The sequence below is a fragment of the Zalophus californianus genome, chromosome 14 (assembly GCF_009762305.2).
Source record: "Zalophus californianus isolate mZalCal1 chromosome 14, mZalCal1.pri.v2, whole genome shotgun sequence".
NCBI lineage: Eukaryota > Metazoa > Chordata > Mammalia > Carnivora > Otariidae > Zalophus > Zalophus californianus.
The window spans coordinates 4,655,311-5,232,026 of NC_045608.1; the positions used below are offsets into that span (position 1 = coordinate 4,655,311).

The following is a 576,716-nucleotide window of genomic DNA, read 5'->3' on the forward strand; positions in this document are numbered from 1 at the left end:
TTCAGACTCATATCTGTAAAGGCTTTTATCTATTCACTCACTATTTCAACAGCATCTTCTGAAAACAAGATAATGATACTTGTAAGTAGGGTATCAATAGCCTATTCAACTACAAGTGTCCTTGTGGTATACCAGTAGCCTGATGCACGGTGTCTCCTAAGTCTGAAATTTATTTCAACCCCATGTGGACCAAGGCTTTCCTGGGTTATATAAACATGTCTCCCTCTGACCCAGGGAAACACCATGTACATTAGGGTACAGTCGGTCTAATGATGAACAAATTGTGTTGTTCAACCCAGTAAAAGTGACACACACTAGAGGAAAAGACTGGTATGGTTTTCTTAACAAGATATATTTGAGGGTTTTTTCTTTATATAAGAATACATACAGAAATAAAAACAATTTAACCATGTGGTCAGGCCTAACACCATTAATAATTAAACCCACCGGCAATATTTTACACACAGATTCAGTCTGTAGTAATCATGTCTTTAAATACCAACATTTGTGCCAAACACTAATGTTTCATTGTCCAGTGCTCAGTGAATATAAACACATCACTGAAGCCCATGGAAAAGGTTTTCCCAGCACTTGTCCTAATAATTAGCAAGTGTGTGTTTCCCTTTGTCTACTTGAAAGTAAAGGCAAAAACTGGTCTGGACGCAAAGGTGGAAAATGTCCTTCACAACTAATCATGGTTTTGCACCATTTATCAGGAATTACACTTCCCATCATAAAATCTCTCTCAGGGAATGTCCACTCTCCTAGCTCACAGAGTAACACATCTCAGGCTTGAGATGATTCATTTCTATCTGCTTTTGATTTTTTTTTTTTCCTGGACTGTTCTAAGTGGAGTCCCAAGGTGTGATGGTTTGTTGTTGTTGAATTATGGGGAGGTGCTGTGCGGTTACCAGATGCTCAAGGTTGATGAAGTTATTAAAATGGTCACAGTATCAATTGCCATAGCAACAAAAACATCAACCCATAGTCTGATTTATCCAATGGGTGCTGAGATCTTTTGCAGCTCTTAGGAGCTCAGACAAATTAAACACTTAGCTGTGCCAAGAAGGTTGGTATCCAGATAGCCACCCGCTCTGCCTGGCGCTGAATCACTGGGAGTGGTCAATCATGAGCAACCCCTACTATTTCCTTTCAACCGCCCCGGAGTCCAAAGCCCTGAGTGTGTGCACGGCCACCTTTCCTGTGTGGTACACCTCCATGTCTGTCATAAACAGACTGCATTCTGAGAACTGCCTGTACGAGAAAGAAAAGTCCCCACCATAGAAAATGATGTTCTCCTTTCACGCGTATATTTCTTCATCTCACCCGTACCAGTGACATCTTTGTCTTCCGGTAATTAATATGAATCAGAGAGGAGTGAGAAGACAGACAGCAAAAGAAGGGAATATCACCAGCACCAGGAACAAAATATATAGCTAAAAATATATGAGGAAAATATATGAGGCACCAGGAGAATATGCTTTATCTTGTCCTGGTTTGACAGGCACATAAATCATCTCTTGTTGCTTCCCTCATCCAAAACCAAGAGCTAAAAATATGATGTGGCACCTGTGTTCTTAAACCATGTTTTATGAAGGCAATGGCTTTAAGGGAACAGTGCATTTTGGGTTGAGCCTACTGTACTGTCCCTTGAGCGACAACAGTAAACTTGACAGGATCTAGATTTAATGCCATTTGGAAAGCTTTTTCTAGAGAACATCCTGAGTTTAGTCTTCTCTGTGTGTGATTGTGGACAAGGTGATGATGGTCTAAATATAGATTATTCACGTGAATACCCCCTTCCCCAGGATTTACTGTTCACCAAGCCTTCCAAATCTTCTTGTCCCCGAGAATCAGGAAAATGGAAGTTCAAAATGTCAAACACTGTCGGTCCTAAAACACACAAACACTCGAATCTTGTAGGCAGGGATTTTTTTTTTTTAATAATCTTATTCCTCTCAAAGGAAAAACTTTAAAACGATAGGCTATGAAAAGACTCCTCAAAAACATTTGCACTCCTGATACATGTAGGTGATCTTCCAGACACGGGATTCAGAAACAAACGAACCCCAGGTTCCGCCTTCACAGAGCTTATTCTTGTTGAGAAAGTAATAGCAGAAACAGTGAAATATTCTGGTATAAGATGAAGAGAAGTGTCAAGGTCAGTTCCAAGGATTTTGGCCTGAGCCACCTGCATGAATGATGGCGCCATTCAATGAGATCGTGAAAACGGTCAGAGACATAGTGAGGGGATGCAGGTTAATTTGGGGTATGTTCAATTGGAGAAATATTTTACACATTTATTAAGAGATGTAAAGCGCAGACTTGGATGTATGGCTCTAGAGTCAGAGGAAAGACTCAGGCTGCAGATACACTTTTTAAAGGCACAGGTGTACAGATGGTGTTCAAAGCCGCAAGACCCAATGCAGTTGCCTCAGGAAGGAGTGAAGGAGGAGAGGTCTGGGACTGAGGCTTGAGACTCCCTAGCACTGGAAGTAAGGGGAACGGAAAGATGAGGGGAGAGACCCCAAAGCACCAGGTGTCCCGGACTGGGGTAGATCAGATATGGCTGACAGCAGGGAAGAAGGGTGCATGGGTGACACGGGTGAGTGCGTGTAGGTGACAGCACAAGGAAAAAGCAACAGGCTTGGAAACGGTGTCCATTTAGGCAAATAATCACACTGTTTGTGGGCTGCTGAGTCACCGAAAGGTGGCAAAATAGCAAGAACGCAAAAGGAGCAAACAGGTAATGAGATCCGCCAGACAGACATACAAGCTTCTTTTGCATGCACCTCGATTCCTCTCGTGTGAATATATCTTTTAAAATATGATGCAAATGGTGGAATCGCATTTTTGAAATATGAACCCAGGTATTAAACTTGGTCCTATGACTCTTCTTTATATTTAGGAAGCAGCTAGAACACTCTTTGTGCATCGCTTCAGGGCAAGGAGGACGTCACAGAGACAGAAAAACAAAAGTATTTATCTGTCTTTTGCATTTGAAAAGTCTAAGCTCTCCGTGGGACGGATAAACAAGGTAGTGAAAGAAATTTGGAAAAAAATGCATCTTGGATCAAAGCAAACATTTTCTCTCTCCCTTACCCCGCTGAGAAAGCAAAACCAAATAAAACTTCTGATCAGGGATTCTGGAACTTGGGAAGCAGACCTCGACATTAGCGATCTCTGAGGAGCACAGGACCTTATGGATCCCGAACCTCAGACAGGTCTGTAGGGGATCCGCCTCAACTCCTCGCTCCAGGGAAGGGGCAAGGTTCTAGAGTGGCATGGCTGCTGGGTGGGTCTGGGAAGACAGACCAGGGGAGATACTACAGCTTCCACCATAGTCCAGAGAGTCCAAGGAGGAGTGGATAAATTATTCTCCAACAGACAGTAGCGGTAGAGACGTAGCTTCTGTTGTAAGTAGCAGGCCCCTGAAGATGGCAGAAGAGTAGCGGAAAGACCCTGGGAGGTACAGGGGAGAACATCAGACCCAAAAAATTGAGTTGATGACTCAGCCATGAGCCATGGCATCCATAATCCACACACACCCAGACAAGGACAGATCTCCATGGATGCCGTTTGAAGGACCAACGTGAAGAGTTTACAAAAGCATGCACAGGGGGACTTAACAGGGTTCATGGAACACATTGGGAGCATCATTAACATCAGCTATGATTCCAGCCAGGTCTTCTCATCCCTGCCTCACTGCCTCCCTACTAGATGGGGAGGGGCCCAAGATGGAGCTCCAGAGAGCCGGCAGCCGGGGGGGAAACACGCCCTGAGCTGTATTCCAGGGAGAGATCCCACCGCCGTTATCAGCTATGAGTGCCTGCCACTCACTGGACACCATGTACGCTTTTATATAAAGCACAGTGCCCGCTGGAGAGTGCTATTTTGAGACTCCAACCTTGGTCCAGTGAAAACACAAGGATCTCTTTCTCCCCATTATAGGTCGGTTCAGCACATAGCACTTCAATAAGCAGATACAAACTCTCCCACCCCGCAATCTTCTCCTCCCCCTTTTAAGAAATGCCCAACGACCTTCTTCAAGAAGAACAAGGGAAGCATTGGTGGGGAAAAGTAACTCCGTGTGGAGCTCCTGGGGGCAAAGTGCTGCCTCCTTCCGGACCGCATTTGCCTGCAATGGAGACGTGGGTGGAAATGCACGTCTTCTGGAAAAATCAGCCTTTTTCTCAGTGAAAAGATCAAGATCCATGACTTGAATGTAGAGAAAGGCAGCGGGTAGAGGGATATCCGGGCAGGCTTTCTCTGGGGAGGAGGAGGCCGTGAGGCTTTTGAGGCAGGAATGGGTTTTCAGAGATGGGGGGTGGGGAGGGGAAGTTGCTGGAAAAGCCAGTGACTGGGGTGTGGGCTTTTCTCATAAACATCTCCCTCTGGATGTGGCCCGAGTTGGGGTATTCTCTCTCTGCTCTTGTAGGGTGCTTCTCCTCACCGGACGTCTGGCATCAGAATCCAGAAAAGCAGCTCACCTGCTGTCCACGTGACTGATCGCTGCCTCCACACTGCAGGCTTTGAGTCAGAAGATGGGTCTCAACCCTTGAAAATAAGCAGAGTGATCATCTTCCTGGGGTGATAAGCGGGGCCCAAGTTAGCATCAGCAACATGAGTTTGTGAACTTGTGCTGGGGTCATTTCTGCAGGAACCTCTCTTCCCCTGCCCCCTCCTCATACTCGGGGATAAGCATGGTCCCCGCTGTGGGAAACCAATATTATCATTAAATGCTAGGACCTGGGAAGGGGTCTAAGCAGCAAGATTTTTAGACAAAAGAAGGGCTCCCTGCCTAGAAACCCACTTCCCACCTGCCCGTGATTGGAGAGGAAAAAAGGAAATGTTGGGTCCGGGAAAACCTGGAGCTTTCAAACCATAGCAGAGAGGAAGCTGACACCATACACGGCCCCCGGAGAGAGAATCTGAGTCCCCACTCACGGAGCAGTCACCCGGAGCAGAGGTTCAGAGCAGGGCTGATGCACGGAGGGCTTGGAAAGGACTGGGGCTTCCTTTGGCAACAACTGTCTGGAGCAAATCGGGGGTATTTTCTTGTACCTGCGTCCCAAGAACTTCCTCGCCTGAGTCCCGTTCTATAGTCTTCTGCTACACTCTTGGCAGATACCTGAAGTTCTTCCAGTTACATTTCTCATTGCCAGATAGCCAGAGATGATATCTGTTGTCCTGACCAGAGAAGCAGATCTCATAGAGCAGGTACATCCACCATCCGGTCAGAATAAATAGCTCCCAGTCCTAGATGTTTGTCAGACATTTCACGGCCCAACGTTCTCATGGAATTATATGAAATGGAATTGTCATCGTGCTAATAAACTGTCCCTAAAATCCTGAAAAGCAAAAACAAAACTGTCACGGACCCATTGGACTCCCATATGCCACCAATGTGAGTGAGTTGGCCCCGCCCGCTTCCCAGAGGGATGCCCCATTCTAGAAGCTTCATGGTCCCTGGTCTCATCGTGGAGCCAGAAGTAGCTGTCTTTATGCACGTGGGGAACACTGCACGGCCAAGGACAAAGCCAGATCCCCTTCACTCTGAGGGGGGCCGTTGCCCTGGTTCTGGGTCTGACCTCTTACCACCGACTATTGGTCCGATGCTGGATAAACTCTTTAACCCCCTGACACCTCAGTTGCTTCTCAATACATGAAGGGTCATTACAGGACCTCCCTCCCGCAGCTATGAGTATGAGAGATGGTTAAGTGCAGAGCCCTACACCGGGCAGGGAGGTGACAGATGCTCAGCTGTTGTAGGCATTCGTGTTATCCCGATTCTGGCCATCACAGAACAGCATAGTGAGGCGGACACACAGCATCTGCAGGTAGACTTCTCGTGCCCTAATCTTGGGCTTCTCACAAACCGAGTGAGCTCAGGCATGTTCCTTCACCACCGTGTGTCTTGGTGTTCACATCTGTACCCCAACAGTCCCACTCCCGGATAGCTATCCTAGAGAAAGGGAAGCTTGTGTTCACACAGAAACCTGCACACAGATGTTCATAGCAGCTTTAGTTGTAATAGCTACAAACCAGAAACTATTCAGGGTGAAAGACACTTCCTTAGGAATGGAATACTACTCAGCCATTAGAAGGGATGACCTATTGATACACAAAACAACTTGTATGGAGCATAAGAGGATTGTGGGAGGGGGAGGGGGGAGGCTAATCTGGAAAGGGTACTTAATGTCTGGTTCGAATGACCGAATTATACGGAGCATAGGAGCTGGGGTTGGAAAGGGGATTCTACGAAGACCTAACATAAAGGGAGTCTCCTTGGGTGACAGAATGTCCCTTGATTGTAACAGTGGTCATATGATCTATACATGTGAGAAAATTTCACAGATGTATTTGCAAAGGAAAAAGTGCATCTAGACACTGGGGAAGCCCAAAATAAGGCCCACAGGGCAGTCAATAGTTAATGGCAACAATGTTCATTTCTCCGTTCTAATAATTGCACTGTGGTTACATAAGGTGTTATCACTGGGTGGAGGGTACACAGGAACTCTCAGCACTATTTTTGCAGTTTTTATGTGAGTCTAAAATTATTTAAAAGTTTTTAAAAATAGCACCCATGTAGAATTGAACAATTCAGTAAACAGATGGCGGATGGTGGGAACCAGATTTCTGACTGTTGGAGCGGCAATGTACAGATAAGCAGGAGGGAACACTCGCATAATCCATGGGATAATGAGTAAGAATTGGAGACACAGTATGAATTCATGTTTACCTTTATGTAGAAACAGACGGCAACATAGACATATGCATCGATACATGTTGTTTATACATGTGTGATGTATACATACATGCACACAAGTATTTCTTTACCCTGCCAACTGAAAGAGCTGAAAGAAATAATACCCTGTAGCAATAAGCACCCCTAGCATCTAGATCTTGGTTTTTAATACCCTTCTCCAGTAAAAGGAACCAGGGATCTTTGGAAAAAGGCTGATGATAGGATGGGGGCATGAAATATACATGATGAGTCTGGAGCATCTGGAAGTGCCAGAAAGTAAGGAAGTGATGGAAGGGAGGAAGGAAGAAAGGAAGGAAGGAAGGAAGGAAGGAAGGAAGGAAGGAAGGAAGGAAGGAAGGAAGGAAGGAAGGAAGGAAGGAAGGAAGGAAAAAGAAAAAGAAAAAGAAAAAAACCCACACTGATGTCGTAAGAGCCCAGTGTAAGAGATCCCAATGGCCAATGTCTTGAAAAACGGTTGCTTCCTATATTTTTTGTCTATTTTATTTTTGCGGGTGGTGTTTCAGGTGGGAGGGTAAATCCAGCCAATTTTGTTTATTCTTTTAGTTGCTTGCTGTGTACTATTCAATCAGCTGAATATACATTGTGTTGTTCCCGGTTTGAGTTATTAATAAATCTGCTAGGAAGATTCACAGACACGTGTTCTGTTGACATATGCACCCCTTTCCCTTGGGTGTTTGCCTAGGGGCAAAATTGCTGGGTTGTAAGGTGAGCATAGTTTGACTCCTATCTGCAAAGCGGTTGCTTCTCAACACGCTATAGACCTTAGCTCACCAAGGGTGCTGAATACAGAAAGGCATTTTTCTCTTGACTTTAAAACACAGCAGGCATTGTTCTTGATAAAATACTGTTCAGCACAGCTATTAGTCTTTGCTGACAGCAGAGCCTCCCGGATGTCATCTATCCTGCGTGGATCAGAGGAGAAAAACCTGCCCATCCATTCCTCACTGCTCCCTCTTACCAGAAACCCTGTCATCCTGCCTGAGCCAACCATTCTTTCCTCATCACTTAATTTTGAGTCTTCCCCATAGTTCTGCACCTCCAGAACATCCATTCCCGTATCCTCTGCTTTGCTACAGAAAATAAAAGCCCTTGAAGGAAACATACATAAAGGAAAAAGAAGAAGCAACCTACAAATACACAGCGCTTGGGTTTCCGTCTTCCCAGCTTGCCCACTTTGTAAAAATCTCTGCCAGATCTCCAGGAGTCCTCTCCCGAAGGGCCCAGAGTTTATGTGTTCAGGGTGCTCACAGCTCCCTGGGAATTTGCATTTTCAGAACAGGTGTCACACCCACTCACCTGCACCATCCCACGTCACGGAGCAAGGTGTGCATTTATAGACTCACCAGATGCACTGCTGGCTGAGAGCAGGGGACCTTAATTGGTTCTAAAGCAGTCAAATTAAGGACATGCTGTGTCTTCCCTCTCAGAGCTCAATCTCAGCATTTTCACAGAAGCATGGATCCGCTCCTCAGGGTGACAGAAATGCTAAAGGGAAGTCAAAATACCCCTCCCGCAAAATAGCTCACATTCATCTTGGTTTCTCATGCTCTAAAGAGAAAAATGACACTCGGTTTTACACAGACTGAAGTAGCCTAAGATATGTCGATACTTTGAGCAGAGCAGAAAGAATGTTGGTGTGTGTTTGCTTAGCTTTGCTGCCTAAGCAGAGCTGTACAGATTACCACGAGGCTGGCTCTGGAACAAAAGATATCAAGTATTTATGGACTATAGGACACTATCTCCTGCATGGGGCTCAGTGGTTGCAGATTTAATAGCAGTCCCAGGCAGGCTGGGCGCTGGGATGAAGTTACAGACAGACTTCACGTCACTTCTCAGGAAACAGAATAATATGGAGGTCTCTTGAAGACAAAAAAAAAAAAAAAAAAGTGAGCTGGTCTGTATATTAGCTGCTGGTCTCCTATGGGTCCAACTCTAAATAATGCTAAGGATTTTTTTAAATAGGTATCAGATCTCTCTCTCTCTCTCTCTCTCTCTCTCTCTTCCATAACCCTCTAAAAGTTTTGTCAACCAAAAGGTAGAGTATTTTTAATTAGGACAGAAACCTGAATGTGAGCCCCGTGGTCACATGTTGTATGTTTCTTTAAGGTGCTGGGTATCAAATGTACAGAGAGGACCCTATTTTTGCTCTAAACGCTGCGCAGATACTGAAGAAGGAAGGGGGAGAAGCAGACCTTCCTGTGCAGAAGGCTTGCCCATTACTGTGTTGGCACTCCTCCTGTCTTCCGGTTCCGTTGACAGTGACCCTGCACGGCCTCCATGGCAGAGAGTGAGCATCTCAGACAGTCACCGTGCCCCCGGCTGCAGCGGACAGGCAGGGCATGGCTGTTCTGAGCTGCAGGAGAGAAGCGGGAGAATTCTCTGAGCCCAGGACAGCCGTCCGGCTGCTCGTGCAGAGGATGGTGCTTGAGGACAAAGCACCTTCTGAGAATGGAGGGGACAGGGACACAGCAGCTGCGAGATCGGGCTTCCAGGACGGTGTCCTTTCCTGCGGCAGGATACCCAGTCTCACAGAAACACCGTGCCTCTCCCACAGCAGGTCATCACTGCTCTTGGCCGTCGGGCCAACAGTAACCATGCTCACTGTTCAGGAAACTGGAGAAAATGCACGGGATGGACAGACATCCGCGGACAGCCCCCTCCTGCAGGTCGGTCATGGGTGCTACCCCTTCTGGAGCTCAACTCCTTAGGGACTGTGGTGTAACAGATGCCAAGTACCCTTTCTCAGGGAGGTAAGTCTGTAAAGGTAATTGTCTTCAAACTCACTTTGGAGTCCGAAACGGTCTCAGGAATCCCCTGAAGCTCGTCGGCAAAGCGGGCTGCCCCAGCCTTCGAGCCTGCCTCCTAACGGATTGCCCTGGTGGGGAGAGCCCTCAGCTCCTGTCCTTCCACAGGTCCCAGTGGCTGCAGAGAGCAGACAATAGACAGAGCTAATGAGGACTTCACTTCCGGACACAGAAATCATGGGGCGGCGGGGGGGAAGGGAGCATTAGGGTCTCAACCCAGTGATATTTGATATTTGCATTTAGCATATTAGTAGCCGGTCTTTAGACCTGTTTTTACCAAATACTTGAAAATATATAATTTTTAATAAAGTCACTGCTATTGAAGGTGGGTGAACTTTGGATTTAATCTGAAATGCTACCAGCTGACCATCTGATCACAGAACCATTTCACCCTCTTGAAAATGACACTATTCAGAACAGTAGACACAGGGTAAAGAATAAATCATGGCAGGAAACGTTGCTCTTATTTAAATGAATCTCTGGTCAAAATAAGTGGAATTTTTAATTCTGGGGACATAATTGGATTGTGGGAATTCTCTAAAATTTGGCGTAGGGAAGAAACTTAGCAAAACATATGCACAGTCCATGGGATAAAGGAGCTGACTTTCTGATAAGTCAAATAGGCAAAATTTCCTCCTTTTTCTTGGTCTTCATCAGAATGAAGCAATCATGGTGTCTTCTAAAGAGAAAGTGACATTTTCCAGCATCCCCTTTTCCTACAGAGGAAAGGATTATTCCGGGCTCGTGTGAACTACAAGCGAGCCAAGGGCACCCAGCCTCCTTCCTGCCTTGTCACCCCCGAGCCGGGGCTGAACCAGAGCTGCCCATCCAGCCTGAGCAGAGCAGGACAAGGTGTGGAGAGAGAACCTACAGATTTATTTTTGACCAAGCACTGGGTTTCCTTAATTAAATCATCAGTTCCTAGAACTTGACCTAGACCTTGACCAAGCACTGGGTTATCTAAGGAGTGACCCCCACCCCCAGGCTGGGGATGGTTTTATCACTGCTATTCAGATGCCACCCCTCAGGGCACCCGGACCCTGGTTCCCGCAAGGACCAGAGGTCTGAGCGCAAGGAGGAAGGAGAGGTTTTGCTGCCCCCTTTTTCTGTTTTTCTTTTAAACTGTGTGCTTAATTCCCTCTGAGCCACATACCCACCGAAAGTCTTCTCCCATCTATAAACTTTGGGACAAATAAAAACGTTGCCTCTCATTTGAATGTTGCTCTTGGAAACTGTTCTTGTAGCGTTGCAAACAGTGGGCAGACAATAACAGCGGTATTTCTGAGCCAGGCGGGAGCGTTGCTCCAAGGAGAAGAAACTGTTTCTTTTTTTTTTTTTTTAAGATTTTTATTTATTCATGAGAGACAGACAGAGAGAGAGAGAGAGAGAGAGGCAGAGGGAGAAGCAGGCTCCCAAGGAGCAGGGAGCCCGATGCGGGACTCGATCCCAGGACCCTGGGATCATGACCTGAGCCGAAGGCAGACGCTTAACCATCTGAGCCACCCAGGCGCCCCGAGAAGAAATTGTTTCTTAAATTGCTTCAACATTTTATTTATTTTCACAATAGAGCAAAACACTACACAGAGACCTATTTATCTGGCCCTTGAACAGCCTGTTCCTTCCCTCTACAGTGTATGTTCCCCAGATTTCAATTTGGATCACAAGGTGGCCTCAAATTACTTTCCAATTTCATCTTTCAACATGGGCACATGAGGGGTGGTCGATGCTTCCCCCCGGTGTCAGCCACCTCCCCTCTCTGGGGCCCTGGGGCTCTTTGGGGAAGGTGGCCCTTCCCTGGCCCCTGTCTGCCGGGCTCTGTGGGGCAGCACTGCCCCAGAGCGTGGGGGAGACACCGGCTGTCACACTGGCGAGGCTGGGCGCGCCGGCCACAGTGGTCACTTCAGGCGCAAGCCCACGAGCCAGTAGGCCCTACGTGGGACTTGCGCTGGGATGGCTGGAGAAGCGATGCTTTGTCTTCACTCTGGTTCCTTAGCTCCCAGGATGGGAGTCCTTCCTGCTGGTGGAATGACCACGAGGTCATTGTCCCCACGAGCTGAAGGCCTGTCTGAGAAGGGGCCATGCAGCAGCACCGGGAGACGAGAGACCAGCGCGGAAGGGCGCTCTTGGGCCAGTGTCCCTCTATTCTCTGCTGCCCCCGGGCTGGTGACATCTCTGCCCTTCTTCCAACCAAGTGCTTGCCCTTCCCTGGCTCCCGCGGATGCACCAGGGGACCCCTCCCAGGGCCCAGGCCCTGTGCCCTCCCTATGGGTGGCGAGTCCCACGGTGCTGGGGACTGCGCGAGCGTCCTTGGTCGTTTCGGCCACGGCAGTGTTACACGCTTTGTGTAAGCAGCACAGAAGCACCGTGTCCCGCCGGCTGCAGAGGCCGGGAGGCGAAATGTCGTCCCTCTTTTGCCCTGGCTCCCTGCTGCCCTCGCTTCCCTGACCTCCACCCCGAGGCGGGCACCTGGCTGCTCCACCAGTGGATGGGCGGCAGGCATGTTCAGGAGAAAAGGGCAGTCGAAGCCCAATCCTTTTGTCATTTCTGACTTCCCCATTCTGTAATTTTGAGAGTCACGGGGCCGGATTGGGCCTGCAGGCATCCTTTGCAAAACACTTTCCATTGGGGCGCCTGGGTGGCTCAGTCGGCTAAGCATCTGGCTTCGGCTCGGGTCATGGTCCCGGGGTCCTGGATTCGAGTCCCGTGTCGGGCTCCCTGCTCAGCGGGAAGCCTGCTTCTCCCTCTCCCTCTGCCGCTCCCCCTGCTTGTGCTCTCTCACTCTCTGACAAAGAAATAAATAAAATCTTAAAAAACAAAAACAAAAACAAAAACAAAAAAAAAAAACGCTTCCCATTACTGCTGGCCTGTGAGCACGAGCTCTTTTGCACCAATCCCCAAACACTCATCTAGAAAGTCAGAGAAGGGTCCAGCAGACAGCCCGGCTGGTCCTGACAGGGAGGCAGACACAGAAGTGGCTGGGGACAGCCTGAAGGAAGGGTCTGAATCTCCCCTGTAGTCAGGGGACCCAAGCCTCCCACTGGACCTCAGGGCTCAGAGGAGGCTCAGAGGAGGCTCCCAGCAGGGTCCTCGGGAGCTCTGCCACAGGCCCACCACAGCCTGCAGATGCCACTGGTTTCAGGGGCCCAGACCTCCCTGGGACAGCATCTCACGAGTGTCCTGTGGGCTTCTTTGCTCAGCTGCAGCACCACACATGAGACACAAGTCAGTGCAGAAGCTAAGGGCCCAACCCGGACCCCACGCCACGTGGCTCTGCCACATCCCAGCTGTGCAAGCTGGGGCAAGTTACTTGACCTCTCTGTCCCCGACTTTCTAATCCATAAACGGAGACGACTATAGCATCCATCCCGTAGGGCAATGGTGAAGAATAAACAAGTTATTTATTGCTTCTGCCCATCGTCTTTACCCACTTGCTTAGAAATAGTTCTAGGCTTTACATTTAGATCTGTGATTCATTTTCAGTTTTTTATGTGGTGTAAGGTAAGGGTTGAAGGGCCGTGAATGCCCCATGGTTCCAGAACTATTTGTTGAAAGGCCATCCTTTATACTTTGAATTGCCTTTGCGCTTTGACGAAAATCAATTTTCCATGTATGTGAGAGTCATGGCGCACTCACTTTTGCTTCATTGACCGGCTCGCACTTGCTCCTGCAAATACCACTCTGTCTTGATTAATTCAGCTTCATAACAGATGTTCTAATCAGATTGTGAATGCTCCAACTCCCTGCTTTAAAAAAATTTTTTTAGCGATTCCAGTGATTGTTTTTGCCTTTTAAAATAAACTCTAGATCCATTTTGTCAGTATCTCAGAAAAATTCTGCTGGTGTATTGGTTGTGTTGCGTGGAATTGACAGACCCGGGGCAGGGGCATGGCGGGGGGTGGGGGGGTAGCTGACATCAAGCCATCTGTGAATATGGTATATACCTCAATTTTGTAGGGTTTCATGTCTTTTTTTCATCCATGCTTCGAGTTTTCAACTGTTCATGTTTCCTAGATTTATACCTAAGGATTTCATGAGATGTGCAGTTGTAAAAGGTATTTTTAAAATTTCAGTTCCCAATGACCATTGCAGGAATGAAGAAATACACTTGCTTTTTGTGTATTGATCTTACATGCTATGACCATATTAAACTCACTTAGAAGTTCAAGAGCTTTCTGTAGATTCTTTGGTATTTCCTATGAAATCAGTCATGCTGTTTGTTCTCACGGGGATGTAAGCAGGCTTGCCCTTTCAGGAATATATCTAATTAATATTTCTACAAGTGACCAAAACTTATACTCACAAGAATATTTATCGCTGCGTCATTTGCAGGAAAACGTAATCAGAAAAGGCAACATTAGCCATTCAGTAAAAAGGATGAATATTTATTTGTATAGTAACTAAGACCTCCTCCTTTCAATGAACAGATGTTTACTGAGGACCTGCTGGGAGCCAGGAGCAGTGCCTGGTATAAGGGCTATTGCACTAAGACTTGGATGATTCTTTCTCTCTTGGAGCTTCTGCCATCATGGGAAGGAGATGATCATAAACAATTAGCAAAGAAATAGACACAGTAATTTCAGGAAGAGACAAGTTGGGGCAAAGACTACAGAGTGGCCTGGATGAGCATGACTGTGGAGGTCACTTCAAACTGGAGGACCAACCCCAGTTATACCATTATCGTCTTGCGGGCCCCTCACAGTGTGGAGCTCACATCCTGGGATGACCCAGGGCTTTTCCCATCTGAATAACCTGCCGAAGTGAGGGAGGGCCTGGAATGGTCTGCGGCCATCAGGGAAGGCTGCAGGAGGTGAGAAGTCCAGAAGAAAGGATTCAGCCTCATCTCTCAGAGGCTGGGTCACTCCTAGGCCAGGACCTCATTACAAGTCTCTATGTCTATTACAATTTATGGAAGCTAACAAAAAACCATGTAACATTTTAAATGCTTACAAATTAGGGTGCCTGGCTGGCTCTGTTAGAGGACCTCACAACTCTTGATGTCAGGGTCGTGAGTCCGAGCCCCACGTTGGGGGTGGAGATGACTTAAATAAATAAAATTTTAAAAACAAAATAAAATAATAGTTTGAAATTAATGTTTTCTCAAGCATATACTCCCAAATAGAATGATCTCTTGAGATAAAGTTAAGTGATCATATGTGAGGTCTTACCGTGTGCCTCCATGACTCACATTGGGTCGTTTTCGCCAAAGAGACAGAGTTTCAGAATTGCTGATCGAAACGAGAACCTAAAGGAGAGTATGTCACAATTACATGAAAACTGTAACGTCTTGACTCAGAATGTGAAGGTCACGGCGCATGCTATTTCCTGGAAACTCTGCCCATGATTGATTCATAGATGAATCTGAAGGAGCCTGGGCCTCCTCTGGTTCCAACCTGCAGAGTCAGGAAGGGAATAAATAATCATCCCATTATCAATTTTCACGACACCATCGCCCTATCATCCAGCGTGGCGTGCCGGCTTCAGAAGCATCCCCTACTATCAATTAACAGTGAATTATTTATATTAGCAGCAGCTGCAAGGTGTTTCCCAGCTGCCGCTTCATGGGAGACATGTCGTACTTTTCAGGTTTTGCCCCAGGCCCATGTAAGTAACTAAATTCAATATCTAAATGAAGGGAATTTTTTTTCCTTTCTCCAAATATAAAGATAGGATCATACACAGAGTTCCCCTCTTCATGGAAAACAGAGGTATCGATCCTGACTGGGCGAACCGCAGCAGTAAGCTTGCAGGATAGGACTCTTGCTTGCTGCTGGGTTCTGCCTCACATGTCAACAGAAGTGGGAGGTTCTCCCCACCACTTGGGGAGTCAGATGCATGGGTCAGAATTCATCACGTACTCAGGCAAAGTCACGGGATGATGCCACACAAGTACTTGGATGTGTCATTCTTTGAAATGCTACCTGGGGACGCACACACATTCATATTAACCAACTAAGATGGCACAAGGAAGCCAAAATAATAGCACCTTCAAAGAAATGAGTTGAGGTCACTTGGACTTTTCTTCTGGTCCCTTGGGAATCAATTCATAGCCATTCAGCATCTCCTGCTCCACTTTCCCTTGTGTTGCATTCCCCAGATGAGCTGAGCCATAGTGAAGATGTGTGGGATAATCACTAACTGTCCATGAACCGACCTATGCAGAGGGCAGATTTCGTTGTTAATGGGCATTTCTAGGAATGAAGAAAAGCAATTCTACAAGAGACAACTTTAGTGTCCTTGCACTGCCTGACACCAGCAAGCAAAATACAGTAGCCATCTTGGGCTCTTTGATGATGATGTAAATTGGAGTGCTTTTTCAGACACACCAATTATTTTAATACTGCTAAAAAAAAAGCTTTTCCAAGTTTTCTTTCCCTTCTTCATCCTCAACCTGTATGAAGTTGCTGAGGAGGGGAGGAAAGAGGGAGAAGCTCATCTGCTCATCGTGCGCTTTTGATTGGCTTGGACATTTTAAGATTGGAGAGCTAATGCATATTAGCTCTGGGAAAGTCAATTAACATCCATTGCACACATGCATGCACACACACATGTACACATGTGCACACACACATACGTACACTCATGCATGCACACATCCATGCACATGTAGACATGCGTGTGCACACGTGCATACACATGCACACATATGCATGCACACAAACACATGCATACACATATGCACATGCACACAATGTATGCACACATGTGTACACGTGCACACATATACACATATGCGTGCACATAGGCACATGCACACATGCACACACACGCATGCACACGCAATGTTCGTATGCACAAACGTGTGTATGCATGTACATGTATGTGCACATGCACACGTACATGCACACACATGAATACATATGCATACCCATGCATGCATGTGCACACACATGCATGCACACACTGCTCTCCTGTGCTCTCCTCCTGGGATCCCTGCACCTTCCACATTACCCATGGTGGTGGCACTTACGGCCCCCTCATCTCTGGGTCCATAGCCTCCACTGCAGGTTCTTCTCCAGAGAAACAGAACCAATAGGATATTTAGAGATATCAAGAAAGAGATGTATTTTGAGGGATATGCTCACACGACTGTGCAGAGTGAGAAGTCCCATGACCGACCCTCTGCAGGCTGAAGAACCAGGGAAGCCAGTGGTAACATGCAGTCCAGATCCTAGGACCTGAGAACCAGGAGTCCGATGTCAGAGGGCAGGAGAAGCTGCACATCCCACTCAGAAAGAGAGAAAAGTTACCCTTTCTCTGCCTTTTTATTCTGTTCTGGCCCCCAGAGGATTGGAGGATGCTCTCCCCCGACACACACACACACAACTGAGGGTGATCTTTACTCAGTCTACTGGTTCAAATGTTAATCACTTCCAGAAACACCCAAATAGATACCCAAGAATCTGCATTTCTAGCAAGTTCCCAGGCATTGTTGATGCTGCTGGTCTAGGAACCCCACTTTGAGAACCACTACTCAAAAAAATGGGGGGCACATAGAAGGTGCTCAATAAATATTTGTAAAATTAGTAAATGAATGAATGATGTGGGGGGGGCATCATCCTGCTTATTGATGATCCTCTTGGGCACACCCAATGACCTGCCCCAGGCCCAGCGGGTCTTTTGCACGGATCCGAGTGCAGATCTCAAAGGCCTTGGGAAGCCAGGACTTTGTTCCCAAGGACTGGGTGAACCCCCTACCCCGCAAAGGCACTTTTCATCTCAACTATTGCAAATCATTCTACTGCAGATGGTTATAGCTGAGTTTAGTCTTTTTAATGCCATCATCAAGGTTCCCCTCAAGGAGGACTTTCTCTTTTATGCTCCAAGAGGAATATCATCACCCTGCTCATAATAATGAAAAAGAAGAAACATCCAACAATAGAGTAATAGTTAAGTAAATGATGGCTGTAGCCATATGCTGGAGTATCATTCAACCATAAAAATTATGTTTACACAGATTGTTTTAAAAGCTGCCATAAAATGGTTTTTATATAATACTATAAAGAATAACAGTGGAATAATACTCTCCTTGAAAGCTTGCTTCAGCCGGGGTAGGTGCAGGCAACCTTACTCTGCCGGCTCACACAACAGGGACCGTTGCACCTGCTAACATGTGTGCTCTGTGGATTTGGTTTTGTAAGGGGAGGAGGAAGTTTGGTTGGATGCAGGGGAGACAGGAGAGAGACAGAGCAGTGATGGGGAGGTCGTGGCACGGCGTCGTATTTCCCACCTGGACTCTGGGCTGGATTTTTGTTCCTCTGCTTGAAAGAGAGAGGACCAATTTTATAATAACACAGAAATAATAGTTAACACTCGGTGAACACTAACCATGTGCTGGACACAGCAGTGCTCTAAGATCTACGCACGTATTATTTACATTTCAATTATTCGGGGATCCAATTATTTCAAGAAAGCAAATGGGACAGTTCTTATGAATCATTGTGTGTAGCTGTGGGAATAGGCGAGCTGCTAGTCATCACTGTGGTCACGTGACTGTGCTAAAGACAAAGATGCCTCTCCTGTGAAGTTTATATTCTGGTAGGGAAAAAAGGGATAAATAATAAGTAAGCAAATAATAAGTGATATTAGAAAGTGACAAATCGTTTAAAAAATAGGACGTAAGGCAGGGCAAAAAGAACTTAGAGCACATAGGTGATTTTAAATAACAAGAAAAATATAAAAGAAAATGATGCCCCCAACAAAATTATAGTTGTTATCTCCAGGAGGTAGGATTATGGGTAATATCCATTTTATTTCAGACTGGTTTTGTAAATAATCCACAGCGTGCTATATTAGGAACTTAATCTCTGAGAATAACATTTTCCAGTAAAATCACAAGACAAAATAGAAATGGTTAGTCTTATCCGGGAATAGATCATGGATCTACTTCTCACCACCAGACCACCATAAATAGCATAAATTTTCTCCTCTGTGACAAGGGGAGCTATTTAAAGATGAAATGATGTAACATCTGTGTATCAGTGAAAAATACTTTTGGTTATAGGTAATGCAACCTGATCACAGTAGTCTAAATAATAAATAGGTTTTATTCTCCTTATCTAGCAAGGTGTCTAGGAAGAGATGACTCTAGCATTGGCTCAGGGGCCAATGATGTCAGGGCTAGGAAAAACATTTTTATGTTTTGGCCTTTGACTCATAGTCACAACATGGCTGCCACAGCCTTAGCCATCACAGCTGTGTCCAAGACAAAAAGAAGGAGGAAGACAGAAAAGGAAGTGATTATCAGCAAATCAAATGCTTTTACAAAACCCCACAGAAGAGGACTACTTCTACCTCATTGGCTAAAATTTGGCCACCACAACTAAAAGGTGATCAAGGGGAAGGGGGTTACATAATGGATGTTACATCATCCAATAACCTCTTTTTCCCAACCTAAGCACAAAAGCACCGCACCTGGTACATAGGTGACAATATATAAATGTTGGCTATTACTGTTATCAGATATCTCTTAAGAGTTACCTTTGCTTTTAAGAAAGACGGTTTTGGGGTGCTGTCTCCTTTAGGTAACCCCAAGGCAGCCTGTTACCATTTTGATTTCCCAGTCATCAACACATAATAATGGGTAGGTTTCGTTCCCTCCACTCACACTACAATTTTCCTGAGCTGGAGCCCCTTCCCAGCCATGCCCAGTCGCACTGCTAAGCAGGAAATAGAATGATAAATTTGGGGTTAATTTACTAAAACCTAAATGGTTACTGAAGGCTCCCCAAGGAGAGTCAACCAAGAAAGTCCCACCATCTCTACCACTCAGAGCCATGAGCAGCGGTGAGGACAGACCTCACAGCTGCCAAAGTCCCCACACTCGCCATCAGCAGACCTGGCACCAGCCCGGTCCACATGGCCATCTCCTCCCATCTGGACAGTTAGAAGGGCCCCTAACTGCCTCCCTGACCCCTTTTATGTTTCTGCCAAAGCAACTCTCTTGAATCGTAAATCAACCACACCCTTCTCCCACTTAAAAGCCTCCAACAGCATTTATTTTTTTTTTAATTAAACAACATTGTGGTTTGGGGCGTACAATATGATGGTTTTATATTTGTACATATTGCGAAATGATCACCACAATGAGTTTAGTCAACATCCATCACCTCACATGGTTACAAAAATGTTTCCTTGTCATGAGGCCGTTTAGGATCTACTCTCTTAGCCACTTTCAAATATACGATACAGTGTTGTTCCCTACGGTGACCACCCTACACAGTTCATCCCTAGAACTTTATCTTGTAACTGCAAGTTTGTACCTTTGACCCATTCTTTATACAATTCTTTGAATATAAGTTTTATTCTAAATGCAGTGGGAGAATAAGCTAGGGAATGAAGAATGCAAAAGGCTTGATTGTCCCCACTGTCCACCCTGCTCCACACCTGTGCTGGTAGAACCTTCCAGTATGTGTTGGGATGTTTCATACTCCGCCGTGAGCATCCCCAGCTTGTTATCCAAATAAAGAAATGACAAAAACAAAACAAAAAATAGTTTTTACATATAGGATGTTTATATAAAGAAATCCCAAGTGCTGCCCTGAGGCCCCGGCTCCCCCCCCCCACCTGCAGGGGCGCCCCACCCTCCCCCTCACTGGGTACAGTCACGGATGTTATTGATTGGATGCAAAGCCACGTTCCACCTCTAAGAAAGGGGGTCTTGTTTTCAGCCGCCCCCGGGGAATGGGGTCTGAGGCCCTAATAGACCCCGCAGACGGGGTGGACACTGCTGATCGACTTAGAGAAGCAAACCCAGTTCCTGGAGGAGGTTGGTTTGGGGTCGATTCAGGGAGCCGCACGTGAGTCACACGTGGGAGGGGGCGGCAGCTGCCGGCACACAGGCGCCGAGAGCCAGGGGCCCGCGACGTTTCTAAGCCGTGTCAGTGTTGGCAGCGAGCCAGGCCTGGATGCTGAGGAAGCAGGAAGCCCCGGGAGGTGAAAGACAGTCTGGGCGCGGCCTGGCCTGTCTTCTCTGCAGACGCCTGGGCGGGAGCACCTGCCTCCGCGGGTGAAGGGGGCCACTTCTTGGCCCAGAGATGCAGGCGGAATGACCTCATCCTTATTCATCTCACCCCACTCCGCCTCCCAGGTGAGGAGCAGAAGGAACCCTCCACTGAAAACCAGGTGTTTATTCATTCCTATAGCCAATCAACTCTTATTTGTTGAGCATCCGTTAGGGGACAGACAGCAGGACTATAGGATGAGCAGAGTGGGTGGAACCCCAGCCTTTGTGGCGATTAATTCTTGGGGGAGTCTAGAAAGAAAAATGGGCAAACAAAATACCTTAATCACACTTTCCTCCCCAAAATAAAAGGTGAACAGAGAAGACAGAAGACACAGAGATAACGGGGAATTCCACCAAATGTACCAAGAGGAGAGTCTCCTTTAAAAAAATGGAACCACCTGCTGGAAGACCGTCATGCCTTAGACCGTAATTCAAAGGCTTGGCCTGAATGATGAATTGGCCTCCAGGCTTGCAGATTTCCCTTTCCGGAACTTCAGATGCCACTTAGTTAGAACTCAAATGGTGATTTCTGTTTGGAATATTGATTGGAGTTGCATGGTCATAGACTTTCTGCTTGTTAGGCACAGCTTTCTCTCGGGAAGGAATCAAGAGAGAATTAGCAAGTCAATAAATTATTGGGGACAACTGGACAAACCAACATTTATTGAACATTCATATATTCTAAGAGCCACGATTTAATATTATGAATTTTAAATCCCTTCTGCTCTGCCAGCCAAGCATTATTATTCTCATTTTACACTGGCACAATCTGAGGTGAGAGCTGACGTCAGAGGGGGCAAGTGGTCTATTAAATCAGACCCACAGACGTTTTTGACTTTTTGATCCTGTAGTGTTAAAAAAAAAATGGATTCGTTACCCAAATTTAAAATGCAAGGGACTTCATATTTAAAAGCTCAGATTTCTCATTCAACCTTATGGGACATGGCAGGACCGGCACCCCATCCTGCATATATGTTTACATCATACCTAAAAATTCACATCATACCTAAAAATTTACTCAAAATGGATCATTGACCTAAGTGTAAGTTCTGAAAACTTTCTGAAACTAGAAAGCTCTTAGAGGAAAGCAAAAAAGTAAATCTTCGTGACCTTGGATTAAGCAATGGTTTCTTAGATACGACACCAAAAGCATAGGTGACAGAAGGAAAAAAACGATGTTAGACTGCCTCAAAACTCAAACTTTTGTGCACCAAAGGCCATCAGAAAGAAGTGACACGACAACACTCCTAATGAGGGAAAATATTTGAAAATCACATATCTGACAAGGGACATGTATCCTAAATACATAAATAGCCCTTACAATTCAACAACCAAAAGATGACCCAATTTAAAAATGGTCAAAGAGGGGCACCTGGGTGGCTGAGTCAGTTAAGCGCCTGCCTTCAACTCAGGTCATGATCTCAGGGTCCGCGGATCGAGCCCTGCATTAGGCTCCCTGCTCAGCTCTCCCCCTCTCACACTCTCTCTCTCAAATAAATAAATAAAATCTTTAAAATAAAAATAAAAATGGTCAATGAATTTGAATCGACTATTCTATTTTTGAAAAAGATACTAAAACAACCAATAAACACATGGAAGTGTGCCCAACATCATTAGTCATTAGGGAAATGAAAATCAAACCCACAAAGAGATGCCATTTCAAACCCTCTAGGATGGCTGTAATCCAAAGGTTGGAAATAATATGTACTGACGAGGATGTGGAAAAACTGGAACCCTCACACACTGCTGGTGGGAAGGTAAAATTGTGCAGCTGCTTTGCAAGACATTTTGGCAATTCTTCAAACAGTTAAACATAAAGTGACCATATCACCTAGAAATTTCACTCCTAAATATATGCCCAACAGAACCAAAAACCTATACCCGCCCAGAAATGTGGATGCAAATGTCTGTATCATCATTATTCATAATGGCCAAGAATGGAAACAGATGTCCCTCCACTGAGGTATGATAAACAAAATAGGGCACATCCATGCAATGGAATATTACTCTGCCATAAAAAAGAGCGAAGGGCTGACATAGGCTAGAACATGATGAAGCTTGAGAACATTATGCTAAGTGAAAGAAGCCAGACACAAAAGGCTGTCGCATAATTCCATTTATCATTGCATCTTAGGCATCACTGTACCATTTTATCCTATGATTACGTGTACCTGAAATATCCATATTGGCAAAATCCATAAAGACTGAGTAATAGTTGCCAGGGGCCAACGGTTGGGGTGTAAGGAGAGTGACTGCTAATAGGGTCATAAAAATATTCTGGAGTTAGACAGTGGTGGAGGATTGGACAATTTTGTGAATGTACTGAGAAGAACTGAGTTGTGCACTTTAAAAAGATGAATTTTATGTTACGCGAATTGTATCTCAAGAAAGCTGTCATTAAACTTAAGGGTATGGTAAGTCTGATAGATATTTTTCAATCACCATAATTTTTTAAATTTTGTTTCTTTGAGAGAGAGAGCAGGGGTGGGGTGTACAGAGAGAGAGAGTCTCAAGCGGACTCCAAGCTGAGCATGGAGCCTGACGCGGGGCTGGATCTCACAAACCTGAGCCAAAATCAAGAATTGGATACTTAACCGACTGAGCCACCTGGGTGCCCCTAATGTTTTTCAATCACCATAATTTTTTTAGAAATCATTAGAACTCCTTTTTAGTGAGCTTGCTTCTTCTGTACACCCTTGGCCACAAGAGATGAGGGGAGCCCTAAGATGGGGAGAATCCTAATTAACGAGAATTGGCCATTTTCCCGTAGCCTCACAAGACTACTCCAGTCCAGCGCACGGAAAATTTGATGTCCCCCTCCCCTCACTTTTTGGTTTATTTTGCCCATTGTTAAACTTAACCCACAGCTATAATTTACTTTCCTACCCCATGGCATGACTTTGACACCAGAACATTTATTTTATCGTTAGAAGTACATCTCCGGCTTTTGGCTTTCGGCTCGGGGAGGCAAAGGTGCAACTTTCTTCAGTCGTCCCGAATCCGGGTTCACCCGACACCAGCCACCTCCGCCATGCCGCCTAAGTTCGACCCCAACGAGATCAAAGTCGTGTACCCGAGGTGCACCGGTGGCGAAGTCGGTGCCACGTCTGCCCTGGCCCCGAAGATAGGCCCGCTGGGTCTGTCTCCAAAAAAGGTTGGTGATGACATCGCCAAGGCAAGCGGTGATTGGAAGGGTCTAAGGATTACAGTGAAACTGACCATTCAGAACAGACAGGCCCAGATTGAAGTGGTACCTTCTGCCTCTGCCCTGGTTATCAAAGCCCTCAAGGAACCACCAAGAGACAGAAAGAAGCAGAAAAACATTAAGCACAGTGGCAATATCACTTTTGATGAGATTGTCAATATTGCCCAACAGATGCGACACCGATCTTTAGCGAGAGAACTCTCTGGAACCATTAAAGAGATCCTGGGGACTGCCCAGTCTGTGGGCTGCAATGTAGATGGCCGCCACCCTCATGACATCATAGATGACATCAACAGTGGTGCGCTGGGATGCCCGGCTAGTTAACTACAAAGGAAAATGTTTCAACAAAGGATCATTTGACAACCAAAAAAAAAAAAAAAGAAGTACATCTCCAGAGTTCCGAACTCTGAAGGATCTTGTGCCACTAGTCATAACCCAGGTGACAGGTGCATGTTGATGCTCATATGAAATGACCAGGACGGAGTGTATCTCAAGTGTTCTGTCATTGCCACACTCTGGCATGGGAGAAACCTCCATAGCCTGTCAGGACATGAAGCTGCCCAGACACATATTCCAACTCAAATGATGAATCTTCCTTGCAAAAATCACAAGAGTTAGCCTGTGGTCCTCAGCTCTGGCTGCCCATTATAATCACCCAAGAAGTTTTTTAGTTGTATCATTTACTGGATCTCATCTCATAACCACTGAATCAGAATTTTGGGGGCTGAGTCCCAGGGATGATGATTTTTAAAAGCTCTTAAGATTATTCATTCCATTGTGCAGCCCGGGCTGAGAAACACTAATCGGATCAAGGCAAAAGCAAGAGCACAAAAATATTTCGGCATTAGGTGGATTTCAGGTCGTAAGAGTGATGCATATTTCAAAGTCTTATATTTTTTTTGTTAATGTCAGCTTGTACTTGCAGATGCCATTCCCATGAATACAAATCAGTATGGAAAGCCAGGCTATTCACAAGGGTCTCTTTGGCCTTTGCCATCCTCAAAGTTACAGAAAAGACTTTAAAGGTAAGGGACAGGGCTGCCAGACTCATGAATCCCAGGTGTCTTGGTGAGTGCGCCATCTTGTACAAGGACACCATGGTCCACAATGGCACGACCATTTCTTAGGGGCAAGCGCCAGCAATCGCAAGTAATAAATACCATTGTGGTTGAAACAAAATTAATGCTTTAGACTCAGCCTAAATAAAGAAACTTCACTCCTCTCCACTCACAGGAGCCAAGGGTAAGGCCCAGATACGGTCAGCCAAGCTTGGGTACCTATTGCCAGGAGGTGTGGCATGGTGAGCAAGAGAGATAGGAACTGTTTCATTTATCCTGACAGCTGTGTCCCTTACTTCTCAAAATCGGCCATACCCCCAGGCAGAAGACCCCCTGCCATAGGACAGAACCACCCAAATAACTCCTGCCCCAAATTCTGGTTCCTTTGTTCAGCAACCATGCTTGAAATCTCTGCCACTAACTTTATTTCTAAGGACTTCCTTGATCCAAATAGGTTTAGGCTGGTGTTCCCCAACTTTTTACTTAACCGGTGCCCTTCTTTGCCAAAACACGCAAATGCCCTGATGTTCGATTCTCCCTCCTCCGTCCGGCTTCGGGCAGAGGTGGAGAGGCTCCCTCTGAGAACTCTTGCGATATTCTACATATTCCCGCAAAGCATATATAGACTTGCACCTTCTCTAGATTGTATTAGAAAAACAAGGTTTTACTAAATATGCCTTATTATTTAACTATTTTGTCATAGTCAAGTGAATTGCTAAGACATATATGCATCCTCCTGCAGAGTTTTGTCTGGCCCCTGCCCCTTGGTGAATCACGAATTGAGGCTCTACGTACTCCAGAGAGATAGAAATTATAATGTTCACCGAACACTCACCATGAGGCCAACTAGGCTGTATATAAATCACCTCGGCCACCATACTAGGATGTAGGCTATTGTTAGTGCACGTGGCTTACACATAAGAAAACTGATGCCCATAGAGCTTAAGTGATTGGCCTAAGATCACACAGCCAGTGCAGGGTTGGACTAGAATTTGGTATCAGAGTAGGTGCTTTTATTATCTGATCATGCAACACTTCTCAAGGTCAGTACAGCACAAACTCCGATCTTTTCCAGTAGACTAAAGCTTCTTGAGAACAGGGATAGTGTTGTGCATGTCTGTCTACTCAGAATATGAAATCAGGCTCAGATATATTCAATGTCCAGCAAAGATTTTTTGACTGAATGAATGAAGGAAGGAAGGAGAGTCATTCTCTGATTAAGCCATCACTGTCTGCCACGCCCTCAAAGACTGGAGAATGAGGGAAATGGGCTCATTTGGGGGATTCCAGCCTCATGTCTCATGGGGTGTTGGGCCCTATTCACCCCTGGAGGGAGCAGAATAAAGGACATTTTCAGGGAGTGAATCACTTTGAAATATGGTTCACTGAGAGAGAATCTTACAGGTTTCTCTCCATCATGCTTCCAAACAGCGAAGCTGGCTGAAGGGACCTCTGATGAGGTTGACTTCCTTGGGGCCAAATTTTCAATATTTGCTAAGTGGCTTACCCGATGGCCAGGCTCATCCTTCTTGCCCAAGAATCTCAAAGTTGTTTTATTTTTCTTATCACCAAATTTAGGTCTTTAACCCACCAACCAATCATAGTTATGAATATTTATATATCATAATGCCTCAAGTTAAAATTAATTTCATCATAAGTACATAATGTGTAAAACACAGCATGTGCATGTATATAAATACACACATGCCTGCAGTAACAGGCCTTTCTTTTCCAATGACACGAGGCAAAACTAACACATGCAATATGGATTACAATATTTAATGATCCCAATTTGACACTCACACAATGACATTTGTCCTAGAGACTTTTGCGTCTTCCAGTCCATGGGGCTCAACATCTGTCCTTCAGATCCCTCGGAGCAGTGTGCTCACGCAGAGCACCCCCGCTGCCCCCAGATGTGGGGATGTCCCGTGAGGCACAAAGACTACAGTGAAGGAAGCCATGAACAGCTGGTCCCACGTGCTCAGGAATCGGGCCTTCCAGCTGGAAAAGGAGGGGTGCAGCATGATGCTCCTACAGCCGTTGCACTCGATGTGGACATTTCAATTAAAGATAAGATCTCCAGTGACTTTACAGGAGAGTTGGGCTTCACTGACAGATCTGTTCAATTACAGTCCTGCTTTGGTCGTTGACTATCTCATGCATCCCATGGCCCATTGTGTGGGGCCAGCCCCTGCATGCGTGGGGCCTGAAGAAAGATGGCCGGCCTCTCTTGCTTCCATGCTGAACCCTTTTGAAAAAAGACATTGCAGGGGGGCGCCCTGCTGGCTCAGTCGGAGGGGCATGCGACTCTTGATCTCAGGGTCATGAGTTTGAGCCCCACGTTGGGCACAGAGATGACTTAAAATATATATATATATTTTTTTTTAAGTCGTTGCAGGGACAAGAAAACCAGTTAATCCCTTTTTCACTTGATACATGTACATTTTTTCACACCTGGTATGTCATTCCTTCTCTCCAGCTTCTCTCTATGCATATAAATGTATGGCTCTAAGTTTGCATGTGTGGAGGGAGAGAGTCCCCTGTAACTGAATTCCATTTCTGTGATGAGTCCTTCAGTGGCTGAACCTTGATCTTAGCTCCTGCTAACCGCTGACTTAATCTGTGTGGGGTCTACCGAAGCCCACAATGAAGAACAATTTATGGCAAGTCAATGGCAATGGCAAGTTAACTGTTTCTGAGCTTTGAACTGAGAAGGAGACGTGGTGATACGTCTACACAACCTCAAGTACTACCAAGGTGAAACACCAGCCAGTAAAGAGAGAGGGTGAGTTTCAGCTGGCTTCTGCTGCGGGGCTGGGGGTTTGGAGTCTTGTGACCCGAGGGGGCCGCCCATCAGTCCTGCCTTCTTCAGGCCCTTCTCCCTGCAGCTCCTGGGGTCTTCCGGAAATGCAAATCTAATTATGCCACCACCATTCCAGTGGGGTTCCATTGCCCTCAGGCTAAAGCCCCAGAGGCTGGTGGGGTAGCAAGGTCCATCATCACTTGGCTTCTGCCTGGTAACACACCGACCCCAGAATGCGTCATGCTGTCTCCTATCTCTGCGGCTTCTCCACAGGTGTCGTGTTTGCCTAGATGTCTGGCTAGCCTCTCTTCAACTCAGAATCCTCTGCTTAGACAACACTCCTTTGTGTTGATCCCCTCATGTGGCTTCCCGGGGGAACCTGTCGTGTCCCCTCGGGAGCCCCTGTGTCAGGTGCACCTGCCACGCTGGGCCACTGGGACTTAAGGGAAGTGATCTGAGAAGTGATTCTTCTCTGTCTCTTCCCCTCCCTTTCTTTCTGCTCAGAAGGATGACTTGTCCTCTTCTCCTGCAGACGGACTAGGAAGTCCCAGGGGTTTAGAGCTCACACTTTCTGATGTAGAGAGGTTGCTCTCCGCCAAAAATGCGTACTGCCTCTCCCAACGTGTGAGTTGTCACAGAGAAGCAGCTGTCCAGCCTGGGATGGCATTTGCCACCCACTGGCATCTAGATGGGGATGTGCAAATAGTTGTCACCAACCGGGTGTGAGCAGCAGGGATGTGTCCCTTCTGAGCCAACATGTGCAAGAAGTGGGAGTGTCTACTTTATGCTTTCTCTTTCCTATCAACACATACAGAAAATGGAAGGAACCAGATTCTTGATACCGACCTGGAAGGACCTCCGAGAGCCAGGAGGAGGAGGGGAAGAATTCTCTTATGTCAGTGCACTGAGATCAGAAGGTTTACTTCTTATGTTTGTTACTATTACTCTAATACACTCTTATATGCTCGGTCTTATCTTTAAGATAATACAGCCTCAATGTATAATTTGGAAATAATTATATTAATTGTATAAATAAAAACGGCGTGAATAAGATGTTTTCCCTGATTAGATCTGTATCTCTCCCTGTTGAGCATTGCCCCTTCTTCCCCTAGCAAAGGCTTTTACCCCCCAGGGAGGGGCACGGAGTGAGCATGTTCTTCCTGGTTAAACATTGTGGTAAGGTGGCTTTACAACCCCTGGACCTGACAGGTATTGAAAGCTGACTGCTTTTCTTACGGATGCCTGCACGATTCCCCAGAGACCCCTCTGCTCTTCCTACCCACGCTCAATCTCCTTGGCGCCAAGTGTCACTTTCCCCACTGGGTGCTTCTACATTCCAAGCTTCTGCCCCAGGTAGAATAACAGCACAGCCTTTCTCAGCGTGGGATTCTTACTCCAGCCAGATGCCCTCTTTTCAAATATCCCCAGACCGACATTCTTCCTGCTGTTGTAGTAGGTCCCCGAGATTCACACAGCTTTGACCCACCGTCAGAGGAGTGAAGAAGCAGCTCCTTCTCTCCCATCTCTGCTACTATGAGCTGCTTTAACTCATCTCTAGAAGCGATTGGACAGCTATGCAATTGCACAGAGGAAAATCATGTTTCCAAAGAAGTAGGGAAATTAAACTCACGAACTCACCCAAAGCTAAAAAAATGCTCCTTTATTTTTTCCATTAGCAATATGCAGCCTATCAAAAATACTAATCTGACAGGTGAATTAGCTGTTTTGATATGTTTCCTTATTTTTGACACATGTCTTTGGCAGATAAGCAATTCCGTTCCCTAGTTAGAGATATTTTCATATTCAGTAATTTATTTCCCCCATTTAAATGGTGCTTTTTCATCTTCAAAATTAAAACATTTCCCAAAATATAGAGAGAAAAGTATTAATAATTTAGCATACAAATCAGATTTTGCATTGATGATAAAAATAAAAGTCACTATGTATCATATGGGAACAATGACTCATTTCCCAAACACACATTTTTTTTTCCAGAAAGTAGCTTTTCTGGTCATTTAAGAAACTGAGTTGAGGGGAGTCACATGCAAGTCAGGCTCAGAATGCTCTCAGCTGCTACTTCTGTCTGCCAGGCATCATCCCTCATGTTTAACTTTCTCCTGTCTTGTAACTTCACTATTTGGGGGAGGGAAAAAATGTCCAATAATTGGGTTCAGTACTACTAAGCTGCTTCCTTAAATTTCATCATTTTTAAATTATAGAATACAGCATTGCTGAGAGCCACAGTGTGGGGAAGTGATTGCATGGAGAGAGGCATGACTCCTTCCTAAGTTTCCTGTGTTGTGTTGGATGATGGAAGGGTATCTTATAGCACTGACCAATGCCCTAACACTAGGAAACATGGCAGGACCATCTAGGAGCCAGGAGTAAAAATGGACCCATAGTTGTAAAACAAATTCTAATGCAAAGAGGTGAACGTTATTAAAAATACAATGGTCCTAGGAAATCTTTAATAGATGGTGTAACGGAGCAAAATTTGCCAACCCAAAATGTGTCTCTTTGGTATGTAGATAATTTTAGGCTGATTATTTTTAAGAAGAAGAAGATTTGAGAAGTTTTTCTTTTTTCCCTCCCTACTCACTAAAGCTAAGTAGAGAACCTGTCCACAGAAGGGAGCTACCACCATAGATAACTACATTAAGGTATGAGCCAGCTACAGTAGACAGGGAGGAGGCTAGTGAAGGGCCAAGGGCAGGCCACCCCAAAATGTGCCACTTGGGGATACTGAGTATTTTGAATTAAAAGTTAATTAAGAAACAGCCAACACAAGAAGAACACTCTGAACCACCCCACCCCTTGTTTCCAGGAAACGTGAAAGGTACGCTGCTTGCACCAGGAGGTAAAGAGAAAACTTATCATTAGAGAGGGGAATTCAGAGCCAAGTAGGCTGTATAAATAAATCTTATACTTTTACTGATTTACAACCCAGGACACAGTCTGTTTAAAATTCCTTACAACTCACAAAGTTAAGTTTTCTATGTCCTGTCAATTCCTCACAGATTTATCGACTCTTTGTCTCAAAAGCATAAAAACTGCCTGCCTTGGTCATTTCTTTAGGTCTCAATTTCATTATTGGGCTTCTGTGCACACATAATTAAACTTTGGTTTTTCTGTTATTAATCCATCTCATGTAAATTTAATTCTTAGACCAGCTAGAGGAATCTTGAAAGGTAGAGAAACATTTTTCCTCTTCAACACTAGTGAAGCCTTTTGTTTAAAGTCCTGTCTGCGTTCCATTGTCTCCGGATGACCCGGTAAACATTTGTTTACCAAACATGTACTCTTTCCATTCTTCCCATGAAGTGCCTTCCTTCCCTTGGAAGCCTCAGGCCCCTAGCCCCTTCTCCTTAGTCTGGAATGACTCATACACATCATGTTGCCTGCTTTTGGAATCTCTAATGTTTATATGGGTTCCCAGTATGTACACAATTAATTTTAATCTCTCCTGTTAATCTGTCTCATGTCTATTTAATTCTTAGAGCAGCGAGAAGAACCTTGCAAGATAGAGAAAAGTTTTCCTTCCCCAACAATGGTATGGAAATTGTTCTCTTTGCTTAAGACAGGAGACAGTCTGCCAGGGTCAGATATTAATCATCATTATAATAGTAACAAAAATAATAATGCATTAACCGTATTTTGTTGGCCACCATGTATGTGCTGATGTATGTTTGGGATTGAGACAGCCAGTTCACCCAAGTTGCACCCTCCACTTCTCTGCATTGAACACCCATTTTGCATTGGCTGCTCAGGATCAAGGCTACACTGCAGCCTGATGTGGCCACAAATCCAAGTCCCAGCCAATGGAAAGTGGGTCTCTTCTAGGAAATGTTCCTGTTTCCCCACATCCTTTCCCTACTGATTGTCCTGGGATACAGTGATGAACTCTCTGGACCAAACAGATGATAACACCCTAGGAATGCTGAGCAATAAGACAGAAAGAGCCTGGGTCCCTCATGACTTTAGGATTAGGATTAGGACACTGCATTGATGATTAATGCCGGCTACCATACCAGTCTTAGTCGAGAGGAAGCAAACAAGCATTGTCATTAACGTAATAGAGCATAGTAACACACACACACACACACACACACACACACACACACACACACACACACACATTCTTCAAAACTCAAGTTTTTCAAGTGTAATAACAACTACCACCTACTCTCAGATTATTTTATGTGCCAGGCTCTCTGCTAAAGTGTTTCTCAGCATGATTCCATCTCCTCCTCACCACAATCCCCTGAGGTAGGTATTACTGCCCCCATTTTACAGAAGAGGAAGCTGGGGCCTAGAGGTGATAAATTGCTTTCCCCAAGTCACACAGTAGTGGCAAGTAGCCCCCAGAGATCAAACCCGAGTCCCTGGACTCCAAGCCCGTGTTCTCATTTGCCTCCTGCACAGCAAGGATTGCAACAAACATATTGTCTCACAGGCCACCAGCAGCTGGGCTCCTGGAGAAATGTGTTATAAAGGAAATCCATGGTCACAGATGAAATCAGATGAGCAGGGCCGGAAGAGTGAAGATCATCTAGAACAGGCAGGTGCCCAAGTTTCCCAGAGCTGCCATAACAAAGCACACACATTGGGCGGGGGGTGCTCAGAACAACAGGATGTCTTGCCTCGCAGCTCTGGAGGCCAGCAGCAGCCTGAGGTTGAGGTGTCAGCAGGACTGTGCTCTCCCGAAAGCTCTAAGGATGCGTACGTCCAGGGCTCTCTCTCTGCTGCTGGTAGATCCCCCTCTTAGGGCAGTGCGCCTCCCAACTATCATGGCACATTCTCCCTGAATGATGTCTATGTTCAAATTCCCCTTCTTGTAAGGTCACAGATCGTAATGGATTAGGATCCCACCGTACTCCAGTATGACCCCATCTTAACCAAGTATACTTACAATTACCCTATTTCCAAGTAAGGTCACCATCTGAGGTATTGGAAGTTAAGACTCCATGGGTAGAAGGTGAGCATCTCAGACAGGCATTTGCTTTCTCTGAGATACTGGTTTCCTTTTTTTATTAATTTTTTTTAAGAAAACAGGAAATTAGAGAAGACTGTCCCTGAGGATGTATTAGCACTTTTCATTTAAAAAATACCCTTCCATGCTTATTTCTTAATGAATACATAGTGTTTCCAATGACTCAAATAAACAAAAATTGATTATCTATTTCCACACTAGATGAAGCACATAGTAATAATCCCATGTGAAAACCACCGAGGTTAGAAATTAGTGGCTTTAAATTACATAGCAAGCGGATGGGGAGGTCAGTACCGGCACTCAGACTTTATATCCAGGATTCTTGATATGGTGGAGCCTCGGGGAGATCGATTTTGGAAGTATAACAAGGTAAAATTCCTAAGAAAAGAGGTAAGACTCCAGGATCTCCTCACTAGCAAAGCTCTGATTTAGAAGAGCTGGCCCTCCCTCGGTGCAGCAGAGAGCCTCAAAGCCCTGAGTGGGCAGCAGAGGTCTCAGCATCAAACAACATCCCTGGCAATGAAGTATCTCCCTCCTCCCACCCAACCTGACCATGCCTCCCACACAGGCAGCAGCATGCCGGTGTCCCTCTTGCAGTTGGAGCCATCAGGGCTCAGGGAGCTGGTGGCATCTCATTCAAGGTCCGGGTGATGGAGGTGTGAGCAGAGAGAGTCACCAACTTCTGCGTTCTTGCTTTGCCCCAGGGAAGATGGTCGGCCTTGCCTTCCCTTCCACGGAGGGACAACTTTACTCATACCTGAGAGGTATTCTGTGACCCACATGTGTTTGTTTCTGATTCAGTCTGGGAACAGCCCATATTTTTCTTTTTTTGCTCTAACAAAAGAGAAATGGAAGTTCTCCTTTTCTGGAGGCAAGGGGCTGAGAAGAACAAGCACTTCCCCCTTTGAGCACACCATCACTCTCCATCGTCTTGACAACGTGAATTTTTTTGTCTGTTGGGAGTCGAGCTAAAAAATCTTTTTTCAAAGCATGAGCAAGAGATAAGTTTCTGGAATGATAAGTTTTGCAGCTTCCCAGGCTGTGGGCCCAGGTATGTATGATAAGGTGAATAATGAGACAAAATCCCGCATAAACAAATCTTTGTGTTTCTTCTGATGGCCTGTTGATGGTCATTAAAATGTAGATTTCTGGGAAGAAAAATCATTGTTAATAAAAACACTGGCAGCATGCCTGGGGTTTCTGTTAGGATTTGTTTATTCATACTGACAGAGTTCCCCCCTACAATGCCATATTTAAGGAGCTAGTTAGAAAAAGTAGAGGAGATCAGTAGACACATGTCCCGGAACCTCTCGTGGTGATGCTAACGTATGTCTTCCTCAGCTTGTCCTTTGTAAAACGAAGCCTGTAGCTCTTTCTCCGGTGATGAATGTCTGTCTGCAGAGCAAGGAAATGCCGTAAATAATGAATAAAGTAGAGAGTGCCCATAACACCACAAATTTAGGGGAGAGTGGATCCACCATAGGATGCTTGGTCTTCGACCCTTGACATTAAAGAAGAGTAAGAATAATTTCTCAACACACCGTTTTAACATTGAAAGGAAAAACCACACCAACTTGGACGGAAACAAACCCACATTTCATATATATAAAACCGCTCCTGGTACTGCTTCTGAGACCAGGGGTTCAATGGTCTCTACTAGGTGATTTCTGTGTGTGCTCACTCTCAAATAAGTTCAAGATACAGCTTTGCAAAGAAAATGACTCAAGGAATGGAGACATAAACTTTAATTTAGCATCTGGATGTTTACTTTTTATGAACTATTCAAGAGCTATTCTTTTAATTTTGGATGTTCTGGGTGCTTCTTGGCATGGAAACTTGAAAGCACCATCCATAATTTAAAGTAGAAATATACATAAAGGAGAAGCTTTATGTTTACTGTTACCTAGTATACTGTCTACTCGTATTTCAAAAGAGAACTAATCTGTTTCATTACATTTTACAGTACTTGGCCTAATAAATTCCTTGTAACCAGAAGTGCTGAAAAATTTTAAAGGCTTTTAAAATATTATTAGTCAATATCTCATTTGTCATAAATTTACCCAAACTCTGGAAACAGGCCCGGTAGCTAATTTTGCTTTGCCCCTTGCAAGTGATCAATAATTCACAGTTATTATTGATTTAAATACAACGAGGTATTAAATCCTGTCAAGTGCAAGTTTGTTTGAGTAAAAAATGATTTCCTTTTAATGGTAAGATTTGATTTAGCTAATTTCAAGGTGCTGCCTTGGCATAGCAAGAGACACTTTTAATATGGGGAAGACAACGTGACGCTGAGGGAAACAGTGAGCTAGGAAAATAACAAAAATGTTATGTTCTGTGTTGCAAACACAGAAAGCTGTAAGGGGGACAGATGCTGCCTATTTCGGCAGAAATATATAAGTTTAGGTTCTTTGTGGCATCGGGTGACTTGAGCAACGAAAACATTTTCAAGAGGAATTTAAGTTTATTTTAGGTCTCCAGGTAGGTATGTCTGGGGCTCTGTATGCTGTAAGCATGTGTGTGTGACTTTGGAGAAGATGAGTGTTAAGTAACTGAGGGAGTGGCTCCCCCAGCCAGAGGAGGGACCTGCTGAACACCTGTCAGCAAATATCCTACTAGGGGGCGCTGCACGTCCTCCAAGGTCAAAGGCTCTGCCTTCCAAACCTAGGGATGCCATTTCTGCTCATTCAAACCACAGAGGAGGCAACAAGCATTTAACACCAAAATCAGCGATCCCCTTTAGAAGAAAGAATCTGGGCTGCTAGGACATTTTGTTGGGGGGAGATAATATTTCTTAAGTGACTGAAAGCTTGATAGTTCCAAACAGAAAATGTTTGACCTGGAAAACTTCTGAATCCGTAACACTATTCTTTTGCAATGCTTTCCACGCTTGGAATGTCTTGGATAATCTAGACGATGCACTCTGCAGAATTAAGAAGTAAAGTCCTTCCTAACCTGTAAAAGTCATAAATGCTGTTAAAAGTCAAATTTTCGTTATCCAGGCTCAGTCTATACTCCCGAGACATGTTTCTAGAAAATATTTATTTTGGAAATGGTGATCATCACCCTGACAAATGGGCCCTTCTTGCTAAAATGGGACTCACGATAGTATTAATTTCTGCAGTAAGAGACAACGGAAAGGTTCACTGGAATACATATTCTGGATCAGTAGCACCTGCCAAGGGCCAACAGCCAGAGTCAGCCATATTTGCGGACAGGTGTTCAGCAGGTGCCTCAAAGCTGGGCACAAGAGTTGGGCAGTTGTACCATTACCTGCCCCTAGGAGCGCAGCCTTCTCACGTCATGGGCCGCTTTTCTTGCTCATTTGCCACTCACCCCGAGTGGCTGGGTTCCCCTGTGTGGATACGTGTGACACCTTCCCTCCCATTGTTCTCTCTAACCATCTGTTCTCTCTAATTTGGGAGAGAGAGACTTTTTTCCTCACCTGAGGGCAACGCTGCCTCAGGACAGAAGAAAACAGGTCTTCTAGAGAGAGGAGGATGCCGTTTGGGGTTTTAAGGGACATTTTGTTCATTCTCCTGGGTTTGTATGTTTTTTTGTCTGATTATGAAGACGAAATTATAATTGGATAAACAAGCGTTGACCACAAGTGTAGTCACTGCATGCGCTGAGAACTCCCCTCCTCACTGACAGTCTCTTTCACACCTGTGGCAATTAATTTACGAGATGGGGACCCATCCTCAGACAAAAGAAGCTCCGCTCATTCTTTCTTTCTTTCTTTTTTTTTTTTTTTAAGGAGAAATGTCAACACAAGTTGACAAATTGTGGCGTATTGTAAATGTTGACATTTTCTAAATAAATACTGTCAAACATGCAAAAATATTGTGATATAATGGTACTAGTCACAAGATAATTGTGGCATTTATAGAAATGTTAATTTACAGCAACTGCAGATTTGCATCGGGGTAATGAGATGTGGCTTAAAGACGGCTAATGATCATGGGGCTCCTTCCCATCCTTCAGTGGGCTTCTCTGCCGTGGCTCAACCTTCCCTTCAGACGATGCTAAAGATCTTCCATGAAGGCCCTTGGAGGGAAGGACCAGGCAAGATGGTCCTGCAGGCACTCGCCCTCACCCCATCCCCTGCAGAGCCCACCTGACTCCATCCGTCTTCCGTAGTGGACCAGCCTGACTTTAGGGTCACAGAAGATGGCGCTTCATTCCTGAGTCTGATACTTACTTAGGTAAAAGTCATCTTCTAAGAAATTCTAATTTCCTCATGCATCAAACGGAGGAAATGACAGTACCTGGTCTACTGGATTGTTGGAGAGAATTTATAGGATTCCAGATATAAAGTAATTCACAGCACTGCTGTCTCTTGGGTATACTTCTCGGTTGGGGATCGCCGTCATTATTAATTAGAAGTATAAATATTTTCAAACAGTAATAGCTGTTCTTAGAGATCAGTGTTAGTCTGCACTTTTGCTGGAATTCCCGAGGATCAAGGGCCTGTTTTGTTTTTTTTTTTTTATTATTGTTATGTTAATCACCATACATTTACATCATTAGTTTGTGATGTAGTGTTCCATGATTCATTGTTTGTTCATAACACCCAGTGCTCCGTGCAGAACGTGAAGGGCCTGTTTTGTTTTAATGGTCCTTGCACAGTACCATTCACGGAGACAGGCTGGGGGAAGCACTGGGGACTCGGGACCAGAGAACACAATAGCAGACCCTCCACATTAAGAATAGTTACCTGAGGAACACCTGGCTGGCTCAGTCAGTAGAGCCTGTGACTCTTGATCTTGGGGCCATGAGGTCGAGCCCCACATTGGGTGTAGAGATTACTTAAAAACAAAATCTTAAAAAAAATAGTATCCTGGCAAAACCAAAAAACATTCTTCTACTTCTCTTGTCAAAATATACACAAGGATTTAAGTACACTCCCACCCTACACTAACCTAATGCAGTAGCTTTGGCTTACTGCAAAACTGGAAAATGATAATTTTTTCATTTTCACCTAAAATGCTTCCCTCTTCTCCTCCACTCTCTCTTTCTCATGCACAGGTCTTGCCACAGAGCAATTAAAGCACATTGTCTGGGGTGGAAACCAGAAGTCCGTAATTTTCAAAGAACGCCAGGGATTACAAGGTGATCCGAGAGACAAGGGCCAGTGGCTTACCAGCCCTGAAAGGTGATTCTAATGAAGCTGAAGCATGAACACTTGGCCTCCAACCTCCTCTCCTTCCCCCCTCATCAGGGCATGGGAGATACATGAAATATGAGGAGGGCCTGGGGTAAATAGGACCCAAATGCTAAGCACCCAACATGTGTTAATTCTCAGACGTCAGGTGATTCAAGGCGACCACCGGGTGCCATTTGGGAGCCAGCACACCGTGTCCAAGGAGCAGATAATTTAAAGAGTTTTCATCCCAACATCTGTGACTCACAGTCCATTGTGACTCATTCCCAGGGGTTACAGCAACACCTCTCCATCTCAGTCAGATGTGGGTCTCAACACCTGGGGAGTTATTGTCTAATGGGCATGGAGTTTCAGGACGGGATGATGCAAACATCCTGGAACTGGATATTATCACTCATAGGATGGGAAATTAATTTGCTGGCAAGTATAAGGCGAACTGGGGCAGGTAAAAAATGAAGGCGAGATGTTCCACGAGGAGGCGGGCATAATCGCCTAGTTCCAGATAATGATTCTTTGTATCCAGACAGGAAAGGAGGCAACAAAAGCCAGGAGCCGAATAACAAGGGTAAGTCAAGTGACACGGATGGAGGACGCCAGGGACATCACAGACAACCGTGACTTGATCACGCTTCTACATGTTAAAAGTTACGGTGCGCAGAGCTGACGTGGTCTGACCCCTAGCCTGAGTGCAGCCACCGCAGGTATACGAGATAGCCCGAGAAGTACAGATGATTCCAGGACGTGGGTCCAGTCCCAACAATTGCCTGCACCTGGCACGGGTGCCGGGAAACAGAACGTAAAGCCCCGAGAGATTAAAATCGTTTGCAATGAAGGAGTAGTTTCCTTTGTGATGGGAGAAAGTCTGTGAACACGTTTTAAAGTGAGTACATTGGAATTTTTTAAAAATGGAGATAAAAAAGCCGATGCACAGTGAAATGACCCCAGTATGGAGAAGGGAAAAGTGCACGTGTTCTGGGGTTTATTCTTCATGACAGAGTCTACTGAACAAAGTCATATATATTTTTCCAGCTCAGGCATTCAGCGTAGATGTGCAGCCCTAGTGGGGTTTATGGTCCCTGTTGGTCCTCCAACTCTCCCTCTGTGCCCAGGTTGTTTGCAGCAGGGAACAAGCATGCTGGAAAGGCTAGAAGATCGAAAATTAAAGGCTTAATTTCGGGCTTCAGGCTTTGACGAGGCTCGAATTTGTCACTTTTTTATTAAAAGAAAGGAAATGTTCAGCCCTCGCGAACAACCGACTCACTCACGGTGGTGTCGTCCCAGGACTAATGGTAATGAATTACATGCCAGTCCTTTTCATGCTTTGAGCTAAATCGAGGTGTAGGAATGTTTACATGTATACAAGAAATGCCAGTGTGATCATCAACAGCAAAAAGGGGTTAAAATTCCTTCAGTTTGTGCAAGACTGATGGTTGAGGAGTGGCCCATTACATACTTTCAAGTTGGGAGGGGGGGGGTTAGGGAGAGCATAAGTCTTTAAGGAATTTTGGAAGCAAGGTTTCCAGGACCTTGAGGGGGCTAGCTGTTGTTGGGAAAAAGTCATTTGTTACCGTCTAATAAAATCTGAGTCGTGAGACCCTCCAGTTGTGTATCCGTGGGTCATATGCTTGGGGGATGCTTGCCAACACGTATCTTGGCGGTTACAGATAAAGGAAGTTTACAAAGGAATTTTTACATGGTAGACTTACAGGATCCTGGGGTTTGGGCTAAGATTGCTTTTTGCCCTTAGCGAATTATCAGCACCGAGGCAGCTTAGTCCCTAGAGGAAGGTCACTCTGCCTGTTTCAAGGACTCATCGATGGGCTGTAGGTAGAAAGGAAATTTAAATTTTTTCTCTTCTGCCTTTGTGTCCCACATCAAACAGGACAGATCTAGTCTCCGATCCTCTAGAACTTACGGTGTAAAAGACAGAAACAGTCTTTCATCCCATCCATCATGCTGCCTAATTTCTACAACGCTGCCAGAAAGGAGGCAAGACAAGGGTTCTGGCTGCCATGTCCAAGCATGACAACTGAGGTCCAACAAGTTAGGGCACACGGCCAGCAGCAGCAAGGACGAGCCCGAGCCCCAGCCCTGAGTCTGAACACACCTCCTCCTTCTGTACCTTGCCACCCGCCAGCTCGTATCCCAGGCAAGGTAGGCAGCCCTGTGTACGTGCATGAACCTCAGGCTCTCTGAGACAATCCCAAGGAAGAAAGGGTGAGTGAGGCAGGGATGAAAATGCCACCACCACCCCGAGACATTAATTCCTTTATTTTCCGTGTCCCTATTTTTTTCATAGTCCCCTTATTCTCACTTCTCACAAAGCTATTTTGTGCTCCTTGCACCATCTGGTGAGTCCCTGTAGATGTGAAGGATGCCAGCTCATTCTTGTCTTTCTTTCCCTTACGTTGTCCTCGCTGTCACCCCCTCATAGCCAGGGCTGCTGGGTGACAGGGGGCCAGCAACTCAGCCTGAATGTCACACACATGATGAGGTTTTAGAATAAGTACGTCCCACATCTTGCTATGGATATCCTTTTATCAAAGTGATTGTTTATCTCAGGTGTAAATGTAACTGGGGCCTTGCACTTTAATCTGGTAAATCCGATCATTCTACTCAGCAGCACTGTCTTCTGCTTTCTAGCAGGGGCATCTGCAGGTCCCGAGTACTTCTTCCCACCTAACTCCATGCCCTTCTCCATCGTCACAAGTCTCGACTGATAGAAAAGTGAGGTGCAGGGGGAAAATACTTCAAGCAATTCCTGACTGCATCGTTTTTATTTCCCTTCGAGAGCCGAGGTGCGAGGAATCAAACCACCAAGGACATGCGTCATGTCCAAACGCCTGACACAAAATCGTATTCACTTCCTTTCATAAATGCCAGTTTTGAAAACTTGGAATTTACGAGTCAGGGAACATATTTTTTTTAAAAAGCCCTGACATTCTATTCTAAATAAATAAATAAATAAAAGCCCTGCCACTCTGAGGCGGGTTTTGATCTTTCCAGTCTCTAGAAATGAAATTCCGATAGGAAAAGACAAAAAGCAGAATCCTTTGGTGGAAACATATAATCAGAGGCCTTTGATAATAGTGCTTTTTTGAGATGGTCACTCCACATTTTCAGAAGGACAAAGATTTGGGGTGGTGGGGGGAGGAACTAGGGGACATCTGGGGAATCTTCAAACCCAATGGAAGCACCTGACCCGACCAAAACAAACCACGGTCTGAAAAGCGTCTTCCAGAACAGAGTGGCAAACCATCTGTATGACCCCCTGAGCCAGGCGTGGCATAAGACCCCACTGCGTAGGCCGTGGTCTTCCTGTTACCTGCTGCTCTGCTCAGGTGGGTAACGTGAGCGAATGCAAGGTAAGGATCACCACCCAGGGAGCTCTAAGGCATCTGCAGACAGCAGGACAGAGTGACCGAAAACCCAACCACACATCGGGTGCAAATGCGAAAACACCACGTTGTCCCATCGCGATACGAGATGAATTGCCCAGAAAGGGAAGGATTCAGGTCAGTTCTCAAAGAAGTGTATCATAATTTGGACAAACAAGATGCTTCGAAGTGGTTTGGGGACGCAATATTCTAAAACAGCTGAACTTTAAAAAACATGATCAGAAATGATTCAAATGGCAGACGAAGGGGAATGGTCTCCTCCCATGCTGGAAAACGCTCTGGAAAAGCTACTATAAAAACAGTCATACAAACAGTGTAAAGCTTTTCACAGCTTATTAAAAGCCACACCTGGGAGCACGTGTCTCAGAGGAAGCAAAGAGTATCTGCACAAGGGCCTTTTTAGACACAGCCCTGAAGTCAATGATCACGTGAACGATGCAGAAGCCAACCCGCAGCCGGAGCTTTGCACAGGGATGGCCACGGGAGGTTTGGTGGGATGTCTGCCTGTGCATGCTGAGGTCCATCCGTTTGGTGAGTAGGGTGCACCGACTTCTTATTTCCCGAATGACATCATTCTACAACCCTGAAACGGTGACCTGATGCATTTATGAAGCACAGTCATCAGCCGGAGAACTTGCCTGGATCTATCATCAGTTGTTACCCCATTAGCAATGCCACCCCACCCACTGTCCACAGATAATGCGGTGGTGACTGGACATCACATCCCCCAGCTGCTTTGCAATGACATGCTATGTCCATTCTGTGGACGGAAGCCATCAGCTCAATGCCAAGATCCTCCCTGCCTCCCAGGCTGCAGGCAGTCCGTGCTGCCTCCATGAGGAAAGATCCTTTCTGACAATAGAACACACACAGAAGAAAGTAAGAAATGAGTTTAAGAGGAACTGTATTCTGATGAGTTCCTGGATCCAGCTGGACCTGCAGCCCCACCGATCCCTGAATACTTACTTGGCTACATAAAATGTAACTTTTTTGTTTGTTTAAGCCTATTTAAATTGGATTTTCTGTTATTTGTACAAGAGGCCAAACTGATAAATTTCATAAATTTAAGACCGAGTATGGCTAATCTTGGTCTTCCTACTCTGTAGAATAACATCTAGAACACAGTAGACGCCGAGGGAGGGCAGGAGGGGGGAAGCTTCCTGACAAATAGGAAGGGTATAACTTGGTGATCTCATAGTCTCCACAAAGGAATTGTGGTGGTGTGTCCCACAGGGTATTACCCACGAAATAAAATGCTCTATTTGGCTTATGTGTCTTTCCTGTGGGTGATTTCTGACTAAGTAACCACCTTTAAAAATGGTACTATTTTGAAAGAAAGTAATTTCAGTAATTTTGGTTGGATGGTGAGTTACACAGACCAGTGGACTTTGACAAACAAACCTGTTCTAAACTGATACACTAGAAAAACCATTCCTAAAGCAGTTAATACTGAATTAGATGACATGCCTGCAACCTCATTTGGGACCCAGCTGGAGGAGATTGATAACTCGCCCCAGATAAACCCAGAAGACCAGGACGATGGCTCCAACTTCCATCTGAAAACTGGCCTTTACTGGGCTTTGGAGATCTAGAAAAGCCACATGAGTGAAGCTTCCAGAGGTCCCTTTTCCTGAGAAACAGGCAAGTACAGCATAAGCAGGAACACACAAACCAAAACCAAATAAACAGCTCGATCTAGAGCCTGAAACCTCCCATACCTGCAGAGGAAAAACCAGCTGCTGAAATGTTATGGATAATTATGTTAAGGAAAAGGTTCTTTCATGGTCCTGGAACGTTGTTTCCTTCTGGTCACACAGCAAAAAGTAAACCAGCGGCCGTAGGACCCCACGAAGACAAAACTTAGGTTTTGCCATCTGGAACGTGAGGCGTCCTTTGCTTTTGAAGAGGCTGATACTCAGATAACCCGATCTGGAAAGGAGGTCAGGCGCTGTTTATAAGTGTATTAGGTCATCACTTCCCCATGTTAAGCAGCTCCTGCTTAGATGCAGGTAATTTCTGTACCGGGTTGAGATGGCTCTCACCCTTCGCCAGATTTTTCAAGAAATACCAAAGACTCAGATTTTTTTTTAAGATTTTATTTATTTGTCAGAGAGAGAGCACAAGGTGGGGGGAGCAGCAGGCGAGGGAGAAGCAGGCTCCCCACTGAGCAGGGAGCCCGATGCGGGACTCGATCCCAAGACCCCGGGATCATGACCTGAGCCAAAGGCAGACACTTAACCGACTGAGCCACCCAGGTGTCCCAAAGATTCAGATTTTTACGTGACATTTTTGGAGTCCTCGATGTCGGCTCCTATTGGGATTCTGAATTTATGATGAGGCTGGCTTGCTGAAGGGAACCCCTTGGGGGACCAGCCTGTGTAGGGTCCGATTGTACTTCTGCCCTCACACAATCTCTGGCACCAGCTGAAAGAATTCTGTGTTGGTTTCGATGGGGCCACCGGATGGGACCACAGTCCTGGAAGCCAGAAGCCCTCAATCCAGGTGCTGGCGGGGCTCGCTCCTTCTGAAACCTGTAGGGGAACCCTTTCCTCGCCCCTTTCTAGCTTCCGGAATTTCCCAGCAATTTGGGGCAGCTCGGGCCTCCGGCTGCAGGACACGGGTCCCTGCCTTTGTCCCCCCTTGACTTCTGCTCCCATGTTGCTGCCCTCACAGGGCAGACTTCTTTTAAGGGAGTAGTCACCTGGGAGCCGGGGCCCACCCTGCTTCCGTGTGACCTCATCTTAACTAGCTACCTGCCCAACAACCCTACGTCCAGATGAGGTCACTGTGAGGGTCCATTTGTGTCACCTTGGCTGGGCGAAGGGGGACCCAGGTGACAGGAGACATGATTTCTGGTGCATCCATGCAGGTGTCTCGGGAAGAGATGAGCATTTGAATCGGTGCACTAAGAAGATGCCCTTACCCATGCAGGTGGGCACCATCTGGTCTGTTGTGGCCCCAAATGGAACGAAAAGGTGAATTTGCTTTATCTGGGACATCCTTCTTCTCTTAACCTTGGCTATCCGGTCCCTGCTTCTCAGCCTTGGGACTCAGACTTGAGTACTCGACCAGCTTTCCCGTTCCTCCAGCTTGTAGACAGCAGACAGAGGGACTTCTCAGCCTCCATGGTCACAAGAGCTAATGTACGTAAGTACATATTTATAATTACATCAGTATTTATATTATGTCTCTGGAGAACTCTAATACAGTCACATTCTGAGGCACTAGGGGTTAGGACTTCATATCTTGGCGGGGGGCACAGTTCAGGTCCTAAGAGTCCAAAATGTATGTCCTTCCGTAGGCCAAGTAGACAACCCCAACAGCAACACTCAGTGCCAAACTGTGTCTAAATCAGTGAAGGGTGGGAATTGAGGCATGGCCCACCTGGGGCAAAATTCCCCTGCACCTGCGGGCTTTTAAACTTAGAGAGGAAGCCATCTGCTAAGGTGCAACGTGGGGCGCTTGTCTTCTGTGGATCATTCCAAGATCCAAGCTCCCACCATCTTGTTGCTCAGCTATCCACTTAAACCTCGTCCTTCTTCACAGCCAAGCTAGGGGAAGAAAGAAGGGGAAAACCATGGCTAAGGCAGGTCTGCTCAGGCTGCATCCTCTGGAGGTGACACGTACCACTTCTGCTCTCACTTCTTGTGTAGGAAATAGTCTCACGGTCCCAGCGGATTGCAAGGGAGGAGAGTAGTGCGCCCAGAAAGAAGGGGCAGACAGATACGGGTGAGCTCTAGCAGATTCTGCCACAGGGTCAGCAAGATGACCCCGTGAAACCTACAGGGACACTGGCTCTCTTCATCCATCTACCGGCCGAGGCTAGCAGAGGACTCCACCCTTAGGGGCCTCCAGATGGAAGGAGCCTGTGTCCCTGAATAGGGGCCTCTGCCTTCCCCTGACCCCTGGCTGATTGCCCTTGACTTGCGTGAGAAGCAAACTTCACTAACCTACGCATCTATTGGGCCAAGCCACTAAGATTTGGAGGTTATCTGTTGCTGAAGCTAGCATTAATTTAACGGATACAGGGCAGCCCTGAATAATAGATAGAGATAGTCCCTGCAGAAGCAATATGGCTTCAATGTGAAATTCAGCTTCTACCTGTAAAATTTTTTAAATAATAAAAAACGGCAGAAATTATCAAAAGGATAATTCCATTATCTCCAACTTCCAGTCATTAAGAGATTCAAAAGTTCCTGGTGCTCGTTCTTAATCACAACACCTTCTAATATTTATAAGCACGTTAATATTAATATAATGGGGATGACCAGACAATCTGGTCACAGAAGGTAATAGAATAAAAATTAAATAGAAGCACTAACAAAAATTCTTATAAAACCTTGTAAACCCTCGATGAAGAAAGTGCATCAAACCCTTTTTATTACCTGCCCTGTAGGCTACCAAAATGTTTGCATATTTAAACCTTCTCTTGTTAAAGAAACCCTTTCTTTCTCCTTTATGGGCCATTTATTTTATTGTGTATTATGCCAACAAGGGAAAAATTGATCTGACATTTACTCTTTTATGTGATTTAATATAAATATGCATGAGTCTCCAATATATTTTTTCCTATAACTGCAAGCCAAAGTGTTTCTCTGCTCCCGTCTCCAGGAGAGATTGTTCGAATACCTTCTCTGTGGAGGGCAGTGGCTCTTGATGGGCACTGCACGGAGGACGAAGCCGGGGTCCAGCCTGCGGGTTTTGAGCTGAGGTTCTGAATGCAGACGGTCTGGGAAGAAGCCCCGGCTCCCCCTTTTCCCTGCCGCGGTCTGGCGCCCCGGGAAACAGCAACTCCAAAGATGAAGGTAACAGCAGGAGGATCAAGTTAAGAGAAATGCAGCTCAGAGTTTCAGAGAGAAATTAAGTCTCCAGTCAAAACCCACCCAGAAGCCACTCTGCTGTTCCTTTTCATTTCTGAGTCGGACTGAGGAGGGATTTGTGCCAGGTGTAACGGCAGTACCCTAACCCTCATAGGCCGCCTTCCAACAGCACCTGGCCCCTCGGGAAGGTTCGGACTCTTGCAATGGATGGCCACAGGCCTCCCCACAGAACTGATGGTGCATTTTCTGTTCGTGTCAGGTTGCTAAGGGCTCTTCCTGCAAAGAGAGGACGAAGGCGAAGAGCATGAAATCAAAGCAAAATATAAATTTTGCTCAGAGATAATAGTGGAAAGGGAGCCCAAGGGCATGGCAGACCTTCAGCACGAGCCAATGAGACGTGGCCTCCCGTGGCGGCCGCTCCTGGGGTGTCCTGCTTTATTGCTTCCCAGAGAGCCCCCTCCCACACTCAGCGCTCTCCCTGCGCGTGCTGTGGCCGCAGAGAGTCCCCAGTCTCCGTGTGTTAGGGGCGGGCGGGAGGAGCACAGATAATGTGGAGAGAGGAGCTCACAAGGCCTCCTGTTAGAGGAGAGTGTTGCCAGGTGAAAACAGGATGTATTGTCAGATTGAACAAGGTGCCTGGGTATGTTTGATTTGGGAGTGAACACCATTTTTAAAAGATTTTATTTTTAAGTCATCTCTACACCCATCGTGGGGCTCGAACTCACAAGCCCGAGATCAAGAGTCGCGTGCTCTACCAACTGAGCCAGCCAGGCGCCCCAACATTTTTTTTAGTATAAGTATGTCCCAAATATTGTATGGGACAAACCTATACTTTTTTTAAAAAGTGTTTATCTGAAACCAAACCTTAGCTAGACATCTTATGTTTGTGTTTGTTAAATCTGGCCATCTTACCAGGAAATCTGGCAAGAAATCTTATCTATTAGCATGACATACCTGGTCTGTCTAGCAGCGCATATGGTAAGTTTATCTGGAATCTACGGATTTATGAGACATGGCTCCTTGAAAAGTGACTCATAAGTCACATAACTGTTGAATGATAACACCACCTTTTGTGACCAATCATGACCATATATTTAGTGGCCCCGCAAGATGCCCTACTCATATCTCCCCACTGAGGACGCTGCCGTGTGGGACAGAGCTGCAGGCATGCTCCCCCTGTGGCCCCTGGGACCCCGCTGTGGCCTTCATCTGAGGCCCTGCCTCCCCCAGACGGCCCCCCCGTCCCTGCGGAGCGCGACCCGGGGCTGGGCTGTCCATTCCTGCCTGGCAGGGGCTTCCTCTGATGGGCGTCCTGGGCTCAGAGCCATTCTGATGGCCTGGCCGAGACCTTCCCCAGGACCGCGGTGTAGCTGGAGGCTCTGCCTGGCCCACTCTCCCGTCCCCACCGGCTTTCCCGGACTCAGATGGGCCCCGCAGACCACAGCCATTCCCTGCCTCCTCGCACCTTGAGGGCCTGTCCCCCATTAAACCCACTTCATGGAAACCCTTTGGGCATGTGCTTTCTGGAGGACTCACACTCGCACAAAAATGCCTCCCTTGGAGACCTCAGTTACTAAATCTGATCTATGACATGTCCTTGGCCGTCAAGGAAGGGCCTGGAGCGCTGGGCTCGCGGTGCTGGACCACCACCCACCTCACCTGTAACCTCGCTCAGAAGGTGGGAGCAGCCCTCTGCTCTGGGTCTGGCTCATCATCTCAGCAGAATGAGCCACAAATCAGAGAGATCAGGAAACATTTGCAAACTGTCGGCACAAGGCCAACCGGCCAACAAGCATCTGCTGTCACTCTTCTCCTTCTTATTAGGCCCTTATCTCAGATGACATGCAGAGGACCCCTTTCCTGGGAAGCCAGTGAGCCAAGAGTGAGATCAACCCATTTTCAGGGGTTTCTCCTGAAAATAAAAATGGGTGCAAAATTGTTTGATATCATTTTTCCAGACACAAATGGATTTAAAAAAAAAAAATGTACTATGTGAAAAGGCAGCTTCCCTTGGAGCGGCTTCTTCCAAACACTGGAACTCAGAACCTGTTTCCCACAAACCCCTAAACCCTTCCCCAGAATGATGCTACAGGTACTCTTACAGGTGGAGGGAAAAAGAAGGGAATTGAGCTCTGATGCTGGAGGGACTTTGGAGGTAACACAAGCGGTTCTCAAAGGAGGGGGAAGCGATAAAAGACGTTATGAATGTCTAGAGCTATTGGCAAAAACGGATCTTAAAAAACACATTTTGATTCATTAGTTTTGATACAAAATATTACAGCAAATGGTGGATATCAGATAAAGATGCCTCGTGCATCCTCGATAAAGAAAGGATGGTGCTTTCAACCCATTTGAGCTGGTTAGGCTTTCATGGATTAAAAGCCTTTTAATAATACCCGCTCAAAAGTCTCTCTCTCCAGTGCCATGCAGGAACAAAAATCATTGCGCAGACATTACAGGAAGCCTGGACCGGAAAGATAATGGTCTCGGGTTTATGAAGTTAGATGTGATGATAGATGATGCCCCAGAGCATCGCCAGTACGATTTTGCTCCAGGAGGCTCAGATGTTTATCTGGATTTGGGGACCGACAGAGACACGCTTCTGCCCGTGGTTTGTCCAGGAATGGTTTTATCTCCTTCTGATATGAAGGAGCACAGTCAGGTGGCTCCACAGGAGAAAATGAGGGATGGGGAGAAAGGATAAAGGGTTTTCCTACTCTGGCACACACACGGGAGACAGAAGCAGAAACCAGAGGGTGTCTGTCCTGCTTTTGGATAAAACAGGGACCACCCCCCCATGGCACCCTCCAGCCTCCCTCGCCTGGGGACTCCCCAGGACCTGCAGGACCCTGGCAGAGGACGAAGGCTTCTCCCAGGGTGGGTCACATATCGACGTTGCCCTGTCTTGCTGGGATCCAGGTGATCACACATCCTTGCGGGTTTGTCCTCTCTCCATCCCTGAGCCTGTGCTGAGAAACTTCCTCCGGCAGAATCCATCTCTCACCAGTAATGCACTTACTGTGCCTTTTAAAATATCTTACTCCATGAATCCCCAAATCCCTCTCCCCTGTGTCTCACTCCCCTCCAGCCCTTCCTTTCTCACTATTCCTCTGCACCACATTGTCCTGCCTGGAGTTCATCAGACTCAAATTGCAGTCCTTTGTGACCATCCCCGAAAGCTCATACAAATGTGCATCCTTTACTGGGGTGACTGGACCATGATCACACATGCTTTCGGCTCACCATTTCCTCCCCATGTCAGGAAACACTTAGCTCCCACCCAGAATAATATATGAAAATTGGAGGTAAGCACCCACCGCAGGGCAAGACTCACTATTCCCAGCACACATGTGCCCGCACGCATGCGCACGCACACACAAACACCCCTCCAAAAACCTGAATCTATGTTGCAGGTTTTTTTTCACCCAGCATCTGGTTCCTTTCAATAATCACCAAGAAAATAATACAAACTATTTGGGACACTTTCGTAAGGCATTTTAACTTAAATGACCTCCATAATGCTCTCTCTTTTTTTTTCGCTCAATTTTTGTTTAATTTTATTATGTTATGTTAGTCACCATACAATACATCATTAGTTTTTTTTTTTTTTTTTTAAGATTTTATTTATTTATCAGAGAGAGAAAGAGACAGAGGCAGGCAGAGGGAGAAGCAGACTCCTTGCTCAGCAAGGAGCCCGATGCGGGACTCGATCCCAGGACCCTGGGATCATGACCTGAGCCGAAGGCAGACGCTTAACCGACTGAGCCACCCAGGCGCCCTACATCATTAGTTTTTGATGTGGTGATCCACAATCCATTGCTTTCATATAACACCCAGTGCTCCATGCAGTACGTGCCCGCCTTAATACCCATCAGCAGGCTAACCCATCCCCCTCCCCCCTCCCCCCCTCCCCTCTAAAACCCTGTTTGTTTCTCAGAGCCCATAGTCTCTCATGGTTCATCTCTTCCTCCGATTCCCCCCCCAATTCTTCCCTGCCTTCTCCTAATGTCCTCCATGCTATACCTTATGTTCCACAAATAAGTGAAACCATATGATAATTGACTTTCTCTGCTTGACTTATTTCATTTAGCATAATCTCCTCCAGTCCCATCCATGTTGATGTAAAAGTTGGGTATTCATCCTTTCTGACGGCTGAGTCATATTCCATTGTATATATGGACCACATCTTCTTTATCCATCCATCTGTTGAAGGGCATCTCGGCTCTTTCCACAGTTTGGCCGTTGCGGACATTGCTGCTAAACCAGAGTTTCTTCAGTGAGCTAAGCACCAGGGGTACAAAGATACTCTTACTACTGCTACTAAGTCTACCACCACCACCTGTCCTAGGACCACTGGCTTTCGACGCTAATAGATGATAAGGGGCCCCAGACCCCTGCTGAGCCCATTGCAGAATTCACCTAATTTATTCCCCACAGCCACCCAGGGAAGTAGGTCCGCCCTCTACAGATGAGAGTGACGCCTGCACAATCCATGTGGGACCCTGGGTCTGCCTCACTGTAACTACATAGACTAGGAATGAAAACTGAGTTGCTACCAGGAAAAGCAGGAAGAGAAGCTATCCACGTAAACCAACAAATAGATATGGTCAGCATAGCACTGGTCAGTCCTCCCTGCTGAACTCAAAGGAGGCCACCAACAGGAAGATTGCTCTCTTTCCTCCTCCCCAGAGTCTCCACGCTTGTCTGGGATACAGTCCCATCTTGTACACATTATCTGTCAAAACACACTTTAATTGTTAATCTTCTTGACGGCGGCGATCATGTCTTCTCCATCCTTCTACTCTAGTGCTTAGTACAGAGACCAGCATGGTCATAAACTCATCCATTCGTACATTCAACACAAGCCTGCAATGCCTGCCCCGTGACAAAAACAGGGACTGTAACAGCGGGGAGAGCAGACCCGGCCCATCCCTAGAGGTCACAGCTCCGGCGGGGGAGCAAACACGAACCACGTCTTTTCGAGAAGGTGGGTAAGAAGACCTTGGGCCAAACGCAGCTCTACGAGGTCCTGTTATCACAGAAGACAGCGTGATCAAGAGCTCCAGGAGAAATCTGCCTGGCGGCCCAAGAATGTAAAGTAGAATGGTTTGACCCAGTTTTGCAGACTCAGAGCAGGCTTCCCTGAGAGAGTGCGTGGTGTGCCCCAGACCCCTGCAAGGCGAAGAGGAACCAGCCAGGTGAAGCCGGGGGAGCATGCTGGGGGCAGAGGGAAAGGAGCTGGGAGGGAAGGCCAGTGCAGGCGGCGGGGAGAGCAGGTGAGCCTGGCGTGAAAGGCTGGAGGGGCGTCCCGGCTGGAGGGGGCCTGGCTTTGGTGGAAAGACTGTGCGTGTGTGGGCAGAGGAGGAGGTAGGAATGGGTATATGTGAGGACATTCCCACTGAAGAGGATCCCACTGGCTATGGTGCAGAGAATGGATTTGAGGGGCCGGGAGGGGGTGAGAGGAAACCCAGTTAGAAGATTCCCGCCTCTACGAGAAGTCTTGGTAGCACAGGTGTGCTGGGAGGGGGAACGGCATGAAGGGGGAGCCCCAGAAGGGACCTGGGGGAAACGCGCACCTAACACGAATGTCCGTTTGAATAAGTGCGCTGTGGGTTATTTTCTGAGGCTCCTTTCAGTTACAATTCCAGTGAGACTTAAACGGATGAGGAAAAAGAACGGTCACGAACGGTGAACGAATTTGGCCGATTTAAACAGGCTTCTTTATTGCCGGACATGGAGCTTTCATATCCTGTTGTGAGTCCCTTAAAAAATAAGATGTTGCTTTCAAGGCTTCTCGGAAGGGTGTCAAGACTGGGGATCGGCTTTGGTTGCCCCAGAGGCACATCCCTGAGGAAGTATGCTGCACAACACGGAATCTCCAAATTCGTCCACACTCTTGCTCGCAGGAACGGAAGCAGTGGGTCTAGAGGGGAGAAGGTTCCCAAGCTCTTGCTTGGGGAGCAGAGTCAGAGGAGAAGGCTCACCGCCTCGCTTTTAAAAAGGTGTCGTTGGGAGACACCCGGCTGGCTCAGTCGGTGGAGCACGCGACTCTTGATCTCAGGGTTGTGCGTTCAAGCCTGACATTGGGTGTAGAAATTACTTAAAAATAATATATTTTTAAGATTTTTGAAAAAAAAAAAAGGTATAGTTAGGGTCATGCTAATTCTCCCAGCAAGGAGCCACGCTGAGCCTCTGGGGAGCTCCTCCTCGCCCAGGGCTCCTGCACTGGGTCCAAGCCCCCATCACAGGAAAGCAAGTCCAGGTTTTTCCTCCACCCTCAACACCGAGCACCTGCCAGGAAGCCCGTCCAGAGTCGGCTGCGCTGGGGCTCCCACACGTGCTCTGCTCTCCCCCTCCCCGTGCAGACGCAACTTTGCCCTTAAAAGTCACCCTGCGCTCTAGACGCCCCCTTCAGCAGCCCTGGCATTTTTCTGGGCTTTAATGAAAGATAACCAAGAAATAAAACACAAGAAGAAAAAGAGGCCTGCCCATCCCGGAAGCGGTAATTAGAATTTTGCACACAAAGATCCACACGGAGTTCTCAGGAGGCAACCAACCGTGGAGGGAAATGAAGGAGGAAAACCTCCCAGTAAACAGAATGCAACCTGAAAGCCTCGTTTTTTTTCCCCCTTCTGGAGTGGATTCCCTGGGGGAAAGAGCCATAATTAATTGTGGTCAACATCAAGGCCCCGGGAGACACCGATGGCAGTGGCCTCGGCGGGCAGCCTGCCGTGAATTGACCAGAGTTGCTCACATCCAGGCTAGCTCGGTTTGGGGGGCTGCAGTCTCACCCAAATGCACGATTTAGGAGATGCACAATGTAAGCTGGCAAGCTGGACAGCCGTCCACAAAGACCCAACTTCGGGCTTGTCTGTGTGGCCATTTCTTCCCCTGGGCCGTGGGCTGTGGGCTTTGTGAAGGCCCAGAAGGCAGGATGGGGACGGGATTCATTTCCTGGAGCCGCCCTAACAAGGCACAAACAGGGGGCCTTAGAAGGAACAGCAGGGCGCTCTCTCCCAGCTCTGGAAGCCAGAGGTCCGAAGTCGGGGTGTAGGCAGAGCCGCGTTCCCTCTGACTCTAGGGAGGAAACCTGTCTTGCCTGTCCAGCCTCCGGTGGCTGCCTTGGTCCCTGGTGTTCCTTGGCTTGTGGGCACATGGCTCCCAGCCCTGCCTCCATCTTCACGAGGCTGTCCTCCCTCTGTGTGTCTGTGTTGTCACACAGACTTCTAAGGACAGCAGCGATCATGTCTTCTCCATCCTTCTACTCTAGTGCTTAGTACAGAGACCAGCATGGTCATGAACTCATGGGCCTCCGGCCCACGCTACTCCAGTAGGACCTCCCATCGCACGCTGATTGCCTCTGCAAAGACCCTCTTTCCAAATAAGGTCCCACCTGCCACTGCTGGGGGTTAGCCCCATGTATCATATGCCCGGCCAATGAAGCCTTATGATCCAAGACAACCAGCTGTGTGGTGTGTCTAGACTCCTCCTTTAACTTGTATAAACAAGTTTTTTAAAAAGCCAAGTTTGGATTAAAATGTTTTAACGTCAAGTTCTACACCAGCGATTGGACAGTGTTGATGTGCTGCGGAACAGCCTTGGTCCCCGACCACCTTGTCTCTTGCCCCCACTCCCCACCCCCGTTCCATCCCATGCACAAGCGTCCCCCCCACCACAGGTGCAAATGTCCTGGTGCACACATGCAAGATTTTTAGGCAACAGTTGAGAAACAGCCGGCCTGACCCAAAGCTACCCCTCAGACCTAGTGGCAACACAGCAGAGTCCAGGTCCGAACTCAGGAGTGCGACCCAGGAACAGGCTCTCGAGGTGAGTGACAACAAGAAAAGGCAGAATCTAGGTAGGTGGGCACCTGCATGGCCCCCTCGAGGCAGGGGATGCGCTGGGAAACATCACAAGAATGTGGTCCCCAGCCATCGATGGGCAGTGTTTCCACTCCTTGCAGCTGCTGTAACAGGTTAATATCAACTTAGTGGCTTCAAACAACACAGATTTATTATCTCACGGTTACGATGGTTAGAAGTCTGCAGTGAGTCAGCAGGCAGGGCTGCATGCCTTCCAGAGGCTCACAGGAAGACTCTGTTTTCTTCCATTTGGCTTCCGGATGTCGCCGCGTTCCCTGGCCTGCAGCCCAGCATCACTGTGACCACTGCTTATGGCATCACGTCCTTCTGGACTCTGGACGCCTTCCTCTCTTTTATAGAGACACTTGGGGTAACATTGGGTCCACCTGGATAAGCCAGGCTCACCTCTCACCCTAAGATCCTTCACTTAATCACATCTGCAAAATCCCTTTGGCCATGTAAGGTATCAGAGTTGTAGGTTCCAGAGAATAGGAAGTGGACATCTGCGGGGCCATTGTTGTGCTCGTCATGGGCATTATTATCATTAGTTCTTATTCAGCCTGGGGGTTTTGGTGGTGGGAAGAATCGGCAGGTGTAAGGAAGCCCTGTAAGCCCACAGTCTACTCACCGTGTGTCCACCTGCCTATTCCAGCCTGAGCCACCCCTCCCCCTGCCCCCTGCCTGGCACTGAAGCCGGGAGCACGACTGAAGAGCACACCTCGGATGCTCGCACCCCAGCACAAAGGCTGAGCCAGGAAGGATAATGAACCAAGAGCAGGAACCAGCCACAAAAAGAATGCAAATGGCTTTCCTGACCACGCCAACCCAGCCTGCAGGAAGCATTGAGGGGCTCTGTGAATACTATGGAAACAGCAAGTCTCCATGCTCCCCACAGGCCCACACACATGTGTGAAGACACCCAAGGTCAAGGATGGTTCACCCCAAAGCAGAGATTACCTCGAGTTGGGCACTAGGATGGAGGAGGAGACAGGTGTCAAGGAAGTGAAATGTTTTCAGTTTTTACATTAGATTGTATTTGTACATTCCTTGTTTAGCTAGAATACAGTTAGACAAAAAATGGATCATGCTCTGCCTACGTAAGTTCTCATGATCCTGCTCATCACGAGCCCTCTCCTTAGAGGCATTTAAGTGTTCAGGTCAGGAGTTCAGGGTGGATATCTGAAATCCTGAATACATATTTCTTTTTGTATCTCCTATAATTCAGATTTTTCAGAAACTTATTAAAAATGGCCTTTTGCCTCCTTTGAACAAAATGTTTTACCCCAAACCTGCTGTCCTAGAGGAACTATTTATGGGTGGTAAATAAACATGGTTGCTTGTGTCCCAGCCTTGGGTTCTGATTCTGCCTGCAGCCCCTGCTGGCTGTGTGACCATGAGCATCATGCTTGCCCGCTCTGTACTCAAATGTCTTCATCTGTCAGGTAGGGATCATGACAGTATCTACTTCATGAATTTGTTGTGAGGATTAAATGAGTTCATATATGTAAAGGCTTGGAGTACAGCCAGTCACAGGATAAGCAGTGTAAGCGTTAGCTATCACCACCATCATCACCACCATCACCACCATCACCATCACCACCATCACCACCATCACCATCACCACCATCACCACCATCACCATCACCACCATCACCACCATCACCACCATCACCACCATCACCACCATCACCATCACCACCATCACCACCATCACCATCACCACCATCACCACCATCACCACCATCACCACCATCACCACCATCACCATCACCACCATCACCACCATCACCATCACCACCATCACCACCATCACCACCATCACCACCATCACCACCATCACCATCACCACCATCACCACCATCACCATCACCATCAGCACCATCATCATGACCATCATCACCATCACCATCGTCTTCATCATCACCATCACCACCATCGCCATCACCACCATCACCATCAGCACCATCATCATGACCATCATCACCATCACCATCGTCTTCATCATCACCACCATCACCATCACCACCATCACCATCAGCACCATCACCATCAACACCATCATCATGACCATCATGACATCACCATCACCATCATGACCATCATCATCATCATCACCATCACCATCATCATCATCACCATCAGCATGAAATCATGACCAGCATTATCACCATCATCACCAGCAGCAGCAGCACCATCACCATCACCACCATCATTACCATCATAATTTTCCAGAAAATATTAATATCTGCATTCCTGGCCCTCCTGCAAGTATAGTATTTCAATACCAAAGTTGCCTCTAACATTCAGAGACACAAGTTTCTAGGCCAGTGACTTCCTAAAGCTGGAATCTTGGGTTCTTCCTCAAACCCGCTCCTTCCCCAAACCGCCTCCTCTCAGTAACTGACATCACCACCCATTAACCAGGTAGTCACCCCCTTGTCTTCTTCCTCTTGTACCATCTACAAGTCCTGTGAGCTCTACCTGCAAAGTGGAGCCCGATGCTCCACCGTATCGCCCTCACCTACGTCCAGGTCTGAACCGCCCGTGACTACTCTCACACCTGCAGTCGCACCTCCGGGCCAGGGCATGCCCTCCTCCTCTGACCCCTCTCGGAGCCACCTCCCTGTCTCCCCACAGCAGCTGAGGGGCTTGGGGGAGCGGGAGGCACCTGACTTGCCCTCCTTGTAATTGCCCCCAGGCTCTCACCCTAGCGAGGACAGTTCCCGATTTCTCACCTCGGTGTTCAAAGCCCACGGTCTTTAGACTTCATCTCCCACCACCTTCCTCCTCTCCAACACCCTCCACCCACCCAGCCCCTCTTTCTTCCTCAAACCCACCCACGAGGTATCAGGACACCCACACTCTGCCCTTCACATCCTTTGCTCAGGTTTCCCTATGTTTTGTTCCCCTTTTACACACGAGGTCAGCAAGCATTTTCAGTAAATGCCCCATGGGAGACATTCTCCACAAGCCCCACGGCCTCAGCTCAGCTCTTCCCACAAAGCAGCCACAGACAAATGGGCTGTGTTGTGATAGGACTTTAGGGACACTGAACTCTGAATTTTAAATCACTTTTACATGGTATACAATAGTCTGTTGATTTTTTTCTCAAAATTTAACAATAAAGAATTTTCAAATAATAATAATATATAAATATATAAATAATAAATAAGTGAATAATTTAATTATATATAAATATATAAATAGTAATAAAGAATTTTCAAAAATTTAACAATAAAGAAGCTCAAAGATAATAGAAAAACAGGCTGTGGTCCAAATCCCGTGGGATGTAGCCTGCTGACCCCCGGTATAGGACTCTGCTCGAGCAGGAACACATGGAGAGGCCATCCCAGCCCCCCTATTTGAAATAGGGTCCTCCTCATCATTCACATGCTATTGTCTTGTCCTGCTTGAGGATTCGTGGCACTTGCTTCTTCCTGATAGCTTCTGTGTGATCTCAGGCTAGTTTCCTAACCTCTCTGCACCTCATTTTGCCCACCCATGTTATGGGGACAAAACCAATAGGAGCTGCTACTTCTCAGAATTATCAGAGCTTTTTTTTTCCTTTCTTTAAATTTTTTTATTGTTATGTTAATCACCATACATTACATCATTAGTTTTGGATATAGTGTTCCATGGTTCATTGTTTGTGCATAACACCCAGTGCTCCACGCAGAACACGCCGTCTTCAATACCCATCACCAGGCTAACCCATCCCCCCCACCAGAACCCTCAGTTTGTTTTTCAGAGTCTATCATCTCTCATGGTTCATCTCCCCCTCCTATTTCCCCCCCTTCATTCTTCCCCTCCTGCTATCTTCTTCTTCTTTCTTTTTTTTTTTTAACATATATTGCATTATTTGTTTCAGAAGTACAGATCTGTGATTCAACAGTCTTGCACAATTCACAGTGCTCACCATAGCACATACCCTCCCCAATGTCTATCACCCAGCCACCCCATCCCTCCCACCCCCCACCACTCCAGCAACCCTCAGTTTGTTTCCTGAGATTAAGAATTCCTCATATCAGTGAAGTCATATGATACATGTCCTTCTCTGATTGACTTATTTCACTCAGCGTAACACCCTCCAGGTCCATCCACGTCATTGCAAATGGCAAGATCTTATTCCTTTTGATGGCTCAAAGCTTTTAAAAAGTAAATACATTGGGTGTCTGGGTGGCTCATTCGGTTAGGCATCTGATTCTTGATCTCAGCTCAGGTCTTGATTTTAGGGTTGTGGGTTCAAGCCCAGCATGGAGCTTGCTTAAAAATAAATAAATAAATACGTTGGAAAAGCCCTTAGGAAAGCGTCCATCACTCGGTAAAGGCAAGGTGACTATTAGCCACTGTTACCGACCCCTGTCTGCCTCATCCGACACGTCCCAGACTCCTGAGGGCAGGACCCATGTCTGGCTTATTCGCTAATTCATCCCCAGCACTAGAAACATCCAGCTCACGGGAAGACATGCCATTAATTCCTGTCGAATAGATAAATGACAGACAGTCTGGGTGAGCACGAGACTGAGCATTTGCAAGATTGAATTTCAAACATGTGCGTCAGAAACTGTGAAATAACACTCCAGATCCTTTCTCTAAACACGGCTTTTCTAACTAAATTTGGCCTTGTGTCTGTCAATTTTCCCAGAGTACCAGCAACCATCTTTGATTTGTTTTTACTTCTTTTTTTTTTTACTTTTATGTCTAACTTAAAAAAAAATCCTGTCTAGTGGGTGAATGCACATTTACAAAACAGGAATAAACAGATGTCTCTCATTAGTGCAAGACGGCTTTAATCTTTCACACAACTTTAATTTTATTTTCCCGTTTATGTTCATCAATAGATCGTACGGAGTAAAGACTTCAGACAAATAATGCAATTTTGCAAGTTTCCACTTGGGAGAATCTGCTGAGTTTAGACAGAGGACACTGCAGCTACCATTTCCAATTTGCTCGGGGGCCGAATGAGATTCCAACATTACATTCAAGGACAGTGGTATCCCCAAAACAACCTTTGGTTTTGTTCATCCAGGCTTCGAAGAGCAGGGAGAATAGGAGCTGTTGACCTTGATCTGACCCTGTGGCCACCCCTCCATCCAGGCCCCACACCTGCACTCAGGGGGGGAGTTGTGAAGAGCCCCTACTCTGTCTGGGATGGAGCCCATATCAGGAGTCTGTTCTGCAGACTTAGCCAACATGGGGCCGGGGTCTCCATCTCGAGGGCCTGCGGGGGCCACAAAATAATATGGCGGATTGATTCGTGCTGGAACATTTCCTCGGGGCCACACTTTCCAGACTCTTTAAGAAAGAGGAATGCTCTTGACATTTGCAAGCAAATATGAGCTGCCCACTTTCTGGAAATAGCTGGCCTTCTTTGTCAAGCTTCTATTTCCTTACTTTTGATGAAGACATGGATTCCATAAAGATTTTCTTTTTGACTCTCTTCCAAGTCCTCTGATGACACTGAGAGAATCCTACTTCCGTGCCAAGAGTTTGCTTGAAAATCTTCCTTCTACCCAAGAGAAAACAGGCCTCGAGCTCAGGGTCTACGCACCAGCTAGAATTGAATAACCTCCTTTGTATTTATGACATTTTTTGGTTTGCCTGCTATTTGTGGTCAATAATACTGGTTTTCCACTGATGGAGGCGATTTAAAGTCTCCTGTTGGGATAAATATATTTAAGAAGAAGTTGAGATTTTTTAAAGAAAAAAGATGTTTTCATAATAACTTAGCAGGTCTTGGCTAATCCTGAGACGGGGTCTGGGTCCCGGGTGTGGAGGCGGGAGCCGGGCAGGGGCCTTAGGGAGGCCCTTCTGCACAGTTTCGGGCTTTGCGCAGCCATGGTCATGACTTTCTAAAATCGCTGATCTAATCCTGTCACTTGTCTACTTGCTGGCCAGGTACAGCCCTCCAGGACCCACACAGCTGAGCCCCGGCGTGGCCGTGAAGCCCAGGCCTTTCCAGGTCAGCTTGCAACTCATCAGCCTTCTTTCTTCATCTCTGCCCCCTCGGGAGATGCAAGGGGTGGTAGCCCATAAATGCTTGTGAGATGTGAGAATAAAGGAATGAGTGACTCCCCTTCTTTACTGAACCTTTGGTACAGGGGTTCCCCGTAAAGTGAAGGATGTGCCCTTTGAGTGGGGGCTTCAGCCGGGGCCCTGCTAAGACGACAGAACTCACAACAGGAGTCTCAGAGGGTAGAACGAGTTACCAATTTGGGGAATGAGCAACTGGGAAGGGGGAAGCTGCCTGCAGGTGAATAACCACAGGAAGCGCTCATCACCCGAGGGATAGAGGGAGGAGATGGGCGCCCAAAGAGGACAAATCCCCAAGAGCTCTGGCCCCAAAAGGGGACCCCTGAGGGGCACTCGGGGCCATGCAGGAAGATCTACCTGGGGAGAGCAGAGCCAGGGAGAATTTGCAGGGACTGCCAGGAGGAGGAGGACGGCCCAACACAGAGGGGGAGGACTGCCCCGCCCCCCCCCCACCTCACGTGCTATATTTTCTACTGGTCAAACTTACCCTGAAGCTGGTGGGCACAGGGGTGGGAAACGCAGCCTGTTGGGACCAGCCCCGGGGCAGTGCTGGGCAGGCACTGAAGTTGCAAGCAAATGAGCAAACGGCCAGAACTACGAAGGGTCATCCCTTTGTCATTTCTGTAGATGGATAAGTGACAACACAGCCCTCAGATCTGAAACCCCGTCTGCCTTCTTCACCTCTCGAAGCAGCACCTCCTGTTCCGCAGGGCGAACTTGCATAGGCGTCCTGTACCACAAAGACACATTCACGGACCCCCCACCCCTCATTTCTGATACTACACTGAATGCCCCTAGAATTGGTCAGAAGTGACTGGATTTGGTGCAGAGAGATGGTTTTGGTGATTCTGATGGTGTCACAGCCGCGTCAGGCCTCGGCCCCAATCCCAGGATGGGGAGGGGACCCTGGGTGCATGGGAAGACCTCACGGCGCGCCTCAGCATCACTGAGGTGCGGTCAACATGTTCTCCGGGGTGACCCCAGAGCCGCTTCCTTCCTTGGACTCACAGGCGCCCCGGCTTGCGCCAAATGAGTGTTCTGCTGGCTTCGGACAGAGAAATACCAGATGCTTACGAGGAAAAATAACCATCCTCGAGTTCTCTCCAGGAACCAGGGGGACAAAGGAAGGAGCCAGAATCTCAAAGATTGTTTTATCCATCCCCACCCCATCCCAGTGCCATTTTGTGAGGCATCCCAATGTAAGGACAAAATCGATGCCACGGAAGACTAATTTCTAGGAAAGAGGCAGTCAGTTACACATTGAACTAACAAGAATAAGGAAGAAAGACACACCATCTTCTTACTGTCCCTCATGCCACCTGCCCCGAGACTCCCCCACCAGCCCAAAGCCAGACGGCGTTTTGCATTTGAATCGTACAAAACAGCTATCACAGGACCTGAGCACCGTGTGGCCCCCGTGGAAGAAAAGATACTCTGGGCAGTGAGACACAACGCTCACAGAAGCTGCAGCCACGTCGACCATCACGGTAATAAAAACGAGCCAGTGTCCATGTCCTGTGTGTCGCAGCCCGTGCCTGAGTGTGCCAGGCATTCACCAGGTGATTGCTAAATATTTAACAGATGAAGAAAGACAGAAAAAAAGAAAGGAAAGTAGAGTCATTTCAAATTTATTTTGCTTTCCCTCGTTTCTTGGTCTCCTAAATAATCGTGTTGCTATTGTTACTCGTGTGTTTTCACTATTTGACGAGGGTCACCTCCGAGAAGACTGTAGCCCCCGGGAGTCTGCTCTGACGTCGGTGTCTCGGAGCTGAGTATTGAGCGGGACGTGGAAGAATATGGCTGGGGTAATATACCCATTATCAAGGTCAAGGGCAGGGAGGGCAAGGGGGAGCAGGGACCGGCTGAGGGAGAGCTACAGTCCGGGAGTCGCTGCGGCCCAGGAGGAGGGTGAGCAGGAACAGGAGAGTGCTCCCCTGCAGGTGACGGAGAGCTCGGGGATTAATGCCTGAGTCCAGAAGGCTAGTCATTACTTACTTCCCAGGAAACAACTCAGCAATATCGTCGGGGCCGCAGACCCCACCCGCTACCCTGAGCATATCGGCGTTGGCGTGGAATCTGGCGCTGAGGAGCAAGGAGGTGGCCGTCACAATGCAGGCGCCACACCCTCGGGACGTCGCCCCAGTTGGGACTGGAGGCCGAGTGACGGAGAGGGGCCTTCCAGCATCGCCGCTGCTCTGATCGCAGAGAAAAACTCTCCTCGGATGTCAGAAGATGCCCCGGCGCGTGTCCGACGGTCACACGTTGCATCCTCATGCCAGCGACGGGCAGAGGGACAGAGCAACCGTGATGGGCTCCCACGATCGTGGCCTGCACTCTGGCCGAGGGGACGGGCAAAACACCACCACCTACCACCTGCCCAAAACCGGGCGGACGCCCGACGCCATCCGCAACGAAATGCGGGGCACAAGCTGGTGATGGCAGAGGAAGGGATTTTAGGTGACAAGGAGACTGTGTTTTTTTATTTAAAGATTTTATTTATTTATTTGACAGAGAGAGAGAGAGAGCAAGGCGGAGCGGCAGAGGGAGAGGCAGAGGGAGAAGCAGGCTCTCCGCCGAGCAGGGAGCCCAATGTGGGGCTGGATGCCAGGACCCCGAGTTCATGACCTGAAACAAAGACAGATGCTTAACCACTGAGCCCCCCAGGTGCCCAGGGAGACAGTTTTCAATCTTATTAGTATTTTTATTTTTACTTAACTGGAGCTTAATAACATCAAACTCACGGTGAAGAAGTAGTGCCCCTTGAAGCTCTCTCGGGGGATTCTGGCACCTCGAGCGGAAGAACCTGCTTCCCGCTCTGCTCCCCACAGCTATGCCGGGCTCCTCTCAAGATAATCGTCCCCGTCACCCTTGTTGGTGACCAGCAAGCAGGCATCCCGTGTAAGGCTTTCCTTCCGTTGTATTTATTTCCATGATCATCTTGTATTTCGGGCAAATGATACCGGCTTTCCATTCACTGTGTTCATGTTATTTCCATTTTAAAAACATCATTATTTCAGCGACATATTTTAAAAGAAAAATGTTAAGTAAGTCACAGGCACAGGGCACAGCAGCTCGGACACAAAGGTGAGGGAGCGACGGGGACTCCCAGGGGCTGAAAGCCTTCAGCACCACTTAGGACCCGGTAGCGGAACCTGGATCTGCATCTACATGAATCAAAGGCAAAATCAACCAAAACACAAGGCATGTCAGGCCTTCTGTCCCTCGGATGCCATCTCCCCAGCCCCACATCAGGGAGCCACCCCCCGACCACGGGTCCTGGGCGGCTGTGGTGGCTGCAAGACAGACGTGGGCTTCCTTTGTCACCCCCCGAATGCCACGGTGGCCTGTCTCGCCGATTGCTGCCATGGTTCCATGTGTTTCTGGGAACCAGCAATGCGTGCAAGATGGCGGGTCGAGACGCATTGGCTTTTGCCTTGACCTTGAGAATGATCATGACCAAGGCAGGCTCGAGCTGCTATGATGATGTCAGGGATGGGTGGTTTCTCTTCAGAGGGTGTTTTCCAGGGAAAGCAGTATGTCGAGTGAAAGAAAATTGCTGATTTGTGCAAAGGTGGTGTGAGATGGCATGCGGCGTGAGGGGGCTCGGACCAGGTCCGGGGATGACACCTGAATGACAAGCATCTGGGACGCGTGTCCAGGAAACTCTGGCGGGGTGAGGAGCAGGCTGGGGCAGAAGCCCAGGGCCAAGGGGAAGTTCTGGGCAACGCTTGGCCTTCACCTTGCCCCTCTGTGTGCCCCTACATGGAAACCCACCCAATCCTCCGGGCCCCGGAGGCTGCGGGTGTGCGAGCGTGGAAGGGGTGGCGAAGCCAGCCTGCAGTGCACGGCAAAAGAGTCAAGACGGATTCTTCCGGAAGAAAGCAGACCGTGACCGGTGCTGGCGAGTGAGAGCAAGCTCCTATCTCCTGCTTTGGGACTATTTGTCTTCTCTTTTTCAAAGCAAACTCTGTTGAGGACTCAGAGGAGAAGTCCACCAGACCCTCTCGCACCCAGACTTCCGGAGGGAACATCGAGTCTACACTAGTGAAAGTGGCAGGGATTACAAACGTGACAGAGAAATTCAGGGTTGTTACTGTCAGAAGCACATGGAAGGGGGTCTAAGTAAGGCCAACGAGCATCGGGCCTCAGGCAGCTTACCCAGATAACAGTGGGCTGGCCGTCCCTTGTCGGCGCACCTGAGGCCTGGGCCTGAGACTGTTGCTGTCACTTTTCCTTCCAGCGCGTGTAATAACCCTGCTCGTCAGCCGCATGGATGTTGTCAACCTGGGCGCCTTTCCTTTGCTCATCACTTATTTTCTTGATGAACTTTCCACCCGCCGAGTTCCAATTATTAGGACTTTCAAGTGAAGAGCGTCCGGACTGGGGGCCTTGTGGAATTCTCCGAGGACAGCTGAGCTACCCCGAAGGACGATCACAGAGAGGGGATTTTCTATGTTGTATCCTAAGAGGAACGTAGCCAGCACTCGGGCCACCTTTCCCGAGCCCCTGCTGTGTCCGGAGCCCTGAGCCCAGATCGCTGCCGACGTGGCCCCCTGCTCATCCCACCGGGAGGCAGAAAGCACTCTGAGCCCCGACACGGCTGGACGTTCTCTGGATGAGGGCACGACAGAGCAGTGCTCTCTCACACACCAGCACCCCCTCCCCAGACCCATCGATGCCCCTGCACAGTCCCAGGGGGAGCTCTGGGCCACCGAGCCCCCGTCCCCCCAGCATCACGTTGTGCCACCCGCCCGTCCGGGGCCAGAAGCCAAGCCCGTGTCTGGATTCTCAGCCAGCATGGAAGCCGTCAGTCAGCCTCCCATCTGGCCAGTCCCTAACAATGCCGACTGGCCCTGCCTTCCCTCGTGCAGACCCCAGGCCCACGTGGGAACTCTCCTCAGACCTCATCAGCCTACGTATTAATTGGGAGGAAGTCCACGCACGGAGAATCACAGGAGAGCAGCCCCAGGCCCTCCTGCCTTGTAGGTGACCTGGGGAAGTGACTCGGCTTCCTGCTCCTGTGTTCTCGTCTACACGGTGGGAGTGACAACGGAGCCCACCTCACAGGGTCCCAGGATCAGCGCTGCACTGCCCCCTTCCCCTCCCTCATTGCTGAGAGCCCCATCCCATCATAGCAGCTGAATACTGATTCACTTTCTGGGGATGTTTACTGATGACCTGTGACCCAAGATGGGGTTTCTATAAAGTTTCTTTCTAAAAAAGAGAGACACACAAACAAGATGGTTCACCTCTGTAGCCCCTCCCCCGCCAAATACAAACACACAAAACTTGCCTTCTTCCTGCCTTTGGGTGTGAATGGATGAAGATGTGATTGTAGGAGTACTGACAGCCTTGGATCAGGAGGGGGCAGGCCTAAAAACCATAGGTAGGCTGAGGAAAGTGCAGGAGGGCAGAAAGAGTCTGGGTCCTTGGAAACACCGGGAGAACTCCCAAGCCAACCCTAAAGCTGCCCAACTTTAGGATTCTTGGTGTCTGAGATAATAACCTCTCTTGTTTTAAACTCCTCTAGGTGAACATTCTGTGACTTGGCACTAATACAAGGTAGACTTGGAATGCAAAGAAACTAAGATTCTCTGTGAAAATCCAAGACCCATGATAAACAGATGAAGAATATTTTCAGGGATGGGGTGTATCTTTCCCCAAAGTCGCAACAACACAAAATGTATAACACTGCTTATGTCACTTGAGTATGAAATTAACTGGCACACAACTGCCTTGCCTTTTCCAGCACAATTTCCAAATGCTTTCCGCGCCTCTGTGAGTCTAGCAGGTGCTGGTGTGTGTTCTCCTAACACACTCGCAAAACTGGATGGACACCTCTGAAGCCTTTACTCACAGTTCAGAGCTCTGACCTAGATTTATGGGATGGATAGTTGCAATAAAATAAGACTCCCGGATGCAGACAAAGCATGGTGTGTGGAATTTAATTATAGGCGCCCAGGAATCTGGCCAGCTTCTTTTCACTCCATGCGAGAGGTGCAACAGTCCTCTACCACCATCAGCCAGAAATTCATAAGGAAAACATGCGATGAAACTTCCTTTCGTCAGTCTGGTAAGTGACCCCACAAAAACCTCCAAGCCCCATTAGCCAACTGTGAATACAAATAATTGCCTTCCAGCTCAGAAATAGCCCTCCTTTCTCAGCACCAGGCTGACATCAAGCCCAGTCTCTGAGTTCGAGCCCCTCCCCCAGGCCCCTGCTGCAGCCACGGAGGGCTGATGCCCCCATCAGAATGCCATCTGCCTTGGTCTCACTGCCCGATAAAAGTAGATTTCATTAAACAGTCGCTCCAGGGCAGACCGCGAGGATATAATTTAGGGAGCCGAAATGGGCTGGATTTTAGATGCCCGTAGTGTTTACGGCAATGACCAGGATCAGAATAGTTGGAAAATGAGGCACGACCGACCCCAGGCCATTTCTCAGCCAAACAGCTGAGAGTCACCCCCACAGCGTTTCAGATGTGTGTGTTTCCTCCAGGAACGGTGGATTAAAAATGACTCACTTGTTCCTCCCGGTGAGAATCAGCCAGCCGGCCCACCACCACCAGGCATTCCGCAGGCGGGAGCCTTGTTGCTTATCTCTGGGAAGTGCAACAGTAAAATAAACAGTGTGTGCACATTATGCAAATGAGATGCTAATCAATTCAGAACACGTTCCCAAACTTTCCGAGCCCGAGCCCACTCCCCGGAGCGAACTCTTCTGAGCCCATCTTCCTCCAGCTCATGATGTCACCCTAACTGCACCGCATCCAACGGTGCTGATGGATGGGCGCTTACTGGAGCTGGACTGTGGTTTGACTCTGTGGTTACAGGACCGCATGAAAGACCATCGTCCCCCCTCCCGACCCCAGTGCGTCTTCCCCTCCTCCTCCTCGGGGTGGAACTGATGGGTTTTGCTCAGGCTTTCAGGCAGGGCTGCCCGGGATGAATCTCAACTCAGGGGAGCTTGAGGTTCTCTCTGATTTGCATCCTTGCCAACAGCCCAGCCTTCCTCCAGCCCAAGCATGAACGGCTCAGGGGGTGGTACTGGGTCATCCACGGCCCCTCGCAGCACAGCTGTGTGGCCTCGCTCTCCTGTAGCCGGGGCCATGACGACTCCTCACTGTGAGTCCTGGAGGAGGAGCAAGTCCCGCCCCAGACATCCCACCAATTCACAGTGCTGTGGTAGCAGCTACACCTGCTTGATCTCCCCAGCTGTAAAATACAGGTGATCTCCTGCCTGCCCTAAGGGTCTTGCAAAACCAAGGGGAGTGAGGTGGTTGAAGCCCTGTGAACAGTAACAAGCACCTTGCACCGAGAGGCAGCATCCCTGCCCTCCAAGAGCTCCTCCTCCGGTGCTCGTGACCCTGGCGCTGGGAGGTCCATGGAGGAGACAGAACCCAGCTGCAGCCTCCCCAGGACAGACGCAGGGCAGGTGGGACCGAGGAGACAACCAGATGAGAGCTTTGTAACCACCCCACATCTCCTTTCACCTCCCAGTTTCACCTGGATCTGATGCGTTTGAAGGTACAGCTTGTAGCAGGGGATCAAAACACAATGTTATTTGTCTCCACCTGCCCCTTTCAAATTTATGAACTGAGCCTCTTCCCCTGCCCCTGTTGGAAACTCCAGCAGATCCTATGACATTTCTGCTTTCGGTTACATAATAGGATATCTATGGTCAAGTTAGACCATCTCTGTCACATAGTTAAAGCATCGTCTCAGAGACGGAGCCCGACCCTGTTTCCTTCTCCCCTCTCCTGCGGGGGCTTCCCTCTGTCCCTCAAATACACCGCGCCTGCCCCCACTTCAGTGCCCGTGCCCTTCACGTGGCTGACCCTGCCTCGCCCCAACGAGGTGGTCCCTGATCATCCCAGACACAAGGCCCCACCGTGCTCTCCACGCCATTGTTCCACTTTATTCAGCCTTTGAAATCCTAGTGTGCTGAGACCTGAAATGTCTCTAAGAAAGGGGAAAATGTCTGATTCAAAAGCAACACGTTCAGCTCATGAATGGCTAGGTTCAAAGCCACTGATTTGGACTAAGCTCCACCTTTCCCGGGTGATGAAGCCAAGCTCAGAGAGGCTCGCGGGCTGCCCCTGATGCACAGCAAACCGGCCGCAGCGCCCAGACCAGGAATTTTGCCGCCTCCTCTGCCTGGCACAGTTGGGAGGTGTCATTAGGAAGCCCAGAGCGTGATGCAGGGCACGTCTACACGGTCAGAGTTGACCCCGAGACCTGCCGATAAAATGCTCATTATTATTGTTCTGGTTATTTACTGACAGACACTGTAGCTAGAGAAAAACACTGGAATCTCTATTGTGCTCATCATTAAATGCCTCATTACGGAAGAATGTTCCTGAATGGTGCAGTGGGGTGAACAATTTACACAGCATTCAATCCCATGAGCCGAAAATGCCGCTGGTGGAATTGGAATTATGTGAGAAGAAGTGTATTTTTCTCAAGCCAAGCTTGCATTTTTCAAGAGCAAATGGAGGAACCAACATTCCCGATCAGAATGTCAGGTGACACAGTCACCTCCCAGGATGGGCTGGCCATGTACCTGCTGCTAAATTCGGTTTCCTGGCTGGAGCGGTGGCAAAATCCGGTCCCTAACAGGGCACCTTCCCCATTGTGGCTGTGGGCTTCCCCGGGTCTCCCCCACTAAGGGCCCCCGGAGCCCCAGGTGCTGTCCCTTGCCAGAGCGACTCCTTCTGCAGTGCAGGCCGCCCTGGGCTGACAGAGAAGCTCTGCTCCACTCACAGGGGGACAGAGGCACGGGCGTCATCCCTCCCCAAAATGTCACAAGGTCTTCCCGGGACCTGCCTGGGCTGCGCTGAGTAAACAGGAGGAAGCAGCTCACAGAAGTTGATGCAGGGGCGCCGGGGTGGCTCAGTCGTTAAGCGTCTGCCTTTGGCTCAAGTCATGGTCCCAGGGTCCTGGGATCGAGCCCCGCATGGGGCTCCCTACTCAACGAGGAGCCTGTTTCTCCTTCTCCCTCTGCCCGCTGCTCCCCCTGCTTGTGCTTTCTCTCTCTCTTTCAAATAAATAAAATCTTAAAAAAAAAAAAAAGAAAGAAAGAAAGCTGATGTAGCTCATCCTTCAGGAAATATGAGTGAGGGTGACAGAGCCACCCCGCACAAAACCCAAGATGTGGGGAGGGTCTGAAAGGTGTCAGCGACGGAGGCCTCTCTCTGTCTCTCTGTCTCTGTCTCTCTCTCCAACTGCAAGCACCAACACAACAGTAGCCTCTGGGCCAAGGAGCTTGGAGGGTGCACCAAGACAGTGCATGATTCTCCCCCTCCCGTCCCCACGCTGGATGGCTCGAGGTCACCCTCAGCCGAGCCGCACAGACTCCCGATGCAGAGCCCCGAGGCCAGGCCTAGCACCTCCCGGCCTGTTCCTGACTCACAGCCTCAGCAGGAGGATAATGACAGAGCCCCTCCGCGTCTGCTTGGTCCTTCAGGAAGTGGGGGAGCAAGAGCTTTGGGAGCGGGGAGGCTGGGACAGATGCAGGGGGTGGTGGGGAGCAGGTTGGGCAGGAGCCTCAGAGCATGGAGCGGATCTGAACCCTGTAACGGAAATCAGAGCCGCCAACGGGGAGATGGACTACGTTCCAGCCACTTCCCTCCATGGACATTGTGATGGCTGTGCCCAAGCCCTGCCACCTTCCTCGGACCACCAGCCACTTTAATCCATGATTTATGAATGGAATTAATAGAAGCCAATCAGGCATGGCTGTGCCCACAGAGCTGTGTTCAACAACAGCTGCTTCCCGTAGACATTACGTCGGGGCATTAACAACCCTGGCGGAAAGCCTGGCCCTCGTCCTGCAGCAGGAGAGCTAACTAGAACAAGGGCTCTGCGCCCCGCGCCCCAGCCAAGGAGGTGGGAGACAGGACACAGGTCTGGGGCTGGCCTGGCTCCCTGCGTGTCTCCCTCCCAGACCTTCCAGCCTCGTGCCTCGGCCTCCTCCACTGGCGGATAGAGGAGGTGATCTGTGCTCTGGCTCAGCGGGTCCCACGGGACACAGATGTCCCGGGGAGCTGCCCTGGAAGGTGTGGGCCGCTTTCCCATCTATGGGAAAGCCCACGGTTCTCCCAAGTAATGGGTGGTGTAATACAGGCCGTTTGCTGGGGTTTTTTTTCCTTTTTAATGCCATCTTGACCTAGTCTTGAGGCCTTGATGACAGGAGGGTCCCTTCCCTTTGATCCAAGGCTGATGAAATTTTCCCCCAATCCCCTCCTATATGGGGCTGCAAGCCACAAAGCATCTTCCTAAGTCCCCGGGGCCACACACCAAGTCACTGGAGACAGGCCCTATGCCCCAGAGCCCAAGAAAGTATTCACATTGCCAGTCCACGGGGAGCCCACAAAGCCTAGCCACCCTCCCCCTTCCCCACTGTCCATAAGCTGCCGCGTGCAGTCCCAGCTTGATGCTACCTGTTCTGAGTCCCACAGTGGCCCCGTCCAACACTGTAAACAGCAAGAAGCTCGGCCTTTGACCTAAGTGTCATTGCCTGGTGTCCTGCCATCAAAAGAATCTTCAAATCTCACCGACATTTGGGCCGAGGTGGGAAACCTGCACTCTGGCCAGCCTTCGGCTGTCCCCCACCGTGTGCCCCTTCGTTCCTCATCCTGACTGCCGCTCTCTTCTGTATTCCTCCTGCAGAATTGGGATAGCCCAGTGGTTACTCCCGACATCCTGGGCGCAAGTCCTCGTGCCTCTGGGGCTTGTCACTGCATCCCCGATGCTCCTCCCCTCCCCCAAGAAAGGGAGTCAATCATCACTCCTCCTGCCGGCAGGTGCAACCACACATCTGCTGTGATCAGAAACCCTCTGAGGCATCCCAGTGCAGGGGGCACATAAGCACTCAGGCCCGCCCTACACACACACACAAACACACACACACACACACACACACACACACACACACACCCTGGTGCTGGACGCAGGAGAATGAAGCCAGATGTATCCGTCCAGGGATCTCAGTGGAGGAAGTAGAACAAACATGGTTTGGGCTCAGGCCCTGCGTTCTCAGTCAGAATCAGCTTGGGCCTTTTAACGTTATGTCCCAAGAAAGCTACGCATCCAGTGTCAGAGCCACACAGGATGAGCAAAACAGACCTTCATCACACCTCTGGGTACGCCCTTCTGCTTCTGGATGGCCCTGGGAAGAATGTTCCCGAATCCTGTATTTTGTGAATTGTGCATAATATCTTTTACATTTGCTTATTCAAATGTAAGTATTGAAAATACACTATTTGGAAACCCCATGTTGACTTTATTTATTTCTCTATACTAAGTAAAGAATTCTGGGGGGGGGGGGGTTCAAGTGGCCTGGGACTCTCTTTAAATCAGCAATTGGCTGCGGAGGCCCCAATACGGCCAGGCCTCCTGTGGGCGAACTGCAGGGAGGGCCTGGGATCCACTGAATTTTGATATTTCGAGCTGAATTCAGCTCACTTGTGCGTTTTGGGGGGAGAAGGGCCACTGATTTAAATCGATTATTAGAAGTGGCGGGGAAGAGCAGAACAGGAAAGGAAATAAAGAGAGCAAGCAAAGGGGCACAACCACAGAGCGGGGGCAGGCCACGCTGTGAAGGTGGGCGGTGGCTCCATCCGGCTGCTGCGGCCCCAGGTGCGCCCCACCTGCGGGACCCGGCGCCGCGCGGTGCATTCCCGCCCGCCGGCGCTAGAGGGCGCGCCTGCGCATACGGCGCCCCGACCCCAGAGCCTCGGGGGCTGATCGCCAGCCTCCAGGGGGGCCGGCAGGGGGCGCTATGACGGCCGGCGGGAGCGACCCCAGACTAGCAGAGCTCAGACCTACGGGGCTGGGGCTGCTGCGTGGGGCTAGAGGGAGGTTTTCCCTGTGCACCCAGGACAGAAGCCCCACTTCATAAATCCTGAAGCCACCTCTAGCTTTGGGCTCCGGGCGGGGGGTTGGGGGAGGGTTGGGTTGGAAAGAGGGTTGCCATTGGCCCGCGGTCTTTGCAAGACCACCCCTCAGGATGTCTTGGAGGCAAGTATCCCTGAATTTGAATCTCGGCTCTTTCCTTCACTGTGCCACCTTGGACAGAGAATTCTCTCTGAATCTCAGTCCCCTCCACCCCTAAAATGGGGATGAGCGTGCCCAGCTCATACAGGTGGGGCGAGAATTAAAAGGAGAGCCTGCAGGTGGCCCACAGAACATCCGGGGCACACATGCACACACAGGTGAGTAAACACACTCAGCTCGTGAACAGACTCTGCTCATGATAAGAAATCTGCACTTTCCATTAAACCAAAGAATGGCTTTGCACAGCTAATCAGCCTGAACCTCATCCCACTATTTGTTGGTGATTAGATCTGGCTGTTAATCCATTTTTCCAGGTCTAGAATTAGCTTTTAACCCTGAGGAAGTAAGCAGGCATGTTGTCAGCTGCTCCTAAAACCTTCCTGGCTACAGCAGGGAACCTACCTGCTGTAGTGGAAGGGTACCAGGAGCCAGATAGAGCTACAGGTGGCAAAGGAAACCTAGTTTCTCCCCACCCCAAGCACTAATTATGGGGTGTCTTCACAGCCTGATGAATATTTACCCAGCAGAATGATCCACCCAAAAGTTGAACTGTCACTTAAATAGGGCGCAATATTTAAAATATTAATTTCATTATCTTGTAGTATCTTATAAATCTAAAGCATCACTCAGAATGTATTTGCATGTGGAAAGAATCCACTGTTGTCGTTTCTCCATAGCAGAAATGGTGGTGGCTTAGACTTCTGAATCTGAGCGCGTCCACTTATGGGGAGAGCAATGGTACTACGTGTTTCTGCATCAAAGCTTGCTCGGTGTCGGAGAAACATGTGGCTCAGAGGGCCAGAGGGCCACCAGACAAGGTGGGAATGTCACATCCATCCCTGGTGATGCATTCTTGATCCCTGTGTGGTTTTATGACTTCACCGATGCCAAGTCAGTCCATAGGATAAAGTCACTTCAGAACTCCCCAAAGTTCAACACCAATCACAGCAGGAACGCTGGAGATTGTGACCTGAGTGTAAAATGCTCCGGTTGGAATACCGCACCGGTTCTTCCAAGTCATTTTGCGGGTGCACTTTTATTAGTAATAGGGTTTGTGCTCACATCCATAACAGGATACTCACTAAGCAGCAAAAAATATTTCCAGGTTGCTTATCTACCACGAACAGGATAGGACAATAACTTTCCAGCCCTCACTTGAAGGGAGCCATATGATGAACCCCGAGGGCCCAATCGGCTAGAACAGAAGGGAGGCCCCCTCCGAGCAGGGGAAATCCATGGTGGGTTGCCTGCCACTTCCAGCTAGGTCAGAGCCACCAAGGCTCCCCGACCCCGCGTGATCAGGAGCCCCTCCATCAGCATTCCTGACCTCATCACCCATCACTTCGCCCTGGTCCTCTTGCTGTCCCTCCAACACGTCACATGCGCTCCCCGTCTGGGGGCCTTTGCAACAGCTGTTCCCATCTCTGGCACACTCCGGTCCGCCCGCTATCCCCGGGGGTGTTGATGGCGCTTTGCTGATTGTCCCCTTTTCCGCTCCTGTCTCCGCCGCCCACCCCCCCGGCCCCAGCTGGGTCTCCGCCCTGCTTCACTGTTCTCCACAGCTCTTTACCCCGCCTGACCTACTCTGCATTTATGTATTTGTCTGTTACCTGTCTCCTGCCTCAGAAATTTCTGTGCTGTTTACCATGGCATCCCCAGCGCTTAGAACAATGACGGTCGCACAGTAGGTGCTCAGTACGTGTGCACTGGAAGGAAGGAAGGGCGCATAAATGCCCATCACACAAACCCAACGCTCAGGCCAGCTGGTGGTCTGGCCTCCCCTTCTCTCCCCAGATTCGATTCCGCCGAGTTGAGATCCTACTCACGTGGTTTCAAGAGAACCAGGGAATTCGATGTTTTGAATACAGAACCTGACTGTTCACGTGTTAGCCATTACGTCCTAAAGTCTATAAATAAATGCAGGCCACCTACAGCCTGACCCCACCTTCTCCCCTCTTCCAGTCCCAGCTCGGAGGCCAACACAGACAGGCTCCTGCATGAACAGGACCCATCGCGGTGCTAACAAGGAGGCGGCAGCTGGCGGGTCTTGCCCTCCGAGCGCAGGTCCTGACCTCCATTGTGACCGCGTGAGGCGTCCTCCGTGCTGGCGGCACCACTGCGCGGCCTCGCCCAGAGACCTGACCTCTGGCCACTTCCATTTCCTCGTCTATACGTGGGGATGATAAAGCCAGTTTGCAGCCAGTCGTCAGCATTGCTGACTTAATTTGCAAATGGCTCGAATCCGACACAGAGACTGACAGGTGGTGATGTTCAGTAGGTGACAGTTCTCATTGCTCCTGCTCCTCGGTACCAATCTCAGCAGCCTAAGCGCCTACTGAGGATGGGGCCAGGTCTGCCGGTAGGTGCCTTCTGAGCACGGATTGCTGGCCAGCCGCGTTGAGAACAGAGAGCGCTGAGCCCGCAGTGCGGGTCTGCCGGCTCTCACCTCCGTCCACCCACTCAGCAAACGTGACTGAGCCCCTCTGGGTGCCAGGCACTGTCCACAGATGCTGGGAACACAATGGTGACTAAGACAAGTACCTGTCCTCATGAGGTTGAGACTCTAGAAGGGGGAGATTGAGAATACACATGTAAAGCACAGAATGGCGAGTGAGGGGAAAATGCACACTCTGGAGACATGTAGACCAGGGGAGAGATGCAGGGTGAAGTGGGGGTACAAGGGATGAGAGCAATGATCTCCAGGAAGGGGGGCCACATTGCCTCCAAAAGGTGAAGCAGGGAGCTGTGCCTTACCTCTGGGAGGGGAGGGAGCTACGCAATCCCCTGCAGGTAGATTATTGCAGGCAGAGAGAACAAGTGCAAAGGCCCTGAGGCAGGAAAGATTCTGGCGTTTGAGGGTCACATGGCGGGGTGGGGGTGGGGAGGTTCGTGTGCCTGGAGCAGCCAGTGAGGGGCAGCAAATAAGGTCAGATTGTGCAGGGGGCTGGAACATGGAAGTCCTGGTGCGTCACGGTGAGAACTTTGGTTTTTATTCTAAGAGATGGGAGCCATGGAAGTTTGGGAGGGCAGACATGATCCCGTTTAAGCTTTAACAGGGTCATTCCCGCTCCACTGACAATAGACGGGGGCAGAGGAGGGGGTGGGCAGACCTGTAGTTACAGGTAAAGTTGATGACCTAATGTTCTCTGAACCTGTTCCCTCTTCAGCACCATGGAGGGAACCTGTCCCACCTGCATCCCAAGACTGATGGAGAAGAACCTGTTCCAGTGTCATGGCTGACCCTTTCCATGCACCCTATCCTACCTGCTACTCCCACATGCCAGCTGGTGACCCTTGACCAATTACGTGGCCTCTCTGTGGCTCAGTTTCCTTATTTTTAAAGCAGACAATAATAGCGTCTACTCCAGCGAGCTTTCATAAGGATTGGACACAGAGTCCCTGCCTGGAGTTGAGTGCAGGGCCTGACCTGCAGCCGGGCCTTGGTGGAGATTATCAGCCATCTCAGTCAGTGTGTACTCCAGCAACAGTAAGGCCAGATCTCAGGGGCCTGTGACAATGTGACGTTCTTGCTCATGTAACGTGTGGTGATGGGTCCCCAGCATCTCCACTGGCTCTCCTGTGCCCGGCTCAGCTCCATAGGTCCCTCATTCCCAAAGAAGAGAACAGTCTGGGGGCTGCTGTTTCCCTGGTGTAGGGCACCCATGGGCTGCAGACAGAACCCCACCATGCATCCTAACGAATCCTCTTGGAATTAGCCCTTCCTCATTTCCGCTGCCATGCCCCTTGGGCTGAAGCAGGTCACATGACCAAATTGAAAGGCAACAGAGTGGGATGTGTATGCTGCCTGATGGAAGGGAGCCAACGCTCCAACCCACCTTGGCAGCCACCACCACCATTCATCACCAGCGTCTTCATCACCATCATCATCACTGTTGTTCATGACCATCATCATCCTCATCCTCATTGTACATCATCACCGCCACCATCATCATCTTCATCCCCATCATCACCAACACCATCCTCCTACTAACTGTACATCATCACCAACATCATCATCATCAGGATCGCCATCATCACCAACACCATCCTCCTCCTAATTGTACATCATCACCAACATCATCATCATCACTGTCACCACTATCATCACCATCATCCTCATCGTTGTACATCATTATCATCTTCCTCCTCTTCATCATCATCATCGTCATTATGCATCGTTGTCCTCTTCATCATTCTTAGATGGAAGTCATCATAGGAACGACTGAAGCAGAAACAGAGATGTGTCGGGACAGTCCCCTCCATCAAGCTCATGAGCAGAGGTACCACTAGGAATTACCACGACCAGGAAGATGGTGACAGTTTGATTTTTGTACAGGGATGCGAGACAGATATAAACTCACGTGTGTGTGAGTGTGCAGGTGTGTTGGTGAACACGTTGAGATGAATGACAGTTTGTGAGAACAACCACAATAGAACCACCCACTGTAGTACATCTTCCCTACATAGAAAACGAATCACCCCAAGGCAGATGAAATAAATGTCCATAATAGACACACATTACATAATCAATCACAGATGAAATCGAACATCAAGTCCTGTAGTATTGAGTTTAGAGTGAGACAGTGAAATTCACTTCACGTTTCACTCCGTTTTGAGGCCAAACATGCCATATGGAGACTTAATGAGACTGCAAATTTCCTACAAATGTTTGTACCCTGATATTCTGGGGTAATGACCATGTTTTCTATTTCAAAAATTACTGGGTAATTTATTGCGGACTTGCATTTTCTCCAAGGAAAACACAATTGTCAGTTCGTTAAAGCTAATGGGTTTTTTGGGGGCTGGGGCATGTTTTTATCCTCATCTCTTATTTCTGGTCTATTTGGTGTCTCACATTTTACCACAAGGATGAATAGCTGACCACATGCGGCTAGCTCAGAGGAGGTGCCCAGCAATGCGACAAGGGCAGGGGACGGTGGGGGGAAGAGACAACAGGACATGCGTTTCTTAGTAGATTAAACCAGGACACAAAACGCAAATGTGGGCTTCACTTGATAAAACAGGTGCTCTCCAAGACAGTCTATTGGGGAACTTGCCAGAATGGGTCACATTTTCTAGCACATATCACTTGGATTTCCAAGTACTTTTATTTTCGTATCTCCTTGGCATTCTATCAGTGGAGGTACCTGACAATTCAGTTTAAAGTGTCTCTTCTCCATGGCTTTTAAAAAGTTCCCTCTGTGCAATCACGTCTCCACACGGGAACACTATGGTGCAGTTGCTGGGCGAGGCGGCTGGCACCCGTTACCCCCCTCTCTGACACACTCTACAATATGTGGGCTTTCCTGAAACTGGAGAACAGCACAGTCTGCGTGAGGGGTAGGAGTTAGGCTGCCTGGAAGCAAATCCCAGCTCTGTCCTTTGGTTTTAGGGTGTAAGCCTCAATATTCTCAACTGCAAGATGGGGAGCTAAGTAGAATCTAACTTTGCAGGGAGCATGAAATTAAGTCAGTGACTGACAGCTCTTAGGATGATTAATATATTTCTTCCGAATTTCCTTCTTCCTTCAAATGTTCAGACAAAGTTTGAAATATCCATAAACACGTGGCCAGATGGGATAGCCAGCCAGAGTGAAGGGTGTTCTGACACCTGGCCCGGCCCCAGCGACCCACCAGGAGGACAGCATCGATGCAGTGCATCTCCAGCCCATGCCTTCCAGAACGGGACAGGCTTAACTTGATCATGGAATGGTTCTGTGTTGAGCTCAACCACTAGCAAGGCATTGCGTACAGGAGGAAAATAATACATGTGAAGTATCGGCCTTCTTTTCTTATTTCATTTAATTCTCAACCATACGCTACAAGGTAGGTCCCACTCTCTCCATTTTACAGATGGAGAAACAGATCGGGGAGATTAGGTCACTCGTCCAAACATTCTGCGGCACTTATGTTACCATGTCTGGGTTAACGGCTCCGTTTTTCTGATCCCATAGTCAGCATGTGCCTTTCCCTCCTCTGGGCTGGTTTAATGCTTTGCTGTCACCGTCTTGAAGTTCTTAACAGTTTGTGCTTGTGTTTGTAAGAGAAGTCAGATGGGACAACAGACCATGCATGTGAGCAGAGGGATATCCATGCACCACACACACCTGCCATTCCTTACCACCCCTCCACCGATGGCGTCCACGATACCGCCCGAGCCCGGACTGCAGGAGGCTCTAGGATGCCTGAGTGTCCGGGAGACTCCATGTGAGTGCAGGGTAAACAGCTCTGCCTTCAACAGAAAGGCAGGGGTGGTGAAGGCGTCTTTCTCCCTCTCTCTCCTTTAGAACCAGAACTTGCTTTTAATGCAAAAGAAAGTTGCATCCTAAGAAGCACGAATAGCCCAAGAACCCTACTGCATGCATTTTGACTGTTACTCTCCTATCTTAGCCATCCAATTATACTGAAAATGAGGCATAGATGTAAAGGGGGAAACAGAACCAGACAGCCCTCCCTAATTCATCAGCAAGCCAGAGGTAGAGACTATTAGCAGAATGTGTGCATACCAAGACGTGAAATAACAGTTGACTCAGTTTTGTGCAACATGTCCACTGTTCTGGCAAGAACAGAATACATAGGCATTTAAAAGCTACGAGAATTGGATTTTTCAAAATCATCCAAACCATCCATTGGCGACATTGGAAGTTGTTGCAGGTCTTCTAAGAGGGCTTTCAAATATTTTTTTTGGCTTCAGTCCCTTGAGATTGGAGAGTGTTTTTGTCTAGGGATGATAGCTGTCCTTGAATATGAGCCATAAACAGTTAGAAGGTTTTCTTTCTTTCATCCCCAAAGAAATGGACTTTTCAGGTTTTTATTACTTGCTGCCAAACTTGTTCAAGGTGATAGCCCCAGTTGAAGGTGACTTGGGGTCTCCATAAGCTGTGCAATCAAGCAAAGCTTATCAAGAATTTTGTGATCCAGTATTTTTAGATTTGTGCAGAACATTTTTGGGCTACCATTTTTTTTTCCTTCTTAAAAATCATTTGTGTATTTACAGTAAGGTAATCAAAAGCATTGGCCACCACACTCCAAGGAAGCCCCAAGCAGAGCCCTGTCTCAAGCCTTCAGACAACACCATCCAGGTCCTATTCAGCTGCCCCAGGACGAGTTAGGATTGGTTTGGTGTGGTGGTCAGCACAGAAGGACCCTGCAGACCCGCCTCTGGTTGCCATGCCCTGCTGGGCCACAACAGGCCACATGGAACCCCATGGAGTGTCGGGTGCTCTGCTTAGAACCTGAACAAGGCGACCGGGGAAGACCATCCTGGAGGCTGAGGGTGCAGTGCAGACCTTTATCTGTCAAGGCACCCAGGTAATGAAGGCATTTGCGTATAGCATAAGGTGGCAATGAGTAAGGGTGCTTGAAGCTGGAGGTGACCAGCCTGTGACTCTCGCTACTCCGGACCACAACAGGTCTCACAGAAAACTAAGAGGATCAAAGTGGAGCCAGTCACCCATTCTCTGCACCTTCGGTTCAAGGACTCAAGGTGAGACCCTCTGCAGTGGGAGGTGCGTGCGCCATGTTCCCATCAGCTGCTCCTTCCTTTATTCATTTAAACTCTTTCTTCCGCAGCCCTGAACCCCCATCCTGCCTACAAAGCTGACAAAAATCTCCAAGTCTTTCTGTTCAGTTTTCTTTTTTTGTTGGGGAGAGGTGTGGCAATCCCAGGATTGGGGAGAATCTGCCCACAAGGGCAGGGACAGAAGCAAAAACGATCCCTATGAGAATATTTGGGTTTCTTTGTTTTGGTTTTGGAGATTCTTGGGGATTTTCATGACATTACTTAGGTATAATTCACCTACAAAGAAACGGACAGGTCTTAAGTGTCTAGTTCTGTGAACTGTAATGCAGTTCTTGGTCAAGACAAAGAACATTTCCATCACCCAAGTCAATGTCCCTTTCCCGTCAATACACACTCCCAATGAAGGCAAACACTGCCCTGATTTCTATTCCCAGATTTTTTTGGGGGGGATGCTATTCTTGAATTTCATGTTAATGGGATCATATAGTGTGTCCTCTTGGATTTTGTGTCTTTTATTTCACAAAATACATAAACTACATTTCAAAAACCAGTGCATTACATTAATAAGATGCGAGAAGTAAATCAGTAGCGTATTCCTTTTTATTTCTCAGCCGCACCCCGCTGTTTGAAAAAGAGACTATTGTTCATCCACTCTCCTGTGGATGGCTGTTTATGTTGTTTCCAGTTTTTGTCTATTATGGATGACACCGCTATGAACATCCTTGTTCGGGTGGAATTGTGTTCTCACTGCTCTGGGGTAAATACCAAAGAATGCCATTCTTAGCTAATATGTTACATGTACGTTTCAACCAGAAACTGACACAATGTTTTCCAAAGTGGGGATATTATTTCACAGTCCCACCAACAGTGTCTGACAGCATTGGCTTCTCCATATCTTTGCAGACAATGGGTGTTCTGGTCTTTCTGATATCAGCCATGATGGGCAGAAGGTAGGAGTGCTTCCTTATCATTGAGGCTCTCATCTCCCTGATGACAAATGATGGAAGGCACTCATTCTTGTGCTGTTCACGGCTCTTCCTTTGGGAAGCTTTGATTCAGATCTTCTACCCATTTTCAGTTGTGCCGTGTGTCTTTTTATTAACTCGCAATGGTTCTTTCTACATTCTGGATATGGGTCTTTTGCGTGGAGAACATTTTCTCCCCCTCTGTGGATTGCCTATTTATTTTCATAATGATGTCTTGTGAAGAACCGAGGTTTTAAGTTTTGATAAATTGTAATTTATTAATTTTTTGCTTGTGTGTAACTGATTGTGTGTCTTGATTCAGGAATGTTTGCTTACCCCAAAGATGAAAGGAAATATTCTCCTGTGTTTCCTTCAAAAGTTGTAAACTTTGGTTTTTACACTCAGGTCACTGATGCATCTCAACCTTGAAATCATTATGCTAAGTGAAAGAAACCAGTCACAAAAAACCATGATAAATGATTCCATTTATATGAAATATCCAAAAAAGAAAGAAAGTGAAAGGAAGAAAAAGAAAGAAAGAAAGAAAGAAAGAGAGAGAGAGAGAGAGAGAGAAAGGAAGGAAGGAAGGAAGGAAGGAAGGAAGGAAGGAAGGAAGGAAGGAAGGAAGGAAGGAAGGAAGAAAGAAAGAAAAAAGAAAGAAAGGCAGGCAAAACTCTGCATATGTAAAGCAGTTTAGCAGTTTCCTAGGCTGGTAGGTTGAGAGAAATAGAGAGTGACCCGGGAATGAGGGTGGGGTTTCTGAAAGGCATGATGAGTTTGTTCTAAAACTGATCATGGTGAAGTTGTGAATAATACTAAAAGCTACTGACTTGTGCATTTTAAATGGGTGAATTGTGTGGTATGTGAATTATATCTCTAAGCAGGTTTTTATAAACGAACATGCTTTTGAACACGGAAAGGTAGCTGGTTTCAGCTTCTTTGTGTGAATGTCTTCTTAGTGTTTGGGCCATGGGAAACAGATTTGTTCTAATAAGACGGATTTTTATGAAAGCGTTTACCTTGTTTCCTTCGCTTACCTGGAGCAGGACCCAGAGCTTCTCGGGCTGAGCAGCGGCTGCCTTCCCTCCCTTTGGGATGGGTTTTGTGATTTCTCTGAGATCCCAAGACCTGATTTTAAGCATGGTAAGGAGTCACCGAGGTCCCAAGGGGGGCTGCCGCCCTAAAGTCAGTCAGCAGACACCTCCCCTGTGTCCCAGCCCCCACATACCCATTATTTCCCACAAACACCAGCAGTGCTGAAAGCAGAGCAGAACCTGCGTTTCCAGCAGTACTGAGAGAATCCTCTAAAGCGGCAGTTCGCTCAGTCGGTTGGGCGTCTGCCTTCGGCTCAGTCATGATCCCGGGATCCTGGGATTGAGCCCCGCGTCGGGCTCCTTGCCCAGCGGGGAGCCTGCTTCTCCCTCTGCCTGCTGCTCCCCCCGTGCACGCTCACTTGCTCTCTCGCTCTCTCTCTGACAAATAAATAAATAAAATCTTAAAAAATAAAAAATAAAAAAATAAAGCAGCAGTTCTCAACATGCGTGGTGCAGCCCATTAGGGTTCTAATAGGGTTTAGGCAAAAGTAGGCAACTAATAAATCATAATTAATTAAAATAGAAGAAAAAAGGAAAACTAGATAACACAGAACATACAAGTTAAGGAACACTTGAAATGCTTCTTATAGGCAGACTTCTCAAACCCTTAAATGCAGTCTGAAACCTTCAAGGGGGAAGATTAAAAACCATTGCGCACGCAGGATGCGTTCCCGGAATGTCTTTTTAGGGTTTTTTGTTTGTTTGTTTTTGTTTTTCTCACCAAGTGAGCCGGCCACATTTCCTGCTCACACCACACTTGGAGAAATGTCATGCTAGATAGGCTACCACTGTGTGACCCAAACATGCCCTCAAATGTACCCTGCTTAGCCCAAGTCCTCCAGCAACACTTTCTAAACATTTTTTGTTGCTTAGAACTTACCAGGATTTGCCTGTGTTTGCCCAGGCTCCCCATCTCCTACACGACGGTGAACACTTTGGAGCACAGAATATCACAGTACCCGGGTCCCAAATGCAGAGTCCTGTGTGTGATTGGTATGCCTTTGGCTTATTTTAAAAATGCATCTTGTGGGGGCCCCTGGGTGGCTCAGTTGGTTGAGCATCTGACTCTTGATTTTGGCCGAGGTCCTGATCTCGGTCGTGAGACCGAGCCCCGTGTCGGGCTCCAAGATGAGTGCTGAGCATGGAGACTGCTGGGGACTCTCTCTCCCTCTGCCTCTGCCCCTCCCCACCCCCGTTCACACACCCTCTCTCTGTCTCTTTCTACGAAAAAAAAAATTGTATCTCAGGTCATATCTCTTTTCTGCTGGAGGACACCAACCCCTCCCCATGGGAATCATAGTCCCTCCCCCAACCCCCAAGCCAGGCTCTAACAGGACTTTGCAAGCACGCAGAAATTCCTGCCTTGGCATGTTCTGTTCCCTCGATCTGGAACACTCTGGATTTCACCTGCCCATCAAGACGCCCCCCTCAGTCACTGTTGCCAGCATTCTCCCTCCCTGGGATCTTCGGGACCTACACACGTTGTTTTATAGTCCTTTTGCCAGATCTATGAACCTGGTGACAAAGCTGATGTGTTTGACCCTTTATTGTCACATTAATGAAGTTAGTGGTCGCTTTGTCATCTCCCACGAACAGAAATATTCTTTTCGATGTGAGAATCAACCTGGAGGCTTCCTGCTTTGTTCTACCATTTTATGTTAATGTCCAATAAAGCATATTAAGTGGTTTCGGTATCTAGAACATTGCAAGCTAAGGTCAAGGAAGCTTTTGAAAAGGAGTTCATAATTTTCCAGCACAGGTTCATGATTACAAAAAGCCAAATAACATGTAAGGTGAATATTATCAGTGTTTCCATAATTTACTAATAGGTCTCCTGTGGTTCATGCCTTCTCCAGACACACACCGCATCACCAGGATGAGGAAAATTCCAGGCAGTCCCTGTCATCAGGGCTCTCTCAAGGCCTCTGTAGACCCCCAGATGCCCTTCCAACTAGAGGTCATACTTCAAGGCAGATCGAACATTTAAAGTACAACACATGTAAATATGAAATAGAATTCTTTCGCCTCTGAAAATATCTAGCTTTCCCTAACTCATTATTTATAATTGGCTACAACCTCTCGTGGATCTCTGTGTGCATTCGGAAATTCTTGATCAGTTAGAAAGTCTCACCTGTGAATTGTTTCCAAAAGCCGTGAAAATGTTACGGCTTCTAAACTTAACAGTGAACAAAGCTGACATAATACTGTCTTTCTGTAGCCCTTTTGGGTTTGGTGGTTTTCTCTTTGCATTTTAGAACCTGGGTATGTATGGGGCTAAGGCTGCCCCAGGGCTGGTGCAGGTGTCCCCAGGTCAGACCCGGATTTCAGGTCACAGAAGGAAGGGCAGGAAGGGCAGAGTCTCCCTGAGAAGAAGGGGAAGGTCAGGACAAAGATCTCATTAATTCAGAGATCCCTGATGTGTCACACCTTCATGTTTCGAACTTATTCGTGTCCCTCAAAGGAGCTTCAAGGGCTAGCATTTCCCAGCTGGGCAGGAAGGAGCGCCCCACCCCATCCGACCCACGTGGAGAAACAGCGAACGGGGATCCTGCTCTCTCACTGGCCACCCCGACCGCCTTCCCAGGGCGCGCAGGAAGGAACATTGCCCACTCACAACCTGGACAATCCAAACACGTATTCGGATTCCTGCCGTAAGGGCCACTGGAAAGCCCCTAGGTCATCTTGGTCTTAACATTTTGGTAGATTAAGAAAATTTTGAACTACAAGCTCCCCCGTATGTTTTATGAAAAAATAATGCTATTAAGGAGTGCCAACTCCAATACCATCCATTATTAATCTTGGAGAATTAAAAACAAGAATATCTGGATACACAGTGTTCAAGGTCATGTGAACTATTTTTAGGGCATTAAAAAAAAACAGAATACAAAAATATCCACTTTCACCAGCCCTGACCCCTAATGACCTGTCACACTGAGCAGGCTTCTCCTTCCCATGCAGGTCAGTCCGATCCGCCCTGGAAACTCACCTGTTGTCCCTTCATGCAGACTGAGCTCACCTCAAAGTGGCTTCCAAGGTCTTGGTGATGCTGCCTTCTTGAGTTCTGGTCCACCTTGTTTGAAGGAGAGTCAAGGCTCAGAGAGTGTGTGTGTCGCCAACTCTTCTCTTTATAGCTATTGCCTTTTGCAGAAAGGGGAGGGAGTTTTGCAGAGACCTCTGTGCGTCTAGAGTCGTGCTGATCACACCCCTGGTTATGAAGCCACAATCAACCCCTGTAACTATCGCGGTGAACTGGGAGCGTGGCTGGTTGGCTCAGGGTTGTCCCAGATGCCTGAGACCAGCCAACCTGACACTGCCCTGGGGAGGGAGCTTGCTTTCCTAAAGCTGCATTTTGACAGACGTGTGGTCAGCCCAGCAGACTTCAGTTCAGGGAACCCAGCCCTTGGAGCCCGCTGTCTGTAGGGTGTGTGGGCGTGGTGTGATGGGTCCCTTTCCTGCTTACACTTTGCAGCATGGTGGAGACCCAATGTATTGAAATGTTTTGGCTTTTCTGGAGTTAATTAAATGCATCACATCCCAAGATGATGAATCTGAACTAGAATTTTTGGTTCCTCAGTGGGTTTTCCTGGGCCTCCAATTTTATAAGTAGAACTGACTTGCCCCCGGCTGACAGGGATGAATCTTAATAAAGATTTTTCTTTCATTAAAATTCAACTTTGTAAGCTTTAAGGAAAGATGGACTTTTCCTGGCTTTCTCCAAGAACTGAATTTGCATGTCTTAATTACAGAAACACATGGACCGCCACCGTCCTCTTTCTGGAAGGCACCTTCCCAACTTAGAGAGTTCAACCGGCTGTTTAGCCAGAATAATTGCCCTGGGTATTGCCCTCCTTCCCTTGGAATCTTGCTCTCATATTTAAGTAAACCATTCTTTTCTCTAATTCTCAAGGTCTCGGCCAATGACTGTCCTCAAGACTCTGAAGACACGGCCAACTGCCTCTGTGCCGGACCTACGTTCTTCTTAATATCCTCCTTTGAACACATTATTTGAAGATGAGGTCATTTCCTGGAACCTACCAATTGACTGTTTTACTATAACAAGGAATCGTCCAACACGTTTTATTTCTTCATTTTCAAAATGTTTGGAAGTGCCTTTACAGATATGTTAAATATACCGAGGAACATATACAACAGATCATACTGAAAACCGTGGGTAATATGAGAAAGACGTTATACAACCGAGAAAGGGTATAGAAGCACAATGTAATCACAGCATGCTCTGTTTATAATATCGGGCGTGTACCAGGCAACAAGAACCCAACTCAGAAAAGTAGAAAGTAGGGGATAACACCTTTGTTTTTTGTTTTCAAATGCCAGACCAAATATCCCCCACTGTTGCCCAGAAGCCAGCCGGAAGTGGGCTGTGTGGATTTGGCCGTTCACTGCGCTCAGCAGCCCAGATCAGATCCACCTGCCTGAGAAGAGCCAGGGAACCTGACAGATTTAAAATGTGAGCACATGGCATGCTCTTCAGACACGTGTTATATAGATAAGCAGCATTGTAAGAATTGTTGGCCACGGGGAGACACGTGTGGCCCCCCACCGAGAGCATGGATCTGCTGTATGGTACCCACTGTTGTTCACTTATTACATAATTGTCTACTCCGGCTCCTGCCTTCCATATTTGGGCTTTGGCTTAAACCCACGACCATGCTTGGAACATCCATGTCATGGGGGGTCGGGCAACAGATTCATTCCTGGAATCTGCATTAAATTTTAAATTGATGTTCAAAATAAGGCTCCCCATGGAGGACAACTAAGGAAAGGTCACTTGCTCGGTGGTCTGTGTGCCCAGAGGAAGCACGTTGGTCCCTCCTGTGGCCAGTCCTGGCGTCTCTGGGGATGGGAACTGGCAGGTGTAAGCGATTTACAGCGGCAGAGCCACTGAGACAGTAAAAGGCCCCACACAAGTTTACCGCTGTGCCCAGTAGAGACGCACACCGCGGAGAGTGGAACACGGGGGCTGAGAACCTGGGAGGGTGTGCTTTATCAATGCCTGGTGGGTGCCCCTTGTCAGCCTACAATACCCATGGGATTAGAGCGTGTTTGCCTCAAGCGGGAACTTACCCAGATAAAACAGAGATCCTACAGTGGTTAGGACAAAGAGAACAAGGCACACTCTCCAAGGAAGCATCTCTAAGTGAAGAAATTACACTACCCGGGCAGTGTCTACACTGGTGTTGGTGTTATTTCATTCAGCAAGTCAAATTCCTACAAAGGAGGTCATCATCAAACAGCGGATTCTTTCAGCTGCAACCTTATCATGGGAACCAGAAAGTGGTACATGCTCTTTGGCCAAAGGAAGAAAAGAAAGAAGGGTCAGGTCAACAGTGATTTAAGCCTAGAGAAGTACTATTTTCAAATGGGTCGAGAGGTCGATATCACCTGGACCCCGAATTCCAGAGCAACATCCATCCCTCTGTTTGTAAGGTGCGTTCTTCCAACAGGCAGGGTAGATGCATTAAAAAGACCACCTGTCCTCTTGGCTTCTGCAGCGTCTAACCAGATTTCAATCCTTAAGATCAAATTGAACTGACTGAGGGCAATAATTAAAGCCAAAGAAATCATAAAGGCATCTCATGGAACACGAAGATTGTCCAATTTTGATGACATGATTACTTCCTTGGACTGGGGCAGGGAGGCCTTATTGGACTTGGACCGTTATTTCTCATCTGGAAAATGACAGTGTCCTGCTCACCCCGACTCCTAGAAGACCCAGGGTGCAATGTTCCTGCACTTTCTCATATTCTTTAAAATTTCTAAAAGCGAACAACAAAAAAAACCCTCTATCGCCAATCTAAGCTGTGTGAAACCATAGAGAAACTAAAGGCATGAAGGAATCAATACCCCCAAATTGGAAATGTGGGGTTTGCACTTTGCACACACTCAGAAACTAAATATAACAAGGGTTCGTTCTTTTACAAACCTTTTTTCAAGCTTCTTTATCTTTTCTCTTTTAGAAACCAACTTTACTGACTACATGTGTGCACCCTGGGGCCTGGGGAGAGCATGCGGGGGCCGTGGCTCCATCCTCCTATGTTCCGAGGACAAGGAGTGGGGGGAGGTGGTCAGGGGGGAATCCTCTACGCCTGGGAGAGCAGGGGGGCTCATCTGCAGCCTGCTACTCTGCAGATCTGACTCCACAAGCCAACCACCCGTGTTTACACCCACTGCCTCAAATGAGGTCTGCAGAGCCCACTTAGCTCAAGTTACTGCCTCTTCCTGAAAGCAAGGGGCGGCCTTTGCCAAGATGCCAAAGGTGATACTGGCAGTGCTGGGGAGGACAGCCGTGCCAACAGAGGACCTGTGGGGGCTCAGCGGCGCCTGGCCGGCCGTCAGCTAAAACACTTCCATCGGCCTCTCTGGCAGGCGCCCGGCGCTCTTGTGTTTTTCTCATGTCTCCACAGTTCTGTCTGTCCTGGTCCTCAGCACCCACGCCCGTGCCCCAAACACATACACGAGTGAGCCATCCACAAGGAAAGACCAGAAGGGAGACCGAGGTCGGGGGCCACTGCGTCCTGCATGTCAGCGCCGAATCCAAGACGGTGTGACCCCGGCCAGGGACGTGGGTGCCACGAGCCGTCCTTCTGACACATCCCAGAATAAGGGTCCCCCAGCTGGGGAAGCAAATGAGAAGCTTTCCAAGGTGAAAGTTGCTGGCAACTTTTAAGCAACATTTTCTTTTGGTTTCCATTTATGGCTGTGTCAGGGGTATTAAAAATCTCTGGCTAAGAAGAAAAAAATAGATATCAATATAGCAAAATCATAAGAGAGGCTAAAGTTGAAAAGGGACTGTGTGCGTAAAATAATGAAACCACGGAAGAATGTTTAAATGTTTATTTTCATGTTAAAAATGATGAGTTACCCTGTGGTTAGAATATACCTTTATGCTGGGAAATGTAGTCACTTTATTTCTGAAATATTTCCAGGAAAAAAAAAAAGGAAAAAAATCCAAAAGCAATGAAGAGTAAGATCAAAATATTCTGGCAGGTTCCATCAGTGATGCCGCCAATGAGCCGCGCCCTCTCCAGGCCGCGTTCCTACCCAGTGTTTCCCCCACCATGGGTTTAGATATTTTTGAGCGGGAGGTCTGTACATTTAAAAGCTACAGCGTTGCATGCTTTTACTGTAAAATGTATTTATTCCAGCACACCTCTCGGTGCCTCAGGGTATTGCGTATGTTACATACAAAAATATCTGCGAGCCGCATCCTCCCGTAACCTCCGCCACCCGTCCCGTCCCTTCACATCACAGGTGATACGCGGTACATCACACGTGTAGAATTTCAATGGGGGAGATGGTTGCTGAGTCTATAAACTATCCATCGTGTCACTTAGAGAGACGAGGATGGAGAATTGAAGCCATTTTTGAGATGATTCAAGTAGAAAAGACAACGGTCCCGGAGACATGTAGGAAGCAGGTGCAACCGCTCTGCGTGGTTGTTGAAGGCGGGCTAGCTAGTTCTTGGACACAGAGCCTTGACCGGTCCCAACACCCCAACACCGAGAAGATGCCTTTCCAAAAGGGTGAAGAAAGGATGCAAAGGATCAAAATGCACAAAGGCAGACTTCCTAAACTTAAAGATGAACAAAGTACAAAGTGCTCGTCTACGAATGTGGCAAATGGGACAAAAAGTAATCCATTGTTTTCCCTGCATTAACGTGTGCGCACAGACACCCTCTGCCTGGAGTTGAAGTCTGGGAGCTGACCCTGGCCAGGGTGCAATACAAAATAGCTGGGAGGTCAGTCAGTCCTCTGTCCGTGCGCACGGGGCGGCCCGAGGCTTGCTGGGGGGCGTTCTTCGGGGACACTGGCAGGGTCTTCTGGCTTTCCCGAAGTTGCGACTCTGTGCACTTAAGCTCTACCTCCGGCGTGTGGCGGCTGCTCCTGGATCCTGGGGCGCGGCCTGGGAGGGAGCACATCTGGCCGTGGGGGACACCGCTCCCTCCCTCCCCGTTCTAGGTGGCCTGGTCCCCGTGGGCGCCTGAGCCACCCTCTGTGGGAACCGCACAGCTCCCAGCCTGCGGCCCCTCAGGAGGCTGACTGAGGTGCTGGCCTCGGGGGGAGGGGTGTGCCCAAGTATTCCCTTCTCAGGGAGAGGACGGGGCTTTATCACTTGTTCTGTTCAGGTGACGAATCACACCACTCCAGCTGTAAAAACCTGGAAACTCCAGGCGAGTGCAGGCCCCCAGGGAACGGATTTCAAGGTTTCCTAAGTTACATCTTTTCCCTGTTCTAGTTTAGATATTGAGGGGTTCCTATTCGTTTTAAATGATCTAGTTGAAAAACAAGTGGATATAATCCATGGCTGCCGGTGAGTGGGAAACATTTAGAACAGAAAGAGCCTCACTGAAATCCTGGGGAGCTGGGAACAGTGCCCATGCCAAGGCGGGGAGCGAGCCACAGTGCTGGTTCCGCTAAATACTGTATTCCCTGGCTCCTCACTATTCACACACTCATGTGCATACGTGTGTGTGTCCGTGTGAGTGTGCCCTGTGCGGTAAAAGGGACCCCCCCGCCCCGTGACCTTCCACATGACTCATAGTGAACTGAGTTTGAACAGAAGCCAGCAAAGGTGACCGTACAGAGCCCAGATCACACTGGGGGGCTGTGGCTCACCCCCTGGGAGGCATCTTCAGGACAGTGGTCAGTTTCCCACTCCTGAGAACCCACTGGCATGTTCTCCCTTCTGACGCTGCCTAGTCTGCACTCTGTCCCCAGCAAGCGCTCAGACCCCAGGAAAGGCTCCGATTTGCAAGCTTCTCAGTAATGCTCCCCACGGCAATGGTAACGTCCCTTGTCCCTTCCCAGATCACCCCCAGACCCAGGGCCTCACTGTAGCAGCAGGGGAAGCCTGCTGTGTGTGTGTGTGTGTGTGTGTGTGTGTGTGTGTGTGTGAGAGAGAGAGAGAGAGAGAGAGAGAGAGAGACTCACCCCCTATACCAGCTGAGCTTCCTCAGTTTCAGACTCGAAGTTCCTGTTATGTCGGAATGCTGAAGATCCAAAGGCAGAGAACATTGAGAACATGGCACATGAGCGAGACTCTACTGGAGAGCTACGTGGCATTAGCGTGTGAACTTCCCCGGGGCCTCCCCTGCGGGCCAAGCTCCCTCTGCACCGAACCCTCGGTGAGCGGCCTCTGCCTCCTCTGGTTGCCCAGGGTGCTCTTGCTGCCAGGCGTCAGCCTTCGCTGTGCAAATTCCCTCCGAAGCCAAAGCCCGGGTCTCCTGGCCTCCTTCGCCCATCAGATTGGAAGATTTTTGAAACTTCACTGGCTTCAGCCCTTAACCCTCATCTGAAACACAAGATCGGCTGGACACTGGCCTCTAGAAATCAGGCCCACAAGCCTGCGGATTTATGCACTGTTTACAAACCCGCCACAGTCCCGTGGGCAAGAGACACAGGTAGGACTCTGTCCCTTGGAGGCAGCAGGTGGTCATGCTCCCGCGCACAGAAAGCTCACAAGCTCTTGTTCCAACAGCTTGCTCCTCCGCCATGTGGAGTCAGCCAACCACTTCCTTGCCCCTCCTGCAGGTCTTCGTGACTCTGGTCTTTACATTTCTACTTCTCAGCAATGCAGATGGCACCAGAAATCCTGGAATAGGTGGTCTAGTCTCGTGCCCGTTTTCCGAGCTAACCCACAGTAATCAAACGTTCTGCTCTGCTAATCTGAAATTCTTGCTCTGCTTGAAACCATTCCTTCTATTCTTTGAAAGACATTTTTTATTTAAAAATTATGCAGGGGGTCACGCTTATGTTTTTTTCCTGTTGTCACTCTGACTTCCCAACAGCTATGGTTTTTCTACCTACTTGCTTCTGAAACTCTCCAACAGTCATTTATTTTATGAAACTTGGAAGCAAACCCATTCTTTTCTCCATCAGTGCATACCCTGCATAGGTTTGAGCTCTGCCAGAGTCATGACTGATGATTTTTTTTGGGGGGGGGTGTCATTATATGGATGGATTTTTACATATTGCTAAGTTGAAACATCATTCTACTTACTTTCAATTTTTTTTTTTTTTTTTGCTCTGGTAAAATGGAAGTATAACCTGAACATATCTCCTACACAATTTCCTTTCTGTGTAATACTAATTTAAAATTCTGATTTCAGCTTGGATCACAAATTGTGTTGACCAGAAAGCACCAGTATAAATATGACTCTCTCAGGGCCTTTCTGCCCTCAGAAATACACTCCAGGAGTCCCCCACGAATGTTCCACAAGCAGAAGGTAAAAACAAATGTGGTTGACAAGTGGTCACCAAAGTCTGTAAGCGCCGTATAGAAAACTGTAAAGATGGCCCTCCCTCGCAGTATGTTAGTGTTTTATGTAAAATCCCATGTCCCAGTGTGATACAAGGAAGTTCCACAACAAAGAGAAGGGAGGACCGTGCGAGGCTGAGCTTCTCAGACGTTGCCCCTTAGGTAAGGAATGTGGGCAACGGAGAGCACCTGACGTCCGGCACGGACGCGGCGAACGTCAGCGACCAAAACTCATGTGAAAATCAAACATCTCGGAGAGAAGAGACTGCAATTGCTCTTCTTCGTGTTTCAAAAAGAATTCCAGAGGCCAAAGGAACCAGGTGCAGGTGCAAATGTGTATAAAAATAATGAGCAGCCTCGTAACAAATAAGGGCGGCTACATTCAGCATCTTTCACGTACATCCAATCTCAGGCCAAGGGCAAGGAATGTCCACTGTGCTTTAAAAGTTCTAGGAATAGAAAAATCAACACCCGAGCCTTTTCTAATTCCATGTGGCCGTTTGTTGCGAGATGACTAACAATGTCTGTGGGGTCAGGTTTAGTAATGTTTGAACTGAGCTAGTACCAGGCAGCAGATACAACTGTCGTCTTAGAATTTCTCCAGGATCTACAGGTGGCTGCTTTCGAGACATTTCCCGGCTTATAACCCAGCTGCTATAGCTCTCCAGGCCTCTGACACCTGCTCAGAAAGGGATCCCCACCCCAGACCGCCCCAAATGAAGCTTTGTTAAATCATCCCCTATTGCTGAACAAACTCACTGCTCCACCGTTCAAAAAACAGAAGGCATAAAGGTGAATACAAACGTAAGAAAGGAGTTCACATGTGGTCTTGCAGGCTTTCCATATAGTCTCTAAGGTCCCGGGGACCCCCCAGCCCCGTGTCCTGACAGACCCACTTGATGTTGTCCTCACTGTCAAACAGGATGGAGTTGGTGTACGGGCCGCCGTCCTCCGGGAGGATGGTGGTGTAGGAAGTAAACTTGACTCGCTTCCGCTTTGGGCCCGATGGATTTATAGGCTCACTTTTAAGGTCTTTCTCATAGACATAGTCAGAGGGTCTGAGCAGTTGACTATGGAAAGTCTTCTGGGAACCGCCGTTGAGAAGGAAGTTCCTCTCCTCGAACTGCAGGCCCCTGTCTATCATGGTCGTGCACTCCTCCGACGGGAGGGTGATGTCCACGGGGTTCTCCAGAAGTTCTACTTCATTCCCAAGCCAGACCCAGTCATGGGAATGGGGGATGTTGCCTTGCTCGCTCACGGCGAATCTTTTGTGTCTATATTTCCAAGCAAAGGCCACACAGTTGATCAAGAAGACCAAAATGGCCAGGCAGAAGACACAGAGCAGAGCGTACATGCCGATCTCCAAGTCACTTAACCCCCTGGAGGTCACTGTCAGGTCACTGGGATTATTGGGTTCCGGTAACTTCCCTTGAGTGGGGAAGCTTGTGAAGGTGTCTGGACCGCCACTCTTGAGTGACTTCTTACCCTTTCCTTCCTGAGGAGACTGTGGGGTTGTGCTTTTGTTGCTACGTTCCTCTTGGCCAACAGAGGCGCCACGTTGGAACCACTCCTGACCTGCTCTCTCCTGGTTCCCTTCACGCTCTATGGAATTACTGAGATGGTCTTTGTATTCCCGACTGATGCCCTCAATATCGTTGGTGCCTCCTTGGTGCTCATCAATATTTGGTTCAAATCTGACCTTGACATTCCCTTTACCCACGGCAAGAATACTCTTCCTCTTGGTCTTCTGACAGGGCTCACTAATCATCATTTCTAATTTAATCAAGGGCCCTTGTCCTTCACCCTGTGCAACCACAACTGGCCATCTGGACTGAAGGTTTGCTTGGACAGACACCACCATTTCATCCAATGATGACACAGTAACAGAAAAATCCTTGGGATCATAAATGTCTAAGGGTGTCACCGAACCATCACTGAACAAAATCCAAGAACTGACTATTGCTTCCTAAGAAAAATGAAACCAGAGCATTATGTTATAATGAGGTCCGTTCAACTGCAAACATAAATATGATTTCCTATAGAATATTGTTTAAATATACAGACTGAGAAAAATAAACTTCTATGTTTTATAATCTTGAATAGTTCCTGGCATGCCTTGAACTGGCATCCATAACATACTACTGCCCCACTGATGTGAGGAGCAAATGATATACTTTAATGAATGCATTAAAGTGCATATTAATTTATTGCATTGACTTTGACCTTTCTAAAAAACATTTTGAAAGATCAGGCAATTTATCTGAATCAAGATCAGGTGCCACTAATCAGGCTACTGCTCCCAATAATATCACCTTAAACATCCTTTATTAGGAAGCCGGGCTGATGAAACAGAACATGCACCGGCTGAGGGGCCTGGGAGACAGTGCCTTATGAGACGAGCTCACTGGAAAGGCACGGTGCCACAGTGCCTCGGCGAACCTCCTCATGAGTTTAAAGATGGAGGGGAACTTTAGAGTTGGCAAGGACCGTAAACAGTAGCGATTTGGTGCCCTTTAGCCATGCTTGTTCAAGCAGCTGAAATGGAATGTCCAAGTATCAAACACCACCTGCTTTGGCAGGATGACAACATGGGATCCTCTGGTCATGATCTAGCGGGGTGTGCCGAGCGCAGGCAAGGCTGCGGTAAAGCAAATGGTATACGGACACATGGTCGGTGTATAAAAGCATAAACGAGTGACATGTATCTAAGTCACTGGTATTTTTCTCAAAAAGAGACAGGGTGGCCCAGATAAGAAGCAGAAAGAAGCTTCAAAGACCACCCTGTCCCAGCTAATAGTGCCCTACTGATCTCCGCAGACGTGAGAGGGAAGGAAGTGGTCTCAACTGACCGGAGACAAAAGGACCCTGGAATCCCACCTGCTGCGGGGCCTGGAGGACGTCCTGGGCAGACACCGTGGAGACAATAGCCCTCTTGTCCGCTCTGTGAGGCTGCAGGGCAAGAGACAGGCCGGCCACCAGCTGCACGCCCAGGTCGGCGATGGTGACGCGGTCATCCAGCACGATCACTGTCTTCTCAGCCAGGATGGAGTCGGACAGAGGTGAGAGCACCTTCAAAGGAAGCGGGCAAGCTCCAGTCTCTGCTGCACACAAGTGTGGGAACCTCCTAACTGACATTTCCACCAATGTGTTCCCTCAGGTCTCTGCTGGAGGCATGCACCCGTGGGAACCGTGTGGGTACGTGGTGTGTTGTGGTTCAATGGCACACTCGCCAACCGGAGGAGTATGACACATACCACGCTGGTCCATTTCCTTTCCTCTGATTCAGGCCATGACAATACAAGTGTATTTCCCAAGAAGAGTGCAATTTAACTGCGAGCCAATAGCTAAAGATTGCCCACCTTGGCACCAGGCATTCAGAGAGCGACCATCTCCCAGCCACTAATATTTAGATGTGAAAATGGCAGGATTGTGGGAAAGCGCCTACAGGGCTCTGCCACCTTCTCGTGCTGCTACCCTTCCAGGGGGCAGTGAGCTGTTCACTACGGGACAACAGCGATCGCGGCGTGGGCTGCTGTGTCACGCTGGGGAGACCACGTAACCAAAGTGGGAGAGGGATTTTTAATGTCCTAAGAAGCCAATGCCTCTAATTTACCTTCTAGTTTGCAACCAGGGGAGACTAACAAATGGAGAGGAATATCCCGGTGGCAGAATTTCCAGAACTGTCCCCCCTCCTCCCAAGGATGTCCTCGACTAATCTCTCAAGCCTGGCTGGGAATGTGATGAGAAATCACTCTTGTGACGATGTTACATTTACACGGCAGGTTCGCTTATCCTGGATTATGCAGGTGGGTCCCGTGGCATCACGTGAAGCCCGTAAAAGCAGGGAGCCTTCCCTGGCTGGTGGCAGAAGGGAAAGCCACAGAGACTCAAAGTGAGAGAGGGACTTGACCCAGCCGTCACATGAGAAGTGGCACAGGTAACCTCCCGGGGGAAAGTGACTGACCCTAGTTGACAATCCACGAGGAAACAGACCGCTCGGTCCCACACCCATGAGGAGGTGCGTTCTGCCAACAGCCTGAATGAGCTGGGAGGGGACTCTTTCCCCCAAGCCCCCGCATGAGCCCCACCCGGCCACCACCTTCATCTCGGCCTTGCGATACCCCGAGTGCAGAACACAGCCCAGCTCACGTCGACTCCTGACCTACAGAAGTGAATCAATACACTGGTGCTGGTTTTCGCTGCTCAGTCTGTGATGATGTGCTACACAGCAATAGAGAAGTCATACAAAATAGAGCATGTTTAATCCAGCTCCATCAAAATTAGCTTTGGCACCACCTAAAATATGACTTAATTAACTATCAGTGGCAACGCTTTGAATTTTTTACTAAAAAACATGCTACAGCATTTCTGCATAATTATTCCATTAAAACTGACCAGAAAAATAGTTTTACCATTATTCTAATAAAATACAGAGCATGTAATTAGTGGATTTAAAAGTTATTTTTAGTACAAATACCGGCTATTTAAAAATTTTCTGTCCATTGTTCAAAGTGTAATATACAGCTAAGTGGTTAACCCTCAAGGTGGGAAAAATAAAACTAGTTCTCTCAGGTTTGACCACCTTCTGTTAGTGATATACGAGGAGTAAATTATATGGGGGGAAAGGTTGCTTCCACTGTGCATTTAATTTAGCTTTGACTGGTGAAAGAAATTAGGTATTTTTTTCTCAGCCCTCCCAAAAATGCAAAAATTAATTTACCTTAGATTCCTAAAATCGATGAATTCTCTTTTTGCTGCTCAGGATGCTCTTATTCACGTGCACATGCGCACACGCACACACACGCGCGCATGCACGCACACCCACACACTCATCGGTACAGACGGGGGGTGGGGCGGGGCACGGAGCGCATGCCCCGTACCTGCACCGTGGTTATCCCCGGCTCCCGGCCCACCAGGGTCCTGCCGCCCAGAAGCTGCGCGATCCTCGGCTCCTCCACCTTCATGAACTCGGCCACGAGGTCAGTGATGTCGAACTGCCAGTCGGGGCCCAGCATGTAGCTCAGCTGACCCGAGTCGCGCGCCTCGGCCGCGAACTGGGTGAGGACGCGCACGGCGGCGTGCTGGTACTGCAGGGAGCACCCCCGGCCCTTCTTCTCCTCGTCCTCCTCGTCCTCGCTCTCTCGCGTGGGCCTGGGGCACAAACAAGCCAGGATGAACGTCGTGGTTGATAAGGGGCTTTGCGCACCCGTCTTCCAGAGCCAGTGTGGCTCTACGGAACACATGACATGGGGTTTCTCCCCACCGGACCCGCCCACCAGCCGTTCCCTCACCGACGGCTCCTCGTCGGTGGCCCCGGTGCGCCCGGTGTGCCGCCACCTGCTCGGAGCGTGGAAGGCAAGCACCACCCCACCTTCAGGGCCCAGCGCCGCCGGACACTCTGCCCCACACAGGCAGAGGCTGGGGCCCCGTCCTGCGTTCTGGAACTCTGCAGTTTGAAACTGTCCCCCCCCCACCCCCCGCCCCGGCGGGAGACGTGAGGTCCCAGGTGGGAAGAGCTGCTGGGACCGGTTTCCATTCCTCCAGCCCCGCACAGGCCTGGGCATATCTCCTTCGGGAGTGACCCCCAGAATGCTGCCCCTCTGCTCCCTCCAGGTGTGCGTGAGGGTCACCATGGTCAAGGTGTGAGCAGGCAAGGACAGCCCCTGGGGGATGGGAAGACCATCATGATCCACTGGCGTGGGACAGCTTGGCACCGGCTCTGGGCTGGCCAAGTCCCTCTGCTCCGGACAGGGTGGCTTTCTCTGAGCTCTCGGAGGCCGGGGGGCCCTTTCCCAACCTCCCATCGCCCAGTTCCGCAGCGCTCAGCACAGAGCAGCCGTGGAGTCCTGCAGGAGTCGGGGGCACCCTGGCTCACGGGTCCTCGCCTGCCTCGCCCCTCCTCCTGTGGGCCCAGCCCCTCCTCTCAACCGGCCTGTGCACATGCCCCCAGAGAAACCCTCATAGGCTCTATTCCAGAACCTTCCCCTCAAGATGAACCTGTCCTGAGTGCTCTGCGAGAGGACCTTGTCTGGCGACCAGTCGACAACCATCAGGTGTCAGGAGCGACAGTGCAGAGATTCACACGCCCTGAGTCATGCCTACTGTGTGCTGGGTCTGGCTCGACGCACTCAGGTGACCATGAGAGCTGACACACATGGACCGCATCCCACATGCCAACCACATACATTTGACTCCTTTAATCTCCACCCCAAGGAGGGAGGGTGTTTTATTATCCTGATCTTACAGTGGGAAGCCAAGGCACAGACAGGAGAGGCCACTCGGCCCCGGCCACCCAGCTAGCAGTCTAGAGGCAGCACCCACACCCAGGCCACTGTGCCCCTCCGTGCACTCTTCCTCTTTATAGCGAACTCTGTTCATCTTCAAAACAGCCACAAAACATGTCCCTATTTCTCCACGAAGACGCCGGGGCTCAGAGTGGTTAGCATGTGGTCTAGACAGCTGCGGAGCAGTGAATTTACAGACTTCCATTTGACTTCTGAAACCCACTTTCTTTAAAATAGATCCTTCTGCCTCCCTGAAAGGTCCCACTGGGAAAATAATAGGAAGCATTTTGGGTTTCCCAAAGTGAGGGGTGAGTATCTCTGCTGGTAGGCAGGATGGTTTTGTGTGGTGAAGGGACATAGGATCAAAACCTTGGAATGACATTCGGAAAAGTTATTCCCGTTTACTTTTCAGTCCTTCTGATTACATCACAGGGAATGAAGGTCTCTGGTGCTGAGGGGTCTCTAACTCTTATCTGACACCTGCTAGTCGACTTACTAGAGACCAGCTCACACGGACAAACAGCAGTATCTGTGCAGAATGTAATACTGACACTTTCTTTTCTTTGCGTTAATTTTTACCAGTTGGCCAGTTTTGAAAGCAAGGTGAAATGTCCCTTAATTACATGAATAACACTGAAAAAAGAGCAAAATTATGTATATATTATGGAAGGGGCAGTATCATAAACGTGGTGAATGAATAAATGAAGTTATAGAGATACCATATGCATGAAACAGTTCTGTTCTTTTAGGACAGCATTCTATTATTTAAAAAAAAAAACTTTAAATTTCGAATCAGAATTTCACAGTAAGTTAGAAAACAACGTACAGGGAGGCCCTGAATGCTCTGCACCACTCCTGTTGAGTTAACATCCCCCATAATCACAGTCCAATGCCAAGATCCAGAAACGGATGCTGGTACAAACCACAGAGTTTATTCCGATTTCAACAGTTTAACCAGGACACATGTGTGAGTGTGTTTCTATGCAATTCTGTCACCTGAGGACTCATGTAACCATCACAACAATCAAGGCACAGAACTCGTCCGTCCGCACAGGGGTGCCCGGGGCTCCTCCTTCATACTCTACACCATCCCGAACCCATGGCGACCACCAGTCTGTTGTCCGTTTTCCGCATCTCTGTAAAAGGGACCATACGGGATGTAAGCTCTGAAAATGCTAACAAGGGTGTCGAGTCACTGCATGACCCATTCATCGCTGCTGGGAGCATGAAATGGGACAACCTCTCTGGAGAATAGTTCGGGAGCTTCTTTTAAAACTAATGCCCTATTCATACGACCCAACAATTACAGTCTTGGGCACTTTCCCCAGAAGATTCATGTGCCCATGGAAACTTGTCGCAGCAGCTCTGTCTGTGAGCGCGCCCAGCTGGACACAGCAGGAGTGGCCTCCCGCAGACAGCTGATTCATCACACTGAGAGAGGACACACCATGGATTACCACTCAACACTATGGATACGGGAACTCTCCTTACAGCCAACAACGGCGGTGGATCTCAGGGGATTTATGCTGGATAAAAACATGTCCATTTTAAAAGGTTACACATCGCATAGGATAGCTACCAGCTAGAGAAAACTTTGTTTTCAAGGGGTCAATGACGGGTCAGGCCCACCTGGATAATCCCACATTTTAAGACTGATGGATTTAGAAGTTTAGTTACACCTGTAGAATCCCTTCCCAGAAGTACCAGATCAGGGTCCGAATGAATAACCAGGAGATAGGAATCTTATAGGGTGTCATCTTTAGAATTCTGTCTACTCCACAACGTGTCACTTCATACTCGGGACAGCTCTCTTCAGTAATATTATCATCTCCATTTACAGATGAAGACACTGAGGAACAGAGAGGTTCATCAACTGGCCCAAGGTCACACAGCTCTATATGGGGAAGCCAGGGTAAAAACTCTGGCTTCATTCTAGAGCCCACAACTTAACCACCATGCCACGCTCCACAGATGAAGGCTGACATTTACAAGCAGGGACTTGAGAACAAACAACACGGGGAGGAACAACGGGGAAATAGGGAATAAAAAAATAAGTGTACCCCACGCGAGGTACTTCTTACGCAGTGCAACATTATCCTGAATTCCGGCAACTACTCCCTGAGGTGGATACTATTCACAGGTCCAGGATGATTTCCTCGTCAAAAGGCTAGTAAGTACCCAAGTCAGATCCATCTGAACCCCGACCCCAGACCACTGTGACCCACTGCGGATGCTGCTTCCCCGGGGCCTGGGCCCCTAAGGGCCATCTGCCTCCCGCAGTGATCCTGGTCCCTGGAGCCTGAGACCCCCCGGCCCTCTGTGGGACTCACCCCTCCCTCGGCTCCTCACCTTCTGTTGGAGGCCACGGGGATCCTCCAGCCTTTGATCTGGCTCAGCTCCGTGTCTGAGATCTCAATCTGCAGGGGGAGCCTGGGCGCCCAGACGGTGACCTCCAGCTGGGAGGTGAAGTGCTGGTGCGTGAAGTTCACAGTCGTGTCCACTTTGCTCTTCATTTCCTTCCCGTTCACAAAAATGGAATCGCAGTGGTTGGAGACCTTTGGGAGAGGCAGAATCTCGAGATGCATCAGCAGGAAAACACGGGACACAAGGGGCAGTGAAAGTTCATGAACTCTGATTTATTAGACACCGAGACAACCAGAAGAACATGACTCGAACAAAAGGTAATTTGTAGGCACTAATTAGTGACAAATACTGATAAACAGACTCCAGGAAAACCATTTCGTATTACAAAATACTGACAAGCAAAACCATAAACATAATTTAATGGAGTTCTATAACCTTTGTTGCCTCTTTTGTGTGTTTTTTTCTTTACCTCACCTTTTTTATGTACTCAAACCGCCACTAATCAAACCCCAGGTGGAACATACTTCACTCTTGCACCATATTTGAAGATGCATAAAAGGTAGCCATATGTTGCTAAAAAAAACCCACTTTATTCAAGCCATAAAGAGGATCTTTTCCAAAAAACCAAGGAAGCTTTGCACTAGATGCAAATCTTTGTAGGAAAATACTCACAAAATGTGGATATAATTATCTGTGCTGGAATTCCAGAGGGAGCATGTTGTTATGGGGTTTTGGCTCAGCAAGCAGGGCTGCCCTTTCACATGCCTGTGTTAGCCGGCTACGCATCACACAATTCCAGCCTCCATCTAGCTTCCCTCTTCCGGATAAACCAGTAAAATGTGGGTGACGTCTCTCCTGGGCCATCAGAAAAATGTCATTTAGGTATGGGGGGAGGGGGAGGGGAGGAGGGTCACTTTGGGTGCAGAGAAGGCACCAACCAACAGTTCATCACCGAATCACAACTGCGAGGGGCCCATGACCTCATAGTCCAGGGGAAGAGCCAGGGACCAGCGATGTGACAAAATGGGCTCAGGTCCCACACTGCTTTCAGGGATGCAAGCCACAAACAAGGACTTACTCTTGAACTTCTCTTCCTCACCAGGGTTGGTACCCACAGCCCAGGCCTCCCCTGTGAGCCCCAGATGCTCACGTCCGGAGCAAGGTCAGAAATGCCAACTTCCAACCTCTAAGAGTAAACCTCCTTGTTGTTTGAGATAAATTATCATCCCGCACCCACCCACCCCAACCCCCCCCCCGGCACTCAACCCGAGAAAAAGAGTCCTTGAGCATGAATGTGCCCCCAGGAGGAGAAGGAAGAGATGCGCCTTGTTCATTTAGAGGGAAATCGAAGACCAAAAGGAAAATGAGCAGCAGGACGCTGAGCCCTCTCCTCGAGCCTCCAGGCCTCTGGCCACATCCACCTGTTCATGTCCCCATGTCTTCACGGGGCATCTTTAAGTAGAACTGACCAAGGTCACTAACGGGAATGTGGGCTGAAATCCCAGTGACACTGACCGGGTAACCCCAGGCCTCAGAGCAATGAACAGGGTGCTGGAGGGCGACCGCGTCGGGCTGGCTCCATGCATGGGGCCCCCTGCCCATCCTGTGATGACTGAGCCGCCTGCAGTCCGTGCCCTTCAGTGACAGGGAGAAGAAACACGATGAACCGAGAAAATCAGCTGTCTTCCGGGGTGTGCCCGAGGAATATAAGTCTACATGATTGTGCCCAGGATTGTGAAGACAGCAATCAGAACAAGATCTTCAATTAGAGCAGAAATGGAATGGGGGACCACGTTCTTATTTTAAAATCCTGTGGTGCTGACATGGTGTTGGGCCCAGCTGCCCTTCCTTCAGGTACTCGGAAAGGGGTGGGAGCCCCGCTGGAGCACTCACTGGGAGACAGACCCCAAGACCCCTGACTGCCGCTGGACTCAGCAGCAACTGCAGACCTCCCTCAAGAGAACGGGGCTCCTCACCGACGGCCATGCTGCCTTCTCCCCGGCTCAGCTGGTCTGCACCGGCCCTAGAACGTTCCTGATCCCACCTCCTGCAGTATAGACTTCAACTCTCCTGCATTTGTGGAAAATCCTGGTTTCTCCTTGTTTATTGCTACCCCCCCACACACACACTCCCACTTTAAATCACCTTGAAACACATCCCACCAGCAGGAACATACCTGTTTTGGAAACCGCGAGGCCCTTTCTGTGCATAGGGAATTTCAGAGCTTGTGCAGACTGAAACCCACCTCATCTTTCAGGAGATGAGGGATGGCCGAAATGGAAAAACTTAAATTAAGAATGTAACAAAGTCACAGGCCTTAGAAATCCATTTGATTTTTTTCTCCTGGGACATGCATATCCTTGAAAGAAAGTATATGTTGCCATCCTTAACTAATTCGATTAAAACAGCTCAAATGAGGCCAGTCCTGCTGAATGCTAAGCCCTGAGGTGCACCACATTGTATACAACTTATATCAGATATATGGACTGTATGTTTGTTTTCCCCGGAAATTTATATGTTGAAACCCTAATCCCCGATATATCTGGAGATGGGGCTGTAGGGTCATGAGTGCGGAGCCCCATGGTGAGATCAGTGCCCTTAGAGGAAGAGACCCCAGGGAGCTTACTTCTTCCGCCTGCTTCACCACGTGAGAATAGGACCAGAAAACCACTGTCTGTAACCCAGTGTTTGGCTCTCCCCAAACACCCACCCACACTCTGATCTCAGACTTCCCTACTTTCAGAACCACTGAGAATAAATGTTTGTTTGTGGACACCTTATTGTTTGCGGACTCCATGTTCTCAACTTTATCACCTTGCTAACATTGCTCCCATCACTGTCACGGTCGCAAGGGGGAAGGATGCAGAGTGGTGAACTTTGAGTCCCTGGTCCACCCACGCACATGCTCCTAGCCAGGGTCAAACACGACAACGCTCTGTCCTCCCATGTCAGCCCTCACGTGGGGATGACCACAGGATGGACACGGGAGGGGGCAGGGCCGGCAGTATGAGGAGCTCCTGCGCTGGGGCTCGCCGGATCGGGGCGAATCCCAGCTCTAGCACGGGTCGTCGGGTGGCCTCAGGCAAGTCGCTTCACACTTCTCAGCCTCATTCCCTCTTTTGTAAAATAAAGAGAACCTCACAGGATGAGTTTTTAGGATTTCAGATTATGGTGTAGGTGAGATGTGTGCGTGTGTGTTTCCTCCCGAGGGTTCAGTATTTGCTTATTCAGTGTCTACAGTGACCTTACGGGACACGGCTCCCACGAATAATGAGAACGGAGATAGCAGGCACCTCCCGTTTACACGGACCTCAGTGCCTGCAGCCGTCTCTTCTCCACACACAGTCCCACGAGAACTCTGCGAGGCGGGCATCATGATCCTCACTTCCCCTGCATTGAATCCGGAGTAGAAAAGAGAGTTCCACTTGCCCCGGGCTCTGGGGGTCTGTGTGCAAGGATTTGAGCCCTCGGCCCCCATTACGGCTGGCCCCTGGCCCAGGGCTCCTTCCTTGTCCTGCTCACGTCAGGCCTCTCCGGCCACTTCCTGTCCACACCGGGTAAAATCCAAACTCCCGATGATGGCGTACAGGCCTGACGACCCGGACCTCCTCCTTCTCCATCAGGGATACCCCGCCCCCGGCACAGGCTCCCTCCTCGGGGTCCTCCTTCTCTCCCTGGAGCTCTCCTGGGCTCGTCCCCCTCCCAAGGCCCTGCCAGGACCTGTCCATGCCTGAGATCTGCCTCTTGTCCAGGTCTTGCCTACTGGCCATCCAACCACACGCCAGCACGTCTGCCCCAACATACGCACACCTTCTTCCTCTCCAATAGGACTAAGATTTTACTCGGAAAACCCACGGCCCCCCATCCACCATGGGCCCCGCCAAGCCAGTCATTCTACTCCATTCTCCTTGCCAGTGATTGGCTTAGGGAAGACAGTGTGACACAGTTCTGGCCAATGAGGTTCATTCTATCCCATTCTCCTTGCCAGTGATTGGCTTAGGTTAGACGGTGTGACACAGTTCCAGCCAATGAGGTTCCCTCTACCCCATTCTCCTTGCCAGTGATTGGCTTAGGGAAGACCGTGTGACATAGTTCCGGCCAATGAGGTTCATTCTACCCCACTCTTCTTGCCAGTGATTGGTTTAGGGAAGACTGTGTGACCCAATTCTGGCCAATGAGGTGTGAGAAACTCACGGGGATGCCGGGAAGGGTCTCCTTGCTCCGAGATGCACAGGAAGCTGCCTTCCTTCTCCTACTGGATGTTGTCACCCCACATATGACACGAGGGACTGCAGCAGTGACCTCAGAGCCGTGAGGGAGCTGGCCACGGACCAGGCTGACGCTGCGAGCATGGAAGCACAGAAGGGCAGAAGCAACCACATCCTCGGACCAGGATGGACCACAGGACCAGCCCACCTGTAACCACCCAGCCGCCCGCCTTCTTATCCAGGTGATTTACTTTCTCTCATTGTTACAGCCGTTTGGTCCATGGTTTTCTGTTATTTGCCACCCAAAGCAGCATAAATCTTATAGGACAGCTGGGATGTCACTCCGCCCAAGGCGTTCCTTGAGTCACCTCTAATTTACACTTGGCACTCCCTCACGTGGTCACTCTGCACCTTCAGTACGCTGTTTTCCTCGGATTTACTGGGTGTGCTCCTGTGTAGACTATATCCACAATATGTCCGCCTTGTCTATAGCGTATCACTTACAACATTCCTGTCGCGCGGGTCACATGGCTTACCCTGTACTGATTACACCGCATCACTCTACCTATGCAACGCTACACCATTTGCCTTTCATTACTTAGCACCATCTGAATGCTCCTGCTTGTTTTCTTGTTCTTATCTCTTTCTCCATCTGGAGGTGATCTGCTTGACAACATGGACCTGCCCCCTCTTAACTGCTGGGTCTCCACATCTAGCCCAGCCCATGGTCCCCTGAGGTGTTCAGCAGATAGACACTCAATGGGAAGAGGTCTCAACGGTTTCCTCTGGGTGCCCCCACGAGAAGCACGTCTGAGTAAGAAGGGGAGGGGGGCCTTAGACAAGGTCATCATGTCAACGGCATTCAGACAAAAGAGGAGACAGACCAGGAGGAGAAACAAAGAGCAAAGCTCAGGAAGTCACAGGTCAAAGAGCTGACACACTGGATTCGTAGTATGAATGTGGCCTTTTGGCTAGGAACTGAGATCTGTGTGTCATGTCGTGTGTGTGTGTGTGTGTGTGTGTGTGTGTGTGTCGGGAGGGCACAGGAAGACTGACGGCAAAGAAAAGGTCAGCCTCCCACCTCTCATCTAAGTGATACCTTCAGGGCTCTCTGAGCCCCAAAAGGAGCATCGAACACGAAATGCTGTGAATCCTAATATGAGAAGAGCCCAGGACAGGAACGTGGACGTTGGAAGCAGACGCCCCCCGCCATGTTAGCATGTGAGTGTGTGCGAGATGGCTTGTGTCACCTTGGGAAGGTTGCCTTCAGAGGTTAATGTTTCACTGTCAAATTATACTTATGCAGCTACATTATTTCGAGTAATAGAGGAAAATACAGGCTCTCCAGATGAAAACAAAAGTTTCCTTGGGGGTCCTGTAAGATAAATCATTTACTTCATTTTCTGCTTAAAAAAGAAGCAAGAATTGAGTCTGTGTATAGCTGCCCTCTGAGTTTGCCATGCCCGTGATCCGTCCGTCTGTCCCGAGAGAAAGTGGACTGCACGTAAGGTTCCTCTTGAGACCCTTCCCCCACCCCAAGAAAGTGCTAGAAAGGAAAAACCTACATGGTCAGATAGTGTGTTTCCCACAATTCTCTCTCTCTCTCTCTCTCTCTCTCTCTCACACACACACACACACACACACACACATACACAAATGATGAAGTCCCATATTAAGATCGGTGAAAGAAACTAAGAGAAAACCTTTGATATTTGACTGTTGTCCAGATCAAACAATTTGTATTTATCACCATGTTTAGCAAAAAGCACTGTGTGTGAGCAGTAGGTTCTCACAAAGTGTTTATTTTGCCTTGAGTTTGAACACTTCCACAAAATACAAAAAGGAGTAATAACTGTCATGGGCTTACTATGCACTTATCATGCATTGTTTTAAAACTATATATAGAAGTATACCCATTAAATCCTCCAAATGCTCCATGTTAGGTGTTTTGTTCCCCATAGGATGGACAGGGAACCTGAGGCCCAGGAGAGGCTGCTTGTCCAGGGATCAGAGCTGGTGAAGGGCAGGGCAGGGGTTCGCACTCGGCCCCTCTGAATCAGGGGGCTTCTCAGAACTGAGTGTTATCACTTCAGTGCGACCTGCACAAGGAGAGACACAGTCCTGCCCCCAAAGGACTTGACTGGGAAAAGCAAGACCTAAATACACACGCCAGGATTTTGTATTGTATCCACCTTACTGAGGTCTACTTTATGTTCTGTGTCTGTGTGAACGTACACTTGGTGGAGTCTGCAGTGCACACACCCGTGAAACCACGACCACACTCAGACACAGGACATTCCCATCGCCCCAGAAAAGACCCCTTGCGCCTCTTTTTGTCCACTGCTCCCCCTTGCCTCTGCGTCAGGTACCGTGGATGTGCTCCGCGTCACTAAGCATTAGGTATTACTAATTAGTAATAACTAACTAGCTAGATTAGTTCAGACTAGCTTGATCCTTTGTCCTCAAGGCCAGGGACAGGGAACAAAAGTAACACTTGGTGTCCCAGACTGGGGTCCGGAGACCAGGGTCCTCGATCAAAGGCTTCCCTCATGATGTTTGAACATCACTCCCCATCCTGCAGGGCCAGACTCTGCACCTGTGACCCGGGGGGCACTAAGCCTTCCAGCTCAGTCACTGCTCTGTGATTTAGAGAACACAGAGACAAGCTCAGGGCCACGGTGTATTCTGATGTAACATAACTTTTCTCTGCCTGAGATCCCTCATCTGTAAAATAAGAATAAATCATCCATTCATTTAACAAGTGTTTCGTTAATGTCATCTGAGACCCAGGAACTGTCCTGGGTGCTGGGGAGGGAGAGATGGACAAGCTGAGCACCATGCAGAGAGGGCACATCAAGTTGCTAGGTGGGTTTGAGAGGAAGCTGGAGCAGGTGTGAGCACAGGCAGTGGTAATGGAGGGGCCCTCTCAGAACGGGCAGGGAGGACCCCCCCTGAACAGGTATTATCTGAGCAGAGACTTAAATGAGGTGAGGAGTGAGTCAAGAGGACGCACACATCTCTGAAAGTGGAGGAAACAGAGTGCAAAGGCCCTGAGAAAGACATTCTTGCCACGTTCAGGGACCAAAAAAAGAGGGCAGGTGGGCACAAGGGTAGCTGGGGGAATGGGTTTTACCCCACACGTGAGGACAATGAGAAGCTGAGGAGTCTGGAGCAAGGACGTGGCACGTTTGGACAGAGTTAACAGGAAAGCTCGGGCAGGATTGCAAGAAGTGGGTACCATGTGGGGTCCACCAAGCCGATCCGACAGTCACACAAGGGTGGTGCTGGTCAGGGCGGGAGGGAGGGAGGCGTTGAGAAGTGGCCCGATTCAGGATGTATTCTGCAGGTAGCCCTGGGCAGGATCGGCTACTGGAAATGAGGCTGGATGCAAGAGAGGCAGAGAAGCCACGGGTTTTGGTCTGAGAGCCCAGACGAATGGCACTGCCATCCCCGAGATGAGGGAAGGCTGCAGGAGAGGCAGACCTCGGAAGAGAGAAAGGATCCAGGGTTCTGATTTGAAAATATTAAATCCGAAATGCTTATTAAACATTCAGATGAAGATGCAAAGTGAGAAGTTGGAGACCTGAGTTTCGAGCTCATGAGAGAGATCCAGGATACAGAAATCACAGTATTCAGAGCCAGGAGACTGAGTAATACCACGCATGGAAGCCTTGAGCCTGCCAACACTTAGAGGTCACAAATAAAATGACTGAGTAAAGGACACTGAACACACCAGTTCGTGACGAAGGAAAAGCACAGGAGAGAAGGGGTCTCAGCTGATAGGTGACAGAGGTACTTGGAGAAGAGAATGTGACTGATTATCGGTGCTGCCGGGAAGTCAAGTGAGGCTTGGATAGAAGTCTGACCTCTGGCATGAGCCATGCAGGACCACGTGGAGACCTTTACACCGGGCGCTAGGGAGCCAAAGAGGCAAACACCTGAGGGGGGGGTGGGCTCAAGACAGAATGGGATTGGGGGAGGGGACTACAGAAAACTTTTTAAGGGAGGTCTGCCATAAAGGGTGGGACAATGGATGAGAACACCTGTTCTAAGTGTGATATATGATGAACCACAAAATTCACTTAGCCTGGCACATGGTGGGTGCCCAAAAATACCACAAGTCATCCTAATTTCACTAACAGTAGTGGTAAGAGTAAGTAAATACAGCTGCCACACTGAACTTCACCAGGTCTGTTGGCGAGTTGGCCGCAGACTGGAACAGCGGTCAGACAGCAAGTGTCTGTGAGTCCCGACTGTCTGTCCAGCTCAGACGGCCAATTTTCCCAGCATTCCCAGCTTGAACTGAACAGCCCCTCAGCCCCACACCAAACCTACCAAATACCCACTATGAGTGTGGATACTGAGGTCAGAGAAGAAATTCAATGCCTGACCACCTGGAGCTTACGGCTAAAAACAAGCAAACAGAATCAACATTTCCTGAGTGAGCACCAAATGTAAGTTGCTGATAGAACACTGCATGGTCATAAGGCTCCGGTACCCCTGACCCGTTGCGTACCAAGAAGAAAAGAAGACCTCGTCAGGGAGGCTTTTCAATCCAGTCCTCCAAATAGGAAACAGGACAGAATCACAGACAGAAGTACAAGTTAATAGTTGGCCAACTGGTGGCAACACAGAGCAAAGCCTTTTTCAGAAGAAAAAAAGAGTAGTTTCCCAGGTCCAGAGGTGGGGATCCGTGAGGACTTCTCTTACACATTTATGACCTCTCTCATCCCCCCAGCTGCATGGTGGGTTGATAGGAGGGAGGAAGACAGGAAAAGCAGGGGGAAGCAGGGGTACTTCTTTAAAGATGGAACCTAACAATACTGCATTTTACAGTGTATAAAACACTATGGCGTCTGAGATTCTCGGTTGCCACATGTGGCAGATTTCAAGACTGTTCCCCTAACTGTACCCTTATCCTTTGCCCTCTTGGTGTTTGCAACCCTAATGAGCTGAACCCCAGCAGACCTGAAGACCCACAAGCAATGACAAACTACTTGTGATGGCCTGCAATTGAGATATGGGGGCTGTTTGTTACGTAGGAATTACTAACTGATGTACTCGATGATGATGTGTTGTGAATCACACCCACTGTAGAAAATACATTTAGCTTACATTATGATCAACACACAAGAAGTATGGACAGAAAGTACGGGCAGAAGCTAAAGTTTCGTGAAAAACTACTTACTTACCCTCACTACGTGTAAGTCACTCTGAATTTTCTACCCTGTTCTGTTCCATCCAATTCTATTCACTTCTCTCAATGCCAATCCACTCTGAGCCAACCCATGCCATCACTTTTTACAAAATGCTGGTGAGAGCCCATAAAAAGTGGTCCTTAATTTCAAAAACCCTGCACTTGAGCATTGTGGGAAAGTTCTTCTTTATTCCATTTTACAGATAAGGAAACTAAGGCTTAGGTCACTGGGTTAGTCGTGGAGAGGGAGAGCCAGCGTTCCAAGCTGTGTGCTGCCCCAATAGTCTCCTGTTTTATTGGTTAAATAGTGGCTGTGGTAACCTCTGATCCTCTCTCTCTATTTAGTTTGTTCTTGGTTTTCACTTAAAGTATTCTTAAAATAAGAGGCCTGGGTTATTCCCTGCTGAATAAAAATCAGAGACAGGATCAAGTCAGCCAGGTCCCAGTTTCAATCCAGAGATGTAGAAGGCCACAAAGAGCATTCCTCCCACTCCTATCAAACTTGCAGAGTTAAAACGTCTTAAACCCATCAGAGAACTGAGCTGTGGGGCTCCAGACAACCCTGGAATCTGGAGAAAGACACATGCCCACAGGGAGAAAGGGAGACTGAGCATGCACTTCCCTGGGGCAGAGACTGCTGGATACCACATAAACCAGTAAAAGGAATCCAGGTGAAAATTTTTACGGACTTGCCAAAGACCAAGTACGGGCTGCTGTGAGTGGAGGGGAAGGCCCTTGGGTCTGTAAATGTAGGGGAGTCTGTATCCCCTGTGAGCTCTGTGAGTCCCACCAGGCACTTAGGACGGAAGATGGGAGAATGGCCGGAGACAGCTTCCTTCGGGGGCCACTCTGCACAGTGCCCTATGAACAAGGCTCTTCCGTTCAGGAAGAAGCATGATAACACTGCCACTTTGCATACTAGTGGAATCCACTGCATCTAAAGGAAGTAGTTTGCGTTCAATTTAAGCTGCTTCATTAAAAAGTCCTGCATTACTCTGGCGGACAGCCATGTGCTCAGATGTATACAATGTTCAAAATGTATACAGTAAGAATCTCCAGGACCTAACATGCACCTGTCCCCAGTGGGTCCTCAGATGATGCTAGGCTATCATGAATCAGATGCATTCACCTCTCTGACATAATCGTCTATCCCTTCCCTTCGGTAAATAAGCATTAACACGCCACCTTGGTCTTCTAGAACGTTACTGAGCTATGCTCCATAATACCATGTGACTGTGAGAAGCATAACCTGAGTCTTAGCTCCCTCTTCTGCAATGTCATTTGGCCTCACTTGGCACAAACCTAGCATTTGCCTATAAAATATCTTTCTTTTCTCAATGACCCATGCAGATGGCAGTTAGGTTCTGAAGTTAACGGAGGTAAAATTGCACCCAACCAATATTATACAAGAAGATCTCTGTTTTCCTTTATAAGGCATAGCATTTATGATTTTTAATACAAAAGTATGTACAATAACATGTATGTATGTGAGTAATATGTATAATTGACATGTAGCACGCAGCTGCAGAGATGCGTGGTATCTGCAAGTCATTCCATTATTTCTCTCTGCTTGGAGCCCTCGAGCAATGCAGAGGACTCCAGTGTGTTGGCTCTTCCAGCTGTTGTCACTGCCTACGCCCTCTGTAAAGACCTTCCAGTCTCTCCAACATTTCATGGGTCCAGGGTTGCTCTGTGGCCTCAACACGTTCTTCAGCGTCCTCCTGAATGGGAAGAGGTCAATGAAGCCATCACAACCCACTTGCCCAGCCCCCAGAACTATGCCCCAGGAGTCTCTGACGACGGTGGGCAGAAGCACATTGTGCCGATAGGTACCGACTTACACTACCAGGCAGAGTGGCACAGAGCCAAATGATCAGATGCATCATTCATACCATATATATGTGTATGTATATATGTCAATGTGAATGCACGATATTTGGGCCAAATGCATATAGTTGAATTGTCAAAAGTTAAATAACCATGTGATAGAGCTCCGAGCCCTTTGGGTCATGAAGACAAATGCAAACATCAGAACCGAAATCAAGTAGCAGTGTCTGCATCTACTACCAATGTTACAAGTTGCTCACATATTCTTTAGACTATCATAAAAAATAAATACGCAAAGTCAAACAATTCTCCTAGAGCACTCTAGGAGAAAACATCCATGGACTCTGGCTACAGGAACCTTATATCCACCTTTTTTTAATCTTCATATGCTAAGACTTACCCTATTCACGCTTACTTCTCTGCCCCTCCTAAATTGTAAGGCAAGTCTTTTGAGGACAAGCATGTTGCCTTATTTGATTTTCTGCAGCCAGGGTCATGGCCTGGGGCCTGGGGCCTTGTGGACACACAAGAACTGTGCAGTGGCGGGGCGCCTGGGTGGCTCAGTCGTTAAGCGTCTGCCTTTGGCTCAGGTCATGATCCCAGGGTCCTGGGATCGAGCCCCACGTCAGGCTCCCTGCTCCACGGGAAGCCTGCTTCTCCCTCTCCCGCTCCCCCTGCTTGTGTTCCCTCTCTCACCGTGTCTCTCCCTGTCAAATAAATAAATAAAATCTTAAAAAAAAAAAAAAAAAAGAACTGTGCAGTGGCCATGAGAGGGACCGAGTGGGCTGCTTAGGTATGTGCAGCTGGTGGCTGCCCGTCTGTGAGTCCCTCCGCACCCCCCAGCCAACAAGGCCTCAGCAGCTCCGCTGGTCCCGCCAAGGCCCCCACCCTCAGGAGACTCCCCGAGTCTGCCTTTCCAGGCCTGACCACAACTTTGCACCCAGTCACATTTCTTTTCGTCCATTCCTTCTCATGCAGGCCGGTCTGGCTTCCCGAGCTGGACCACGCCTGGGAGGTGCCCTTTCTTCATCTCTCTGAAGTGGTGATTCCAGAGCCAGCCTGTACCTGCCTGGCTCTCTAGGCCCCTCGGCAAGTGCACACCTCGGGGGCCGGTGTGGGCAGAACGGAGGCCGCTATGCTTCTGTCCTTTCCCATCTAACACACAGCCTCATTTCAGAAACCTGAGGTCCCGGTGCTGAAAGAGACCTGGGAGATAAAAACCGATGACGCCCCACACCACACAGAGGTATAGCCCCGGGGGCGGGGGAGCGTGGGACAAGTCCGTCTTAAAGGCACAGAGAGTTCACACGAGTCTGGGGTTCAAACTCAGGCCCAGCGAGGGGCCAGTGATGACATCTGGCAGGTTCTGGGGAGGACTGCGAGGGCACAAAATGAACCCAAGGGTCGCAGCCCTGGAGGAGGCGGCAGTGGTTGGTCGAACAATCACCTACAGGATGGTCCGGCCTCCCTGGCTTCACTCCACTTGAACTACAAGGAGGGGCTGCTGGTCATATGCAGCCGAGGAGCCCAGGACACCTCCTGCACAGGATGACCCCGACACCCCCCTCTTGTCCAACTTCCTCTCCCGCTCAAGGGACGGCACTAGCGCAGGGCACAATTCCCGCATTCTGCTTGCTGGACCACGTCTGTGCAGAAATAAAAGAATTCTGGTCCTTCCGCACTAGGAGCAAAAAAATCTCTGTCCAAATCATATTCAGCAAGGTTTGAGCCAACCCTCACAAACAAGTGCTTCCAAAACTTTCTTTGCCCCTTAAACAAAACTACACCAGCAAATTAGGCCCAAGATGATGATTTGTTGTAAAGTTTAGCATACGCTTATCTACGGAATGTTTTCATGTTCACATCTCATCCCTTGACACTGGGAGATTTTAAAAGCACCACCAACGCTTGTTAGCTTAGGAAAAGATCCAAGCACTTTGTATTCATCAAACGGTGCCGCAGAAGGGATTAGGAGCTGTTTATCTGGTGAAAGCCCAGCATATGGCCCTGCCCAGCCTCCCGCGCCCACTCTGACCACACTCACTGAACCTGCTGGAGAGAGGCGCCGGTAATTAGGTTCCATTGGCGCAGATGCCAGAGTCACAAGCTTAGGTGTTCGGGGTTTGCACATAAATTAGTCGCATAAAAGAAGAGCATTTTGGCAGGATAAGCATATTTGCAGGGGAAAGAGAGCGTTCATGCTTTCCAAACTTATTTTAAAAGCACGCACTTATGAAAATTTTTTTAGAGCATAAACTTTTCTGTCAAAGAATACTGTGAATTATGAACTCTGGGCATACAAACTGGCAGCTGAGAGATTTCATCTCTGAGACTCCAGGCAAAGAGAAAACATAAATGCAGATGATGGTCCTAGCCACCAGTTGCTGCAAAACCAGAATGTACAAGAGAGGGTTGTGAAGGTCCAAGCTGGGAAGCACTGGCAGAGACCAGATGTGCACTCGGCTGCCAGGACAGGGCTGGGCATCCCGAGTCATACTCCCAGTGACCAGCTCCGGGGAGCCCGGCCTGGCTGTCAGTCACAGGGGTTAGCAAGCAGTGCCTCACTGCACGGAGTCACCGGATGCTCCCCGATGGCCTCTGCGTCCGTCCCAGCATGACCTGGGCTACATGAGATTCTGGGTATCAAAACTCTGCTCTACCCAGACTGAGAAGTAGCCCCGCGGTGAAATTATAGCAGTTCTTACGTTGAATGACTCAGCTTTGTGGAACCCCCTACTTAACATCTGCAGCACATAAATGTAATCGCACTTAGCATATTGTTCTATTTCTCACCTAGTACAGCTAACTGACCCAATGTATTTCTAATAGCATTCAGTTTACCCATACAGTTCAACCATACTTTTCCCATATAATTGGCCTGGGATAGAGCTTCAGGGTATCGGCTCAATAACCAAACCCCTCCCGCACTAGGGAGGTGACCCAAACGAGGAAGAGGGGGTCTGCTGCTGGTGACTGTGGCAAACTGAAGGGAGACCCCCGAACCCCCACGCAAAGGGGACAGCTCTACTCACTGGCCTCCCATTGCCACGCAGGAATGCTGGGGCTGCGTCCAGAGATCCAACTTTGCAAGAGAAATGGGAAATCCGGGGTTTTGGTGAAATTGACTAGTTTTTGAATGTTGGCATCTAAGTATATATATTTTATAAAGTACTTTCCTGGGCCAACAGAGCATGTCTTGAGGCCTATATTTGCCTCAAAGCCTGTCGTTTTATGGCCTCTGGCCTAAGAACATCCTGATAGACAGTTGACCCTTGAACAATACAGTTTTGAATTGTGTGGATCCACCTACATGTGGATTCTTTCCCATAAATACAGTGTGTACTGTGACCGTATTTTCTCTTCCTTATGATTTTCTTAATAACATCTTATTTTCTCTGGCTTACTTTATTGTGAAAATACAGTATAGAATACATAGAAAATATGTGTTCATCGACCATGTAATCATCAGTAAGGCTTCCTGTCAACAGTAGGCTATTAGCAGATAAGTTTTGGGGGAGTCAGAATTATACATGGATTTTTGACTGTGCGGGGGATGGGGGTACTCGGTGCCCCTACCCCCTGTGTTGTTCAGGGGTCAATGGAATAGAATAGGATGTCAGGACTGCAGCACAGAAGCGTTTGATTTTGTTTTGTTTTCCACGTAACACATTGAACATTGAGGTCCATGCATGGCCTCAATAGCACCACACTCTTCAATGCTTACTAAACCCTTTCTTAGCTCCCCAGACTCTACCAGAACAGGAAACAGCTTCTTCTCACTTGCCAATGCAAATCGGCTCACAGTGGCTGCCCTAGGGAGCTCTGTCTTGGGAAGGAATCTGGGCTCTAACCGGAGGTCTACACAGGCACAGGCTAGGATGTGTTATCCCAGCACATGTTTTACTTATTCTGTATTATTTACACCATACTTATGAAACCAAAATTCATTTGCCCAGTGTGCTTGACCAAAGTCCATTCTGCCCCAACCAGGGCCAAGTGCAAGCTCTGAAATCAGAGCTGGAGAATGCTGCAAGAACCCCAGTATTGTTTTGTCACTCGAGGAGGCTGTCAAGGAAGGCACATGAGAAACCAGCCATCCCCAGCAGTGACTTTCAGATGCACAGACTGTCTCTGCACATGGCCGTCTACTGCTCTTTGCCTAACTGTGCTTGAGGGGAAAGAAGTCGGCGTGTAACCCAAATATTTATTAAATGTTAGACACAAAGGAAGTCAGGAACTCATGGATGTATTCCTCTCTCTCTTCTTGGGAACATACACCCTGGGGAGTGATACGCTTGAAACTCTTGATGATGGAAAGTGCTCAGCTGTCCAGAGCATGAAGGGATGACTTTATTAGGGCAATCGCTTGGGGCTGAGGTCTTTAACTTTTATTAAAAAGAGCCTGTTACACTGAGCTTTAGAAGTGGTCAAATATATACAGCACATTTGGGATGGCGGCTCTTTAGAAGGCTAACCCAATGCAGCAGGGGGAACAGAAGTCAACAGAAGTGTTTTGAACTCTTGAGATTTTCTTTTAGCATTTCAAGTTCAACCTTAAATATCTCCATGGCAAATTAATCCAAGAGCAGTTTAGAAGATGTAATCAGTAAAGAATGAATAAATTGTATGAATATAAATGATCGTTTACTGCTGGAAACCCATCCTTCTTGAAAATGGAAGAGATAAGAGTCCATTTGTGTAACAGGCGGCTGCATGAGCCGCTCCGTCCACTCTGAGAAATCTTGTCCCCTTGGTTTCAGCTGAGACAGAATATATACTTCCAGCAGCTGCAAAAGACAGCATTATTCTCTGAAAGTCTATATTGACCTGGCAATGCACAGCAATAGGACGCTGATAAATTGCTCATGCTGAATTCCCTGCATATTTGGGGAAAATCTGTGAGCTTCTCAGGTGACTCCTTTCATCTGTGGCTGTCGTGTCTCGTGGGTCCCTGTAACTCTCAGCTGCAAAAGGCGTTCTAGCTCTACTTTGTGGTGCTTCTTTTTATGTTCATTAGCCCCTGACATGAGTGAATTTCTCTTCAGACATTTGAAGTGTTTACGAGAAAAAGAGGACACATTTATATCATTGGGAGACAATAACCTTAATCTCAGGATATGCTTAAAATAAGTCAATTTACAGATCATCTGGGGAGGGGAAAGCCTACATGAATTGATATACATGAAGATCTCAGACGTCACTGCATAAGAAGTGCTTGATAAATGCTAGTTATTGCCATACACAAAATTGGTCTCTGAAGTTTGTTTTGAAAAGCAGATTCCCCAAGATTTCCCCGAGTGACAGCTGGGGCAGGATTAGAACCCAGGCCTGCCAGACCCCAAGCCTGCCCCTCGTCTGTGAGTGGCGTCCTCATCTCTGGCACCAATGAGCCCCTCACCCCACAAGACTGCATTGGCCGTCCACTCAGCGCCTGCTCTACAGGGCCAAGCACGGGGTGACGGGGATGCACCGCAGGCAACATCCAGGTCCCACCCTGTCATGGAGCTGCCAGCTTGAGGGTGAAGACAGAGGAACAAACCAAGAAACCGACATGTTATAACACCCCACCCTTGACACCCAAAGCAGCGCCCCTCAATGGCATTCGCTCAGGCAGTGCCTGTGGAAGGGACGTGAGTGGGAAGACGTTGAATCTAAGGAAAGACGGGCCCACACGGAGGTCCTGCTGCACCTTCCCCTTGGCCACAGGGGAAGGGGTCACCCACTCTGCTCCTGCCGATGGCTGACGACTGCGGAGAATGAGCTCCCCAGACCGCGGGAGGGGCTGGAGCTGGGACGTAAGGACCGGGAACCGATCTGTCTCTCCCAGATAACCATCACAAAAACGCCTTTTCATACTATCACTGTTAACTCACTGAAGGAGGTCCAGATTCAGCCACGGTGGAAACATGCAGATTGGCCCCCTCACGCTGGTGCCCAGAGACGGATCTGGAGAACAGGAGTTACCCAAGGGTAACGCCGAAGCAAATCCACTCTCAGATTAACAGTGAAAAGCTTGAGCAGGCAGCCTGCTCCCCCAATGAGCTGTGCTCGCCTCAGCGTGGCCCCCGGAGTCAGACACAGCACTGAAGTTCCAGCCATTTCTTCTCTTCTCTCAAACCAGACGTGAGGCTTGAGGAAGTGACCACAGTGATATTTTTTTACTTTAGGATATTATTTTTAGAGGATTTTGAAGTTCATACATTCGACAAATATTCGCTGAGGGCCCACAGTGCACAGGTGCTGTTCTAGCTGGGAGGGAATCAGTACAGAGCAAGATAGACAAAATGCCCTGCCCTCCTGGAGCGGCCAACCCAGAAGGTTTAAAGACGAGTGTGTCTGCTGTTTATGTATAGGTCATGCAGGCACCGTCCCTGACTGGCACCCGATCTCTGATTTTCCCTCCTCGGACCTGCTTAGCAGCCGTGTTACATCAGGACAGAAGAGGGGTGCTAGACACATCCATTCCTAAGACCAGATAAAGGCCCCCATGTATTTAACAAAAAGCACAGAAACTTAGCGGAGTAAGAAGTTCCTGGAGTAGATGACATAACGTAACTTGGCCCAGCTCCCTTGTCTGTGATGCCCCTCACAGGCTGTGTGCAAACACCAGGGTCCTGCTCATGGAAGGAGGGATGTCCACGACTAATAACCCGATTTCTTGCTGTATTGGGAAAAACACTTTTATACTTAGGTTCACATCACTATATAGGACACACACAAAACAAAGCCTGTGTGCTCCCGCCTAAACAAACGTCTAAGAACATCAGGGGCTTCTGCTTCTAAAATCAAGCTCAGTGTCAAGGGGACTGGACTTTCCTCAGGAGGAGCCAAATCAGATCAAGTTTCCTGCCCTGATTAGCATTTCCACCCCAGATAGCTGTCATTCCAGAAAGTCCATCCCTAAACCTGGCTCATGTTTATACAACAAACGCTTCAAACTAGAAGCCTTCCTCTACCCACTCTGCTTGAGACTCTGAATTCATAAGGCACGGACAGCAACTAGCTCATTCTTGAGTCTAAGACAAAGTTCTGCTGCTACAATTTTCCCCATCTGTTTTGTTGGAGTTGAGAAACAATTGAGCAGCATGAATTTACAAACCTAGATTTAAACACAAAAACAAAAACCCAACAGAGGTGGCCCAGAATGCTATTATCTCCCAACCTATGAAGCACTGGGAGTTTCAAGATATTCCAAACCTTTCTTCTTCCACAGAAATAGCATCAGAACACTGTATTGCTGGAAGCACAGAGCCACACGATCAATAGGCACAAAAAAAGTGTTTGACAAAACCCACCACTCATTCATGCTAAATCACTCGACAAACTAGAATAGAAGGGAATTCCTCAACGTGATAAAAGGCATGTCCAAAAGAAGAAAAGAAAAGAAAAAAACCCGCAGCTAACATTATACGTAATGGAGACAAAGTGCTTTCTGCCTAAGATGAGAGAAATGACAAAAATGTCCATTCTTACTACTTTGATTCAACATTTTTTAAAGATTTATTTATTTGAGAGAGAGAGGGAGAGAAGGCGTAAGCAGGGGGAGGGGCAAAGAGAGAATCTCCAGGAGACTCCCCACTGAGTCCAACGGCCCAACACGGGTCTCGATCCTAGGACCCTGAGATCATGACCTGAGCCAAAATCAAGAGTTGGATGCTTAACCGACTAGGGCCACACAGGTGCCCCTCTATTCAACATTTTACTGAGATTCTAGCCAGGGCAATTAGGCAAGAAAGTGATATAAGAGCCTTCCAGATTGAAAGGGAAGAAATAAACTATTGTTCTTTATAGGTGACATGATCTTGTATATAGCAAATCCTAAGGAATCCACTTTAAAAACTGTTAAAACTAATAAACAATCCCAGCAAAGTTACAGGGTAGAGAATCAATATGCAAAAATCAAGTGTCTCCACACTAGCAGGGGACAACTTGAAAATAAAAATCACTAAATAATTCCATTTACAACAGCACCAAAAGAATATGATACTTAGGGACAAACACAAAAAAAGAAGTGCAAAACTTACACTCTGCAAATTTAAAATATTGTTGTGAGAAATTAAAGACCATGCAAATGTGAAGACATCCCATGTCCATGATCAGAAGACTTAACGTTAAGATGGTAATACTACCCAAACCAATCTATTGATTTAATGTGAAACCTATCAAAATTCCCAAATTCCAACTGCCCTTCCAGCAGAAATTGACAAGCTGATCCAGAAAGGCATACGGAGAGTTAAGGGACCCCACATAGTCAAAACAATTGCAAAAAAGAGTAACAAAGCTTGAGGGTTCACTAATCCCAATTATAAAACTTCTTAGGAAGCAATGGTAATCAAGAGAGTGTGGTAACTATCACAAGAGAGACTTATCGTTCATTGGAATAGAATCGAGAATGCATAAATTAAATCTTACATACATGACCAATTTATTTTCAAAATGGGTGCCAAGACAATTCAATGGGGAAAAAAGAGTCTTTTCCACAACATATGCAGAACAGATGAGTTTATGTAGTTAGCTCCTGTGATACACAGACACTAACTCAAAATGGATTATAAACCTAAATATAAGAATTAAAATGATAAAACTTTGAGAAGAAAACATATGAGAAAATTTTTGTGAACTTGGGCTAGGCAATTATTTCTTAGATACAATGGCAAAAGTATAATCTGTTAAAGGAAAAAAAAAAAAAGGATAAATTGGTCCTCATCCAAATGAAAAACTTATGCTCTTCCAAAGACCCTACCATTAAAAAAAAGAAAAAAGGCCCTATTGGTCATGAAAAAGACAAACCACAGACTAGAAGAAAAGATTTTCAAATCCCATAATGGATAAAGGACCTGTAACCAAAAGAAGAATTCTCAACACTTAATAATATACAACAAACAAACCAATAACAAAATGAGCAAAAGACTGGGTATTTACCCCAAAGATACAAATGTAGTGATCCAAAGGGGTACGTGCACCCCGATGTTTATAGCAGCAATGTCCACAATAGACAAACTATGGAAAGAGCCAAGATGTCCAACGACAGATGAATGGATAAAGAAGAAGTGGTATATATACACAATGGAATATTATGCAGCCATCAAAAGGAATGAGATCTTGCCATTTGCAACGACGTGGCTGGAACTGGAGGGTGTTATGCTGAGTGAGATAAGTCAATCAGAGAAAGACATGTATCATATGACCTCACTGAGATGAGGAATTCTTAATCTCAGGAAACAAACTGAGGGTTGCTGGAGTGGTGGGGGGTGGGAGGGATGGGGTGGCTGGGTGATAGACATTGGGGAGGGTATGTGCTATGGTGAGCGCTGTGAACTATGTAAGACTGATGAATCACAGACCTACCTCTGAAACAAATAATACATTATATGTTAAAAAAAAATAGTAGGAAGGGAAAAATGAAGGGGGGGAAATCGGATAGGGAGACGAGCCATGAGAGACTACGGACTCTGAGAAACAAACTGAGGGTTCTAGAGGGGAGGGGGTTGGGGGGATGGGTTAGCCTGGTGGTGGGTATTGAAGAGGGCACGTTCTGTGTGGAGCACTGGGTGTTATATGCAAACAATGAATCATGGAACACTACATCAAAAACTAACAATGTAATGTATGGCGATTAACATACATCATTAAAAAAAAAAAGAAAAACGAGCCAAAGATCTGAACAGCCATTTCACCAAAGATCAGTGGATGGCAAACCTCACGTGAAAACTGTTCCACATCATTAATCTTAAGGAAGTACAAGTTAAAACTAAAATGGCATACATGCACATACCCAGTTGACTGGCTAAAACTAAAAAGACAGAGCATACCAAGTGTTGACAAGGATATGGACGAACTAGCACTCTCAAACTCTGATGACAGGAGTATAAAATGGCACAACCGCTTTAGAAACAGTCTGGCAGGTTCTTAAAAAGTTAAATATACATTTCCCATATGATTCAACTTTTCTAAGCCAAAAGCTTATGTCCAGACAAAAACCTATATGAATGTTCATAGCAGCAGTAGTGGTGACAGCCAAAAGCTAGAAACAGGCCAAATGTCCACCAATGGACGGATGATCTACGGCACGTAGATGTACGGCACGTATACAGTGGAATGCCACTCGGCAGTGAGAGGGAGCAGCTCCTGATACAAGCACATGCGTGAATCTCAAATTATCTGTGTGGGTGAAAAAGCCACACATAGGAAGAGCACACACTTTCTATGATCCCATTTATACAAAGCTCCAGAAAATGACAGTCCTTCTTCAGGGACGGAGAGAAGATGAGTGTTTGCCTGGGGACGACCAGACAGGGACAGGAGCCATGTGTTCCAAAGGGGCATGAAGAAAGTTTGGGGGTTGAGGATATGTTCACTGTCTTGAGTCTGGTGATGTACGACTTGGAACATCAAATCTGTATACTTGAAATACGTGCAGTTTGCTGTCTATCCATCATACCTCTAAAAGCTGTTAGAAAAACAGGCACATGTGATACCAGCCTCCACACATCACCTTCATACCTAAATCCACTCACACCCAGTGACTACCGCTTGCAGGTAAGTGACACCGTTAACTACTAAAATTTGTGCAAATTATTTGAGTTCTTTGGGAAACCCAGTAAATTTGATTATGGAGCTGATACACTCTGCTCACCATCAGAGCTGCCTGGCGGGAGTTTCAGTTGTGAACCACGGGCCACAACATCGAGGGTCCCTTTCCCTCCCCCTGAACACAAATAAATATGTCTCCAGGGGACCCAGGCCCTGCCTGATATCCGAGACACGTTCACAGGCCCAGGACTCTAGCATGCCCTCCCACCCCCGACCTTGGACCTGAGCAGGGCAGGATGGAGAAGAGCAGATGGGAGGCACCGGGAAAGGGGGGTAGGAGCACGTGGCCGTGTTGACCGAGGGAGCGAGGCAGGGAGGCTCGCGGGCCTCCTTTGGCTCATTCCAAGATTTCTCTGCATTACGCAGAAGCAATTCCAGAATGTCAGCTCTTAACTGGAGATGCCAGAGACAGAAAGGAACAAAAGAGCTAATTCATATTGAAATCACAGTGGTGCTGATGGGAAGAAATGCTGGAAGGGCGGCTGCACCCATCCCTCGGCCAACAGGAAATGCATGCCCCGTCCCCAATTAGGAAGGAACAATAAAAGTCCAAATCGCCAGCATAGAGAAGGACAAAATTGGGCAATAACAGCCAAGCTGCCTGACAACTTATTCTTAGCCGCCTGGCTCCTGGTGGTGGGCAAAGGGAAGGAAATTCATGCCCAGAAATAGAGTAACAGTGTTCTCTGTAGGAATTTTTGCCAAGCATTGCTAAGAGAGAAAGAAATCGCCTTAAGCCTCCTTTGGATTTCTCTCTGTCTCCCTCTAAATAAAATTAGGATCAGTCTGAGAGCTTCTTGGAAGCCTGTTGTAGCCCAGCGCTGACAAGGACCCTTTCGAGAGAAGTCAGCGCAGAGACCCTTGTGAGCCCCCTGCCTCCTCTTCATCGACACCTGTGGGGTCCTGACCACATCCCCTGTCCCACCTCCACCTGCCCCCCGGGGAGCATCTTCTGTTTCACGTCCTGCTTCCCAGGGCGGGAAGGTCAGACAAGCAGCCCCAGGCAAGATGTGCTTGCAGAGCTCTTTCAACTGAAGGACTTGCCACCATTTAAAAGTCAAAACTCTTACACAAAAATCTGGGTTTCCAGAAACATCTGTCTTTATAAAGTCTGTCTATAAAATGAGTGAAGAAATAGGAAGAACTGCTTGTCCACTTTCTGGTGCGATGAATTTGAACATGCAGTGGACTCATGTTTACTCAAAACGCACTGAGCACAGCGACTCGGGTTCCTGAGCCGTAGGACACGGTGACACTCACGCCCACCTCATGGGGCCACGCGGGCCGATGGCTGTGCCGAGTCTGAAACCAGCAGAACGGAGTCCGACGTGGTGTCGCTGGGTGTGTTAGCTGTGTGCTGCTGAGACTGCTCACTCGGATAGACCCTGGGAAAAGGACCACCCATGGGACATGGGCCCTGCCCTCATGGGGCAGATGTGTCACCGTGCACGAGGATGTGCCACGTGACGAGTCCCTAATACGTGTACCTACCTAGGGACCCACGGAGGGGAGGACCTGTGGGGTGCACAATGGCAGGAACAAGGTGACCACACAGAGGGGGCGCCCTGAGCAAAGACCAGAGGACAGCGGGACGTCCACAGGTGCGGGGGACAGGGGAGGGGTGCTGGGCACAGGAAACAGCATGAATGCAGGAAGAAGATGTGCAGAACCCCAGAGAGGAGGGCAGAATTTGAGGAGAGAGACCAGGTCCAGATGAGCCCCTGGATTCAACTTTGCCTGAAGTCACCCCAGTTCTTTTAGTTGCACAACTCAATACACTGCCCCTTTGTTGGCTTAAGACAGTGGATTTGGGTTTCTATGACTTGCAACCAAATGAAAACAAAACAAAACAAAACTCAACCAGTGCAGAATGTCACCACTACCTGCCCACTAGCCACTACCCACCACACCCATCCAAGCCCCTCCACCTTGCTCAGTGACGCCAGCTCCAACGTGCTCCTCCAAGGACTATGCTCAGGGCACACCAACCTTCCACCGTATCCTCTCTACAAATCCAACCACTCAAGGAAAATGGGCTCACATGGCCTTTTGTAGGTGCTGCCAAACCCAGTAAAGGAGCTGCTCTATCAAAGCTGATGTCCTCCTGAGGGGACATCGGGTTCTCTTTAGTGACCAGCTCCCAAACACATTGCTCAGCAAGTAGCAGAAAACTTTGTATTTTTTACAGCACTTCTACTGCCTTCCCTTACCCCTCACAGACCAACTTTGGAAACAAGATCCTTCCCTGGGGCAGAGAAGTCTTTAAAATGTTAATGCCCTTTTATGAGGCCTTTAGCATCTCATTATTGGAAGTCCAGCTGACACCAGAAGGCTGGGAACTTAATTATGGCAGCCAAAAGATGGAGGGCACCATCTTCAAGACCAGCATGAGCTTACATTTATTTCTCTCCAAGTGTGAATGAGTTCCTCCCCTGCTGACAAGGTGTGGCTGGCTGCTGTGGTTCCAGAAACCACAGTTCACTGATAAACAGTACAATTAGCAACACATGAGAACATGAAGCCATCACTGAGTCAGAATGGTAGATAGTCAGAGATTAAATCATAATTACAACGTGGAAATTGCAGTTTTCTTCCTTCCTCTGAAGACCTTTGAAGAAACTTAGCAAAGACAAGAAAACTTATGGGGGGCAGCATAAAGACCCTTCCCCAAGATGTCCACGCCCTAATCCCCAGCACCTGGGAATGTGTTACCTTACGGGGTGGTGTAGCAGGTTCACCTATGGCCCCAAAGTGCTATGTCCAAGTTCTAGCCCCTGCTACCTGGGAACGTGATCTTCTCTGGAAACGGGGTCTTTGAAGATGTAATAAAGGATCATGAGATAAGATCGTTCTGAGTTAGGGTGGCTCCTAAATCCACTGACAAGTGCTCTTAGAAGGCCATACAGAGACACAAGGGCAAGACCTAGTGAAGATGGAGGCAGAGACTGGAGGGACAACAGCCATAGGCCAAGGACACCTAGAGCCACCAGAAGCTGGAAGAGGCAGGAAGGATCCTCCCCTAGAGCTTCTGGAGAGAGGGCAGTCCTGTCAATATCTTGATTTCAGACTTCTGGCCTCCAGATCTGGAAGAAAATAAATGTATGTTGTTTTAAGCTACTGAGTTTGTGGGAACTTATTATGGCGGCTCTAGAAAACTAATACACGCAGGAAAGCTGATTGAGATAAAGACGTGAGATGAAAGGATCACCTGGGTTATCCAAGTGGGCCTAATGTAATCCCCAAGGTCCTTGGTAGAGAGAGGCAGGAGGACGGAGTCGGAAACACAATGACAGAAGCAGAGGTGAGAGAGGGGTTGAAAGAGGCCACAGCGCCGACCTGAAGATGGTGGAGGGGCCACAGCCAGCAATGCAGGTGCCTATAGAATCTGGAAAATGCAAGGACACAGGAATGCAGCCCCATGGACCCACTTTAGACTCCTGACCCCAGTATGTAAGATAACAAATGTGCTTTGGTGTAAGCTACTAGGTTGACAGCAATTTGTTACAGCAGCAAGAAGAAACTAATACACCACCTTCCAGGTGATGAGGAGGAAGATAAAAGTCTTCGACAAACATCACAGACTTCTGGACGAGAAAGCCATAGAACGATGCTTTGCTCCTGGCTCACGGGGGGTCAGAGGGTGACAATTCCAGATGACCAGGGGCCACTGCGTGAGAACTCCGTCCCCACATTCACCGCCCCAGGGACTTACTCACCCGTCTACGTGCCCATTCCTCGTGTACAAACTTGGCGATAGTAGGCTCACCTACCTTGAAGGCTTGCTGTGAAGACAAGATGGGTCAATATCTCTAACGTCCTCATTATAATAGTACCTGCCACCTACTATGTTCTCAACAAATGTTAACTATGAATATCCATTAGCTCAGCTGTCAGTTCCCAGCAACAAAATTCATACTGTTCCACCTCTGTAGCTCCCAAAGCTCCTGATACGTTGCCCCCACACATCCATCGTTCGAAGTATTTGTGGAACAAGAACCAACCCCCCAAGAAGAGAAGCAGCCTTGGATTACAGTGCCAGAGCCAGGTCTTTACCCAATGCCATGTCCCTCTCCCTGCTCTTTGAAGACTTCCAGTAAGAGGAAACCACTGGAGATGTTCCAATAAAGACCAGGCAACCACTCTTGGCCTGTTATCTCTGGGAAGCTCTAGCATTCATTCATCATTCATTTGTTAGTAGATTCCATAAATATTTACTGAGCCCCCACTGTGTTCCAGATTCTGCTTAGGACTGGGGAGAGCACCGTTAATAAAGTCATAGACTCTGCAGACCTTGCAATCAAGTCGAGGTTAAGATACACAGATATGAATATGGATATTGATATGTAGATATAGTGTTTATTGATCTATTATAGATCCAGCACCATGTGGCTTCCTTTAGATATAAGCTTACTTAATCATCTCCAAAGCTCCATCTTGGGATTCTATCATGTGCAGATTTGACAAGCAAAAATTCAGTTATATGTGCTTGCAATGACTGGGGTTGCTGTCTGTCCAGCAGAAGTTGTAAGAGAGAAGGGTAAAAGATGGGCATGTATCTCACCACCAACTCTGCTCCAGTCTAACTTATGGAGATACCCTGAGCGTTCCCTTTCAAACTGGACTTGACTGACAAGGCCCCAGGAGATTTGGCTGCCGCTCAAATGCAAGGAGACAATTTTTTTTTTTTTTAATATCAACTGTCTTTTGAACTTTTTGAACCCAGGTGTTCTCTCAGGGATTTTCAAGGATTACTTTGATTACCGTTAGTTCTGCCTCTGCCGTATACACTGACTTTCCCTATGGAAGGTTCCACACTGTGTCGTTATCATCCCTGTTTTACAGATAACAAATGGGGCTCAGGGAGGTTAAGTGATTTGTCCAAGGTCAAATAGAGATGGAGGCGGAGTCAGGATTTGAGTCGATTTTGACCTGAAATCTTAACCAAAGGGATTCACTACCTCTGCGTTCTCTTTCTTTATAGTGAGCCGGAGGGGCTCCCTTTTAATTTCCACTCTGGGGATTTAAATAGCACGAATCTTCTCTATCTCCCGAACGATGGCCCCTGAAGGCTTACAGAGAGCTGTCCTGTCTCCCCTTCTTCATCTCACCCCTAGGCCTTTTCTTCTCATCACGAGGCTACACGCTCACGTGTCCTCCAACCATCTCTCTGTGACTGACGTCAAGGGCCCTCTGCCCCCCCACCCCCGGACAGTGTTGCTCCCATGCCTAGAAAGACACAGAATTCTCGGTCAGGGTGGCTGAGGGAGAGCTAGCAGGTGTTGCTGATTTGTAACAGAAACCAGGGTACAAGACATGCCTCACTTTCCTCTGAAATCTACTATCAGAAAACCATCAGCAGGAGTGTGACCAGAAATGACAAATGTTCCACAAGGCTCCGTGGAGGAGCGAGAGGAAGTGGTGGGGAGTGTGGTGATTTGTGGGGCCCAGGCATTATGCACAGGGGTGTCCTCCAGGCAGCTCCAGGTGAGAGTCCCAGGAAGCAACCTGACCTTGTGATTTTCATAAGAAGCTGGAAACCCAGATTTCTATGTGAGTTTGACAATTTTTACAGGGTGGCAAAAAATTAAATAGATACACACACACACACACACACACACACACACACACACACACACACACACACACTACTGTTAAGATGCATCCTCTACTGGGTATGTGGTTTTTTACATAGAAATTAAAACTTAAAATTTATCCTTCCCAATCTTGCCAGATTAGGCCAAGCTTCCAGCCTTTTGAAATTATGTGTGTCCTCAGATTGTGTACTCCCAAAGTCATTCAATCCCAAGTCAAAGAAGCCAATCCGTTTACAATTTACATCTTCCTAAATTCATACTTATTCCCTTACCTAAATCACAGTCCCAATGCATAGAACTTCCAAGGCACAAAGATCTTTGGTGAACCTTGCAAGATTCTCCCTGGGGAGCACACAGTGTTTTCTGCAATCATGAAGGAGTAACTGAATGACACCTGTGCAGGCTAAGAGGGGGTCTCCCCGTGGGGGCTAACAAATGTCCCCCATGGTTGGAAATGCCCCTGGGAGGATGCCAAGGCCAGGGTGCAGCTCTGCAGGTGATGCTGTTTGTCTCAAAGTGGAGGTGACATTTACTACAAATACACTAAACCCATGGCAAATGCAACACAGCTAATTAATTAACACCCCTCCCTTGACTTGGGCCCCAGGATTTGCAATAGAGCCCGGGCTCCCCTAGAAAAGTCTGAGAAGCAGCTCTGAGCTTGATGGTCTGCTCACTCATTTGTTCTGAAGATCAGGTCATAATTTGCTCGAAGAAAGCTCCATCTTCGTGAGGCCACAAAAGTGACAGTTAAGTAAAAAACAAAAACAAAAAACCCCAAAACTATTGTCTTCCAAAGCAATGTATCTATCAGGCTGGGCGGAGGATATTTCTAGTTCACATCTCTGCAGGGGAAGCGAGCAAGTATAAGGCAGTACGGGAGGGCAAAGCTCTCCCGGGCAGCAGAGGGGGGCCCCCCGCTCTGGGGGGCTCCCCTAGGCTCTCGGGAGGGAGCACAGGTATAGGGGACTGCAGATGTAGTCCATTTGTTTGGGCCGCATCCCGCAGATGCCATCTCCATATGTCACCCCCCATGTCTCCCTCTGGAATGACATGGGGACAGTAAATAACGTGCATTGTCAAAGGCAATCAAGGACGATGCACCATCAGTATTTCTCCTTCTGTGGGGAGGAGCTTGTATGACTTGGCTCAGATCTTCCTAAACTCTGAATACAGCAGGCTTTAGATTTGTTTAATCAAAACTGCCCACAGAGTACAAGGCCCGCCAGGAGCCCCAGGGCAAGGCTGCCTATGCTTTGAAGCCAATCCCCCTTCTGTCTCCAGGGAGAATTAGTATTCCAAGCCCAGGAAGCAGGCTGTGCCAAATTTGGGTTTCCTAAGGATTAACTTTTTTTTTTAATTAGGCCTCACAGACACATCAATTCTTCTTTATCAAAACCATCTCTGGCTTAAGGCAGAGCCTCCTGTAGGTCACCACCAGAAGAATCGGCCCCTCCCAAATCTTTTCCACCACAAGGAGAACCCTAGAGGTTTTTCTGTCTACCATGAAGTTCTTCAGCCTGGGACCAAGTTTCATTTCCCTCTAAACAAGAACCTGCGGAATGTGAGGGAAGACAGAACCTACTGCCTTATTATTCTAGAATGAATGGATGGGCCCCAGGGGGCTCCCTTAGCAACTTGAGGGAGAAAGGACAGTTGGGAAGCTTCAAGTCCTTTCTCTGTGAGGTGTCTCCTGCAAAAGGAAATGGCCAACTAGTGTGCCAAGAAAAAACAGGCAGAAGCTCTAAATTAGGTGGTTCACACAGATCCCTGCAAAGAACATGAAATAATCCATGGGCTGATTCCTGGCTGAATTTGGAGTCATAAATCCAGCTAATTAAAAAGAAGAACCCAGAGGAAATGCCCCATGGCCAGATTACCCACCATGAGCTGAATTCCACTGGTACCCAAATTAAGTTAGGAGGCACATGGAGGGACTTTTATTTGAACAGTCATCTATTTTAATGTATATTAACAAAAAATTAACACATCAAGACCCTGGACTGTAATGTCTTTATAATGAGGCATAGGGGCATATGGGTTATTTTATTTTTTTTAATTTTTTTATTGTTATGTTATTCACCATATATTACATCATTAGTTTTTTTAATTTTTTAATTCTTTTATTATGTTAATCACCATACATTACATCATTCGTTCTTGATGTAGTGTTCCATGATTCATTCTTTGTGCATAACACCCAGTGCTCCACGCAGAATGTGCCCTCTTTAATACCCATCACCAGGCTAACCCATCCCCCCACCCCCCGCCCCTCTAGAAACCTCAGATTGTTTTTCAGAGTCCATCGTCTCTCATGGTTCGTCTCCCCCTCCGACTTACTCCCCTTCATTCTTCCCCTCCTGCTATCTTCTTCTTTTTTTTTTCTTAACATATATTGCATTAATTGTTTCACAGGTACAGATCTGTGATTCAACAGTATTGCACAATCCAGTGCTCACCATAGCACATACCCTCCCCAATGTCTCTCACCCAGCCACCCACTCCCGCCCACCCCCCACCACTCCAGCAACCCTCAGTTTGTTTCCTGAGATTAAGAATTCCTCATCTCAGTGAGGTCATATGATACATGTCGTTCTCTGATTGACTTATTTCACTCAGCATAACACCCTCCAGTTCCATCCATGTCGTTGCAAATGGCAAGATCTCATTCCTTTTGATGGCTGCATAATATTCCATTGTGTATATATACCACCTCTTCTTTATCCATTCATCAGTCGATGGACATCTTGCCTCTTTCCACAGTCTGGCTATTGTGGATATTGCTGCTATAAACATTGGGGTGCACGTACCCCTTCGGATCCCTACATTTTTATCTTTGTGGTAAATACCCAGTAGTGCAATTGCTGGATCCTATGGTAGCTCTATTTTCAACTGTTTGAGGAACCTCCATACTGTTTTCCAGAGGGGTTGCACCAGCTTGCATTCCCACCGACAGTGTAGGGGGGTTCCCCTTTCTCCGCATCCCCGCCAACATCTGTCGTTTCCTGACTTGTTAATTTTAGCCATTCTGACGGGTGTGAGGTGGTATCTCATGGAGGTTTTAATTTGGATTTCCCTGATGCCGAGCGATGTGGAGCACTTTTTCATGTGTCTGTTGGCCATTTGGATGTCTTCTTTGGAAAAATGTCTGTTCATGTCTTCTGCCCATTTCTTGATTGGATTATTTGTTCTTTGGGTGTTGACTTTGATAAGTTCTTTATAGATTTTGGATACTAGCCCTTTATCGGATATGTCATTTGCAAATATTTTCTCCCATTCTGTCGGTTGTCTTTTGGTTTTGTGGACTGTTTCTTTTGCTGTGCAAAAGATTTTATCTTGATGAAATCCCAATAGTTCATTTTTGCCCTAGCTTCCCTTGCCTTTGGCGATGTTTCTAGGAAGAAGTTGCTGCGGCTGAGGTCAAAGAGGTTGCTACCTGTGTTCTCCTTTAGGATTTGGATGGACTCCTGTCTCACGTTTAGGTCTTTCAAACATTTGGAGTCTATTTTTGTGTGTGGTGTAAGGAAATGGTCCAGTTTCATTCTTCTGCATGTGGCTGTCCAATTTTCCTTACACCATTTGTTGAAGAGACTGTCTTTTTGCCATTGGACATTCTTTCCTGCTTTGTCAAAGATGAGTTGACCATAGAGTTGAGGGTCCATTTCTGGGCTCTCTATTCTGTTCCATTGATAGATGTGTCTGTTTTTGTGCCAGTACCATACTGTCTTGATGACAGCTTTGTAATAGAGCTGGAAGTCCGGAATTGTGATGCCGCCAGCTTTGCTTTTCTTTTTCAATATTCCTCTGGATATTCGGGGTCTCTTCTGGTTCCATACAAATTTTAGGATTATTTGTTCCATTTCTTTGAAAAAAGTGGATGGTATTTTGATGGGGATTGCATTGAATGTGTACATTGCTCTAGGTAGCATTGACATCTTCACAATGTTTGTTCTTCCAATCCATGAGCATGGAACGTTTTTCCATTTCTTTGTGTCTCCTTCAATTTCTTTCATGAGTATTTTATAGTTTTCTGAGTACAGATCCTTTGCCTCTTTGGTTAGATTTATTCCTAGGTATCTTATGGTTTTGGGTGCAATTGTAAATGGGATCGACTCCTTGATTTGTCTGTCTTCTGTCTTGTTGTTGGTGTATAGGAATGCCACTGATTTCTGTGCATTGATTTTATATCCTGCCACGTTACTGAATTCCTGTATGAGTTCTAGCAGTTTTGGGGTGGAGTCTTTTGGGTTTTCCACATACAGTATCATATCCTCTGCAAAGAGTGAGAGTTTGACTTCTTCTTTGCTGATTTGGATGTCTTGGATTTCTTTTTGTTGTCTGATTGCTGTGGCTAGGACTTCTAATACTATGTTGAATAGCAGTGGTGAGAGTGGACATCCCTGCCGCGTTCCTGACCTTAGGGGAAAACCTCTCAGCTTTTCCCCATTGAGAATGATATTCGCTGTAGGTTTTTCATAGATGGCTTTTATGATATTGAGGTATGTACCCTCTATCCCTATACTCTGAAGAGTTTTGATCAAGAAAGGATGCTGTACTTTGTCAGATGCTTTTTCTGCATCTATTGAGAAGATCATATGGTTCTTGTTCTTTCTTTTGTTAATGTATTGCATTACATCGATTGATTTGCAGATGTTGAACCAACCTTGCAGCCCAGGGATAAATCCCACTTGGTCGTGGTGAATAATCCTTTTAATGTACTGTTGGATCCTATTGGCTAGCATTTTAGTGAGAAGTTTTGCATCCATGTTCATCAAGGATATTGGTCTGTAGTTCTCCTTTTTGATGGGGTCTTTGTCTGGTTTTGGGATCAAGGTCATGCTGGCCTCATAAAATGAGTTTGGAAGTTTTCCTTCCATTTCTATTTTTTGGAACAGTTTCAGGAGAATAGGTATTAATTCTTCTTGAAATGTCTGATAGAATTCCCCTGGGAAGCCATCTGGCCCCGGGCTTTTGTTTGTTGGGAGATTTTTGATGACTGCTTCAATTTCCTTAGTGGTTATAGGTCTGTTCAGGTTTTCTGTTTCTTCCTGGTTCAATTTTGGTAGTTGATACATCTCTAAGAATGCACCCATTTCTTCCAGGTTATCTAATTTGCTGGCATAGAGTTGCTCATATTATGTTCTTATAATTGTATTTCTTTGGTGTTGGTTTTGATCTCTCCTCTTTCATTCATGATTTTGTTGATGTGGGTCCTTTTTCTTTTCTTTTTGATAAGTCTGGCCAGGGGTTTATCAATCTTGTTAATTCTTTCAAAGAACCAGCTCCTAGTTTTGTTGATATGTTCTACTGTTCTTTTGGTTTCTATTTCATTGATTTCTGCTCTGATCTTTATGATTTCTCTTCTCCTGCTGGGTTTAGGCTTTATTTGCTGTTCTTTCTCTAGCTCCTTTAGGTGTAGGGTTAGGTTGTGTATTTGAGACCTTTCTTGTTTCTTGAAAAAGGCTTGTATTGCTATACACTTTCCTCTTAGGACTGCCTTTGCTGTATCCCAAAGATTTTGAACAGTTGTGTTTTCATTTTCATTGGTTTCCAGGAATTTTTTTAATTCTTCTTTAATTCCCTGGTTGACCCATTCATTCTTCAGTAGGATGCCCTTTAGCCTCCATGTATTTGAGTTCTTTCCGACTTTCCTCTTGTGATTGAGTTCTAGTCATAGCATTGTGGTCTGAAAATATGCAGGGAATAATCCCAATCTTTTGGTATTGGTTGAGACCTGATTTGTGACCTAGGATGTGATCATTTCTGGAGAATGTTCCATGGGCACTAGAGAAGAATATGTATTCCGTTGCTTTGGGATGGAATGTTGTGAATATGTCTGTGAAGTCCATTTGGTCCAGTGTGTCATTTAAAGTCTTTATTTCCTTGTTGATCTTTTGCTTAGATGATCTGTCCATTTCAGTCAGGGGGGTGTTAAAGTCCCCCACTATTACTGTATTGTTGTCAATGTGTTTCTTTGCTTTTGTTATTAATTTCCTTATATAATTGGCTGCTCCCACGTTAGGGGCATAGATATTTACAATTGTTAGATCTTCTTGTTGGATAGACCCTTTAAGTAAGATATAGTGTCCTTCTTCATCTCTTATTACAGTCTTAGTTTTGAAATCTAATTTGTCTGATCTAAGGATTGCCACCCCAGCTTTCTTTTGGTGTCCATTAGCATGGTAAATGGTTTTCCACCCCCTCACTTTCAATCTGGGCGTGTCTTTGGGTCTAAAATGAGTCTCTTGCAGACAGCATATTGATGGGTCTTGTTTTTTAATCCAATCTGATAGCCTGTGTCTTTTGATTGGGGCATTTAGCCCATTTACATTCAGGGTAACTATTGAAAGATATGAATTTAGTGCCATTGTATTGCCTGTAAGGTGACTGTGACTGTATATTGTCTGTGTTCCTTTCTGATCTATGCTGCTTTTAGGCTCTCTCTTTGCTTAGAGGACCCCTTTCAATATTTCTTGTAGGGCTGGTTTTGTGTTTGCAAATTCCTTTAGTTTTTGTTTGTCCTGGAAGCTTTTTACCTCTCCTTCTATTTTCAATGACAGCCTAGCTGGATATAGTATTCTTGCCTGCATATTTTTCTCGTTTAGTGCTCTGAAGATATCATGCCAGTCCTTTCTGGCCTGCCAGGTCTCTGTGGATAGGTCTGTTGCCGATCTAATGTTTCTACCATTGTAGGTTACATATCTCTTCTCCCGAGCTGCTTTCAGGATTTTCTCTTTGTCTCTGAGACTCGTAAGTTTTATTATTAGATGTCGGGGTGTTGACCTATTTTTATTGATTTTGAGAGGGGTTCTCTGTGCCTCCTGGATTTTGATGGCTGTTTCCTTCCCCACATTAGGGAAGTTCTCCGCTATTATTTGCTCCAATATATCTTCTGCCCCTCTCTCTCTTTCTTCTTCTTCTGGGATCCCAATTATTCTAATGTTGCTTCATCTTATCGTATCGCTTATCTCTCGAATTCTGCCCTCGTGAATCTGTAGTTGTTTCTCTCTCTTTTTCTCAGCCTCTTTATTTTCCATCATTTGGTCTTCTATATTGCTGATTTTCTCTTCTGCCTCATTTATCCTAGCAGTTAGTGCCCCCATTTTTTATTGCACCTCATCAATAGCCTTTTTGATTTCGAGTTGGTTAGATTTTAGTTCTTTTATTTCTCCAGAAAGGGTTTCTCTAATAACTTCCATGCTTTTTTCAAGCCCAGCTAGTATCTTTAAAGTCATGATTCTGAACTCTAGGTCCGACATTGTACTAATGTCCGTATTGAGTAGGTCCCTGGCAGACGGTACTACCTCTTGTTCTTTTTGCTGAGGTGATTTTTTTCGTCTTGTCATTTTGTCCAGAGGAGAACAGATGAATGAGAGAACAGAATGCTAACACGTTAACAATGTCCCCAGCAAATATACTCTATACAAATCAGAAAAGACCTAAAACCAGGGGAAAAGAAAGGGAAAGAAAGAAAAAAGAAAGAGAGAAAAAAAAGAAAAAGATAAAAATAAACAAAAACAACAAAACAAAAAAAAAAACAGAATATGATCAAATATGATCAGGCTAGTGCATAGATCAGTGCCACGCACTAGATTTTGGCCATATTTTGGTCTGTTAGAAGAAAGTGCCTCCTAAAATTTTAAAGGAAGAAAGAATTATATATGTACAAAATAAGGGTTGATACAATGAAGGGATGGAAGATGACTGTAAAGATGAAAATTATAAAAGGTTTTATAAACAGAATTGATAAAGTAAGAAGTTGTTTGAAAGAAGAAAGAAGAAGATTTAAAAAAAAAAAAAGGGAGACTGTGATCAGGCAGGAGACTAGAACAAAGCCATACACTAGTTACTTAGGGTATATTTTGATCTGTTAGAAGAAACTGTATCTCAAAATTTTAGAGAGAGAAGAACTTATATATATATATATATATATATAAAAGTAACACCCCTTGTTACTTTTTACTAATTTATATATATATATATATATATATATATGCCAAAAATAAGGGTAACTACTATGAAGGGATAAAATATGACTCTAAAAATGAAAAATAAAAATGTTTTTTTAAAAAAGGGATTGATAAGATGTTGGTTGAAAAAGCGAAAAAGAAAGATTAAAAAAACACACAAAAAACAGTTAAAAAAATTAACTTTGAAAAACTAATGAATCATGGTAAAAAAGGCATGAATTCTATGTGCAGTATTACCCTAGCGCTGGAGTTCTCCCGTTCTCCTTGATCGGTAAACTTGGTCTTGGCTTGCTGGCTGTTCGTGCTGATCTTGTGGGGGAGGGGCCTGTTGCTGTGGTTTCCAAATGTCTTTGCCGGAGGCGGAATTGCCCCGCCCTTGTCGGTCCGGGCTAAGCAAGCTGCTCGGGTTTGCTCTCAGGAGCTTTTGTTCCCTGCAAGCTCTCGGTACAGCTTTGGAGGACCAGGGTGAAAATGGCGACCTCCCAATCTCCACCCGGAGGAGCTGAGAACTCGGGGCCCCGCTCCTCAGTGCGCCCCCAGAGAAAAGCAGTCACTCCCATGTCCCCGGTCTCCGGCCGCACTCCGTGCTCACCCGGCCTGTGACCGAGCGTTTCTGTCTCTGGCACCCGACCCCGTGTGGAGTCTCCAAACCCAGCAGATCCCTGCGGTGCGCTCCCGCGCCGCTCCTCCCGGGGGAGGAAGGGGAGTCTCCCCGGATCTGCCGCTTGTTGGGTCCCTGCTGGAGGAGCAGTGGCCCGACTGGGCCGCGGATCACAGTTTATGGCCACCCCGAGCTGAGAGCCCGCGCCTCGGCTCCGTCTCTGCAGCCGGCTTCCCCGCTCCGATCCCTGGGAGCTCTGCCGCACTCAGGCTCCCCCGGTCTTTCTGTGATCCCGAGGGTCCTGAGACCCCACTGTCCCGCGAGGGTTCCACCCCCCGCTTAGCCACTGCAGCGACGTCCCTCCGCCGAGCCAACTTCTAAAAGGTCCGATTTTGTGCTCCGCGGCTCTAGCACTTGCCAGAAGCGGCCGACGGAGGCCCCCTCCCCCGCCGTCTATCCTCCCGAATATTGCTTCGGATTCACTTCTCCGCACGTCCTACCTTCCAGTAAGTGGTCGCTTCTCTGTTCAGTGAGTTGTTGCTACTCTCCTCTTCGATCTCCTGTTGAGTTCGTAGGTGTTCAGAATCGTTTGATCCCTATTCAGCTGAATTCCTGAGACCAGACGAAATCCAGGTCTCCTACTCCTCCGCCATCTTGCTCCACCCCCCATATGGGTTATTTTAAATAAAAGACTTAAGAGACAACCTGTGCAAGGACACTCAGCCCCTCCCCTCTGCACCCCAAAATTTCCCATGTGAAAGATGCCCTCCCAGTGCCCGGAAGTAAAGAAACATCCTCATCACTGAGCTTGGAAATTTAGAGAGAGTGGTAAGAAAGACAAGAAAGCTGTGTAAACACCCCTTGTTACTTTTTACTAATTTACTACCCCAGCCCACATTCTTTCTAGCATTCCTTACTAGGTGTGTGCCTTAGCTGAGTCAGAGTGCCTGTCTGATAGAATTCCTTACTGAATTCTTCCCCCAAAGTGAAGTTCTCTTTGTCCTGTCAGGTCCTCCCAGATTCATTCTTCTCTGTCTAAAAAGTACAAAAACTGCCTGCCATGGTCATTTCTTTAGGTCTCAATTTCATGACTGGGCCTCTGTGCACACTTCATAAAACTTTGGGATTTTTCTCCTGTTAATCTGTCTCGTGTCAATTTAATTCTTAGTCCAGCTGGAAGAACATGAAGGGTTGAAGAAGAATTTTTCCTTCCCTTCAGAAGCTAAATTAGTATTAAGTTAAAAAAAGTGACGCATTTAAAGAAAATCTGTTGAGTAAATAATATTATTTACAAAGGAAGTTGGCAAACATTGAGATGACATGTGGATTGCTAAAACTAGGGAAATATTGTCCTATGATCAAAAGAAGGGGAAGAAAATTATTTCTGCTTAAGACACCAGGGTTCCCCACTCCGGGGAGGGAAACAGGTCTCCTCTGGAGGGGTCAGTCCCCCACTCCTCAGTGTGGTCACCCTGGCTCCAGCCCCACGAGACCCTGGGACAGAGGGACGGCCCCCCAGAGGACCGGACCCCTGGCAGGATCGGCGGTAAGGCCCCTTGTACCTTCACGACGTCTTCATCCGCAGACCTGCACTCCACAGCCTCCAACACGTCCACCACGGAGCCATCCTCCTGAATGCCCACGACCTTGACGGGAACCGCGACAGGCTTCCCCGTGAGGACGGCCGTGTTCAGCACCTCCGTATCCTGCACAGGAGAACAGAGGGCGCAGGTCACACACAAGGAAGCCTGCCAGTAGGTAGGGGTCACCGGACTGACTAGTTATACTTTAGCTCACGTCCTGCCACTAAAACTCCATTGGTGTGGACCAACTCCCCAGGCCTCGCAACACAGAAATTCTGGAGTCAGAAGCATTCCATCCCAGACTGAGCTCAGGAAACCTGACCGCTAGACCTCCTTCTCCACCCCCAGGGGCAGGGGCAGGGCAGGGTCACATCCCCCCAGGGCCCCTCCCGTCACCCCCCACACCCCAGCTTGCAGAGGGGCTCACACACTGCACGGGGTGCCTTCCAACATTCACCAGATCTCCACTCAAGGTCACTTGGTAAGTGACTGCCTATGCTCAGAGCTTATTAACGCAACGAACATGGCCCTCAGTGTCATTTCAAATGAAGAAGACAAATAAGAGGGCGCCTGGGTGGCTCTGTCAGTTAAGTGGCCAACTCTGGATTTCAGCTCAGGTCATGATCTCAAGGTCGTGGGATCGGGCCCTGCGTGGGCTCTGCACTCAGCATGGAGTCTGCTTGCCCCCCTCCCCCTGCTCACTCACTCTCTCTAATAAAATCTTGAAAATAAAAGAAGAAGACAACAGCACAAATAACAGAAGAGCACTGGTCCCAGAATATCAAGCTCTGTACTCCTGAGCCCACCGCCGGTACCCTTCCTCTTCCCCGAGCCTCCAAGGGCCCCCAGGCCCCCTCCAAGCCCACGGATCTGTGAGCTCTGGCTTCATGTTCTTTTCTCACTTCCTCTGCCGATTCCCGGGGTCCTGTAGGGTCCACCCTCATGACTTATGTCCTGCCTGTCACATTCTTGCCATCTCCATGACCACCCCCCCCAGACTGTCCTCACTGGGACAGCCCCCACGGCCCCAACCCACCTCCTGTGTCCACTCTCCCCACGACAGCTGAAGAGAATCTTTTACATCTCAACAGAATGCAGATCATCTCTGCCCTAGACCGAAACTCTTTGAAAGTGTCTTCCTCTTTGTTCTTAAGAGAGAGCGCACACTCCCCGCCAGCGGTGATCTGACTCTGGCCCACCCTCTGGCCTCTGGCCCTTCCCACGGCCCCTCCCCATGGGGAGCCTCACGGGCTTCTCCTACTTCTCTCCCACTGCAGTGCGCGTTCAGCGTGCCTCCTGCTCTTCCCCATGCAGAGCCCCCCACCACACCCGCCTCTGCTCCTGCCACCCTCCCATCCCAGCCTCCGGGCCCACTTCTTCAGAGGAACGGGACTTTCCCGCCCTCCACAGTGTGAATGAGCACCACCAAGTTTGCCCTGCATGGGAATAGCCACCAATGCTCCCCGTATGTTTATCTTGTGTTTATGTTTCCATCTCTAACTATTCATCAGACTGTAAACTCCCCAAGGGTCTCAGCCACCTCTGTTCTGACCTGCCTTGCATCCACAGAACAAGGGACGGTATCTGGTGTGTGAGAAGCAGTGCAGAAGAGAGGTCACAGGCACGGATTCTGGACCTGGACTGCCTGGGTTTGAAACTGGCTCAGCCTCTGTTTCAGTGGATCTGCATTCATGGAAAACGAGACTTAAGTGAAATAACCCAACATGGGTTTAATGACGCCTCTCACATAACCAGAGTCTGGAGGATCATGGCTGCTGCCTCTGGTCCAGTGACTCTACGAGGCCAGGGCTACTTCTCTGCAGTTCTCTTGGCCACTCCCTCAGGGAAACAAGATGGCATCCATCACACCAGCCATATGTCCACTGTCTCACCAGGGAGAAGGTGGGATGGGGAGGCAGTGCACCTGCTGCACCTGCCCCTTTCATCAGGAAGTCCAAAGCTTGTCCTATATGGCCAGCCCACCTGCAGAAGAGGCTGGGAAAGTGGGCATCTCTAGTGGAGCTGGAGGGGGTGGCAGTGTGTAAATGGCTTTTTATAGTCCATTACCAGGTCCGCCACAAGTTACTTACCTCTCCCTGTGCCTGAGTTCCCTGATCTGGAATATGGGGATAATAAAAATGTACCGTGTGATGACCTCATGAAGGTTTAATGAAACTATCTGTGTACAAAGCTTAGAACAGAATTGGCATAAAATGAGCCACAAGAGCTCAATAAATATAGGTACTGCCGTAGATGCTATGAAAGATTGGCTCCATGAATGAATTAAAGAACCACTGGGTAGGTTCACAAAGGGACTCTGCTGAAGATGCTCATACTTGTCTGAAGAGAAAGAGCCAACCAGAGAGGCCGGTGGGGAACTGGGCAATGTGACTCAGCACTGAGATCCTCCAAACACTCAACAGTCGGCTCCACCAGAATCAACCCAATGGATTATTATTTCAAGTGCTCCTTTCACTCTTGGAGCCCCTCGCCTCAGCTCAAGCACTAAGTGGGTCCCACATTCAATTTTCTAAATCAGCCCCTCATTGTCCACCTTAAGCCTGAAGATGGGTAAGAGATGGAGTCAGTGAGTGATAATGATGATGATGATAGACAGTGTTCTAAGTACTTTACATGTAATTAATTGCTCATTCAGTTTACTCAACAACCCTCCCAATATAAATCCTAGTATTATAAGAATAGATTTATTATTCATTGATAGTAAACCTGAAAAATAATAGCTACTTGTCAATAAAAAACATCAACTTTGTAATGAACAGTTGTAAACAATGCCAACCCAGTCTAAGAAAGATGAAAAAATAAGTTGGAATTTTTTACATATGTCCTCTCCCCCGTATGGACGCTCAAGGAGTTAAGTCCAAAAGCATATAACTCTAGTCCATGTTCCTGAGTATCCCATTCCAGGGACGTGAACTATATGTACCTTTATATTTAAGAGGTACAGCAAGGACAGGAAGCAGGAAGCGCTGCAGAAGTTGAAATGAGGACTCACCAAAGGTGGGACAGTGGTGTGGGTGTGGGTGTGATTACAATGTATACAAAGAACAGAGACTATATCATGATTCCAGAGCAAATGGCTAAATTCTACTCATAATGCAATGAAAAAATCTATATGGGTGTTTGCTGTATGTAATAGGCAGGCATTAATTCTGCCTGATGAGCATTCATGGATGCTGAACGTCCATCCAACCTTCTGTTTGTAATGACATTTTATTTTCCTTTGGGTATCATCCTACTCTGCTACCAATGAATGTGGCTTAGATGGTGCTGATCTCAGACCACAAAGTCAGGCTTCACAGATGAGCCCACAAACCAAATATGGCCCATTGAGGTATGCCAGTGTCATGTCCTCAAAGACTGATTCAAGTGAAATGCAAACAAAGGAAATCAAAGACAAGAGCAGGATAAGACAGATTCTTGGGAAAGATTTCTGAGTTTCTGAATCCAGCTATATCTGTGTCTGCTATCTTTAGAAATTTCGATATATAAAATAAACTGTTTTACTTAAGCCAATTTTAATTGTAAGCCAACTTAAACTGAAAGTCTTGACAAATACACGTGAGAATAGGCAACATGCTAGGCTCTAAAATGAACACTAATCTCTACCCTGTAAAAGCTCACAGCCTTCAAGGAAGGCATCACAATAATTTTGCCTAACTGAGTTTCAAGGGAGGTGACTTTATTTCTCATAACAACCAATCACAACTGAACCAAGCTTATGATTTTATCTCAAATGCCTTTGCAGCTATATTTCTTCCTTTAGTTTTTGCCTATGTGACTGAGATTTTTGCAACCATGTTTTCCAGTGTCCATTAATGCCCTCCCCCAAATCCCAAAGGCAATCCTACCTGCCTCTGACACAATGAGAAAGCAATTTATCTTGTTATATATTACATTTAAATCATTCCCTGGTGCCACAGATAGCTAAAAATTCACCATCTATCAAAATACAGGTCTTTTATTCTGCTCCTATTTGTGAAAGCTCTAGCTTTTATGTCTTGAAAGCATATTTATATTCCTTTATGAAGAAGAGTTTCCATTAATGTTGCACACTACAGCAGCATCAGTGAAAATGGCAGAGTAAGGACATCCGAAAATTCTCTCCATAAAAGCAATGAGAAAACTGAAAAAAAAAAAACTCAAAATCAACTTTTTTAGAACTCTGGAAATAGGGGCACCTGGGTGGCTCAGTCATTAAGCTTCTGCCTTCAGCTCAGGTCATAATCCCAGGGTCCTGGGATCGAGCCCCACATCGGGATCCCTGCTCAGCGGGAAGCCTGCTTCTCCCTCTCCCACTCCCGCTGCTTGTGTTCCCTCTCTTGCTGTGTCTCTCTCTGTCAAATAAATAAATAAAATCTTTTTAAAAAAGAATTCTGGAAATAAAAGAAAGTCTTATGCAACCAGGAGAGCATTTATTCAAGAAAAATAGCTGAATCTTGGTTTTAAAAAAAAGAGAACTTTGTGGCATTTTAACTTGATTTATTCCCATCCCCTACTTCTCAGCCCCACAGTAGCTTTAAAAAATTACAGCCCACGTTCACAGTCAAAACCACTGGATTTGCAGTACAAAAGCCACTGGAGAGAGCAGATCAGGGCTGGAGACCTTTCAGACCCTAATTCCCAAAGAACTGCCATTATTTGACTTGTCTGATAGCCCCCTGGAAGATTCCCACTTGCAAGGCTGTCAGTATTTGACTGGACTCTGAGTTCACCCAGTGTGAAAAACTTTTACCCTAGAGGTATTTGTTAAAAGCAATTGTAGGCAACTGTTTAACTTCATAGCTGTCTGTGGGTGGTGAATAAAGTTTGGTGCAAAAAAAAAGACCAACCCAAAAGCTTAAAAGGAAAAGATGATGAATGAGATGTGCAGAGGTGCTTTGAAAAGCTAATACCTGGGGAATCTATAAGACCATGCTTAATTTAGAGCTGTGTGCATGCTCAGGACTGTGTTCATACTCAAAAAAGCCCTGAGAAGGCTCTAAGTTCTCACCTCTTGTTGACTTTGAGGTTCTATGAAAGCAGGAAGTGAAAGCTAATGTAGAGCTGTCAAATGCCTGGCTAGTATTGAGTGTATGTCCCAACACACACAATAAGGCTCTTGGTAAAGACTGGGACACTTACTGATTCCAAGTGTCTAGGAAAATCTCTGTCCAATAATTGACTGACTACCACATGGGCCAAAGACTTCAGCAACCGTACACAACAAAGAATAGAGACTTAACAGAATTGTTCATAAAAGTCACTAAACAAACTACTACAACAAACAACAATAAATATAAACCCAGGGAAAAAGAGATAACCTAATTTCAGAGTTGCTACCTTATATTATTTAAAATTTCCTCTTCTCAACAAGAACAACAACAAAATTAGGAGACATGCCAACAAACAAAAAAGTATGGCCCACTCACAGAACAAAAAGCAATCAAGAAGAACTGTCCTTGAGGAAGCCCAGATGTTGGACTTACTAGACAAAGATGCAAATATCTTAAACCAGCTATTTCCCCAAATACATTCAAAGAACTAAAAAACAAAACAAAACAAAACCAAAAAAAACCATGTCTAAAGAACCAAAGGAAAGTTTGAAAAATATCTCACCAATGAGTGAATGTCAATATAAATTATGAATAATTATGAACAAAAGAACCAAATGGAAATCCTGGAGTTGAAAAGTACAATAATGCAAGTGGAAAATTCACTAGTGTGTTCTCCTATAGGAATGGAGTAAAAGTAAAATAGAAAAGAGGACAAAATGTGGAAAATCCACAAACATGAGAAAGTTAAACAGCCTCCATTAAACAGTAAGTGGTTTCAAAGCAGAAATCACAAGGGAAATTGGAAAAATGCTTTGAGATGAGTGAAAACAAAAACACAACATACCAAAACTTATCAGATGCAGAGAAAGTAGTACTTAGAGATAAATTTATGGTTGTAAATGCCTATATTATAAAAAAGAAAAAAAAACTCAAACCAATAACCTAGGGCTTCCACCTTAAAGAATTAGAAAAAGAAGAGCAAATTAAACCCAAAAGCAGCAGAAAGAAGAAAGGAATAAAGAATAGAGTGGATGAAGACGTCACAGGAATAAAAGGCACAGCATAAGGAATACAGTTCCATGATGCTGTAAGAGCAACAGACCATGACAGAAGGTAGCTCTACTTGTGGCAAACATACCATAATGCATAAACTTGTAAAACAAAAACAAAACCCCAAAGGGCATGCACATTTTTCATTTTAATAAGTACTGCCAGATTGTTTTTCAATCTTTCCACATCTATCAGTGATACATGAGACTGTGGCTCCATATCCTTGCCACCATTTTATGGAATCAATCTGTTTAATTTTTGTCAGTATTGAAAGGTAAAAAAAATGGCATTTTGTTGCCACTTTAATATTTCTCTGAACTCAAAAGGAAGTTGAACATTTGTCTCATACTTTTATTGTCTATTTGCCTCTGCTTTCCTGTGAATTGTTTGGTTATGTTATTTTTCTAATTATTCTTTCATTTTTCTATTTGCCTGTTTTTATTTTTTAAATGAATTTCTTAGAGTTCTTTGTGTATGAGAGCCACTAAAATTGTTTCTTGGAAAAATTCTTTCTCAGTGTATTGTTGGTTTATGATAGCATCTGTGACAGAATTCTACAAATGAAGACTAGAGTGGAAAAGAATAATAGAAGGAAGATAAAACAATATAGGAAACCAATGAAATTAAAGCAAAAGTAAGTTATTGTGTACAATAGCATCAACAATAATAAATTACTTAAAATAAATTTAACCAAAGTGTAAGAATGTACACTGAACACTACAAAATATCATTGAAAGGAACTAAACAATACCTAAATAAATGCAAAACATCTCAGGTTCATAGATTGAAATACTTAATAATGTTAAGATGACAATACTCCTCAAGGTGATTTATGTAGTTGATGCAATCACCACGAAATTTCCAGCTGCTTTTTTACAGAAATTGACAAATTAATTTCAAAATCCATATGGAAGTGAAGGGACTCCAATACTCAAAATGATCTTTAAAAAGAAAAAAGATGGAGGACTCACCCTTTTCTGAATATAACTGAATTTCCAGAAACAAAGCTTCACATTTTCCATTTTCAGCCAATTGATTTTTGACAAGGGTGCCAAGACAATTCAAAGGTTTCAAAGAACGGTCTTTTCAACAAAAGATGCTGGAATAACTGAATATCCACATGGGAAAAAAAAAAAAGCTGGACCCCTACCTCACACCATGTATAAAAATTAACTAAAAATGGATCAAAAACACAAATGTAAGAGCTATAAAACTCGGGGCGCCTGGGTGGCTCAGTCATTAAGCGTCTGCCTTCGGCTCAGGTCATGATCCCAGGGTCCTGGGATCCAGCCCCGCATCGGGCTCCCTGCTCCGCGGGAAGCCTGCTTCTCCCTCTCCCACTCCCCCTGCTTGTGTTCCCGCTCTCGCTGTGTCTCTCTCTGTCAAATAAATAAATAATAAAATCTTTAAAAAGAAGAGCTATAAAACTCTTAGAATAAGACATAGGTGTAAATCTTCATGACTCTGCACTGCATTGCCTTACTCTGGACCAGAGTGACAGAGTAGGCACTGTTGCTGGGGCAGAGAAAGAGAGGGCAAGAGGTCTTGTGTTCTTAGAGCTTCTGACTGGACCTGAGCTCATCATTCCACACAAGTTTCATTGCCCATACCTACATTCAAGGAGACAGTGAAATCCAGCCAAAGTGTCCAAAAAGAGAACTGGTGGGCATGTCTTATTTATCTGTCATCCCTTTTTTTCTTTTTTTAAAAGATTTTATTTATTTATTTATTTATTTATTTATTTGAGAGAGAGAGAGAATGCACGCTCACAAGTGGGCGGAGGGGCAGAGGGGCAGAGAGAGAGAATCTCCAGCAGACTCCATGCTGAGTGCAGAGCCCATTGCAGGGCTCAATCTCATGACCCTGAGATCATGACCTGAGCCAAAACCAAGAGCCGGATGCTTGACTGACTGAGCCACCCAGGTGCTCCTGTCTGTCATCCTTTTAAATCCTTTGAAAAAATTCTCATTTTACAGGTGAGAGAACTGAAGCACACCACACAATTGTTAACCAACGTATGGATCCAATTCATTGACCTGCTGCATAATATTTGACACCACGTGCACATGCTCGTCACTCCTCACCCTCTCCTTACCCTCCAAGTCCCTCACAACCACCCATCTGCATTTGCTTCCTCTATGCATTTGCTTCCTCTGCACATTTCATATAAATGGAATCATATTATACATGCCCTTTTGTGTCTGGCTTAATTTACAAAGGGTGAAGTTTTCAAGGCTATCTGTAGCCTGCATCAGCACTTCATTCCTTTTTATGGCTGAGTAATATTCCATTGTATGCATAGACCCACATTTTATTTACCCATTCGTTAGATGTTGTTTCATCTAACGAAACAACATTGGGTTGTTTCTCTGTCAACCTGGGTCCAGAGAAAGGATAATGCAGTGCAAAGCCCCCAGCTGATGTGTGTCGGACCTGCAGTGTGAGCAAGAATAAACCATCGTTGTTCTAAGCTATGAAAATCTAGGAGTTGCATATAACTTTCAGCACTCTATTTTGACTATATGCTCTTGGGCCAAAGATAAAAATATGTGTAAACACATACTGAATTCTAGTTAGGTGCGTTTTCCACAACAGTATGGGTTAGCAATTCCAAAACTACTTTAGGGCATTCCAGGACTGAGCAAATAAGATATGTTGGTAATAATGAGAGTCAGGTATCTCACTGCTAGAGAAGTGAATTTAAAATGGAAAAAAGAGGGGCAACTGGGTGGCGCAGTCAGTTAGGCATCTGACTCTTGGTTTCAGCTCAGGTCGTGATCTCAGGGTTGTGGGATGGAGCCCCGTGTCGAGCCCCAGGTCGGGCTCCACCCTCAGTGCAGAGTCTGCTTGGGATTCTCTCTCTCTCTCCCTCTGCCCCTCCCACTCATGTTTTCTCTCTTTCTCTCTCTAAAATAAATAAATTTTTTAATGGAAAAAAGAAAGAGTAAGAGTGAGCTCTGGTCATGAACTGGAAGTAGGGATATAGCCATGAACTCATGGGGGACGACGTGTGTGGGCGTGTGTGCGTGTTTGTGGGTGTGCAAATACAGGTGTGGATTTATATCATTTTCCCTAGTTCTCTTCGCTCAGCAGGCTTTGATGCAATTACACTTCAGCAATCAGCACACCTAGACCCAGATTTTAGTTCTAAATATCTTCTCCAAGAAAAGGGAAACAGAGATCCTCAGAGAAACGGCTGATTCTAGGGCTGAAGGACAGAAAGCACAAGATAATGAGCCTAAAATATACTGTAGAGCCAGAAGGGAACAGAGTGAGTGCTCGAACAAATGTCAAAAGGACCCAGGAGACTGTTTGAAGGAACTCACCCTGGCCAACCCGGGGACAATCTTACCACACTATAAATAACTGTAATAGGTAATTATAATAATATAACATATATAATATATGAAAGCTTCTGAGTCCATAGTGATATAAACAAACAGGGGAGAAAGGAAACATCCTTAGTGTAGAATTCCAACTAATAAATGAAAAAACTAATGATGAAATTGAAATACCACCATCTGGCAACCACCATTTATTACCGTAACTGTTTCAGGCAAGAGTCAGCATGAACACTACTAGTAATTAAAAATATGATCAGAAACAGGATAGTCATATAGTGCCAATGTATCTCTGCGCACAAGACCTATTAACTTCAAAGAGAAAAGCAGTAACTACATGGCACCAAAACCCAGCATGCATTGCATCATCCACGTGATCAAAGATAACAACACTTAGCAGGATAAACCCGACATCCAAAGTCCTAAAAAAGGACTTAACATCACTTCTGAAGCATTTCCAAAAAGAGTGAATCTGACAATGAATATCAAAGTCACATTTGGGGCACATTTTATGAAACAATTAGCCTGTACCTTTCAAAGGCATCACAGTCTGAAACTCAAAAACTGAAAAACGCCCAGACTGAAGAGGACAGACAGACATAAGAAATGTACGTGTGATCCCAGACCAGGTCCTCCAACAGAAAAACAGGTATGTTTCTTTTGCTATAATGAGCGCAAGTGGGACACTCCAAGAAATCTGAGTAAGGTCTAGGGCCGAGGTAAATCTTTGTATCAATTATTAACCTCCTGATTTTTTTTTAAAGATTTTATTTATTTATTTGAGAGAGAGAGAATGAGAGATAGCACGAGAAGGAAGAGGGTCAGAGGGAGAAGCAGACTCCCTGCCGAGCAGGGAGCCCGATGTGGGACTCGATCCCGGGACTCCAGGATCATGACCTGAGCCGAAGGCAGTCACTTAACCAACTGAGCCACCCAGGCGCCCCTAACCTCCTGATTTTGATAATCTCATTCTACCTGTGCAAGAGTGTTGGAGAAATTCACAGTGAAGCATCTGCAGATAAAGGATCATCATGGGTGGGACTCAAACATTTCATAAAAACAGCAATACTGTGGGTTCGTGGAGAGAGACAGAGAGAGAGAGAGAGAGAGGATGTTGCCCTCTGGGGAATTTTGCTGACGGTATTTGGGAAATGCATTTATTCAGACTCTTGGGAAATTTTAAAATAATATTAAGAATCAAATCAGTGAATAAATGCATAAAGATACAGCACATGGTTAATGCCTAAGGAGCATCGTTTATGACAACTAACTTTCCTTAAAAACTTAGGTAAGTGCCAGGCACTATACTAAGTGATATACGTGCATTATCTGCTAATAATGATGCATATTTATAATACAGTATTATATGTATTGACATCTAAAAGTAAAAATCACACTAGGGAACAGCCTGCTACATCATAAGTACTCGATAAACACTAACCAGTCATATTAATATCTGACTCAATCCTCAAATGTCCCTACTGAAGGGTTACTATTTTCACCCTCATTGTGCAAATGAGGGAACCAGGGCTGAAAAGGGTCCTTTAATTGGCCAGAATCCCACTTCTGCTAAGCAGCCAAGCAGGATGTGAACAAAAGCACACAGACGTCAAAGCCCATCACCCTGGCCGCCCTATTCTCCTCTCAGCTCCTCACCTGTAAAACAAAGCCAACACTCCATTTCTTCGCCTAATTCAAAAGCTGTAAGGATAAAAGACAGAACTGTACAAGCCTTGATTTTAACGCCTTGTAAGAAGATATTTTACAAATGCAAAACTTAAGGTTTAGTAGAACCAGCCAAGTAGCCCCAAAGCCCCACACCATGACCACATGTGGCTTCTAGCAGGTTCCATTCCAGCCCCTCCCCCAGTGTGGGAGGGTCCAGACCACAGTCTGCAAGGCCCAGGACTGTCAGCCCCTGAATGGGAATCTAACTCTGACCCTGTTTTGATCTCAGACACCCCGACTTCTGATTTCTAAAGCTACAAGACAGATGTAAGCTTCACTCAGAGATAAACAAGGATGCTGGCTCCAACTGAAACAATGATTTTCAATCCCACTGCTGTGTATTATATAACTCTGAAATCAGCCGAGTTCCCTCCACGTGATAGTTATTTTGGGATTCTAATAATTTATTATCCACAAAGCAGTAAGTGATTTCAAAATTCAGCTCTTTATGAGTCCCCGAATAACATGGAGAAAGTTATTTCTAACAGGATGGCTCTCAGAAGGAGCTGATACAATGTGTCTCCATGGAAGTTTGGTCCAGATATCTCCTGGGTGGCAGCATGGAGGGAAAAGACCAAAGCCGTGTGGAAGGACGTGTGACAAGCAGCCACTCAAGGTGTCGGCAAGCTCACCTACACCAGTGACTAGGAGCAGCGAGGTGGTAAGGGCCGCCTAACGGATGAGGCTAGGGGTCACATACTGGGAAGGTGGTTGCCCAGTGGGCCTCACAGCCACGTTGCTGTCCACTGCACAAAGCAGGATGCACACAGCTGAGTCCTGACACCTCTCTGTGCATCCCGAGGGTCTGCAGGGGGCGGATCGGAGCCAGTGATGGCCAGAAGCCTGGAAGCTCTGTGGAGACAGGGACCACTGCCTCCCGCCCTGCCTGGGGTGGGGGGCCTATCAACGTTTTAGCTGTTGACCGCAGCCAAAGCGTCCCATGGTGACATAAGGGCCAGACTGAAAGCTAGAGAGACTCACAGACAACACACAAGCTTAAGCCCAACAGAGAGAGACGGAGAGAAAAAGACACAGACATTTTAAAAAAGCTAGACAGAGGCAGCAAACGTGGGGGCAGAGAGGAAGGTAAACCCCGAAGCTCAGGGAAGAGAAAGACGGCGTCACGGACACCATGTGCGAGTCACAGGGACACACTCAGAATGCACGTGGGGTTACGGGTGGGCCACCCCCAGCTCGGGCGGGTCCTGTGTTCCTGCCTCCTGGCTCTGGATGACAATTACACGTGTTTTCTCTTATTTCCTTCCTCTGCTTCACGATTAGCACTTCCTCCGTACAACTCTAACCTGTACGTGGTGCTTCTTTGTTGCCTGGGAGGGGGAGGAACCAGCGTGAGCCACGTCGAAATTTAACACAACTTTCGGCTGCCGGAGGACCAGCAAGTCGATGACATCGGTTCAGTGAAAACCTAAACCAGATCTAATGGCGCCTCGGAGAGAAATGATCCTGAGGTTAAGCTTAGCACCTCTGAAACCCGATCCCACAAGGAGAACTCGGTTCTAACCTGAACAAGCCCCCCACCCCATACAGTAACTGTGGACTGGCTGGCGCCCCCATGACTGCAGTGAGCTGCGGAGCCTGGGCTGCTGGCTTGGGCTGATTCTCAGTCCCTCCATCAGGCTCCTTCCAAGTGAGGATGGATGGAGAAGGAGGGAGGAAGGGAGGGACAAAGACGGGAGCAGGGGGGTGGAGGAGAGGGGATGGGAGGGGGGAAGAACTTATGGTCCGAAAGAGAAAGAAAAAGGCAGACAGACAGAAGGACTGAGAACATCCAGTCCTCAAGAGAGAGGGGGACAAACAGACAGACAGGGAGATGTACAAAGACAGACCAACCTAGGCAGAGTGGGAAGGGGCAGAGGGACAGAGACAAATGATGGAGACAAGCAGAGAAAGACGGAGCTAGCGAGCCAGTGGAATCAAGGCAGACTGTGATCAGCAGGAAGGTGGCAGAGCCAGCAACAAAGAGAACAGGAAGCCCCCAGACCTCACATCCAAGCCACAGGGCTTTCTGTACAACCAGTGCCTCTGTGTCAGCCATGGGGCTCGCCTGTCCTGGTCCAGCCCTGCCTCTTGTAACCTGTGCCTGTAGCTGAGGCCACTGGGCTCAGCCGTGGCACCGAGGATCACCCTCACACACTAGGACCCTGGCAAAGCGCCCCTGAAAGTGGGGTGTGCCTGCCAGGGCTTCTCAACCCGTCACATCCCTGGGGACTTCCCTATGGAATCCAGTAGAGCAAAATCATTTGTTCAGCACCTGCTCGGGGCATGGCTAGGCATACAAGTAAGGGGGAAAACAACAAAACCCAGAAGATTCTATGGCATAGTTATGGTATGTGGGCACTATTTATACCTTTGTGTTTTTATTCATATAATTCTCATAATAAATCTATGAGGAGAAACCCTAGTCGTCCCCATTTTACAGATGAGAAAATGGAGGCACAAAAACTCACCCAAGATTTTATTACTGAATGCTGGATCCAGAACTAAAACCCAGAAAGTCTTACTCCAGCGTCTGTGCCCATAGCCACCATGCTATTCTGCTTGTTAAGAAGAATATAACATCAATACATGAAAATCATAAAACCCTGTGCCAGACAGAACACTAAGCCCTTTCTAGGTTCTCTCATTAATCCCCAGAGGGAGGGTCTTTTTTGACTAGTCTCATTCCTGTACTGTTTTTACACACTACCCTATTTTATGTCATAGAAATCACCACAATTTGGAAATTACCTAACTTATTTACTTGCTTTTGATCAGCCTCACCCACCAAAAATTAATGCTTGGACTTTCCCTTCCATTCATTACCCAGAAATGTCCCACCTGCTGTAACTAGAAAAATCAGAAAAAATACATGAAACAATTATTTTCAGACACGATGAAAACAGGTAGAAATAAAGAAACATGAAGGTGAGTCCCTTGGTTACTACAGGAAGAGTAAAATCAAATAAAACTCCACCCTCTTGTTGAGATCAGACGATGGAGGTCAGGGTTCAGGGAGGTGAAGGCAGCTAGAATTTGGAGATAGTTTATCTGAGAGAAAGAAGCGATGTGTGGGGAAAGTATCCTAACCCCAAAGCAGAGGGTCCTCTGGGGTCCCTGGCTCAGTACTCAGCTGTGCATGCAAGGGCGAGGAGAGAATCTCCAGAAGCAGTAAAGCTGAACGTTTCTGGAATGCACCCAGGGCTGGACAGTCTGTGTTCCAGTTTAGCCAGACTGGAGAAAGGCTGCAAGATGGGGGACGCTGGACAGGATGCTCAGAGGGTCGCCATAATAGTGGAGCTAAATTAGCTCCAATAAGGCTGCTCTGGACCTGCCCTGAAGAAGCTTAAAGCCCACCTCAAAAGAATCACGCTGATCCACAAGCCAGAACAAAGTCAACACTGACTAGAAGAGCACAGCAAAACCTGGCGCTCAACAAGGTGAAATTCACAATGGACAGGAGCCAATCTGACATGACCGGGTAACCAGGAGAAAAATCAAGCAATAGAAACAGACCCATAAATGCTACAGATGACGGAATTGTGTGTAAAGGGGGGAAAAATATGTCTAGACAGGAAATATTCAGTCTAAAAGACAACGGAATGATTCCTATGTGCTCACCCCAAAGAAATGAAAAGAAATGGCCAGATAGGGACCCAGAATGTTTACTCATACAGCCAAAAACTGGAAATAATCCACACGGCCACTGGTGAATGAATAAACAAAGTACGGCATGCCCACACAATGAGGTATCATTCAGCAAACTACTCATAATTTGCAAAAACTTGGATGAACCCGAAAGCAGTTGTGCTCAGTGAAAGAAGCTGGAGCACATACTGTATGAGTCCACTAGTGTGAGATTCTACAAAAGGCAGAATGAGCGTGACAAAGATTAGATGAGTAGTTGTCAGAGGTTGGCAGGGGAGAAAGGACTGGTTAAGCAGAGGCAAGAAGGAACTTGTGGGGGTGATGGAAATGTGCCATCTCTTTATTGTGGTGGTGCTGGGGAGGGAACTCCCCATATATCTCATCAAACTGCAAAACAGGTGAATTTTATGGCCTGTCAATTATACCTCAGTAAACATAGTGCAAAACAAGACCCTATTCCTGCACCCGGGTCTTCCATTCAATAAATATTGGGTCAGAAGAAAAGGAGAGGAGACGGATGCCATGAAAGGATGAAGCAGCAGAGAAGGAAGGACAGAGGGGTACAGGTGGGTCCATCACCAATGACAGGTCCACTACTGATCCTACTTTGAGAAGAAACCGAAGTTCTGAAGCATCACGTATCGCTCAGGGGGGATGAGACACCTACACTTTCCTTACCTGCTCATGGGCTACAAATGCTTCCGATGGTCCTGTCGCCGAGAAGAGCCGGAGTGTGGTGGGGGGTGGGGGGTGCAGGGCCAGGCTCAGGAGCCGGCTCCCCCGGTCCCCATCCCCCCTGTGTCTCTCGGGAAGGTCACTGAAACACACTCTGATTCACATTCCTTACCTGTCAGAGATGGTCAGTACCGGCACCTCTGCCTCATAAAGAAGTCACGAGGCTTAACTAAGGTGAGGCATTGAAAGCACTGGGATCACTGCCCGGCCCATAGTAGGTGCTCAATAAAGGTCTCTTCCCAGTTTCAGTGCTCCCACGTTTGTTGCGTGGAAAACCTCCACACATCCTTCAAGATTCTACTAAAGTGTTCTCACCTACGTGAAGCCTTCCCGGATGACGTCTCTAGTCAGAATTAACGGCTTCCTCACATATGTCCCCATGGGGCTTTCTAAATGCCTCCTTCTAGCACGTGGTATCAGAACTCACACGCTGCTTCCCGGACGGGCTATGTAATGCTCAGGGTCTAGCACACACCTGGAGTCATTAGGGGGTCTGAAGAGATGAGTAAATACCCATGTATCTGGTGTGTACCACAACTCACATAGTCTACACGGTGTGGTATCAAGGGCAGGTGACTTGGGGAGGGCAGAGCAGGAAGTCACATCCTTGGAAAGACTAAATCCGAAAGGTCATTCAGAACCTTTGATCCTGAGCCTATCGTATTTCCCTCAAGAATGAAAACTCACTGCAGAACAGCTTTCTGATGAAGAAACTTTCACAAAGTTTATCTGCAAAGAAAAGGCGGCTGTGTGTCCCCACAGGCAGACCTGACCAAAAATGACACTTTTCTCACTCAAAGCATTTTAGAATTTCTATCTTAGGAGCGGCTGGAAGAAGGCAGCCAGAAGCAGAACTCTGTGAAGACCACATCCTAGCCTCTACTTTACCCACACTGACCCTGCCGAGAGAGAAGACGTGAGGGCATGTTGAAGCCATCCTTCCAATCTGCCCAATAAATTATTCACCATCTTTTCCTTAATGTGCCTCAGCATTAAGATTATAAAGTGAGCAGTTTACTCTAGTATTATTATTGTAATTCAGAGTAACTCTGCAGTGCCACCCCAGCATTTGTGAATGGTGTCTCAGGATTCAAAGCAATGAGACCACTGCCTGCAAATCTATTTTTGTCTTCCCAGCTCTGTTACATCAAATCCAACTGCCTCCTTTCTTCGCCTGAATCTAAGCACACAGGGGACTTACTAGGTTTCCAGAGCCACCATAACAAATGACCGCAAAGAGCAGAGCTCTATTCTCTCACAGATTTCGTGGTCAGAAGTCTGAAATGTGTCAGTGGGGTCACAGTCCTTCCAGAGGCTCTAGAGGAGGATCCTTCCTCACATCTTCCAGCTCCGGGGGCTCCAGGCCATCCCTGCCTCCATCACCACGTGGCCTTCTCCTCGGTGTCTGTGTGTCTTAAATCTCCCTTTTTTTTCTTCTCATAAAGACACTAGTTACTGGACTTAGGGGCCACCAGAAATCCAGGATGTTTTCTTCTTAAGATCCTTAACTTAAATACATCTGCAAAGGACCTATTTCCAAACGAGGCCAGCTTCACAGACACCAGGAGTTAGAACTTGCGACATATTTGGGGGGGGTGCTATTCAACCCACTAGAGGGCTTATTTTCTAAGATTGTATAAAGGAAGGCACAAAGGGACCAGTCCTGACCTATGTCATCAGAATACAAAACAAAACAAACAACAACAAAACCCTATGGCTCTCACCTATATTGAGAGAAAAGTTTGACCCTTCTATTCTTTAACAAACAAATCCCTCACCACTTTGGAGAAACTAGTGGGGGTGGGTTTTTTTTTTTTTTCCATTTTCATAATAAATTCAAGTTGCAAAACAAGCAATTGTCTACTGTCTGGACTTCCTTACCTAATAGAAATAGAAATCATCACATTCTGTAATCTATACCCTCTGGAAGATCATAAGGTTTCCATTTTTCTTTCAAAGAATGATGAACTGAATATGAGATTGATGAAATGACCAGAAAACAGTGCTTGGCCATTTCCAAAAGACACGGAGTGTTAACCTCGCTGTCCTCAAAAAGTCCCTCTCTCCTCTCCAGCGATGCCACGGGCTGGGACACAAAGTCTCTGAGACAGCTGCCGAATAACCCCCAGGTCGGGCCATGCGTGAGCAGGGGGTAACTACACAGCAGGGATGATGGGGGACCTGGTGGCTTCGCTCTGCCAGCCTCCTCAGGAGAAGGAACATGAAGATACTTGGGGCTACACAGGAGCAATTTCCTTCAGGTTTGCTGCTACCGGACATACACTCCTCCCAACCCTTTTTGAAAGGGGGGTGGGTTCCAGGTAAGCAGTTCTGGATATTTGGTTTGAGCTAATCCTATTACTAGCAAAGAAAAAAAAAAGCTATGCCTTTATTTGATAACTTCAGTTAGGAGATGTTTTTGATGCTGGGAAGGCAGGTGAAGCATGACTGAAGCAAAGAGACAGTCACTGAACCCAGTAATTCAGATGGTGTAATGTGCCCTGATGCCCCGAGTTAACCTAATTTCTACATTTGTATGTCACAGTGGATTTGGAGATTATTTTTGAAGGGTCATCAAAACCCCAAAGAGAGAGAACAGAGTGACTTACTACTTCAGAACGAAGGACACTGCCCATGCCCGGACCCCTTTAGTCTGGCCCCAAATCTGCTCGGATTATCTCTAGCCCTGGGGAACTTGACCCCTGGCTCCCTCAAACCAGGCTCTCCCCGCAGGAGCGGACTCCACCCCCAGCTCCAGAGATGCATCCTGGCGCCCAGGCCCACAGCCAGTCAGCATCGGGCATCCCTCAGACCCGAGACCGGTTACACAGCTGGCAGGTGCTCCCAGCTGATCCAATCAGATTGGGCTTTCTGTAACTTGCAAACCATGGCCTCCTGGCTGATCCAGACTCAGCGCAGTAACCCTCACCAAGTGCCTCTGCCTTGGACTGACTTTCTCATATTGTGGCTAAGAAGCTGGCAGGGCTGGGGCGCTTGGGTGGCTCAGTCGGTTAAGCATCTGACTCTTGATTTAAGCTCAGGTCATGATCTCAGGGTTGTGGGATCAACCCCCACATTGGGCGCTGCACTGGGCGTGGAGCCTGCTCAGGATTCTCTCTCTCCTCCTCCCTACCCCCGCAAAAGAGAAGCAGCAGCTGGCAGGGCTGGTATCCCCACTTAGGACTGGCTAGCCCCGGGTCACTCTCAGTGGCTGCTCACAAACAGAACCAACCACCTGCTTCTGTCTCTCATCTGATCTTCAGGTAGACTCAGACACACGCTCAGCGAGTACCGGGCCAAATCCAGCTACTGTCTAATTTAGAGAGGAATCACCAGTCTCGATTACAGACCAAACTAACGCTTCTGTGCATAGCAGAGCCCTGGGGTGCCTCACCGTGTGCACAACGGGCTCCAACCAATCTCCGCACACCTGCCACTCTCCTCCCTCCCCTGCAAGTAATCAAGTCACGTGACTTCACTTCCAGAGCACACCATGCCGTTCACACCTTACATCAGGAGATTCTCAACATCCCTGGCAGGTAATCAGGGAAGGTGCGACAATTACCATCAGGCAGAGGAGGAAGACAGACTCAAGGGAGGGTACTTGGCCTGCCCGAGGTCTCAGAGCTGGTCACGAAATCTTCCCTGGGCAAGAACCCATGTCTTCTATCTTTAGGGAGGTATTTTTACCGGGACATTTTTGCTATTACTTATTTTAATAAGGGTTTATGCCCTTTGTTTTCAGACATCATACCTGCAGTGTAGTGCAGGGGGCACTTTGGGGTCATTCTTGATCCAGAATCCTGGATCTTCCACTCACCGAGTGGACTTGGGTAAACGACTTAGTTTTTCAAAGACCCAACTTACCAAATTTCTGCTGACTTGTTTGTTCTATCAGTTACTGAGGGAGAAGAGTGTAAACCTCCAACTACAACTGTCAATTTATATTTATTTCTCCTTTCAGTTATGTAAATTTTTGCTTCTTGTATTTTGAAGCTTTGTTATTGAGTGTGTACAGATTCAGGACTGTTATGTTTTCTTGATGAACTGACTCCTTTATCATTATAAATTGTATTTTATAATCACTGCTGACATTCTTTGACCTATTATTAACATACCATTCTGATGTAAATATAACCATTCTGTATTTTCTAATGTTTTTCTCTTTCTTTTCTCAGCACTGTGGAGATAGAACTGAAAAAACTGTAAGATACTCAAAGTGTAAAAGTAATCGTTTGATATACATATACATTGTGGTAGGTTTCACCCCAATACATTAATTACATATTCAGGTGTGGGGTTTTTTTGGTGGAAACATTTGAATTCTAATCTCTTAGCAAAATTCAATTATACAATACAGTTTTAACAATTATACTAACCAATCTCTATAGTTTATTTGTTGCCTTACTGTTTATAGTGCAAAAACGAAAGGAAGAGAGAAAGAAACAAAAAAAGGAAACAATCTAAATGGCTAACAAAAGAGAATTGATCACTATGAAATATTATATGGCTATTAAGGAAAAATGTTTTGGGTCTACATACACATTGACCTAGGGATAGGTCACGATGTTACAAAGAAATGTGCCCCCCCCAAAAAAAAGAAATGTGCACAGAATACTCCTAAATGTCCCCATGCAGCTCTGTCCTGAGTTCCTGCAACTTGGAGGAAGGGATGTTGGGAACCAGTACTAGACTTGGGATACTTTGGGAAGAACTCAGAGAAAGTCATCTGTATTTCACAAGCAGACATTACCTTTAGGAACACAACCCCCCCTCCTCCCCCCCCCCGCCCCCGTGGTCAGGAGCTGGTTCCCAAGCAACATTTCCCCAGCTGCGGTCATGCACAGTTCTCAAAATTGTTGCTGTAATTGATATTTCTTTGAATCAATTCACATTTTGTAGGATTTTACTTAGCTGCTTAAATATATTTTTTTCAAGATTTTATTTATTTGAGAGAGAGAGAAAGAGAGAGAGAGAACACAAGCTTGGGGTTTGGGGCAGAGGGAGAGAGAGAAGCAGGCTCCCCCCAGAGCAAGGAGCCCGATGCGGGGTTCAAACCTAAGACCCTGGGATCATGACCTGAGCCAAAGGCAGACACTTAACGACTGAGCCACCAAGGCACCCCTACATACTTTTTAAAAGAAATTTTCCATAACATAAATGGAAGGGTGAGTATTACTCACTACAAATAAAAGGAACCCTAAAACTAAACATAGAGGCAATCTTCCCTTTGCAAGGCTCCATTCTGAACAGATTTCACTTACCACCATTTAGTTAAATAATACCAGTCTCCCTACAACAGGGTTCAATTTTCAGTCACCAAGGTATACCGTGTTATCCGTAAGTGCGTCAAGTACAAATTTCCAGCTAGCTCTTCAGCCCACAAATTAGTGCATAAATAAACAGATGCACATCATGCTGAGTGGCCAGTCACATCAATGACTTCCCTGTCTGTTGGCGGCGGATAACTGTGTCCTACTATTCAGTTCATACTCAGCAAAGTGTGGAATCATGTTGTCCCTTTGTCTCCCAGGGATAAAACCGCCTGGTAACAACGGATCATCAACAGTGGGAGCTGGCCAGCAGAGCTGAAAGTGCAGCAAAGAAATGACAAGTGATGATGCTGGAAGCAAAATGAGGATTAAATGTGGATGGAGTTGTTTGAGAACCAGCTGACCGAGGAGCTGCCGACACCACAGGACACCACAGATCAAGAGACCCTTGCTGCATCAGCAGGGACTGATGAACACACGGGGGTAAGTGGTCATGATGGAGAGATCAGAGGTGTCCCCCAGGAAGTGACCCCAGCCAAACAATGTCACACGAAAGGAATCCTTGGAGAATTCTCACTGCATTGAAGGTAGGAAGAATAAAAAAATGTGGGAACGGACTCCACGTGTATAGAATGTCTACTGAGTTACACAATAAGAAGGTGCACACTATTCACACAAAGGCTGGTAAGTTTCCCACCAAGAAATAAAACACTGCAGCTCTCAATGTCGCCAATGTTTAGGCTACAATGTTCTAAATAAATATTGAATTTACAAGTTCTTTCATTCCCCTCTATAGTTATCATCGACAGTAAGAGAGTTTTTAACGTTCAGACAAAACCTTTTGAAGTTCACAGAAAAAGCACAATTTTCCCCACTGATTATTTGGACTTTCAGCCTGGGTTTTGCCCGGTTTCAGCGCCCAGTCGTTGCTGTGACCCCACGCTGCCATGCAAAGCGAGGGCTGACTGTAATTCAAACAAAGCAGGATTATTAAATCACATTTGGGGACTGACGCCTGTCCAAGGCTTTGGCAAAAGGCCCACTATTTCTCTATTAAAAATGGAAATTAGCAAATACTAGAGAGTTGTTAAAAAAGACAGTAGAATCCAAGTGAGACTCCGTTCTTCACCTAATCAAAAAGGTAGAAAGAGAATTAAAAGGAAGTAATTTTCTCTTTATGTAATTCAATTTTATTTAACACAGTTTTGTGCCCTATGTAAACTCATCACGAGCGTGGGATCTGTCTCCTGCACCCTGGACACCCTCAGCCTTCACGCCTCTCTCTTCTCCTACAGACTCTACCTCGCACACTCTGTCTGCCCTCACTGGCCACTACGGTCCCCGGCAGAGCCTCCCTTGGGCCTGTGGCAGATCTGCTCACGCCCCCACCGTATGCTTTCATGACACCCCTTCTTGGGTGAGCACTTGCCGCGATGGCAACAACATAACCACGTGCGTCCTTGATTGCGTCATGTTGGTGTTCCCTGTTTGAATGTAGGTCCTTGGTCCTCTTGCTCTTCCGCAGGCCTAGCCCTGAGTCTGGCCTATAATCAGCACTCATCATGTATTTGTGGAGTGTTGCTGAATGAATTACTACTCTGGAATACTGCAGGAAATAATACACTCCCTAAAAATGTTTGCGCCAAAAGGCTATCATTAGTCCACAGGGAGCCTTATGCAAATGAGAAAAGAGTGCCTCCTTCATCCCCCAGAAAATTATCAGAATATACCAATATGTCATAATTGGTTAGAATAAGGCACTTGATTGCCATCTACTATACGACTGCCCTACTAAGTTCCCAGATCTACAGTGTCTAGGGTATGAATGATAGCGCCTTGGGCATACCCATGTGCAGTGCACAACCTGCACAGCCTTACACAGCAGTCTTGAGTGTGTTCAGACATGCTTAAACTGGGTGGCTGCTTGGTGGGAGTGGAGCCTGAATCCTCCACTGTGGCGGGCCTAGAATATCGTGTGCCCCTCATCCCCCATACGCTATCCAGAGTGGCTTCATCTACGGATACATTTCAGACTCTGAAACCATAGAAAGAAAGGGATTCAAATAAAGTTTTGAAATTGTTAAATTAAGAAAATAATAAAACAAAGCAACAAAACTACTGATCTAGATGTTTATGCATACTGTGAGGTTAAGCCATAGTCCAAAAACCAGACACAAGGAATATTCCAGAGAATCAAGCAGTGGCATTTTGAGAAAAGTGAGGGAGCCCTGGGGGGCCTGGGAGAGTGAGGAGGTGGTCCAGGAGTGTCCTCCTTCCATGCGATTACCTCACACAAGAGCTCTCTCGGTCTCAGCTGCCTCGTTTCATCCGGAGTATGGCTCCCAAACATGCTACCACGCAAAGCAGTTAAAAAAAAAAAAAAAACAGAGCAAGGCAAAGCACAGTGTGGCCTTTGCCCTCACCCAGCCTCAAAGCAGAGGTCCCCCCTCTCCGGCTCTGCTGAGAAGAAATCCAGCCAACCACGGGAGGGCAGCAGGGCCCCTGTGTCCACATCAACCCCGGGAAAGAACACGAGCCCTATTCTCCTCCCTTTCGGGGGGAAGCTAAAGCGTCGGTACAGTCCCATGATGTAATCATGTAACCCTAATTTTCTCCTTATCGTTACCTGCGGAGAAAATTGCACAGGTTATGTTATCGGAAGGTGTCTTACACGAGCTTGAGTGTTCGCATATAATGCAGGGTGACAGGAGTTAATGGTGAGAGGAGTTCAGGAGAAATTAAGAGATTATTTCTTCTTTGCAAGAGGTGAAAAAGAAAGCCTCTGTCCTCCTGTGGCAAGTAGGGAAGAGAAAGAGCGTTCCTGCTCTCCGCCCAGGCCGTAAGGCTGCACGCGTTCCTGCTTTTCCTCCCGAGTCCCCACCATGGCTGGGACAAGGACACGCGGGGCTGCGCTCTGGGCCCTGAAGTGTCCCCGCCGACCGCCCGGGGAAGAAGGCCCCTGGCCCAGCCGCCCTGGCTGCCCGGCCGCCGCATGAGTGACCACAAACGTCAGCTGTTTCCAGCCACTGAATTCTAGGATGCGTTATTATGCACCGGTAGCAAACCAATCCAACTATAAAATGAAAAAGGCAAAAGTAAAATATGATCATCATCTTGTTAAAAACAAGATCGATGTGGAGCAAAGAAAGTGGAAACAGATGTGTCAAAATGTGTCTCTAGGCAGCGGAAGGAAAGATGATTTTTATTTTCTTCTTTATAAATGTGTTTCACAAATTTTCTACAATGGGAAAAAATATATGAAAAATGAAATTATTTGCCTGACTCAATTTCCTCACCACTTGTACGGGAGAAACAGAAGAGGTTTCATTTGATGCTAGAAAAGCAGTTTGGTGGGAAGGAAACGCCATCTGGGATCAAGAGCCCCCACCCCCCCACCCCCAATCTGCCCACAGGACACCTCTCTGAGCCACAGAGCAGTGAAAGGAGGTCCAGGCACTTAAAAGGTTTGTTTTAAGGACTATGTGTTCAAAACATGTACAGAAAGGCATTTAGTGATAAGTGAAATCAGAATAACTCAGCATCTGGGTGTGAGGCCTAAGAATCCCCCTAGAGATTCTAAAGCTAGACTCGGAACCTCCAGTCTGAATTCTCAAGAGTTCCCAAAGACCTGGTGTTACTACTCTGAAATACATGTAGTTTCCTAACGAGCTTGAAGGAAATTATTCCCTCATTCACTGAGGAGGGGGTGCCTTGCCCTGTCCCCCCAGCAGCCCCCATGGAGAGCCCCTCCTCCCACAGGCTGACAGAGGAGAGAGGTTTGCAGGGTCCAGCTCCAAGGTCACAAAGCGGGGACAGAGGGCGGAGTTGTAAGAAGCAGACAACGGGCACAGTGCTCATTCAATGTTCCTGAAGGTCCGAGAACGTCCCTTCCTGCCCTACGACACTGTTCCCAGTGTTCTCTCCCTACGCTGGGTGTTCTCAGTCCAGGAGTAGTGAACCACTAACCTAGCTGAAGAGCATTGCCAAGTAGTTAAAACAGTTTATTATTGCAGAATCTGAATTTTCAAAAACCAGGAAGTGAAAACAGAGGAGTGAAGTAATGTGCCTAACATCACACAGCAAAATAGGAACGAACCCGGAAATACGATAAATACGATGTGTCTCCCGGGCCAGTGCTGAAGACCTCGCATCATATCTGCTTCCCGCGTGCGTGAAAGATGGTAAGAAGCTGCGTGCTGTATCCCCTTCGAGCAGAGAGAGCGGAAATTCATCGTCAAGGAGGGGATTCGGCAGGCGTCCTTCCCACCTTCTCCACCCAACCCAGCAGAACAAGGACAATTAGCTCCCGCCCTCCGTGCCTCTGCTGTGGATTAGCAACCTCCCCACCAGCCCCCTGACTCCACAGCAGGGTCTGAGAGGGACGGTGCTTCCCCGGACCTCAGAGTGGGGGTGGGGCCCACAGAGCCGGCAAGGCGGACTCACCGAGAATCTTCGCCTTCAAGAAATCCGGGCGACCAACCTGATAAACGCCGGGCAGCTGCTCCAACCCACGGCTTGCTGTCTCAACAAGCATAATTTAGCTCCTCAATGATAAACAATACTTCACAAGTGCTGACAACGTCTGTCTTATGCTGGGACATTTGCAAAGGGAGGTGGTATCTGGTCATTTGTTCTTAGAAGCTTCCTTGGGGCCAACCATCTCCTGTTGCCTGAAGGCAACTCTGAAAGGGGGTTTCTGGTGGCAGGAACAGTAGCTGATGATCCATACTTTCTTCCTAATTCATAATGAAATCAGGCCCCCCCCAATTCTTTTCTCTCGGGGCAGCCCAAGGAACTGGCTGGGGGCTCCCTGTCACGAGGACCCCCCCACTTCCACTGGGTCCTGGCCACAGCCTGCTTCCTGCCCTGACCCCTGGCCCGTCCCGCCCGGACCCTTGCAGTAACTCCCGATCTCGTCGTCCTCAGTCCTCAATCCGTTTCCCACACAGCAGCCAGGCTTTCCGCGTATTTCTGAAGCCTGAATCAGATCAGATGCCCAGCTGAAACTCTCCGGTGACTTCCTACGGTTCACAGAAAGTCCAAACTCTTCCTACGACCCAGCGAGGCTGTGGCCTCTCTGACCTCGCCACATGCCACGCGCCATGCTGTGCTCGGGGGTCCCCGACCCCGCTGTCCTCTTATGACCTCCCGCGACACTCTGAGTCCCTGTCTCCAGGCTCGCACGAGCTTTTCCCACCACGGAAACGGTCTTCCTGTCCTCCGTCTCTCAGACTCAGGGTCACTTTCCCGTGGAGCATGTTTATCAAACTGTGGGTCACAGTCGATTCAAGGGTCAGGAAATCCACTTAGTGGACCCCAACAAGCATTGTTGTGGTATAACTGACAAATAAAAATTGTATTTAAGTTACACATGATGTTCTCGTGGGGAGAACACTTAAGATTAGCAAATTTCAAGTGTACGACACAGTTAACTGTAATCGTTACCTGTGGTCACATTAGATCTAAATGCCGTACATTAGATCTAAATACCGTACATTAGATCTCCCGAACTTACTCATCCCGCATTACTCACTATAGTCAAGATACAGAAACAATCTAAAGACCCATCTGTGGATGAACGGGTAACAAATGTGACACATGTATCACTTCCTATGTGCGTATATGTATATTATGTATATAATACATCTCACATTTATATAAACATTTATATCACACACACACACACACACACACACACACAATGGAATATTCAGCCCTTTCAAAGGAAAGAAATCCTGCCATGTGTAACAACACAGGCGAACTTAGAGGACGTTATGCTGAATAAAATAAGCCAGACACAGAAAAACAAATACCACATGATCTCACTCATATGTGGAATCTCAAATAGTCGAACTCACAGAATCAGAAAACAGAATGGTGGTCAGCAAGTGTTTTTAAAAATAACGAAACAGAGTTGTGGTCATCTTCATAATTGTTAGTATGAGTCGTCAGCAGGCCGATATTTCCAGATGGGTGTTCTTACCTAACGCTGAACAAAAAGGCACCTCCTGGACCCCTAGGGGTTGGGGGGAGCCCTGCCACCACCAGGACCAAAGAGTTTTGACAGCAGGTGGCGTGGGACAGCATCGAGCCAGAGCAGATTGAAGCCAGGACAAGACCCTCCAGCTATTTCTCTTTCTGCTGCAATAACCGGCCGAGTCCCAAAATGAGTTCCCACAATAAGGGTGATGACAAGCCACTAGACCAGAGGTCAGGAAACTTTTTTGGGAAAGGCTTTGCAGACCACATAAGTTTTCTGTCACATATTCTTCCACATTTCTCTTTAACTCTTAAATTATAAAACATTCTTAGCTTCTGGGCTGTGCGAGAACAGGTCATGGGCAAGGCTTGATTTGTGCGCTACGCCTGGCCCCTGCTCCAAACAATCCACGAGCTGTCCAGCATGTGCAAAAAAGAAACCTCGGTTATTTTAAGTCCCTGAGAGATTGGGGATGATTTCTAAAGCAGCATCACCCAACCTATCCTAATACAATAACATAGAACACAAGAGACAAATGTCACGGCACATCACACATAGGATGTGGTAAACACCATTTTTATTAAACTTTGAGTTTTATATGTAGATGTGCATACCTGTTTTGATGTGAAATGGTCAACATGTTTATGCAATGGGTCGTAAATCCCCTCCCTGAAGGCCACAGCGGAATGGTTCCCACAAGCCTGCCACCCCTTACCTTCAATCACAGCACCCATCATGTTGTGCACTGCACTCATCCTAGGCTTTATTTAAATCTTCCCTCCCTTGCATTTGCACAGTCAGTCCCCACCCCCACTCCGCTAGACTGTCAGTCCTGAGGGGAGAAACCATGTCCAGGGCTTACATCACTGAACGCCCTGCATCCGCCAGGGGTGTAACAGACTTTCAATAAACATCTGAATGAATAAATGAACGGGTACGTCCTCCCCACACAGTGTCTCCCGGGAGGGTAGGAGCACCGAGCCCTAAGGGAGGGATGCACTCTCAATCGGAAATTTCCTGTCTCAGGAGCCCTGACATGTGCAGGAAGCCCAGGGAGACAGAGAGAAGGGGGGCCAAGGGGCCATCAGAGGGGCAGGCCAGGGGCCAGGAGGTCAGACTAGCTCAGACTCCCCCAGAATACAGACATCCCCGGTGTGTACGGGGGTGATGTCTGGCAACTGCCCAGGAATGCACGGGGCCGTCCATACTTGCCTCCGAGAGGCTGAAAAGCGCAAAAGGCTAACAGCGCAGAGGCACCGCCGTTTTATTTAAACCCAAATGCTGATTTAACACCACAATACCTGCTTTTCTAGAACACCTTTTTGACATTTCAAAGCATCTGCTTAAATTTTAAAATCTCTTGGGGCACCTGGGTGGCTCAGTTGGTTGAGTGTCTAACTCTTGGTTTCAGCTCAGGTCGTGATCTCAGGGTCGAGAGATCGAGCCCCGTCTCTACTTGAGATCATTCCCTCCCTCTGCCCCTCCCCACCCAATGTGGTCTCTTTCTCTCTCTCTCGCAAATAAATGCATAAATCTTTAAAAAAATTGTTAAATCTCTCTGTGTGATCTCAGAAGACCTGTGAAGTCAGTATCATTGTCTCTACGGGTAAGAACACAGAAGCCAAGTGAGCTGGTCTGCAGAGTGTCCCACGGCTGAGGGGTCACCTAGCTGAGCTGGAAGCTTGGTTTCTGATCCTCGTCAGGGCTTGTGGGCAGCTGTAGTCCATCCTGCATCCCTAATTCCCCCTTGGCGCTTGGCTTCTGGATTGAACTTCCTCACTACCTTCTCCTGATTTATGAGCCTATTCGATGATTTCATTCATTTGAAAAGGCAGGATAATCAGACAATGAGGCATTGTTCCATTGGTTCCAGATGTTTTTTGGTATTTTGTTTTGTGGGTTTTTTTTAACGGCTTTATTGAAGTGCAATTGATAGACAAAAAACCGTCCATATTTAATGTACACAGTTTGACAGGTTTGAACACATGCATGCAACCATGAAACCACCATCGAAGTCAAGGTAAATGAACATATCCATCACTTCCAAAAGTGTCCTCCTGCGGCTGGCTTTTTCTTTTCTTGTAGTCACAGCACTTGAGCTGAGATCTACCCTCTTAAGGAGTTCTTCAGCATCCAATACCATGTGGTTAGCTACGGGCACGATGCGGTGCAGAACATCTCTAGGACCCATTCATCTCGCATCACTGAAACTTTATGCCTGTGGAGCAGCATCTCCCCATCTTCCCCTCTGCCCCCCTGCAAACCTACTCTCTGCTTCGATGAGGGTGACGAGGTCAGATGCCTCATACAAGAGGAACCACGTGGTGTTTGTCCTTCTGTATCTGGCTTATTTCACTGAGCATCATGTTCTCCAGGTTCACCCATGTTGTTGCAAATGGCAGGATTTCTTTCTTTTTTTAAGGCAGAATACTATTCCACTGTAGATACATGCCGCATTTTCTACATCTATTCATCCGTGGAGGGACATCTAGGTTGTTACCAATCTTGGTTCTTGTGAATAATGCCATAATGAACGTGGGAGTGCAGATCTCTCCTCGAGATCCTGTTTTAGGTTTCTGTTTGCCCTATTGGGATTTTTCCTCTCTGGGCTGCATCACTAACACCTTATCCCCTGACGCCAGGTTCTTTCTTTCAGAATAAAACATTATTACACAACAGGCTTAAACCCAACCACACGGCAAGGGCAGCGCTCACTACGGAAGCTCTCCGTGCGGGGAGGGCAGGAGTTCAAGGGGGAAAAGGAGCGAGGTGGCAGATCCCCCGCGAGGCCCACGGCGCCCCCTCCCTGGCTCTTCTCTAAAGGCCCGGCTCCTTCTCTCAGGAAAGAACCAGCAGCTTCTCCAGCTGGATCTCGATAAAGAAATGAAGGCACAACTGCTCCGCCCCATGATGTCAGTGATTTTGCCTGGTCTCTAATTGTGGGATAGGATATTTCTTCCTTCACTGAAGAAACGTCCCCCCAAAGCAGGAGAATTCTGTCCCTGGGTGGAAGCCCCTATCGCCGTCACCGATGCCTAGAACTGGGGCTCCCTCATCCGCCCCGGCTCCCACCCTGGAGACTGGCGCGCGGGCCCTCTGTCAGGTGTGCGGCAGGGATGACGGGCCGCCCGTCCCGGAGGTCTCACTGGCCTTCCACAGCTCCCCACGCCTTTCGGGACTTCCAGTCCAGCACAGAGGCCGACCGCTTGGTTTATCTCACTTCTCCCCCACGGGGACCTCACTAAAATGAGACTAAAGGAACAAAAAAGCGGAAAGCCCTCAACAAAAAGGGGCCTTTGGTGATCAAAGATCAGACCAGGGGGACTGGTGCAGTAAGCGGGGTGCTTCATGGAGGACGTGAGGAGTGGACGGATGTCAAAGTGCGACAGCAGGTTCTGCAACGGAACACAAACGGGATAACCCTCACAAGCGTAAAAATATATGTAAAACTAATAAATATCTAAGCAGAGGAAGTGGGAAGAAGTCCAAGGGTGCTGTTCACTCATCTGTCAAAGAAGAGGGCCGATACCGGCACTGTCTTCAGTGACAGAATATGCCGTATCTGTGCTAATAAAGTCGCCACCGGCCACACACAGCTCCTGGGCACTTGAAATGTGGCTAGTGCAACCGAAGAACTGAATTTGAATGGTATTTAATGTTAAATCAATTTTAATTTAAATAGTCACACGTAACCAATGGCCGCCATATTGGGTGGCTCCGATGCTAGAGTGTGTCAGAGCGGCACCTGCACACGCGTGTTCACGGCAGCATTAGGCACGAGGTAAGAAAACAACCCAAATGGCCGATGTCTGAGTGGACGAATAAGATGCGACGTATAGGACTATGTATATACATGGACGTTATTCATCCCTAAAAAAGGAAGGAAATCCTGTGACAACAGGGATGAACCTAGAGGACCTCACAGTAAGCGAAGTAAGCCAGACACAGAAGGACAAACGCTGCGTGATCTCATTTACGTGCGGAATCTAAACCAGCCCCACGCACAGAAGCAGAAATGGTCCTTAACCGCATGGTGGTTGCTGGGGGTGGAGGCTGGAGGGAGTGCGGAGAGGTTGGTCAAGGGTGCGAAGCTTCCGTCATAAATAAGATGGGTACATTCTGGGGAGCTAATGGCAGCACGGTGAACACAGTTACGGCGAGACTGTGTCGCCTTCTTGAAAGTCGCTAAGAAAGGAGATCTGACGTGCCCTCCCCACACACGCACCTGTAAAACGGTAGCTATGTGAGCTGATGTTAGCTAGTTTATACACAACTTCTATTTGTCAATTATACCCCAATAAATCTGAGAACAATATTTTAAAACAAAAACATACATAAGAACTTAAAACGAAAAGAAAACCTGCTGCGCGGGAGTTAAAGGCTGGCCTCCCAAAGCGTGAAAGCACCGAGGTGGGGGAGGGGACTGCGGTCAGAATAATAATAGAAATAAGATGGGGCTCCACTCATTACTTGTTTCACCTGAAACTTTCCGCCCTGGTCACAGCAAGTGTTTCAATGATCACTATCTCTTGTCGTGATTGGTGTTTGAAGCTCAGAAATTTCACATTAGATTCTTTGTCTTCTGTTAAATACAAGTTAAAGGAGAATTGAGCACTTAAAACACTAGCAGCATACAGAGTTTGACCTCGTTGTTATAAAGTACGATGTCACCTGCTGTCCACTTCTCCGTGCGTGACGGTGGACTTAGATGTGTCGAGTAACGGATCTATAATCCCACCCGTGGCCCTTTTGGGGGTGCCGGCATTCTGATTTCTCCTCAGGTTGTTTAGAACGTTTATCATGAGCGTGCATCCTTTTACATAAAAACAATGAGGCCTTGCCAGAAAAAAAAGCCGCACACGGGTGTCCATCCAGCTGCAGGGCCGGCGGTGGTGCTGGCGGAGGGAGGCGACACCTTTCCAGGCTGTGACAGGCGCCCGCGGGCCAGGCGCCCCCCAGCAGGTGTCGCGCTGAGCGCTGCGTGGGGCTGCCGGAGGGCGCCTTCGTTCCTCACACTTGGGGAAATCGGGGCTCCCCGGGGAACCAAGGGCTTGACGAGACAGTTAGGTAAACGGGGGTAAGACTGGGCAGGGGCAGGTGTGCAGGGACCTTCCGGGGGGGAGGGGAGCGCGGGGCAGGTGTGGCCGCAAGCTGGTCTGCGCGCGCCATCTAGTGGGCGCCTCGGGGACCGTCGCCCCTGGTGCCTCCGCAGGAGGAGAAGCTCAAGCCAATCAGAATCGCAGTTTGCAAAATAAAGGCCGCTTAGGAAAAGGTGTGAGGGGCTGTGCACTAAGCTATGCAAAAAAAAAAAAAAAAAAAAAGCATTGCCACATGGCCTGCCAGTTCTCTTCGGCGGGTGGGGAGCACGATTATTTACCAGCTGCATCTAATCCAGTTGGTCAGTGACCACACCACCAGGTTACAAATCTCACCACTTTTTTTTAAAGATTTTATTTATTTACTTGAGAGAGAGCCCAGGGAGAGGGTAAGCAGGCTCCCCGCTGAGCAGGGAGCCCGACAGGGCACTCGATCCCGGGACTCCAGGACAATGACCTGAGCCAAAGGCAGACGCTTAACCAGCTGAGCCATCCAGGTGCCCCTCACCACGACTCTCAAGCGTCTCCCCTTTAAGCATGCTGGCATGCCGATGAAAAGGAGCTGTTAACGTTTATCAGGCGCATGTTATGAGACAAATACTGGGCATGTGTTGTTGACTCACTGTTCATCCTTCCAAAACCTTGATGAGGCTATCCTAGGGGAAATTATATTGTCGTTTTACAGATAGGATGACCGATGTTCATGAAGGCAGTCTGTGCCAAAGATCCCAGAGCTTAAGTGAGTGGTGGGTTGGGTCTGATCTGACGCAGGCTGACATTCCTTAAGCGCACCCATTTCCCGGCTATGGCGAGGAGGCTCTCCCCCTACTGACCAGCGAAGAGGTGGGCCAAGTCCTTGCATCAGTAAGGCCTCTGGAGTGTCATTTCCAAACAGGAGTCTCCGTCTTAGAGGAGGCACCTGGAAGGCTCAGCGCTCACAGACAACTTGCATATCCATAACTCCACGTGGTGATAAATAACCAGTTCACACATCGACAGTAAAGGAGATTTCTCTTTTCAAAAAGAAAATTATTTTCTCAGAGTGCAGCCTCCTGATGATTTTACCACCTTTAAGGGTGTGTGTAAAACAGAAGCGAAGAAAACCCTTCACATAATTGCTCTCGATTTTGTCATTCGGGGCTCATCACCCAGCAAAAGAGAACAATTTCAGAGGAGACGTGGTTGATGGATGTGCTGCTCAGCGGATGTTTTCGTGAGATAGGTCATAAATATTAATGGTATTGACAGAGCCTTAAAAATGTGTCCTGTCTCATTCCTGTGGCAAGAGAAGCACCCAGAATTCTTTGTTCCTCTGACTGACAGCCACCAGTTTCTTTCCCGGCCTTGCTTACTGGGTTTATTTTTCCCGTTCCCCTTCAGAAATTATCCATCAGCAAAGGTTTGCCAAAAAGATGCAGGTCAACTGAACTAAATATCTTAATGGGTTTTTTTTTTCCTTCTCCTTTTCCACTTAGCTGACTCCAGGTCACTCTCCAAGAGCAATCCTTTTTATACTGTTATTTTTTAAATGTAAGTTAGGAAATGACATAACATCTGAATCGAGCGATGGGGCCACCGCGGTGACAGGTCTATTGACTACGCGCACCGGCACCGTGCGTGGGAATAATGCGAGCGGTGGGCTGGTGAGCTGCATCCGGCACATTAGAGGTGTGCATACAACAGCACTTACAAAGTGCACGGCTTGAATCTCATCCGACAAAGCCGGTTATTTCCCGTCATTTGTAAAGAGTTCCCACTGGACACACATTCTCCTTGACAATTTAAAATTGTTCCTTTCAGCTGTGGCCGGGTTGGATCAATCAGGTGAAACCGTGTGTATACAGACTGCCAAGCTAACAGCTATTTGCAGAATATCTTGCTCTTTCTTGTATATGAGAGAACCTACCAGGCAGAACTGCATTAGGTTTATTCCAGATACCTACTGCCAACGGTTGCGCGCTGTCTCCAACAGGTGAGGATACTAACAAATTTGTTTTGGTGGAAGGAGAGCGCTTGGGCCTTCTGGATGGACTTGCAAAGTCAGGACTCAACAAAAATGCTTTTTGGCAGCCCTGGGATCCCGTGCTTTTCCTGGTAAGACAGTGTAGCCAGCAGGACTGATTTTGAATGAGCACAGCTCAGTCGATGACTGAAGGCCTAGCAGTCCTGTAAATCACCAACCAGGATGTCTGTTCTTGTTGGCCACATGCATGGTGTGGGGCTGCGCTACCCTTGAATGCCATCCAGATCTAAGTTGGCAAGTCCATGGTATATATGTAGCCACTTGCCTTTACTACACCTGTAATGGGTTAGTGTCCCCCCCCCACAATCCATGCCCACTGGAATCTCAGGGTGGGGCCTTATTTGGAAAGAGGGTCTTTGTCATTAGTTAAGGTGAGGTCATACTAGATGAGGGTGGGCCCTGAATCCAATGACTGGGGTCCTCATAAGAAGAGGACATAGGCGAATACACACAGCCACCCCTCTGATGGCAGAGGTGGAGATTGGAGTGAGGTGGCCACAAACTAAGGAAGGCCTGGAGCCAGCAGAAGCCGAACAGGCAAGGAAAGACCAAGAACCCTCGAGCCTTCAGAGGGAACGTGGCTCTGCTGACACCTTGCTTTTGGAGCTCTGGCCTCCAGAATGGAGAGAAGACCTGTTGTTTCCAGCCGTCAGGTTGGTGATCATTCATGATGGCGGCCCCAGGAAGAGAACACTCCTGCCTCAGCACAGCCGTGCTCTGGTGGGCCACCATTTGGCACAGGATATATTCCCACGTTCCACCCCCAAACCAGATGGCGTTTTACAGGGTGCATCATTGTAACAAAAAAGGGGAAGAAAAGAAATGAGAACCACGTAAATATTCATCAGTAGGTAAATAAACTATGGAATGGCCCACCACAGAATACTACAGAGCAGGTTTTTAAAAAATGGATGAGGCGACTCTATTCACATGGGCATGAAACAGCCTCCAAGACATACTGTTGACTGTTAAGAATGTGATATGCAGCACAACACCCTTTGTTTTAAAACACAGCCGTGCGCGTGCGCGCGCACACACACACGCACACACACACGCACACCCGAAACAATCCAGTGTATTTTCTGCAGCCCCAGATATGTGCCCGAATGTAGATACATAGTTCTGGATGAGAAACATAAAACAATAAACTGTAGTTGACTTGGGGAAGGGGGTTGGAATTGTGGGCTAGCCCGCAAACACGTAAGTCTTGCCTAAAATGTTTTAGGAGGATGTATTCAAGCAGTATTAGATTTTATTTTTAGGTTTTAAACAAAAGACAAAGGGAAAGAAAAAGACTCATTCACAACCTTTAAAACTTCCGGAACTGCCCTCCCACCTAAGACCTCCCAAAGCTATGGGAGACCCTGACGGGCGGCGGATGCCCGCTGGACCATCCTGGGGGCCAGAAGGTCCCTGCTCAGAGCTGGCTTGGGGCTGGGGGCTCCGAGGGCAAAGGCTGACCCTCTGAAGCCCAGCCACATGCAGGGCAGGTGGGCAAAGGACAAATATCGACAGCCGGGGAGGGAGAGAGATGCTCCATGACAGGAAGCAGGGGCTCCACAAGATTTAAGTCCCCAGTTTTGGGGCTGCCATCAGGCACGATTATCCCCAAAAAATAAAGTAGGTTCCAGGGTGCCTGAAGCTTCAATGTGGCAAGCAGAATGAATCACAGCCACTGGCCCGGCCGCCTGGACACTCACAGCGAGTGGGGAGGGAGCTTCGTAGCTGTGTGCCAACAGACCGGATAAGAAGAGTTTCACAGGGCTTGGCCCTGCGGAGAGAGGCAGCCTGTGTCCTGCCTCCTGCGGGAGCGAGAACTGGCTTCCTCAAGTACGAAGGAGGAGAAAGGCAAAGGAAAGTGGGCTTCGCAGAAGCTGGTGTCAGGAGCACCTGCTATGGTCCCTCTCGGCTCTGGAGGCCCCCACTGTGATAACTGATCCCTACACATCACACCTGTGCCTCGTCCAATCCAATGACCTCAGAGAACCACCACGCCAGAAGTCCCTTGTGTTCTCTGCTACGTATGCCACTGTTCCAAACTCCTATTTTTGACAGGCAACCTCACCCCGGCTCTACCCTGGATAATTCTCACGCATGACTACACCACAATCCTGGGCTGATTTCACACATGGGGAACTGAGTCCCGGAGCAGGTAAACCATTCACCCAAAGTCTGGCGGCCGCTAAGTGTCAGAGCCAGCATTTGAACACAGCTCCAGAGTCTGCACGGGCTTACACTGAGCGTCCCTTAGGGATCTGAGTTTGCCATCAACTCAAATCATTTTGAAACTTTGCTGCTTGTCAAATAAGAATCAGGAAGTCTGAGTTATCACTGAAGAAAAGAAGTGGCCCAAACTCCACACTCACTGTGACTGTCGCTGATCTCTCCTGGTCCAGATCCAAAATGACTGGGGAGTCATTTCAAAGGCTGGGAACCCTGTGCCCAGGGTCCCACCTCCCTAGGGGTGAGAAGCAGCCTCTTCCCTAGATTTTTTCACGGCCCCAGGGGGACAGGCGGAGAGTTCAAGGCGGGTGCCCCCCACTCTGGAGACCACAGCTTCTCATTCCAGGCAGAGGAACCTCTCTCTGCCCCCTTCTTCCCACCTCCAAATGTACCCCACCCTCCCCCACTTCACTCCCAAATGTGCGGAATGACTGAGAGGAGGTCTATTTATAGAAGACCAAAAAAAAAAAAAAAAAAAAAGCCACCACCACCTCCCCAGAGAGGACTTCCCCGTACCTGAGCTGAGATTTGAATGAAAGAGTGACAGACATGTCAAGAACTGTGGGAAGAGGGTTCCAGGGGGAGGAGGAGCCCAGGCAAAGGTCCTGGGGTAGAAAGGGGTTTGGAGTGGGCAAAGCGAGGTCTGAGGGGAGCAGGAACCAGACGGGCTGCGCGTTGGACAGACCGGTGAGGAGGGAGAACCGCACAGCAGGAGGACGGAGCGGCCGTCCCAGGGCTTCGGGCGGCGAGTCTGCGGGATCGATGTGTGTTTCAGCAGAGAGCTCTGTGCGTACACAGAGACTGCAGGGCGTCGAGGGCGGAGGCAGAGGCTGAACCAGCCACCCAAGAGAGAGCTGATGGTGGGGAGGCTTGGGGTGGGAGCTGGTGGTGGGGCCTCAGAGGAGACGTTGAGTGGGGGTCCATCCCTGCCCTCCGCACACTGTACCGAGCTTGTCTGTGTGTACCCCCACCCCACCCCCGAGCTGTGGGCTCCCGGACGACAGAGACCAGCACTCAGTGTGCGTGTGTATTTGTGTGTATGTGTGCGCACACCTACGTGTGTGCATGCCTATGTATGTGGGGGGTGTGGTTATCCTTTCCCACCCAATTTCATGGGCCCCTGAATTCTAACAACAGACACCTTCGGCAGACCCCAGGTTAGGAAGCCTGCTGGATTTTATTGTGTGTACAATGGGAAGCCACTGGGTGGTTTTAAGTGGGATGAGTAGGAAGAGGCAACATGGTCTGATTTATGTTGCAAAAAACACCCATGAAATACCACGAAGCTCGGGCTGTAGAGTGTGCCCTTCGACAAACACCTACTGGGCACTCTCCATCGGATGGTGGGCTGCATGCTGCGTGACAAAGCTGGTGAACAACACGGCTGGTCTCTGCCTTCTAGGACCTCCCAGTCTCGTGGGGTGGGGTGGAGATATGGACAGATAACCCCAAATATGACTCTGCTCTGACCCAAGAGCCTGGGACTATAGAACCTTCCATGGCAAAGGGGTCTCAAATGTGATGCAGTGAAGGATCCTGAGATGGGGGGGGGTTGTCCTGGGTCATCCCAGTGGCCCAGTGTCACCACAGTGCCCTTGTAAGTGAAAGAGGGGGGCAGGAGGGTCATAGTCCAAGAAAGGGGACATGGTAATGCAAGTGGACGTCAGAGTGATATGGGGCCACAGACAAGAAATGAGGCAGCCTCTAGAAGCTGGAAACGGGCGAGGGTCCGATTTTCCCCCAGTGCCTCCAGAAGGAACACAGTCCTGCTGACACCTTGATTTTTGCCACGTAGACCCATCCCAGACTTTGGACTTCCGGAATTGTAAGATAAATCTGTGCTGTCGAAAGTCACGATGGTTGTGGTAATCTGCCTAGCAGCGACGGGAGAGGGATGCAGACGTGGAGAACAGTGCCTGGGCACCAGGAGGCCCGTGCAGCATTAGCTGTTACCGTCCAGGCCTACGGAAGCTGCGCTGCCTTCCCCCCACTCCCAGCTCTTCCCCGCCCCCTTCTCCTGCTCTGTCCACTCTAGCCATCAGCCCTCTCTGAGGTCCTCAAACACACCAAGCCTAGTTCTGCTTGCAGTCGTGCACTGCTCCCTCTGCAGGAATGCTCTTCCCCCACAGCTGTCTACAGCTGGTTCGTCCTCCTCGGTTAGGTCTCAGAGCAGACACCGGACCCTTGGAAAGATGTCTTCCTGATCGCTCTGACACGCCCACCGCCTGCCCAGTCTCTCCGTTCTGCTGCTAGTACGAGTTCTCGGCACCTGAAATAATGGAACGGACTGTCCTGGCGTGTGAGCAGCATGAGAGCTGGGGGCTCTGTGCCCGTCCATCAGCATCTCCTGGAGCACATAGGAGGCGCACAAGTATTGTCGGAAGGAAAGAAGCACACGTGCCCAGATTTCGTAAAGTCTCGGGCCGATACAGCTGAAGACAAATCTGATCATCTCTTGTTTTTTTCCATGCAGAGCCTGTGTACCCAGTTGCCTAGAAACTCACCAAATGTGTTCACTTTTTTTATTCCAATCTTGTTGAAAGATACTGTGTTTCGTCTGCATGTGCAAGCTGGGCTTTTTAGTTTTGAGAACTGTAGTTGGATAGCAGACTCCAGCCCTGCTCTCGACACCACCCCTGGAAATAAATCTCTAAGCTCAAAGCTCAGGAATTGGACAGAAAACCAAAGAGAACTGAGGGGGAGTGAAAGGGCACGGTGGAAGGGAAAAGAAAGAAAACTTACACTTTTTCATAAAGAAAAGAAACAGGCACCAAGTTAGCATTTCCCAGGCAGGGAGGGGACAGCAAAGAGACTATTTCCAAGTTTTAGATTTTAAAGATGATGCAGAGAACATCATTATTACCCTGGGTTATGACACTCCCCTTTTTTGACTGCCCTTTTTAAGATGGGATTTTTGAAGGTTTCGACCATCTGTGCTGTTCTGCTAGAAATGGAATTATCAGACACAAATCGTTTCCAAAATTTCCATCAACCCCACTTTCCCCCTCTCTATGTACCAAAAAATAATGAATCCAGCACATACTAAATAAACGTCTGTTGTATAGTAATTGACTGGATGGAGAGAAAGAAAGAAGGAAGGAAGGAAGGAAGGAAGGAAGGAAGGAAGGAAGGAAGGAAGGAAGGAAGGAAGGAAGGAAGGAAGGAAGGAAGGAAAGAAGGAAGGGACAGATGGATAGATGAACAAACAGATGAATGGATGGGTGGGTGGATGGATGGGTGGACAGATGGATGAGTGGACAGACATAAGAATGGATGGAAGGATGGATGGAAAGATGGATAGTTGGGTAAATGAATAGATGGATAGGACAGATGGATGGGTGGACAAACGGACAGATGAACAGACAGATGGATAGATGGATGGATGAAGGAAACAGATGGAAGAACAGATGGATGGATGGACAAACATATGGACAGATGGATGGGTGGATGAGTGGACAGACAGATGAATGGGTGGAATGATGGATGGAAAGATGGATAGTTGGAATAACTATCCAACTAAAGTTGGAATAGATGGATGGATGGACAAACAGATGGATAGATGAATGGACAGATGGACAGATGGATGGATGGAAAGACAGATGGATGAGTACATCACCGCTGCCCCTGTTCTTTTGCAAGCCTTCCTGCCTGGACCATTGCATCAGCCCTTGCCCTGGCTTCCAATCCTGGGGTCTCTCCCTTGTCCTATCAGACATTACCCCAAAGCTGCATATTTACCTTCATGAAGTAGAGATTGCTTCACTACCCAAAAGGTGCCAACAGTATCCAATGCTACCCAGGGTCACATAACTGTGGTAGCAAAGTTCTAAATCATAAGCCTGGGGTTGCCTCCCAGGGTAATAGTGCCCCCTCAGAAGGTGCAGTGAGACTAAATGAGATATTCCAAGGGCAGGAGTCATAGCTGACAGCCCACCCAACAGTCTCCCTTCCTCTCCACCCCGTCACAGCTAAGTTCCCAAATGCCAGATCTTCATCTCCCCACCTCTGCACCATGGATATCTCTGACTCATCAAATCAAACTCTTTCTTTCCACCAGGAGAAGAACCCACCACCCACCCTGAGATTGAACTTCTGCTTGGCCTTCACCCAAAGTCTAACAGATGTGCCTGCATGTGGCCAGAGAAAATGGCAGCCATGATGAAAAGAATGATGACTAAATCTGACCGAGTGCTGACAATGTGCCAGCCAACACTGACACCTTCCCTACAGTATCCCACTGAGTCCTCACAAAACTCTATAAGAGAGGAAACCTCATTTCTACAGTTTACAGACAAGGAAACTGAGTTCAGATAAGTAAAGTGATGTGCCCACAATAACAAAGCTAGTAAACATTAAAGTTCAAATTTCAGTCTAAACAGGTTGACCCAATAGGCTGTACTCTTGACCAAAATGTTTCTTTGCCAACTGCCTCAAAGGTGAAAATGATTGGAATTTTCCCAGTATGTACCTCACCTCGGTAAATCAAGAGGATAACAAAACTAACATGGTAGAGTGGGTCATTAATTCTACACAATGGTTGAATCAGCTTGAATCTACCTGGGGTGCTTTCCACTACATATACGACTTTATACTTGCCTGGATAGTGTAAGCATGTTCATATTTGTTGTATCTCACTTAGTCCATATGACATCACTGTGCAGTAGACAGGACCAGTGCTCTTACTTGGAAATTCACACATGAGAAACTAAACCAAAGAGAAGTTAGGTAACCCCTCTGAGGCTACATGGAGAATGAGAAGCCAGGTGGGCTCTGCCCTCAGGTCTCCTCTTCCCAGCTCCCGGGGCTGGAGGAGAAGGATGTGGAACTATCACAGGAGCCTCCTTAGCCCCAGCCCCGTGGGGGCCCCTAACTTCCAGGATGAAAGGCCGTCTATGTAAATGAAGAGGCTTGTGATCACCGTGCCTGTGGGGGCTCTGCTGTGGGATCTTCTGGAAGAGCAGAGTGCAGAGTTCTTCCCAGGAGGGCAGTGTCTTCAGGAGCCTGGAGACGTCAGAGGTAGTGGGTTGGCTGGGGATGACACTGAGGTCCAGAAAGCTCCTCAGGCAACAGCCTGGGGAGGCAACAAAAGAACAGATCATGGGAAGGGGGATGGAGAGTTCTGGGTAAACAGCCTGAGGAAGAGCAGAAAGGGGAGATTGGGGTCCTGCACAAGGCAGGTGGGGGGGGTAATAATGGCCCCTCTAGGATGTCCACATCATAATCCCCAAAATCTATGGAAATGTTACTTTTACATGGCAAGAGGGAAAGTGAAGACTCTTGAGATGGGGAGATTTTTCTGGCTAATACCCAAGTGGCCCCCATGCCATAGCAAGGGTCTTTATAAGGGACCAAGGGAGGCAGGAGGGTCGGAGAGGAGACGTAATGACAGAAGCAGAGGTCTGAGTGACACGGAGCCACGGGCCAAGGGATGCGGGCAGCCTCCAGGAGCTGGAAAAGGCAACAGATGGATTCTCCTTCCCATCCTCTGGAAGGATGCAGTTCTTCATTTTAGTCCAGTGAGACCCATTTCAGGCTCTGGCCTCCAGATTCTAAGATGATGACTTTCTGTTGCTTTAAGCCATTAAGTTTGTAGTGATTTGTTAGTGTGGCAAAAGGAGATTAACACAGCAAATGAGAGCTTCAGCCAGTGGACTTGGGCTCTGATGGTAAATGTAACCATCCATTTATTTGTTGAGCAAATACTGTATACTCGGCACCATGCAAGGTGCTGAGAAAGCCCCCAGTGGTCAGAGCAAACATGGTCCCTCCCATCCAGGAGCTTGTGATCCAGTTTCTGCTTATCAATCTATTGCTGCCCAGCTCCAAATTCACCCCGCATTACCTGTTCTATGAAAATGGATCTGAGCCCTTAATATATTTTTCCTTTGCCAAAAGGCAAGGTGTTGAGCTTTGTCAGTAGGGATGTCGGAGAGACGTTTCTGAGGGGAAGGGCTTGCCTTGGGACTCTGGTGCACTCTGTCTGCAGGCTGCCGCCATGCACGTGCTGTGACTTCTGCAGCACTGCTGGCCCCCTCAGGTCCAGCTCCCGCAGCACCCGGCAGCTCTACCCAGCAGCCACCTTGAGTGGTTTGGTGCTTCCGATGCCTCTGATGAGACACCTCTCTGTAAAGAGCAGTCTCCAGAATTCTAGCAAGTTCTGCCGGCATGCTACCTCGGCAACTTCTCCACGTTTGATGAGCTGGGACCACACCCTCTCCAACAAGGGCTGGATCTCGGGGGGGGGGGGGGGGGTTGCTGTTCCTTGAGCACTCTAGCTCAGTCCTGGGGCAGTGGATGCTCCTGATGGCTGCCATTCGGACATTCTTCAGAGTTCTCTTCAGTTCTTACCAAGCAATCCCTTGTCATTCCAGTCTCTGTTATAATTAATAACCCTTTATATTAAACTTTCTCCGGTTCAGTGCTTTCTCATGATAGGAGCCAGACTGAGACAGACATGCACAATCACATAAATAAGCATGAACTGCAGACAGTGGTATGATCTACAAGAGGCAGGTGAGCAAGAACATAAGGAGGACAGAACTAATTTTGCCTGAGTGGCCAGGAGAGGCCTCTCGAGTTGACTTTTAAGGGGAAAAGAGACCAGAAACCAGCCAAGTGGACCATTCTGGGCAGGCCCGGGACTCAGTGTGGCTGTGCTCCAAATGCACAAGATTCTGAAGAACAGGACACGCTTTGGGACAACAGAGTCGTGTTGTGCAATAAAACCAGCAAGACGACAGCATCAACCAGAGCCCGTGTGGCTTCGGATGCATTCCCTGCTGGGTTCTGGCTGCTCAGGTGACCCAGCCCTGGTTCCCGGGAACACCTCCTCCTGCTCCAGCCCCAGGTCCAGTGGACTCTTGTTCTGGCCAGGGTTCCCGACTCTTCTGTTGTGTCTGGCTTCTCATCCATTCTAATTCCTGTGTAGCTGCGTGCCTGGGCTTACATCACTCTGCTCTCACTACTAAAGCGGTTTCTGCTTCTGGGTACAAACTGATACAACAACAAGCCCATTTGTGGATGTTCTGTGCACAAGCCATGGAGCACCCTTACATCGTGCAGAAGTTGTCCAGAGTTAGTTGCCACTGAGAAGGAAGAAAGGAGGTGAAGAAGGGGGGGAGGAGAGGAAGGAGGGAAGGAATGGGGAGGGCAGGAGGAAGGGGAGGGAGGGGAGGAGGAAGGAGGGAAGGAATGGGGAGGGAAGGAGGAAAGGGAGGAGAAGGGGAAAGGAGGAGGGGGGAAGGGGAGGGAAAAGGAAGAAGCACCTAGAAGGTACCCCCTGCTAGGCACGGCACGCAGAACTCTCCCCTTGGCAGCTGTGGGTCCGGGGAGTGCGGCTGAACCAACTGATCGAAAGAGAAACTACCAACTTCGGTCCCACGGCAAACTTCACGGAATAGCTCTGGTCCCTGGGGTCACTTCAGGGCCACTCTTCACAATGATCCAAGAGATAGATGGTGACACCCAACACCACTCAACCATCCAACCCCGGCGTTCTCCTGCCAAGAGGAATTAAAGCCCAATGCGGGAAACCATCCCTAAGTAAAGATCAGCCAGAAGGGGAGCGCCAGGCGGCGTCAGTGGTCAGAGCCATGCCTCATGCACCACACACATAGACCCAGCCTCCCTGGAGCGGCAAGGCGCGGGCACGGCCCCTGAGGGGATGGAATGGCAGTGGCTGAGGGAGGGCAGCAGAGAAGCCTCCGGATGCGGCGAGCACGCCAGCACCCGTGGGACTCCACACCCTGCGCTGTGCCCAGGCGCCTGTCAGTGAGACACAGGAGCACAGACGGCCCACCAGGAAGCACCGGCCCCTGCAGAGAGACCGTCCAAGCCAACCCCTGATCTAGGACCACATTCCAAATGCCTGCTTTTCCTGCTCTGCCAGACTCTTCCTTCCTAACCCTCCCCCCGACTCCGTGCTGTCCCCACTACGAGCCCTGACCCTGGGAGGGACAGCCCACTTGGCCCGGGGCCGTGAGAGAGGATGTCACCTCTCTGAGGTGTCACAAGACAACCAGCACAGCCCTGAAGCCCAGTGACAGCCGAATGACTGTCCCCACTGCCAGGCGCTCTCTTCAGAAGGGGACTTGGAGCGGGCGAGATGCTAAAACTAAAGTGGGGCCAAGGCCACACGATGGCAGACGTGGAATGCGCCATGACAGCGTTAAAGCAGCATAGCCAATCCATAAGCACGGCCACGGCTGTGTCTGATCCAGCAGGCTGGAGTTGGTCTGCGGGGTGCTGCACTTGGCCAGCCACGGGTCTATACCCCGTCCCGGTTCCGCCTCCTTTCCTGCTCCTCCCAGAACTGGCACCTGCCCATCCGAGGAGGGCCTGACATTCTCCCTTGGAATTCCGGCCTCAGAAGCGACAGGAGGCTACAGAATCCCCAGTGAATCGGGTGCTGCACACTAAGCACAGAGCAACAGTGTAAGGACTCAGAGTAAAGACGCAAGCCAGTCTCAGCCAGATTGAGGTTGATCTGGAGGATCAGAACAGTCTCTTTCTGCCTTAAAATCCACATCCATCCATCTCTGCCCTTTAACAGGGCCATTTCCTGCTGACTGTGGCTGCACCAAACCCAAAATGCAGATTGCTGCTGATGTGGGTAAACTCCGTCAGGCTAACTTTCAAGAATTAGATGAGCCCAGTAGCTCGGATTAAAGCAAGGGGTTCATTCATTTGCTGACATTCATTCACAGCATATAGTGACCCACCGTTCTAGGTGCTGGGATCACAGATGTGGACCCAACTGACCAGAATCAATCCTACCCTCACGGATCTCACCTTGTAGGGAGGAGATGGATGGTGAGCCCTGCACCAATAACATCTACGAAAGATGAAACAGGGCGGTGGCATGCACAGCTGGGGGGGGGCAGGCAGAGAGCCAGTTCTGGCCAACGTGGCCAGGGGAGGGGGCATCTCTTAACAGTCAAGGTGAAGGGAGGAGCCAGGCATGGGGACACATGGGGAAAGTGTGTTTCAGGCATAGACAAGAGTAAGAACACAGATAGGCGAATTGCAGACTTCATTGTTAGGTGTGGGGTTTCGTTTGCAAGGATCTTAACTCTGGTATCCTACTTGAGTACGGCTGATAGAAGCACCCACAGACTTCCCTAGAATATCTGGGTGCTGACCGCTACACTTTGGTCCCAGAGAGGAAGGCCGAAGTAATGCAGAATAATTCCTGTTCCACTGAACATTTCCAGCGTGGGAAAGGTATTAGGAATGTGGTGCTCCCAGGGATTGATAATCCCTGTGGATCACCAGCACTGTCCTTTTTACATTCTGGAACCTCAAGCATAACCCTGTTCTCAGATGTGGCCCCTGAGCCTGGTCGTGAATGGAGCTTCAACCAAGCTCAGAGGAAAAATCTGGTCACCTCCAGGCCAGGAACAGAAACGGAAGTGGTTTTATGGACTCTGGGACCTTATGCAGGCCCAGCTGGTCAGTTCCCAACAAGGCTGCCTCAGTCCATCGCATTTTTCACCTTGCCCATCCACACGCTAGCTGGGAACTGCCCGGTGAAGCATGCAGAGCGCTGTCCCCACACACACCCCTGGTGCATTCCACTCAGTGCAGCACTTGGTCTTGATGTGGGCCCAGATTCAGACCATAAAGAACAGGAGCCCCCAGGAAATGTTCACCAATATCCACAAAGGAGAAGAGATTTGCTGTGGACCCCAAATCGTTTCCAAAAAGGCATTATAGAAAGCAGGTAAACAAAAAGTAATCTGAGTGTATTTCCCTTGCTTAAACATTCTCAAGTGCATAAAAAATAACAGATTATAAAACACTTCATGTTTCTTTGAACATTAAAAGCACTCCAAGAAAACCACTTGGTGACCCTCTTCTGAAGCTCAGATTTCTCACCATTACAAGAGGGACGATGCCCACAAAGGATGTCTGGCTGACGAAGATCTCAGAGACGGCCAGTTCGCTCATAGAGTCCTCCACTGGATACTCCACCTGCCAGGTGATGGGCTGGGCCCCGGCCAGGCCACTGCTGTTGTCGATCCCAAAGTCTACTTGCAAGATCTCATAGAAGGAGCCATTTGCCCTGGAAAACAAACACATGTTGAAGTGCAATTTAAAACCTGAGACTCAGTAGTCTGAGATAAATTGCCACATTCCTCCTTGCCAATGGAAAGAGTGGTTGCCAACTTCAACAGAGTACATGGCAGTGTCGACAGAGCCTAATTCATGGGCTGTCCATCAGTGACCCACAACTCCAAATGGGTGGGCAGCCCATCTGCAGGGCTCAGTGGGAAACAGACCATTCTTCCTTGAACAAGCAGGTCAGACAGCTCTCCCCACTCCCATGTGTGCCCACAGCAAGTGGCCCTGAGCCTCTTGTCTGGTGCTACCATCACTCCGTTCCTGAGGCACACCCTGGACTCTGGTTACCTCCACATTTACTTAGCTGTGTGTCTATGGACCAGTGGTTCAAACTCTGAGTTTTAGGATTTGGGGAGAACAGTGGTGACCTCACAGGCTAGTGGGACCATGATGAGACCAAGCATGGGAAGGACTCCGTAATTCCCTGGTTCACTACAAAACTATGAGCGACACATAAGATGCTACAGTGATTCCTCATTTCATGACCCTGAAATGGGATGAGATGTAAGAATCCACCAGCCTTAATTCATGGAGTGGCAGCACTGCCTATGTGTTTGGAAGAGGGGGAGAAGGTGGATGGGACACATAAACGTGAAAAAGACTAGCATCATTCTCAATATTTTTGTACACAGGGAGCATCTTGTCATTGACAGGGATGTTGTAAATTGTAGGCCGACTATTGTACCAACAGCAGAAGTCGCTGAACAGAGAGTTAAAACAGAAGCCATGCAGCACAGTGTTTGTGAAGGACTCCTGTTCTGTAGCCTTTTCCATCACCCTGATGCTAGCTTTAGCCCCAGCCAAGGAATCTGACAGCAGAGTGACCGATTCATGGTTCTGCAAGGCCTGAGTCACACCAACCAACCTATTCCTTTACTGCCTGTGGCCCTGCCTGGACCAAAATGGGCTTGGAAGCCTCTGACCTGTCTTTCAGGGTGTGGGCAGGTTCTGCAGAAGAGTTTTGAAAATGAACCTGGACTTGCTGCTTGCCCACCAGAAATCTCCTACCATGGACAGCTCCCTTCCCACCTGCGGACTTAAGAGGGTGAAAACCACACCTGGATGGTTAGAAGCATCCAAGAGGTACCAGAGGCAAGGTTCAGACGTAGTAACGGTATTGACAGAAATGACCTGCTCAATACAGAATTCCACCCAAATCAGAACCACCCTAGACTCCATGTAGAATTGGTTGTGTCCAACCCTTTTCCATGCAGCCAAGGTGTTAAGAAACTCTCTGATGTTGCTCTGTCCAATACTGTGGCCACTAGCCAGAAATAGCTATTCAAACTGAAACATAAATTTATTAAAATGACACAGCCGGGTGTCCCAGCTGAGCTTAATCTGGGTGTGGAACATGGGAGCTCTGATTCCTCAAGTCTCTACTCGCCACGGTGTTCTGCACGGGGAAGACAGCGTGTACGGCATAAAGATCCCTCGCTTCATGAGAAGGACGACAGTGGGCACACAGGAGGACCCCCCCCCCGGGGGCTCCAGTTTACCTGGGCATCTTTGGTGAGAAGGCAGAGCAAGGGGAAGCTAATGGCTGATTCTGAGTTGCCAAAGGGATTTCAGGGTCTTAGGGACTGAAGCCCTCGCTTCAGCCACCCCCATTGCTCTGCCAGCCTGGTCTCCTCTCTGGTCCACAGCAAGTCCTCACTTCTCCATCTGTTGAGTCAGGAGACACTCGGTCCTATTGGACCAGATCTTCGATTCCTCTTTGGGCTGCACCGTGCTTGGAACCATTACTTGGGAGCTGCTTTAATACCTCCTGGGTTCTCAGCATTCAGTAGACCTCAGCAAGGCAAATGCCAAGAAAGTGAGACCCCCGGCCCCCCCCCCCAGCAAGAGAAGAAAAGGAGCATAACTGTCTGTGTTCTCAGCAATTTAATCCTGCTAAATCTGCACTCTGGTCTTGGGCGTACAGAAGCAGCCGGTCTTTGGGCAGAGGGGCCAGGGTCTGTGTGAGAAGGCCAGCCCCCTTCTCCCTTCCTGGGCCCCTCCTGCCCCTCTCTGACTGTCCAGCCCATGAGCTGAATCAGCGACAGGAATCTGCCCAAGTCCAACTACAAACAGAATAATGACCAACTCTGAGTCACTTTTATAAACAAGTGTTTATTCTAAGTCATTTCCCTCAAACCGGAGGAAGGGGGTCTTTTATTTTCAGGCAGCTGGTATGCTTGCAAATAAGTCCATTTCTATGGAAATGGGTTTATAATTATTAAATTTACCTGTTCCTGATCTATCCTTGATAAGCCTTTCAAATTTAGGAAAGTGCTTCATGATCCTCTCAATTTAATAATTACCAACTGCCTTTGAGGAATCCGGATCAGCATTCTGGCCATGAGATATTCATTAGATATTTTTCCCTGGGGTGGAGAAATGTGTGTGTGCATGTGAGCATGTATGTGTGTGTGCGTGCACGTGCATATGTGTGTGTGATGTGTGTGTGTGCGTGTGCATGTATTGAGTGTGCATGTGTGTACATGTGAGCGTGCATGTGCGTGTGTGTGCACACGCGTGTGTGATGTGTGTGTGCATGTGAGCGTGCATGTGTGTGCGTGCATGTGCACGTGTGTGCGCGTATATGTGTGTGCGTGTGTGTGATGTATGTATGTGCGTGTGCGTGTATTGTGCGTGCCTGCATGTGTGTACATGTGTGTGTGCGTGTGCATGTGTTCGGAGGGGTCAGGCAGGAAACGCTGCTTGGCTGCTTCTCCCCCCGAGACTGAGCACACAGCACCCTCCCAGAAGGACTTGGTTCCCAAAGCCCTGTTTCCCACGGAAGCTTCCCCTCTAGTAAACCTGGGAGCCTCTTCCCTGGGACCCTGGGACCCCTGGGGTGGAGCTGAGGCAGCTTTTGAATGCACAGTGTAGTTGCAGCTCAGACAGGCCAGCAGGAAGGAAAAGGAGAGATGGGGGCAGAGGAGGGGTATGGGGGACCCAACCCAGCAGCTTGTCCCCAAGAGCCACATCCAGCCATTTATCAGCATATAACCCATGATGACAATAATGGCTGTTTGGGGGAGGGAGGGAAGGAGACAGGGAGAGGGGAGGAGGAAGGGAGGGAGGAATAAGAGAAGGGGGGGAGGGGGTTCAAAACTTTGAACTCTCCTCCAGCAAGTTGTGCCATTTACATCGACTATTACTCCCCAACCCCCACAAACTTCTAGATGGTTCTGCGCTGCCAGGCTGAGATGCTGAAGCTTTCCCCACACGAGCTTTTCTAGAAATGGAGTGAGAGAGGCTGACCTCTGTCAGGGTCTCTGTCTTAAGAGCCCTTCTCCGGCATTATGTTTTTAAACGACCAAAAGGCAAGGTACATACAGACCCATGATCACGTTGAGCAAATGCCCCAGTAGAGGCACGATGACATGGATCCACCATTACGGTGCCCTACAGAGTATTCTCGCCATCCAAAAAATCCTCTCTGCTCTGCCTATCCATCCCTCCTCTGCCCAATCCCTGGCAACCAATCTTTTACTGTCTCCAAAGTTTTGCCTTTTGCAGAATATCCTATCACTGGAATCCTATGGTGTGGTGTGCAGCCTCTTCTGACTGGCCTCTTTCACTTAGTAATATGTATGTGAGGTTCTTCCAGGTCTGTTTTGGCCTGACAGCTTACTCCTTTTTAGTGCCGAATAACACTCCATTGTCTGATGGACCACAGTTTATTTAATCACTCACTTGCTGAAGGACATCTTGGTGGACATAAGCTTTCAACTCCTTTGAGCAAAATACCAAGGAACATGACTGCTGGATGGTATGAACCTAATTCTTCAAAGGCCAAAGCCTATTATAACACTACAGTCACTGTGGTCCCTAGTACATTCATTTATGCAGGGACATTTATTAAGCACATATTATGTGTGAGGCACTGAGAATTCATTGGTAGCCCTGTCTTGCTAATCAGGTAAATATTAGGTAAGTCCTGGTCATGAAAGATGCTATCCTAAAAATTAAATAGAATTAAATTTCTTTTTAAAAGCCTAAATATTTTCAATTAAAAATTTTTAAATACAATTTTAAAATAGTCCATTTTTATTTTAAACTAGAATATATATTACAACAGAAGACAATGAAAGGTGTTCAGGGCCTGCCCCTGTAAGGAACTGACATTTGAGCTGAGACCCAAACGACGAATAGAAGCCAAACAGATCTTCAGCAAATGTTTGTTGAATAAATGAGTAAATCTATTTTAAGCTTTTAAAAAAATCATGGGAAAAGTTTATCCCAAACCATTCAGCATGAACACAAGGTGCTAAATGCAAAAGAACCATTCAGTCTTTGTTCAAATACCACCTGCTCAGTAAAGCCTCTTCTGACCACACCATCTAAAGCTCCATCCCCCGTGCCTACAGTTCTGACCCCATTAGCCAGCTCTATGTCTTCTATAGCTTTTATATTTTCGCATACTAAGTGATCTAAGTGACTAGTTGACTGATTGGTTATGTTGATTCCTTCTCTCTCTCTCTCTCTCTCTCTCTCTCTCTCTCTTGCACACGCACACATACACACTCCTATGAATGTGGGATCTTTGCCTGCTTTGCTCATTATTGTGTCCCCAGCACTTAGAACCCTGCCTGGGACATTACTCATTCAGTACCAGCGAATATCCAACAACAGTTGGAACGAGATCTCAGAGGAACATGTGCTTAGTGAACCCCGAGACCAGATGTTAGGAGAAGACAGATTGGCAAGTCAGGGAAGGCTTCCTGGAGGAGGCTGGACTCAGGCTGATCTTTGAACAACAGGTTAATTAGACGAGCAACTGCTACAGCCCCACTGCTTGGGGTTGCTCATCACACCCTTTTCCCTCCGGCCATGCTTCCTACTCCCTGACGGCCCCCACATCAATCCTCCCAGGGAGGAAAGAAGCAATCGCTGCTCCTCAGTCCCATCAACAGGGCAGAGGCTCTGTAGTCCATCTCTCTGCCTGTCATGCAGCTCTTTTCATCATGATCTAATGGCCAGCTCTCAGAATCTGGCATGAATAAATCATCTCCTTCTGCAATTCCAAAAAATCCAGGCACTATCTCCTCATTTCTGTTTCGTCAAAGGCAGCACTGCCTGAGCTTGCTGTGGGAAGAACGTTTCAGGTTGATGAGTCGGGCAGCGGTTGGCAGTTGAAGGTCTAAAAATATTTAACAGCCATGAGTCTCGAGCAGGGACTTACAATCTTTCGGACTCAAAACATTCTCTCCTCATTGGTTTCATTTCCTGACTTCCCATCATCAAATTTTTATATAGAACTTGGAAAAAAATTCTGAGACGATGTTCAAATGGGAATAGTCCAAGAGTTGAGGTCCCTTTATTACTTTTCTGGTTGACTAGGAAAAGCTCAGTAGAAAGCCCAGAGGTTACGGCGTGGTCCACTGGGCTGCACGTGGCCAGAGCCATACTTCATTAACTGCCCCCACTACCGTGTTTTTAGAAAATTTGAACTAGCTGTCAATATTTTTAAATGCAGAGAATGCACACATACACTCCCCCCAAAGAAATGGGATTTCTGGCTTCTTCGGGAAAATGGGGAGACCAAGCACTACCACCCCACGTCCCCATGTGGCAACACTCAGCCACAGAATGCTGTCCCCACCGACGGGGCTGAAACTCTCCAACAGACCACGTTATTCATTTACGGTATCCCTCAGGTCCCTGTAGATATTTGTGATCTCTGAGAAAACACGTTTTGTTTTTGACCTTCTAGTAAACACCTGATGAGCTGTGTTTCCCGCTCACCCACGATTCCCCCTCCTCCTGGGAACGTGTCTCCCCCCCGCCCGCCTGCCGTGGTATTATCCTGACACCCAGCCCCTAGCCATGGCTCTGGACTCAGCAGTGAAATCTGACCTCAACTGGGTGAGGAGCGCTTCCTAGGAATGTGAAATCCTTCTAGAAAATTCCCAACTTGGCACAGAAAAAGTTCACAGTGTCCACAAACAAGTTGTACACAAATGTTCACTGTAGCATTCTCCAGAATAGCCGAAACGTGAAAACAATCCAACTGTCCAATGGGAGCTGATGGCCAGGGGGTACGAAGCTTCTTTGGGGGCTGAAGAAAATGTTCTGAAATTAGGTAGTGGGGAGGATTCCACAATTTTATGAATCTACTAAAAAACCACTGGATTGTATACTTTTAAAGTATGCATTTTATAGTATGTTAAATATATCCTAATTTTCTTAAGTAAAAAAAAGGAAAAAATCAAGTTGTGAGAGGATCTGTACGGCCTAGTACTTTGTATAAAAATGGTAAGCACGTGGGCAACCATTCTCTACATAGTTTGTTTTAAAAACCATAAAAACGTGCACGGTGAGGATAACGCCCACCTCAGAGAAGAGAGAGAATGAAACCAGCAGGAGGCACGTTAAGACTCCGATTAGATATGTAATATTTAGTGCTTTTAAAATGTGATGAAAATAAAGCTAGGTAGTAAGAGAAAAAGAAGCTGGGGGTGGGACAATGAGGGTGTGTTATAGTGTTGTCCCTATGTCTAATCTGAATTGTCTAATCGAGGAACATTTTATTTAAAAATAAATATTTGTTTAAAAATAGAAAGCTGCCATCCTCAACTCTCTCTCTCAATCTCTCCCTCTCTCTCTCATTTGGTTTCTTCTCCTTTTGTTTGACTCTCAAATCCACATTCCTGCTGGCAGCCAGCCAGGACACTCTCCATCTGCCTCCTAAATCAGCTCGTGAGAAGGTGGCCCACCTGTGGCCCCACTTCCCAACCCCAGGAAAAGGAAACTATATAATCTCCTTTTTCTCTTTTTAAATATTTTAAAGTCCCTCGCAGGCCAGTATGAGGGAGCCAAGGTTTGCTTACCAGCATTTTCCCAGAGCTGGAAGCAATGAATCCCGGGAACGAGGGAACACTCAGGCACCCCCACTTTCTCAGCCACCAAACCCAGGACTACTTCTCCCACCAACATTCACCCTCACTGCCAGCTTATTTGATTTCATCAGCAGCACCACGACAACCCCGAAGACAGCTAAGACAATTGCCACAATTACTTTCTTTCTTCCCTCTGCCTCTATCTTGCTGACAACAGCCCCCAAACCCTTTCAGGAAATGCCGACCCAGAAACCATCTCTCACACCGACTTCCGAGATACAACTTTTCCAAGTCAGCCCCTCTGTTCCCTCCTATTGCCAACCTTGAGGGAAACTCTTGTTATAGAAAATGACGCATGGAATCCACTGCCATCAGGTCCCCCTAAAGAGGAGAGGCAAAGCCACGCTGACTGGCGTGAGAGAAAGCACCAGGGGGCTCTGGCCTGTGCACGGGGCCTGGCTTTGGGTCATGTTAGCTCTCCTCTGTGTTCCCAAGATGTTCTCAGCTGCACCAAAATATGGAGTTGGGAATCATAATGCTAATTTATCATCATTATTTTTTTTTTTAAGTAGGCTCCAAGCCCAGCATGGAGCCCAACGTGGGGCCCGAACCCACGACCCTGAGATCAGGACCTGAGCCGAAATCAAGAGTTGGATGCTTAACCGACTGAGCCACCCAGGGGCCCCCCATATTATTAGACGTTATTTACTAAAAATTAACATTATTAATAAACATGTTAATTTTTGAATAAATAATACATTCCTGGGATTCCAAACTCTGAAAATACAAAGAAGGCAACAGTGAAACATCCTCCTTCCACTGCTGCCCTCCAGACCCCCAGCCCCTCTCCCCCCTGCCAACCAGTCATTGTTTGTTTTCTTACCGGCCCCCCAGAGACGGCTGTGGGTCTGCGAGCATGAACCGGTGCGAGGCTCTGCCTCGCTCTTACACACATGGTGCACACTCAACCCTCCGTTCTGCCTCTAGAGCGCTGCTCTCTGACCCAAAGGGAAGCGAGAGATCTGGCATTTCTCCTCCCTGACAACGGAAGCCCCACCAGGAAGTGAGGCCAGAACCGGTCACCATCCGGCCACCATCCGGCCATGGGGACCAGCCAGCAAGGGCAATCCGCCTGCACGCCCAGAAGGGATGCAGTGGGCCGTATTCCTGGTGCCAGCACAGGGAAAACCCGGCTGAAGCACACCACACAGCGGGACGGGTGGAGAGCCTCCTGGACTGGCCACGGTCTGCCTCCAGAGTCCATGCACGAGACGCTGAGTATAATGAGTCGGTTCTCTGTGCCTGCACATTACTGAGAGATAACAATGTCCCCAGCTCTATGCCAGGCCCAGTTACGCTTACAGTGGGGAAGTGAAGAGCAGAATCACACTCAGAAAATCTAGTTACAAAAAAAAAAAAAGAAAGAAAGAAAGAAATAATAAAGAAAATCTAGTTACTTTTCAAAGAGTCTGCTTCTGAGTGGAAACCTTCCTCCTGCCGTGTGGCCCAGGATTATTGTGCACCTGTACTGGGAAGGGCCTCATTAAGTGGGGATTCTTGCTTGCCTAACGGGCGGGTTGGCTCCTCCAAGTGAGAGCAGCTACTAATGAGGCCAGGGTCCCGGGGTCATGCCCTATACACGCTGGTTAGCTGGGTTCTTCCAGGTGGCCGTGAAGGGCATCTACAAATCGGGTACCCTGCAGGCCACCTTGGTCACCAGGGGCCAGCTGGCAGCTGAAATCAGCGCCAATTTATTCCTGGTCCTGGTGTTTTCCCTGCTGAGAAAGAGGAGCAACATCCTGCACAAAGGATTATGCCTGGCTCTCCGTTACAGGGACCACAACAATGAGCTGACCAGGGCTGTGTTTGTGGTGACCTAGCAAAGATCAGGCCGGAGCTGGGCCGATCAGAGGAATGCTCACATTCACCAAGAGCAGTATTTAAAGGCCACAGACATCTGACTGTAAGCGCCAGGGGAATTCACTGCTCACAGACCAAGGGGTGGGGTTTTAAGGTATAAGAATCATGAAGTTTTACCTACAGCTTGGACTTTTCTCCCAAATTCGAGACTATTTCATCCAACTGCCTATTGGACAGCTCCAGTCGTGTGTCCAACAGACATCTCAGACTTGATGCCAAACTCCTGCCCCTCACCACCCCCACCTTCCCACCGTGTGCGCTCCCCCCTTCCACCCTCCCTGTCGCTCAGACCGACACCTCGTTCATCCTGAGCTCCTCTTTCCTCGGTAGCCCACATCCAGTCTGTCCGGAAAGCCCGCCAGTTCTAGATGGGACACAAACATCTTTAATGCCTTCACCCTCCCGGGTCCACTCCTTCCACATGGTCCCACCACCATACTGCCCAACGCAGCGGCCAGGGCTCTTCCGTCCAAACAGAAGTCAGCTATTTTCACTCTCCCAGTCAAAATCCTCCAGGAATGCTCATCTCGTTCCCATAAAAGCGCAGGTCCTTACAAAGATCCATAAGGCCCTACGCAGCCCGGAACTCTCGCCCCAGTACCTGCTACCTCCCTGACACTCTGCTGTCCCCTTGCTCACTCTGCTCGAGCCACAATGGCCCCTGCTACACCAGGCACGAGACTGCAGCGACTCCCCCTTCTCCCTGGGCCACTCCAACCCGTGACAGCTGGACGGCACACCCCTCACCTTCAGGACCTGCCTTAAATGTCATCTCCCGAGAGAGGTCCTCTTTGGTGGCCCCGCAGAAAGACCCATCTCCCACACTGGCAATCCCTAGCACCCTACCCTGTTTTTGCTGCATAGCACTTAACACCACAAACTTACTGTATTTTATTTACTAGCCTTGTCTATAGGCTGTTTCGGTCTCCTAGACTGTAAACTCTGTGGGGGCAGGGATTTTTCTTTATGTTCCCTGCAATACCTCCAAGACCTAGAACAGCACCTGGCCCATAGGAGGCCCTCTATAAATATGTCATGAATGAACGAATGAATGAGCTGTGAACCTCAGAGTTCATGCTTCAACACCGTATTTCTATGGCATCCTCAGAGGGTACATGTATGAGCACACGTGTGTGTACATTATGGTCCTTGTGCATGAGGTCACTCCTGTCCATCCCTGGCTAGGCCTATCCACCCATTTCCCACTCCCCTTCTCAACGTGGATGTTCATCTATGGCGTCTTCTTTGTCCTCCATAACAGCATGGAGAAAGGCAGGACTGTCTGAGAGTCAACTTCCCTGCAAGGGGACTTCCATCAGTCTCTAAGTCATAAAATGGGAAATTCCTACAATGCTCTTCCCTGTTTCCAAGTGTCTGCTTCTTTAGGTCATTCTCGGCATCCTTTAGACAGCTGTTTCTGCGTTATCTCCAGTCCATAACTGTCCACTGTAAGAATATTAACACGACAGTGACTCCTAAGCCATCACTGGGCTGGGACTCATCGATGCTAATTTTTCTCATTGTGGTAAGAACACTTTTTTAAAAGATTTATGTATTTATTTTTGAGATGGTGAGAATGAGAGAGGGAGAAAGAGTACATGAGAGGGGGGAGGGTTAGAGGGAGAAGCAGGCCCCTCGCCGAGCAGGGAGCCCGACGTGGGACTCGATCCCGGGACTCCAGGATCATGACCTGAGCCGAAGGCAGTTGCTTAACCAACTGAGCCACCCAGGCGTATTTGTGGTAAGAACATTTAACATGAGATCTACCTCTAGCAAATTTCAAGTGCACAATACAGTATTGTTAACTCCAAGCTCGGTGTTGTAGAGTAGACCTCTAGAATATATTCATCTTGTATCCAGTGCTAATGTTTCGAAGGCAGGCACTGTTACAATGGGCTCAATAATAAGTAAGGAAGGAGTACGAGAACCATTTTTCCAAGGAGTATCACAAATGATAAAGATTATCAGCTTTCTCCAAGAAAGTAAAATATTTACCCTTGATTCAGACATTCCCAAAGTTCATGGCACCTCCAAATCACCAGGAATGATTTCAACACCACAAGAGGAAACAAAAAAAATTAAAGACAAGGGAGACAGACAAACAGACATACAGACACCCTAGGGTATTAAAAAAAAAACAAAACAAAAAAACAAAAAACAGAGTCTCTAACCTCATTAACCCTGAAATTGAGTAGAGTTAAAAGAAGTCCACAAATACATTGACATTCTGAACACCACTTGGGTCAAAAATCAGATTAGACTTCTTGCAACCTTCAATTTACCTGGCGGCTTTTCAATAAATGTCAGCTGGGCAGAAATTCAATGGAAGTGATTTGCAGGCTCCTGTAATCCCGAAGTGTGTAAATTTCCCTAAATGAGGAGCTCTCCTTCAGGAACCAGGAATTCTCCCGTCACCAATTAATTAAAATCTAATGATCCCATGCCATCCCTTACTTGGCCCATTGTATTAATGACAACAGCTTCCAAACCCTTCCTACATACCAATTACTCTACAGTAATTACGTCTCAGTCTTAAGTCAACCACAGTTAGGAAGGATTATGTGCATGTAACTTCTCTGACTTCTCCCTTTGCTGAATACACCCCTGAAATTCTTTACGTGGAACTAGACTATACCTGTCCTGCCATACTTTGATGAAGAGACTGATGTGGTCCAGAGGAGCAAGTATGAACCAGAATCAGGCACGCAATAACAGGGAACAGCGGTAAAAAGCTGGACTTGTTTGCCCCACAAGGCGGTTCGTCTACCCGTTACAGGATGCACACATAAGATGGTTCAGGACAGAGAAACGCCTCCCTGTCCAGGTGCTGGAGGAGCGAACACGGGGTTCACATGTACCGGCACTTTGAACCTGCCCAGCGCTCACCCCACATCAATCTCAACCTCACAAACGGGTCCACTGTGCATGTTCTCAAGGAATGAAAATGATTCCAGATAATGATGATATCCGAAGTGAGTGAGCACCAGGTCAGACCCTTGGAGGAAAGCGACCATTAATTGGCCTAAAACAATAGAAGGAAAGGTGACATCTGTTCTGGCGGCTGAGCCATGCTGCACTAATGAGGGGCTCAGCGGCTGTGTAGTGGCTGTTCAGTTAGCTGACCTGTGGCACCATGAGAATGGCCCCCAGTGCACCCAGCACCACTGGGGAGGGAGGGCTCGAGCATCCTGAGAGACCGAGCACAGGTGGGGACTTGGGCCTGACATGTGAGCAAAGAGAAATCCTTACTGCAGCTCTGAACCTTCAAGGTCAGTGCCTGCAAAGCCAGTTTCTTTGAAAACTCCATTCCGTCTTAAGGGAACCATTTGTCTGCTTCCTCTGATGCAGCCTGGCTGATTCACCCTCGTGAGAGAGGCTAGGAGTCTGGGACCACACTTTCTGAACAGAGAAGGAGAGCACGTTACTGGAAATATGTGAGCTTCTAATGGGAACCAAACATTTAAAGTTGGAACTGTCCCAGAATGTCACGGTCAGCATGCCTAGGAAGACATAAAAAGAAGCCGTTGTCTATACCCAGTCCCTAACTCTGCCAGAGTTTCACAAACTTACACTCTCTCCCTGGGTCTCTAAGGTCTGGACTATAACTCATTCGTTCAAACGTTCGATTAAATGTATTTGAGCATCTGTGCATGCCAAGCTCTGTTCTCGGCACTGGGGCTCAGGGGTGGACAAGGCAGGGGAGGTTCGTGCTCTCCTGGAGTTGATATTCTCATGGAGGGAAACAATTAACAAGCTAGTAAGAAAACAAATGAGGCAAGTATTAAATAATGAGAGTAGCTGTCATTAATGACCTTGCCTAAATATTTCCAGCTCCCCGTTTTCTGGACACAGGAGAGGACTGCATTTCTGGCTCACATGACACTGGGTGGAGCCAAGTAACCGACTGTGACCAGCACATTTTGTGTGTCCTTTCCACACAAGAGCACAAGTCTCTGCTGCCCGCTGCCTCCGCCACCAGCAGCTTGAGAGACTGACGCTCAGATTCCCCCGGCCGAACTTCAGCGGGAAAATGGTTTGAATGAGAAACAAACCTCTGTTTTTTAAACCACCGAGACTGGGGGTGGTGTGTCTTCACAGCATCAGCTAGCCCGTCCTGACTGAGGCAGAGGTGAGGACAAAATGCAGTAAAGTGGTGGGGCTGGGGTCCGTCAGGTAGAGCCAGGAAAGGAGCCCTCTCTGAGAAGAGGTATCTGGGAGCTGGGATTTCAGTGGAGGAGGAGGATCAGTATTCCAGACAAGGGGAACAGCAAGGGCAGAGGCTCTGAGGTGGTAAAACGCTTGCTACGGTTAGGCGCACATGTCCTACACACGTGCACTTATGCACACACTCACGTGCACCCCTGCAAAGGCATATGAACTCACACACACACACACACACACACACACACACACACACACACACAGGCACAAACTCACGGCCAGAGTGATGAGCAGGAGGCAGAGGGGGACTGGGTGGCAGCCCTGGGGTCCACCTGCAGACACTTCCACGGGCCAGGCTCCATCCTGGAGAGACAGTCATCAGTGATGCAGGCCCTTTGCACAAAACCTCAACATGCCAGCAAGGGGCAGAGCTCTCCAGAGACTGGCTGCAATGTGGACCCCCCACTCACCCCTGGCTATAGAGACCTAACCCCATCCGGTTCCCTATTAGCATAAATTAAAAGAAAAAAGTCCCAACCGCTGAGACAAGCAGAGAAATAAGAGGTCACAGTCCCACAGCCTGGTTAACCTTCCCTGCAAGCCCAGGCCCCGAGCCTGGGTGCTCTCTAGCAGCGCCCCTCTGTGGAGCAGGGGACTTTACCATGGCCCTCTTGTACAGGCAATGTCACTGCCAAGTGACACATGAGAGGACTTCAGCAACGTGGGGTCACTTGCTCGCAGGGTCACACTGAGAAAGTTGTAGAGATCTGGCTCCAAGGTCATGACTAGAAAATGCCTTTTATGAAAAGAGCAGAGAACTAATCAATTATAGTGTTCACACCCTAAAGAGTCCTCGCTCCTACACGGAGAAGGGTCTTTATGAGCACAGAAAGAAACAGGGGTCAAGGGCACTGAACACTTGCACTCTGTGTGGAAGGGATTCTGAGCTGGCAGAATGAAGCTCTCCACATGTAAAGAGCACCTGTCTGAGGAAGGAAACAAAAGAGGACAGGAAAGGGCTGACGGGGGCAGGGAGCAAGGGAGATGGGACGTGGGGTGGTCCTGGACCCAGCCAGAGCCCCCAGTTTGCCCCTGGACGGCCCAGTGCTAGAGCCAAAGCATTCCCTCGGATAGTCGGTGAAGCTGATTTAAGCTTCATTCTGCTTGCAACTAAAACACTGATGTAATATGACAGCATTAAAGTCTCTCATGAAGTGGAGATGCGGTGTTTTATGACCCATAGTGGCATGATTTTACCTGCCTCATCATTTCAACTGTGGTGACTTTCACTGGCATTTAAGCATCTTTCAATTGATAGATGGGGAGAGACCAGTAGAGCCATAAATCAGTATTGACTGCCAGAGACACCTCTCTCCTTAACACCTAGTACTTTCTTCCGTGGGCAGCCCGATGTTTCCAGAAGAAAAGACCCAATGCCAGTGTGAACTCTCCCTAAAATGCCTAAGTGACAACCACTTACCATGACCCATCTCCCAACCCCATGCAACAAGCCCGTCTTGAAAAATCCAGGGAGACCATTTTCCCATTTTTTCTTCTGTTTCAAAATCCAGAGCTAAGTGGCTAGCATCCCACCATCGTACAAAAAAGCGGAGAGCCTACAGTCGAAGACAATGCAGTTTCGGGAGGGCACGGCACCGTGCTGTTCCAACTCAGATGGATCAAAGCGAACGCACCGCCTCCGGCAGCCCCTCAGCCCTCTTGCACTTTAAATGTTCCGAGAAGTCTCTTCAGCAAGTGCAGCAAAGTATTACATTTTTTAAAGGACCTTATATGAAAAGTCCAAGACATAGCCATGAACTGCCACCAAAAGAAAGCTCGACATCCTTCTCACCCCAGCCTTACTCAAAACGTAGTGACATCAGCACACATGTGACACGGGAGGGGAAGGTCTCTCCATTCTGTCCAGTGTCCTCGACAGGGGCCTTGTTCCCAGAAGAGATGAGCAAACCCAGACGTTTCTGCCATTGCTCACAGCGGAGCCTGAGCACCGTAGCCCGGTGGGCTACCAGCAGTCCGCACAGGAAGCAGGACTCCGTTCCTACTGGTTTAGTGGAATAGTACTGGGCGGAAGGAACATTTGATTTGCCGAGGCACAATCAGGGTCAACAGAACTGAGAAGGGATGTTAGGGAACTCAGAGATGAGCAACAGCACAAAGCTGTGACTACCCGCGTTTGAGGGGCTCTCGGGGAACCAGCATTCCTGCGGCCCCAGAGACAGCTGGAGCCCCGGTGGGATGCAGCCATCGCCAGAATCAGGCAGGAAGGACGACGCGCCCTGACCTCCCGGTGCCGGCCTTCTAGTCTCCTGCCAGGGCCCAGCACAGGCTTAGCCCAGCCAGAAGCCAGCAAGGGAGCCCAGGTAAAGCGACCCGTTGGCATGAACCCCCAAAGTGCACAGCAGAGAAGAGTGGGAAGTGGGGCCAGCAGAGAAGAAGTAGCACATCCAGTATTTGGGGTTCGCATTGGTGTGACCCCAAGCTGCCTTCCAGATTTATCTCCCGTGCCCTGCTGCGTGGACTCGCTGACCTACACTCCCCAGCCTTCTCTTTCACGCACGTTTCCAGCGAGAGATTCTGAGGGAAGTTGGGGGACAGAAGGGAGATAAATGGCAGTACTGACCCAGTGCAAGTTTTCCCTGTGGCAAATGTCCTCCCCGAGCTCTCTCTGCCTTCACCTGAGCAGTCACTGACCCAGGAATGCCCCTGACACAATGCTTCCAGCAGTCTGAGAAGAGGAGACCTCTTGGCGCTGCGGCGAGGATTAAATGGGCCAATGTGTGGAGCACCCAGAAGCTGTTCTCACAGATGTCCACCTGCAGAGACGGGCCTCCCACGCTTCACGGTCTCTCAGAGCGCTCTGTGCTTCCCCTTCATACTGCACATCACGGTCCTCTCTCTCTGCCTCACCCACCAAGTCCCAGCCACTGGCCCCATCGTGGCACACGGAGCTGCAAGGGGCCGCCTCGGGGGACAATCTGGAAAGGCCGGGGGATGTGGGGGCCCAAGGTGCCCAGGAATGTGGTGCAGGAAAAGCAGCAGTCCCCCATTGCCCCCTCCCTTCCCCTCGGGTTTCGGGACACATGTCCACGCTGCTGCTGCCAGATGCCGGACGCGCGCGGTTAGCTGCGCACACAGCGGACGCGTGCGGTTTGCTGCGTACACAGTAGGAAGCGGTATGCGGAGGACACTGCGAGGGGCAACCCAAGGCTCCCCAGTAGTCACGTCAGGCACGGATGAGGGCCCCCAGGTTTTAACAGAACATATCACGGTCTGTACCAGGGTCGGAGACCCCGTTCTACTCCCCTGTCCCGTGAGGGGACGTGGGAGGGCGAGGCACGGCACTCTCAGCAACCCACGGACACCAGATCCCTGCGACTACCAGCCACTTTCACGCCAAAGGGTTATTGGTCCGCCTTGACTCGATTCTCCCCCTTTCCCATAATTTTCCTGAAATCCAACTTATTACTTCGGTTTAATTATCATTCTGACAGCTGGCTTTCCACACTCCCTTTTATCCTGACCCTGCTTCCCAGAGAGAGAGATTGACTTTTCCATTCCTGCTCATTAAACATGGTTTAATTCAAATATTTCTTCCAAGGTGGCCTAAGGTAAGAGCAAAAAAGGAATCTCTTGGTCTTTGATACAGGGAGAAAACTGGCTGCATTTTCTGCCTGTGTCAGGCCCCTACAGTTGAATCAGACACCTACTGACCCACCGAGGCAGTGGGCCGTACAGCACCTGGGCAATGGACTGAGCTCGATTAGGTTCACGCAGGCCAGGGGCCGCCCACAGACCACCCCACGCCACTACTGGCTCACAGGTGTTCCCACAGCCACACTGGGGAGGGTGGGAGGGAAGATACAGGGCTCTCAACTCTTAGAGAAGTATTCTGAGATGTGGGTACCAGCGGCACATGAGTAGCGTTGCCTGAATGTGCAGTGAACTGTAGGATGAGGGGCAAAGCCGAACCAGCCTCAGTGAGTCACGGCTTCAAAGGAAACGTGACTGAGGCAGACCTACGAGCTCAGGATTGGTGATCACTCAGACAAGCCCACCTGGGTTCATCTTTACCTTGAAAGGGATGTACATTTAGTTATTTACTGCCACACGACAAATTATCCCCGATTTTGGCAGATTAAAACAATAAACATTATTTCACAGTTCCTTTCAGTCAGAAATTAGGGAGCAGCTGAGCTGAGTGGTTCTGAGTCAGAGTCTTTTGTGAGGTTGCAGTGAGGATGTCAGCTGGGGCTGAATCATCTGAAGGCTTGGCTGGGGCTGGAGGATCTACTTTCAAGACGGCACACTCACACGGCTGTTGGCGGGAGGCCTCAGTTCCTCACCAGCAGCCTTTTCCAGAGAGCTGCTTGAGTGTCCTCATGACATGGCAGTTGGCTTCCCCCAGCATGCAAGATCCAAGAGACAACAAGGAGGGAAAGGTGATGCCTTCTATGACCTACTTCCTGAAGTCACAAACCAATACTCCCACCATAGTGCAGTTCTTCAAAGTGAGTCGCTAAGTCCCATCCACACTCAAGGGGAGAGAAATTAAGCTCCACCTCTTCATGAGAGGAGTATCACAAGAATGTGTATACCTATTCTAAAACTACCTACAGGTCTCCTGAGCAAGCATCAACATGAGTCGAACTCGGAACTTTGAGGTTAGACATACTTGGGTTCGCATCAGCCTTGTGTCATTTATTTACCTGGGTTTAACCTCTTCACACCCCAAGTTCCTCATCAGCAAATGAGGACAACAATATCTATATTGCCTAGTTATTGTGAGAATCTAATTAGATACTATATGCAAAATATCCACCACAGTGCCTGGTGCATAGAAAGAATTCAATTCATCATAATTAATATCTTAATTACTATGAGGTGTAAAGGAGAATCATTTGGCACTCTTTGCATACTTAATCTCTGGTGTGACCCCCACTATAACATAACTAAAACATCATAGATGGATTTATGTAACTAAATAATAATTCTTTTACATTTATAACTGGGAAGTTTTAAATACTGCCCTAAAAATAACATGACATAGGGTCACTGATGTCTCAGATGTTCTGAGTTGCACTATGAGACAATCAATGTCCAAATTTCATAAAAGTTCACAGGTGGGTTCTGCCATCAAAAGATGTCAGAAGTAGGGCACCTGTGTGACTCAGTTGGTTAAGCGACTACCTTCAGCTCAGGTCATGATCCCCGAGTCCCGGGATCGAGTCCCATATCGGGCTCCCTGCTCGGCAGGAAGTCTGCTTCTCCCTCTGACCCTACCCCTCTTGTGCTCTCTCGCTCTCTCTCTCTCTCTCTCTCTCTCTCAAATAAATAAAATAAAATCTTTAAAAGAAAAAAAAAGATGTCAGAAGTAATTGAGGGTCATACTTCAGCCCTCTGCCACCTAGGACCATTCAAACTGGCTGCCTCCTTTTTTAACAGAAGTAAGTCAGAAAACTGTATGATATCATAGGAGCATTGACCCAGGCACCAAAAATACACACGTCCAATGTGATATTAATATTTATACTGACAGCACAGATTTTTGGCTACATGCTTGCTGAGTGGGTAACCAGAAGGCTCGTGCAGACAAACCCAGACACAAGTCAAGGATGCCTGCAGAGGCAAACGGAGATTGCAGATGAGTCACTTTAGGACAAAAGTCTCTCAGAACCAATATCCAGGAAAAAAATGCAGATTGATATCTATAAATACATGCTGAAATGTAATAAACCTCATTTCTTCAATTCAGTCTCATTCCTGAAGCTAACTTCTTAGTAGAATAGGGTACCACCTGCAAGTAAGGAGAGCGCGTCCTTCCCTTCCAGTGGTAGTAGTTAGTAGTTAGGCTTCTGTGTCATGAAGCATGCCAAATGGACGACCCACCAGCTGGCCATGGGTGCAGGCAAGGCCCAGAGAAAGAACTGCCCAGCTGAGCCCGACCAAAATGGCAGACACAGATAATTACGCAGAAAGCACATGGTTGTTATCTCAGACGACTTCACAGTAGGATGATTTGTTCTACAGCCGAAACTGATACGTAACCTTCAGAACTCGTTCCTGCCTCTGTCTCAGCGCCTCAGCTAGACATTCCGTGCAGTGTCAGCGCGAGGATACTAGCACACCTCCCCCCCCCCCCGCCCTTCCTCCTAACCTGGATTTCCTATTTAATAAAATGTTTATTTTAGAGCTCTGGAAGATATTGTCTATCAAGTGAGCAAAGTTCCTTCCTATTCTACTTTGCTAAGAGTTTTGGCATAAATTATGAGCTAAAATAGAAACTGCTCTCATTCTGTATGCGCTGAGCAGCCCTTTCCAGACAAACAGGAAACTCCTTCTAAGAGACCACTTCAGGAACATACTGAACAGCTAACAAGGGAGGAGACAAGACCTACACACAGAAAGGACTTACGTAATAATGCAGGACCGCACATGCTCAAATGATGAACACAGAAGGCATGAGCTCAAGTTCAGTAGAAGTTCAGAGGAGAATATGAACTTGGCGTTTTTTTTTTAAAGAAAATAGATGATGGGAAACAAGTATCTTGGTGAGAGCAAAGCAAGAGACGAAGACCCAGCCTCAGGATAGAAGATGGCCAACATGCCTGGTGAGGGCAGAGAGCAAACCCGCACATCCAGCTCACCGCCACTGCTTCTAGGGCTCGGAGGCAGGCTATGCTTTCCAGGCCGCCCTGAAGTTATGTCTCCACAGACTGACCATGAAATGTGGGTAGAGGTAACATAAGCCACATCCAGGCCTGGCCTTTGAAAACATCCTATAAGATCTTCCAGAATTTCCATGGAAACTTCAAGGGTGGCATGGCCACAAAGTTTCCAGGTGGCACAGACCTAGGACAGAAGCAGCCAAGGTCCCTGACCGCTACTTGAACTTGGATGCAGCTACTTGGATGTGGCTCAGAAACGCCATCCAGGCCTCGCCGGACCATGTCCAGCCACTGAGATATGAGGTTATTTGTTACAACAGCTAACATTAATCATCCTCACTAATGCAAAGAGCTACAAAGGGCAGAGTTCAAAGAATCCAATAACTTGAATATCCCAGTGAATTCCTCAGTGACCAGCTACTCTGAGCTAGACCCACTGGCCTGCAAGTCTGGCCTTCGACTTCCTATTTTCAGAGACACCTTCATTTCTGGAGCTCAGGAAGAAAGAACCTTATTGCATTTCCTGGGAAGAGTGATGCACTTGTAATAAACCTACGTCCACCAAGGCTGTTGAAAAACGGGGTCATGAAACATATGCTAAATAGTATTTTCAAAGTGAAAGGTAGAGAACAGACGGAAGATTTCTGTTCCCAAGCAGACTAGAAATGCGGCGGCCCTTGGTACCAGAATCCAGACTTCCTGTGGTTTCAACACAAATTTTAAAACAACAGCAACAATCCAGTAAGGGAAACTAGCACAATGCTACTAGAGGTCCTACACCTTCCTTGAGGGATCTTCAGATGGTCCAGGTTTTCACCCAATCCCCCACCTTCACCTAGCGGAATAATGCAAGCAAGCCCCATCAAACTGACCGCTCTCAAAGGAAGATAGTAATTATTTCCAATGAAGATAATAAGTCTATAAAAAGAAAAAAATCAGGACAGTCAGTAATTATGCACATTTGTCTCCTGACACCAGGAAATAGAAATTTAACAGTGACCACACCCTCAGAGGATTCGCACAGTGCCTGAAAGCTTCCCATTTAGAAGACAGTTAACTCAATGGCAAAGCAACACCCTGGGAGTGCAGAGCCTCCAGAGGCTAGGTCACAGCCTCTCAGGCCCCTGACAGCAACTCTCAAGGCCTTCTAACACAACCCCGCAATGCATGCCATGATCCTAAAGGCCCAGAAGTGCTTGCATCAGCAGCAGACTGATGTTAAGACTCACTTCTCCATTCTAATAAAACCTCAAAAATATGTTTCTTGGTCAAACCATCCTGACTTACCCAAGGTCACCCACGGCAAACAGCAGGGTCAAGATCTGACTCCCGAGCAGCTGAGCACCAGCATTACATTCTCCCATAATAAATACACTGTAATATAACAATACCCTAAAAACGTAATGCACTAGTACTACGGACACACTAATAATACATTACAATGCAATAACACGCTATAATGAAGCAAGGGTCACACCTGATACTACACCCACGCTCTCCTCACTGAGAAATCATCCTAGCAGGCTCCTGACCAGCTTCTCCTTGCTCAAAAAAATTTTTTTTAACAGGCAGGTCTCAGGACGAAGAGGAATACAGCATAACCTAGCCATCAATTCTATTCCTTCCAGGGGTATTCTATGATTCCCTGTACCACCACTATTCTGCTCATATCTGTCTTAATACGCACGTGCGTGTGTGTACACGCATGCACACACACGCACACGCGTGCACACATTGTTGTCCTGGTCCCAGGCAATTCCAGTATTCTTGCCAATACCTACACTGAATGGCAGGCAGATTCTTCAGTCAAAATCCACTAAGAAAAAAAAAAAAAGGGATGAGAACAAGGTTGAGTCTGGGCCGTAACTGGTTCTCAGAATCGAAGATGGAGAGAAACAAGCATAGAACAGTTCCATTTGCAGGGAGTAGACTGAGCCAAGAAGCCGCAGGGAGGTGAGTGGGCTCTTTACTGACCAGCTTGCCTACGCTCACCACATCTCATGCCTAAGATTCTGGTTCCAGAACTCTCCCAGCGAAGAGACCCCAAGCTCTGAACTCACTCAATGGATGGGTCTACAGTAACTTCAAAGAACTCTAAAATGGGGTCTCAGGAGTAGTAGCGTAGTTCAATGTGATAGAGGTTTGTGGCGTACCAGGAAGCGCCCAGGACTGGGGTTGGCCTAACAGGTAAGACGAGAAATGAGACCCAGGTCTGGCACTCAGGACGGTCACTAAGACACTGGAGGAAGTGGTCCCAGCCAAGTTTACTGCAGTGTGCTCATGTTTCTGGTCATGGTAGCACAGAAAACTCAGTAGTGAGTGTGGCTGGCAGGGGGATGCAGCGTGAAAATGGGAGTGTAGGTCAAGGGGACCTTTGTCAAGAGGAAAACAGACTGAGGCAGCTTCTCACCTTGCAAGTCAAAACTACGAACATGCAGTTAAGAGAGGAGACGATTTGATAGATCCTCAGTTAATCAGAGTACTCAAGTAGGAGATACCCAGATTGATTTAAGTGGGGATTTTTTAAAGCCTATTTTTTTTCTTCTTTTATGAATAATTTCTAGACTGGCCTTAGTAGAAACAGTCTAGTGACCTTGAACTTGTGCTTCCTTTTCTGACAAAGGATCCCCACACGCAAGGTATCAGAGCCATGACCCTGACTTTCCACAGCAAGTTAGTTAGGGATTTCTGGTTGTAAGCAACAGACACTTACTCTGAATAATTTATACAGAATGTGGGTGTGGGTAGCAAAAGGAATTAACAGTCTCATCAGTTGTACAGATAAAATGAATACACTCACACGACAGTGTGTCTTCTCCAACCTTGCAGCAGTGCACTCAAGATTCAAAGTCCCAGAGAGAGCACCTGGTTGACCGGTCATTGGTCATATCCCCACCCTATGGTCAGTCCAGGGCAGGATATCATGTCCCTACACATGATGCTCATGAGAAGAGAAAGGAAGCCCCCAGAAGGAAATCAAGTTGATGCTCCTAAAGAAACAGGGCCCAGTGGCCCAAACCTAACGCAGGCTGAGCATGCAGAAGGTAGAAGAGATTCAGTTATTTAGATATTGCCCAACAAGAGACACGGGCTGTGAGAGAACACTTTTGTGTAGGGGCTGTCTGCTCAGCTCAGAGCCCACTTCCCTGAAAAAGACTCTTCACAGGTTCGGACTCTGGCAGCTACGTCTGTGCTGGGTGCCCCTTCCCTTCACCCACACCTGATCGGACCAGAGCAACGTCTGGCCCATGGAAAGCCAGCCCAGTGGCTAGCAAACAGCCAATCAGGTCTTTTTTGATAAATGACGTTTAGAGACCCAGAAAGTAAGACTGAGAGACTAGACAATGTTGAGGGCAGAACCCCTCAAAATGAAATGAGTTTCAAGGAATTCCCTCCTCAGAGGGCTTTGGAAATACCCTTGGTTTTGACCTTCCTGAGGCCCGGTCATTCGGTTGCCCTCTGAATTTCAGAGGGTACTGGAGCTCGTCCAGTATCCTCCCGAGAAACTCCCCTTTTTGTTCATGCCTGGGTTCTCTCCTTCCCAAAGCAATAATCCCTGTCGAGCCCAAGATAAAAATTTCACCGGACCTCAGCTACCAGAAGACACTTACCAAAACACCTGGTGTTTTGGTGTTTCTCTTAGCAAAAAAAAAAAAAAAAAAAAAAAAACACACCCAATCAACAAACAAAACCAAAATGCTTTTACCAACAGTTTAAGAGAAAGCAGATTAAAACTCTGAAATGTTCAGATAAGAACATTTGAACTTTACCGCCCAAGACCTCAACAGCTGATCAATATCAATTAAAGTTGTAAGAATAGAAGAGTCCCAGGACTAAAAATATCATAATTTTGCCTCAGAGTGGGAAGAGAAAAACAATTAGGTTTCTTGGGAAAAAAAATAAAGGGATTTTCTCGAGAAAGAAGAATCCAGTAAAGGAAGAGTTAACTACCTTAGCTAAACGGTTCTTCAGAATTATCTCTCATAAGGAAAGGGGTGGATTGAGCAAGACAGAATATGCATCGTAAATCAGAATAATTGCATTACTTGGCTGTCTTCGTAGCTCAGTTTTGTCCCGATAAATTTTTTTAAATTATGATAAGATCGGTTTTGAGTTTGAATCTTTTCGTAATCCATTCAGACACCTCTAAGTGAAAGTGAAAATATGTTGTACTCTAAAAGCGGGATGTACACCCAGGTTTGATTCGGAACCCAGTGAGAAGTGAAGTGTATGGCCAATGAAGACATAAAGTATCATTTGCGTGGAGTTGATGAGGGCCTAGTGCTAATAGAGCTGGTGTTCCATCCGGACCGCACCAATGCTTTCCTGAGCCTGATTCCTGCATACCCAGGCATCTTTTCCAGAAGTATTCTCAGTATTCCATTTACAGCAGGTTGCTGGGCATTAGCAGCTACAGACTTGAATGGAGAGGAAGACCCCACTTTACGATGTCTCACCTCCACGATGAGGATGAACCTCAGGACTCTGTTCTGAGCTCCCCGTCTGAGAAAGGTTAGCTCTAGACAAGTCTGCTTCCTGGAAGACCTGTCCCAGTTGGTGTTCAAGTCTGAGAATTAAGGTATATGTTATTACTAGTTTCAAAAGTCAATTCTGGAAACACTTTGGCATTTCCTCAAAAGTTTAAGCACAGAATTACGATATGAGCTAGCAATTCTTCTCCGAGGTATATACCCCCTGCCCCCTGAAAAGAGGTGCTCCAACAGATCCTTGCACGCAGATGTTCACAAAAGCATTCTTTACAGTAGCCCACATGTCCATCAACAAAGTGGCCGATAAACCAATCGAGTGGTGTATCCGCTCAACAGAATAGGATTCATCCATAAAGGCGCTGACACCTTGGGAATGCCCCACTGAGCAGAAGGAGCCAGGCACGGAAGGCCATGTGGTGCATGATTCCAGGTACATGAAATGTCCACAACATGTAAATCCACAGAGATGAGAAGCATATTGCTGGTTCCCAAGAGCAGGGGTGGAGAATTAGGGAGCATATGTTTAAAATGTTCTGGAACCAGACAGAGATGGTGGTGGCACAACATTGCGAACGTGCTAAATGCCAGAGCTGTTCACTTTAAGATGGCTAATTTTATATTATGTGAATTTCACCTCAATAAAAAAAAAAAATCATTTGCCTTACCAAAAAAAAAAAAAATCAATCCTTTCCATTTTTACAATATATAGGCTCATATTATCAAATGTCTTCTTTTAACACTTTTCAGTCACCCCCACTCTCCAAACTCAAACTCAAACACAGTGTTTTCACTAGAATGGACAAAAGTAGGTGAAAAGGTGACAGGTCCAACCAACATCAACATAAAATTTCCCAGCCACATTTATACTCAAGATTTATAAGAACTGCAGTTACACGACAGGAAAGCTTAATCCATGTTTCAAATGTTTCCTGAATGTTCTAGAAAGAGGAAACAAGACTCTCACTTCTTACCATCACAAGGAAAGGCAGACGGAGAATTAGCCTATTTCTTCTGCCTATCTTCTCAGTCTGGCAACTATTTAAAGGGAATATATATCTTGATACATTTTGCTATATAAAATAAGATAAAACAAGATACAATAATGATGATAACAATGCTAATGATACTAACCGGAACTACTACTATTATGGATTAATTATGAGTCAGGGGCTGTGCTGGTGTCCCCCCTGCACGCGTGCACGCACATGCACACACACTTATACTCAAAACTTCCCTCTGAACATGTCATCCAGGTGAGGTGCTATCTGCCTGTCATCCCCACCTCCCCCCAGGTAAGAGACCCAGCCTCCTTCAGGGATTGACTTTTCCCGAGCTCTGTCCACAAGGCTCAGGTGGGGCTGACTCGGCCCCAGTTCCACCCAGGTATGGCAAATCAGAGCCCAGTTCTGGGACTTTACTTGGGGGTCCCGGAACAGGCACCTTTCCCAGGGTGGTTGTCCAAGGCCAGGAGTTAGTAAGGATGGAGCCGACAACAGCCCTCTACCACACCCGGAGGAGAGCCCACCTGCAGAGGGCGCCAACCCAGGATCAAGAGCACCCAGAGTCTGGAAGAGGATGTGTCCTGACACCAGCAGGGGGTCTCTCCAGATCCAGCTCCTCCTGAAGCCAGCCCTGCCCTGCACTTGTCAGTTAAAGCGGCCAGTCACTTCCCCTTGTGCTGAGGTCGGTTTCAATTAAGTTTTCTGTTACCCTGAAAAGAATCCAGATGTAAACACTAGAGATTAACCAAAAAAAGTAGTGAATATCTCTTTCAATAAATCAAGTGCTCAATCTTGAAATTTGTTTCAAAAAGATCTAACTTTTGTTTCATTTTGTTTTGTTTTAATAATCATCAGAATAAGGAACCTGGGTTTCTCTTTAAGTTCCTGGGAGTTACAAGGAAGAGCAATCTGTTTAACCCTCTGTGCTAAGTCAAAGGAGTCTTTTAGGGGCTTACAGAAAAAAATTCTTTACCAGAAGGCTATAGATAACCGCATCTCATGTGTCCAGGGTCTCCTTACTCAAACAGGTCCCTTGAGAGCGCACAGTCTTGCAGAAACTGATGGAGCACATGAAGATGTGTTTTGCTGGAAGCCTGGATGTGGACAACGACACTGGAAGGTCCATAGTAGGTTCTCACGGAAGAGATGCTGACTCAGTCATCACTATGGAATGCAGATTTATACAATTTGTGCAATTTATGCAATCCCAATGCATAAAGACCGATTTGTTAGTTAGGTTATTCCGTATTTATTAGTTACCTGTTACAGGGCAGACACTTTGATAGTTGCTGGGAATTCAATGGATAACAAATATTTCCTACCTTCATGGAGCTAACAGAATTTCCTGAGAGAAAAGTAAATAACGTATACTTCCAATAGTATATAATGTGCATGCTTACAAATATATATTTACAAATGATGCTATAGCAAATGCTGTGGCGGTCCCATAACAGCATACCGGGGAAACATGAACGGGAGGAGGAGGGGTGGGTCTGGAGCTGAGACCAACAGGATGAGGTAAGGAGGGGAGGGAAAGCATCCCACGCAGGGGAGGAGCAAGTGCAAAGGCCCTGAAGTGGGAATGAGCCGAGCATGAAGGGCACCAGGGGCAAAGACCACCGTGTGTGGAGCATGAGTACGGGGGTCAGGGGCGCGGTGGGGGCCGCTACACACACCACATTCACTGCAGCTTGAAGTAACACGCTCACTCACAGAGAAGTTCTTCTAACGTGCGTCCCGGAGCGAGGCTGTAAAGGGTCCATATCTGCCCCGGAACACAAGCTACCTACTAACGTCTGTGCGCAGGAGCCTCCTGGCTGTACACCCCCAGACGCCGGGAAATCAGCCCCACACTGCTGCTGAGGCTACATCTACACAGAAAGTACACGACAGAGTTTCTCTAGTTATCTACGTAATTCGCCCCTCTGCAAGACCTTGTTTCGGCCTCAATTTGCCTTCCAACAGGAGAACGCCGAAACCGCTGCCCTGTCTCCTCATTGCCTGAGAACCTTGGAACCAGGATGCCTGGAGAGCCAACAAGCATTTACTGAGGACCTACTATGTGTCGGGGGCTCTGCTAGGCCTGAGACCGCAAGGACGAAGGAGACAGGCCCCTGGGCCGGAGGCACTGTAGAGCGGAGGGAAAGAGAATGAGCCATGCTCTCAGACCCAGAAGGGAATCCTGCCTAGACCCTCCCCTGCCTGGGAGCCCCCGAGTCACAGAGCCTCCCCAGGCCTCCATGTCCCCATAAGAGGCAGGGGGCCCTGACAACACTGGCCTCAACAGATCGTTGTGAGGGTTAAAGGGGCCACCTTGCAACGCCCTCAGCACAAGGACACATCCACTCTCGGGACTGCCATCCGCGATTCTTCAAGGGAAGACATTAGGAGAAGGAAGGGAAAAATGAAGGGGGGGGATATCAGAGGGAGAGACAAACCATGAGAGACGATGGACTCTGAGAAACAAACTGAGGGTTCTAGAGGGGAGGGGGGTGGGGGGATGGGTTGGCCCGGTGATGGGCATTAAGGAGGGCACGTTCTGCGTGGAGCACTGGGTGTTATGCCCAAACAATGAATCATGGAACACTACATCAAAAACTGATGATGTACTGTATGGTGACTAACGTAACATAATTAAAAAGAGAGAGAGAGAGAAAGGCTTTGACAGTCCCCAACCCAGGTCACCCAGGCCTCCGAGGTAGAAGGGGCCATCCAACCTTACTGCTAGAAAGGACCAGGGGTGTATTATATGCCATGGCCCCGAACTGGTGAATTCTTGGCGTCCTTCGGCTTGGCTGGAGGGTTCCATGGCAGTCTTGTAATTCTGGGAAAGACCAGAGTCTTCACTCAGATCTTCAGTGCCCACCACGGCAGGCTGCACTCCCCACACTGGGCAGGACCCCGGCCTTGCCACACAGAGAGATGTTCCACTCAGCAAAGTCTCCCAAAAGGAGCATGGCAGGCCGGCCAGAGTGATGAGACCAGCACACGCTGATGTGCCCCATCCTCACTTGCAAGCAGGGGTGACGGTCAGCACCGTGGTCATGGCGCAGCCACTCCCATCCTGGGGACTCCCAGGCCCCGGCAGGCTGGCCGCACCTCAGGCACACCCAGGGCCGGCTGCAGGCAGGGAGGGGTGCCCACCAGCTCGGCAGAGCCCACCAGGACTGCCTTCCCCCTGAGGCTGGTGGGTGAGGAGAAACTCAGAAGCACAGGGACCCCAGATGACTGAAGCAGGGGACCGGCTTCCAGAGAGAAATGCAGACTCCAGCTCACCAAGGGATCGAACCACTTCCTGCTCTGACCCATGAGCAGATCCCATGGATGACCCGCGAGCAGATCCCATGTATGGCCTGTGCTGTCCGGGTTTGCTCCTCACCCTCATTTTCAAAGTTGACACAAACTTGGAACTTTTCTTTGCAACCTTTGCTCTTCTTTTCCTGCCATCATGAGAAGCAGCTGCAGATGCTGCTGAGACACGGCTCTTACAGGAACTCTGGAGCAGAGAGCGCCTCGTAGACAAGTCCCATGTTGGGCAGGGACACCAGGCCCCAGAATCCCTGCCGTCCACAGCCGGTGGCTGGGGGGGGGGGGGGGGGGGGCGCTGCCTGGAAAGAGTGGCCTCGTCTGAGCTTGGCAGCTGAGGGGGACCCTGAGGCTGGTAACAGCTGGTGGCTGTCACACACTGCTCTCCTCACAGCAAAGAGCATGTTGTCCCCTGAAGGGGGATGGAGCAACCCCTCATGCTGTCACCAACCTGTGAGAACAATCCATGGCACAGGAATCCAGTCTGCCACGAATGCCAGCTATACCCAGCAAATGGGATGTTTGAGCAACATAGATCTTTCGAAAATGGTTACCGAAAAACAAAACAAATCCAATTTAATGCTGAGAGTTACACCGCGCCCCTGCCTTGGCTACGGCCCACTGTGGGACCACATTTCCAAGAGCAATCTGTCTTCATGACACACCAGAGAACCTTCTGGGGGACACGGATGAAGGCTCTCCCTCTAAGGCCCAGGGCATGGTGCATGCATCTTGATTCCACAACACCGCACACAATTCTCTCGTGGAATTCAGAGGAAAACTGCTTTAATTTTACAACTGAACATCCTGCCCCAACTACCCGGCAGATGTTTCCATAAGCAGTCCCGGTTGAAGGATTTCTCCCGAAATGACATGAAATAAAACCCAGCAGTTCACCACCGGGCTGGAAGCTGGCAGACCTGAGTTCCAGTGGACACTGCACTTTAAAACTGTACCTTTAAACATCAAACTTTAAAATTTCTGTGCAGCCCAGTAAACAACCCACAGAGTGAAAAGGTAGCCTCTGGAGTGGAAGAAAGTATCTGCAAAACACGTATCCGACAAGGAGTTAATATCCAGAATGTAGCAAGAATTCCCACAACTCAACAACAACAAAATCATAATTCAATTAAAAAATGAATCGACATTTCTCCAAAGAAGACACACCCGGGGCCAACGAGCACATGAAAAGATGTTCCATGTCACTAGTCATCAGGAAGAGCCAAATCAAAACCATAACAAGATGTCACCACATACCCATGAGGAAGGCCACGATCCGAAACACAAACCCCAAAACCATCACGGTAAGTAACAAGCGTTGGCGAGGCTGTGGGGAAATTGGAATCCCTGTGCACTGTTGGTTGGGTATAAGATGGCACAGCTGGTGTGGAAGACGGTATGGAGGGTCCTCAAAAAATTAAAAGTAGAGGGCGCCTGGGTGGCTCAGTCGTTAAGCGTCCGCCTTCGGCTCAGGTCATGATCCCAGGGTCCCGGGATCGAGCCCCGCATAGGGCTCCCTGCTCTGCGGGAAGCCTGCGTCTCTCTCTCCCGTTCCCCCTGCTTGTGTTCCCTCTCTCGCTGTGTCTCTCTCTGTCAAATAAATAAATAAAATCTTTAACAAAAAAAAATTATAAGTAGAATTACCATATGATCCAGCAATCCCACTTCTGGGTATATGCCCAAAAGAAGCGAAAGTAGTATCTCAGAGGGATTATTGGTACATTCATGTTCACTGCAGCCTTTTTTAAAATCGCCAAGAGGTGGAAGCAACCCAAGTACGCACAGATGGATGAATGGATCGGACAGTGTGGTGATAAACACGACGGAATACTATTCAGCCTCCAAAAAGAAGGAAGTCCTGCTGCATGTACAATGGGTATAGAGTTTCAGTTTCTCAAGATGAAAAAGTTACAGAAATCTGTTACACAAAGTATATGCAACTAACACTACTGTGCCGTACACTTAAAAATGGTTCACATCACAAATTTTATGAGTTTTTTTACCATAATATAAAAAGGAACTCAAGGGAATGTATTGGCTCATATGACAGAATATTCCCAGGTGGGCAGACTGGCTCTTGGGCTCAAACAGTATTATCAGGACAGTCTCTCTCTCTCTCTGTCTCTGTCTCTTCGAGTTGACCCCACATTCAAACAGCATCTCTTCATGCAGTGGGGTTTGGGAGTTGGGTCCAGACCTCATCATGCTTCCACTGGCAGCCTCAATGGAAAGAGAACCCCTTTCTCCAAGCTGTTCACACAAAAGCCCCATGCTTGAGCGTCATTGGCGGGACCCGGGGGACATGGCCAAGCTTTAACCACACCATGTCTAGAGGAATGAAGTCATCTGCGTGTCCAGCCCCAGGACATGTGGCCACACCGGGGACCAGGAAAGGTGTGACCCCACCCCCAACAATACATACTGAGAGTGGGGTGAGTGGTTCCCATAACACAGTAGGGGGTGCAAATGCCAGAAAAATAAAGGCTAGATGCTGAACAGGGTAAAAGCAGTCAACCCTGTGCTTGATCTTAACCCTACAAATGTCCAACGGAAAAGAAGGAGTTACATTATGGTAGCTCCCAGGACCGACAGTCACAGCAACTAAAGAGGTATCTGGACACTGTGACAACACAGAAATTTCTTAGGATAGAGTAGCAAGTGAAAAGGTAGAATATAAAAGCACATTGTTTTATGTAAAAATACGTGTGTGCACAGGCAGGTATGGACTGGAAGAGGTGGTCACGTGACCTGTGGGTTACCCACCATGCTCCAGGCCCTGTGCAAGCTACATTGCACATGCTGCCTCATTTTAAGAACGTGAACAAGAAAGAAAGTAATTTCATTCTTTAAGAAGACAGGACTGTAGGTCTATTTCTTCTATGCTACTTAGTTGTTTGGTTTGATTATACTGTTGTATAACTAAAAGAGAAATCATTTCATCATTACAGAAAAAAGACGACAATATCCAGCACACACACGATTCCCCTGTTAATGGGGTAGAGCCTGAAACCAGAGAAAGAGACAAGCAGGCCTTCCCACAGCGTTTATCATCGTTCTTAGTTTGTGTTTGGTTTTTTTTTTTTTTTTCCATCAGCTCTCCAGTGGTTTGTTAGAAACTGCAGTGAAGGAAATCCATAGGTCTAAAAATCCACTATGTTTGTTGGCTCCTCCTCAGCCCGACAGGCAAGATGCCCATCATCAACCCTCACACATCGTACTCCAAACAACTCTGCCTGGAACGTGCATCAGGCTTCCCTGCCTCCGAGCCATTGCTCATGCTGTTCCTCCTGTCTGAAATGATTTTCCCTAATTATTTTCATCCTTCCACGATGCCCCAAATAAAGCTCTTCAGGGCAAGGAATAGAAGATAGAGCTAAAATGCTTAAAGCACAGACATTCACACCCGCTAGGATGGCTTTAATAAAAATTAAAAATAATTAAAAATAAAAAAAGATAATAAACAGAAAGGAGAAGAAGAAGTGCTGGGTGTAGACAAGTCTTTGCTGCTGGGAACGTAAAATGGTGCACCTGCTGTGGGAAATGATTTGGCGCTTCCTCAAACAGTTAAACAGAGAATCACCACACGATCCAGCAACCGCACTCCTCAGTATATACCCAGGAGAAATGAAAACATATATCCACATAGCAGTTTTTGGCAGGTTGGGGGCTATTTTCTTTCCTGGCAGTAACAGAGAAGTCTTGCTGCTGGTGCTCATGGGGCAGAGCTGGAGTGCACGCCCATCCCTGCGTCACGCACCACAGGCATGTGCCCGGTCGGCCTCTGAGATTTCCTCTGTGATCCAGCAGGAAAGGGTCATCGGTCCCTCCTTAGACCGTCACTGTGTACTTCCATTTCATTTGTTTGTTTACCTGTACAACCCTGAGCTCCTGAGGGCAGGGACGATGTCTCCCACCACTCGCTACCCAGACTGAGCCCTCCGGACTCATTGCCAACAGAAGTTGGTGCACAACATCTGCACGGCCCTGGGGAAGGCACGGCTCCTGCTCAGGCCCCTGATCCGGATGGCCCGCAGCGCCAACGCGCGGGTTCTCACACTCCAGCACTTTCTTCCTTTCTCCCCAGTTAAAAGTACCTCTTTTTCTACCGCCAGCCACAAGCCCATGCAATATTCAGAGCTCAGAAACTCTAGGCTGGTCACGGAGGTGGCTGCCCGGTGTGAGTCTTTCGTGCTCAGGTTGTCTTGATGAGACCGACCCATCAAAGACCGGCTTCCATCCTCCCCTCCCCACTAATACCCAGGGACAGGGCAACCTTCCTCATGCCGGTGGCCCCTCATCCCACTAAGCAGCTTGCCCTTAGCTGCTGTGGCTGTCACTGCCCTGAGTGGGGCCTGACCTCACCCTGAGAAGCAGCGGGAATGAAGGAGGAGGAGCCAGCGGGTGGCCAGCCACTGTGGGAGAAGCCGGAGTTAGGGGAGCGATGGTGAAACTCTAAGGAAGAGTGAAACACCCTCTGCACCCGGGTGGCTCCCAGAGCTCTGTCTGGACCTCTCCTGTGAACTCCGGACGCCCGCGCACCTGCCTGCATGGATGCCTACCAGGCATCTCACACCTGCTGTGGCCAGAGCTGGTCATGTGACTCCACGCAGCCCCCAGGCCTGGTCCTCCCTGCACTTCTCCTCATGCCCGTGTTTGGCACCTTCCAGTCCCTCGGGTAAAATTCTGTGTCAGCCTTGACCTTTCTTGGTTTCTCCCTCTCTTTCAAACACAGTGGCCACAAAATATCAGCAAAGCCTATCAGTTCCACTGTCAAAACATTCTGAGCATCCCTCACTGCCTCCCCTATGGCACTCTAACCCAAGTCAGAGGCATTGCTCACCTGGACCCATGGGGCAGCCTCTTCACCCATCTCCTTGCTCCTGCCTCCTCCCCACAAGTGATCCCCCAGAGGCAGCCAAAGATGGCCTTTGAAACTGTAAGCCAGGTCATGTCACACCCTCCAGTGATTCCCCTATTCACTCAGAATAAAATCCACACTCCTCACCATGGCCTACAAGCCTCATAAAAAAAGGCTTCACCATCACCCTGGCCTTGTCCCCCAGGACCGCCCCTCTTGCTCACTCTGCTCCAATGACACGGCCAACTTCCTTTTGCTGGTTCAACATACCAAGTACAGCCCAGCGTCAGGGCCACTCCAGCGGAACCTCCCTCTGCCTTAGATGCTCTTTCTGGAGTTAACCACATGCCTGATCCTCCCACTTCCTTCAGTGCTCCCTTTCAGGGAGGTCTTCTCTGCCACCTTATTTAAAATAGTCACCCACCCATCCCCACTCACAACCACACACATTCGTCTTCTGCCCCATTGTACTCTTATTTTTCTTCATAGCACTTACCCCTAACACAGTTGGCATGTGTGTGGGGGTGTGTGTGTGTGTGTGCATATATATGTTACTTCTCCAGCAACAGAACGGACAACACAGACCTTGTCAACCTTGCACTCCACCGTAACCTCAGCCGTTAAGAACAGACCCCGGCACCAAGTAGGTGCTCGATAAAAAATTACTGAAGGCATAAATCCATGAACAGCACACAAGAGAAAGAGGAAGAGACACGTTAGCAGAGGACAAGGCTCCAGACCTAGGAGGAGTCCGCCGAAAGCTGAGATCACACCTAGAGATTTGTGAATTTTTGAAAGATCCAATCCAACAACCAAAGAGTAAACTCAGAAAACTAACCACTATGAAAATTAATTCACACTGCAATAGGTTTAAAAGGCCTGGATCCATAATGAAAAAAAAATTCCTTGTGGGATATCAGCGAAACTCTGGGTGATTCTTGACTTCACTGAAGATGAAGGCTGGTGCTGTGAACTCTTCGCGCCCCGGTGGCTGAACACTTAGTCCCACGCTAAGCACAAATAAGGTGATTCTTATGACACTGGCGCTCACAACAGTCCTGAAGCACACACTCTTATTCCCACTTACAGATGACAGAACAAAGATTCTGAGAGCTAAAACTGCTTTCCCCAAAGACTGTTGTGTGCAAGTTCTCCAAGTTCCCGCCCTTCACTGATATACAGAGCATGAGAAGGAACAAAACGCTTTCACAAACACTGGTGGGGCATTTGACCCTCGCACTGACCCTCTGAGGTGGAGTCACTCATTCAGCAGATATTGGAAGGGCATCTACGGTGCTCCAGACTGTTTTCTAGGTGCTGGGGATACCACAATAGTCAAAGAGCCAACAAGGTCCCTGTCCCTATGGAGTTCACGTTCTAGAACAGAGACACAAGTGACAAATAGATCAGAACATAATTTCAAAATGTAATTGCTACAGAGGAAGGAAAACAGGCTGATGGGATAGTGACTGGCAGAGGACAACTGTGAATTTGTGGTCAAGAAGGGTCTCTTTCTGGAGGTGACATTTGAGCAGAGACCCGAATGACCATAAGGGGCCAGCCATGCAAAGATCTGCAGAGAGTCCAGATAGGATTATATTACTATTTCATCATATATTATTAAAGTTGATATCGTTATGCCATGTTTCAGGTGGAGACTCTGCCCAGTCAAAGGAAGGAAGGAAGGAAGGAAAGAAGGAAGGAAGGAAGGAGTTGCCCAAGATCAGAAGACTAGTAAGTGGAAGCCAGGATGAGAGGAGCTAGTGCTATCTGATGTCTAGTCACATATATCTATACATGGATCCTGTGAGCAATTTTTAGAGATCAGACAAACATTGGCATGACCTAACAAGTAGATTGAGGCAACACTGTGGCCTTGGTGGTGCCAGCACATTTTCATGGAACATAGGCCAAAAGGAAGAAGGAGCCCTTCAGCGGGCACTGAAGCCTGAAATCAGGGCCAGGATTAGGGCATACAATTTAAGGGGGGACCAAGAACAAATAATAATCAAGATAAATAAGGAGACGATGGCTGACCAGGTGTCCTGATTAGTGGGTTGACTAGATGCCCCTCTAGGAGGCTGGATTAACCAGATGGACCATTAAGGAACTGGCCTGACAAAATTACAATAATATATGGAAGGTGGTGCTCACCAGAATGAGACTAGGAGCCAGTCTGTCCATCCAGGTGGGACTCCCTCCCGGTAGGCCCCGAAGTGATGGGGAGCCAGATCCGGGCCTGCCTGGAATGATGTGAACCAGACTCTCAGACTTTCCCGCTAGCTCTTGAGCAATTTATCAAGTTGCACGAGATGCTCAGACGCTGTCTAGATACCAGCTAGACCTACAAAGGTGTCATGTATTTATATTGGAGGAGTTAGTGCCTTACCTGCTGAAGGCATTATTTGGTAGCTGCCTTGTTCTCTTAATTGACTTCATCAATTAGAATAATAGCAACACTAGTTGAAAGTGCCAGCACTTTTCATCATGGGACCTTGCTGAAAACAACAGGTAAATTACAATCTTAAATTGCATATTATTTTCAGACGATTTCTGATCATCGGGAGAGGAGTAAGACATGTGACTCTACAAGAGGTTTCTGCAGAAGAATTTTCTCATTCCTCTGCTCCATTCCTATCAACTGGCCAGTAATAGCATGAAACCAGCAGGGATAATACAGGGTGATCCCCAGGGTGGCTGGGTGATAGACATTGGGGAGGGTTTGTGCTACGGTGAGCGCTGTGAATTGTGCAAGACTGTTGAATCACAGATCTGTACTTCTGAAACAAATAACGCAACATATTTTAAGAAAAAAGAAAAAGAAGAAGATAACAGGAGAGGAAGAAAAGGGGAGTATGTCAGAGGGGGAGACGAACCATGAGAGATGATGGAACTCTGAAAAACAAACTGAGGGTTCTAGAGGGGAGGGGGGTGGGGGGATGGGTTAGCCTGGTGATGGGTATTGAGGAGGGCACGTTCTGCATGGAGCACTGGGTGTTATGAACAAACAATGAATCATGGAACACTGCACCAAAAACTAATGATGTAATATATGGTGATTAACATAACAATAAAAAAATTAAAAAAAAAGAATATGTAAAGATAAGACAATTTGGTGCATCAGTAGAGTGGAATGGTCTATAGTCATTAAGAATTGTGTTTTTCAAAAAAGATTCTTAATGGCAACTGAAAATGCATGTATTACAATATTAAGCCAAATATGCAGGATATAAACTATAGTTTTAACGTGATAAAAACTACATTAAATTTATTGGACAAAGACTAGACAAAAAAAAAAAAAAAAATACAGGGTGATCCCCAGATGGAATTTCACTTGGTGAGGACACAGTCCGTGAAGCAAAGGGCCTGGAGAGGAGGGAGGTTTCACACATAATGAATAGGAAGGCAGTGACGACAAATGCTAACCTTCCATAAGGACACAGAAATCTAACATAAACAGATAACAGAGATGACACAAGCCACCGTGGAAAAACTGTAGGACACAATGTGAAATGCCTGGCACTTGACTCTCTGAACTGAAGTGCCGGATGACATTTTAAGGGACCCACATGCAGGGCTGTAAACTGGCTCTTGCCTTTGCCCGAATAGCTCTTCCTCCAAATTCTGCAGATCTGGCTCCTTTTCTTTCTTTAGCTTTCTGACATCACCATTTTCCGAGGTCACCCCCTTCAGAGAGGAGGTCCCTGGTGCCCCTCCCTCAAGTAGCCTGCCCTACCCCCAACTGCCTCAATTACATTTTAATTTGTGTCATAGGATTATCACTCCCTTAAAAGATCTCATTTATTCACTTATGTGTTTATTGTCTGTCTTTTCCACTGTCTTTTCCTAGTGTTGAGGAATCCTGTCTAACCCTGTTTTTTTGTTCTATTCCTGGTACCTACAACAGTCCCTGGCACATAGAAGCTACTCAGGCAATATTTGAATACAAGAATTAACCCACTTAGAGAAATGAAGGGGGGGAAATAGGAGAGGGAGACGAACCATGAAAGACTGTGGACTCTGAAAAACAAACCGAGGGTTCTAGAGGGGAGGGGGGGTGGGGGGATGGGTTAGCCTGGTGATGGGTATTAAAGAGGGCAGGTATTGAATGGAGCCCTGGGTGTTATACACAAACAATAAATCATGGAACACTACATCAAATTAATTAATTAGTTAATTAAAAAAAAAAAAAGAATTAACCCACTCAGGGGCACCTGGGTGGCCCAGTCGGTTAAGCGTCTGCCTTCGGCTCACATCACGGTCCCGGGGCCCTGGGTTTGAGTCCCATGTCGGGCTCCCTGCTCGGTGGGGAGTCTGCTTCTTCCTCTCCCTCTGCCTCTTCCACTTCCTTGTGCTTTCTCTCTCTCTCTCTCAAATAAAAATAAAACCTTAAAAAAGAAGAACGAACCCACTTATTTTACCTATGTAAATTGAGTCCCATAGACGTTAGGTAACTTGTCCAAGGCCACCCAGCTACCTAGTAGCAGAGCTCGGACTCTTCACAATTGGAGCGTTCGATCTTCAGGACTCCTGGACAGGGTCCTGGCGCGTGGGATCCCCGGTGCTGGGATTCACCCGAATGCTGACTTGGAGACACACGAAAATGACAAAGATGATCTATTTTTACACAGTCAGGTCTTGAAAGCCACGAAGAGATTAACATTAAGGCTTTTCCAAAACATAAGCATTTCACCTACAAAAGATGGTTTGGAAATGTTCCTCTTTCATAAATGACACCAGCAAATTGGAAAATCATTTCAAACCAAAGGCCACTGCAGAGTGTAGCCAATAAAAGTGAGCAAAGTTTCATTAATGAGCCACGGTGACATAGAGACACAATGCTTTTTCACAGCAAAACCACTGTAATTAAGCCAGAGCGTGCCTGCGTTATCTAGCAAAATAAATAATTAGCCTGTGCCCTTGAAGCTGACTGACTGCTAATTTCAGTATCGGGCTAATACTCCTGCAGTCTGGTCCGGAAATCAAGTCCGGGACTCATGCTCAGGGCAACTCAGTTAACTTGCATACAGCAATTATAGCAAACACCAAAGTTGCCCGGAGCACCTCAGACCACACAATGCAAATGATGGCTAATCGAGGCTAATCGAGGCTCAGAGCGGTTGCACTTATGAACTGTGGAAAGGGGAGCCATGGCTACTTTCTGCCCATCCCCCAGTCCAAAAGCCAAAGAGACAGGTGGCCTGGTCCCAAGCAGACATTTGACATTCTGGACCAAGTCAGAGAAGCCTACAGAGTCCAAGCAGTCACCTCTCCCCTGATAGCTGCTGGAGACTCACTGACGCCTTGCTCCCAGCAGAGCTGACCCCAGCTGAGAAGGACGTCGGCCGGCTTCAAGTTAACATTTTTTGCCATTAGCATCAGGTCAGTCTTCTAAACAGACAGATATTAACCATGACTTTCCTGGACCATGGAAGGAGGGAGAGCAATGTTCTCCATGACCATCCCCCGATTCTATTCCCCTGGCCAAGAGAAGCTGGAGGTGAGCTGTCACTCCAGCACTTCCTTTCAAACCAGGGAGAGTTGAGACTTCAAGGACTCTACCGTGAAGTGACTGGGTTTTCCTCAAATGCACAGTTATGGATTTCCAAAGACAATCAGTTCAGGCAATCACAATCATAAAATAGAGAAAATGGACCGAAATAAAATTGATTTTGCAAATTGAAAATGTGAGAAGAGCAGCACGAAAAGAGGGAAATCTATAAATAATGAACAGTGTTTATCTTAGAAAAGGAAGAAGGAAATTAATTCTGAAGTGCACATCACAATCTGAACACATCCCATTCCCATCCAGCCCTATTGCCGCAATAAAAGGACGTAGCGGTTTGGACAACAGCCTGGGTTCCCACTCCAATCTCAAGGGAGGCCCAGCCAGCAGAGGATTATGAATATTGCACTTTAAAAATATCCTGCCGCTAATGAAAACCCATTAGCCTTACAAGTGGGATTTGAGTAAAGTAGTCTGGGTCAGGAGAGAATTGGAAGTATCATCAAGTATAAGCTTTATTTAGCTCAGAGGAAGGAGTTCAATTGCCTTTACTGTACTTAATATTTAGGAAACTGACTCTTACCCTGCAACCTGTAAGGCAGGTGGAACAGCTGGAACATGATTTCATGAAGACTGATTGAAAGTCTCAACATCACGGGACCAATTAGAGTCCTAAAGGGAAGCTGCATTCTGTGTCCCAAAATCCATCCCTATGCTTAGCTAGTCAGCTCATTAACATGGGCCTCTGGGTCTTGGGCATGAGGCTTTGTGGATGGCTTACCAACAACAAATACCAACATAAATGTATAGACCAAAAATGCACAGGTCACCAACTGTGGATCAGCTGAGTTTCCTTCCAGAAAAAAAGCACCAAATTTTCTTGGTGGTAATCATCCCCAGGAAATTCATAGAAACTTTTTTATTAAGAAGTCTTTATAGAAACTCAATCCATGCTGGGGCGCCTGCGTGGCTCAGTCTGTTAAGCATCTATCTTCGGTTCAGGTCATGATCCCAGAGTCCTGGGATTAAGCCCCCCAGGGAGCCTGCTTCTCCCTCTACCTCTGCCCTTCCCCCCCGCTCGTGCTCCCTCCCTCTCTCTCTCTCTCAAATAAATAAATAAAATCTTTAAAAAAAAAAGAAAGAAAGAAACTCGATCCATGCTGGTACAAATGCCAGCATCCAATCTGAGTTTAATGAGCATGTGGAAACAATATCCAGATCCCCAAACCCACCCACCCTTCCTCGGGTGACACCTACTTAGCGTTTAGGTCCTGGTTTGGTGTCACTCTTCAGGAAAGTCATGTCTGACCTCCCAGACTACCAGACCTCCCTGTTTTACACGCAAATATCCTAATATTTCTCCTTCACATCACTTCTCATAATTATAGTTAACTTGGGTAATTCTTTCAGATCCAGCCTCACTGCCAGACTCATGAGAAACTGTCTTATTCTCTCTGTTCAGCATAGTACCCCACAACCCAGCACATCACACAGTGACTACAAACAAAATTATTTATGTATTGATTTCCTTGAATAAAGAGATGAATTAATATCTATTTAAGAATAAAATGGATTAAGAGTTCCGGTTTCCAAATTCTAAATGCTAAATTTCCTAAGTTATTTGGAGATCCAAGGACAGTGAACATACATGAGTTTAGCCAACCTAGGATCTGTTTCCTTTTTTCTGGTAACAACAGACCAGTTTTCTTTGGCAGAAAAACCCAGTGCACACCTTTACTCCATGTGGTTAGGATGGAGCTCATATTATTGGAAATTCCAGGGTTGTCACGTGACCCAGGCCAGGCCAATCAGTGTTTTCTACTCCGTTGGTCGCAGAGATTGGTCCAGAGATGGGCACACGACTCGGGCGGGCCAGTGAAGGGCAAGTGGCAATTTTCATTGGGACCACTGGGAAAGAAAAGGACTCTGTGTGAGTAGACTGCCCAACTGATAGGGTGAATATCGAGAGCTGCTGAGCACCGTCTTGTCACCCCAAAGGAAGCTACCACAGGCAACACAAAACTGAAAGATGGAGAAACAGATTCTTGAGGATATTACTAGAGCACCTAAATCCAGTTGTGCCGGAGGTCAGACGTCCCCTTGGATTTTATTATGCAAGCTAATTTCCTTTATGGATTAAGCCAATTGAGCGGGGTGTCTGCTGTCTGAGGAGAGTTTTGAGTAAAATATCAGCAAAGCTAGAGACCGAGAGACCAGTGTATTTTCAATCAAACCACCTCATGTGCACAAGAAGGGCAAAGTGAATGTAAAATCCAGCCAAAGATTTCTCAGAGGAGGATGGAACTGGGCTAGGCCCCGAGGGTGGGTGAGGTCCAGAAGGGCAGGCAAAGGAGGCAGCCCTGCCGGAAGCCAGGAGGACAGCATATAGAAAAGCACGGGATCCAGGCCTGAGGAAGGAGCACTTGCCCGACTCAGGGGGGAGACCGAGGGAATAAGACGTGGGGTGCCCAGCAGAGCAGCAAGAAAATGCCCTGGATATAGGACGTAGGATGAGACTGGAGGCTGCAGACAGAAAAAGCACCATAGGGTCAAAAGCCCCTTCAGTAGATGATGGGAGAGGACCACTCATAAGCAATTCTCAGGGCAAAGCTCGCAGACTCGTGTGAAGATGTGCTGCCTTTTGTGGGGTTTTTTAAGTGGCCACAGTTGAAAATTGAAATACTTTACATCAACTCCAGACATCTGGATTTGGAAAACAACCAACAGGAGATCGTATGGCCCTGGGCCCCCGATTCCTACGTGGCAACCATGGGCTAACACAGCACCTCCCAGGGAGATGGGGCACAGGCCTGCAGCCCCCCATCCCTCCCCACTGTGTCACATGGCCCACTTCTGGCCTTACGTCATCAGCCTGGCCACATGAGCATGGACTTGAGTGACCCTGACGGAGAGGAACCTCCTCCTGCGATCCGACTCATGGGTTCTGTGCGTGTCTGAATTCGGAGAACTCACAGCCCCATTTGAGGAAGATCCCGTGTCCCCCACCTTGGGTGTTCTGATCTAACTTTGATATTATTTCTCGCGAAGATCACCTTCCTGGTCATCTTTATTATTCAAACGACTAAGGAAACTCTTTGCAATAAGCAGACTCATAACTCAGATTGTTCTACTGGGGAGAGACCCACGCCCCTTCCCTCTGTTTCATTAATGGAAAACACAGGGGATGTGGGAAAATATGAAGACAAAAATAGCTTCCTGAGAGGCGCAGAATTTTAAAGAGCTTTGTTAAACTTTCCAAATGAAAAACAACAAACATGATGTTCCATCATCTTCAAAAAGAGCAGAATTTAAAAATTACAAAGAACGGCCAACATTAGGGGCGCCTGGGTGGCTCAGTCAGTTAAGCATCGGCCTTTGGCTCAGGTCATGATCCCATGGTCCTGGGATCAAGCCGCGCACTGGGCTCCCTGCTCAGTGGGGAAGTCTGTTTTTCCCTCTCCCTTTGCCCTTCCCCCGGCTCGTGCTCGCTCTTTCTCTCTCTCTCAAACAAATAAAATCTTAAGGAAAAAAAAAATGGCCAACAGTAGATTTTGTGAAAATTTTCTAGCTCCTTCCTTGTGAGTAAGCGGGCAGGTGCTAGTCCCCCCAAAAGTGGTTTCTCTTCAAAGCCAGCACCAATGCCATGCAGCGACGATGCTGGCCCAGTGATCTCAGAGGAACTCGGTTCTATGTAATCACATGACCCTGGGCTACGGGCTGAAACAACGCAATATCCCCCTGCTTAGAACGAGAGGAGCACTTTGATGTGCTACTCAAATAGCTGAGCAACACCGTTCAAGAGGAAAGTGGACTGAACTGGAGGAGAGATGACGTATTTGGTTTACCAAGAAAAATTCAGATGCATTTTCAGCAGCTTTAGAAAGATGTGCCTTGGTCAGGAAGACCCTGGAACAAGCAGAGAGGATCACAGTAGGAGGCCGCAGAAGTGGCCTCTAGAGGGACTTGAGCCAAGAACACAAGTGGGTGTTTCACCAAGTGTAAATGGGGGTCCCTCTGCTGGAACTAGGAAGCAGCCTCCCTGGTTGCTCAGGTTTCAGCCCTCTCCCCCTGTTAACGAAACCATGTCTGCATCAATCTGTGTGGTGCCGTGGAAAGGGGTAAATAGCACAGAGCCTAGGGAGACCGAGCTGGCTCCACACAGGCGCGGGACTGATGGGGTGTTCTGGAAGGGGCTGTGCAGTGGCCAAACGAGGAGGTCCTGAGCAGATGTCAATCGCATGCAAAGAGGACCAGGAGCTGTTTGGCCACATTGTCATGTCTCGCTGATGTGGTCTTTGGGCACTCAGGAAATCTAAGTGCTCACAAATCCTCACTGCCTCATCTGTGCCATTAGGGGTATCATGGAAAGAAAATCAAGACAACCAGGTGAGCAAGGACAGGGCTTGTTCTCCCACTGCGGTGGCTTTTGTGAACAGGTCTCCCTCTTCCTCTCTACTTGTTTGGCCTCTGATTCCCAGGTCCACCTCGGTCACCCTTCTGCTTGCTGCCCGGTGTGCAAGGGCAGAACCCATGTCTGTCCAGACTCCCAGCCCCAGCCATCCTCAGAGGTGGGCCCCAGAGACAGCTGAGCCCTTGCCCACAGGTCTCGTGCCCATGCGTCGGTCTCAAGGCTCAGTGCGGGCCCCAGTTCCCACCCAGCTGGTCCCTGCAGGAGCTCTGGGGGTTCTGCAGCTCATGGCTCCCCAGTCCCTGAAAGGTCCCATCCAAAGCGGATGGCCCTTGCTGGCCTCCCGGGGCTGCCGCCTCCTTCACTTCCTTCCCTCGGGGTCATGGTTTGTGCCCCCTATTCTCTGTCTTCTGCCCAGTTTTCTCTGTTTGCGGAGGGAGGGCACGTCCAGCCAGTGATTCCATTGCGGGCACACGCTGTGAGCTATACTTTAAAATAAATACACGTGAACTAGGGCTTTTATTTCAGCCCCGTCCCACGGCCCACATTTTAAGCCTCAGGGACACCTCTGCCTCCTACCCCGTTCTCGTCTCCCACATAGAATCTGTCCCCGAATCCCGCTGGTTCCAGCCAGACTCCTCTCTTGAATCTCTGTCCCCCTCTCCCACTCACCAAATCTTACTGAAATTGCCTCATGACAGGCCTTCGCCCCCTTCTTCACAGCCCCCTCCAGAGCTTGTCCTGAGACACACACCCAGTCACCATGGCTCTGTTCCGACCCCCGCCCCCATCCCACGCACAAAGCAGGCTCTGCACTCCGTTAGGAGAGCACCCGGGTCACCTTGCCCACACCCTCCTGTCTGGGCCACTTGCTGCTATTCCTGATGCACATGCCTGCACGTGTCACCTGTGGCCTTTGCACCGTGCTCACCTGGACATGCACACCTGTGGCCTTTGCACCGTGCTCACCTGGACATGCACATCTATGGGCCTTTGAACCATGCTTACCTGCATGTGCACACCTGTGGTCTCTGAACCGTGCTCACTGCATGTGCACACCTGTGGTCTCGGAACCATGCTCACTGCATGGGCACACCTGTGGTCTCTGAACCGTGCTCACTGCATGTGCACACCTGTGGACCTTTGCTCTGCCTTTTCCTCTGCCCCGGGATACTCTTCTTCCAGCCTTGTCCTAGGAGAGCCCCAGACACCTTCAGTGTCACCTGCATGATCTTCTGCACAAAGCCACTGTTCCTCCTCGCTCTTGCCCTCCCCTTGCATACACCTTGAGTGGCTGCCAGTTGTGAACACCCGGAGGACAGGAGCCACATTTTATCCGCTCACCCGCCCCCACCCCCACCCCCTCCCCCGCTCCTGCCAGGGTCCCACCCAGACTGCATGTTCACAACCGGCCGAACCGAATGACCCTGCGGTGAGCAGGAAGAGCTGGCAGTACTTAATAAAGAAAGCAGGGACCCCTGTTCCAGCTCGAGTACAGGAGACCAATTCATCCTCCACCCCGATTCAAACCCAAAGGGGCAGAACAAAATTGGCAAACGCAAGTGAAGGGGGAAAAATGTTCAAGCCAAGCAAAATCAGGAGGAAAAAGGCAGTCTTGAGGGAGGAACTCATGAATCTGTGGGAACATGAAGGGGAGAAAGTAGGAGCTGAAGACCCATTTTGCAGCCTCCGGTCCCAGGGATCAGCTTTCTGTCACTTGCTGTATGTGCAGCTTCATTACCAAGTGAGAGAATAAAGTCCCCTCTGAGACACAAAATGCACATGAACTTCAGAAGAGCTGCAAGGACCCCCCAGCCCAGAGCCCCCTGCAGGGTGGCTGAGGGCAGATGGCTTGGGTGTCTCCAGCGGGGGGGGGGGGGGGGGCGGTAAGAGCCAACTGCAAGGGAGGTGTGATAGACTGGGCTTCAGAGAGGGGTTCTCTGGCTAAGAAAGCAGAGATTTGGAGTAGGAATTAGAAAACGTGTATTTTGCTCCAGAAATGATAAATAAAATCCAGAAAGTCCAGACATAGGATTTGAAGGTCCACAGGAATTTCCGAAACACCTGCCACATGCCAGCCTCCGAGGACACAGGATGAGTAAGGACCAGTCCTTTCCTCTGAAGAGCGCAGAGTGATTTTAGGGGAGAGACCCATGAATAAGTGCAGTGATGCAGTGTGGGGTCAGCATGGCTGAACCAGGCGCAAGACTCAGGGTGAGGGGGTGTGCAGAGGAGCGTTAATGAGGAAGCCAGTAAAACAAAAGTCTTTACCTCCATCTTCCCCTTACAGCCGATGGCTCCACAGCAGGGGTGGGGGCAGGAACGGCCGCCCACCCCCACAGCCCCTGGCTCCCAGAGACCAGTTCCCGCTAATCAGATGTGTCCTCCGCAGCACTTTTAAGACCCCAGCTCTTGGATCCTTCCCACAAGGAGACATTTTTTTTAACATTCTTTTTTTTTTTTTAATTAACATATAATGTATTACTTGTTTCAGGGATACAGGTCATCAGTCTTACACAATTCACAGTGCTCACCATAGCACATACCCTCCCCAATGTCTATCACCCAGCCACCCCACCCCTCCCACCCCCCACCACTCCAGCAACACTCAGTTTGTTTCCTGAGATTAAGAATTCCTCATATCAGTGAGGTCATAGGATACATGTCTTTCTCTGATTGACTTATTTCACTCATAATAACACCCTCCAGTTCCATCCACGTCGTTGCAAATGGCAAGATCGCATTCCTTTTGATGGCTGCATAATATTCCATTGTATATATATATACCACATCTTCTTTCTCCATTCATCTGTCGATGGACATCTTGGCTCTTTCCACAGTTTGGCTATTGTGGACATTGCTGCTATAGACATCGGGGTGTACGTACCCCTTCGGATCCCTACATTTGTATCTTTGGGGTAAATACCCAGTAGTGCAATTGCTGGGTCGTATTGTAGCTCTACTTTCAACTTTTTGAGGAACCTCCATACTGTTTTCCAGAGTGGCTGTACCAGCTTGCATTCCCACCAACAGTGTAGGAGGGTTCCCGCAAGGAGACATTTTTAGACTGTTCCCTGGGAACAGTTTTAGAGCATCAGAAAAGTGCAGTTAGGAGCACATGGCTGGTGATCAATAAATGCACATTTAGCTGATGTGGTCTGGGGTTTTTATCCTTTATTTTCTTGGGAAAGCTGTCTCATTTTTATAAGCCAGATATTGTCCCATTTCGCCTTCGATCAGTCAAATAGGCTGGGTAGGCTGAGGCGACAAACCACCCTAGCACTGAGAATGGCTTAAAAAATAAGTTTATTTCTCATGTTGCATGACCAGCTATCATCTGGGTGTCCTGCTCCACGGGCGGCCAAACAGGGCCTGCCGCCTGTTTTTACAACCAAAGGGTTCCTGAAACACAGCTGTGCTCGTCCATTTACTGCTTTTGTGCAAAGCCTGCAGTGCCAAAACTATTTACTATATAGCCCTTTGCAGAAAAAGTGTGTCAGTCGCTGGTCTACTGCATGTCATTTCACTCCACAATCAATCACCTGGGGAAGACTTCCAGAAAGTTCTGCAGCAGTGACTAAATGCTCTGGCCTGAAATTGCACGGGAATTACCTGCGACTTCCAGTCACGACTCACTGGCCTGAGATCTTTGCATGGCTCCACCCAACCACAAGCGGGCCGGGGTGCAGTCAAATTTCTGATGAACTTCATGGTGACACAGGCACCGTTAGATTCCTTTTTTTTTTTTTTTTAAAGAATTCTGCAAACCCTTGAAAAACAACTCATCCCAGGAGAATGATGTGTGGAAGCAATCATTTTCAGGAAACTCAGAAAATAGTCAAGAAAGATTAAGGACACCTCTCAAAAAAAAAAAAAAGGCATACACACAAACACACACTTCTTTCTCTGATCAGTATTTTTTCTCATTCAAACCTCCAGGCGCCAACATATCCTTGCAAATTTCTCCCAAACCCTTCAGGAGAGTCCTCTGTGCCTTCCCAGGCTGGGCAGAATTTCAAATCTGATTTACTTGAGTTTCTAAGTGCGAGCAGGGATGCCCACAAACGTCCCGAAGTGACAGGCTTCATCCCTGTCAGCGCTGTTCTCGCCTTTGAACTCAGTCCCTCCGTTCCCAAGGGAGCGGTCACCACTTGTGTTTGCTGGCTCCTCACTTCCTCGCCTCCCCCCCTTCCCTCCCCCTGGAAGGGTCTATATTCCCTCTCCTCCCACCCCACCGTACCCACTTCTGAAACGTGTGGTGGCCTCGGCGCCGTTGCAGACTCCCCTCCCCCACCCCCAATTAGGAATCCCTCCAGAGTCCCCTTGACTCATCAATGGCTGTTTGTTGCATTCTATTAAACTCAAACTGCTTATTTCTTCTTTTAATACATAGAGCACCTTCTGTTCAAATCACTGGAGGGCCTTGGATGGTGAGGTGTGTTTTAAGTTTTTAATGAGTCTGATTCAGTGTAGACTCATTTTAAGGTCTACATCTAAAGTTTTCTTATTAGCTTCACAGAGGGAAAAATAAAAAGTATCGGTGCCTAGCATGTCAAGTTTCACCGTTTCACCTAGAGAGATTTCGGCTGCTATTGTGACTGAGAAGAAGCATCAAAGAAGACACCACACGCGCTTGCTCAAGAGACGTGGCAGCAAAGGCAATAGGAAAATGTTCAAACACAAAGTAAACAAACTGAGGAGTTTAACAAGATCACCCAGAACGGAATGGTTTCTGTCTCCTTAAAACTCTATTTATAAATGTTTTCCTAAGAGATAAATAAGCAGATTTCTGGATGACAGAAATGTTTTCTCTTTTAAGCTTTAAGCAAGATGTTTGCTATCACAGCTCCATCTTGGGAAATGCCTATCTGGAAGACCTCAAATCACTGCAGAGGCCAAGCGAACTGCTGGCACCTGGTTTCGAAATGGAGAGCTCACTGCATCACCTTCGCACATGGCCGGTTGCTGGGAATCACCAGAGACCCCCCCCCCCCAGATCCCCCCACACGGATGCCCCCCCTTTATGCAGGCACCTGCTGCAATCTGCTGCCGAGAGCAGGTTCGCGATGGGAAATTGAGAAAAGAGGCCATGAATTCAATGCCAGCCTCCTGTTTTATACTTATTATTTTATTTTAGATGCCAGATCAAAGTTAGGCTGTAGCACTTTTTGGCTGTGAAGTTGCCATGATGATAACACTTGCCTGTTTCTGAAAACGGAAGTTTGGCATTCACGACAGGGCACCATCGGCATAGGTGGGTCTAAGCCAGAACCCCTGAATCTCTGTTCAAACGAGCCCTACTTGAAAGCTCCATTCAGCTCTCCAGAACCATGTGCAGAAGCAAAACAATGGTAAATTCAGCAAAGACAAGAGATGTCTTCTGTTGGGGCTGGCCCTGTTCCTGGGGTAGGGGATTAGGACCAGCTGCCCAAACAGTAATTAACAAGACAGGGACAACCCAAAAGGGCAGTGTGATTGGCCGTGGCACAGAGACAAGCGGGGCTGGCACACACGGGCTGAGAATTCCTGCCTTCTCTGGGGTTTGGTGCCAGTCACCTGCCCTCATGAACTGGCAGAGTTTAAGAAGCTAATGTGCATTTGGAATCTCCAAGAGTAGAATATGAATTCAGTAAACAATAAGAAGTATTTTCCAAATGTATTTGGTCACCCACCCTTTATGTTGTTTTATGGAAGGCCTCTAAACAGACTAATATACTGTATATGACGTTGGGGGAATAACTCTGAGAGAGAAGGTTTTCAGTGACTTTTCTGCCCCGTAGTTTTCAATGTATAATTTACGTTCAGGTCAAAGGTCTTAAGCAACACCAATATCAATCTTTTAAAAGATTAAATTTCATCAAGATAAAATTATAAATCTATGAGAGCCGGAAAAGAATTTGGAGTTTGCAGATTCATGCTCTCATTTTGAGACAGAGGAAACTGAGGCTCAAGGGACAAAATGTTTGTGCCTGGACAGACACACAGAAAGCTGGGTGGCAGCCAAAATTCCGATCTGTTTTCCCCTGATGCTCGACCCAGGCTTCTGCATCATTTCATGCTGAAGCTTCTTGTCATCATTAGGAAAAAAAAAAAAACTAGAAAAATGAAGTGCGATGGGGAAAAGCAACAACTTTTATAGTCTCTGAAAAGGTCACCAAATGCTCTTATTTAAAAGGGATATCATGAAATCTGAAAGTAAAATGCAAGCAGCAAGAACTCAAAATATATGAGTGAACAACAAAAAACTTTTAATGTTGGGTTGTAAGTCACTGACATGCAAAAAATAAACAGGATTATTAGGAAAATTATAGGAGACAAGGTTTAAGATTTTGGTGAGAGAGATACAATGGTGGCAGAGTCATAGAACATAAGATTGATAGTGTGACTGCCATAAAATTTTAAACATATATAAGACAAAAGACTCCATAAAAACTGAATGGATATGACAAATTAGGAACAATATCTGGTACATAAGTAAAGACCTAATATCCAAAATATATAATGGACACCTATAAATCAATAAAGATAAGCCCATAGCCAAATTATATGAAAAGGGATTTCACAGAAAAGGAAGTGCAAATGTCCAATAAACATATGAAAAGATGTTTGACATCACTAGCAGTCACTGAAATGAAAATCAGAATATGAAGATATTATTGTCAAAAAAAAGAAGATATTATTGTCATTCAACAAACTGACTACATTTAAAAGATTTTATAATATCAAGCACTGAAAAGAATGCAGGGAAATGAAAACTCTCACACATTGCTGGTAGGGTATCGATTAGTATAGCCATTCTGGAAAACAATTGGCCGCTTCAAAACATTCAGAATATGCAAATCCCATGACTTGGTATTTCCATTTCCTGGAAACTTTGCTAGAAAAGCACTTACAAAAGTTCACAAGAGACAAATGCAAACACAATTAACCCACCACTATTGGAAACAGTAAAAATTTGTAAACAAATTAAATGTCCATTGATACAGGAATGGCTAACTAAGCCCTCATCTATTCCTATCATTGGCTCTTTAACAGCAGTTAAAACAATCAAGATGGGAGACTACTGCTTTCAGGAATGATTGCCTGGATAATCCCAATCAGCAATTCTGCAGAGGACAACAAGAAAAACTGATAAAATATAAGGGTGATTTACTGAAGGAAGCCAAAAAAAAAAAAAAAAATGAAGAAGCAAAATCATGAAGAAGTACTGAACCAGAAAGCAGGAGATGACAGAGACCAGGGGAGAAGAGCCTGGGATTGGAGGTTTCATTCCCTCCATGGACATTTGTCAATAATCAGAGGGGGAAGCTGAGGGGATGACAGCTTCTGACACCTCCCAGGGCTAGAGACACATAATGAAGTCCAGAGCCGGGGAAGTGGCTGAGGCCTAGTGAAGACACACCCCACACAGACACTTAAATCTGTTTGGGAACCCCCAGGGCCATATCGTGGGAATGAAAGCGAGTCAAAAATGGGCTGCCACTCATTTTTTTTAAAGATTTTATTTCTTTATTTGACAGAGAGAGAGAGATAGCGAGAGCAGGAACGCAAGCAGGGGGAGTGAGAGAGGGAGAGCAGGCTTCCCACTGAGGACGGAGCCCGATGTGGGACTCGAACCCAGGACCTGGGATCATGACCTGAGCCGAAGGCAGACGCTTAACGACTGAGCCACCCAGGCGCCCCTCTCTCATTTTTATTTCAAATCATGTCAGTCCCTGAAAGTGTATCAAGATGATCGGAGTTTTCTCTGCTAATCTAGAATGCCAGAGCTCCTAGGCACCTGCAAAAGCAAACATAAACCCTCCAGGAGACAAGTAACCTCCTCTAAGGACTCCAAGAATTTCCACGAACAGTTCCAAAAACACAATGTCTGGTACATAACAAAAAATAACCAGACACACAGGGAGACAAGGCAATATGAACTGTCAAAACATGAACATTTAAAAGAACAGACTACAAAAATGCACCCCCAGGGGAATGTGATATTGCAGTTTTCAGGCTCAGTCTTATATTTCTTTTTAAATATTTTAACATTTTATTTGGAAATAATTTCAAACTTACAGAAAAGTTGCAGGAATAAGAATATTATGAAGAATACCCAGATTTGCCTATTAATATTTTATCCTATTTATCATTTACATTGTTGCTTACTCACCCCTGAACATGTGTATTCTCTCTCTCCCTCTCTCTGATTTAACATATGAAAATGAATCCATGTACTTCACCTTACTAATAAGTTTAAAAAGAAAACATGGTGATTTCAACAAATGAAGAAATAAAGTTTGACACAATTCAACGCAATTTATCCTCTCACCAAAGTAGAAATAGAAAACTCCCTCAATCTCATAAAATACATCCACACACACACACCAAAAAAACTGCAGCTAACGATGTATTTTATGGTGAAAGATTGAGTGCTTTCTCCATAAGATCAGGAAGAAGGGAATGTTGTCCAACATCACCACTTCTATACAACATTGTACTGGTGTTCTCAATAATAACGTAAGAAAAAGAAATAATAGGTATTCAAATGTGAACTGCCTTTATTAACAGGTGACATAATTGATGGTCATCTATATAGAAAGTTTTAAGAAAACTATCAAAAAAGTTATTAGAACAACAAAGTGAGATTAGTAAAGTCACAGAATATAACATCAATATAAAAAGACAATTGCGAGGGGCGGAGCAAGATGGCGGAGGAGTAGGAGACCTGGATTTCATCTGGTCTCAGGAATTCAGCTGACTAGGGATCAAACCATTCTGAACACCTAGGAACTCAACAGGAGATCAAAGAGGAGAGTAGCAACAACTCTCTGAACAGAGAAGCGACCACTTACCGGAAGGTAGGACGTGCGGAGAAGTGAATCCGAGGCGATATTCGGGGAGGGGGCCTCCATTGGCTGCTTCTGGCAAGTGTTAGAGCCGCGGAGCACAAAATTGGAACTTTTAGAAGTCGGCTCTACTGAGGGACGTCGCTCCAGTGGCTAAGCGTGGGATAGAATCCTCGCGGGACAGTGTGGTCTCAGGACCCTCGGGGTCACAGAAAGACCGGGGGTGCCTGAGTGCGGCAGAGCTCCCAGGGATCGGAGCGGGAAAGCCGGCTGCAGAGACGGAGCCGAGGCGCGGGCTCTCAGCTCGGGGTGGCCATAAACTCTGATCCGCGGCCCAGTCGGGCCACTGCGCCTCCAGCAGGGACCCAACAAGCGGCAGAGCCGGGGAGACTCCCCTTCCTCCCCCGGGAGGAGCAGCGCGGGAGCGCACCGCAGGGATCTGCTGGGTTTGGAGACTCCACACGGGGTCGGGTGCCAGAGATACAAACGCTGGATCACAGGCCGGGTGAGCACGGAGTGCGGCCGGAGACCGGGGACACAGGAGTGACTGCTTTTCTCTGGGGGCGCACTGAGGAGCAGGGCCCCGAGTTTTAAGCTCCTCCGAGTGGAGATTGGGAGGCCACCATTTTCACCCTGGTCCTCCAAAGCTGTCCCGGGAGCTTGCAGGGAACAAAAGCTCCTGAGAGCAAACCGGAGCAGCTTGCTTAGCCCGGACCCACAAGGGCGGGGCAATTCCGCCTCCGGCAAAGACATTTGGGAACCACGGCAACAGGCCCCTCCCCCAGAAGATCAGCACAAACACCCAGCAAGCCAAGACCAAGTTTACCGATCAAGGAGAACGGGAGAAGTCCAGCGCTAGGGGAATACTGCACATAGAATTCATGGCTTTTTTTTACCATAATTCATTAGTTTTTCAAAGTTAATTTTTTAACTGTTTTTTCTTTAATTTTCTTTTTCCCTTTTTCAACCGACATCTTATCAATCCCTTCTTTTTTATTTATTTTTTTAAGATTTTATTTATTTATTTGAGAGAGAGAGAATGACAGATAGAGAGCACGAGAGGGAAGAGGGTCAGAGGGAGAAGCAGACTCCCTGCTGAGCAGGAAGCCCGATGTGGGACTCGATCCCGGGACTCCAGGATCATGACGTGAGCCGAAGGCAGTCGCTTAACCAACTGAGCCACCAGGCGCCCTATCAATCCCTTTTTCAAAAAAACATTTTTAATTTTTCATTTTTAGAGTCATATTTTATCCCTTCATAGTACTTACCCTTATTTTTGGCATATATATATATAAGTTGTTCTCTCTTTAAAATTTTAAGATACAGTTTCTTCTGACAGATCAAAATATACCCTAGATCACTAGTATATGGCTTTGTTCTAGTCTCCTGCCTGATCACATTCTCTCCCTTTTTTTTTCTTTTTTTTTTAATCTTCTTTCTTTTTTCAAACAACTTCTTATCTCATCAATTCCTTTTATACAATCTTTTATAATTTTCATCTTTACAGTCATCTTCCATCCATTCATTGTATCAACCCTTCTTTGGTACATATATAAGTCTTTCTTCCTTTAAAATTTTAGGAGGCACTTTTTTCTAACAGACCAAAATACACCCAAAATTTAGTGTGTGGCACTGATCTTTGCACTAGCCTGATCATATTTGATCATATTCTGGGTTTTTCTTTTGTATTGTTCTGTTTTTGTTTTTATCTTTTTCTTTTTTTTTTTCTTTCTCTTTCTTTTTTCTTTCTTTCCCTTTCTTTTCCCCTGGTTTCAGGTCTTTTCTGATTTGTATAGAGTACATTTGCTGGGGACATTGTTAACCTGTTAGCATTTTGTTCTCTCATTCATCTATTCTCCTCTGGACAAAATGACAAGACGAAAAAAATCACCTCAGCAAAAAGAACAAGAGGTAGTACCGTCTGCCAGGGCCCTACTCAATTCGGACATTAGTACGATATCGGACCTAGAGTTCAGAATCGTGACTTTAAAGATATTAGCTGGGCTTGAAAAAAGCATGGAAGTTATTAGAGAAACCCTTTCTGGAGAAATAAAAGAACTAAAATCTAACCAAGTCGAAATCAAAAAGGCTATTGATGAGGTGCAATCAAAAATGGGGGCACTAACTGCTAGGATAAATGAGGCAGAAGAGAGAATCAACGATATAGAAGACCAAATGATGGAAAATAAAGAGGCTGAGAAAAAGAGAGAGAAACAACTACAGGATCACGAGGGCAGAATTCGAGAGATAAGTGATACGATAAGACAAAACAACATTAGAATAATTGGGATCCCAGAAGAAGAAGAAAGAGAGAGAGGGGCAGAAGGTATATTGGAGCAAATTATAACAGAGAAGTTCCCTAATGTGAGGAAGGAAACAGGCATCAAAATCCAGGAGGCACAGAGAACCACTCTCAAAATCAATAAAAATAGGTTAACACCCCGACATCTAATCGTAAAGCTTACGAGTCTCAGAGACAAAGAGAAAATCCTGAAAGCAGCTCGGGAGAAGAGATATGTAACCTATAATGGTAGAAATATTAGATTGGCAACAGACCTATCCACAGAGACCTGGCAGGCCAGAAAGGACTGGCAAGATATCTTCAGAACACTAAAGGAGAAAAATATGCAGCCAAGAATACTATATCCAGCTAGGCTGTCATTGAAAATGGAAGGAGAGATAAAAAGCTTCCAGGACAAACAAAAACTAAAAGAATTTGCAAACACGAAACCAGCCTTCCAAGAAATATTGAAAGGGGTCCTCTAAGCAAAGAGAGAGCCTAAAAGCAGCATAGATCAGAAAGGAACACAGACAATATACAGTAACAGTCACCTACAGGCAATACAATGGCACTAAATTCATACCTTTCAATAGTTACCCTGAATGTAAATGGGCTAAATGCCCCAATCAAAAGACACCGGCTATCAGATTGGATTAAAAAACAAGACCCATCGATATGCTGTCTGCAAGAGACTCATTTTAGACCCAAAGACACCCCCAGATTGAAAGTGAGGGGGTGGAAAACCATTTACCATGCTAATGGACACCAAAAGAAAGCTGGGGTGGCAATCCTTAGATCAGACAAATTAGATTTTAAAACAAAGACTGTAATAAGAGATGAAGAAGGACACCATATCCTACTTAAAGGGTCTATCCAACAAGAAGATCTAACAATTGTAAATATCTATGCCCCTAATGTGGGAGCAGCCAATTATATAAGGCAATTAATAACAAAAGCAAAGAAAGACATTGACAACAATACAGTAATAGTGGGAGACTTTAACACCCCCCTGACTGAAATGGACAGATCATCTAAGAAAAAGATCAACAAGGAAATAAAGACTTTAAATGACACACTGGACCAAATGGACTTCACAGACATATTCACAACATTCCATCCCAAAGCAACGGAATACACATTCTTCTCTAGTGCCCATGGAACATTCTCCAGAATTGATCACATCCTAGGTCACAAATCACGTCTCAAGGTTGGTACCAAAAGATTGGGATTATTCCCTGCATATTTTCAGACCACAATGCTTTGAAACTAGAACTCAATCACAAGAGGAAAGTTGGAAAGAACCCAAATACATGGAGGCTAAAGAGCATCCTACTAAACACTGAATGGGTCAACCAGGAAATTAAAGAAGAATTTAAAAAATTCCTGGAAACCAATGAAAATGAAAACACAACTGTTCAAAATCTTTGGGATACAGCAAAGGCAGTCCTGAGAGGAAAGTCTATAGCAATACAAGCCTTTCTCAAGAAACAAGAAAGGTCTCAAATATACAACCTAACCCTACACCTAAAGGAGCTGGAGAAAGAACAGCAAAGAGGACCTAAACCCAGCAGGAGAAGAGAAATAATAAAGATCAGAGCAGAAATCAATGAAATAGAAACCAAAAGAACAGTAGAACAGTTCAACAAAACTAAGAGCTGGTTCTTTGAAAGAATTAACAAGATTGATAAACCCCTGGCCAGACTGATCAAAAAGAAAAGAGAAATGACCCAAATCAACAAAATCATGAATGAAAGAGGAGAGATCACAACCAACACCAAAGAAATACAAACAATTATAAGAACATATTATGAGCAACTCTATGCCAGCAAATTAGATAACCTGGAAGAAATAGGTGCATTCCTAGAGATGTATCAACTACCAAAATTGAACCAGGAAGAAACAGAAAACCTGAACAGACCTATAACCACTAAGGAAATTGAAGCAGTCATCAAAAATCTCCCAACAAACAAAAGCTCAGGGCCAGATGGCTTCCCAGGGGAATTCTATCAGACATTTCAAGAATTAATACCTAGTCTCCTGAAACTGTTCCAAAAAATAGACATGGAAGGAAAACTTCCAAATTCATTTTATGAGGCCACCATTACCTTGATCCCAAAACCAGACAAAGACCCCATCAAAAAGGAGAATTACAGACCAATATCCTTGATGAACATGGATGCAAAAATTCTCACCAAAATACTAGCCAATAGGATCCGACAGTACATTAAAAGGATTATTCACCACGACTAAGTGGGATTTATCCCTGGGCTGCAAGGTTAGTTCAACATCCGCAAATCAATCAACGTGATACAATACATTAACAAAAGAAAGAACAAGAGTCCTATGATCCTCTCAATAGATGCAGAAAAAGCATTTGACAAAGTACAGCATCCTTTCTTGATCAAAACTCTTCAGAGTATAGGGATAGAGGGTACCTAACTCAATATCATAAAGGCCATCTATGAGAAACCTACAGTGAATATCATTCTCAATGGGGAAAAGCTGAGAGCTTTTCCCCTAAGGTCAGGAACGCGGCAGAGATGTCCACTATCACCACTGCAGTATGGAGGTTCCTCAAACAGTTGAAAATAGAGCTACCATACGATCCAGCAATTGCACTACTGGGTATTTACCAAAAAGATACAAATGTAGGGATCCGAAGGGGTACGTGCACCCCAATGTTTATAGCAGCAATGTCCACAATAGCCAAACTGTGGAAAGACCCAAGATGTCCATCGACAGGTGAATGGATAAAGAAGAGGTGGTATATATACACAATGGAATATTATGCAGCCATCAAAAGGAATGAGATCTTGCCATTTGCAATGACGTGGATGGAACTGGAGGGTGTTATGCTGAGTGAAATAAGTCAATCAGAGAAAGACATGTATCACATGACCTCACTGATATGAGGAATTCTCAATCTCAGGAAACAAACTGAGGGTTGCTGGAGTGGGGGTGGGGTGGGAGGGATGGGGTGGCTGGGTGATGGACATTGGGGAGGGTATGTGCTATGGTGAGTGCTGTGAATTGTGCAAGACTGTTGAATCACAGATCTGTACCTCTGAAACAAATAATGCAGCATGTTAAGAAAAAAGAAAAAGAAGATAGCAGGAGGGAAAGAATGAAGGGGAGTAAGTCGGAGGGGGAGACGAATCATGAGAGACGATAGACTCTGAAAAACAAACTGAGGGTTCTAGAGGGGATGGCGGTGGGGGGATGGGTTAGCCTGGCGATGGGTATTAAAGAGGGCACATGCTGCGTGGAGCACTGGGTGTTATGCACAAACAATGAATCATGGAACACTACATCCAAAACTAATGATGTAATGTATGGTGATTAACATAACAATAAAAAATTTTTAAAAAATACTTAGGAATAAATGCAACAAAATATTTGCAATTTCTGCATGCTAAAAACTATAAAACATTTTCTGAGAAAAAATATATGTAAGACCTAAATAAATGGATAGCTGTAACCTATTCATATAGCATAACACTCAATATTATTAAAATGTATGTTAATTCTCCCCCAAATTGAGCTAGAGATTCAAAGTAATCTCAGTCAAAAATCCCAGCAGGCTTTTTGGTATAAATTGATAAACTGATTCCAAAACTTATATTGAAATTCAAAAGACTTCGATCAGCAGAACAATTTTGAAACAGAAGATGAAACTGAAGAGCTAAATTCAAGATAATTAAAATAATGTGGACAAACAGACCTGTAGCTACATGGCGCGAAACAGAGAGTCCACAAATAGACTTGAAAAAATATACGGTCAGTTGATTTTCAACAAAGGTATCAAGGTACTTCAACAAGTAAAGAAATGTTTCAACAAATGGCAAAAAAAAAAAAAATTGGTAGGAAATAAGGGAAAAGTCAGTCTAGGCAGAGAAGAGAGAACAAAGAAAAGAAAAGGAAAAGAAAAGAAAAGAAAAGAATCTGGACCCTTACTTCTGGCCATTTGCAAAAATAAACTCTGATGAATTCTAGGCCTAAGCATTAAAACTGTACTACAAAACCCATACAAGGAAATGTAGTATAAAATCCTTATGACTTCAGGTAGGGTAAAAAATTGATAGGACATAAAAACCATGACCCAAATTGATATACTATACTTCATTAAAATCTAAAACTTTTGTCCTTCAAAAGGCATTGGTAAGAAAATTAAAAGGAAAGCACAGACTAGTAGAAAATGTTTGCAAAATATGTATGTAATAAGAGACCGGTATCCAAAATACAAAAACAACTCTTACAACTTAATAATTAGAAACCAGTCAACCTGGGTTTTTTTTTAATGGACAAAAGATTTGAACAGACATTTCAACAAGGAAGAAACATGAACGCTAATAAGTACAAGAAAAGATGCTCAAAATATTTAGTTATTAAAGAAATGCAAATAAAACCACACTGAGATACTCTATATAGATGCAAGAGTGGTTAAAATTAAAGACTGACAATATCAAATGTTGGCAAGGATGAGGAGCAACTGAAACTCTTACACTGCTGTAGGAGGTATAAATGATACAGTCACTTTGAAAAGGAATTTGGCAGTTTTTTACAAAATTAAACATGCACTTACAATATGATTCAGTGATCGTAATCCTGGGGATTTAACCACATGATGAACAGGAATGAGGTAAACTTTGAGAAATATGCCATTTGAACAGTAACCAGGAGGAAACAGATATAATAATTATATCGAAGTAGATTTTAAGACAAAAAGCACAAAAAGATGTAAAGAAGGTAACTTCAAAGTGACAAAGGTCCAATTCACCAAGAATCCACAGAATATGGCTTAGCTAATGAAATTGTAAGTAGGGTAAAATCAAGTCCCAAATGCAACACCATGGTCCTTTCTTTGCCACCAACAGGCTGTGTCATGCTCAATGGTTCAATGACTTCATTCATTTGTTTTCATTCATCTGCAAAACTAGATAAGAAATAATACCGACACTGATGACATCATAAGGTTGATTATGAATGCCAAATGACACACTTCATTACCAGTGAAATTGGATGACTTGAGTTGGGAAGGGGAAAGAAGGAGTAATTTATGAAGGGCATACCATGTAGGAAAAAATATACTAGAGGCTGTATTTTTTTTTATGTAATCTTCCCAGCAACCCAATAAGGTAGTTATGTTTTGTATTCACTTTTCACAAGTGAGAAACAAAAGGCCTGAAGAGGCTCAGTGATTTTCCCAAAGAGAGCAAATTACAGAGCCAAAATTCAAATCCAAATCTCTTTTACTAGAAGGTTGCACTTAAGTCTGGTTACTTCTTAATGAATATAAAATCAGACCTTCTGGTTGGATATTCCACAGGCCACTCTGTCATATTACCTTTCTCAAGTCCTATTTTATTTTTTTAAGAATTTATTTATTTATTTGAGAGAGAGAATGAGAAACAGAGAGCACATGAGAGGGGGGAGGGTCAGAGGGAGAAGCAGACTCCCCGCTGAGCAGGGAGCCCGATGCGGGACTCGATCCCGGGACTCCAGGATCATGACCTGAGCCGAAAGCAGTTGCTTAACCGACTGAGCCACCCAGGCGCCCTCTCAAGTCCTATTTTAAAGTTCACATCCTTAACATATAAGTAGCTTACAGAAATCAAGAAAATGCCTAAAGTAATATGGACTAACATTCATTGAGCACTGACTATTTACAGACCCAGTGACATAAAATTATCTCATAAAATCTTCATAGCAATTCTGTGATGTAAGGTAACAGCCAGAGTCCAATCAGTAATTCGAGTAAGAAAATTTTAATACAAATAATTATTAACTACAATAGGGAAGAAGTTATCAACATAATAATTTAAAAAAAAAAAAACTCAAAAGAAACCCTAGAGCTGATGGAAAGTGGGACAACCTGACAGGGGTTGGAGGAGGCCTTCATGAGGCTGAGACGCAGACTTTGCCGGAGAGAGCAAGGCTGCAGCCCCCGGATGTAGAGGAGTGCTTTGGGTTGCCCAGCCCAGAGCTGGCCCGCAGTCACTAGGCCAGCAGGGAACACTTCCAACGCAGAAGGACTGATGCCGGTGGGCAGGCACACAGAGTTGGTCTGTGTCAGGAGCCTACTCACCAGCAGGGCGGCACAAAGCCTGGGGTGCAAGATGTTCATACCAGGAGCCAAAGGAAGGCCAAGGCTAGCACACGGGCATACGGGGGGCACTGGGCATCCACTACCTGGCAGGGTGGCACAAGACCTGGGGGGCACAGTGTCCAACTTGGGAAGGCCCCAGCAAAGTGGTCCCCAGGCCAGGCTGGGGCTGTGAGCTCAGGGAGTGATTGCACGCTCAGGTCCATGTCTAGAGCGATGTGACACTCCATGTCATCCACATACACCGCCTTAGAAGACAAATCAACAGCACTCCAGATGCCCAGGGAGAAAGCCCTTCCTCCTGCATTCCCTCCAGCACTCTCTACTGACAAAGCTTAAATCATGCTCACTGCAAAGGAGACATGCTTAGTGTCCATCCCATGATCTCTGAGCAGGTGCTGAAGAGAGCACTGGGGGCAGAGAGGAAAAACATTTGTAACTGGCAAAGGGAGGTACTATCAGTAACCCCACTTTACAAATGAAGACACTGAGGCAATCAAAGTCACTAGTAAATGACCGAGGCAGGCTGCACACACAGTCACACAGCTGACCTTCTCAACACCGTGCCTCACCCTGCAAAGATGGGAAAAGACAATTACCAAAAGTACAAATACAAATGGTCAATAAGCATCTGAAAGTTCACTGGTCCCGTTAGAGAGAAAAGCAATCTAGAAAACAGTCGGATACATTTTATATTAATCAAATAAGTAAAAATGTTAATACGATAATATTCAATACGACGAGGAGGAGCACTTCATATACTTTCTGTTGGAGCAGCGTATCACTCAGGGTTCAACCAGAGAACCAGTAGGAGACAGATGTTAAGAGACATGTCAGAAGGAACTGGCTTAAGCAACGGCAAGGGGCTGGCTAGTCATCTTTAAAACCTATAAGGCAGGCCCTCAGGAAACACAGGCTGGAACATCTCAGACAGGAACTGAAGCTGCTGTCCACAGGCAGGATTTCTTCTTGCCTGCAGGAGACTTCAGTTCTGCTCATAAGGTACTTCAAGTGATTGGACCAGGCCCACCAGATTAGCTAAAATAAACTCCTTTACTTCAAACCAACTGATTATGAACTTTAATCACATCTACCTCAGAGTAATACCTACATTCGTGTTTGACTGAATAACTAGGGACTACAGCCTTGCCAAGTTAGAGCACAAACCTGACCATCACAAGTACTGCCTGATACCTCCCTGAGAAGCAATTTCCCAAAGTGTGTGATAAGCCTTTAAAAAATGTCAACAGCCAGTACCATGGCTTCTGGAAATGTACTTAAGGAAATAATCCAAAAGATAAAGATTCAAGCATTATTTAGAGCAGCACAATATTTGAAATGCCCTAACTGGCCCCATTAAGGAAATTCTATAACGTTCATATGAAGAAATAGTGAGAAACTACTGAAGGTTTACAAAAAGTTTGGGACACCTGGGTGGCTCAGTCAGTTCAGTGTCTGCCTGTGGCTCAGGTCATGATCCCAGGGTCCTGGGATCGAGCCCCACATCAGGATCCTTGCTCAGCGGGGAGCCTGCTTCTCCCTCTCCCTGCTGCTCCCCCTGCTTGTGCTCTGACAAATAAATAAATAAAATCTTAAAAAAAAAAAGGTTTACAAAAAGTTTGCAATTCCATTTGTAAATGCCTGTGATAAAATACAAAGCCAAAAGAAAAAAAAAAGGCAGAAGAGAAAACTGTTTATACAGAATGCAATAAATTCAGAGAATAAGAGTGCTAAGTGGAAATAGAAAACTACGTTAACAGCAGCTCTGTATGTTTTCTGTTTTTCAATTTTGGTCAATGACCTTGCATTACTTTTAAAATTGCATGGAGTGAAGTAAAGAAGAACATGCCCCACAAACTATGAGGCACATATTAGAGTGAGATGTCATTCCAATAATTAGGAGCATTTTATCCCGTTACAGACCCTGAGTCCTGTATGCAAATGAGGGCAATGACCTATCCTCACCTTTAGGAAAAAGAAGAGAAATGAGAATTAAAAAATGACACCTCCTTCAACCCAGCAGCCGCCCTGAATAGATACACGTCTCCCAACCATTGTGCAGGCAACTATAACAAATTACCACAGGGAAAAAAATACACTTCACCAGCATTGCCCTTCCCGATTCAGCTCAATTTCACGGTGCACGACTGCCTTCTATTTTATTGTCACTAAGGCACCAGAGAAAACAAATAGAATAAAGACTACCATTGTTACCAGACGTTTAAAAAAAAAAAAAAAACATTTTTCTTACAATTTCAATGGGTTATTTAGCTTCAATGGCATCTGCTGACAATGAAAAATGTAACCACCATAGCTATAAATCTGCTTTGGTTGTAAATGTTTAATTATAATGTTTCCATTTCAATTTAAGATAACTTCACTTTCTATCTTAAGAACTGTTACCCAGAAAACAGAAAAATATCCACAGCAATGATCATTACTCAGCTCGCTGAAACTCTCTTAAAGCAGAGAATCCCGGCGGGTCTTCCCGGCAGGGGTTCCAGAGCTGCCACTTAAGAGTCTTTCAGGGACGACATGGAGTCACAGAGGAGGTCACATCAGTGTCCCCGCCCCAGCCTCGTGAAGCTCTCTGGCTCCACTGGAGTCCGCAGAGGGAGAGGACACCTCCAGTCCCTCCCGGCACCAAATAAAGGAAGTTTACAGCCACGGAGGCCCCGAGAGTGCTTCCCTCGCAGACCGAGACATCACAGCCAGCCCCTGCTCCCCACCAGCTGGACGACGGTGGGCTCCTCTCGGAGCACGGGCTCCATCCTCCACCGCACACCTGGGTCTCCTGCCATGGCCAGGGGAAAGGAAAGCCAGCAGAGGCCCACTCTCTACCTTGAAGAAGGAACTCGGGGGGCATCACCCAAGGCAGACCCAGCTCCCTGAAATGCTGCTCAGACTCTGGTCCCCTACATGACCTCTCACCCTCAGCAAGAATGGTCCCCTGCGGCGTGAGGTGCTGATCGGCGTGAAAGAAAACCACCATCAGAAGTGAAAATCTGGGGGCGCCCGAGTGGCTCTGATTGTTAGGCGTCAGCCTTTGGTTCAGGTCCATGATCCCGTGGGGCTCCCCGCTCGGCAGGGAGTCTGCTTCTCCCTCTCCTTCTGCTGCTTCCTGCGCCCCCCACCCCCGCTCGCACTCCCTCCTGCTCCCTCTCTCTCTCAGATACATAAATAAAATCTTAAAAAAAAAAAAAGTGAAAATCTGCTTGTATCCCAGGATAAGAGAAACTGGAGAGTCACACCCATCACTTGGTCTACTTTCTCACCACTCAGAGGGACTGGCCAGTGCCTGAGAGTTGGCAACTGGAGATCAGGGGCCAACTCTGACCTGTGGATCATCTTTGCTTGGCCCCCTCAATATTTTGTCAAAAACCTAAGTTAATTTCTGTAGATGTCATTCAAAGGTATGTATTCCTGTGTGTCCAAAACATGTATTTTTCTTTTTAAAGATTTTATTTACTTATTTATTTACTTGAGAGAGAGCAAACAGGGGTAGGAGCAGAGGGAGAGGGAAAGGGAAAGAATCCCGAGCAGACTCCCCTCCGAGTGCAGAACCCCACGTGCAGGGCTCAATCTCACGACCCTGAGGTCATGACCTGAGCTGAAACCAAGAGTCGGACGCTTAACCGACTGAGCCACCCAGATGCCCCGCATCCTTTCTCTTGCTGAGGAGATCGTTCACTGAGGGCTCCTTTGTCCCCAGCACTGCACTGAACACTTCGGCTGAACCATCTCATCGCGTTCCCAAGGCAAACCCGCGGGTAAGGATTACTCTCTTGCCCAGGTCACGAATGAGAAATGGAGGGATGGAGGGACGGAGTCGGCTGTGTAAGGTCACACGGCTAGGGAACCACCAAATCTGACCCCAAATTTGACCACGTAATTGTTAATGATGTGGCATTTATCTCCCTGGAGAGGATTCAGGCAAACGACAAAAATATCCCCAACTCAGAGGTAATATTCAAAGTCCCAATCCTCCGAGCACTGGGGGGCGTGGAATTCAGCCGACCCGCCGCTTCTCCATCAGACCCCCCGGCGCAGCGCCCAGAGGCGGCAGCGGCCCAGGGGCGCCGATCTCACAGGAGCCTTCTGTCCCGAAGTCAGTCACGGTCTGGTCCTCTGGCAGAGCTGCTGCTGCCTTCAAAACAGGTGAGAGTGGAATCCAAAAGAGTTTCTGGGGAGAAGAATAAAAGGTACCTGGAAATTCTCTTTAAGAGTCCATTTTCATTCACCTAATTGTGTGTGGTTTGGGTGAAGACCATCAGTTTTAGAGGGAAAAAAATCTTCAAAAACACTGCACTGGGATTCAAGTCTCTGGGGTGAATTTCTGTGCAGGGAGGAAACTATTAAGAGAACATCTGCAAAGTTTGGGTTGCTCTTTATAGTGTATGCCATGTGAGCCCCTTGGTGAGCCTGCAGGAAAATTCTCACTTTCTGGAAAAGGTTCCAATGGAGGGTGTCATCAGATGGAGGGGGCACCCCAGAACCCAGTTCCCTGCTGGAAAAGCAAGATCAGAGTTATTCCTTTCCCTGGATCAGAGGGATTCTTCCCGGATCACACAGGACTGCAGTCCAGTATGGGTTTAGGGCATGTGGGGTCTCAAATGCCTGAAGGGACCGATCTGTCCCCTCCACCAGTGACAGAGCACGAGCAGGTCACACCTGCATGGTTCACAAAAGCAACACTCAGCTCTTTTGCATTTAGAAAGAAACCGTGTTAAAATCTAAGCCCGCTTAACAGTTCATTACGTTTTTCATCATACATCTTTTCTGTGTATTTATCACAGAGTTGTACTAAGCTTTATTTCCAATGGGGACTTTACACTGTCTCTTCCAACATGGGAATCTTTTGTTTCCGGATTGATCATATAGGGATATTCTTCTTTGTTACAAAGGAATATGCTTTCTCATTCATCTTGAAACACATCTCTCTGTCTGTGTTGATACAGAAGTGGATACTAATAATATTAATTCGGGCAATCCTTACAGGTCACTTACGAGGCACCAAGCTCAGGGGTAGGCACGCTACACAGATAAAAGAGTTTAATCCTCTATCGGGTAAATACCAGATACCAAAATTGTCCTCATTCTAAAGTTGAGGAAACAAAGGTGGGAGTTTAAAGAACTTGTTCAAGGTCACATAGTTAATAAGTAGTGACATCAAGAAATACTTCTTTCCTAAAAGAAAACACCACCGTGTGCTTAATGGGTAAATGCCAACAAAGAGCCAACCAAACCCAGGGTGACACTGTGATTTATAGCAAGAAATATAGGAGTCCCCTCCTTGTCCGCAGGTGTTACATTCCAGGACCCCCAGTGGATGCCTGAAACCCCAATAGTACTGAACAGTATATGTACTAAGCTTCTTCCTATACACACACCCCCATGATAAAGTTTATCAGTAAGAAAAATCAACGATAATAATGAAATAGAACAATCATAACAATATCCTGTTGCGTGGATGTGTGCTCTCGCCCACTCTCGGAATATCATACTGTACTCCCCTCCTTCCTCTCTCTTGTGATGACAGGATGACAGATAAAATGTGTGAGGCAATGGTGTGTGGTAATGGTAATGACATACACATCATGACAGTACGTCAGGAGGATCGCCTGCTTCTGCACCATGGCTGACCACGGATAATTGAAACTGTGGACAACGGGGGACACCTGCGTTGTATTTGGTCTTTGTCCTGTTCCCGGCATAGAGCTCCTAAAACCCTTGGAATTTCCTAAGCAAAGAGAGCAATAAAGGTGTCTTTTCTCATGTTAATGAGGAGACTCTGGGAACACACCTGAGGATGGGGGCTGCTGGTCAGGGGGACTCAGTCCCACCCCCCCTGGGTACCAGGGAGAGGGGAGGCGCTGGAGACTGAACTGATCACCAGTGGACATGATTTAATCAATCGTATCTCTGTAATGAGGCCTCCAGAAAAAAAAACCCAAAAGGATTCAGAGAGCTTTGGGTTGGTGGGAAGCCCCACACCCTTTCCCCACAGCTGCGGTTTCTCTTCTACCTGGCCGGTCCTGGGTTCTGTCCCTTTGGAGGAAACCAGTAACTAGTGAATAACATGTTTCTCCGAGATCTGTGAGCTACTTTAGCAAGTTAATCAAACCCAAGGAGGGGGTCATGGGAACCCACCCATCGATAGCACGTTGGTCAGAGGGACAGGCGACAATCTGGACTTGCAACTGGCATCTGAAGCAGGGTGACAGCCGTGTTTGGGATGGAGTCCTCAACCTGTGGGGGCTGATGCCTCCCTCCACGTGGACAGCATCAGCAGTGAGCTGAACTGTAGGATGCCCAGCTGAGGTTGAAGCGCTGCATGGTGGGGAGGGGAACCCCCCAACACACACACACTGAAATTGGGTTGAGAGCTTTTCCTGGGTTTGGGGGGACAGCGGGGAGTGGAGGGGACTGCGTTAAATGAGCCAGCATGGACCCCTTCGGAACTGAGCAGCCGGTCCGCTCTGGCAAGTTGTGGCCGTTCAATCTCAGCCAGACCTCATCTGTCCAGACCTGTGCTTTCTCTAGAGATGCCTCAAATGTCTGTTTTTAGTTAAACCTCCCAATTCTTTTAGCGTTGGCCCAAATTGAAGGGGGGAAAAAAAGCCAGAAAAACACTCGGCAGGTCAAACTTGGACTCCCAGCTTGCCACCGGGATTTCAGAGGCTCCAACTGAGCCAGTGCCAGGCAGCCAGATCTCATATGTTCACGCAGTTCAGGAGACCTAGTGCGCTCCTGAAAACAAAGACTTTGCTTTGCAGTGGCTTAATCACAGGGGAGATGCGAGGTTCCTTTATTAACTGGAAAATAATAGTGAGCCCTAATGAGTGGCGCAGCGTCCAAATGCATCAAATTCGTCATTGCTGTTTTTATTTTTTTGAAAATGATTATCATTTTCTTTCCCTTTATCGCAAGACCCAAGTGACAACCGATCCATCAGTGTATCCGCTGATGTTTAACTACAGCATTTTGCATTCATTATTTCCTACTTAAATCATTCTTTTAAAAAGAGGAATAACTTAATTCTGCCTCTTGACAGCAGGGAAATTAAATGGCGTGTCTTTAAGATGAGTGTCTCTCCGACAAACCACCACTGCATGGCACTTAAGGTGTTGGTTTTCCTTCCTCCACAGAAGAGTTACTAACCTGAAATAAGACATTCAAGAGCTAGCTTCTGGAAAAAAAACTCTCATTTCAGAAAGTTAAGAAGCCTTCTAACCTCAAACACAACTTGTCAATGGGTACAACCACTTCTGGAGAGCAATGTGGGAACAGGTAAAAAGCTGAAGATGCACACACCCAAGCAGGCTACATTTCTGCACCTGCGTGCAGACACTGCGTGTTTTCACTCCAGCCTCCGGGAAAGAGTAGATTTGGCATGGCGACTCAGGAAAATCAGACACAAAAAGGACACTGAAGTTTCATGAAATACTTCCCTTATTACATGCTAGGGACTCTGATGTTTTCTATTCTGTGCTAACCCATTCAATTTCTTTTTTTAATGCTTGTCATGACTCATGAATGTGTTACAACACCCCCTTTTTGCCCCCCCATTAAAAAACCACTATCCCAGAGGATCTAGTGCAAATATTTAATACAGCACATACAACAATGGGCACTAAGATCAATATGAGAAGAAGTTTATATAAGTCATCCATCAACAGGAGAACAAGTAAATAAATTATGAAGTATCTATATTATGGAATATTATAGAGTAGGGCGAGAAAGAGCTGTAGCCACATGCCTCCACAGCGTTTAATTTAGGAAATGTTGCGCTGAGCAAAAAAGGCAAGTTGCAAAACGATTCCTATAGCACAATGCCATTTATATAAAGTTTGAAAACACAACACACTGTCTATGGAAAGGTATCTGTCTTAGACCATTCAGGCCACTATAACAAAAGACCACAGACAGGGTGGCTTATAAACAACAGGAATTTATTTCTCTTGGTCCTGGAGGCTGGAAATCCAAGATCAAGGTGCCCACAGATTCAGTGTCTGGTGAGGACTTACCTCCTGGCTCACAGATGGCCCCTTGACCCCTTCGTACTGTGTCCTCATGTGGTGGGAGGAGCAAGCCAGCTCTCTGGGGTCTCTTTGATAAGGGCACTAATCCCACGTATGGGGGGCTCCACCCTCATGACCTCATCACCTCCCAACGACATCCTAACACCGTCATCTTGAGGTTAGGATTTCAATATGTGAATTTTTGAAGGGACACCAACGTTGCAACCACAGCAGTTACCCACGGAATAAAATTACATAAGCATTCATAAAAGGGATGTACATGTAATTCAGGAGAGTGGTTCACCCTAAGAAGGGAGTAGAGAGAGCGCAAAAGGGAGAGTTGTGTTGGTTTGGTTTTCTTTTGTTTTTTTTTAAGCTCCGCAGACACCACATTGGGAAAGCATCCCGCTGGGATAAAGCTATGTGGTAAATAGATGGATGTTTGTTATGACATCCTCTAGATTTTAAAGTATGCTTGGAAATCATTCATGAGTTAGGGGAAGGAAAACTACATGTCTGCGTGGACGTGGGGAGTGGGGGGCAGCCAGCTTCTTCCTTGCTGCTTCGCCCTCACACCTGCGCACAGAGCCTGGCGGACCATGGCGGGGGGGCGTTTGTTCCCAGTTTGGCTCTTGCTCCTTGGCAAGCGGTGTTTTAGCTCCTTGGTTTAAGAGTCACCACTCTCGAAGATTGAACCCGGAGCTGTTGCTCACCTCCACAAAACCTTGTTAGGGTCTTCCCTGACACAGCACCTACCCACGGCAACCATAAGCCCGGATACCATCAGCTTCGAATTCTTCAAACTGTGCTTAATTCTTGGAAACTCTCGCTGAAGAGTTCACTCTTATGTAAGGATTTATGGAAAAGACCACATGGAAGGTAAAAATTACGTGTCAGAAATAGTCTTGGAACGTCTCTTAAGCTGGCCAGAAAGCACATTACAGGTGACTTTTGCAGAGAAAAGATCTCTTTTTTGTTGTTTTGTTTTTTATTGTGGCCATACCATAAAATTTACTATTTTAAAGCATACAACTAGGTGGCAGTAAGCACATTCACAAAGGTATACAAATATCATGCCACCTACTTCCAGAACTTTTGCCTCAGACTAACAAAGAACCCCAGACCCAGCAGCAGCCACTCCTCACACCCACTTCCCCCCGGCCCCTGGCAACCACTCATCCGCTTTCCGTCTGTGTGGATGTGCCTACTGGGGACGCTTCATATAAACAGAACCATACACTCTGTAGTATTTTGCGTCTGGCTCCTCATGGAGCACCATGTTCACAGAGGGGCATCCAGGCTGTAGCAGGTGTCAGCACTTCCTTCCTCTTCCTGGCCGAATCCTAGTCCACTGTGTGGAGAGACCACATTTTCTTTAGCCATCCAAGGATATGGAGAAATTAGAACCCTCACACAGAGCTGGTGGGAAACTAAAATGGGCCAGCCGCCATGGAAAACAGTCTGGCGGCTCCTCGATAAGTTGTACACAGAATGCCCGTGTGAGCCAGCAATTCCGCTCCTAGGTATATGCCCAAAAGAACTGAAAACACGTGTGTAAGTTGTTCCACCCCAGCCGTGCTCCCTCCAGGACAGAGTGGTCTGCATGGCACTTAAGGTGTTGGTTTTCCTTCCTCCACTGATGCTTTTAGTCCAATACCTATTGGCCAAGTGAGTGTGTGGCATGAACCCCTGAATATTGCATCCACCAGAATTATCCATCTGTGCACATCTGTTTCTGCAGATGAGCCAGCCACGCTTGAGTCCAAGAAAACCTCACAGATGGCAGAGTGGACTTGGAGATGGTGTCTTCTCCTGGGGAGATCATTCTGAGACATGCAGGAGAAGATGCCCTGGAACCAACCAGCCAGTTGACCATGAAGAGCCACAGATCTGCATGCCCGAGAGAGGACAAAGCAGGCAAGTGCCTTCGTGCGCCAGGGCTGCGGTAACAAAGCACCAAAACCCAAGTGGTTTAAGCACCAGAAAGTGATTCCTTCCCAGTCCTGGAGGCTCCCAAGATCGAGGTGGCAGCACGGTTGGGTCCTCCTGAGAGCTGGGAGCAGAATCTGTTCCTTGCCTCTCTCTTCGATCTGGTGGTCTGCTGACAATCTTCGGTGTTCCTTGGCTTCCAGAAGCATCATCCTGCTCTCTGCTTTCTCCGTGACATGGCACTCCTCCTGTGTGTGTCTGTGTCCGAATTTCCCCCTTCTGTAAGGACACGGGTCATACCGGATGAGGGCCCACCCACTCCATTATGACCTCAGCTACCCAGGACTTCCCACCACCTAAGAGTAAACATTTACCGTTGTCTGTTTCATCCCACTAGAATATAGACTTCACAAGGGAGAGATGTTGAAAGTTTCTCAGCAGTCCTGGATCCTGGAGCTGGCCTGTCCTTCTTGTTGGTGCCCTGGGTGAACTGTCTAAATCCTGCCCTTGGAGAGAAACCAGGAGATTGTCCTAGCCCTGGATGAGCAGGGCTGGGGGCTCCAGCCCCTTCTGCACCCAAATCCTTCTTATTATGGGCTATGGGACAGGAATTCTGGACCCATAGAAGCAGCCAAACATAACTCCCTCCTTCCTCTTTTGGAAAGCAAAGGGTCAAACATCTCCCCTGGACAGTCATAAGAGACATGAACTCAAAATCACAAGAAAGCAAGGCATCCCAGCCAGGAAGCTCTAGGCAAGGAGTTTGCAATGTTACACATTCTTGTTCCACAGCGTCATTCTGGAAGGGGTAGCCTGAGCAGTCCTCGTTCAGGAACCAGAGACAGTGGTCCCAACCCATCTAATCCCTCTGTGTGGCAGTGATGAGGAAAGAGGATGGCTCAGGTCCCTGAGCGGATTTTCTTCAGGATTTCCTGAACACTTCGTGAAGAAATAATCCAAGGCTGGGAGCATAACTCCCACCACACTTAGGTGTGGGCTGTGTGAAGTGTGGGCTGTGTGTAGTGTGGGCTGTGTACAGTGACTTCCTTCAGAGAACAGTACAGAAATTGGATTGGGGAGGGGGAGGGGATATAACCTTACGGAAGAGAAATGCAAACACCCCTTCAGCCAGGTGATCGAGGTCAATATGAATAGCGATGAACAATGTTGGTAGTCTGTACTCTTGTATGATGTGATAAATACGGCACCTTACCTCTGTCATCTTCCTCCCCAAAAACCTATAACCCCAAAACCTATAATCGTGAGGGGGGAAAACCAGGCAAATCCCAATAGGGAGACATCTGCAAACTACATGACCAGTCCTCCCCAGGACCAAGGAGATCATCTGGTAACACAGAGGAAACTCTTCAGCATCAAAGGCTGCACTCCCCTGCTGCATTCAGCATCAAGTTGCCTAAACAGCCACGTGCAGATACAGGTTGCAAATTGCTCACCACCAATCGGATATGTAGCCATGTTGTGCCAGTACCTACGAAAAGCTACATAGGACATTAGCTCTGGGACTGGTTAAAATCAAATGAAATGTCCTTTCAAAAGACACTGAGGTTTCTTCTCATGCAGAAAGGGAATGACACCTGGGTATACCACCTTTTATTTAGGTTTAAAGGCATGGGGCAAGAATTGATGCTTCATGGAGGCAGCCTGCGTTAATGAATACTTTAAAATTTTCTCCAGGAAACTTTGAGAAGCAAAGGGTTTTTTTCACAGCGGGCAGGGTTGGGGATATAGGAGGGGTAGGCAACCACTCAAAGGTTCATTTGACGGCTTCTGTTAAAGACTGGCACCGGATCTGAGGAAGGTTGCATGGTTTCAATGGTCAATTTGCTCAATGACATATATCATGTCATAATAATATGTCAAAATAAGTAAATAAATACATCAAAATAATGACATAAGAATAAAATGATTTGATGGAGCAGCTGAGGTTTCTGACAAGCAAATACCAATTAAAGGGCCAAATAAAGAGTTGTCCTCATTAGCATCAACTTTGACAATTTCCCTTGGTTGGTCTCATCAACTGCCCATCAGAAATCTGGTGTCGGGGCTCCGATTTAAAACCACCATGCTGGGCGCCTGGGTGGCTCAGTCGTTAAGCGTCTGCCTTCGGCTCAGGTCATGATCCCAGGGTCCTGGGATCGAGTCCCACATCAGGCTCCCTGCTCAGCAGGAGACCTGCTTCTCCCTGCTTCTCCCACTCCCCCTGCTTGTGTTCCTGCTCTCGCTGTGTCTCTCTCTGTCAAATAAATAAATAAAATCTTTTTAAAAAATTAAAAAAATAAAACCACCATGCTGGCAGACCTTTGTAAAGAAAACCTCCAATTTCCTCTAGCTCCATTTCTGTCTGCATAAGTGAACTACAAAAGCTAAGTCTCGCAATAGAAATAAAATCTGCACTCAGTAAGAAAGGGCATGTCAGAACCTAAATGACACTTGGAATTTCTAAGAGAAATTCTCTTCTCCATTCCTATTTCACAAAGGACCTACATGCATGAAACTGGCAATGTGGCGATTAAGGCTGAGCTTCCCATAGCCTTGAACAAAGTAGCTTAAATTGGGGATCTGGAGAAGGCACCAAAATCTTGGGCAGTGTTTTTCTTTGGCACCATCCTCTTCTCTTTTGGAGGTAACTCTGGTGCTGAGAAAGGACCCCTGAGCTTAGAATTATTGACATTTGTCTGTTGAGGGCCTAACATGTGCCAGGCACTGTTCTAGAATCTTGAAGTCCGGGTTCAAATCCCAGGCCCACCAGTCATAGCTATGCAACTGTAGGCCCTTAGTATCTCTGGGCCTCACTTTCCCCATCTGGAAGTGGGGCTAACAGTGCTATCTTCTTCACAGGGATATGCTGATATTTAAGGGCGGTAGTATATAGCATAGGCATTGTATTTGGTAGGATCTGCTTCCAATAACCCCTGAAAATGCTTCCCACATTGGCACCTCTCCTAGACTATTCGAAGTGTCCCATCCAGGTCCACCCAACACAGATGCTCCATACCCTAAGACTATCCAACCACTATCACATTGTTGCATTAAAGACAATTCTGGAAGTCTAACACAGTACAGTGTTAATATTATAGAAAGAATGGTGTAATAGGTCACCTTCCCAGAAATGTTTATTTTTAAACACTTTAAACTCCTACTCATCCTTTAAGGACCAGTTCCAATGTCACCGCCTCTGACATGCCTTCCAGGAGCCCTCCCCTACAGAATCCATGGTGTCCTCTTCTTTATTCCACTGCCCTCGGTCTCCTGTCCTATTACGGTGCAGAGGGCCCCTCCTGGCGGTCTCAGCATCCACTCTGGCAGAGTTCTGAGCATCCTGACAGAGCCCTGCTTCTAAAAAGGACTGTAAAAGCTAGCCAACTGCAAACACTTGCTGAGACAGGCAATAGGCAATAGGGAGCCTTGAAGTCTGGAAGAAAACGGTGTTTTAAGATTAGTCTGGCAGCTGGTAGCAGAATGGATTAGCGGGGAGAGGCCACCGGTGGCCACAGGGGCACTCTAGGAATGGGCTGTGTGAGCCCACACATTGCCAGGGATGACATCCTCAACCAGCGAGGCCCTCCTGGTCGAGAGGAAGGCTGAGAGTCATAAAGCAAGACATGGGGTTTTTTTCCAACCACATCAAACACCCAAATATGGATTTTTCTGCCCCAAACCAGCCATCTTGAGAATTAGGGAAACTTCTGAGTCACCTAAACATAGTCACCTTGAACCCTAGGAAATTATTCCAGACATGGGATCACTACTCAAAATGTTTATTTGAATGAGAGGATGAAAAGAGAAGCCGCAGACTGGAACAGGATTTGTGAAGCACATAACCAACAATGGAGTGGTATCTAAAACATACAAAGACCTCTTAACACACAACAGTAAGAGAACAAACAACCCAACTTATACATGGGCAAAAAAATCTGAACACACACCAAAGAAGATATACAGATGGAAAAACAAGCCTATGAGAAGATATTAAACACCACATGTTATGAGGGGATTGAAAATTAAAACAATAATAAGATACCACTGCACACCTATGAGAATGGCCAATATCCAGAACACGGCAGCACCAAGTGTCAGCGAGGACGCAGAACAGTGGACTCACTCACGACTGACGAGAGCACGGTTGGCAGGCTACTTTGCAAGGCAGTTTGGCAGCTTCATGCAAAACTCAACGTACTCTTACATACAATCCAACAACCACACTCCTTGGTATTTACCCAAAAGAGCTGAAAACTTACGTCTGCACAAAACTAGCACACGGGTGTTTATAGCAGCGTTATTCACAATTGCCCAAACTTGGAAGGAACAAGGATGTCCTTCAGTAGGTGATGGATAAATAAACTGTGGGAGACCCAGACAATGGAATGTTATTCGGTGCTGAAAATAAATGAGTGATCAAGCCATGAAAAGACTCAAAGTGACCTTAAATGCATATTACTTAGTGAAAGAAGCCAGTCTGGAAAGGTATGATTCCAACTACATGACCTTCTGGAAAAGACACAACAATGGAGATGGTAAAGAGATCAGTGGTTGCCAGGGGTTCTGGAGTAGGGAGAAAGAGATAAACAGGTGCAGCACAGGGGGCTTTTAGGGCAACGGAACTATTGTTTCTGATACTGGAATGGTAGACACACATCATACATCATCATATATTTGTCTAAATCCACAGAATGCACAACACCAAGAGTGAATCCTACTATATACCACACACTTTAGTTAAAAAGAATATATCAGAGGGCACCTGGGGGGCCCAGTTGGTTAAGCATCTGACTCTTGATTTCAGCTCAGGTCACGATCTCAGGGTTGTGAGACCAAGCCTGGCATCGGGCTCCATACTCAGCGGGGAGTCTGCTTAAGATTCTCTCTCCCCCTCTCCCTCTGCCCCACCCCCTGCTCACACTCATAAATAAATAAATAAATAAAATCCTTTTTTAAAAAAGAATGTATCAGTATTAGCTGATCAATTGAAACAAATGTACCACACCAGTGGAGACGTTAATAATGGGGAAAGCTGAGAGTTCCCTATAATTTCTGCTCAATTCCGCTGTAACCTAAAAGTGCTCAGAAAAGTCTTACTATGTGTGAAATCTGTATTTGAAAGCTCTCTGTATCAGTCAGCACAGACTTCGTTATGCCTGGTAACAACTGAAGTCCAAACCTCAACGGCCTAAGATGACAAAGGTTCAGTGGTCACTCACACTACCCGGCTTTGCCCAGGTCAGGAGGGGGCTCTGCTCCACACAGTCACGGACAAAGACTCTCTCCTTAACCAGACTGGCAGTAGGCTCCTCTGAGCACTCCCTCCGTGTCCTCGCCACACCTTTAGAGCCCAATTATAGCAAGGATCCTGCTGAGTCACTTTAGAGAGAATATACCCCCTTTCCTGATATCTGCTCATTCTCTATATTCTAACCCAATTCCTGATCCCCACCCGTGCTGTCTGATCACTGTGGCCTGCCCGCAGCAAGAATGTGGTTTGGTCTGGCCAGGATGGCCCCCTTCCCCAGGATGACTCCTCTCGGTCCTGCGTCATCTACTGACCCCACCCCACCCCCACCCTGCTCCTCGGCTATAAATTCCCCTGTCTCTACAGGTTATGCAGAGGTCTCTTTTCCCTTTCTTCCAACAGTTTCCAGATGAAATCTATCTTTACCACTTGTGCTGGGGGCTGGCTCTGGTCTTCTCTGACATCACTCAGAGGCTAAGGCTGATGGGTGGGTTTTCAGGCATCCTGCTCTACCCCAGGCCACCCCCTCCTCCAGGCGGGAGTCCTTGAATAACAATAATGACTAGATTTGACCACACAAAACCTAAAACACTGCTAGAGTGACAGTATAGTAATAAAAAGGAAACACAACAAAGTAGGGAAAGACGCTTGCAGACAAACATGGGGAAAACCTCAAATTTCACCAAAAATCAGGTGAATGGAAATGAAGCCTACAAGAACACAGCCATATTCCAACTATCAAATTATCCTTTTGAGGCACTGACTGCCCAGTGCTGGCAAAAGAACCAAGAACAGGGCACTCCCACACAGAGCTGCCAGTGCAAACCGGCAGAAAAATTTCACCAAATCATCAAAAATTTAAAACTTCGTCATGTCTTGTGACCCTTTCACTTCTGGCACTCTCTCCTGAAGACTGCCAACAGAAGTACTCAAAAGGCATTTTACATTTTTAAAGAATGTTGAAAAGGAATGTTGAAAAGGGGGAAAAAATGAAACATGGTAAATAAACAGAGGATCTATAATATCAATAGAATATGATACCACTATTAAATATTACACTTAAAATTACAGGTTCATTGAAAGGCTCCATGAATCTTTAAATCGCCGGGAAAAAGTTGTTTATGTGTACTTGTATTTTGGGAGAAAGAGAATCCATCCCTTTCATTAGTTTTTCAAAGGGGCTGAAAATTATTGTTTCAAATATTTAACAACCTGAGAAGATGTTGCCATATATTTATTCTACATTGTTACAAAAAACTGCTTTCAAAGCTAAACAAACTCTAGTATTGACAAAAATAACAGATTTGTATATAGCCACATACACGCAAACACATACAGAGGAATATACTCATCAAAATCATACATAGGTTCAGGGATGGTTTTTATCTTCTACATCTTATTCAGTGTATCTGCTAAATTTTACTTGAACATCTACTACTTTTGACATAAGAAGACTTCTAGCATCCCTATGCTGAAACTGACCAGCAGCATAAATTCAGAGAGAGTTTCACACTGGCTAGGAAAAGAGGTGGCGTGTTTCTAAAATATTTCTCTTTTTCTTTTCTTTGGTTAGCCTGATCTTTTTGGAAGTGGGGGAGGAGCCCTTCATTTCCCATGGGCAAACCCTGTTACCACCTTCTGGCATGAATTACAGACAGATCCAGGGCATGATATGTTTCTGTACCTAAATCCTGATTTTTTTTTTATTTTTTATTGTTATGTTAATCACCATACATTACATCATTAGTTTTGGATGTAGTGTTCCATGATTCATTGTTTGTGCATAACACCCAGTGAGTGCTCCACGCAGCATGTGCCCTCTTTAATACCCATCACCAGGCTAACCCATCCCCCCACCCCCCTCCCCTCTAGAACCCTCAGTTTGTTTTTCAGAGTCCATCGTCTCCCATGGTTCGTCTCCCCCTCCGACTTACTCCCCTTCATTCGTCCTCTCCTGCTATCTTCTTCTTCTTTTTTTTCTTAACATATATTGCATTATTTGTTTCAGAAGTACAGATCTGTGATTCAACAGTCTTGCACAATTCACAGAGCTCACCGTAGCACATACCCTCCCCAATGTCTATCACCCAGCCACCCCATCCCTCCCACCCCCCACCACTCTAGCAACACCCAGTTTGTGTCCTGAGATTAAGAATTCCTCATATCAGTGAGGTCATAGGATACATGTCTTTCTCCGATTGACTTATTTCACTCAGCATAACACCCTCCAGTTCCATCCACGTTGTTGCAAATGGCAAGATCTCATTCCTTTTGATGGCTGCATAATATTCCATTGTGTATATAGACCACCTCTCCTTTATCCATTCATCTGTCGATGGACATCTTGGCTCTTTCCACAGTTTGGCTACTGTGGACATTGCTGCTATAAACACTGGGGTGCACGTACCCCTTCGGATCCCTACATTTGTATCTTTGTGGTAAATACCCAGTAGTGCAATTGCTGGATCGTAGGGTAGCTCTATTTTCAACTGTTTGAGAAACCTCCATACTGTTTTCCAGAGTGGTTGCACCAGCTTGCCTTCCCACCAACAGTGTAGGAGGGTTCCCCTTTCTCCGCATCCCCGCCAACGTCTGTCGTTTCCTGACTTGTTAATTTTAGCCATTCTGACGGGTGTGAGGTGGTATCTCATGGAGGTTTCGATTTGGATTTCCCTGATGCCGAGCGATGTTGAGCACTTTTTCATGTGTCTGTTGGCGATTTGGATATCTTCTTTGGAAAAATGTCTGTTCATGTCTTCTGCCCATTTCTTGATTGGATTATTTGTTCTTTGGGTGTTGAGTTTGATAAGTTCTAAATCCTGGTTTTGAACTATCCTGGCAGCTGGTACTGAGAGGTGTACAGTGGCAACTTTTATTGTAAACCTAACAATTGTGTGTTTCTAAATCTACTATTTTCAAATCCTATGGTGTTTGAATTCATTACTATTTCATTCATTCCTACATCCCATTCATTCCTAATTCCCAACTCTGACTACACATTAAGATCACCCGGAGGGGCGCCTGGGTGGCTCAGTCAGTTGAGCATCCGACTCTTGGTTTCGGCTCAGGTCATGATCTCAGGGTCGTGAGAAGGAGCCCCATGTCGGGCTCTGCGCTCAGCGTGGAGTCTGCTTCAGATTCTCTCTCCCTATCCCTCTGCCCATCCTGCTGTGCATGCTCTCTCTTGCATGCGCTCTCACTCTCTCTCTCTCAAATAAATAAGTAAATCTTTTTTAAAAAATCACCTAAAGAGTCTTTACGATATCAATGCCTATGACCCACCGAGGTGTCAGGTCTAAGGAATGTGTGCTTACTAAGGACCTCCAGACTATTTTGACATGCCTCCAGGATTGAGAAGTCTTGATTTACCCATGCAGCAAGCAATCATTAAGCCCCTGCATTAGTTTCCTATAGCGGCTGTAACAAATTACCACGAACTCAATAGCCTACAGCAACAGCGGTTTATTCTCTCACAGTTCTGGAAGCGAGAGCTCCAAAATCAAGGTGTCAGCAGGGTCGCATTCCCACCTAAGGCTCTAGGAGGATATCTGTTCACTGCCTTTTCCAGTTTCTCAGGGCTCCAGGCGTTGTTTGGCTTCCTTGGCTTGTGGCCGCTTCACCCCAATCTCTGCTCCATCTCCATGGCCTTCTCCTCCACGTCTGTCATACGAGGACACTTGTCATTGGACTGGGAGCCCACCCAGACAATCCAGGATGATCTCCTCACCTCAAGATTCTTCAGTTACCTCTGCCAAGATCCTTTTTCCCAAATAAACATTCACACGTTCTGTGGTGAGGATGTGTGCACATCTTTTGAGGGGCTACCATTCGAGCCACCTGCCAGATGGCCGGCCGGGCCCATGGGCAAGCTGTCACCAAGTTCTCAGTTCGACTAGACAAGAACGTGAATGGGGGCAAAGGAAGAACCCGCAGGCAGGTGCAGCCAGGGGCTCAGATAAGCTCGTGGACTCTAAGGTCCGACTGTTTTTGGCTACTTACTAGCCCGGAGAGCTTGGGAAGTCATCTAAACTGGTCAGCTTACACATCTGTTAAGCAGAAATCATGCCAGTTATCTGCCTCATGGGGCTCTAACATTGCCGACTCTTAAAAGATACTTTTCCTAAAAGACTCACAAAGACATCTGGCATCTAATAAACACTGTAGGGCTTTTCAATCCATCTTTAAAATAAACTAAGCAATGGACAACAGAATCACACAAAATTGTCCTCAAAGACACACTAAAATGTTCTGTGTGTTCTATCTTTACCTGTCATGAAACCTTCTAGAGAAGGAAAGAAACCAACATAGACGGAGTCAGGTAGGAAACACTGCTCATATTTGGAGACAGAAGAGGCTGCAGCGACCTCTGAACTGTCTTTGTCCTTCTTCTAACAAAAAATAAATAAGTAAGAATCCTGAAGTGCAGTGAACTATTTGTCCTGGTTTGTGTTTCCTGAGTCCACGTAATGATACTTGACACAGTGACTCTTACATTAACACCGCTGCTTCATGTTTAACAGCCGGATTTCAGAAAAAGCAATGACTTAGGTTATTCAGGAGGGCGACTCCTTTGTTTGCCCGGTATTTTCTGGATGAGAGCAGGCAAAGGAAAACTCCCGGAAGATTGGTTCCAGATTTTCCAACAGGGTAACACTCCACAGAAAACATCTGACTTTGATCTCGATTTCACCTTGAACTGGGTTTACAACAATGTGGGGTGTGTCGATTTCTTTAAAGAAATCTATTTGGGGGCTTTTGCTTTTCTATCCTATGGAGAGGCACAAACTCCTCTTTCCCAGGTGTACCCCCAAGCTCTTCTCCAATGTTTAGGTGAGAATGAACTCTGTATTGTGGTTTCTGACCACAGAAAAAGTTGCAGCTTATTTTCGCTGAGGTTTGGCTCCCACCGACCAGACAGAAACCATTCAAGGAGCAACCTTGTCTCAAGCTCTCTTGACCTCACCTGGTCTCCATGCAAACCGCCTGCCAGCTACCTTCCATTTGCATTGCTGCCCTGTTGTCTGTTCCAAACACTTTCAAATCTGCTTATTTTTCTAATCTCTTCTCTCCTCCTTGGGTAACACTACTCTTTATCTTGTGGTTTTCATCTTTATTACTCACATTTCCTCACAATCAGCATTCATTAAAATATTTTAAATTAGGACCTTTACTGCCTTTCTCACTGAGCGCGTTGGGTCTTCCCATATGACACATTTTTAATTCTTATCACAGAATTTCAGGCAGTTTGTACATTATATTCTATTAAAAACTCTATTCCACCCAAGGTTGTCACAACTCAGAGGCACAGCTTTCGGGGGGTGTTTTGTTGGGGATATATTCACATATTCACTTTGTTAGCCGGCAAACACGGTCCATGAGCTTGTATTTCACACCTCATTTGACATCACAATTCAAGAGAAAAGTACAAAGAAAAGCATTATTTATTTAAATTATGGAATGAATTCTAGAGGGATATTAGAAAAGTATAAATTGTCATACCAAAGCATCAATCCCTGTCCTTCGTCCAGCCCCGAGGAGGTCAAACACTGACGTGAAGGACGAGGAGGAAGATGCTAGACAGGAGAGCGTCTCATAATTATGTAACTCTGCTTATGTAACGGCTTGTCTTCTGCAATTTTTTTCTCTCTCCTAAAGAGAATGCAAAATTGATTCTCACAGAGCCAAAAGTGATCACCACAGCCTATGTTTTTTCTTCAGTGTAAAACAGCACCACTTGATCAAATATTTCAAGAAGTCAATTTCCTACCCATAGACCATGGATTCCGCCCTCCCACAGACCCTTCTAACTCAGGACAGTTTGACAGGCGTGCAACTGTTCGACTGGATGATGGTGTGAAAGCGATTAACACATTCAGTAGAAACCGTACTTGGAATTTTATATCTGGATCTTGTCGCCCGGGCTCACGATCGGGGTCCCATTCTGTCCGTGATGCTGGGCAGCGGCCGCCGCTCCCCGTCAGCCACGCGATCACGTGGGTCACAGACGCCACCTGCATCGTCTGTCACTGTCAGTGCCGTAGTCAGGTGATTTTGTCCAGCGGGAGGCTCACGTCGGTGCTCTGAGCGCGTTGAAGGTGGGCCGGGCTACGCTGTGGTGGCCGCTGGGTGAGGTGTGTTAAACGCATCTTTGATTCGTGATATTTTCAACTTATGATGGGTATATCTGGAGGTAACCCTGTTATGAGTCAAGGAGGATCCACACCCAAGATGTATACCCAAGGGGTGATTTCAGAGGGTGTACGTCAAGGCATCCCACTCAGGCCCCTCCAGCACAGCAGGACTGTGGTAACCGCAAGGCCCCCTCTTGTTTCTGCCCCCGCCCCCAGCATCCATCCCCCAGAACATCTCCCATCCTCTAAGCCATGTCGTTCGGGTGGGCTGGCCACAGTGACGGGTTCTGGTGGGCCCATGATCCAAGCTGGGCCAAACAGAGCCAGTGGACCCGACGGGGAAGAGTGGCGTCCTCCCTGAAGTGACCACACCCGCAGGATGGACACTGGGAGCTGCTGGTGGCCAACCTGCCACCAGGAGGGAAGATCCTGCTAGAGATGCTGCCACGCCAGAGGAAAGACAGGGGACAGGTCGCTAAGGATGCTGCCTCGGGCCCCTGGATCCAGACGTCCCTGGTGGCAGCCCCCCTGTGCGTCTCCATCCGCATGAGGAACCCAACACCCTTCACGCTTGGGCTTCATCAGTGCGGCACCCAACAACAAAGCCCAGCTGACCAACACCCCCAGCAGCCCAGAGGGAGCCTGGGCCCAAGCCCAAAACAGAGAGGAAGCCACAACCCTTGGTGGGCACCAGATTTGAAGGGTGTGGCCAGTCACGCTAGCTGGCCGGCATCCTCCTACCCTTCTTCCTTTACAACAAAGACCACCCCCCAGGGCACCTCTCCAAAATAGGGCCAGGTGTTTGCTTTCCCAGACTGCTTCCTGGGCAAAGGCAGGGGCCCACCACTTCCCCCTGAGATCTGAAGAGACGACTTCCAGGTCTTCTTCCCTGATAAAAAAGAGATACACAGGAGAAGCGGCTCCCTGCCCGTGTTCATGAACAACCGGGTGAGCTGGTGATGCCTGGAACTGCTGCAGCCACCTTGTGACCGTGAGCAAGCTAGAGGGAGGGCGACAGCCAGTGAGCCGGGCACAGCAGAGCGGAAGACACGACACGGCTGGGTGGCACCGTCTGTGCTGCCGGATCGCCAGCCGCCAACCACCCGCCCCTAAGTTTCTCGCCGGGTGAGATGGTAAAACCGTGTTGTGGCGGCCACGTCCGTGGGTATCCCAGTACTTGCGAATGAAAGCACCTGAGCCAATGTGAGAATCCCAGGCTCTCCCCGCATACTGATAGCTCAGGTGCGGGAACGCTCAGTGGGCGGACAGATTTCCAGGGAAACCAGGGGCCACGCGAGGTTGCAGATGAAAAGCCCCTTCGAGGGAGGGAAAGCAGTATAATCCGAATGTTGAGCTTGGAGTAGTCAATATTCCTAACAGGGGGCTCGTAACCACTCAGTCCCTTCCCTTCGAAAGAGCTCTTGGAAGCGGGCAGGACACGGTCCCAGCCCAGGTTGGCCGGGGTCGCCAAGGCAGGGGGCACTGGACGCAGGACTGCCCTGGAGGAGGCAAGCTCCACGGAACCTCCCTGAGCCTCAGGAGCCCAGCCACCCGCCCACACCCCGGTGCGATCCCAGAGGACCCCCTGGGGGCCTAACGCCGTGGAGTTTAAGTACTAGAGAGAAAAGAGAACGGGGTATGACGATCGCAGAGGTCTGCAAGGGGCTCGCCTGCCCAGCTGAGGCCTTGGAGTCTCATCCTGGCTGAAGTGGGGGCCTTTGTGGTTTTAGGGCGGGGGCTGGGGTGACATGTCTAGTGGCTCATTTTGGCCCAACTCCTTGAGAGAAAAGGCTGTTACCACAGTGGAGACAGCTCCTTCTGCCTGTTTGGGGTCCTGATGCACGGTGACTAGCAATGACCTCCCTCCCCAGCCCCGTGAAACCCAAGGCCAGCGTCTGAGCTGGACAGGACGAGTGTGTGCCGGCAACACCAAGCTCACCCGACTTCCCACCCTGACTCCATATGCCAATACCCACGTATGAGATCTGCAAAATGGCTGCATTTAAGCACTAAGACACAATCACTCAGTCGCTCTAGGCACCTTCCGCTTGCTCATAAAAAGGTACGTTTCCCCCTCGCCTCTTAGATCATTTCTGTGGTCCTCATTTCATCCTTCAGTCATCATGCGAACAATAACAATAATAACAATCAATTCCTAAAGTACAGTTCTCAAACCCTGCGCATATGTGACTTCAGGTAATTTTTGGAGACTGCTCACCTGATTGGGCCTTAGGTGTATAGACAGCGTAAAGAATAAAAGCCCCCTCAGGCGGCACAGCCCCATCATGGAGCCATTTGGAAGCCAAACAGCTGAGCGGTGCTGATGAGCGAGGGGAACACGTTGCCCATCGAAGGCAGAGGCATCACCTCATTTATGCGCACGTTACTTTGCCATCAGCTCTTGCAGCCACCCCGGCCCCCCCACGGCCGCGGCCGCACCTGGAGACGTCGGCGCTCACCTGCTCTGCGTGTCCGGGTGGTGGCCCACACAGGTGAGGGTGGCCGCTGTCTGCTCGCTGCCGCTGTCGATGTCCTCCTGGACCGCCCACTGCTGCTCACTGCTGACGCGCACGGCCGATATTCTCACACCAGCTGCAGCCTTAATTCTGTGGGGCAGGAAAAAGATGTATAGTTCAAGACGAGTGGTAAAAAATACGGAACCAGAGCACATCTTCCCTCTCCTCTGGGAGACGTAGGGGAGAGAGGCAGTAAATGGTTTTCCTTTGCAAACTAAGTGTCCTGTTATTTTTACAAGCGCCCCAAAGTAGGAGCCCCAGCGTTTTGCCAAGCGCGTTAGTCTTCTGTTGCATCAACGCGCTGGGAACCAGATCGCTGTCTGCTTCGGGGGCCACGAGTGATGGAAATGAGGCAGGTGTGTCTGGGCGGGTGTGGATGGAATCCGCTCGCCCAGCTCTTCGCCTGGAGATGGGGAGGGGTCCCCACAAGGTGGAGGGAGCACACACGACCGGGGGGGCTGGGGAAGCCCAGGGGACCGAGGAGGAAGGGGCGGCCCCGACCACATGGGGAGAAGGGAACGATGGGGCATGCCGCTGTCGGGAGAAAAATACACACAGCATCCAGGCAGGATAGTGTAGCCAGGGAACGCCTGGTATGGTGTTGGGAGATCACAGTTCCCCAAGGAAGAACCCAAGGACCCAGGCGCTCCGGCACTGAGGAAAGGCCAACTCACAGCCTGGTTGTTTTCCATGTGTTCCCTGCTCCTCAAATGACCCTCTGCTGTGACTAACCAGAGCACGTGTCCTGCTCTGTAGCAGGATTCAAGTTCTTGGATAGCAGCTTTGGGACTTGCCTGAGCTGGGGACATGTCCGGGGAACAATCAGGAGGAAGACAGAGCCATGGAGCACCCTCTGCTCGCCATGCCTTAACCAGGTAGACGTAAGAGCGAGAGGATGTGCTTGGACTTCCGAGCCCAGGAACAAACACAGCACAGGGTCGGCAGGTGCTTGGCTGGGAGGAAGCATGATGTCCCTCTGCTTCCCAGAGGCCTGTGGACCCACAAACACTGCCCAGTGAGGCCCTGCGCACCCTTTACCACAGGTACATCAAAAGGAACATGATAGGAACGCCTGGGGGGCTCAGTCGGTGAAGCGTCTGCCTTCAGCTCAGGTCATGATCTTGGGGTCCTGGGATGGAGTCCCGACCCCATGTGGGGTTCCCTTGCTTGGCGGGGAGTCTGCTTCTCCCTCTCGCTCTGCCCCACCCCCCACTTGTGCTCTCTCTCTCTCTCTCTCTCCATTTTTCTCTTGCTTGTTCACTCTCTCTCAAATAAATATAAAATCTTAAAAAAAAAGAAAAGGAACATGATTCAGCCGTAAAAAGGAATGAAGCATTGACACCCACTACAATGTAGATGAACCTCGACAACATCAGTCAACATGGGAGAAGCCAGACACAAAAGGCCGTGTATTGTGTGATTCCATTTATGTAAAAGGTCCAGAAGAGGCGAATCTGTAGGGACACAGAGCAGACTGGTGGTTGCCAGGGGCCGGGGGCCCTGGGGGAGAAGGGGCAGTAACCGCTAGACTAACCGCTAGACTAACAGGCTTGATCGGGACTAGACCGCACCGCGAATGTGCTAAATGCCACTGAACTGGTCCCTGGGAAATGGCCAACTGTATGTTACCTGAATTTGCCTCAATAAAAAAAAAAGAAAAGAAAAGGGGGTAGAAAGAATAGCCCCTCCCAGGAGAGGTTGAAACTTAAAAAAAATAATAAAAATAAAAAAGCATTTATCAACACACACACAAAAAATCTCCAAGACCCGAAGAAGGGAGCATATAAAGGCAGAATTTCCAGGAACAGGAGGGAGCGGTCTGGACTCAAGCGCTGTCCTAACCGCTGGCTTTGCTGCCTACTGTGAGGAGCCCGGGGGTGGAATCGGGGGCTTCAAATACCTGCAGAAATAGGTAAACAGACAAGAAAGGCTTCTGCTTCCCTTATTCTCCTCCTGCAGGTCCTCGCATCCGGCGCACGCTGAGAAGTCCCCCGGAGCCGCAGACACCCCTCCCGGCTCTGACCGACTCCCCTCCCGCTCCACCCGCGGACGAAGGCTGCTCCCTCCTGCAAGCATTCTTTCTCACCACCGTGATGTTCCCGGGGTTAGTTTATGCGAACTGTGAACAGACGCGTCCTGTTCTGTCCGCACTTTCAGCCATTCCATCTTGCTGCCAAAGGGGCAGTTGGAGAGAATGTTCCAGAACTCGCGCCTCCTCTCTGATGGCACTTGCTACTGTAACAGTTATCACGTTCTGTTGCATGCGCACGACTGCTCACGGAGGTCTTTCGTCAGACAGCCCCGTGGGCTGCGTTATTACTATTGTCCTCAAAGTCCAGATGAACACATGTCCACCCTCCAGCCCCCAGAGCGAGTGGCCAGCTGGAGGTCACGGAGCCAGGCAATGGCAGAGCCAGGATTAGAAACCTGCTCCCATGCACGTGCATCCCCCGTGAGCCACGCGCGCACCACGCAGTGCTGGCAAATGACCCATGGGACCCATGACCTGCACTCCAGCTCCTAACTGAGCCCTAACGGCCCCTCTCTCTCCTTCAGTCCTGGAGCGCAACATGTCCACTGAAGATTCTCCTTGGGGTTTTTTGCTTATTTTCTTTGATTCTGATCCAAAAACAAGGCACAGTTCCCTCGTCGTCAGGGACTCGGCATCTCTGAACGGATTCATGCGACTGGATGCCAGGGCCTCCCCACTGCCCTCCTTTATGGTCTTTTTTGTTTTTCGAGACAGAGGCCATTGCAATGGGCGAACTCTCCCTGGGAGTGTTGAGAAGCAGGCCTCCAACCAGGGGCGACCACAAGTACCAACAGCAGGGACAGAGTCTGAGCAGCTCTGGAGGCCAGCCACTGTGCTCACCATTGTCACCGTCCTTGCTGGTCCTAAAGAGATCGCAGGGGAGGCCGGGAGGCAGACTTGGGACGGTGACCTGTAACCAACAGAGGTCACCCAGCAGGGTCACACCAGTGCCTAGGGCTGTGCATGAGGACAGAGGCAGAGAGCAGACCAAGGTGGCCTCCCAAGGTTTCCCTCAGATGGGATTACTGGCCCCAGGGCACCACAGACGCTTTTCTACATGCTGCGATGCACTCGAGAAGGACGTCTGACTTCTCTTCACCTTTTCCTGCTTACCTGGAGCCCAGATGAGAGCCCATCACAGTAGCCGCCCCTTTGCTCCCCTCCCTAGGGCAGCCAGCCTCGGGAAGCCCTCCAGGTCTGGCCATCAGCGGAGGCATCTCTATGTTCTCCCCTGCAGGGTCACCGGCTCTCAATTTCTACTCCACCATCCACACCCGAGCACTGTGCTCGGCATTAGGGCTCCAGACACAATTACTTTTCTCCTCTATCCCCACCCTCCTCCCGAGCCACCTAGGAGGACTGGGACCTCCTGCCTGACCCAGAGCATGCCACGAACGTTTCTGCCCTAACGCCTTCCTGCGTTGCTGGTCTCCTTTGGTTCTGGAGCTCCCCCGAGCTGCAGCAAAGTCAGACCTGAGAGGCTCACCAGGCTGCACCGGTGATCTGGAGCACAAGAGAGCCAGAAACTTCAGTGCGGTTAATTTCGAGGCCAAGAGGAAGTCTCAAGAAAACAGATACCTACAGAAGGGAGCCTTCCAGGCTTCCTAGGGCCCACCCCTCCCCCAGAAAAAGTAGACTTTCAAGCTGCTAAATACCTTCCAAAACTTCCATAAAGACAGTCAGCTTTCATGCCCACTAAGGACAGGAACCGTGAGCTCAACAGTCACACACGAACTGTCGCCGTTAGGGCTGGGAGCCACACAGGACAGATGCACGGTATCGTGGGGTTTGTCTTAGCTTTTATTCTCAGTTATTATTATCGGTAGCAATGCACTCTCGCAAGCCTCCTTCTACAGCACACCAAAAACAGACACTTGCCCATCAGAAGGGCTGCCACAGAAAGAGAACATAGCAAGTGTTGACCTATGTTGACTCGTGCGCATTGCTGGAATGTGTGAACGTGGTTCCATTTCTTTGGAATACTATCTGGCAATGTCTCCTAAGCTGAATTTCTGTAGATCTATAGCCCAGCACTTCCACTACTAGGCACATGCCCAAGAGAAATGCATGCATGTGTTCCCCAGAAGAGCACAAGGGAGTTCATGGCACAGCACCATCCTATGAAGCCCCGAATGGAAACAGCCTAAACTGCTCACTGAGAACAGGAACAGATACCAGTGAATACGTGCAGCAGAAACAAGAATGAGCGGTCTACCACCACCCAAAGCAACATCATGAACATACAGAGATGCTGTCGGGCAAGAGAGGGCACACTGCAAAATCCCATTTACAGAAAGTCAGGCAAACAGATCTCTGAGGTAGAAGTCAGCATTGTGGTTACGCTTTGGGGAACTGGACGGGGCCCCCAGGGGGGCTTCTGGGGCCCTAGCCATGTTCTGTCTCCTTCTGGATGTGACTACATGGTAGGTTTCGAGAATTCATCAGGCTGTGCTCACTCGTGTGTACTTTTCTGGACATCTGTTCTAGTTCCGTATAAAGTTCACAACAAAGCAAGCAGACCTCATGTCTGTAACAGGGATGCCAAGTTGCAGCCAGGGCAACACCGACCACTGGATGTGACCTCCCCGCTGCTCAAGCTCAGTGGGAGGCCTCAGGATGAGTCAGACCACCACCACCCTGGACACAGAGGGGCTTCTCCCCCCAGCTGCCACCACCCCTTGAGGTCCCCACTTTTGTTCTGAGGAGCAGAGAGTAATCTGAAACTTTGACCTTGTCAATGATGGGGAAGGGTCTTAGAATCCAGATGAGCACCTCTGCTGGTTGGACCAGGGACCAATGACATTCCAGCGGCTGTGGGTAAGCAATGAGAAAGACATCTAGACTCGAGGCCAGTCTCTACCCAGCAGGGACTAGAGACAGGGCAGAGGCCCACAGCTTCTCCATCTCATTCCCCCTATATCTTTTCAGCCCACCATATCTACCACCTAGCAGGGAACAAGAAAACTTGCCTGATGAGTGCAACCGAGTCTTTCTGTCTTATACTCAGGTCATCCACTTTAGAATTAAATACTCAACTCTAGGCAGGATTTTTGGCCATTTGGTTGCTTACACAGTGGATGTGCAGTAAAGGATTAAATACCTCTGCACTGACAGACTCTCCTCTTGTGGTCAGTGTGGCTGCACCAGCTCCAGGTCTCACATCCTCATCCACAAAGGAAAAGAATGATTCTGTCCTTCAGAACAAAATCCTGGAGCTGGGTTTTCATTGCCTGAATTAGATTGAGGATTCTACCTTGGACCAAGAACTAAGTGGCCTAGGGGGTAGAAGAACAATGCTCACTGGTTTAGCCAGTCAACTACCACCCCTGCAGTAAGAATAAAGTTAAGCCCATCTGAATCACACTGCAGTAACCACAAGAAGTGGTCACTGAAAAATTCAAGTCACAAGAGAAGAAATGAATGCTGGGTATCAAAAAACAAGGCTAAAGGCAAATTACTGAGGTTCTACCCCTCTCCTAAATAGAAGTTATAAAACTGTTCCTGAATTCCAGTTCTTAGCCCAAATTCTTCCCGATTTTAGATTATATTCGTTAGAATAATTTAAGCCCAGAAAAATCCATGTCTTGAATATTCACTAAGTGTGTTTTAGAGAAATATTTTTAGGCTTGGTGATATTCTTAACACTTGTTATGTATAACAACAACAATATCTAAAACTATATGAAAACTATTAATGGTCTAAGTGCTATAATGAGCTTCGGGGATCTGGGGGCCGAGCAAGTAAAAAGTATGACCACAAGGTGGCAGGAGTACACAGCAAGATTTATGGGGCAACACTTGGACAGGCTTGCATGCTATGGAGTCCCTCATAGTGTAAGATCTTCCAAAAGATATGGCACCGCCACCACCCCGAAGGGGACGAGGGCAAGGGAGCTCCAGGAAACAGGAAGATCAGAGGGGGGTTATGTATCTACCTGACATCACTGAGCAACACATGGACAAGTCTGTGGATCAGAGCAGACTTATAACCAGGGTCTTATAACCAGAGTTTATGGCTAACAGACGTTGGGTATGCAGGGTTTTTGCAGGGTATGCAAAGCAGGCAGGCTCCAAATGGCTAAAAATATGCTTATTTGGGATATATTTATAACAATCAGATGTGTAAAGATTTGAGTTTGGCGCTGGCAGGATTTTGAGCTAACAAGTCCCAGTCTGCTGTGAAGAAATAAACAATACAGGGGCCAATATACAGGGACCATCTTTGGCTCATTTATATAACAACTACTTTCTGATAGTCACAAAAAAAAAAAACCTTACATTTATATTTCCATAGGGTCTTCATTATACAAATATTTATCTGAATTCTTGCAGTTATGGGATTCCATTGAGAAGAATACATTGGCAGAATGAGAAACTACTTGTTGATGAACTGACTCCTCAGATAATCGGTCCCCACTCACATATGCCCTTGGGTGACAGCGCACCTGTGCCCACCCACCACTCCCACATCCCTGCCTTTGGGGTTGGTCCGGTGCTGCTGGGTGTCAGCTACAAACACAGTGCAAATGCAATGCAAATCCACTGCAAAGTGAAATTGCAAATCTTGTGGTCCTGGAGGATTGAAAGCTACGGAGAAAGAGAATCCAGGAGGGGGTCCACCAACAGCCGCTCAACAGATCTGCATTGACCGTTAACAAGTGAACGGGAAAACAATCAACAAGAAGGATCCTTTCTTCAAAAGAGAACAGTTTGAATAGCAAAGCATCGTGAAGCTCTTGAGGAAACTGGGGAAGCCCTCGAACAGGTCTGCTAAATTGATCCTCTTTGTGATCCTACTGACAATGTCAGGTGTGAAATGAAAAACGCAGTATTGCGCAGTCATAGAAAATTGGAGGAGAATAAACTGTCAACAGGAGATGCGTGCTTTGTTTTAAGTGGCACAGAGTGGGAATTGCTGAACCTAAATTTTGTTTAATATGAGAGAAAATAAACCTGTCGTAATTTTTATTTCATTTCTTAAGGAAGAAAAAAAGAATCCCCATCAAGGTTCCTTTTGCTCACTATTGTCTATGACACTTTATGCTCCCATTTCAGTAGATTCCTTTCAAGTGGCCAAATATTCTCAAATTAAAGAAAAACTCCTAACACTCTTGTAGCTTGGAATGGCAATGCTCTTTAAAAAGGCAAGTTTGATGTGTGTAAAAATATGCGAACATTCTGTATTGGTGGGGAACCTACTCCCTTCTGGTTCCTAGAACGGCAAGTGCCTTCCGACCCCTGCAGGAACTTCTCCCTAATCTTCAGGTTTGGGCAAATGTCACCTTCTCGATGACAAAGCCTTTCATAGTTATCCGAAACAGAACACTAATACCCAAACTCTTGGCTTCCCATGCTTATTAGCTATCTCCCCCACTGGAAGAAAGCACGGGAGAACAGGTGTTTTTATGAGTTTTACTCCCTACTTTATCCATGGTTCTGAGAACCAGGCCTGGCAGATGGGAGGCACTTAACAAATATTGGCAGAATGGAGGGTCTCTATCTAAGGTGTCATCTGTCTCTGGAGGCCCCACAAATATGACTTTGAAGATTGAAGATGCCCGTTAAGAGAAAAAAAGCCACCAAGGACAGGGGAGGAGGTACAGGCATCGGAACCCACTGGACCAGAGGTTTTTGAACTTTCAAGCACAGCAGAATTACCTGCTGCTACTTACAAATATCTAGACCCAACCTCCAGAGACTGTAATTCACTAGGTCTGGGGCAGGACCCAACAGTGCTGTGTTTTTAAACAAGCTGCCGTGAGGACACGTGTGGTCCTCAGAACACTGGGTAACAGCGTTTGGGACACATTCCAGACAATCACATGCCATCAAGGAGAGGAATGCCAGGGAACATCTGGTGTTCGACACACTCTCTGAGATAAGCCCAGCTCTGGGCACTGGAGCATTTTCAGGGCGTGATTCAAGAAAACTGTAAAGATGCTTTTAATTTGGATCCTCCCAGCAAACCACTTTCTGTGTGATCAATCAACCAGAGAGAGAGAGAGATGTATGCATCTCCCACTAGGCACCTGGAGGCTGGCAAAGTCAGGCTCTGCTGAGAGCTCATTTCAGACCATGATTTTAAACTCAGAAAAGACTGCAGGATAGGGAAAAAGAGTCTGGGAGGGAGCCCACCACACTGGACCAGCCAAGATGGCCGCAGGACAGGTCGGGGGGGCGGGGAGTTCCCTCCTCTCCAAGTGGCTGAAATCCAGGATACTGAAAATAGATCTTTTCAGTCTTCTGAGTATGAAAGAGATCAGGAATCATCCTGAAGGACAAACAGACAACACGAGCTAGGAAAGCACATAGTCCTTCCGAGCAGAGTGTTGGAAGACATCGGAATTTCAGCTCTGAGCATAGGAACATGCTAAGAGGGATCTCGATGCACAAGAGAACTTTCCCCAAGCAATACCTGCTGACTCCTTGGGGCGATCTCCCCTCTCTCGTCTCCCTGTTCAATTCTAGCTTTTATCTAGGAAAGTCAGAGTCTAAGCAAACTCTATGTATAGCTTTTGACAAATCAGAAATTTAATGTTTTTACAAGCAAAAGAATGGTTTTAATTATCGCAAAGTTCCTATCACAAGAGGTGCCTTGATCTCGTCATTTTGTTTGTTTGTTTGTTTGCCCACCCCTTGGGAGATAGCTAGATATCAGCAAAGCCCATTTGCAAAGCAGTGGGGTCCCTCACAGCAAGAAAGAATGATAAATAAGAATGAGCTTGAGGCGATTTCTACTACAATTCTAGAAATTTATTTTCCACTCTGGCCAAGGCAGCTCTGAATGTGGAAATGCCAGTGGGCTCAGCTCTGCAGGAAGCTCCACTCAGCCTGCGGAGCCAGTTCTCCTGTGCCTCGTCGAGACTGTAATTATGTTGTTTCCCCAGCCAAACGACGGCTTCTACAATACAATCATTTCTTCCCTGACTCGGCTTTACAGGCACTTGGCCAATCTCAAATCACAGTGCCTTCTACAGGTAATCCAACAGACCAGGACTGCCCCCAAAGTTCCTGCTGGGTCTCCCCTGCTCTGTGCTGGCTCTATGAGTCTCCAAATGACCACAAACTGGGGAAGGGGGGGCTTAAATCAACAGCCTCGGTTCTGGAGGCCGGAAGTCTACAAGCAGGGTGCTGGCTGGGTGGGCTCCTTCTCAGGGAGTCTGGTCCATGCCTCTTCCCCGGCATCTGGTGGTTGCCAGCAACCCTCGGCTCCTAGACACCTCTCTCCGCTCTTGGCGTGTCTTCACACGGCCTCCCCTCCGTCTATCTGTGTCTCTCCTCTCCTTACAAGGACACCGGTCACTGGACTGAGGGCCCGCACTAATCCCAACTAATTGCATCAGCCATGATCCTATTTCCAAATAAGGTCCCATCCTAAGGTTTGAGGCAAGCAGGAATTTGGGGGATCTGACACATGCTCTACAGGCACAAAGGCCAAAATAAAGGAGGTGAGGGGACAGTAAAGGTTTCACTCCTCCGAAGCACCAGGTGCCTGCGGGGAGGGCCCAGAGCGCATCTTCCTTGGCCGCTTACTCAGTGCTGGTCCGTACTGGGCGAGGCGGATAAACTGCAGGGCAGCCCTCTGATCTCCCAACTCCCGGTGATCACAACTTTGTCTAATCCCTTCCCTGTGAGTACGGGTAGGACCTGTGACTTGCTTCTAACCAACAGACGACGGGAAAGCAATGAAATGCCACGCATGCACCGTGAGCACACTTGGCAGGGGCAGGGAGATGGAGATTTTCTCGGGGCCCTATAAATGGCTTCTCATGGTTCAATTAGCGAGGCAATACTGTTTAATGGGAAGCGAGGATTAGTAAATGCAGAGTAATTAAGAACCAGAAATGTTTCTGAAATGAAAGCGATTTGGAAAGTAGATACAGTCTCAGGGGGTTGGGTTCAAAACGCTACTGTGGGGTATTGTGTTTAATTTAAGGTCTATTCACTGAGTACCTATTACACATCAGGCATTAACGAGCTGCTCTGTGTGGGACAAATGGACAGTCCTAGGAGACAGACAGACAGAATAGTGAAGTTACCACAGACTGGAAGCTACATTTCTGCCTTGAAAACCAGACCCCAGCTGCATGACCGTGGGAAAGTCACTGAGTTCCTCAGTCTCCCCAGCTGGAAAATGGGACTGTTAATAATAGTACCCACCTCACAGCAAGGGTTGAATGGAGACAGTATGTACGAAACGCTTAGAGCAGAGCCTGGCCCATAATAAGGACCACACAGCATTCATCATGCAGGTGGTGGTGACAGGAGTGCCCAGGTAGGTCCCCTTCCTAAAGCAGCCTGCCCCCCAAATGCTGACATTCCAAAGATTCATCCCTTGTTGCTAAAATGCTTCAGGGACAGACTGAGAAGTACAGAAAAGCTGTTGGGGGAGCCATCCAACAAGCTCCCGGCCTTGGTCACCTCACCCACAGAAGACCAGGCAGACTAGTGGGGTTGGTCCAGCATCCAGCCGCCTCTCTTGATATAGCACTTGGACTTCCCACTGGGAGCAGCGCACGCTCAGACCAGAAGTTCCACTTGAGCTGACTCCACACTCAGCTTCAGGAATCGGTATGTGGGTGGCCAATCAAAGCATCATGTCCTCCTGGAGAGAGTGACTGGTCCAAGGAGAAACCACATGACCCAACTACACCAATCAGAAATATCCCATCTCCTGGCTGCAGTGGACGGGCTCACAAATAGACTAGGACCCGGAATTTGCTGGGAAGAGTTGAGCCCAGCTCTCTGTTCACTAAGCAGCAAGCATGGCAGGACTCCACCTCCTGCCTGAGAATGAAACCAACAGGTGGGAAAGAGATGGTTTCCCAGCCACATTGTCTGAGCATCTGAATTCAGCCAGACCTGAGGCTGTCTTGGCACTTTTCAGTTATAAGAGCCAGGAAATTCCCTGTAACCTTCTTTGAGTTGGGTTTCTTCTATTTGCAAGTGAAAGTGCACTAACAGGGGCGCCTGGGTGGCTCAGTCGGTTAAGTGTCTGCCTTTGGCTCAGGTCATGATCCCAGGGTCCTGGGACCGAGCCCCGCATCAGGCTCCCTGCTCGGTGGGGAGCCTGCTTCTCCCCCTGCCACTACTGTTCCTCCTGCTTGTGCTCCCTCACTCTCTCTGTCAAATAAATAAATAAAATCTTAAAAAAAAAAGAGTCAGACTCTGACATTTCTGCCACTCAGAGGACAAAATAAAATCCCAAAGTTCACAGAAGATACACATATAAAGTTAGCCTGTAATCCAAGGGCAAGAGAACAGATGGTAGAAGGATGTTCAGTATTTCAGCCATCCTTGGGAGTACCGAGAACAAATATTAAACAAAAGGAATCTATGGAAACAATCCAAGATCCTCTCTCTTTGTCATACTCATCACTTCAGTAATAAATGTTAATAAACAAAGCTAAGGTATAAAAAAACTCAATTCATAACTCAAAAATAACCTGACCTTTTCTGGAATTAAACTCGTTTTCTGTCAAATCTGCTATTTGTACAATGTTTGGTGATATAAATTCTCAAATGCCTGATAAAGAATCATTTTGTCTAGTAATTTAAAGCAGTTTGTGAGCCACAGTGAGTTTTTTTCATCTCTTCCTCTCTGCCCAGACACGATCAAGGGCTCACCCTGACACCCTGGATATTCTGTGAACACTTGCCAGTAACTGGGTGGGTACTCACAGCCACCACAAAATACACACACATACACACACACACATCCATATTCACAACTTCATCTACCATCTACAGTGTGATGACCCAGAGTTATTTTTGCAATACAGAACTTTCTCCTGAGTCTCAGCTACATGGCTGAGTGAATACTTTGAAATCACCTTTTAGAAGTCTCAAAGGAAAATCAAACTCAACATACTCAGATCTGAACTCAAGATCAGCCCACCCAAAAATCAAAAACAAAACCATCTTGCTTCTCTTGTCATCTCTGGGAAAGGACCACTGTCTTAGTCTGTTTGGGACATGCTATCACAATACACCATCAACTGGGGTGAGGTGGGTCCGGTGGGGGGGCGGCGCTTAAACAACAGAAATGCATTTCTGACAGTTCTAGAGCCTGGAAAGTCCACGGTTCAGGTGCTGGAGGGTTCTGTTCCCGGTGAGGGCTCTCTCCCCTGGTTTGCAGCCTGCTGCCTTCCTGCTCATATTATGGAGAGCGGAGAGAGGAAGCAAGCTCTGTCCTGCCTCTCCTTATAAAGGCACGAACACCATCATGAGGGCCCCAGCCTTGTGACTTGTGTACCTCCCAAAGGTCCATATCCAAATACCATTACTTTGGGGAATAGGATGTCTACATATCAATGGGGGGGTGCCCAGTCCACAGCAACCAACACATCTGAATTCCCACAAGGCCCTGTGTGGTCTGGACCACAATTATGAGATCATGAAGCTGCCTGTTGGAGGAAGTGGCAAAGCTAATGACTTAGCGGCTAAGAGCACAGACTCCGGAACCAGGCTGCCTGGATTCTAGTCCTGGCTCTACCATTTAGCTGCTACATCACCACTCTGAGCCTCAGTCTCTTCATCTGTAAAATGGACTCACCAGAGCTCACAGTAGCCATCTTACAGGTGTCATATGAGGACTGAACTATGAGCAGTTAGTAGGTGGTATTTTAATTATCACTCTAGACTCCTGGCTTCATGCTTCCCTACTGCTCCTTCTCAACTCCTCAGAAGCCCGGGGCTTTTCTCCCACCTGGCTGTACTGGTTCTGTTTCTCCTACGGATCTGTTTCCTAGCCTTCTCCTCTCACCCGTACTGCTGGGGGGCAAGCAGTGAACAGCATCCCAAGAGGCTCCCTGTGCCCCTCTGGCCTCCTGCTGGCTTCCAGGTGGGATCAACCAACAGAAGGCACAGCAGGAGATGAGAGGGTGAGAGAAGAGGCCGCAGTTTTTACAGCCCTGGCTTCTCCCTGCTGGGGAGGGCAGCTGAGCTCCTCGCCCTGTGAACACGGCTCCTGTGGAGAAGCCTTGTTGCCTCCAACTAAGGCTCTCCTAGGTCCCTGCAAATGCCCCCGGCCCTCGACCCCTGGGCCAGGGTGGTAACTGCTTAGCCCTGTCACCGGTCCTGGGTGCTTCACCACCCCTGGCTGGCTCCCTTCACCCTGCCCCCACCTTGGTCAGAAGCCCCCTTCCTTCGGGCTGTGCCCACTCTTCCCCACCCAAACCCTGACTGGTTCAGGCCTTTGCACAGACGGTTCGCTACGCCTGAAGCCTTATCCCTCACACACCACCCCCCCATCTCCAGTTATCTGAATCACTCCCATCCACTTTCGACTCAACTTAATCCACACCTCCTCAGAGAAGCCTTCCCAGGTGCACAGGACCAGGTCAGTTTTTTTGAGCACATCTCACTTGTTTTTATTATATCCCCGTCTTCAAACAATGCTTTGCACACACTTGGTGCTCAAAGCGCATTTGTCGAATTAATCGCACAATCCAACAGTGAAACACAGCAGGTCCCCGCCATGGAAATGACCAGGCTTTATCCGATGCAGGCAGAAACAATGCAAACTGACATCAAAAACGAAGCCACTCGGGTGACTTCTCAACCTGAGAGATGTTTTCGGAAGATGTGGACACCTGCCATGTCTCGGTCACCGACAAGCGGCTGCTTACGAATGCTCCCTGGCCAAACTTTGTGTCAGAGCCTGTGTGGCAGACTCGGGCCCTAGAGGCAGGCTGAGTGGCAGGGAAGCCGGCGCAGGTTTCGAGGCCCCAGTGCGGCGCTGGGCCCAACCTCGGCCATCACTTGGTAGTAGCAGCAGAAACAACATCTCGCATCCAGTTACCGGCAAATACTTGCCAAGTGCCTTTACGTATTATCCCATTTGTTCCTCGTGAAAACCTGTGACCTGCTGCAGAGGAATTATTCACAGGCCCACGACTGCACCAGTGGGGAGATGCAGAAGAGAGCTGGACCCCCGTGGTCATGGGTCCCAGCCCACGGGTCCTCCCAGGCGGAGGCGAGCCAGCCTTGCCCACGCGGGCTTTGCCTCCTCTCGCCTGGGGAAGATCTTGACTGTCAAGGGAAGTGCCCAAGCCTCTCCTCTCCAGTGTCTCTTTCATCCAGCCTGGAAAGTGCCTTAAAAGGCAATGTAACAGAAAAGCGAAGAGCATTATCGCCAGACCCCCCAATGCCTGGGTTCAAAGCCAAGTGCTGCCATTTTCTACCTGTATAACCTAACACCAATTATTTTAGCCTCCTTGGACCTCAGCCTCCTTATCTGTAAAGTGGGGACAACAGTGTCCACATGGATGGTAGCCTTGAGTATTAAATGAATGAAGGTATTTACATCACACAGCACAATGCTAGCATATACAGCAAATGCGGGTCACTTCTGTCCTTCTAACCATGGCCAGCCCAAGTGTCCCCAGGGACCAGGCAGGTAACATAAAGGTAAACAGCTGAGCAGATAGAGACTACAGTAAACTGGTCCCTAATACTCACGTGCCTCAGTTTCACGGGATGCCCCATGAGCAACCTGTGTCCTCCACCCACAGAAGCAGCCCTCCTGTGACAAAAACCTTCCACCCGTGTAGCTCGAACAGTATGCAGTGTGACTTCAGAGTGACTTAGCTGCAACAGCTCTGTGGCCCCAAGGCTACCCAGGGGCACGCATTCTTGGATGAGTTTCTACTTTCTCCCCATCCTGACAATATTGCTCCATTTCCTCAGTCCAAGAAAATAGTCTTCCAAGACTACACTTGACACAGTAAACGTGTCAAACACACACATACATGCATGTGTGCAAACACACACAGTACTCCAGTACTTTTCCGTGCTGTGAAAAACAAAAATAGAGGCTCACGAGTGCAGATCCTGTGATTGGAAAGAAGGAGGGGTAAGGCGTCAGTTACCTACTCAGGTAACTGTGAGGACACAAACAAAGACCAAGGAGACCAGACTCCAGGTGACACGGCCTTGCTTCACATTCCTGCAAGGGAAAATTCTGTCCTCTCCACACAGACCAGAGACCCTTCTGTTCCTTATTGAGTGAATAACCAGAGCACCCATTTGGGTTCCTGTGTTCGAGGATCCAATAGTTCTGTGTTTGGGATATAAGTTCCAATGTTATACACAGAGACTTGGAAAATGAGAAGCAGAAATAGTCCTTAATCCTTCTTTCTAAAGAGAGACTTCCTGTGTAATGGGACGTAAATGCAACCTGGGGGGGGGGGGGGGAAACGGTAAGTGGCATAAAGAGAGCAGATTTCTGTCTGGGACATCCGAAGCCACTGTTGATGCAGCCACGGACGCTCGGAGCTGCCTTTCTGAGGCCATGTCTCCCCCACGCCTCAGACTCCTGAACTGTATGGCATCACTTCAGAGACCGTCTTCAGAGACATGTAAATGTGTACTTCCAGAGGAATAGAAGTCCCAGAAGCCCCAGGTCTTAGAGAGCTGGAGACTTGCTTCAAACATGACTAACAGCTCCTTGTGTGACGTTAGCCAGGTTGCAACACTGGTGGGTGGCTGTGTGGTGCCTCCCTGGGCCACATCATTTGGTGAACTGTTCTTATCTTTGCAGACCCAGAAACGCAACCAGATATTACTGGATCCCGGCAAAACCACCTCCTTTCTGTTTCACCAAAAGCTGAGTTGTTCCCACCTCAGTGTCCTCACACTGACTGCCTCCTCTCCCACTCTCCTGTAGTGCTTTTGTTGCGCCTGCCCAACTTTACTCAGCCTGCTCACTCACTGCGTATTCCCCTAATCACAGCCCATTTCCCTTGTCTTATTTCCACGGGCACTTTCAACTGCAACAAGCAAATCATTAAGCAGAAAACAAAAATGCAACAAGCCTCTACATAGAGAACGAAAATGCAAAAGCAAGCAGAATCTAGTAATTCGCTCCTCTGTGATGGACATTTATTTCATTAGCTGGCAGTGCTACAAAACTCACTTTCAATTCACCACTCCCCAATTTAAAAGACATAAATGGCCCAGGTGCTGACCCACGTCCAGACTACACTTGGCCAGACATTCTTTCTCCTCGCCAGCCCACTGACCTCACTGCCTACTAACCATGGCTCCATCTAGACTTTGCTCCATTCAAAATCAACAAGTATGCCAGTACGTACTCGTTTGGTTTAGAGAATATGGGCACCACAAACACCAAAACGCTAAGAATTTCTCTGTGCCTCCCCTGCTAGAATATAGCTTCAGGAGATCAGAGAACCCTACTTTTCCCCACTAAACAGTCAGTGCAAAAACCAGTACCTAGCAAATGAAAGACACTCAAAGATTTGCTGACTTAATAAATTAATGAATCTCCCACAAGAGAAATTTATCTAACACTGATCTGCCTCTCATGGGTTAAATTAAAAATATGGTATTCCTTGGAGGCTCGTTTAAATCAATTGGTCAAATTTCTTTTAGTTGCCAAAACTACTATAAAGTATAGGGAGGTGACAAAAATAAAGCCATTTTCCCCTGGGAAACCATAGCCTGAAAGTCACATTAGGTCTGTGCCCAACACAAAGCGTTGTCCTGTGACCTAGAACATTCTGCTTCCCTGTCCCTCAAAAGGCTCCCTCTGGACAGAAGCCCAAGGTGAATCCACCCTCTCCAACAATAAAATCCATGGAGCAGCCTCCAGCTGCTGAGCCCCTTTGCAGGACGGGAAGCAAAGAGCCAAGAAGGGGCTCAGCAGAGCCTCCCTCCAGAGGCCAGAGCTAGGGCCCAGTCCCCTCCACCCTGGACAGGCAAGTCTCCAGAGGCCACACAGTTGTTATTATCACAGCAGATGTTATCAGAAAGAAAAAGAGATAAATAAAACACCAAGCTTTCATCTCACCAATTTTTTTGCCAAACTTTAAAATGCTAACAACTCATAAAAAAAGCGGGGGGGGAGCCCAGGTGGCTCAGTCGGTTAAGTGTCCGACTCGGGTTTCGGCTCAGGTCACGATCTCAGGGTCATGAGACTGAGTGCCACAACGTTGGGCATGGAGCCTGCCAGAGATTCTCTCTCTCCCTCTGCCCCTCCCCACTCCTCTAAAAAATAAATAAATAAATAAAAATAAAATGCTGGCAACTCATTCAATTTTTTTATATGCTTGAAATTAAATGTTAGAAAAAAATTTTTAACAAATAGGGAGCAAACCATATGATCCAGCAATTGCGCTACCGTCTATTTACCACAAAGATACAAATGTAGGGATCTGAAGGGGTACGTGCACCCCCATGTTTATAGCAGCAATGTCCACAATAGCCAAACTGTGGAAAGAGCCAAGATGTCCATCAACAGATGAATGGATAAAGAAAATGTGGTATATATATATATGTATAGATATATACATATATATACACACAATGGAATATAATGCAGCCATCAAAAGGAATGAAATTTTGCCATTTGCAACGACGTGGATGGAACTGGAGGGTGTTATGCTGAGTGAAATAAGTCAGTCAGAGAAAGACATGTATCCTATGACCTCACTGATATGAGGAATTCTTAATCTCAGGAAACAAACTGAGGGTTGCTGGAGTGGTGGGGGGTGGGAGGGATGGGGTGGCTGGGTGATAGACATTGGGGAGGGTATGTGCTATGGTGAGCACTGTGAATTGTGCAAGACTGTTGAATCACAGATCTGTACCTCTGAAACAAATAATGCCATATATGTTAAGAAAAAAAAAAGAAGAAGATAGCAGGAGGGGAAGAATGAAGGGGGGGAAACCGAAGGGGAAGATGAACCATGAGAGACGATGGACTCTGAAAAACTGAGGGTTCTAGGGGGGAGGGGGCAGGGGATGGGTTAGCCTGGTGATGGGTATTAAAGAGGGCACGTTCTGCGTGGAGCATTGGGTGTTATGCACAAACAATGAATCATGGAACACTACATCAAAAACTAATGATGTAATGTATGGTGATTAACATAACAATAAAAAATTTAAAGAAAAAGAACAAAAACAAAAACAAATAGGGAGCAAGCAGTGTTCTCAGAATGTGGCAGACACCCCTATCCCTGAGGGTACATGAGAAAATTTTAGGGGGCATTACAAGGACATAATATTAAATACACTAAGTTGGAAAAAGAGAGCTTCTAATCTTTATCAACCCTTCTGGTTAAATCAAGTGGAGCACTGGAGTTGAGCATTACCATCTTTAACCTTCTCCAATGCTCGCAGATCTCCACCTTTAACAGAGAGAACTAATGAGCCTCAAAATCCAGGCATTTTGGAGCCTTCAACTATGGAGTCTGAATGCTCTAACAGTGGCCTCTGTGTGTAACCACTTTAACAGTTGCCTTCTATTTACAGCAATGATACAGGCTTTCCATTTATAGAAGAGAAATAAGATTTCTGTTGTAGGTGATTGAATTTAATAAAAATATCAGCTGATTTAAAGAAAATATGAATTGAACAGTTGCACTGGTGATGTGTACACACGGACAAATTAATGAAAACCGGTGGTAAAGAGACAGCGCCCACCGCTCAGCCCCTGAGGTCACAGCTTCCAGGGTGAGATGGGTTGAGGTGATAAATTCATTACGGTCGTAGCTACACATTTACTTTAGTGTGTAGTAGGAAAAACTAAAGCCAGAAAAACAAGAGATCGATCTTCCACCTTAAGGGAGTGACATAAAATTTTCTTTTAAGATAAATGTATTGCCAAAAAAAAAGTGTGTATCAGTTGCAATGATCCTAGGAAGGGAAAAGTGGTGTACAAACACTGGGACTCAGAAATGCCAGGTCCAGGGCTGACCCGGCCCGGCTCCCAGGGGCAGCCTCCCCCTGCACCAAACCCCAGCAGCTGCACCCCGGGGGGTCTTTAAGCCGCGAATCAAAGCAATTTTCCACCACAAGAGGTGTCTTCTATCCAGCTCCGTTCAGCAAAGCAGTTGGTGCCTCAATCTGAGAATTCCGCTGCAGGTTGGGTTTGTCCAACAGCTCAGATGAAAGGAAAAAACACATCTGGAGGAGGAAGGAAGCTGCCGAGAAAGAGCTCGGGAGTTTACCTCTAGTTGTCAAAAAACCCGTTGCTGTAGAACACACGGCCCCCCACCTCCACCTGCCCACGTCGCCGTGTCTCCACTGCTGGTGGTTCGCAGAACCACTGAGAATGGGAAGCCAGACGGAAAGAAATTTCAAGCAAAGAGAAGGCAAGGAAAACAGATTTTTATAAAGCAAAACACCCACAACGTTCACAAATTTAGACTGAGCTAGAATAATTTGATGAGGGGCTCAACCCTGAAACACATTTGTTCTGGAGCTGAGCCTCATGTAATTTCCTGGCATCCGATTACAACAATCAAATCACCCATCTCTCACAGACTTCTCAACTCTTTCAAGGGCCTCTGCGGTTGGTTACATCTCAGTTGATTTACTGGCTTTATGATTAAGTAACTGAGAGTCAGAGAAGTGAAGGGACCCAAGTAAGGTTCTAAAGAGCCAGGACCAGAACCCAGAAATCCAACTGCCACGTCTCCTTTCTTCCCATCACCCTGTGTCATGGTTCATTAGGAAGTGCAGCAAAGCATCTCCTGCATGTTCTTGCACAAAACTTTCTGTTCAGAGTGATTCAGTGTCCTGGGACCATCTCTTGGAATGAAGAAGACAAAACCAGGGGACCTCAATGAGAAAGACAGAGATGCTATCTGACTGCACTGAGAAACCACAATGGTCATAGAAGAAAGGATGAGCCCTAGCCTACTTGTGTCTGTGCTTTAGGAGTCTAAAGATATTGGGCGTACAATGGAAATTACTTATATTTAATATAAAATCATGTGATAATAACCTAAAAAATCAAACACTCAAGGAAAGGTGGCATTAGAGTTCTTTGCACACAATAGAAACCCGTTCTGGTTAGCATACGAGAAAGGGATTTATAGGAGAGATACAGGGCATCACATAGAAGGAAGGGGAAGGCCGGAAACCCAACGCCAGTAAGGGGCCAAGATCCAGGGCAGGTGACCGGCAGGACTCCCACAGGTGGTCACCTGATCAGCATCACCAGACCCCACCCCCAAGCCCAGGTGCCTGGGATCTATCATAATTGCACTTCCCACTGGCATCCTGAGAAAATGGACCTCCACAGCAGAGGCATACCACCTGTGGAGCAGCCAGCAGGAGGAACCTGCATGTGTGCCCAATTCAGTCCCTGTGTGAACTATGCATGCAGACACAAACACACGCGCGCGCGTGCGTGCACACACACGAACAGTAGCGGGCACTTGAGAAGCAACTCCCCACCGCCGCCCCCTGGCCCACCAATTTCAGCACAGCTGCGGTGGACAGTTCCATGAGCCCTGACCAGTGGCCGGCATTAAAGTGTTCTGGCTTCTCCAGTGTTTTCTCCCTGTTTTACCTCCCCCGGGGGCAACCTGCAACCACCTGGGATGCAAGTCAGTAGATAAATGCTCCAGCTGCCTGGTCTTCCAGTGGAACAGTTCTGAGACGCCTTCTCCACACTTCCGAGGGGGAACCCCAGTGCACCAAGCCCCAAGGACTCACCAGTGCCCTTTCACCCTAACCCTGACTCTGTCCCCACCCTCACACTTGTGCTTTCTGGCATCACTTCCCAGATAAACTATCTGTGCCCCAAACCCTCGTCTCAGGATCTGCCTTGGGCCCACGTGCACTTGCTGCATGTACTTGTGCACCGTGCAACGTCTTGCAGAGCAGGATGGGGCCCTGGACCCCAACAGGTTGGAAGTTGTATGAATGCACCCATCCTCGGCTCTACCTTTCTATACCATGGCATTCTCTCCTTCCAAACTGAATATAAATCCTCAATCAGGAAGAGAGGAACCAACTAGGAGTTCAAAGCTTTGCCTTTTATCTAGAATTATAATCCGAAAAGCCCTTGTGCCTCGAAACCCCAAATTCCACGCACTTCCCCCTGCACTGGCAGCACCTAAGGAGTGTCTTTGTTTCATTCATGATGGCAAGTCATCTCTGGAGCCAGGAACACTCACTGAACTTGGTGACTAATATCTCGGTGGCCACGTGCACAATATCTCTGATCACTGGCAAAGCCATCCCCCACCTCCAATTTCTCAGGCAATTGATTAAGGCACTGTATTCATTTCTAATTGCTGCTATAACAAAGGACCACAAATTAAGTGCCTTCAAACAACAGGACTGTCTCATCATTCTGGAGGTCAGAAACCCAAAACGGGCTAAAATCAAGATGCCACTGGCGCTGTCTTCCTTCTAAATAGGGCTTTCAACCAGTCTTCCTTGCTTCATTGTCCATGCTTTTTCCATGAGACCACACAGCTTCCTGGAATGAGGGGCAAGCTGAAGGAAGGGATCCACCCCTGCATCCACAGGTTATAAGTCTCATCAGCCTCCTGACCACAACACCAACATCCCTCCCAGTTGGGCCAACTCAGCACTCCGTACTCAGTGTTGCCATCTCTGCCATATCCGGAATGCCTTCTCCCCTCCTATTCTCATACCCTCATTGATCCAACCTTTACCAGCCAAGATCAAGGGACATCCCCTCTTTTCCCGCCTCCCTAAATACCCACATTTCAAAACATTCCTGAAACACCCACTGCATCAAGCTTTGCCCCATCATTCCTCTGTGTGTATTTGTGCACTCCATCCCCCAAAAGAACCTTTAAGATTTTCGCAGGTGAACACCCCATCCAAGACTTCTTGGTAACTGAGTGAGTGCCCAATAAATGGTTGTTGATAGAAACCCAGAGCAAGGAGCTAGAGTTACAGGCATACGCCGAGGAGGTGTTCCTTAAAGAAAATGCTGTCTCCCCCTTCCCTGAGGGGTCTGTCCCTCCCAGCGAGGGACCTGTGAGAATGTCCACCATGCACTATGAGATACACCAGGGTCTGCACAGGTGGAAAACAATCAAAATAACAAGGAAAAGAATCATAATGAAAGCTACACGTCACGCCCCGATACACATATATATAAATCTGTATATTCCTCACAAGAGCGCTCTGAAGTAGGGGCTTCATTCTCCCCATTGTACAGAAGGGAAACTGAGTGCACATGAGATGTGACCTCACTCTGTTCCCAAGGGCCTCCTTAGCTAAGGCCGCTCTACGGAACCTCTGCTCCACCTCCGCTATTCTCTCCCAGTTTAACCCAGCATGCGAGTTCTCCTGACCTCCGACCTGGGCTTCCGCCCAGAGTCTCCCTTTGGTTCAGCTGCTCCCCAACCTTTGGGATAAGTCCCCTCCTGGATCAGCCCACCTGTGAGAACCTTCTCCATTTTACACCCCCGGGGGCAGCTCCCATGAGCCTGAAGCAGACACACCCTCAAGAAGCACAACCACATGCTCCCACCTGCACACCCACACAAGGGCATCCCCTCAAAGTGCGCAGTGGGCACAGGGGACATGAGTGCCCAGCGGCACTTGGAATGACAGGCTGCTGGCCCCACCCACAGTGATTCCCACTCAGTGGCTCTGGATGCGGCCCAGGATCTGCATTTTAACCGCCTCCCCCAAGGGATTCCACCGCCAGAGGCCCCCAGAGCGCGCTCAGAGAAACCTGGAGGGAGGGTTGGGATGCCCTGGGAAGCGGGTCCCTCGGGTTCTTCTCCCCTCCCCACAGCAGAACAGGCATTTATTTTACATGAATTCTGCTTCCAGAGCATTCGGACGCCGGCACTTTATGCACAGGTGTCCCCGTGGGTGTCAGCTCAGCTCGCTGGAGGCTGTGTGGGTCCCTGCCTGGACCACTCGGCTTCCCCACGGCATGACAGATGTCCTGAAGCAGCCTCAGCTCTCAGAGGGAGGAGGGGATAAACTTGCCCTCTTTGAACACCTCCCTCAACCTGGGTGATTCAGCCCTGCAGGGGACTCCCTCTAGACTCACCGCATGGCCTTCGGGCGGGGGATGGTCCCGTTTGAGAGACAGAGAGAGCTGGGACAGGGAGAAGTCAGACAGCCCCTTCAGGGAGCTGCTGAGAGAAGGATGTGCGCGTCCTATAGCCAACCAACCCCGGCTGCTCCTGAAGGGAGGAGCCCAAGAGCCCCACTGAATGGGGCACCTGCCCCCACCAAGCTCCCCCTGTCCACGGGTGTCACTGTACCACGTCACACTCTCTTGCTTTACCCTGGGGACCATGTGTATTATCACTTACTTCATATTTTCTTTTAAATCTGCTCCCTGGGTTCACATAAATTTATCTGGGGAGGAAGTAATAGATCAGCACTTTAAAGGAAAAAAAGGCAATATCACTTTCCATAAAGATAAGAAATCCCTAAAATAAGTACAATAAAAACAAAACAATGTTATTGGGTTCTAGCCAGATGCAGCTGCGTGCCAAAGGCTCCCAGCCTGGGGCATGGGCTCGCATTGCTCAGGATGAAAACAAACTCACAGACAAGCAAGCAGAGGATACAAAAGGCACTGGGCATCAAACACAGACAGACTGGCTCCCTGACGCAACCAGGACAGAAGATGATGCGGAGGGAACGTACTCCCACTGGGTAATTCAGCGTTACCCACACCACTGTCTCTGGCACTGGAACGCCTCACATGCATCTCGGGTGTCACCCGAAATGACTGTTCCCCAGTACTACTGGTTCCCAAAGTGCGAGGTGCAGGCTACCGTTAGGTTGGCACCTAACATGAATTTAAAGGTAAAAGTCATTTTAGACCCCTAGCAACTTTTGGGGAGGAAGGAAATTCAGAACTCACGGGAACATAGAAGGTGATTTAATTCATGTGCAGCTCTCACCAAAGTGAGTCGTCCACTTTCTCTGGACTCCAGTTGTGTCGCTATGGAAACAGGAAGCGGTGGCAAGGCCAACTTTGTAAGCAGGCGTGACAGAGTGCGACGCACTGAGCCACTCCCTCTGCTACCCCAGGGAGCTAACTATGTAAACTGCGCTGACATCCACTATCCTGAGTCCTGGTTTAATTTCTTCACGTCAGTTGAGTTTCTTTCAGAGTAAAAAGCAAAGAGGTGGTCCTCTCTTCCATGCCTAGTTATAATTACCTCCAAAAATATTTGTCCCTTTGCAATGCAATGGTCTCTCTACAGTCACCCGGGGAGCCACTAAAAGACGGATTGGCACTGGATTCTGAGAGCTAATAATACGACCAAGCGTGGACACTTCTTTTCCCAGGAAAACTCAGCCCCCATCTCCTAGTCTCTGAGTGACGGCTGCATATTTAAATGAGCCCGTCCACTGTGATCACAGGTGAGATCTGGAGTCTGAGATTGAGTTTCTTACAGAAAGCCACAATGAGCTGGATTATTCATGTGCACATACACACACAGAGGTGGCTTTTTTTTTGTATCTTAGCTCAAATATTATAGTACATTGTGTGCTATCTACTTGCAGTCCAATTTCTGACACAATTTCCATAATAGCAAAATTTACATACAGATGGCAAATAAATAAAATCTTCCTGCTGCTTGGTCTGTGGTTCTTATGGTCAGCAAATCCTATTAGGGGCTTTATTAACCTGCTCAGTGAGGGAAATGTTATATCTGATCTTATGGATTTCAGCTGTGCAATCCAGCCCGGCTACAAAATGAAATTTAACTCTCAACATTTTTCTGCAACACGAAGCCACGAAAATTGAGGGGTTGTTTTTCTGTATGCAGCATTGGAAATATCCCCCCTTCTTCATTTCCCATTCAAGCCACAAACAGTCTCTTTTCTCTCTCCATTCTCTTTAAGAGCACATAATTGCAATTAACTAGCAAGCACCGAGGGGTACAAGATTGCCAAGCAGGAGTAAAGGCTCCTAGACATGCAAGGAAGAAAGAGAAGCATTGAGGTGGGAGCGCAGGGTGGTCTGCAATGGAAAGTACATTTAGAGGGCTTGGCTGAAACCCCAGGAGAAGCCCCAAAGGAGGTCTCCTTCCACGTGTCTGCCTAGTTCAAGCTGAACCCTGGCAGGAAACATCTAGGACTCCAGGGACTGACTAATTGCTAGTTAAAACAGCCACCTTCTATATCTGACCAAGGAAAGCAACGTGCTTGTGGGTAAGCTGAGTGAGGTCTCCGTGTCTCCACAAACTCTCGTGAGAATCTGAAGAACACCAGAGACGTCCCTATGCCCCAGGAAAATTTAAGTGGAAAAGTCATCTCAGATGTAGGAAACAGGAGGCTCCAGGGAGAGGACTTCAGTAAGAAGACGTTAGTAAAACCTCCCCCTTTGCATTGACGATGTTCTCCAAACCCAAAGTCCAGAGCAAGATCCTTGGGGATCACACATCTGCCAAGCAGTGGCCCCAATCAATCCATTCCAAAAATAAAAACCTGTGCTCCCGGAATTCTCACACAAAAAAATGAAACAGAATGGGAAACAAAGGACTCATGGAGGAAAGGACACAGATTAGGGAGGGCAAGAAACCAGTGGACTACCCGCTGACTGTATCAAGAGCTACCCCACTCCCGTCCATCTCAGGGCACCACACGAGCGTGCCAGGGCCGCCGTAATGAAGTACCACACGCTGGGCGGCTTCAACCACAGCAGTGTATTTTCTCACAGCCCTGGGGGCTGAAAGTCCAAGATCAAGGTGCCTGCAGGGTTGGTTTCTTCTCTCAGCCTGTCAACTGCCACCTCTCTGTGTCCCTACATGGATTTCTTCCTCCGAGTGTGTCCTCCTAAGCTCCTCTTCTTGTAGAAACACCAGTTGTATTGGATTAGGGCCCATGCTGGTGACCTCATTTTACCTCGTTAAAGACCTTGTTTGGCCGGGGGAGGGGGGGGCACAGTTAAGAATTCAACATACGGATCTGGGGGAAGACACCATTCAGCCCATAACAGGCATTAACCCACATGAGTTAACTGAGTTCCAACAGCCAGCCCAGACACAGTTCTTAGCACGGGAGACACGTGTCCCTGCCTGCACAGAGCTGACATTCGAGTGTGGGGGAGCCAGACAGTAAATAAGCGAATGAATAAATAGCTTAGTTAATTTCAGGTACTGATGAGTGCCATAAAGAACGCAGCAGGCTCACGGAAGCATGGCTGGCCTTGGGGACCACTTAGGGATGGTAGGGAAGACCTCTCTGAAAGGGGGTATTATGGGTATGAAGTGAAATGGTGAGGAGGGGCCAGCCCTGCTCACCATGGGGGAGCAGAAAAAACAAAGAAAACGCCCGAGATGGGAGTGAACTTGGTGGTTTCTAGGAACTGAGAGGTGCATGCAGTTAGAACAAGGTGAGCAAAGAGGCATGTGGTGGGAGATGAGGTAGGACAGGCAGGCTAGTGCCTTATGAACATCCAGCTGGGCCTTCTCCTATTGCACCCTGCTCCCTTAGGTCTCAATCAGTTGCTGCACATTTGCAACAACAGAGGGGCCTTTGACCTCCACCTGTCTTTCTACTTTTAGCCCAACCAGAATTTCAAAATACTGCACGTAAAGTATCCGCAGTTGAGATCCTAACCAATGCAAAATGGACGTCTTCATTTCTACTCCTTCCCTCTGGAAAAACATCTCCAAACACCAATCTTGACATCCCAACTCCAAGGGCAGGCAGAAAGCTCCTTCGGCTAAACCCAACAGGGCACAAGAACTGGGAAAGATTTTGATTTCCCCTTTAGAGGGAAACTGCCAATGGATTCATTAAGTAGCAGGTGCAACTATGTTGCTGTAAGTGAGGAAAAATCATTACTTGGGGCCCTGGAGGTAACTGGCAACTTTTCTTATTCTGGATTTCAAATTTAATTCAACTCAAGGGACACTTCATGTGCTCTAACAGGCTGACAGTCCTGGCTGGAGACACAGACTGCCAAATCAGCAGTCCCCATGTTAAGAAGCTCATAATCAAAGAGATTGACACAAATTTAGTTAATTGTAATGTGCTGGGTTAAACGATGGACCAGAAGTTTGAATAAAATACTCCAAGCACAAAGAGGCATGAGTATTGAATTTCTTGCAAAAAGTTCTATAGATTTAGACCACACAGATAGAAAGAAATGCAATTAAAAATTATATCTAACCTTACCATTATAGATTAGAGGTTACACCATTACACAATTCACGATCTGCCTCCAGCTTTTATGAAATCTCTCCAAAGGACAGTGAGTGAGGGGTGCCTGGGTGGCTCAGTCATTAAGCGTCTGCCTTTGGCTCAGGTCATGATCCCAGAGTCCTGGGATCACGCCCCGTGTCAGGATCCCTGCTTCTCCCTCTCCCACTCCCCCTGCTTGTGTTCCCTCTCTAGCTCTCTTTCTCTCTGTCAAATAAATAAATAAAATCTTTTTAAAAAATTAAAAATTAAAAAAAATAAAGGACAGGAAGTGATAATCAATCTTAACACAATGGAGGTAGAGATGTATTTTTCTTTTAAAGGAACCAACAGAGAGGGGCGCCTGGGTGGCACAGTCGGTTAAGCATCTGACTCCTGGTTTCAGCTCAGGTCATGATCTCAGGGTTGTGAGAACTAGCCCCACATCAGGCTCTGTGCTCAGCAGGGGCAGGGGGCTTCTGCTTGAAGATTCTCTCCCCTTCCCTCAACCCCTACCCCTGCTCACTCTCTCCCTCCCTCCCTCTCTCTCTCTAAAATAAAAATAAATAAATCTTTAAGAAAAAATAAAGGAGCCAACAGAGAGATGAATAGGACACTGCACTCTTACTGGAAATTCAGTAAAATTGGCACCAAACAATACCCCACCAATCAGAATGAAAAGATCATAAAGCGTAGCTTGAGTCTCTGATTAGTACCGCCCTTTTGAATTTCTCTAAAATTATTTACTGCCCAAGTCACTGGCAGACAACTACAAGATGCTGAAAGAGCAAATTACACCAGCTCCAAATTAATTACTGGGAGTGGATCTACTGTGCACAAAATTACTTATTCTTTTTCTTTTAAGTAAAATTCTCTACCACTCTATTAAAAAGTAAGACAGCTGCCCAATTGTGTCTTGGAAATTGACAAGGCACACTGAAGAGTTCCTTCAGGCCCCTGGAAATCGGTCAGGCCTATGTTACCACCAGGACTTGGAGCTTCCCTCAGCTTTAGGGGAAAGAATCCCCCCTGACACCCCAAGTCCCCAGTTTACTCTCCACCCTGCCCTCCTCCTACCAACCAAATGTTGGGAATGATGCTGGAAGATACTGCCCTCCCTGTATCCACCGAATCATGTGTGGCAGAAAATACCCATCCTCCATTGCTTCCCTATCAAGAAACCCCTGATTTGGGGCAAGGGGACTGGCTATATGCCCAGTTAAACACCTACAATTCCCTACTCATGCTGGACAGGCTTGATCATGAGACTGATTCTGGCCACTGAGCATTAATCAAAAGGTGCTGGCTGGTGCTTCTGGGAAGCCTCCTTCAAGAGGGGCAGACTCAGGCCCACATGATTTCCCCCCACCCACCCCACTCTTCTTCCTTCCTTCTCCATGAAATGTAGATGTTATGACTACAACTGTGGCAGCCATCTTGTGGCACTGAGGTAAAGGTCAAGAGAATCATACAATCTTTAATGCCCTGACATCCTTGATCCACCGATACCTATCTACGCACATTCCTGCCTTCACCCAAATCTATCCCTGTCTTGAGGGTAAGAACACTGTTCTTTGGGGTTTCTTCATGTAGCTGACCTGAATCCCTAACTAATACACCTTAGAGATCACTTGCCCTTTGTGATATCATGACTTATAGTAAGAAATACATATTTAGGGAAAAAACGAAATATATATTTGGTCTTTGTCTCCATTTCTGTCACAGAGCTCCTGACACCTTTAGAATTTCCTACATGGTGAGAGTGATAAAGGTATCTTGATAATTCATAACAGGCCCCTTTCAAACATATCTGAGCTTATGTTAATGAGGTGACTTTTGGACAACATCTAAGGATGGGAACTGGTTACCAGGAGAAACATGTGATTAGAAGGTTGGACCTTTCAGTCCCACCCCCATCCTCCAGGGAAGGGAGAGAAGCTAGCCGTTGAGTTCAATCACCAATGTCCAATCACCAATGATTTAATCAATCATGCCTGTGTAATGAAGTCCCCACAAAACCCCAAAAGGATGGGGTTTGGAGAGCTTCCAGGATGCTGAACCAGAATGCACCTAGCTGCCGCCGTACTGGGCCCCAAACTCCATGAGGACAGAAGCTCCTTTGTTTAAGACCTTGTCCTACGGATCTCTTCATCTGGCTGTTGATCGTACCCTTTAATATCCTTGGCAATAATCCAGTCACCTAGTGGGTAAACTGACTCCCTGAATTCTGTGAGCCACTCTAGCAAATTAGTCAAACCCATGGAGAGGGCTGTGAGAACCTGTGGTGTATGGCCAACTGACCAGAAGCATAGGTGCCCACCTGGACTCACAAATGACGTCTGAAGTGGAGAGGGGCGGCCTTGTGGGACTAAGCCCTTAGCCTGTAGGATCTGATTAATACACTCTCAGGGTGGAGAGTGTCAGAGTTGAGTTGAATTGCAGGACATCAGCTGGTATCAGAGGGTTGCTTGGTGGGGGGGACTTCCCCCCACCAACACACACACACACACACACACACTGGAATTAGGTCCAGAATTTTTACCCAGTTTTGGGGAGGAGCAGGGAGCAGAGAAGACTGTGATAAACAAGAGACTATGGGCCCTTATGAGAGGAGCAGCCAGTCTGCTCCAGCAGAACTGCTTAGTGTGGGAACAACCCCACGCATTGTAACTGGAGTCAGAACTGTACCCCCAAAACCCTTCAATCTGGCTTTTACTCACATGAATCCACTGAGCATCTTATTAAAGTCACCAGTGGCCTCCACATGTAAAATGCAAAGGATCATTTTCACTTCCTGCCCGACCTCCCGGCAGCATTCAACTTACTGACCCACTCTTCTTTCCCATCACTTCTCTTGGCTTGTGTGATGTCACATTCCCCCGGTTTCCCTGCTCCTTCCCTGGTGGTTCTTCTGAAGGCTCCCCTTTATCATTTCTTCTCATGATTTTTTCTCAGAAAATCTCATCCTTCCCAAGGCTTCAATTTTTATGATCAAACTGCCAGGGACACCTAAATATGTGTCTCCAGGAAAGACATCAATTTTGAGCCTCAGACACACATATATCTAAATGTCACAAAGGCACCTCAAACTCAATGTCCCAAATTGAAATGATGATCCCTCTGTACCAGTAGGGTCCAGCTAGGAAAACAGAAGCAACTCTTTATAACTCAACAGAGGGAGTTTAATACAGAGAATTGGTTCTATATGGCAGAAAAGTAGGAACCCACCAGGGAATGGTGAAGCAGCCCATGCTTTAGCAACAGCAAGAAGCAACTCCACCCCCTATGCTAGAGAGATACAGGGAGGAAGGGGTGTCACCTAAAATCCCAGGACTGTGGCCATGACTGGGGACTAAAATCCTGGCAGGGTCAACTGGAGGAGAGCCTGTGTCCTACAGAAGGTGAAGCCAGAGGGGGAAAGCAGCCTCTGCCAGAGTCATATCAGGAAGAAGAACAAGAGGAATATAATTACCCTAGTTTCTCTACTCCTGCCCACCCCGCAGTCTCTCACTACTGCCTCCACTGGGCAAAGCCATTCAATAAGAGGAAATCATAATTCCATGCCAATGTAAATTAACAAATGATAAATTGGAAGTCTGATGAGGAATGAGGTGTTTAGAGAGTCATAGTAAGTCCCCACAAAACCTTATTAATTACAAACAGCAAAACAGTATATTCATAGTGGAAAACACTGGCAGGTACCACCTTAATTATTACGTGAACAAAGTGAACATCACCATCAACAGAGCATATTAAAATCATGCACCATCTAATAGGATGCAGTGAGAGGTGAGCATCACATTTGTGGCATTCATGCAAAAGATGCATAACCCGAATCTAAGCAGGAGGAAACATCAGACAAATCCAAACTGAGAGACAATCTACAGTCTACAAAAGAACTGGAATCCTAAAACTGTCAAAATATAACATATATCCATACAATATATACAATAATAGCGCAAAGGAAAGTGAGAATGACACAATACTGCTCCAAAGTAACTATATTTTACCGAGTGTAATAAAATGTCAACTCCAATTAGACCGTGATAAGGTTAAAGATGCATACTAAATCCCTATAACAACCACTTAAAATGCAAAGAGATATAGCTTTAAAAAACCCCAAAGATTAATTAAAATGGAATCATAAAATACATTTGATTAACACAAAGGAAATCAAGGAAGAAGGAAGAGAAGGGCAGAAATAAGATGAGACAAATAAAATACAAATGGCAAAACAGCAGACCTAAATCCAATCCTGTCAGTAATTACATTAAATATAAATAGGCTACACCAACTTCAGGTAATGACTGAGGAAAATGCCACTCACCTGCCAACAGCAGCTGCCAACCCTAGGTATAAGGTAAAAAGCAGCTACCTGAAGGCACTAGAGAGAGAACAGAAACAGATCATGGTCGGGACCGCACACTTAGAGAAGGAGGACAGCTCTAAGAAAGACTGCCCCATTTTTGCTGCATTTAGCCTGAAAGGCAGTGCAGTCGTCCTTGTGGGAGGCAGGGGAAGCACCACCCATAGAAGGGATACAGAAGGGTTTTTTGTGTGGGGGGGTGGGGGAGGGGGCTGCTGGGGGAGCACAGGACTGAGTCCAGAGTAGCTGAGGCAGCTAAAGAGGGATAAGGGAATCGTGGAAGGGCAAGAGCAGGAGAGGACATGCCCAAATTACACCTGCCAATATCTGGCTGAACCCTGAAAAGTGTATATGCAGATCAGCCTCAAAGTATCTCAGTAAAGACTCATAAGATCTACGCGGAGACCAGAGTTGTGACCCAAGAGATTTCCAGTTCCAGTCCATCCAAACTGTCTGAGACAAAAGAGACATCATTCAGTGGAGAATAACAAAATCCAGAGTCTCCACAACATGACATTCCTAATAGCTAAGATATAATACAACATTGCTCGAAATATGAAGATTTAAAAAAATAAGTCTCATTCAAGAGTAAAAAGACCATCAACTGAGACCAACCCTGGATTCACCTAGATGTTAGAATGACCAGAAAAGGATTTTTAAAACTGATTTATAACTATCCTCAATGACATAAAAGAAAGCATGCTCTCAATGAACGAAAAGCCAGGAAATCTCAGCAGAGAAATAAAAATTACAATAAAAGAACAAAGTTGAAAATCTATAACTAAAGACTACAATATCTATAAATAAAATTTCACTGGATAAACTTAATAGGCAAATAGGGATAACAAAGGAAAGATTCGGTGAACTTGGAGATAAGTCAGTAAAAGTTATCCAGTGTAAAAAGAGCAAGAATAAAAACAGGGGAAAAAAATGAACAGAGCCGCAGAGAACTATTACATAACAGCAAATGATCTAAATGATGTCCTACAATTGACATTCAGAGGAGCAAGAAAATGAGACAGAAAAATTTTTTTAATATATAATGGCTTCAAAGGTTTCCAAAAGTAGATGAAAGACATAAATGTACAAAATCAAGTACACAGCAAACCCAAGGCAAGATAAACATGAAAAAGCCATGCTTCTGCACATCATAGTCAAACTGCTGAAAGGCAAAGATAATAAGCAAAGCAGCAAAAGAAAAACAACACATTACCTACAGGTGAACAAGTCCATTAACTCTCCGTCCTCTTGCTAACAACTTTGGAGACCAAAAGAGAATGGAACAACATCTTTAAAGTGCTAAAAAAAAAAAAAAACAAAAAAAAACAAAAACACTTTCCAATCCAGAATTCCATAAATAGCAAAGAGACACTTCTAGAATGAGGATAAAATAAAGACATTTTCTGATAAAAGAAAACAAAGAGAATTCACTGCCAAAGAGAAATCCTTCATGCTGCAGAAAAATGGCACCAAATGAAGACAGAGATCCCCAGAAAGGAATGAAGAGCACCAGAAATGGCAAAAGTCTGGATGAATACAAAAGAACTATTTTGGTTTTTTTGCTTTTGCTTCTTAATTCCCTTTTAATACATGAAACTACTTAAAGCAAAAATTATAATATTGTCTTCTAGGAATTTTAAAATTTCTACATAACTGTATAAAATAACTTAAGCATAAAAGGGGTGGTTAAATGGGCCTACTATCTACATTTTGCAGGAAGTGATAACTCAAAGCAGAATGTGAAAAGTTAAGTGTATATATTGTAATCCTTGAAGCAACCACTGAAAATATAACTCAAGAAAGTGCAGCTAAAAAGCCTATAGAAAAGTTAAACTTGTGTTCTTTAAAACATTCAGATTATCCCCAAAAAGGCTCAAAAGAAAGAACAGAGAAACAACAAACAAAAGAAGGAAAGAGAAAACAAATAATAAAATGGTGACCCCCCCAAGTCTAACCACATCAGTAATTACATTAAATATTAATCGGTTAATCTCTCTAACTAAAAGACCGACATTGTCAAAATAGATAAAAATACAAGACACAAGTATATACCATCTACAAGAGACACACTTTAAGTATAAAGACAAAGACAGGTGAATTTGGTAAGGCTACTGGATACAAACCCACTACCTAAAAGCCAGCTCTATTTGTACACACTAGCAGTGAAAAATTAGAGAAATGAAAATAAAATCAGCAACTCCATCTATAATATCACTAAAAACTAAAATACTGAAGAATACAAAAGTACAAAGTATTTCTGAAGAAAATTAAAGATGTAAATAAATGGAGAAAGAAGCCTTACTTGTGTACTGAAAGATTCAATATTGTTAAGATGGCAGTTCTCCATAAATTGGTCTATATGTGAATCACATGAATATTGAACCCTAGCTAATGACGTGCACACTGAACTACTTAGGGGAAAGTGAATGAATATCTGCAGTTTACTTTCAAATGCATCAAAAAATTAGATGGATTTTTGGATGGAAAGATAAGTAGTAAGGCAAGAACGATAAATTATTAAAATATTAATGGTAGAATCTAAGGGGGGGGCATAAGGATTCTCACTATAAATCTCTTTCTACTTTGCCCTGTCTGAAATTTTTCTTAATAAAATGCTGGGAAAATTATAATTATGAAATATTTCCAACATCTAAAAGACTATGGAGGATAATAAAATGAACAAATGAGCACCCACGTCTCCCACCAACAGGATTAACAAATAAAACATGCAGACATGGCTGAAGTTCCCTGGATGCCTTCAGCCCACCTCCCCCGATGCTGGAGGTTATGATGCCCGTGCATGTTTTAGGCCTCTGACTACATATGAATGCATTTATACACAACCAACAGAATTGTGTTCTGAACTGTACCCTGCTATAGGTACAAGCCGATAATTTGCTTTGTTCTTCCCCTTAGCCTTAGATTTTAGAGCTGTATCCAACAATTGTGACATGAAGTCGTTGTATAAATATTTAGCTATTTATTTATCCATTCTCTCTGATGGATGTTTCAGCAAAACCATCTCAAGATGCGGCCTCTTTGAGCAGAGGATGGCAGCAAGACACTCAGATTCTGGGAATGGAAAGACCCAGGTTCAAATCCTGACTTCATGGCTTCCCAACCTTGAGGAAGTCATGTGTCTTTCTGAGGCTCAGCAGGAGGGGAAGAAGGAGACTAGCTATCATCCTTTCTCTCTCTGTACTGTCTAGCCTCTGGCCAATGCCTACCATGGGTCAAACAAAACCAGATGACAGAGACATACACATGCACGCACACGCACACACACACACACACACATACATGCACACACACACACACACACACAGAAATAATCATCCAATGATGTTTGGGCTGCCAGACTGGTGATGTGCCAGACCCATCCCTGGATGCAAAGGAGCCATGCCCTGCAAACATTTCAACAGGGGAGATGGCCCTCAGGGACAAGGCAACCCTAAGCAGGGAAAAGAAAGAGGTTGTGAGCCTGGGTGCCATGGTCAGGCACGGTCACGCACCAGCCACCTGCAGACAAACACCTGGAACAAGGGAGGAGCCACTGTTCCTGCTGGTACTCCACTATGCCCACAGGCAGGAGAACATCCTGAAGAGTGGAGGGCTCAGAAGCACTACTGGGTTTCCTTGTCTGTATGAGAGCCCTGAAGATAATCATTACAACCTCCTAGCTTTGACCCCTCCATGACTTCCAGGGTCAAATCATGAAACATCAAAGAGTAGCTTGGCCCAAGCTAAGCATTCACTAAATTCCAGCCGCCACCGAAATCTAGGCATACTCCAATTTTCCAAAATTGTGACCTGATATAAAGCTCTCTGCACAAATCGACATCCCCTTTTGTAGCCAAATTCCTCAAGCCTCTGAAATTGACACCCATTCCCGCCATCCTCTGTCAGAGCTCCCAGACTCCAGTGCAGAGGGAGTCTGGGAGGGAAAACGAGGCATAGGTGGGGCTAAGCATCATGTACTAACTATTGGAAACAGGCTCACTAAATGCAGCAGATAACATGTGGAACTAGCTAAACAAGCTCTGCAAGTCACGGTTTGTTTGAGAAATAATCACCTGCCTTCCTTTCTAAGCACCACTGAAATCTTAGCTCTAAGCTCTAGACTTGATCTGGGCTTCAGGACTGCAGACATCAGAGCACCTGTGTCTATGCACAGATTCCTCAAGGGAAATCTGACTTTTATTTGGGGAAAAAATTAATAAAGCCTGGATTTTGGGTGCCACCTGAGTAACATTCACCAAACAGGCCACTATTTATTTAAGTGTGAAGGTAAGCATTGAGATTATGAACATTTGAAACGGGGGACCATGAGACAGGTACGGGCATTGAAGGAGGCAGGCCTGGTTGGAGTCCTGGCTCTGTCACTCTCTAGCTATGTGACCATCGGGCAGGTGACCTAGTGTTTCTGAGCCTGTTCCTTGATCTCTAAGTTGTGGGAACAGGTAAGTTCCAGATGTCACGAGGATGAGCCGAGACAACACACAGAGAGTCTAATGGGTAGCCTGGGACGTGACAGGTGCTCACTAAGTAGATGTGATGGGTATCAGGTCCCCACAGTGGGTACTGGAGGAAGCTTCCAGAATCCACTTAGATGCTCACAGTGGCACCAAGCATCACAGGCAAAACTGCTGCCAAGTGCCTTCCTGCATTATCTTGTTTACTCTTCACGGTCATCCTGAAAGACAGATGCTATTACCAGCTTTATTAGACTAGAGGAAGGCAAGGCTCAGAGAGGTGAAGTAACTTGTACGAGGTCACAGAGCCAGTAAGGAGGAGTTGAAATCTGACCACTGGCCCCACTACTTCTCACTACTTCGAAAACCTGCCTCCCAAGATTCGTTGATCTTACTGTCCTACTCACATACATACATCCTCTTGTTTTCCTTTAATTAGTCAAAAGCTGCCCATCCTCTGCACTCTCCTCCTCTGGGAAGCCTGCCCTGGTTAACTCCCATGGACTACACTGGTCTTCCTTTTCTGGTGTCACTTCCTGTCCATACCACTTCCTCAAGGACTTACTCTGCACCTTGTGTTTCTAGGTAATGCTTCAAGTCAAAATGTCAGCCCCCTCAAAGCCTTCTAGATCCCCTGAGGGCACAGACAATCTTCCTTAATTTCAGAACCTGGCAGAAAAAATCTAATGACTTCTTTGGTGACTAACTGCTATTGGCTTACTTCCTTATATACATTCAAATAAGAAGTGATCAGCAGAGCCAAGATTCTTCTATAATATTCATTTCTAATTGATTTATTTAAAAATTACCACATTCAGGGCACCTGGCTGGCTCAGTAGGTAAAACATGTGACTCTTCATCTTGGAGGCGTGAGTTGGAGCCCCATGCTGGGCACAGAGCTTTTATTTAAAAAATAAATGAATAAATAAATTTTTACAAAAATTACCGCATTCTAGGCAAGTACCACTGATGGACACTGAAATTTATGAGTGAAAATATAATGTAAGGAAGGATATTTGCACAGTCTCAAAGTATCTTCCCAGATGTTATGATTTCTAATTACAAGGGGAGGAAAGCAAATTTCCAGTGAAGAAACTGGAAAAACACCACTTCAGCTAAGTAACCAAAGTCTACATCCCTGGGAATAAGACACCGCGGTATCACACACCTCCCACTATGATACACCGAGGACATAGCATTTCGTCGGCTTTCCTGCCAAATAGGCACATCCTCAACCTAAGCATGAGAAAGTCTCAGACAATCCCAAGCTGAGGAACACTCTCAAAAATAACTGACCAGCATGCTTCAAAAGTATCAAGGTCATGAAAGAGGGGGAAAAAAAAAAGACCAGGGAGCAGAATTCAGCAGACTAAGGTGATATGACCCCCCCTATGCAATGTGGGGCCCTTCCCTGGATCCTGGAGCAGAAAATAGACATTATGGGAACAACCAGAAGTCTTTAATAATGCCTGTAGGTTGGTTAATAATTTATACCAATGTTAATTTCCTGGTTTTTAAATTCCTGCTGTGATTATGTGTGATGTTAGCATTAGGGGAAACTGCAGTTTCTGTGACTTTTCCCTAAGTCTAAAATTATTCCAAAACAAAAGTTTTTAAAAATAAATGAAATAAAATTTAAACGTACTGCATTCTGTTTGTTTCCATCATGGCACTTAACACAGGTTTCAATTGTGTATGCTTTTGCTCATTTGCTTGTTTATTGTCTCCCTCCATTGAGAATGTGAACTTGAATTTGAACTTGAGGGAGTATGAACCCACTCTCTGCAGCACGTGCTCAACCCCCTTGGAAACAGAGACTAGGTTGCAAATGTAGGATACTCACTTAGAACTTAGTACTGTCTTGTTGTTGTTGTTACTGTGATTTTTATCATACCCTTTCACGTGAAAAAGTTATACTGGTTTCTATTTATGGTGGCAAATGTTAGCTTTCCTTCTTCAATGTATTTATATATATTTTACAAAAGTGACTTGATTTAAAGAAAAACAGTAAATAAAAACTGCAAGAAGGGGGAGGCCTGGGTGGCTCAGTTGGTTAGGCATCTGCCTTCAGCTCAGGTCACGGTTCCAGGGCCCTGGGATCGAGTCCCACGTCAGGCTCCCTGCTCAGCGGGGAGTCTGCTTCTCCCTCTCCCTTTGCCCCCCCAACTCATGCTCACTCTCTCTCGCTCTATGTCAAATAAATAAATAAAGTCTTTAGAAACAAAACCAAAAAAAGTGCAAGAAGGCACACAGATATGACTTGACTTATGAAGGGAGGAGACGGTTGTAGCTGACGTGACAAAAAGATCACAAAGGTGGTGTGTGAATTACTGAAGTTCAGGACATACTGACACAGCCCATGTAGAATTAGAAATGAATCGGTTCTCACATTATAGGCAACAGGACACTCTTGCCAGAATTGGAGCCTCAAAGCATCCAAACCTTCAATACTTATGAAACTCTTATTTATTTACATCATGAATTCATACAGTCCTGACAATTTATACCCTTTGTTGAAGAACGATGTCTTACAGTACCTCCAAATTCATTCATTCATCCAATAAATGTTTACTGAGCACTCACTACGTGCCAGGCACTGTTCTAGATCCTTAGGACACATCAAAGGAGACAAAAGTCCCTGCCTTACATTCTAGCAGGAAGAGGTGAACCGTTAATAATGATATATCACATCATTGACAAAAGTGGTATGTTCAGAAATCAGAGCAGGGCAGGGGGTAGTGGGATGGGGGTCCAGTGTTAAATGGGGAGGGGGCTGGGTCCTTTAGAACACTGGTGGCTGTTGCTGATGGAGTGAGTGGGAGAGTCCTAACAGATGAGCTCAAGGAGACGACAGAGCCAGATCATGCAGGGCCTGAGGGCCAGTGGAAGGACTCAGGCTTTTGCTCAAAAAGAGATTTCAGGGGGCAAGGGAGGAGGTGGCGAGGCTCTTGTAGGTGTCCAGCCCAGAGAGAACCCTGGCTTGTACCTGGGTCACAGCAGTGGAGGAAGTTTGATTCTGGATATTTGAAAGGAAGAGCCCCAGCATCTGCTGTCATTCATATGTAGGGTATCAGAGAATGAGAAAAGCCAATCACAGTTATTAGGTGTTTGACCTGAACAACCAGAATGATGGGGTGGCTACCAAATGAAATAGAATGGGGCACCTGGGTGGCTCAGTTAGTTAAGGGTCCGACTCTTTTGGCTCAGGTCATGATCTCAGGGTTGTGAGATCGAGCCCCACATCGGGTTCCATGCTGGGCATGGAACCTGCTTAAGATTCCCTCTCTCTCTCTGCCCCCATCCCTCTCTAAAAAGGAAGGAAGGAAGAAGGAAGGAAGGAAGGAAGGAAGGAAGGAAGGAAGGAAGGAAGGAAGGAAGGAAGGAAGGAAGGAAGGAAGGAGGGAAGGGAGGGAGGGAGGAAGGAAGAAATGGAAGGAGGAAAGAAATGGAAGAATCGTCTGAGCACAAAGGTGACACTTCATAGTCACTTAAAGCATCCACTGTCCCCGTGTGTAGACAGGGAAGCTATGGCACAGAGAGATAAAGTAACTTGCCCAAGGTCACACAGTTGGTATGTGGCAGAGGCAGGATTTGAACACTGGCAGACTGGCTCCAGAGTCCATGAGCTTAACCCCTGGGCTCCACTGCTTAAAAGGATGGGAGGTCAGCCCAAGAGGCTCTCTGCGTGAGCTGAGAGAGAGCGATTTTAATAAATCAGACATAAAGTTTTCCAGGATCTCTCTGAGCCTCAGGGACATTATATTTGGAGTGGGGAAAATTTCACAGTATTTTCAACTTTCTTGGGAGTGTAACAAAGATCTACCTGAGTCCAGCCCAGCATTGCCTTGCCAACAGCCCTCAACCCCTCCAAACTACTTTACTATCCCTTTGCCAAAAGCCTTTTCAATGCATGGTCAGATTTAGATACTAATGTTTAACAGAAACTATTTCGGTATTAGAGAATCATCAACTCAACTTTGTTCAAATTGGCCCCAATACAATATGCAGTCTGAAATAGCAACGTGACACATGAAAACACACACATCTGTCCCCTTTACATACATCTTCAGCTCTGAAATTGGATCTCAGCAAATCTTGTGCATGTTCACGCTTTGATCCAGGGCTCCATCTGAGCCAGAATGAAATGTGTCACATTTCATTCATAAGAGACGTGATTAAAACAGACAATTGGTTATGTTGGGAAATCACACATTTCCCTAGGCCCAAAAACAGTGTTTTATTTTGAGAGATGGTATATACAAATGAACAATAGCCAGACAAAATGTAATAATAAAACTCCGACCCACCACCTTGCAGCAATCAGGACAAAAAGCCAGACCGTGGCCTCTTGGTCATCAGCCCAGAAAGGTCTGAACTTGGTGCAGGACTGCCAGCGTCCCTTTTTATCATCTCTGCTTCCAACTCAGGGCCAAGCAGGAAAAGCCATTACATAAGATGCTCACTTCTTGTTAACCCGCCTCTGGCCTCCCCATGCCAGCAACCTCTGACCCAAGTGGACCTGAGCCTTCCCTGCTTTCCACTATAAGCTCCCCCACTCCTGCTTGCCCTTGAGTCTCCGCCAAACGCAAGTGATGGTGACAGATCCCCTGGACGTAGAAGCTCTGTCTAAATAGCCTTTGTTTTCACTCCGGTGATCCACAATTTCAGTGCATTTTTCTGTGGCCATGAAATAAAGCGTAATACGGAGCAGTCATTTCTAGGAAAGCATGAAGATAAGAAACTAGATGCTGACCCAGAAAGGTTCAATAGGTAGAGACTGGTCCCTATCTAGACATGCAGAACAGCCCAGAAGAGTAGTTTCAAATGAGAGCTCCCGATTCATGAATGCAGACCTGGGCCCGAAAACCAGTGCCTCCCCACTGCACAACTTCAGCAAGCAACCCCTAACCTTTCCAAGTCTGTTTCCGCATCCACAGAATGGACATGAATAATACTTTGTATGGTGCCCGTGATAATACAGCAAGAAAGTGCATATAAATAAAGGATTAACACAGAGCCTGGCACACGGACACATAAAAATGTAAAGCGTGAGGGGCTCCTGGGTGACTCAGCCCTTTAAGGACCGGACTCTTGATTTCCACTCAGGTCATGATCTCAGGGTTGTGAGACTGAGCCCGGTGCTGAGCATGGTGCCTACTTAAGATTCTCTCTCTCCCTCTGCCCCTCCCCCACCCCTTGCTCCTGCCCTCTCTAAAACAATAAAATTAAATAAACAAATAAATAAAATTGTTTTTTAAAAAAGTAAAGTATGCATTAATAGTACCAATTCATATATCACAGCACCATAATGGCATCAACTATAGTGAATAACCGCATCAATTCGCACCTACTGAACACCTACAGTGTCCCCGGCGTTCTTCTGCTCTAGTCTCACTGGCTGGGATGCACCTGCTGGTCACGTGGACTCACCCGACACACGCAGTGAATGAGGTGGTGACATCCGCCTTCAGAGATTAGAATCTAGCCCCTCTTTTAGCATCGCATCTCCCTTTTTTTCCAACAGTACATCAGGAGACTCGCAATGCAAGGGCCCGCAGGAGCCGGAGAGATGACCCAAGGGAGAGAAGAGGGCAGGTGTGAGACCCCGGGGAGGCCTGGGGGCAGTGGGGAACCAGGCAGGGCACGACGCACGCCTCACTGCAGCCAACCAAGGCCGGGGTGCCAGAGCCTGAAGACTTCACCGAGAAAACGTTAAGTGAAATCCCCCACCATTAGAGCTTGGCCACGCTCTTATACCGGGGAATGCCAAATGCAGCAACACGCACGCGCGCACGCACACAGCCTTGATTTCACTATGGCTGACAGTTTGCAAACTCTAGGCTAGGTGCTTCTCCTCTGGGGCAGCACCAAGGCTCCACAAGTGCAGTTTAAACAAAGGTGTGGGGACATTCCTTGGGTTGACCCGCCTCCTCTTCGTCCCTCTCCATCTCCTGCCCCCGCAGCATCAAAGCCCAAGTGAGATGGAAAGCCCCAGAGGCTCTCCAGAGGAGGACGCCCTGACAGCGCTGAAACCAAAAGGTCCCGCGGCTACTCTTTCCCCGGGGCTGACAGTTCGTGCTTGACCTCCCCAGGCGGAGTCCGAGTGAGAGCCCATTTCAGCTCTCACATCCACTTCTGCGGGAGAGAGCTTGGGGGTTTCTGCCCCTCACCATGGTGACACTTCGGGGCCCTCTCCAGTCTCCATGTGGGGTCCTCGTCCAGCCTCACTAGACTCCCCCTCCCTAAATTAGCCCCCGCTCCGGCATGGCTGTTGGGCACACACAGCCTGGGTGCAGCAGCTGCCCCCCACCCCCGTCTTCCATCCAGGAAGGGGGCTGCGAGGGAATGAAGGGCACCTAGAGCCTTTCCAGAGCCCGACCGCCTGGGTGCACACCCACCACTCCCTAGCTGTGTGACCCTGGGCAAGCTACTCAACCTCTCTGTGCCTCAGAAAAATAGGAGTAATAGTAATACTCACCTCCTTGGGTTGTTCATTGTTAGAACTCAGTGAGTAAATGCATGTGAACAACTTAGAATGTGGCCTGGACGATTCTCAGTCCTCAATGAAAGTTAGCTAGTACCATTTATGCCATTTCCCCGGCCTGAAATGCCTTTTCCAACCAGGCTCTCAATGCTTCCCTGACCACCAGACCATCTGTTCTCCCTTTCTTCAAACTTTTCACCCAACAATGTTCTCTCTACACCAAGGATGGCAGATAAGTTAAGTGTCAACCACTCCACCTCACATGGACATGCAGGGGCTGCCAGGAGTCCTGGACTCAATGCTAAAACTGATTAACAATGTCTGCCATGCAGAGGGAGAGCTGAAGCGCTGCAGTCGATTAACAACGTCTGGCTGGGCAAAAGGTACACTCAGTGGTACAAGTGCAGAATCCATACCTTTGCCACTCTTGGTGTAGAGCAAGCATGTGATGCTGCTTTGTATTGAAGGAATCTCTGCAGAGCAAGAACTGGGCTTTAGACCACCCCAGCCCGACCACTGGTGACTAGCACAGGGCTGGGTCCAAGCTAAGTTCTGACTCAGCTATCACCCAAACTAACTCAAGAGGCTTCAAACAGGAACTGGGCTTCCTGCAGGCTACTAAACCCACTTGGGATGTGCCAGAGCCTCAGCATCCTATCGCAGGCCCCAAACGGGCACACCCCCAAACAGGTGTGATCTGGCACTTCAGCCTCCCTCAGAAGCAAAGGGTCTACACTGGGCTTATGATGAATTCTTCCCACTTCTCACCTGCAACCAGAAAAACAGGGCTCATTTACATGGCACCACCACCTCAGCATCTGAGCACCGGGGAAACCACCACCAGCTAACACTCGGTGAGGACTCTGTTCCAAGACCTTCACTAACCTGAGTGATCCTCACAGCACTCCCGAGACGTCCAGCCCATCATAATCCCCATCATCATCAGTGAGGGAACAGAAGCCCAGAGAGGTTAGACGACTTGCCCCAGGGCACAGAGCTGGCAGGGGCAGGACCACTGCTATCCACGAAGCTTTGTGAGCAAAATAAGCTAAGGACAGGTTTGCCCTCCCCCAGCACTGAGAAGTAACCCACTTTTTCCAATCCTAAAACTGCATCTTCATCATACAGAGACTGGTTATTTGCTTTACCAAAGGATTCTTTACTGATTCTTCACTTTGATGAAAACCTGCGAGGTCGGAGACATTGTCTCGGAAAGCTCTTTCCCGTAGTTGGGAAGTGGAATTCATTTACCAAGTTTCCACTTAGGGCAGCAAGTCCAGGCCAGCAGTGACAGATTCGGCGTGTCACCTGAGAGCTTGCCTGCCAGCCTACTTGTTCTCAATCCTGGCTTCACAACAGAATGACTTGGGGAGCTTCTAGAGAACACCGACGCCCAGGGCCCGTGCCCAAATGCCCCGCTTTACTTTGCCGTCTTGCATGGGTCTCTGTTCCATGTTTGTCAGTTTCCTCACTACACGGGATACTCAGCGGACGAGGAACACCCCGTTATTAACTGACAATGTATTGATGACACGGGATACTCAGCGGACGAGGAACACCCCGTTATTAACTGACAATGTATTGATGACACGGGACACTCAGCGGACGAGGAACACTGCGTTATTAACTGACAACGTATTGATGACACGGGACACTCAGCGGACGAGGAACACCGCGTTATTAACTGGCAATGTATTGATGACACGGGACACTCAGCGGACGAGGAACACCCCGTTATTAACTGGCAATGTATTGATGACACGGGACACTCAGCGGACGAGGAACACCCCGTTATTAACTGACAATGTATTGATGACACGGGACACTCAGCGGACGAGGAACACCCCGTTATTAACTGACAATGTATTGATGACACGGGACACTCAGCGGACGAGGAACACCCCGTTATTAACTGACAATGTATTGATGACACGGGATACTCAGCGGATGAGGAACACCGCGTTATTAACTGACAATGTATTGATGACACGGGATACTCAGCGGACGAGGAACACCGCGTTATTAACTGACAATGTATTGATGACACGGGACACTCAGCGGACGAGGAACACCGCGTTATTAACTGACAATGTATTGATGACCAGAAGTCGATTTCCATTCTGCCCAACCCAGCAAAGCCACTTACCTCAGAGTGAAGTGGTCTGCCACAGAGCTGCCGGTCAGAGAGACCAAAAAGGTGGCCGTGCCCCCTTCCCGGACGAGGTTCAGGGGTACGGAGATGACGACGTTCTCATCCAGGCTCACCAGGGACCGCTTCAGGCCGTCCTGAGTTGGGTAGACCACCACACTCCCGACCCTCTCCCGGGCTGGGGGCACCTGCTGGGGGTGCTGCTGCCCGGAGTGGACGTTGTTCTCCCACTTGCCCTCTTCCTCCAGCGGACACCGGCCGGCCCGGTCGGCCGGGAACAGTGTGAAGAAGAGCTCCATCGCAGTGCCCCCCAGCAAAGCCGGGATTTCCTCCTCGGGCTCCAGGTCCAGCCCGGAGCTGAACCACTCGGGCAGCAGCTCCAGCTCAGCCACACACAGCCCCGGGGCCCCTTGCAGCCGACAGCTGGCCGCCACCTCCCTGGTCTCGGGGAAGGCAAACATCTTGACGCACGGTAGATCTTCCTCGCGGTCGCTGCCGCCCCAGTCCATCCCAGTGATGTAAAACAAGGTCTGCACTTTGGGTCTGTTGGAGTAGATGGAGCTGTCGAGGATGTGGGATTTCAGCTTCCAGTGGAAGGGAAACTTCTCCATGTTTCCAAAGGCTGGGGAAGTCAACAAGAGCTCCTGCGGGATTGTCTTCTCTGCTGAAAATGGGCCATAGCTGGCATTGACAGTCGGGGGGGTCCGGGCCCGGTAGACAAAGAATGACTCCACCCGCGCCTGCAGACTGGAGTTCCTCGTGACGTCCTGGTTGGCTTCCTTAAGGAAGAAGGCCTCCTCTGCGTCGGCGATGTGGAAGCTTGTGGGTAGATAGGCAGGCAGCGAGGAAAACCTCTGCAGACTATCCACGATCCCTCGGCTCTCCATCTCTGTGTGACAAAGGAAGGCAAAGGAAGAATAAAGGCCGGGCCCTGAGAAGCCAGGAAACCAACACAGTGAAGTCTGCACCCATTGGCCCAGCAATCCACCCCCGGCCACACTGGGCCACCCCTGGACTCAGCACAGGGCTCTTCAGGAATCTTCTAAACCAGCCAGTGTTGAGTGGGAAGGAGCTCATGTACCACTGACCCAATAATCTGTGGCTGCACAGTCCCACCCCCCACCTCACCCAAGAGAAAACATCGCCTCCTCCAGCTCTCTGAAGACAAGTTCAGAGGATCACGGCCCTCTTTGTCAGGTCGCCCCACAGAGAGGAGGCTATGCACCTGCAAAGCCCACCTGAGTCAGCATCGTGCCATTGTATAGGACTTGCTACTGCTTCACCGTTTGATAGTTATACTTCTTCCCATCCCTCCCAGATGTGGCGTCTACATGGACATTCAGACCTCTCCAGGATTCTGATTGAAATGAGGGTGAAGCTATGGCTCAGCGTTCCCACTTCTAGAAAGCTCTCCTTCTGAAATCCGAGTGGGAATGCATACAGGTTGATTTATCTACAAGGATGTTCACTACAGCATCATTTTGCATTGCACACAAACTTAGGAGTGCATGTGCTGGAGCCAGAATCCCAGCTCTGCTCCTTCCTAACTGAGCCACTTGAGCAAGTTACTTTCACCTCTCTGCGCTTCAAATGCCCTCGTATAGCACAGGATGTAAATATAAGTCCTACCTTATTGGGTTATTGTAAAGATTAATGAGTTAGTAAATATGAAGTGCTCAGAACAGTGCTGACACACATAAATATCAATCAGTCATGCCATTGTTACTATTATTACTCTTAATTAGTTTAAACCATTCTAAAGGTTTATCAGTAGGACACAAGATAAACTACACATTTTTACAGTGGGGTAACAAGCACCCGTAAGAAAAATGAGGTAGAGCTACATGGACATACTTGAAAAAATGTCCACAATATGTCACTCACTAAGTATAAAAAATTATAAATGTATCCTATATGATCCTACTTAGATTTTTTAATGTTCCATATTTATGTGTCTACATATATACATATATATATATAAATGTACATATAATTATGTTTGTGTGTCTATAGAACCAAAGAACAAGGTTTTCACTTTTTGACATCGAGGTTTCTACTTTCTTTAACCTTGTTACAACTATGTATTATTTTGTTAATTAAAATATATACATAAACATGTATATGTGTGTTTGTATATATATATATATGTGTGTGTGTGTGTGTGTGTGTGTGTGTGTTTATTTCTTTCAAGTGGGAAAACACAGACCCAACAAGCTTTTTCACACTAAAGAGAGTCCACCAGGAACCAGGGTTGGCAAATCAGGCCAAGAACAGACAGGGCTTCATCCCTGCCCAGAAATAATAAATCTCCAACCCTAGAGCCACTGCAAGAAGAAATGCAACCAGGCAGCAGATTTGAAATGTAGCATTGCTAATACAATGGCACTAAATTCGTATCTTTCAGTAGTTACCCTGAATGTAAATGGGCTAAATGCCCCAATCAAAAGACACAGGCTATCAGATTGGAATAAAAAATAAGACCCATCAATATGCTGTCTGCAAGAGACTCATTTTAGACCCAAAGACACCCCCACATTGAAAGTGAGGGCGTGGAAAACCATTTACCATGCTAATGGACACCAAAAGAAAGCTGGGGTGGCAATCCTTAGATCAGACAAATTAGATTTTAAAACAAAGACTGTAATAAGAGATGAGGAAGGACACTATATCCTACCTAAAGGGTCTATCCAACAAGAAGATCTAACAATTGTAAATGCCTATGCCCCTAACATGGGAGCAGCCAATTATATAAGGCAATTAATAACAAACGCAAAGAAACCCATTGACAACAATACAATAATAGTGGGGGACTTTAACAGTCCCCTGACTGAAATGGACAGATCATCTAAGCAAAAGATCAACAAGGAAAAAAAGACTTTAAATGACACACTGGACCAAATGGACTTCACAGACATATTCACAACATTCCATCCCAAAGCAACGGAATACACATTCTTCTCTAGTGCCCATGGAACATTCCCCAGAGTAGATCACATCCTAGGTCACAAATCAGGTCTCAACCGGTACCAGAAGATTGGGATTATTCCCTGCATATTTTCAGACCACAATGCTTTGAAACTAGAACTCAGTCACAAGAGCAAAGTCAGAAAGAACTCAAACACATGGAGGCTAAAGATCATCCTACTAAAGAATGAAGGGGTCAACAAGGAAATTAAAGAAGAATTTAAAAAATTCATGGAAACCAATGAAAATGAAAACACAACTGTTCAAAATCTTTGGAATGCAGCAAAGGCAGTCCTAAAAGGAAAGTATATAGCAATACAAGCCTTTCTCAAGAAACAAGAAAGGTCTCAAATACACAACCTAACCCTACACCTAAAGGAGCTAGAAAAAAACAGCAAATAAAGCCTAAACCCAGCAGGAGAAGAGAAATCATAAAGATCAGAGCAGAAATCAATGAAATAGAAACCAAAAGAACAGTAGAACAGATCAACGAAACTAAGAGCTGGTTCTTTGAAAGGATTAACAAGATTGATAAACCCCTGGCCAGACTGATCAAAAAGAAAAGAGAAAGGACCCAAATCAACAAAATCATGAATGAAAGAGGAGAGATCACAACCAACACCAAAGAAATACAAACAATTATAAGAACATATTATGAGCAACTCTATGCCAGCAAATTAGATAACCTGGAAAAAATGGGTGCATTCCTAGAGATGTATCAACTACCAAAATTGAACCAGGAAGAAATAGAAAACCTGAACAGAACTATAACCACTAAGGAAATTGAAGCAGTCATCAAAAATCTCCCAACAAACAAAAGCTCAGGGCCAGATGGCTTCCCAGGGGAATTCTATCAGACATTTGAAGAAGAATTAATACCTAGTCTCCTGAAACTGTTCCAAAAAATAGAAATGGAAGGAAAACTTCCAAACTCATTTTATGAGGCCACCATTACCTTGATCCCCAAACCAGACAAAGACCCCATTAAAAACGAGAATTATAGACCAATATCCTTGATGAACATGGATGCAAAAATTCTCACCAAAATACTAGCCAATAGGATCCGACAGTACATTAAAAGGATTATTCACCACGACCAAGTGGGATTTATCCCTGGGCTGCAAGGTTGGTTCAACATCCGCAAATCAATCAACGTGATACAATACATTAACAAAAGAAAGAACAAGAGTCATATGATCCTCTCAATAGATGCAGAAAAAGCATTGACAAAGTATAGCATCCTTTCTTGATCAAAACTCTTCAGTGTATAGGGATAGAGGGTACATACCTCAATATCATAAAAGCCATCTATGAAAAACCTACAGTGAATATCATTCTCAATGGGGAAAAGCTGAGAGCTTTTCCCCTAAGGTCAGGAACGCGGCAGGGATGTCCACTCTCACCACTACTATTCAACATAGTACTAGAAGTCCTAGCCACAGCAATCAGACAACAAAAAGAAATCAAAGGCATCCAAATCGGCAAAGAAGAAGTCAAACTCTCACTCTTTGCAGATGATATGATACTGTATGTGGAAAACCCAAAAGACTCCACCCCAAAACTGCTAGAACTCATACAGGAATTCAGTAAAGTGGCAGGATATAAAATCAATGCACAGAGATCAGTGGCATTCCTATACACCAACAACAAGACAGAAGAGAGACAAATCAAGGAGTCGATCCCATTTACAATTGCACCCAAAAGCATAAGATACCTAGGAATAAATCTAACCAAAGAGGCAAAGGATCTGTACTCAGAAAACTATAAAATACTCATGAAAGAAATGAAAGAAGACACAAAGAAATGGGAAAATGTTCCATGCTTATGGATTGGAAGAACAAACATTGTGAGGATGTCAATGCTACCTAGAGCAATCTACACATTCAATGCAATCCCCATCAAAATACCATCCACTTTTTTCAAAGAAATGGAACAAATAATCCTAAAATTTGTATGGAACCAGAAGAGACCCCGAATAGCCAGAGGAATGTTGAAGAAGAAAAGCAAAGCTGGCGGCATCACAATTCCGGACTTCCAGCTCTATTACAAAGCTGTCATCATCAAGACAGTATGGGACTGGCACAAAAACAGACACATCGATCCATAGAACAGCATAGAGAGCCCAGAAATGGACCCTCAACTCTATGGTCAACTCATCTTTGACAAAGCAGGAAAGAACGTCCAATGGCAAAAAGACAGTCTCTTCAACAAATGCTGTTGGGAAAATTAGACAGCCACATGCAGAAGAATGAAACTGGACCATTTCCTTACACCACACACAAAAATAGACTCCAAATGGTTGAAAGACCTAAACGTGAGACAGGAGTCCATCAAAAGCCTAAAGGAGAACACAGGCAGCAACCTCTTCGACCTCAGCCGCAGCAACTTCTTCCTAGAAACATCGCCAAAGGCAAGGGAAGCAAGGGCAAAAATGAACTATTGGGATTTCATCAAGATAAAAAGCTTTTGCACAGGAAAAGAAACAGTCCACAAAACCAAAAGACAACCGACAGAATGGGAGGAAATATTTGCAAATGACATATCCAATAAAGGGCTAGTATCCAAAATCTATAAAGAACTTATCAAACTCAACACCCAAAGAACAAATAATCCAATCAAGAAATGGGCAGAAGACATGAACAGACATTTTTCCAAAGAAGACAACCAAATGGCCAACAGGCACATGAAAAAGTGCTCAACGTCGCTCGGCATCAGGGAAATCCAAATCAAAACCTCCATGAGATACCACCTCACACCCGTCAGAATGGCTAAAATTAACAAGTCAGGAAATGACAGATGTTGGCGGGGTTGCAGAGAAAGGGGAACCCCCCTACACTGTCGGTGGGAATGCAAGCTGGTGCAGCCACTCTGGAAAACAGTATGGAAGTTCCTCAAACAGTTGAAAATAGAGCTACCATACGATCCAGCAATTGCACTACTGGGTATTTACCACAAAGATACAAATGTAGGGATCCGAAGGGGTATGTGCACCCCAATGTTTATAGCAGCAATGTCCACAATAGCCAAACTGTGGAAAGAGCCAAGATGTCCATCCACAGATGAATGGATAAAGAAGAGGTGGTATATATACACAATGAAATATTATGCAGCCATCAAAAGGAATGAGATCTTGCCATTTGCAATGACATGAATGGAACTGGAGGGTGTTATGCTGAGTGAAATAAGTCAATCGGAGAAAGACGTGTATCATATGACCTCACTGATATGAGGAGTTCTTAACCTCAGGAAACAAACTGAGGGTTGCTGGAGTGGTGGGGGGTGGGAGGGTTGGGGTGGCTGGGTGATGGACATTGGGGAGGGTATGTGCTATGGTGAGCGCTGTGAATTGTGCAAGACTGTTGAATCACAGATCTGTACTTCTGAAACAAATAATGCAATATATGTTAAGAAAAAAAAAAAAGAAGATAGCAGGAGGGGAAGAAAGAAGGGGAGTAAGTCGGAGGGGGAGACGAACCATGAGAGACGATGGACCCTGAAAAACAAACTGAGGGTTCTAGAGGGGAGGGGGTTGGCGGGATGGGTTAGCCTGGTGATGGGTATTAAAGAGGGCACGTTCTGCGTGGTGCACTGGGTGTTATGCACAATGAATCATGGAACACTACATCAAAAACTAATGTTGTAATGTATGGTGGGTAACATATCAATAAAAAAATTAGAGAAGGAAAAAAAAAAGAAATGTAGCATTGCTAGAGAATAAAAGGCAAATAAATACCACTCCATAGATTCTAATCCTGGTAACTTTTTTTCTGCAGCCATTACAAATTCTGCAAAATATACCTTTCCATTGATTTAATTTTGGGGCCCCTTTTCAAGGCTGTCCTTGGTGAGCTTTCCTTGCCAAGAGGATGACAAAATTGTAATTAGGAGATTGGGGGAAAGATACAACCATGTAAGGGCAGATGCATCCTTTCTCCAAGAAGGTGTTCAGAAAGCAAGTTCTCCACAAAATACTGCATGATCTCACTAGCATGTGGAACCTAAAATAGTCAGATTCATAGAAGCAGAGAGTAGGATGGTGATTGCCAGGGGCTGGGTTTGGGGAGGGGAAGGGGGGAGGTGTTGGTCAAAGGGTACAAAGTTTTAATCTTGCAAGATGAATAATCTCTGGAGATCTAATGCAGAGCATGTGACATAGGTTAACAATTCCGTACTGTATGCTGTGATTTGCTAAGAGGATAGATTTTTTTTTTAAGATTTTTTTTTATTTATCTGACAGAGAGAGAAAGAGACAGCAAGAGAGGGAACACAAGCAGGGGGAGTGGGAGAGGGAGAAGCAGGCTTCCCGCGGAGCAGGGAGCCCGATGTGGGGCTCGATCCCAGGACCCTGGGATCATGACCTCAGCCGAAGGCAGACGCTTAATGGCTGAGCCACCCAGGCGCCCCTAAGAGGATAGATTTTAAATTAAATCTAAATAAACACACACACACACACACACACACACACACACACACACACACACACACACGGTAGCTATGTAGAGGTAATGAATATGTTAATTAGCTTGGTTGTGATTATGTATACATGAGTACCTCTATCAAAACCTCAAACTGTACACCTTAAATATATATACTTTTTTATATGTCATGATATCTCAAGGAGGGAGGGAGGGAGGGAGGATGGATGTTTTCAAGTGTCATCAATATGGCCAGTCCTTGTCGGATTAATTACTGGAGAAGCAGGGTTATTACCCATCCACTCCTCTGATTATCTATCTAACTACATCTACTACTCATTTGTCTTATATCCAGCACTGTGGCACGTAGGGCTATCACAGGGACAAGACAGATGTAATTTCTGCCCCAGGGAGCTGGCACATCTAACATACATGAAGCAATTAGGGAACCGAGCATCAACACCCTTAAAAAAGGCCCATCCCAGCAATTCCCCACCTGCAAGTAGCTTCGTCACAAGAATGATTTATCATGGCAACATGCTGGAAGCAACCTGTAAACCTATCACGAGGTAAATGACTAAGTAAATGATGAAAGCCATACTGTGTGTGTGACATTGAGCGGTTATCAGCACCATGACTTCAACAAATACAGAGTGTCATGAGAAAACGCTTACGACATGTTAAGTGAAAAGGCAGACATCAAAACTCTATTTAAGTTATCCCAAATCTGTTTAAAATATATATATATGCACATGTTATATAGAACACATAAGAAATACACCCATAAACATGCACACCATGTATTGACTTTCATGATACAGACACACGTTTCCTCCAGAATGTATCCTATGGATTGCATAGGATTTGGATGGAACACAGAGGGGGGAGAAATTACTTTGAAGAATTAGCCTCATCTAAAGGGAAGTTTTAGCTACTGCCGCCACCAAGGGGCAATTTGTATTTTGACAATGTCAAGCAATACAGAAGTGCCCTTCCATAGGAAATTTAAATTAGCTTTTTGTTGGTTTATTTCTCCTCTCCAAACGAGGAATTTAAATTCTAGGTGAATCTGACCACGAAATATATGGCAACAAGGGAACATCTGTGTTGAGCAGCAATGACAGCACCCTTCAGCGGAGCAAAGTGGGCACCCAGCCGACCAGACTTGGGAAGTAAGAGGTGGGTCCAAATTTCACCTTCTCATAAAATGTAGGGGAAGCCCAAGGCAAGGTTTAAATTCTGACTTATTTATAAATGTGGAAAAGAGGAAATTAAAATATATGCAGAGTTTAATATGCTCTGTTTTCATTGTGGATTGGTTTTTTTTTTATCATTTCTGTCAGTATTTTATACCTCTCAAAAATTGATTTGCAAGAAATTTAAAGCTGTGCCTCCTCTCTTGTTTATTGTGGCCAACGCGTGCATTTTATCTGAAATAACAGTGTGAGGTTTACAATCCTGCCCCACCATAACTCAAGCAAAATGCAGTACAAATTTTGTCTGAGAGCTTATATGGAAAGCCGTAAATATCAGCTGCCAGGCCCTCATTTCATCCTCGAACCAAGTTGCAACAAAATATGATATCTGAACTTAGGAGTATTTTATAAAGCCATGGGACTCTGTGCTGAGAAATCCATCCAGGGCCTGAGAAGCTATCACCTGTCCCTCTCATCCCCAAATGTCATATAGTGGCACCATTCTTTTTCCCATTAGCCGGTAGACCAGGTAGCCCAAATTAATGAGCTCCTATTCAGTCTGCTGATATCTTAGAGGGCTCCTCACCACCCGTCCGGAGGAGGTGGGTTCTGAAAGCATGAAATGAGGGAGTCTTAGGAGGCCCAGATGAACAGGGCTCATCACCGTGCTCCTTATGAGTCAGAAAGAGAATCAAGCTCAGGTTCATCAAGAGCACAAGGTGTGCCGGAGGAATGCTCTGCAGCTTTGGCAGGGAACCTCCCAGAATGAAGCAATCCACAGGGCACAGGTCCTGGTGCGGTTCACTAACATGGCCAGCCCAACCCGGTAGCTAGTTATCAATCTCGTGGCTACCGGTCACCCACCAAAGGGCAACCCCTTGTGACATTTCTACAGCTGAATCTCTTTTTCTAATTCACGCAAGACAAGTCAGGCCTGAACAGCCAAGTGTAGGAGGCTCCCTTTCCCGTGGGCCAGGTGGCCAAGTCTTTGAAAAACACCAGCAAGACACATTCCTCACTGATCTGTCAAAGTGTGCCCATGACCAACAGCTGATAATTCTCAACTCTGGCTGTGCAGGAGATACACAGGGTAGGAAACATATAAATCATCCCTGGGCCTGCCCACCAGTTTGATTTAGATGGTCTCAGGCAGGGCCCGATTGTTTCTGTGTTCCCTAGACTCCACTGAACAGCAGTGACACCACGGAGTAGGCAGTAGGTGCCTTGTGTCCACTCAAAAACCAAGTCATTCATTGCCTTGGTGGTAAGTCTTGGGTCATATGCCAACAAGTTCATTAAGCATTAGATAGGACTATAAATTACAGGAATTGGAAAAGATAAAATACAGAGAAATCAGAGCTAATGCAATCATCGTGGACATCACCATTTATATAATCCTTACGATGCAGCATCATACAGGGACTGACTCTTCATCTTCCCAATCTTTTGGTTAGGAGGATTTGATTATTTTCCCCACTCACAGATGGGGAAATGGAAGCACGGGGGGTTATGTGACCTGCCTGAGATCATACAGCTTGTAAGCAGCAGAGGCGGGATTCCGTGCAAGCAGGCCAGCTCTGGGCAGAGCTCACAGTCCCAGCCACCACGTTCTGCTGCCACAGGAAAGCTCAGCAAGCAACATCTACCCCATAAGAGCTCGAGCCATGACTCAGAAGAACTGCCAATGTGCCTCTGAACTGCCCAGCTCTCAAAGCACAGGATGAGGTCACTAGTTGGACGCTGTCCATAACATGAACGCAAGAAGCAAAGCTTTTCCTGGCTCTGAGAGAGATTCCTCTGTGGGGCGCTCCTGAAGGGCCCCTGAGGGGTAACACAGCACCTTACAAAAAAAAAAACCCTAACCTTCACATCCCCCTCCTTGGCTTCCTTCCCAAACCAGCCAAGGGCTTAGAAAGAGGTAGGGGGCAGGACATTGGAGATTTTCATAACCTCGGGCAAAATCTGGGGGTACAAATATTCTACAGAGACAATTAAAGGCCAATGCACAATATTTAAAACATAAGGGAGAGTATCAATCTTTTGATTCATGACGTGCACCACTGCACTGCCTTTATGCCGAGAAAGCCCTCCCCATGTCCCAAGATCAAATACACGCTCACAGATACTTTCACCTAGTTTTCTGTGAGTGGGTGTATGTAGGTGCCATGTGTGTGTCCACAGTTATACATTTAATTCTTTTTTATTGAGGAATCTTTGACAATTAAAAATTGTATATACTGAAGATGTACACTTTGATGATTTGATACACATATATACATTGTGAAATAATCACCACAAGCAAGCTAATTCATCTCAGAGGGTGATGGGTATGTGAATTAGCTTGATTTTTTTTCTTTTTTTGGTAGTGAGATTATAGATGTCTCCTCTTTGTGGATTTCAGGTACTACATTTTTATCTTGAATCCACCTGAAGTCTCTAGGTGGATAATGTGATAGGAGAATCTGGTGGGAGTAGCATACACTATATACACTGAATCAGCCAGGGGACGGATTTTATTTGACTTCACGGTTTAGTGGGGGGAGGGGAGTTATCGGAAAACTTGGTGATGAAGTCTTTAAAGAAGTAATAAGTTAAAATGAGGTCACAAGGGCGGGGCCTAATCCAGCATGAGTGGTGTCTTCATAAGGACACAGTTGCATGCCCGCGTGCATGCACATGAGGACACAGGAGAAGCTGTCTACAAAGCGAGCAGAGAAGCCCCAGAAGAAATCAACCTGCTGATGCCATGATCTTGGGCGTCTGGCCCCCAGAGTTGTAAGGAAATAAATTCCTGTTGTTTAAGCCACTTGGTTTGTGGTACTTTGTTACGGCAGCCCTAGCAAGCTCACACCAGGGTTACTATTTAAATCAAATTTCTACGAGCTAGGCTTGCCTGTTTTTTGCCTTCCACACTAACTGTAGAATCATTTTTTCAACTCCCATGCCAGAACTCAAGCGGACTCTTACCTAGAGGCGAGGCTCTGCATATGGGGGTTACGAATGCCTTTCAAATTTCTGATATATTTTTCTATGTGTTTTCAACTCTTGTAGAACGAACATGTCGTGCTTATTCAAGCTAAGGGAAATACTGAGATTTTTCCTTTAGAAAGAAAGATATGGAATTTGATTTTAAGTGGTAGACTGAACACATTTCCCCACATCTCCACAAAAACCCCGCAGAAGTAAAAACATAAAAGTACAAAGAAGGAATAAACCTATTATCTAGAGAAATGAAGGAAGGCCATCTGAAGATAAAATATTTCAACAAGTCTCCGGAAGACAACAAGTGGATGACAGTGTATTGATGGGCAAGATGGCGGAGGAATCCTTGGACTAGAACATTCTGTGAGTGCCACAGACGGGCTCCAGGCTGCTATGCCCACAGGGACCCAGACTCAACATTGGCACACACGGCAAGGATGGGGGGCTGAAAACCAGGGAAGTAACTAAATTCTGTAGATGGGGCACCCACTCCAGGCAGACTCCACCCACTGTCCCCTCCCTGAGTAAAGGCAGAAGACTTATCTCCAGTCAAAACTCAACCCTTCTCTGAGGAGATTGCATTAACCCTCGAGAGAAATGTCAGACGTCCAAGGGTGGTGGGTGCTGGTGCTCTCATCCTGAAAGGGGATGTAGGTGGGACAGCCACCGTGCAACCATGGTGACCAAAAGTTACACACAGAGAAAGGTAATGTGGGAAGTCAGAAGGAGCTAGCCACAACATGAGATAAAATAAATAAAATAAAATAAGCTGCTACTTGCCTAAGCCCCTGTGGCCAGAGATTTCTGTCATCTGCAGCCAAATACAATGTTAACTGCTAAAAAAACAGAGTAGGAAGGTGTGTACATTAGCTCGGTCCTCCTCTCTTATACAGAGAGCATTACTGTCTAAACATGTTAACGCAAGGGGTAAAGGGAAAGTAGTAGGTAGGGTTATTGAAACAATCAGCAGCAGAACTGAAGGCAGAAATGGCTGGCCACGGCTGGCTTTGGGGAGGGAGATCAAAGACACGGAGCGATGGAAGTTACACCGTATCATTTTATTTTCCCCATATGCACTCAGGACTATGATGATGAGCAGGCTTTGTCTATTTGAACCCAAAACTAGCCAAGCAGGGGAGGGCAGCATTGAACAGTGTTGGAAATTGGAGCAGGGGAGCGAGGGGAGAGCAGCTTTAGTCTAGACAATCGTGTCTGTGGGAGAGATGGCTACCTGTCAAGAAAAAAAAAAAGCCTTCCTGTCCACAGTATTGCATACGGCTGCCCAGCCAGGAACTTGCCCAGGCTCTCCTGCGTCCAGGGGCCTTGGCACTAGGGCTGGCCAATGAAATATAAGTGTTGCATATTACTCTGAAGCCGAAACTGTTATCTTTTACCTTCCAGCAGGGAGAAGAGGAAGAGTCTGAGGCCCCAGGTCATGGCGGAGCCATGAGCTGGAAGGAGCCTGGGCTCCCACGTCTCTGCCTGGAGGAGAGCCTGCCAAGCACGAACACCCACACTGGATGTGAGCGAGGAATCACCTAGCGTGCTAAGCCACGGTGACGTTCGTGCGTGACAGCAGCTGGCGACACCGCACTGAGACCCCACCGTCTGAGCTAACAGTTCAGACAGCTGTGATCCTGCCCTGACCAAAAACTTAAAACAAATCGCACACTTCTTCCTTCATGTAAACTGGGCTTTTGTTAGCATGAAGAAGAAAGATGTTCAGAGATATGGAGTGAGGAGCCCTCAAGCCAACAAGAGAGATTTCCGTGGGCACCAGATGCAGAAAGAGCATTATTAAACCGATTATATAGATCTTAGTGACAGTAATTTTGACCTCCTATAGGGCACCATCAGCTGTTAAACAGTAGGAAATGTTAATGACCTTGTTCGAATTTCCATTTGTATTTATTCTAAATTGGACACCTCAGGGACTGTTTAAATAAAAAAGGAAAATTCACTGAGTGATGCCGACAGCTCAGCCCCTGTCTGCAGGGGGGGCCACTACGGCTCACTAGAGGCAAAGGGACAATTGGGCTAGACCCCCAGGCCTGCCACCGGCTCAACTGATGTACCCAGACAAGTCACTTCACCCCTCTGAGATTCAATTTCCCTCTGTGTCAAAGGGGGTGTCACCTCCTGCCACCCTCCCTGCCACCATGAGGGAAACCCAGCATGCGACTTATTCCTATAAACCCCATTTACAGGAATGTCATACGTGGAGCCCATTTGCTTTGGACTTCTCAATTGTTCAGACCTGACTTCCCTTTATCCAGTCATTGTTGATATCAAACGTAATTCTTGGGGGTGCCTGGATGGCTCAGTCGGTTAAGCATCGGACTCTTGATTTTGGCTCAGGTCGTGATCTCAGGTCGTGGGATCAAGCCCCTTGTTGGGCTCCACACTGAATGTGGAATCTGCTTGAGATTCTTTCTCCTTCTCCCTCTGCCCCTCCCCCTGCTCTCACTTGTACACACTCTCTCCCTCTCAAAAAAAAAAAAAAAAAAAAGTGTGACTCTTTCAGGTCACACAGAACCCATACTAAGTCTAAACAAAATTGGAATTTAATGGCAGTCAGAGATGGGGCATCTAGGAGCGGGCTAGCGTCAAGCCTGGCTGGATTCGGCATCTAAACAATGGGTTTTCACAAATGTCTTCAACTGGAGAGTGGGTGAATGAATCGTACATCCACTGAATGGAAGAGAACTCAGCAATAAAGGAGAGCAAAGGATGGATGCACATGGATAAATTTCAAATGCATTCTCCTGAATGAAAGAAGGCAACCGCAAAAAGCTACCTACTGTATGATTCGACTTACATGACGTTCAAGAAAAATCTCAACTAGAGGGATGGAGGATAGGTCACAGACTGCTAGGAATTATGGGCTGGGGAGGGTCAGACTACAAAAAAAAATTTTTTTAAGGTGGGGGTGATGGAACTGTCCTGGATCCTGGCTGGGGTGGTGCTTACACAAAACGTCGCATGAGTCAAAAACTCATAGAACTATATGCCAAAAAGAGCAAATTTTACTGAAGGTATATTTTTATTAAAAGTTTTTTAAGAGGGGGGCGGAGCAAGATGGCGGAGGAGTAGGAGACCTGGATTTCGTCTGGTCTCAGGAATTCAGCTGACTAGGGATCAAACCATCCTGAACACCTACGAACTCAACAGGAGATCGAAGAGGAGAGTAGCAACAACTCTCTGAACAGAGAAGCGACCACTTACTGGAAGGTAGGACGTTAGGAGAAGTGAATCCGAGGCGATATTTGGGAGGATAGACGGCGGGGGACGGGGCCTCCGTCGGCCGCTTCTGGCAAGTGCTAGAGCCGCGGAGCACAAAATCGGACCTTTTAGAAGTCGGCTCCGTGGAGGGACGTCGCTCCGGTGGCTGAGCGGGGGGTGGAACCCTCGTGGGACAGTGTGGTCTCAGGACCCTCGGGGTCACAGAAAGACCGGGGGTGCCTGACTGCGGCAGAGCTCCCAGGGATCGGAGCGGGGAAGCCGGCTGCAGAGATGAGCCGAGGCGCGGGCTCGCAGCTCGGGGTGGCCATAAACCGTGATCCGCGACACAGTCGGGCCACTGCGCCTCCAGCAGGGACCCAACAAGCGGCAGAGCCGGGGAGACTCCCCTTCCTCCCCCGGGAGGAGCGGCGCGGGAGCGCACCGCAGGGATCTGCTGGGTTTGGAGACTCCACGCGGGGTCGGGTGCCAGAGATACAAATGCTCGGTAACAGGCCGGGTGAGCACGGAGTGCGGCCGGAGACCGGGGACACGGGAGTGACGGCTTTTCTCTGGGGGCGCACTGAGGGGGCAGGGCCCTGAGTTCTCGGCTCCTCCGGGTGGAGATTGGGAGGCCACCATTTTCGCCCTGGTCCTCCAAAGCTGTACCGAGAGCTTGGAGGGAACAAAAGCTCCCGAGAGCAAACCCGAGCAGCTTGCTTAGCCCGGACCGACAAGGGCGGGGCAATTCCGCCTCCGGCAAAGACATTTGGGAACCACGGCAACAGGCCCCTCCCCCAGAAGATCAGCACGAACAGCCAGCAAGCCAAGACCAAGTTTACCGATTGAGGAGAACGGGAGAACTCCAGCGCTAGGGGAATACTGCACATAGAATCCATGGCTTTTTTTACCATGATTCATTAGTTTTTCAAAGTTAATTTTTTTAACTTTTTTGTGGGTTTTTTTTTAATTTTTCTTTTTCCCTTTTCCAACCAACATTTTATCAATCCCTTTTTTAAAAAAACATTTTTTATTTTTCATTTTTAGACTCATATTTTATCCCTTCATAGTAGTTACCCTTATTTTTGGCATATATATATATAAGTTCTTCTCTCTTTAAAATTTTGATATACAGTTTCTTCTAACAGATCAAAATATACCTTAAATCACTAGTGTATGGCTTTATCTAGTCTCCTGCCTGATCACAGTCTCTCCCATTTTTTTTCTTTTCTTTCTTCTTTTTTATAAATCTTCTTCTTTCTTCCTTCAAACAACTTCTAATCAATTCCGTTTATAAAACCTTTTATAAGTTTCATCTTTACAGTCATCTTCCATCCCTTCATTTATCAACCCTTATTTTGTACATATATAAGTCTTTCTTCCTTTAAAATTTTAGGAGGCACTTTCTTCTAACAGACCAAAATACACCCAAAATCTAGTGTGTGGCACTGATCTTTGCACTAGCCTGATCATATTTGATATATTCTGTTTTTTTTTGTTTTGTTCTGACTTGTTTGTTTTCACCTTTTTCTTTTTCTTTTTTTTCTCTTTCTTTCCCTTTCTTTACCCCTGGTTTCAGGTCTTTTCTGATTTATATAGAGTATATTACCTAGGGACATTGTTAACCTGTTAGCATTTTGTTCTCTCATTCATCTATTCTCCTCTGGACAAAATGACAAGATGAAAAAAATCACCTCAGCAAAAAGAACAAGAGGTAGTACCGTCTGCCAGGGACCTACTCAATACGGACATTAGTACGATGTCGGACCTACAGTTCAGAATCGTGACTTTAAAGATACTAGCTGGGCTTGAAAAAAGCGTGGAAGTTATTAGAGAAACGTTTTCTGGAGAAATAAAAGAACTAAAATCTAACCAAGTTGAAATCAAAAAGGCTATTGATGAGGTGCAATCAAAAATGGGGGCACTAACTGCTAGGATAAATGAGGCAGAAGAGAGAATCAGTGATATAGAAGACCAAATGATGGAAAATAAAGAGGCTGAGAAAAAGAGAGAGAAACAACTTCAGATTCACGAGGGCAGAATTCGAGAGATAAGCGATACAATAAGACGAAGCAACATTAGAATAATTGGGATCCCAGAAGAAGAAGAAAGAGAGAGAGGGGCAGAAGGAATATTGGAGCAAATTATAGCAGAGAACTTCCCTAATGTGGGGAAAGAAACAGGCATCAAAATCCAGGAGGCACAGAGAACCCCTCTCAAAATCAATAAAAATAGGTCAACACCCCGACATCTAATAGTAAAACTTACGAGTCTCAGAGACAAAGAGAAAATCCTGAAAGCAGCTCGGGAGAAGAGATATGTAACCTACAATGGTAGAAACATTAGATTGGCAACAGACCTATCCACAGAGACCTGGGAGACCAGAAAGGACTGGCATGATATCTTTAGAGCACTAAACGAGAAAAATATGCAGCCAAGAATACTATATCCAGCAAGGCTGTCATTGAAAATAGAAGGAGAGGTAAAAAGCTTCCAGGACAAACAAAAATTAAAGGAATTTGCAAACACAAAACCAGCCCTAAAAGAAATATTGAAAGGGGTCCTCTAAGCAGAGAGAGCCTAAAAGCAGCATAGATCATAAAGGAACACAGACAATATACAGTCACAGTCACCTTAACAGGCGATACAATGGCACTAAATTCATATCTTTCAATAGTTACCTTAAATATAAATGGGCTAAATGCCCAATCAAAAGACACAGGCTATCAGATTGGATTAAAAAACAAGACCCATCAATATGCTGTCTGCAAGAGACTCATTTTAGACCCAAAGACACATCCAGATTGAAAGTGAGGGGGTGGAAAACCATTTACCATGCTAATGGACACCAAAAGAAAGCTGGGGTGGCAATTCTTATATCAGACAAATTAGATTTTAAAACAAAGACTGTAATAAGAGATGAAAAAGGACACTATATCTCACTTAAAGGGTCTATCCAGCAAGAAGATCTAACAATTGTAAATATCTATGCCCCTAACATGGGAGCAGCCACTTTTATAAGGCAATTAATAACAAAAGCAAAGAAACACATTGACAACAATACAATAACAGTGGGGGACTTTAACACCCCCCTGACTGAAATGGACAGATCATCTAAGCAAAAGACCAACAAGGAAATAAAGACTTTAAATGACACACTGGACCAAATGGACTTCACAGACATATTCACAACATTCCATCCCAAAGCAACGGAATACACATTCCTCTCCAGTGCCCATGGAACATTCTCCAGAGTAGATCACATCCTAGGTCACAAATCAGGTCTCAACCGATACCAAAAGATTGGGATCATTCCTTGCATATTTTCAGACCACAATGCTTTGAAACTAGAACTCAATCACAAGACGAAAGTCGGAAGGAACTCAAATACATGGAGGCTAAAGAGCATCCTACTGAACAATGAATGGGTCAACCAGGAAATTAAAGAAGAATTTAAAAAGTTCATGGAAACCAATGAAAATGAAAACACAACTGTTCAAAATCTTTGGGATACAGCAAAGGCAGTCCTGAGAGGAAAGTCTATAGCAATACAAGCCTTTCTCAAGAAACAAGAAAGGTCTCAAATACACAACCTAACCCTACACCTAAAGGAGCTAGAGAAAGAACAGCAAATAAAGCCTAAACCCAGCAGGAGAAGAGAAATCATAAAGATCAGAGCAGAAATCAATGAACTAGAAACCAAAAGAACAGTAGAACAGATCAACGAAACTAAGAGCTGGTTCTTTGAAAGGATTAACAAGATTGATAAACCGCTGGCCAGACTGATCAAAAAGAAAAGAGAAATGACCCACATCAACAAAATCATGAATGAAAGAGGAGAGATCACAGCCAACGCCAAAGAAATACAAACAATTATAAGAACATATTATGAGCAACTCTATGCCAGCAAATTAGATAACCTGGAAGAAATGGGTGCATTCCTAGAGATGTATCCACTACCAAAATTGAACCAGGAAGAAATAGAAAACCTGAACAGACCTATAACCACTAAGGAAATTGAAGCAGTCATCAAAAATCTCCCAAGAAACAAAAGCCCGGGGCCAGATGGCTTCCCAGGGGAATTCTATCAGACATTTCAAGAAGAATTAATACCTAGTCTCCTGAAACTGTTCCAAAAAATAGAAATGGATGGAAAACTTCCAAACTCATTTTATGAGGCCACCATTACCTTGATCCCAAAACCAGACAAAGACCCCATCAAAAAGGAGAATTACAGACCAATATCCTTGATGAACATGGATGCAAAAATTCTCACCAAAATACTAGCCAATAGGATCCGACAGTACATTAAAAGGATTATTCACCATGACCAAGTGGGATTTATCCCTGGGCTGCAAGGTTGGTTCAACATCCGCAAATCAATCAACGTGATACAATACATTAACAAAAGAAAGAACAAGAGTCATATAATCCTCTCAATAGATGCAGAAAAAGCATTTGACAAAGTACAGCATCCTTTCTTGATCAAAACTCTTCAGAGTATAGGGATAGAGGGTACCTACCTCAATATCATAAAAGCCATCTATGAGAAACCTACAGTGAATATCATTCTCAATGGGGAAAAGCTGAGAGCTTTTCCCCTAAGGTCAGGAACGCGGCGGGGTGTCCACTCTCACCACTACTATTCAACATAGTATTAGAAGTCCTAGCCACAGCAAACAGACAACAAAAAGAAATCAAAGGCATCCAAATCGGCAAAGAAGAAGTCAAACTCTCACTCTTTGCAGATGATATGATACTGTATGTGGAAAACCCAAAAGACTCCACCCCAAAACTGCTAGAACTCATACAGGAATTCAGTAACGTGGCAGGATATAAAATCAATGCACAGAGATCAGTGGCATTCCTATACACCAACAACAAGACAGAAGAGAGACAAATCAAGGAGTCAATCCCATTTACAATTACACCCAAAACCGTAAGATACCTAGGAATAAATTTAACCAAAGAGGCAAAGGATCTGTACTCAGAAAACTATAAAATACTCATGAAAGAAATGGAAGAAGACACAAAGAAATGGAAAAACGTTCCATGCTCATGGATTGGAAGAACAAACATTGTGAAGATGTCAATGCTACTTAGAGCAATCTACACATTCAATGCAATCCCCATCAAAATACCATCCACTTTTTTCAAAGAAATGGAACAAATAATCCTAAAATTTGTATGGAACCAGAAGAGACCCCAAATAGCCAGAGGAATGTTGAAAAAGAAAAGCAAAGCTGGCGGCATCACAATTCCGGACTTCCAGCTCTATTACAAAGCTGTCATCATCAAGACAGTATGGGACTGGCACAAAAACAGACACATCGATCCATGGAACAGCATAGAGAGCCCAGAAATGGACCCTCAACTCTATGGTCAACTCATCTTTGACAAAGCAGGAAAGAATGTCCAATGGCAAAAAGACAGTCTCTTCAACAAATGCTGTTGGGAAAATTAGACAGCCACATGCAGAAGAATGAAACTGGACCATTTCCTTATACCACACACAAAAATAGACTCCAAATGGTTGAAAGACCTAAACGTGAGACAGGAGTCCATCAAAAGCCTAAAGGAGAACACAGGCAGCAACCTCTTCGACCAAGCCGCAGCAACTTCTTCCTAGAAACATCACCAAAGGCAAGGGAAGCAAGGGCAAAAATGAACTATTGGGATTTCATCAAGATTAAAAGCTTTTGCACAGCAAAAGAAACAGTCCACAAAACCAAAAGACAACCGACAGAATGGGAGAAAATATTTGCAAATGACATATCCGATAAAGGGCTAGTATCTAAAATCTATAAACAACTTATCAAACTCAACACCCGAAGTACAAATAATCCAAAGAAATGGGCAGAAGACGTGAACAGACATTTTTCCAAAGAAGACATCCAAATGGCCAACAGACACATGAAAAAGTGCTCAACATCCCTCGGCATCAGGGAAATCCTAATCAAAACCTCCATGAGATACCACCCCACACCAGTCAGAATGGCTAAAATTAACAAGTCAGGAAACGACAGATGTTGGCGGGGATGTGGAGAAAGGGGAACCCTCCTACACTGTTGGTGGGAATGCAAGCTGGTGCAGCCACTCTGGAAAACAGTATGGAGGTTCCTCAAACAGTTGAAAAGAGAGCTACCCTACGATCCAGCAATTGCACTACTGGGTATTTACCACAAAGATACAAATGTAGGGATCCGAAGGGGTACGTGTACCCCAATGTTTATAGCAGCAATGTCCACAGTAGCCAAACTGTGGAAAGAGCCAAGATGTCCATCGAGAGATGAATGGATAAAGAAGCAGTGGTATATATACACAATGGAATATTATGCAGCCATCAAAAGGAATGAGATCTTGCCATTTGCAACGACGTGGATGGAACTGGAGGGTCTTATGCTGAGTGAAATAAGTCAGTCAGAGAAAGACATGTATCATATGACCTCGCTGATATGAGGAATTTTTAACCTCGGGAAACAAACTGAGGGTTGCTGGAGTGGTGGGGGGTGGGAAGGATGGGGTGCCTGGGTGATAGACATTGGGGAGGGTATGTGCTATGGTGAGCACTGTGAATTGTGCAAGACTGTTGAATCACAGATCAGTACTTCTGAAACAAATAATGCAATATATGTTAAGAAAAAAAAAAGAAGAAGAAGAGAGCAGGAGGGGAAGAATGAAGGGGAGTAAGTCGGAGGGGGAGACGAACCAGGAGAGACGATGGACCCTGAGAAACAAACTGAGGTTTCTAGAGGGGAGGGGGTTGGGGGGATGGGTTAGCCTGGTGATGGGTATTAAAGAGGGCACATTCTGCATGGAGCACTGGGTGTTATGCACAAACAATGAATCATGGAACACTACATCAAAAACTAATGATGTATGGTGATCAACATAACAATAAAAAATTTTTTTAAAAAGTTTTTTAAGATACATTTTTATCCGTCACTCTGCTCTCTTCTATGGAGCTGGTTTCATTCCCAGTATGCATGTCACAGCACCATTAGCATCACCAAGCCTCACTTTTTCCTTCCTTCACGTCCAACAAGACCACATCACAAGGAAGAAGCTGGCAGGGCATCCATCTCCTTGTCTCTGACGGGTCACAGCCCATCCCTGAACCAATCACTGCGGCCAGAGGAATGGCCTGTTCTGATTGGCTCAGCCAAAGTTACATGTCTCTTCCCAGAAGCCTGGAGGTAGATGAGCTCCAGCTGAAGTATGACCCCCAAAACATCATCAGGGTACCATTTGACAAGAATGACAAGATGTTCTTTGTAGGAAGCAACACAAAAATCCACTCAGTTACCCAAATGGAACAATTTCCACCAGATCAAGGCTAATTTCTTTACTGCTAGTACCACTCTCAACAATGAGGGTGTTGAAAAAAAAAGAAATCAGGAATACACCTGCAGTCACAAACCAAACATTTTAGCAATTACGTGAAACAAATGAGTTTAACCTTTGGAGTTTGACATACTCCGTTTGAAACACAGGTTGGATCATTTGAACCCAGGACCCGCACGCAAAAAACCAACATCCCCTGCAGGGCTGATATGTTTACTTTAGAATATTGAGTCTCCAAAGTGACCTCAGCAGGCAGTGATAAGACAACTAGACACCTTGCCCCAAGCTCAGAAGGGCCCATGGTTGTGGGTTTAATGCTCTGCTGTTACACTCCACACCTCTGAAATTCTTAATTCTTAAGAGCTCGTCTTTGAACTTGTGCTTTTTAAGTGAAGAATAATGGGACAAGGAAGCAGACACACAAGCTTGCTCACACTATGCTCGTCGGCCGGTCCTTGGTGCTCTGTTTGCACCCTGCATTCTGGATGCCCCAGGAGCCAGATTTCCAGTGGACCCATGACACGGGGGAGGTCAGTGAGAGCCAAAGCAAGCCCTGATGAGCGTGCTGCAACTGAGATGCATGAGCAGGGGCGACAGCAAAGTGCTACAGAGCGTGTGCCAATCAAGCACAGTAGACACACACACAGCTGAGGTGGTTCTGCACAGCATTTCCATGGTTGTGGGAAGAACAAAATGCATATGCACTTACAAGCTATGAAATACGACTGGTGTCATTTTGTGGATTCTGCATATGGGTTAATTGCTCTTCTATTTGCATTTACAACTGGTATTGTGCAATCAAAAAATGAATGGTACACCACACTAACAGAATGAAAGATAAAAATCCTGTGACCACCTCAATAGATGCAGAAAAAGCATTGGACAAGTGCAGTGAAACACTGCTAACCCAGGCTAGCTCAGGTCAGTCCAAAATCATTCATGGAATACCTTTCCTTCTCTTTCTTCATTTTTTCAATACAGTCTACTCTTTTCAAACATGCAAAGTGACTAAAGGAAAGGAAACACACATCTTGTCTTTGTGGCTGGTCCCTAGAAAATCTGCTTTAATGAATCTTTAAGATTGTTTTTTAAGGGGGAGGGGCACCTGGGTGGCTCAGTCAGTTGAGCATCCGACTCTGGATTTCAGCTCAGGTGATAACCTCAGGGTCATGAGCTTGAGCCCCACAAAGGACTCCATGCTGAGTGTGGAGCCTGATTAGGATTCTTTCTCTCCCTCCGTCCCTCCCCCCAGCTCATGCACACTCTCTCTCTCTCTCTAAAAAAAAAAATTTAAGATTTTATTTATTTATTTGACAGAGAGAGACACAGCGAGAGAGGGAACACAAGCAGGGGGAGTGGGAGAGGGAGAAGCAGGCTTCCCGCGGAGCAGGGAGCCCGACGTCGGGGCTCATGGGTCATAATCATGACCTGAGCCGAAGGCAGACGCTTAATGACTGAGCCACCCAGGCGCCCCTCTAAAAAAATTTTTTTTAATTTTAAATAATTTTTTAAGGGTTAAGAGTTTAAACAGCATGATCTCGGGATCCTTAAACATCTCTCCCACAATCCAATTGACTATCTGGTTGCTTGAAAACTCCATTTCACTTACTATTAAAAAAAAAAAAACAACTTAAGCCCATTTCCTGTCTGCATTAATTTCTCGCAACAATCAAGCCAGTAAAGGAGCCTGGGGGATGATGCAGGGAGTGCAGAGCAGTGGTGAGAAGACAAGCAGAGAGGCAGGCCTGCCTTCGAGGAACTTAGTATTTTAACTGAGAAGGGAAGACAAATCTACGTTTAAAACCTTGGTAACAATAAAAGTAAAATGTGTATTGTTAAGTTGCCTGATAGAGGTTATATGTGTTGCCAAATCTCAGAGAAAGAATAGATCAATACTGGTTGGGAAATTATCCCAAGTTTACCATTAGTAGTACCCAGTGAATATTTGTAGCAATAACAACAATAACAGTAATAACGAGGAAGTCTCCTGGGCCTGCAACGGCCCAGACACTGTTAACCTGCTTCACGAGTATTAGCTCCTGACACGTTTATTCTTTACTGAGTCTGTGAGTTAGGGTATTATTCTCATATTGTTTTATTTTTAATATAATTAAATAATTTGAGTGCTGTTTCCATCTTATAGGTTAAAAGGGGAAGGCACAGAGACGTCAAGAAACATGCCTACGGTCGAACAGCACGTAAAGGGTGGAGTCCAGGCTCTACGCGCTGTTCTCTCTGTAGGCTCCCGGAACCCATAGTGCTTCTGCCTGTTTCCCTCTGTTTGGCTGCAGGGCTGCAAAGGCCCAGGCTCAGACACCTTTTTTCCAAAGCAAGTTAAGGGCTCCGTTATAGCTTTTGACTGGTAACACAGCCCAAAAGTCTGCAGGGTAAAACCCATAAGGAACGCAAGGGAAGGAATGGAAGCGTCCTCCCCACACCGGCCCCGCGGGGCTAGGCAAGGAGCCTCTGTCAGAGGTAAACTTGCTTCTCAACAAGAACTCTGGGCGAGGGTCCCGGTGGGGACAAAACAAAAAAGTCTCAGCTCCTCTTCTCTCAGGTTTAATTCAAAGTCGGGCAGTCAGCCCGGGAAGGGAAGGACACGGGGAACAGTGCTCCAGGAGGTGGAGGCAGGTGCAGGGGTCGCCGCGGGGTGCCTACGCCCAGCCCAGCGGCCCCCTGCCCCCGACCCCTCCGCGCTCGCCCGTGCGAGACCAGGGGCCTCGTGTGCGGCAACACTGCCACCTAGTGGCCGAGGTTGCCGCGGCTGTGTGACAGCAGGTGGTCGGTTGCCCGGTTCCAGACTTGGGGCGATTTGGGGATGCGCGCCAAGGCACACTGCTGCTTTCCGACAGAACGCCCTTTAAACAAGCACGATGACTCCATGTCACGGGACTCCAGTTGGCAAGTCACAGAAAGCCCAGCGCAGACGCCTTCAGGGAGAAGCATGTCCCGTCCTCCAGGAGGCCCTCGGCCACTGAGCCCTGGGAGGAGGTGAGCGTGCACCCCAGGGAGAGGACCCGCGTGACCTTGCCCGCACCCATGGCTTGCCATCCGCCCGCAATCCTGTGCCTTTCCCCTGAGAAATCCCACAGAGCAGGGGAAATGGCTCGGTGGCATCCTTCCCGGGAAATCTGGCAGCTTTATGAAACGGCCTTTCCTTCCCTTATTCATATGCATTTGCTCCAGGAGGAAATCCCCGCTCTCTCAGGCCAAACTCCCCTGCTAGCCCCTCACAGGCCACCAGAGCAGGCGACCATGGCGGGAGTACCTCGGCCCCACGAGGAACACGTGAGAGGAGAAGGCAGGAATATGCTCTCCCTCCTCGGGTTTTGTGGGTCTCCGCTGGGCTGGGTGAGGCATGCCCATCTGCCTTAGTCCACTCTGGCTGCTACACCGAATACCAGACAGGGTGGTTTAAAACACAGACGGTTACCTCCTCACACTCCTGCGGGCCGAGAAGTCCAAGATCAAGGTGCTGGCCAATTCGGCATCCAGTGAGAGCCCGCTTCCTTGCTTGGAGTTGGCCAGCTTCTCCCCATGTCCGCACATGGCGGACAAAGGAAGCTCTGGTGTCTCCTCCACACCTTGTAAGGGCACCGATCCCATCATGGGGGTCCTACAGTCATGACCTCACCTGACCCTAATGACCCCCAGAGGTCCCCACCTCCTCATCGAGTCATACTGGAGGTCAGGGCTCCAATTTACAAATTCTGGGGGGCACATAACACAAGGGCATGCCGCCATTCACGCATCAGGCGCTCACTGAGGGCTCAGGTGCACAACGGACCAATGCAGCCTCGCCCTGGCAGAGCTCAGCCTCACCGGGGCATGAACTTAAATGAGCCATTCCATAAAGGAAAGCAAGGGTGTGACAGTGGGGGCACCGAGGAGGGGTACATCATGCCACTTGATGGAACCGAGAAAGATAGGACCTACAGACAAGGTTGGATAGTGTCTGCCAAAACTCCCATCCACCCGCAACCTCAGACTGTGACCTTAGTTGGAAACAGGGTCTTTGCAGAGGAAATTAGGTCATGTTGGATTATATCCAATGATTGGTGTATTAAGGAGAGGGATTATCACAGATAGAGAGAAGACGGCCACGTGAACATGGAGGCAGAGATCGGACTGATTATGTCCACAAGCCAAGGAATGCCAGGGTCTCCAGGAGCTGGGACAGGCTCTACCTTGGCGCCTCCAACAGGAATGAGCCCTGCCGGCACATAAGTTTGGAATTCTGGCCTCCAGGACTGTGGGACAATACGTTAGTATTATTTTAGGCCCCTCCATTTATGGTCATCGGTTGCAGCAGCCCCAGGAATCCAACACAGAGCCCAAAGGACAAACGGAATTAACCAGGCCAAGAGATGGGAAAGAGGGTTCTGGGCAGAGAAAAACAGCAGCGGCAAAGGACAGAGGTGGCGGGACACAGAGGTCTGCCAAGGACCACAAGGGGTAGTGAGGCTGCAGCAGGTGTCGGGGGAAAGGGAGAAAGAGCTCCAGATCAGGCGAGAGAGGAAGAAGCGTCCGGGCCATGCGGGGCCAGCTGGAGGCCACTTGATCCCAGGGGCAAAGGGAAGCCACTGAAGTGGCTTACGTCATGGGAACATGGCACCATTCGATGCAATTCGGCAAACCCTCACCCTGGAATGATGGAGGATGGACTAGAAGCAAGAATGACCAGGACAGAAATGGATTCAAAGGTCCTGGTTATAGAGGGTGGTGACCTTTGTTATATAAATGAGGCAAAAATGGCCCCCGAATATTGGCCCCCCAAATTCTTTACCTCTTCAGAGGAGGCTAGGACCATTACTTCAAAGATCGCTGGTGCCAAACTCAATTTTTTACACATCCAATTGCTTTAAATATAGCCCAAATTGGCATATTTTTAGCCACTTAGTGCCTGCTTGCTTTGCATCCCCCGTGAAACTGCACCAACATCTGCTCCCCATGAATAAAATCGCTGAACTACAAGAGACCCCCCCCAGCCGCTGCTGCCCCGCGGAGCCCGCTGACCTGGCAGTTCCCACCATGTGCTGAGGGACGGCACTCAAACACGAGCCCCCTGCCCAGTTCCCTCCTCCCAAGGGAGCACTCGTCCTCTCTTTCCACCTGGTGGGGGGGGGGGGGCTCTGTTTCTGAAAGAGTCTCCTCCGGTAGGGGACTCCCCGAACATGAAACCTGTCCGAGTGCTACCCAAATAAAGCTCGTGGTTGCTGCCACCCCATGGTCAGATATTTCTGTTTCAGCAGCTCTGATATCCCCAATCTCATCACCATCTATTCTGCAGAAAGGCTTTCAGGATGGAGAGAAGATGCCAGAGATGGAGTGGACGCGAGAGAGGAGGGAGTAAGGGTGTCGCTGGCTTTCGGCAGGGGTGAGGCCGGGCCAGTCACTGAGCGGGGAGAAGCTCAGGGAAGCTGAGAGCTCTGCTTGGGGTAGTGATTTAGAGACACATGGGAGCCCCCATGCCCCTGAGGGAGTGAGGCAGAGGCTGAAGCTCAGGACAGAGCTCTGAGCACAGAAGTGGGGGTGTCGTCAGAGGGAGGTGGTGACTTGGTCATTGGAAGAAGGGGCGAGGGACCTGCAGGGAAGAGGAACCCAGGAGGAGGGGCCCCACTGTGCACGGGCCTGGCAGGTGCCCAGGAGCCTGCAAGAAGGCTTAGAGGGGCATCCCGGGATGGCGGGGAGGTAGCATAGTCAGAAGGGCCATGCAATGCGGGGCAGGCTCTGGGAAGAGGGAGCTGTCCCTGAGAAGCAGCTCCGAGGACCTGGGGAAGGGGGACGGTTTCAGCAGAGAGGTGCTGGCACAGTGGTGGTGGCGAGGGCCAGCAGAACACGAGGAAGGAAAGTACGCAGAACAGACAGCTCTTCCCAGAACTGAGGCTGTAAAGAGAGGGTCCGAAGAGGAGTTAGAGGGTCTGGACCCCAACCCCTCCCGCTCACTCCAGCTCATTCCCTTCTGATGTCCCTGGTGGAGACAGAAGTGGTGTCCTTCCTGGACCTTCCACGGAGCACCCCCTGCAGAATCTGGGGCAAAGCCTAGGGCCCTCAATCTTTGGCTTTCCTCCAACCTCCCAATCCCTAACTCCTGCCACCCCCTTCAAACAGCATCAAGCTGATGTTTACCACTCAGGTTGCTATGACAACGGAATGTCAGAGTGTGCTCCATTTTGAGCTCATACTGTCTTTACTAAAAACAGGTCAATGAGGAGGGCAGGTAGCTTTTCCAGCAGAATCTGAAATACTGAAACAGAGAATGATGAGCCCAAGACAAATCACTCAAGGAAAGAGTAATTCTTCTCCCCCCAAATAATTAACAGATCTCAAATCAGTTCTTCTGAAGGTCAAAGGCACAGGGATAGACCAAGTGCCAGACCCTTAGGAGTCTTGTTCTTATTATCAGGTATTTGTTCGTTGCCTTCCCAACATCTATTTCTCTTCTCCCTTTGGGGAAAACTTGAGTTATCTGGTCATCGATGGTCACACAACCCAACACAGGGCATTAAGGAAGATAAAAACATTCTGACGTGTGTAGAGGCTCCCAAAAGAGCCCTCCCCTCGTCTCAGGGATAGTGTGGTGTGGGGATGCGAGCCCAGAACTGCCAAAGGACATCACCACACTGAGCGGGGCCCAGAGTTGGAGCCAACACCAGGGAAAGAAGCTGGAAGCCAGTGAGAAACCAGGTCCTTAGAGATACAGTCTGAGCTGCGATGGAGCTTCCACCTCCTATATGGGGAATCCTTGTACACACATGACTCATCCCGTGAGGCACGTCAAAGAAGAGCCCAAGGCAGCCCATGAAGCTCCATGACTTGTGTATACAGAGGAAACTCCCACCCAGAAGACAGGGAGCCAAAAGTTGGAAAAAGAAAACATACAGGTCCTTATGAAACCACAAAGGGTAAGGGGCAAAACACAAGAAGTGAACCCCCTCTTCAGGGTGCTCAGCCAGCTTCAGATCAGATAAGAGAGGCCCCATGTTTCTGGAATTCTTAGCAAAAATGTCAAATCCCTGATAAATGACTTTCAAATGCCACAACCCATGCATTCAAATAATCATTCTTTGAATACTTAATGAATAAATACATTGACAAACAGATTACTTTCTTTTTTTTTAAGATTTTATTTATTTATTTATTTCAGAGAGAGAGACATCGAAAGAGGAAACACAAGCAGGGAGAGTGGGAGAGGGAGAAGCAGGCTTCCCGCCGAGCAGGGAGCCCGATGTGGGGCTCGATCCCAGGATCCCGGGATCGTGACCTGAGCTGAAGGCAGACGCTTAACGACTGAGCCACCCAGGCGCCCCAAACAGATTACTTTCTAATCATTTCTCCAATGTTGCCACTTCTTCCAAAAACAGTCAGACCCAAACCAAGCCGGTCTGTACTGGAAAAATCGCCCCAGTTTCCATAAAGCAGGTGCTTCCAATGTTGCCCTGCTCCTGCCCAGTTTGAGATGCTTCTCACACAGTCCCTCATTTTACGGTGCATCAGAATGCTCACGTTTTGATGAGAACTCAAAAGGCTTCTTGTCAGCTGGGATGTTGTGCATTTCTCTGGGTTTCAGGTGTTTGTGTTTTTACCTTACTCATATGTTGCCAGGACATGAAAGATGTAAGCAACTGGCAGATGTGTCCTGAGAAATCGTTTGCATTCCTGATTCAATTTGCAAACATTATAAATGTGATAGAATGCCCCGGGCTCGACAACTCCCTCCCCTCTGTGACCAGCTGCCTCCGGGGAAAGGACCCCACACGTGATCTCTGTCTTGAATTTCAGGAAGAAGACTTTCTATGCCAATGAGCCCAGAATAAGAAGTGGCCCAAAGGAGTTTTGTTCAAATCCCACTGGAGTTGGGATTTTTTCCCAAAAATTAGGAGATCCCACATCTTACTTTTTACCACATCTTTACTTTTGCCAAAAGTCCAAAAGACCAGACTTTAGAGTCTGGTGTGGTTTGATGAGGCTATGAGGACACAACGTCATTCATCACCGGAAGGAATTAAAATGGATAATTTTGCAAAACCCACCCAAAATTAATCTGCACATACCCTTTGACTGAGTAACTCCACTTCTCAGAATTTATCCTACTAATACACCTGCACACGTGTGAAATGACATAGGTACAACATCCTTCTTGGAGGCGATCATACCAGCTAACAGTTTACACAGAGTTTCTATGTGACAGTTTAGGCACCTTCTGTGCGCTGGGGCGCCTGGGTGGCTCTGTCAGTTAAGTGTCTGGCTCTTGACTTCGGCTCAGGCCATGATCTCAGAGTTGTGAGATCGAGCCCCGCATCGGACTCCGTGCTCAGCGCAGAGTCTGCTTGAGATTCTCTCCTTCTCCCTCTGCCCCTTCCCTCGCTCTTTCTAAATTAAAAAAAAAAAAAATCTTCAAGCACTTTCTGTACACTAGCTCATTCCATACCCTCAATAATATATGAAGTAGGCATAGCTACCATTAGCTTCGCTGAAAGACTAGAGAACGGAGAGGTACGGTGAGGTTCAGTAGTTTGGCCAAGCATGTTTGTAGTGGCCAAAGCCTGGAACCAAGCCAGGTGTCCATCAGTAGAGGAGTGGCCACATCAGCTGTGAGCCATCAAATGATGGAATGTGAAATGACAGCCCAGGAGAGCCACGGCTCCTTATGTTCGAGGAAGATCTCCAAGAGGTACCCCATGTTCCGCGAAAAATAAAGTGCAAAACAGTATTGGTGGTCTACTACTATTTGGGAGGGAAGAGCAAACTCTATATAGCATTTTTTTTGCATATAGAAAAATATAATTACATGCTTTTCCATGTATGAAGTATCTCTGAACACCTGGAGCGCGGGAGGAACGCTAATAACACGGGTTGCCTACATAAAAGGAAACTGGATTGCTGGAAGGCAGGGCAGGGTTTTTTTTTAAGATTTTATTTATTTATCTGAGAGAGAGAGCAAGAGCGGGGTGGGGGCAGAGGCAGAGGGAAAAGCAGACTCCCCGCTGAGCAGGAAGCCCTACACGGGGCTCCATCCCAGGACCCGGAGATCACGACCTGAGCTGACGGCAGACGCTTAACTGACTCAGCCACCCAGGCGCCCTGGGATTATTTTTTTTTATTATAACCATCATAATCACTTTTATTTACATTAGAATCATTTTTAGAATGTATTTTGTCTCCAAATATTTTAACGGTCTCATTGAGGCACATTTTGCATACCCTAAAATGCACCCATTTTAAGTGTACAATTCAATGTGAATTTATACGGTTGTGCAACCGTCCCTGCCATCCACTTTTAGAATGCTTTCATTACCCCAAAAAGTTCCCTGTGCTTGTTGGCAGGCAATCCCCATTCCCACCCACAGCCCCAAGCAACCACCGATCTGCAGTCTGTCTCTATAGTTTTGCCTGTTCTGGAAATGCATGCCCATATGTAGTCAGTCATACAGTCCGTAGACTTCTGTGTCTAGCTTCTTCACTCAGCATCATTATGGGAAAGTCACCCATGTCACTGATGTTTGAGCACCGCATTCTTTTTTATCCTACTGTCTAGACTTGCCACAGCGTGTTTGTGCACTCACTAGTTGATGAACATTTGGATTGTTTCCTGTTTGGGGCAATGATGAATAAAGCTGTGATGAACATTTATAAACGGTCTTTTGTTTCTTTTAGGTAGATACCTAAGGAATAGCTGGGTCATAAGGTAGGTGTAGGTTTCACTTTTTAAGAAACTGCCACACTGTTTCCCAAAGCTACTGCCCTGTGGTGCACTTCCTCCAGCGACGTAAGCGGGTTCCAGTTTCTCCACATCCGCGCCAACAGCTGGCATCATCAACCTTTTTTTTAGCCATTTATTATTTTAGCCATTCCACTGGTTGCGCAATTGTATCTCACTATGGTTTTAATTTGTATTTCCCTAATGACCAATCATGTTGAGAGTATTTCCTGCCATCAAAAAATTAACTTTAAAAGTTTGAACCCGAAACTAACATGCAGAAATTGAGAAATCAGGGGCGCCTGGCTGGCTCAGTTGGTAGAGCGTGTGACTCTTGATCTTGGGGTTGTGAGCTCAAGCCCCATGCTGGATGTAGAGATTACTTAAAATCTTTTTTAAAAAAGAAGAAATTGAGAAATCTCACATAAAAATCAGGAACTCTGGTTTCTCTCCCCATAATCAGAAAAACCTGACAATAGTGGGTCAGCATTCCATGCAGATCCAACACCTCTCTTCCAGAACCCCTGGTTTCTATCTCTCCTGACTTAGGAAGGCAATACAACGCATACACTGTCTAGGAGTAAGATCCTTAGTGGGGTCTGGAACAGCATCCTTTAATCAAACATATCAGTGGTTCTTAAGTCAAAGATATGAACATTCATCCTTAATGGAATAAAGTTATAAATGAGTTCAGATAAGTTCTACCCCCAAATGAGTCTGCTGAAAATTTACCCAAAACATTTCAGTCTCCAGAGCTTTCAGGATTTGGAATTGCAAATAAGAACTGATGGGTGTGAAACCTGCCCCCTCTCCAGAAGGGGCATGCCTTCCAATCCCTGGGTCCCCATGTAGCTGCTGCCCTGATCTCCGGAGGGGTCTCCCCGTGTCTCACCGTGCTGTGTTGCATGGGCAGACTGTGATTCATGTCCACGTGTCTATTTCCATTAAGTCGGTCAAAGATGCTGAGATCCGCTCAGCATCCCCCCAATCGGAGCATTCCCCGAACTTAAAGACAGGAAGGAGAACACGCCCGAACTCTTGACACAGCAAACACAGCTGTCCCTCTCCCTGGCTGAGCTCACCGTGGCAATCCCAGCCGGACCCCCCTCACATCCTAACCAGCACCGCAGGCGGCTCCATGTGCTAATAAAAGCTGACTGTTTCAAAGCCTACTGGCAAATCTTATTAAAGTAATCCCCCTCCCTGAACCCAGATTATTACAGGCACCTTTATGGTAGAATAAAAATTAATTTTCTCAGCTATAATAAGAACGATAAGAATGAATCACTTGGGACCAAATAAAGATTACAATTAGCTCAACAGAATAAATCTAAATTTAACACAGGCCAGCAATTTCTCTGTTCCTACTTCCTCCCTGGCGCCTGTATGAATGAGGCCGCGGGGTTAGGCTCCCCCACCGGCTGGGCTGCTGGTGATACGGTTCCAGCGTGGGGCTCCTGGAGGAAGGCCAGGACCCAGGTTCTGGAGGCTGAGTTCAGGACGAGGACATTATGAAGGGAGGCTGGGTCCTTGTCCGAAACAATGAGCCGTGCTGACCCAAGACCAGTAGCTCCCTTCTGGCCCACTGTGGACATGTGGGATTATGTAGCTGCTCGGCATCCATCCCGCATCTCATAACTGCACTCCAGTTTTGCTTTGGAAACTACCCCTTCCCTGCTCCATACTTTAGGAAGTGGCAATTCTACTCTCCTGGTGTTTGACCCAAGCCTGGCCAATCAGAGACCCAGTGCAGGCCAGCGATCACGAGGCACAGGACTTCTGTTTTAAAAATTTGGCAAGAACTCCTTTTTCCTTCTGGGCTTGACTGAGAGGCCATCTCGTGCCCAAAGGATGCACAGAATAAAGCCCATCCTCAGAGGAAATCCAAGACAAGGAGAGATATTAGGTCCTGGTAACACTATTTGAACGGCTGAATCAAGCCGTACCTGAAGATTTTATCCCTCTGCTTCTCAACTATATGAGCCAATGCATTCCTATTGCCCCGGCTTAATGGTTTCTGTGTCCTGAAACCAAAAATGTCCTTACTGATATAATCACTTCTCAGCATTTCATAGTACAATGAGCCCATCATTAAACTGGGCTCTCAAAAATCAAGAGTCAGATGCTCAACCAACTGAGCCATCCCGACACCCCCAGCTTCATTTATATGATGGCAATACAAATGTACTTAAACTCTAAGACCAATTCCTGTCTACCAAGAAGTAAAAAGTGAAAAGGGTGTCCTTTTCCCCTTTAAAAATACACATCCAAAAAGTCAGATGCAACATTTTTCTGTTTCTATGCTCTTTGGTGGAATACTTTTACACTAACCCAATTAAATAATACAGACCTGAATAAATCATGGGATGAAAGGTACAACATAGGGAATATAGTCTACAGTACTATAATAGCATTCTGTGGTGACAGTAGCTACATTTGTGGTGAGAACAGCATAATGTATAGAGCTGTCAAATGACTATGTTATACACTTGAAACTAATGTAACATTGTATGTCAACTATACTTCAATATAAATAAATATATATATACATTAAAAAAAAACCGGGCTCTCTGTGATAACACAGGGGGCTCTCTGTGCATCCTCAGAGGGCTGGGGGAAATGGGATTTCACCTACCATGACACAGTACCCCAGATCTAGGTCCCAGGCAAACGAGAAAGCAAGAGGGTGGTCCAGGGAGCATGGCTGTCCAACTGAGACGTGGGTATGCACTCAGGGTTCCCTAGACAGTAAGCCCAACTTCCCACAGGACAGGGGGCCTTGCTCTCCCCACAGGAGGGAGCCCAAGCTGGTGTGAGCTGTTGGCATTCTCAGACAGTTCTGATAAACAACTGGCACTCTAAGGCCGTCCTGCCTGGTACTGAACAGCCTGACAGCGCCCCACTAACGAGGCTACCTTCTCTGACCAGCCCTGTGAAAATGTAGGCAGCCTGGGCAGCGTCCCTCCATGCGATGCAAACCCCACACCTTGTGCTGGCCAGGAACCCGTGCATCCCTCCACAGGACCCATTCTTCCAGGGCATCTCAGGCCCGGGCTGCTCCAATGGATAGCAAGCCCGCCCTCCTGCTCCTTCTTGCTTTGAAGAGAGCTCCCGAGCTCAGGGTCCAGCCTCCCCACCTTCGGAGAGAAAGCGTATCCCCAGGCAGAAGTGGACAGGCTGCCCCAGCACTCTGTGCCAAAGAGGACAGAGGGCAGCCCGGCCCCACCCTGAGGGCCGCAGGGTTAGTGCTGTCCTGGCCGGAGGAGAGGTTAGTCTGAGGTCACCATTAGCTGTGGGATCGGTGATGGGTCACGGTCAGCCTGTGGCCAAGAGAAAAGAAACTGTATGTGTGACCAGAACAGAAGACTTGGACGCGGTGTGATTCAGAACCAACTGGTCCTCATGGGGCTTTGAGCTTGAGACCATAGCCTCTTTAGTAAGGGACATGTTAGGAACTAAGAAAACAGTGGTCTCTGTTGGGGGGCCTCTTTACTTCCCCGTTTCCTCCCCTCCACCGTCTCTCTCACTTGGTGAATGACACCGCTGTGCATCACCATCACTAACGGCGCCCAGCTGAGCCCTGTGCTCTGCCCGCACCACCGCCCTGGCCAAGCCCGCATCAACCCCATAAGGTTCAGTTACAGGAACTAAACTCTCCCCAGCTGACAGATGAGGAAACTGAGGAGCTGGCTCTCATCCAAGGCCACCAGATGCTCTAACCTGTGCACCTCCCGGACTGCCTGGAAAACCAAGGTCACTGATGGCCTCTGGGGAAGGGGACCCTGGAGCATCAGTGCTGGGGAAGAAGTCAAGGATGCTCAGTCCAGTCCCATTTTAGCTCTCTAACTGTTTATTCAGACAAAATGGTCTTAAATGTATTATTACATGATATTTAAGATTTACAAAAGGGTTTTGACGCAACGAATGCATATGTATCGCCACCCAATTGAAGAAATACGTCACCCGAATACAGCTGAAGGCCCCTACACCCCTCCTGACCACATTCCCTTCTTGACCCCAGAAGCCACCCCTTCCCTGAACTTGGAGTTCATTGGGTGCCTGGGTGGCTCAGTCCATTAAGCGTCTGCCTTCAGCTCAGGTCATGATCTCAGGGTCCTGGGATCAAGCCCCGCTTCGGGGGGGGGTCCCTGCTCTGCGGGGAGTCTGCTTCTCCCTCTCCCTCTGCCTGCCATTCTCTCTCTCTCTCTCTCTCTCTCTCTCTCATGAATAAATAAAATCCTTAAAAACAAAAGAATATAATGTCTACTTATGCTACTAGATGTTGTACCACATCTACAGTTTTAAACTTTGTGTAAATAATATCATACTCTACTACTCCTCTGACGTTTGCACTTTCCACACAACAATCTATTCGTGAAATTCACATCTACTGATGCACGTTGCTGTCACCCACTCACTCCGCTACTACACACTATTCCATTGTATGGAAATACCATATGGAGCCATTCTCCTGCTGGATATTTAAGTTGATTCCAAGTTTCTGTGATGATATACAATGTTTTAAGAAACAATTCTTATATATGTCTCCTTGTTTACCTTTGCATTTCCACTTCCTAGAAGTGGTGTTTCTGGGTTGTTTAAGGAAAGAACAACTTCCTCACAGGGAAAGCCAGTGAAGAGAACCATGAAGATGGCTCTCTAGATCAGCCACGGTGGGCCCGGGGCAGTGCAGTCGTGCCCACCCACCCTGCTCGGCAGCCCCAGAAGGTGAAGGCTCTGGGTGCACGGCCAGCAGATGAGGTGATAGGCAACATCCACCCATCTCAGAAATGGCAGGACCAGGACCAAAACCCAACGTCCTGCTCTCAGCCCAAGAAGGGCGAGGGCAAGGGCCCAGAGAGAACATTACCCACTTGGTTCCGCCCAGCCGGCAAGCCCCATGAGTGCTTTTGCACATCAACGACTCTCGGGAGGAGGAGGAGGAGGTAGGGAGCCCGCTTCTACGCAGGTACATGGGAGGCAATGAAGCATTCTGGAAGAATCTGAGTATCAGCATTTAATACTGACCTGGTGCTCACTCTCTGCCCGATGCCATGCCAAGCACAGGATGTGTATTAACCTGCACTCATCCTCCCTGCAACTGGAGGTACCATGACCAGCTCCTACGTGTGAGAAAGCGCAGGCCCAGAGACGTGAAGGCACTTGCGCAAGGCCACACAGCTGGTAGGGGTGGAGCCAGAATTCAAACCCACGCAGGTGCAGGTTGCACACCCCTGGCTTCTACTGGCCTCTGTGAGATGTGGTTTGAGAGCCTCGTCTGGGACTCCCCCTTGAGAAAACACCAGGAATAACTGGGAAGGAGGGAGCACCAACCCACGCGGGAGTGGGCCGGGCAGGCAGTGAGTGAGGTGAGTGGGGAGAGACGGGGAGGGTGCTGGTGGAGGCCAGGGCGCCAACCCCACCTGCAAATGCAGCGCCCACCCACACCTCCTCCCCCCGTGTCACCTCGCTCCCTGGCAGGGGCTCTGCAGACCTCCCAACCAGAAGCGGAGCCAAGGAGAGCCACTTCACACAAAGATGTTTCTCAGTTCATTTGGATTCTAATCCAATGAAAGAACAGGCAGGCGACCTAGTCATTAGCACCAAAGAAAGAAAAGTTCATCCCAACTCCTAACCCCTCGGATTTAGCTGAAAAATGACAACAGCCTCTGGCAATTTCACTAATTTGGACTGGAAGAAAAGATCTTTGTGCCTCCCTTACAAGGGTTCATGACCTCGCTGTTCCCAGCTTCGAGAATTTGCTGGCTCAGGCGCCCGCAGTAACAGTATGAGCCCCCCATGAGCCTTTGTGTAGGAGGCGCCTACTCAGTGCAGAGCAAGACGTCCCCAGGAAGTGCGGGCAGCCCAGCCCACCTGGGCCCTGGGCCTCCCCCAGAACCAGGGGCAGAAGGCAGGGTCTACACAGGACCTTCGTCTGAGGAGGGAGGAGGGGGCCTATCCCCGGCTGTCTAGGGTGGGTACCAGATGTCAGCAAAGCCTTCCAGTGCTACCATCACCACTGATTCCTGTCAAAAATATCCACGTCCCAGGGGCGCCTGGGTGGCTCAGGTGTTAAGCATCTACCTTCAGCTCAGGTCATGATCCCAGGGTCCTGGGATCCAGCCCCACATCGGGCTCCCTGCTTGATGGAAAGCCTGCTTCTCCCTCTCCACTCCCTCTGCTTGTGTTCCCTTTCTCGCTGTGTCTCTCTCTGTCAAATAAATAAATAAAATCTTTTAAAAAATATATCGAGCCCCGCATCGGGCTCCCTGCTCGGCGGGAAGCCTGCTTCTCCCTCTCCCACTCCCCCTGCTTGTGTTCCCTCTCTCTCTGTCTCTCTCTCTCTCTGTCAATTAAATAAATAAAATCTTTAAAAAAATTAAAATTAAAATTAAAATTAAGATATATATATATCCATGTCCCAAGAAAGAAAGCCCCCGGTCCTGCTTTCAGACGCCCACCTGGCTGCCGAGGCTGGTTCACAAAGGGCTGAAGGCCAGGAATTGGAGTGAGAATTTCAGAGGAACGGGCTCGGCCACAGTCTTCTGCGCACCGTCACGCGCAAGTTCCCACACCACCTGGGCAGGTGCTGGATGATGCACAGGTCTCGGTGGGTAAGAATCCCATGCCTTTGGCATGTACTGAAAGTCTATCATGTGCCAGGAGACAGGGACACGGAGAGATGCCCCAGCAGCCAGCACCGCCTTGGTGACACAGAGCACCCACTGCACGATGTGCGGGGACTAGTGCAAAGCACACACACAGGAGCCCTTGTTCAAAAATGAAGAATTTCAAGACGGTGACAACAGAGCATTAAACAAAGTGCAGGCCCCTCCTGAGTGTGGCGCCCACGGGACTGCACGGGTCCCACGTCCGTGAAGCCAGCCCAGGCTCCATATGGCAGGAAAATACTTCTAACCAATGGGGGGGGGGGCAAGAGAGAGAGGAAAGCCAAGAAAAAAGGAAAAGGAGAAAAGAAATGGACTGGTCCATGCAACTCGCAATCCAGGGATTGTTAACGCCTGCCTAGACACAGAGATTCCGATAATCATAAATGTCAATGTGTACTGAGCCTCGCTGTGTTTCAGCTGCTGTTGTAAGGGATTTACATGTATTAGCTCATGGACTCGTTGGCACAACGCTCTGAGGTAGATCTCTGCACCGTCTCTGCTTTCAAGGTAAGGAATCCGGGGTACAGGAAGGGTAGGCAGCTTCGTCCAAGCTTCTGAACTGGGCACATTGCCAAGCCAGGACCGGATCTGAGATCTGCCCACGGTCTGAGCCCGAGCTCCCGCTGCAGGTGTGAGAGAGAAGCCATACCCAGAGTCCGCTTGGCAGCATTCTAGATGCTTCTAAATAAACACAGGACGCAGCAGTGGCCCACATGGCAGAGGTGTGGGCAGTGGCTGCCAGGAGAGGCAGAAGGTTGAAAGGAAGATGTCTCCGTCAGCGTCAGGTCTGTGCCTCAGGGCGACCCATTCCAGATGCGTAACTCCAGGATGACGGACAATGGACGGCGGAGTTCACACGGTCCGCAGAGCCTGCTACCTCGCCTCCGAATCCACACCTGAGTCTTGAAAGATTTCTGCAAGACAGAGCCTGCAAGAGCAGCTCTCGGGGAAAGTGCATTTCAGACATTTTTTTGGGCAGCTGTCCCGAGTGGAATGCAACCGTCCAGACACATTAGCTGGGCTCTTCATCAGCCCAGCAGGCCCCAGGAGCAGAAGCCAATCTCTCCAGAGATGGTGGCGTTCAGCCTGGGGCTCTCCCCATGGTGCTGAAACTGTGACCCGGGGGCCCTGGGGCCACCCCAGGAACAGATCTGGCTACAGCCAAGCTTCCATTCTGAACGTGGGTTTAGTGCCAACCTTTAAAAACAGAGCCCAAATCCAAGCTTCCTGGAGAAATGGCTGGTTCCACGTCTGGAGCAGGAAATGTACCAGATGAACCTGGAGTAGCTCGTGCCAGGAAACAGGAAGGCACTCCAAAACTGACAGGGACATGTCAAAGGGACACATGAGCCAGCCTGAAGGCGTGCTTGCTGGCCAGAGCTGCAAATCCTTATGCATCCTTCTGGATGACTTAGAGTATCCAAACAGTGAATGACTCAACAGATGAAACACATCAAGTATGTTAAAACCCATGAGTTCAGAGCGATACTCAGAAACAAAAATAGGGAGCGGCCACAAGGCTGGCCTGCTGGCTTCTCCTGAAAACCCAACAGATCTGGCAGCATTAGACCTGCATTCTCCTAGGACCCCAACTGGCTGGTGCGGGACTGTCTCTTACAGGCAGGGCCCACGTTCTCCTTTTGCCATAGTCCCCATCACTCCCTATTACCTGACATAGGACAGAGTGCCAGGGGCCCTCTTGTTTCCATAGAAGCATCTACTTTATCCTTTACACCATGTGCCTGTCAGTCTGAAATGTCCTTCTGATCTGGCACGTGCCTCATCTGGCAGTCCTAGGAAGGCAGATCTGGCCTGAGCAGTGAAAGGAGATACCACTCCAGCTCCGCTAAGCTGCTTCTCACGAAGCCCCTGGCCAGGAAGAAAACATCAGGCTGTTAAAAAGATACACCCGATTCCTCATCCAACCTCCCGGCCCTTGCCACCTGCCCTCTGACCTGCCACTCTCTGCCCTATTTGTTTGGGGTTTTGAGAGGGGCAGCATGATTTGACTCACATTTTAAAGGCTCCTTGATAAGGATAGGTGGTAAAGAACCCCGCACGAAAGCAGTAAAACGTGAAGAGGCAGATTCCAGACAGGTCGTGATGGGGTTTGGATGGGGTTGGGGGGAAGCCACTGTCAGACCCTGGGTGTCTGACACCACAGTGTGGCCTGACTCACAACAACCTGAGCAAACTGGAAGGATGGACTTGCCCCAGTAGATGCCACACGCACGTGTTCTGTGAATATAAAATTTTCATGTCTGTTTAATTTAAATCCCTATTAACTTTGATTTCAAACCAATATTCCTAAGCAGCAGGTGCCTCCCCTCCTAACCCAAGGTTAGAACAGTCTCCCCTCTACAACGGTGGCCCAGATCCCCTAGGACTTATTCACAGAGATGTCATACAGGGCAAGTGCTAAAAGCCAGGAGCATCCTCGTGTAAGAACTTCCCATTCAAAGGGCCACTGGCCACAAACACCAACATACGGCACCTTTGATGTGCAATTATGTCAAAGAAAATGTGAATATGTCCTATTCCATTGCCCCAAAATAGCCCAGAAGAGCGAGAGACCGAGCAGGAAAAATTCCACCCTGAAAGGTCTTTTATTGAAGGGTTTGGAAGCCCTCGAAACAGGTGAAGATAATTGAACAGTCAGACACCAGAACTCGGTGATGGGCTGCCTGACATGACATCATATTTCATTTTTATAATTGCCCAGCCCGTGCCTTGAGTCAAGGAGACATCCTAAGACCATTTCTCAAATCAACAAGCCCATTAGCAGACGGACAGGAGGTGCCCTTCAGAAGCCTCTAAATGCACTGTGTCTCTCTGTTCAGTAAGAGCCAGAACCTATGAGTGTGCGGGCGGGAAGGGGGGTAGGAAAAAAGGTCAAAAGTGTCTCTCTGTGTGGCTAGCCACTGTCACCATGGTAACCAGAGGCCTGCCAGACCAAGTGGCCACTCAGAGACAGCCCCATGGAGTCCCACGACTGGGAGCTTTCAGAGCAAAACAGAAGCCTTACCTCCCGGGAGGAAGGGGTAGTTATGTCGACAGAGGCAGGGAGTCTAACACGTGTCTGGGTTCCAACCCAAGCCTCCCTGCTTATTAACTGTGTGGATGTTGGAGCTGACTCAAGGGTTCTGAGCCTCAGTTTCCTTATCTGTGAAATGAGAGGGACAAGGGATACTGTAGGGCACTAAGGAGACAATGCAATGTCTGGATGCATCCAGTAGCCCTCAAAGACTCTGCTATGGTCCCAACCACTGTCCACACGGCTGCCTCCATGCAGGTCTCACACAAGCCAGGCCCACAGGAAGATCAGGCTGACCACGTGTACAGGACTAAGGATTGCTCTGCACAGCTCTTGCGGATGCTACTGCCCACTGCACAAATATGTCCATCCCATGTGCCCTTCTTACAGGGGACATTGCACACCTTCACGGATAGGAGGGTCCCCTGCCCTGGAGTCTACTCAGTGCGAGACTAGAGCAGAATTGACTCTGCATGACTTTGGAGACTGTCTTAAAAGGTGATGCATGCAGTTCCTGACTGGTCCTCCTGGGAGGCTCAGCCCTGCAAACTGCCACCCTATTGTAAGGAGGTCAGGCGGGCACACCGGGAGGCCACATGGAGACATCCCGGCCACAGGGCAGCTAAGGTCCCACCAACATCCAGCATCAACCACCAGACATGTGAGTGAGTCTTCAGATGATTGCTTCAGGCTGCCCCAGATGATGGCCACTGCTGCAGAGACAGCTGGCCCTGCCGAGCCCTGCCCCAACCGTACATTACCGAGCAAAATAAATGGATCACTGTTTGAAGCCACTATGTTTTGGGGTGGTTTGTTATGCACCAACTGATAATCACAACACGACTCTCAGAAACTGTAGGTTTCTGCTCGGAAACTGCTCGCCATACATCCCCTCAGCCAGGGAACAGACTTGCCAAGGAAACACGTCTCCATTTGCTCAGTAACGAATTCTGGGAGGGGAAGAGAAGATGCTGATTTGTGCCTGGTACATTATCCGCTTCCCCCAGAATGGAAATCACGATGACAAGGACCACATCGGAGGTGTCCCTGCCGAGACCGGTGCCTGGCACGCGGAGGCACTCGGCAAATACCAGGTGAGTGAATGAGAACACCCAGTACAAAAAGATTCACATAATTAAGATCCCAGAGTATAGATATTTTCCATCTTGAGGTACATTTTGTAACAACAACAATCAAACTCATGAAAGCAAGCTGCGAATAGCCCAGTCTTCCTGTCCTTGAAAGAACAGTCCTCTGACAGGTAGGAAAAAAAAAAAGGTAAAATTATATTTTTCTTTTCAAGGCTGTTTCTGTGTCTGTGAAAAGGTGACACCCTATCCTGTAGAGTATACAAAAGTGAAATGTTATCAAAATATGTAACAAAGAATCGGAATGTTTCCTATAGGATGTTCATCTCAGTACCAGCTCTAATAGTATCACTGGAATTCAGCCTAAATGCCCATCGCGTGGAGAAGAGATAGATAAACTGAGACAGAATGGAATACTACACAGCAGGTAAAAAGACTGAGGTAGGTCAGCAAAATATGTTGTTGGCTGAAAAAATGCAAGTTACAGAATCCTATGACCAAGAACAAAAAAGAACTTTGAAATGCACAAAAATAATATATTGTTCATGGTTCTACATGTAAGTAAAATATAAAGATGGTTTGCAAGGGTGCATGATAAACTCATAACAGTGATTGCCTCCAGGGAGGGAGATGAACTTGTGCAAAAGAGAACTTTTTCTGTAATGGTGGCGTATCTGTTAAGTAAAATTATAAAAGACTTGTGGCAAATGGAACAAAATGTTAACAGCTGACATTTCTAGGTGCTAAGTACACTGATGTTTGTTACGTTACATTTTGTACTTTTCATATTTTTTTCATTTCTCAAAATAAAAATTACAATTAAAAAAAAAAAGAAAGCAAAGGCTTTTTGCCTCCTGCTGGCGAGAATGAGAACCATAAGTGGCAACAGCATTTGAGAGGGCAATGTGCGGTATTTATTAAAATGGCAAGTGCGTAAACCCTTGGATACCACCTCGTGCCCTGGTGACAGCCCTCCAGAAGGGCGTAAGTGCTCACGGGGCAGACACCAGGGGACTAGGTGAGTGCTGTTCGTAGTAGCAGAAACTTGGGAACAGCTTAAATGTCCCCCACTGGGGGACAGTCACAGAACCTGGAGCAGTTTCCATAGCCTGGAACCATATACAGCGGTGGTGAAGAATGAAGTCAACCATGTCCATGATGCATTGCTGAGAGAGAGGGAAAAACAAGCTCCTCAAAAAAAAAATGATGTGAACTATAGTATTTTTTTAAGTACCTATATTTTTCTACGGGTCCATATATTTATACTTAACTGCATAGAAAAGACCTGAAATACAGAAAAAAGTGGTGGTTTACCTCTGAGGAGAAAAGTGGGGAGAAGCGTGGTTGGGGGTATGGATCACAACAGATGTTAGCCCTATTGGTAATATTTTAATTTTCAGATAAATAATAGTAGTAGCAATAATCATAATATAGACCTTTATATAGTACTTCCTAAATGCCAGACACTGTTCTAAGTGCTTTTCATATGTTAGCCCACTGAGTCCAACAACAGCCCTACGGGGCTGGGTGCCATCATCCCCATTTTACAGGAAGAATCCCAAAGCACAGAGTTTAAGAAGCTTACCTGAACCAAAAAGAGTAACAACAACCGAAATATATGAACCTACATATACATCCATGGGTTTGTAATAGTAATGCACAAAAACCTTCCTGAATCTACACTCTTCATTCACTCGTTTAAAAATGGGTCCTCCCCAGGTGCCAGACAGAAATCCCTGGCCTCATGGAGTTGAGATTTTAGTGGGGAAAAAGGAGTGCCAGAAGATCAAGAAATGAAATGTATAGTACATTTGACAGTAGCAATGCCAGGGAAAAAAAAACAAACATGGGAAGGGGGATACTGAACGTTAGCAGGAGTGGTGCAGGTGGTCACGGTGTCGGATGGGATGGCCAGGAACCGTCTCTGGGCAAGAGCTCCTGGGATGAGGGGCGCCTGGGTGGCTCAGGTGATGAAGCATCTGCCTCCGGTCCAGGTCATGATCCCAGGGTCCTGGGACTGAGCCCCGTGTTGGGCTCCCTGCACATCGGGGAGCCTGCTTCTCCTTCTCCTTCTGCTGCTCCCCCAGCTTCTGCAAGCACTCTCTCTAATAAATAAAATCTTTAAAAAAAAAAAAAGAGGCACTGGGATAAAAGTCTGAGGAGGTGAGAGACACAGAAGGGAAGAAGTTCCAGGGACAAGGAATAGCAAGTGCAAATGTCCTGAGGCAGGAGCATGCCTGAAAGTGCCAGGGACAGTAGGAGTGGGGCCACTGAAGACAGGAGATATCACAGAGATAATGGGAAGCCTGGTTGTTTAGGACTTTCTGGCTCATTTTAAGAGCATTGGCTTTTACTTGGAATGAGAAGGCAGCCAGTGAAACAATTTGAGCAGAAGAGGGAGGTGGTCCAATTGACCTTTAACAGGGCTGCTTTGGTTGCTGTGGGCAGAAAGGACTGGGGAGACGTGCGGGCAGGAAACAGGGAGACGGGGAGGAGGCTACTGCAACAGTCCAGGCAAGAACAGTGGAAGCACAATAGAGCAGCAGAGGTGCACTGGGGCCAGAGCCTGCAGAGACATGGAAGGTAGGGCCTCAAGATTTGCTGATTGCTTAGGTAGGACAGAAACGGAGGAATTAAAAGAAGAAGAAGATAGCAGGAGGGGAAGAATGAAGGGGAGTAAATCGGAGGGGGAGACGAACCATGAGAGACGATGGACTCTGAAAAACAAACTGGGGGTTCTAGAGGGGAGGGGGGTGGGGGATGGGTTAGCCTGGTGATGGGTATTAAAGAGGGCACGTTCCGCGTGGAGTACTGGGTGTTATGCACAAACAATGAATCATGGAACACTACATCAAAAACTAATGATGTAATGTATGGTGATTAACATAACAATAAAAAAATTTTTAAAAAAGAAACAGAAGAATTATGGAGGGCTCCAGCCTCTTCCACCTGAGGAGCTGGAAGAATGGAGTTGCCATCAACAGAAATAGGGAAGGCTGCAAGAGGAAGGGGTTCAGGGCACAGACAGGTAAGTAGGAGATGCCCCAGGGACATCCAGGGAGAGATGTCGGGTAGACCATCAGAGAAGTCTCGAGCTCAGGGGAGAAGTCCTGGCTGGAGGTTGAATGAATAAGCCTCATGCACCATCTGCTAAAACCTAAGCTTCCAATAGCTAATGTGGCCTACACGTGTGTTTTGGTAAGCCTGCATAGTATTTCTTAATTTAGATTTATTTCCTACATCTCTCCTAAGAGTCCAGATTTCCAGTTCCGATTGAAAAAATTGGAAGATCTGGCACTCTGGACCCCCATTCCTGTGTGGCAATGAGCAGTGTCTGCCCCCGCCGGCCGGGGCTCCTGGCAGGTGGCCGAGTTTACGTGCCAGGCACCAGACTCTGAAAAATGATTCCCCACATAGGCAAATGCTGTGACACAAAGCTAGTGAAGGCTGGAACTTTTGACTTTTTCTCCTTCTCTGTCCCCAAAGCCCATCACAAGGCTCCTGCAGGCAAAACAACCTAGCATGAGCTCTACCGTCAGTGGAGCTGTTAAATATCGCAGAGGAGGACAGAGACCCCGCTCCAGCCAACTACGAATAAACACAAACAGCCCGACCGGTCCTCGTGGGCCTCATCCAGATTGCCTCCTCTATGAGATTTGCGATCCCCACCAAAGCAAAAGTAACAGGCTGGCAAAGTCTTAGGAAGTGGTTTGCCATTCCACAGCACAGAGATTTCCATTACCTGTCCCGGATTAGCCAAATGGAGATCACTGTATCTATAAAATGCAATGACATGTTAACGCAAACCTTTAAAAGGATAAAATACTTTTTATCTCAGTCTTAGGAAAACCTAATAAAGAATTAACTGTCCGCAACACCATGGAATTTCACTCAAGGTTTTACTTTACGTCAGGACTTCCTAGATCATTAACTTTTAACAGACAAGCTTCCCCTGGCTTTGGGACATGTGGCTGCCATCACGCACCATGCTGGTAAGTCATTAAGATGGGACTCCCGTTTCCTGTCAGGACTCGTGATGGCTCCAGCTGACGCGTCCACGGTAAGACAAATCCCAGCCTTAGGAGGCACACTGATTTGAGGTGGTGATGTCCATTGGCAGGGGCCTCAGAGAACTGACATGGCACCCCCGTGTCCTGCCCATGCCTGACCACCCTGGCGGGCAGCCGCTGCACAAAGTCAGAGGATGGACTGAAGAGTGGGCAAGTGATCCTTGTAAGGCTTCGGAAGCACATCGACATAGTCACTGCAGCTGAGGACCTCTCCACTCCATGAAGACGGGTGTCCCACCTCTCCTGGAGGGGCCAGTTCAAAAGCAACAGGTCCCACATCCTACAACAGCAAAACCTATGCCCTACTTCCAATAAGGTGAGGAGTCCAACAGGGTGGTGGTCACAGAGAATGCCGACTCTACAAGACTGTTTTCTCAAGTGTAATACACATACCAAATGACTGTAGGTGAGACATGAATGAACTTTAACAGATTTTTAGCACTATTTATTTTAATGTCTATTAGAAAAATACATAACCATCCTAAGGTGGTAGAAGCCACCTAATATCTTCCCTCTCTCCCCTTCTTGGTTATCAATAGAATCCCCAAAATTTAACCTCCCAGAAGAGACTACATATCCCTGCTTCCCTTGCAGCTAGGTATGGCCATGTGATTGAGTTCTAGGCCAACAGAATTTAAGAAGTGATGTCAAGAAGGGGGTGTGTCAATGGAATATTATGCAGCCATCAAAAGGAATGAGATCTTGCCATTTGCAACGACGTGGATGGAACTGGAGGGTGTTATGCTGAGTGAAATAAGTCAATCAGAGAAAGACATGTATCACATGACCTCACTGATATGAGGAATTCTTAATCTCAGGAAAGAAACTGAGTGTTACTGGAGTGGTGGGGGGTGGGAGGGAGGGGGTGGCTGGGTGATAGACATTGGGGAGGGTATGTGCTACGGTGAGCGCTGTGAATTGTGCAAGACTGTTGAATCACAGTTCTGTACTTCTGAAACAAATAACGCAACATATTTTAAGAAAAAAGAAAAAGAAGAAGATAACAGGAGAGGAAGAAAAGGGGAGTATGTCAGAGGGGGAGACGAACCATGAGAGATGATGGACTCTGAAAAACAAACTGAGGTTTCTAGAGGGGAGGGGGGTAGGGGGATGGGTTAGCCTGCTGATGGGTATTGAGGAGGGCACGTTCTGCATGGAGCACTGGGTGTTATGAACAAACAATGAATCATGGAACACTGCACCAAAAACTAATGATGTAATATATGGTGATTAACATAACAATAAAAAATTAAAAAAAAAGAAGGGGGTGTGTCCCCACATCCTCTCTGTGCCTTCCCATTGGCTGGAATGTGGACATGGAGGTGGGCCATCTTGGACCATGTGGCTGAGGGTATTACCTAGGGATGGTAGTACAAGATCAGAACACGGGTCCCTGGCTGTACACCAACCCTGGACTGCTTCCACCAAACTCATGCAAGAAAGAAGCAAGTGCCTCTACTTATTTAAGCCACCGTAACAGTAGAGTTATTTGGGATGATGTCTCTCTGACTGCAGGCAACCTATAATCTCAATTGAACTCATGATTTCACAGATATAACTGCTTAGGATGGAGTAGGATTGGTTTATTAAAAAGTGAGTTGAGTCAATGTAAAGAAATATAGAGAAAAGGCTGCCCCAGATAACAAGTGTAGCGTCCCAGGTTCACTTAGCATGACGTGGGAAAGCCATCCTTCAGTAGGAGGATTCCAAAAAGCTGCCATAAATGTCAACTTTGGGATCAACAAAAATTTGACCCGAAAATACTGCACTTTGAGGAGTTGGAAGTTTTCTTAAAACATTCCTAGATATCAGGGTTACTTTAACTTTTAAATAGAAAGAGACTGCCTGCATTTTTAGGTCATTCCAGAATGATGCTGTAGCTACACAGATATTCCACACCAGGTCTTATCTCTGTGTGAACAGAGCACAGAGCAATGAGGAAACCTCATGACATCACTACATAAATCTTAGGACACGTAATATTTGGATAAAGCAGAAATCATGAAGGTAGGACACAACAATAGTTTACTGGATGTTTTGGGGGTGCAGAGAAATCCCCCACTCCCAAATATCTTCTACTTTCCGAGGCATAGTGCTCAGACCTTACCATCAGACTCTGTTGGGTTTAGCATTGCCCTCTGAAGCCTGTTAAAGATGCAAATACACTAAGTAAGTTTCTTAAAGTCGGCTATCATTTGGTTTAACAAATTACTTCCTCAACCACAAGAAAGATGCAGAAAGCAATGAGAACTGTAGGCATCGAAAGAAGGAGCCTTTGAAAGACAGGAAGACCATCAGACAGGTCAAGGAGAAAGCTCACAGCAGCACCTCTACTCCCGGAGTTTGGTGGGAAGAGCCTCAGGCGCCCAGCGGAATGATGAACAGAGCAGAACAAAGAGGTAGGACCTGGCACATCATGGCTAGAAGAGAAATATATTCCCACTACACAGCCAGGACCACAGGCTGATGCTGTGACTTCGGTGAACTTCCCTCCATGTCACCACCTTCAACCCCTAGGTCCCAGGATGGACACCCCAACACTCAGAGCCAAGCTCCTCAATGCTATGCTAAGAATTGAGCTCTGGCCACAAGGCTGGGGTTCAGATCCCAGCCTGGCCCCTCCCCAGCTGTGTGACCTTGAGCAAGTACTGTCACCTCTCTGTGTCCTAGTGTCCTCATCCATAAAACTGGTTAATGACAGCTCCTCCTAGCTCATGGAGCTGCTGTGAGGATTTAATGAGTTAATCCGCCTGACGTGCTTGGAACAAGTCATGATGTACACTAATCACTCCATAAATTGTAGTTAGTATGCATACTGTTGTGATTACAGAGATTTTTCCCTTAGCTGTACAGAGCCTCAGCATCTCACAGGATGTGGACAGGGAGGCGGTGATGGAATCTCTGGGTCACTCCTCTTGGACCACATATGGGGGTTGAGGTGCTATCCAGTACCAGCTGGGGGCTGACTCATCTTCCCCACAGCTCCTGGCTCTGGCAGGATGTCGGGCCATTGGGCTGTGACAAGGGATACACAGAAAGCACAGCAGGCTAAAAGGGGGTGGGGTGTGGCTGGGATAGGAAGCGGGGCTCCTTGGGGAGGGAGAGTCTGGTCCATGAAGGCCACTCTGAGAAGGTGACATTTGAGCCACGATGTGAAAGGAGAGAGGGAAGGTGTCATGCCGACATCCTGGGGAAGGGAGTCCCAGGCAGAGGAACAGTGAGCGCACACCCCGAGGTGGGAACATGCCTGTCACGTTGCAGGCACGGGCAGGTGGGAGGCCAGATCCTGCAGGGCCTCGAGGGCCTTGACCACAGCTTTTTGCTCTGAGTGAGACCGGAAGCCAGCAAGGAGTGGGAACAGGGCACCAACATGATCTGATTGACAAGTAACAAGACACTGTCCCCTTGAGAGTCTACTGGCATTGTCCTGGAGTGGGAGGGGTCACCGAGGTGAGAAGAGGCTACCTTCGGCACGGAGTTTGGAAGCAGAGCCAGCACATCCACTGGCGGGCTGCACAGGGCGTGTGCTACTGAGACTGGAGTGGTGACATGGCTTTAGGAAAGAGACATCAAAAATGACCCCAAGGTCTGGGGTCTGTGCCTCTGGGGGTGAAGGTGCCATCTTCTGAGATGGGGAAGACCAAAGGACGAGCTGGTTGCAGAGAGCTCAAGGCAGCTCCAGGAGGTCTCGGAGGGTCTGCTGAGCGGCCACCGGATACACAGGCCCACAGGTCAGGGAAGAGCAAGGGCCCCGGGGAGGAGCCCGCGTCCGTGCGGAGCAGGGCTCGAGCACCACGGGCTGGAAGACATCGCCTCAGGTGGGAGTACCGACAAGGCAGGCCCGAGAACCAGGTCCGGGGCTGCTCCCATTTCCAGGGGTCGGGAGATGAACGGAGAACTGCAAGGAGCCTGGGGAGGGGCAGCCAAGGGAAGAACGCGACCAGGAGGCAGGGAGCTGGTGACCTAGTCAAATGTTAGAGAGATGGCAACGGAAGGCTTCAGGTGACCTTCACAGGAGTTGTTCCATACAGTGGCAGGGGATAAAGTCAGACTAAAGTGGGTTCAAGATAGAACGAGATCAAAGAAATGAGGGCCATGAGTACAGTCAACATTTTTGTGGGACGTCTCTTAGGACATGGAGTAGAGAAATTCGGGCGGTAGCTGGGTGGGGGGTGGGAGCCGGTGGTCTAGGGTATTTCTTTAAAGCAGAGCATGTCTGCTGCTAAGGAATCAACAACACAGGAGAAAGAACTAATGAGAAGGATCAGTGCATAACGTGGGAGGGGACGGGAGCCAACGCGTGAGCCTGCTGGACCTCTCACTGCATTTGCGAGTCGGCCCCTGGAAGACCTCATCCCTGTTCCTTCCCAGGCTTGCATTCCTGAAATCACACTGGTGCTTTAAGGCACCATCATTCTGATCACCTAGTGTCCGTGCCGAACTGGCTGCTAAACATTTTGGACCTCACCTTTGAGCATCTCGATTCTTGATTCCACCAATCTGGCTACACATAAGTGAGGACAGAAACAACAACCGCACCGTCTTGTAAACCCCAGGCCGGGCACAATGCACGGTGCACCACAGGTGTTCACCCATGTTGATGGCATGCATAGGTGACCACCGAGAGGTCCTGCTCTACTTCTTAAGATGTGGAGGATAGATGGAGTTGGGGCAGGGCAAGCCAGAAGGCTGACCGTTCCCCCAGCCCAGGGCTCTGCATGCAGAGGACCCCAGCAGAAGGCCACCTCGTGACAGTGGCCAAGGGAAGTACTCAGAGGAGGGACCTCATCAACGCCCTGGCACATGTCAGGTCTACATCTGCGGCAGGAAGCCCGAAACAGCAATGCCACCTGCACACCTGCCTCAAGACATGAGCTAATCCTAATCCTCTTCCAAGGGGAGGCGGGTCCCTCCTCCCAGCCACCCTGTGGTGTAAGGATGCCCGCTCCCTTGGCTGAGGAAAGTCATCCAACACTGACGCAGGCAGGACTGAGGAGGTGACCCAAGTGTTCTAACTTGTTTCCAGCACAGTGACTTCCAGCCCCATCACCCCCTCTTTGAGCCCCTCAAGTTGGTCGACAGAACAGAGACCAAGCAAGGCCATTTCTCCCACTGCTCCTGCTCCCCGCCCCCAGAAAAGCTGATCAACAGTCAGGCTGCTCACAAGGACCAATTAGGGCCAAGTACACATTCTCCAGAGCAGCCGGTAATCTGTGCACCTCCTGTGCACAGTTAAGAGGTTACCCAGCCCGGAATGCCAGCCTAACAGCTTTCCTTGGCTCCTTTTACTCTGATCCCTGACTTAGCACAAGGACCTGGGTGAGTCTTGGTGTTCTCCAAACAGCCTGGTCCTGATTCTATGATTCTTGGCATAACACTAAAAGGATTTGTTTGCAAAGACATTTTGCAGCCAATACTCACCTGTGTACTCATTCATTTGACAAACAGTTATGAGCACCTGCTATCGGTCAGGCTCTGTGCCAGGCACTCAGGACACAGCAGAGAACAAGACCCACATGGTGTCTGCCTTGTGAGGTGGACATTCTCATGGGGGGAGATGGACAACAAACCACACACATGGCAAGTAAATCAGGTTGGTTGTCAGAAGGTGACATGAGCAAGGGAGAAAACAGGGTAGGATCAAGAAGGATCAGTGCAGCTAAGGGGCAGGTTGTGTAACCATGTGAAGAGAGGTCCTCAAAGGCCATACTGGGGTGGCAGGATCTGAGCAAAGACTGGAAGGGAGTGAGGGAGTTAGCCAAAACAAATATCTGGGAAGAGCACTCCTGGTGGGAGTTGCCTTGTGGTTTTGAAGAAGAGCAAAGAGGCCAGTGTGACTGCAGCAAGCGGGCAAAGGGGGGAGATGGACTCAGAGAGGATCAGGGCCAGATGATAAGGAATGGAGCCCACCATAAGGACTTTTATCTGAGTGTGATGAGTAGCCCTTGTGGGTTCTGAGCAGGAGAAAGAGATGATCTGACTTAGGCGTTAAAAGCCTCCCTGAGTTGGAGTAGCTGTAAATCATACAGCAAACTCAAGGACAACCACAAAATAAAGTAAAAAAAAAAAAAAGTATAATTGATACTAAAAGAGGAGAAAAACTGGAGTTATATAAAATGTTCAACTAAAACAAAAGAAGCAGAGAAGAGTGGAAGACCAAAATAAACAAACAGAAAACAAGACAACCAACAGAAATGGTAACAAATATGGAAGATATTACCAACACTTGGAAGCAACCAAGACACCCTTCAAAAGGTGAATGCTAAACAAACTGTGGTCCACCCAGATAATGCAATATTATTCATCAATAAAAATGATCTGTCAAGCCATGAAGAGACACGGAGGAAATGTAAATGCCCACTGCAAAGTGAAAGAAGCCAATCTAAAAAGGCTACGTACTGTATGACATTCTAAAAATGCAAAAACGGTGGAAATAGTAAAAAGATCAGTGGCTGCCAGCAGTTTGGAGGGAAGGAGGTATGAGTAGGCAGAGCACAGAGGATCTTTAGGGCAAGAAACTATTCTGTAGGACACTGTCAGGTAGATACATGACATTATGCATTTGTCGAAACCCATAAAATGCACAACACAAAGAGCAAACCCTGCTGTAAACGAGGTCTTTAGTTAACAATAATGTTTCACCATTGCTTCATCAGTTGTAACAAAAGTTCTACAAATGCCAGATGTTAATAATAGGGGAGGGGGTGGGGCACCTGGATGACTCAGTCCGTTGTCTGACTGGTGATTTCAGCTCAAGTCATGATCTCAGGGTTGTGGGATCCCGCCTGAGTAGGGCTCCACGCTCAGCAAGGAGTCTGCTTGAGCTTCTCTCCCTCTGCCCTCCCCCTGCTCATACACACTTGCGTGCACACACCACACATGTGCACGCTCTCTAATAAATAAATCTTTTAAAAACAAATTTAAAAATAATAGGGGAGGGGGTATATGGGAATTCTCTGTGCTTTCTGCTCATTAGTCTGTAAACATAAAACGGCTCTAAAAATATTCAAGTCTGTTCATTTCTTTTACAAAGTATCCCGCTGGCTGCCGGGCAGAAAAGAGACCAGGGGCTACAGAGGAAGCAGGAGGCAGGAGGCAGTTGGGGTAGAAATAAACTGAATCTGGACAGATGTTGAAGGTACAGCCAAGAGGATGTGGGATGAAAGATCAGGAGAAGTCGGAGGACTGCACAGCTCTGGGGAGCAGGATTGGCACCAACTGAGATGAGAATGTCTGGGGTGGATCGCAGGCCAGGAAGCCTGTGCTGCCTCAGACAATCCTACGGGCTTCAACACAGACCCAGGCACATGGCTCTGGCTCCAAAGGCCCCATGTTAATCCTGCAAAAGCCAGGTGGGAATACATATGCACCGTTACATTGGAGCTTACATTTGCTTTTGTATCTACCTTCAGATCAAAACAAGGGCTCCAGGACTCCTAAACTCAAATTCTGCCTGGGGTCAGGCAGGGAAGGTACAACAGTGAAGCAAGCCAGGGATGAGGCAAAAGGGAGTGGCAGGGACTGTGGCTAATAGCAGAACTCACTCCCCCTTAAGGTGGGGCAGCTCTTAGCTCCAGCCCATTGTTGCCAAGTGGAAAGACCAGCCCAGGGTGGCTCACACTTGTGATATTTCAAGAGAAATCCTAGAAATCTGGATTTTTATTTGATATCTCTCTTATTTGTAAAGTTTGGCAACCAGCTCCATTTTTAATTCTCTGTGGGCCAAACAGTAAGCAAGCCAAACAAATCACATCCACAGGTGGGATTAGGCACATTCCCACCCACTGCAACTTCTGTTCTAAAGGCCCCAAAGATTGTTGTGGTTCTAAAGGGTTTCATAGCTGAATTACCAAATAGTAATAGGCTGAGAGAATGACTTTTGAAAATAATGTAACAAATAAAGCAAAAGTATACACAAAATCCACTAGGTACCAGGTACTGACATGCATATTCATTTAAATCTTCCACAACATGACAACCAGAGATTATCTTCCCAGGATCACACAACTATTAAGTAGCAAAGCAGGGATCTGAACACTGGAAGTTTAGGTCTAAGGGTCTGTGCCCTTTGCCACTATGCTACGCTGCCTTCTAGACACGGCTACTGTTTGTAGCTCTATGAGCACTGGCTCTTTTTGGTATTAAAAAACTAAATCAAGGCTAGAATTCAATTTGACCCATATTTTGCAATATTCTGGTGCAGCATGGCTAACCTGAAACATTTACTGATTGCATCATGTGTCAGACACCACTCCGAGGGTTGATGTTCAGGAATTTTTGTCATAATACCCGTTTAACAGATAGGGAACAGAGGCACAGAGAGTTAAGTAACTCACCCACAATCACACAGCTGGAAAGTGGTGAAGACTGGAAGCCAAGCAAACTAGTTTCCCAGCTCAGGGCTAATCTCCACCCACGTGCTGCCAGGCGCAGTCCCCACTCGCCAAATGTGGGGGAGGGGGTCACAAGACCTGGAATGTGGCTGCTGCAGCTAAGAGACTTAAAGTTTAATTTTATTTCATTTCAATTTATTTATTTATTTGTTTGTTTTTAAGTAAATTCTATCCCCAACACGGGGCTCGATCTCATGACCCCATGATCAAGAGTCACATCCTCTACCGATGGAGCCAGCCAGGCGCCCCTCGTTTTAATTAATCTTAATCTATAAACCAATACTCAATTCAGTTACTGGACCAAATTGAGTACAAAGCTACTTTTTTCAACTGTATATTTTATGAAATCTAAACAGATCAAGCATTTCCGAATGAAAGCTGAACGTACAAATTGAGAGGTTCTATATCACCGGAGTTCAAAGACTGAGTCTGTAAAATATCTCATAAATAGTATGTTTATATTGATTATATGCTGGAAAAATAACATTTTTGATGGACTGGGTTAAATAAAATATACTGTTAAAATTTCGCCCAATTCTTTTTACTTTTTTAATGTGGCTACCAGAAAACATTACATTACACAGGCAGATCTCGGGAGGTGTGTTATTTTTTTATTGGAGGACGCTGCTCCGGGTGATTGTACCCAACCCCAACCACGGGGACCATGGATGCTCTTGGTGCTGACGTCCGGAACAGTGCGGAGGGCCTCCCACTTGTAGGATACATGGTTTGATTCCATCCTAGACATGAGCCTGGAAGAAAGCATCATTCTTGTTCCCATTTCACAGAAGGCAAAACTAAAGCTCTCTCTTGCCCAAGGCCAAGCCACTGATTGTGGTGGGGTCAAGTCTCGGTTTCAAATCTGAGCCTTAAGCATAACCCAGACCTGCCTCCTACCCTTTGGGCCACACTAGTAACTCCTGAATTGATTCAGTGGAGAAATCTGAGACATAGACATTAACCGAGTACAGCAGCCCTGCCTTAGACACCCAAGTCTGTCTGTCTCTTTCTAACACACACACACCAGTACACACGCGAGGCTCACAAGGGAGACGGCCTGCCCACGTGACCAACACCTTCTCAGACTCTCTCCTCCGGCAGTCCACGATGGGGGTTTCTATCCCGCCCTTTCATTTCCATCTTCCCTTCTGGCTCCCGCCCCAACGGGCTGGCTCCCAGCCTGAGTCCCAGGCAGCAGTGCCAGCAGACATTCCCGTGTAGAACCCCTGGGGGAAGTGGCCGGAGCCCTGCTGCCTCCCAACCTGTTCCCCACCGTTAAGAGTGCCCCCAGGTGATTTATCAGAATGGGCGCAAGATCGTTGTCAGAGTAACGGGCTTTTTACGTTCTTTTTTAACTAACAAGAAACTTTAGCTCTCTTTTGTCATTTCATTGATTAATTATGCTTGACTGTGGTTAACTTCGGTTCGCTTTCCTTTTGTATATTTTTCTTCTGTAGCATTTGCTTATCGTAGAAAAGTTGAAAATGCTGAAAAGCTCGGGGTGGCCCATACATCCACAGTCCTACCAACCACTGTTCACGTTTTGCATACTTGCTTTTTTTGTGTGTGCAGTTTTAATCAGCTGGCATCTTATTGTATATGCAGTTTTCGCTCTGCATTTTCCTCCCACCTAACTTTGCATAAACACTTCCTCTTATGATTAAAAATTCCTGATACACGTCATGTATAAGGACTACCTGATACACTGTTGAATGGCTCTACCAAAGATTTTCTAAATCATTCTCTTGCCTTAAATCAGATCACGTGTATTTTGAACAGCATGGCTTCCGCCTCAGCAGGGTAGCTACTTGCAAATTCAGGCAAGTGACAAGCTTTCCAAGCCTCAATTTCCACTTTCGAATGGTGGGGAAATTGGGGTCATAATCCCTACCTCAAAGATTGTGAAAAGGATTAAGAGGTGATATATGGGCAGCCCTTCCACAGAGCCTGTCACATACCAAACACCCAGTGGCAGCCATAATTATTTTATCAAGGAATCCTATCCCCATCATTGGAAAAATAGGTTGTTTTAAATTTCTTACTATTATTAATAGCACTGTGTATGTAATATTTGATCCATTTTCCACATTTGAGATTATTTCCTTTTGATAGATTCCCAGCAGAATTACTGGGTCAGACAGTACATGGGTAACAGATCTCTGCCATCTCTGGCTCGCTTTGTCCAACAGATATTGCCAGCAATGCAAGCATGCCTGTTCCAGTTATCTGCTGTGTAAGGAACCACCCCCCATTTAGTGGTGTAGACTGACACCATTTTATTATAACTCATGGGTTCTGTGGATCAGGAAATCAGAGCAGATACAGAGGGGATGGGCTATCTGCTCCACAGAGGTGGAGGTGTCGGCTGGGAGACTTGAACGGCTGGGCTGACCCTAAGACTTGGACTTGATTCATCTGGAGACTCTTTCACTCACACGTCTACACCTGGGCATGGATGGCTGGAAGACTGTCATCCAGAGTGCCTGTGTGCAGCCTCTCCACCCAGCCTGGGCATCCTCACAGCATGGCGTCTAGGCTGAGAGAGGAAAGGATCTCACAAGGGAACATTCTATGAGACCCAAGCACATGGCCTTTAAGGACCCAGCCTCAGAAGTCACAGTGTCCTTCCCACTGTGAGGTCAGAACAGTCACAAGTCAGCTCAGACTCAAGGGGGAGGAGACGCAGGCCCCACATCCCTCAGTGGGAGGAATGTCAAAAACTTGTGACCAGTTTTTAAACGGCTGCAACACCTTTAACTGTAGAATGGCTCAATAAAGTAATACAAGGGAAATGCCTCTTGTCCGTAACGAGCAACCACGAGCAAACGGAGAGTCTGACAGATTTGGCCAGCAGTGAGGAAGATACTCTATCGAGGGTCCCCACCACCTTCCCTTTCTCTCCTATCTCCATCCTGGGGCCCTGTGTTCGTACGAAGGCTGGCCCATCCAGGGTCCAGCTGGAGGCACAGTGCAGAGCTCCCCAGCTCTCAAAAGAATCAAACCCATGCCCTTGGCTTAAGAACCCCTGGATGAATTAAATACCCATTGTCCTTGCTCCCGACCCCCAGCAACGACTCCCCATACATTCATTCACGATACCTCAGTTTTCTTTTGATTTGCTTGGGCATGGGACCCAGACCTGGCCAATCAGCACTGTCCAAACTCTGTCCCCCCAAAATCCATTGAGTTAGTCCTATGACTTCTACTAAAGTAAGTGGAAAATAGAAGCTATGTTCCCATCACCAGCTGTGAGGATGACATGAGACACTGCTGCAGGCCACTCCTTGAAGGAGCAACTGAGAAAGAGACCAACAGAAAGCCAATGGATAGAGAGAGACCAAGTCCTGATGGCCTCATTTGAGCCCCTGGATCCAGCTGTGCCTGAAGCTGTTCCTCCCAAATATTAGTTTTATAAGCCGATGTTCTTCTTAAGACAGTTTTGAGTTGAGTCTCTGTCACTTGCCAATGAAAGAGTCCTAGCTACTGTACTGAGTATCCCATCACAGTCATTTTCTTGACCTTGCTCTTATACCCAACATCAACCAATGTAGGGGGAAAAAATCAAATCTTCCCTGGCAGCAGGCCACCAGTTCCAAAACAAGAGAAATGGGAACATTTCACATTTGTTCTCGTTCATAAAACCTTTCTAGCTAATACCTAACATCTCCTTCCCATACACTCTATCACAGAAATTTAAAAAATAAAATGGGGAATAAAAGTGTTTCTAAGCAACAAATTATATAGGTAATGGGGGAGGGGGAGGAGAATTAGAAGGTTTAATCTAGTTAGGAAACTATTTCCATTTCTTCCTGAAGTTGCTACCTGCTGAAACCTCCACAGGAGAATTAAACAGAGGTGAAGCTATTTTAGTTCTTCTTTGATACAATGAGAAAAAACGCACCCTGGAAATACCTGAACAGTGATACTCAGCATAGGCAAACCAGTGACTCTACTCTGATAAAATGCTTTCTGTAAAAGTCACTGTGGTTTTGGATTGGATTCATTTTCTGTTGCGCTTTACAAATTTTCCACAAACATAGCAACTTAAAACCATGCAAATTCTCCTAGGTCCTGGATTTCAGTTTGGGAGGATGAGAAAGTTCTGGAGATGGAGAGTGATGATGGCTGTATAACCATGTGAATGTGTTCAATGCCACGAACTGCACACCTGCAAATGGTCCATGTTACTGCAGTTTTAATGCAAATTTATTTTACAGTTTCTAGGGTCAGACATCCGGGCACAGCATGTCTGGGTTCTCTCCTCGGGATCTCACAGGATGGAATTGAGATGTCAGCTGGCTTTGTCCTTTCCTGGAAGTCGGGGTCTTTCCCAAACCCGCTCAGGTTGCTGGCAGGGTCCTGTTCCTTGAGGTTGTAGGTCTTGGGTCCCTGCTTCCTCGCTGGCAGTGAGCCAGGGGCTGCTCTGGGTTCCGTGAAACCAGCTGTGTTGCTCGCCACATGCCCCCTCCACCTTCCAACCGGCAATGGAGACTCTCCCTCATGGAAAATCCCTCTAACAGCTCCAATCTCTCAAACTTCTCAATGTCTCACCCATACACCTTGATTTAAAGGGTTCTCTCTATAAGAGGCGCCTGGGTGGTTCCGCTGGTTGAGCGTCTGACTCTTGGTTTTGGCTCAGGTCGTGATCTCGGGGTTGTGGGGTCGTGATCTGGGGCTGTGGGGTCGTGATCTCGGGGTTGTGGGGTGGAGCCCCACAACGGGCTCCGTGTTCAGTGCTGCTCAAGACTCTCCCTCCCTCAGGCGCCTGGGTGGCTCAGTCGTTAGGTGTCTGCCTTCGGCTCAGGTCATGATCCCAGGGTTCTGGGATCGAGCCCGCATCAGGCTCCCTGCTCAGCGGGAAGCCTGCTTCTCCCTCTCCCACTCCCTCTGCTTGTGTTCCCTCTCTTGCTGTGTCTCTCTCTGTCAAATAAATAAATAAAATCTTAAAAAAAACTCTCCCTCCCTCTTCCTCGGCCCCTCCCTGCTGCAAGTACTCTCTCTCTAAAATAAATAAATCTTATAAATGAATAAACAAATAAATAAAGGGTTCACTCTTTAGGTCATGCCCACCTGGATAACCTCCCTTTTGTAAGGCCAGTGGGGTCATAAAACATAATCCAACCTCAGGAACGACATCCTTCATATCCACAGCCCCACACCAGGGAGTGGGAAATGCTGGAGACCATCTTCAGTTCTGTCGACCACACGTGCCCTAAAGCCCAGCCATCCCGACCTCACCTACATTCTCCAGACAAATGCTTACACTTGTCCACAAGGATTCGTACAGGAACCCGCGTTGCAGAATTGCTTCCCGTAGGAACCCGCGTTGCAGAATTGCTTCCCGTAGTGGAAAACAGCCAGCAGCCGAAATGCCCTTGCACAGAATGGCCGAGTGCGCTGAGAGTACTACACAGCAGGGAAAACAACCCACAGCAACGTTTATGCTCATGGACCACTCCTCTAAACACGTTCCAGAAGGATGTGTGTAGTCAGATGCTATTTATATAGTTTACAAACATGCACAGTGATGTCTGTAGTTCGTCGTTACATATGTGGATAGCAAACTTAAGAGAAAAATGCTAAATTCAGGCAGTGAGGTCCTCTGGGGAAAGGGAAGGAAAGGAGATCTGGGGGGAGGGTGCAAAATCACCCAGCGTCACCACCATGCTTTACTCCCCTAGTTAGGGGGTGGGTGCCTGGTGTTCATTAAACTAGTCTCCATATCTCCCCGTATGCCTGGAAGATTTCCTGATTTTTAAGGTGGTATGGTTTCATAAATCAGGAAGAGCAGGAAGTTGAAACTGAAACTCTCGCGCTGCCTGCCGTCCGGAAGCTTGGGCAGTTGGGGGGTTCTGATGTGTAATGAGCTACTTGAACGAATGACAGCCCAACGCCGGCCAAGATCCACAGACGATTTTCATTTTGTTTCATTTGTTTTGGGTCTTAAAACATACCAATTTCGTGGATCCTTTGTGGAGTGCATCCCTGATTTAAGGGGGACATAAAGCATGATGGATTGTAATTGGGGGGATCGACAAGTGCCCAGATACGTCAACAGCATGACTAGCAGATAAATTTTTCCAAGAGCTTCCGGGATATTCTCAAGGGGACAAACTTTAGAAATCTGCTTTCACCCATCCCGAGGCAGTGCAGTCTGACGGTTGCACCCAGTACCCTGCGGCCAATTGGGTTTGGATCCACATTTGGCACTTCCTAGCCGTTTGACCTTGATCAAGTTCCTTCATCTCTCTGAGCCTTGGAATCTCTGTCTGCAAAATGTGGATGATGAAAGTAACTGCTTCGCAGGGCTGCTCTGGCTTGAACACGTGTACAGCACCTGGAAGAGGCTGGCCTGTGGCGGACACATGTGAGAGCCGGCTACTGTCATTCCCGTCCCAAGTTTCCTTATAAAATAGTATGGTCCTCATATAATGGTTGAGGGCGCCGACGCCAGAACCAGGCTCCTTGGGCTCAAAGTGGCCCAGGACCAGTTACCTGCCCCCTGGAGCCTCAGTTACTCTCCCTCGTAAAATGGGGATGGTGATCACAGTGGGCAGGATTGTGAGCATTAAGCAAATTAATACAAGGAAAGCCCACACAAGGGTGCCTGGTACCACTACTTTTATGAGATTGGTTCTATCCTCATTTCAGAAAGAGGAAAAAAACCCTCTCAAGGGGTCTGGCTGTCACGTGTTTCTTTGGGGTTACTTATTATACAAAGATAGTATACAAATGCATCGGGTTCAGAGCAGAAAGTGGGGGACTCTGCTAGGGCAGGCAGAGGTAAGGTGGAGACTGCTGAGCCAGGAGTGCAGGAAACATCACCCACAGAACATTCCAGATCAAGCCAGACAAAGTATGACTAAATTCTCTCAGGAACAGGCAAGGTGCCGGTAACTGCCTAACTCCTGGCAACAAGGTTTAAGATGCTCGGTGTTGCCCACCTGCCAACTCCAAGTGAGTCTCCCTTGCAAACTTCCTGCTGACTCTGAACGGCCCTACCTGCCCTGTGAGCTAACCAGGGCCCACCCAGCCACCTGCCATCAGCAGCTCAGGGCAGGTTTATAAAGCTAACTCACTCCACCACCCTCTGTGAGGAACATCTGCCCCTAAGACAGCGGTTCTCAAAGGGAGTAACTCCCCGCCAGGGGACAACGGCAATGTCACAAGACATCTTCAGTTGTCACAATACAGGAGGTGGATGTTACCGGCTTCCAGTGGGTAGGTAGAGTCTAGGGATGCTGCTAAACATCTTCCAATGCCCAGGGCAGCCCCTACAACAGAGAATTATCCTGCCCCAGATGCTGAGAAACCCAAAATGCTAAAACTACAGTCAGGGACCTTGTCTTAGATGTGGTATTCAAGGATACTCAGACAGCATCATCTGTAATAACAAGCTAGGAACAACCAGAGTAACCAGCAATAGGGGATTAGTTACAAAAACAATAAATAAATAATATGATTAATTAATTCATTAATTAATGATGCTCTGTCCCTGCAGTGAAATGCTGAGAACTCTTTCAAAGAAGCCCTACGTGCTGGGGCAAAGGGATCTAAAAGGAAGAAAATCTTGTAAAAAATCAATATACATAATGATTTGAATAATATAATCTGTACCGTTTTTTAGAAGGGAAGGTGCATATAGGTGCACTTATTCTGGTTTATACTTTCATTTTTTTTCTAGAAGGAATCCTCTAAAACTATAAAGGGGTTGGTTAACCATGGGAAGAGGGTGCAGGGAGGGCAGACGGCTTTACCTCGCAGCCTGTGTGGTTCTGTCGCTCACATTCTTTATCCTTCTACTGATATTACTTGCATTTTCTGTTTAAATGTCCAAACAGGAGAAATTATCCCTCAGGGTTATCTGGGCAGGGAGATTAAGGCCCTTTTTTTTGTTTTCTTCTGAGTATCAATCTACCTGTGTTTTAAAAGCCTGAAAAATGGTTCACTTACAGTTACATAGGCACTAGACAATGACATAATTAAGATTAGTAAGTGTACCATGCAGACAGAATAAAATGCCCACGAAGATGTCCATGTCCTAACCCCCTGAAACCTGAGAATATGTGACTTTTCATGGCAAAGCGGGATTTGCAGATGTGATTAAGTTAAATTAAAAATTTTGGGGGTGCCTGGGTGGTTCAGTTGGTTAAGCGACTGCCTTCGGCTCAGGTCATGATCCTGGAGTCCCCGAATCGAGTCCCGCGTCGGGCTCCCTGCTCGGCGGGGAGTCTGCTTCTCCCTCTGACTCTCCCCCTTCTTGTGCTCTCTCTCAAATAAATAAATAAAATCTTTTTAAAAAAAAGTTTTCAGATGAGGAGATTATCCTGGATTATCCTGTGGGCGTGGTATAATCACAAGGGTCCCTGTGAGAGGGAGGCAGGAGGGTCCGAATCAGAGAAGATGTCAGGACGGAAGAGGAGGGTGGGGTGCAGCAGGAGGAAGGGAGCATGCGCACACAAGCCTGCTTTGAAGATGCCTCCCTGTTGGCCTTGGGGATGAAGGGGCCCCTGAGCCCAGGAACGCTGGCTGACAGAAAAGCTGGAAAAGGACAGGGGATGGATTCTCTCCCAGATCCTCCAGAAGAAACCAGCCCTGCCGACCCCGTGATTTTAGCCCACTGAAACAGACTGCAAGCTTCTGACCCCCAGAACTGTAAGACAACAGATTTGTTTTGTTTTAAGCCCCTAAACTTGTGGCCATCCATTGCAGTAGCGACAGAAAACTAACACATGTGCAAAAACACTTAGATTATTTTCCCACCAAAAGGTGCTCCTGCCAAACACATCATTTGATCCTTAAAGAAACTTGGGTCGCCCTGATACCCACTCTGCATGTGTGGAAACCAAGGCACCAAACTAGTGAAAAGAGAGTCGTCAGGGTCACACAGCTCCTTGGCATCCCAGCACTAGGGCTCAGTCCTCTGATACAGATTGGAACAGAGACAGAAAAAGCCTATATGCAGAGTATGGGTTCTGGAGCCAGAATGCCTGGATTCAAATGCTGTCTCTGCCCCTTACCTGCTGTGTGCTCTTGGGGAAGTTAATTAATCTCTCTGTGCCTCTCTTTTCTCCTCCAGAAATGAGCATGGTAATAATGCCCACCTCAGAAGGCCGTGGAGAGAATGAAGCGAATTCATACCTGTTAAGTTCTGGCACAAAAATGGTCTCGATAAAAGTGAATATCATTACTATAATTAATTTCAGGTAATGCAGCGTCCAACATGGTTTTTCCCCCATGACTGCTGTTTAATAAACTGATGCAGAACGGAATACTCTTGCCGTAAGCACAGGGTTTTCAGGAGCAGTAAGCACCCCAAGACTCCACTTCCAGGATCCTTATACCAAGCCTCTCCCACCTCCCTAGGTCCCTTGCAACAGCCAGGGAAGGCCTGGTCTGAGCTGCTGTGCAGACACATGGAGCAGGCTTCTCCCCCTTCTGGCTCCTTCTTCTAGTTCACTGCAGTGAACATCTGTGCCCCTGGGGGGTCTACCGCCCTTCTTCTGATAACAGACCCCTTTTGCTTCAAGAATCCCCAGCCCCACCACCACCGTGCTCCGCCACCCCGCACCCACGCTCAGCCCACGTGGTTTCTCAGGAGCAGAGCCTCAGCCCCTAGCTCCAAGAGCCAGTCCTGGCCAATCATCGTGTTCCAGCGGCCCCAGCCAATGTGATTGGCCAGAAATTGTCACAGGACACAAACTGGTCCAATGCGATTTGATCCTGAGCCTTTTCCGGTTAGAAGGAAGGCGTTTTCTTTTTCCTCCACCTTGGAGAATTTAAACCTTTGACTGATGGGGGTGGAGCATCTTGGGAATATTAGCACCATGAGGCTGGGATTTCCGTGTTTTCTTCCCTGCTATATCTCCAGCACCTAGGACATCTGGTACATTGTAGGTTTGCAACTAATACTACTGAATATTGGGGCGCCTGGGTGGCTCAGTCCTTAAGCATCTGCCTTCAGCTCAGGTCATGATCCCAGGATCCTGGGATCAAGCCCCGCAGCAGGCTCCCTGCTCGGTGGGAAGCCTGCTTCTCCTTCTGCCACTCCCCCTGCTTGTGTTCCTTCTCTGTCTGTCAAATTAATAAATAATCTTTTAAAAATAATACCGAATAAAAGTTTCATAAGGCTTCTTATTTCTGAGAATGAAGTCAACATAAGCAAAGCAAGACTGAGAGATCAGTTCCAAGTGGTCTGCACACCTGGATTTAGCTGCGCCCTAATACCAACCTCTCTGGACATTTTAGCCACATTGGTCAATAAATTGCCAGATGTGCTCCCACATGTGCAAATAGAAACCCGCTTACAAGGCCCCTGCAGCACTGTTTATAATAGAAAACACACACACACACACACACACACACACACAGTGGAGGCCACCTAAATGTCTCAATCAGGCGCTGACTAAATTATGGTAAATCCACACAATGAAATGCAACACCATGGTTAAAAAGAGAGAAGCAACTCTTCATGAACTGGTATGGTATACTCTCAAAGACAGAAGGTTATGGAGTAATAGAAACACAGAACTCTGTGTCTGTGTGCATATGCCACAGTGAGGGAGAGGAGGGGGGTATACTTGCCGCCTCTGAGGAGGCCGGGAAGCCTGGGGAACAGAGATGGGAGAGAGGGAGACCTAATTTTCAACATACACCTTTTGAATTTTGAACCATGTACATGTACATCTATTCAGAAAAATCAACTAAGTAAATAACAAGACAAAAATGCCATCTATTCGTAGAAGGAAAAATGCCGCCTCTCCCTAGAAATCGACATCCCCCTAGGACACGGGGTTGTTAGCCAAGCTTGGTCTCTGCTCTGCATCCTTGAGAGGGTGGGACAGTGCAGGTGGGGAAGGCAAGCCACAGTCAAGGGATGGTAGTTCGGGACCAACCCTGGCTGTGGACTCGCCGGGAGACTTTGGGAATTCCAAACCCCTCTCTAGGCCTCAGCTTCCTCATCTGTAAAATGGGAGGGGTAGCCAGGGATCTCAAGGTCTGTGCTAAAATTCTAGCATCTCCCCAGGGAGGGGGCGGCAGGCAGAGCAGCAGTCCAAGGCAGCTGACTGGAAGGTGGGGAGCTCTGAATCTCAGTGTTGTTGCACTGGCCTGGGTCTGCACAGCTGCGCACTCCAGGTCTGCACAGCTGCGCATTCCAGGACTGCACCTGCACATTCCAGGTCTGCACCTGTGCATCCCAGGACTGCACCTGCGCATTCCAGGACTGCTGTCGGGAGCTAATCAGAAGCTAAGTTATTGGGTACTCGACATATTACCACTCCCCCTTTGCTGGGAACTTGGGCTCGGATTTGGCCCTACCAATGCTTCATTATGGAGACTGACACTCATGATAATTATGTGTTTCCTCAGCCAGATTATTCATTCACAGCATCTTCCTGGTTTTTATCACTCCTGTTCCTTTATCGAGGACAGCCGAGCATCTGCCAGTAATGCCCCATCAAGAGTCAGTACATAGCAGGAACAGAAGACAAACCCTGGTAACTGGTTTTCTCACTTAATTTTCATGAGTTGGAAATATCTTTCTGGAATACAATACATATTCAACAGGTTGAAATAAATACTAATTTTGCCTGCGAAAGCTCAAAAACTTGGCTGGAATATAATGAGGAGGTTTTGCTGCTAAAATAGTACCTGCATTAAGAAAACCTAATATATATGAATCCAAAATCACAAAGCAAGAACAATTTGGTGACTCTGAACTTTACCAAAGGATTTATCAAACAAGTCTTTAATTGATGAGTCTCCTGGGACTTCTAAAAGGGGACGCATGGTAAAGCTAATCAAACTGAAATTGCACACAGTTGTTTGAGAACACAGCTGCTGCCTAAAGTCAGGAACTATAGTGCCAGGGGCTCCCCTGGACTTAGGTTTTTTCACGAGTCGACAAAATATCCTTTCTCCCAGACCAAGCCCTCCATGACATCCAGCCTGCACCAGCTGGACTCCCAGTGATGCCCAATCAATCCTTGTAGGACTAGCGGCATAAAAGATGAAAAGACCACATTGAAATGGTTGTCCTCGAACAGGGCACAGAAGGGCAGAGAGACAAGTAGCAATGGCAACGTCTGATACCACATAGCAAGCATTTACCGCGTGCCCAGAAGTGAGAAAGCACGGAACACACGGTATCCCACTGAATGCTCCCTATGACTCCAGTATTATTAGAAGAGAAGTCTGAGGCTGAGAGAGGTCAAGGAACTTATCTAGGGTCACACAGCCCTAAAGGGGCAGTGCTGAGAGTCCTAGCCAGAATCCCTGATTGCCAACTCCAGGCCCCTAAATAGTACACTTCCATCCTCTGCCAACTAAATCATCCCGAATAGGGAGAGGGCTGGGGTCAGTGGGCAGGGAGTAAGGCCATAAGGGAGGAGTAGCGGACAACATGGTTACCCTTGGGAGCCAGCCACACTCACACGGGAAGGACACCATTGCCTACATGAGAGGCTGTTCGGGCACGTGTGTACAGACCACTGAAGAGGTGGTGAGTGTTATGGGAATTCAGCAAAAGATGACATCCTTTAGTCCTGGAACAACCAGAGCAGTGGTGGGTGGGAAGAGCTTCCCTGGGGAGGGGTCTCAGCTGATCCTTGAAGGATAGGACAAATCTGAATGAGAAGAGGAATGAACAGAGAGTGCTCCAGGCCTGAGAAGGCAAGGACACCAGGACACAGAGCCAAGTGGTCAGCACACAGCTTGCTTAGGGGGCAGGGAGTTGACCACTGACCAATCTGTAGCAAAGGATGCATGGAAGGAGGTGGTAAGAATAAGGCTCAGATGGAAAGACGGAGCTAAACCAAGGATGGCACCTATGTGGCGCACACAACACCACCTCCCATGTCCATAAGAGACACCAATAACAACTGCTAACACTCTCTCTCAGTGAGCTTCAGAATCCTTAACACAGGCTCCAGGGAGCCCATTACTAAAACTCCAGAGTTTGCACCGGAGATGGAATCTCTTTGACGTCACCCCTAATCAAAGACAGGGAAGTACATGCACATTAAAGAGAGAACCTACTGTGTGCCAGATACAAGACCACATTATTACTGAGTATCATCCTACTAACAGGCATATTTACTTAGGAGGATTAGGCTCAAGGAGCTTACGTTCAAACACAGAAAGCAATGGAAAAAGTGGATTCAAAGCCACGAGTGTGTGATTGCAAAGCCTGATGCTTCCCACCACACCCTGGGGCCTCATTCTCTTCCCCCACCCCAACCCCGAGTCTGAATTTTAATTCTACAGGGAAACAACATTTCAACACCTCTTCTGCAACCCTACCAGCCAACCCATATGCCCAAGCCACCCCATACTGAAAGCAAAACACAGGTGCCTCCCTCTTGGCACGCCCATCCCTGCCCTCTCCGCCTTCCTTCTCACCCACTCTTGCATTTGCTTGTTTTGGCAAACGCCGCCCCCCTTTTTCCTGTGTGTGTGCTGGCCTCCTCGGTGAAGGGGTTGGCTCACCGATGAGGGGGCATGCCCCACACCCAGGAACTGCTGGGGGTGCCCTGCTGGGGCACTTTCTCTCCCCTCTCCACCCCCAAGGTTCATTGTGGTGATAATTCCTCAGTGTTCCCTTACAGAGGAGAACTTCATGTTGCTCTCTAATTGAATTGTTGTCATGGAAATCACTTTCACTTGCTCTCAAAGGACTTAACTATCTGGCCCCCTGTTTTCTCACTTCTGCCTTTGACAACAACCAGCTCCCTCGCACCCCTCGGCTCCCAACTCTGGCTCTTCCTTCAGTGAGTAATCTTCCCCCAAAGCTGGCGTCGGCGAGAAAGGTCTTCTTTTCTAGTCCCCACTGTAGTATTCCACGTGCTCCTGTCACTAAATGGTTCTACTTTCGGCCTCTGGGTCCGTGGTGGGATTCACTTCCTGGCTCCCTCGTGTGGGGGCAGCCTCATGGGCCTCTCTGGCCAGTGGGGGACAGCGGTCCCTGCTGGTCCTGAGTAGCCAGGTGCAGAGGCGAGACCCTCCTTCTGCCAGGGCACCCGCAGCGAGCGAGGATGCTGGCTGCCCCAGCAGCTTGGGTCCCTGGATGGGGATGTCCCAGAGTGGAGTCCCCAGCCGGCCTGGGATGGACACAGAGACTCAGCAAGGAATAAACGTTGTCATTTTATGCCGCTGAAATTTTGAGATGACTTATCACCGATATGCACCCCCTCATCAAAAAAGGTAGAGACGGTATTTGTCTCTGTCTTAGTCGCAGCCTGCGACTAAGGCTTGTTTCCAAGACGCACTGGCCCCCAGGAGAGTCCTGTGTTTTAGGAGGAGGCTCCCGAGTATCTGCCAGTCACAACCTGGGGGCTCCATTCTGAGCTCTGCCACTTACGAGCTAGGTGACAGAGAGCAGGCTGCTTACTGTCTCCGTGCCTCAGACCTTTCATCTACAAACTGGGGAGAAGAGGAGTATCTGCGATCTGAGGATGATTCAATTCATCTGTGTCAAGTGGTTACAATAGTAGCTGGCACGTTGTGAGGACTGCTTAGTAATATCATCACCGATACTTTTAATCATTATCATTATCATCAAGGCATGCACTCTGAATTTTCTTTTAATTCTGAACTTGAGTTCACAATGAGTCATCCTGTTTGGGGGTTTCCTATGCCACTCATACAGTTGGTGATTCAAGAGAAGGAATCACGGGACTCAGCATGTCATCGTACTTACGGCCATGGTTCATTACACAACAGGATCGGCAAGGGGGAAAGATACAGGCAGGGTCTGTAGACACTTCCTCAAACTCTCTCCCTCCCGTGAGCATCACACAGACCTCACTGTCCTCTAGCCACAAAAATGCAGCATTATATACGTGTGATGCTTTGCCCAGGGTAGCCGACTTGAGACTCGGGACCCCAGGTTTTTGCTGGGAACTGGTCCTGTAGGCACTCTGCCTAGCATGTGCCCAAATTCCAGACGCTCAGAAGGAAAGCAAGTGTCCACCGTAACTCCCATTGTTTGCCCGGGATCATGAACCTCACTCGTCACTTAGGGAACAGCTCAAGTGCCAAGTTCCCTGACACGAACCAATAGGCAAATTTGCAAGCAGCCCTTTCAAAAGATAAGAGGCTCAGGTCTGCAAAGTTGACCCTTTTCTGCACACAGCCACATAGCCTAGAATGGACCTAACCAGCCTGGTACAGATGGATGGAGCCAGCCAACCAAGATGAGGACCCCGGAGGCCAGAAGGACACGGGATCAGCTGAGCTAGCCCCTACACTCTAACTGAAGGACGGCAGAGGTGTGACTGGATGCCCAAATACTCCCACCGCCAATGACCCGCATCTCTGCCCAGCATGGCTCTTCCTCCTGGTGGGCAAGACAGGCTGTAGGCACCTGCCCAGTGCTGGGCTGGTGGCAGCCATTCATGCCAGAGCAGATGTGGCCAACCACATCTTCCATCCTGGGGCTATAGCCAACCTGGGCGGAGTTATCACTTCTTAGAAGGTCTTCAGAGAGGGGCACTCTGGAGTTCCTCAGCTACTCCTTCTAGGATTTGCCAACCTTTACAACAAAAGCTTCCTCCCTACACCCAAACCAGTCCTTTTTGCCGTTAGCTCCGTCTTCTCTGGTGCGGTCCTCTGTGGACGGGGAGGATCACAGTGTGAGACTCGGCAAGAGTAATCACAGAGTCTACTGGCTCTCTACAGTCTGAGCTAACTAACCCCAATCCCTCCCTCCCGCCACACCCCCAAAACGAAGCTCAACGCCCAAGTGTGGGGCTCCGTAGCCAGGCCTGACTGGTTCATATAAATTTAAAAGAGAACTGCCTGAGTACCCATTAGTAAAGAATCGGTTCAGTAAGTCATGGTATATTTAAAAAACGGCAGAGATTCACATTTACTGACATGGAAAGAAGCCCTTGATTGACAGATACATGTTTTGAAACTAAAAACCAACACAGAACATAGCGTGAAGTATAAAGAAGCTGCATCACTGTGTTGGACACCTGAATCTAATGTAACACTGTGTGTCCACTAGACTGAAATTTTAAACACTTTTTAATAAAATTTTAAGGAATAATAAATAAAAGCCAACATGAATTAGTTGCCCTCACTTAAAAATAGGGGAAAATCTCATAAAGATCTGTTTTTCTTGATTCTCTTGAAGAGGGCTCAGCAGCCTCTTTCTGTAAAGAGCTAGAGAATAAATTTTCCACCTCGGAGGCCACGCGGTCTCTGCGACAGCTAGTCAGCCGTGCTGTGGCATGTGAACGCAACACTAGACCATCTACGATCATGTCGGCATGGCGGAGTTCTGGGAAAAATTCATCCCAACAGGCAGCCGGCTAGACTTGACCGGTGGCCTACAGTTTGCCAAGCCCTGCTCCCGAAGCTGGAAAGCCAGCAACGGGCCGCTGTCGCAAAAGCGGGGGCCACACATCAGGGAAATCCAAATCAAAACCTCAATGAGATACCACCTCACACCAATCAAAATGGCTAAAATTAACAAGTCAGGAAATGACAGACGTTGGCAGGGATGTGGAGAAAGGGGAACCCTCGTACACTGTTGGTGGGACTGCAAGCTGGTGCAACCACTCTGGAAAACAGTATGGAGGTTCCTCAAAAAGTTGAAAAGAGAGCTACCATGCGACCCAGCAATTGCACTACTGGGTATTTACCCCAAAGATACAAATGTAGGGACCCGAAGGGGTAGGTGCACCCCAATGTTTATAGCAGCAATGTCCACAATAGCCAAACTGTGGAAAGAGCCAAGATGTCCATCGACAGATGAATGGATAAAGAAGTGGTGGCATGTATACACAATGGAATATTATGCAGCCATCAAAAAAATGAGATCTTGCCATTTGCAACGATGTGGATGGAACTGGAGGGTGTTATGCTGAGTGAAATAAGTCAATCAGAGAAAGACATGTATCATAGGACCTCACTGATATGAGGAATTCTTAATCTCAGGAAACAAACTGAGGGTTGCTGGAGTGGTGGGGAGGTGGGAGGGAGGGGGTGGCTGGGTGATAGACATTGGGGAGGGTATGTGCTATGGTGAGCGCTGTGAATTGTGCAAGACTGTTGAATCACAGATCTGTACCTCTGAAACAAATAATGCAATATATGTTAAGATAAAAAAGAAGAAGAAGATAGCAGAAGGGGAAGAATGAAGGGGAGTAAGTCGGAGGGGGAGACGAACCATGAGAGACGATGGACTCTGAAAAACAAACTGGGGGTTCTAGAGGGGAGGGGGGTGGGGGGATGGGTTAGCCTGGTGATGGGTATTAAAGAGGGCACATTCCGCGTGGAGCACTGGGTGTTATGCACAAACAATGAATCATGGAACACTACATCAAAAACTAATGATGTCATGTATGGTGATTAACATAACAATAAAAAATTTTTTAAAAAAGCGGGGGCCACAGAGTCAGGTACCTCGGGGGCTCGAAGGGAAACCCAGCAGGTGAAGCCGGCTCGTCGGCAGCCAACTGGGAGTGGTGGTAACTGGGGTGAACGGAAGGCATCCACATGGTTCCCATCTCAGGACATCGGCTCTATTGGCGCACAGCTGATTTTTCTAGAGATGCCAGAAATCCCACTTTTTTACATGAAATCTCGGTTTTCAAATGAGTCCAATTGTTTTAAACCACAGTATTAGTTTCCTAGGGTGGCCATAAAAGTTTACCACAAACTGGGTGGCTTAAACCAATCGTTCATTTGTTCATGGTTCTGGAAGTCCAAAAGCAAGATGTCAGCGGGGACTTCTCTCTCTGAAGGCTCCAGGGGAGAATCTGTGCTGTGCCTTTCTCTTATCCCTGGTGTTGTCAGTCCTTGGTGCTCCTTGGCTGCAAGCCACGTCATTCCAGTCCATCTCGGTCTCCTGCTTCACACGACTTCCTCCCTGAGCCTCTCTCGTCTCTTCTTATAAGGAGCCCAGTCATATGGATTAGGGCCACCCTAATGAGCACATGGTAACCTGACTACGTCTGCAAAAATCCCATTTCCAAAGAAGGTCACATGAGCAGGCACCGGGGAACAGGGCTTGGACATATCTTCTTGGGGGACACAATTCAACCCACAATGCCCACAAATCCAGCTCAGGGTCCTCCGGTTTGCAGCCTCTGCAGGAAAATCTCACGTGGTAAGCCGGTGTGCTGAAAGATGGCTTTACTAGAACCCAAAGTTGTGCCCAGATCAGACCTGCAGCCCCACCTGCTTCCCACCAGTCCAATCCCTGGGTCAGTCCTCTTTCCAGATTTAAACAGCACACGAGCCCTCCTGGAGGCAAGCCGAAGTCCCCAGCCTACAGCTCTGACAGCCTTTCCCGAGCCAGCCGCCAGGGGAGGTGCCAGCGCTTCTGTTCATCTGACTGACAGCCGCACCAAGGGTCGGTCAAGGCCAAGGTCAAAGCAAGCATTGCTTAACAGACAGACAGGCAGCCCCCAAAGGCAGGAGGGACTCACACCCATACAAACACTCTCTCAAGGTTTCCCCACTGAGAAAAACATCTCATTCCCAACTCCTGCCCAGACATTCAGCCTTGACTAACATGCCCAAAGAGCCTTGAGATGCCCAGAGTCAAGCACAGCCCAGGGCCAGCTCATCAGAGATCCCATCTCATGATCATTAAAACAAAGTCTAGGACGGGTAGTTCATTTCACCTGATGGTTTCATTCTAATTAGCCAAATGCCCAAAAGGACTCGGTGCAAAGCCAGCCACTGTGATCAGACCCACAGTGTGTGACGCTGGGAGGACACAGCTCGGTGGTGACAGTCTGACCCCGGCGAGGTCAGAACAGAAGCCGGAGCAGTCACACTTCTAAGAATGAGGTTTCCTCTGTTTTCCTTTATCTTTTATTCAAACATCCAACAGATGCAAACTCTGCATTTAAATAAAGGAATGAATGAATAAAAGTCACCACCAGCACAGATTTCTTACCTCATTTCCATTTGCTTTAATGCCCAGAGTGAAGACCCCATGGATACTGAAAGGACAGCTTTTAATTTTCATTATTTATCTTTAAAAGAGTTTTCCAGCCAAAGGTTTTCATGGGTGCAAAATAACAGATCTACAATTATCCCCAAAGCTAGGGAGGCAGGCCATGCTTGACTTAACCAATGCAGATTCCTGGCAGCTCTCTGGCCATCTGTTCAACTCCTACTCATCCTTCAAAACCCACTTCATCTGGGAAACTTTACCCAACTTCTCCAGGCAAAGAAAGTCTCCTTAAGAATCTGGATATTCCTCCTGTCCAAAGTCACATCACCTTACTCCGGTATATTTCTTCCATTTCTTCTGGAAGGCGCATCCCTGACCAGGGCAAGGACTTGGGTTTCTTTGACTACTTAGCCACCATCATCAGGCTTGGCACACAGTGGACTCTGCCAAATATTTCCTGGAAGAATGAGCCTCAACAAAACACTGCACAAGGTTCTGAGGGACGTGTCAAGATGAGGAAAACTTAGGGAGATCTCAAATTAAGGAAGCAAGAACACCCCACACAGGACTAACAGAGTAGAATTAAAAGGGAAAAGGGGATCCACAAACAAATCCAACGAATGCAGAGTGCAAGGTCAACTTTGTGAGTCAGGGTAGCTGGAGCTCCATGAGAGGAGTGAAGACCCCTGCCGAGGATCCAGGTCAGGGAGGTCTGGGATGGGTGAAAATTTTTAAGTGATAAGGGAGAGCATTATCTCCCTTATTAGTTGTACGTGGCAGTCTTCAGGACACCTACGACATGATCTACAATAAGAAATATATATTTGGTCTTCATCCGCATTTCTGGCACAGAGCTCCTAAAGCGCTTGGGATTTCCTGAGTGCTAAGAGCATGAAGGCGAGAGTCTTGGACAGGACAAACCCCTTTCAGCCACACCTGAGTTTATGTTAATGAGATGGGTTTTAGAAAGCTCTAGCACAACCACTGGATGGGGGCCAGTTGCCAGGGGAACCAACCAAGTGATCAGAGGGTTGGAACTTCCAGCCTCAGCCCTGACCCCCAGAGAGGAGAGAGGGGCTGGAGATTGAATTAATCTCCAGTGGCCAATGATTTAACCTGTGCCTCCCATAATGAAGCCTCCATAAAAACCCAAAAGGACAGGGTTGGAGTGCTTCCAGACTGATGAATCGTGGAGGTGTCGGGCGGGGGGTGGGGGGGGGGCAGCACGCCCAGAGAGAGCCTGGAAGCTCCGCACCTCTTCCCACAGCCCTCGCCCTCTGCTTCTCTCCCATCTGGCTGCTCTTGAGCTATCATTTTATAACTGGTAAACTAATCAATACACTGATTCCCGGAGTTCCACAAGCCACTCAAGCAAGCGACAGAATCCAAGGAGGGGGTCGTGGGAACCTCCAATCTACAGCCAGTTAGTTGGAAGCACAGGGGACAACGGGGACTTGTGACTATACCCGAAATGGGGGCAGTCTAGTGGGACTGAGCCCTTCACCTGTGGGATCTGATGCTTACCGCAGGTAAACACGGTCAGAACGGAGTTCAAGTGCAGGATACCCAGCGAGCATCTGAGTCAGTTTATGAAAGAAAGCCCCACACATCAGGTGTCAGAGTGTTCTGGAAGTAGTTTGAGGGAAAAGAAAAACAACACCCCTAAGTGCAACCCCTTTTTCCCGCCCATGTTTTCAACCAACTAAGACAAAGAAGTAGGGCTAAGAGAGATCCAAATAACTTCATTACTATAAAGGTAACATTGGAGAATTCTGGTCTCCTATTTACAGGAAGGCAAACATCCTCATCTGAACCCCAGAGTTGGGCAAGCTAGCAACAGTCCCAGACAACACTGGAGATGTAAACGTACAATGACATACCATTCTGCACCCATCAGACTGGTAAAAATTGCAGTCTGGCGCCAAGCGTTGCCAAGGACACAGAGCCACCAGAACACCTCCACATCGACGGTGGGGGCATAAACCTGTACAACCACTTTGGAAAAGAGTTTGGCACCACCTAGTCAAGTTGAAGATGCACTGAACCCACGAGTCAGCAATTCTAGACACAGAGCCAAGAGAAGGTACGCACGCGTGCATCCGGATACACCCACAAAAATGTTCAGAGCAGGGTTGTTCATCGGAGCAAAAAGGAAGAGACAATCCAAATGTCTGCCAGCAGAAAAATGGACAAATTGTGATACGTTACTGCGGTGGAATAGTATACAGCCGTAGACACGGAGGGATTGCCGCCACGCACAGCAACACGGCTCAGTCTCCCAAGTGCAAGGCTTAGTGTGAAAAAGAAGTGACACGGAGGAGACTTACAAAGACAGCAGACACACAATCTCTCATCCAAACCCGAACATGCTTTTGAGAGTGAAAAGGAATATAATTAAGGATTTTGCTAAGACAAGAAGAAGCCGGGACTGTCTGGGGATGTCAAGACATATTGTCATCCTTTGCATGTCACCCATTCACCCTATGTGGTAGGTACGTGTGTGTCCATCGTCCTTTGCACGTCACCCATTCACCCTATGTGGTAGGTACGTGTGTGTCCATTGTACATATTTCTTAAAATCATTTTATATGTATTCAAGTGCATTAATACACACACACACAACACACACACACATGCACAAACTGGCATCGAGAACGACATCTTCCCAAATGTTCTATGGCAGAGAGCATCTCCTGATGAAGTCGTTAGTGACCCTTCTGACCCTCAGCATCTGGCTGTATTTGAGCTAAGAGTGACATTCAAATGCAAACAGATGAGCCACACTCTGTTCACAACACTCTGGAAATAGAAATGCCAACATCTGTAGCAGGGACGGGTAATGACCTTCCAGGCAAGGCCATGACGTTAAATTAATCCTTAATGTGTTTGAGGGCTTTTTTCCTTTCATTGGGTCATTTAATAATGCGACGAATGACTTCTTCCCTCAGCCTTCAGCTCCCCCCATCGCCATGGAGACGATTGTGAATCAGCCAGCATAAATAAAAATAATCCAACTGCACACACCCCCGCCACATGCCGCTGGGACGTGGTGCCAGCTCAATTTTATTTTTTTCATGCCCAGAACTCACGGGAGCTCAAGTAACATGGGACGCCTCCAGAGGAACGGGGATGCTATTTGGTGCCTGTTTAAAGACAGGCGTAGGTCCACTGGGCAGGCTTCCTCTCACCAACCACTGGACCAAAGCGGGAACTATTTGCCTGAATGGGAATATCCAACTGGGGAGCAGCGAAGCCTGATTCATCAATTACTGTGCTTTGAAACAAAATGCTCCCATGCCCCCCACACAAGCCCCCCAAAGTGTCCAGGAAGACTGCCCGCCAACACACCACTCCCTTCTGGCTTGGCGTCCAACGTCCTCCCAAACCTGCCCTCACCGGCCCTTACCAAGGCCCCTCCACTGCTGTAGAGGGCTGTTTACCAAATGTTTTCAGTAACAGGGAATCCCACAATTAGAAAGCTACTCCCTTCCTAATTCTGCAATCCTTCTCCTAAGGAAAGCCTCAGTTTTGTGCCAATGAATCTCTAACACTTGGCTTATGCACCCTTGTTAACCAAGAGACAGCATGCGTCTGTCTGAAAGCTTTTGGCAAGCAACAGTCTCTAGCTGGAATTTAAGACCATTGTTTTGTTTTCATTGTCTTTATTTTGAAGGTTTTCATCTATTTCCGGCAAGTGATGCTCCTCTTGGCTTGTGACAGTGATAGACGCTGCTTTTAAGATACACATATTTAAGTAAAATCGAGTCCATTTTAAAATTACATATTAAATAAAAAAAAAAAAAAATAGCACAGGAACACCCCAGATGTGACAACAACAAATCACGAAGGTCATACATCAAAGACCCAAGTCCGGGAAGCATGGCCTCGTCAGTGCACCCTCTGTCCTTCTCCCTGTCCCTGTGCTGGCTGCACGCTTTGTGGCTCTACAGTTCACGACTGCTGACAACACAGAGCAGGGCCAGAGACATTAGGAAACAGAAGCACAGCTCGGGAGAGGCGGAGTCCAACTCCAGTGGGGTCTCTTCCCACTTCACTCTGACCCATTTTTTTAAACTTCCTTCACTCACAGCTGATGAGCTGTGAGTGGCTGCACAGGGCTACGGGTCAGGGATAGCAGCCTCTCAACACCAATCCTTCCCAACACACACACAGCCGCGCCTGTGGCAGACATCGCCAATCAATCATGGAGTGCCTGCCCGCCTCAATCACCCCCCACAGCAATATGTATGCGAATATTTCTAACACTTGAAAATGTTCTAATAAAATGTGAAGTGAAAACTTGTGCCAGAGTTCTGTGCTTTTGCTGTGGGCTACTACACATCCTGTTTTGGAAATAGGTGACATATAAACACTTTAATAAGGAGAGAAAGCAGCTTTATTCACAACTAATCAGAGCTACATAAAAACCCATCTGATCCTGGAAGTTTAGAAGGTAATTTGGAGACTATCAAGTTGACTTTTTATAAATTATTATAATTACCTTTGCGGAAGGTGCAGTTTTAAAGAAGAAAAAAACACATTGTTGGTGGACATTAACAAATAATCTTTCTAAAAATTAATTTGGCAACATGAACTGAAAGACTGAAAAATAATGATACCCTTAACCTAGGAACTGTATTCCTAAGAATCTATAAGAAATCATCAGAGATACAAGAAAATTCATTACAACAAACCCATGGCAGTGACAAGCCACACCAATCGAACCGCTCAAAAATATAGGTTGGTTACATTTTAAAGGGTATGGACCTGCACAGAAATGCTCCGCAATCTTCAAAAATCATTCCTGAAGAATATTTAAAGACATAGGACCATACTCAAAATCTCACGAAAAGTGAAAAAAAAAATCAAGGTATATCAAGGTATAAACCTTTACATTTAGGATAATCATTTCCCAGTATGTGTGCATGTGTGTGTGCATGCATGTGGATCTACACTGCACAAAAATTGGGAGAAAGTAGGGGTGGGGGGATGTGGTAACTGGGTGTTGTATACAACTGATGAATCACTGAACTCTACCTCTGAAACTAATAATATACTATATGTTAATTCATTGAAATTAAATTAAATTAAAACAATATAAAACAAAGATTGGAAGAAAGTAAATTAATGGTGACTTTTCCTGGGTGACTTTTATTTGTACTCTTCATATTTTTCTGTATTCTCCAAATTTTCAATATTAGTTTTAAAACCAGGGTTGGGAGGAAGAATGTTTTCTCAGAATTTTCAAGAAGACAAATAGTTCAGCTTTAATATTCCTTAAGTTTGTTTTATATTTGGGGGGAATAGCTTAAGTTTGTGGATATTTTTAATTGAAAGCAAAAGGGTAACAGCAAAAATGGAAGAGAGAAGCAGCTTTGCAAATGGCAAATGTCTCGGCCTCCAATACACCCCAGATGCAGTAGGAGGCAATGTCCCACTTTGAATACGACTAACTTGTTGGATGATTGATTAACTCACTGAGCTCCCTCTTCTGTAAATCTGTGTTGAGCCTTGGGTACCAGCAACAACTAAGAGCAGTTTTGTTTTTTTTTTAAGATTTTTATTTATTTATCTGAAGGGGGGTGCAGAGGGAGAAGAGAGAGACTCTCCAGCAGACTCCCCACCAAGCACAGAGCCCAACACAGGGCTCAATCCCACCACCCTGAGATCATGACCTGAGCTGAAATCAAGAGTCGGATGCTCAACCAACTGAGCCATCCAGGCGCCCCTAAGAGCGAGTTCTAACAGAAAGCTACAATGCTGGTCTTTCAGCCCCCCAACAATAAAGCATGAGCTCAGAATGGCACCCAAACAGTAGGAGACGTTTGGCAGGAACTCTGCACCCTCTCACACCCAGGAATCAAGGGAACACACTGGAAAGAAGCTACATGGCATCAGAGACACGGTGTGTTCCCATCCATTCCAGAGACTTATTGGCATCTACTCTGTGCTCGGTCCTGGAAATACAGTGATGAACAGGGCAGACACAGCTTCATCCCTGCCTTCCCAGTCACGTGGAAAGACCACTGACCAAGAAATGACTGGCTATGTGCCATCAGAGCCTGTTGGGGGAGGCCCTACCCCCTCTAATTCTCAGCAGAAAACTGAAGGATGACAAGGAATGGCCAAGGGAAAGATGGGCAAGACTCTAGACAAGAGGACACAGGATTGCAGACGGCACTGGAAGAAATCCTGCATGGAGTAGGACTCCGAGGGACATAGGGAAGAGAATGGAGAGGAAGGTAGGACCGGCTCCCAACGGCATCGACAACTTTTAAGGGAGGAAGGAACACCCACACTTCTAGAAGTCACGCTGAACATCTACAAAGGACGGAGTGGAGTTGGAAGAAAATGCTAGGGTCCAACCTGTGGACAGACCCTCAGAAACTTGCCCCAGTCCATCTAATCCTACGTGCTGGCACTGGGAAGACAGACCACTCTGTGTGTTAGAACTGTGTCCAAAGTAAGAGTGAATAGGTCTCAAGTGGGGTCTGAGAAGCCAGCCTACAAATATGTACATCAGTACTTGGATGGCTACACTGGCCACCCAGAGGGCTTTTTACACACTCTCCACTGAGTTCCCGGCCACTGAGACTGACAAATCCCTAATGTGTGGACAAATAAAGAATACAGTGTGTCAGCTTCCACCATTTATTCTCCAACATCCTCTCAACAATAATCGGCCCCCGTGTTTTGGCCAGGGAAGGGGGGTGCTCATGACCACTACAAACAAAAACTACATTTCCCAGGTTCCTCTGCAGCTAAGGGAGGCCATATAAATAACACCCCATCCTGCACCCTTTCAGCCCATCCTTCTTATTCTGGTTGCTGTTGCAGCCACAGGTGAGCACACAGGTAGTGCGACAGACGTCGGTGGCACCGCAGATCCCTTGCTGGCTGCTCAGAGTCTCAGAAGAAATTCTTCCCAGTCATTATGCACATGTGCAAAACTGTACATGCAAGGGAATTAGCGAGCTGGGAGCAGCCCTTGACCAACAAACAGGGTGAATACTCCCCTCTACCACATCTCGGGCAAACACCCTAAGGTATCCCCCACACGGCTCCCAGAAGCCATCTCTGCAGGGCTGAGCCCCAGCTGCTCACAGTGGTAAGCACGGTGCAGCCCTGAACTGGTTCTCCCTCCTACCCCATTTCCTCTTCCCAGGCACCTCATTCCACTTCCTCTGAATCCATTCCCAAAATAAATTACCTGCCCCTAAGTCCTTCTATCAGGTTCTGCTTTCAAGGGGAAGCCAAGTTAACATAACTAAGTCCAAGAAATGGGACATCAGGGAGGTTCTACAAGCAACTTCTTTAAAAAGTGATCTTAAGGATCAAGGACATATACTTTCTTGCCCTTGGCCTTTCCCTGTCCGGCTGCCTAGACTATAGGAGGGACGGCCAGGGCTCCATCTTGGACCATGAAGACAGACCCACCCCTTAGGACGGTGGTGAACAGCAAGGAACCTGAACTTGAGGCTTTTACAGAGCGGAGCTGCTGCACCGGGTCTGGATGTGTATTTGCACCCGATCATATACACTTCTATCTTGCTTAAACCATTGTTATTTAAGGTCTCAGTTCTCTGTGACCACACCTGTACTATACCTAACACACAATATAAGTGATCAGTCGTGTCCCATGCTGGATCCTACTGCACTAGGGAAATTTAAGGTGACAGGACAATCCTCAGACACCTGGATTTCTCATTTTGTTTAGACAAGGAGTACATTCTAACTCGTCTCGGGTCAGAACACAGTATATCCTCTCCCGAGCTCCCCTGACAAGCCACAGGGTTGAGAATCCTCAGGACACAGGTAAAGAGCTAATTACCAGACTCCAATCCCATTGCAGCTCCTAATCTTCAAGAAAGATGTCAGCACCTCTGCCAGGCACCAGAAAGGCTGCCTGCCTCACTTCACAAAGGCCCTGCATTTGTGTCTCTCCACCTGTGCCCCCACTTTCAGCAGCCAAGAAATCACTCTTTCCTGGTGCCACTGGGGGAGGTGAAGCGTCACGGAGAGCCTCCAACTTCCTGGAATTCTAACTCTCTGTGCTGCCTGACCCCCTAACCAGCTGCTAGGGTTACAGATGGCTCAGGTGATGAAGGCAACAGAGAGAAGCGGGCCCAGCCCTGTTCCGTGAGCTGCAAAGTGGCTGTAGATAATATCAGAGGTGTACCTTGGAGCCCCAGACCCTGCAGAAGAGGGTCTTGCTTCAGGGCTATTATTCCTGAGGCGGAGAAAACAGCGGCTCCAGCAAAGAACCAAATGAATGCTGTAAGTTGGTAAAATAGATTCCAATTTGCTAGTTAATCAGGTAGAGATTCTTCTGAACAGTCTATGAGAGCAGAAGCCAGCAGCGTGGGAAGATTGCCAGGGAGATGAAGCATGTGCTGGGAGGTGATGTGTGACCCTCGGCACTCTCTCTCACCCTCGCTGGGCCTCACTAATCTTGCTTGTTTTGTAATCCTCGTTCTATTTACTTATTAAATAGGTGAAACATTTACATGGTTCAAACTTCAAAAGGTACAAGATTCTCGAGTAAAACATCTCCCTCCACGACTGTCTTGCAGCCACTCAAATTTCCAGAAGCAACCAGTTCATCAGTTTCTCAGGAAACTTCCAGAAGTATTTTAGATATACAAAAGCATGCACAAGCAGACACAACCCCCTGTGTCTTCTCCTTCTTTTAACATAAATAACTGCATACTATATGCCATTCTGCATCTTGTTTTATTTTGTTTTTCACTTAGAGATATCCTTCAATTACAGCCAATATAGAATGTTTTCACTCTTTTTTATGGCTGCGTATCATTCCATTGGGTAAATGCACCAAAATGTATTTAACCAGTCCCTCTTGATGGACATTCAATTAGCTTCCAGCGATTTACTACTGCAGGGTTGCGATGAATAACCTCAAATATAGGTTAATGTGCATATGCACTCTCTCCCCGAATGACATAATCCCAGAAGTGGAATTGATGGGTCAAAGAGTGTACACATTTTTGATTTTGCTAGAATATACCAAACTGCCTTTTTGAGAAAGTGAACCAACATGGTCATCACTGGTGTATAAAAGTCCTCAACTTCCCCACTTATGGAGCTGATAGTCCTAGGGAGTCCCCAAGCTTGCTGGCCAGATGCTAGTACTGTCTTGACGTGGCATAGTTAGGGCAGAAATCATAAATCGGAGGTCCACGGGCCAAAGGTGCCTCACACACTTACACTGATTCATCAGTACAGCATTTCTTAAATTGAACCAAGATTGAAATATCAAACAACTCATTTTTTTTCAAACAATCTCATTAAAAACTGGGTGTTATACAAAAACAATAAATTGTGGATCACTACATCAAAAACTAATGATGTATTGTATGGTGACTGACATGACATAATAAAATTAAATTAAAAAAAAAAAAAACTTGTCATTTAAAAAAAAAATCAAACCTGTTAACTCTAAGCTTGCATTCCTGCAGGGCACCAAGCAGCAGTCCCTGATTAGCAGCGGCCTGCACCTATCCCATGCTCAAGCTCTCCAAGGAGCCACAATCCCTGCCACTCCCTACTGTGTTCCCAACCAGGAGTTTCAGTTACCTCTCATCACCCCACCCGTAGTGCAACTTTTCCTGTAGTAGAAAAACAGTCCTCTATAACCATGTACTTATCAGAAAGTAAGAGTGAAAAAGAGAGCTAAGGTAACAGAAAATCACTAATTCCAGTTTCCTTTCTAACCTTCTTCTTTTTGGCAATAGAACCCCCCCGTCCCAAACTTGGGGTGCGCACAAGGCCAAATATGACTTTCCTCAGTCTCCCTGCAGCTAACTCTGACCACAGGACTCAGGTCCAGGCTCTGGGGCATAAGCTGAGCAATGTGTGCAACTCCCAAGTCACATCCCTTGGAAAGGAAATTTCCCAGGGTTCCTGGTTCGCTCAGTCAGAAGAGCATGCGACTCTTGATCTTAGGTTGTGAGTTCAAGCCCCGTGTGGGGGTGTAAAGCTTATTTAAATAAATAAGACTCTGAAAAGGAAATTTCCCACACTCCACTTACTATTTCATTTCCTCTTCCTACATGGAATGTGTAGGGATGAGACAAACTCCACTATGAGATACAGACCCCATCCTAGGGGATGAGAGTACAGAGGTAGGAGACCCCTCAATCCCAGGATGACCCCGAAGATCAGAGCAACTGCCTACCCAGACTTCCTGCCTAAATTAGGATGGATATAGGAAGAAGAAAATAACTCTTGTTTTTTGTTTCTTGTTTGAGCCACTGGACTCTGGAGTCTCCATGATTTGGCAGCTCCTCTTATTCCCAAAGGCAGAGAGAAAGTATGTTTCTTTGTCAATGGGAAGAATATTCCGAAGCATCGAACATGCAAATACCCAGCCTGCTTTACCATTTCCGGTGCCTGCCTGGCTCTGCAGGCCCCTGAGGCTGTGGAGCATAGATCCATCCCCAGGCCCATTCATTGACTTCCTGGTCAGTGGGGGCCTCAGCGGGTAGCCCAGTCCAAAGTTCCATATCCACATTCAATTACAAATTAAATGACTTCACTTCAAAACAGAAGAAGTTGAATTATTTGATAATTCATGTTGACACAACTGATGAGCTCCTGGGATTTAGATATGGAGCCCTACCTAATTCACCCTAACACTACAATAAATACCAAGTATCAAATATTTTCATAAGAAATCACAGAAGTACCAGAAGAAAACATGGGTGACATTTTCTTCCAACCGTGGAGTGGAGAAGGCTTAACCCAACCCAAGTCCACACCCCGACCCCAACAACCTTCAACCCCAACTATGTCAAAACAGAAGAATCTCCAAAAAAAGATGCTGTCAGCACAGTGACCTCTGTGAATGGACCTGGCCTCAGCAACTGACATTTGCTTTTTATTTTATGCCCTTGTGTATCATTTGAATTTTTGTCATGTGTGTATATTACTCTTAAAATTGTTTAAATCACAATTATGCTGTTATAATAGATTTTTAAAGGAAAGTAATGCCCTTCAACAGAATGGGTAGTGATATATTCATATAAGGCAAATACTCCATAGCAGGAGTCAGCAAACCCAGATAATCGATATCCTAGGCTTTGCTGGCTATATAGTCTTTGTTACATATTTATTTTTTGGAGTTTTTTTTACAAACCTTTAAAAAAATAAAAACCATTCTTAGCTCACGAGGTCATAGTTTGCCAACCTCTTCTCTGGAGCAATGAGAATGAATGGGCCACAGCTCTGTAATACTGTGGATGGGTCTTACAGACGTCAAGTTGAGCAACAGAGGCCCTGCTGCATGATTCCATGTCTATGAAGTTCAAAGACAGGCAAAAGTGATCTATGCTGTTAGACATCAGAAGAGTGGTCACCCAGGGTTGGGGAGAGGGCACTGCAGTGGTTAGGAGCAAATGGCTGAGGCTTCCGGGGGACTGGACACGCCCATGTGTCAGTTTGTAAGTTATGGAGTTGGGTGCTTGTGTTTCATGCACTTTTCTGAATACATATTTATAGTTCAACAAAAAAAATTTAAAGGGCGCCTGGGTGGCTCAGTTGGTTAAGCGTTTGCCTTCAGCTCAGGTCATGATCCCCCGCAGACCCCCGCAGACCCGGGCTGGGAATGACCGACAACCTTCCTCCTGCCCAAGTCAGCTCACCCCTGCAATGCTCCTGCACCACTCACTTGAGCAGTGCATGCAGTGTGGACATTCCCCAGCCTGGGGAAAGCTGCTGCTTCCCGGCTCCCGCTCCTACAGCCACCACTGGAGTCCTCATCAGACACTTGTGACGGCACACCTGGATCCTGGGTCTGCTACCCCATCTGCCCGAATGGCCCAACCTGCTTTGCATGGGCCCCTCCTGGCTACAACAGCTCTACCAGAGCATCATACCCACTCTGACTCCCCAGGGCCCCATCTAGCCTGGTGGACAGAATAATGGCCCCGAAAGTGCCCACATCCTAATTCCCAGAACCTGTGAATGCTACTTTACATGACCAAAGGGATTTTGCAGGTGTGGTTAAAATTAAAGATTTTGAGATGGAGAGATTACCCTGGATTACCCAGGAGTGCCCAATGTAATCACAAGGGTCCTTCTAAAAGGGAGGAAGGAGGATCCAAGTCAGAGAGAGGTGAAGATGGAAGCAGAGGTCAGAGGGATGCACTCTGAAGATGGAGGAATGAGCCATGGGCCCAGGAAAATGCTGGGAAAGGCAAGAAAACAGATTTCCGGTCGGGGGGGGGGGGGGCTGGGTGGCTCAGTCGTTAAGCGTCTGCCTTCGGCTCAGGTCATGGTCCCAGGGTCCTGGGATCGAGCCCCGCATCGGGCTCCCTGCTCCGCGGGAAGCCTGCTTCTCCCTCTGCCACTGCCCCTGCTTGTGTTCCCTCCCTCGCTGTCTCTCTCTCTCTCTGTCAAATAAATAAATAAAACATTAAAAAATAAAATAAAATACTTTAAAAGAAAAAGAAAACAGATTTCCCCCCGAGCCTCCAGGAGGAAGACAGTCCTGCTGACACCTTGATTCTAGCTCTTAAGACCCATTTCAGACTTCTGACCTCCAGACTGTAAGACAACAAACGTGTACTCGGTTTAGCTACTAGGTTAGTGATAATCAGTTATGGCAGCTATAGAAAACTAATACACGAGACAAGGGTCCCCAAACAGCGGCACCCAGGCCCATGTCTGGGGCAAACCTGCCCCACAACTCCCTGAAATGTGTCATCCCATCTCCCCATAAACCATTAATACACCCATAAATTTGCATCCAGGTGACATGCCCCAGGCCACCTCGTGTAACTAGAAGGAACACCAACATCCCTTTTGGTCATACCAAACATCTACCCATATCTCAGATGCACACTGGCTTCAAAAACTACCCTGAAACCACTCATTCATTCCTTCTTGGCAATAAGGATGTACTGACCAGGAACTGAGGGTTGGGAAGTGTTCTAGGTGCTGAAGCTACACAAGGAACAAACTACTGAGTGCCAGGGATAGGACTGTGAACAAATGGAGTGTTCTTGCTAAGTGCCAGGCACTAAGTACTTTACGTGTAAGAACTTACCACTGACCTTATGAGGATAAGTGTCGCCATTCCTATGCCTATTGTACAAACAGGGAAACTGAAGCCCAGAACGGTTGGACAGCTTGCGCAACATCCCAACTGCTGTACAACACTGCAGGGCAGGAAAGGACCTGCTCACATCAAGTTCTCCTTCCGCAGTGTGCTGCCTTCTGTGTTAGGTGGAGCCGAGGGTACGGAGACGTGATATAAGGAAAATCTGACCTCAAGCCAGGGAGATCGGTGTCCCTACAGATGTAAAACTGCTACCCCCAATACCACGGGATAATATACAAGAGCAGGCTCAGTTGTTTAGCTGAGGAGCTAAGGAAAGACTAGTTCTAAATGGAAAACTGCTGGGTAAAAGCTTCCCCTGCTGTGAGCTATTCAATTCACTCATTAAGGATGAAACAGACTCCAATCCAGTCAGTCCCCAAGGGGCACAGGAGACCAGTTTACAGCAGCATGGTAGGGCACCGGGCCCTGCAAGGGGCTTCCCAATAGACTGTCTGCCTCTAAGGGCTCCTCCCTGACCTCTTAGCTGGATGTAGGGGTCAGAAAGTCAAATGCCTGCAGGGACCAGACTGCAGCAGTAAGTGAACAGAGGCGGTCCATGCACTCTACTTGCATATTAAGTACACAGGAATGATCTTCACTTCTACGAAAATGATCTCCTCTATTGTTGTGCAAACACACAACCCTCTGGGATTATCTCCCAGTTTTTACAGCATCTGAGAAACACTGTCCACCATAAGAGAGACTATAGTTCCAGGGGGATTATAAACTGGCAGCCGTGGTGCGCATGGAAAGAGGAGGTGACGGCCCCAGTGGCAAAGTGGTGAGCCCACGTCTAGTCTAAAGGGGGCATGCGCTCATCAGCTCCATTCCCAGAGTCTGTGTCCAAGTGGGAATGCAGGGCCAACAACGCCAGCCACCTCTGTTTCAAGACAGACCAAAAATCCAGATGCTTATGAGCAACATTCCAATGTTTCATGGTGGCCCCTATTTTTCCCACATGCTCCTTAAGCAAACTGTCCGCAGATTCAGCCCAAGGAGCATCTTTTTGCATCTTTTGCTTGGGGGAAATAAGGGTCATGATTACAGAAACAAATTCCAGTGTCTAGGAGCACATAGGACCCTCCCTCCCTGGCCTCCCTCTGGTTTGACAAACTCTCCGTTCAGCCTCCATACATTCTGGATATTCTGAAACTGATGATGGAGCAGAGGGCAAGCTGAGGACAAACCCCAAGCTGACACCCCACAAACCACCCCTCCCAGGTGGAACATGTGTGACATTTCTCAGGCACTCCTGGCTGCCCTAAAGCCAAGGGAAGGAAAAACAACACAGTTCTGCAAGACATGAATCTCCCCCAGTTTATCTGGGGCACCTGGGTGGCTCAGTCAGTTAAGCAGCTACCTTTGGACCAGGTCATGATCTCTGGGTCCTGGGATCAAGCCCTACATCATCATCAGGCTCTCTGCTAAGCGGGGAGCCTGCTTCTCCCTCTCCCGCTGCCTGCCACTCCCCCGTTTGTGCTCTCTGTCAAATAAATAAACAAAATCTTTAAATAAATAAATAAATAAATATAAATAAAAACCACTGTATTTTCATGTAATGCCATTCTTTCAATAAAATCCATTGGTTAACCACATTGCTAATGATGATTTGATTTTCCAACCGTCATGGGCATCGCGTACTGATAAATTCAGATAATTCATCCTGAAAATATCAGGGGTCTAGAAAACACGGTCATGATGTTTCTATGAGTTCACCTCTTCACCAAGTATCACCAATAAGCAGCATTTCTATCTTTTCAGCTGAGTACTGAAGTCTGTTCTGCCCAACCTTTAATCAGACAATGCTACCGGAGCAACAAAGATCACCTGGTACACGGTCCCATTCTAGGCACTAGGCAGGAAGCAGGAGGAAGGTTTCAATAGTGCGTTTCAGATCCACGAAAACTGACCTGTTGCCCTGGGGAGAACCACTCTGAATCTTCTGGAAGTCAATCAACAGTGATCTGAGAAGGTCTGTCTTGTATCTGCCTTTGCATCGTTTTGCAGGAAAAGAAACAGAAAATGGGCAATGAACACAGTCCTAGAACTTAAGACCTATCTTTGCCCTAAAACACCTGGGCCAGAAACCTCTCAGTGGGGATAAGTATTAGTGTTCTCCAGAGGAAAAAACCATAAGGAGATGTACAGATATACAGACCGTAAGAGAATATAAAAAAAAAAAACCGTAACAGATATACAGAAAGGGATTTATCACAAGAGATCGGCTCACGTGATTATGAAGACGGAGAAGCTCCTCACTCCCCGTCAGCAAGCCAGAGGCCCAGGGAAGTGGATGGTGTGGCTCTGGTCCAGGCCCAAGGGTCTGGGCTCTAAGTTCCAGTCTGAGTCCCAGTGCTTGAGAACCATCGACATCCCAGGGCAGAAAAAGATGGATGTTCCAGCTGGAGCAGAGAGGGCGAATACGCCGTTCCTCCACCTTTTGTCCTCTTCAGGCCTTCATGGATTAAAAGATGCCCGCCCACACTGGGAAGGGCAATTTTACTCAGTTCACCTGTTCAAATGTTAATCTCTTCCAGAAACACCCTCACAGACACATCCGAAAATAATGCTTTACCAGCTCTCAGGGCATCCTGTGGCCTCGGTCAAGGTGACACATACAAAAAACTTGCCATCCCCGGAAACAATGGGAAGAAGTTCCAATTTTCACAGAGTTGCCAAAGTAAGAAGTTCAGCCAAAGCGAATGTTTTGTTTCTTGAAGTGACCTAGGCAAACGCCCATGGTAGGGAAGGCGACCGGGTGGGACACGTTATTTTAGGTGGTAAATGAGGGACATTTTTAACACTTACATTTATTGTAACATGAGTTAGGAAGAAATATAACTGGCATAACAGACTGGATGAACAAACCAGGAAGACTGACAACTGAGGACACCGTTAAACGTGGCACTTACGTTTCAAAACAAGTAGGTTGGTTTAAAGGTAAATATTAAGAAGTCATACTAGGGTCGGCACGGGGTGACAAGGCGGTTGGGAAGTAACAGCAGTTTGGGAATCACTGGCTACAATTCAAGTAAGGAGGAGCTCCCAAGACCGAAGAGAACTTCCAGCTGCCTCCATTTTGATCTCAAATGTTTTAGTTGGGTTCTTCCCTCCAGCTTGCCTCTCGGCTGAGACGGAGGACCGTGAGGGCAGAGCATCCCCTGATGGGAACCCAAACTACTCCCTCAAGCAACAAGGACTGCTCTGAACCAGCAAGACCCCCACACACCCGCGATTGACTCCAAGACAGTGACTGATTTGCCCTGCGCGCACCCAACCTTTCTCCCACATTTTCCTTATATAAACCTGGAAGTACTGTCAGCAATTCGGAGACAGTCTTTTGAGACACTAGTCCACCATCGTCCGGTGCTGGCCTCGCTGAAATAAACTCAGTTCTTGTTTCCCCACCACTCCTGTCTCTGCCTTCAGGTTCTGTCAGCAAGGAGGGGCAGAACGTGGTCTGTTTGGGGCCCCCGGAGCCAGGTGCTCTTATACCGCTCCCTGCGTGTGTCCTGGCTGCAAGACCACTTTGAAAGAGCTGCAGATTCTAGCATGAGGCTTGCACACAGCAGGAATTCAGTAAACACTGACCAACGTGTAAATGCATAATGGCAAATGCCCAAACGAAACGCATCCCTGGGCACCGACATCCACTCTGAGCTCTGTCATAGCTCTACCCCGGTTAACACAATGTCTTCCGTGGGTATCAGCTGCTTCTACCAAATTAACCTGCATCCCTGGCTCATTCACAAGCAAAACATAATTTCTGTGGCTCCAAGAAGTCCTTCTTGAGGACAGTGGCGCCACAGAGAACTCAGCCTGAAGCCACAAGGTGGCTGGACACACCTGTGCTTTCTAAATCTCAGCTCCTACCAGTATGCGTGTGCTCATAAATCGAACAGAACCTGGATCACAGTGACAAGTCCTCGTGGGCTGCCTTCCCCCATAAACAAGCGAGATTTATACCTTCCTAGGGCTATTACCCAGGCACATTTATCTTTATTTCTGCGCGTAAGTAATGGACACGATGCCATTGCCGACGAGTCCCAGGGGATTAATTACAGGAACCAGTTACGAGGGGTTCCTTGGGCTTGGTTCACTCCTGATTCTTGGAGTATTTTTCAAACCAAGGAAAGAAAATTTCATTTAAAAGACCAATGGCCCATATGAGAAGCATCATTACTGGGTCCAATTCGACCCAGTGACAAATTCCCATTGTCCAGAAGACGATATTCTTGGGCTTTTCTCTAAGTACTTAATCTTGAGACAATTACTAAAGCTACAGACATCAAAATCAAGGAAAAACTCTATGCCAGGCAGCCCCATGCCTAGGAGGTATGCCCACTCTGAAACACACCATTCACCCAACAAATTTCTACCTGACACCTTATTTTATTCTGAGCACTCAGGTTCCAAGACAGATGAGGAAACCATTCCCATGGAACTTTAATTTCAGGTGCATCTGGCTGGCTCAGTGCTAGAGCATGTGACTCCTGATTTCAGGGTCCTGAGCTCAAGCCCCATGTTGGGTGTGTAGCCTACTTAAAAAAAATAAAAATAAGGGGCGCCTGGGTGGCTCAGTTGGTTAAACGTCTGCCTTTGGCTCAGGCCATGATCTCAGGGTCTAGGGATGGGGCCCCACGTGGGGCTCCCTGCTTGGTGGGGAGTCTGCTTCTCCTTCTCCCTCGGCCCCTCCTCCCTGCTTGTGCTCTCTCTCACACTCTCTCTCTCTCTCTCAAAGTCTTTAAAAAATTAAAAATTAATAAAAATTTTTAAAAACAAAAAAAAATTTTAAAAGGATAATTTCAGGAAATAGATTGCAAAGAAGGCAATCAAACAGGACACCAGAGGTGATAGAGGGAGGGGAAGCAAAGGACTTTGCCCTTGGCCTTCTCTCTGCGTGGGACATCTTGTGCAGCCACCCTCACAGCACTCAGTAGGCATCATTCCAAATGGCCAAGGCATTCCTGCCGATTGGTCAATGCCCATAGCATGTGTTTGTTAAGGATATGAATATGGCCTCCCGCCTGGACAGGAATTCCTCCTGGGTCTTGCCAAGGCTGGCTCCCTCTCCCCATTTAGAACTCAAGTTAAATGTCACCTTCCTGAGAGGCCTGTGCTGACCATCCAATCTAAAGTAGCCCCCACAACCCAGTCACTATCTTTCCCGTTGTCCTGTTGTATCATCTTCACACTGTTTTCCAAAGAAGGCAGCAGTACCATTTCCCATCCCGCATGCTCTTCTGCAATGTAACCGTGTCATTCCTTCCACCAAGGGGGTGGTCCATGCCCCCCCACCCCCAACTTCTAGCTGGGTGGGCTTATGTCTGCTTTAACCAGCACAGTGCAGCACAAGCGAGACTATGCGACTTTGGAGGCAGGGCCCTCCACGGCCACACATGCAGCTTCTCACACTTGGAGGCTGCAGGCTGCCATGTTGAAAGGAAGCCCAATCACAGGCAGAGGCTGCATGAAGATACTGTGACCAGCAGTTCTGGTCTTCAGGTCATCCCAGCCCCGGAGCTAGACATGTGAGTGACGGAGCTGTCAGTGACTCCTGCCCCCAGCCATCAAGTCACCCCCAACCTCTGAGCCTTCTCGGCTGAGGCCACAGACAATGTGGGACAGAACAGTCATCCCCACTGTGCTCTGGCCAAATTCCCAACCTGCAGAATCTGGTAACATAATGAAGTGGCTGCTGTAAGGCACACAGCATGGGGATCATTTCTTATGCAGCAAGAGTACCTGGAATACAGCACTTACCACTATGTGAAACCATCTCATGTAATTGCTGATGGTCTGCCTTGTGCACTAGGTGTGACATTCCACACGGCAGGAACTGTACATCTTGTACACACCCCTTCAACAGTGCCCAGCACACGCAAGGCTCTCAGTAAATATTTCCTGAACAACTTAAGAGGGAAACAACGGTCAGCACATTCACAGTTTGAAAACCACAGTATTAATGTCCTGTGGCTGCTAAGACAAACTGTGGTACAACAAACTTGGTGGCTAAACACAACACACGTTTATTCTCTTAATTCCGAAGGCCAAAAAAGTCCAAAATTAGCACCACTGCACTGAGATCAAGGTGTTGGCAGGGCTCCGCTCCCTCCAGAGGTTCTTGGGGTAAACCATCCAACTTCAGATGGCTGCATGAATTCCTCGGCTTGTGGCCACATCACTCCAGGCTCTGCCAGGGTCACAAACATTTGTGACGGGATAGAGGGCCCACCCGCATAACCCAGGATAATCTCCCCATCTCAGAATCTTTAACTTAATGACAGCAACAAAGTCTTTGTTGGGTAAAGGAACAGTCGTAGGTCCCAGGAATGAGAATCATCTTGCAAGGGAGCGGGATTATTCAGCCCACCACAGCACCCAAGAAAGCAGATCCAGCCCCTGGCCACACAGCATCCCCCTGGAGCACCCACACACCCACAGTTTCCACCCTCAGGTCCGCTAGCACCCCACCTGGTGGCAGACGCCAAACCCAGAAACACAGAACCCCTTTATGTTTAGAGAAGCAAGAACAGAGATAAAATAGTGCAGACAAAAGCCAACTTGGCAGTCGATTCTCCTTCCACCGACATTTGGCAAAAATGGGGAGCCTCTAGATATAAACTACACAAGGAGAAGGTTGAACCGTGTGAAATTGCTGCTATTTGACCAATTTTTTACCTACAAAAACTGTAGTTTCTAATTAACCCCAGGCCTGATGATGACAGATCTCCAACTTCTGCCCTAAAAGCCTCTTGTCAGAACTGCTGCCAAGCAGAAATCCCTGCACAAAAGAGCATCCAGTTCTCTCACCTGCTCACCCTGAGAACAGACAAGTTGCCCAGAAGAGGTAAAACAAAGGTAAATGAGTAGCCGTGGACTGACTGCACAACCTAGCTGGCTCCCTCTGCATTTTCCCCTTCGGGAAAGGTTGGAGAATATCATCCCCTAACAGAGGGGAGGGCAAGAGTTTTCTCTAAAGAACCAGGTAGGAAATATTCTAGACCTTGCATGTCACATATATTCAACTCTGACTTGATAGCTTGGGGAGCAACTGCAGATCATAGGTAAATGAATGGGCGTGGCTGTGTTCCAATAAAGCTTTATTTACAAAAACAGGCTGAGGGTCAGATTTGGCCAACCTCAGCCCTAAGTCAAAGTTTTTGTCTTCCAACATAATGGACAACAAAGCCTACAAAACAAGCTTTGCGGCCACATGCCTGACCTTCCTTAAAGCACAGCTGACACTTTTGCATTTCCTTCAGTGAGGCTGTATTCAATACCTGTGAATCCTGGGGACTGACACACCTCCTCTTTTTGAAACTCCATTGTGATTTCAAACCACCTCCCTGTTTCCTAGCATGGCTGTCAGAAAAAAAAGAGCAGCGAATTCCTGAAGCTGGCCTCCACCTCCTTGCAGTGGAAGGAGGAAGCTAATCATTTTTCAGCGGCAGCAAGGTCTTTGGGGTTCAATGACAGGTGCCAGGACATGAATGAACTGACTGACCCAGAATCACTTCTGTGAAATCCAAGACAGGAGAAATTCAAACGCAGCTTTAAAAAACATACACACCCACACACACAACTGGATGACTTAAAACTCAATGATTAAGGTTGACAACAGAAGCCTAAAACAGGGCCCAGATGCATCTACTAATTGTTCCCCAGCATCAGAGCCTCGTCACACGCACTATCAGTCGCAGTGTCAATGTCAACCAGAACATGTGCTTCCAGAACCATCTTTTTCATCTTTACTTGTTGAAAGATGTTATGTTTCCCTCAGACAGATCCAAGCTCAAGAACATCTCACTTCACCTGTGTTCAAACCACTGCGTAAGATAATAATAAATAAGACCAAAAGGGAAAGCAGGAGAAGGGAGAGACCTCACTCCGGGCCCCCAAACCCCGCCAGCCAGCCTCCAAGGTCCAGACTCCAGGAACCACACAAGGTGGACTGTTTCCACTGTCGAACAAGAAAAGACCCTTTAATATCATGAAGCGGAACCTAAGGGAGCAATTATTAGGAGATAAAAAGAAAAGGCATCTGTATGCAGGAGGATAAATTTGCACACTTTTCCATTTCATTAGGAGAGTCTTCTGTGGATTTTTGACAGTCACCTTGAACAGAATCAGAGAGAGAACTGATAATTGCCTGAAGCCTACAGCACAGCCATGCCGCCCCCGTGGGCAACTGCGGCTTCACAACCTACGCACGCACGCTCACACACTCACAATCCCACACCGAGTCACTCACACACACTCCCACACCCACACTCACAAAGTGTGCTCTGCAAGCTGCTGGCCCTCTCCTCCCCCAACCCCGCCCCCGGGGGTTCTGAGCTAGGCCGCACAGGGAATTCTGCACCCCCCACTGGCACGCCTGCTCCCCACGTTTCTGCACACTCTACCAAATCAAGGAGGGCCAGGGCTCCCTGTCCATTCCTTGCCACAGTCCCCGTGGCTCGGGAAGAGGCCATGTGGGCACATTCCCAAGCCCCAGAACAGGGGGGATTGCCCGTAAACAAAATTGCAAGTCCACATCTGATAAAGGACAGCCTCCACCAGTCCTCCACAGTGACGGGTGAGGAGGCTCCCCCAAGCAAAGCTGTCAGTTCGCTCAGCTGGCAAACAAAAACGAATGCACTTGTAAGCAAAACCTCAAGGAAACTTGTCTTTTGCTGCTTCTTGGCCTCCCGTCTAACCTAAGCACAGAACCTGGTCCGAGCTCCCTTCAGGAATTCTCCCAAAGATGCCCCCTGGTATCGTCTGCAAGTTTGGGGTCCTGCCTTCCTCCCAAAGTTCCTCTTGCTCTCTGGCTCCTCTCCTTCACCAACTGCCCTCCAGCCCCTCTTGTGGGCTGAGACCCACGGCAATGAGGACGAACAAGAAGTTACAGGAGAGCCACGTTGCAAGCAAACAGGTCCAGATCCCAGTTCCAGCTGGGTGACCTTGAGCACATTCTTTGATCTTTCTGGGGCTCCAGAATGGAAAGAATAATCAACTCCAGGCAGTTACTATGAGGAGAGAAAATGATGTGATGGAAGAAATGTGCCTGGCACCGTGTCCAATAAATAGGCGTTATTGTTACGTGATTAGCACATTTTGGACCAGAAACCAGCCACTCCTTGTTAGGGACTTAGCACAGTGCCGGGCTCCTAGCGCACGCTCCGGAACTGTGAACAAACGGCCATGCTACTACCGCAGGGTCACAGCTATCCTAGAGGATGGCCCCGTGCCGAGGGAGCACAGAGGCAGAGGTTTAATTCCGCCTGGGGAGGAGGGGGTCGGAGGCGGCCTTCGCCAGGGGGGCATTTTCTTGCCAAGCTCCTTGGCAATGACAGATGGATTCTTCAAACTCAGACAGCTCCCATTCGCATCTCACATCTCGCAGGGGAGGCAGGCTGCTCCCTCCTAGGTCCATGGGGCTCCAGACACAGAGCAAGCAGATTTGGGGGGGCTGCTTTCATCTTCTGGTTAACCCCTTTGAGTTCTTAGGAATGTCGCTCACTGTACAGGCAGGACGAAAAAGATCACCCTGAAACAAAGTTCAGCTCCACAGAATCTGTACGGACACTTTCTGGGGCTCCCGGCCATTCTAAAAAGTAGTTCTATGAGGCCTTAAATTATTCGGGCCGTTCTGGGAGTCACACACATAATCCCAGCATGGAGTCCGCCAGTGCTGTTCAGGAGCCATTCTTGTTCTGTGCCACCTGCACCCTGGCCATAGCTGATGGGACCAGCACCGGACACATGAGTCCAGGCGAGCCAATCAGATTCCCTCTCCCGGGCCTGTGGCACTAAGGAGAGATGGAGAGTGTGGGTCTCTGTCGTGGGCTGGAACAGAAGTGCCTAAAGGAGGAAGCTGTGACGTGACCATATCCCACCATGGGGACTGGAGAACAGGAGGAAAGCATTCCCTAGAGAGAAGAGAAAAGGAAAGCAAGTGTGCAGCGAGAAGCAAGGCAAAGAGACAAGGGATTCTGGTGACTTCCCATTTCCTGACTCCAGGCCCTTCCTGAGGTCCAGCTGGCTGCATTCTACCCCGTGCTTTTCCAAGACTCAGTCTGGCTTGCCTTGGTTTCCATTCCTTACCACCCAAGAGAATCCCTTCCAACTCTGGCCAGTCAACAGTGGGAAATCCCATCTCATTAGGTAGTAGGTACACCAGCTGTCAGAAGAAGGCCCCTCTGTAAGAAGGCCACACAAATAACTCTCCTAATTAGGTAGCAGGTTGAATTTAGCATGTCTTAGAAAGCCTTCCAGCTCCAGATTTTACAAAACTTGAGATAATATATAAAGGCTTTAGACCGGGGGCACCTGGCTGGCTCAGTTGGGAGAGGATGCAGCTCTTGATCTTGGGGTCCTGAATTCAAGCCCTACATCAGGCACAGAGATTACTTAAACAAATAAAGGCCTCAGATCCAACGTGGTGCACAGATGTGTTCTAACTGCTGTTACTGTTCTTTTGTTTTGCCCACCTATGTTTTTTAATTGGAATTGTTAATATTATAAAATCCAGAGGTTTCACATGAAAATCCAAAGGTATAGCCTTTCTGGGAAAATCAGCTCTGACAACATCAGGTCCATATTCCCACATGAATGCGATCAGCTAGGGTTGAGCTGTCGCCATCTCCTTCATCTGCAGCATGTGGATGGCAGCGTGCCACAGACCTCTCCACTCCCTATTGCCCCATCAACCCTGACCCTGGGTATCAGTTGCCTCATCAAGCTTGCAATGTTGTTCTTCTATAGTTAGGTTTCTCTGTACCCAAGTTCCCATCAAAAGAAGAATTAAAAGATAAGCGGGGTACAGCAAATTTCTTGCACTCAGCCTGATTCCCTCCAGTAAACCCTTATTCCCTAAGCCCTGCAGGTATCTGTTTGCACTCCCTGGTTTAAAGGCTCAAATAACTGCTTCCAGCAAGGGACCTGGGTACAATGGCATCTTAAGGCCAACCCCTGATGAAAAATCTCATATCACAAAATACATTTCCAACCAGCTCTTCTTTTCTAAAATGCTTTTTCACAGTATTTAATATTGAATTTTAAAACTTGCCTGATTCTGCCCAAAGGAAAGCTACTTTTTGATATTTCCAAAACTAGTCTCACTTTCTGAGCCAGATACACCACATATGAAACAGCAAGTCCCTCCTCTGGGTCACTGAATCCTGAAACTGCCCCACCAGGCCCAGGAAGACACCTATGCCCTCCTGAAATTGGTTGAAACTGGCAGTGTGGAATTACAGAAATCAGAGGGGGCCCCACTCACTCCTGAGCATTGCTACTGCACTTAGTACTAAATTAGCAGGTGTTGGAAATGATCTCTTCTTTGTAGACAGAGAAATCTCATTAAATGTTACTACAAAATCAAATAAGGAGATGGAGGCATTCAAGTAGGAAATGCTGAAGTTCACCTCGGGAGCTATTGGCAAGTTGTGGTCTTCTTAGGGGAATGGATGGACACCCAGATTTCCAGGAAGTAAAGGGTGAGGACAGCCATGGCCCCTCTCCCAGCAGACCTCTGGCAGGGCCCTGCAGGATCCTGAGTGCACATGTGTTTAACTGTGCTTTCTTGGTAACTACTGTATTTGTCTACTTGGCATCTACTCATGACAGGGCCACTGACATTAACTACAGTTTCTTATTTTCTATACAGCCCATGCTTTGGATTTGGGAGTCCTACCAACCCAGGGATAGGCTGCCCTTCCCAGGGCTAGCTGACTCCTAAAGAGAATCACAACCCACCCAGGAGCACCCCTTTCACACCCAAACCAACCAATATCAGGTCTATAACCCCAACCGCCTCCTCATCTGCCTCCCACACACCCAGGGAATACTGTCCCTGCCCTAAATAAGCCCAGCACCAGGTGCCAGGCTACTAGAGGCCCCCGGGAATTCTTCCACCTAGCCAGTGCTAAGTGGTTTACTCTGCCGTCTCACCTTTCCCGTGGAAACCTACTAAAGACTTGGCCTAGGCTTTCTTCTTGCTCCTGTCTGCTTCCTGAGCACCCTGGTGCTTCTCCTACAGCCCCACAAGGGATGTGGTGAGCCCCCCTCTGGGGCCCGTGAGCATACTCAATGTGTTCCTTCTGAGCCTTGTCCTTGTCTCTTCCCAGGGCCCCACGAATCATGTTCCCACAGCACATCCAACACCTACATTCTTAGGAAAAGATGAGGTGGTGTTTTGAAGTGTAAATTGTGTGCTCACTGGGCCCAGTGTGTCCTCCTGGCTCTCCGCCCCTCCCCCATCCAGTCCTCTGGGCCTTCTGTGTTCACTGCCTCAGGGAAGGAAGGACCCAGAGCCAGCTGAAAAAAAAGAATGGATGCTGGGCTTTTGAGTTTCAAAAGCCTGAGCCTCTTGGGGCGCACTAAGTACTCCAGCGTTTAGACAGAAGATTTGAAGGAATAGGTAATGAGCAAGAGCAAAGCTGCCCTCCTGGAGACTGCACACGTTCCCCAGACTCAGGGACAGGAGAGCGGAAGGGGACATGACGAGGGTGGGAGATCAGCAGGGCCCAAGACCAGGGCATCAGAGGCTCCAGAGGAAGTCTGATAAGCACAAGATAGAACTTCAAGGTTAACTATTTTCACCTAAAGCAAAAGGACTCAACATTTTCCTTATGCAGTGGGGAGTTACTACCAGCAAATGAGCCAGCTTCCTACAGGCTTCTGAAATACCGAGACTGCTCATCAGAGACCTCATCTATACCTCTCACATGGGGGTTCACCACCCAGATCCCCCTCCTGTGGCAGGCATGGAGATGCACCACCCAGATCCCCCCGCTCCGGATGGGCCTTGTTGCCCCAGCTGCTGTGAGTGTGGGCTTCACACACAACCTTAGGCAGCAGAGCCCAAGGTCATGTCCACTTACAGGGTGACCCCCAGCCAATGACTGCTGGGGCTGGGGGTATGGAGGCCCAGCCATCTCGGCCCAATGGGAGACACTCCCAACCCAGACATCCTGTACTCTAAGCACTGCCTCAGAGTCTTCTTCCTAGAAACCCAACCTCAACACCTCGTTTTCACAAACTGAATGTTTATCTGTTCCCAAAATTCATATACTGACATCCTAACCCCCAGGGTGATAATATCAGGCAATGGGGCCTTTGGGAGGTGATTATACCATGGGGTGGAGCACTCATGAATGGGATTAGCATCCATGTAAGAGCTGGCTTTCTCTCTCTGCTCTCCATCCTATGAGGATACAATGAGAAGGTGCCATGTGCCAGCCAGAAAAAGAGCCTTCCCCAAGAAACTGGCCCTGCTGGAGCCCTGATCTGGAGCATCCAGCCTCCAGAACAGGGAGAAATACGTGTTTGTTGCTGGAGCCACCCGGCCGACGGCATTCTCTAGTAGCACCCCGAGCTAAGACATCTCCCTCTTATTAACCACCTGCCTGGCCCCCAGACTGGTAACCACTGGTTTAGGGCAAAGGTGAGCTCTAGCTGCCATTGAGTTCCCTGTGAGCTATGTGGCCCAGGGCTGGGGAGTCATACACAACCTCCCTGGTTTGTTTTTCTAACTGTGACATGGGGATCATGGTACCTGCCCTACCTCTTCCCGTTTTCAGACCACAGGATGTGAAAGGGTCTTACAGACCCCGAGTCCAGTCAGTCATCCAAGGCTGGAAGACAGCTGTCAAACTGCTTCAGAACGTCGGGGACAGTTACATCTGTGCACGCACATCTGAGAGACACAGGAACTATTACCTCCTCCTCACCTTCATCATCATCTAGCAAAATCAGCCTCTAGTGGCATCTGGTTGATGGGAGAGCATTCTGTGTCCCATCTCAACCTAATCATATTCAATGGATAAGCATTCTGGACAATTCCTCAACAATATGCTTCATAGAAAGGTCTAACAGCGCCTGCCCTTGCGTGGACTTTCCTTCTGTTTAACTCAGTGCTTCTCCAAGGATGGTCCCCAAACCAGCAGCAGCAGCATCTGAGAACTTGCCAGAAATGCCGATTCTCAGGTCCACCCCAGACCTACTGAGTCAGAAGTTCCAGGGAGGGGCCCAGCAGATGTTTTAACAAGCCCCCCACCCAGGTAACTCTGATACACCCCCAGCAGGAGAACCACTGAGCTAAGGGAAGCCTCACAGCTGTCACCTGTGAAACGCTTTCAGATCCTGGGGTCTGTGGATGGGAAAGGGAAACCGGGGGGCTATGGACCCCCTCCCTCGAACCCACCCTCAAGCCACACAGCTCATAAGGGACCCAGCAGCACGCAGACCTCACCTTTGCCCTAAACCAGTGGCTACTGGTCTGGGGGTCAGGCAAGCAGTTAATAAGAGGGAAGTGACCCAGGCCAGGTTCCCCGGGAAGGAGACAGAAATGGAGGTGGGAGCGCAGGATGTTGGCACTCACCCTTGACAGGCTATGGAAGAAAGGAAGGGGAAGCAGGAGTGGGCAGAGGCAGGGGTGAATGGTGGTACAAGCCTATGATTCACTATAACAGCTTCTGGGCAGATGTTCCCCCATCTCTGCCCCCTCCCCGCAAGGACACTCCTTCCCACAAAAAAACAGCAGTCCAGAGCACAAGCCAACACATAAATAAAGCAGCCTGAATCAACTGGGTTTATACCTTTAAGCGGAAGTGATAGATTGCTTTATAATTTATTAGCCCTTCCATGGGGGTCACAACTCAGATACAAAGTGAAGAACACATTCAAATGTTTTTTATGCATCTAGCGATATAAACTCTATGAAACACTATATAAATCCAGATAAAGGTAATAAAGTTAGTGTAGTAAAAGACCAATGGCAATGTAATAATTGATGACCCCTGGTAACCTACCTAAAATATTACAATAACACAAGTCTCCAAAGAGCATTCTCTTTTTCTCCTCTGAGATAAACCTGTTTTGAGCTTTAAGATATTTAAATAAGGCTAGATTGAATTAATCTGGTTTATACTCATAAAGATGCTTCAGGTGTCTGTGGGCTCTGTTTACTTGGATATGTCTCTCGCATCTCCTAATTTTCTCCCCAAAGGAAGATAAGATCAGGGGCCCCAGCAATGAAGAACCATCCCTTAAACTAGCAGTGGGTATCAACACGCCTGTGGGTGCAGTTACACTCTCTTTCCACATCCTTTCCTGGCCACCATCTGCAAGATGTGCTTCTGGGAATAAAAATCATGCTGGTTGGGAATTTATTTAAAGTTTTCTGCTGTGCATCTTGGCTGCACAGAATCTATGTGCAAATCCAAAGTAACACTGAAGGATGTGCCCTGAAGCACAAAGTGTCTCAGGACGTTTCTTAAGTGCAAATCTCAGAAAACCAACTCAAGATGGCTTACGTGGAAAAGGAAGTTTCTTGGTTGAAGGAAATGAGAAGGCAAGGGGGGGGAGGGTGCTACTTCATGCCCTCTGGAGGTGGGGGACCACAGGCCTACATCATCCCAGCAAAAGCTGTGAGATGAGGACCAACAGGCCAGGCTCATCGCAAAGCCCAGGGCAGCAGCAGGGGACGATGCTATGCTCTGCTTGGCCAGAGGGAGGCCGTGCCCTGACTGGCCAGCATGTTATCTCTGACCGGTCACATGCCTCTCTGGGACGAGGTAGGTCAGAAGACTCTGGACCAAAAAATGATAGCTGGGGAGGGGGCATGCATATCAGGGCTGGGACCCAACCCTGTGGCAAAATCTTAAAGGAATGTCTATTAACAGAGCGCAGACAAGAGGGAGTGACTGGCTGAGGCACAGATGACCAGCTCACATCCCACGTTCTGTGCACTGACAGGACCCACAAGGAACCCCCAGAAGAAGAGGGTCTGGACTAGTTAGAGACTTTTGTATGAAAAGGACCCAGGTTGGGGCGCCTGGGTGCCTCAGTCGGTTAAGCGTCTGCCTTCGGCTCAGGTCATGATCCCAGGGTCCTGGGATCAAGCCCCACATCGGGCTCCCTGCTCAGCAGGGGTCTGCTTCTCCCTCTCCCTCTGCCCCTCCCATCTGCTCGTGCTCGCGCGCTCGCTCTCTCTCTCTCTCAAATAAATAAATAAATAAAATCTTTAAAAAAAAAAAAGGAAAGAAAGAAAGAAACTGCCCCAGGCAAATCATCATCAAACTAAAAGCAGAAGAAACAGAGAATGTTTAGCCCAAAGATGTGATGTGATATTTGTTTGTCAAGTAGGTAAGCATACTTGTTCTGAACAATTTCAAAAGCTCAGAGGGGTGGGTGATCATGGACACAAAGAAAGAAGAAAACAACAATCAGATCTGAGCTTTGATGGGATGGGTTACCTTTTTAAGTAGTGAGTGCCTCATCACTGGGAGTAATCAAACAGCACACAGAAGGAACATCCCTGCATACGGGGAGGGTCACTCTCAGATTCCTTTCTCTTGATTTAATGTCTCCTAAAAATAAGCATCCCAAGCGAAGATAGTAATAACTTTAAACAAGTGGAAAATCCTGCCCCCTTCCTCCTGCCATCCACCCAGGCTCTCCCGGTGGGAGATGTGATGAAATGCTAAAACCCCAAACAGTGTCACATCAGAGACACTGGAGATGCCTAACAAGCAGATGGAGCCAAAATGATGGATTCCTCCAGACTACAAAATCCATCACTTCTCTCCACGAACAAAGGGCGAGATGAAGCTCGCCTGAAAGCCGGCTCCGGTTTAAGAATCAAAGCACTTCAACATATCACAAAAGGGTCCAAAATGGAAAAACCAGTATTTGTACAGAGGAATGGAAGGTGGGGCTTCCTCCCTATACGGCACTGTGTATGCTAGAGACACTGAATGTGTCCCTAGGTCCCCAATATTGTGCAGTCACGCCGAAGCAAATGGGAATCACTTAATAAGGGCTTCCAAATGCTGCCACGCAAACAGTAACAGTAATCACAATCATAACACTGGCACACTGTTTCGAAACATGGCATCCAAGTTGGGGCGGCATGTTAATAGAAAGGGCTTGAGATGCCACCCAGGAAGCTGACTTCCTCGTGACTCTAATGAGCCCTAATCATGTCCATAATCCTATGCATTGTCTACACAGATCAACTTACTCCCTAACTCCAAACTGCTCCCACTCCCTGTGGGGGGGGGGGGGGGCCGCCCAAGCTCATACTGACACAACCCGGGTTTCGTGATCCAATGGGATTGACATTCCATTCAGCGCAGGGCAATTTCCAATCGATACTGAGCTATCACTTGTCACTAAGCTGAAAGCCACAAAGATCACAGGAGAGATGCCGCCGGTCATTGCTAGGACCGGGGTCCTCAATCGGTCAATACCCTCGCTTATGGTCAGTGGAATGGCGATGCCTGCCCTGCTTCGTTGGAGAGGCACACATGCACCCCATTTTGTATCACCTTGATTGTTGTTATCATGGCTACCCCGATCTGCGTCGGGTTGCAGAGATGTCTGGGTGAGTCGACTCAGGCACCCCAAGGCAGGCCTGGACTGGAAGCTGGTGACCCCACTTCAGAGCCTAGAGCTCAAGGTGCAGCTGGGGAGCAGGGCAACAGGATGGGTGTACACATCTACAAAGACATGATGTGGAACAAGCCGAGGCTGAGCTAGCTGGTCTGGGGCACAATGCCCAACTGTCCCCAGTGCCACGTCCCCCGAACGTTCTGGGTGAGCAGGAAGCCAGGGCACTTGAACTCATCAAGAACATCACAGCTTCGGGGGCGCCTGGGTGGCTCAGCCGGTTAAGCGGCTGCCTTCGGCTCAGGTCATGATCCCAGGGTCCTGGGATCGAGTCCTGCATCGGGCTCCCTGCTCAGAGGGGAGCCTGCTTCTCCCTCTCCCTCTGCCTGCCTCTCTGCCTACTTGTGCTGTCTCTCTCTCTATGTCAAATAAATAAATAAAAAATCTTTAAGAAAAAAAAAATCACAGCTTCAACAAGCCAGACGTGTGTCCTTCATGCTGTGGGACAGTTGCACCCCCCTCCAAGTCCGGTCACATAGACCTGCACCAGCTCCCAGGTAAGGCCCCCATCTGGGCTCTGGAGACTGGCCTCAGGCAGCAAGGTCTTGCCTTCCAGGTCAGAGCCCCAGCGGACCCCAGCTGTTCTTACCACGGCCTCCTGTGACCAGGATCGGCCTGTGAGGGGGAAGGAAGCGCCAGGGGTTCCTCCAGGGGGTCCTTCCCTGGCAGGCCCGTGGGGGATGAGGGTGGCAAGCCCTCCACCCCCATGACCACACCGTGACCCGGTCGGGGAGGGGCAGGGCTCCTGGGACTAAGGAAGAGTTCGCACCCACTCTCCAGGGCCTCAGTTTTCAACACTGTTCTTTCATAATAGGACTCTGAAAATAAACCAACAAAATGAGAGGAAAAATGAAAACCAATGAAACAAAAGGAAGCCAACAAAAATAGTGTAGTCGCTGCCTCTGAATTATTTCAAGGGAGACTGGTTTTCCATCAGTGCTGGTGGCATAGAGTTGTTGTAAGTAAATATATTTAAGTGAAAAACTGGCAGAGACAGCTGGTGCTGATATCTGGGAAACACTGATCTAGCTCAATCCCCTCACAGCACAAATGGGGAAACTGAGGGAGGCACCTAGGCATTAGGAGCGAGCCTCAGTTGGCGGCTCCCTGGCAGGGCATTTTCAGGACTCCCGAGTGCCTCCTTCAGTGGTTAAGGAGCTGCACCCAGCGCTCACTTCCAGGACAGGAATCTGCATTTTAGAGCCATCCTGCGGTGCCTGCAGCTGGGAATGGGTGCTTCCTGCGGGTCTCGCAGCACACCTGAATGAACTGACCTCTTGGGGGGGCGGGCAGCAGACCAGCGCTTTGAAGACCTGCACCACCATCTCCTCGAGACCACAGCCATCTCAGCCCCCAGCTGTCCTGGTCTCAGAGGCAGGCTGGGGTTCCTCGAAAGTTCGGCCCGCAGTCCCCACACGACCCAGCAATTCCACGCCCAGAACTGGAACGAGTGTTCAAAGATGAGTACGCGCGTTCACAGTGGCCTTACTCACTGGAGCCAAAAGGTGGAAACAAGCCACACGCCCATCAACACATGAATGCATTAAGAAAGCGGCCCATCAGTACAAGGGAACGGGATCCGGCCACAAAGAGGAAAGAAGTACTGATAGACCAAGGGTGAACCTGGAAAACATGATGCTCGGTGGGAGAAGGGACCGAAGCTGTACAGTTCCACCTGCAGGAAGAGCCCAGAAGAGGCAGTCCACGGACACGGCAAGCAGATGAGCGTTGCCAAGAGGCTGGGTCGGGGGGAATGAGGAGTGAGTGCTTCATGGCTTTTGGGGTGATGAGAAATTCTGGAACTAGCCAGTGGTGATGGTCACACAACACTGTGAATGTAGCATCACTAATGGTAAATTCTGTGTTATGTATATTTTACCACAATTTAAAAAAAAAAAAAGCAGGTTGACAGGGTCAAGCATTGGAAAGGCCTCCGGGACAGGGAGCAGAGGACAAGTGCCTCTGGGTGGCAGCTACCAAGAAATGCTGAAGGACAAAGAAGCCTGCTGGAGATCCCCCTGAGGCCTCCGCTGTCCTGGGCAGATGCCCCAGACAAATGCCCTCACATGCTAGCGGTTCTTCCTCAAAGTGAGGGTAGAGTGGGGAAGGAAGATGGAAGATCCCAGCTCCAGTGTGGCCTCCGAATTTACATCTCCACCAAAACCAAGCTAGGTTCTGCAGCTGACCTAACTAGGCCAAGGTCTGCCATTTATTGGCTGTGTGACTTGGGGCAAATTACTCAACCTCTCTGGGCCTCTGTGTCCTGAAGAGCCGAGTGGGGATAAAAACAGAACCAACTTGACGGGGTTGTTATGAGGATCAAAAGCAGTAATTCCGATACAGTGGTCCAGCACTGGACTTGGCATCTAATGGCATCTCAACAAACATCTGTTGCAACTATATTCACGGACAACAAATATTATGAGGACCTATTACCTGTTAAAATAGAACTTCACCCTGGAGCTTGTTGACTTCTGATGCTCCTCACATGTCTACCTTCTAGTTCAGTCTCATCTTCAGGAAGGAGAATGAGAGACCACAGATACGCCCAAGTACAGCCAGCTTTAAGAAAAACGCACACACCTCAGTCATCAAACTCGGTTCATCCACGCTGATGCCAGAAGGGCTTGGAGCCTACGTTAGTCTCCTAGGGTGGCCACAGCAAATTTCCACAAACAGGGTGGCTCCAAGCAGAATTGCATCCTCTCCTGACTCAGAGCAGAAATCAAGGTGAGGGGCGGGGTGGGCCCCCTCGGGAGGCTCCAAGGGAGGAGTCTGGCCTCCTCCAGCTTCCCAGGGCGGCCAGCACAGGGTTCCTGGGCTTGTAGGCATCTCTCCAATCACTGCCTCTGTCCTCACACGGCCTCCACTGAGTCTCCACATCTTCTTCCATCCGTGTGTCTCTGTGTCCAAATCTCACCCTTATGAGGACACTTGTCATGGGATCCGTGGCCACCCTATTCTGCAATGGCCTCATCCTGAGTCCTTAACTAATCACATCTGCCAAGACCATGTGTCCAAATAAAGTCACGTTCACAGGTTCCTGGTGGACATGAATTCTGGCAGGACAACCCAGGACAGAGACCATCCACTGCCCAGGTCGACAGGTAGGAATGCTGACACCCAGAGGAGCAAGCTCACTCAGGAAATGGGTGTAACACCTGGGTGTCCTGACTGGGTCCACAGCAGTGACTTTTAATCACTTAGTTTAGCAGCAAAATCCTTCCATCATATTAAATCTTAGGAACCCCCGCCAATTTATCACACGGATCAAGGCGGAGCTGCTCTGGTTGGGGGAGGGGCAGGCACACACACACCTGAGCCTCCCCAGCAGCCCCGGGAACAGCCCCCCGAAAAGAGAGTGAGAGGGTGGGGAACTCACCCACCACCTGTCACGTTGGGCAACTCCAGACAACACTCCTGCAAACAGGGAGTGCAGGGCCGTGAACACGGACGGAGAAGCCTCACACCATGTGAAGCCCCAAGTGAAAGACAGGGCTGCCGTCCAGGACGACCTGGGTGACAAACCCCACGTGCATTAGCGGGACCTGAGGTCCTGCCCCCGGGGGGATCACAGGGATTTCCCTATCATGTTCCCATGACCCCGAGTATCCTTCACATTTCCCCTACTTCAGAAGTACGGCACTCGCTCTAACCACAACTGTATTTCATTATTTAACATGTGAGAGAAGCAAAGCGCCAGATACCAAATTTCTTTTTCCTTATATTTCGAGATATGATTTTCAATAAAAGTGGTCACCTTTGTGTTCCTATCTATTTTACTATATGCATTTAAAGAGATTTCCCTGGGACAGCGTTGCCTAACTACCAAAGGGGTCCATGGCACAAAATGGGTCAAGACTCCCTGCTTTAAAGGAAGTCCTCATCCCAGCCCACCACCACTTGCCTTCTGCTGGGACTCTGGCAAGGTGTATAACCACCCGTGCGCTCATGTCATCACTCATTCAGCAAATGTATAGGAAGCACAGACTCTGTATCAAGTCAACATCAAGGTCCTGGCAATTCAGACCTTCCAGCCCAGTGGGAGCGGCAGACCAAGTAATCACACTATGCGATCCCTAATTACAAACTGCAAAGAGCACATGAATACAAAGCGGGGGGGGGGGGGGGGGGGGGGGGCAAAGGGAGATTGTTGTATGGAAACCAAATTCAGTCTGGGAGAGGGATGGGCAGTCCAGGATGTGGCATCTGAACTAAAAGATATGCATTCAATTTCCTGGGAACATGTCTTTATAAAAGTGAGGTGCATGTCCTTTTTTAAATAGTCTACTGAGGATACCTGGCTGGCTCAGTCGGTAGAGCGTGCAACTCTTGATCTTGGGGTCATGAGTTCAAGCCCCATGTTGGGCATAGAGAGAAAGGGAGGAAGGAAGGGAGGGAGGGAAGAAGGAGAAAAAGTAAATTTAAAAGGATGACATTTTAAAAATAAATAAAATTTAAAAATAAAATAGTATACTGGACCCTAAAGGTCAAGGCTAGGGTATCAAGGACTCCTGTCTACCCTCTAACTCTAGACCATCTAAGACCAGAAGTTCCATTCATGTGGGGTTTCCACCTGTCCGCAGATGAAGCCTTACTTGCAATGCACCAGGAGCCCTGATAGGACATCAGCTCTAATACCAGGTTCTGTCAAAGGAAGCAGGCAGGTGGGAAACATGCCACTAATCAGAGCAGCTCTTCTGTGAAGCTTGTTCTACCACTGACACCGTGGAAAAGACAGAGACTTATCCCAAAACCAGCTTGGAGTTCACTCCCTCAGCCCCAGCCTAGAGACACCAAGCATGTTGGTCAGGATTTTCTTGCCGAGAACAGAATCCACTCCAGTTAGCTGATGCAGACAGGGACTCTTAAGGGGAAGCAAAGGCCTTATGGATTAGTGGGGAGGTTGAACAAACAAGCTCTATAGGTTAATATTTCAGAAAGGAACCTCCAAGTCACATGGCAGATCCGGGGCACAAAGGAGCGGTTGTCTCCAGTGCGATCAGGAAGCTACCAGCTGGACTGGGAAGTTGCCACCACAGCTGCTCACTCCAGAATCACGCCATGGCTGCCACCATCTGGAAGCCAGCACCTTACGAAAGCCACGGCCATCCAGAAAAAGTCACAATCTATACGCTGCCCCTGAGGCACCATGCCTGCTTCAGTCCACCCCATCAGAGCTGGTACTCCAAGGCCTGCCTCTCCAACCCCTCAAAGCCATGAGCAGGCACTGGGACATCTGCTGACTCAGCCCCAGGAAAGCCAGGCACCTCCGCAACGGTGCTTGCCTGGAGAAATGGCACAAGGGTGGCTAGGTCTCACCTCTACCTTCCATCTCTCTCCAAACTCACTCTCAATTTTGGGGCTTTGGCACCACTGAGGAAGAGGTTTGCTGTTCTGTTGGGCCTGTGGAAAGGCAAGGATGTAAAGCTCAAACTACTGACAACCAGCCAGCCACCATGAGAAGAACAAAGAGAAAAGCAGAGCCAAGAGACTAAAACAAAAAAACTAAGCTCCAATGGAATGCCCTGAGTTCCTGGATCCAACCATGCCTGAAGCCAAAACTCTGAACTTTTCCTTTACATACACACAAAAGGAAAGATTTTTTTTTTTTTCTTGAAGCAGTTTGACTTGAGTTTCTATTTCCTACAACCAAGGGAATCCTGACTGTGACTACAGTCTAACTCCCAAGGCCAGAGAGCCTTAGTGCTATTCTTGGGAGACACAGGCCAGAGCAAATCAGAGATCTGAGGGAGCGGGGGGAGCTGAGGGAGGGGGGCAGCAGGCAGTTGGTGCTGCGGATCTCCCCCCTGCGCATCCGTGGTGCACATGATGCTGGCTAAGCACCACCAGCTAATGGTGGGCGCCGCGGCCATTAAGTTCACTGTCCAGGAGTTAATGTCAACTCTGAATACGCTGATGAGCTGAGATCATGCCTATACAGGGAATGAATGGGGTCTGCAGAGAGAAAAAGTCTGGGTGGTCCGAGGGTAACCCCCTCACCTGGTTACATTGTTAACCCTTAGAAATCTCACACTCCTCCTCCCTTCCAGTTTGTAAACCTGAGAATTCACCTCAGCTTCCTCTCTCTCTCCCCCAAATGGATTAAAGTGAAGTGTCCATTTGTCACCTCCTCCAGAAAGCCTTCCCTGACCTTCCCATGCCAGGCATCTCGATTCTGCCCTCCCATGCTCTCTCTGGGCATGTGCTATCATTAATACCACCCTAGGCTGAAACTCAGACTCCCCGTGGAGAACGTAAGTTTCCCGGGAATGAGGGTCTGTACCTTTCATCTTCCATTCCCAGTGCCGAAGCGGAGACCCGGGACTGTGTGGGGTTCTACAGATATTTTCTTAACGAAGGAATTCATGCATCTCCTTCAGGTCTGCCATCTGCTTGCCTTCCCCTTTCCCTTATCAGCTCCCTGGTTCCCTTCTTTCTAATTACTCTCAGCACTTTTAAATTCAAGTAGCCAGAGTTTTGAGAGGAAACCAATCAATACTGGCCTGTAGAACTCCCATGTGAGCCCAACCCTGCGCCTCCCTTCACCAGCTCAATCATCTCTCCTCATTCTTTCCTTCTGGCTTTCAGAGCTTTCCAAACAAAATCTTTCTCAAAAATCAAGCCCAGAAAACAGAACCACCAGACTTATAAAAATATCTGTTTGAATGCACTGTAATAAATGAACAAATACAAAATCAACACCTAATGCTCCTGAGAATTAACTTCGGCAGCACAGCCCGAAGCTTGAAGGAGAAGGAACAGGGAGAGAAAACCAAATTGCATGAAGCAGAGAAAGCAAAGCTTGAATTTGAGATTGTTTTGACAAACAGAGGCGGCCACATGAGAGAAAACATGTAATAACCTCCCAGAAATTCCCCAACGTCTTCACTCTTAGAAGCTAGCCCGTTTAGGAAAAAAAAGAACAAAATCCAAATACAATCAAGTCTGGTTTTGAAAACTAAATACGAGCAGTTGCTCTATGTTCTTTGCATCCCAGCCTTTGGTGCCACTCTCAGGTGAAGAGCGCCGAAGACAGGGCCCTTGGGGCATCAGCACCTGCTCCTAGAGCCACGGCCCCGCTGGAGAGCTGAGGGAGTGGGGCAGCAGGCGGTTGGCACCGCGGATCTCCCCCCTGCGCATCCGTGGTGCACATGATGCTGGCTAAGCACCACCAGCTAATGGTGCACGCCGCAGCCGTGAAGTTGGCTGTCCAGGAGTTAAAATCAACTCTAAATACACTAGCAAGCTGAGATCATGCCTATAAAGGGGATGAACAGGGTCCGCAGAGAGAGAACATCTGGGTGGTCTGAGAAAGCCTGTGTGAAGCGCAGACATCAAAGCAAAGCCACATCCTCTGCGTGTCCCTGGAGGCCACCTGCAGCACAGGTGTGTGGCTCCTGGACACTGACACCCGGAACACTGACCTCTCTCTCTGCCCGAGGCCCTCTCTGGCAGTGCCAGCAAGTCAGTGCCACCAAGAGGGGGTCAACAGGTGGTGACAGAGACCCCGGCTTCTTCGCACCCGGGAGGACTGTGGGGAGGGGCGAGCCACCCAGTCACTCAGGGCTAGTGGGCCCCAAGGACCTGCCCGCTGGCATGCCTGTGATCACCTGTGATTGCCGTGCTTCTCCCCCCTGCCCTGTCCTCCCACTGCCTGTGGCCCACCTGCACCCCAATCTTCATCTCGAGTCTGCTTTGGGGAGACCCAAGCCCAGGCAGCCAGGAAAAGGTGACGGGAAAGGGAACAGCCTATGAGAAGGCCCCGAGGGCTGAGATCTCAGCTTTTCAAAGGACAGAAAGAACAGGTGTGGACAGGGACGGAGCCGGGGGATGGCATGAGGTGGTGCTGGGTGTCAGATGGGGCCCGGCTGGGCAGGGCTTCTCGGGGAGGGCCCAGGACGATGGAGGAACAGCACTGCAGTAGTGTCGCGAGCAGGGGAGAGACACTGTGTGTGAAAGAGTAGTGACCCAGCTACTCTTTCAGGTGTCCTGCTGGCCTAGATGTGCGTCCACAGGTGGATAAACAGAAAGTGCTCCATCCACACCATGGAATATCATTCAGCCAAAGGGAAGAATGAAGTGCTGACACGCGCTACAACGCAAGCCTCAAAACACATCACCTGAAAGAAGCCAGAAACCAAGGGTCACTTCTTTGTAGGACTCCTTGTATGAAACATCCAGAAGAGGCAAATCCAGAGAGACAGAGAACAGATCAGTGGCTGCCAGAAGTTCGGGGGAGGGAACAGGGAGGGACAGCTAATAAGTGTGGGGCTTCCTTTTGGGGCCATGAGAATGTTTGGAACTCAACAGAGCTGGCGGCGGGCACAACACTGCATGAATGAAATGCCACTGAACCGTTCAGCTTACTGGTTTATGTTCTGTGGATTTGGGGGGCGGGCCCTGCTGGCTCGCTGGCGGACGAGGGGCTGGGTGGAAGAGGGAGGCAAGGAGGCAGGGACGGGACCCAGGACGTACAGGAACCTTCCGGGCCGGAGGTGGCAGCGGTCTGGGTGAAGCTGGCATCAGAGAAACAGAGTGAACGGGCCGTTTGAGATCCTCGTGGCCCTGGCAGGCAGGCCTCAGACTTGGGCAGAACCCAGGGTGAGCGTTAGCCAGGTTCTCTCTGGGTGCCACCTGCCCTGAGTTGAACTTCCTGCAAACTCCTGATTGCGCAGGTGACAGACCCGATGTACCCACTCCCAGGGGCACCACCAGCTGCCACCCACCACCTCTGCCAGGGGCAAACAGCTGCAGCCTCCCTGGAGTTTGGGGGCTCAGAATTAGGATATGTCCATCACCATAACTGCCCGCACCCCACGATAAAGCAGCAGGAATAATAGTAATACATAACATCAATACTGGGAGAGGAACCTTCTCTCCCACAGAGCGAAGAAGTCCGTCTGGAGGGCCGCTTTGGGGCGTAACCTGGCATCAGGCAACCTGCGGAACCCTCTCCTGAACACCGCAGGGATCTGTATGATCCCATCTAAAGACCAAGGACATCGCCTGGATAGGTGTTCATCTGACTGTTGGCTGCCAAACCACCTGCATCAAAACCACCGCTGCTTGTCGAAAATACAGATTCTGGGGCCCTGGCCTAACTCTCCGAATCAGAATGCTTGGACCCCCAGAATCTGCATTTAACAAGCACCTAAGAGATACTGTTACACAACAAAGCTTGAGAACCACAGGCCTACGTCACAAAGGTCCCCTCCCCAACGTCCCGAATCAGCAGAGAAGTCAAGACCCAAACCATATAAATCTACGTGTTTAATGAGAAAGATGAAAATAATCTCAGCTCTGAGCCAAAAGGGAAGAAATGTTATCCCCAGATCACAAATGTTACAGAACCATGGAAATTCTTGCCTTGGAATACACAGGGTAGAGGAGCGTGGGTCAGCACCGGTAGAAACCAGCCCGTCAACTCTAACTGGGTGTCCTAAACAGCTCAGCGGTGCTCACTTCCCACAGCCAGGCTCCCAGAGAAGCTGGACCTAGAAGCAACCCGGTTCTCACACCCGAGGGAGCCCTAGAATCACCCGAAGGGCTTCTTACAGCACTGATCACTGGGTCCCAGCCCCAGAGCTCCTGATTCAGCAGGTGGGGCCCAAGAATTTGCATTTCTAATAGGTTTGTGGGTGAAGCTGAAGCTACTGGCTTGGCGGGCCGGGGAGAGGCATATCTTCTCCCATTCACGTGGAAGAGGTAATCGGGTTGGTGAGCTAGCACCAGGGAATATAGCGTGTTGGTCCTCTGGAGTGAAGACATAGAACGGGATTGTTCAACGGGAGCAACAAGAATCACGTGATCAGGAAAAGGAATGGAACGGAGGTACCAAAAGGCTGAGGTCCAACAGGGCACCCAAGATAGGGCACCCACTTCACAGGTGGCCCAGCCTTGTCCCTGGTCACAATCATACACCCCAAACAGAATCTAATCCAATCAGTTTTTACAAAGGGCTACGGGCCAGTACCTGTGCTAAGGGATTCCCAGGGAAAGTGTCCACATCCCTGACTACAAAGAGCCTTTGGTCTCCAGTGAGCAAGAAGACCCTTCTACCTACTTCTATAATAATACCAGTAAAAGAAATTCCTAGCCGCTATAACATTAGCAAATAATTCAATTATCAAATCATAAGTGCTTACTAAATGGCTCCTATTGGCCAGCACTGCGCCGAATTCCGTAGGGAAACCATTGTATGAGATGGGTTCCCTGACCTGGAGATACGAGCTCGTCTCCATGACGAGAGTCCTTAATATAAAACTTCATCAGCTCAGTGTGGGAATTCTGAGAAGACTGCTCAAAAAGAGGTGAAACTCCTTCCCCTCGCTGCTGCCTAAAGGTGGACGTGATAGCTAGAGCTCTGGGAGCCACCTAGACCGCGGGGTGACCAGAAGGACAGAAGTCACAAGCTGAGGAAGGCAAAGCGGAGAGTAGCGGAGGCTGTGTTTCTGATACATGGGGTCACCACAACAGTGGCGAGATGAAAATTAACTTCTATCTTCTTTAACCCCGTTTTGTTTGTTTTCTCTGTTCTATATAGCCAAACTTAATCCTGGATGACTTCAGAGGGCCAAGTAACCAATTTTACCAGACGCTTGGGTTAGGTAAGAATCCCATTCCTGGCCTGGGTAAGCCTCCTTTCCCAAGATGAACACACTGAGCCAGCTAAGACAAAAAACACCTAAAGTCAGTGATATTAGACATACACAAGCTGTTATGACCCTCAAAGAGCTTTGGAATTGGACAAGTCTTACAGACTTTCTGATCCAACCAACCCATTTGATAGATGAGGAAGTTGAGACTCAGAAGAAAAAAATTTCCCAATTTCTCCAGGCTAGGACTTCTACTAAAGTAACTTTCATCAGAAAGATCTGCTCATTAACTAGAGAAGTCCAAAATAGTACTTTTGCCAGATCTAAAAATAGAAAAGAACAACAAAACAATTTCACAGAACATCTCAATTAATTAACTGCCCAAAGAAGTCAAGTTCAGGTCCTTAGGAACAACATAGAAGCTATTTATGTATTTATGAGAGGGGGAAAAATGCATAATGTGACTTTGCACATTTAACCCTGTCCCAATATTTACAGCACACTCCTGTCTGTCTTGGCAAGCAGGTGTCAATTCTATATTTGTGCCTAAAACTTTCTCCTAAAGCCAATTTATCACTCAACTAATCAGGAGATGTTTATTGGCTGGGAATTCATCAGGAAAATTCCATGACCAGGGGTAGTCTGCTGCAGGCATCATTTAGAAAAAAGGTAGGTTAGACGTTTAAGAAGCAAGTTGATTTTTTTGAGAAGAAGTTCTTGGAAGAGGAAATTTTAAAAATCAAGTGCCTATAACCTGGGGCTACCGCCTCACTTTCCAAATTTCCATCCCCTTCAAGTGGGAAACAACCTAGAGCTCCAGAAAGAATTAAGACAGGATGTAGCCAAGGGACTGTGGAGATGATAATGCATGAGAAAGGCAAAGATGTTCACACTGGCATTGTTTATAATGGAAAACAAAATGGAAACATAATTACCCATTAACGGAGAGATTTTTTTTTTTTTAGTAAGTTATATGCAGGCCGTGGAATATTACATAGCCATTACAAATGATGGGGCAGATCTACACATGCATCTGTGGGAAGAGCTCTAGAATATGAACTAATTTTTTTTTTTTTTTAATCAAGTGCAGGAGCGCCTGGGTGGCTCAGTTGGTTAGGCATCTGCCTTCAGCTCAGGTCATGATCTCAGGGTGCTGGGATCAAGCCCCGAATAGGGCTCCCTGCTCAGCAGGGAACCTGCTTCTCCCTCTCCCTCTGCCCTTCCCCCTGCTCGTGCGCTCTCTCTCACATTCTCTCTCTAATAAATAAATAAAATCTTAATAAAAAAAACCAAAGTGCAAAAGAGTGTGTGCACCATGCGTTCCTTCACGTAGTTAAAAAGAACACACATATGGAATAGGATGTTTCTGGAATGACAAATAGGCGGTATCTTTAGAGTGAAAGATCAAATTTTGGTTGGGGGAGTTCATTTTGTAACTGTATGTACTATTTGAACTGTTTTTACCAAGCACATGTGTTTTTTGTTGTTTTTTTTTTTTTAAGTATTAACAGGGCTTGGTACAAGAGTTGTTAAGTTTTTTTCTTTTTACTTTTTTTAAGGGAAACAATGTATAAGCAATTGCTTTCAAATTCTGTTCTCTGGAATCCTAGAATTTTTAAAAATATGTCGGGCAAGGAGTAGGCAGGACTGCTAACCTGGTTCCAGCCGGAGTAGCTGTGCTTTACAGCCTATGTTCCTGGACAATATTCCTTGCAGGAATAAAAGAGTTCCACCACTAAAAAATACATTTCAAAAACCACTGGAACAAGGGCAATGTAAATGCACAAGGTTATTTATATTGTTTTTATTGAGAAAAATGTGCCCAAGTTTTCCAGCACGGACCTAAAGGAAGGCTGTTTATTCAACTCTCAGGAATTGACAGGGTCTGAAATCCACATTTCTGGAATCCCTGAGGTTTATCCATGGAGTAAGATGAACAGTGTCTCTGCCCCCACCCAACACACACACAGAATTCATGTTTACCTGTAACCTCACAATGTGACCTTGTGTGGATATAGGGTCTTTGCAGATGCAGTAAGTGAAGATGAGGTCACCGTGGATGAGGGTGGGCCCTGAGTCCAATGACTGGTGGCCTCATGAGAAGAGGAGAGGACACATGGGGACACACACAGGGAGAGAGCCATGTGACGGGAGATGGGAGTGACGTCTCAACAAGCCAAGGAACACCAGTTTGAAAGGCACCGGGTTTGTAGTAATTTGCTGTGGCAGCCCCAGGACACTGACACACTCACAAAAGGAAGAGAGAAGGAAAACCATGTGCACAGGCCACGAACCAACAACTAAACCAAAAGATGTTTCTACCCTTCAAGTGGGAAACAATCTCTACTGCATCGCTGTCAAACTTGGGAGTGCTCAGCTTCACCTGGAAGGCTTGTTAACACACAGATTTCTGGGCCCCACCTGCAGAGTTTCTGGTCACCCGGGTCTGGGGTGGGGGCCGGAGAATCTGCACCTCTAACAGGTCTCCAGCTGCCGAAGCTGCAGGGCCAGGGACCACCCTTTAAGAAGCATGCTCCAAACAGAGGCAAGCCCTCGGCACCCGCTCCCCAAAGCTGCCACCTGAGAAGCACCACTTCCTTCTTCACAGGTTAGCCTCTCAGGTAAGGTTTTCTTTTTTTAACAAAATGTTCTACAACTAACAATTTAAAAAAGAAACTTCAAGAAATCTGCAGTGTCTCCTCTCCTCCCAAAATACCTTAGGCTGTGTAGGAGACATCTGTTGTTTTTGCCTGCCTGGGCTCCAGTCCTCCTTCTGCTCATCTCTCCTGGCTTTCCTTTGGGAACCTTCCTTGCCCCACTCCTAGCCCACGGGGTTCATGGCCATAGATAACACCTAGCACCGGTGATCCACGCCAACCGAGCAGAGTGACTGGTTCCAGGATGGGCACCTGCTAGGCCCCTTAGACGAAATTCGGGGAGAAATGATGAAACTATTGAGAAAAAGCAGTTCTTTCCCCTAGAATTGCAGAGGTGGGAGGACGGGGGAGCACCAGCAGCTTTTCCGGCACTCATGGGGAAATCCTGCCCAGGGACATCCTCAATAGTGGACAGGAAAGCCTGGAGTAGCCAGGGAGGGAATTCCCTAAGCTGCCGTCTGAGCCCCTGGATGCAGCTATACCTGAAGCTGCCCTACCAGAAAATCCATGCCTTATTTTTTCCACTGCAGAGCCAATAAATTCTTGTGATTCATAGACAGACAGGCAGATAATTTACTTAGCTGGTTCGAACTGGCTTTCTCTGGACGGCAACCACAGGATTCCTGACTAATACAGATCTCAATACTGTCTTCCAGGAAGCAGGGACCTGAAGAGGGATGAACCAAGTGACATCAAGGACCCTTCCCGGTCAGGACTCAGCGCACTTACACGTCACAGGAGCAAAAGTGTGAAGGAAGCTCTAATTTGGGGAAAGGTGCTCAGAATCCAAAAGCAGATCCTGGATCAAGAGCTAAACCGTTAAGGAATTCCTCCGAAAGACTTTCCAGAAACGGTGACCTCATCCGTCAGGAGGCATCTGGCTGGAGTAACAGGAGCCCAACTACAAGTGGCTCGAGCCATCGGGACACGTGTTCTTTACTTAAGGAAGAGGCCGAAGGGTGGGCGGCGGCAGGGCTGCCTCGGAGGCACGTTCGCGTCATCAGGGCCCCGGCGGCGCGCCAGCTTTCCGCGCCACCTCCTCCGCAAGCTGGCAGGCTCTCCCCGCGCTGCCGCGCCACCAGTCATCGAGTCCTCACACGACTGCATCCCAAGCAGGAGAGAAGGACGAGCAGAAGGACCCTCTCTGCCATATTCCTTCCTCCTCAAAGAGACAGCTGGCCAAAGAAACACTTTTCTACCTCATTGGCTAGACCCTGGTCACATGGCCACGTCTAAACCAATCACTGGCAAAGAGGGAGCTGATTGACACCCCGGCGGCGACCAATCAGGGTCCGCTGCTGGAGCTAGGCCCCTCACCTCCAGAACGAATGTTATTCTAGCAAGGAAGCCACGTGGCTGCTGGGCAGGCGACCAGGCGTGTCTGCTGTAGGGAATATTCATTCTGTCCATCCCTCCGCGCACCACGTACCCACCAGAGATTTCCGACCACGGAAGTGATCCTTCCAAGCTTGAAAAGGTTCAGCCCTGACCACAAGCCCTGTTGCAAAAGCATCTGAGCCCCATTCCCCTGTGGGTTCCAGTGGGGGACCCAGGAGATGTCAGAAATGCTGAGGGCGGGAGGGCATCGTGACCCAAACTGTTCGACTTCCCCGCGCAGACCTCTTCGGAGTCAACAGCCGAGAGGGTTGCCGCCGCCTTCCCGCCCCGGAGGTGCCCACCTCCCCAACTCTCCATTAATCAAGATCCAAAGCCAAATCCCTCCACAGCCGCCGACCAGCTGCAGTTGTTCGCACACCTGTGTTCTGGTCCCAGGAGCGCCCGAGGTGCTAATGAAGGCGGCAGGCCCGGGACACGGCAAAGTCTGGCCAGTCCAACCTCAACGAAGCTTCACAGTCCGCATCCTGAGGCTCGCAAACCAAAGGCAGGGAGAGCTGGGCCTCCCCTGCCACTAGCTCAAGATGATGAGGTAGCAGACCCCAGCTACTCTTGCTGTCTTCATTTGGAACCCCCGGAAGCAGATCTGAGACAAGAATTAGAGTGCAGGTGATCGATCTGGGAGGTGACCCCAGGAAACATCGGGCAGGGTGTGGAGCCAGGAGACAGGGAAGGAGTCCATAGAGGGTGTGTTATCAAGGAGAGCAGGGCGGCAGCACACAGCGCTGGGGGCCACCCAGTTCCATCCTGCCGGTAGCCCTGGGAGCCAGTGGAGAAAACACTGGGCGTTATCCCACCCCGAGGAGAATTCAAGGACTCCCGGCATTCATTAATTCCTGGCACTTTTGTTGAACCCTACACACAAGGGCAGTGCTTCCAAATGGCCCACAGGTGTCAGCAGTGGGACGGTGGGCCCCACAGGAATGGCAAAGGGTGCCCGCAGGGGGTGAAAGTGCCTTCTACACTTGCCAAATCTGCCTTGGTCTCCAAGCTGCAGACTCTGCATGATCCTGTGATAAGGCACCATGGAATCAAGAAGAACCCACCCCAGATGGGTCCCTACAGCACCAGCAACACCATTTGCAGTGGCCCGGAAGGAGTTTGCCTTTTGCAGCCTGGCAGGCACCTCTGACCTTACCCCAGTACTCAGGACCCATCACAGGAGCCCCACTGAGCAAAGTGATTAAAACCAACAAGCTCTAGAGCAAGACCGCCTGGGTCTGAATCCCAGCTCTGCCACTCAGGAGTTGTGTGGCCTTGACTGAGTTACTCAACCTTTCTGTGCCTTAGTTTCTTTTTCTGTAAAACGGGAATCATGATAGTCCTTCCACGTGAGGACTTGTGAGGATTAAATGAGTTAATATACGTAAAGCGCTTTCATACCTGACATGAAGTCAGCCCTTCACAAATGTAGCTAACCAGGGGCGCCTGGGTGGCTCAGTTGGTTAAGCGACTGCCTTCGGCTCAGGTCATGATCCTGGAGTCCTGGGATCGAGTCCCGCATCGGGCTCCCTGCTCGGCAGGGAGTCTGCTTCTCCCTCTGACCCTCCCCTCTCTCATGTGCTCTCTCTCTCTCTCTCATTCTCTCTCTTTCAAATAAATAAATAAAAATCTTTAAAAAAAAAAAATGTAGCTAACCTGGGTCTCCCCATTCGTTTCTCATCAACTGCCCCAGCAAACACCCTCTAAGAAACAATAGGATTGTCAATATCCTTTCTACCTAATGCTGGTACAGCACTTAGTATTTTATGATGCATGTGATTATCCAGTATTATAAATGCCAGTCCCCAAAGGCCTTACAAAGCACTGGGCACAGTCATGCATCAAACATGCATTCACTCTAACCCTACAGACCATGAGCTCCAGGAGAGCCAGGACCATGCTGGAATGATTCTTCATCACCCTCCAGTGCTAAATGGAGTGTAGGGCTGGCTAAATAAACAGAGGAATCACCAATCCTATAAACCCTACTAGGTAGACCTTACCCCCATTCTACAGAGGAGAAAGCTGAGACTCAAGGAAGGGCAGACCTAAGTCTGAAGCGTGGTTCTTCCTACTGCACCCATGCAGCCTTCATACTGGACCCTCCCAATCACCCTACCAGATAGAGAACACTTTTACTAACGACATAATCTTGGGCAATCTGCTGACCTTTTCTGTGTCTGCTTCCCCATCTGCAAAATAGCAAGGACAGTAGTCCCTCCCTCAGGAGGTGGTTGTGTGTGTAAATGTTTCGATGTGTAGAAAGAGCTTAGAGCAGTGCTGGGCACAGCAGGTACTCAAGAAATGTCAACTCATATCATCAATCCCATTAAACTTGAAGAGGTTAAGTAGCCGGTCTAAGGCAGAGCTGGGTCTGGAGGCCAGGGTACTAACTCCCAGGGATGGGTCCATTATTTGGTCTGACACAACTCTGGGACTCCACGGCCACAGGCAACTTTGACCCCCTTCGCTAGGAGCACACTACCGAATGGGTGGAAAGTTGGTCCTGCTGCATTAAAATGAAAACCAAATAGGAATATTTGAAATTGCACACAAAGATGTACATACCAGGACTCTCACCACTACATTTTTTTCCCATAAGGCAAAGACTAGAACCAGCACAAATGTCCATCACAGGGTAAAATGGGACTTTTGGACTGACAGCAAAGCTAAGAGCAGAAGTATGCACTGGAAAACCTAGACCCTGTTTTCTCCCCTGAGATGGAGAACTGGCTGTACTAACTTTGAGTTTGGTGTAAAACCAGGGGAACCCCATATTTGCAGGCATTCCCTGAGAAAGAAGTGCATATTGCTAATAAAATTTTGCTATAGATAAGCTACCTGTTCCCCAATCCATTTGCCCTTTGTGCTGGGCCCACAGCCAGAGTACACTTCCCAGCCTCCCTTGCAACTCGGTGTGGCCACGTGACTGAATTCCAACCAGCGGAATGCTAGTAGAAGAGAGGCATGCTCCTGCCACACATGGCCCATTAAAGACTCCCACACGATGCCCAAGTGCTCGCTCTTCCCTGTGACAGAGACCGGGGTGGAGGTAAATGAGCCTCAAGAATGAATAATCCTGGGTCCCTGAATCACCACGTGGAGGGCTTACTTCACACCCGGACTGAACCCTTGCATGGGAAAGAGATCAAGTTCTATTGGACTAAGCCCACCCTGATAGAGTAAGTGCTTCCCAGAAACATGACAGAAATCCAAAATATCAGGGCACCTGGGTGGCTCCGTGGGTTAAGCATCTGCCTTTGGCTCAGGTCATGATCCCAGCGTCCTGGAATCGAGCCCCATTTGGGGAGCCTGCTTCTCCCTCTCCTTCTGTCACTCCCCCTGCTTCTGTGCTCTCTCTCTCTTTCTCTGTCAAATAAATAAATAAAACCTTTAAAAAAAAGAAATCCAAAATATTAAAAAGGCATAGCACAGCCAGAAGGCATTGGGGAACTAGGGGTCAAGGATGAAGAACCTACTTTTTTTTTTTTAAAGATTTTTTTATTTATTTTTTGACAGAGAGAGACACAGCAAGAGAAGGAACACAAGCAGGGGGAGTGGGAGAGGGAGAAGCAGGCTCTCCGCCGAGCAGGGAGCCCGATGCGGGGCTCCATCCCAGGACCCTAGGATCATGACCTGAGCCGAAGGCAGACGTCTAACGACTGAGCCACCCAGGCACCCCGAAGAACTTACTTTTTGATAAATACCTCTTTTATACTTTTGGCATATTTGTACCGTGTGCCTGCTTTCAATTTAAGAAAACAAAAAGAAAAATTTAAGTGGCCAGAAAAAGCCAGGAAAGATTTGAGAGCCTTTCTAAAAGAAATCCCATCAGAGATGCGGTTGGTCTTTGTCCTGGCCTCACCTTAGAAGCATCCCTGGGAGGAAGGAAGTATGTTGTCCAGTGCTGCCCCAATACAGACAGGGACGAGGCCTGGCTGCGGCGGAGGAGGAGGGAGGTCTTCAGTCCCTTAGGAAGCCAAGGGGTCCGGCCTCTGATAAGTCAGTCTGCCATATAACTCAGTGGTGGAAGAAAGGAAATAGGCAGCTATTTCCTAAGGTCCTAAATACCAGAGAAGGGCTGGCACCCTGAAAAGTCTACTTAAAGTGGACTCAGGGCAAAGATGTAGACTCACCACATTATAATAAAGATACAATTAACCTAGAACATAATTAACATAGAATCGCCATATGACCCAGCAATCCCACATCTGGGTATACACCCAAGAGAAATGAAAACAGGTGTTCAAACAAAAATTTGTGCACAAATGTTCACAGCAACATTAATCATGACAGCCAAAAAGTAGAAACAACCCAAAGGTCTGTCAACGGATGAATGGGTAAACAAAATACGGTCCGTCCCTGTGATGGAATATTACTCAGCCATAAAAAGGAATGAAGTTCTGAACCATGTTACAACTTGGATGAACCTTGCAAACATGCTGAGAGAAAGAGGCGAGTCACAAAAGCCTGCAGAGTGTATGATCTCATCTGTATGGAATACAGAACAGGCAAATCTACGGACAGAAAGGAGATTAGTGTTTGACAGGGGCTGGAGGGAAGGGGAATGTCCATGGGTATGGCTTTATTTTGGGGGTGATGAAAATGTTTTGGAACTAGATAGAGGTGATGTTGCACAGCTACGTAAATATACTAAATGCCACCGAACTGTATACTTTCAAACGACTTAAACGGTGAGCTTGTGAATTTTAACACCAAAAACACAAAAGAAGAAGGTATCACTAGGAGTTTATCTAGAAAAGTGAAATAGAAATTTTGCAAATAAGACCTTCTTATAGTTCACAAAATGCAAATTATAACTGCAACTATACACCAATCTTTAGACTAAAGCATGAATAAAATGTGGAGAGTAATCATGAAATTCATCCAACAACATCGTTAAGAGCAGGAAGCAATGTCCTTTCCTTCGCATTTGACTTTGGTAACATGACCATAAAGATGCACGTTTTTGCTCAAATATATCAGGGCATCATTGATTTCCCCAAGGTCATCTTTTAATCCTTTGATATTCAAATCATTCTATTTTGAGGCATCTATTAAATTAGCAGTTTGGTCGATTTCCTTTTCCTCAAGTGCTAACTGCTCTAACCCTTGAGAGTCCCTCATTGGTCAATGGTTTTGTGGTGGGTCGGGCAGTTTGCCAACATCACTTTCATTGACTTCCTGAAATCCTACATTTCTTGCAAGACTCGCAATTTCACTTTATGATCTGCACTGAATTTACAGTTCATTATAATTTATTGAATCTACAGTTCCTGCCCGATCCTTTGAAAATATCAATAAAATGGGATGGATGGGGGTAAACGTGACCTTTCACTGCAGTTCTCAAATGTGGATAATTTTGCCCCCCATGAAACACTAGTCGATGTCTGGAGCCATTTTTAGTTGTCACAACTCGTGGCGGGGCGACTACTGGCCTCTAGAGAACAGCGTCCAGGGATGCTGCAAACGTGCTATAATGCACAGAACGGACCCCCACAACAAAGGGGCATCCCACTCAAAACATGAGCATTGCCAAGACCGGGAAACCCTGTCGTACAAGGATGTTGGGTGGGAACCAAATTTATAGATGGTCGGGTCACTGGAAAGTACTTGATGTTATGACAGTTTTGAAGCCCCAGACACCATATCAGGGCAGTAATTCCAAGAAGGAATATTCCCATGTTGAGGAATCCCCAGACGGCTGTCCTGGGTCCCTATTTATGGGAAGTCTGGTTCCTGTGACGCTTTCCTTAGTTGCTCTGGCTGCCAGGATACCCGAGTCAAATTTACAGTCAATCTCTCGGTGTGTGTTTCTCATACAGACCCACCCCACCGTGACACTAACTATTCAGCTGCCCCCCTAGTTTCCTTTTCCCTAGTTGTTTTAATCTCATTTGCATACACCGGCTTGAGTCCACAATGGAGGAGAGCAGGGATAAATAAGCAAAAACAAAACAAGCAGCTCAACCTACTATTTAGCCAAATGGGGCAGAGAAACATATTGCCCCCCTTGGAATCACAAACACCCATTGCTCCCGTCACCCCCGCCCCACTAAAGGGTGTGCAGGGTGGTTTTCTCCCCCTCCTCCTGAAATAGCAGGTGCCTAGTTATAGAATAATAGCATGAGGCCTTGGCAGCAATACAATTTTTCTTATGCAGCTTGCTCAGAGGGAAGATGTTATTGGGGTCCACATCAAGACAGTTTCACTCACCTCAATAGACTACATTGTCCTGGAAGCCTGAGCCACAGCCCTTGGACTCAAAGAGTGCTCCAGAAGGGTGCCATTTCCCCAACCTCATTGGATCGCCCCAGGTACCATGTCCTCCTTCCAATCTCCCCTCCCACAAGTTTTCCACATTCTACCAGACCTTCAAGGCCCAAATCAAGTCACACCTCCTCCCGGACGCTTGCCCACACCTGCCCATGGCTCTCCCTTCTATGAATTTCTACTGTTCCCCCTTTTGCTGAGTTGCCTTGTTTCAGGCAGGGCACTTTTAGGACCTTCCCAGGTCCCTGGCATTCTTCCTTTTACAGGCCTCCACTGTACTGAACATATTGAAATGCTCCTATAACTCACATGACATAAAATTATTTTGTAAGAGTTAAAGCAAACTGAGGTTGACTGGCCAACATTATATTTTATTTTGTGGTTGTCTGAATACTAGTTTGAGGATTACCATTTTCTTTCGGTATTTGGGACCTAATAACTTTTTCAGATCTCAAACTTTTTTTTCCCTCTTATTTCTAATTTATTTCCAGCTCTGTGTACAGAACAGCAAAAAGTGAGAAACAACCTTGATGCCCACTGATTCATTAAAATGAATGAGGGTAGATTACAAAGTCATATGTCTACCAAAGATAAGATTTAAATACATACTTGATTATTGTCACTACTTTGCAAGGTTTTTTTCCTAGCTTTATTGAGGTTTAATCCCAGATATATTCATGAGCCCTAAACACTGTGCCTACAAGACCTGATGGACAAAATGATCTCATTCACCTCTCCGCTCTTTGAAGAGAAGCGGGCATATCTTATTCTCTCTGAATCCCCATGTGCCAAGTACAGAACAGACTAAGTGCTCATTAAACATTCATCCAACTAGTATTTAATGAGCACTCACTATGTGCCAGGCACTGTTCCAGGTCCTGGGGACACATCCTTGAATCAGACAAAAGAGATTACTGCTCTCGTGAAGCTCATATTCTAGTGCAAAACACAGGTAAATGAATAATTATAGTCTACGTGAGGTGGCCATGAATGCCATGTGGAAAAACAAAACAGGGGAAGGGAGAAAGGGTATTGGGTGCTATGATAGGGCAGGATGGCCAGAAATGCCCTCTGATGTGAGGACAGATGACAAGAATCATGTTGCCTCGAGGAAGTGAGACATACGAACATCAGGAATAGCATTCCAGACATATGGAACAGCACATGCAAAGCCCCTGGGGTAGGTGTGTGCTTGGCCTCTGAGGGACAGAAAGGAGGCCAGTAACTGGTGAAAAGCAAGTAAGGGGAAGGAAGCCTTGTGGGCCATGCTCGGGGCTTTGGACTTTTACGCTGAGTGAGCTGGGAGCCATGGGAAGGCCTGGAGCTGAGGAGGGAGTGGAGCTGATTTAACATTTTAACAGGTTCACTCTAGCTACTACATCCTGAAAAACAGACACAAGACGACAAGGAAAAAGGCCTGAAGACCCACTGGGAGGCCACTGAAGCCTCCAGAACCCGCTGATTGCTCAGCCAAGAAAACATCCAAGCCAGGAGCCCAATGGTGCCCCTACCCAGTGTCAGAAAATAAGCCCGGTCAGCTTTGTCTCCCAGACCTCTTGGAGGTGCCAGGAGAGGAGAGCCTGCATCACCATCTTGGCCTCCTCCAAGACTGGCAGGACGCCCAGACCAAATCAGTACTGAATGCACAGGGATTTGATCTGCCCTTGTGAAAGCAGTGCTGGGCCCTCCATGAAACAGCAACATCTTGTATGCATGCTAAAGGTCTGTGCTGAACAGAATCCCATAGACTTCCTTCTGAACCTCCAGGCAGTGAGGCTGGGTCACCCCCGGTGCTCACACAGATTTGCGGTTAGGGCAAGAAATGGCCTCCGGTCTTAAGAGGTGGTTTGAGGAAGGAAGGAGCCCCCTTCCTTAACCTTGTTGAAAAAGAAGGCTCCATTTGCCAAGATGCATCGCTAAGCATGCCACAGAGCAGTGCATAATACATAAAGTATACTGCTTTTCCTAAAAGAAAAGTAAAGAAAATAAAAACATATATTAGTAGTTACTTGGATGTGCATAAAGAAACGCTAGAAGACTACACAAGAGGCAAGCACTTCTATATAATATGACAGAGAGCAAAGACCATAATGTGCTGTCAATGCCATCGAGAATATTTGTCCAAACTCCGATAATGCATTTCCGCATCGCTGTCACATGTCCCTGGGACGCTGCTGGAAACCTCACCATTCAGGGGCGCCCGGGTGGCTCAGTCATTCGGCGTCTGCCTTCGGCTCAGGTCATGATCCCAGGGTCCGGGGATCGAGCCCCGCATCGGGCTCCCTGCTCCACGGGAAGCCTGCTTCTCCCTCTCCCACTCCCCCTGCTTGTGTTCCCTCTCTCGCTGTGTCTCTCTCTGCCAAATAAATAAATAAAATCTTAAAAAAAAAAAAAAAACCTCACCATTCAGGCTATGTATTAAAAAAAAAAAAGTTCAGTTTATCACAACATTCCAAATATCGATCTCTTGAACAATGAATGAATAATCTAGAGGGTCGGGACCTCTCGCTACAGATGGTTTTAATTCTTTGTAATTGAGATGAAACCCACATAAAATAAAATAAACCATTTTAAAGTGAACAATTCAGTGGTATTTAGTACCTTCACAGTGTCATGTAATCACCAGGACATTTTCTTCAGCTCGAAAGTAAACCCCACACCCATGAGCTGTCACTTCCCCCATTTCTCCCCCCAGGCCCTGGCGACCACCAGACTGCATTCTCCCTCTCTCTCTCTATATATATATAGATTTACTCCTGTTCTGGACATTTCATGTAAGTAAGCTCCTACAGAATGTGGCCTTTTGTGTCTGGCTTCTTTCGCTCAGCATCATGCTTCTGAGGCTCATCCATGGTGTAGCACGTGTCTGCACTGCATTCTTTTTATGGCTCAGTAATATGGCTTTGTATGGAGAGACCACAATTTGTTTATCCATCCATCACTTGTAGACATTGGGATTGTTTCCACCTTTGGACACTCTGAATAGTGTTGCTGTAGACATTACAGACAGGGCTCTGTTTAAGCTCCTGTTTGCAATTCTCTTGGGTATAAACCTAGAAGTGGAAATGTTGAGTGATTCTAATTAAAAAAAAAAAAAAAGCTCCACCAGAATTAGGATTCCTCCTGTCCTACCCAACCTAAGCATGTCCCTCTTGAAGATTAGGGAACATATGGGGCCATCAAGCTTCATCACGGGGTCCTCAGTGGCCCAGCTGGAGGGGCTTGCTGGGAAAAGCTGATGATGACCCTTCTGTAATCACAGTCTTGGTCTCTGCCCAAATCCGGGTCATAGCCAACAAAGAGGAAGAACACAGGGTGAGGGCTGCCTCTCTCCCAGCCTAGAATGCCACGGCGTGGGTGCTTGAGATTTTTAGATTTCATTTCTGCACTAGAAATCTAGAAGCCAGATACAAAATGCTACATCACCACAGCAAAGGAAAAGCACTCTAAAAGCTCTCAGTCACAAGGATTACTTGCACAATACTTTGTACGCCAGGCCCTTTTTTTCTCACGATGAGGGGGAGGAGGAGTGGGTTGGGGGTTGCCTTTTTTTCTCCTTTAAAATGTTTTTAAATTAAACTACTTAAATGAATAATAAATGCACATGGCGCAAAACTGGGAAGGTACAAACGGGTACCTCCCCGCCTGTCCCCCAGCCAACACTTTCACTGGCCAAGAGGAGCTACTGGTCTCCCAGGAAGCCCTGATCAGCTACTCCACACAACTGCAAACAGATATATGTGGGTTTTTTAATTTTGTCCACACACCCACTGTTCCCCTTCTCTTTATCCACCTACCAGCACACCTTAGGGTTTTTAAACAGGGATCTGCTTCTTTTTTTAACCGCTGCAAATAGTTCCTTGCTTGGATATATTATAATTTATGTAATCAGTTTAGGCCCTTTCCAAAAATTCTACAACGAATAATCGCTGCCATCACTATTAGAACAATTGACACATTTTGCATGTGTGGAAATGTAACTAATTGATAGATATCTCAGCATGGGATCCTGGGGCAAAGGTATGGACACTGTTAATTTTTTTTTTTTCTTTAGAGACAGAGGGAGCACATGAGCTCGAGTGGGGAGGGGGAAGGCAGAGCGGGGAGGGAGAGAGAGAATCTCAAGCAGACTCTGCTGAGCAAGGAGCCCAATGCAGGGCTCAACCTCATGACCCTGAGATCATGACCTGAGCTGAAATCAGGAGTCATGCCTAACTACCTGAGCTACCCAGGCATGCCTGGATGGTATTAATTTTAATAGATAATGATTTTCAGTGCATTTTGGAATTAAGGGAGGAGAATGGAGAGTCTGTGCGGAAAAGAGATTCTCGATGTGCAAAATATATCCCAAGCACTGAAGCTCAGAACCATCTGGGAGGTAAGGGCTGGTACCCCCAGCCTGGGCTCCATTCACTGCCCACGGCCCCACCACACCGCATGTAAGTCCTACGCCACCCAGCCAGGCCGGCCGGGCCATGGTTGGCACTCTGCCTTCCAGCCCGTGAACTGTAACTGCCTGGAATCTGTTGACTTATGGTTCTGCTCTGATACCCATATTAATCACCATAACTTTTAATTGCACTAATACAAGCATCATATGTTGCTAATTACACAATGCAGATGAAAAACTCTTCTAGATGAACTTAACAGCTCAATCTAATCAGCGTGGCAAGTCGTGTTTTAATTACAAACCTGAGCGGACAGGGAAGGCTTCTGCATGGCCTAGCGGCTCAGGGGCCCCATGGCTGCAGCTTGTGAAACGCAGGAATCCCAGCCGGTGGCTACAGCGCCCACGGCGGCTGCGGGCACGACGGGGGAGGCAGGCGGTGCCCCCTGCCAGCCCGCGGCCCGGGGGTGGCCCAGCCCGGCCCCTCCTGGCCACACATCTGTGCAGCCTCCTTTCCAGCCCAGAAAAGGAATCACCGACTCCTTCTCTCGGGAGCTAATCAAAGAAAGGCGTGTAATCGGTGACCTTTTCTAGAACATCCTCTAACATCCCGTCAATTTGCCCACACTCACGGAGCAGAGAGAATCCGGCCACAGTAAGAGAGTAATTTCAGGGGCGCTGCAGGATGGAAAAGGATCTCAGCTCTTGTTTTCTCGGCAAAGACACAAAGAGCCCGTCAAGACTGAGGGCCAGAGAAAGAACCAGAGGGAAGGGTATTAAGAGCTGAGTTTTGTGTCCCCGCAATCCACATGTGGAAACCCGAGCCCCCGTGTTGCTGTATTTGGTGACAGCGCCTTTATGCGGGTGAGAGGTGAGGGGGGACCCAGGGGTGGGGCCCAATCCAGCAGCACTAGTGTCCTGATAAATCCTGATCTCTGACTTCCAGCCTCCAGAACTAAATATCTGTCGAGGTGGTGACAGAGCAAGGGCAGCAGGGAAGGGACACCTCCCCTGTGGACGAAGGGGCCGTGGCATGCAGGATGAAGACCTCCGGCAAAGATGTCCACGCCCTAATCCCTGGAACCTGGGAGTGTGACCTTATATGGCAAAAGGGACTTGCAGCTGAGATTAAGTTCAGGGTCCTGAGATGGGGATATTCTCCCGGCTGTCCGGTGTCCCAGTGTGATCACAAGGGTCCTTCTAAGAGGCAGGCAGGAGGTCATTCAGAGAGGAGAAATGTAAGGATGAAGCTGAGGTCAGAAAAGACAGAACACGCTCTGCAGCTGGCCCTGAAGGTGGAGGAAAGAGCCACAAGCCAGGGAATGCCGGTGTCCAGCGGAGACAGAAGAGATGAGCAAGCGGGGGGGAGCTCCCCTAGACCCTCCAAAAGGAACGCAGTACTGCCCACACCTTGACATTAGCCCAGCAAGACCCAATTTGAACTTCAGACTTCCAGAACGGTCAGATAAGAAATCCATCTTGCTCTAAGCCACCATGTTTGTGCTAACTAGCTGCAGGGGAACTAGACTAACACAGTGACCAACGTCTCCTCCATGTCCATAAGGGAGCGGGCAGAAAGAGCACTCAGTGTAGGACTGGGGGGAAGGGCAGGGTCAGAGAGGCCCTGAGACACAGGCGAGAATGGGAAGCTGGGGCCTCCCAAGGGGAGAACACCGCGTCTGGAGCCCAGTGGCAGCAGCATCTGGGAGGCGAGCTTCCTCACTGCAACAGGAGGAGATGAAGCCCCGGACAGAAAGGTGGTGACAGAGCAAGGGGAGCAGGGAAGAGACACCTCCAGCCTATCTCCCCCCGGCTCTTGGATCTGCAGCCTGGTCTCCCATTGGCCGCATCCGACGGGAGTTGAAAGGCAAACAGGTGCAGGTGATGGATGCAGCCTCGTGAGGACCAGAAAGGCTGAAGAATGGATCTGGGGGGAGGGCAACTGAGAAATATCCCACGCTCCTCTTTGAAACACAGTCGGCTCTCTTTAGCTCTCTCAAGCCTGGCTGCTATAGCATGGGCAGCTGTGGTTGTGGCCTGACCAGCAGTCACACCTTCCCCTGGTGACCGTGGCGCTGTCTTCCTTTGCAGGACTCCCCTCCATGCTCTGTCCGAGTGGACTGATTCTACCCCCTCCCTCATTCCAGGAGAAGGAACAAGACCCAGACCGGGCCAGCCAGAGTCACCGTAGTTGGGACAGGGATTGTCACATGACCCAATGCTAGCCAATGAGAGCCAGACTTGAGAACTTTTAAAAAGTCCCCAGGCAGACCCAGAAGAATTGAAAATCAGGTGCTCAAATACTTGCAGGTAAGAACGTTCACGGCGGCACTATTCACAACAGCCAAAAGGTGGAAAGGACCCAGTTGTCTGTCAACAGATGAATGGATAAATGAACTGGTCTACCATTGGCTGGACCGTGATTCCCCGCCATGGAAAGGAAGGAAGCGTGGACACCGGCTACAATGTGGGTGAGCCTTGCAAACCTTGTATCAGTGAGAGAAGCCAAACACAACAGGTTACACAGTGTATGATTCTCTTTATATGAAATGTCCGGAATAGGTAAATCCGTAGAGACAGAGCATAGACTGTCTCCAGAGGCTGGCGGGGGGGGGGGGCCAGGAATGGGGAATGACTGCTAAAAGCTCTGGGGTCTCCCTTTCGGGGTGATGAAAATGTTCTGGAACTAGACAGAAGCTGTGCTTGTGCAACATTGTGAATGTACTAAAAAAAAAAAAAACATGGAATTGTATATATGCTTTAAACATGGTTAATTTTATGTTATGTGAATTTCACCTCAATTTTAAGAAAAATAGTGGAGGAAGAACTGCTTAGGGGCGGGGACTCTCTCCCCGCCCGCCACGCCCCCCCCCACCGCCCCAAGAGAAAAGAGAGATAACACCAAATCCATTTGTTTCCCGTTGCAACAAGCAAGTGATTTGCAGGCTCCTTTGTGTCTTCATTACAGACCATTCATGAATGAAGCAGCCGCATTTTCATCGTGGTGCCCCCACCCCCAGGGTTCACTTTGCAGGGGAGCCCAGCCTGCTCAGATACCCAGAGTAGATGGTTAAATAAAGGGTCAGGGTGGCCGGCACAGGAGAGAGAGAGGGCACCTCTCACTCATCCCTGCCAGCTAGAAGCCATTTGTTATATTTGGTGACAGAGGAAGCCAGGCTGAGCGCTCAGAAGGTGAACTGTGAGGGCCAGTTCAAAGGGAGGGCGAAAGGCGGGTGGGTGCTGCCTGAACGTGCACATGGCCCTCCTGTGTTTTGGACGCCCTGGTTTCCCATCTCGTTCCTCAGAGTTCTCCCAGCAGGACTCAGCCTCCAGGCCCCTGGACCAATATGCTGTGCACTGGAGACAGCTCAGAAACCCAGACAAGAGGAAATGGGTCTGCAGGGAGCAGGTGGGGTTGCAGGGAATGCTATGCTCAGGGAAGTCTGCAGAGTTTAAGGCTGTCTTTGGGGAAGGGAGGGGCACAGGAAGACAACACAGTGGACAGCTGGTTGGAGGACAAATTTTTGGAGCAGGGGGCATTTGAAATTCCCAACAGAGCCCCATACATCCAGCTAGGCGCCTGAGACCTCCACTTAAAGCAAGCTTCGCAAATCAAACATGCCTCTGCACCTCCTCTGCCCTTGGACCACCCCACAAGAGGTGATGCAAGTCAGCTCTTCTAAGAGCTCAGGCCCAGACTCTGACCCCTCCCTTCTCCCCACCTCCACCGCCACCCCAGGTCCAAGCCGCCAGCATCGCCATGGCCTGCTCTCCGGTCTCTACCGTGACCCCCCCAACCCTACCCCACCAGGCATTGTTCTCTCTTCTACACCACAGGGAAGTGAAACTTTTAAAATGGGAATTGGTCCAGACCACTCACTGCTCAACCCCCCAGGGAGTCCCCACTCTACTCAGGATAAAAGTCAAAAGCACAGCAGTGACCCACTGAGCCCTTTGTGACCCAGCCTCATCACCAGTCTGATCTCCTCTGCCCCAGGGACCCTCAGGCCACACTGGCCTCTTTGCAGTTCCATTAACACACCTGGCAGCTCCCACCCCAAGGCCTTTGCACTTGCTGCCCCCACAGCATCCCTTCCCCCCGAGAAAGCCTAGAGATTTGCTCCTTGATGTTGTTGGGATCTCTCCTCCAGCACTGTCTTCTCAGCCAGCTCTCCTCTAACCACAAGCACCCTCTGTACAAAGGGAAGTCCCCCCAATCCAGGATTCCCCAACACCCTCCCTGCATAATTTTTCTTTATAGCGATCACTTCCGCCACTAGAATCTCTACTCACAAGAGAACCAGGATTTGTGCCTACCTCCTTCGTTCATATGTCCCCAGAATCCAGAACAGTGCCTGACACAGATAGTAAATACTCAATAAATTAGCATGGGTTGAATGAAAAAATGGATGTTCAAGCTACTGAGCAGGTACAGAGGAGATTCACAGAAAAAAAAAGTCTGGAAAGACACTCACACAATTCTCCCAGAGTAGTTACCTCCGGGGAAGGAGAGGAGAACTCAGTACTGGGAAACATTTTAATTTTCTACCAGGAGAGAATATCTATGTACAACTTGTATCATTACATTTTTTTAAATAAAATCAATAGACTTTGTATTCCATAGTATAAAAGAGAAAACTCTTGGAACAAAGAAGAGCTGCCACACAAGAAAGAGGTCTGTCTGAGTCACTGAGACTCAGCTCTGCCAAATGGTTCAGGCCAATGACCACCAGGGCTTGAGAAACAAGGGACGAGTGTCTTCACGCTCCCAGGCGCGTCCGCACGGTGGTGGCCAGGAGGAGTGGGCCAGGAGAAGAGGGGCTTCAGAGGAGATGGTAATCCCTGCTCCCGGCCCTGCTGTTGGACCCTGGGGCAGAGACCAGCAAACTGAGTAAATGCCCCTCCCCAGGGCCCCCACAGCATGAGGTGACAAGGGACTGAAACAGGCGGCCCCCTACACCCTGGACAGCGCCATCCCAGTGACCAGGCTACTCTTCTGCCTCACCAGAGCAGAGCCAAAGAGCCTAGCTGGCCCCAGGGCCCCCCCCCAGGGACACTGAGTCCCCAAGCCTGTGCCCTGCTGAGAAACGGCTGCCGCCCTGGGTTAGCCAGCCCGGCGCTGAGGCAGAGACAGACGCCCCTTGCGCCTATTCAGGCTTATTTCTTTATTTCCTTATTTCCTCTCCTAAATCCCCCAGGCTCTGACCTGCCTCTGTGCTCAAGGGAGGGAGCACAAGCCCTCCTCTTCAGTGTGGAGGCTCCCTTTCCAAATCAGATCGATTTCCAAATGTTATTTGCCTCACGTAAACTGCTGACCCACACCTCGGTGGGCACCCAAGTGTCAGGAGGCACACAGAAGGGGACCCCCCCAAAGGCTGAATTCGCTCAGAGGGGGTCCAGGGAGGGTGCTCATGGTTATGGCATGAAGGGGTATAGAAGGACCTGGGATGGCAGGGGGCACAGCCGTGTGCCCTGGACCCCCACACAAAGCTGAAAACCAGCTCAGTGGAACCCAGGGGAGGAAAACCTTTTTACCAGGGGGTGCAGAAGGGGGCCCTCCTTCCAGCAACGCTCAGAAAGAAACCGCCCCTGCCAATGACCCTGCATGGCTCCCCACTGCTCTTACGTAAGATCCAAATTATCCTTATGCATGCGGTAGACCACGATTCCGCCACGAAAAGGAAGGAAGCACGGGCACCTGCTATAACCTGGATGAACCTCAAAAACATGATGCTCCGCGAAAGAAGCCAGACACAAAAGACCACATAGTGTCTGATTCCATTGATAGGAAATGTCCCGAAGGGGCAAACCCATAGGCAGAAAGTAAATCAGTGGTGGCCAGGGGCTGGGGGAGGGAGGAATAGGGAGTGGCCGCATAAAGCGGATAGGGTCTCCTTTGGGAGGATGAAAACTTCCTGGAACTAGATAGAGGTGATGGTTGTACAACACCGCGGATGTACTAAATGCCACCGAATTGCACACTTTAAAATGGTTAATTTGTACATGAATCTCACCTCAATAAATTGTTTTAATCCAAATTCCTTCCCTTAGTCTGCAAGGCCCTGCATAACCTGAGCCCTGTCCATGTCTCCGGCTACATCTAACGTCCCTTCAGCCCATTCGCTACTTAACTGATACTGGTTACACTGGACATCCCAGGCGAGCCATCAAGGAGATCCGAGTTCTAATCCTGCCTCTGCACCATCTACGTACCTCAGTTTCCCCAGCTGTTAAATGAAGGCACTGGGTTAGCTGACAAGTGGGAGATGCAAGTTCAAATATCTAGAGCCCCACTGTCCAATACCTTAGCTAGTAGCCACGTGTGGCTGTTTAAAGTTAAATTTAAATATATGTGAATGATAATGAGCTGGAATCATAAATTCAGTTCCTTTCACTGGCCACATTTCAGGTGCTCAACAGTAGCACGTGGCTAGCGGCTACCACCCTGGACAGTGCACACAGGTAACATCCCCATCATCCTAGAAAGTTCTATCGGACAGTGCTGGTCTGGAGGGCTAGACAGTCAACCTACACAAGCGACGCATTCTAGATGGAATGCAAGCTCCTTGACGGCAGGGGCTATATCCCCCATTCCTGGAACAGTGCCTGGCACATAGTGGGTGCTCACTAAACAGCTTATGAATGAACTGGAGATCATGGCACTGCAGCCAGTTGTCCCTATCTGGGAAGGTGGCCCCATGCTTCCAGCCTCTTCAAGGACAAGCCAAACATCCAAATTTTCATACTAAATCTTCTATCTCTTGAATACGGGCTCAAAAATTGTTACAGCACTGTGCTGGCCAAGAAGATAGGCCCCAGGGCAGGAGGTGGCCATAAGATGCTGGTTGACGACGACTGGGTTAGCAGGTGGCCAAGGTTCCTCCTGCACGTGCGTCAAGGACAGGGGCTCGCACGACCCTGCAAAGCAAGCAGGTCACAGAAACTCTAAAACTTCCCACTCGCTCCCTCAGGAGCCTCCAGAAGAGACACAGGAGGAAGGAGCCAATTACATTTTCCCGCTTTTAAATATGAGCTCAGCACAGAAACAATGTGCCCAAGCCCCAGGTGAAATTAATATTCTAATTCAAGTCTCTCATATCCATGAAAGCAGCCACTGCCACGGTCTTGGAATGCTAACTACTTGCAATGACCCCTTTTAAGGGGGGTAAAGGAGCAAAAGAATGAAGAGGGAGAGGGAGGCAGGGGGCTGCAGGGAAGGAATATCTGGGTACCAAAGCCACCACCAGGATCAGATGCCAGGAGGACCCCACACCAAGCCTGCTGTCCAGGAGTCAGGCCAGAGACTGTGAGAGGCCACGTTTAAATCACAGACCCCCCCCGGGACGCCTGGGTGGCTCAGTCGTTAAGCGTCTGCCTTAGGCTCAGGTCATGATCCCAGGGTCCTGGGATCGAGCCCCGCATCGGGCTCCCTGCTCCGCGGGAAGCCTGCTTCTCCCTCTCCCACTCCCCCTGCTTGTGTTCCCTCTCTCGCTGTGTCTCTCTCTGTCAAATAAATAAATCTTTAAAAGATCAAGCAATCAATCAATCAGTCACAGGCCCCCAAGGACAGGCACCAGAAAAGGGCCTGGAGCATCTGGTGCCTCTGAGGAACCAGAAGGACATTATTACATTTGGGAAAAAACTAAGGGGAAAATGAACCAGGGCCACTGGACCACCATTCCCCAGCTGGAGGACGGGCCGCCCTCCATTCCACTGCTCACAGCCCTCCTGATGAATCCAGGAGTTAAGCTCCTCCCTCCCCCCCCCACCACTCCCCATCCTAGGTCAGAGGTCTTTTAAACACTTTCAAAACATGTCTGCAAATTCTTCTCTGATCAATAGGGGGCATCAAATTCCCTTTCCCTTGATTATGGGCTGACATCTAACGAATAAAATGCAGTGGTAAGTGACCCCGAGTGGCTTTGGAGGCGAGGTCATTGCAATGGACTGAATGCATTAACGAAAAGCATTTTCAAGTGGCTTCATGAGAAAACTTCTCTTTTTTTTAACATATGTTCTGGATAGACAACAAAACTCTACTAAGCCTAGAAAAAATTATAAAATCCTATCACTAAAAATAAATATGTTGGTATCAGCAAATGCTTGCAAAGGGCAGGGCTGTCATAGAAGTACTCGATTAAAATCTAGAATGTTGAGGGAATCAGCCAGCACCACCTCTGATCAGGTCCGTTGCTTGTGACTTGTCGTTTCTGTTAGGGTGACCCACCCAATGTGGTTAATTTCACACTTTTGCCACGGTGTCTGTGTGCAGTTGTTGCTGCCTCTAGAGGGTGGCATCCACGATGTTTTCGTCTTTGACATTCAGCGTTCCAACCCCGAGCCAGGTGCAGGAGATTGAGATCATTTTTGAAACATTTTTGATTGGCAGGGGGGAGGGGAGAGGGAGGGGCAAGGAAGAGCGTCACACACCAGTAATTACTGGCAGATGGCTTCTCCTGTGTCTGATAGCATTCGAGGCCCTGCAAGTAAAGCAAGGAAGGGGGATAAATGAATATCCATACAACCCTGTCCTCGATGAGCTCAGTCTGGAGGGGGAGATGAGATATGCGCAGATTTTCTAGATTTTAGTCAAGCACACAGAATGCCAAAGTCTTGCCAAGGAGAAGCAGTCACTGCCAGAGAAGGGAATCTGAGAAGCCTCCACGAGACTTTGTCAGGACTCTCCTGGTGGCAAGTGACAGAAACCCAACTCAAAGTAGTTTAAGATAAAGTATATTGGGTCAGGTCCTGGGGAAGTTCAAGATCAAGCTCATATCAGAAACAGCTACTTCTAGGGGCTCTGGCTGGCTCAGTTGGGATAGCATGCCACACTCAATCTTGGGGTCATGAGCTCAAACCCACACTGGGCATGACAATAAAATTTTAAAATTTTAAATTTTTAAATACTGAAAATAAAATTTAAAAAAAATTAGAAATAGCTCCTGCTGGGTACTCCAATACGGTCACCAGAAAAGCTTCCCGCTATATCCCTTGGTTTCATCTTCCACCCTGTGGTGCTTCATTCTCACTCAGGTCCAGAACAGTAGGCAGCTTCTAAGATGCCTGCAATATTCCCCACCTGATGGCATTCACAGCTTTGCACAGTCCTCTCCCCTTGAGTAAATTCCTTCTAACTGACAGAATACCTCAGTGTGGAAGGAAGATCACTTCCCTGATTAGGATGCGAGAGACGGTCACATAGTGGCTTTGATGAAGCCAAATGCCATATGGAGAGAGGGCCACGAGGCAAAGAACTGAGGCCCTTGGCCCAAGAGCCCACAAAACCTGAAACCTGCCACCAACCATGTGAACATAGGAGCAGATCCCTCCCCAGGTAAGCCTTCAGATGAGACCCCAGCCCTGTCTAACACTTTGCCTGCAGCCTTGGGAGAGATCTGGAAGCAGAAGAGAACCCATGCCCAACCTCCTAATCAATAATAAACATGTGTTGTTTTGAGCCATTAGTTTATGGTGATTTGTTACACAGCAATACTAACGGATACCTCCAGGCTCACATCCTACCAGCTTAGCGACTGCAACAGAAAAGAAGGGCCTCCTCCCCAGTGCTTGCAACAAATATCCCAGGGCTGGCCCTCATTGGCCCAGCTTAGGTCATATGCCCAACCGTGATCCAATCCTTGAGGACTTGCTGAGATGCTCTGATTGGTCAGCAAGTCATGAGCCAGCCCATGGAGGAGGAGGAGAAAATTGGCAGTACCCACCCAAACACATGGCCTCAAAGCAGGGAAGCTGTGGTTTCCTGAATGAAAATCAGGGTGTTCTAACAAATTGGACAACCTAGAAGAAAGGGATAAATTCCTAGAAACATACAATCTTTGTAGACTGAATCATGAAGAAATGGAAAATATGAATAGACTGATTACTAGGAATGAAATTGAATCAGTAATTAAAATAGACTCCAAAAAAAAAAAAATGGGGCACCTGGGTGACTCAGTCAGTTAAGCATCCGACACTTGATTTTGGCTCAAGTCGTGATCTCAGGGTCGTGAGACTGAGCCCTGCATAGGGCCCCATGCATGGAGCCTGCTTAAGAGTCTCTCTCTCCCTCTGCCCCTTCCCCTACTCTCTCTCTCTCTCTCAAAAACTAATAAATAAAATAAAATTCCCGACAAACAGAAGTCCAGAACCAGGTATCTTCACAGATAGATTCTACCAAATATTTATTGATTTACTTATTTACTTATTTATTTTTGTTGAAGTATAGTTGACACACAATGTTACATTAATTTCAGATGTACAACATAAAGATTCAACAAGTCTGTACATTATACTATGCTCACAAGTGTAACTATCTGTCACCATACGATGCTATCACAATACCATTGAGTATATGCCCTATGTTGTACCTTTCACCCCTGTGACTTATTCATTCCACAACTGGGAGCCTGTGCCTCCTACTTCCCTTCACCCATGCTGCCCATTCCCCCAGCCCTCTCCCCTGTAGCAACCATCAGTTTGTTCTCTGTATTTATGGGTCTGTTTCTGCTTCTTGTTTGTTTTGTTTTGTTTTTTAGTCACCAAACACATTTAAAGAACAGTTAATACCTATCCCTCTCAAATTATTCCAAAAAAATCGAAGAGGAAAGAACACTTCCAAATTCTTTCTACCAGGTCAGCATTACCCTGATACAAAACCAGAAAAGACAGACAGACAGAAAGGAAGGAAGGAAGGAAGGACGATTAATTAACTAATTAATTACAGGTCACTATTCCCAATGAACATAGAGGCAAAAGTCCTCCACAAAATACTAGCAAACCAAATTCAACAATACATTAAAAAGATCATACATCGTAATCAGTTGGGACATATTCCACAGATGCAAGGATGACTTAACATATGCAAACCAATCAACATAACACACTGCATTAACAAAGGACAAAAATCATATGATCATCTCAAAATGCAGAAAAGGAAATTGACAAGATTCAACATTCATTTATGATAAACTCTCAGCAAAGTCAGTAGGGAGGGAACATACATACCTCAACATAATAGAGGCCATATATGACAAACCCACAACTAATATCATACTCAAGTGAAAAGCTGAAAATTTCTCCTCTAAAATCAGGAACAAGACAAGAATGCCCACTCCAGCCACTTTCATTCAACATAGTATTAGAAGTCCACAGTATTAAGCACAGCAATTAGGCAAGAAAAAGAAATAAAAGGGACCCAAATTGGAAAGGAAGAAGTAAAACCGTCACTATTTGCAGAGAACATGAATACTATATATATAGAAAAACCTAAAGGCTCCACCAAAAAAACTATTAGAATAAGTGAATTCAGTAAAGTTGCAAGGTACAAAATTAGTATACAGAAATCTGTTGCACTTCTATACACTAGAAATGAACTATCAGAAAGAGAAATTAAGAAAATTGTATCAAATTTACAATTGTATCATTTACAATTGTATCAAAAAGAATAAAATACGAAGGAATAAGTTTAACCAAGGAAATGAAAGACTTGTGCTCTGAAAACTATAAGGCACTGATGAAAGTAGCTGAAGACAATACAAATAAATGGGAAGATATACTGTGTTCAGGGATTTAGAAGAATTAATAGTACCAAAATGTCCATACTACCCAAAGCAATCTACAGATTCAATGCAATCTCTATCAGAATACCACTACCATTTTTCACATAATCCTAAAATTTGTATGGAACCTCAAAAGACCCTAAATAGCCAAAGCAATCTTGAGAAATGAGAACAAAGCTGGGGGTATCATGTTCTCAGAGTTCAAGCTTCAAACTACAGTAATCAAAACAGTATGGTACTTGCGTAAAAACGGACAGAGAGATCAGTGGGGTAGAACAGAGAGCCCAGAAACAAACCCACACCTATTGGTCAATTAATCTGCAACAAAAGAGGCAAGAATGTACAATGGGGAAAAGACAGTCTCTTCAACAAATGGTACCATGAAAACTGAACAGCTATGTGCGTATGAATGAAACTGGACTGCTTCCTTACACCATATACAAAAGTAAATTCAAAATGGATTAAAGACTTAAAGGTATGACCTGAAACCATAAAAATCCTAGAAGAAAACATAGGCAACAAGCTCTTTGATATTGGTGTTAGCAATAATTTTTTAGATCTGTCTCCTCAGGCAAGGATAACAAAAGCAAATATAAACTACTGAGCCTAAACCAACATAAAAAGCCTCTGCACAGCAAAGGAAACCATCAACAAAATGAAAAGGCAATCTATTGAATGGGAAAAGATATTTGCAAATGATATATCCAATAAGGGGTTAACATCCAAAAATATAGGGCAGCTGGGGGGCTCAGTCGGTTGAGCATCTGCCTTCGGTTCAGGTCACGGTCCCAGGGTCCTGGGATTGGGTCCCACGTCAGGCTTCCTGCTCGAGAGGGAGTCTGCTTCTCCCTCTCCCTCCACCCTTCCCCCTCGCTCGTGCTCTCTCTCTCATGAATAAATAAAACATTTTTAAATATAAATAAAATATATAAAGAACTCCTACAACTCAATATGACAAAAACAAACAATCCAATTTAAAAAATGGGCAGAGGATCTGAACATTTTTCCAAAGACATCCAGATGGCCAACAGGTACATGAAAGGATGCTCAGCATCACTCATCATCAAAGAAATGCAAATCAAAACCACAATGAGGTATCACTTCACATCTGTCAGAATGGCTACTATCAAAAAGACAAGAAATAATAAATGCTGGCGAGGATGTGGAGAAAAGGAAAGCCCTGTGCCCCATTGCTGGGAAAGTAAATTGGTGCAGTCACTATGGAAAACAGTATGAAGATTCCTTTAAAAATTAAAAATAGAGTTATCATATGATCCAACAATCCCACTTCTGGGTATTTATCCAAAGAAAACAAAAACACTAATTGGAAAAGACATATGCACCCCTATGTTCATTGTAGCATTATTTACAATAGCCAAGATGTGAACACAACCTAAGAGTCCATCAATAGATGAATAAAGAGGACATGGTGTGTGTGTGTGTGTGTGTGTGTGTGTGTGTGTGTGTGTGTGTGTGTGTGTGTACTGAATATTACTCAACCACAAAAAAGAATGAAATCCTGCCACTTGCAACAGCATGGATGGAGCTAAAGGGTATGATGCTAAGTGAAATAAGTCAGACAGAGAAAGACAAATACCATAGGATTTCACTTATACGTGGAATCTAAAAAGGAAAACAAACAGGCAAAACAAAACAGAAACAGACTCATAGATACAGAGAATGAACTGATGGTTGCCAAAGGGGGAGGGGAGAGGGGAGTGGTTAAAATAGGTGAAGCGGATCATGAGGTACAATCTTCTAGTTATAAAATAAGTAAGACACAGGGATACAATATACAGCATAGAGAATACAGTCAATAATAGTGTAAAAACTTTGTACGGTAACGTGGTGACTACAATTATCATGGTGATCTTCTCATAACATATATAATGAATCACTGCACTGTACACCTGAAACCAGTCTAATATTGTCTGTCAATTATATCTTCTCTTTAAAACATGAATAAAAGAAAGTGATCCTATCATGTGACAGGATCTGGATATGAAGTAATGTGGGGGCGGAAACAAGCAAAACCAGAAAAATGAGCACCAGGGCACATAGTACGTGTTCAATTAAACATTCGGGGCGGGGGCGCCTGAGGGGCTCAGTGGGTTGAGCATCTGACTCCTGGTTTCAGCTCAGGTCGCGATCCCAGGGTGCTGGCCTTGAGCTCCGCATCCAGCTCCACGCTCAGTGGGGAGCCTGTTCAAGATTCTCTCTGGCTCTCCCTCTGCCCTCCCCCCACTCACGTTCTCTCTCTCTCTCTCTCTCTCTAAAATAGATGAATAAATCTTAAAAAAAAATTCAGTGAATGGAGAAGAGAATTAAAGCAGTGCTAACATTTATTAAGGACTCATGCAAAGTCAAACATGTGTTGAATTTTTAAGCCCCATCTCCCTTAAACTTCACAGCAGCCCAAGGAGTAGGAGCTCCTACTCTCCCCATGTCACAGAGGAGAATGCTATAGCACAGAGAGGCTAAGTAACCAGCCCAAAGTCACAGAGTTAGCAAGTGGCAGAGCTGGGATTCAAACCCAGGCGGTCAGTCTGCCTGCCTGAACTCATGCCCTAAATTTTAGTGATGCACTTGAAACGGTTCACAAGAATAAAGCAATTGTAGAAGCAGCAAACGGTACATAACTCAGCGGTGAGAGATGTGATACAAGTCCATTCCCTCACTCAAACACGTATTAAAAACTTTCACAAAGGAAGAGGTAAAACGAGAGGAGCGAGGGACCCTTGAAGTGTGGGAAATATGGGGAAAAGCACTGCAACACCTTCCTCCCTCATGTTGTCTCTGTGCTATGGTGAGAGAGAAGCAGAACGCAGTTGCCTTCACAAAATGATCTGAGCTGACAGGCAAATTGGTCCAGTAAGATGAGGCCACTTCAGAGCTTGTGTAAAGGAAGCTGGTGTGAACAGCAAGGCTGACACCTCCTCCCCCGATACCTTTCCTCCTGAAATATGCAGACCCTCTTAACAGCTCAGCCCATAAATTTAAGAGAAAAACACTTAAACCGGGCTGGGCGTAGGGGGTGGTGGGTGGAAAGAGAAAAAGATATCATAAGGAAATAAAAATTTCACCCTAAATCCATGGTGCTTTCTGGAGAGCCTTTTCCATTAGAAACAAGTGAGTTTGCATTAAGGGCTGAAGTGGTAGAGACTGGGGAACTGGAAGATGTCCCTTTTTTAAGACTGAAGCTCCCAGAATCTGGAGAAATGCAAGGAGTAGATGGGCTGGCATTCCAAGTCCTTTGGGGGTCCACCACAGTAGGAACCACCAGGACTAGAACCTTGGGATGCCCCGGCAGGTCTCGAAGACCCCGTCCTCCATTGTCCCCGTTGCTAAGTCTACTTCCTCACGTGTCAGCTCTTCTGCCTTCCTCGGTCCCACGCCTGCTTATTTCAAATGTCTGCAGATCCTGGTTGCGTGCTGATCTCTGCACAGTGTTCCTGGTGGGTGAACCCCTTCTTTCCAACCCCCTTTTCTATGTTTGGGGAATCCCCTTCTTATGAGGTAGTGGGAAATCACTAAATACACTTTGATATTTCCATACCATGGACTACCATGCAGCAACTCAAAAAAGTAAGATAGTTCTATATGCACATGGATATTGGGGAAGAGACAAGATGTACACATACCCAAAAACAAACCTAAAACTATGCGGTAACATATATATACTTCCTACAGGGAAAAATACACAGCAAACTGATATAAATGGTTACCTCTGGGAAGGATATGAAATTGTTCAAAAGGGACTTTGGGTCTATCTGTGATGTTTCTTTAAGCCATATTTATATCTTTGACCGAGATGGTGTTAATCATTCACCAAACTGCTTTCATTTTCCTCTTGGCACCCATAAAAACTTATGTCTCCCAGGCCCCACCTTAGGAGGCAGAATAAAATCACACACACACACACACACACACACACACACACACACACACACACACACACACACACGATAATAAAAGGTCCCGATGGTTCATGCCTTCTCTCCAAACACTATGTTACCCTGCTAAGGTATGCATCACCAAGTACTAATTATTCCCCTGGCCTCCATTCTGTCCTTCTTCTGCAGTAACAGAACTCTTGATTTGTAGCAATCTAAAATGAAGACTTCCCATGGGGGTGCCCGGGTGGCTCAGTCGGTTAAGCATCCGACTCTTGATTCTGGCTCAGGTCATGATCTCAGGGTCGTGAGATCGAGTGCCATGCTGGGTGTGGAACCCGATTATGATTCTCTTTTTCCCTCTCCCTCTGTCCCCCACCCCACTCACTCGCTCTCTTGTTCTCTCTCTAAAAACAAAACACTTCCCAGATTCTCTTACAACTAGATGTGGCCATGTGACTTAGTCACAGCCAATGCAATATAAGTGTATATGTAAAAGCATCATGGGGCCACCAGGACTCTTCCATAAAAGACAACTGATGCACATCCTCTACCCTTTCTTTGTCTATATCCCCATTTTGGTGTCTGGAATGAAGATGAAATTGCTGTACCCACAGCTGCCATCTTGGACCATGAGGACAAAGACCACAACCTTGAAATGGCAGAAGGGAACAAGGGCCCATCTGGACTTCACGGAACAGAGTTAATCTAAAATCCTGAATTACACAGCTCAGAATCTGACTTGGGAGAGAAACAATCTCCTACTTTTTAAGCCACCGCCACTTTAAGTCCGTGTTACTGATGAAACCAATCTCACCAGATATGCCCATCACACCACACACCCAGTCTTCCTTTCCCCCAGGGAACCACAAAGCAGCATCCCCCTGGCTCGCCTGAATTCCGTGCACCATAGCCCTGCACCAGCAAAACACAGCAGCAAATCTGGAGGATCCCCACAGAGGCATGCTCACCAGCCCCAACAGGGACCCAGGGACCCTAAGGGAAAGAGCGGGGCTCTCTTCGTAAAACTCAGCATTATTGTGGCTAAAATGTCTCAAACATTCCAGCTGTCTTCCCATTCCTGCCCCTTCTTTCCCACCACCCACCACATTACCCCCTTCATTCCTTCACTGAAGTCGTGTAACTCTAATTTCCCCTTCTTTAAAAGGGATATAATAATACCCACGCACCTAGGCTTGTTGTAGGTATTAGATGAGATGACCGTGTAAAGTACTCACATTTGTGACTGGCATACAGCAAAGCACCATAGATATTGGCTACTTTATACGCAGAGGGGACTTTCGGTTCATAGTTTTTGTTAAAATGGCATTGTACAGTGCCAGTTACCACACACCTCCTCTCAATATGGGGGTGCAGACACTTAGCAATGAACCCTGTTTCGGGAGAAGGGATACAGCTCCAAGCTGCTCTTTTTAACAGTTACGTGGTAGTCCACACGGAAATGCCACCACTTAGTCAAGAACTACTTTACGGATGGACAGTCGTGTCTTCATCAGCAGCACAGAAGATGCTGCTGTCAATACCCCTGAACAGACACCCTTGTATAGTGGTGCTTTCGCTTCTAAAAAAATAGGTTTCCCGGAAGTAGGGTTGCTGGGCCAAAAGAGCAGGTTCTCTTTTCATAGGTACTAGCAGATTGCATCCCAGATATTCCATGCTGTCAATCAAAGCAACCAAAATACGTGTGAAATCCCCAAAGTGGGGCTTCAGAGGTCGCGTGCGCAATAAGGCAGCCCAGCGGCTTCAGAAGCAGCCGAAAGCGCACACAGGATGGGATGGGGTGTCTACCGGCTCCTTGGAGGAGGGGCACCAGAGGCTTCCACCCACAAGTGAGGGCGCTCCCTGCCTGGAGGGTTCTCCCCACCTCACTTGGTAAGCTGTTGCAGCAACTTTGTCTTCTTTCTGGTGTAAGCACCAAGATTTTCCTCTGGGAAATCATCTCCCGTCTCTCTTTCCGGCAATGTGCTTCCAATTCCAACTCCAGAGATGAGCTTCTGACTTAAGTGTGGCTGATCACATACAGGATCCCATCCACAGTCACAGTCCCTGGTTGAGGGGTCAGTACGGCACCCAGGTTAGTCCAGGGGTTCTCGCTGTTATAATTAGAAAAGAGATGAGTGATTTTGGAACAAAGCCTGGAGCTGACTGTGGCCAGATTTGCCAGGAGGTGGAGAAAGCCTGTATGAGAATTAAATGAACATGGAGGAAAAGAGAACCAAGAGACAAAGTGAGAGAACAGAAGCGCCCATTAGGAGTGTTAAGCCCCTGGATCTAGCCATGCCTGAAGCTGTTTCTTCCTTGAACTTCCTAGCTCCAGAGTCCAGTAAATTCCCAATTTTGTCCCTTGCAATAAGAATCCACATTAATATAGCAATATGCACTTTGCATTTGGCACATCATCTTCATAAGTGAACTTGAAATCTTAGCATTGAAAACTTAAAGTATCACGGACCTGGGAGTCACAAGTAAACATAGAGAAGGCTATGTTCATCTTTAACACAACCCAAAAAGAAAAAGCACAAGGCCATAAAAGAGATCCATTGATCAAAGTCATGCCAAGTATAAAATAACCAACCAGTAGGCTCCTTTAATACTAGTTATCTCCGGCAGCATCCCTACAAGGGGTCTTCTGAGCTGTAAGCCAACCAGCTTTGCCTACCGAGTAAAAATATCTCGCACACACATGTGCTACTATTTTTAAAATGTTACATAAATGCTACTGTAATTACCAAAACCTACTCGTTCAAAAGCATTATTGAATTGATGGCAACTTTCAATCAATATGGTTGTTTTTTTTTTTTTTTTCCAACCAAGAGATACCAAACCCACAATTCTTCTCATTCAGATGCGCTGGACAATTTTTTTGACGTTAAAAAGGGATACTTGTTCTTGGCCACAAATGTGTGCTAGAAACACTCATTTACAGAGCATTCCTTGTTTGACTTTCCTTTAAGGCAAGCTTTGTTCTTTAAAAGCACTAGGTAGTAGGTAGTTTATTCAGGATTTGCAGGCAAGATCATCTCTGACATGACTCACTTCTCATTGTTGGGAGAAAGCAGCCACAGAAATTATGTAAACAGATGGATGCTGCTGTGTTGAAATAAAACTTTATTTACAAACACAGGTAGAGAGCCAGATTCAGTCCATGAGCCATAGTTTGGGGATGCCGGTTTAAGGGATGCAGAAACTAATAAGCAGCATGTCAAGAGCCAAAGCCAGCCCAGGTTCAGACGGAACTTACACATCTCCAAAATGTTGTGGAAGTTGATGGAGAAGATAGGATTTGACTGACGCACAACATTTCACCTACACATGTACTAGATAAAGTGAGTACACCTATACTGACAAAGAGCAATCAGCTGTCCCAGAATAATCACATCATGAGCACGGCTACTTTTTTTCTTTTAATATTACTGGTTCCAGCAGGATCAATGAACACCAGAGTCTGATAGATCATGGTTCAGATTCAACCTCCACCCACTGTGCTTCCAGGGGCAAAGAGGGTAACAGAGTCCTGGCTTCCTAACGGTCCTAACAACATTGTTAATATAAATTAACAACATTTCCTGAGCACTTGGTATGTGCCAGGCACTGTGCTAATAAGCAGTTTGCATCGAAGGTCATCCTTGGATCCCTTTAACTATATTCTCCCTAAGGATGTGTTACCAGGTCCATCCCAGAGATGCAGAAACACAGGCTCATCCACCCCAACCTTCTCATTGGGGCTGTTGGGGAAGAACTTACAGAAGGCAAAAGCCCAACTCACAGATGTACGTTGTTTATAATTTCATCGCTAACAAATATTGATTTGGCCCCACTTCCAAGTACAGTGATAGGCACAGCGTTGGCACCCAGTAAATATTTACTGAATGCATCTATCAGTCAGCCGGTGCCGTGCAGCAACTTTCCAACTGCACCCAAATCCCACTTGTGACCTCCTTACAGCCACCACTGTGATCCAAGCCTGGACTAGTGCAGTAACCCTTCTCGGCTCTCCCTGCTTCTGCTCCTGGGAGTCAGAGCATTGCCCTCCCACCTCACTCAGAGGAAAAGCCACGGTCCTTACCAGACCCGACCCTGCCACCTCATCTACTGCTCCCCCTCCCTTACTCAACTCAGTCACACTGGCCTCCTTTCTGTCCTTGACCTGCCAGGCACCTTCCCACCCCAGGGCCTTTGCACAGGCTGTTCCCCCTGCTTGGAACACTTTTCCCCAAGATAGCCACCAGATAGCTCACTCCCTCACTTCTTTAGGTCGTCGCTCAGATGTCACCTTTCCAGATGCCGCTATTTAAAATCGCAGGGGCGCCTGGTTGGCTCAGTCAGTGGAGCATGCAACTCTTGATCTTGGGGTTGTGAGTTTGAGTCCTACGCTGAGTGTAGTGTTTACTTAATAAAAAAAAATTTTTTTTAATAATAAAATAAAATAAAATTGCAAAACTTCCTTCCCCAGCGCTCCCTCTCTGGGGCCCTTCTCTGTGCTTCTCTGTAGCACTGACTACCACTCAATAAACTGCATTTTAGTTATTCATTTAGTCCATATCTGTCTGTCTCCACCTTGATGCTGACCCCATGAGGACAGGGGCCTTTGGCTGTCTTGTCCCTGCTGTTTCACCAGCCCCGAGAACAGGGCCCATCACAGCATAGGAGCACAATAAAAATATGTTCAAAGCAAAGGCAGACAAGGAGGAAGGAAGCAGACTGGGCTGGAGTTTCAAGGAAGAAGATCAGCAGGAGGCGAGTTCAAGACCCATTTTACAGCCAGGGAAACGGAGCCTCAGAGAGGTCACGGACCTAGAGCAGTGTCCCAGGTCTCCCAATTTCTTGCGAGAAGCCGGGATCCTGGATACTGACATCCGCCACTTTTTAAATGCTGGCAACTAACAAGACACGTCTCCCGGCCAGATATGGCCCAAAGGCAGCCAGGGGCTTTCCACGGGCCTGGAAATGTCCCGACTCACTGCCACCCTAGAAAACTTTTTTGGCGAAATGACATTTTCCATCCACACCTCGTCCCTCCCCGTCCACTGCCCCTGCCCAGTATTTCCGCTTGGAGCAGACTCGGGCAGAACAGGGTCCCCTCCCACCTGGCCACCCCCTGCAGCCTCATCGTCTGCGGAGCCCCCATCCCTCTACCCAGGTGCCCCCCATCCCCAGGAGTCTGGTCCCCTCAGCGCACCCAGGAGTGCCAGCCACCTGCAGCAGCAGATGGCCCAACTACAGAAGGGAAAAATACCAAGCCAAGGATATAAATACGTCGACGGTACATAACATGAAGAGCACCAGGCAAACAAAGGGAGCCACGGATTCCGAGGACTGGGAGACCAGGCAGAGGCAGCCTGCCACTTCGGAGGTCTGGAAGGAAAGACAGGACCCTCCAGCAGGCGCGCAGAGTTGGCCCCGGAAACGCTGGCTGCAACCCCAGCACGATTTTTATGTGGCCATTTGCTCCAATGCATTAAGAGCCCTGGTGGGAGGCATTCCGAGCACAAAGCAGACATTACAGATGCGTTATTTACTGAGTCACCCTTCCTGGGCACTGAATTCTGGGCACCGAAGCCCAGCCATGATGAGTTAGGTCCCCCAACGGGTTAATTTAGGTTAACATTGCAAAACAACCAGGCGATTCCAGACACTCCCATCACCCTCAGTAATAAAATACAGCAAATCAAATTGGACTCTATTGATTTTTTATGTAACTATTTTGGGACTGAAGTGTAAGGAGAGGGTATTGACCAGTTAAGGAGTCAGGTGTCAGGGAAGGGAGTTCGGAACACCCTGTGGACCCAGGTGGTTCAAGCAGGGGAAGACGTCGGAATTCAACTTGAAGAACCTAGGCTTCTTTCTCCCCTTCCCTCGGCAGACAGTAGGCATCATGGGTCCATCCTGCACTGAGTGGCAAGTAGCAAAACAAGCACCCAGACGGAGAATAAAGTAACAAACGGCTTTGGCTCTCCCCATGGCACCTATCACCATCTGACATTATGTACCTGCCTGTCCGTTGTTTTATTATTGTCTTGCTCCACCAGAATGCCAGCTCCTCAGAATGGGGGGATGTGTCTCCTTTGTTCCATACTATGCCCCCACAGTGCTCAGAGCTGATTAATATCTATCTGATGAATGAAGGAGGGAAGGAGGGAGGGAGGGAGGGAGGGAGGGAGGGAGGGAGGGAGGGAGGGAGGGAGGGAGCAGGGAGCTCTTGGTACTCACTATGGGCCAGGCACTATGCAGGGTACCTTGCAAGTATTCACACTCCTTCTGCCTGGAACACCCTTCTCTAGGTTGGCTCCTTCTGATCATGCAGGTCCCAGATTAAGATCGAACACCACCTGCTCCAGGAAGTCTTCCTGGATTACCCAGTCACTCCCCCATCACGTTGCCTTGCGTTGAACATAAGGAGCACAAATTACTGCTGAGGACTTTCCTGTTTGCAAATTTGTTGGCTCTTTGTCTCTCTCTCTCTCTCCATCACATGAACCTGTCCTAGAATGCAAGCCCCGGGGTCACAGTGACCTAAGCTGGAGGGCAGGGAAACTGAGGGAAAACTCCAGGCCAAGAAGGTACCTTAGAGGCAGGAAAGACAGGAGTCGGGCACTTTGGGGAGGAGACCCCACCCTGCCACTCACAGTCAGTGTTGCCTTGATTGGGTCCCTGTGCCCCTGAGCCTTAGTATCCCTGGGGATACAACTGAACCTCTAACCTCTCCCTGGGCGGTCACCCAAGAATCCAGGGAAATCCAAAGTGAGAAGCCACCCTTAACCTTCACGTCACAGCTCTGACCATCACAGCAAGGAGCCCACCCAGCCTTCCCTTCTTGCCTGTTTTCCTTCCTGAGAAACCGCAGGCCATGCAGACAGCCCCCTCACTCCGTGGGCGTGGCCCAACTTTGTGACCAGATCAGCAAGGGGTAAGTTCAGGGCCTGCTGTCGGCTGAGTGTTTGTGCCCCTCCAAAGTTCGTATGTTGAAACCTAACCCCCAATGTGAGGCTATCAGGAAGTGGGACCTTTGGAAGGTGATGAGGTCATGGGTGGGATCAGTGCCCTTGTAAAAGAGACCCCAGAGAGCCCCCCCCCCCGCCCACCACGGGAGGACACAGAGAAAGACCGCATCTATGAGCCAGGGGTGGGCTCTCACCAGAACGTGGCCATGCTGGCGCCTTGATCCGGGACTTCCCAGTTTTCAGACCATGAGAAACAGGGGTCTGATGTTTACAAGCCACCCAGCCTGTGGTATATTGTTACAGCAGCCTGCGTGGACAAAGACAGGGCCCATTTTACAGATGCAGAAACTGAGTCTCAGAGCGGTCAAGGGTTAGACAAGATCTCCTGATTTCTCAAGAGTAGCCAGCAACCTGGACTGCGATACTGACACCTCCCACTTTTTAAATGCTGTCAACAAACAAGAGAAGTCTGCAGGCCAGACATGGCCCAAGGGCAACCCTCCCCCACTGGACTTCCAGGCAGGCTCAATTCTCCAAACGCCAAACCCTCCCTGCTGATGCACTCCAGGGCTCCTGACTGAGGGGGCTGACTCTAGAGCAGCCAAAATCCCTCCCCCAAAATGATTTTCTCAAAAAAAAAAAAACTCTGCCTTCAACTTAAGACACATCCCCGAATCCCCTGAGCCCAAATTAGTCTCAAAATCCAGTCAACTGCCCACAAAACTTGGCGTCCGTGCTCACAGAGAAGGCAGAGGTTAAGAGCACAGACTGGGAGCCAAGCTCACGTGGGTTCACACACACCCCTTCCCTCTGTGTCCGTGTGACCTTGCATAAGCCATGGCATCTGTGCGGGTCTCAGCTTCCCCATCTGTAAAATGGGGTGAATACCAGTCCTTACCCCCATGGGGTTGTATAGGACTCAATGAAGCAAACTCTGTGAAGGGCTCAGGACACAGAGTCAGCAGTGGATCGGGGTTAGTCACTGAGTTGTTGCAACTCTGAGGCCCACTGAAATGGAAGAACCAGGGACAGGAGACCAAACAGGAGGGGATTATTCTGGCTGCCAAAGTCTCGGCCTTTAACGTAACCACCTAATCCCTCAAGGGCACCCAATCTGAAGGACTCCCAGTGGCCTGCAGAGTTGACTCCCATCTGTTTGATTTCTATGGCTCCAAACCTCCGTTCACATTAACAGATGTATGTGTTACAGAAAAGAAGCGCAGTCCCCCAGCAAAGGCGGGCCCGTGGAAGGGATGCCATAATCACCCCGCACCTTGGAATCCAGAAGCCCGTCCACACCACGCTGTGTGAGGCCGCGCAGGGGAGTCTGGCTGAGTGAGGTGGGGCGGGCGCGGGGGCGGGGGGGGGGGGTGGGGGTGGTGGTGGTGATCGGCACCTGGACCAGGATCCTGACACTGTGTGACCTCAGGCAAGTTATTTAGCATCTCTGGATCTCAATATCCTCACCTATAAACCGTGAGTAGTGAGAGTATCCGCCGGCCCCCAGGGTGAGGCTTCCACTGCGTCCAGACAAGGCAAGGCCTGGGACGGGGCCTGGAACGCGGTGAGCCCCTTCAGCAGCTCTTGGCTCCATGGCCCCATCCCCAGCAGCTCCGCTGTGAGGACCTGCTGCCTTGGTGAGCAGACACTTGCCACTCTGACCTCACCAAGCAGCTGTCTTTCTCATGACCTTGGGCTCCGTGAATAGAGCCACAGTCCCCTCGAGGACCATACAGTAGAGCTCCTTCACCAGAAAGACTCCCCTGTGTACAGGGAGGAACGCCTGGGTGGAGAATTTTTTAAAAGGAGAAATTGTGTAAGCCATGAGCCTGCTCTGACGCCAATTCACTGTGTGACCCTGAGCAAGTCACTCCCCATGCCTGAGTCCCCTTTCTCCCATCTGCAAAGGGGGCTGTGGGGGGGGGGGGGGGCGGAGAGAGGCTCTAAGATGCCTTCTTGCTCTGCAAGACCACTCATTTACTCCAAGAGCCAGCTGCTGGTACCACTCTCGCCCCACAAAACTGTCTACGGTGCCAGGGCGCCCCCATCTCCCCACGGTGATGGGCAGCATGCCCTTGCTCAACACCATAGCTACAAAGGGAAATGTACCCTTTCTGTGCCCATTCAATATGAGACCCAGGAGAGAAGAAAGGAGCCACCCAGCCGCGTACAACTGGGGGGCTCATCAGGGAACAAGGCCCCTAGAAGGGCTTTGCGGGCCCAGAGACCACCCTCCTGGACTTCACACCAACAAGCGAGGGGTTTCTTTTGCTCTCTTGGATCATGGCAACCACCATGCTCATTGTTGGCTCCGAGCACCGCAGCTCATGCAGAAGCCCCACGCCTCCCAAGTTCCCTGCATCCGGTGGGGGGAACCGAAATGATTTACTCTGGGAACCTCCACTGTACCGCCATTAAATCACTCAGGGGAGGTGACAGCATTTGCATACCACTCCCCACCACCTCTTCGAAGAGCAGCACCATACACAGGCAACCCCCCCCTCCCAAACCACTATTGTAGTGAGAAAGAAATATACCACAGGCCATGCCAAGGTGCCTGGCAGGGTGAAGAGTGTCTCTGCTTTGAAGCCAAAGCCACCCACCCCCCACTAGCAGGCTCTGCCACTCACAAGGCCCCTCTGTCAGGGGCTCTCCACCCACCCCAATTTTCTAGACCCTGAACACAATGGGTCAATGAAGCAAGGCGCGTCCATTTCCCCCAGCAGGGGCTGTAACAGCGCTGCTAATTTGCAAAGCCGTAGCATGCACAAAAGTGGCTTGAATAATGGGGGCCCCCTAGTCGCTAAGCTGGGGGATTTGTGCTGACTCTTACCAAGTACAGTTCCATATGTTTAAGCGCTTGCAAGGCTGAAAGAAGTACGCCCACCACACTCTTTACCATGGCAGCTACCCACGCCGGGGGGGGGGGGGGGGGGGGGGGCACAGAGCAGACAGTCCCTGTGTGATGGGGGAGAGGGCATCCTTCCTTCCCTCAGAACCCTTCCAGCCCCTCTCCCAGAGCCTCAGCCAAACATGGCTGGTAAAGCATGCCAGAAATTACCCAGAAAATCCAACCAGCTCTGAAGGAAGCTCTAGCTAATTCCTCTGAACCTTTCCACCAACAGTAGACAGCTAAGTATCTTTCAAGAATTTCAGCCTTGTTTTTTTTCTTCCTAGCTCTCCTAACTGGTGCTAAATATAGAGTTATCAAACTGCCTCTCTTTACGTCCCTGGTAGGGACCGGTGAAAGACTTACATGTGCTCGCAAGAACCTGAGGATGGCACGGAGGGCTCTGTCCTAGCGGCATTTGCCAAGAGAGCTACCCAGCTGAGACTCTGGGGGAAAGCAGCAGGGCAGCTCGGCCAGGAGCTGGGCCAGCAGCAGGTTTCAGGGGTGGCACACCTTCCCTGCCAGGACCTGGCCTCCCAGAGCCAGGCACAAGCTCTTCCGTTGCTAGGGGAGGGGGGGGGAGGGGGGGTTCTCCATCTTCTCTTACAAGCACTAGGCAGGCAGCCTCCCCGAGAGATTTCCAATATTCGCCTATGAGCACATCCAGGCAAAGGCTGACCCCCGTGGAGAAACAAAATAGAGACAAAACTGCAATTTTCAAGTCCAAGGGACTGCACTTTTGGGAACAGGTCCCAGGGCTTCAGCTAGGAAGAAACAGCCTTGACCCTCCTTATGCACCACAGAAGAAAGCTGAGAGCAGAACAGATACTGCTTAGGAGCCAAGCAAACTGAAGATTCATCCACACATTAAGCCAAAGCTGAACGCCGATGGATATCTCTGACAGAAGGTTCTCTCCGAGTGGAAGGTTTTGTGAAATATTTTGGGTCACTTAAGGGCATCTCAAAGTAAGACAATATTTACTTTTTCCATGCAAATACATCACACATTAAGTTGGCATACAAGGTTCGTTCCTATATAAATACAACCTCCCTAAAGCAGTTACAGCTGAAAAGTTAAAGTTGTATTTTTCTACGGCAGCCTGGATATCTGTGCCGTTTGTTTGTTAAGGAAATGAGAATTTTTCTAAAGCGAAAGGTATCTGCTCCCACATCATGGGTCCTGATTTTAAAATGTTTGGAGAACTGAGCTCTCCAAATGCACACGGATGTTGCTCGTGACTGTTCCGGGTTCATCTGAGCCTTTAGGATTGTCTCCACTGTTTGGGGTGGGGGAGGGGAGGAGAGGGATTGGCATTTTAAGATAGGCTTCCTCTAGAACCAACATGTAGCCACGCCAAGGTGGTAGAAGCTTTCCAAACTCCAGCAGGGAGAGAAAATACAGGACTATTTTGCCTTTCCCACTCACTAGGTTTTGGCGACAGCTGCGTCGGTGCCAACAGGAAGCCCGGCTCCATGGTACCCAGGCAATGGCTCTGGGCATCACCACGTTCCAGGCGGCCCTGCGCGCACGGGGCTGCCTGGCCGCCTTGGGGTCAAGGAGCTGGAGCAGCACGCGTCTCCAGAAAGCGAGCAGCAGGCTGCGCCTTGGCTAAGGGGAGGCCACTTGAGGAGGGGACATGTTCCGGGAGGCGGGGGGGGGGGGGGGGTGTAAGAGCAAGAGGGTGCGGCGAGGCGCGTGGAGAGGCTGCGGACAAGCCAGACAGACTGCGCCGACCGAGACGACCTCAAGGCTGGGGCCCCGCAGGTGTCCTGGGAACGCACGGCCGTGCGTCATCCGCGGGCATCAGGAAACCGGGAGAAGGGGTCCACCGACGCCCCGTCACAGCAAACCCCGCGGGAACCAGGACCAGGCGGGGCGGGGAGGGGGCTAGATTCCTGGAGGCGCGCCCCCACCCGCCGCGAGAGGCTGAGCGCCTCCGGTCTGTTGCCCCCGCGCGCCCTGAAAGGATCCGCAGGGGAGCTGGGGTCTGGGGAGGAAGGCTGGCGGGCTCTCGCGCCGGGCAGAGGTACGTGCCGGGGACCCCTGGGTTCCCGGGGTCTCCCCAGATCTGTCTGGGTCCGGGAGATGCGAGCTGCCGGGGACTTGCGAAGGAGGTGGCCGCCCCGCGCTGGAGCCAACTTTGTGCGCGGCGGCCGGGGCCGGGGATGGGGGCCGGGGACGCGTTACCTGGGCACCGGAACGCAGTCAGCGCCAGCAGGAGCCCGAGCGGCGGCGCCCGGCCCGGGGGCGGCATGGTCCTCGGCGCGCGGTGGGCGCGGCGCGGGGCTGCTCCTGTCGCGCGCCCGGCCCGGCCCGCGGCTCCCGGGGACAGCCCCGGGTGGCTACGCTCGGGCGCCGGGCATGGCTCGCCCCCAGGGCGCCGCTCTTCCCCAGACGCTGGCGGCGCTTCCTCCGCTCGCCCCTGCGCGCGCTCCGGGGCTCGGCCGTGCGCGGCCGGGGAGCTGGGGGCCGCGGGGGCTCAGCGCCCAGCGCCCGCGCCGGCGGCCCCGCACTTGGCCCGAGTTGCGCGGGCCCCGCCGCCGCCGCCGCCGCGGTTCCTGCGCCCCAGCGCCCGTCCCATCGCCGTGGCGCCGCCGCCGTCGCCGCCGCCGCCGCCGCCGCCGCCGCCGCCGCCGCCGCCTCTGCCCGCGCCAGCTGCCGGCCGCCCCTCAGCCCGCGAGAGAGTGAGCGAGCGGCGAGCGCCGGGAGGAGGGCGGGGCGGCGGCGGGAGGGCGGGGCCGGGGAGGGGGCGGGCCCGCCGCGGAGACGGGGCCCCGGGCGGCCGCCCAGCCATAGGCGGCGGGACGTGCCACTCCCCGGCGTCCCTGGGGGAAGGCGCTGCGCCGCACAGGCCTGGGGAGACCCGCGGGGGTGGTCTGGGGCGTGGGCGCGGACAGGGCAGCCGGAGGGGGCACCCGCCGGCCAAAAGCACACAGATCGGGGTGTATTCGGGCCAAGTGGCGGCAGTTCCCAAGGTCGCAGGGTGGGGGAGATAGGGGAAGGTCCTTGGAATGGGGCAACGACGTCTGGGGGGGTGGGGGGTTCCGCAGGGGACAGGGATTGCAAGGCTGAGCGCAGACGAGAGGTCCTGGGATAAATTTGGCACGGGTTGGGGGTGCTTGTGGGGGAGGGGAGGGCAGGGGTGGCCTCGGGGAGTCGGGGGCTACCTGAGGAGTTTCCACCGAGCACCGGGACCAGGACGGGTGCGCTGGCTGGGCGCGGTCAGGGGTCCTGAAAGAAATCGAAGTCGTCTTGGGGTGTCTCTCCAGGTGTGAGGCAGAGACCCGCGGGGGCCCTTGTTTGCCCGAGCAAGAGGACGCCCTGGAAGCGGAGGGGGCGCGAGACGAGGGACGAGCTCCCAGGGCGACCGCTCCAGGGTGTAGTGGAGGCCGGGACGGGGACTGGGTGGTGGGATTCTTCCAGCCTGGGGACAAGCCCTCATTGGGGGTCACAGCCCCTATTATCCACCCTCTCCCCCGCCTCCCCTCACCCCAACCCGGGGCGGAGCAACGGGGGCGCAGCTCAATGAGTGAATCATGCTGGGTGCACGTGGGGGCTCCTACAGCAGTCCTCAGATGACTTGAAACTTGCCCGCCCCCCCGCAGCTGGAGGAGGGGTGGGTGGGAGGTGGGACCCTGAGGTGGGAGTCCTTGCTCTGTCCCAGCTCCCATGTACCGGCCACGGGCTCCAGTGTCTAGGTTTTCCATTAAAAAGTGGGGCAAACTCTTTGGAAACGTCAATAAGGCAGCGTGGAGGGAGGCAGAATCTCAAAGTCTTGGCTGAGAACCTGGCCCTGCCACTCTTGGTTATGCCACCTGGGCCAAGTCATTTATGCTCCCCAGCCTCAGTTTCCCCATCTGAGAAATGGAAGCCATTGCAGCGTCCACCTGGTGTCCCACATAAGGTATATAAAGCCCCTGACCTATGAAGTAAGAGCTCATTTAAAGGGATCCACTGTGGACATTATCATTCTCATCATTATGGTCATTATCATCATGTATCTGATCTCCCTCTGTGGGCCCAGAGCTCACATCAGAAGAACAATCCTCCCCGCTCCCAGCTGGTGAGGGGGGACGGCAGGGGACAGGGCACCTGCTTCATTAGTACAGACAAGCTCATTAGCAGAAGCAGCGCTCAGCTCTTCTTAGATAAAAGAAGGAAGAAAGAGCTAGGGGCATGTGGGGAGTCTCTGGGCCAGGTTAATTGCAAGACAGAAAGGGATTTTCCCGTCGCAACTAATAGGCTTCCTTTTCAAAGAACCCATGCACTGGCCAAGCCCACTTTGGGCTCTTGGGCAAGGCCTGTGATCCATGCCTGGAGAACCAAATATCAGGCTGGACAACGGGTGGTCTCCTTAGGTGTGGGGAGGGGAGGGCCTTGTGAAGGACGCATCTGTCTGCTCCTCTGTGACTGTTCCCCTAGCTGGGAGGAGGATGCCCCCCCAGATGCTGTCAGCATTTCCTGGGATCCTCCCAGCCTGGCTGCTTCCCCCACTCTTTCCCACTCGTGCATTCATAAGGGTTTGCTGAACTGAGCACCTACCGGGTGCAGGGCCTGTAAAGCCGGGGGGGGGGGGGGGGGGGGGGGGGGGAGGTAGGAATGGGGAGAAAAAAATGGATGGAATGCAGGTGCCTGCCCTCCAGGAATTCTCTGTCTCACAATTGGAAATGCATACACAACTAAGCTCCAGGGAGCTCCTAGCAGGAGGACCTGGGGGGGTTCCAGCCAAGGAGCCCCACGTGTTGGACCAGACAGCAGGTCAGTGAGGGCTGGGGGTCTGTGACCAAAGATAACAAGGCATTTTCTGGCAGAGGTGCACGGGGAAGGGGTGAATAGTTCTGGTGAGTCCCTGAGCCAAGGGTTATACAGTGTCAGGAGTGATGGCAGACAACCTCCCCCAAGGGACTACCCTCCTAAAGGACTACACACACACACACACACACACACACACACACACACACACACACACACTCTACAGAGCCACCCGGCTTCTCCAGGGCAGGGCTGGGGGTATAGGCACAGCATCTGCCTACCTCGGCACTCCCCCTGGCTCAGCGCACCCAAACACCCCCCACCCTCCCACCCCTGGTCCTAGCTGTTCCTCAGGCTCACGGTTCCTACCTCTGCACTCTGGCCTTGTGTGTTCCTCCTCTGGGCACACCCTTCCGGGCTCATCCCCCTGCTGCCTCCCTCTCACTTCGGAACCCAGCGCAAACATCATCTCCTCAGAGAGGCCTTCCCAGACCAGCCATGGAAAACAGACCCCTCCAGGGTCTGTTGGCTGGCTCCATGCGAAGAGCACACATCTCTAGATCTGGGGGGGTCTGAGTTCGAGCCCCACATTGGATGTAGCAATTACTTTAAAAAATAAATAAATAACTTCGAAAAAATAATTTTAAAAAAATAAAAGACTCCTCTCCAGCCCCCCCCCACCCCTCTCCAGCCCTGTTCATATATTGTTCTAAGTTCTGCTGTTAGGGAGCTAAGGTAGAGGGGCACAGTTCTCCCCCCACCTCCCCCATCGATAGCTGCTAGAGATAACTGAGGAGAGGGCTCTGTTTCTGAGGGTGGCTTTTCCACGCCGCTGTGTGACTTTGGACAAACCCCTGAACCTCTCTGAGCTCATTATGTGAGATGAGAACTCCAGCCCTGCCCCCCCGCGGGTCCTGCGGTTGGGGGAGGACTCCTGCGTATTAAACCAGGCCCCCGAGTTTAGATGATAATGGGGTTATTTGGGCCTTCCTGGATCCTGACCCCCAGAATCTCACCCCCAGCCTACTGGCCTCATAGCCTGGGGCAGGATCATAAGAATTACACAGCCCAAACTCTCCCCCTGTGTACAGATGGGGAAAGTGAGGCAGATCCAACTAGGAGCCAGCTCGAGGCCCTCTGCTCCCCCAGGTCCCGCACCCCCTACCCGCCAGGCAGGTGCCCCCACGCGGCCCCTCTCGCGCCCTTCCCCGCCCCCAGCGAGGCTCTGCTCGGCCCACGCGCCCGCCCGGCCACAGGCGTAGAGCGACACTGCCATCTCGTGGCTATCGCTGGCACTGCACGCCTGGCCTGAGACGCAGAAGGAAGACCGTGCGCACAGGGCAGGGGGTAAGGGGGGCACCCGGCAGAGAGATTTCCCCACCCCCGCCGAACCCACCCCAGCTTTGGAAGACCCCTGTATCCTGTGCACCGCCAACGTTTCCAACACCCGTGCGGCGACCCCCATCGTGCCCCGCCAGTTAAGATGTTCTTTGCCAAGACGGACTGTCCTTTTCCGATGCAAATATTCCAGTTTCGCTGAAATGGTAGCTGGCATTCTTTCCAGCGAACGGAGTCGACTCCCGTTTCCACCACCCCGGGAATGGTGGGTGAGGAGAGCCTCTCAAAATAGCAGCTGAGCTCACTTGGATAGGAAATCAAGAAGGACAGAACTGCGACACCTGGATATACAGACAACTGATGGAAGGAAGGCCCGTTTCTGGGGACCCCGGACTGCAAGTACCCCATGTCTCTCTCTCTCTCTCTCTCTCTCTCTCTCTCTCTCTCTCTGTCCCATTTCTCTCTTTTATTTTCTGCATAGCAGTTATGACTCCCTGGCCTCACGCGTACAGGGAGAGAAACTTCATCACTGCCGGTCTCCCCCACGGGGAGGTCAGCCCCCGTCTTGTTCACCAAATAGCTAGTAACCGGAGCAGTGCTGGGCGCTAAGGGGGGGCCGTCCAAGAAACAGTGGTGAAATCGGTGACTGAAAAAGGACACTCGATTAAGAGCTGAGCCCTTGGAAGGTGGCAGCAAGCCCGTGAAAACTGAGAACAGAAGGGGCTTGAGTCCGCTTTCAGGTAGAGTCCCGGGGGAGACCCGGGGAAGAATGGCTTCCAGTTGTGGTTAAGCAGAAAGCACCCAACCTGCCCCCAACCGCACCCCCACCCCCGCGCCCCTCCCCTCCCCTCCCCTCCCCTCCCCCAACCTCCCATAGCTTCCCAGCGGGACCTGGGAGCAGTAGAATGAGCCCTGGAGGCCCGCATTGGCCCCGACGTGGGGGTGGGGGTGGGGATGACAAAGCCTCCTGCAGGGGATTTGGGAACAAGTTTTAACCGCTCTGGGGCAGAACAAACACTAGTAAGGAGTAATGGCATAGCATTTAACACATGCCAGGCAGGCACCACTCTAAGGGCTTTCCATGGTTTGGGTTTTTATTTTTGTAAATTACACATAACACAAAATTACCGTTTTAACCACTTTAAAGTGTACAATTCAGTGGCATTGAGTACATTCATGATGCTGTGCACCCATCACGGATATCCAATTCCAGAACTTTTCCATCACCCCAAAGAGACACCTTGTGCCCAGCTGCTCCCCATTGCCCCGTCCCCTCAGCCTCTATGGATTTGCCTTTGCTGGCCATCTCATATAAATGGGGTCTCCTGTTGTCTGGCTTCCTGCACTCAGCACAACGTTTGCGAAGTGCAGCGATTGTTGAAGCGCGGACCAGTACCTCATTCCTTCTTTGTAACTGAAGGTTATTCCGTCGCGTGCATGGGACACATTTGTGTATCCACTCTTCCACTATCGGACATTAGGATTGTTGGCACCTTTTGGCCGTTGTGAGTAGTGCTACCACGGACGTTTGGGTACAAATTTTTGTCACAACACCTGCTTTCAGTAGTTTAGGGCTGACACACTTTAATTCATTGGACCCTCACAACTATCTGTTCATTGTATGGTTGAGGGGACTGACCCCGGGGGAAGGTTAAGCAATGTGCCTGTCACCCCGCGAGGAGCCGCAGGATCAGAGGTGACCCAGGCAGTCCCCAAGATGGATGGGTTGTGGCTCTCCCACCCACGATTGCCTCCGCACAGCCTAAGACCCCCAGAAACTCGGGGGCAGCCTTAACTGCTCCCCCATAGGATAGGCTCCCGATTGGTTTGAGTGGCATAGGCGGAGCCCTGAAGGCAGGGGGAGGAGTCCTAGAGGTCTCAGCCAATCACATTCCCTCCTGCCAGGGACCTAAAGGAGGCATGTGACCTAGTGCTGACCAATGAGATGTAAAGGGTAGTTGTAGGATGATGCTTTCCTGGATCAGGTGACAGAGGCAAAGGGCCCATCTTACCCTCCACCCCTTCCCTCTTGCCGTCTTATAGAGTGAGGGTGTGATAGGAGGGCTCTGGCAGCCTCTTTTGACCTTGAGGCACCACAGTACCACTGCCCACTACAGATGGCAGAACAGAAAGACAAGAGAGCTCCTGACGACATCCTTGAACCACGGTGTCAGTCTCCAGTCCTGACTTTTTGTTCGCTGGGATGATAAACTGAATTAAACAACCTACTTGGATATTCACTACCTGTAGCCAAAAGCAGCCTGATAAATGTATGTACAGGAAAAGCCCCCAATGGACTGCGATATGTATTTACCACTCAACAAAAGATCTCAAGTCAAATGGCAGAAAGTTCAAAAAATGTGATTTCCTGTATACTGACTTTGTGAGGGTTTTTTTTTTTCCAAAATATGCATTCCTGGCACGAAAGAAACAAGTATTGAAAAGGCATAACCCCCACCCCTCAGAGATAACCACCTCTAATATATTCATGTTTTTTCCATTCCTTCCTCTAGGTATACTCTATATATAATTTATTAAAAATGGGCTCCCAAGGGGCACCGGGCTGCCTCAGTCTATAGAGCATGTGAAGTCTTGATCTCCGGGTTGTGAGCTCCAGCGGCACCTTTATACATGGGCATGATCTGTCCTTCAGGGTACGTCCCTAAAGAACAGACTGTCAAGTGAAAGCAGGTACAGTTCCGGGATTTTCACACCAAGTGCCTCTCGGAGGAAAAGTTGTACCAATTCAAATTCCCATGAGTGCATAGCGGTGCTGGTTTGCATTTTTAATATACATTTTCTGTCTATCCAATTAATAAAAGATTTCCCATTTAGGTTAGTTCATTATACATCATGAATTTGTAAATATCAAGGAGATGGTTACAATGAAATTTAGAAATTCAATGAAATCATCGCTAGTTATAATTTTATCATCGCTTATTATAATTGTTCAATCCACTACCCTCTGGTAAAATATGGGTGTGCAGGATGGTATCAAGCCATTGTCGGGAAATGGGTGGGCTTTTCCCTGTCTGCATAGCTCTTTCTTCTGAGCACATATGCCTGTGCACAGGTTCAAATATTTTTTATTTCTCTCACAAATTATATTTATTCTTTAGTCTGCTTAGAGGAGCTTCCTGCAGAAAAATTAGAGAGCATTTCGGACCACACCAGGATTAACGTGCATTAGCTTCTCCACATTTGCAAAGACCCAAAGTTCCAGAGGAGGGACAGGAAATGATTCAGCACAGGACAGGATGGGGTGAAATTATGGAAATGTTGATGGACAAATGAGACCAATGCCTGGTGGATGTGCTCCTCCACATTCCTCTCTTGGAGGACCCAAGTCGGACTTCATGGGCTTGTTAAATCACAGCATTTAGCTACAAAGGGCCAAGAGATTTCTTCTTGTCTAGAACCACCGGGCTCAAAACAGTGTTATATTTTATAATGATAAAAGCCAAAGCAGAAGGGATTGACTGGTTCACATAATCAAAGTGTGCATGGCTTCAGGCTTGGCTGGTTCCAGGAACCCAATGTCCTCAGGATTCCCTGTCAGCAGAAGAATGGCAGAAAAGAAATATCACTGGCTACACTGAGGTCATGTGCCTATCCCTGAACTAATCACTGTGCCAGGGGATGGGATATGCTAATTGGCCGGTCTGGAGTCCCATGCCCAACCGCGGAGCTGGGCGAGGCATCAGCCCGGTGCAAACTACACAGCCTGGGAGCAGGGTGCAGTTCCAGAGGATAGGCACCTGGGGAGTCCAAGGACAGTTGTCCACGCAAGCAGGTTCAATGCAAAGAACAGACCCAGGAAGAACTCTGCTGCATCGCTGAGGGAGCTCCCTCCTTGCCCTTACATTTCATTCAGCAGGCAGAAGATAGAGATGATGCTTACGGCTTTAAAAATATTTTTAAAAAATTTTTTTTCTACGCAGTCACATTTCCTTTTCTTTTAAGATTTTATTTATTTATTTGAGAGAGAGAGAGCGGGCGCACACGCGGGGCGGGCCGTGGTGGGGGAAGGACAGAGGGAGAGGGAGAAGCAGGCTCCCTGCTGAGCAGGGAGCCAGACGCGGGGCTCGATCCCAGGACCCCAGATCATGACCTGAGCTGAAGGCAGACACTTAACCGACTGGGCCACCCAGGCGCTCCGGAGTGACATTTCCTTAAGCAGGTTTGCACTGAGCGAGTCCTGCACTTTGGACCCTAGCGCTGGGGTACCCCAATTTTTTTCACCATCGACACCTCTAAATAAGGTAACAGTGCTTAATTCAACATACAAGTGGCGGTCCCAGAGAGAAGTGCAAACCAGAGCACCTTGGATGAATTCTCCACATGTCTCGGTGCTGCCAGTGTGCTTCCCTGCCTTAGAGGAGAAGGCACTTCAGTATCAGCTCAGGTGCTCAGCTACGGGTGCCCCTTACCATCTGATCGACTGACTTGAGTGTGGCCATCTTTCTCTTACTGTTTATTAAGACCTTGCAGTGTGACAAGCCACTTAACCATCCCAGTAAAATCAGAGGGGGGGATTTTCACCCCCATTTTACAAAAAAAGGAAACTGAGGCTCAGGGGTTTAATCCATTTACTTTAAGTCACCTAAAAATGGCAGAGTTGGGGCTTGAAGCTAGAGGAGCTGTCTCTGAGCCCCCACAGTGCTCTTCCTCTGTCTCCTCAGAAAGCCATTCCTGACGCAAAGCCGCAGAGCCGCCTCCCGAAGGGACAAAGCACTGTGTCAGTCCCGCCCGCCCCTGAGATGTTGCTGTTGGATGGGCTTCTGCCTCGCTAGCATGGCCATACCATTCTTAACTACTGACAACCGCTCAGCTCCTCCCACCAGTGCTGGACTGGGACAGACAGGGTAAAACCCAGGAGGGTAGGACCGATCAGAGGGCCTCACAGACAGAAACTGATTGTTTGGGAAAGTGGGGACCGCCGAAAGCTCTCAGATCCCTGCCATGAAAATTCATGTGTGTTAACGATGCCAAAGTGCTGAGCTCGGCGGCAGCCCCCAGGCAGCCCCAGCACCTGCTCTGGGGCAGGGGTGCCACTCAGTTGATTAAATGCAGCCGTTAAAGCCCCCCTGGGTCTCGCCTCCTTGAAACCACGCCACCTAAAATTTCACTGCGATCATCTTGACATTTACAAATTCATAATGTATAATGAGCTAACCTGAAGTGGGAATCTTTTATTAATTGTCTAAAACGGGGAGTATATAATAAGAATGAATAAATACAACAAACCAGGCTGGACCTGTAGACCTCCAAGAAACCGGCCGTGGAAGGAGGCTTCGCACACGTGACTCCTTGGGATCTGAGGGCTGGGCGGGTGGCTGGGGCCAGTGGTCTTCCCTTGTCACGGGGCCGGTCCCCAGGCAGGGAGGGGGAGCTCCCGCCAAGACACTGTTTGGGTGGGATGCCTTGCTGATGTCGGCTGCGGGTTTCAGAAACACGAGGAATGTCTGAGATGCTGCGTTGCCTGAATGCCCAAGAGCCATTGGGATACTGTGGGACACTCAAGGACAACAGCTAGCAAGTGGCAGAGCCCAGATTTGAACCCTCATCCATCTCTTTCCGCCCCCACCCTCTGCTTCAACGGATTTACAGAACAAAGCTCGCCTTCCACCCTGAGACGTGGATGCTCAGAGCATGACACCGGCCATGGGCTGACCCTGACCTGCTTGGCCACCCACAAGGGCCCCACCGGCCCCTGGGGCCTCCCCGCGCTGTGCCAGGAGCCCTCTTCCCCCATGGACGTGAGGCTCTCTGGAAGAGCCCATGCAGCTAAAAGGAGAGTGTAACTGCTTGAAACAGTGCTGACTGCTCCTTCCAGAACGAAGGTCCTGATTATATAACACGGTTGCCTGGGGAAGGAACACTTGTGCCTGCTCAGGTTTTTCCAAAAAAAAAAAAAAAAAAGGAAAAAACAGATTTTAAAAAGTTAAAACTGCCCTCCTTAACCCTCATTCATTCTTCGCACAGATGTTTACTGAGCCCCTAGTATGTGCCAGGGGCTCAATAAATATCTCTAGGTGCTGGGGATGTGACAGAAAATCACACCAAATTCCCTGCTCATGGAAAGCTGATATTCTAGTGTGGGAAGACCATAAACCAAAGAAACGGGCAAAACATACAGCGGGTCGGATGAAATCAGTGCGAAGGAGAAAAGTAAAACAAAAGTATTTTTATTTTTAAAAATCTATTATTTTTGTTTAATTATTTTTTTTTTTAAGGAAACTGTACCCCCAACATGGGGCTCGAACTCACGACCCGGAGATCAAGAGTCACATGCTCTACTGACTGAGCCAGCCAGGTGCCCTAAGAAAGTATTTTTATTTTTTTTAAGGATTTTATGTATTTATTTGACAGAAAGAGAGAGAGCACAAGCAGGGGGAGCAGCAGAGGGAGAGGGAGAAGCAGGCTTCCTGCCGAGCAGGGAGCCCGATGTGGGACTTGATCCCAGGACCCTGGGATCACAACCTGAGCCGGAGGCAGATGCTTAACCGGCTGAGCCACCCAGGCGCCCTCCCCCCCACAAGAAAGTATTTTTAGAGTGGAAGAAAAAAGAGTCCGAAAAGGCTCCCCTGAAAAGGTGTCATTTGAGGAAACAGTTGAAAGGGTGAGGGAATGAACCACACAGGTGATACAACAAGAACAGGAAGTGCAAAGGCCCTGGGGTTGGATAGTACCAAAGGCAAAAAAGGCATAAATGGAGGCCCACAGCCCAGACTGGGAACTTTGCAAACTCCATGGCCAGAAGACAATAGCTTCCAGCAACCAGAAAGCAAAGCCTGCAGCTGCCAGCAAGCAGATGTGCTGGGCCGGCAGGGGCAGGGAAGTGGCTTCCATGGGAGGAGGAAGGAGGGATGGGGGTAAGAGCCAATTCAGTCCTGCGTCGTTTGGCAGGCAGAATTCTCAGATGGCCTACGGGTCCCACCCTGTACAATCCCAGGACCGTGAAGATGGCGGGTTTTATTCCAGGGCAGGTTATGTTACATGGTACACTTAACTTTAAGAAAGGAAGATTATAATAAGTGACCCCTTGGAAAGAACAGGGCTCTTCCCAGAGTCAGCTAGTTGAAGCAAGAGAGATTCTCCACAGCTGGCTGTGACCCTGGACAGGGCCACCGAGAAGGGCCGTGGGTGCGAAGAGCAGTCCCCAGGTACCAGGCAGCCAGGAACGCAAATCTCTCTCGGTCCTGCTGCCACTGAACTGAACTCACGACCTGCTCAAGCTTGGAAGAGGATCCAAGGTCCAGATGAGAACCCAGCCCGAGGGACCTGGGGCGGAGAACCCAGCCATACTGTGCCTGGCTCCTGACCTGCACAGCTGTGAGCGAGTAAGTGGGCGTTGTTTGAAGCTGCTCAGTTTGAGGTGATTTATAATGCAGCAATAGAAAACTAAGGGACACTCATTCAATACTTTTGAGTACCTACTATGTGCTGGTCCCTGTTAGGTGCTGGAGACATAGCCATGGGCAGGACAGATAAGGTTCCTTCCGAATGGGGCTTATATTCAAATTAGGGAAATAGACAGTGAGCAAGTAAACAAACGACCGACATAATATCAGATGGCAGCATCCCTGGAAGATGGGGCCCTGGAACCAGGACCCCGGGCTAAGTTTCGATGGTCCACTTCTCCCAGCCAGCGAGGCCCACGCCAGCAAAACAACTCCCACCAGGCAGAAGCTTTAGCCAAACAGCTGCTCCAGAGCCCTGGGGGATTGGCCTGCCCTTTCCACCCTCATCTCCTCCTGCTCTCTTCCCCTCTCCTGGTGTGGTCCCCACAGGCCCTCCCCTTCCCCAAACACACCAGGCTTGTCCCCACCTCAGGGCCTTTGCACGTGCTATGGCTGCTCCTCCTCTCTCCAGTTTCTCCTGCAGTATCACCTCCTCAGAGACATATGCCTACCACCCCACCTAGAGAAGCCCTCCCCACCTGCACATCTGTTTACCCACCATGTTCTAGTCTCCCCTTCGCATGTGTCACTCACATAAATGATCTCACTTATTCATTCACTTGTGGCCTCTCTCCCCCACCGGAACGTAAGCGCCAGCACGGCAGACCCTGTGCCTTTCACTGCTGTCTCCCGGAGCCTAAAACAGCTCCCGGGACATAGGAGACTCTCCGTAAACATCCGCTGACGGAATGATTGGAAACTTCCTCTGATCAGTCAGTGGCTGTTTTTATTTCTTCCAAGAGAGGAGGACAGAAAAAGCAGTGAAAAAGGAATAATTCAGAAAAAGATGAAAATCCTAAGCTGTAGCGAGACAGCCATTTGCATAATGACGAGCATCTGATTTTTAATATAATTCCACCTCCAAAGGAAAATGTTAGCTATTCAAATGTAGCCAGGCCCCAGGAAAGGGCTCAGATAAATAGGAGCAGCAATCACAAGGGTGGAAATCAAAATCCTGCAGTGGTTGTTTTCCCCATCACGGAACAATTTCTGTTTGTGCCGTTCAGAACTCGCTGGCCGTTCCAAACGCTGTTAGCGATCTAACCAACACCCTTTCCCAGCTTCGTCCTCCCTTCCCTCCTCACTGTTCAAGAGGAAGCTAAATACTCATTTCCCCAGACCCTTTGGAAGACCCACTTCTGTCTAGTGAGATGAAAATGGACGAGGTCGGGAGACAGTCTGGGAGTGCCTTTGCCTATGGGAAATGGAAGAGGGGAGCCTGATCAGGCCCTAGACCTTCCTCCTGCCTTAAATATCGCTGTGATGGCTGGAGTTGCAGCAGCCGTCTTGTGACCGTGGGGGGAAAGCCAAGAGAATCACAGAGATTGTTGGCCCTTCCTTCCTTAAGCAGCTTTATCACTGCCCTGAGATAACCGCTTCTGGAGTATATATAAGAAGAGTAAATGCTTATCAAGCCACAGTGGTGAAGTTTCCTGTTACCTGCAAGCAAAAATCATTTCCTACCAATATGCCAGCTATAATGGTTAAGACAGCTCCACAAAACTGAACAAAGTTTTGTCCTTTGTCAAAGCAATTTCATGACCATGATCTCATCTCATCATCTCACCCCCCCCGAGCGTTTGGATGGGCAGACCTCAGTTTCCCTATTTGTCAGATGAAACATCCGAGACTCAGAGAGGTCAAGCGACTCTCCAAGGCCCACACAGCTCTGTGGTGACAGCTCAGACTCAGAACTGAAACCTGGACTTCCAAATTCCTAGTCCGACACATGGAAAGACAAGACCCCATGACAGAAAATAGTACCCCAGAGAAAAACAACAACAACAAAGAAGAAAAACCAAACTTCACTGTAAACCTCTATTTTATGGCTTTCGATTAAGAGACAACTGTTGTAATTCATTTACAAACCCAGGACCCAGTGGCCCTGTCTTAAAAATGAGTAGGACCCCAGAGCAGAACGCCAGGGCAGCGGGAGCCCATCCACCACAAAGGGCAGCGGGACGTACCCGTGCTCAGAGTGCCCTGGTCTGCAAGGACCTTTGACAGAAACAAAGCGTCCCAGTGTCCCTGGGACTGAAATAGATGGGAAGCCCACTGCCGTAGAGCATGGCAGCTCATCTCACAACAGAAGAAGTGCAGCGGTGCTCATGCCCAAGCAATTACCTGCAAGGAGGAGGAAGTGACCACCCAGTTCCCACTGGATGTCCGGCACGTAGGCCCCAGGAGAGGCCCCTATTTCCATAGGTGGCCGGATGGTACCGTGTACTCGTTTTATCCTTCCCGCCCCATCTAGGAGGTGATAGACCCCGTGCTGCTTCATTCCGGGTAGGAGAGAATCAGATGCTCGTCATTATGCAAATGGCTGTCTCGCTACAGCTTAGGATTTTCATCTTTTTCTGAATTATTCCTTTTTCACTGCTTTTTCTGTCCTCCTCTCTTGGAAGAAATAAAAACAGCCACTGACTGAGCTCCTGGTTCTGGGATCATAAATGCAGATGTCCACAGGAACGGAGCTAAGCAACATAAATGGGCAAAACAGGACAAGGGCAGGGCAGTAGGGAGCGGTGCCGACTGTGGTAAAGTCTGCGTGAAGGCATTCAGATTTCATTTTGAAGAAGCAGTCCTGCGGAGCAGGTAGGTCTACCTCAAGATTGAGTGAGATTTCGGGGCGCCTGGGTGGCTCAGTTGGTTAAGCGACTGCCTTCGGTTCAGGTCATGATCCCGGAGTCCTGGGATCGAGTTCCGTATCGGGCTCCCTGCTCGGCGGGGAGTCTGCTTCTCCCTCTGACCCTCACCCCTCTCATGCTCTCTCTCTCTGTCTCATTCTCTCTCTCGAATAAATAATAAAATCTTAAAAAAAAAAAAAAAGATTGAGTGGGATTTCAGGAAACCACAGGGAGGAGGGGCAGAGGGAGAAGCAGACTCCTCACTGAGCAATAGCCTGATGTGGACTCAATCCCAGCACCCTGGGACCATGACCCAGGTCGAAGGCAGACACTCAACCGACCGAGGCACCCAGGCGCCCCGGGATGGGAGCATATTTTTGCAGCTTCTCAACAGCACTGCGAGCCCCCCTGGTATCATTTCATTAAAGTCCTTTCAGCTTGAAGCAACTGACTCGATCTGCCATGTGCACATCCAGGGGTCCTGACAGATGCCACGTGCGTTTGTGAACCACACTCTCTGGCCGCTGTGCTTACAATAAACTCGCTCCCTTGTGACTTGATCTTTGAGTGGGATTCTGGTCTTTGCAACTCACTGGATTCAGATAACCCTGGCTTTCCAAACTCAGAGGCCTTACCAGGAGGGGGCCAAGGCTGCAGATCAACCCCGGTTCTGCAATAATCGCACTTGTCCTGGTGACAGTGGCCAGGACCGCAGCAGAGAGTGTGTGGTCAGCTTAGGTATCTCGATCTGATCCAGATGTGGGTTTTACTGCCTTTCATCATTATTAAGAATTAGCTCTGTGTCATTAGCACACCAAGCCATCAACTCAGATATGTCCGGCCATCTGGACGAGGCTCTTGCTAACAGCACAGAGCCCAGATGGATGCTGTTAGGAGGGCTGTGAGCAGAGATCAGCTAAGAGGAAGAGAGAGAGAGAGAGAGAGAGAAAGACAGAACAGGATCCATTTGCCATATGCCCATTTCCTAGAGGTGGACACTGAGTCCCAGAAGACTGAGCCACGGTGGGACAAGCTGGGCGTTCCTCCTCATAGAGGAGGAATGCAGGGTGCACAGTAGGCAGTTGGGGGAAGCAGGTGCAGAGAGGGAGTTAGGAGAGCAAGGGATTGATTGGGGTGACGCCTGCGGAAGGTACAGGGGAAGGAGGCAGAACTGGGCAGAAGCTCCAAGACCCCCACGCGGATCTGATTGCACAAAGCACCTGCACAGGCTCTGATTAGAGGTGACTGCGCCCTGGCCTGCCACCTTCCCTGTCCCTGGCGGGTGCACTCAGAGGCAGAGGCAGACCCCTCAAGCTGCCGGCTGATGCACCCCTTGCTGCAGAGGCAACGGTGGATACTGCCCCCAAGGGAGGCCCAGCAACGGCCCCAGGGTGGGGCACCTGGAGTTGCGGTGGTCTCTTGCCGTGCAGCCAGCACACTGACTCACATGCAGAGGGCAGCAGTGCCCTTGGTGGGCGGAAGGGATGCACTGAGGACACGGTCTGAGGCCCTGGATGCAGCCATGCTTGAAATCCACACCCAGACTTCTCAGTCACATTAACCAATAGATCTCCCCTCTTCTAAAGCCAGATGTTTTAAGTCAGTGTTTTCTCTCGCTCGCCAAAGAATCTAACGTTCTCGGTCAAGCCAGCTCCTTGAAGTTGGACAAGTGAATATTGTTTTTAGTTACTGGAATCCCGTTGAAACATCTTCACATGGTCAGCATGGTCTGTGCCCTCAACCACGGCCCCTGGGTCAAGGACAGCAATGGGAGACAGAGTGTGATCTGGTTCTAGGACAAATTTTAGAAGGTAGTGTTCATACTCCTACCTCTAAAGTACATTCAGATGTTAACACTTAAGTGGCTAAAACTCAATGTCATTTCTTTTTTTTTTCTCATGGGTGGTCTCCTATTGGATAAAGTGGGTAATTGACATTTTTAAAAAATACATGATTTTCTGTGAGACTCAATAATCAATAAGAAGGAGTGGTCAAGGGTAGGACCCTGGAACCGGCGCACCTGGGCGTGGGTGTGAGGCCAGCTCCACCGTGACCTTGGGCAGAGTCCACTCTGCACCTTGATACCTTCATCTGTAAAATGGGGAAATGATAGCACTCACCTCGGGGACCTGACAGGAAGATTAAATGAATTGTTGAATATCAATATGCCTAAAACAGTGACTGCCATGTAATGAGTCATAGAATACTCATCATCTGTGATAGAACAATCACCATCAATAATAATATAATAATCATCACCTGGAATACTTTTAGCACCATACCTAAACGTTTCCATTTTTCTAAACTTGACCTTTGTGCAAAAGAAAAGGTTGCTCCCACCCCTGACAGCTTGGATGGAGCCGGTGGGCAGAGAGACGGCCAGACGCCACCTTTCAGTTTGTCTTCTTCTGAGGGAAAAACATGCAAGCAAAGACAATGCTCTATAACCCAATTTGAGTGTCTCATTACAATCATATAATGCTAATTGCCGGCTTTGTGTTCCATTCGGCAACTTGTTAAAGTAATTGAACAAAATATAACTAATGAACAATTATAATGAAGTTCATAATTAGGTCCTTGAAACACTTGATATGGAAAATATTTCAGATGCTTTTAAAAAACTGAACTCAAGTGAGGTGAGGCAGATACAGACATGGGAGAAGCTATGAATGGTTCCTCTGGTTCAAAATGAATCAAGCTCCACCAACCCCCCCAGATCATTACTCAACACCAGCCTCGTAGACCTGAGATGCTAATTTCAGTGAGACAGTGGATGTGACTGCCTGACCCAAGGTGTGGCACATAGTAGGTGTGCAAGAAATACTAGTTCCTTCCTTCCCCTTGGGCAGGAAGGTCAATTGAGGGTAGGCAATGTCACCTACTACTGTGTATTTCGTGGGGCCTTGCCCAGGAGACCAGCACACAGTAGGTGCTTAGAAAGTGTAGCTAAGGGCGCCTGGGTGGCTCAGTTGGTTGAGCGACTGACTTCGGCTCAGGTCATGATCCCGGAGTCCTGGGATCGAGTCCCACATCGGGCTCCCGGCTCAGTGGGGAGCCTGCTTCTCCCTCTGACCCTATACTCTCTCATGCTGTTTCTCTCTCTCTCTCTCTCTCAAATAAACAAATAAATAAAATCTTTAAAAAAATTACTTAACCTTGGGCGCCTGGGTGGCTCAGATGGTTAAGCATCTGCCTTCGGCTCAGGTCATGATCCCAGGGTCCTGGGATCGAGTCCCACATCGGGCTCCTTGCTTGGCGGGGAGTCTGCTTCTCCCTCTCCCACTCCCCCTGCTTGTTCTCTGTCTGTCTCTCTCGCAAGTGAATAAATAAAATCTTTAAAAAAATAAACAAATAAAATAAATAAAATTTTAAAAATTACTTAACCTTTAAAAAAAAAAGTGTAGCTAAAAAGAGAGAATGGAATCTGCTTCTTCCTGAGGACCTCCTTCCTCCCCATCTCAAGATTAGCAATGACTGCAGGGGGTGGTTCACAAACTCAGACGTGCAAGACCATAGTCATCTAGTGGGCTGGCCACCCCAACCCCCATTCCCACTCTCAAGGTGGAAAATCCAATGCTGAGACAGTAATTTCATAGTAGAGAACCCTGGCAGACCCAGCCTCACACTTGATCAAAGCTGACCTAGCCAGAAATGGGACCAACCGGTGGCATGTGGCCCCAGAGACAATGCTTCAAGGAGCATCACCTCCATGTGGTCCTGCCAAAGCTCACAACCGAATCCAAACAGAAGGAAGCATCAGGCAACTCAGTACTGCAGTCGTTGGCCTGTCCTCTTCAAAAGATCAGGGTCAGGTGCCTGGGTGGTGCAGTAGGTTAAGCATCTGACTCTTGATTTTGGCTCAGGGCATGATCTCAGGGTCGTGAGATCGAGGCCTGCAACGGGTTCAGCGCTCAGCGGGGAGTCTGCTTGAGGTTCTATCCCTCTCCCTCTGCCCCTCTGCCCCTCCCCCCTGCTCTCTATCTCAGATCAATAAATCTTAAAAAAAAAAAAAGATCAGTGTCATGGAAGGCAATGGAAGTTTCGGGCAATGCTTCTGATTAACACAGGCTTAGGAGACAAGACAACTGAGGGCTTTGTGTGACTGGGACTTTTGTTCTGCTCTGAAGGACATCACTGGGGCAGTTGATGAAATCCGGAAAAGGTCGTGAGATTGGGCAATAGCATTGTTTCTATGTTAATCCCCTGATTTCAGTCATCGTGCTGTAGTTATGTAAGAGAACGCCTTTGTTTTTCGGGAATACACAATGGAGTATTCAGGGATAAAGGGACATTATGTCTGCAACGAACTCAAACAATTCAGAAGGAATATAGGTACGTGTGTGCGCGTAAGTATGTAAGGGGACAAGAAAAAGGAAAGCATAAAGCAGATGTCAACATTCGGGAAATCTGAGTCAAAGATATTGGGTATTTTTTTGTGCTACACTTGCAACTTTTATTCCAGTGTGAAATTATGTCGCAAGAAATAAGGGGGTGGTGGGGGGAGAATTCTAGTGCCTGCTCCCCAGCATCCTTTGTAGCTCGGGACGGCCGTGAGAAACAGCCCTGCTCGATGAACCAGAGGGAAAGTCTGCTGGGGATCTTTCGGGGAAAACATTCCCCACAGAGGGGGCCACAAGGAGACTTCTTGCTGCCCAGGCTGCCCGGCACCGCCGTGTCCCCCCGCTGACACAGATGTGTGAGCATGGGATCCCGAAGCTGTGGCAGCCACTTTGTGACCACGAGGAGGCAGCCAAGAAACAAAAGTGCTCACGTGAGTTCATGAAATGCCTGCACTCGGTAAATAAATCCCTTCTGTCTGTGCATTCCATTGCTTGCTGCCAAAGCGTTCTCAGCTCTCCGAGTGCTTGCTACCTAGCCAGGCCTTACCTCGGGAAGCCAGAGCCCCCCTGCACCTACAACCAGTCAGGAATCTGGGGACATGGCTGCCAGAGGACTCAGCCGAGGGAGCCAGGCTCCCCTCACTCATACCCATCGATGTCTTCTCGGTCTTGGCTTCTCCTCCAGTCCAGGGAATCTTCTGGTCTGCTGGGGGTGGAGCAGGGAAACCCTGCTCTTCATCATGCTTTTTTCCCCCTATTTTTTGTCTGTGCTTCCTGGCCTCTCAGTTCTAGGCTTTTAGAAAGGAGAAGCTATAAAATGGCCCTTCTCTCTCCCTCCCGCTCTCTCAATCTCTCTCCCTCTCCTTCGCTGTCATAAATCATCCCTGATGCAACATGCACACACAGTAGCCCAGCTGCTCAGTAGCAGGGAAGGGTCAAGGCAAGACAGTGACATAAGGAAAAGAAAAGATGGCTCAATTTGACAAATATCATCCCTCCACTCGATGATCTTTTACAAAGCATCAAGGTCCTTTCCACTCTGTCCCTTCCTCTCGGATGACTCCTCCCTTCCGACCCGACTAAGCTCCGCACGTCTCCAGCGGGCCACACGCAGTCCGTTGCCCCAGGCTTTGTCCAGGCAGCTCCCAGTCCGCGCAAGGCCTCCCCCTCCCTCATTCAAGTCCAAGAGGGAGACCTTGTACCAGTCAGGGCAGACAGTGTTCTGCTGCGTAACACATAAGGCCACAGGGTCGGTGCCTTTATGCCAGCAGATATGCAAGCAGAGTTTATTTCTCTTACCCGTGACCCATGCAGACTGGAGGGTGGAGGTTCCGTCCATCACAGGAGCTCAGCACCCGGCTGACAGGGCAGCCACCTGTGAAAGGGAAGCGGGAGCTGGGGCGGTGGTGGGGCGGGGGGGTTCTTACATCAGCAAACTCTGCCCTAGACCTGATGCACTGGCCTCCCCCTGGATCCCTCGGTTCCGTCTTATTCTGGAGGGGTTTCCATGCCTGAGTTTTGCCCTTTTCCCAGATCACAGATTCCTGTGGTTAGGTTTTCTTTTGAAAATCGATGCCCCGGCTTTTCTGCAAACCATTAGATCACAGTCTCTAGAAGTAGGGCCTGGGAACCAGTGTTTACAGCATACACACACCCCCACGCACCGATCTTTTTTTTTTCCTAAGATTTTATTCATTTATTTACTTATTTGAGAAAGAGAGAGAGCGTGCGCACGAGGAGGGAGGGGCGGAGGGAGGGGGACAAGCAGACTCTGTGCTGGGAATGGAGCCCGACTCAGGACTTGACCCCACGACCCTGGGATCACGACCTGAGCCAAAACAAGAGCTGGATGCTCAACCAACTGAGCCACCCAGGCGCCCCCCACCCCACCAGCGCACAAATCGTAAGTGTACATCTCAGTGATGGTTTATTGTGGTAAAATACACATAACACAAAATTTACCATTTTAACCATTTATAAGTGCTCCATTCCGTGGCACCTCCACGTGGCTGTGTGGCCACCACCACCATCCACCTCCAGAACTTTCCATCATCCCACTGAACACTAACTCCCCATGCCCCTCTCCCTGCCCCAACCCCCAGATAACGTCTATTCTACTTTGTGTCTCTGAGTTTGCCTATTCAAGCTGTCTCGTAGAAGTCACACAATGTCTGGGCTCCTGGGTATGGCCTCTCTCACTAAGCATGTTTTCAGCGTGTGTCTGTGTCAGAACTTCGTTCCCTTTTCTGGCTGAGTGATATTCCCTTGTGTGGATGGGCCACATCTTATTTCTGCAGTCATCTGTCGATGGACACTCGGGCTGTCTCCATCTTCTGGCTGTTGTGAATAGTGCTGCTGGGAACACTGGTGTGCAAACATCTGTTTAAGTCCCCGAGTTCAAGTCTTTGGGGGAATATGCCTAGGATTGGAGTTGTGGGGTCAGACGGTAACCCTACGCTTAACTTCTGGAGGAACTGCAGAATTATTTCTTTTTTTAAGATTTTATTTATTTATTTGAGAGAGAGCGCAAATGAGAGAGTGCGCACAAGCAGGGAGTGGGGGCAGAGGGAGAAGCAGGCTTCCCGCCGAGCAGGGAGCCCGATGAGGGGCTCGATCCCAGTTCCCTGGGATCATGACCTGAGCCGAAGGCACGTGCTTACTTAACTGACTGAGCCCCCCAGGCGCCACCACGCCCTCAACTTTTTGTGGTTTTCTCTCTAGAAAGGCTGGCTGACTCCCAACCTAAAAATAAACCTCAGGTCTGAAGATGCAATATTAAAAATGACATTATCACCCTGACAGAGTGGCAAATAATGCTACATATGGCGAGCAGGAGCCATCGATCACGGGCTGCCGCCTTCCATTTGGGGAGGTGAGGAAGCCCCCAGGACACGAGGGGGGGGTGGGATGGGATGCGTCAGAGCGGCTGCCTGGCTGTCCACACCCGAGCACAGAAATCTCAGCCTGCACCTCCCAGGCCTCTCCCCAAACTGTTAACATGAAATCTAGCAGCCAGGCAGAAGGGCTGACCTCCCCAAATTCAATTTGCAAGGTCAACCACGCAAGGACCCAGGCTAATAGAATTGTCACATCTGTGTCCCAGCCGTTGACAACATGCTCTTGCCGGGCCTGAACATGAAAGCAATTATGTGATACATATTTTGGCAAGAACCTGAGGTTCCCATCAGGGGGAGAGAGACACTGCCGACTCAGGTTATTTAAAAAAAAAAAGAAAAAGAAAGAAAGAAGGAAGGATAGAAAAGGAGGAAAGCCACAAAAACAAATTCATTATGAAAATTTGAAAATTTCCACTTCCCTAGAAATCACATACGAAGACTGAGGAACTGAATCCTTTTGAAAGCTCCATTGTTTTAAGAGTATAAATAGCATCCTCTTAAAAACCCACAATTTCAATCAAGCTGGAATAATGGGAAATTCCATTCATGGAACGTTGTCTTTTAAAATTTCATGACACATGAATTCATTCCCCTCCAAATCTAATTAGAGGCTCCAACATATGAGAGGGTTTGTGACAGCATCAAAGTGACTTGGAAACCATACATCGCAATTGATCTTTTTCACTGGGGGATGATTTTTTTTTTTTAATCAACCAAGATATTTGAGAACAACCCCCCGCCCATGAGGCTTATCAAAAGGGGGATTCTCTCTGTTCTTTTGGGGCTCTTCCTGAAAGGGTCAAGAAGGTGAAGGCCAGCATCTGGAGCTGGCCCATCTGTGGCGACCTTGGGCGAGGGCCTTGAACCCGGTGCCTTGTTCCCCATCTGCAAAGTGGGGATAATGACGGCATCTGTGTGCTAGGCCTGCAGACAGTCAGGACCGTGCCCCTGGAACAGCGCCTGGCACGTGGTCGGTGCCACGCGATGTCAGCTATTAGCCCCAGCCAGCCTGCGGCCCAGATGAATGGCTCCAGCCCCCGAGGCCTGTGGTCCTCAGCCTGCGCATTGGAGAACAACGGTGCAACAGACCCACCAGGGGAGCCACCACCCTCGGCTACCAGGACAGCCCAGGCTGACCCTTGGGTAGCTAGCACCTGGCTCAGCTATCAGCGTGCAGAGGGGACCCGGGCAGTCATTACGCAAACTGCAGGGACCCCAGGCAGCCTGAGGCAGGGTGACCTGCATCAGCCCCTTCCAGCCTAGGCTGGCTGGGCAGCCACTCACCCGGCCCCAAACGCCTTTTTGGTGTCTGGTTCCCACGGGTGGTCCTTAAGCACCGATTGTCTGCAGGCCGAGGACTCCAGCCCCAGGCCACCCCGGGGCTCCCCTCCCACACGGGGACCCCTGTCTGTGCCACAGAGGATACCATCCCGGCTCTGCCAGGAGATACTGCGGGGAAGGGGGTGACCGGCAGCATTGCAGACTGCATAGGGGGGCTGTGGCCAGACTGCCTGGGGCCTTAACCCCAATTCTATCCCACCCCCCGTTAGCTGTAGGACCCCAGGCGAGTTAACCTCTACACCTCAGTCACCATTCTGTGGAAACAGGGATCATTAAAGTGTCTGCTTTGTGGGGGAGTTGTGAGGATTAAATCAGTTGCTGATTTAAGGGCTTTGATCAGCCTGGGCGCCCAGGGAGGGTTTGCTCAACGGGTGGCTTCTGCCAGGGCTCAGCCCACGTGCTCGAGTTGGCAGAAATGGACTTTATTTTTCCATCACCAAGATGAACTTCTCCCATGAACCCCAGTCTCCTAGGGACAGGACATTAACATCAGTCCCATGTGGGGCTCTCCGCTCCCCAAGGGGGCCTGGCTTAAATCAGGGAGCGGGGGGGGGGGGGTGTGTCTTGCCACAGCAGGGGGTGGAGGGAACATTTTGTCATGGTCATCTCCTGCTGTGGTCCCCACTGAGGCGGCTTCCTTGCTCCCTGGATCACTTCTGGCAGAGCCCGGGGGTCCATGAGGACACAAGAGGTCAGAGGAATTGCGCATGCCAAGCCTGAGAATGGTGTCAGACTATGTGAGCTGTTATGACCAAGTGATTGCAAGAGAAGCTGCGAAATCTCCCAATTGCTAAACTAGATCCGAATAATAAAACCATGAGAATCAAGTAAGATACATTTGCAGGCTAGATTTGAACCACTGGTTTGAGACATCTGCTCCTTATTGTCAAATTCGCAGTTCACGGAAACCCCATTCTACAGATGGGAAAGCTGAGGCCCTGGGTGGTTGAGAGACACACCCACTGTGACCCGGCTGGCCAAGCCAGGACTTGACCCCAGAGTGTCAGCTTCAGAGCCAGCTTCCTAATAACAGCTGTCACCTTGACACAAAGCAGGCTCCCACGTCCCCAGCTTTCCCAGGGCTGCGCCCGCCCTTCTTCTAATACTTACACCACGAGTTTGGCCCCACTGTAAAGGAGCCCTGTTCTGATGGCTACTGCCACATAACCACCCCAAAGTTAGTAGCGCAGAACAAAAATAATTTTATTGTATTTCAAGGCTTCCATGGTTAGAAATTCAGGCAGAGCTCAACTGGGTAATTCTTCTGTTCCATGTGGTGTCAGCTGAGGTCACTCAGTGATATTCGGCTGACAGAGGAGAGGTATGGAGGGTCAGAGACAGCTCCACTCCAGTGCCTGGGGCCCAGGCAGGGACGGCTGGAACTCTGGGCCAGAGCGCCCCCATGTGACTTCTCCAGTTTGGTGGCCTCAAAATCTTCAGACTTTTTCTTCTAATTCAGATATGTTTACATAGAACACTGGGTACATTTAAGATGTACAACATGTTGATTTGATACACTTCTATAGTGCAATGTGATCACCACCACCTTCTCTATCACATCAGGTAATTACCATTTCTTTTCTATAGTGAGCACATTTAAGATCTAGTCTGTAGCCGCTTTGAAGGATACGGTATTGCTGACTTCACTCACTATGCTTTGTATTACGTCTCCAGAACCTATTCCTCTTCTAGGTGCAAGTCCATACCCTAAAACAGTATCTCCCCAATTCCCCCACCCCGCCCCGGGGCCCGGTAACCACCATTCTGCTCGCTGGTTCTAAGACCTCCACGTTTTTAGATGCCACGTATAAGTGAGAGCATGTGGTATTGGTCTTTCTCTGACTTACCTCACTTAGCATAATGCCTTCGAGGTCCATCCACATTGTCACAAATGGCAGGACCCCCCCCACATACATATACACACATATGTAGAACATCTTTATCCACACATCCACTGATGGACACTAAAGTCGCTTCCCTATCTTGGCAACCGTGAATAATGCTGCAGTGAGCATAGGAGTGCAGGTACCCCTTTGAGATCCTGTTTTCATCTTCTTTGCGTCTATGCCCAGACTTCTTACACGGGGGTGGGCTTCCCCAGAGTGAGCAACCCCCAAAAGAACATGGTCGAGCTCCAAGGCTTTCCTGGCCAAGCGTATAAACCACTGAGCAGCACCTGTGCCACACTAGGGATCAAGCCAGTCACCAGCCCGCTCAGACGCAAGGAGACAGGGATCCAGACACACCCCTCCCCGCCAGGAGCAGTGTCAAAAAATGCTCCACCACTTTTCTTTACCTGCCAGCACACTCAGGCACTTCTCCTCCTAGAGGAAATGCTCGCTCCCAGAAAACCGCAATTTTGAAAGAGATTTATCCCAGATGGAGTTGCTTCTCCTCAAAGGGTGGCCTGTTTCGGTTGAAATCTGGCTGATCCTCAAAACCCAATTCTTGTATTTGCGGTCTGTGCCTAGAAGACTCACTTGTGTTCATTACACGTGAACATTCGGAACCAGCAAAAAGTTTCTTCTTCAGAATTCTGTTTGGGAACTCTTCCAGGCAAAGACCCAGGCAAAGCTTCGGTTCTCTCTTTCCTCCCACACACTCAGGCCACCCCACTTCATCCGGGGGTCACCACCCCACGCAGAGCTAGTGACGCAGAGGTGGATGCAGGACCCTAAGCTTAAAGTTCAGCATCAGCTCTTTCCCGACCCCCGCTGAGGAAAATGAGGCTCAGAGAGGTTAAGTAACTTCCCTGTGGTCACACAGACAGAAGTGGAACCATACTTCAGATCCAAGTCCTTGGATATAGAGTAGAGTTGCCAGATGTAGCAAAACTATAGGACAGCTAAGTTTGAATTTCAGATAAACAATGAATATTTTTTGGTGTAAGTATGTCCCATGTTATATTTGGGATATATTTACACTAAAGATCTATTCACCGTTTGTCTGAAATTCAAATTTAACTGAACATCCTATGTTCTTTCAATTTTATTTTTTTATTTTAAGTAGGCTCCATACCCAACATGGGGCTCAAACTCATGACCCAAAGATCAAGAGTTGCATGCTCTACCAAGCCAGCCAGGCGCCCCCTGAACATCCTAGATTTTATCTGGCAACCCAATTCCTGAGTCTATGCTCTTAACCACTACACTCCAGTGGCTTAGAGATTCCAAGAGAGATACTGAATCATGATCCCATTGTCCCAGCCCCTGGATCACGCTGAGCCTGAAGCCATTGATAAGAGATGGCTTCCTGTCACAGTGCCAGTCTCAACTGAAATGAAGCCTTACCTGTGGTTGGGACCAAGGGGTGGAGACAGGGAAAAAATAAGGAGGCAGATTCCCATCCTCAAGAACCTGAGTGGGGCCAAGGACACAGAACTCATACATAGAAAAGTGCTAAGTGGGGTGTGATCCCATTTGCTGAGGCCTGGACAACTGAGAAGGTATAATCCCTTTCTATTGCTGCATAATGAATTATCACAAACATAGTAGCTTAAAGCAACATTCATGTATTACCTCATGGTTTCTGTAGACCAGGAGTCCAGGCATGGCTTAGCTCGTTCTCAGCGCAGGGTGAAGGTCAGGCTGCATTCTCATCTGGAGGCCCAACTCAGGAAGGATCCCCTTCCAAGCTTCCCCAGGTTTATGGCAGAATTCATTTCTTTGTGGCTGTAGAAGTCATGGTAGCTTGCTTCCTCAAAGCCAGAAGTCTCTGCTACTTGGAGTCTCTGACATCAGGGAAGGCCCAGAGCCTTTTATAAAGACTCACCTGATCAGGCCAGGCCCACCAAGACAGTCTTCCTTTTGATTAATGCAAAGTCGACTGATTAGGGACCTTAATTGCACCTGCAAAATCTCTTCACCTTCGCCATCTTCTGCTGATCACAGGTCCCATCCCCATTCAAGAGGAGAAGGTAATGCAAAAGTACGGTGCAAAGGGCAGGAAGTATGGGGCCACTGTAGGGTGTGTCTTCTGCAAAGGGGAACAAGTCAGTCCGGATTGGCACCGCAGGACAGGCTTCCCAGGGAGAAAGGATGTGAGCCCATCTCTGACGGGCTGGTGGTGAGGAGTGGGTGAGGAGTGAAGGGGGAAGGAGGGGAGGAGGAGAAAGAGGGAGGAGAGAGGACATGAAGGGCGAGGGGGAGCAGGAGCAGCAGCCCCTTGGAGGGCTGAGCCCTCCTGCCCACACAGCCCCTCCATCCAGCCAGTCCTGGCCCAGCACAGGGCCTGGGGGGGGGGGGGGCTCAGATGAGGGGATGGGGGACAGCTAAACATTAATCCAGAGTCTCACAGATTTTCGAAACCCGGACATAAGATTTCAGAGCTTTACTTTCCAGAGTTTGTGTTATGGAAAAACAGAGCACTTTCTCTCCCCCTCCCCCCACCCAATTTTCTTAATCTGGAAATCCATTCTCGTAGGCACCAGGCGCCAGCTTGTTTTCCAGGCAACCTGTCTTTCTGGGGAGGGAAGGGGGAGCAGAGAGAGACAGAGGAGGTTAGACAGGCTCTCTCCTAGAGAAAGGAGGAGCAAGGGGGGTAAAGGGGAAAGGGCCAGCACCTGTGAAAAGGTGAGAAGAAACAGAGGGGCTGGCTGCCCCCATTCCTGAAAGGAAAGCCCCATGCTGCTCTGGGACCCCCATCCCAGTCCCTGTAACTGAGTATGGCTGGTTTCTGGCAGGGGTCATGTGACCCAAATGGTCCAAAGACCTTCAACACTGGAACTCAGGATGCAACCCCCAGGAGGAAAATCCTCCCCTCTCAGCACTGAGAGGACACAATCCTGGAGCGGGAGGTATCCCGGTTGGCAGAGTAAGAGGAGAAGCCATCTGAGAATGCAGTCAACACAGAGGAAGGTAAAGCTGATACATGGAGACAGGGAACCCTGATGCCGTTAGAGCCCCTGGATCCAGCCACACCTGAAGCTAATCCTGGCACTGGAGTCTTCAAACCTATGCACTGATTATATCCTTCTATTTGCTTGAGCCAGTTTGGGATGGGGCTTCTGTTCCTTTGTAGCCAACAAAATCCTGAGTCGTGATTGAAAAAAAGAAGTGGGCCCCACAAAGAACTGGACCTCGCCATAAGCAGGTGAAGGGTAAGCGGGAATGCAAGAATGATAAACTCAGAGCCCGGAACATTAAAACTAGGTCCAAGCCATGTGGGGCTCCTCGACAACCACACCTTTTCACTCCCCTAAAACCCACCCTGACTTGTGACTTAGCCATTTGAGGCAGGGAAAGAAGGCAGAAGCAGGAAAAAGAGGGAGGGCATCCCAAGCAACATGAAGAGGTTTGCAGACTGATCCAGCCCAAAATGAGTTAATGAACAACTGTTGCTCCCCTGGAAGGCATCTAATGAAATTACGAGACCATCCGCTTACTGCTGGGTTGGTCAAGGGTGCGCTCCGACATGATCAACCACAACAGCCGAGCCAGTGCTTGGCTCGTAATGAAGTTTAAACATCATCTTAATAGGCCTTTACTTATTTGCTTATGACGTCTCAAAGACGTGGGGATGAAATGGCAGCAGGCTTTTAGAACTGACGGCAAAGGCAGTCGTGGCCCGGAGAGAAAGAACCGCAGCTCGTCAAAGCCAGCTCAGGCTTCTGGCCAAATCGGACAGGCTCCTTCCAGCCCCGGCGGTGTGTTCAGCACCTATGTGCTCGATGACCCACAGCGGTCCTCAAGTTCTGTGCACAAGGGGTGCTGGGGCCATGGCGAGAGGAGAGAGGACAAAGAGACAGGAGAAAGCTGGAACGTCTTAGCACCCAGCTCCCAATCCAGACCTTTCCTCTGCCCCACCACCCTCTAAGTGCGCATCCACTGATGCCACTGCTGGACTCAAAATCCTCGTGGCTTCCTGGTGGCCCTCGGAACACAGTCCACGCTCCACATTCTGCACCGCAGCCCCTCTCCCACTCGGCTCTGTACCCTTTCTCAAAATCAAATGTACTCTTCTCTCCTTTGTTCCTCTGGGTCAGTCCATTCCTTCTTGGGACCGTGGCTCTGGCTCGCTCTGCTATGCCCGCAGGCTGACCTCCCACCTTCTCGCGGGGCATCTTCCCTCGGAGGCCGGGCCTCAGCGCCGTCTCCTTGGAGAGGCCTCAACCATGGTGTCTGGTCAGACCTTCTCTCCTTTCCTTGCTGGTCGCCTGCCTTCCTGCCCGACGGGCTCACTCCACGGCACAAGGGGCTCACCACGCTTCGGTGACCACTGGCCCCAGTGACAAACAGGGTACGTTGCTGAAAGAGTAAGTTAGTGCCCGCTCCCCGGCCCTGCAGATACCCAGGAGAAGCCGCTTGACTTGGACACAGAAAGGTGTCCCCAAACTGGAAGCTGCTTGGGACCCAGGCTGAGGGGCGAAGGCATGAGCAGCTACAGTCGGGCAAGGCAATGCGAGACGGGGAAGTCTCCCGGCTGGCCGCGTGTGCATGGGCGCCAGGCTCGCATCCCTCACCCTGACCGAAAACACAGACGGCTGACGTGTCCAATGCCCTGTTCTTCTGGGTTCGGACAAATGTGTAATGTCAACGCACACACACATGCATGTGTTCACACACAACACATATACACACACGGCCAAAATGTTATAACAGCCAACAAGTTGGCCTCATAAACTTTACAATTTACCTTCAAAATGCAGCCACACAAACACAAGGAAGCATCGCCTTCCCACGCACACGCGCACACGCACGCACACCCTCTCCCCCAGGCAGACTCGCCAGCTGCAGGTCAGGCGTGACCCAGCTGGCGAGCACACTGCCCAGCCTTGCGCAGCTGAGTGCGGTTGTGAGACAAGTGGTCGCTGATGGGCAGGAAGCAGAAGGGAGGGGACTGCAGTGTGAATGCAACCAGCCGGCACGGGTCACAGGGACCAGGCCGCCGTGCAGGGGACAGTGCAGCACCCAGATGGAAGAAGCTCGGGTCACTTGCGCGACCTTGCAGAGCAAAGCCACCTACCCACCCCCACCCCCACCCCCAGGCCACCCATTCACCTTAAAGCTGTTGCAGGGGAAAAACTGTTTCCGTTTGAGCTGGATTGGAGGGGGACTCATGATAGCAGCTGAGCCTGTACCCCAATGACAACCACTTACCCCGTAAATCTGTGTGCGGCTTTCCCTTTGAAGGCCGAAATCCAGAGCTGGGGATGTGGCTGGGCCCTCAAAGGGAGTTCATTCCCCACCTTGCCCTGGGCACCTGAAGCCCAAGGGGAGGGACTCTCCTGTCCACAAACATCCACAATGACAGTGGGTTAAAAGGTCAAGGAGACACCCTCCCCGAGCCTCGGTGGCTCAGGCCATTTGCTAGGGGCTTGCTAGGGGCTGGGGATCCAGATAAGGGAGCAGATCTGGGGTCCTCCGGGGCTCGGAATGCAGGGAGGGGGCCAGCAGGTGCCCACAGCAAGAGGGGTCGTTCTGAAGCCAGTGCAGAGAAGCATGGCACAAAGGGAGGGTGCGGGGTTGAGTGTCAAGGACCAAGTGACCCAGACACAGTGCTCCAGGGTCCCTAGGATTGTCTGCACAAGCGAGGAAGTGGGGGTGGGCGCAGTCCCCCGCACCTCTGAGAAAGTTCCTGGAGGTGGGAAGACGGACCCAGAGGAGGACAGCTGCTCAGGAGGCCCGGCAGCCCCCCGCCGGGCAGCACTGTAGGCCCCCGTGCTCCTGGCAAAGCTGGGGACTCAGGTGTGGTGGGGAACTGGGGGGATGGGAAAGAGACCGGGGGGGGGGGGTAAAACCTGCAGGCATCGCAAAGGGGAAGGCAGCTGACCAGAGGGTGCTTTCAGGGCAATACCTGGGCCAAGGCACATCATGGGAGAGCCCGCACCGCGGGCGTCCGAGGGCTGTTGTTCAGATCATCTGGCTCTCGTTAATGAAGTTTGTCCCGCGCAGCTTATTAATACAGATGTGTGGGCTTGGCCAGCCTGGGGGTCTGGCTGGAACTGAAAGGGCATGCAGTGAAGCCTGAACAACGCCTCTGGCAAGTCAGTGCGACGTGGGCTCCGAGCCCCCTGCGGGGTCGGGCCCAAGTCCCAGGAGGGAGGCTGGCAGGCCAGTCCCACAGGGGGGACAAGCTCAGCCCAGGGTCAGTCGACAGCCAGGGGTCCCAACCGCCCAGCTCTTCCAGCACGGGGCTCACAGCTCCTGATGACCACTCTCCCGTCTTCCTCAGCAGCAGGACCCGACCGTGTTTGCAAAGTGAGGGGGGCAGAGTAAGGCCCCCAAACATGCCCCGGGAAGATGTTAGGTTCTGTGGCCAAGAGATTTAAGGCAGCACATGGAAGTGAGCCTGCGAATCAATAGATGTTAATGATCCTGGATTACTAGAGTGGGACCATCGTGATCACAGAGGTCTTATGTGTGGAAGTGGGGGGCAGGAGGCACTGCAGGCTCTGGGGATGGAGGGATGAGCCAGCAGTCATGGATGAGGGCACCTCTGGAAGCTGGAAAAGGCAAGGAAGACTCTCCCCTGGAGCCTCCAGGAGGAACGCAGCCGGCCCGCACCTTGACTTTAGCTCAGGGAGATCTGCATCAGGCTTCTGACCTCCAGAACTGCAATAAATCTGTGTTTTAAGCCACTAAGTTTGTGGTAATTTGTTACAGCGGCAACGAGAAACAAATGCGACAAAGGTGACAGGCCCTGTTTAAAAATGCTCACACAGGGCACCTGGGTGGCTCAGATGGTTAAGCGTCTGCTTTCAGCTCAGATCATGACCCCAGAGTCCTGGGATGAAGCCCCGCATCGGGCTCCCTGCTCCGCAGGGAGGCTGCTTCTCCCTCTGCCTCTCTCTCTCTCTCTCTCCCTATCTCTCACGAATAAATAAAACCTTTAAAAAAATAAAATAAAATAAAATAAATAAAAACGCTCAGATGTCCAGACACCCTTGCCGCTAGGGGTGGCCATGTGGCCCACGTCAGGTCACATAGGTACTAGCAGAGGCCCACGGGGTGGGGTTTCCAGAAAAGCCACTGTTTGGCTGATGAAGAGGGGACAGACCGGAGAGAGGGGGCCTTCTGCCCCTGACCCAGCCCTCTCGTCACTTCCTGCTCCTTCCTGCCGGGAACACGATGGAAGGTGAGAGGCGGGGCGGCCACAGACGGGGGATGGTGGAGCTCAGATGGGCACTGCTCATCCCACAGTCACGACCCAGGCCCCGGGTATGCGCCTGCCTCCACCTTCCCAAGACAGGAGAGAAAGTAGCCCTGCCAAACGAAGCCTGGATTCTGTGACGCCATCCCAGCGACATACGGTTCTTGTGATGACAGAGGTTGTGGTCCGGGTACCTGGCTGCTTGGAACCAGGGGGGAACCCAGGGTAAGCACAGGCCTCCCCTCCGGGGAGCTGGCTTCATGGTGAAAAGTCCCCGCTGGTCACTCAGTCACCCGGGGCCCAGAAATGTCCCACCTGCATGGCCAAACACTGCCCCCCCGCAGGGCGCAGCCCCCAGCTGGCCCCTCAGCACAAGCAGCTTCGGACACGGATCCAGTCACCCCTCCAGAGAAGAGGCCAGCACGTCACACACACAGATGTGTGCACATAAATGTATATATGCAGACGTTTATTGCATAAATTCCTCATAGTGCTTTCCCCCTGTGTTTGTATAATCCAGAAGAAAAGGGATTCGAAAAAGGTTTTCATTGTGCTCAGTTTTTAAAAATACAAAAACGAACATGAGGATTACAGGAATTCGTTAACGTGCTGAACTGAGAATACAAACGAACTGCCCAGTGATCTAACCCGTGACTCAATTTACAGCTGCTGAGAACACAGCTTCCACATGAGGTTCCAAGAGCCCCCGGGGAGGGGAGGAGCAGCGAGGCCATGTCCCCTGAGGCCAGGCAGCTCCGACGCGGGAGGACCCGTGACCGCTGCCCAGGCGGCCAGCGGATTCCCCGAAAGCAACTCCACCCCGCAGGGCGGACATCCAGTTTTTAAGCACCCACACACACCAGATAACGAATGTTACAACATTTTTAAATCATTTGAAGTCCATGAAATAAGGAGACCCTGTTAAAGCACGAAACCCACGAGCCGTCAAGCGGGAGCTTCTGCTCGCCAGGCAGGGCGGTCTGGTGGGCACGACACGCGGCTGCACCAGGACCCGCAGGAGTGGTCGGTCGCCGGGGACCAGTCCACGTGCCACAGCAGACGGCCAGTCCCTAAGGGATGACAGCCAGAGCCAGGAGACCCACGGAAAAGGGAGACACAGATTTACACCTGAAGAGAGCAAAGGGGACTACAGGCCCAAGGCTGAAGGCAAGATCGCTCCTCAGAGGGGCGCCGCCGCTGCCAGAGCGCCAGCCAACGCAGGAAGCGTGGCCGTGACCATGGCTGTCAGCCACAACCGTCCACGCACAGGTGACCCCCGGCTCCTCGCAGCGCGTGCAAGAACACTTGTACAAAGACACACACTCTCTAAGCCTTGCCACACACACAACCAAATGCTCCCTTTCGGCCTCTGAAGGTCAGGACGTGACCCGGGAAGAACATGGGGAAGCCACCAGACGCAACTGCGGGACAGACATGACTTTCCTCCCAGCCTGTGGACACTTGCCTTCCCAAAGTAACGTCCTGAACCCACGGAAGTCACAGCACAGATGTGAGTGGCAGGGTGCCGACGAGCCGGTCCGACTCAGAAGTCCTGCAGCTCGGGGATGTCCCGGTACAAATCCAGGGTCTCGGGGTTCGAGAAGGCCCCCCGGTGCTCCACGCCTTTTCCAGCGATGATCTGTTTCACAGCCACTTCCACTTTCTTGCCGTTGAGGGTGTACTGCCAGGGAGGGGCGGACGAAAGAAACACAGCGCTGAGTCTCAAGGGGAAGAGAGCCCTCAGCTCCCGGGTCCAAGCATGTGCAAACCGCGGACCGACCGTGCAAACCGCAGACGGAACGTGCAAACTGCGGACCAAATGTCCAAACCGCGGACCTGCAGACCGAACATGCAAACCGCAGACCAAAAGTGCAACCACAGACCAAACATGCAAACCGCGGACCGAACGTGCAAACCACGGACGGAATGTCCAAACCGCGAACCCATGGACAGAACATGCAAACCTCGGACCGAACGTGCAAACCGCGGATGGAACGTCCAAACCGCGAACCCACAGACCGAACATCCAAACCATGGACCGAACAACCAAACCGTGGACCAAACGTGCAAACCACAGACCCGCAGACCGAACGTGCAAACCACAGACTGAAGGACCAAACCACGGAACAAACCAACCAAACCGAAGGACCAAACCACAGAACAAACGTCCAAACCGCGGACCGAACGACCTCGGCCTGGAGCCAGCCACGCAGGTGCGCCAGGGAGGGGGCCTTCCACCCGGTGAGCAGGTGGCACTTGGATCACTGCATCTGGGGGATTGTGGGCTGATTCCCTAAGCCCAGTTGCCTCCTCGAGCATGAAGGGGGGTCCAGCACCTCTCCCTGCCGGGAGGACGGGGCTCCAGGGGGCTCACACACAGACAGCTCTTGCAAGTGCCTCACTGTCAGACTGTTTCTATTTCGTCAGTTAGACTGACTTCATTACCCTTCTCTGTACCATAAAGTCGGGCCATCAGCATCATGTCAGCAGCAGGCTGGCTTCTGCCACCTCGTCACCATCAACTGGCCATCGAGCCTCGTCCATGAGCCTCACCAAGCTTCCCCCAAATCTTCCCTCAGAACCGTTCATCAGGTCAGGATGGGGTATTACTTTCCTCACAGCCAGACTCCTTCCAAACGTTCAAAGCTCCCCCTAAAATCTGTGGCCCGCATGTTCCGCCTTTGATCCCCGTGCCTCTGGTGGCAGGGCGGGTGTCTGGGGGCAGGGGACTCGAGGGCAGAGACCTTAAGGAAAACGGCGGTGCCCTGATCTCTCCTCCACGGGCACTATTTTTTTTTTTAACCTGAGATGTAATTAAAATTCATTCATTTGAAAAACTCGGGCGATGTGTGAACTAATTAAGGATCTAAGCGCTAGCTTCCGAGGGACTGCCTGTCATGTGGGTGTTAGCCCCTCTCGCCCCGAAATGCAAGAGTCTCATGCAACTGTATGGGCTTGTTAGCTTTACACAAAAGCTCCAAGAACGGCTCAGGGGAGCTAATAATTTATATCTTCCATCAGCTGACAAAAGAAAGAAGACCATGTTTCAGAAGAAATCCCGCTACTGCTTCCTCTGGTGAGGAGGGTGGCAGGGAGGCAGAGAGCCCCCCACCCCCCGCCGGCTGCTGCTCAGGCCTTCCTGGGGCGTACACGTCATGCTGCCTGCCGTTGGGGTGGGCCAGGCGTCTCAGCTGTGAGCAGGGACAAAGATGTGCTGGGGTCAGGGCAGTTGTGGCTGCCTGGGGCCTGTCGGCCTCGCAATTCCCCAAGTGCCCCAAGTCTCCTTGGCCAGGCCACCCCCTCCCCAGCGCACGACACACGGGGCCACCCCAAATCCATTAGTTCAGATCAGGAGGATCTGAAAACACAAGGGCCTTGAAAAATCTCAGGGAACCCTGGAGTGACTTCCCAACCCAACCAGACAGCAGAGACAGCACCTGGGGAGAGCGGGGGCTGACGGCGACCCGAGCGCCACGCTGAGGACAGAAAGACGGGCCACCATTTCCTGCATCTCTCGGATAAACCGTGCCACTAGTCTCATGAGCACACACAGTTGGGGGTAGCCCTTCCAGCAGCAAAGGACACACGTCCTGTTTCAACAAAAGAAAGCCAAGGGGAAAATCAAACTCTCGTGCTCCAAAATATTCGAGAAGCAGACAGAACTGGTTCACTGAAGGAAAGCTTTAGGCCCTCAGCAGAAGACAGTAAATATCATGGACTCAAGAAGTGCCTTCCCTCCCTGCGAGAGCCACGGTCCCCAGAGTCACCAGGAGTCAGCAACCGAGAGAGACAGAGAGAACTCCCAAGCTTCAGACAGTTCCTGTGCATAACCAAAATTTAAAAGAAGCAGGTAGACAGGGGAAGTCCCGGCCCTGCTCGGGGCAGCATCAGAGCTGTCTCCCATGGGGGCCCAGTCAGCAGGCTCTGCGCTGTGTCCCCATCAGAGAACCGCTGTTCTGCAGACTTCCGTACACCCTGGCTGGTCTGTGCACTCAGCCCACCCTGTGCACACACGTGTGCACGTGCACACGGCAGCCTCTCTTCCCAGCTGATATTCGCCTTGGGAACAGTCCAAGTTAAAGCTGAGATCCAATCTGGGCGCCCCTCCTCCCCCAGAACCTAAACAAAGTAGAAGGGGAGCAGCTTTCTGGAGACATGCCTCTAAATAGATTCGACTCTTCTTTCCACAGGCAAAACTTAAAATTAAAAGGCAAGAGCAACAGCACCCCAGCGGCTCTTTAAAAAGTTAATATTAATTTTCTCATTAATAATTTTAAGAACAAACTAAAACCGCACCGGGGAAAAGCCCATTGGATGCGCAGGGCTGGGCCTGCCTAGCCTCTGAACACAGGTATTTAGCAGAAGTTACTTTACATGCAATTCAGGAAGGGTTAACAAAAAAAAAAAAAAAAAAAAAGGAGAGATGTTGGGGTAAAAAAGATGGGGTTGCCAGGCAACGCAGACAAACTATATATAAAGCAGAACAAGCTTCTAGATGAGTCTCTGCGTGTGGGGGCTCTCGGGGGGATGAGGGTGCTCCGGTTGCTGCTGCCCGGGGGCAGGAGCCCGAGCCCGGCGGCCGACCTACCGGAATGCCCTTGGTCTCCAAGATGAGGCTGGGCACGTGCCGTGCGGACAGGCCGACGCGGATAGCATTGCGGATGCTCTTCACCAGTTCAGGCCCGAACGTGTGGCCAGAAGCCATCTTCAGGAAGAGGAGCACCCTCTCCTCCCCATCCTTGTTGTACTGGGGGACACAGAGGCTGTCCATCACCTCCTCGAAGGCCTCCACTGCAGACACAGGGGAAGGGGCCACATCTCGCACCAGCCCACCATGGCCGGTGAGGAAGGAGGGGGAAGCCGGCCGCCTGAGCCTGCTGGGGACAGCTGCCTCTCCTCCACCCTCCTGGGAAGAGCCCCTCAAGGCGAACAAACAGAAGAACGCCCATCACTGGCAAGGGTCGGAGCTTTAGCTTGAGCTGCAATGGTTGATGTGTTTGTAAGAAGCCAAACACAGGCCTTACTCGCTTAATTACAAATTAATTTAAAAATAAAAAGGCAGCAAGTACCAGTGGCGGGGACTCCCCTGGTGGGAGGAACAAAGGCTGGAGGCAGACAGATCAGGACTTCTCCATCCTGGCCACACAAACAACCCTGACATGACATCTGTAGGAAGCCACCTCCTACAGAGGCTGACTTTGGGGCCTGGGTGGGGCATTTTAAAGGCCCACGGATGACTCTACTCTGCAGCTGTGAGGCCCACTGTCTGCATGTGGTGTCCCGAACGGTGCTATGTGACCTCCAGGAATCACACAACCTCTCTGTGCTTCTCCTTCTTCACCCGTAAGGACGAGACACAATTAAGCAACCCAAGGTTGCTCACTGTGAAGATAAAATGTAATGGAACAGGGATGGGCCTCTGAGGCTTTATGGCTACAAGCAATGTGGATGAGGTATGTTCTAGAAAGAAGGACATGTTCTCACAGCCTCTGAGGCAAATGGGCTGGAGTTATGCCAAAAGGCGGGCTCTTTGGAAAGCAGGCTCTGGGGCTCCCTCTAGGACACACCCTCCTTCCTTCCTGGATGACTTGAGAATAAATCGAGGAGAAAGGGAAAATACGTACCGATGTTATAGATTTCCGAACTGCCGAATCGCACTCCGTTGGGGTTGAGCGTGCCATCGCTGGAAAGAGACACAAGGTCACGAACACACAGCGGGTCCTGAGTGAGGCACGTCACCCGGGGGGCGGGGGCAGTTACCCCCTTCCCACACGGCAACACTGGGTCCAGTCATGAAGGCTCCCCTGCCCCCCCCCCCGGCTCCTTATCCCCACTGGTCACCTTCTCTCTCTAACTCCAAGCCAGACAACAAAGCAGTCCCCTTTGTGTGGAAACACCTGTCACCCCCCTGCCCCTTCCCACCCGTATAGGCATGCCGTGCACCCAATACCCACACGCTCCCCGTTCTGGAAGGGCCATTGCTACCGTGGACGGACACACCTTTGCCACAGGCCCACCACCCCACTCTGGGCACAGAAATGTGGATCAGGCCCAGACCTGGCCTTCGGGGAGCTGACGCGGGATGCCTCCTGTCCCTGCCTGGATGCCCCGGGAAAGGGGGCTCCAGGGAAGAGAAGCCCTCTAAAGACCCTCACCTCCGGCCCAGCATGATGATGCCCCCAGTCTTGGGGTTGATTCTGCAGTAGTCGCCATGCGCCCAGACACCTGCAGGGAGGCAGAGGTGCTCAGTCATCCCAAGGAGAAGGGGTCCTGACCAGCTGCCTGGACAGATGGCCACGGCAGGCAGGACAGTAACAGGATGCTCGTCAACAGACACGACTGAGGCACAGAAACAGGTATGGAATGGGGCTGGGGCCCAGGGGTAGAAGTGGACTAGACCATTCCTGCCCCCAGGAGCACAGCGTCTAGCAGGGGCCCCTGTGCGCCCAGTTCTGACACGCACCAGCACACAAGAGAACGCCACTCCTTCAGGCGCCAACAAGGGCCTCACGAATTCCCGGGGTTGGGACCAGCCCCGGCAGGGAGGGTGCGAGAGGTGGCCAGGGAAGGTCAACGGGAGATTTGGGAGCAGACCCTCTGAGTGAAGGGTAGAAACTACAAGGCACGCTTTAGGAAGACAGGGTTGTCTGGGACAGCGGAGGGGGCTAGTCTGGTGGGGCTGGGCCGTTCTTGGAATAGGAGAACAGCAGCAGCGCGACGAGTGGGAAGCTACTAACAGAGGCCCGAGCTAAGGCACGAGCCATGTGCACGGAGCTCACTGCCCAGGGGACAAGGAAGGCAGGGGAATGGGGTGGGGTGGGGGCAGGGATCAGAGGTGACCCTGAAACCAATCACCTGCACCATCCCCGTGTGGCCTGGTGTGCAGCTGGGGCCTGGGATGGCCACATTCCCAGGGAGGCCCTCGTCTTGGCATACAGCAAAGCTAATATCCCCAGGGATCAAAGCGCCAGCCTTGGCCACATCCTCCACCGGCACGGAAGAGGAAAGAGAAGTCACGCCTCAAGGGAATTGCCAAGGGAGCAATTAAACCAGCCAGAAGCTTCCTCCTGCCACCAAAGGCAGTGACCCTGATCAGCCGCATGAACGGAGGCCAAACGGGTGTGAATGATGGACAGCACATTCCCCTGGCTCTCGGCCACCTGGAAGTCATTTCCCCAGGGGCAGCCTGGCCTCCTGAAATGAGCCCCAAGACCCTGCGGCCCAGAAAGGGCATCTGAGAGCACCTCCTTCCCTGCAATCCTGGAGACACTCCCTGGCTGGAGGTGTGAACCCCGTCTGCTTGCACCTGTCCGGGAGGCGCCACCCGTGACAACATACTGCATTCATTTACCCCCTTGCTCATTCACTGTCATGAGGAGACTGCACGAGCAGTGACTAAGACTTCTGCCCAGATGAAGGCCAGGACATCTGTCCATCTGGAGGTAGTGTGGTCCTTGGGAGGCAATTTGGGAACGAAGGGCCTCCTGAGCTCATTTCTTCTGGTGCAAAAGAGGGCTGCAGGCCTCCAGGTCCTTCTCCCCTCCTCGCCATGCCAAAGACAGAAACCCCTTCCTCCTGATGGGACTTGCAAAAGACTCATGTACACAAACAGGGGAAAAGAATCATTCCTAGGACTGCAAGCGATATGCCAAGTTTCTGCAGAAGCATATCTGACAGCTACTCTGAACACCGGGCTTACAGACGCCATGTGGGGGGAAACAGGGCTGCAGACACGGCCACAGGGCACGTCCCACCCACCCGCCCCCAAGTCCTTTCTCATCCGGGGACCGGGCGCCCGCCCCCGACACAGTCTGGGTTGTGCAGAGCCGGCTCTCCCAGGAGTTTGACCATGAACGCAAGGCCCTGGAAATGGAGACAAAACGGAAGACGCACACGCACGCTGAAGGAACTGTCATTTGTGAAAATACAATGAAGCACTTCCACCTCGTACAATCCAAAGTCGGGAGAAAAAATTCACACAGGGCGGGTGGCTCTGCTGCCAGGTGGTCACGGCAGAGAAATGCAGGCTTCCCTGCAGGTTCCCGTGCCCCCAGCCAGCAGTTCCAGCTGTGCTCACCACACTGGCTCCTTCCGCCCCCTTTCAGCGACAGCACGCCAGCGCGACAGGGGGGACCCAGCCTTGCTCTGGCTTTCCTCCTGGAGGAAATCTTCTACGGTGAGCATGTGTTTTTGGGCATGAGAGAATGATGGCATGGCTTTCCACATCTGTAGATGCGCCATCGTGAATAAACCGCACACGCTTCTCTTATGGAAGGACCTAGGACTCCAGCAGTTACGACTCGGGGCGTCTTCCCACTTTGAACTCTTCTGATGTGGGCTGAGGGAAACTTTGGCTGTCTCCATGTCATCAAGCTCAAAGTCTTGACAGTTGGTGGGCAGGTCTGGCCTCCCGAGTGGACTGTGTCCTGCACTTATCTGGACCCATTCTATTTCCCTTTTTGCCTTGGCTGCCAGGAAACTCAGAGCTGAAATCATTGCTTTATAGAATCAGAATGGTCTAAATCTTCCTTCAGTCTGCTTTTAATTTCTCTTTTAATTTTTACTAGGTTTTTAAAAATGATAAGATATAAAGAAAAGCAAGACAGCTCATAATACCCCACTCAAATAACCCTTTGTTGTGCATTTATTCACAGACTTACACACACACATTTCCTTTTAAAAGTTGATACAAAAGAGAGAGATACTGTTCCCTCTGCTGAACTTCTTCTTTTTGCTTACTGATTTCTTGGATCTCACTGCCTGCTTACATTTTCACCTGGCCTAATGATGTCGATGTCTGTGAGTTTGCTTCCTGCTACAGAAACGACAACCTTGGCCTCCAGCTGTTTCCTTTAGTCACCAATTCCAGTACAGTGTCAGAATGTCCCAGTGGTGGGGCATGGACAGTCAGGTTCTCTGTGTCCCTCCCACCCACAACCGACAGCTTCAGAGTCCCATTATCTTAATTGCTTTCCTCCTTCTGTACTGGCTCATATACCTCCCCCTACCCTCAGAAAGTATCTGAGGAAACTACTTATAAAACCGACTGCATGATGAGATTCTTTAAAGAGAATCAGAAACCCTGCCCTGGGGGTAGAGGACTGCTGCAACCAAGCAATGATTTCAACTCTGAGCTTCCTGGCAGCCAAGGAAAATTGGAAATATAACAGGTCACAAAATATTTGTTTTCTCCAAGAGGGAATACCAGAAGTTCAAAAAAAAGAAAGACTCTGAAATCAATCCTGAGACATTTATCGTGTTAACCCTGTATACGTAACAAGTTCTAGGAAAGACAGTTTCCAAAGACCAATGGGCAGTATTGCAGAAGACAAGAGACGGATTTCTTAGATGAATCCTCCAGCTGAGATTCTACTCTCTTCCTAAGACAGGAGCCCCTGCCCTGTCCTTCAGGGTCATCTGAGGAACGCTTCTCTCTCTCTCTAAGCTCCCTCTATCCCGCCTCACGCCGTCTGGGCAGCTGCATGCTGGCAGGACCCAAGGTGGGGCTTAAGTACGGCAGGTACCCAGTGGAGACCAGGCCACATCTGGGGTGCTCCTCCAACGCCCACGTGGGGGTGCGATGCCAGATTCGGTGGTTTTTATGTGGGACGTGCAAACGTGCAAAGCCAGGCGGAGAAACGGTAGGGGTCCACAGCAAATTCTGCCCCCGACAGCCACCTGCCCTTCTCTGATCCTCCACATGCAGTTAACGCAAAATCAAATTACCTTCCTAGAGACCGAAGAAAGCAAACACTTGGAAAAAACCACTCTGGGACAGAGGGCTTGCTACACTGTGACTGGCAGAGCTGCGCCAACTCGCGCCTGCTGACAAACGAAGGTAAGGGCAGACGGGAGTCAGAGCTTGAAACAAAACACTTCCCTGCTCGGGGGCAAGGCGCCACTCGGAAGATGGAACGCGAGGGTGTCAGTCTGTGTGAGAGTGACAGGCAGGTTGTAAATCATCCCACTGCCAAAGCACTCCTCCTCCAATAGTCCCGTGAGGACCGGGTGAGGGTGCACGCACGGCAGAGAGGAAGAGCCCCAAGCCAGATTGCTCCTGAACACGCTGTCTCTCTCCGAACTGGCAGGCACAATCCTGGGTAGGTGTGCGGCCCGCAGCCCTCCCTCGGGCAAACCGGTGCTCGTGCCGGCCCCCCGCAGCCGCACACGGGGCCCAGGGGCTCTGCGCACAGAGGCTAGTTAAGCATAAACCACCCCACGGGCGCCCAGGTGGCTCAGCCGGTTGAGCATCTGACTCTTGGTTTTGCTCAGGTCCTGATCTCAGGGCCATGCTCTCAGGATCCTGAGATCTGCATTGGGCTCCACTCAGCAGGGAGTCTGCTTGAGATTCTCTCTCCTTCTCCTTCTCCCTCTGCCCCTCTCCACCCACACTCATGCGCTCTCTTTCTCTCTCAAATAAATAAATAAAATCTTAAAAAAAAGGAAGAAACTAACCCAGACTCCAGTTTCACATGATAGCTTCAAGCTGAATGTGACAAGATACTGATCCGACATTCATTCTCACCCCACCGGCGGAAGGAGCTGTGAGCGGCGGGGGGGGGGGGGGGGGGGGGGGGGGGGGGGGGGGGGGCGGGTTCAGAACCAGACCCTGAAGGCCCAGCCCCAGCGGAGTCTGGGCAGCTCTGTCTGCATCCCCGACAGACCGACCTACCTGGGAATCTGGAGAAATAGGCCTTCCTGTACTTGCTCCCATTCTCATCGTTCCAGAAGCACGTGGGCTGGCAGGGGATCGGCTTGGTGCACACCAGCTCACCACTCTCTCCCCAGATTGCCTTTCCTGGTTCAGGAAGAATGAAAAACTAATGTGACCACACACAGCAGCCACACACCGTGGTGCATACTCACACTCTCCGTCGCTTACACACCCTACTTGGGAATGACCCCCAGTGACCTTCCCTCCCGACTCCCCCAAACCCCTCTTCTAAAGGAAATTTATCTTTCCCACATGTGTATTAATACATTCACTCCATCAACACGTGTCTCTGAACAACACAGTCATCCCGCGTGTTTCCAAACTGCGCAAACGGCATCGTGCTGCGTGCGTCCAGCACCCTGCTTTGCTCTCCCAGCATGGGGTCGGGGTGATTCGCTCATCGGCTACACGCTGCTCCAGTTCATCTGTTTTCACTGCTTATAAGTCTTCACGTGCGATTGTGGCCATTTATTCCTCCTAAAGGGGAAGCTCTACTGTTCCCAACTCTGTTCCCTGCTGCAAACATGCTACCACGAACACACGTGCACGCCTCTCCTTGCTCATATGGGCAAGTATCTCCCAGGAATGGGATTCCTGCACCACCAGGTCCCAACCTATCCTCACCTTCACTCACTACTCCCGACTTGCAGGCTAAGGGGGTTGCACCGAGTCCCACTTGCTCCACAGGGCACGCAGTCTCCAGCCCCGGGCACAGCACAGGCCAGGGAAGCCGAGGAGAGAAGGCAGCACAGCATCCCTCCCAGTGAGTGGGCCCATTTATCCAGCACCTTTCACAGCACAGCACCGCGGGTCTCGCACTGAAAGTCACCATCCCACTGTGCGTCCTGGGAGGCTCGAGTTTCCACATTTCCTTTCCCTGGCCCAGCTCATCCCACCCCACAGAACCCCCGAGATAGAGAACAGACAGACATCTGGAAGCTGAAGAGACGGCCATTGGTTTCTCTCTGCCAGGAGCATCTCCCCCCGACCAGGCCACAGAATGTAGCAGTGCCCAAGACCAAGAGAAATGGTTCGGGCGGTGGGGAAGAAAACAGATATATGGGGCCGAGAACTTTTTGTGAGCACCAGAGAAAAGTCCTCTTCTGAAAGTAAGAACTGATTTTCGGAAAGGTCTCTGGCAACATTTTCAGTGAACTAGAAAGAGAGCTCCTTCCTGTGCTATCCAGACTTACAGCCCCTAACCTGGTGGAACCACCATGGCTGACGTCTCTCCCTCTTCCTCACACAAACTCCCCATTCACTCTGCCCAGTTAAAATAACAGTGGCTACAGGGCAAATTTGTACAGTGCACACACCACACGCCAGGCCAGGCCCTGTTAGGTGCTGGAGATACAAACAGGCTTTGCTGATTTACCAATAGCCACTAAGAGGCTACAAAGCAAAAGCTCGCCCTGAGACTGTCAGAGAGGCCAACCTCCAGCTCCCTCACTGGGTCCGGGTCAAGGTGTCAGACCAGCAGGGCAGTGGGACTGCCTGAGCAGTGTCTCTGGGGTTTGGACACCGGGAGAACAACGGCCCCCCTGCAGTTCCTGAACACAGCTCTCCACTGTGCTCCTGCCCGACACTGACTGTTGAGGCGGGCAGGCCGAAGGGGGCCGGGGACGGGGAACCCGGTGGGTGGCTAGAAGTGAGCTGGGCCGCCCCTCTCAGGGCAGTTACACATCCGAGTGCTTCCGAGCTACCAGTCACGCCCAGACACAGAAAGGAAGACGGTTAGTGAAGCCATCACCTTCCTCGTTCCAGGCTTCCACGGCCATGCCCAGGTTCCGGGCCTGAATCTCCCCTTTATACACAGGAATAGAAAAATTCTGGCCCATGAAGCAGGAGATGATGTCAGTGCCACCTGCAAACAAAGGAAAAGGAGATCCAAAATTCAGAAGACAGACAAACAGCCTCGTCTTTTACTGTGAACACCAAAGGAGGAAGACCCTAAAACACAGGTATCACTACTCTTTCTCCAGGTAAATACTGAAAAATCCACGGACAGTTAGTGCTTCTTTTCAGGGAGAAATGGGGAAGATGATTTAGAAATTGCAGCAAACCACCCATGTCTGAGTGATTTATTTTTTGACCGAGTCTTCCTGCTGGATAAGAGACAAAATAAATGACCTCTTGTGGTCACAATGATATTCGAGACTCGGGCTCACGGAAAATGGAAGCTTCGCCCATTAGCTCTACCCCACAGGCACTGCTCGGGCAGATGGCTCACACAGAGGCCCTCTGCTGTGGCCGGAGGAGCCGCACCCCTGGGGTCCGTGCAGGCTGGGTCTCAGATAGGAAAAACGCCAACGCCGGGAAGGAGCTCAAAAGGGAATCAGATCCTGGGAGGCACTGAGAGGAACGGCAGGAGCCCCCAAAGCTAGACCCACTGCTGCCAACGACTGTCCCCTCACTCAGGCACTTGGGGCGGGAAGGGACCCCAAGGGGGACGTGAGCGGGAGGTGCACACAGAGCCGGCTTCCTGACCCCAGCGACTCCTCTGCATACATGTGTGTGTGCACGCGTGTGTGTGCCGGGGAACATGCCCCCGTAACTGAAGCAGCAGTCCCTCCTTCACCGTGCCCGGCGCGCGCGACCCAGGGTGGAGGGCGCTCGAGAGCCACGTAAGACATCTGGATGCTTCCAGCAACCAGCAGGCTTTCATCCTGGCCTCGACTCGAAACTGATTGTACTTCTTCCCTCAGACAGAGGCTGGAAGTGTGATGTCCCCTCTGCCTTCTCCTGACACCTCGGGTCACGGCAGGTGTGCCCCATGAAAATGAGAACCACGCTCATCTCAGTGGCCGGCAAGGACTGACCAGCGCTCCAGGCCCCAGGGAGGTGTGAGCGCTGCCCCCCGAGGCTTAGGATGCTCTCTAGGGGATGCTGGGATGCGCACAGCACCAGCCCAGGGCTGAGGGTCCGACAGCACCGGGTCAGCCAGCAGTACCACTCAGACATATTTCCCGAAGCTTCTGCAAACCAGCATTCTGGGCAGGTAATACGTCTGGCTCTCGCTTGAGACAAGACCCAGAACTCTGGGAGGGTGAGGAGTGGATGTGGATCCCTGCCACCTGGCCGGAGACCCTCTCCACAGACAACCTTCTCATGCACACAGGCCACCTCAGACATACTATTCCTGCTCCCCCCCCCCCCCGCCGCCCCCGGAGTATCTTGAAGAGTGTTTTGTGTCAGAACAGGAGAGCTATTATGTTTCCAGGATCCGCAGCATTCCACAGAGTGATACACAGGCAGCAAACATTGATAGATGTCACCTGTCACGAGGCCAATGACCCCACTAAATAAATGGCCAGAGCCCCAGCAGGTCCGCCTACTCGGCGGGCAGCATTCATATGGAAAGGCCCCTGGAGGCCACATGGTACAGTCCATCCCTTTTAAAGGCAGGCAAACTGAGGTTCAGAAGGAAAGGGGATGTCCCAAGGCCACTCTCAGATGCTGGCGGGACCCCAGCCCTCCCTGCCCACCAAAACAGCTCGAGACACCCAGCCTCGGGCCACGGGTCCAGCTGGAAGGCGGACGGCTGGCAGGGCAGCCTCGGGCTTCAAGCACATCACACGGCATCTTTTAAAGATGTGTTTTCAGAAAAATAAATTAAAGTCATCTAAAGATTCTGATGAGCTATGACAGAATTAACTCTAAGTCACACTGTTAAGGGGGAAATAATGGAACAGCGTGAACCCGAAGTTAAACGGGTCTCACCCCATCGACACATGCTCCCCCACCGACGTACAGACGCCCCCGGCAGGAAACAAGCACAGGCATCCTTGGGGAAGGAGGACGGGCCAGGGCGGTGGGGTGGACACCACTCTATTTCCTTTTTGGATTCTGAATATTTTGCAACATGCACAAATTGTCTTCATACAACTTCATGTAGGGAAAAAAGGGAAGAGGAAAAAAAATTGAAATTTCACTTGAAATCCCAACACCCATATACACACACACACGGGTGTACACACGCACCCCCAACATATTCCTTTTCTTGATCTACAAAAATGACCACGCTTGTAATTCTGCAATCTGCTTCTCTCACTCAACATATCACAACTCTTTCAGTATCAATAAATATGTTTCTATCTAAATAAGAATTTTCATCATATCCCTCCTAACAGCCGCAAAAATTAAGGATGCACCATAAATTAGTCAATGAATCCCCTTCTACCGGGCATATAGGTAATTTCCAGCTTTTAACGAATATAAACGATTTTGCAACAATTGTTCTCATCCCTGGCCAATCCTTATTATTTACAGATTCTGTATTTGCAAATTCTCCTACTCGCTAAAATGTATGACCTCAGGATCAACACTCGGGGTGCCTTCAAGGTCATCTGAGACCATGAGCCGAGTGGTGGAAATCTCGAGATGCCCCCCACGCACGTCCCCAGCTGCGGGGCAACAAGGCGGTGCCGTGCTCTGGTTTCAGCTCCCGCTGAGAGAAGACCAGGGGACAGCGAGGGGAGGGGCAAGGGGCGCAAGAAGCTCTGGCCCGGGGGCCGGCCACACAGCACCCTGTTGGGAGGCTGCTCCGGCAAGTCAGTTAACACTTCTGAAACTTGTTTTCTCTTCTGTAAGGTAAAGAGAACAGAATCTACCAGAAAAGGTTGTTTTCAGAAATATAAGATTATAATACAAGGTTGTTTTCAGAATATAAGATGAGATGTGTGTGCGTGCGTGTGCATACCTCCCCCAGGAGCGATGGTTCAGCGGTCACTAACTCAGCGACTTTCTAGAACTTAACTGTCATGAACGAGAAGAGCCAACCGTGCAGAGATGTGCGTCCTGCTATTTACCCGGGACGAGTTCAAGACAGCGGACCTGGCGGGTCAGAGGCTGTGCACGCTTGCAGGGGCCAGCCTGGTCGTGCCCCACTTCCCCTGCTTCCTCCCGAACCCCCGCCCCACGGTGCAAGCCCTACCTGAGATGGAGCCCAGGAGGACGCTGTTCTTGATGCACCTGTAGACGTAGTCGTAGCTCTGGGCTTTCAGAGAGGAGCCGGTGGACAAGACCGTGTGAAGTGTCTGCAGACTGTGGGTTTCCACTAGGGCCAAGCAGCACAGAAAGATTAAAACTAAGTCCGACACCTCTGTTCTGGCCTGCGTGCAGGAGACAGGCAAGAGAGTGGCTCTGCACTCCTTGGCTGGCAAGGCGCGGTGTAGGCCAAGCGTCCCGAGGGGCATACTGACCTGGCTTCATGTTTTTCTCTTCCAGGATGGCCAGCCACTTGGCACCTGTTCCAAGGATGGTGATGCTAAGGGCACAGGAGGGAAAGAAAACAGAAACTCTCAAGGCTCCTGCACATTCCACGCTCCAGAGCTTTCTAAAATTAGTGACTCGTTTCTGGCAAGTTTGCAAAATCCGAGACACATCATTTTTCTGGGCTGAATTAATACCCAGTGTTCAGCAAACACCTGCATTGACTGCGGGGTTCAGCAGGGACAGGTCTGCACCCTGACTCCAACACGCAAGGAGCCCTGGCCCCCTGAACACGTGGCTCCATGTGAGAGACAATGACGCGCACATCAGCCCACGATCTTCCCAACTGCAGGGTACTTGCCCTTTTGGGACCAAAGGAGGCCAGAAAACCAAGGCCCCTCAAGTTCCAGCCTCACGCGATCCCCTTCCACCAAGGTGGAGAGGGCAGCAGGACCCTCTGTGGGAGCAGGGCCCGTCCTGGGCATTCAGGACCCACCCCCTGTTCTTAAATGACTTATAAAATCGCAGCTCTTCTCGTTTCAAACGTTTAGAGTCTACGGTCCTTCCCCCACATCCACACGGAGACCGACACCATGCGGAGCGTGAATCACTGTATTTCTGGGGGAGAGCGCGATTTATCGTTCCTTTTACCTCCCAGTTGCTCTTGCAGCCAGGCAGCCCTTGACCTGCAGACCCTCTTCCTAACTAAATAATGCCTTGTCTTTCGGACCCAAAGGAGGCTGCAAAATCCAGGTCCCTCTGCATCCCTCTGGGCAGCAAAAACCTCATCCCCTCGCCCCTGGGTGGCATCTCCCTCCAGGAAGACAGCCACATGCTGTCTGACGCTGGGGTGGCTGGGCAGGGAGGGCCCCTCGAGCCTGCTACCCTTTGTTCCTCCCGGGCCCCCCCTTCACTTCACGACCACCACCCTGCCACCACTAAGCCGCCCACTGAGACTTTAGGCACCTCCCACGTCCCCCATGTTTACTGCATTAACTCAGCCAGTCTGGTTCACAAATGCAAGGTCACCTCCAAGGACTAAGGTGTCACCCTTTCAGGAATAGCTACATTTTTACAGAAGATAAGGCACGCTATCAGCCTCTGATGGTGGAGCAGTGACCGCCCAGCCACCGGCACCAAGGTCTCCAGCCACCAACCACACCAAAACGACATTCCTTATTCTGCACAGCCCCAGAATCAACGGCTCTCTGTGGTTCTTTCCATATCCCTGTGAACCCTGACCTTGGCAATGCACAGAGACCCTGAACAGGTGCTGGGTGGGGGTCACAGGCCTGCTTGTCAGAAGAACGGGAAGGTCTCCCCATCCATCTCCAGGGCTTGCAGGAGATGTGTAAAAACACACTCAGCTCATGAAGCATGGGAGCTTTGTGTGGGTGCTCACCACTGCGTATTGTTACGGAGTACTGCCTGGTCGCTGCACAAAGCATGAGGCAGCTTCCCAGCTGGACAGGTGCCGGCCCCAGTGCCCCAAGGGCAGCTCACAGACAGCGCTTCCAAGGCCACCCACCCCGTGCCTGGGGAACTCCATCAGCCGAAGACCCATCAGTTTCCCTTCGTGTGCCCTTGCCCTGCCACCTCCCCCCACCCCCCCACGCCCCCCCACCCCCCGGTTCATTCTCCACTCAGGAGCAACACTTAGCCTTTAAAAACACCGGGTTGTGTTGCTTCCAGTGGTGTCGCATTTCATGCTGAAAAGCACCCACCGTCCAAACCAGCCTGACAGTCCCAGAGGGACCAGCCTCCCGCCCCCATCCCCCAGCCGGCCCCACACCCACCCTTCACATTCACAGCACGGGGGCTCCCCGTGCACAGCTATGCCAGTCCCACCTTAGGGCCCGGGCACTCACCATCCCACTGCCTGGAACGTGTTTTGTGTCCCCTCCCCAGGCCTGAGGTTCAGACCCCAGCGGCCTTGCCTCCAGGGAGCGTCCCTGACCTCAGGGCACCAACAGCATTTTTTCTCTCTCCTTCTTCCCCCATTTGGGTGCAGCCCCATGAGGACAGGGACCCACTTGCCTCCACCACGGCTACGCACACGCCAGGGCCCAGCAGGGCACCTGGTGCAGAGCAAACACCCAGAGATGTGCAGGATGCGGACATGACCCTGCAGACGGCTGTCTAGCAAGTCCACTCTGCCAGATGAGCCCGTCATTCCCCACCATGCACCACCTAGACCTCTCCTAACCACAGACAGGCAACACGGGGGAGCTCAGGTGGTTTTGATGCTGGCCCAGGTACACGCAAAGCCTGGACAAAAGACCCCAGAGTTCTGGCCCCAACTCTAACCCGAATATTCCCCAAGCCAGACTCCCAGAGCCCAGAAATACACCCCAAATGACAAAGAAAATTCATCTGTTAGAAGAACCTTGTTTGTGTCTACAAAATAAATGCTCTGTTATCAGATATGTTAGTAAGTCTGAGCCGACACATTAATAATCGGCAAAGATTTCATTCCTACATTAGTCAATATTATTTAAAAACCCAGAGACCCTGAAATGGCCTGCAAGGACCCTGCTGTCAGCCGGCTTGGGAGAGCCGCTCCTCTCGCCACAGACAGGTAGGATTTTACGTGACCATATGTAACTCAGTTTTAATCTTCAGCGGGGGGGGGGGGGGGGGCGCACAGGTAAAGGTCAGATGAAGGTCTCCCACCACACCTGACCTACACCCCCTCCTTCAGTGGCCGCTGGCAGTCAGAGCAGGTGTTTGAGGCCCGCAGCCCTCCCAAGCACCCCTCCCCCAGCACCTGCCTGGCTGCAGAGCTGCACCGGCCTCCATGAACCGGGCAGGGAAGCTCCCAGCTGGGTCCAGAGGGGCCCTGTGGAGGGCCAAGGCCATGTCTCCAGCAGCGTCTGGGGCTGATGGAAGGCAGATGTTCAGGACGTGCCTACCACATCGGCCCAGACCACATACCTGTGAATGCTCAGACATGCACGCACACACGCTCATTCACGCACTCACCCCCACGTGCACGCACAACCACAAAGGCACTCACTCTTGCTCACACATATTCACACACACACTTTCATGTACTCGCTCAAACCTGTACACACATACACTCATCCACACATGCAGACATACATACTCTTGCCCAGGCAAGCACACACTTGTGCACATATGCAGACACATACGCAAGTGCACGTACACACACACACTCACACACACACAGCTGGGTTTTCCTGGGGCCCTTAATCCTTCAAATTCATTAGCACTGAGCCCGAATAATGCATATTTTCTAACCGTCTTCCTGTTACACACACACACGCGCGCGCGCGCACACACACAGACACACACCAAAAACTGTCCCCACCTGGAGCCTAGCTCACAGGTATTAAGGGTAAAGCTCTTAAAGTCAACTCAGTTCCGAGGGATTCAATTAACCTTTCTCTGGAAACAGTCTCATTAGGAAATCGCCTTCCTCGCCAATATTGTGAGCCAAATGTCAGGATTTAAATATTACCCAGGCCAGGCAAAGTTATATTTGAAATATTAATGGCCAAGGATTTAAAAACATTAGTGGCTCTTCTGTCTCCCCACCATGAACAGACTCAAACTTAGAGTAATGAGCACATTCCAGAGGCCCCTGGAGCTCTGCTGCTTCTATATTCTCACCCCCAGAACCACGATCATTAGGCCAACAGTGACCACGGGCCGCAAGGGGCGGGGGACGCTTCCACCGGTTATGATTAATTCATCAGCAAAGAAAGCACTCACAGAACGGTCTCCTGACACTTTCCCCCAGTGACCATGAGGAGGGGAACTGGGAGAGGGAGGGCCCAGCATCCTTCCCCACGCTCTGCCTCTGCTCCTCTCGTCGCCCGACCAAGAAATGAGCCGTTAGCAGGACGGCATGGAGGCACAGACACCCTCATGCAGCATCTACAGGAACATTTCGGAGCAACCTTGTGACGGGTCCAAGAAGACTCCAGGGCCAGCTGACAAAAGCAGGACTGTCCTCTCGCCATGAGGCTCAGAAGGCTGGCGGTGGGAAGCCCAGACCCTGTGAATGCCCCAGTGCTGGGCTCTGCGCCTGCCCTCCACGGGCATATCCACACCATCCCCCAGGCAGCCTGTTTTACACCCCAGCCCACCCTGGAGCTGGAGGAGCCCTGCGTGAGACAGAACCCTCACTGGCCCTGTCTCCCTTTCTCCTGGGCTTTTCCAGCAGTTCTAAGGCTCCAGAGTTATAGACACAAGATCCCATCCCCTCTCCTGATACCCTGATGTTCCAGACTCACTCCTGGCCCCTGGGGGTGGCCCCCATCTCCTTGGTCAGTCCCTGTCAGGACTGCCTGCCCCTTCCCACCCTCCTTGGCAACTTCAACCTCCCTCACCCTCCCTCGCCTTCTGAGGGGGCCAAGCGCTCCCAAGAAGACACCAATGCTAGAGCAGTCGACAGCACGGCGGCTCTGTGGCTGAGCACGGTGTCTCGGGCACCTACCCTATCCTGTCAATCAGGTCCCAGAGCACGTTGGGCGTGGGCACCAGGGGGGAGCCGTCGTACAAGACCACAGCCGCCCCTGTGGCAAGAGCGGACACCATCCAGTTCCACATCATCCAGCCAACCTGGAACAGACAGAAGGAACACAGTGTCAACCGAACGCTGGGCCAGGTGCCCTTGCTTCTGCCACTCAGCTTCTCACGTCCCTAGAAAACCTCCTGAAACTGAGCCAACAGTTGGCAAGAACTGCCCATCTCCGATGCACGACACTTCACCCCAGCAACTCCACGCCAAGAGTTTCTTGTACAGATCCATGCACATGTGCACACTAAGATGGGTCAAAGGTGGTGTACTGCAGCCTCGCTGGGAGATGGAAAGCAAGGAGATGTCCACCAACACAGAAGCGGTCCCACACACGCACATCTACTGTGGAACACCGCACACGAGTCCGTGAAGCCGCATCAGACATTTGGAACAGCACGTGGCAAGCCTTCAGGAGTCAGCCCACCGCCGCCGTTCACAAGAATGAGGCCTGCGCGGACGTGGACCAGTCTCTGAGCTTACGTGTAAAACAAGCCAGCAGATGGGGTGCAGCATAACCCTGTCCACACACAGGAAAGCATGGCTGTGCACAAACCCAGAGACCCAGGCAGGCATCCACACATGCCACAGGAACACGCAGACCGCGTGTGTGAGCACGACCAACGCGGCCGCCCCCGGCCCAGGAGGACCCTGATGTCTCAGCGTGTGAATGTTTTTCGTATGCAAAGAAGGCTTTTTTTGTTGTTGTTATTTAAAAAACATTTTAAGGCAAAAAGGTGCTCACAAACCCACTGGCAACCGTGTTCCCATCCATGCAGGGGGAACTGTGGGCGGTTCCAGAGCTAAACCAACACAGCAAGGGAACCAAGGAGCCAGGGAGCCGGAGGAAAGCTCCAGCAGGAATGTCCTCCCGGGAGGCAGGGAGGGCCAGGAGGATGCCCCGCCCCGTGACCTTGTGCAGGTCCCACAAGGGGGACCAGGCACCACATGAGGCACCCCAAGCGGCCCACCGGTACAGCCTGGTTAAGAACCCCCTGGTTAAGACAAGGGCACTTAAGAGACAACCAGCACAGAGGCTCAGCAAGCAGTCACCGGTGGCCTGGGTGATGGGCTCAAGAACCCAGCGGGCCCCTGAAAAGCTACCTGTCCTTCCCCTCAGCGACACCAGCGCTGGGGTCACCCAAAAATCTCAAGTTAGTTAAGCTGCCTTTTCACCAGGTTTTAATATCCCTAGGTGAGTTTCTTTCACTAAGGAATTATTCTTAACAAAAGAAACCAGCGCTGGGCAGCCCAAGCAGCACGGTGACCCGGACAGTTCACTGTCCGAGGAAGCTGTAAAGTCCATCAGTTAGGGACGCGGCGCAGGCCTGGCTCGGGCTGCGGGGATCCCCGCAGCTGCTGTCACCCAAGGCTGGGGGCGCCAGCATGCCCCACAGAAAAAGCCACCTGCCCATCCCTCCCAAGCAGAATGCTTCAGGAAAAGTGAAATGCCTTTGGGAAAACCGCTCCAGATCTGAGTTCTTTTCATTATGTTCTTGCCCTCGATGTAAAACCCTGGCATCTTAAACCGTGAGTCGCAGGGAGGCAGCTGAGTTGAATATCGTTGCACCTGCCAGGGTCTCCCTGCAACTCAGAGACGCTCCATCACACCGCTAGGCTTTCTGCATGAAAAGGGCCCATAGCCTGGCAGTGCCCGGCACCACTGGCCTGTGTGCGGGAAGCGGGGAGGAGGGTTGGGGATAAATCCCTGCAGCTGAGGGGAACCCCAATCACCGGGCCCAAGGCCTTGATTTTCAGCTGGACACGCCGAGTGACGAGGCAGCCTGCGCATGGCCACACATCCGGAGTGCTCCCAGAGTGAGTGCGTGGAGTGCCGGGCTCTGTCCCCAGGGGCACAGCCAGGGCCCTGGCCATCAACTTCACGGGCTGGGAACACATTCGGTTTCCTTAAAAACTCAACACAGAATCGTCATCCAGAAAACGGAGCTAAATCACTCTGAAACCTTTGGATATTTGCGGTTGGAAAAAGCCAACTTCAAGTTTTTCTCTTTTGGAATAAAACACTACTTCCTTTAACTCGTCCTAAGTGTTCATCTTACAGAGTTCAACGAGGACAGGAGTGTCTCCAACTACTTGAACCCAGGCTTTGGTTTAATGACGCATATCCCACACTAAGCCAGGAGAATGTGCTGGAGGCAGGGTCCCATCCGTCATCCGTCCCACGTCCAGTGACGTCTGACCCGGAGGACGCCGGCTTCCACTGTGCCTTTCCTGGGCACCTGGACCCCGTCCTTGCTCAGCGAATGCAGCAGCCTCTCCAGGATTCTAGTGAAACACCCCAGGGAGAAGTGAGGTGGCCAGGCAGACCAGCTGGGTACCTGGGCTCGGCCACAAGGTGCACCGGCAAGGATTCGGGCCAGAACAGAACTCCTTCTGTGAGTGGGGCGCCCGGGTGGCTCAGTTGGTTCAGGACCCAACTCTTGATTTCAGCTCAGGTCACAATCTCGGGGTTGCAGGATTAAGCCCCACATCAGGCTCTGCCCCTCTCCCTCTGACCCTCCCCCTGTTCACATGCTCTTGCATGCGCTCTCTCCAAAAGAAATAAAATAAGTCTTTAAAAAAACAACCACCACAACTCCTCCTGTGAGGGCAGCGCCAGCCAGCACACGCATGGGCTTAGCGTGGGGGCAGCTGGAGCCACAGGCCCACGCCCGCGGCAGGGACACGGGGCCTCCGGGGCTGGTCCTGCAATGGGGAGCAGCTCCAGTCCCCAGCACAGTCTCAGGCCCAACCCAGCCTCCACACCCAGACCCCCTGCTGTCACAGTACTTGGGAGAGCCACCTGTATACATTTCCTATTTCCACTCCAACAAACTGCCACACTCTGAGTGGCCTAAAACACCACAAATGCATTATGTGAGAGTTCTGGAGGCCAGAAGTCCAAAGTGAAGGTGTCGGCAGGACTATGCACCTTGAGGAAGCTCTCGGGAGGAATCTCTTCCCTTTAAGCCACTCCCGCCCTCCGGCTCGTGACCCCACCTCACTCTGAACTCTGCTTCCCTCGCCCCATCTCCTCTCTGACGCTGGCCCTCCCGCCTCCCATGTACCAGGACCCGTGTGCTCCCGTTGGGCCCACCCAGCTCACGCAAGAGAATGCCCCCGTCACAAAACCCGTGACCGAATCACACTGGCCCTGAAGGGACCAAAGCGAGTGACGGGAGGGGCGCAGCAGACAGGAGGGCACTGCCCTGATACACAGCCCCGTTCCTGGCTCCTGGTGCCCTCGGAGCCCGCCTACCGTGGTGTAATACAGCAGGATGTCTCCGCTGCCCATGTTGCCGTGAAGAATGTGCTCCTTCAGGTGCTGGATGAGGGTGCCCTGGGGAGAGGCGGGACAGCAGTGTGAGCGCACACGGCCCAGACGCAAAGCCCCAGGGGGAGAAGCCAGCCTCCCTTCCCTTTCCCGGAGGAAGCAGACTTCTGAGCGCGCTCGCTTGGATGAGTGGGACTCCTGCGGCACCCTGCGACCTGACCCGAGAGTCACCGAGCAGCCTGCGAGCTCGGCAGCCACAGAGATCAGGAGCACCGTGGGACCCCAGCCCCAGACACGGAGGAGTGGGGAGGCAAAGTCACGGCCAGGGGCAGAAGGACGGGAGCGTGGCACGACAGCACGCGCCTGCAGCACGCGGACCCGGAAGCACGGTGACAGGGAAGCACTGGGGGGATGCGGCTGCCACGTCTCCGCAGCGCACTGCGAGCCTCACACCGCGACACCCTGCCTTCAGCCCAAACACCCAGTCAGTCCCCAGCCCCCATGCACCGTCCACTCTCTCTTGACCTCAACGTTTAACGGGAAGTGTACACGCACGGCCCGATGCTCCAGAGCAGACAGCATGACAAGCCCCCCCCGCCCCCCTTCTCCGGCGGCCGAGCATCACGTCCTGTGTGTGTTTCCAGGTATACTCCTGGCCTATCAGCGCGTATTCATTTACGCTGGCTTTTTATTTGCACACATTGCCCTGCACTTTGATCTTTCCAGGTAACATACCTCGGAGCTCTTTATCCGTGCCCCGAGAGCTCCCTTGTGTTTTATTTTCAGCTCTGTAATACCCCACCACCCACACCCCTCCTGCCGAACTTGTCCTGTCTGTCTGTGGCTCACAGGGCAGAGGGGGAGCACCCCACCTCCGAGCGCCATGTGGAGGGCAGAGCAAGGGGTCCTGCACCAGCCACTTAAGTGTCCCCTCAGCCTCGGTGCTCCCATCTGTGCGTGGATCTCATACACGATCCCAAGGCTACATGGGGCACTGCCCTTCGGGGGCCCCTGCAGAGGCCAGCCACCATACTTCAGTCTGCTCCACAGATGGGAGCACCTGGCTGGTGGCAATGGGCCCCCGTTGTTTCGGGACTATCGGGTCTGAAGCAAGGACCTATGTATCACAAGCAGCCTTTACAACCGATGTTCTTCATACCCAAGAGAAATAAAAACAAGCCTGCAGGCAGAGAGGATCCTTTCAAAGCTCAATGGAAACAGCCCTACCCAACAAATTCTCCTACTCCAGAGCACGTCCAGAACCAAGACCGTCGCCAGACCCACGAGGAGCAGCAGGGACCAGAGCCGCTCGGGGGCCGGGCAGACTCCAGCACAGAAGCTTCTGGGGGGGGGGGGGGCAGGACCTTTCTGAAGGTCCCCAAGGCCACCTGCAGACCCCAGGTCTCTGGTGGCTTTATGGAGCATGCATCATGGGGGTCGGGAACAGCCCCCCCACCCGAGGGGGTCGCAAGCTTCGGTGCAAAGTTGCACGACACAGCACTCTCCCTTGGAGCCGGGCGGGGGTGGGGGGACCCGCCTGGGGCCAACAATGACTTCCGTGAGCATGAAGTGTTCACATTCCAAATCCACTGCCAGGGCCAGGGCCCCCGACAACAGGAGCCCGCGGCGAATCCCCCTCCCCTGTTCTTACTTAGAAGCGTCATTTAGTTGAGACCTGTTTCTTCATCAGTGCGGTCTGCTTCAAGCCGGGCCTATTTATAACCCTACATCTGTTCTCCGGTGCCTTCTCCCCCTCCTCGCAGGCGGCACGAAACAAGCCAGGCTTTGCTTCTCTCCCAAGAATCTCTCTGAATGAACCTTAATTCACAGCAGTTTTGCTCTTAATTTTTAAGTATTTATGGCTGAGTCTGAGGAGAAGGAAGTATGAGCAACATGACTTTGTGCATCTCAAGCAAAAAGAGGAATTTAATTTCATAAAGAAGAGGGAAGCTGCTTTCTGAGATCTCTTGTCAACTCGGAAAACACAAGCCTGCAAGCCAGGAACAGCACCCCCGGTAAAGCAGGGGGACAGCCCTCCGATGCCTCGCTGTGGCCCTCCGTCCCGCCGTGGCCAAGGTTCCTGTTGAGGGACTCTTGAACAGAACAGGCAAGATGCTTAGTCACTTCTCTGGAGATGCAAGAGCCCAGGGAAGACAGAATAAGTATGATTTTTCCTGACTTTTCCATACTCTAAATATACCAGGCATGATGATTTTATGAGCAAGCCACATTATATCTAATACATTTTTATGTTCCTCGCCTAAAAAAGTGACATTCACTATGCAAAAAGCACTAAAAATAAAAGTGCAGTTAGACATTTCAGTTTTTTCCTAAAATGTCTGTTGTTTTGCCACACATACTATCCACCCCTGTCTACAAGGTTTCTAAAAACGCTCCGCTCCACAGCTCGTTAACGGGCCTGTGACCAGGCAGACTAGAGCTCCCCTCTCCAGGGAAAATGTGATTCCAGCAACCAGAGCAAATGACATCTTACTCTCTCAACACACCTGATGTGATTTAATAAAACAGGATGGTTTGAACAAGGTCAACTCACTCCTACAAAAAGGCAACTCAGTTTGGCCAGTGTTACTTGCAGAAATAAAGTGTCCCCCTCCCTCCTGCCCTGTGGCTTCCTGAGAAGTCGCCCACAGGCTCCTGGTGTATATAACCTGCAATCAGATCTTCAGCGAATCTAAATCCAGGTAATAATGGAGCCGTGCTAAGTCCTTTCCCCATTCTGATGGAAACGCTCTGTGAAAAGCTGTATAAGGCTTTAAAATGATTCAAATGTAAATGTCCCCTTTTTATGGGAGGGATTCAGACTGCTTCTAGGCATAGGAAACATCTGTAAAAGCTAAATGAACTAGAATAAGAGAAATTCCATATTTGATTTTCAAATGCTACCATCTTATGAAGCAATAGCTAGAAAGCCATTTGGGAACAGGAGCTTTCTCCTCTCGGACAACCCCCTTCTTCTGAGCAGGGCGAGAGAGAAGGCCATGACAAGGTTTGACCAAGAGCCTGTGGGTTTTTCTCCTCCCTCCAGGCTAAGCCAGCTGAGGGAGAAGTGGGAAAGCGGGTCTGGAGAGGGCTGCAGAGCCGGCCGGGCAAGAAGCCCAGGGCGCCTGGAAGGAGCACCACAGGCACGGAGCACGGGGGGGCCACAGAGCACGGAGACTGGCCCAGGAGACGTCGGAGCGCCAGGCGGGGACGGTGCCTGAGTCAGAAAGCAGCTTTCCCATCAAGGCCAGGAAGACATGAGGAGGCCAGGAGGGGTCACGGTCGTAGAAAAGTAGCAAGTGCACCCAGGAATGGTATCTCTGAAGAGTGACCTGGTTAGATGACAAGTACGGAGTAAACGGATGCCGGCTGCCTCCTGACCAGACATACGGAGAAAAACCCATCCTCGTTTCCAGAAGGTGTCACCCAGATCTAAGCAGCAGGACACATCCAACGCATCAGGGAGCCATTCTGCAAGACCAGCAGCCACACTCCCAAAATGCCAATGTCGTCCCGGGGGGAGGAAGGCCTAGGAGCTGCTCTGGAGCACGGACCCGGGGGGGGGGGGGGGGGGGGAAGCAGGCTGCTGCGTGGGAGGTCGTGGGGGGAGTGGAAGCACCTGGACAGGGGCCACATGTCACGCGACAGTATCACATGGACGCCCATCTTCCTGAACTCGACGACCGTACAAGGGGTTTGTGAGGGAGCGTTCTTGTTCCCCGGAGACGCGCACTGAAGTATTCGGGATGAAGGGCCGCACCCTGCAACCCACTCTCAAGGGGGTCAGCAAGAAGCAAAAGAATGTGTGTGTGTGTGTGTGTGTGTGTCTGTGTCTTTGTGTGTGTGTCTGTGTGTGTCTGTGTCTGTGTGTGTGTGTCTGTGTGTGTGTATCATCTGTGTACCTGTGTGTTGTCTATGTGTGTCTGTGTGTGTCTCTGTGTCTGTGTCTGTGTGTGTGTGTGTATCTGTGTGTCTGTGTCTGTGTGTGTGTGTATCTGTGTATCTGTGTGTTGTCTATGTGTATCTGTGGGTGTGTCTGTCTGTGTGTGTGTGTCTGTCTGTGTGTATCTGTGTATCTGTGTGTTGTCTATGTGTGTCTGTGTGTATCTGTGTGTGTCTGTGTGTCTGTGTGTGTGTCTGTGTGTGTGTCTGTGTGTGCGTGTGTGTATCTGTGTGTGTGTCTGTGTGTGTGCGTGTGTTGTCTATGTGTATCTGTGTGTGTCTGTCTGTGTGTGTCTGTCTGTGTGTGTCTGTGTGTGCGTGTGTCTGTGTGTGTGTCTGTGTGTGCGTGTGTGTATCTGTGTGTGTATCTGTGTGTGTCTGTGTGTGTGCGTGTGTATCTGTGTGTGTGTGTCTGTGTGTGTGTATCTGTGTGTCTGTGTCTGTGTGTGTGTGTATCTGTGTATCTGTGTGTTGTCTATGTGTATCTGTGTGTGTCTGTGTGTGTGTGTCTGTGTGTGTGTATCTGTGTATCTGTGTGTTGTCTATGTGTGTCTGTGTGTATCTGTGTGTGTCTGTCTGTGTGTCTGTGTGTGTGTCTGTGTGTGTGTCTGTGTGTGCGTGTGTGTATCTGTGTGTGTGTCTGTGTGTGTGCGTGTGTTGTCTATGTGTATCTGTGTGTGTCTGTCTGTGTGTGTCTGTGTGTGCGTGTGTCTGTGTGTGTGTCTGTGTGTGCGTGTGTGTATCTGTGTGTGTATCTGTGTGTGTCTGTGTGTGTGCGTGTGTATCTGTGTGTGTGTGTCTGTGTGTGTGTATCTGTGTGTTGTCTATGTGTATCTGTGTGTATCTGTGTGTCTGTCTGTGTGTGTGTCTGTGTGTATCTGTGTGTCTGTGTGTGTGTGTCTGTGTGTGTGTGTATCTGTGTATCTGTGTGTTGTCTATGTGTGTCTGTGTGTGTCTGTGTGTGCGTGTATCTGTGTGTGTCTGTGTGTGCGCGTGTGTATCTGTGTGTGTGTCTGTGTGCGTGTGTGTATCTGTGTGTGTGTATCTGTGTGTTGTCTGTGTGTGTCTGTCTGTGTCTGTGTGCGCGCGTGTGTATCTGTGTGTGTGTATCTGTGTGTCTGTGTGTGTCTGTGTGTGTGTGTGCGTGTGTGTATCTGTGTGTGTGTGTTGTCTATGTGTGTCTGTGTGTATCTGTGTGTGTCTGTGTGTGTGCGTGTGTGTATCTGTGTGTGTGTGTGTGTGTGCGCGCGCGCGTACACACAGGGACAGAGGCCGCGCGGAGGCGGCCTCTCGGAAAGCCCGTGGAACGGACGCCCAAACAGCAAGGCCGCCGGAGCCCAGCCGACGCGCCCGTGGAGCCCACCGCGCTATCCCGGCAGCTTTCCCGCAGGCTCGCAGTTGCTTCAAGCATAAAAGGTTAACGCCACTAATCAATACGGACAAAATCTCACGCTTAGTAGCGAAGCATTATTTCAGGTGCTTCAGTAAAGCGGGACTTGTGATGAAATACAGGGAAACGAGGAGTGCGTGGGCTGAACTGGGGGTCCCCGAAGTCGTATGCTGAGGCCGAGGCCCAGGGCCTCAGAATGTGGCTACGTTTTAAAGAGGTGATGAGGTCAGAGAGCCCACGAGGGCGGCTCCTAATCCATCCTGACTGATGTCCTCACAAGAAGAGGGAATTTGGGCAAAACGCGAGAGCCCGGGGACGCGCGCCAAGGGAAGACTGCGTGAGGGTGCAGGAAGAAGGCAGCCATCTGCAAGCCAGGGAGAGAGGCCCCAGTGGAACCCCTGACCCCCATCCCAGCCCGGGAACCATGAGAGCACGTGGCTCTCGTTGAAGCCACCAGCCCGTGGCGCTTGGTGACGGCAGCGCAAGCCCACGACTGCGGCCTGGTGAGCTTTCCTCAGCTACCTGTGCTTTGTAACCTGACCTGGCGGCTTTCCTGGGGTTTGGCCACAGCCCCCAGGCAGCTCTGTCCGAGCACGCCACGGAGCACGCGCACACAGCCGCGCACGCCCTTCTAACACGACGGCGTCATGGCACCGGCACCTCTCCTAACCCTCCGTGTGCTCACGGTTACTGTTCTCCCGGCTCTCCTGTCTTCTTTGTGCAATGCCGGCGGGGCCCACCCACCGCCTTCACAAGCACCTACAGGGTCCGGGTCTGGGAGTGAGCGGCTCACCCAGGGCATGCCCTGCCTCGGAGGCACTTTGGGACCCCTGCACCCATCGCAGGGGTGACGCAGCTCCTGGAACAGCAGCTCCGAGTGCCCGCGCTCGATCTCAGACCTCCACGCTACCCACCCCCCACCCGAAGAGGGGCTGCATGACGGAGTCTCTGGGGAGGGGGTGCAGTCTGGCTGGGGCGGGGGTTTGGCGTGCAGACTCAGATGGCTGTTTTCACCAGCTGGGAGTCCCCAGGGAAACAGACAGAGGGTGAAGAGACGTACCCCAGCAGAATGCACCATGCACTTGGGCGCCCCCGTCGTGCCTGATGAAAACATGATGAAGAGTGGATGGCTGAAGGACAGCTGCTCGAACTCCAGCTGTGGGGCCTGCTCGCCTTTCCTGGTTGCAAGAAAGTCATCCAGAAACACGCTAGGGGCAAAACACACAGAAACAGACAGTGAACATTCCAGAATGCTGGGTTGCATCTGCCGAGGTTTCCTGGGCTAGACGTGGCCTCTCGCTGCCCCCTACTGCTATCTTGTAGGATTTCCAGGGAACACTAACCTTGTTTGGAAGCTTTCCGTAAGGGAGGGGAAAAATCAAATCTTTATGAATTCAAATTCAAGCTAACTGAAGGGAAAAGAACTGAATGAGTGAAGATTCTGAGTTGCTTTATTAGCATGCTGACAGGGCCAAGGGCTGTCTCTTCTGAGAATCTCTGGAATGCTTTAACAAGCACTGTGCAGAAGGATCATTTACAACTAACACATCCCCTGTTTGTACGCAAACTCAGGGGAAGGAGGTTGTGAACGCAGTGCTGCCCCCTGTGAGGAGCAGGGAGAGAAGGGAGGTGCCAGATTCTTGAGCTTTTCCAAGGAAGGTCGGAGCGAGAAGGCGGGGCCAAGATCTGAAGACTAGTTTCTATGACAGACACACTTCTAGGCAAATACATCACATGCTACCACAAGAACAACAGCTAGGTACAAATCTCTGTCCAGAAACAAAATTAAGTCCCGCCACTGACTACCACCTAAGAAATCTGCCCCCAAAGCTGACATGAAGTGTCAATGCATGTGGCCAAAAACCAGCAAAAGAGGAACACGAACAGATTTGTTTTCTGAGCAGAAACAGGGCAGCTGAAGCCACAAGGCCATCTTGGGAGAGGACAATGACTCTGAAACACGAGTGCATACACACGGAAGGGAAGAGCTGAGCTATCTTGCATGGGAAGGCATCCTTAAGGACAAGGATGTCTCATGGGGGGGGGGGGGCCCGCAGAGGTTTAAAAAGGGCATCCACAATAATTCAACTCTGAGCAGTAAACAAACAAAGCCTTCGGCTCCGGAGGGTCAGGAAAGTCATTCACTGTGGAACTTTCCAGCCAATGGAAGCCCATTCCACCTCCACCTCCCCTTCAAATCCCATTTACACAAACTGCCCAATCTAATCAGATACTTCACACAGAGAAAAACCTTTTCTTCCCAACAGTCTATAAATCACAGTAAATAGCAATTACTTTTGTTGCTCTTCTAAAAATGAAAATCCCAAAGGGCGCACCCGCCCCCCCCAGGTCTCCGAGCCTGGGCGCGTCCTTGTTCTTAAGTTTATCCATGGCATCCAGCAATCAAAGACGAAGCGCAGAGGAGGTCTAATTCCCAGACTGGGATGGGGGCAGCTTTTTGCACTGTATCAAGCTAAATGAAGTGGCTACCGTGATTCCACAGGATGCTCTCGGTTCATCCCAATTGCTGATGAGCACATTCAGAAGGATAAAATCCGGGCCACGGTGGGGCCAGCAAGCCCGTCTGGTCTTCCTCCCGGCCTCCGTGCATCATGGCCCCCGACAGAAAGGCAGGGGAGCCGCGTGCTCAGTGGGAACTGGGACCAGGGCTCATCATCTGGCTGTCATTCATCAAGGTTGGCACGGCTCCCACAGTCTCAGGGACAACCCAAGCGCCAGGCCTGCATATCCTGACCCAGATGCTCTGTGGGACAGAGCCCACCGCAGCCTGAGGCCGTCCCCCACTCATCGTGGCAGACGGGACTGCTGGGGGCCACACTAAGTGCACTTGGCCCGGCATTCACTTACAGAATGCTCATAGCCCGGCTGTGAAGAAAGCGCTGTGATCATCCCCATTTTACAGACAGGGAACCCCAGGCACACACAGGTGAATCCCTCACACGGGGTCACAGAGCTGACACCCGAACCTGAGCAGTCTGGCCTGAGACCACAGCCCCCAGGGAAGAGTTCCTGTGCTGACAGCACCCTGTGGCCTCTGGAACCCGAGCACAGGCCCCAAGGAGCGCGGCTGTATCTACCAGGCCCAGTGGCCATGGCTCACCCTCCCAGCAAGTGTATCTCCTCTCTCCCAGACAACTGAAACCCCGCAGCACCCCTAGAGAGCAACCTGCACAAAACACCAAGCCGCGTGTCAGTTGTCCACCCCAATAAAAGGACCCCTGCAATCTCCTCCCTGTCCTCCCCACAGAGCGGAAGGGAGTAAACACACCTGACCTTGGAACTCTTCCCCACAACAGTTTCAAGGAAGGAGTAAGGAGTATAACTCCAAGGATTTGGAGACAAACTCAACTGTGACCGAACCATAACCCACTTCTGTAATTCCTATTCCAAAACAAACTGCTCACAATACTATCTGGGGGCGCCTGGGTGGCTCAGTTGGTTGGGCGACTGCCTTCGGCTCAGGTCGTGATCCCGGAGTCCCGGGAGGGAGTCCCGCATCGGGCTCCCGGCTCAGCGGGGAGTCTGCTTCTCCCTCTGACCTTACCCCGTCTTGGGCTCTCTCTCACTGTCTCTCTCTCTCAAATAAATAAATAAAATCTTAAAAAAAAAAAAAAAACAACCAATACTATTTGGTACTTAAGGTGTGTGATGCACCAGCTTATAAATGTCAGAAAAACAGAGGAAGATGCTATTAGCAATAAGGACAAAGAAAAGGTTCTACAAGGGAAATATACATATACGTGTGTGTGTTTACATGCGCACCTACACGCAGATGCATGTACACACACACACACGTGCACGCGGTAGTTTCCATTTCATCAGGGAGCTGGGCTTGACCTGATGCTTCAAAGGCATAGCAGAGAGAAAGGGTACTCCAGGGCTCTCTCCATTCCACCACCAAGTCGCTGTGTGGTCTTGAGGGGTTCACTCTGGGGCCTCAGGTGCCCATCTACAAACGGTGATTTTTAAACAAAACCTCCCGCACCTCTAAGATGCTACGGCCCCCAGTGAAAGGATCCACAGAATTGACTACCCACTGGGACTTCCTGTGGGTTCTGCCCAGAACCAGCGATCGGCGCGTGGCTAGCTTACCTATTTGGAATCTTGGAAATGTCTATCTTCTCTTTAGAGGCAATGTAAGGAATCAGCACCACCTTTTTCAAGTCTGGAAGTCCTGAAGGGAGGGGAGGAGCACAGGTTTATAGGCCAAGACATTTAGTGGTCGTACTTTTTACAAATTGTAACGCAACCAAGGGATGGGCGACACGGGGCCCTGGTGACCCCGGGGGCCCCCGCGCACTGCACCCCGCCATGCCAGCTCTGGTGACCCCAGGGGCCCCCACGCGCCGCGCCCCGCCATGCCGGCTCAGACCCGGGAGAGCCGCACACCTTTCACCACCTGCTGCAGCTTGTCCATGTGGCTATACTCCTTGCCATTGTACAGGACAGCCTCCACGGAGAAGATGAGCTTTGGCTGGATTTGAGAAAAGCGGTCCAGAACACCCTGCAAGTGGAAAGAAAGGGCGCTCGCCATCAGTCACACAAAAGGCAAACACCTTCAGCAACCAACGGGACCACACTGAGGGAAAGAAGCAGCTCGAACTGGCGCTCTAGCCTCATTCCTGTGCCCCCGTCAGCCGTGGCCAACAAGGAAAGCCCAGCAAACCACAACCTGCGCCTGAGACATGAACGTCACTTCAAGGAAAGCCTCGACATAAAAAAATACCAAAAGGATACATGCACATACACTGAAATAGCAAAACACAAGTTTATAAGACGGGGAAATTGTGGGGCGAGTAGTGGCACTTCCAGAAAGATCCCCCACTTTGCAGAAAGAGCCTCGAACACGGCTTCGCTAGCGTACAGGACTTGCCTTCCAAAAAGGCAACTCACACTGCAAAGCACTTCCATATTCTGGTTCTCTTCTAATCCTCGATTAAAGAGGTACATGAGTCCTCCAAATGGTACTTTTTGCCAATGAAATGCACAACGCTATAAACATGTATACTAATAAATAAGCTCCATTTAAAAGGCAAACTCCGGGTGCCTGAGTGGCTCAGGTGCTTGAGCATCCAACTCGTGATTTCGGCTCAGGTCATGATCTTACGGGCCATGGGATCGATCAACCCCCGTGTCAGGCTCCACACTTAGCCGGGAGTCTGCTTGGGATTCTCTCTCTCTCTGCACCTCCTCCTGCTCACACCCACACACACTTTCTCTCTCTCTAAAATAAATAAATCGGGAGCAAGATGGCAGAGGAGTAGGAGACCTGGATTTCGTCTGGTCTCAGGAATTCAGCTGACTAGGGATCAAACCATTCTGAACACCTACGAACTCAACAGGAGACTGAAGAAAAGAATAGCAGCAACTCTCTGAACAGAGAAGCGACCACTTTCTGGAAGGTAGGACGTGCGGAGAAGTGAATCCGAGGCGATATTCGGAAGGATCGACGGCGGGGGAGGCGGCCTCCGTCGGCCGCTTCTGGCAAGTGCTAGAGCCGCGGGGCACAAAATCGGACCTTTTAGAAGCCGGCTCCGTGGAGGGACGTCACTCCAGTGGCTAAGCGGGGGGTGGAACCCTCGCAGGACAGTGTGGTCTCAGGACCCTCGGGGTCACAGAAAGACCGGGGGAGCCTGAGTGCGGCAGAGCTCCCAGGGATCGGAGCAGGGAAGCCGGCTGCAGAGATGGAGCCGAGGCGTGGGCTCGCAGCTCGGGGTGGCCATAAATTGTGATCCGCGGCCCAGTCGGGCCACTGCTCCTCCAGCAGGGACCCAAAAAGCGGCAGAGCCGGGGAGACTCCCCTTCCTCCCCTGGGAGGAGCGGCGCGGGAGCGCACCGCAGGGATCTGCTGGGTTTGGAGACTCCACACGGGGTCGGGTGCCAGAGATACAAACGCTCGGTCACAGGCCGGGTGAGCACGGAGTGCGGCCGGAGACCGGGGACACGGGAGTGACTGCTTTTCTCTGGGGGCGCACTGAGGAGGGGGGCCCCGAGTTCTCGGCTCCTCGGGCGGAGATTGGAAGGCCACCATTTTCACCTGGTCCTCCAAAGCTGTACCAAGAGCTTGCAGGGAACAAAAGCTCCTGAGAGCAAACCCGAGCAGCTTGCTTAGCCCGGACCGACAAGGGCGGGGCAATTCCGCCTCCGGCAAAGACATTTGGGAACCACGGCAACAGGCCCCTCCCCCAGAAGATCAGCACGAACAGCCAGCAAGCCAAGACCAGGTTTACCGATCAAGGAGAACGGGAGAAGTCCAGCGCTAGGGGAATACTGCACATAGAATTCATGGCTGTTTTACCATGATTCATTAGTTCATCAAAGTTAATTTTTTTAACTGTTTTTTTTAATTTTTCTTTTTCCCTTTTTCAATCAACATCTTATCAATCCCTTTTTTAAAAAAAACATTTTTTATTTTTCATTTTTAGAGTCATATTTTATCCCTTCATAGTAGTTACCCTTATTTTTGGCATATATATAGAAGTTGTTCTCTCTTTAAAATTTTGAGATACAGTTTCTTCTAACAGATCAAAATACACCCTAAATCACTAGTGTATGGCTTTGTTCTAGTCTCCTGCCTGATCACATTCTCTCCCTTTTTTTGTAAATCTTCTTTCTTTTTTCAAACAACTTCTTATCGTATCAATTCCTTTTATAAAATCTTTTATAATTTTCATCTTTACAGTCATCTTCCATCCCTTCATTGTATCAACCCTTATTTTGTACATATATGTCTTTCTTCCCTTAAAATTTTAGGAGGCACTTTTCTCTAACAGACCAAAATACGCCCAAAATCTAGTGTGTGGCACTGATCTATGCACTAGCCTGATCATATTTGATCATATTCTGCTTTTTTTGTATTGTTCTGTTTTTGTTTTTATCCTTTTTTTCTCTTTCTTGCCCTTTCTTTTCCCCTGCTTTCAGGTCTTTTCTGATTCGTATACACTATATTTGCTGGGGACGTTGTTAACCTGTTAGCATTTTGTTCTCTCATTCATCTATTCTCCTCTGGACAAAATGACAAGAAGAAAAAAATCACCTCAGCAAAAAGAACAAGAGGTAGTATCGTCAGCCAGGGACCTACTCAATACGGACATTAGTACGATGTCGGACCTAGAGTTCAGAATCACGACTTTAAAGATACTAGCTGGGCTTGGAAAAAGCGTGGAAGTTATTAGAGAAACCCTTTCTGGAGAAATAAAAGAACTAAAAATCTAACCAAGTCGAAATCAAAAAGGCTATTGATGAGGTGCAATCAAAAATGGGGGCACTAACTGCTAGGATAAGTGAGGCAGAAGAGAGAATCAGCGATATAGAAGACCAAATGACGGAAAATAGAGAGGCTGAGAAAAAGAGAGAGAAACAACTACAGGATCACGAGGGCAGAATTCGAGAGATAAGGGATACAATAAGATGAAACAACATTAGAATAATTGGGATCCCAGAAGAAGAGAGAGAGAGAGGGGGGCAGAAGGTATATTGGAGCAAATTATAGCAGAGAACTTCCCTAATGTGGGGAAGGAAACAGGCATCAAAATCCAGGAGGCACAGAGAACCCCTCTCAAAATCAATAAAAATAGGTCAACACCCCAACGTCTAATAATAAAACTTACGAGTCTCAGAGACAAAGAGAAAATCCTGAAAGCAGCTCGGGAGAAGAGATATGTAACCTACAACGGTAGAACAGAATGCACATTCTTCTCTAGTGCCCATGGAACATTCTCCAGAATTGATCACATCCTAGGTCACAAATCAGGTCTCAACTGGTACCAAAAGATTGGGATTATTCCCTGCATATTTTCAGACCACAATGCTTTGAAACTAGAACTCAATCACAAGAGGAAAGTCGGAAAGAACCCAAATACATGGAGGCTAAAGAAACATTAGATCGGCAAGAGACCTATCCACAGAGACCTGGCAGGCCAGAAAGGACTGGCATGATATCTTCAGAGCACTAAACGAGAAAAATATGCAGCCAAGAATACTATATCCAGCTAGGCTGTCATTGAAAATAGAAGGAGAGATAAAAACCTTCCAGGACAAACAAAAACCAAAGGAATTTGCAAACACGAAACCAGCCCTAAAAGAAATATTGAAAGGGGTTCTCTAAGCAAAGAGAGAGCCTAAAAGCAGCATAGATCGGAAAGGAACACAGACAACATACAGTAACAGTCACCTTACAGGCAATACAATGGCACTAAATTCATACCTTTCAATAGTTACCCTGAATGTAAATGGGCTCAATGCCCCAATCAAAAGACACAGGCTATCAGATTGGATTAAAAAACAAGACCCATCAATATGCTGTCTGCAAGAGACTCATTTTAGACCCAAAGACACACCCAGATTGAAAGTGAGGGGGTGGAAAACCATTTACCATGCTAATGGACACCAAAAGAAAGCTGGGGTGGCAATCCTTAGATCAGACAAATTAGATTTTAAAACAAAGATTGTAATAAGAGATGAAGAAGGACACTATATTGTACTTAAAGGGTCTATCCAACAAGAAGATCTAACAATTGTAAATACCTATGCCCCTAACATGGGAGCATCCAATTATATAAGGCAATTAATAACAAAAGCGAAGAAACACATTGACAACAATACAATAATAGTGGGGGACTTTAACACCCCCTGACTGAAATGGACAGATCATCTAAGCAAAAGACCAACAAGGAAATAAAGACTTTAAATGACACACTGGACCAAACGGACTTCACAGACATATTCAGAACATTCCATCCCAAAGCAACGGAATACACATTCTTCTCTAGTGCCCATGGAACATTCTCCAGAATTGATCACATCCTAGGTCACAAATCAGGTCTCAACCAGTACCAAAAGATTGGGATTATTCCCTGCATATTTTCAGACCACAATGCTTTGAAACTAGAACTCAAGCACAAGAGGAAAGTCGGAAAGAACCCAAATACATGGAGGCTAAAGAGCATCCTACTAAAGAATGAAAGGGTCAACCAGGAAATTAAAGAAGAATTAAAAAAATTCATGGAAACCAATGAAAATGAAAACAACTGTTCAAAATCTTTGGGATACAGCAAAGGCAGTCCTGAGAGGAAAGTCTATAGCAATACAAGCCTTTCTCAAGAAACAAGAAAGGTCTCAAATACACAATCTAACCCTACACCTAAAGGAGCTGGAGAAAGAACAGCAAAGAAAGCCTAAACCCAGCAGGAGAAGAGAAATAATAAAGATCAGAGCAGAAATCAATGAATTAGAAACCAAAAGAACAGTAGAACAGATCAACGAAACTAGGAGCTGGTTCTTTGAAAGAATTAACAAGATTGATAAACCCCTGGCCAGACTTATCAAAAAGAAAAGAGAAAGGACCCAAATCAACAAAATCATGAATGAAAGAGGAGAGATCACAACCAACGCCAAAGAAATACAAACAATTATAAGAACATATTATGAGCAACTCTATGCCGGCAAATTAGATAACCTGGAAGAAATGGGTGCATTCCTAGAGATGTATCCACTACCAAAATTGAACCAGGAAGACATAGAAAACCTGAACAGACCTATAACCACTAAGGATATTGAGGCAGTCATCAAAAATCTCCCAACAAACAAAAGCCCGGGGCCAGATGGCTTCCCAGGGGAATTCTATCAGACATTTCAAGAAGAATTAATACCTAGTCTCCTGAAACTGTTCCAAAAAATAGAAATGGAAGGAAAACTTCCAAACTCATTTTATGAGGCCACCATTACCTTGATCCCAAAACCAAACAAAGACCCCATCAAAAAGGAGAATTACAGACCAATATCCTTGATGAACATGGATGCAAAACTTCTCACCAAAATACTAGCCAATAGGATCCAGCAGTACATTAAAAGGATTATTCACCACGACCAAGTGGGATTTATCCCTGGGCTGCAAGGTTGGTTCAACATCCGCAAATCAATCAACGTGATACAATACATTAACAAAAGAAAGAATAAGGATCATATGATCCTCTCAATGGATGCAGAAAAAGCATTTGACAAAGTATAGCATCCTTTCTTGATCAAAACTCATCAGAGTATAGGGATAGAGGGTACATACCTCAATATCATAAAAGCCATCTATGAAAAACCTACAGCGAATATAATTCTCAATGGGGAAAAGCTGAGAGCTTTTCCCCTAAGGTCAGGAACGCGGCAGGGATGTCCACTATCACCACTGCTATTCAACATAGTATTAGAAGTCCTAGCCACAGCAATCAGACAACAGAAAGAAATCCAAGGCATCCAAATCGGCAAAGAGGAAGTCAAACTCTCACTCTTTGCAGATGATATGATACTGTATGTGGAAAACCCAAAAGACTCCACCCCAAAACTGCTAGAACTCATACAGGAATTCAGTAAAGTGGCAGGATATAAAATCAATGCACAGAAATCAGTGGCATTCCTATACACCAACAACAAGACAGAAGAGAGACAAATCAAGGAGTCGATCCCATTTACAATTGCACCCAAAACCGTAAGATACCTAGGAATAAATTTAACCAAAGGGGCAAAGGATCTGTACTCAGAAAACTATAAAATACTCAGGAAAGAAATGGAAGAAGACACAAAGAAATGGAAAAACGTTCCATGCTCATGGACTGGAAGAACAAACATTGTGAAGATGTCAATGCTACCTAGAGCAATCTACACATTCAATGCAATCCCCATCAAAATACCATCCACTTTTTCAAAGAAATGGAACAAATAATCCTAAAATTTGTATGGAACCAGAAGAGACCCCGAATAGCCAGAGGAATGTTGAAAAAGAAAAGCAAAGCTGGCGGCATCACAATTCCGGACTTCCAGCTCTATTACAAAGCTGTCATCATCAAGACAGTATGGTACTGGCACAAAAACAGACACATCGATCCATGGAACAGAATAGAGAGCCCAGAAATGGACCCTCAACTCTATGGTCAACTCATCTTTGACAAAGCAGGAAAGAATGTCCAGTGGCAAAAAGACAGTCTCTTCAACAAATGGTGTTGGGAAAATTGGACAACCACATGCAGAAGAATGAAACTGGACCATTTCCTTACACCACACACAAAAATAGACTCCAAATGGTTGAAAGACCTAAACGTGAGACAGGAGTCCATCCAAAGCCTAAAGGAGAACACGGGTAGCAACCTCTTCGACCTCAGTCACAGCAACTTCTTCCTAGAAACATCGCCAAAGGCAAGGGAAGCAAGGGCAAAAATGAACTATTGGGATTTCATCAAGATAAAAAGCTTTTGCACAGCAAAAGAAACAGTCCACAAAACCAAAAGACAACCGACAGAATGGGAGAAAATATTTGCAAATGACATATCAGATTAAGGGCTAGTATCCAAAATCTATAAAGAACTTATCAAACTCAACACCCAAAGAACAAATAATCCAATCAAGAAATGGGCACAAGACATGAACAGACATTTTTCCAAAGAAGACATCCAAATGGCCAACAGACACATGAAAAAGTGCTCCACATCGCTCGGCATCAGGGAAATCCAAATCAAAACCTCCATGAGATACCACCTCACACCCGTCAGAATGGCTAGAATTAATAAGTCAGGAAATGACAGATGTTGGTGGGGATGCGGAGAAAGGGGAACCCCCCTACACTGTCGGTGGGAAGGCAAGCTGGTGCAACCCCTCTGGAAAACAGTATGGAGGTTCCTCAAACAGTTGAAAATAGAGCTACCCTACAACCCAGCAATTGCACTACTGGGTATTTACCACAAACATACAAATGTAGGGACCCGAAGGGGTACGTGCACCCCGATGTTTATAGCAGCAATGTCCACAATAGCCAAACTGTGGAAAGAGCCAAGATGTCCATCGACAGGTGAATGGATAAAGAAGATGTGGTATATACACACAATGGAATATTATGCAGCCATCAAAAGGAATGCGATCTTGCCATTTGCAACGACATGGATGGAACTGGAGGGTGTTATGCTGAGTGAAATAAGTCAATCAGAGAAAGACGTGTATCATATGACCTCACTGATATGAGGAGTTCTTAATCTCAGGAAACAAACTGAGGGTTGCTGGAGTGGTTGGGGGTGGGAGGGATGGGGTGGCTGGATGATAGACATTGGGGAGGGTATGTGCTACGGTGAGCGCTGTGAATTGTGCAAGACTGTTGAATCACAGATCTGTACTTGTGAAACAAATAATGCAACATATGTTAAGAAAAAAGAAAAAGAAGAAGAAGATAGCAGGAGGGGAAGAATGAAGGGGAGTAAGTCGTACGGGGAGACAAACCATGAGAGATGATGGACTCTGAGAAACAAACTGAGGGTTCTAGAGGGGAGGAGGGTAGGGGGATGGGTTGGCCTGGTGATGGGTATTAAAGAGGGTACATTCTGCATGGAGCACTGGGTGTTATGCACAAACAATGAATCATGGAACACTACATCAAAAACTAATGATGTAATATATGATTAACATAACAATAAAAAATTAAAAATAAAATAAATAAATCATTTTAATAAATAAATAAATACAAAAGGCAGGCTCACCACAGCCACATATCTGTTTATACCACACGTGGAACCCGCCATCCTGCCAAGCACACCTCTCTCTCCGCAAGAAGGCATGCCTCCCATGCAGGTAACCCCTTGTTTCTGGAACTGACGTGAAGTGATGGGAACTGACAGGTGTAGCCTCACGACACACTCCCCACAACTTGAGTGTTCTCCCAGGGGTGACAGGGAAAGGCCAGGTCTCCCCCAAGTTCAGACCAGGGTACAGCCTTCTTCATCCACAAACACGGTGCCTGGGAAGATACCACCCAGAACGGCCCTTCCATTCCCTTGTGCAGCGGTTCACGACCAACAGCCAGGTTACTCCAAGAGCACAAGCAGTGAAGCCATGATTTCCCAAGAAAATCCCAGTCCTCAACACTGTGGGGAGGTGGGAACCAGAAAAGGGAAGACCCGGGTGACTCGTCTGTGCACGTAAGGGGAAAAGCTACGCAGAAAATTCCTGAGGATCACCAGGAAAGCCATTAGGTGGATAAAAGGCACTGTGGTGATGTACAAACATTGCTATTTTATAGCAAAATAGATAGTATTTTTAAAGCTCAGGATTCTAAGATGGGCTGAGAGTTGCTGGTTTATCTGGGAATAAACTTTTTGCCAATAAAAATCCCTTACCACGTACGGAGTGCTGTGTGCCAGACACCACTCTGGCTTGCCACGGGCGCTCACACATTTGGCCTGCACACCCCCGGGGCAGCTCGATGTCCTTGAGGAGGCAGCGCCAGCTTAAGTCAGTCACCCAGCCTTCCCAACCAGCCAGTGACACAGCTGGGCCTGCAGCCTGGGGCTCTTAACCGTGGGGCCGCCTCCACTAGGGAAGACTCGCCCGTGGGCCAGGAAACCAAAGGGCAGCAGCAGAGAACAGGGCTGGATCCCGGGCAGACCGAAGCAGGAGGAGGAAGAGGGAAGCTCAGGCTGGAACAACCCAGGGAACGAGGCTGTATCGTAGGCAGAGGGCGCCAGGGGCAAGGCTTGAGACCGGGGAGGGGCTGCACAGAGCAGGCCTGGGGGAGCCCTGGAAGGGAGCTGAGATGTGGTGACACCTAGCGCCTCTCCTGCTCTCCCCACGCAAGGTGGCAACAAACTTCGGATGAAAGGACCCGGCCCGCACGCGGCAAAGACCCCAGTGCTTCCGAATCAGAGGTCTGGGCCGGGCTGTGGACAGACTCGGAGGCCCCAGGTGGACGCCGACCTGGCTGGGGAAGCACAGGTGAAGCTCTGAGCCGGTCCAGGAGAGCCGCCCGCACCGCAGCTGCCTTCATTCGGCAGTGACGCAGCACACCTGGGAGGGCGCGTGCGGCCTGCTGCAGCGCTTCGCCACCAGCCAGGCGTGGCGTCCCGTGGACAGCCAGCCGGGCAGGGACAGCTGCCCCGTTCTGCGCGCACGGTGACCTGAAAACGCCGTGAGGGTGCAGGCGCGGTGCTTGGATGCGTGGATGTCAGGGGCTGGACCCCCCGCACATCTGCGGAGAAGCCACTGGACTCAAATGAAAACAATGAAACAAACAAACAAAAAAAACCAAAATGCCAAAAAAATGCAGGACCTGGAGGTCTGGGGGAGGCTGGAAGGTTGGAGACCCAGGAAACAGAGCACTCTCCCCGCCTGGCGACACCCCCACGCCCAACTGTGTCGGGCTCCAAGCTGAGAATGAAGACATGCGGGAGAGGTGGAAGGAGGGGCGCACGGCAGCTTGGATCGCACACACGCCCAGCTGCGCCCACCGGAGGCAGGATGCAGGTGACAGCTTCCCAGAAAGCTTCCCGGAACTCGGGGCGGAGGGAAGCACCTGAGTGGGAAGGCGGCTGGCCTGTCGTTTTCTGACCGCAGGGAGCGCTCTCCCCCGAGACTCCGGCCTTCCCCAGACCCGGGCGTGTGGCAGGCTGCGGAGAGAGCGGAGCCAGGCTGCCATCTAGCGCACACCGGCACCAGCAGAGCGGCCTGGACAGGATGATGATCCGGGAGAGAAGACCGTGGAGAGAACAGCCAGGAGGTGGCTGGACGTTTGCCTGTGTCCCCCCCCCCACCCCCCGTGCACCCAGAGGCACAACGCGCCACTGGGACCATCAGGAGCTCTGCTCTCAGGGAGGTCTTCAGGCAGGGGCTTCGCTCCAGCCCCAGAAGGCCGCGCCTGACCCCCTGGGCCACACACAGCTTTCCCGACATCTTCCAGACGGGCTCAAAATCCCCGATGTCACTCAACAACACCCAACTCCTGGATAACAGCTAACACGTACCGACCTGGGTGGGTGCGTCCAGTGCTGCCCCCGACCCCACACTAACAATAATTCTGCAGTCCTCACCAGCTCCCCAGTGTGCACTGAGGACATGGCCAGAAGCAGCAAAGCCAGACCCAAACCCGGGCAGGAACCACCATGCCGCACTGCCTTCCCAGCCCTGCTTCTGAGCAACCCAGCTCAAGGGCGGGATCCGAGGGAACAGTGCCCAGGGACCGGCCCCGGCCTTCTGGGACCCTCCCGTGAGGATGCCACTAGCCCCAAGCAGCTCACACAGGCTCGCGGACAGCCTGGGGCACTGGAGAGCCCACATGGAGAGTTCCAGCCTGGGGCGGCCACCCCTCCCTGAACTCAGCAGAGCTGGGTCCTCACCCCAGCCTCAGCCGCTCACTTACTTCTCCAGGCCCCTGGGCCGGAGAAGCGTGTCTGTTCCTCCTTCGCACGGCGTGGGGGAAATGCAACGTACCTGGACCACCTTCACCAGAACAGCAAGCCCCAGGGCAGACGTGAGCTTCAAGCTCATACCCAGAAACCCAGGCTGCAGCCGAGACACGCGCCGACCATAGAGTGCTGAGCTCCAACATTGCCAGTGGCCGAACCTGCAGCCGAGGTGTGCCAATCCCGGGCCCGAGCCTCCTGTACCTGTTTCATGACCCTCTCTCTCCCCACGGCCCCTGTTTCGCACGAGAGGATAAACAGCTGACCCAGGGGCACATCGCCGGCAAGGCCAGGCCAGGCCAACCTTCAGCCACTGAGCTACGTGGTCCAGTGCCCGGAGCAGGGGCTGTGACGAGAGCGGAGCAGCCCGACGCCAGAAAGAGTGGATGATGGTCATGGATGGCCTCCGGCTCCTCTGACTGGGGTCTGTCCTCAGGGCTCCTGACAGCCCCTCGTCCCCAAGGCTCTGCAGCCAGGGAAGGTCCCTGGGGCCACGGGGAGGTCCTGTTCTGCTGCTTCATCCTCCCCGGTGGCGTTGAGCAGGAGCTGCCTGCCCCTGCCCGGGTCACTCCAGCGGCTGGATGCACCCCAGGTCCTGGGTCCCTGCAGGGCTCAGAGAAAGAAAGAGGCCCGCCCTCCTCCCCCACAGAGAACACAGATCCCAAGTAAGAGATCAAAAATGGCAGGCAGGCCTCGGGGGAACCTCTGTGAGCAAACCCAGACGACTGGGTTTGGTACAGGAAACCTTCCGTGGTCATGGATACACGGACAAATGACCAGACCCCTCCAGCTAGATCTCCAAGAGCCATCTGTCACACAGAACACACACTAATGCAGTCCGTACACACGGACGGGACATTAGTAACATAAGAAAGAAGGAAGACTCGTTTGTTTTTAGATTGAAAAACAAGACTCCGCTCCTTCTGGCTCCTTCTCTCCCATCATTCTCATGTCACCGGCCATGAGATGGGAGGCCACGGTGACACTGTCGCCTTCCAGCCCCGCCAGTCCTGCGGCACAGCCACCCGCGCCCCTACCCAAGATGTCAGGTGGACAGAGCCCTCGCCTGCGGAAATCACACGGGAAGGTTTCTGCCGCAGTGGCCGCACCCCCAGGGCACTCAGTGGGGACCCCAACTCACATTCACACCGAAGTCTGGGGACGTGGAGCTCCAGATGGCACCGATGCTCGCTGCAGCCAGCATGGCCTCCACGGCATGCACACCGTTGGGTAAATAACCTGTAATTGGGCACCAGGAGAAAGGCTTGGGTTCAGGGTATGTTGGACGCGGCGGACCTCCAAAAGGTACTTCTGAGAGCCAGGGCAGGAGTGGGGACAAGGGCTGCCTCTGGCTGATCCAAGGAGCACGGCCAGCCTCACCTCACCCCAGTGCCTGGACATCTCCCACTCACAAGGCCCTACCACTTACCACCAGGCTATCCATGTCACCCCCTCCAACCCAACCTAACCAGAGTGATCCCCACGGCCCTTGCAGGATCCGGCCCAGCCTCCTCGCCCTCCACCCCGCCTCCCACTCTGGGCTCAGTCACAACCTTCTTTCAGTTCTCCAGTCGTTCTAAGCTCCTCCTGCCCCGGGGCCTTTGCACAGGCTGTCTGCTCTGCCTAACCATTCTTTTATGCACACGAGCCTTCCTGACTCTGCAAAGTCATCACTCAGCTCTTAATGCAAATGAGACTTTCTCAGAGACACCTTCTCCGAGGTCACCCGATAAACTCGGGTTCCCTGGCTGGTCCCCACAAAGCACACTCTATTTTTCCCTCACCAAATTAACCTTAATAATCACCTACATCTAATAGTCGTAACTGGCATTTTTATATCTGGTTCTCACGTGAGGGCAGGGATTTGCCTGTCTTGTTCTTTGCTTAACCAAGTGCCTTTTACCATGCCCTGCATATCAAGGCCTTCATATTAGTGAGCTGGCTGGCTGGCAGCTGGACGGATGGATGGATGGATGGATGGAAGGAAAGACGGACAGACAGGTGGATAGATGGGGAAGGAAGGAGAGGCAATAGGGGAATGAAGACGATGAGCAGGACAGTCACGAGACTGTAAGGGGAGAAGAAGCATAGACCCTCCATCCGGCAAGAGGCTGGGCTTTTATGACAACAGAAGCAGAGACTCTTTGTGGCCAGAGAGACTGTGGTCCATTAAACAGATCAACCTAAATGTTCCAGAGGAAAGGAGCAGGCACAAGTCAGCAGAGAGCAGAGGGGCCATGGCCCAGTGCCCCCCCCCATCACAACCCCCCAGTGACCACAGAAGCCCTGCAGTCGCAGCACCCAGGGCCCTGAGCACGGCTCCCCCCTTGCTTCCCTCCCCTCCGCTCTCAGGGGCCTACGTGACCACAGCACTCAGGACTCCCGCTCCCTTGGCTTCGCTGTATCTCCCTGCTGGGCCAGGAGCATCCCCGAGGGCAGGGCTGCGCCCAGCATCTGCCACAGGCAGGCCCACGCGGGCCTACTGAGCTTACTGTGTAAACCGTGAGGTCCCCAGGGCAGGACGGGGCCCACCCCCGGGAGGCTGCACACCCAAACTCGGTGGAGACCGACAGAGGGCCAAGAGATGAGCATGTCACAGACAAGTAAGTCCCCCACGAGCAGCCCCAACCCAGTCTCAGGAGCCCCTTAAGCTTCTCCCAGGGAGTCACTCCCTCCCGCCCTCTTAGGGAAACACAGCCCCCGGGGGCCTGGAACTATGGACAGGTCAAGTTGGTGTCCACGCTGCGACACTCACGAGGGGGCGGGTCACCGGGGACCAGCCTGACTGCAGAGTCGGGTGTCCCCAGAGGCCTCTCAGCCATCTTCCCCGACACACCCGGTTCTCCATTTCTCCTTCTCTCAGAAAATGTTTGCTTCAAAGAGAGATTTTTTTTTTTAAGAGAAAATTGGAAAAAGGATCTTCTGAAATCCTTTTCTAGACCTCGAAAGGGTAGACTAAATTGGAAGAAGAACCCCAGATATTGAGGCTTCGACCACGCAATGCCTGCTGTGACCATGGGCCCCACACCCACATTCGCTCGCTCCGTGTTCATCATACACCCGCCGTGCGCCCGCCTCCCTGGGGACAGAGACACGGCAGTGAACAGAAGACCAAGCCCGGTCCTCTAGTATGGGAGGACAGACAGACAGACGCAGGCATGCACACAAATGATCCCAAGATTTCAGGCGGTCTCTAAGGACAACAACAGAACAAAAGCAGGATGTGGGGAGAGAGTGGTGGTGGGTTTTCCGTGGGCTCGCAGGAACCTCCCGGCAGCGAGCAACCACGGGCGGGCCCCATTGAGTAAGAGAGGAGGCAACTTGGTGCGTGCCTACTATCTGGTGCTAGTCAACTAACATGCAAGCAGGGACTCCGTGCCCAGCTGCCATCAGCGGAGACATGGGTACAGCCCTTTCCTCGGTTTACACACGATAAGGCCACCCTCTTTGCAAACACACGCTGAACACCCACTTGCTGTGAGCTCCCCAGGGAGAGGCCCAGCAGCGGCTTCTCCCACCGCCACCCCTGCCCCGTGGCCCCAGCCCCACCACCATGGGGGCGGGGGAGGCGGGCTAGCACCCCAACCACCCGGCCTGCACACCACCCGGCCTGCAGGGACGATAAGTCTTCTTATCGCCCGCTGCTGGCCCCTGGGGACACACCCACCCACATCTCAATTCACTACAGTGCCTTGCGGTGGAGACCAGGTCCACACACAGGCCTTTAAACCTTCTCCAAAAGTCAAAGTGAAAAGAAAACTATAAGAAAGAACCTGAATTGCTCTAGGTGGGAAATCATGACTCACCACCCGATTAGGAGAGAACAAAGGAAGGCGGGGACTCGGGGAGGGAGAAGGAGCCAGGCCTCCCTTTCAGGTCTGAGGATTCCAACCCTTCCAGAAGGACAGTCCCTGCCAACCCCACCGCCTGCCCTGCACACCCAGCCCACCACACTCCTGTCACCCCTGCAGGTGCCCTGCGCCCATGAGCCTCAGGGCCTTTCCATAGGCTGTCCCTACTGCCAGGACTCCCCTGCCCTCTCCCTGCGCCATGACCTTCCTTGTGCATCTAGCCTCCACCAAGCAAGGATCGCTTAAGTCCTATGAGGCTGCATGTAATCTGCCATCTTGTCCAAAAGTGTCCTCAACCTTCCAAGCCAGTCACTCTGCCTCAGTCTCCTCCCCCGCAGGCCACAACAAGAACCAAAAACACTTACCGACCACCCGGTCTCCTTGTTTCACGCCCATTTTCCTCATTGCTGCTGCAAACAAAGCTACTTGTTGCCGCAACTCTTCAAACGTCACCTTCACAATTTCCTCTTTGCCTTCCCCTGGGAAGAGAAAAGGGACAGGCGGTAGAGACAACCCTAAAAGAAAGGTTCTCAGTCACAGACAAGGAGGAAAACTCATACGGCTTAAACGCAGGTTGGAAACGGGTGCCCAGAATATCACCCAGATGTGGGTTTCCTCAGCTTCCTAGGGAAGGGCGTGTATGTGGAAGTCAGCCTAAGACATTAGAATGATCTGCCTTGCTATCGAAGAAACATAAGTGACAACAGCGAGACACGAATTTCCACCTACCAGACGGCAATAACGGAACAGGACGGTGTGCTAGCTGGCCACCACAACGACCCCACTGATCCCCGTCCTTGGTGCTCATGTTCTCAGGTGAGTCTGCACACATTGATGGGGCCCGAGCCAGGTAACCAACATGACACTGGAGACCAGTGACTTCTGATGCTTGGTCCTAGAAGACACGGCAGCTTCCACCTAGCTCACTCGGGGATCTAGCTGCCACGTGGTGAGAAACTGAGGACTCCATGGGAGTGTACCATCTTGGATGTGGAACTGCCCGCCTCGGTCAATCCTTCAGATGATGCAGCCCCTGCCGACGTCCTCATTGCAACTTCATGAAGGGCTCCCAAGCCAGAACCACCCTGCTAAGCCATTTCTGAACATGCAACCCACAGAAACTGTGAGACACTAAGAGTTTACTATTTTAAGCCTCTCCCTCTCCCTTTCCCCCTCCCCCTGCTTGCATGCTCTCTCTCTCTCTAAAATAAATAAAATCTTAAAAAAAGAAAGAAAGAAAGAAAATGAATACAACCAAGACTCAATGTTGCATGGGTGTGGGAAAATTATTTGAATGTACTTTCTACTGGAAAGACATTACTCCTCTGACTGTTGTCTTTGATGCAAATATTTTATTCCTGACTAAGTGCTGTTTGATTCTATAACATGAAGCATCACTTCTCCAAACATCCTGATTTCTCTTTGGTATAAATCTGGCTTTTCCCATTTCCTTAAGGTTATGTATGCCTACCCCTGGTTCTTTTCTCTCCTTACTGAGTAGCCTCGTAATTACTTCTCCCATATTTCCACTCCCCCACGTGATTTCCTATCCTGTAAAAATACCCAGTAACCTGAAACCACTGGTCAAAGACAGAATGTGCTGTGCAGGCAGCTGTTCTTGGAACTTCCACACTGATGGGCTAATGCATACTGCTTCTGCTCTGCTCGCTGGAGCATGAAGGCACCAGTGAACGCCTTCCTTTGGCGGCACCTTGTGGCCTCCCCAGGGATCATATGGAGGAGGGATGGGGTCGGCCAAGAATGCCTAAGCGAGCACAAAGCAGAACTCCACAAGTACCTGCACTCAGCTGGGAGAGTGGGAACGAATCAGGAAAACATGCAGAAAGCAAAACACAGTGAGTGACTTTCAAGTCCCCAAGCCAATAACCAGCCGATCTAGGACCCTGCTAAGAAGGTACCCTATTTGTGGGATGCCTGGGTGGCTCAGTCGGTTAAGCGTCTGCCTTCCGCTCAAGTCATGATCCCAGGGTCCTGGGATCGAGCCCCACATCAGGTCCCTGCTTCTCCCTCCACCTGCCGCTCCCCCTGCTTGTGTGCTCTCTCTCGCTCCCACTCTGTCAAATAAATTAATTAAATTAAAAAAGAAGAAGAAGAAGGTACCTTATTTGTAAACTAAATTTGATCCCTGGCTTGAGGGCACTTATTTCCACTGCAAATAAAAGGGGAGCTCATTAGAAGAAGGGGTTCTCCTACTTAAAGGGAAGGAACGGCAGGGCTGGGCAGGGAGAGCGCGCAGGGACAAGTGTGAAACAGCCACCACGCACCCGGAATGACCACCTTACCTCCCTCACCCACGCTCAGGACACAGCTGGACTTAGGAAAAGAGGGTCTGGGTGCAGCCAATATACACGTGAGGGGGAGCGTGAGAGCGTGAGCGCACGGCCACCCCCAAGACTGGTCTGTTTTCCCACTAGCATCACCGATTTTCAGGTTTGTTTCGTTTTGTCAGAAGATTCACATCTGACCTTTCCCACTTTCCCGAGGGAGAAACTGGGACCTGGTGCGGTGCCTGAGGTAAAAGTGCAGAGACCTCTGACGGGAGCAGGAAAAACGATCAAAGACAGGCCCAGCGTTCCCACCCCTCCGGTCATAAAGGCGCTGAGCAGAGCTCACCAAGGGACCCCAGTGCCTGGGGCAGGACAGCCCTTGAAGGGCCTCTCGCGGGCAGAGAGAACGTGCTGGATCCACACACCCGAACGTGACTGGGACATAAAAGGAAGGAAGCACTGACAGTTGCCACAGCGCGGAGGGGCCTTGAAAGCATGAGGCCAAGCAAGAGGCCAGACACCAAGAGCCACACGGGATTCCATCTCTAGGAAACGTCCAGCACGGGCAAACGCGAGGAGACGACAGACACCGATGGGTGCCGGGTCTGAGGAGGGGTGTCCCTTTGAGGTGGCAGAGACAGCAGGAACTAGACAGAGGTGGTCCTTGACAACCCTGTGAAGATGCGAAGAACCACTGACACGCGCCGCGCAAGGGCATGGATGACTCTCGTGGCTGAAATCCCCCTTGAAGGAGGCCCGCTCTCCCAGCTTCCGCCGCTCTCTGCCTCCCGGAGGCTGTGGCCGCCAAGCACCTCCAGCCGGTTCCCTGCCGGGGGCTATTGTGACCAGGGTCACGTAGCAGGCATGCCCGTGTCACACACGCGGCTCACTACTGAAACCCTGTAAACCAACTCCTATTAGACTTCAAGGGTGTAAGGAACCCCAGGCAAATGTGCTCCTCCATTCATTTTACAAAGCTAAAGCTTAGCCCACCGGCTCCAGCTCAGAGTGTGCCTGCATTTCACAGACCTCACCTAGCGGCCACCACAGCGTAGCCCGGCCCACCTTCAACGTGCTCAGAGCACCGACGTGAGCCTCCTGCTGGACAAAATCACCTGACTATGGCACTGACAGTGACAGACGATGCAGGTGGCGTCTGTGACCCTCGTGATCGTGTGGCTGACGGGGAGCGGCGGCCGCTGCCCAGCATCACAGACAGGATGGGACCGCGGATCGTGAGCCCGGGCGACAAGGTCTAGATTCAAAATTCCAAGTACAGTTTCTACTGAATGCGCTAAACCATTGTGAAGTCAAACAGTCCTAAGCTGGGGACCATCCGCATGGTTTTCTTATCGTTCCCCCCCACGCCAATGTCAGCCGTCCTGGTCAACACCATGTTCCCAACACTTTGCACTGAAGAGACATTTGAGACAGATCTGAGAACGAGTGAATGGACGGATGGACATGCAAATACCTCCTTGAAAAGCAAGGGAGAGATGCAGGACTCATGTAGTGTCCCCATTCCCAAGGCTACTTATTTACGTGCTCAGCCCAAACTGCATCCGGGCTAAGAACCAAGGAAGGGAGAATAATGCCGAACAGCCCAAAGACTACATAAAGGCAAGACTCTGTGGTTCTTAACCAACAATATGCATCAGAAGCAACCGTGGGCTTTAAAAATATACATGAGCCTGGGCCCCATCCCTGGAAGATGTGCTCTAGGAAGCCACGGTAGGAACTGGACAGCCAGGATTTAAAAGCCACACAGGGATTTCAGAGGTATAACCTCAACTGAGAGCTATGCACGTTTCCCCTGTGGCGGAAACTGCTGTATACACATGTATACACATTCACTCATTTAAGCTCTACAATATTCCTGAATAGGTACTCTCCTTCTCTCCATTAGACAGAGGTAGAAACAGACCCAGAGAGGTTAAGGGGCTCACCCAAGGTCAGCTACCCCTACTTCAGGCACTACCTGGACAAGCATAATTATCTGACTTGTAACACCACTTCTGACAACAAATAGTAACTTGTAACGTAGACAGGGGTTGCAAGGACTGAGAGCAGGTGGCAAGAGACAAGAATTGGGCAGGTGACGGCAGGGGGCACAGCTACCTGAGCTCCCTTTGCAAAGGAGGGAGCAGACCATCCCACACACGTGGACAGCTCGACAGCATTAGATTCTGTCACCATCCCAAAACTGGAAGCCGTGAGTCATGAACACCAAAGGTCCAGTGAAGTTCAGTCTCCTCTGCGGATGCCCTATTTCCTCACAACCCAAGTAGCACATGCTGTGTCTAAAATGAGTAAGTAAAGCTTTATCACTCAAAGGAGAAAAACATAGTCACCTGGAAAATCCACCGTGAAACACCTCAAACCTTAACCAATACAATATAAATCCAATGTTACTTTTTTACAAAACTTCAGGCTTACCAAAAACCTAATTAATTAGGAGGCCAACCACAGTGTCTCCTTACTAAGAAAACTCCCCGTTTATTTCAAATATTTTATGGCAACTCTTCTGGAACCTGCTTAGTACATAAATTAGAAAATTCTTTAAACTTTTTTTTTTTTAAAGAGAAGTCAACAGGCAGAGATTCTAGCTGTAGTTCCCTCACTAACTGTCCCGGTGACTCTGAGCTGGTTACTTCATATTTGGTGTCTCAATTTCTCCCATAAAACATGATCACATGAATGTCCCCTCCCTTTCTCAGCAAGAAGAAAAAGTCAACAGAGGTCTTAACGATGTCGGAAAGGTGCCAAGGGCAGCCGTTACAGAAAAACAGTATGGAGGAGGTTCCTCGGGAAATTAAACATAGAGTCGCCATTCGATCCACCTCTGGGTATCTACCCAAAAGGATCCAAAGCTGGACCTCAAGGAGCTATGTGCACACCCATGTTTGTCATAGCCTATTCACAACAGCCAGGAGGTGAACGTGACCCAGGTGCCCCGTGACAGATCAATAGACACACAAGATGTGGGGTATCCAAACAAGGAAATACATACAGCCTCAAAAAGGTAGGAAATCCTATCACACACGACTACACGGATGGACTCTGAGGACACCATGCCGAAACAGGGGGAGGATGGAACCGTTCTGCAGAGCTGATGCACAGCAACGGGAAGGCACCTAACACTACGGAACTGTATGCTTAAAAATGGTCCAGACGGTACATTTAATGTTACCCACTTTTTACCACAATAAAAAAAGTGCCAGAACATTGTTTGAAAACACACACGGCAATCTGGATGTTTGGAGCCTCTCCAGCCACGTGGCCCTTCGTGTGCGTGGCACAGGATGCGGAGAGAGGGAAATCCACTGGGGCCATGAGGACTCACTTGCAGCGTATAGGGCAACTCGGTCATTTTCTTTGTGCCGCAGGAGGTTTTCCGCGTAGTTTAGACGACTGCCTTTGAACCACTCGGGGACATCTGCGATTCCTTTCGATGTGTCCACAACCTACCGAGAACGACAGCAAACCAAGACACGCACCCAGATGAGATCTACACCAGGAATAAATACAAGTGACTCTGCTTCCCGGGAAGCCCACTAACTCACTGGCCCAAAGCCTCATTAGATCGTTTCATAGACTGAGCACTGGACTGGCCTCCAGGCTTGGAACTGAAGAGAGATCAGTTCATCAGACAGGATTTCACATGTGCAAGTTGCTGGGAAGAGATCTTCAGCATTCTCACCACAGGGAAAGTGAGGCAATGGGTGTGTTAATCCCACAGTGTGTCTGTATATCAGATCATCACGTTGGGCACTTTTAATAGATACGGTTTCATGGCTAATTATTCCCCCATGAGGTTTTGTTTTTTAAAAAAAAAAAAGGGAAATGAATGCCAAGGGAAAACAGCATCCCCACAAATGAACTCTTTCAGCAGACCTGTATGAAGCACCTACTCTATGAGAGGTGCAGGGGCCAGAAAGTAAGTAAGACAGGTGGGCACCTGCCCAATGCCGCAGGCTCTGACCACACACACTGAAATCTGGGAGACGGAGCTCCAGGACCCACCCGCCCCTCCCACCGCAACCCCCCAGAGCCAGAGCCGGGCCCCTAGCCTCCTTCCTCCATGGGCTGGAACCTCGACATCCTTCCCCAAGTGCATATACAGGTGAGCCTCTCAGAACAGTTCACCCCCCAGTCACACGAAAACACAATTAAGTTATACTTTGGGTAACAGGACCCACTTTCCCCAGATTGACGGACAGCATGAGGCGTCAGAACGTTCCCTGAACTCCAGGTTTAAAAAATAATAAAACTACTGACAATTTAAAAAAGAACAATAATGTGAATGTATTTAATAACACCATGGAACTGGACACTTTAAAATGGTTAAGATGGTAAATTGTGGAAAAAAAAAAAAAGATGGTAAATTGTGTTATGTGTCTTTTACCACAATTAAATTTTTTTTAAGATAAAATAAAAATAAAACGATGATGCCCTGCATGTAGGATCGCCCAAGTTCCCAGGACAGGGCCTGAGGTCCACACATCACAGAGTCCAGAGGTTGCCTGGTCTCCATGGAGTCTGTGACCTCAACACAATTTTCTGCCAACTCTCTAGAACAATGACTTTTTCCCACTGATGCGAGGCGTCAAAAGAAAATATGATTCAGTATTCCCAAAAACAAACACTTTATTTTGGAACATAACCATAAAAAGGTAATGCATAAGTAAAATCCCTACTTACCTCATCATACGTGCGTGAGAAGACAATTCCACTGAATTTCCAGAACTCCGCCCAGAAGTCTGGATAGGATTCAACTGACCAGTGGTATAAGTCATCATAATTTTCTAAAAACAAAATAAAATGGCACATGGCTCAAACCAATCTTAGAAAGTCTTGGCAGTCCAATAAGAAGACGGGGACACACGTAAGGAATTAACAGTTATGTCTGAGCGGTTTGAAGGTGTCTGACAAGAAATGGTCTGGGGGAGGTGGGGTATCCCAATTCTTACCCCCCAGAGCAAACCCACCACTGCCGGGCAGTGGTTCCATATCATAACCAGCGTGCCTAAGAACATGGACTCTGGAGCCAGAAGGCCTGGCTGCAAATCCTGGCCTGGCCGGTTATTAGCTGTGCGACCTTGTGGAGGTTACTTGAGCAAACTGTGTCTCGGTTTCCCCATCTGTGAAATGGAGATGGTTAATAGCACCCCCCCTTGGCAGGGCTATTGGGAGCATTTAAATGAGCATAAGCACATGCATGAGACAGATGCTAGAACAGGACCTTGGACCAAATCAGAACTCCATTAAGCTTGCTATTATTATACCATACAAACAGGAAAGCCATATCCAATAGATTTGAAAACACAGAAGTGCAAAACTAGGAGCTTATTGATGACTTCTTGTGCCAGTAACAATGTTTGGGGGAGAAAGGAACAGGTATTTATTTTGATTTTTGAATAAGCCATATGATTCAAGGTAACAGAAGTGCAGAAGGTCATTCAGGAAGTCTCTCCATCTTGCCCCACAATCATCTAACTTTTCTTACCTAGAAGTAACCAGTTAAAGAGATTTGTGTGTCCTTCCAGATTTTATGTATGAGTAAATACATCCCTCTCTCCGGCTTTCACACAAATGAAAACTCGCTCTTCTTCCCACCTGGTTCCAATCCTAGGGAAAGTCGCTGCCCCTCACTGGGCCTTTTTAATTGCCACATATTTTCGGTAGGCTCTCCATTCATATGCTGGTGCTCCAAGGATGTGGTAACAAGAGGAAGATGACCAGCAGGTGTCAGGAACAGAAAAAAATGGCCTAATATGATGGCTGGGCTGAATTCTCTCGCTGCCATCAGTCAGCTAAAGACTTAATGGTCCTCCCTGTTCCCAGCCCTGGGGGCCAGGGAGGGAGTACACAGAGGAAAGGAGAGATCTCTGAGAGCAGGAGCATGCTGCAGGAGAGGGGCTGGCCCTGGCAGCAAGGGCAGGGTCAGGACACTGGGAGGAAGCCAAGAGCCCAGTTAAAGAGTGCTGGAGTGAGTGGGTCTGCAGCAGGGATGGAGAAGGGTCACCTGGATGAAATGCGGAGAGGCAGGACAGAAGTCGTACAGTGATCAGGGAACGGGGGCTTCAGGCCACCTCCTCCAAGCCCCAGGAGAACGGCCCTCCGGCCCCACCCACCTACTCACGCCAGGGGCCAGAGAGCAGGTCCACCAAACATGCAGGGAAAAACGCCAGGGACCGGGCATCTGGAAGGCTGGGGCCAACCCTGACTCTAGAGACCACGCTTGGGGACCTCAGGTAGGCCAGTCTTGGGGACTCAGTTTCCCTGTGTGTCACCTGGAAATTGACTGGAGGAGGCCATGGATGCCCCCATGACCGAGGAGAGGTAACACTGCGCTCCAGGGTTGGGCTGGACGACCCGCATTAGAATCTCGGCTCTGCCACTTACTACACAATGATGGTGGGCAAGCTGCTCCACCCTCTGAGCCTCGGCATTGTCAACTGCAAGATGGGAATAACAACAGTGACCCCGAGGAGCAGTAGAGCATGTTGCTTAAAGACAAAGCCTCCAGAGTGCCACAATCCGGGTTCAGATCCCGCCAATTTCCATGTGAGCTCAGATGAGTAATCAATCATCTCTGGACCTCAGTTTCTCCTCCATGAAAGGAAGAGAATGGTACTTGTCACAGGGTCACTGTCAGGACTGAAACAGTCAGAACACATGAAGCACTAAGAACAGTGCTTGGCAGAGAGAAAGTACCTGGCGTGACAGCCACTGCAGCCACTGCTGGTCACATCCTGCAGAAGCACGACCCACAGCGGGCTAGCAGACAGGACGGGCTGTGCAAGTACATGGAAGTGTTAATGAGCAGGACTCCGGGTCCAGAAGGGGGGGCGGGAGAGGGAGCCTCCACCCTGCCCGCACTAGGCAAACAGGCCCACAGCTCCATTCTCTCCCAGTCTTTTGTTTGTTTTTGGTCACCTTGATCCTTGCAAAGGGCAAATAGTTCCGGCACCAAAAATTCCTTCAGGCTCACACAAGAGATGGACCAGAGGCTTCACACCCACACCTCCACTGAAGACTACAAAAGCCCATCAAGAGTGAGTCACCAGCAGCATCCGCGAGGGAGGAAGATGCCACCCGCCTGCCAATCTGGGGACTGAGTGGTCTCGACAGCAACCCAACATCACAAGGACCGTAGAGGACAGCAGAGAAACGGAAGGACTCGGTGCAGAGACTTCTCCACCGCTGACGACCCAGCCAAGTCATCGGGGACCCCTCTTCAGACACGCCCTTCCGGCTCCTGCTCACACACTCCTGGCCCCCACTCACAGGCAGCATCCCAAAGCCCGGATGATCCGCCACAGGCCTGTGTGGTTCAGGCTGCACGCTGCTCGTGAAGAACTGGAACTAGCTGTCAACGTACTAAAGTCAGGTTTCAAATGAAATTCAGTGTCACTGCCTTCTCCTGAGACAAGAGAACAGCTGTGACCGGCTCCTGTTTCTCACCTCCGCCCTCACCTCCCTGTGCTGTCCCCTCCCCACACTGAGCAGGACTCATCCGTGTCACCAACAGGATAGTATGGAAATGACCAAGGGCGACTTCTGAGGCCAGCTCCCAACAGCGCAGCCCCCGCCTTGCTCTCCCAGATCACTAAGGCACCGTCCCACCACGTAGTGACAAGCAACTACAGAGCTGGGTGACAGCCGCGCCCCACCCTCACCCACATGCCCAAGGCCACATACCGCGGCACAGACTAATGATTCCAGAAACAGACTACAGATGGGCTACTCACAGCTGCGACATCCCAACCAGGACTGAACTTCCGTTTTCCCAGCTGGGGAAAGGGGGTGAAAGCAGCACCTACCTGGCCAGGTTACTGAGGATGGAGTCGGCGGATGCGTGTGTAAAGCACCCACTAAGGGGGCGCCTGGGTGGCTCAGTTGGTTGGGCGACTGCCTTCGGCTCAGGTCATGATCCTGGAGTCCCGGGATCGAGTCCCGCATCGGGCTCCCTGCTCAGCGGGGAGTCTGCTTCTCCCTCTGACCCTCCCCCCCCTCATGTGCTCGCTCTCTCTCTCACTCTCTCTCTCAAATAAATAAATAAAATCTTTAAAAACAGAAAAAGCACCCACTAAGTTGACTGGTATTATGCCCATCACCCTCTGGGTCCCCATAGGCATCTGAATGTGCAAGTCTTGCTTTCCCTTCACCCTCTTCTTCCTCTCCACCTACGAGACTTTTGACCAGCCTACACCTCCAAGTCTCAGCTCAGGATCCTGTCTGCCAGAGCCAACACGCCCTGGAGCGCCCGGGAGGCGACAGCAGGCTGCCGTGCGCTGGCGCTCGGCCCTGACTCACTCGTCGCACTGCTAGCCTGCACGAGCTTTCTCCTCCAGCTACACTTGAGCTATTTGAGAACAGGGAGCAAGCCTTCTATCTGTGGGCAAACGATGTCCCAGCTGCTCCAACACTGAACTGAGTTGTAGCTTGTGGTACACCGGAAAACACGTGGCACAGGCCACCAAACCAGCAGGTGCTTTGAAGGGGGTGTCCCTCCCCTAATCAAGGGGGGGGGGGGCTGGTGCGTGTAGCATGCGCCCTGGGGTCTTGCAAAAGAGGCCTCACACCACAGGCACATATGCTGGGCTGCAGCTGTGGGCTGCTCCATAAGGGGTCCGCATCCTGAGGGCCCCCAGGTCTACGTGGGCTTGCAGGGAGCCCTCAGGTAGCTCCGCTAGAAGCAGTGACAATAAACCAAGCAATGGCCCTGGGTGCGGGAAAGAGAATAAGTAAGCCCACCCAGATCGGGCAGCTCCTGAACGGCGGGGATAGAGACCTCACGCCAACCTCGGTCTGGGGTTTTGGGCTCATGGCCAGGTGGCCAGGCGGGAGGATGGCCCCCAGCCGTCCAACCTCGGAACCAGAGCACAACTGAAGCGACCCGTGAAGGTGCGTACTTTGCTCTCTCTCTGTACATGCGAGCGACAGCATTGCTCAAGACTGCATACCAACTACACACAAGACCCCGGGGGGTGGGGGGGAGTACAAGTTCAAGTGTGCAGTCTTGAAGCGACTAGAATACTCACAAATTAATGGAAAGACGAGGCAGAATGAAAGTCCAAATTACATGCATTTGGAGAGCAGATGAAAGGAGAAAACATTCAAAGACAATGATCAAAAACAAGGCAGCATGTGAGTTGGCTCTTAAAGCCCAAAACCGCCAGGGCTGGGCCTCTGGAAGCAGCAGGCTGGCTCAACCATCAGGAGTGGAAGAGTAAAACACAAACACCAAGGAGCGCCTGAGGGCTCAGTCACTAAGCGTCTACCTTCGGCTCAGGTCATAATCCCAGGGTCCTGGGATCGAGCCCCGCATCGGGCTCCCTGCTCAGCGGGGAGCTTGCTTCTCCCTCTCCCACTCCCCCTGCTTGTGTTCCGTCTCTCGCTGTGTCTCTGTCAAATAAATAAATAAAATCTTTAAAAAAAGAGAGAGAGAGACAAACATCAAGCTCTAAAGCTCCCCCAGACCAAGAGGAGAACCCTGCTCAGTCTAGCTTATTGCCACCACATGGTGACACAGACCCAGCATCACAGACCTTTGGGTTTTCAAAACAAGTTGGAAATCTTGCTTTCCCTATGCAGTCTCCCAGTGTGTGAGCCACCTGAGCCAAGTCTTCAGGTCCAGTCTGGGCCTGGACCCCCAGCCCACCGCCCCGAGCAGGCCGACTGGGAGTGCTCAGTAGTGTTTACACAGCGACCCACGGACCAGCCAGGTGCAGGTGACCGCTGGGCCTGAGGGCCTCCTGTCACCCTCATACCACCCATTGACACAGGTCCTCTCATCATGCCCATTTTACAGCCAGGGAAAGTGAGACTCAGGGAAGATCTGGTGACTTCCTCCTGATCACAAAGAAGTGGTGGAGCCAGTTCGAAATCCAGGTAGTCAAGTCAGATGTGTCTCACCCACCTCACAACTCATGTGCCATCACTTCCTAAAGTGCCACGGCTAGTTAAGCACAGGAGAAGAATATTATACTACTGCCAGCAGGGGAAAGAGACAGAATCGAGGGGCGGTAACACAGACGAATGTTCCACTCCTGGCTCTTCTTGGGGGAGAAGGAATCAGGTCTGTTCTCCCCCAACCAGACACACATTATTTACCCACTACTACCTGGAAGGCCCCCGAGTAATAAGCCACATCTGTCTCCAAGGTGCTCCCTGTCTAGTGAGCAGGAGGGAGGGAGAGCGAGAGAGCTGGGTTTGCCAAGGGAAGGGGCTCAGTGGAAGCTATGACACCCATCCTACGGTGGAGGGCTTGGAAGCTGCCAGGTGGCACTGTGCGATTTCACGGTCAACAAGGGGCCATTGTGAGCCTCTGAGCCAAGGAGTGACAAAGTCAGACCTGTGCTCCGGCGAAGCAAGCAGGGTGTACAGAAGGGAGGAGGAAGGAAAAGTAGGAAGCAGGAAACCAGCCAGTGTTCGGGGTAGAGGGAACAAGGGCCCCCCACAAAAAGGGGGGATTAAGAAGGAAGGCAGTGCTGCTGAGGACTCCCCTATGCAGGGCAGACGACCCAGTCTCCACTTCTGTGAGGATTACTGAGAACGGTGATGCCACCGACAGGAACACAGGAGTCCCAGAAGCCAGCCGAGGGCCACGAAGGGGAGGAAAGTGGCTGCGAGGAGCTAAAAACCGCTGAAGGTGGGGAATGTCCTGTAGGAAGTCGGACAAGCCAGCCAGAGCCGGAGGGAAGCACGTGCAGGTGCTTCTCACCCAGAAAAAGGGCCTCGTCTGCCCAGCCCACATGCAGCCAGGCCAGGCTGTTTCTGAGAGCCAGGGTGGTGGCTGGAGGGAGGGCCCGTGGCTAGGTTCTGCAGCAGGCTGCGAGCGTAAACAGGAGGGGAAGGAGTCTCGCCCCAATCCCAAAGGCTCTACCTGACCGTCTTTCTCCTAGGTGCCTGAATTCCATGGCAGCCCTTTAGTAAGCTCAAGATGAGGGGCCTAGGAGGGGACAACACAAGGGGCTACTGGCTGGCAAGGGACCCCCCACAAACATAGGAGAAGAGCTACAAGTCAGAAAGACCCTATGTCTGGGAGGAAGCCCCCCCTCCCAGGCCAGAGTGCAAGACCCCAGGGGCCCCTCACCTCACAAGTAGGAAGACTAGCAAGGGATCTCAGTCCCCAGAGGTTCCAAGGCCCGGGAGGGGTGGGGGCGAGTGGGGGCGGGTGAAGACCCCTGCCGGGGACATAGATGCTACAGTCAGGAGGAGTCCTGCACAGACAAGGGGGCAAAACCCCACCGTCAGAAGGTGCCCCACCCCCTGGAGAGGGGGCCTCCACTGCCAGGGGCTCCTCCAAGCCCCGGAACAGGGAAACTGAGAATCAGGGGATTATTCCAACAACCAGGAGGGGCCCTGACAGCAACGCCCCGGAGAAGGGGGCGCCCCGGTCCCCAGGAGGGGGTCCCTCTGCCAGGGGGCCCTTCGGACCCCGAGGGGGAGCCAGACTTCTGGAGGCCACGGCCCGGTGGGCGGGGGGAGCGGTGGTGGCCGCGGAGCCCCCGGGCCGCGTGCCCGCACTCACCCAGCGCCAGGCCGCAGGCGGCGCCCACAGCCGCCCGGAAACGGTCCATCTGCGTGTTCTTCTTGCTGTCAGGCTCCCACATCACCTGGCACTCCAGGATCTCCTCCCGGCCGGACCGCGGCTGCTTGGACATGGCTGCGGCGGGGGGCGGCGTCGGCTGTGCTGGGACCGGGACCGGGGGTGGGACCGGGCGGGGGGCGGCAGGCGGAGCGGCAGGGTCCCGGGGCGGCGGGTGAGCGGCACCGACGGGTGGCAGGCAGCACGACTGAGCTCGGCGCGGGCGCGTCTGCGGGATCCCCGGCCGGCCCCGCCCCTGCCAGGCCCCGCCCCTGCCAGGCCCCGCCCCTCCGCGTGTAACCCTCCGCCGGTGCCGAACCTCGCAAAGGAGTGCTCCCCGCCGCGCCCTACCGCGGCCGGGACTCGAACCCGCGCGCGGTGGGTGGAGTTGCGCAGGCGCGTTGCGCCCGAGCTCCCCATCCTCACCTGGGACGTCAAGGGGTTAAAGCAGCACGGGAAGCCGAGAGGCGCCGGCCCGTTCCTGTGCTCATTCGTTCGCTATTGATTTGTTCTTCCTGCGGATTATTGACGGAGCGCCTGCTGGGTGCCGGGCACGGTGCAGGGCTTTGCGGATACAGCAGTGAACGAAGCAAAGTTCCTGCCTTGTGTCAACAGGGGATAAGGGACGAAGAAGATGTCGTATATACGTCATACATAGTATAATGCATGCAGTGAAATATGTAGTATACCAATGAGTGTCGTATAAATAATACGTGTACAGTAATTCATGTAATAAAAAGTATTAAGTACTATGGAAAGAAAGCAGGGAAGGATAGAAAAGACAGAAGGAGTGTTTCTATTTAAATAGAGTCGTCAGGGAAGATTCCATTGAAAAGGTGACGTCTGCCACCAACTTGAAGCAGGTGACAGGAGTAATGAGCTCTTCAGTATCTGGGGGAAAGTGTCCAGGCAGAGATGACAGCAGGTGCTAAGGCCCTGAGCAGGAGTGTTGGGTGTGGTTAGAGAACTAGTAAAGGGTCCAGCCTTTTTCTTTGACTTGAGAGACCTGGAGTAGAAGATAAAGTCAATGAAGGAAGAGTGGCCGCACAAGTGGCTCCTAAGGACAATGAAGACCAGCTTTTACGATGGGCAAGATGGCACCGCTGAAGGTTTTGAGCAGAAGAGGGTCATGTTCTGACTGTAGCTGTAGTAGGAATTCCTCTGGCTGCTGAGTTGAGAATAGATTTCAGGGAGCAGGTATAGAAGCAGGGAGACCAGTTAGGATGATGTTGAAAGAGATGATGGTGGGACGCCTGGGTGGCTCAGCTGGTTGGGCGTCTGCCTTCGGCTGGGGTCATGGTTCCAGGGTCCTGGAATCGAGCCCCACATGGCGCTCCCTGCTTGGTGGGGAGTCTGCTTCTCCTTCTCCCACTCCCCCTGCTCATGCTCTTTCTTTCTCTCTGTCAAATAAATAAAATCTTTTAAAAAGAGAGAGAGAGAGATGATGGTGGCTGGACCAGGTGGCAGATGTGGAAATAGAAAAATGAGACTTGGGGTATATCTTGAAGGTTAATTTATTACACTCCTACTGTGCGTGGGTTGGCACTGTGCTACGGACCTTCCCACATTCCTTGTAACTTATTCTCCCAATAACCCAGTCAGCTTCTCCCAGGCACATTTTTTTTTTTTTGCAGTGTTGGAGTTTTATGAAGCAACCCCATCACTAAATCAGAAACAGCTTCCATCTCTCAATCACCACGAAAAAAACATAGGTTCTAATCTAAAACAGGATGCTTGCTATATAAACATGACTTCCAGAATACCTGGCTTTCTGACCTCCAAGTCCTAGGGCCAGCATCTCATCTGGCTCTGTGTTTGAGTTACCACCCTTGTGAAGGCATGAGTTCATCTTGACCCGGAAGGAGATTCATCTTTGAAGGATTCATGGTTTTTTTCAACAGGAGCAAAATCCTTGTTTCACCGGTTCACCAGGGTTCCCAAAGCCTGATCCATAGGAGGAGCTCAAGAAAGAGTCATTCATTCAGAAATGCCTAGTGTGTGCCTCCGTGGGCTAGGCAAGGGGGTTCTGCTATGTAAAGCATAGACCTCGCCTTCCAGGGCCATGCAAATCAGAGTTTGATGAGGGGATTGGCCAACTCTCATGGAGCGGGTAGAGGACTGGATTTATACACCTGATGGCCACTTGATTCATTCTTAATCCCTTCAGCCTGGCCCACCCAACCAGGCACAGCATCTGTAGGGGAACCCAAAGGAGAGGTAAGCTATAGCCAAAATATCAACACTTCCACACACACACCTTTGGAAATACCTTTTCAGGCCTCACCTTGCTGCCCCATATCCTTCTTTACAAGATCAGAGAGGGGGAAGAGAAAGAAATTCAAGAAAGTTCTTCCCATTTAAAATGGGAACACTGGTGCACCTGGATGGCTTAGTTGGTGAAGTGTCTGCCTTCGGCTCAGGTCACGATCCCGAGGTCCTGGGATCGAGCCCCACATCGGGCTCCCTGCTCAATGGGAAGTCGGCTTCTCCTCCCTCTGCCTGCCGCTCCCCCTGCTTGTGCTCGCTCTCTCTCTCTCTCTCTGTCAAATAAATAAATAAAATCTTAAAAATAAATAAGTAAATAAATAAATAAAATGGGAACATTGCTGGAAGAGCCCTTCCTGACCAAGAACCTTAAACTGTCTGTCTATGTGCAACCTTCCTTGCGTCTCTGCAATTCCCCTTTTCCCTTTGTACCTGTTGCTTATTTTTGATTTAAGGATCTAGATTGGTACTTTTTTTGAGAGAGAGAGAGAGAGACAGAGAGAGTGTGTGCATGGGGGCAGGGCACAGAGGAAGAGGGAGATAATCTTTTTTTTTTTTTTACGATTTTATTTATTTACTTGAGAGAGAGCATGAGAGCCAGAGAGAGAGAGACCACAGAGGGAGAGGGAGAAGCAGACTGTCCACTGAGCAGAGAGCCCAACTCGGGACTTGATCCCAGGACCCTGAGATCATGACCTGAGCGGTAGGCAGACACTCAACTGACTGAGCCACCCAGGAGCCCCAGAGGGAGAGAATCTTAAGCAGGCTCCATGACCCAGAGATCATGATCTGAGCTGAAATCAAGAGTTGGAGATTTGACTGACTGAGGCACTGAGAGCCCCTAGATTGATACTATTAATACACCACACTCCTGATCTGTGCCTCCCCCTCCTAGTCAAAACTTTTAACAGAATACAGAAATTTGCCAGGCCAGATGCACTCACACTTCATCAGAGGGCCGACCTCCCGGTCATTTCTTTGGAATCCACCCTGTTGCTCCCTCACGTATAAGCTCGCCTACATTCCTTTTTATTTCTCCCACCCTGGTGTGCATCAAGTTAGGCTTTCCATCTTTCAGAGCTCTCGCTATTATAAAGTGACCCTTAACCAATATAGGAAATGATGAAAACATATTGAGTCCCCTGGAATATGTTGAAAGCAGCTTCAAGAGAAAAGCATGAGTATTTGGAAGTAGCAAAGAGTTTTCCAAAAACACCCAAACTGATGATCTGGAAAAGGAATGGCACCATAGTTGGGGTACGAGTCGGGGTTATCTGAAAGTCCCACATGCTTTTGACAATATGAATCTCATTTTTCTCCTCTCTTCCCAAAGCATGATATTTCTTTGTACACATTGAAACAAATGCCATGATGCTAAGATGCAGCAGGGAAGTCACACTGACTCAGAGCTACCCACCTACTAGGAATGCCACAAAATCCAACTTTGGAGACTCTCCTGAGAGGATTGTGCCCAAGCCAAAGGATTGTATCCTGACTTAGGTTGACATTAGAAAGTTTCATCATAGGCTTAAATGGACATCTTTTTTAAACTGAGGGTTTTAGGGACACCTGGGTGGCTCAGTCAGTTAGTTAAGTGACTGCCTTTGGCTCACATCGTGACCCCAGCCTCCTGGGATAGAGCCCCGAGTCTGGCTCCCTGCTCAGTGGGGAGTTTGCTTGTCCCTTTCCCTCTGCTCCTACCCCTGCTCGTGCTCTCTCTCTCTCTCTCACTTGCTCACTCTTTCTCAAATAAATAAATAAAATCATTTAAAAAATAAACTGAGGGGGGCGCCTGGGTGGCTCAGTTGGTTAAGCGACTGCCTTCGGCTCAGGTCATGATCCTGGAGTCCAGGGATCGAGTCCCGCATCGGGCTCCCTGCTCAGCAGGGAGTCTGCTTCTCCCTCTGACCCTCTTCCCTCTCGTGCTCTCAATCTCTCACTCTCTCTCTCTCTCAAATAAATAAATAAAATCTTTTAAAAAAATAATTAAATAAATAAATAAACTGAGGGTTTTAAAATGAAATGAGGATTTGCTCTCATTGGAATGAATACACTCCGACATAACTGAATACCATACATGTGTATCTGTCTTATTGATTAAGGAGACCAAATCTGGAAGAAATTGCATTTAAAAACGTATTCGTGGATGTTCTTCAAAGTATCTTGAGACATTTAGAACTGGGGAAAATATCTAAAAGTAAAAAGTGAATCGGTGTTGGTAAATTTCACTTCTTTGGTTATTCTAAAATCAGCGCATTTCCACCCAGGCCAAACTTCACCCTTAGGAGACACGTCTAAGCCAGACACGAAAGAATGGCATTTACTCATCCAAGGAGGTTCTGGAGCAGAGTTACCGGTTCTACCCCAGGGCAAGACGCAACGGCAAGAATTGCGATGAGTTCAGAGTAAGCCTCTGTCCCTGGTAAGGGGGTAAAGGAGGATTGAGAGCACAGATGCTTTCTCCGGCAATCGGAAGGACCGTGTAAGTACGAGGTTGACTATCAATTAATTGTGTAAAAGCAGCTGTGCATCCACGCGGCCCTCAGAACTTGTCCCCCAGGGATCAATGTGCCCACTGGTCTAAGCCAATCACAGCACTCCTTCTTCTCCTTTGCCCAATTGGCTCGTGTGTCAGCACGTGACCAAATCCCGGCCAATGAGCTCGAAGGGGCGTGTACGGGGGGCCCTGGCGCTGAGTTTCCCCCGGGAGGGACGAGGTCCTTTTGCAGGGGGCTGCGATGGGTGTTTGGCGACCCGGAGGAGCACGGCGCAAGAAAGCCTTTAAACAGAGGCTGGCGAAGCAGACAAGGAGGAAGAGCCGAATCCCCTCGCAGAGCTGCAGAGCAAGCCTGTGACGAGCCATGGGCTTCTGGCTGAATAAGTAGTAACTGTCATCGTGGTTTAAGCCGCAGGGAGTCCCATTGGCATAACTTGCTGCCCGATGCATTCTAACCGAAACAATCACCAAAGGTCATCCCACTTGCACTCTCCCCTGGAGGGGCTTGTGTTCACTTTAGCACCTTCATCACTGACGTGGGATGGCCTAGAACACCTGATCCGAAGATAGGCAGGCATCAGTAACAACGAGGGTGTGTCGAATCCCCAAACTAGGGATCTCTCTATCCCTAGTCTGAAGATTCTCCACCTAAAAAAAAAAGTGAAGAATCCACCCCAGTGCTGATCTTTGGGAGGAACCTTCCCAGAGAGAGGACATAATAAGTGCAAAGGCCCTGAGTTATGGTTGGCACAAATGGAAGTGGCTATCCAGGACCTTGGGAGGCCACAGGGTAAGGACTGTGGATTTTATTTAAAGTGTGATTAGAAGCCATTTGGAAAGTTTTGAGTAGGGGAGTGGTGTGACATATTTTGAAAGCATTATTCTAGCAGTAATAGAGTGAGTGGGGTTGAATTTGGAGTAGGAGGGAGGGAGATATTGCAGAGGTTCACATGGGGTATCATGGTGCTTGACTGGGTTGGAAAGGAGGGAGATATTGAGAAGGGGAGAGAGAAAGAGAGAGATCCATGTACCTGTATATGAATACAAGCTTAGATAGAGATACATCTTTAAATATCTATCTATACATAGAGATATTTTGGAAAGTAGGCCAAGAGCATATAGTGCGGGGTTAGATAGTAGATAGCAATGCTTGGGGTCCAGATGAGATGAGAGCAACTTCTAGCATAGAACTGACTTTCCCCAAGTCATAACCAAAGAAGTAATGCCTAGGACTTGGTGGAGAAAAGACCAGAAGGGGCAAGACACTGACATATTTCCATTTCCTGTGGTTGCTGACACAGGGGGCTCTCTAAGGCTGGTCCGGGAGAAGGGTGAGTCCAAAGCCTCAGCCACGTTCCCTGGGTTCATCAGGCAAAAGGGTTGTTGGAGGATTTCTTTTTCTGGCCTCTGTGGTGTGGTTGCCTCAACCCTCCCTGTCCACACACAGGGCTGTGGAAATCCAGGGGATGCCAGCTACCAAGGGCCAGATGTGCCTAAAGGGATGGCCCAAAGTTCAACCTCTCCACCTCCTCTCCAACCGCAGAAGAAAGCAGAGGGGGAAACGTGGTCACAACCCAAAAACAGGGATACATAGGTGGCGGGACAGTCATCCAATGAATACTATGCAGCAGCCAAAAGGGACACTCTATAGATGGGCCGGCACAATGAACCTCAAAAACATAATGTTGAGCAAAAAAGCCTCAGAAGCATACAGACTTGTATAGAAAGGGAAAAAGCAGGCAAAACCCAAAAACATCTGGTTTAGGAATACATACATGTTAGAGAAACAAAGAAATGCAAAGGAATGTGTATCAACATTCAGGGCACAGGGTTCTAGGACAAGGGAATGAATTTAGGGAGGGGCTTCCAAGATACTGGTCACGCCCTATTAAACTGGATCATATGAACACAGTGCACATTTATTAGTCTTTAAAATGTACACACATACTATATCCAGTCTTTTTGTAGGCTTCATACTTTTCACAATTAAAAGTAAATAAATAAGGGACCCCTGGGTGCTTCCGTCGGTTGAACATCTGACTCTTGAGCTCAGCTCAGGTCTTGATCTCATGGTCATAAGTTCAAGCCCCATGGTTAGCTCCACACTGGGCATGGAGCCTACTTAAAAAAAAAAAAAAAAAAAGAGGCGCCTGGGTGGCTCAGTCGGTTGAGCGGCTGCCTTCGGCTCAGGTCGTGATCCTGGGGTCCTGGGATCAAGCCCCGCGTCCGGCTCCCTGCTCGGTGGAGAGCCTGCTTCTCCCTCTCCCTCTGCCTGCCACTCTGCCTACTTATGCTCTCTCTCTATCTCTCTGTCAAATACATAAATAAAATCTTTAAAAAAAGGGAGGAAGGAAGGAAGAAAGAAGAGAAAAGTAAATAATTAAAAATCTGGTAACATCCATGACTGTCTTACTTCACCAAGCCTGGACTGAAAAATTGTACACAAATTTCACATTTGTCAATAGGAGAAAGGCTAGTAAAGTGCAGTACATTCCAGACCTTGCAATACTGTGTGCAACAGTTAAAAACAGTCAGATTGCTCTACAAAGAGCATAGTTCTCAAAGAGATTGTTCAGGAGGAAGAGCAAGTTGCAGAACAAGATCTATAGCTGTAGAAAAATACATGTAAAATACCATTTGTGTTTTAAAATATATTGTCAGGGCGCCTGGGTGGCTCAGTCGTTAAGCGTCTGCCTTCGGCTCAGGTCATGGTCCCAGGGTCCTGGGATCGAGCCCCGCATCGGGCTCCCTGCTCTGCAGGAAGCCTGCTTCTCCCTCGGCCTCTCCCCCTGCTTGTATTCCCTCTCTCATGGTCTCTCTCTCTCTCTCTGTCAAATAAATAAATAAAATATTTTAAAAATACACAATAAAATAAAAAAATGTATTTTCTTCTTTGGCATATATAATATATATTCTCCACATACTAATATATGTGTAGGAAAGATACTGTAGCGGGGTTGAGTGATGGCCCCTCCAAAAGATATGTCCACTTGGAACCTGGAAATATGATCTTATTTGGAAAAAGCATCTTTGCAGATGTAATTAAGGCAAAGATCTTAAGATAAGATTACTCTAGATTCCCCACATAGCCCCTAAATCTAATGGCAAGTGTCCTTATAAGAGACATACAGAGGAGACACAAGTGAAGAGGTCTTGTGACCACGGAGACAGAGAGTGGAGAGACGCAGCCATGAGCCAAGGAGTGCCATCAGCCACCAGAAACTGGACAAGGCAAGGACGGAATCTGCCCTAGAGTCTTCAGAGGGGGCCCTGTCCACACCTTCCAGAGCTGCGACAGAATGAACTTCTGTTGTTGTCAGCTACCATGTTTGTAGTAATTTGTTACAGCAACCCCAAGGAAACTAATACAAATATTCACCAAGCTGCAAACAGTGGTTACCTCTGGGAAGGGAGGACCAGACACTGTAGTCTCATCTGTCATGTCCCCATTTTTTTATAAGAGAAATGACTTCATTATTATTTGCAGTGTTAAAACTTATGATCTTTGGGGGTGGGGGGCAACCTGGCTGGCTCAGTCAGTACAGCATGTGACTCTTGATCTCAGGGTCATGAGTATGAGCCCCACGTTGGGGGTAGAGTTTACTTTAAGCCTCTGTCTTTGTTTACCTGTGCATGATCTGGCTCCCCCTTAGAATCCATGAGCCTAGCACCATGGGTCTGTCACCCAGGGGATGCTCTGTAAAGATCTGTAGAATCAATAAATGAAGGATCATGGTTTATGCAGGTACTTCCAAATGTTGGTCCATGCTCAGAGCCTCCCACTTCAACCCTTCTCTGTCCTTAAGACTGGAAAGGAAGATTTCAATGGGCTCAGTCTGGACAAGGATCTCGATCATTCACCAGTTGTTTTTGACCTAGAATGGGTCAGGGGCTATAAGAATGTACAAGGCAAGCACAGTGTGCCCCCTCCCCACACACACCTGAGCTCACCAGCCAGATGGAGCATAATGAGATGAGAATACTCAAAATGAACACTCAAGGTCCTCCAGCAGGATGTTCCTAAAGAGACTGAATAAAAATATATTCATGAGGCACATTTTCTATTCAATATTCAAGAAAAAAAATCAGAAGATTAAATTCTTATTCTCTGAATCTAACTCAAGACTCTTATGTCATAAAACATCGTTTTCTGGTAAATTGGTAAATCTGGTCAATTCTGCAAATGCACTGAATTGATTATTTGGCATATTGGCTTTTGGCAAATTGGTTTTTGAAGCCCTGGACCACTTCTGCTGGGATCACCTGGGACAGACATCTGTCACAAGTTCAAATGCCACCCCCTCAAACAGGCCTTCCCCAGCCAGCCAATGACTATGGAAGCAATCCTCCACCCTCTGCAGGAACTCTGCACATTTCATTTTGCTCCCTTCACAGTACAAGTCTAAATCATCCTGATTATTAATTTGTTTACTTTTTTACATATTTTTAAAGATTTTATTCATTTATTTGTCAGAGAGAGATAGCACAAGCAGGGGGAGCGACAGGCAGAGGGAAAAGCAGGCTCCCCCTGAGCAAGGAGCCCAACGTGGGACTTGATCCCAGGACCTGAGCCACCCAGGCATCCCTAATCTTTTTTTTTTAAGATTTTATTTAATTATTTGAGAGAGAGCAAGTGAGAGAGCATGAGCGGGGGGTGGGGGTGGGGGGGGAGAAGCAGACTCCCCACTGAGTTTTTTACTGTCTTCTGTGTGACACTCAGTTACTGAACATCACCCACAACCCGGTGACATACTACGAACAGGGTTCTAGACAGTGCTAAACCTTATTAGCCTAGTACTAATGGTGAAACAGACATTCCCACCAGCAGAGGCCTCATTTAATGCTAAACAAATTTAGATAGCCACACAAGCCATCCTACCCTGCCATGGTTTCCCCTCAGGCTTGTTTTTAACAGGGAAGGAAAGGTGACCAGATGAGGTGACTGCCCACCCTCTGGCTTGATTTGGCTTCTTTCTCCTCTTATGTAAGTGTAAAGTTCTCAGTAGAGAAGCCAGGCTACCAGAGAAAAGAATCATGAAAAATACCAAGTCTCTAGTGGATTCAGCTGGCACGCATGGTGAAGGAAGGGGCTGGGTGGTGTAATAAGATGCAAAGAAGTCTACAGGGCCCTTGGGTGGCTCCATGGGTTAAGTGTGAGACTCTTCATTTTGTCTCAGGTCATGATCTCAGGGTCTTGGGATCAAGTCCCACGTGGGGCTCTTTGCTCAGCAGGGAGTCCGCTTGAGGATTCTCTCTCCTGCTGCCCCTTCCCCTGCTTATGTGCTCTCTCTCCCTCGCAAATCATTAAATCTTAAAAAAAAAAAAAAAAATGCAAAGAAGTCTTGGTACACCTGGCTCTGTAGGTAGCCTGTGACTCTTAATCTCAGGGTCCTGCATTGGAACTCCATGTTGGATGTAGATACTACGTAAATAAATAAACTTTTAAGATGCAAATAAGTCTTATTTTCTCACACACACACACAGTTCGCTTTCCCTTTTTATACCATCTCGTGTGCACGTAGTACAAGGCCTGCCGAAGGCTGCTCCTTGTTTGGAAACCTCCCCCCCTCCCCCGCCCCCCGCCCCCCGCCAGCCTGTCTCATTGCATGGGGTACAATTCAAAGTAGCGCCCAGGCTCTGCCTGCTCTGAGCCTGTTTTCACCGGGAGCACTCATCACCATTCGAATGACGTCCTCTGGGCTCCTGCAAGCTCCCAGACAGCCCTGGTTCCTGCCACCTGCTTCCCGGAGGCACCAGCAGCTCCGTGCATACTCGTGAAAACACCAAAGAACCCGAGGATTCAGAGTCTCTCTCATCTGTGTCATCAAGCCTATATTGCGCACTTCTTTCGTACATTTTGGGCAATGTAAGCCTTTTATTTACTTGTATTCTTGATTCCTCTTGGTGGGTTTTTTTGGTTTGTTTGTTAATTCATTCTTTAGGATGCCACGCCAGAGTGTGTTATCTGCGGGAGGGGTCCTGGGAAGCGGGGAAAGCCCCCTGCGGACAAGGCTGCCCGGAGCTGCTCGTTTCTCCCCCACTTGGCGCGCCCCCAGGTCCTACGGCTCACCCCTCCCGGGACCTCCTGGAGCCTCCCCGCGCCTCCCCGGTCTCACGCCTGCCAGCCCGGCGGAAGGATCCGAGCCACCCGGCCGCACCACACTCGGCGCGCACTCTGATTGGCTGGCTGAGAGCTGGCCTCACATCAGCCCAGGCGGCCGCGCGGCGGCGAGGCGGCCTGAGCACCAACCAATCGCAAGATGCTCCGGTGAGTGAGCCGCGCCTCTCAGCCAATCCAAAAGGGGAACCGGAAAAAGGCGTGCCCAATCGGAGCTGGGCAGGAGGGCGGGGTCACCCCTCGACCGTGAAGGCCGACCGCTGTCACCTTGACAACCCAGCCAGTCCCGGGGCGGGTCGGGCGGGTCCCCCCAGTTTGTCTTCCGCCGGTCCTCAAGTAGTTACCCTTGGCCTCACTGCCTCACCGCCTCGAGCTCTGCGAGCCCGCGAAGTGTCTGGGACCTGTCTCTTCTTTCCTGTCTATATTCTGATGCGTATGCTGGGGTGCCCGACCGCGAGGCTCAGTGCACGTGGGGCATCGGCGGGAACCCCATCGAGTCCAGCCGGGAGGAAGCGATACAAAGTCCTCCGATAACTCAAGTTCGGAAGCCTGGCTTGCACTCTCGAGGCTTATTTTAAATGTTTGCATTCAATAAGGCCGTGCTTTTGATGGACGCCATAATCTCTAAATTATGAAAGTCGAGCTTGAAACCTTTGCGAAGGTGGGAGCCAGAGCCAAGTGAAATAAATATAAAAAATACCTAACTATGACTGAAAACGCTAAGGCAGGGTGTGAGATGAAGGGGACGCTCCAATCAGATGACTATAGAAATGAAAAGGTAATTTAACCTCGGCTTGCAGCTTCGGGCTCTGGTAGGGCTACACAGCAAGGGTAGCCCCCTTTGTGGCTGTTGTGAGCATTCTGTTCTTTTAGGTGTTTTCTAAACGTAGAGCTCTAGATAGAAGAATAGGCACAGTTCATATATGAACTTTCAGCTGTCAAAAACAGCTTTTTTTTTTTTTAGTTTTTGTAAGATTTTATTTTTAAATAATCTCTACACGGGGCTTGAATTTACAACTGTGAGATCAAGAGTCCCAGGCTCCACCGACTGAGCCAGCCAGGCACCCCCAAAACAAACTCTTTTTAACGATGGTGTTTTCTCACCAAGCCTATCCACGGGAAGCTGCAGTCGTTGAACTAAAACACTCGGAGAAAAACTTTGACACAGAAAAATAAATGTAAAGAGAGGCCAGAATTTATTGTCATAATGCAGGGTAAATTGCATGCATTATCTTAGCACTGGCGATGAAAATACCATGTCAGCATGGATGGGAGGAGCTTTCCTGACTCTTATCTAGGCTTGACATAGGTGTGATTCTCTCATCCTTATCCTTAAGCTATACCTCTCACGCCAGCTGACATGTGGATGTGGGTCACACATTCTTGTATGAGATAACCTCTTTGTAGATGTTTCTTTTGCTAGTTTTGTTAGTATTCAATTTCATGCCCTGTCATGTACGTTTTCCCAATGAGTATGTTTTGTGATTCAATCAATTTCCAGTTCACAGCAGCCTTCTAATTTTGAAGTCAAGTGTGGACTTAAGAATGAAAAAACATAATTCAGCAGTGATTGGAAGTAGTTGGCCTTGTTTTTAGCGACTATAAGCATGGATATCATAGCTGGCTTAGGGTGAATGGGCTCACACACCTTTGCTGCAGAGCGCACAAAATCTTACTGAAGGATAGCCCAAATCCCAGGGCCCGAAGGAAATTGGCCCTCCATAGAGAGCCATGGGATTAAATACTACCAGTCATCCTTATTTCACTCTGATTTATAATGCTTACCCTCACTGTGTCACAACTAAAGTAGACAGGACAAAGGAGGTGTTTAGAAAAAAAACAAAACAAGCTTA

General features: G+C 48.5%; 3 protein-coding genes and 1 long non-coding RNA gene across 10 annotated transcripts; 2 read left to right on the forward strand and 2 right to left on the reverse strand.

Annotated features, from left to right (window-relative positions):
• Positions 1 to 23,568: 23,568 nt before the first annotated feature.
• LOC113912695 (60S ribosomal protein L12-like) lies at positions 23,569 to 24,104 on the forward strand. The gene has a single exon (XM_035724039.1). It carries the CDS (start codon positions 23,607 to 23,609, stop codon positions 24,102 to 24,104), a length of 498 nt encoding a protein of 165 aa, XP_035579932.1. The 5' UTR covers positions 23,569 to 23,606.
• Positions 24,105 to 38,116: 14,012 nt separating this feature from the next.
• Positions 38,117 to 41,149, forward strand: LOC113912913. Its single transcript, XR_003517032.1, has 3 exons — positions 38,117 to 38,363; positions 39,681 to 39,952; positions 40,442 to 41,149. It is a non-coding gene; the product is annotated as an uncharacterized LOC113912913 (long non-coding RNA).
• Positions 41,150 to 85,611: 44,462 nt separating this feature from the next.
• On the reverse strand, positions 85,612 to 470,394 carry LOC113913069 (transmembrane protein 132B). Of its 3 annotated transcripts, XM_035724011.1 has the most exons (9): positions 470,290 to 470,394; positions 312,950 to 313,841; positions 268,488 to 268,634; positions 184,073 to 184,259; positions 138,028 to 138,171; positions 100,461 to 100,666; positions 96,708 to 96,978; positions 94,705 to 94,896; positions 85,612 to 93,793 (listed from the first exon to the last, which is right to left on the reverse strand). In XM_035724011.1, exons 1-9 carry the CDS (start codon positions 470,354 to 470,356, stop codon positions 92,645 to 92,647), a joined length of 3,255 nt encoding a protein of 1,084 aa, XP_035579904.1. In that variant the 5' UTR covers positions 470,357 to 470,394; the 3' UTR covers positions 85,612 to 92,644. The 3 variants fall into 3 exon arrangements, with proteins under 3 accessions (XP_035579904.1, XP_035579905.1, XP_035579906.1); XM_035724012.1 differs by lacking the exons at positions 268,488 to 268,634; positions 312,950 to 313,841; positions 470,290 to 470,394 and adding an exon at positions 265,397 to 265,418; XM_035724013.1 differs by lacking the exons at positions 268,488 to 268,634; positions 312,950 to 313,841; positions 470,290 to 470,394 and adding an exon at positions 201,322 to 201,557.
• Positions 470,395 to 502,402: 32,008 nt separating this feature from the next.
• On the reverse strand, positions 502,403 to 564,238 carry AACS (acetoacetyl-CoA synthetase). 5 transcript variants are annotated; one of them, XM_035723898.1, is made up of 19 exons: positions 563,927 to 564,236; positions 557,089 to 557,192; positions 555,731 to 555,851; positions 550,465 to 550,578; positions 547,390 to 547,487; positions 535,435 to 535,549; positions 535,138 to 535,219; positions 532,085 to 532,232; positions 525,678 to 525,758; positions 522,338 to 522,462; positions 517,866 to 517,930; positions 517,598 to 517,720; positions 514,415 to 514,528; positions 512,623 to 512,748; positions 508,106 to 508,175; positions 507,575 to 507,633; positions 506,539 to 506,741; positions 505,388 to 505,540; positions 503,347 to 503,631 (listed from the first exon to the last, which is right to left on the reverse strand). In XM_035723898.1, the coding sequence occupies exons 1-19, from the start codon at positions 564,057 to 564,059 to the stop codon at positions 503,494 to 503,496; spliced, it is 2,172 nt and encodes a 723-aa protein (XP_035579791.1). In that variant the 5' UTR covers positions 564,060 to 564,236; the 3' UTR covers positions 503,347 to 503,493. The 5 variants fall into 5 exon arrangements, with proteins under 5 accessions (XP_035579793.1, XP_035579791.1, XP_027431454.1 ...); XM_035723897.1 differs by lacking the exon at positions 503,347 to 503,631 and adding an exon at positions 503,647 to 505,141 and having other exon boundaries at positions 563,927 to 564,237; XM_027575653.2 differs by lacking the exon at positions 505,388 to 505,540 and having other exon boundaries at positions 563,927 to 564,233.
• Between the last annotated feature and the right edge of the window lie 12,478 nt (positions 564,239 to 576,716).

Bases quoted from the DNA above. Each gene is read 5' to 3' on its own strand.
- LOC113912695 (XM_035724039.1), top strand. From the start codon at position 23,607: ATGCCGCCTAAGTTCGACCCCAACGAGATCAAAGTCGTGTACCCGAGG.
- AACS (XM_035723897.1), bottom strand. From the start codon at position 564,059: ATGTCCAAGCAGCCGCGGTCCGGCCGGGAGGAGATCCTGGAGTGCCAG. The intron at 517,721-517,865 runs GTCAGTATGCCC...GCTTGGCCCTAG, and splicing joins AGAGAAAAACATGAAGCCAG to TGGAAACCCACAGTCTGCAG. The intron at 508,176-512,622 runs GTAGGTCGGTCT...GCCTCCCTGCAG, and splicing joins CTATTTCTCCAGATTCCCAG to GTGTCTGGGCGCATGGCGAC.
- LOC113913069 (XM_035724011.1), bottom strand. From the start codon at position 470,356: ATGCCGCCCCCGGGCCGGGCGCCGCCGCTCGGGCTCCTGCTGGCGCTG. The intron at 184,260-268,487 runs GTGAGCGCCGAC...TTTGTTTTCCAG, and splicing joins CACCCGGACACGCAGAGCAG to GGCAAATGGCTCCTTCTATG. The intron at 93,794-94,704 runs GTGGGATTCCAG...CATTTTTCTTAG, and splicing joins TCCTCCAGGCCCCGCAGCAG to GAAGCAATAGTCAGTTCTTG.